The sequence below is a fragment of the Dipodomys spectabilis genome, unplaced genomic scaffold, assembly GCF_019054845.1.
Source record: "Dipodomys spectabilis isolate Male_0828 unplaced genomic scaffold, ASM1905484v1 ptg000125l, whole genome shotgun sequence".
Taxonomy (NCBI): domain Eukaryota; kingdom Metazoa; phylum Chordata; class Mammalia; order Rodentia; family Heteromyidae; genus Dipodomys; species Dipodomys spectabilis.
Genome location: NW_024870802.1, coordinates 17,435,844 through 17,977,537, shown reverse-complemented (window position 1 = coordinate 17,977,537; position 541,694 = coordinate 17,435,844). Strand labels below are relative to the sequence as shown.

The 541,694-nt window shown below is 38.9% G+C and overlaps 10 protein-coding genes, 1 long non-coding RNA gene, 7 other non-coding genes and 3 pseudogenes across 25 annotated transcripts; 8 read left to right on the top strand and 13 right to left on the bottom strand.

The window, feature by feature from the left end:
* Positions 1-14,717: 14,717 nt before the first annotated feature.
* On the top strand, positions 14,718-21,191 carry LOC122115693 (annotated as a pseudogene).
* Positions 21,192-25,517: 4,326 nt separating this feature from the next.
* LOC122115686 (cytochrome P450 2C55-like) lies at positions 25,518-48,962 on the top strand. Of its 2 annotated transcripts, XM_042689096.1 has the most exons (9): positions 25,519-25,711; positions 26,738-26,900; positions 27,064-27,213; positions 32,300-32,460; positions 35,334-35,510; positions 38,404-38,545; positions 40,708-40,895; positions 45,696-45,837; positions 48,435-48,962. In XM_042689096.1, exons 1-9 carry the CDS (start codon positions 25,544-25,546, stop codon positions 48,614-48,616), a joined length of 1,473 nt encoding a protein of 490 aa, XP_042545030.1. In that variant the 5' UTR covers positions 25,519-25,543; the 3' UTR covers positions 48,617-48,962. The 2 variants fall into 2 exon arrangements, with proteins under 2 accessions (XP_042545031.1, XP_042545030.1); XM_042689097.1 differs by lacking the exon at positions 35,334-35,510 and having other exon boundaries at positions 25,518-25,711.
* Positions 48,963-66,730: 17,768 nt separating this feature from the next.
* LOC122115690 (cytochrome P450 2C25-like) lies at positions 66,731-518,621 on the top strand. 4 transcript variants are annotated; one of them, XM_042689109.1, is made up of 9 exons: positions 66,731-66,927; positions 69,240-69,402; positions 69,586-69,735; positions 72,519-72,679; positions 73,215-73,391; positions 83,870-84,011; positions 84,328-84,515; positions 88,532-88,673; positions 88,751-88,947. In XM_042689109.1, the coding sequence occupies exons 1-9, from the start codon at positions 66,760-66,762 to the stop codon at positions 88,930-88,932; spliced, it is 1,473 nt and encodes a 490-aa protein (XP_042545043.1). In that variant the 5' UTR covers positions 66,731-66,759; the 3' UTR covers positions 88,933-88,947. The 4 variants fall into 4 exon arrangements, with proteins under 4 accessions (XP_042545043.1, XP_042545041.1, XP_042545040.1 ...); XM_042689107.1 differs by lacking the exons at positions 66,731-66,927; positions 69,240-69,402; positions 69,586-69,735; ... (4 more) ...; positions 88,532-88,673; positions 88,751-88,947 and adding exons at positions 501,408-501,575; positions 502,697-502,859; positions 503,025-503,174; ... (4 more) ...; positions 515,656-515,797; positions 518,425-518,621; XM_042689106.1 differs by lacking the exons at positions 66,731-66,927; positions 69,240-69,402; positions 69,586-69,735; ... (4 more) ...; positions 88,532-88,673; positions 88,751-88,947 and adding exons at positions 501,408-501,575; positions 502,697-502,859; positions 503,025-503,174; ... (4 more) ...; positions 515,656-515,797; positions 518,425-518,621.
* Positions 99,268-108,413, top strand: LOC122115823 (PDZ and LIM domain protein 1-like). Its single transcript, XM_042689384.1, has 4 exons — positions 99,268-99,323; positions 101,362-101,513; positions 107,508-107,625; positions 107,938-108,413. Exons 1-4 carry the CDS (start codon positions 99,268-99,270, stop codon positions 108,122-108,124), a joined length of 513 nt encoding a protein of 170 aa, XP_042545318.1. The 3' UTR covers positions 108,125-108,413.
* LOC122115695 (cytochrome P450 2C21-like) lies at positions 124,952-149,728 on the top strand. Its single transcript, XM_042689114.1, is given in 12 exon segments — positions 124,952-125,249; positions 125,772-126,070; positions 127,139-127,238; positions 127,241-127,300; positions 136,273-136,420; positions 137,326-137,332; positions 138,388-138,513; positions 138,901-139,074; positions 139,970-140,111; positions 142,948-143,135; positions 146,251-146,392; positions 149,183-149,728. Coding segments are annotated over 11 exon segments (1,503 nt in total). The 5' UTR covers positions 124,952-125,249; positions 125,772-125,836; the 3' UTR covers positions 149,365-149,728.
* Positions 183,460-207,297, bottom strand: LOC122115696 (cytochrome P450 2C5-like). The gene is made up of 9 exons (XM_042689115.1): positions 207,130-207,297; positions 205,813-205,975; positions 205,472-205,621; positions 203,454-203,614; positions 201,485-201,661; positions 198,757-198,904; positions 197,466-197,653; positions 194,279-194,420; positions 183,460-183,862 (listed from the first exon to the last, which is right to left on the bottom strand). Exons 1-9 carry the CDS (start codon positions 207,295-207,297, stop codon positions 183,681-183,683), a joined length of 1,479 nt encoding a protein of 492 aa, XP_042545049.1. The 3' UTR covers positions 183,460-183,680.
* Positions 195,677-195,782, bottom strand: LOC122116058. The gene has a single exon (XR_006148875.1). It is a non-coding gene; the product is annotated as a U6 spliceosomal RNA (small nuclear RNA).
* LOC122115692 (cytochrome P450 2C19-like) lies at positions 221,799-234,589 on the bottom strand. 2 transcript variants are annotated; one of them, XM_042689112.1, is made up of 9 exons: positions 234,348-234,576; positions 233,040-233,202; positions 232,714-232,863; positions 228,824-228,984; positions 227,892-228,068; positions 226,345-226,486; positions 224,847-225,034; positions 222,709-222,850; positions 221,799-222,561 (listed from the first exon to the last, which is right to left on the bottom strand). In XM_042689112.1, the coding sequence occupies exons 1-9, from the start codon at positions 234,513-234,515 to the stop codon at positions 222,380-222,382; spliced, it is 1,473 nt and encodes a 490-aa protein (XP_042545046.1). In that variant the 5' UTR covers positions 234,516-234,576; the 3' UTR covers positions 221,799-222,379. The 2 variants fall into 2 exon arrangements, with proteins under 2 accessions (XP_042545046.1, XP_042545045.1); XM_042689111.1 differs by lacking the exons at positions 221,799-222,561; positions 222,709-222,850; positions 224,847-225,034; positions 226,345-226,486 and adding an exon at positions 227,203-227,232 and having other exon boundaries at positions 234,348-234,589.
* LOC122115687 (cytochrome P450 2C5-like) lies at positions 238,292-251,546 on the bottom strand. 2 transcript variants are annotated; one of them, XM_042689098.1, is made up of 9 exons: positions 251,324-251,546; positions 249,904-250,066; positions 249,611-249,760; positions 246,677-246,837; positions 245,875-246,051; positions 244,959-245,100; positions 243,564-243,751; positions 241,805-241,946; positions 238,292-238,851 (listed from the first exon to the last, which is right to left on the bottom strand). In XM_042689098.1, the coding sequence occupies exons 1-9, from the start codon at positions 251,489-251,491 to the stop codon at positions 238,670-238,672; spliced, it is 1,473 nt and encodes a 490-aa protein (XP_042545032.1). In that variant the 5' UTR covers positions 251,492-251,546; the 3' UTR covers positions 238,292-238,669. The 2 variants fall into 2 exon arrangements, with proteins under 2 accessions (XP_042545032.1, XP_042545033.1); XM_042689099.1 differs by lacking the exon at positions 251,324-251,546 and adding an exon at positions 251,284-251,301.
* LOC122115701 lies at positions 255,144-264,594 on the bottom strand. Its single transcript, XR_006148833.1, has 2 exons — positions 264,361-264,594; positions 255,144-255,696 (listed from the first exon to the last, which is right to left on the bottom strand). It is a non-coding gene; the product is annotated as an uncharacterized LOC122115701 (long non-coding RNA).
* On the bottom strand, positions 265,281-279,752 carry LOC122115822 (annotated as a pseudogene).
* On the bottom strand, positions 276,038-276,144 carry LOC122116049. Its single transcript, XR_006148866.1, has one exon. It is a non-coding gene; the product is annotated as a U6 spliceosomal RNA (small nuclear RNA).
* On the top strand, positions 297,655-332,016 carry LOC122115698 (cytochrome P450 2C5-like). The gene is made up of 9 exons (XM_042689117.1): positions 297,655-297,860; positions 298,821-298,983; positions 299,170-299,319; positions 301,839-301,999; positions 303,626-303,802; positions 321,497-321,644; positions 325,251-325,438; positions 328,736-328,877; positions 331,764-332,016. The coding sequence occupies exons 1-9, from the start codon at positions 297,693-297,695 to the stop codon at positions 331,943-331,945; spliced, it is 1,479 nt and encodes a 492-aa protein (XP_042545051.1). The 5' UTR covers positions 297,655-297,692; the 3' UTR covers positions 331,946-332,016.
* Positions 327,181-327,287, top strand: LOC122116060. The gene has a single exon (XR_006148877.1). It is a non-coding gene; the product is annotated as a U6 spliceosomal RNA (small nuclear RNA).
* On the bottom strand, positions 336,053-364,038 carry LOC122115685 (annotated as a pseudogene).
* Positions 341,130-341,237, bottom strand: LOC122116056. Its single transcript, XR_006148873.1, has one exon. It is a non-coding gene; the product is annotated as a U6 spliceosomal RNA (small nuclear RNA).
* LOC122115688 (cytochrome P450 2C5-like) lies at positions 377,562-398,535 on the bottom strand. 2 transcript variants are annotated; one of them, XM_042689101.1, is made up of 9 exons: positions 398,358-398,535; positions 396,334-396,496; positions 396,017-396,166; positions 393,533-393,693; positions 391,814-391,990; positions 389,054-389,201; positions 384,255-384,442; positions 380,347-380,488; positions 377,562-377,779 (listed from the first exon to the last, which is right to left on the bottom strand). In XM_042689101.1, exons 1-9 carry the CDS (start codon positions 398,523-398,525, stop codon positions 377,598-377,600), a joined length of 1,479 nt encoding a protein of 492 aa, XP_042545035.1. In that variant the 5' UTR covers positions 398,526-398,535; the 3' UTR covers positions 377,562-377,597. The 2 variants fall into 2 exon arrangements, with proteins under 2 accessions (XP_042545035.1, XP_042545036.1); XM_042689102.1 differs by having other exon boundaries at positions 389,054-389,195.
* On the bottom strand, positions 381,953-382,055 carry LOC122116057. The gene has a single exon (XR_006148874.1). It is a non-coding gene; the product is annotated as a U6 spliceosomal RNA (small nuclear RNA).
* Positions 457,690-478,960, bottom strand: LOC122115821 (cytochrome P450 2C19-like). The gene is made up of 11 exons (XM_042689383.1): positions 478,741-478,960; positions 477,408-477,572; positions 477,086-477,235; positions 473,074-473,234; positions 471,479-471,632; positions 470,081-470,087; positions 469,084-469,096; positions 468,342-468,486; positions 464,296-464,357; positions 461,268-461,409; positions 457,690-457,871 (listed from the first exon to the last, which is right to left on the bottom strand). Exons 1-11 carry the CDS (start codon positions 478,904-478,906, stop codon positions 457,690-457,692), a joined length of 1,347 nt encoding a protein of 448 aa, XP_042545317.1. The 5' UTR covers positions 478,907-478,960.
* Positions 464,759-464,864, bottom strand: LOC122116054. Its single transcript, XR_006148871.1, has one exon. It is a non-coding gene; the product is annotated as a U6 spliceosomal RNA (small nuclear RNA).
* On the top strand, positions 514,099-514,204 carry LOC122116045. The gene has a single exon (XR_006148863.1). It is a non-coding gene; the product is annotated as a U6 spliceosomal RNA (small nuclear RNA).
* Positions 518,622-541,694: the final 23,073 nt, after the last annotated feature.

The window sequence follows — 541,694 nt, the reverse complement described above, 5'->3', positions numbered from 1 at the left end:
AGAACATTTAATTTAAAAAACGAAAAGAAAGACTACAGAGCAATTATATTTTGTGTTGTTTTTAAATAAATGAAAATGTTCATTCACAAGCAGACTCATTGGTCTTGATTGAAATCAATGTGACTTCAGTGAGTCTGTTCTTTTACATTCTCCCAATAACTTCATCTCTGTTCTTATATCCCCAATACGCCTTCCTTTCCTTGTTTCCTGTAGCATTAAGAAAATAGGGTCAATCAGAAAAGAACTTCAAAAGATGTCTTCAGTGCATTTATTTATCCTTACTTATTTTTCATTATTCTTTCCTGTTACTACTTACACATTGCCTAACCAGGACCATTGAAAAGCTTTGTACTTTTCCTCTGATAGCAAAACAATTTGTAAAACTTCTCTCCATTCATTTAGTGTTTTTTTGTTTTTTTTTAATGAGCCCAATCTGGTCAGATTTCATCTGACTCCACTGGAATTATTGATCTCCCAGTGATCTGGTTTTATTTGATCTATCAGCATTTTGTATTTTTTTTTATTTTATTTTATTTTTGTGAACATACTGTACAGAGGGGTTACAATTACATGGGCAGGATAATGCATACATTTCTTATCAAGCATTGCAGCCTCCTCCTTTGTTTACCCTTCACATCCCTTCCCAGCCTCTCCCCCATCCCCCCTCGTATGATTTTTTTTTTTTTAGAAAAGAATTTGATGACTTAGAGCAAACACATTAAATTTCCATTCTGCTCTTTCTTTCTTGTATGTTTTTTGCATGTGAGACCTTTAAGAATTAGAATTTCCCAGACATCTTGATACATCCCTGATGTTCTTACCTTATTTCTTCAATACCAGCAGTTCTGATGACACTTATTTGTATTCTCAGTCAAAACCTTTGTCCTGAACTGTGATGTAGGTATCTTGGCTTTTTTACTCGAGTACATAATAACTGTAACTACTCTAAATCTAAACATTTGGTTTTCGGTTCTGCCATTTGCCTCTGTCTTTTCCTCTTTCAGTTCTTCCAATTATTTAACAAAATTGGAAGATGCTTTTTCCTCACACTTCACATCTGATTATATACTTTATAAATATATCTACAATACCACCATCTCTTTTTTTTTTTTTTTTAGTTGTGGGGCTTAAACTCTGGGCTTGGACACTATCCCTCAGCTCTTCAGCTCAAGGCTGACGCTCTACCACTTGAGCCACAGCACCACTTTGAGTTTTCTAGTGGTTTATTGGAGAGTCTCATGGGCTTTCCTGTCCAGGCTGGCTTTGAACCATGATCCTCAGATCTCAGCCTCCCAAGTAGCTCTAGGATTACTGGCATGAGCCACCAGTGCTTGGCTTATCTTTTAACATGTAATCACGGTCCCTATATCTGTTTAGCTTAGGCATAGAATTTATGTTTTGACTAAAAATCTTGAGAGTCAATTGTGAAATCAATATTTGTGCTGTTTAATAACTATTAAGTGTAAACCTTAAATATGTTCATTGGTAACTACCTCTTCCTATGTGAACCTAGATATTTTATCAAATTTTTTTTTTGTAGAAAAACACATCACACATGTATGCACACGTATACCTCAAAAGCTAGAAAGGACAGCTACCTATTTGGTCCTTGAGGTTACTATATTTGGTCTGCGTGCTTTCATTGGTTCTCAATTGAAACCCTCCAAGCTGTTCCAACCAAGCATGGAAAATGCTGAGACATGTTCACAGAAGTGGTAATCACTTAAGATTCCCTAGTCTCATATTCCAGATGACCTCATCTGGAGTAGACATCATCCCAGGTGATCGCATCCTAGCTCAACACCTTTTGAAACCCAGATTTTGAAACCACCATTCCAGCAACACCTATAGACTTCCTCATCTAAGGAACAGCAATTACTGACTGCACTTTGCCTCTCTAATATTCGTGATCCCATTGCGTTTCTGAGCTTGCTGACTGATGAGTCTGTGAACTTGATATACTCTGCATTCTGCCAGATATACAGGACAATCTTTAGACTGAGTATGTTCCCCACAAATTCATGTGTTGAAACAGTTCTCACTGTCATGGTGTTTAGAAGAGTGGAGACTTTGGGAAGTGATTGGCATGAGTGCCCTAACAGAAGATTATCCATGCCCCAGGAAATAAGTCCTGCCCAAATGTCATTTAAAATTTTTATCTTCTGAGCTGTGAAAAACGTATTTAGAAGTCTGTGATATCTTTTTAGGCTGGCCCAAATGAGTAAGACAAGTTAGTTTGACCTGTGCCATTTTAAAACTAGGAGATATATTGGGGTGCCAGTGGCTCTCACCTGTAATCCTAGCTAGTCAGGAGGGTGAGATCCGGAGATTATGGGTCAAAGCCAGCCCAGGCAGGAAAGTCCGAGAGACTCTTCTCTCTGATTAACCCCCAGAAAACTGGGAGTGATGTGGTTCAAGTGGTAGAGCGATGCCCTTGAGCTGAAGAGCTGAGGAACAGCTCCCCGACCCAGATTTCAAGCCACATGAGTGAAAACAAAAAAACTAGGAGATGTTATTTTGATCCATGATGGAGAAAATTACCCATTCCTCTGACCTTTTCTCTTTCCAGTGCAGCCTTGCTTCTCCCAGTATGTTCTTGGCCCTAGCCTTTTCTCTTCCAAATTTGCTAGAGAAGTTTTGCTCTGAAGGAATGAGAGTGGCAATCAGGAGGAAGTATGTCATAGGACCAAAAGGAAAGAATAAAGTCGAGTTGCTTGTCATAGACATCCAGACATTGTTCTGCTTATTCAACACATTTTTTTTCTCTTTTTTTCTCTTTTTGGTTGTAGGACTTGAACTCAGGGCCTGGACACTGTCCCTGAGCTGCTTTGTACTCAAGCCTAGTGGTCACTTGAGAGTCACAGCACCACTTCTGGATTTTGAGTGCTTAATTGGAGGTAAGAGTCTTACGGGGACTTTTCTGCCCAGGCTGCCTTCAAACTGATCCTCAGATCTTAGCCTCCTGAATAGGGGTACAGGCAGCTACTGGCACCTGGCAACATTTCTCTTTCATTAATTTTTTAAAAAATTAGGGCTATAGAGAAGGAGATTTCATTGTTAAGTTTTTCAACACACATTTTTTTTAAATTGTTATATGGGTGATGTACAGATGAGTTACAGTTACATAAGTCGAGTACATTTCTTTGTGGACAATGTTACCCATTGAAGTTTAATGCTTAATATATTTTTCTGGGGTCTGGTCGTGGGGCCTGAACTCTGGGCTTGGACACTGTCCCTAAGCTCTTCAGCTCAAGGCTAGCGCTTTACCACTTGAACCACAGCACCACTTCCGGCTTTTTTCTTTTTGCTTATGTGTGCTGAGGAATTGAACCCAGGGCCTCATGCATGCAAGGCAAGCGCTCTATCACTGAGCCACCTTCCCAGCCCTGCTTAATATATTTTGAAGTCTATCCGTAATTGAAAAACTCTATAGAGAGCTCTTTCCTCTTTCTCAAGCAAACTTTTCTGAATCTACTCGAATGGTTCTCCAATACAGGCTGTAAAATGTTTTCTTGTGAATAAATTGTTCAGATTTTATAATTGTTGTCTGTGAGAAAGTGAAGCTAGATTAGCTAATATTTATGGACAAAACTCTCCCCCTGCGCCACTGAAACCAGGAGTAAAAGGCATTACTGCTCAATAGCACAACTCCTGGCCTAAAATGATTCATTGGAAACAGGACTGGGCAGCTCAAGCCTTTTTTTCCCCCTGATTACAAAGACTCATATTAGAAACTTCCCAGGACCACTGACCAGCAGTTTCTAATGTAGGATCCATGTGCAAATGAGTCTGGTATTCGGTGCAAGCTCTACAGTCCTGTGACACAGTTTGTTCTGACAGACAACAAAGATGTATGGCATAGCTCCTCTGAATTCTGTTGGCTGCTTTGCTCACAAAGCTTATTGCTCTGGCCTTTAACACAACATGATTTGTTGTTAGTAATATGGGACTGGCCTGGCCCACAGAGCCAAGACATGTTGCTAAATATCCAAGACCTCAGCAATGCTCCTAAACCTTGTCACCAGGTAACCTTGAAGATATTCTTGGCTTGGTTTCAGCTCTGCTGTGCGCATACCCTCTATGTCCTCAGAGGTCCAAGATGTAGTTGGTAGGCAAAGTCCCAAGATAACATTTTGAAGAGAAGTAATAGTGGAATAGAGGGCCATGAAGAGTTTCATGGACTAATAGCCCCTAGATGTCCTAGTGAGGTGAGCAGGGTCCAATCTTACCAGACTTCTCACTTCACATATTATGTTCTGTTCACCAATTTTATAATTCAGCTATAATTTGTTGACCCATGAAGTAAATTTTCATATCTTGAGTGTTGATAAGTGGAAATATTAAAGAGAAAAGTACCTGTTTCAAGTGTCTTTGTAGATTAAATTGTTCACTGATTATACTCTAAGAGTAAAGTGGATATGGGGCATGAAATGTTTTAGAGCTCTTAAATCATCAAATGGGATGCAATAAGAATGTCAAACATCTGTCTGTGATATTCCTGCCTAAACTGTGTAACCAGAATCAAGAACTATCAGATAATCTCACAGTGAGAAACATTTAGAAAACTTAAAATATATGTTTGAAATGTGACACAGTGAAGGAAAGATGGGAAATTTGTAGGCTGATGGGAAATTTGTAGGCTGTAATTAACTAAAGAGAAGTGATAACTAGATGTAAAATGTGACTCAGGATTCTTAATGAGATTCTGAATAATGGAAATTATTAGAGGATTGGATGACCTTAATGTATCACTAGCAATTTCCTAGTTTTTAGAAGTTGTATTGTGGTTACATAAGAAAATTGCATTGTTTTAAAATAAACACATACTAAAATATATCAGGCTAGCAATTTACTCTCAAATATCTGAAACAAAATTTGTTTATATAAATTTTCAACTTTTCTATACATTTATGGTTATTAAAAATTATATAACTCGCTGGGTGCTGGTGGCTCATGCCTGTAATCCTAGCTACATGGGAGGCTGAGATCTGAGGATTGTAGTTCAAAGCCAGCCTGGGAAGGAATGTCCGTGAGACGCTTATCTCCAATTAACCACCAGAAAAATGGGAAGTGGCCCTGTGACTCAAATGGTAGAGGGCTTGCTTTGAGCTGAAGAGCTCAGGGACAGTGCCTAGGCTGAGTTCAAGTCACACTACCAACAAAAAAAAATGTATAATGAAATAATAAATTGTGTTATATATACATTTGTATAGATATGTAATAACAGACCATATCAAAAGTATAGAAGACAATAAACTGTATTATGTATACATTTGTATAGGTATGTAATAACAGACTATATCAAAGTATAGAAGACAATTTTCTTCACAGAAGATTTAATATTGCCGGTCGTTGGTGTCTCACTCCTGTAATCCTAGCTACTCAGGAGGCTGAGATCTGAGGATCATGATTCAAAGCCAACCAAGCAGGAAAGTCCGTGAGACTCTTATCTCCAATAAACCACTAGAAAACTGAAGTGGCACTGTGATTTAAGCAGTAGAATGCTTGCCTTGAGCTGAAGAGCTGAGGGACAGCACCCAAGCCCAGAGTTCAAGCCCCATGACCGACAAAAAAAAAAAAAAAAGGTTTTAATATTACCATGTACCATTTGAAAAAGTGCTCAGCATCATGAAGTACAAGTTAAAATTATAGTGAGATATTGCATATTGATCAGGTAGTTAAATTAAGTGGTGGTATCCTCTGGGTCCTCATTGGGACAATTGAAAATGAACTGATATACTAACATGGTTTGATACTAAATCTATTTACATTAAGGTAGTGAGTGGGAAGAAATATAATGGGACTTTTAGAGTCTAGCAAAATTAGTCTTAACCAGTGTGTTGTTTACTATGTGGTAACTCATTGAAGTATACTTTTAAGATTAATGAAATATTCTGTATGTATATTCTATTTTGCAAGGTTGGGCATAGTGGTTCACATCTGTAATCTAAACTACTGTGGAGACTAAACCAGTAGTATTGCTTGAGACCAAAAGTTTGAGGACAGCCTGGGCAATAAAGACTCAAGACATTTTAATTCATAATTGTGTTCAAGCTGAGGTTTGTATTACTTTGTCTCTGTGAGGGCTTCACCTGAGCAGTGGTGGGAAATGGTTTTGTTGTGAGATTTAGAAATCTGGGTTATAAAACATAATCTTGTGCTGATACATCAGGTACACCTAACTGAGCAATTTGTCATTCCTTAAATATTAGGCTTATACTAGATAGATCTCTGAAATCCCTTCTGTCTCTGATTATCTATGTTTCATTCTTTAATATTGTTTTTATTTATTTATTTTTATTTATTTTTATTTATTTTTTTGTCAATCGTGAGGCTTGAACTCTGGGCTTGGGTGCTGCTTATGCTCTTCAGCTCAAGGCGAGCACTCTACCTCTTGAGCCACAGCACTACTTCTTTTTTCATTCTTTAAAGAGTGAGGCCTGAGCTTCAGCAGAAGAATGTAGGAACAAAGCAGAGTCATCCATCTCTCAAGAAATTCAGCAGTTGCTTAAAACACAGCCAGTGAATTCATGAGTCCCAAATAAGGTATTGCCTGTCATTCTTTCACAATTCAGTTAGTTGAATCAAGCAGTAAAATAAATTTCTTTATCCAGGATAAATGACTCACAAGACTTGGGATCACTCAAGTTCTAAAGGTTATAAATCCAAACTTTTCTGACCTTTATATTGATCAACTGCTGCAGTAAGTAGTCACTATATCAACATTCAGCTTGAGTCCCTGATTCATCTGGATCAACACAATGAATCATGGGAATGCAATGAGTAAATGTTGGTGAGTCCAGTTGACAGGATTATCTTGCCTGGAGGGAAGGGAACAAGGAACATGGGTTCCAATCTCAGTTCTTCTAGCTGCATGTACTAAAGCACAGAACGTCTAATCTTCCTTTACTTTAGGCAAAGGAAATCGAGAACCCAAAAGGAAATTTTGGATGTGAAAATTTTCTGTAAATTGTTAAGAGTCCCTGTAAGCATGACTGTTAAAACATTGTGCATCTGGGGTCTTGACAAAACTTAAATTTCCTTACTGAGATTTGAAATAACTACCATAATCCAACATTATTTATGACAGCCAAGATGCAGAAACAACTTGAGCGTCCATCAACAGATGTTATAGTATTCATTTGCAAGAAAATAGATTGAGGAAATAAGCCAGGCTCAGAAACAAAAATACTGTATGATTTCCTTTGCATTCCAAGTCTAAAATTTGCATCATTTGCAGAAAAATGGTTGGAGTTGGAGATTATCTTGTTAAAGTTAAATAATACGTTTTCACTCATTTGCAAAATCTAGACTTTAATCACGAACACACCTACCCCACCTCCCTCCCACACACACCGGGGGAGAGGAAAAGAGAATAGGTGGTCGGATAGGTACAGGGGATTATGTTCATCCCCTTGTATTTGCTTAAATTCCTTGAATGAACTATGATATGGTCTATTTTGGAGAAAGTTCCATGAGCTGCTGAGAAGAATGTGTACTGTGTTGTTTTAGGGTGGAAAACTTGTATATGTCAATTATTTCCACGTGAAATATGGCCTCACTTAATTCGGTGGCCAGTCCTCTGGTTGGTAGACCTGTCCTTTGGTATTAAAGTCTCCTAGGATTATAATATTTGGATCTATTTTATTCTGTAAGTTTCAGAGTATTTGCTTAACATATTTGGGTGCACCAATGTTTGGGGAGTATAAGTTGATAATGGTAATATCCTCTTCTTGGATTGTTCCCTATATTAATATGTAGTGTCCTTCTTGTATTGATTTTAATAAAATCTTTTTGTATTGATTTTAATAAAAAGTTTATTTTGTCAGATATCAGGATGCCAACTCCTGCTTTCTTGCTAGGAGCATTTACATAGTAAATCTTTGTCCATCTCTTCACTCGGAGTTTGTTTTTATGTTTGACTGTGATTTGGGTCTCCTGAAGGCAACAGATGGATGGGTCTTGTTTTCTAATCCAATCTGCAGTTCTTTTTCTTTTGCTGGGTAAATTGAGCCCGTTAATATTTATGGTTATTATAGAGAGATGGATGCATTGTGTTTCCTGTCAATTTCCTGCTTTCCTAAGTTTTTCTTCCTTTTCTCCTGAGCGTACTAAGTCAGACTTCTAGTGATATCTGTCTGATGTGGATCCCTGTTCTTGCTTGCTTTCTTCAGGTTGTGTTCCCCCTCTTAATATTCTTTGTGGTGCTGGCTTATTGTTTATGAATTCATTTGTTTTCTTTACTATTAAAAATTTTAGTTTCTCCATCAAATATGAATGCTAGCTTAACTGGGTATATCAGTCTGGGCTGGCAGTTATCGGTTCGCAGGGCTCAGATCTGCAGTGATTCTGATTTTCTTTCGCATTATAGTATAGCTCCTTCTTTGTTTTTGCTGCATGCAAGATTGTTTCTATATTATTCATTTTTACTATAATGTGCCTAGAAGTGTTTCTCCCGGGATCCTGCTTGTTAGGTGTCCTATATGCTTCTGTTACGTAGGTAAGATATTCTCTTTTAAGATGGGAGAAATTTTCATTGATAATCTTACTGAATAGGTGTTGCATTCCTTGCTCTGATATTCCTCACCTTAAAAAATCCACTCCAATTATATGAAGGTTAAATTTCTTGGCACTGTCTGCTTGCTCTTGGATTTCCCTTTGGCATAATTTAAGTGATTTTCCCCCCATATCTGTGACTTTTTTTTTTTCCAGTTGCTGCATTTTGTCTTTTGTATCTGATATTCTAATTTCCATATAATTCACTCTGTTCTATGGCTTCCATTGTGGTTTGCATGGAGGAAATTGAGCATTTATGGCTTCTATGTTGGTTCTCAGAGTATTAATCTCCTCTCTTAGCAAGGTGTAGACTGCATCTATTTTTGCATACATCCCCTGTTTGAAATCCTATATCTCTTTTGATATTTTGTTTTTGTGTTCTTTGTTCTGTGTTCTGTGTTCTATTTGTCACTTTAATTCTTTTTTTTTTTTTACCAGCACGACTATGTTTATTGCAGCATTATTTACCATAGCTAAGATATGGAACCAACCCAGATGCCCCTCAGTAAATGAATGGATCAAGAAATTGTGGTACATAAACACAATGGAATTCTATGCCTCCATCAGAAAGAATGACATTGCCCCATTTGTAGGAAATGGAAAGACTTGGAAAAAGTTATATTAAGTGAAGTAAGTCAGGCCCAAAGAAACATAGGTCCTATAGTTTCCCTTATTTGCAATAACTAGTATATAAGATGATTTCTATGTTGCTTTGTATGTCCCTCCCCCACGGTATAACCCCTGTATTTGATGTTGGTATAATTTGTGGAGGGGAAGGGCAAAAACAAATCGTTTAAGTAGGGATACAGGTGGCCCCATTGCAACAATGAGATGTACAAGTCGTTATGTTGAAAAACAAACTTTACAACTTTGGTGGCGGGGCGGGGGGGGGGGGGATCTGGTGGGGGGGAAGGTGGGGAGGAGTATGGGAAGGCATGGAGAGGAGAAACAAAGAGGAGGCAACAATGCTTGATAAGAAATGTACTCATTATCTTGCCCATGTAATTGTAACTCCTCTGTATGGTATTCTCACAATAATTTAAAAAAAAGAAAGAAAGAAAATGCTCTAGAACCCACATGGTAGCCAGAAGCAGACACTGTGTTTAAATGTGAGAGGTCCTGTGCTTCCTGACAGGTCTGGGAAGCAGCTGGTCACATTGACAGTGCAGATGTGTTCAGGAATTGTAGACTGTGTGGGGCTATTTCAATGTAGCATAGGATTCAGGGAGCAGCAGAGATAGACTTCCTCTTCTGCTCGGTGAATATTCCAATCTAGGAGTTAGTCAGAGTATCTCCATATCTGCCCAGGGTAGGGGACAGAGAACATTAGAGGTGAAACCATCCTGGACTTCTCTAGGCATGGATACCTCTGCCCTAGTTGTGAAGAGGATGAGCAAATGAAGACGTGAGTGGACTTTGGTCACCATGGGGGCTTCCATCTTCAAGCATGGGGATATACGGGGAGCTGGGTTTGGAGAGTGCAAAGACTCTGTGTCCCACAGCTTGTATAATTCCACTACAAAGCTGAGGCCTGAAGCTTCACCAGTTGAAAGACTATTAGGTCTGATTAAAAACCGCCTTTGAGAAAGGGCCTTTTTTTTTTTTTTTGTCGGTCGTGGAGCTTGAACTCTGGGCCTGAACGCTGTCCCTCAGCTCTTCAGTTCAAGGCTAGTGCTCTACCTGTCACTTTAATTCTTGAGCCATTGCTTCCAGCATCTCTTGGATGTAGTGTTTGTCTTCCATTCCTGCTTTGCTTCCACTGGGGCTCTCCCCTGGGTGGCTGCTGGCTTTTTGGGGTAGCTTGCTATCCTGGGTATTGATAAATCTTGTAATTTTTCTATGTGATTTTTGTATGGGGATTCAGGGATTATTGGAGACTAATCTGAAACTCTTGACTGTTTTGGCCAGTAGATGGCTGTCTTTGCTTGGTTCTGGGTTGATGAAGTTCTGTCTTGGCCCTGGGTTGGCTGAGAGAGTCTGTACCTGGTCTCAGTTCTGTTGGGGGAGAGGCCGACCTCCAGCTGCTACTCTGACCCATTTAGGGCTCTCAGCTGTCTGCTGGAGATCACAGGCAGTTCCTGTCTTTAGCCAAGGACTGAGCAGTCAAGACTGCTTGTGCTTACTCCTATGGGTGCTCTTGATGAGACTGGGTGTGCTGGATATACTCTCCCAGTTGCTGGAGTCTGCTATGAGTTCCTGACTATAATCAGGTACTGGCAGCCTAAGCTGTCCAATCCCTGGCCTGGGATAGACAGGCCAGGCTCTGGTGGGATTTGGGCTTCTGGTTCTCCTGCCCTAGACACAAAGGTCTTTTGCTGTCACAGGCATGATTCCCAGGGAGTGCAGTTCCCTGCTTTCCCCCCTCTGCTGAGGCCTGTGCTCAGCTTCTGACTTCAATTGGGATGGGTGAATTGTGCAGCTTAGGCACCCGATCCCCAGGCTAGGCCCTGGCTCCCAGTCCCCCACCTGGGGCATGCTGGTTGGACCTGTCCTGCTGGTTATCCCACCTGGGGTACACAGCCTGGGGTATGCAGTTTAGATTTCTTCCACTGCTGGCTGCTGTGTCCCATGGGTGCTGTTCCCAGCTTGGGTGTTTAAGCTCTCTCCCAGGGCTGATCTTGATCAAGCCTGGTGGGCTGGATGTGCTCTAGGGGCTGGTGGGGCACTTACACAGTTCCCAGTTTTAAAGCAGCCTGTAGTCCAGGTGGTGGTGGTGGTGGGATTCTGGGTCAAGCTCTAGGGGTTACCACCAGCACTGGTCTCTCTTGGGGGGAGGGGGTGGGGAACACTGTCCTCTGTGGGGTACTCACTCTGGGGCTCGTTGGAAACTCTCCAAGCAGTGCTGTGGAAGATTGCTGTTTCTATGCAATGTACGTCGCTGGTTGCCACTGAGCTCTGCATTGGGTTGAGATGCTTGTGGGCTGGGCCAGGTGGTTGCTGCTCTGGGTCTGTGTTTCTCCTGGTCTCTGCCTCTGTTGATGCTGTTGAGTGGACTGGCCACAGCCGGGGGTGGGGGAGGGGTCTTTGCCCAGGTTCTGAGCTCCAAGGTTTCTGTCTCTGTGCTCTCCAGGTCAGCTCTGGCACCTTGGGAGTCTTCTGTACTGGCCATGATTTGGCATGTTGCTGCATGTTCAAGCCCCATGATCAACAAATACAAAACAAAAAACTAGGAGCTGGGAAGGTGGCTCAGTGATAGAGCGCTTGCATGCCTGAGGCCCTGGGTTCGATTCCTCAGCACCACATAAACAAAAAGAAAAAAAGCCGGAAGTGGCACTGTGGCTCAAGTGGTAGAGTGCTAGCCATGAGCTGAAATGCTGAGGAACAGCGCCTAGGCCCAGAGTTCAGGCCCCACGACCGGACCCTCCCCCCCCCCCCCAAAAAAAAAAGAATTAAAAAGAGGTGCTGGGAAGGTGGCTCAGTGGTAGAGCGCTTGCCTTGCATGAGGCCCTGGGTTCAATTCCTCAGCACCACATAAGCAAAAAGAAAAAAGCCGGAAATGGTGCTGTGGCTCAAGTGGTAGAGCGCTAGCCTTGAGCTGAAGAGCTGAGGGACAGTGCCCAAGCCCAGAGTTCAGGCCCCATGACCGGATCCCCCAAAAAAAGGATTAAAAAGATATTTCTCTGAAGAGGAAATAAGAAGAGCCACTTTTGGGCATTTACCCAGACAATCACAAACAAGGCTATACTAAAGCTACCAGCACAACTACGTTTATCGCAGCATTATTTATCATAGCTAAGATATGGAGCCGACCTCGATGCCCCTCAGTAAATAAATAAATCAAGAAAATGTGATATATATATATATATATATATATATATATATATATATATATATACACATATAAATTCTATGCCTCCATCAGAAAGAAGGACATTGCCTCATTTGTTAGGAAATGGAAAGATTTGGAAAAAATTATATTAAGTGAAGTAAGTCAGGCCCAAAGAAACATAGACCCCATGGTTTCCCTTATTTGCAATAACTAGTATAAGTTTAGGACAAGCAGAAAAGCCAAAAGCTATGTACATATGACCATATAAGATTATGTTAAGCGAAATGAACCCTAAGATAGGGACACAAATGGTATTTTCTTTCTTGCTGTTTTTTTGACGTATTTATAATGTACTATGTGATTTTTGTTGTTTCTTTGGTATGTTCCTCTCCCACGGTATAACCCCTGTTTTCACTATATTTGATACTAGTGCTCTTCTTCTTGTATATACATTTTTCTATTTGGGGAGGGGAAGGCGAAAAACAAAATGCTTAAATAGGGATACAGGTTTATCCATTGTAACAATGATATGTACAAGACACTGTGTTGAAAACGAACCTTACAAGTTCAGCTGTGGGAGGGGGAGGAGTATTTGGGGAGGTGAGGAAGGAAGGGATGGTAGGGGAAAAACAAAGGAGGAGGCAACAATGCTCGATAAAAAATATACTCACTACTCATGTAACTATAACCCCTCTGTACAGTATTTGTACAATTAAAAGTCTGAAAATATAAAAAAAATACTTCCTAGGGCCAGAGGTATGATTCAAATGGTACAGCGCCTGTATGAGGTTCTGAGTCTAAATCATAGTACTGTCAAAAAAAACCAAGCATGACTTCTTTATTTTTTTTCTTTTTTTCCTCCCAAATAACCATATCCTTTGGTCAGAATAGTATAAAAAAAAGGAAATGATGTTAAGAGAGTTCTTGGGTAACTGCTATTAAGATAGGATGCAATGATTAACTTATGTCTAAAAACTAATGTGCTGATTTTAAGTATGCAGAAGTTTTACTGATAGGGAAGGTCTAGGTAAATAATGCTGTAGACTTTTTCAGATTATCTTTTTCTACTACTAGTCACAAGGTATTATGTGCATATATTAACAATTATTTTAATGTTTCCAATTCTTCAGGCTCACCTTGTGATCCTACTTTTATCCTGGGCTATGCTCCCAACTATGTGATCTGCTCCATTATTTTAAAAAATTGTTTTGACTATAAAGACCAAAATTTTCTTAACTTGATTGAAAAATTGAATGAAAACCTCAGACTTATGAGTATCCCATGGATCCAGGTGAGGAAGGGAAAAAGGGAGGAAGGAAAGAAAGAAGGAAAGACAGATAAAAGCTAGGTGTGGTAGTTCAGGCCTTTAATCCTAGATACTTGGGAGGTGGATATCAAGGATGGTAGTTGGAGGCCAGTCTGGGCATAAATATTTGAGACATTCCACTTCAACTAATGGTTAGGTGAGGTGGCAGAAGTCTGTCATCTCTAGAGACATGATGAAGTGTAAGTAGGAAGACCACAGTCCAGGTCAGCCTGAGCATAGAGCAATATCTACTTCAAAAGTAAATAGCAAAATAGTGGTTGGTGGTGTGGCTTAAATGGTAAAGTACCTGTCTAGCAAGCACAAGGCACTTGAATTCAGTCCTAGTACTATCAAGAAAGAGAGCCAGTGAATGAATGAGCAACAGAAAGAGAAGGAAGAGAGGGAAGTAGACAGGAAGAGAGTGAGAGAGTGAGGGAGGAAAGAAGGAAGAAACCAGGAGTCAGGATGATAAAATGATAAAAATCATAAACCTTAAAATGTCACCCTCTGTGGAGCTGGTATGCCCTATTCTTTAAATAGAAGGTAATTAAATGACTTTATAGAAGTAATTTAACCACTGTTAAATCTGTACGATGTACTTATCTATACAATGTTAAGTTGGAATCATGTTCTCTTTGTACTCCTCCCATGATTCTAGACCTGAGATTGATTGCTGGTTGTAGAGGTAGCAGGGAGTGGCTCTGTGCTTTGTGTCAAGTTTCTGAAACTTCCTTAACCTTTATTCTTATTTACAAGGGATGTGAGGCATAGTATTTCATGCCATTGTATATTTCTAGGCTGAAGGTAAATTGAGACAATGGATACAAAGGTACATTAATACATTAACATCAATGCATGAATATAAAGTTTTTTAATCATCTTTTATCATATGGTCAGTTTACTCCCATCTCCCTGCCAGCAGAGAGGATTCTTTTCTCTATATCATATACATGCAAATATATTTCCTCACATTGAAGACTGCTTTTACATTCACCCATTTTAAACCAGTGTTTACTTATGATATTCACATCTTTATTATATGTTTTTGATTTAATGAACTTTTTTATCTTTAAAGTCTGCAATATATTCCCCTTATCACTGATTATTTCCCAGGGAGTCATAACAAAATTCTTAAAAACTTTGCTGATGTAAAGAGTTATGTTTTGCTTCTCTGAAGAGGAAAGAAGGATGACCAACAGACACATGAAGAAATGCTCAACCTCTCTAGCCATAAAAGAAATGCAAATCAAAACAACATTGAGATACCACCTCACCCCAGTTAGAATGGCTATAATCAAGAACTCTAATAACAACAGATGCTGGAGGGGATGTGGACAGAAGGGAACCTTACTGCATTGTTGGTGGGAGTGTAAACTTGTTCAACCACTTTGGAAAGTAATATGGAGTTTCCTCAAAAGACTCCACATAGAGCTTCCCTATGACCCAGCAATCCCACTTTTGGGCATTTACCCAAATGTTCACAAACGAGACCACACTAAAGCTACCAGCACTACTATGTTTATTGCAGCACTATTTACTATAGCTAAGATATGGAACCAACCAGATGCCCCTCAGTAGATGAATGGATCAAGAAAATGTGGTATATATACACAATGGAATTCTATGCCTCCATCAGAAAGAATGACATTGCCCCATTTGTTAGGAAATGGAAAGACTTGGAAAAAATTATATTAAGTGAAGTAAGCCAGGCCCAAAGAAACATAGGTCCCATGGTTTCCCTTATTTGCAATAACTAGCATATGTCTGAGTCAAGCAGAAAAGATCAGATAAGTTGATGTTAGGGAAATGAACCCTAAGATATGTATTCAAATGTTTTTTTTCTTTCATGGGATTGTTTCTAACACATTTATAAGATTATTTCTTTGTTGCTTTGTATGTCCCTCCCCAACGGTATAACCTCTGCTTTCACTGTATTTGATGTTGTTATAATTTGTGGAGGGGAAGGGAAAAAAAAAATAGTTTAAATAGGGATACAGGTGGACCCATTGCAACAATGAGGTGTACAAGTCATTATGTTGAAAACGAACTTTACAACTTTGGGGGGGGAGGGTTGGGTGGAAGGGGTGGGGGAGAAGGGGATGGGAAGGGGAAACAAAGGAGGAGGCTACAATGCTTGATAAGAAATGCACTCTTTATCTTGCCCATGTAATTGTAACCCCTCTGTACAGTATTTTCACAATTAAAAAAAAGAGTTATGTTTTGGATAAAAGTAAAAGAACATCAAGATTCCCTGGAGAGCAACAATCCTTGTGACTTCATTGATTGTTTCCTGATTAAAATGGAACAGGTAAAATGTTATTTCTTTGTTCATTTCTATACTTATCAGGGAAGTGTACCTGTTTTCTTATTTCTTAACAAGGATACTTGTTAAGCACTTTAATACCCACTGTGTACCTGGATCTGGATTAAGCATCATAGAATATGTAACATTCGATGATTGGATTATTCATAATCACAGGTACTGTTTTTAGGTACTAATATTTTATGTGAAAAAAGAATGTACAACTTGAGTGAACTGGAAATACAAATAAGTTAGGAAATACAATTTATCAAGCCTGAAACAAAAGTAGATCAATCCTATCACAGACAGGAAAATGAATGGTTTAATTTATTCAGGTTTCCCATATGATCTGAGAATTTTGGGTAAAGAACATGGGAGGCAATTTTATTGGGATATGTGTGGTAGGAAAGAGATAAAGGGAGATAACTTAGTTGTATGTAGCAAAAAAATATCTGAATAAACTTATCTCCACTCTAGTAGTGAAGATGCCTTGCAAGTACTCTTAAAAAGCCTGAATGTTGGCATTGATTTGAATGTATTTTATGTGTGTGTGTGTGTAAGAGCCAGAGAGCCAGACAAGAATGTAATTCAGATAATGATTAGGGAAATTTATCCTGGAAATCCTGTAGAATGATCATAGATGAGACTTGATATTAAATATAGGCTCTGAGATTTATTATCTCTTTGCATTGTGGCTTGATAAATGTCTGGATTATGGAAATATAATTCTGAGTAAATTCAAGTTGTCCATCTTGTTATAGACCTAGAGGTGCTATAGGTTTTTGTTTTAGTTTCAATAATGGCATCTATTTAGTTGAGATCAATTTAATCAAAGAGGAAAAGATGAATATTGTGAATTTGAATAGTGTTTGTGTATGTTCGGAAAGTGATGAGAAGCACAATATAGATTCCTTAATGATAGTTATATAATTTTAAATTCTTTGAACTAGGGTAAGATTAAGGCCAAAAGAATCTGAAAAGAGTTAACTGTGGAGAATAAATCCATCCTTGAACTTGTCTTACTCCACCACTTTGTAGCATTAGGCAGAAATATAAAGAAAATAGTGAAATTAAGGTATTGATTTAGGTATCTCTCAAAGAATTTTCCAATTCCAATTTGAGTTGATTATATAAGTCATATGTTCTAGATGGAATAAAGTGAAGGAGGAATAGTTGGAAGAAACTGGTGGTGGTAAAAAGCAAATTACTTTTACTCTCTGCCTTGTCTACTGCTAGGGAAAAATTATTAGTGTATTTGAATTTAATAAAGAATCTCATTAAAAGTCTGATTACCTCACCAAAGATGAGATCTTTATATTTTACATACATTGAGAGGGACTTTCTTAATGATATGAAGCCTCTCCATTAATCCAAGTTATAATGGACTCTCAGGACTCTGATACTTCAATTATCAGAGGCTCTTGCCCAAATACCATATTTTAAAACTATATTATTCTTTGGTCCTTAATATAGTATTCAAAATCTAGCTTACTTTATGGTGTTTAAATACCATATTTTCTTTATCCATTCACTGGCACCTAGCCAGATTCTACAACTTTGTGCATAGTTTCGTGATAAGCATGGGAGTCAGGTATCTCTCTTGCTTTTTTTTTTTTTTTTAAACTAACACTCCTTAAGCTATATGCCCCAAAGTGATATGGCAGGGTCATAGAGTAATCATCTCATGTATTTGGGTTCTCTCTCTCCTTCCTTCCTTCCTTCGTTCCTTCCTTTTTTTGTTGTTGTGGGGTTTGAACTCTGGGCCTGGGCACTGTCCCTCAGCTCTTCAACTCAAGGCTAGTGCTCTTCCACTTGAGCAACAGTGCCACTTCCAGTTTTCTGGTGGTTTATTGGAGATAAGAGTCACAAGGACTTTCCTTGCCTAGGCTGGCTTTGAACCATGATCCTCAGATCTTAGTCTCCTGAGTAGCTAGGATTACATGCGTGAGCCACCAGCACCCAGCTCTTTCCTTGTCTTTCTTTAGGTGTCTTCTGCAGTGCTGGTTTAGTGGTCATGAATTCCTTCCATTTTTGTCTAATGTGGAAGGTTTTAATTTTTTCCTTTAATTATCAAAGCTTTACTGATTTAGACCTTAAATGTCTCTCTGAGTCTCATGTTGAAATTGGTTGCTAGCTGATGGTGCTGTTGGGAGACAATAGAACTTTAGGAAGTGGAGTCCACTTAGCTACAAAGATGGCTGGTAAGTGACATTTTGGAACAAAGTAGTAATAAGAAAATAGGAAATAAAGTTTGGGTGAACTAATCTGCATTCTCTGCTACACTGTGCATGTGTTAGTTTCAATATTACATACTCCACTCTGAGTTTTCTTATTTTTAAAACAACCTGAGTTATCTGGATTCATTGTAATTAAATATGCTGGCAAATAGAGAAATAAAAAATCATATACTTCTTAGGAAAAGTACAACCAACAGTCTGAATTTACAATGGAAAGCTTAATAACCACTGTAACTGATATTTTTGGAGCGGGAACAAAGACAACAAGCACTACCCTGAAATACGGACTCCTGTTCCTGCTGAAACACCCAGAGATTACAGGTGAGTTCACAGACAAAGAGTAGGGTTTCACAAAGATATTGCAAGGATACTACTAATGTCATCTGTCCTGGGTTTCTTAGAGAAACTCCATCATTGAAATTTCTATACCACTAGCTGTAACTTGTGTATGTAAAAATGAGATGATTTTTCACATTTGAGAATGGGTGGAGGAAGATAGCATGAACAGTATCAAAATCATCAAAACTAGATTTGGGTGACAAAGTACCCTGGATAAAGTATATTTCATGGAAGGTGATTTCAGTAGGCACAAGAATCATGAATTAGCCTAGGTAGAATAGAACACTTCAAATGGTGTGTGTGTGTGTATGCGTGCGTGTGTGTGTGTGTATTTCTTAGTCCATTTTCGCTCATGGTTTGGAGGTTCAAGAGTATGAAATTGTTATCTACTTGTAGACCCATGGTGGATGGCTTTACACTGGCTGGAGCACATGTGGGAATGGTGAGTGGTACTTGTGGAAGAGGGATTCAAGGAAAGTGCCTGGCTTTCTAATGACAATGAATTCACTCTGACTAGCACTTACGGAGGGTGGAGCTTTTTTGACATAATTATTTTCCAGCAGGCCCTACTAAGAGTTTTTACCACCACTCAACAATGCCACATTTGGGACCAAACTTCTAGCATGATAGCATGGTAGAAATACTAAATGGGGGATGATGAGGGAGTGATTATAATCGTAATAATCAAGTACATATATATGTGTGTGTGAAAATAGTATAATAAAGCCCACTAAAACTGTTAAAAGACTGATAAGGCCAATTATTAGTACTGAATTATATGAAAACAAATCAATTATGATTATATTATAAAAACAAAAATGAATGCCTTTGGCATATGTGAATATGATGAAGGACCTATTGTAAGTAACACTCAATACAAACCTATACTCCCATATAGATCTGTTACTAGAATTCAATTTTTAAAACCTTCGGTTAAATTGTATAAAGCCAGTACTGGGCTTTTAACTCAGCGCCTCTCACTCTTACTCTGCTGGTTTCATTTATAGCTGGCACTCTACCACTTGAGACACACCACCAGCTTTTTACTGCTTAATTAGAGGTAAGAGTCTCATCAATTTGTCTGCCTGGGCTGGCTTTGAACTGCAATCTTTAGATCTCACTCTCCTAAGTGGCTAAGATTACAGACATAAGCACCAAGCCCCTAGCACTTGACTATGATTAATTTATATTTTTCTTGCAAAGATAGTACTTTCCTGAGTGTATTTGTTCAAGATATTTATCTTCTGAAACACTTAATCATCTCTATGTATGATGATTATCTTATATGCTAATATATAGGTGCATACATATTTAGCTTATAGCCTGGGTGGTAGGAGAGTTATTTCTGCCTATAGCAGATATATTTATAGCCTTAAAGGTCTGTCAGGACACTTTCATCATGCTTCATGTAATCCTAAAATGTTATGGCCAATAACATCAGTTCTTTCATTTTATCAGCTAATGTCCAAGAAGAGACTGAACATGTTATTGGCAGGCATCAAAGCCCTTGCATACAGAACAGGAGCCTCATGCCCTAGTTGGATGCTGTGGTACATGAGATCCAGAGATACATTGACCTCATCCCCATCAATGTGCCCCATGCGGTAACCCTTGATGTTAAATTCCGAAACTACATAATCCCTGGGCTGGGAAGGTGGATCAGTGGTAAAGTGCTTGCCTTGCATGCGTGAGGCTCTGGGTTTGATTCCTCAGCACCACATAAGCAGAGAAAGCTGGAAGTGGCGTGCAGCTCAAGTGGTAGAGCGCTACCCTTGAGCTGAAGAGCTGAGGGACAGTGCCCAGGCCCCAAGTTCAGGCCTGACAAAAAACAAAACAAAACAAAAAAATATAAAACAAAAATAAACCTACATAATCCCTAAGGTAAGATTCTTTCTTCTGCACTGCTCTCAATGCTCATGAATTTCCAAATTACGGTATGGTTATAATCCCTGCCGACTCAAGATGAGAGACAGCTTGGTGGACTTGAAATGGCAACTTGATGAGTTTTCTAATTTTTTCATCCTTGCTGTATTTTTAAAGAGGACACATCTGAGGATGAGTTCCACCATACTTTTAACGTATCAAAAACACATTGCATCTCAATGATAAGCACTCAGTACATGTGAACTTGTGGATATAACTCCAGAAGTCATCACTAATTAGATAAGATCTCCAGTTAAAAAAGCCCAAATGAAAGAATTCTAAAAACTCCCAACTTTTCAAGAGCAAGCAAAGGCTTCCATTTTATACTGTAATCCACATATGCTATGTAAGTAACAGAAGTGACACACTAGAACAATGCACGGGAACAAACATCAGTGTTTAAACCTTAGTGATAAATAGAGGTAATTTAGAACTTTTTCCACCCAAATTCTCTGAATTCAGTCCTTGAACTTCTAACTGGGGACCCTTTAACATAGTCACTGCTCCTAGCCTTAAACTCATCGTTGTTATTACTTAGTCTTTCTAATTGGAAATGAGATTGTTATTTTGGGAACCTGAGATCTTCAGTTGTAAACGAAGTTGATTAGACTAGGTGAGTTCCATCATTTCTTTCTACTCAAATTTTGCTTTATTTGTTATATCCAGGGTACAACCATAATAACATCACTGACTTCTGTGCTGTATGATGACAAGGAATTCTCCAACCCAGAGACGTTTGATCTTGGTCACTTTATAGTTGAGAGTCACTTTTAAGAAAAGTGACTATTTTGTGCCTGTCTCAACAGATAAGAGAAATTCATTTCTGTTTGTACTTTGAAAGATAACTTTTTAGGAACAGAGGCAACTTCCATGAGGGAAGTCCGTAGACCAGCTGTGTGTATACTGTCATGAGTACCAATTCCAATGCCCATCCACTTTCACTGATTTGTCTTAAGTCTTCATCATTTGGCCACAGTAGTAGGGCTTTACAGAGTATCTAGTACAGTTTATTCAAGTTGAGAGCTAGCGTGTAAGTCAATTGAACTCTGCTTCTGGATAAATCACTGTGCTACTCAGAAGCTCCTCTTAAAAGTGAAATTCACTTCACCTGACATACGAAAGGTATCTGTGTCCACATTTTGAGTGTTTCTTTTATAATGTCCCTCACTGCCAGCCTGAGCTCTGGGGATGAAAGAATCCTACAGAATATAATGGGATTTTAAAAATATTCATGTGTCAAGAAAGCAGATAAGTAAAGCAATCAATGCAATATAGTAGAAGTAGGACCGTGAGAGAAGGATGCACAGGTTTCTAGAGAGGTAAGGAGGGAAAGTGTTCACATCTTTCCTTTCATACACCGAAACATATTCCTAGTTATATATTGGAGAAAGGACAGAAAGCAAGGAAAGGAGAGAATGCAGGGTACTTTGCTGAGATAATGGTGTATAGAGAGAACATTTTGTATAGAATAGGGGGGTTGGAACCTGCCAATTAAATGCTGAGAAAAATTTGAGAATGTGGAATAATAACTTCGCAATTATTTCCCAGCATGTTGGTCTTCCTATGTTTATAACCATGCATTTTGGACATTTGATATTATTGCTAAGTTGTTCAGTATTGAGAAACCACGCATAGCGTCTCCTTCCACTTATGCTAGGTTTTAATGCTTATGTTGGGTCTGGTACTATGCATGTTTAGATACAACAGACTAACTCATATTTTGGTTGAGAGGCAAAAAAATAACTTAAAATAGGACTCAAGGTGATATGAGCTTCTGTGGACATATACACTTGATGAGGAAATTCTGCTGCCTGAAAGGATCACAGGGATCATACAGAGGAGATGACACGGGACATATGTCCTGAAGAAAGTATCACATAGTGCTTTTAGCTAAACAGGACAGAATGAGAGAGACTTTTCTTCGATTAATTGGAGATAAGAGTCTCCTGGACTTTCCTCCTGAATAGATAGGATTACAAGCATGAGCCACCAGCACGTGGCTTCTTGCATGCAAGTTTATTCAACCATCTTTCCAGCCTTCCTCTATTTGATCCATCCATTTGATTGACTATCGACCAACTGGTTACTGCCTCTTTTGGGGGACAGTTTACAACACAATGTGTAAGATAATACAAATCTTGTTATTTTTCAGGAAAAAGGATGTGTGCAGGAGAGGGCCTGGCCTGCATGGATTAGTTTTGGTTCCTGACCACCATTTTACAGAACTTTAACCTGAAACTTCTGGTTGATCCAGAAAACATTGAGACCATCCCAATTGTCAATGGGTTTGGCCGTGTGCCACCTTTGTACCTGCTCTACTTTGTTCCTGTGTGAAGAGTAGGATGCTTAGTACTGCTGTGCTGTCAACTCTTCCTCCACAGAGCCATTATCCACTTCCTTTCCAATATCACGGATACCTCTCCTTAGTTCTTCTCTCACCTATGTCCATTCACTCAAGATCCAGTACACGTACAACTCTCTTTAAGAGAAATAAAGAAGAGAGTTTACCTGGGTCACTGAACAATTACATCCACAATTCTCTTTATATCCTGTGATACTTGAATTTAATACAAGTGCTAATAACTTATCAGATGCCAAGTTACTAGTACATCTCCACTGTCAAACAGCAAATGATTAGAATATGACCATTCAGAGCTATTTGTCCCTGAATGTTCTGAATAAATGTTCTGAATAAAAATTGTTGTTAATTGCTAGATCAGTTCTCAGGCTTTTCTTCTTTGGTGCATAATGCAGGGTAATATATAAAAAATTGTGCTGTGGATAGTGGTAAGGTCAAGGGAGGACAGATGAATGGAGAGGGGAAGGGTTTGTGAATGCAGTCATAACATTCAATGTACATATGTGAAAGTGGAAGCAGGTAAATTGAGAGGATGGGGAGAGTTGGGAAAGATGGAAGAGAATGCTGACAGAGGTGACATCGATCAAGATGCGTTGTACTCACCAACTAATATATTGAATTGAAACCCCTTTGTGCAACTAAAGATAATTAATAGAATATCTAAAAATAAATAAATGAAAAAATATAGTCTCAAGAAGCCATGCTGTTTCTGCTAATGATTTGCCTAGAAAATGGACAAGAAGAAGAAGGTAGAAAAGCTGTCTTTGTAGAGTGTCACATACAGCTACTGGAGATTTGGATTTGAAAGAGAGAAACTACATCCAGGAATAACTCTTGACTATAGGAAAAAATTGGGCAGAACTGTCACAGGCATAACATTAGGTATTAGAACTCATACCTATGACTTGGTGTATTGTTAATACAAAGAACTGAATGTTTCCAACTTAGAACTAAGAAGGAATTTATGTGTCTGTATTGTTTATCATATGTTCTGATTGCTATTCTCTCTTCAAATAAGAACAAAATCCTGGGTAAACTTTACCAGACTGTGTTAGTTTTCTACTTTCTTCATCTTGTTTTACATTTTTTATAAATGTGATAGAATTTAATGCTATGGCAATGAAGTAATTTACCTCTTGCCATTTTTAGTGCATAGAAAACTGAACTCCTTATAAACATCACACATTCTTACACAGGTTGGTTGGCAGCTTGTTGCTGTTCTGTGCTAAGCAGTATAGCTGAAAAACTTCTAAAGCAATAAAAAGGGAAACATGGGCAAAGGATTTGATTGGACATATTACAGAAGAAGAAATAGAAATGGCTATTAAACATATGAAAACAAAGTGGTAATTATGACTGTGTTAATTTCATTTGAACCTTCTTGATTGACAAATGAACACTTTCAATGTTTTAGGCAGGCATGAGAAAAAAAGGCTATCTTCTATACTTGTCTAATGTCTTGTGTTAGTTTCATTGAATTTTTTATGAAATATTATGCTCTTTTCTTCTATTTACTTTGAAGTTAATTAGAACTTCTTGATCAAGTTTCTTTTTTTTTTGTTGTTGTTGTTGGTTGTGGGGCTTGAACTCTGGGCCTAACCACTGTCTCTTAGCACTTCAGCTCAAGGCTAATGCTCTACCACTTGAGCTACAGCACCACTTCCAGTTTTCTGATGGTTTATTGGAGATGAGTTGCATGGAGCTTCCTGACCGGGCTGGCTTTGAACCATGATCCTCAGATCTCAGCCGCCTGAGTAGCTAGGATTACAAGCATGAGCGCCCAGCAATGATGAAGTTTCTTAAGGTAGATGCTTAGACTGTTGATCTCCAGTTCCAAACATCAAGCCTAATGACATGATTTTATTCATTCTTGCTAAACTGTACTCTATTGCATATACAGTATATTTTCTTCATTCATCTAATTATAAGCACCTAGGCTGATTTTATAACTAGATTATTATGAATATTGCCTCACTGAATGTAAGTGTGAAGGTATTGTATTGTCGTATTTCATTTACTTGTTTGTGTGTTTTTGTTTTTGGTGGTAAGATCTTACTATGTACCTTTGGACTCACTGTGTAACCAAAACTGACCTGGAATTTATTCTTCTGAAGTCTTGGCCTCCTAAATGCTGGGATTACAAGTGTATATACCCCAACACAGGGACATTCTTCACAGAACTAACAAAAATAATCCTGACAATCATAAGGAAATATAAAAGGCCCCATATAATACAATCTTGAACAAAATTCAGTACCGGAGTACCAAATTTAAATATTATATGGCAGAGCCATAATAACAAACCTCATGGTACTGGCCAAAAAACAGACCCAAACATCAATGGACTAGTTCAGAAAACATAAAAATGAATCCACAAACCCACACCCAAATTTTTGATAAATGGGTCCATAATATGTGTTGGGGTAAAAGATAGCTTCTTCAGCAAGTGGTGGAAATAAAATGAAATCCTTTCATACAATTAATATACACTAATAAAATTTTTTTTTAAATAGTGTGTAAAAGACTACAGCAGATTAATTATACAACGATCTCCAGGGCTGGGCAATAGGAGAATAAGAACACATTACTTTTGTGTTTATAGTGCTCAAAGTTCAGTCAGGAGACTTGATAGCACTTGGCTGATTGCTCAATTGAATAAACATGAGATTGTCACAAATTAAGTCTGCAGAGAATGTTATAAAAGCTCTGGGTTGCAAGCACACAGTTGTCTCAGCAAGAAGAGAAGGCCTCAATGGATACAATTGTGATCTTGGTGCTGGGTCTCTCCTGCCTGCTTCTCCTTTCACTCTGGAGACAGAGCTCTGGGAGGGGGAGGCTTCCTCCTGGCCCCACTCCTCTCCCAATTATAGGAAATATCCTGCAGATCAATGTTAAGGACATCAGCACAGCCCTGACAAATGTAAGTATGTTTTGTGCTGCTGTTGTGAAATAAAATACATTCAGTAAGATACATTGCTGGAGTTAAATTCCTTTATTACAAGGCAAATATTTCTTGTGGATGTGATTATGTTTGGTGTGTCATTGTCAGAAGTACTGGAATGACATAGTTCATTTTGCCAGTACAGAAACACTTCAGTGGTAAGTTAGATTTAGAATATAAAGCATTAGCAATGCTTCTTTGTTTCAGTCATTTGCTATGATAGTTTGTCTGAAATAAATGGTAATAAAATTTTTTAGAGATTAGAGTTGTATACTGTATATGATGTGTGTTTTGTTTAGGTTGGCAGTCATATTTAAGCTTTTCCAAAGAAGCAAATTATGTTTGGAGTCTAGGAAATGCCTATGGTTCTACAGTAAATATATATATAAATACATACATAAATACAAATAAGTGAAAAGAAGTAGGTGGGATAAAAATGGAGTTGGGTGTTATCCAAAACTGTGTCTGTGACTTCGGAGTGAGCACACGGAAGTAAGTTTCCTTCCATGGCATGCTTGCCCTCTGCCTGAGTTATTAATACCAGCAGATCCAAAGTCAAGCGTGTACTGGAGAGATTAATAGTATTTATTATCACAGGGATACTGTTTACAGCAGCTGCATTTAGTATCAAATGTAAGCAAAAGGTCACAGGTATTTGGACTTTCTACTTATTAACTATTGTGTGTGGACAGAAATTTGAATTTCTTTGAACCTCAGGTTATGTAACCTATAAAACAGAGTCAATAACCATAGGCCAAGGAGGTGACTAGTTGGGATAGTTTGCATAGTACTTCCTTAATTTTCTGGGCAAGGGGAGTTACTCTGCAAGTATCACGGGTAACCATTGCTGTCTTATGTCTGTATGAAATTCTCCAACATTTAAAGTTGTATTTGACAGAATAAAAATATCACTGGTATGATGATATAATCAGTGAATTGTATACAATGGATAGTCCAAATGCTGACTTTTTTTCCTACTCTTTTAACTTCGTTTCCACTTTACAGTTCTCAAAAGTCTATGGCCCTGTGTTCACTGTGTATTTTGGTATGAAACCCATTGTGGTGGTGCATGGATATGAAGCAGTAAAGGAAGCCTTGGAAGATTTTGGAGAGGAGTTTTCTGGTAGAAGTGCTTTCCCAATTATTGAAAGAAGCAATAAAGGCCATGGTAAGTGCGAGTGTGTATGTGTGTTCCTGTGTGCAATAGCCAGTGGTCTTGGGGATGAGACTTGAGTTCCTCAGGCAGATCTTGGCCATCTGTATGACTTCCATGTATCTGCTTTTTCTTTGTCTGAGATATTCCTCCTAGTTTGTGTTTCTCATTCTGGTAGGAATCATTTTCAGCAATGGAAAGAAATGGAAGGAGATGCGACGCTTCTCACTTATGACTCTGAGGAATTTCGGAATGGGGAAGAGGAGCATTGAAGAACGTGTTCAAGAAGAAGCCCAGTGCCTTGTGGAGGAGTTGAGAAGAAGCAATGGTGGGTCACTGACAAGATTTTTTTAGCGGGGAGGGTCTGGGCCTGGGCGCTGTCCCTCAGCTCTTCAGCTCAAGGCTAGTGCTCTACCACTTGAGCCACAGCGCCACTTCTGGCTTTTTTCTTTTTGCTTATATAGTGCTGAGGAATCAAACCCAGGGCCTCATGCATGCAAGGCAAGCACTCTACCACTGAGCCACCTTCCCAGCCCTGACAAGATATTTTGTTTGGATACATTTTTAGACCTCATGTGTAGGAAAGATGGTGGCATGCAGAAAGCCAGGGAAGCATTTGTGTTTCTGTCCTTGTATAAGGACCATGTAGTGTGAGTAAGTTGCTTGTATGATCCTATGTTTCTCAGCTTAATTGTTTTTGAATCTATACGTCATGAAGTTAGAAAGTTTTGAGCCTTATTTAATTAATGTTAATTATAGTTTAGTTCTTTGAGAACTTTTCACTGGGGATTATGTTTCATGGGATATGATGGTGATGGTCTTAGCACATCTTCACACACAGAGTTTGAGAAAGTGACATGCAGTATTACTTTGTTGGTGTTTGTTATTTCAGTCTCAATGACATGCTTGGGTTTGTTCCAAGACCCTATCTATATCTGCCAGGAAAAATATTTATCTGTGCTTTCCTTCCTTCCTTCCTTTCTTTCTTTCTTTCTTTTTCTTTTTTCTTTCTCTCTCTTCTTCCCTCCCTCCCTTTCCTTTCCTTTCCTTTCCTTCCCTTCCCTTCCCTTCCCTTCCCTTCCCTTCCTTTCCTTTCCTTTCCTTTCCTTTCCTTTCCTTTCCTTTCCTTCCCTTCCCTTCCCTTCCCTTCCCTTCCTTTCCTTTCCTTTCCTTTCCTTTCCTTTCCTTCCCTTCCCTTCCCTTCCCTTCCCTTCCCTTCCTTTCCTTTCCTTTCCTTTCCTTTCCTTTCCTTTCCTTCCCTTCCCTTCCCTTCCCTTCCCTTCCTTTCCTTTCCTTTCCTTTCCTTTCCTTTCCTTTCCTTTCCTTTCCTTTCCTTTCCTTTCCTTTCCTTTCCTTTCCTTTCCTTTCCTTTCCTTTCCTTCTCGTGGAGCTTGAACCCTGGGCCTGGGTGCTGTCCCTCAGCTCTTCAGCTCAAGACTACCACTGTACCACTTGAGCCACAGCACCACTTCTGGTTTTCTGGTGGTTTATTGGAGAAAGACTTTCCTGTCTGGGCTGGCTTTAAACTGCGATCTTCAGATCTCAGCCTAGGATTACAGGCATGAGCCATTGGCGCCCGGCTCTGTGCCTTTATTTTTGACATGATATCATTTAAATGCAGCCTCATTGTGTTTTCTCTGTAAACACAGAATCATTTTGGGGCTGGGAAGGGGCTCAGTGGTAGAGTGCTTGCCTTGCATGCATGAGGCCCTGGGTTCCATTCCTCAGCACCACATAAGCAGAAAAAGCCAGAAGTGGTGTTGTGGCTCAAGTGGTAGAGCACTAGCCTTGAGCTGAAGAGCTGAGAGACAATGCCCAGGCCCAGAATTCAGGCTCCATGACTGACAAAAACAAACAAAAAAACACAGAACCATTTAAAAATATCAGCTGCTGTGATTTAATGTTATTCATTACTTACTGTATTGTTCTATATTTCATGAGTAAATATAGACTATAGAAAAATTCTTCAAATATACAAATACCAAGGTAATGAATCATTTATTTTATTTTATTTATTTTTATTTTATTTTATTTTTTTTTGTGAACATATTTTACAGAGGGGGTTACAATTCATTGGCAAGATAATTAGTACATATCTTATCAAGCATTACAGCCTCCTCCTTTGTTTACCCTTCACATCCCTTCCCAGCCTCCCCCCACCCCCCCATCCAACTCCCCCGCCCCAAATCATTTATTTTAATATATTTCCCTTTCATCTCTTTGCTACATCTTCACTAATTGTAAGTTGGCTTTGTTCTAAAATTTCTTTGTATTTGCCCTCCTCATTATTTGTATATGATTTCAGTTTTTTATTTTCTGTATTTTAGAATCCTTTGATATCATGCTTGCCTTTCAGACCTAGAGATAGCTCTCCCCTCCCAGGAGTAGGCAATCCTGGGTTAGAAAGCATGAGTGCCTTTGAGGTGCAAACCAGCCTGGCCAGAGCATATCTTCCAGTCACCCTCTTTATCAAATTCTCATGCACCTATCTTAACATTTCTCTCTCTTTGAATTACCACAGGGCTAGATATGGGATAACTAGCGACCATCCTTACTGTCCAGAGCCTGCTGAAATTATTTGCGCTATCCAGGCTTGAATAATTGAGGCTTGAACACTGAAGCTTACTCAGTGTGCCTACCTTTTTCGCTCAGTATTTACTGTGAAACCCTTATCGAGGATACTGTTCCCTGTTTTCTATTTGCCTTCTGCTTCCTGACCAAACCTGATGCTTCTGGTTTGGTCCAGCATGGAGTATCATGTCTCCTTAGCTTAGGAACTATGGATAAGTACCAGTCTTTTTCTGGTTTGTAGATCTCACCATCCCTGAATACAAACAAAATCCCAAGTGCATCTTAAAGCCTTTGAATATGGGGTTAGAGCTCTTAAAATATGTCCCCCTCACAACCAGTTGAACTTACACTTTTTTTTTCCTTTTTGGTTGGTCATGGGGCTTGAACTCTGGGCTTGGGTGCTGTCCCTGCCCAGCTCAAGGTAAGTGCTCTACCGCTTGAACCACAGTGCCATTTCCAGTTTTCTAGTGGTTTCTTGGAGATAAGAGTCTCACGGACTTTCCTGCCCAGGATGGCTTTGAACTGCGATCCTCAGATCTCAGCTTCCTGAGTAGTTAGGATTACAGGTGTGAGCCACCGGTGCTCAGCTTGCACTCATCCTTAAACCGCTTATCGCAATGATTCTGATGTCTACTTTGGGTTCTAAATCACCTTAGTGTTTTTCTTTTCTCCTAAATGGAGGGAAAGACTGGAATTGGATTTTCAATATGAAATACATAGCCAAGAAAATTTCAATTTAATAATTTCAAATTATGCCTTATTTCCCATGGTAAAAATAAAAGTTTCTCTGAAAGCTTAGTTTGCTGGTGTCTCATCTAAACAATGCTGCTCATACCAACTATTAAATACACATGTTTCTTTTTTTATTTATTTTTATTTTTTTCTCCCCCCGCCCCCCACAGCCCTCCCCCCTCCCAACCAAAGTTGTAAAATTCGTTTTTGACATAACGACTTGTACATCTCATTGTTGCAATGAGTCCACCTGTATTCCTATTTAAACGATTTGTTTTTTCCCTTCCCATTCACAAACTATAACAACATCAAATACAGTGAAAGCAGAGGTTATACCGTTGGGGAGGGACATACAAAGCAACAAAGAAATCATCTTATAAATGTGTTAGAAATAATCTCATGAAAGAAAAAAACATTTGAATACATATCTTAGGGTTCATTTCCCTAACATCAACTTATCTGACCTTTTCTGCTTGGACTCAGACATATACTAGTTATTGCAAATAAGGGAAACCATGGGACCTATGTTTCTTTGGGCCTGGCTTACTTCACTTAATATAATTTTTTCCAAGTCTTTCCATTTCCTAACAAATGGGGCAATGTCATTCTTTCTGATGGAGGCATAGAATTCCATTGTGTATATATACCACATTTTCTTGATCCATTCATCTACTGAGGGGCATCTGGTTGGTTAAATACACGTTTCTATTATATACCCATTATTTCTCTGTAACACTGCTTTTAAGGTGGTGCATATGGTTCAGCCCAAGTTTGTGCATGCTAGGAAAGTGTTCTACCATTGAGCCACATCTCCAACCCAGATACTTTTCATATAGATTACCTTTAATTATATCTGTAATGTGAAGGTTTTTACATATTATTTGTTGGTGATTTGAAGACAGTAATTATATTGATAATATTGTCTATCCAAAATTAATTTTTCCTCTGTTTTAATTTCTTCTCATGTTTGGTGTATTGATAGAATTGACCTGAGTGATGGTCAAATTAAAAAATTTACAGTGCCATACAGTATTCTGCTAGTGGTTACACAGAGTAGTAACCAAGAATTCCATAAGAGGACAAGCCTTGAACAAATAAATGAAATGTAGGATCTTGTTGATAAGGGTGGATTCTATATTATAGAGCAAGAAATTACTACTGTTTTCTTTTTTAATACTGAAATAAATAAAAGAATTCGGTTTATCAATTTAACTGAGTTTCCTCAAAATGGATTTAAATTTAAAATGAAGACTTCTTATTTTACTTTTGTTTTGCTCCCACATGTATGTGCTAATTTCAAAAGTATTTATTTTCATTTAATATTTTGTTTAATTTTGTTTGTATTTGTACATTTACTCCAGGAAATACTTGTATTTCCTATGGTCTTTCTTTCTTCTATTCTTCCTCTATTGAGTATACATAGAGTTCCCTCAACTGTGTATTATCTATAAAAGGGTTTAAGGTTGCTATTTTTTCTTTTTTCTTTTTTTTTTTTTTTTTTTGGGTCCGGTCATGGGGCCTGAACTCTGGGCCTGGGCGCTGTCCCTCAGCTCTTCAGCTCAAGGTTAGCGCTCTACCACTTGAGCCACAGCGCCACTTCCGGCTTTTTTTTCTTTTTTGCTTATGTGGTGTTGAGGAATCGAACCCAGGGCCTCATGCGTGCAAGGCAAGCGCTCTACCACTGAGCCACCTTCCCAGCCCCCAGGTTGCTATTTTTTCTTAGCTTTCTGCAAGCTTTCTAGATATCATTCTTCACTAACAATTTGAATTATTTCTTGGTTTTGAAAAGGTACATTTTAAACGTTTTTTTTCTGTAGCTTTTAAAACAATGGGGACTTTGTGTCAAAATCATGCACATAAAGTGAGATTATATAATAGCATGGGTTCTTAGTCATCAGAAGTTGGATTATTAAGTATACTGTGAGAATGGCCAATAGAGGTTTAAAAAGAAGGTGACAGAGTTTAATCATATGAAAGTTATTCTTGTTAGGCAATTTCTGTGTCAATATTGCTGTATAGGCTTTAAAATTACCATTCTTTGTAAGTTAAAACACAAGAACTTTGATATGTACATATAAACTATATTTTAAAAAATGTTTCCAATTCTTCAGGCGCACCCTGTGACCCCACCTTCATCCTGGCCTGTGCTCCCTGCAATGTCATCTGCTCCATTGTTTTCCAGAATCGTTTTGATTATAAAGATAAAATATTTCTTAATTTGATGAAAAAATTCAATGAAAACTTTAAGATTTTGAACTCCCCATGGATACAGGTAAGATTAAGATTTTTTCTTCCTAATGAACCATCTATGCTTATTTCTTTTTTAAAATGTTTGCCTTTATTTCCCTAGATCATTTGATTTATTCACAGATTTTTTTTTTTTTTTTTTTTGTCAGTCATGGGGTCTGAACTCTGGGCCTGGGTGCTTTTCTTGAGCTCTTCAGCTCAAGGCTAGCTCTCTACCACTTGAGCCACAGTGCTACTTCTGGCTTTTTCTGCTTATGTGGTGCTGAGGAATGGAACCCAGGGCCTCATGCAAGCAAGGCAAGCTCTCTAACAGTAAGCTACATTCCCAGCACTTTTACGATAATTTCTTTGATAAATCCAAAATTCTACATTAGTGTTAAATGTGTCTGCTTTTCCAAACATTCATCTTATAGCTTGGTTTACAGAATTTTGTCTGGGATGAAGATTTTGCATCTTTCTTGATTTTCCTGCTTTTATCTTTTTGCTTGTCTTTCTTTTCTCCTTCCTTCCTTCCTTTCACTTTTAACTCCCACCCTGCCTTTCTTCTTTCAACATTCATTGAGTGACTTTTCTAAACTATCATGAAGTATGTGTGTGTGTATGCATATATATATATATATATATATATATATATATATATACCATGTGCAACTAGTTTTGACAGAGACTTCTTTGAATACAAGGAATCAAAAAGAGAAAAAGAAAGGGACAGGTAGGAAGAGGAGAGGAGGAGGGAGTGAATTATAAGGAAGGAGGATAGAGAAAAAGCAGGAAGAAGCAGGGGAAAACATCTATCTTGGCTGTGTGCTGAGACATTGCTTATAAATTGCTTATTGTTATGTACAGCCTTTATTTAAATCAGCAGAGGTCTTTCCAGGTCTTTTCATAGCCTGTCACATACACTGGGCATGTTTATAGCTCTTTTAGGTCCACACTACTGGGGGCTTTTGAATGTCATAATTTTTCAAAGATACTCTCTTCCCACCTTATTTCTAGGGTTTTGGTACCTACTATATACTTTACATGTACCTAGGTGGTGCTTAGTGACAGTAAAAGGTTACAATATTACTTGCTGCTTTTCCACCCTGGTGAGGTCTGCCTTAGATGAAACAAAGACAAGTACTTGCCTCAGTCCTGGTAGTCCTGAGACAGCTTCTTGGTTCTTAGAAAATCATTCTCTATTGCTCTGGAACCAATAACTAGGATCCTGCACTAGGAGCAAGGTTGCTGTTGTCAGGCCACTGCCAAGCCAAGAGGAGAAGTGGGACAAAGACAAAAACAATGCCACAAGGCTTTCCTACCATTTTCAAGTTGCTTTGTTTGTTTTTGGCATTTAGCTTTTCACTGGTTTTGTAAGCATTTGACTCTTCCAGAGTTTGTACAAAACAGATTCTGACAATTTTTTTCTTGACTTGGAAATTTTGTGGGGAGCTGGACCTTAGAGTTGTTTAATGGGAAATGACTAATTGGATACCATAGTCCTGACTTGGTCTTAGCATCATTCCAGGAATACATGAAAAAGAAAGCTAAGGCCTTTATTTTCAAAGGCCTGAATATAGAGCTGGTGGTCAAGCCCATTGACTGGTGATTTTTTTCTACCAACCTAGTTTCCAAGCAGTTCTTTGGTGTCTGTCCAAGCATACCTAAGCACTCAGTGAACTTCCAGAGTTCTTGTTGAAAAGCTTCCATTATGCATGGCTAGTCCTCCAGTAAAATCTTGAGACTTCTTTATCACAATTAGTTGGAAGAAGTTTAATTTGTGGTATCAAGTATATAGAGTGGGAATATAAAGCTTCAGGAACCTCTGAAGAGTAGGGGTTGTTGATTCTTCAACTGAGGTCCTAGTTAAGAGATGAAACAGGGGATGAAAAAATAATTAGATTTTTGGTTTGAAGTGGAGGGACTCAACCAAACATTACATTATCACCCTTTTGAGCTGTCTAGTTGCCTATAAGATAACTGTCTGAATTTGCAGGGGATAAGTATATGTGCTTATCCATAAAATTCTGAGTTAAGACCATGGTACCTTGGACCCCTCCCAGTTATAAAATCATGATTCTACTCCTGAGGCTGGTTGCTAGGAGTTGAAAGAGGAGAGAGCAGCTCTGAGCTCCATAGTAAGTTGTCCAAACTTCATTTGTCTCTGACTTCATCTATAAAAAGATAATAATAGCAATTCATGACATTTTATCTTTCCAGGGTTCTAGGTAACTGAAAGCACCAGCCCAGAAAAATATGCGGATACACAATCACATACAGCAAAAGAAGTTTATTGTCAGCAGGGACTGACAAGGCCAATTCTCTCACAGAAGAGGGAGAAATGGCACCTGTCCTTTGTTTAGGGCCATTTTTTTTCAGGGACTTGAGGTGGGAAACTTTTACTAGGGGTAGGGCTTTCCCATTGTAACAGAGTTAAGCAACATTCTACTGATGTAGCTGACGCCTAAAGATACAGTAAAAGCAAAAGAATTGACATAAAAATGTTTTAAAAATAAAAATACTACTGAGGTTTCTTATTGATTTTAATCATTTGGTCAGTTTCTACTTTTATTTGTCTGCATAGAGGATTCTCTTATTCACTTAATCAAATGTTATCAGTTAAAATGGAGACAAATTTTATTCACCCTACTTAAAAATCTATAGGTTGGAATATTGTATGTAAGAATTCATTGTATGTTTATAATTTGATTACTTTAAGATGAAGTCTAACTATGTTACTCAGGCTGGTATAAAATTTGTGGGCTTAAGGGATTCCAACTGAACTTCTCCTATAGCTGGGCTAAAGCGTATGTTACCATACCCAGCATCATGAATGTGCGTGTGTGTGTGTGTATATATATATACATATATATGTGTGTATATATATTTATTTATATATTGTTGTTGTTGTTCTTTAAGTTCTACAGTACTTTCCCAGGTATTGTTAAATATCTCCCAGGGAGTCATAATACAGTCCTTAAAAATTTTGAAGATATAAAAAATTATATTCTGGAGAAAATAAAAGAACATCAAGAAACCTTGGATATCAACAATCCTCGAGACTTTATTGATTGCTTCCTGATCAAAATGGAACAGGTAAAATGTTATTTGCTTACATTTTGTGTTTTCATGTTAATTTCTACAATTTTTGAGATAACTGGTTGGATAAAAAAACACTTGTTAATCACCTTAAAAAGTTTGTGTGTGCATGGATCTGCACAAAGCATCATAGAGGATTTGAAATGCAACTGTTAAATAATCAGAACAAACAGATTTCAGTTTGGATAAATACTTAAGATGGAGTGGAAATACAAGCAAGTTAGAAAACACAAAGTATCTATCTAGCCTTAAATAAAAGTGGGCAGGATTATACCACAATGTATGAAAGAATGAGGGGGAAGAGTTTAATTGGACCAGCCTTCCTTTATTTCATGGGCTTGATACAGATCTTCATGGATATGCAGTGAGGAACATGGAAGGGGATTTCAGATAGGTTGAATAATGTAATGAAAATTCAGATGTGCATGGGGCAATGAAATGGAAGACTGAAGCCAATAATGTAACCAGTAATGAATCTGGACAGATAAGGAGGCAGAGATGTTTTCCAGTTACTTGGTAAATCTGAATGTTTTGCTTTGATTAGGTCATATATGAACTACAACATATACTATTATACATTTAGGGAATATAATATCTTAGGAGTTTAGTAGACTGATTTCTGAGATGAAAATGGAGCTCAAGAACCAGTTACAATAAATAGTTCAATTTTTGGAGTTTGGAATAATGAAAATCTAGACTACTGAAATTATATTGAGTTATCACTCTTGTACTAATCTCAAAGTCCCATTAAGTATTAGTTTTGGTTAGAGGAGTAGAGGGGCGAAATCAAAGAGTTTGTATGGGAAATTTCAATAATAAGACATTTATTATTATTATTTGGTATATTTAACCAAAGAGGAAATGATTGGGATATGACATGGAACAGTGGTATAAATGGGGTTGGAAACTGGGTAGGAGACACAATATGAACAACATAAAGATTAAGTATAGGTACAAGTCCTCCTTGAACTGGGGTGTGGAAATACCCAGAAAGAGTTGAAAAGAGTTAAGTATAGAGAATAAATCCATTCTCTGAGGCCACCACATTTGTTCTACCATTTTGTAGCACAGGAAAGCCATGATTAGACTGTAGTAGCAAGGATCCAAAGAGCTGGTGAAGGTGACCTTCAGAAAATTGTCTATTTGGGTTGGGCATGTGTTCTTGATGGAATAATGTGAAGAAGAGGGAATAATTTTAAAAACTTGGGGGAAGAATTAATGAAATTAACTTTTTTTGGTCAGACTATGGCAGTGATTCTTATCTTCTTTGGTCTAAATTAATTGGAAAATCCAATTAAAGTATGGACACCTTACCAACAGAATGTACTTGCTTGAGTTCTTATTTTGAACACATTTAAAGAGTTTCTTTTTCAATATTTTATTTTATTGTAAAGATGCTGTACAGAGGTGTTACAATTAAGGTAATGAGTACATTTCCTGTCAGGCATTGTTACCCCACCCCACTTTGGTTGTAAAGTATTGTTATAAATGCTGGCTTACAGTGGGATCAATGATCTTTGGCACTTCAATTACCAGTGGCTGTTTCCTGTATAATAGATATATATTTTTTAAATTTAATTTTATTGTCAAGGTGATATACAGAGGGGTTACAGTTACATACATAAGATAGTGAGTACATTTCTTGTCAAACTTGTTATCCTCCCCTTATTTTTCTTCCATTTTCCCTCCCCTCAAATTCCCCCCCGAAGTTGTACAGTTCATTTCCAACATATTGTCTTGTCAATATCACTGTATACTATATTTTTAAAAATGTTTTATTACTTGGATTTCTGTAATGTGTTCAGAATATAAACTTATTTTCTATTTTGGTAACATTTTGATTTTATTTGCATATTTTTAAAGTATTTAAACATTGCAGTTTAAGAATTTGTTTTTGCATGAAATAATACATTTTTTAAAATTTTTATTTTTATTTTTTGTGAACATACTGTACAGAGGGGTTACAATTACATGGGCAAGATAATGAGTACATTTCTTATCAAGCATTGCAGCCTCCTCCTTTGTTAAATAATACATTTTATTCTGGCATTTTAATACATGTACAATGTATTTTTTTTTTTTTTTGTCAGTCATGGGGCTTGAACTCTGGGCCTGGGCGCTGTCCCTCAGCTCTTCAGCTCAAGGCAAGTGCTCTACCACTTGAGCTACAGCGCCACTTCCTAATGTATTTTGTTTGTATTCAATTCCCCCCATTCCTCTCTTGTCTTCTTCCTACTTACTCCCTTGCTCTCTTTCCTCTTTCCTAATAATACTCCCTTTACATGTGTGTGTGTGCGTGTGTGTGTGTGTGTGTGTGTGTGTGTGTGTGTGTGGATTTGCTGGTCCTGGAGCTTGAACATAAGGCCTGGGTAATGTTGTCCTTGAGCTTTTTCACTCATGGCTAATGACCCACTATTTGAGCCACAGTTCCCATGGACTTTCTTACCTGGACTGGCTTTGAACTGCAGTCCTCAGATCTCAGCCTCCTGAGCAGCTAAGATTTGAAGCTTAAGCCACTGATGCTTGGACTTTTATGAATCTAGCCTTTATTCTTTAAATACTCATGTTCCAAGGTGATACTTATACCACTTTACTGTCATATATGAGAAGAAGGGAAAAATAACAACAGAGGTTCTTTCTCTATGTCATTTGCATGGCCAACATAGCTGTAAAGAACATAGAAAATGGAATTTTAAGGGAGGGGAACAGGAAATATGGTGTGTAGAAAATGAGGATTGTGCCAAGTAATTTACATTTTCTTCCATACTATGTAGTTGCTATAGTAAGTATATCTGCTATCCATTTTCAAAGTTTGCTTATCTTTATATAAACTAGATTGTTTTGTGTTTGTTATAATTTGCTGTGGTAACTAATAATCACAAACTCCTAGGAAAAACATAATCAGCTGTCTGAATTTGGCTTTGAGAGCTTGGTGGCCAGTGTAAATGATGTGTTTGTAGCTGGAACTGAGACAACAAGCACTACTCTGCGATATGGACTCCTGCTCCTGCTGAAACACCCGGAGGTCATAGGCAAGTTCACAGAAATGAAGAGGAGACAGTGCTAGCCCCTAGATTCTCCCCATCCTCCTTTTGTGCTGGTACTAGGATTTGAACTCAAGGGCTCTTGCTTAGGCATGTTTTATATTTTTATTCTCTTTAAATAATAGTATAAAGGTGTTACAACTCTATCTTTTCTTTTTTTTTTTGCCAGTTCTGGGGCTTGAAGTTGGTGCCTAGGTGCTGTCTTTAGAACTCAAGGCTAGCACTTTTCCCCTTGAGCAACAGCTCCATTTCCAGCTTTTTTGGTAGCTAATTGGAGAGACTTATGGACTTTACAACCTGTGCAGGCTTCAAACCATGATCCTCAGACCTCAGCCTCTTGGGTAGCTAGATGATAGGCTTAAGCCACCAGTGATAGGCTTGGAGAATATTTTTGAGGGTCAATAATTTAACTTTTACAAACAATTTTATTTTTTTGTTTATGTTCTAGCAAAAGTTAGCAAATGACAGATCATTAGCCATATGGCATATGGTTTTCTGGGTTAGGATCCTATTTAAATGGTCATTAATTACAAATGAGAATTGTTTTTGTATAAGTTGGAGAAGAGTGTGGTGAACAGTCAGCAAGCCTTTAAAAACCTAAAACACTGAAGTGGACAGGTAATTATCTGGGCAGAGAAGTTGAAATTGTACCCTAAGTGTCATAATAGAAGATTTATTATAGATGAATAGGCCAGTTTGTATCACTATAATTGCTATAAAGTTCAGTATATTGAAGAACTAAGTGCCAAAGGATGTAGAGGGAGAAAGAAATTACAATAAGAGACTCTCCTTACCCAGGTTTTCTCCACATCACCACTTAATCAGGTAGATCTTTTCTCCCAGATGAATTACGAGGGTAACTCAGACTAACTGAGCTCCCAAGAGGCTCAGTCATAGAGGCACAAAGTGAGATAGAGAAAGAGTCAGCTGCAGAGTTGTAAGGAAGCACTAAGTAAGAGTCTGTTTGGATTCTGAAATCTTTTGCGACCTTAATACCTATAATCCTAGCATTCAGGAGGTTGAGATCCGAGGATCGCAATTTGAAGCCAGCTCTAGCAGTTGAAACTGAGCAACTCTTAACTCCAACTAATCAGCAAAATACTGGAACTAGGTATGAGTCAAGTGGTAGAGTACCAGCTGTGAGCATAAAGAAGTGAGCAAGAGTATAAGACCCTGAGTTCAAGATACAGTACACTCTCTCTCTCTCTCTCTCTCTCTCTCTCTCTCTCTCTCATGAATATCGACGGGGAGGATGAAGATGAAAGAGGATACCCTTAGGAGTTGTTAAGTGTATACATATACAAACGTACATACTTATACACCCATATATACACATAAAAATGTTAGTGCCTGGGGCTGAGAAAGTGGCTCAGTGGTAGAGTGCTTGCCTTGCATGCATGAGGCCCTGGGTTCAATTCCTCAGCACCACAAAGCAGAAAAAGCCAGAAGTGGTGCTGTGGCTCAAGTGGTAGAGTGCTTGCCTTGAGCTGAAGAGCTGAGGGACAGTGCCCAGGCCCAGAGTTCAGGTCCTGTGAACGAAAAAAAAATTAGTGCCATTCAGTTTTAGGGCATTATTATTATTTTGATGTAAAATTAATTCATGTTTTCTGCTTTTGTATCTATAAGGATAGTAATGTTTGCAGTCACATGTGCTAGATATTTAGGTATTGGAACATTTTCACTCGTCTGTTTGCATTAACTACCCTGTACAGTACATTTCTTTTTTTTTTTTTTTGGGGGGGTCCTGTTGTGGGGCCTGAACTCTGGGCCTGGGCGCTGTCCCTCAGCTCTTCAGCTCGAGGATAGAGCTCTACCACTTGAGCCACAGCGCCACTTCCGGCTTTTTTCATTTTGCTTATGTGGTGCTGAGGAATCGAACCCAGGGCCTCAGGCATGCAAGGCAAGCGCTCTACCACTGAGCCATCTTCCCAGCCCCTACCCTGTACAGTAATGTATAGTGTCTGTAGATTTTAGTGCCTGTATAGTAGTAGAGCTATCTGTATGATTACCTTGTCACATTTTTCTCTAATTCTAAGTGAATTTACTTCCTTTGACACAGCTTCATCCTATGTCTTATCAGCCAGGCTTGGATTACTGCCAACTGTGTCATTTTTCTCTTATCTTACCATTTCTTAATTGCATCTGATCAGCTAAAGCCCAGGAAGAGATTGAGCGTGTAATTGGCCGGCACAGGAGCCCATGTATGCAGGACAGGAGCCGCATGCCCTACACAGATGCAACTGTGCATGAGATCCAGAGATACATTGACCTCATCCCCAACAATGTGCCCCATGCAGCTATCTGTGACATTAGATTCAGAGACTATCTCATCCCCAAGGTAAGCTTCTTTCTCCTACATTGCATTTTAGTTTTCTTGTAGTTTCTGGACTCATGATACGGTTTTAGACCTTTACTATTATAAGATGAAGAAAGTGTGAAAGCTGTATGAAAGGCAGACTCTATGATTTTGTGCTGTTTTCAGTTTGGAGTTACAATAAGACTTTGTAACATTTTGATAGCTGGTCTCTTCCAAATCTATTGTTCTTTAATACTTTTTTGGGGGATATTTTCAAGTATTTATAGCTCCAAATAAATATTAAAAATACAACTTGTCAATTTCTCAGATACCTTTTATGACATTTAAACATCAGCATGTTATTAATATAGAGATTAATTAGGAAATTATCAATATTTTAGCATGTTACATCTTTCAGTTCATGCAAAAGATTATGTTACCAATGTATTTGGGTCTTAAGATTTTTTTTTCTCAGTATTATTGTATTTTCAGTGCAATGACTTGCAATCTATTTCTTTTGTCCTAAATAAATGAGATTGAAAAGCTCATGATAATTGTGAACTTTTGTGAGATTCGTTTTTTTTTTTTTTTGGGTCCAGTCGTGGGGCCTGAACTCTGGGCCTGGGCGCTGTCCCTCAGCTCTTCAGCTCAAGGCTAGCACTCTACCACTTGAGCCACAGTGCCACTTCCGGCTTTTTTCTTTTTTGCTTATGTGGTGCTAAGGAATGGAACCCAGGGCCTCATGCATGCAAGGCAAGTGCTCTACCACTGAGCCACCTTCCCAGCCCAATTGTGAACTTTTGAAAGCACTTTGAGGTGGGGCACCAGTGGCTCACGCCTGTAATCCTAGCTACCCAGGAGGCTGAGATCTGAGAATCGCAGTTCAAAGCCAGCCAGGGCGGGAAAGTCTGTGAGACTCTTATCTCCAATAAACCACTAGAAAACCGGAAGTGGCACTGTGGCTCAAGCAGTAGAGTGCTCACCTTGAGCTGAAGAGCACAGGGACAGCGCCCAAGCCCAGAGTTCAAGCCTCACAATCAACAGAAAAATAAAAATAAATAAATAAATAAAAGCACTTTGTTTTTTGAGCTGGACACTGGGGGCATACTTCTATAGTTCTAGCTACTCAGGAGGTTGAAATCCAAGTTCAAGACCAGTCCAAGCAGAAAAATCCACAAGACTCAAAAAATAACCTGCAAAAACTCATGCCAGAGGAGTATCTCAAATGGTAGAATACCAGCTGAGCAAGAGACCCTGAGTTCAAATCCCAGTACTGACAAAATCAAGACAAAAAAAATTCCACTCTGTTTTGTGTACGTGGCAGGATAATTGACCTCATTATTTTGATGACTTTCACCTAGCTAACCTTGTTAAAACTATTCATCATTGTTAATTACTTGTAGATTAATTTCCTTATACATGTAATGTTATCTGGCTTAATGTTTATATTCCAACTCACATGACTTTTATCTTTAAGTTAAAAAGTCAAATTATGTAGTACTTAAAAATCATATAAATTGGGCTGGGATGTAGCTCAGTGGCAAAGTGCTTGCCTAGCAAGTGCAAGGTCCTGGGTTCAATCCCCAGTACCAAAAAAGAAAAGACAAAAAAATCATATAAATTATACCTATGAATGGGGTTTCTTGCTATGCTTATATTCAGGTACATGCTCATTGTGTGATCAGGTATCTCCTCAGAGACTTTACCAGCTCCCTATGAAGAAATTACAAAGTCCTTGCTTCTGAGGTAACAATATGTAGTCACCATCTACAGCCAACTCACTAGGCAATAACGCATCAGAACTTCTACTTCTGTCTATGAGTGAGTGATCATTGAGCATGCTGCCCCACTCCTCACCCTGACTCCCTGTTCTCTCACCTTTCAGTAATCAGCACTGTCTTCTCAGCTTCTCACTCTCCTTATTTTCTTCTACTGGTTTTATTGTTTCAGGTCCTACATTTAAGACTAAAGTCTTTTTTTGTGTGTGTGTGTGATTCTGGTGTTTGAACTGAGAGCTTTGAGTTTGCCAAGGAAGTGCTGTCCTACTTGAGCCAAACCTCCAGCCCTTCTTGCTTCATTTTACTTTTTGTGTGTTGGAGGATGACCTCAGTCCATAATAGTCCTACCTATTCACCTGTATAGCTTGGGTTATAGGTGCACCCCACCATGCCTATCTTGTTTGTTGAGATAGGATCTTGCTAACTTTTTGTCTTGGCTTGCTTTGAAGCATGATCTCCCCAGTCTCTATGTCCCAAGTAACTAGAACTAAAGGCCTGAGACACTGTCTCTAGTCATACATTGAAGTCTTTATTTCATTTTCAGTTGACTTGCATAACTGTTTGGATAAAGGTCTATTTTTATTATTTCAAATGTGCATACTCTATTTTCTCCACACTAGTTTTTGATTAGAGTACTGAGACCATTGGTATTCAGAGTTATTACTGAAAGGTATTATTGAAAAATATGTATACTGTCATTTTATTGTTTTCAATGTTTAATTTTTTGCTAACCCTCATTTTAATGCAATCATCTACTGTAATTTATTCTTTCTCATATGGTGTTTCTGAGCTTATCATCATCTTCTGTGTATAGGGATCTTTGAAGTGTCTTCTGTAGTACTGGCTTACTTGCCATGAATTCTATTAATTCTGTTTGACATTGAAGAGTTTTATTTCTATTTTATTTATGAAGAATAGTTTTGCTGACTAGAGTAATGTATATTGACAGGTTTTTTACTTCAAGTCACAGTATGTTTGATTCATTTCCTCTCTGTTCTTAGGGTTCCTATTTTGAAATCTGCTTATTCTGATGAGTTTGCATTTGCATGTGACACGGTAACTTCTCTCTTGAAGCTTTCATCATTATTTCCTTATTTAATATTCTCAGTTCTTAAATTATAACATGATGTGGGAAGCTCCTTTCTTGGTCTTGTCTTTGTTAAGTCTTGGGTGCATGTCTCTTTCCCAAGATTTGGGGAAATTTCTCTTACTATTTTCTTGGATATATTTTCTAGGCTCTTAGTTTGCATGTCTTGTTCTATGACCATACTTGGTTTGGCCTTTCACTGGTGTCCCAAAGGCCTGGTATTTTGCAGTTCATACTTTTTTTTTTTTTTTTTTTTTTTCGGTCGTGGGCCTTGAACTCTGGGCCTGAGCGCTGTCCCGCAGCTCTTCAGCTCAAGGCTAGTGCTCTACCAATTGAGCTACAGTGCCACTCTGGTTTTCTGGTGGTTTATTGGAGATAAGAGTTTCACGGACTTTCCTGCCCAGGCTGGCTTTGAACCGCGATCCTCAGATCTCAGCCTCCTGAGTAGCTAGGATTATAGGCGTGAGCCACCGGCGCCCGGCTCAGTTCATACTTTCTTATTCATAACAATTTTCTGGATGTTCTAATTCATTTATCTCATCTTAAGATTATAATTCATTGTCTTGTCTTCTTCTCTTCCTCCCTTTTTCCATCTCTCCCTCTCTTCCTTTCTGCCCCCTCGCCATGGTCTCCTCTCTTCTTTAGTATTCTGAATCTTCTCAGCCACAGAATCAAGCAAGTAAGTCTTCTTATCCAACACCTTCACATCCATCAATTTAATCTTCATGGATATCTAGCATCTTGTTATCCTTTGGAGAAATGTACCTTCTTTTGCAACTTAAAATTACATTCTTGGAAGTTACTTCTTTGAAAATATATGAAGTTAGACTCTTAAACATGTAATATGAGGGGGCTGGGAAGGTGGCTCAATGGTAAGAGTGTTTGCCTTGCATACATGCGGCCCTGGGTTCAATTCCTCAGCACCACTTAAGCAGAAAAAGCTGGAAGTGGTTCTGTGGCTCAAGTGGTAGAGTGCTAGCCTTGAACTGAAGAGCTGAGGGACAGCACCCAGACCCAGAGTTCAGGCCTCACAATCAACCAAAAAAAACCAAACCAGAACAAACCACCAAACCAAACATGTAATATGAAATTGTTTTAAAAATAATATTATTGACCTAAATATGATAAGCTTAGGAGAATGGAACATCTCTTCCAACTTTGAATTAAGATACCAATATATATGTAATTTAAAATTTAAAAATGTGTGCATTGATACATAATAAAATATATAAAATGTATACATTTTAATCTATCCATCTAAGAATTAATGTATATGTATATATGTATTATATATGCATGTATCTGTGTATATACCTATGCATCTATCATCCCTCCAGTCTAATTCACTTAAAGTTTAAGTATTTTAGTATGAGTCTATGTGATGAGGTCCCCACATTTTAGATTATAGGAAACAAATATTAAATTCCAATGATAAACATTCAGTAGGTGTTACTGTACCTGTTCATATCATCCTAGATAATCATCATTAATTAGATTATGTCTCCATATGAAAGTCCAAATGAAAGAATTTTAAATACCCTTGACTTTTCAAGCGTGAGCTTCAATTTTAAGCCATCATCCATGTGAATTGTGTAACTGAAGTAATTAAATAGCTCAACAGGCGAGACTAGACACCAGTGGCCGTGCTTGGTGATAGCAGAGGAGATTTCACAGGTGTTTTCTTTTGTGCAATACTCAGATTTGAACTCAGGCAAGCACTCTGACACTTGAGCCTTTCAACTAACAAGATTGAGGTTTTGTATTCAAATTTCCAAGTAGTGAATCCTTGATCTTATAATAGAAATCACAGTAGCAAAGCCAGGGCCGTGGTCTGCCTGTGTGGAAATATTACTGCTGTTTTTTGGGTCTAGCGTTCCCCTTGATAGATCAAAAACATCATCTAAGTATGATATGAGTTCTATCATTTCTTTCCATTGCTTAAACTCCTTATTACATACTTTAATCTGTTGTTTCCAGGGCACCAACCTAATAACATCTTTGACATCTGTGTTGTATGACAACAAGGAGTTCCCCAACCCAGAGAAGTTTGACCCTGGCCACTTTATGGATGAGTCTGGAAACTTCAAAAAAAGTGATTACTTCTTACCTTTCTCAACAGGTAATAAAAACTCATATATATTTGTGTATTAAAAACAAGATTAATTTTTTAAAATTTTAAATTGTTATTATAAAGGTGATATGCAAAAGAGTTACAGTTGCACAAGTCAGGTTGAGTATGTTTCATTTTTGGACAATGTCATCCCTTTCTTGCTCCCTCCCATTTTTTTTGGTTGTTTGTTGGTCATTTGGCTTGAAATTGAGGCCTGGGTGCTGACTCTGAACTGCTTTGCTAGTGCTCTGCCATCTTGAGGCACAGTGTGACTTCTGGTTTTCTGGTAGTTAACTGGAGATAAGAGTCTCAGACTTTTCCTGCCCAGGCTAGCTTTGAACAGACTTTCCTGCTCAGCTGGCTTTGAACCATGACCCTCACATATCAGCCTCCTGAATAAGCTTACAGACATGAGCCACCAGTGCTCAGCTTCTCTTCCACTTTTTTTTTTTTTTTTGGGTCCGGTCGTGGGACCTGAACTCTGGGCCTGGGTGCTGTCCCTCAGCTCTTTAGCTCAGGGCTAGCACTCTACCACTTGAGCCACACCGCCACTTCTGGCTTTTTTCTTTTTTGCTTATGTGGTGCTGAGGAATTGAACCCAGGGCCTCAGTCATGCAAGGCAGGCACTCTACCACTGAGCCATCTTCCCAGCCCCTTCTCTTCCACTTTTAAGATAACTTTTTTGAGGCATTATGTTGCCCTAGTTGGACCTGAACCCATGAAATCAATCCCAATCCAAGCCTTACCACCTAGGAATCTGAGATATGTATATTGTCTAGCTCCAGAAAATAAACATTTGAGACCAACTGGAGCTTCCATGGTGCCTCCTCTGTGGCAGGACAAGTTGCTATTTGTGCATCATCGAGAGGACCACCCCCTTGCACAACTTTTTAAAAAAAAATCATGATCTGTCCTCATTTATGGGCCATATTAATGGGGCTGTGTGGAATGTCTCACCTAATATCCCCATTTTGAGGAAGAGTCGAGTACACTTGAATTCTGCCTCTGGAAATGTGATAGAGCTGCCCAGGAATTCCTCTTAGAAGTGAGATTCAGACTTCCTTGCCCTGAGAAAGCTACCTGACAGTTTGAGTATCTGTCCTGTGGTACTCCTCACTTCCAGACTAAGGTCTGGGGATGCAAACCTTAGAGAACACAATAGGCTCTTAAAAAAAAAACAATTTTATTGTCAAGGTGATGTACAGAGGAGTCACAGTTACATATATAAGGTAATGAGTACATTTCTTGTCCAGCATTGTTACCTCTTCCCTCATTTTCCTCCACTTTTCCTCCCACCCAATTTGCCCCCACCTCCACCCCAGCCCAGGTTGTAAAGTTCTTTAGGGAAGCTGATCACTGAAACCTAGTGAGACTAGTGCTGTGAGGGAAGGACATACAGGTTTCTGGGGAGCTAAAGAAAGTCATTGTGCACATTCTTTCTTTTTTTTGTTTTTCTTTTCCTTCCTTCCTTCCTTCCTTCCTTCCTTCCTTCCTTCCTTCCTTCCTTCCTTCCTTCCTTCCTTCCTTCCTTCCTTCCTTTCTTCCTTCCTTCCTTCCTTCCTTCCTTCCTTCCTTCCTTCCTTCCTTCCTCCCTCCCTCCCTCCCTCTCCCTCCCTCCCTTCCTTCCTTCCTTCCTTCCTGTCTTTCTCTTTCTTTCTGTCTTTCTCTGTCTCTTTTTCTTTCTCTCTCTCTTTCTTTTTCTTTTTATTTTTTTTTTTACAGTTCTGTTCTTGAACTTAGGACCTAGCACTGCCCCTGAGGAAATGACATAGGACATAGGTCATGTTTTATTATAGCTTGAAACCATGAATCTTGAAACTTCATGGAATTGGAGATGGGTAAGGCAGGGCTGTGCACAGAGCTAGGAATAGAAATGTGAGGGATGGAGGGAATAAACTTGGATACTAGACAGGAACAGAACATAAATGGCCAGGGGGACCTACTTAGACTTTCTCTCAGTAGGACAGTAAGAGGAGTCCTTTAAAGTTTTCAAGTATCAGGGGCTGGGAAGGTGGCTCAGTGGTAGACTGTCTACCTTGCATGCATGAGGCCCTGGGTTCAATTCCTCAGCACCATATAAGCAAAAAAGCTGGAAGTGGTGCTGTGGCTCAAGTAGAGTGCTAGCCTTGAGTTGAAGAGCTGTGGAAGAGCACCCAGGCCCAGAGTTCAGGCCCCATGACCAGCCAAAAAAAAAAAAGTTTTAAAGTATCAAAAGTTCACATGTAAGTAATCTTGAAATTATACTAGGGGTACATATTTGAGCCTCCTCCTCTCAGCCTTTCTTCCTTCAGCTTAATGATCAATAAATGTGAATATGTTTCTAGGCATAGATGAAAACTTAAAATGTTAAAAGAATAGTTTTAGGGTATGAATAGATATTGAAGTTATAATACAGTGCTGGTAAATGAAAGATATCTGATAAAATATGATATAATGTAGACAGCAAATGTGTCTAATGTTGTGTCCATCTGTCTATCCAACCATTCTTTCTGCTGTCCTGTACTCTCCACACATGTATCCAAACATCACCAACTAGTGAATGCATACTTTTGTTAACAGCTCAGAAATTTGTATTTAAGGAGAGACTTATAATTTTTATTTTTCAGGAAAACGGGCATGTGTTGGAGAGGGTCTGGCCCGCATGGAGCTGTTTTTGTTTCTGACTACAATTTTACAGAATTTTAACCTGAAACCATTGTTTGACCCAAAGGATATCGACACTGGCCCAATAGCCAGTACGTTTGGCCGTGTGCCACCTTTGTACCAACTCTGCTTCATTCCTTTCTGAAAAATGGCAGGCTGCCTGGAGATGTCTGTGCTGTCAACTGTGGTCTGTTCCACTGGGGATAGTGCCCACCTCCTTCTCATTATAAAAGAAACCTGTCAGGTGTCCTCTCCAACCTCCCAGTACCTCATAATCTAGTGAATCAGCCTTCATTAAATAAAGTTTCCTGGCTCATTGAAATAAGCTTTAGTACTTGTATTGACAATGGATTCTAATCCCTATTGCATACTGATTATTCATATGTTGTTAATGTAAAACAACTAAATGGTTCATATATGACAGTATGTTGCCATTTCCACTCTGTTTGTTTCAAGTAAAAGGCATTATTAAGTGCTGGTCCTGTAGTCAGGCTTCTTTGTGTATAATACACATAAGAAATGAAAAATGAGACACCACCTCTAAGTTACTAAGATGGCCATTACGAAATGAAAATTAAAAAAGCAAAGCTAGAAAATATTGAGTATTGGCGAGAATACGTAGAAATTAGAATTCTTTTGGTTATGTCATTGGTAAAACTGAGAGCTTTGTGCCTGCTAGTTGGTGCTTCATGCCATCAGCTGTTTTTTGTTGTAGTGATCTCTGTTTGTGTTCAGGTTTGCTTGCACGGTGCTCTGCCTTTTTTATGCTTCTTACATAGGTAGGAGACAGACATATACCACCATGAAAGAAAAGAATTATTACATTTAAAGTAAGCAGTAGCAAAGAAAAAGAAAGCCCAGTTTCAAAATCATGATATGTGCAATGGGAAGTCAAAATAAATAACAATATGAAACACCAAAAGTTGATTATATGCAATTATATATCAAGAATCTTTAACTAGTCCAATGAAGAACAAAAGAGAAAAGACACATTTAGCTCATATCAGAAATTTTAAAAGGCCATTACTATCTGGGCACCAGTGGCTCATGCCTATAATCCTACCCAGGAAGCTGAGATCTGGAGATGGTGGAGCTCCTGAGACTCTTATCTCCAATTAATTACCTAAAAGTCAGAAATAGAACTGTGGGTTCCGGGAAGATGGCGGAGGAGAAGCTGGAATCTGAACAAGCTCTTGCATAGAAAACAGTTTCAGAGTTCCAGTGAACAGTCCCAAGCCAGAGAATCACACCAAGTGTGCCATCACAGGACAGAGAGTTAGTCAAGAGAGGGGAAGCCAAGCAGACACATCTGAGCAGCTGCCGCTGCGGCGGCAGGGTCGCAGCGGCGACCACCGCCGCGGAGGCATACCTGAGATGCAGTCCAGGACAAAGGAGCCAGACGCAGCAGACGAGCGGATTCTACTCAACACCAGCAAGAACCGACAAGGAGCGGACAACTTCATCCTGCACTTTGCAGACCAGAGACGACCCGGGATCCAAGACTCCCCGTGAGTAGAAGCCCCGCTTCCTCACTCCTTCTCTGGGAGCAGAGGAGGGAAGGCCACCCCTCCCCCCCCCCCAGCACCGGTGATCTCCATCTTGGATACCGACAAAGCTCGGAGGAGCGGCTAGCTCCAGCTCAGGCCTTGGAATAGAGCTAGTCATTTGGCAGTTCACGGGAACTTGGCGGCGAGGTGACCTCACAGACTCAGTTCCATCCAGGGAGGGGTCGCCCAGCTCAGGCACCAGCCATTGGAGTGGCTCTCCTCGCCGGGTGGCCAGAGCCAGAGGCTGCCCCTCCCTCTAGCAGCCACCACAATCAATTGAAAAACAGAAACCCTGAGAATGGCTCCAGGCTGGGTGCTGTGAGTTTTTTTTTCACAAAATAGCCCCAGGGAAAAGCTACTGTTCCTTGAAAGACCTCAACTCTACCCAGAACCTAGCCTCATCACTGCATCCCCCTCTTTTGTGATTCTCAAAGCAGATCACCCTCCCAGTAAACTAACCTGGGAAGGGGATCTCAAAATCTTGGGTAAAGCAGAGCATTTTTCTGCCTGTTCCAACAAACTGACTTAAGAAACCAATCAAGCCACAGGACCTCAAGCTGACCAGAGACTCCAACCAGACTCTGGTTACAGACAAAAGGGAGATACAGGACTCTTCCCACCCCTCCCAAAAAAAAAAAAAAAAAAAATCAAAGAACTTTTTTTTTTTCTTCTTCTTCTTTTCTTTTTTTCTTTTTCTTGTTTTGTTTTTTTTTCGTTTTTTGTTACCTTATATATATATAAAAAATTTTTTTTTTGCTTTTCTAAAACTTTTATTAATCTTTAATTTTTGCCTCTTCTGAAAAAATAATTCTTTTCCATTAATTTTTTTTTCTCCTCTTATAATTTTTATTTTAGGAATACGTGAATGTGTGTTTTCTTTTCTTTTCTTGTCTTCTTTCTCTTTTTCATTCATTCTTAATTATCTTTTTGTTTTTGTTTTTTTTTCTAGCTCTACTGAACTTCTGATCTTTTCTTCTCACTTTCCTATCCTTTCCAACTTTTCCTCTTTGTTCACCTTTATGTGACTTAACTCTTGTCCTGCACATCCTCAGATAAACCCGTAGTTAACCAGTAGACCCTATCCCCCATTGTGTACACACTTAATCCACAAACTTATTACTCAATTCAAAACCTCTGAGACTTAAATTCATTAATAACAGTACTACCTCTTTATACCTATATAATATTTTAAGCATTTTTTAAAAGTTTTTCTCATCTCCTCTATGTCCCTCCCTTTCTCTCAACATATTCATATCCCTCTATAAATAGATGGTCTTTTAATCTCTAAAATAACATTAATTTTTACGTCTCTATTTTTTTTTCTGGTCTCTTTTCATTCCCCTTTCCCTTTCTTCCCTTTTCTCTCTCTCTCTACTTACATCCTACCCAACCTATTTCCTGCATTGTGATTAGGACATAGTTAACTCTCCCTGTGCCTTCCCACACCAATCTATTCCTATTTTTTACCCACATCTCTCCCTAACCCTAATAATTTCTGGTTTTCCAAATTCTTCTCTGCGGTTCAAAGTCCTTTAACATATAGTTGTTTGATGTCGAATAGATGTATCTGTTGAACTAGATTGTATCTGTAGACTATTGACTGTACAAATGCAAACTTTGGTTGATGGTTGCCTTAAGATAGTGTTCTAGCACAAAACTGGTGCTATCTTCATCTCAAATGGGCAGAGTAAGCCGGAAAAACACAAGAAAAATGGCAAATTCGGGTATCTCAATTCCCAATCCTGATAATCAGGGGTTAGAACAGATAATGAATAATCCAGAGGAGAGTTCCCAAACAGCTCTACAAACACTGCTGGCAAACATGATAAATGAAAAGTTTGACAACGTACAAAGGACTCTGTATGAGCGTGATAGGGAGAGAGAGGAGGCATCCCAGAAGTTTATACAGGAATATCATAAGCGTGAGGAAGCTACTCAAAAACTGATACAGGATTTGCGTGAACAACTTGAGAATACTCAAAGAGAAAGGGAGGAATGGCATGAGCAGGCTGAGAACACTCAAAGAGATCTGCAGGAATCCCGCGAACGGGAGGAAGCTAATCAAAGAGTAATACAGGAATTGAGAGACCAGGTAGAGAACACACAAAGATCACTAAAGGCATTCATGGAATCCATTAACAAAGAGATGAAGGAAGTCAGGGAGACCACAAAGGGAATGCTGAATGGAACCCAACAGAAGGAATGGGAGCCCAAAGAAACCATAACCAATCAACTAAGTGATTTGAGGACAAACACTGAACACCAAATTAAGGAAGTAAAGAAATTCATACAAGACCTAAAACAGAGCTTCAACAAAGAACTTGAAGCCATCAAAGCTGACCAACTAGAAGGAAAAGAGATAAAAAACAAAGAAGAGAGTCTTGACAGCAGGTTAGAACATGCAGAAGATCGAATCTCAGGGATTGAAGACAGCCTAGATATTATAGAGAAAGAACATACAACCATCCAAGACAAGTCCAAGAAATATGATAGATCTATCCAACACCTGGAAGACACCATCAGAAGGCCTAATCTAAGGATAATGGGTGTAGAGGAGCACCTAGAAACAGAAGTTAATGGTCTAGGAAATCTGTTTAACAGGATCCTAGCAGAGAACTTCCCAAACATGCAAAAAGATAGGCCTGTCCAGATACAAGAAGCCTTTAGAACCCCAAATAGACCAGACCAGAATAGGACATCCCACCGTCACATTATAATCCACACAGGATCAACTCAGAACAAGGAAAAGATCCTTAAAGCTGTCAGAGAGAAAAGGGTAATCACTTATAAAGGGAAACCAATTAGAATCACCTCAGATTTCTCAGCAGAGACAATCAAAGCAAGAAGAGCCTGGAATGATGTATGCCATGCCCTAAAAACAAACAACTATCAACCAAGAATACTGTACCCAGCTAAACTCTCCTTCATAACTGAAGGCCAAATAAAAACCTTCCATAGCAAAGAAAAATTGAAACAATACATCTCCACCAAACCAGCCCTACAAAAGATTCTTAAAGATGTCCTACACACAGAAAACCAACAAGACCGCAATAAAGGCCAAGAAACTGCACCCAAACTGAGAATCCAAGAACCATAGGAAGAACCCAGTTTTCGGAGCCCCCAAGAAGGTAGATAACATGGCAGGAACTCCCAAATACCTCTCAGTCCTATCTCTTAATGTTAACGGACTGAACTCTCCAATTAAGCGACATAGACTGTCTAGTTGGATTAAAAAACAAGACCCTTCTATCTGCTGCCTGCAGGAGTCACATCTTGCCCGTAAAAACAAACACATTTTCAATGTTAAAGGCTGGAACAAAATCTACCAAGCAAACGGACCGCATAAACAGGCGGGAGTTGCAATCCTAATATCAGATAAAATAGACTTCAAATTAAAATTCGTGAAAAGAGATAAAGAAGGTCGCTACATACTAATTAAAGGATCTCTCCTTCAGGAGGATATTACAATTCTAAATATCTATTCGCCAAACAATGGAGCACCCAAATTTATCAAAGAAACACTACTTTCCCTCAAATCCCATATAGATCCAAAGACATTAATCGTTGGGGATTTTAACACACCACTCTCCCCACTAGATAGATCAACTCGGCAAAAACTCAACAGAGAAACCGCAGATCTAAACAGCTGCATAGATCAACTAGACTTAACAGACATTTACCGAACATTTCACCCAGCAGCATCAGAATACACGTTTTTCTCAGCAGCACATGGAACGTTTTCTAAAATAGACCACATTTTAGGCCACAAAGCAAACTTGTCTAAATTCAGAAACATTGAAGTTATACCTTGCATTCTCTCTGACCACAAGGGAATAAAGTTAGAACTCAACACCAAAAGCCACCAAAGAAAGTCCGGTATCACATGGAGGCTGAACAACACACTGCTGAATCATGAGTGGGTCATGGAAGAGATTAGAAAGGAAATTCAAATGTTCATGCTATTCAACAAAAATGAACACACAAAATACCAGCTCCTCTGGGACACAGCAAAGGCAGTACTCAGAGGCAAGTTTATAGCTCTGAGCTCCTACATCAACAAATTGGAAAGATCTGAAACTAACAATTTAATGACGCATCTAAACCTCCTTGAAAAAGAGCAGCAAGATAAACCCCAATCCAGTAGACGGAAAGAAATAATCAAAATTAAATCAGAATTAAATGAATTAGAATCCAAAAAAACTATAGAAAGAATCAACAAAACAAAGAGTTGGTTCTTCGAAAAACTCAACAAAATTGACAGACCCTTAGCAAATCTTATCAGAAAAAGAAGAGAACACACCCAAATTAATAAACTCAGAGATGAGAATGGAAACATCACCACGGAAACAAGCAAGATTCAGAACATTATAAGGGAATACTCCTCAAAACTTTATGCTAATAAGTTTGAGAACTTGACAGAAATGGACCTCTTCCTAGCAAATATTGACATGCCAAAACTAAACCAAGATGAGGTAAACTATCTTAACAGGCCCATATCAAGCATTGAAATAGAAACAGCAATAAGAGACCTCCCAGCTAAGAAAAGTCCAGGACCAGATGGTTTTACAGCGGAATTTTACAAGGCCTTCAAAGCAGAGCTCACACCAATTCTCCTCCAACTCTTCAATGAAATTGAAAGAGAAAGCTCACTACCGAACACATTCTATGAAGCCATCATAACCCTCATCCCAAAACCAGGCAGGGACTCATCAAAGAAAGAGAACTATAGACCCATTTCTTTGATGAACATTGATGCAAAACTTCTCAACAAAATTTTGGCCAACCGACTTCAACAATTCATCCAAAAAATCATACACCACGATCAAACAGGATTCATTTCAGGGATGCAAAGCTGGTTCAATATACGCAAATCAATTAATATTATTCATCACATCAACAGGAGCAAGAATAAGAACCACATGGTTATCTCAATAGACGCAGAAAAAGCATTCGACAAGATCCAACACCCCTTTATGATGAAGGTTTTGAAAAAATTAGGAATCCATGGAACATTCCTCAATACAATAAAGGCTGTATATGACAAACCTACAGCCAGCATTATACTCAATGGTGAAAAACTAAAGCCATTTCCTCTTAACTCAGGAACAAGACAAGGATGCCCACTCTCTCCACTTCTCTTCAATCTAGTATTAGAATGCCTAGCTACAGCAATAAGACAAGATGCAGACATAAAGGGGATCCAAATAGGGAAAGAAGAAATAAAACTCTCCCTCTTTGCAGATGACATGATCTTGTATTTAAAGAATCCCATAGACTCCACTCCCAAATTACTCAAGCTGATTCAAAACTTTGGCAAAGTAGCAGGTTATAAAATTAACCCCCAAAAATCAATGGCTTTTCTGTATGCCAACAATGAGAAAAGTGTGGCTGAAATTAGGAAAGCAACTCCATTTGTAATAGCCCCACAAAAAATAAAATACCTAGGAATTAACTTAACTAAAGAAGTGAAGGACCTCTATGATGAAAACTTTAAAATCTTGAAAAAGGAAATCAACACAGAACTTAAAAAATGGCAAAACCTCCCATGCTCCTGGATTGGAAAGATTAACATCATGAAAATGGCAATACTCCCCAAGGCTATCTACAAATTCAACGCAATACCTATCAAAATTCCACCCTCATTCTTCAAGGAAATAGAAGAGGCAATCCAAAAATTCATATGGAACAATAAAAGACCCCGAATAGCAAAAACGCTCCTCAACGGAAAGAACACTGCTGGAGGAATATCAGTACCAAATTTCAAACTCTACTATAAAGCCATAGTAATCAAAACAGCTTGGTATTGGCATAAGAACAGACCTCAGGACCAATGGAATAGAATTGAAAACCCAGAAATGAACCTACAGACCTATAGCCATCTAATCTTCGATAAGGGAGCTAAAACAATAGAATGGAAGACAGACAGCCTCTTCAGTAAATGGTGCTGGCAAAACTGGTTAACTACATGTAGAAAACTAAAGCTAGATCCTTATATATCACCCTGCACCAGAATCAACTCCAAATGGATCAAAGACCTTGAACTCAAAGCAGACACTCTGAAAACACTACAGGATGGAATAGGAGAAACCCTGGGTCTCCTTGGCACAGGCCGAAATTTTCTGAATAAAGACCCGGAAACACAACAAATCAAAGAAAGGCTGGACAAATGGGATTGTATAAGGTTGCAGAGCTTCTGCAGGGCAAATGACATAGCTAGCAAGATCAATAGAAAGCCCACGGACTGGGAGAAGATCTTTACTAGCCATACAACGGACAAGGGTCTCATATCTAAAATATACTTGGAACTCAAAAAATTAAACCACCCAACAACAAATCCTCAAAGAAACAACTGCCCAATAAGTAAGTGGGCGAAAGACTTAAAGAGAAGCTTCTCTGAAGAAGAAAGAAGGATGGCCAATAGACACATGAAGAAATGTTCAACATCCCTAGCCATAAAAGAAATGCAAATCAAAACAACATTGAGATATCACCTCACTCCAGTTAGAACAGCAAAAATCAAGAACTCTAACAACAACAGATGCTGGAGGGGATGTGGACAGAAAGGAACCTTACTTCATTGTTGGTGGGAATGTAAACTTGTTCAACCACTTTGGAAAGCAGTATGGAGGTTCCTCAAAAGACTCCACATAGAGCTCCCCAATGACCCAGCAATCCCACTTTTGGGCATTTACCCAAATGATCACAAACAAGGCCACACTAAAGCTACCAGCACAACTATGTTTATTGCAGCATTATTTACCATAGCTAAGACATGGAACCAGCCCAGATGCCCCTCAGTAGATGAATGGATCAAGAAGATGTGGTATATATACACAATGGAATTCTATGCCTCCATCAGAAAGAATGACATTTCCCCATTTGTTAGGAAATGGAAAGGCTTGGAAAAAATTATATTAAGTGAAGTAAGCCAGGCCCAAAGAAACATAGGTCCCATGGTTTCCCTTATTTGCAATATCTAGTATAGGTATGAGTCAAGCGGAAAAAGTCAAATAATGTGATGTTAGGAAAACGAACCCTCAAATATGTATTTTAATGTTTTTGTTTCTTTCATGCATGTGTTTCTAACGCATTTATAATATTATCTCTTTGTTGCTTTGTATGTCCCTCCCCCACAGTGTAACTCCCGCTTTCACTATATTTGATGTCAGTATAACATGTGGAGGAGATGGGGACAAACAAGTCGTTTAAGGATTCAGGTGGACCTGTTGCAACAATGAGAAGTACAAAATGTCATGTCAAAACCAGCTTTACAATGTCGGGGGGGGGGAGGGGGGGTATGATTGGGTGGGAGGGAGGGGGGAGGCTGGGAAGGGAGGTGAAGGGTAAACAAAGGAGGAGGCTGCAATGCTTGGTAAGAAATGTATGCATTATCCTGCCCATGTAATTGTAACCCCTCTGTACAGTATGTTCTCAAATAAAATAAAATTAAATTAAAAAAAAAAAAAAAAAAAAAAGAAATAGAACTGTGGCTCAAGTGGTAGCAGACAGCATCCAGGCAGGCTCTCAGTTCAAGTCCCAGGACTGGTATACACACAGGCACAAAAAGGGCCATTACTACTGATACTAAGAACATTAAGAGAACAATACAAGAGTATTTCAGGAAGCAGATTATGATGGTGATTAAGTAAGCTCCATGGGTTGTCCCTCCCCACTCCAAATCACAATAAGGTGACCAGCTATTCATGCACCAAATAACCTCCATAAGAACAAAGGAAACCAGGTGAAAATGTACTGCCTACTTTTAGTATAGCAAAAAGGAGTCATTCCTCCAGTTCCAAGAGGAGGGAACAAGAATTAAATACAGACATTAGACCTGAAATCTAATATCAGGCCCACTATGGTGAAGGCCATTGACAAGTAGACCTCTATTGCTAGCCCAGCACTGGCAGATTAAGCCCCTAGTACTGTGTTAAGTAGTTGGCAGCAACTGACTTCACTATTCTTCCTTCAACCTCAGGCAGCAAAGCATGAGAGCAAGACTCCACATGCTGGGGAACAGGGCTTGAAAGCAAGCACAGGACTGGAGCTCAATGTCAGGTCTGCACAAAGCAGAAATCAATGCCCCTTATGCAGTTCAGAGCTCACAGAGAAATCTATCTATCTGCTCCCGTAGTACCATCCAGGCCTGCACACCGGTGGGACATATCTTTTTTTGCCTACCCAAAGGACTGTGAGAGTCCCAATGTCTATGAGACTCTAGAAAAATCTGACTTAGCATCAGCCTTGATGCCCATGGCCTTATCTCCAATTCTTCTACTTCTGGCAGGACAGCTCTCACCAGCCAGTGCTTTCAGATAGAGCTCTTGATCTGCCCTAGCAGTAGAGAGAGACCTATTGTACTCTACTGGGTCAACTTGCATCTTGGTCTGAATCATTGCCAGCCAGGGCAGAAGCCTCAATGCACTCCTATGATTATGCAAGCCCTAGAACTGTGAGATTCTGGAATGAGCCAGCCTAAGAAGCCAAAGGATTCCCTTTACCAACACTTTCCCAGAATGGAGCATCACAGCCTGAAGCAAGACCACATTTGGTGGATGTGGGGTAGCATAGTTAGCCCTTCACTTTATGCTGGAAGTTAATGCTAAAAATATGAAACCTAAACACTAGGCAGATCCCAATGACTCTCATCTCCCAGCATGCTTCCACATAGAGCATCTGCAACAGCCTTGATGGCAGGCAGATACATGTGGGCACAACCCATTGGACACCTGTCCGGCCAGCATTACCTGTGCTGATTGCTGAGGTATTAAGCCACAAGTCCACCTAACCAGTAGGCAGCCCCATAGCAGTATGCCATGTAATATAGCCTGGTGGTACTGGTTTCCACAGCTGTGGTATAGGAACCTGGAGCTTGTCCACCCATGATGATTCTACCTAGAGTCAGACAGGATCCTGTAGTGCTGGACCACAGACTGTAGAGGAGGCATCTGGGCTTATCCCATTTCTCATGGAGAGGCTTCTGGGCATCGAATATCTTCTCTAGAGACTTTCCTGGTTCATTCACTATACTTGGGACAAACTTGGGCTTGGGTTATCCTCTAGTGCATAATCAGAGACAATACATAGGTATCTGATTTACAGGCCAATTGGTTTTGAAATAAAGAAAGTGTCTATAGACTGTGACGAAACTAGCAGTCTGCTTAGAATTTCTTGAGAGACAAATGCAAACAAAGCCTTGTTATGAACAATGGAAAGAAAGCACTTGGTCTTTGACTTCCCAGATGATTTTTCAACCTAAAGCATCAAGACTTTTCAGAAAGCAGTTAAAATTAACATGTAGCAGTTAAAATTAAGATTCCCCGAACTGACCAGATAGTAATCTGTATAGTATGGCTGAAAGATAGAAAACAAAAAAATCTGTATGAACAATACCCAACAAGCTTCAAGAACACATAGACAAATAATTAAAAACTCTAATACAAAAACAGACCAAAGAGTTGGAAGGAAAAAAAGAGAGAGAAATCTTGGAGGTGATAAATGTACTAAGTCAACTTAAAGACAGTAAAGACATAAATAAAACTATAGATCAGCTAGAAGAAATGATTTGTGAGCTTGAAGATAGCCTATTGAAAAATACACAGTTGGAGGAGAGCATTACTGAATTTTTATAATGTGGCCAATGGTCAGTAAGCTGAGAAACTGTACACTGTCCTTGATATAGGACATAGGTCCTGTCTTATTAGCAGGATGATGGGGCTTGAAAATTTATTTTTCAGGAAAACAAGTATGTGTGAGAGAGGATCTGGCCCACATGGAACTATTTTTGTTCCTGATTACAATTTTACAGAATTTTAACCTGAAATCCTTGTTTGACCCAAAAGATATGGAGATTGGCCCAGTAACCAGTGGGTTACTCATGTGCTACCTTTGTACCTGCTCTGCTTCATTCTCTAAGGAAGGGCTAGAGATGTCTGTGCTCTCAACTATGGCTTCTGTTCCACAGGGAAATTGCCCATCTCCTTCCCATTATCAGAGAAACCTCTCAGGCATCCTCTCCAATCTCCCAGTGCTTCATGATCTGGTGAATCAGCCTTCATTAAAGAAAGTTTCCTGGCTTATTGAACTAAGCTGTAATACTTATATTGATCATGTATTCTAATCCCTACAAATGCTGATTATAAATGATGAGTATATGAAAACACATTGCCATTTTTGCATTTGAAGTTAATATTACATTTTTAATCAGCCATACAGAGATTAATCTGTGAATGTATGACAGATGTGTTTGTGAAATACAGTTTGAGTATATGGAATTTACAGAATACAATATTTTAAGATACATTATACTTGGATTGTCTTAATAGTACTGTAATATTTCTTTTTTCTTGATGTTCTAGGTACTTGCTTAGTAATGCTTATGTTATAATGCAATTAGAAAGTTGACTTTTCTTCTTCATTGCTGAACTCATTACACATATGAGAAATGAGTGCTATATGGCTTTGCTTTTCCTCTTCTCTGAGCATGTGATATCTTTGATAAGTGACATCCCTTTGCAGAAATAAGGAAATTAACTAAAATAATAAAGGCTAATAAAATTCAACCATAGGTCATAATTTTGCAATATGTTTTGTAACGTTCTTAGATCAGAAGTTTTGCAACAAGATAATAAAAGTATAGTATTAAAATATCAGTCAAAGCTGGATGTCAGTGGCTCACACCTGTAATCCTAACTACTTAGGAAGCTGAGATCTGAGAATTGCAGTTCAAAGCCAGCCCCGGCAGGAAAGTCTGTGAGATTCTTTTTTTTTTTTTGGGTCCGGTTGCGGGGCCTGAACTCTGGGCCTGGGTGCTGTCCCTCAGCTCTTCAGCTCAAGGCTAGCGCTCTACCACTTGAGCCACAGCGCCAGTTCCGGCTTTTTTCTTTTTTTGCTTATGTGGTGCTGAGGAATCGAACCCAGGGCCTCAGGCATGCAAGGCAAGCGCTTTACCACTGAGCCAACTTCCCAGCCCCATCTGTGAGATTCTTATCTCCAATAAACCACTAAAAAACCAGAAGTGACAGTGTGGCTCAAGTGGTAGAATGCTCACTTTGCGCTGAAGAGCACAGGGACAGTGCAAGCTTGCCCCATGACTGACAAAAAAAAAATCAGTCATTTTTCCACAATAAAAGTAATATATACTGTTCATAGAAAAAATGTGTGCATGTAGATAAGACAAAAATATGTGTATGAGAATTTTACTTTGATAATGAAGAACTACCGTTAACATACAGGTATAATTTGTATATAGGATCATACTATACGTGCTCTTTTAGAAATAGTATTTTCTATGAAGATACATAAGATGAAGATTCATCTCAATTTCTTCTCCCTATGCAGCCCATATTGGAGCAGTTCACAAGTCAAGAGTCTGCCTGTAATCCTAGCTATTCAAAAGTCTGAGATCTAAGGATCATTGTTTAAAACCAACCAGGCAGGAAAATACCTAAGTCTCTTATCTGTATCTAACCACTAAAAAGTCAGAAGTGGAGCTGTGGTTCAAATGGTAAACCACTTGAGAAACACACACACACAGACACACACACACACACACACACACACAGACAAACACACACACACATTCAGGGAGAGCACCCAGGCCCTGAGTTCAAGGCACCTTGTAAAAGAAAGGAAGACAGAAGCAAGCAAACAAGAAAGCAAGGAAGGAAGCAAACAAGGAAGGAAGGAAGGAAAGAAGGAAGGAAGGAAGGAAGGAAGGAAGGAAGGAAGGAAGGAAGGAAGGAAGGAAAAGAAATAGGCTTCCGTGTCAGTTTCATTTGCCAGTGGCTAGACTTTTTGAGTTTCTCCTTCACCTAGACTTATTACCATTTTAAGGATTTTAATTTGAGGGCGATGAGAATGCAGGTCTGAGGCTCCTATTTTACTTAATTTTTTTTAACATATGTATTTTTATTTTAAAGATACTGTACAGAGGGGTTACAGTTACATGAATAAGGTAATGAGTACATTTCCTACCCAGCTTTGTTACCTCTTTCTTTGTTTTTCCCCTACCATCCCTTCCTGCCCCACCTCCCCAACTCCTCCCCCCACCAAAGTTGTAAAGTTCATTTTCAACATAGTGTCTTGTACATTTCATTGTTACAATGGGTAGATCTGCATCCTTGTTTCAGCCTTTTGTTACTTCCCTTCCCCTCCCCAAATTAGAAAAATGTATATACAATATACAAAACACCGGAATCAAATACAGTGAAAACAGGGTTAAACCATCAGGGAAGAACATACAAAAGAAAGGAAAAAAATCACATAGTACATTATAAGTACGTTAAAAGCAACAGCCACAAAGATAAAACCTCTTGTGTCCCTATCTTGGGATTCATTTCACTTAGCATCATCTTATATGGTCATATGTGCATAGCTTTTGACCTTTTCTGCCTGTCTGGTAAGATTATCTTAGACATATACTAGTTATTGCAAATAAGGGAAACCATGGGATCTATGTTTCTTTGGGCCTGGCTTACTTCACTTAGTATAATTTTTTCCAAGTCTTTCCATTTCCTAACAAATGGGGTGGTGTCATTCTTTCTGATGGAGGCATAGAATTCATATATATATATATATATATATATATATATGTATGACATATATATATATATAAAATGTGGCATATATATATTTTCTTAATCCATTAATCTACTGGGGGGCATCAGGGTTGGTTCCATAGCTTAGCTATGGAGAATAATGCTGAGATAAACATAGCTATGCTGGTAGATTTAGCATGGCCTTGTTTGTGATCATTTGGGTAAATACCCAAAAGTGGGATTGCTGGGTCATAGGGAGTGGAGTCTTTTGAGGAACCTCCATACTGCTTTCCAAAGTAGTTTACACACCCACTGACAATGCAGTAGGGTTCCCTTTTGGTGAGGCTCCTATTTTATTTTATTTTTTTATTTTACTTTTATTTTTTATGAACACACTGTAAAGAGGGGTTACAATTACATGGGCAGGTTAATGCATACATTTCTTATCAAGCATTGCAGCCTCCTCCTTTGTTTACCCTTCACATCCCTTCCCAGCCTCTCCCACCCACCCCCCATCCAATCCTCCCCTCCTTCTCCCCCCCCCCCCCTGCACCAACATTGTAAAGCTCATTTTCCACATGACAACTTGTACTTCTCATTGTTGCAACAGGTCCACCTGTATCCTTAAACGACTTGTTTTTCCCCTTCTCCTCTACAAGTTATACTGACATCAAATATAGTGAAAGCAGAGGTTATACTGTGGGGGAGGGACATACAAAGCTACAAAGAGAAGAGATAATCTTATAAATGCATTAGAAACAAATGCATGAAAGGAAAAAACATTAAAATACATATCTAAGGGTTCATTTTCTTAACATCACATTATCTGACCTTTTCTGCTTGACTCATACATATACTAGATATTGCAAATAAGGGGAACCATGGGACCTATGTTTCTTTGGGCCTGGCTTACTTCACTTAATATAATTTTTTCCAAGTTTTTCCATTTCCTAACAAATGGGGCAATGTCATTCTTTCTGATGGAGGCATAGAATTCCATTGTGTATATATACCACATTTTCTTGATCCATTCATCTACTGAGGGGCATCTGGGCTGGTTCCATATCTTAGCTATGGTAAATAATGCTGCAATAAACATAGTTGTGCTGGTAGCTTTAGTATGGTCTTGTTTGTAAACATTTGGGTAAATGCCCAAAAGTGGGATTGCTGGGTCATAGGGGAGCTCTATGTGGAGTCTTTTGAGGAACCTCCATACTGTTTTCCAAAGTGGTTGAACAAGTTTACATTCCCACCAACAATGAAGTAAGGTTCCCTTCTGTCCACATCCCCTCCAGCATCTGTTGTTGTTAGAGTTCTTGATTTTTGCCATTCTAACTGGGGTGAGGTGGTATCTCAATGTTGTTTTGATTTGCATTTCTTTTATGCTAGGGATGTTGAGCATTTCTTCATGTGTCTATTGACCATCCTTCTTTCTTCTTCAGAGAAGTTTCTCTTTAAGTCTTTTTAGCCCACTTATTTATTGGGCAGTTGTTTCTTTGAGGATTTGTTGTTGGAGGATTTAATGTTTTGAGTTCCAAGTATATTTTAGATATGAGACCCTTGTCTGTTGTATGGCTAGTGAAGATCTTCTCCCAATCCGTGGGCTTTCTATTGATCTTGCTAGCTATGTCCTTTGCCATGCAGAAGCTCTGCCACTTCATGCAATCCCATTTGTCCAACCTTTCTTTGATTTGTTGTGTTTCCGGGTCTCTATTCAGAAAATTTCGGAGAGGCTCCTATTTTAATGGCGGCAGAAATATTAGCCCACTTGCTAGTTTGTTTTCAGGTTCTTTCTTATTCACTTTCCTTGATTTTTCTCTTTTCTTTCACTTATTCATTTACAAAGGATGTTTTATAGTTTATCTATCAGTCTTACATGTGTCTTAAAATAAGAAATTATTCGGGTTATCCAGTTTGCTATATTGCCAGAAAAATAACTCTTTTGCAAGTCAATATACTAAAGTAATAATACCATTTTTCCTATTTTGTTAGTGATACACACAGCATGTGTATGTGTACACACACACACACACACACACACACACACAAATCTAACCTAGGAGATGGAGGTTCCCTACATTTCCTATCATACATATTAGAAAGCCTAGATATAAACTTTCTACAAAATTTGATTAGTTAGTGTCTATAGGGATTTATAGTCTTGGTTCAGCAATAATTGTCATTTTGATAATTACTCAGAATGTTTCATATAATACTTGGTTTTTTCCTGAGGTTATAGCATAGTGGTATAGCACTTTTCTAGCTAGCTTGATAATTTGGGTTCCATCTCAGCACCACAAAAAGAGAAAAATATGTACCTTAGTTTCTATTTAATGTCTTTACTATTATAGGATCATATTAATATATTTTTAACTTGAAAAAAATCCCCTTTTAGATGGTAGCTTTTAATTGTTGAATCAAAGCAATCATTTACATCCTTTTTGTTTGAATGTGCATTTTGCTTAGTGGTACTAGAGTTGATCAAGGCTTTGCACTAGGCAAATGCTCTATGCTTTGGTCTATGTCACCAGACCTGTGTTCTTTCTTATTGTATTAATAATGGCATACAAGGATTTGGTAACTGTCCACATTCTTCATAATAGACTATGAAATTAGAAATCCTGTTTCATATAATTGAGTTAATGTGATAGGTTAGGTTAACTTGTAATTATTGCTCTTTCCCAGTGTTGGATCTTGGTTTGACACCAATAGTCTTTCTAAAATTGCTGAAGTTATTATAGCTAAAGAAAGAGAACAGAATGTTTTGCATATGCTACACTAGTTGTTGACTGTTTTCTTACTCTGTTTACTCTACCTCAAAGAAAAAGAATTCTAGAGACCATCACCCTTTGTTGTACAATCTTAAAAAATAAAGTCTCCCAGGGCTGGGAAAGTGGCTCAGTGGTAGAGTGCTTGCCTTGCATGTATGAGGTCCTAGGTTCAATTCCTCAGCACCACATAAGCAGAAAAAGTGGGAAGTGGTGCTGTGGCTCAAGTGGTAGAGCACTAGCCTTTAGCTAAAGAGCGGAGGGACAGCGCCTAGACCCAGAGTTCAGGCCCCAGGACCAACAAAATAAAATAAATAAATAAATAAATAAATAAATAGTCTACCTAAGTTGAAATGATTTTCCTACCCTTTCCCTACTTCCAAAAGTCAGAGTTTTATGGCTACTAACTGAAGATGATGGCATTTTTTTTTTTCTTTCCCTTAAAATTGTTAGTGTAAGCATTATGCAACCTTTGGTCCTCAGCTCCACCCAGACCTGAACTCCTCCCTGCCCTGGAGTTCCTGCCATACAGCTGGCCCCTCCCTCTCTCTACTCAGACCCACCTGCACTCCCATCTACCTCACTTCCTAACCCCCACACCCTGCTGTTACCTATAGTGGAGGCTGCCATGTGCTCTCTCTCCAGGGGAAATATGGCTCCTCTAATAAACCTTGTAATAATCTTTCTCTTGTGCCTGCCTGCCTCTGCAGGGTCCCCTGGCATGGATGTGATGGATCCTTTCACTGATCCTTTCAGTTAGTAGTGATCTCTTTTTCTGCTACTTCTTCCTTCTATTTATAAATGTGATATATCATTTGTAGTGTAAAAGAATTTTAAGCCTGAAGATTTTAAGGAAACAACCTTTACTGTCTCTGGGTTGATTAGCTTTCTAAATATACTAAGTCAACTTCAAAACATGGAAAAGACATCAATAGTAGTGTAGATCAACCAGAAGAAATGATTTGTGAGCTTGAAGATAGCCTATTGGAACATACACAGTTGGAGGAAAGCATTGTAGTAGTTTTATATGCAAGTTATGAAAATACTGATTTTCCTGAGAAATCATGTGACCAAATGGTCAGTAAGCTGAGAAACCAGAATTCTGAGTAATACCAAATTAAATTGTTTTCTTTAGGGTTTTCAAGCTTTATGGGGTACTATAACAACTTTGTTTTTAAGCTTATAGACCTGCACTTCATCCCGGTACAATTAAACTGCACAATCTGCAGAGTGAGTCCTCAAATAAAAGAGAACAAAGGTAAAGAATATCTTACCACTATCATTTGGGATGAAGTCCACTTGAAAGTGAGATTTAAGTGCGCAGAGCTGATTAGTCACTTATGTATCAAAAACTCATAGCTTAATTAGCAGGAAGCATTATAAAAGCTCTGGATTGCAGGCTCACAGTCATCTCAGCTAGAAGAGAAGGCCTCAATGGATACAGTCGTGATCCTGGTGCTGGGTCTCTCCTTCCTGCTTCTCCTTTCACTCTGGAGACAGGGCTCTGGAAGAGGGAGGCTCCCTCCTGGCCCTGCTCCTCTCCCAATTATAGGAAATATCCTGCAGGTCGATGTTAAAAACATCAGCAAATCCTTGACAAATGTAAGTATGTTTTGGGCTCTTGCATTGGACTGAAAAGGGAAGTGTGTTGACCTTTGGTTTTAAAGAATATACACGGCTGGATGCAGTATAAACGAAATAAAATGCTCCATTAAATTTGTATGTGTAGTTGCACTTCCCATAGTCATTTTCTCATTCTTGAAAATCACCAAATGAAGAGATGTATTTTGTGATTGAAGAGCCATTACATCCCATTCAGAAATGTAAAATACACGAAGTGAGAAAATTTTGATTCTTCCTTCCTTTTATGGCCATTTCTAAGATTGTTGCCTGAAGGTAAATGGAAAAGGAAATGATTATCATTAGAGATATTTCTTTTCTTTCTTTGTCAGTGGACGGACTTTGGGCACTGTCCCTGAGCTCTTCAGCTCAAGGTAAGTGCTCTACCACGTGAGCCACAACACCACATCTGTTTTTCTTGTGTTTAATCAGAGATAAGAGTCTCATGGACTTTCCTGCCCAGGCTGGCTTTGAACTGTGATCCTCAGATCTCAGCCTCCTGAGTAGTTAGGATTACAGGCGTTTGACACTGGCTTCTAGCAAAGATTTCTTTCATGTATTTTAGTCATCTTTTTTTGGTTATTTTGTTTTTGTAGTGTAGTTAAAATAGATTCTGAAGTTGTTTTATGTGTGACGTCAAGAAAATAGCTATGGATGTGGAACAGCATAAGGAATAAAAGAAATAAGAAGCCAGTCAGGACCCAATTGACAATGCCGGAATTCACTGGATTCTGCATAAACCCTTTGTCTGTGGATAGTCATTCTATCTGGTAGAATTGTTCTTGCATGAGATGTGACACAGCTTTGTGCTGCTTCTGTAGAGTCCTTTTGTATTTCTAACACTGGCAGTGTCAAACCTGTGGTGAGCCGGGCGCTGGTGGCTCACGCCTGTAATCCTAGCTACTCAGGAGGCTGAGATCTGAGGATCACGGTTCAAAGCCAGCCCGGGCAGGAGAGACCGTGAGACTCCTATCTCCAATAAAACCACCAGAAAACCGGAAGTGGCGCTGTAGCTCAAGTGGTAGAGTGCTCGCCTTGAGCTGAAGAGCTGAGGGACAGCGCCCAGGCCTAGAGTTCAAGTCCCACGGCCGACAAAAAAAAAAAAAAAAAAAAAAAAAAAAAAAACCTGTGGTGATTTACAAATACAGATTACCTTGTTTTTGACAGTACTGGGATTTGAATTTAGGGCTTTGGGCTTTCTGGTCAGTTGCTCTACTGCTTGAGCTGCACTTCAGGCATTTTCTGGTTATTTTTGAGAAGTTTCCCTGTTGTCCAGGTCAATTTAGACCACTATCCTCTTATTTTAAGCTTTCCTGCTACAGCTAGAATGACAGGTATATGTTAGTGTGTTTATTTATTTCCTGACAGTCCTGGGTCCTGAATTCAGGGCTTGGGCACTGTTCCTGAGCTCTCAATGCTAGTGCTCCCCCATTGGAGCCACATCTCCACTTCTAGCTTTTTGGTGGTTAATTGGAGATAAGACTCTCAGTGACTTTCCTGCCCTGGCTGGCTTTGAACTGTGATTCTCAGATCTCAGCCATACAGGTGTAAGCCACTTGCACCCGACATTTTATTTTTTATGTTGAAATGGGATCTCTTGAACTTTTTATCTGGGCTGGCTTTGAGTTACATTATCTCAATCTTCACTTCCTGAGTAGGATTACAGGCACCAGTCACTGGTGACTAGCTAAATACAGGTTTCTAGTGCTCATCACAGGACCATTGAGTCAGCATCTATGTGTGAACGGTGGGATTTTTCTTTTCGTTTCTTTTCTTTTCTTTTGTCAGTCCTGGGGCTTGAACTCAGGGCCCGGGCACTGTCCCTGAGCTTCTTTTGCTCAAGGATAGTGCTCTACCATTTAAGCCATGGCGCAACTTCCGGCCTTTTCTGTTTATGTGGTACTGAGGAATCAAACCCAGGGTTTCATGCCTGGTAGGCTAGCACTCTACCACTAAGCCACATTCCCAGCCTGAACTGTGGGATTCTTAAAAAAATAGTTTAAAATTCTCAGACTGATTTCCCTCTTTGTAAAAAAGACAACTATATCTATCAAATGTATTCATTGAGAATAAATTTATATCTCTTCCATTAAGCATGGCACATTTCAGCCCTCCATAAGTGATAGTTGTAGCCATGACTATCACATTTATAGATAAATTTCAGAAACTCCAGGCAGTACACAGTAGAATAAAGTATTCAAACACAATCATAATATTTATAAGAATTGATGATGATATAAGGAGGAAATAGTGGCAAATTTTGCTAATTTTTGCATGTATTTTCCATTTTCCAGTTCTCAAAAGTCTATGGCACTGTGTTCACTCTGTATTTGGGCATGAAGCCCACTGTGGTGTTGTATGGATATGAAGCAGTGAAGGAAGCTCTGATTGATCATGGAGAGGAGTTTTCTGGACGAGGAAGTGTCCCTGTGCCTGATAAAGTTAATAAAGGCCTTGGTAAGTGTGCACGCATAAATGTGTTCACATGTATATCAGGCAGTGGTCATTGGGAAGAGGAAAATTAACCCGGCTCAAACTCCACCTCAGGTAGAGCTAGGCCATCGGTATGGCTGAGATGTGTCAGCTTTTTCCTCCTTATGTGCGCTCTTCTTCCATGTTTCTGTATCCTGCTTCTTTCAGGAGTTGTTTTCAGCAATGGAGAGTCATGGAAAGAGATGCGACGTTTCTCCTTTATGACCCTCAGGAATTTGGGGATGGGGAGGAGGACTATGGAGGACCGAGTTCAAGAAGAAGCTCGCTGTCTTGTGGAAGAGTTGAGAAAAACCAATGGTGGGTGCTAATTCACGTTACTGATTTCAAATAAGATCCTTAGGAGCAATTCAAGGGTGGCTGGATCTTTCATTTTGGGCTTGTGTTTGTGAGTCCTGATGTGGAGGAGAGATGATTGAAAGGAGAGAGCCAGGGAGTTTGTACATCTGTGCCTTGTGTACAAGCACATCGAATGTGGGTGCAAAGTGGTTTTTAATGTCCTCCTGATACCAAGTTAGTTTCTTTTGTTTTCAAATAAGAAATATAGATATATGAATATGGATGTATTGAGCTTATTTCTGATGAGTAAGGACATATTGTTTTCTTTTCAGTATAAATAAGGATGATAGATAATTTACTCCAAATAAGCTAGTGAATATTTGAATACGATGGCCATGACTCCACCACACTCTTTTTCTTTCAGTGCTGGTCCTGGGGCTTGAACTTTGTGCCTAGCTGCTGTCCCTGAGTTTTGTTTCTCTCTCTCTCTCTCTCTCTTCCTTTCTTCCTTTCTTTCCTTTCCTTTATTTCCTTCTTTCTTTCCTTTCTTTGCTTAAGACTAGTCTCCACTTCCAGTTTTTTGGTGGTTAATTGGACATAAAAGTCTCAGGGAGGCTGGGCGCTGGTGGCTCATGCCTGTAATCCTAGCTACTGAGGAGGCTGAGATCTGAGGATCGAGGTTCAAAGCCAGCCCGGGCAAGGAAAGTCTGTGTGAGACTCTTATCTCCAATAAACCACCAGAAAACCAGAAGTGGCACTGTGGCTCAAGCGGTAGAGTGCTCACATTGAGCTGAAGAGCTGAGGGACAGCGCCCAAGCCCAGAGTTCAAGCCCCATGACCGACAAAAAAAAAAAAAAAAAGAGTCTCAGGGAATTTCCTTGTCCTGACTGGCTTCAAACTGCAATCCTCAGGTCTCAGACTCTTGAGTAGCTAGGATTACTACCACACTCCTACAGAGCAAGAACTACATCTTCATTTAATTAATTAGACTGTCTTTGTTTGACCCATTTATAGACATGTCTCAGAGTTTCTTTCCACCTTGTAAGTATAAATCTGACAGAGACCCTGCTATGCACTATTTCTACTGCTTAGCCAGCCGTGTGTGTGTGTGTGTGTATGTGTGTGTGTGTGTGTGTATATGTTACCAAAGTAAGATACAAATGTATGTTTGGAAACTTTTTCTTAGAAAATTTATGGGCCATTTGATTACAGCTATGTCAGTATGGAGATCTTCACAAAAACAACACCTTTAACTAAATTCATGTAATTACTTGTAAAAAAGTAAATTTGGTACATGTAGTAATCTGGTTTGAACAGACAGTACAATATCCTATAATTCACAAAGTTTAAATTTACCACATTCAATTTGGAATTTGATTGGGAAAGGTAGAAACTTCCACTTCCTAAGGAAGGAATTTTTTTAAGAGAGTAAAATGGAAACTTAAAAAAAATATTTATCAATTCTCTTTTTATTTGCTTTAGTTGGGATTTATATCTAAATAAAAACTTCTCATTTTACCTTTTAGATAAATAAAGTCTACCGTATATTTGTTTATTCAATTGATTTATTCAACTATTTATTATAAATAAAAAGTATCCAGCTCCTCACCATTTTCTCACTTTCTATTCAGTACTATATTTTCTATAGGATTTAAAGATAGATGTGATTTTTACTTGGAATGATTAAATTATTGGAATTTTAAAAATCTTTTTCCTTCCCAAACCATAGATATCTGGGGATTAAAAGTGAGTAAATAAAGACTGCAGGTACATACTGAATATATTAAGTTCCAGTATTTGAGTAAATTATTATGACCAGCATTGTGTGAGATAAAAGCAATGTGTTTGCAGGTATCTCTTTTATATAATTCACACTCCTTTAGGTCTATGCCCAAGAGTGCTGTGGTAGGGTCATAAGACAGGTCTACATTTCATTTTTCCAGAACTTCCATACTAATTTCCATAGTGCTTGCACAAGTTTACATTCCCACTAACAGTGTGTGAGGGTTTCTTGTCTTCCCACATTTTCACTGCACTTGTTGTGTTTGTTTTCTTGATGATATGGAAACTTACAGTAGTTTTGATTTACATTTCCTTTATGGAAAAAAATGTTGAATGTCTATATATTTCTTAGCCATTTAAATACTCGTATTTCTTGAACAGGCTTGTTCTTTTCATCTGCCGATTTTTTAAAGTTGAATGAAGTTCTTTTGTTGTCTATTTTGTTGAGTTCTTTGCATCTTTTGGATGTTTATCCTTTATCTGTTGAAGAGCTGGTGACAATTTTCTCCCGTTCTGTGGGTTAGTTGTCTCTTGATTCTGGTAACTGTCTCTTTTGATGTGCACAAACTTTAAAATTTGATCTTAATCCCATTTGTCTTGTTCTTATTTCCTGGACAAGTAGAGTCTTATTCAGAAAATAATTATCTCTTCCTATGTCTTTCAGAGTTTTCCCTATGTTTCCCTGTAGTAGTTTCAAATTTTCAGATCTTATATGAAGATGTTTGATCCATGTGATGTTGATTATTCTACAGAATTTGAGATAGGGGTATAGTTAAGTCTTCTGCATACAGATAACCAATAATACAACCCACCAAACACTAAAAAGGGGATGGGAAGGAGAGTTTTATGAAATATAAAAGAGGGTGTAAACTGGTTCAAAGCATTCCACACTTATCCGTGGCATTGCCTATAAATTACCACTATTGGAATTACCATAGTGAATTGCCACTATTGGAATTACTACTAATGGAATTACCACTATTGTATGCGTGTATGCTCTAACTTAAAAAAATATTTTGTAGGCTTACCGTTTGATCCTACTTTTATCCTGGGCTGTGCTCCCTGCAATGTCATCTGCTCCATTATTTTCCAGAATCGTTTTGATTATAAAGATCAGGATTTTCTCAACTTGATGGACAATTTAAATGAAAATGTCAAGATTCTGAGCTCCCCATGGATGCAGGTGAGGCCAAATCCTCTCTTTCTCAGAGTTTATTTCATTGTAAGTCCCAAGTTCTATAGGTAGGAAATGGTGAGCTGAATACTTGGACAACTCAGTGCTGAGAATTTGGGAAATATGTTAGAACTCTTCACTTTACATCCAGAAAAACAGGGACTCAACTATTGGGCTGGCTTTCAAACCTGTTAGCTCACTGTCCATAAGTTTTCTCATAAAATCCCAATGTACTTTTTCTATAAATCATTACGGTCAATACTCAAAAGATACTCAAGTCACTCAGTGGACATCCAGGTTCCTTTTTGAAAGCTTCCATAACCCAGAAGACTTGTTGTCCAATCACCATTTGTTTGTCTTTTCCTGGTACATGCTGGTAAGTAACTCTACCACTGAGCTATAGAGAGTTATTATATATCTACAATAAAATTACCCCTCAAGATAGTACCATATTTTATTCATATATTCCTAACCAAGGGTTGCTACATGATACATATATCTCTAATCATATTTTTAAAAATTAATGTAATATTTTCTCTTGCAGGTCTGCAATGTTTTCCCTATTCTCATTGATTATCTACCAGGGAGTCATAACAAATTACATAAAAATTTCAATTTTTTAAAAAATTATTTTTTGGAAAAAGTAAAAGAACATAAAGAATCCCTGGATGTTAATTGTCCTCGAGATTTTATTGACTATTTCTTGGTCAAAATGGAGCAGGTAAGAATGTTAACATATGCACATTTATTTGATTGTTTGAGTGTTTTGTAGTTTTATGAATATTTTGATACTTACTGATGCTGAAATGGTTAGGCTAATAATGCTTGATGAGGACTCTGAGTGCCTATTTCATGCATGATTATGTTACTGAATTTCAGTTACATTCTATCTAGATCACAAATGATATGGTGAACAATTTTGATATTTTAAAATTTATTGAGCCTTTTGAATCACCTGTCTATCCTGGAGGAAGTTCTTTGGGCACTTAAGATTGTACAATCTGCCATTGTTGAGTAAAGTGTTTTCTATAAATGAGGTGTTCTGTATATATGTTAGGAATATCAATGTCTATTGTTAAGAAAAAAATATATTTTCCCATCCAATGTTACTTTATGAGTATACTGTTTTTAGAATAATTTTAACTTGAGTTAGATATCTAAGAGAAATTTCAACTTGATGACCTTGGGGAGTCACATGAAGTTGATAAAACCAAGGCATCTTCTGTCTTTGTCTAGCATGTACTAGTGTTAAGGTAGTCTGACTTATTGTAATGATGTTGATTAGATAAGGTTAGTCACAGTGGATATGCCATCTGGAGATGATAAAATCACTATTAATGTAATACTGGTAATGATGTGTATAGATTGTTTCAAAGATAATATTATGTATTTCCACATCCTGCACTTAATAATGTTTAATCTGCTTGTTACTTCCAATATAGATTGCAAAATTACTGTCTCATTCTATTTTGTGGTCCATTCTCTTTCTGTTATCCTTTCTATATTGTGCTGCTATATTAGTGTTTTTTTTAACTTCATCTTAGCAATGTGTCTACAGGCAACACTGAGCCTATGTGAGGTTTTTGTTTGTTTTGAGTAAGAATATTGTAACAAAATCGGGCTGAAACCATTTATGTAATACAGTCTTCATTTACATATTTCTCTTAAAGTTTGTGGTAGTTGGGGCTGGAAAGGTGGCTCAGTGGTAGAGCACTTGCCTTGCATGCCTGAGGCCCTGGGTTTGATTCCTCAGCACCACATAAGCAAAAAGAAAAAAGCCAGAAGTGGCGCTGTGGCTCAAGTGGTAGAGCACTAGCCTTGAGCTGAAGAGCTGAGGGACAGCACCCAGGCCCAGAGTTCAGGCCCTATGACCGGACCCAAAAAAAAAAGGTTAAGAACCTTCTATTTTTATTCACCATACATAGGATTTTTGGTTTCATTTTTATGAAAATAGTATCTGCTCTATTTCTTCCTTCATAATTCTGTTTTGAATAAGAAGAGGTACTTGCATACAACATAATATATTTACTTATTGGTTTATAAGCTAATGCTAACATAATATATATATATTTAAATTTTATTTTATTTTATTTGAGAACATACTGTACAGAGGGGTTACAATTACATGGTCAGGATAATGCATACATTTCTTACCAAGCATTGCAGCCTCCTCCTTTGTTTACCCTTCACCTCCCTTCCCAGCCTCCCCCCTCCCCCCCACCCAATCATACCCCCCCTCCCCCCCCCCTCCGACATTGTAAAGCTGGTTTTGACATGACATTTTGTACTTCTCATTGTTGCAACAGGTCCACCTGAATCCTTAAACGACTTGTTTGTCCCCATCTCCTCCACATGTTGTACTGACATCAAATATAGTGAAAGCAGGGGTTACACTGTGGGGGAGGGACATACAAAGCAACCAAGAAATAATCTTATAAATGCGTTAGAAACACGTGCATGAAAGAAACAAAAACATTAAAATACATATTTGAGGGTTCGTTTTCCTAACATCACATTCTCTGACTTTTTCCGCTTGACTCATACCTATACTAGATATTGCAAATAAGGGAAACCATGGGACCTATGTTTCTTTGGGCCTGGCTTACTTCACTTAATAGAATTTTTTCCAAGCCTTTCCATTTCCTAACAAATGGGGCAATGTCATTCTTTCTGATGGAGGCATAGAATTCCATTGTGTATATATACCACATTTTCTTGATCCATTCATCTACTGAGGGGCATCTGGGTTGGTTCCATATCTTAGCTATGGTAAATAATGCTGCAATAAACATAGTTGTGCTGGTAGCTTTAGTGTGGTCTTGTTTGTAAACATTAGGGTAAATGCCCAAAAGTGGGATTGCTGGGTCATAGGGGAGTTCTATGTGAAGTCTTTTGAGGAACCTCCATACTGCTTTCCAAAGTGGTTGAACAAGTTTACATTCCCACCAACAATGAAGTAAAGTTCCTTTCTGTCCACATCCCCTCCAGCATCTGTTGTTGTTAGAGTTCTTGATTTTTGCTGTTCTAACTGGAGTGAGGTGATATCTCAATGTTGTTTTGATTTGCATTTCTTTTATGGCTAGGGATGTTGAACATTTCTTCATGTGTCTATTGGCCATCCTTCTTTCTTCTTCAGAGAAGCTTCTCTTTAAGTCTTTCGCCCACTTACTTATTGGGCAGTTGTTTCTTTGAGGATTTGTTGTTGGGTGGTTTAATTTTTTGAGTTCCAAGTATATTTTAGATATGAGACCCTTGTCCGTTGTATGGCTAGTAAAGATCTTCTCCCAGTCCGTGGGCTTTCTATTGATCTTGCTAGCTATGTCATTTGCCCTGCAGAAGCTCTGCAACCTTATACAATCCCATTTGTCCAACCTTTCTTTGATTTGTTGTGTTTCTGGGTCTCTATTCAGAAAATTTCGGCCTGAGCCAAGGAGACCCAGGGTTTCTCCTATTCCATCCTGTAGTGTTTTCAGAGTGTCTGCTTTGAGTTCAAGGTCTTTGATCCATTTGGAGTTGATTCTGGTGCAGGGTGATATATAAGGATCTAGCTTTAGTTTTCTACATGTAGTTAACCAGTTTTGCCAGCACCATTTACTGAAGAGGCTGTCTGTCTTCCATTGCATTGTTTTAGCTCCCTTATCGAAGATTAGATGGCTATAGGTCTGTAGGTTCATTTCTGGGTTTTCAATTCTCTTCCATTGGTCCTGAGGTCTGTTCTTATGCCAATACCAAGCTGTTTTGATTACTATGGCTTTATAGTAGAGTTTGAAATTTGGTATTGATATTCCTCCAGCAGTGTTCTTTCCGTTGAGGAGCGTTTTTGCTATTCGGGGTCTTTTATTGTTCCATATGAATTTTTGGATTGCCTCTTCTATTTCCTTGAAGAATGAGGGTGGAATTTTGATAGGTATTGCGTTGAATTTGTAGATAGCCTTGGGAAGTATTGCCATTTTCACAATGTTAATCTTTCCAATCCAGGAGCATGGGAGGTTTTGCCATTTTTTAAGTTCTGTGTTCATTTCCTTTTTCAAGATTTTAAAGTTTTCATCATAGAGGTCCTTCACTTCTTTAGGTAAGTTAATTCCTAGGTATTTTATTTTTTGTGGGGCTATTACAAATGGAGTTGCTTTCCTAATTTCAGCCACACTTTTCTCATTGTTGGCATACAGAAAAGCCATGGATTTTTGGGGGTTAATTTTATAACCTGCTACTTTGCCAAAGTTTTGAATCAGCTTGAGTAATTTGGGAGTGGAGTCTATGGGATTCTTTAAATACAAGATCATGTCATCTGCAAAGAGGGAGAGTTTTATTTCTTCTTTCCCTATTTGGATCCCCTTTATGTCTGCATCTTGTCTTATTGCTGTAGCTAGGCATTCTAATACTAGATTGAAGAGAAGTGGAGAGAGTGGGCATCCTTGTCTTGTTCCTGAGTTAAGAGGAAATGGCTTTAGTTTTTCACCATTGAGTATAATGCTGGCTGTAGGTTTGTCATATACAGCCTTTATTGTATTGAGGAATGTTCCATGGATTCCTAATTTTTCCAAAACCTTCATCATAAAGGGGTGTTGGATCTTGTCGAATGCTTTTTCTGCGTCTATTGAGATAACCATATGGTTCTTATTCTTGCTCCTGTTGATGTGATGAACAATATTAATTGATTTGCGTATATTGAACCAGCTTTGCATCCCTGAAATGAATCCTGTTTGATCGTGGTGTATGATTTTTTGGATGAATTGTTGAAGTCGATTGGCCAAAATTTTGTTGAGAAGTTTTGCATCAATGTTCATCAAAGAAATGGGTCTATAGTTCTCTTTCTTTGATGAGTCCCTGCCTGGTTTTGGGATGAGGGTTATGATGGCTTCATAGAATGTGTTCGGTAGTGAGCTTTCTCTTCCAATTTCATTGAAGAGATGGAGGAGAATTGGTGTGAGCTCTGCTTTGAAGGCCTTGTAAAATTCCGCTGTAAAACCATCTGGTCCTGGACTTTTTTTAGCTGGGAGGTCTCTTATTGCTGTTTCTATTTCAATGCTTGATATGGGCCTGTTAAGATAGTTTAACTCATCTTGGTTTAGTTTTGGCATGTCAATATTTGCTAGGAAGAGGTCCATTTCTGTCAAGTTCTCAAACTTATTAGCATAAAGTTTTGAGAAGTATTCCCTTATAATGTTCTGAATCTTGGTTGTTTCCGTGGTGATGTTTCCATTCTCATCTCTGAGTTTATTAATTTGGGTGTGTTCTCTTCTTTTTCTGATAAGATTTGCTAAGCGTCTGTCAATTTTGTTAAGTTTTTCGAAGAACCAACTCTTTGTTTTGTTGATTCTTTCTATAGTTTTTTTGGATTCTAATTCATTTAATTCTGATTTAATTTTGATTATTTCTTTCCATCTACTGGATTGGGGTTTATCTTGCTGCTCTTTTTCAAGGAGGTTTAAATGTGTCATTAAATTGTTAGTTTCAGATCTCTCCAATTTGTTGATGTAGGAGCTCAGAGCTATAAACTTGCCTCTGAGTACTGCCTTTGCTGTGTCCCAGAGGAGCTGGTATTTTGTGTGTTCATTTTTGTTGAATAGCATGAACATTTTAATTTCCTTTCTAATCTCTTCCATGACCCACTCATGATTCAGCAGTGTGTTGTTCAGCCTCCATGTGATACCGGACTTTCTTTGGTGGCTTTTGGTGTTGAGTTCTAACTTTATTCCCTTGTGGTCAGAGAGAATGCAAGGTATAACTTCAATGTTTCTGAATTTAGACAAGTTTGCTTTGAGGCCTAAAATGTGGTCTATTTTAGAAAACGTTCCATGTGCTGCTGAGAAAAACGTGTATTCTGATGCTGCTGGGTGAAATGTTCGGTAAATGTCTGTTAAGTCTAGTTGATCTATGCAGCTGTTTAGATCTGCGGTTTCTCTGTTGAGTTTTTGCCGAGTTGATCTATCTAGTGGGGAGAGTGGTGTGTTAAAATCCCCAACAATTAATGTCTTTGGATCTATATGGGATTTGAGGGAAAGTAGTGTTTCTTTGATAAATTTGGGTGCTCCATTGTTTGGCAAATAGATATTTAGAATTGTAATATCCTCCTGAAGGAGAGATCCTTTAATTAGTATGTAGCGACCTTCTTTATCTCTTTTCACGAATTTTAATTTGAAGTCTATTTTATCTGATATTAGGATTGCAACTCCCGCCTGTTTATGTGGTCCGTTTGCTTGGTAGATTTTGTTCCAGCCTTTAACAATGAAAATGTGTTTGTTTTTACGGGCAAGATGTGACTCCTGCAGGCAGCAGATAGAAAGGTCTTGTTTTTTAATCCAACTAGACAGTCTATGTCGCTTAATTGGAGAGTTCACTCCGTTAACATTAAGAGATAGGACTGAGAGGTATTTGGGAGTTCCTGCCATGTTATCTACCTTCTTGGGGGCTGCGAAAACTGGGTTCTTCCTATGGTTCTTGGATTCTCAGTTTGGGTGCAGTTTCTTGGCCTTTATTGCGGTCTTGTTGGTTTTCTATGTGTAGGACATCTTTAAGAATCTTTTGTAGGGCTGGTTTGGTGGAGATGTATTGTTTCAATTTTTCTTTGCTATGGAAGGTTTTTTTTTGGCCTTCAGTTATGAAGGAGAGTTTAGCTGGGTACAGTATTCTTGGTTGATAGTTGTTTGTTTTTAGGGCATGGCATACATCATTCCAGGCTCTTCTTGCTTTGATTGTCTCTGCTGAGAAATCTGAGGTGATTCTAATTGGTTTCCCTTTATAAGTGATTACCCTTTTTTCTCTGACAGCTTTAAGGATCTTTTCCTTGTTCTGAGTTGATCCTGTGTGGATTATAATGTGGCGGTGGGATGTCCTATTCTGGTCTGGTCTATTTGGGGTTCTAAAGGCTTCTTGTATCTGGACAGGCCTATCTTTTTGCATGTTTGGGAAGTTCTCTGCTAGGATCCTGTTAAACAAATTTCCTAGACCATTAACTTCTGTTTCTAGGTGCTCCTCTACACCCATTATCCTTAGATTAGGCCTTCTGATGGTGTCTTCCAGGTGTTGGATAGATCTATCATATTTCTTGGACTTGTCTTGGATGGTTGTTTGTTCTTTCTCTATAATATCTAGGCTGTCTTCAATCCCTGAGATTCGATCTTCTGCATGGTCTAACCTGCTGTCAAGACTCTCTACTTTGTTTTTTATCTCTTTTCCTTCTAGTTGGTCAGCTTTGATGGCTTCAAGTTCTTTGTTGAAGCTCTGTTTTAGGTCTTGTATGAATTTCTTTACTTCCTTAATTTGGTGTTCAGTGTTTGTCCTCAAATCACTTAGTTGATTGGTTATGGTTTCTTTGGGCTCCCATTCCTTCTGTTGGGTTTCATTCAGCATTCCCTTTGTGGTCTCCCTGACTTCCTTCAGTTCTTTGTTAATGGATTCTATGAATGCCTTTAGTGATCTTTGTGTGTTCTCTACCTGGTCTCTCAATTCCTGTATTACTCTTTGATTAGCTTCCTCCCGTTCGTGGGATTCCTGCAGATCTCTTTGAGTGTTCTCAGCCTGCTCACGCCATTCCTCCCTTTCTCTTTGAGTATTCTCAAGTTGTTCACGCAAATCCTGTATCAGTTTTTGAGTAGCTTCCTCACGCTTATGATATTCCTGTATAAACTTCTGGGATGCCTCCTCTCTCTCCCTATCACGCTCACACAGAGTCCTTTGTACGTTGTCAAACTTTTCATTTATCATGTTTGCCACCAGTGTTTGTAAAGCTGTTTGGGAACTCTCCTCTGGATTATTCATTATCTCTTCTAACCCCTGATTATCAAGATTGGGAATTGAGATACCCGAATTTGCCATTTTTCTTGTGTTTTTCCGGCTTACTCTGACCATTTGAGATGAAGATAGCACCAGTTTTGTGCTAGAACACTATCTTAAGGCAACCATCAACCAAAGTTTGCATTTGTACAGTCAATAGTCTACAGATACAATCTATTTCAACAGATACATCTATTCGACATCAAACAACTATATGTTAAAGGGCTTCGAACCGCAGAGAAGAATTTGGAAAACCAGAAATTATTAGGGTTAGGGAGAGATGTGGGTAAAAAATAGGAATAGATTGGTGTGGGGAGGCACAGGGAGAGTTAACTATGTCCTAATCACAATGCAGGAAATAGGTTGGGTAGGATGCAAGTAGAGAGAGAGAGAAAAAGAAGAAAGGGAAAGGGGAATGAAAAGAGACCAGAAAAAAATAGAAACGTAAAAATTAATGTTATTTTAGAGATTAAAGGACCATCTATTTATAGGGGAATATGAATATGTTGAGAGAAAGGGAGGGACATAGAGGAGATGTGAAAAACTTTAAAAAAATGCTTAAAATATTATATAGGTATAAAGAGGTAGTACTGCTATTAATGAATTTAAGTCTCAGAGGTTTTGAATTGAGTAATAAGTTTGTGGATTAAGTGTGTACACAATGGGGGATAGGGTCTACTGGTTAACTACGGGTTTATCTGAGGATGTGCAGGACAAGAGTTAAGTCATATAAAGAAGAACAAAGAGGAAAAGATGGAAAGGATAGGAGAGTGAGAAGAAAAGATCAGAAATTCAGTAGAGCTAGACAAAAAACAAAAAGATAATTAAGAATGAAAGAAAAAGAGAAAGAAGACAAGAAAAGAAAGGAAAACACACATTCATGTATTCCTAAAATAAAAATTATAAGAGGAGAAAGAAAAAAAAAAGTTAATGGAAAACAATTATTTTTTCAGAAGAGGCAAAAATTAAAGATTAATAAAAGTTTTAGAAAAGCAAAAAAAAATTTTTTTATATATATAAGGTAACAAAAGACAAAAAAAAAAACAAAACAAAAAAAGAAAAAAGAAAAGAAGAAGAAGAAAAAAAAATTCTTTGATTTTTTTTTTTTTTTTTGGGAGGGGTGGGAAGAGTCCTGTATCTCCCTTTTGTCTGTAACCAGAGTCTGGTTGGAGTCTCTGGTCAGCTTGAGGTCCTGTGGCTTGATTGGTTTCTTAAGTCAGTTTGTTGGAACAGGCAGAAAAATGCTCTGCTTTACCCAAGATTTTGAGATCCCCCTCCCAGGTTAGTTAACTGGGAGGGTGATCTGCTTTGAGAATCACACAAGAGGGGGATGCAGTGATTAGGCTAGGTTCTGGGTAGGGTTGAGGCCTTTCAACAAACAGTAGCTTTTCCCTGGGGCTATTTTGTGAAAAAAACTCACAGCACCCAGCCTGGAGCCATTCTCAGGGTTTCTGTTTTTCAATTGATTGTGGTGGCTGCTAGAGGGAGGGGCAGCCTCTGGCTCTGGTTACCCGGTGAGGAGAGCCACTCCAATGGCTGGCGCCTGAGCTGGGTGACTTTTCCCTGGATGGAACTGAGTCTGTGAGGTCACTTCGCCGTGAAGTTCTTGTGACCTGCTAAATGACTTGTTTTATTCCAAGGCCTGAGCTGGAGCTAGCCGCTCCTCCGAGCTTTGTCGGTATCCAAGATGGAGATCACCGGTGCTGGGTGGGGAGGGGTGGCCTTCCCTCCTCTGCTCCCAGAGAAGGAGTGAGGAAGTCGGGCTTCTACTCACGCTGAGTCTTGGATCCTGGGTCGTCTCTGGTCTGCAAAGTGCAGGATGAAGTTGTCCGCTCCTTGTCGGTTCTTGCTGTTGTTGAGTAGAATCCGCTCGTCCGCTGCGTCTGGCTCCTTTGTCCCGGACTGTGTCTCAGGTGTGCCCCCGCGGCGGCGGTGGTCGCTGCCGCGACCCTGCCTCCGCAGCAGCAGCTGCTGGCAGGCGCTCAGATGTGTCTGCTTGGCTTCCCCTCTCTTGACTAACTCTCTGTCCTGTGATGGCACACTTGGTGTGATTCTCTGGCTTGGGACTGTTCACTGGAACTCTGAAACTGTTTTCTATGCAAGAGCTTGTTTAGATTCCAGCTTCTCCTCCGCCATCTTCCCGGAACCCTCCTCAACATAATATATTTACTTATTGGTTTATAAGCTAATGCTAACTTCTACATAAGAGGGAAAATATTCAGTCTTTCCCTGTCTGGGCCTGACTTACTTCACTTAACATAATTTTTTCTATGTCTTTCCGTTCTTTGCAAATGGTACAGTATTATTCTTTCTAATGGAATTAGAAATTAAAATTCCATTATGTATACATTTTCTTGATTCATTCATCATTGAAATATATCTGGACTGATTCCATACCTTGGCTATGGTGAATAGTGCTGAAATGTGTTGGTGGCTTTACTGTATCCTGGTTTGTAACCTTTTAGACAAATGCCTAGGAGTGGAATTACTGGATATTAAGATTGATCTCTGTTTGGTTTTTTGAGTAATCTCCATACTACTTTCTGAAATGTTTGAACAAGTATACATGCCCAGCAGTGTATTAGGATTCCCTTCTGGCCACATCCTCACCAGTATCTGTTATTGTTTGTTTTATTGATACTGACCATTTTAATTGGGGTGAAGTGAAATCACAGTGTTGTTTTGATTTGCATTTCATTTATGGCCAGAGATATTGAACAAATCTTCATGTCTCTATTGTCCATTTTTACTTCTGAGAAGAGTTTCTTTAGCTAATTTACCCATTTATTAATTGGGTTGTATAAACTAAAAAATAAATATATTAGGTGGTATGCAAGTATATACAAATATATTCACTGATAGGAAGAACTCAAATAGTGTAATTCCTTAGAAAGGCAAAGTCAAAGTTCAATGAAATGAACACCAGAGAATGGGTGTGTTAGAGGTGTGGGGTAGGGTCAGACATGGGGAGAAGGGCAGACAAATGAAGAGAAGGGGAGGATAATTCAGTCAGGAATTCAATATATAAAAGAGTTGACCTTGATCAAAATGCACTGTATTCATGAACTGCTCTGTATAAATGGCATTTTTTTGTTCAACTACTTAAAGATAAATTTTTTTTAAAAAAGAAAAGAGGTAATAGGCTTCAGTTTCTTTTCTATCTTAGAAAAGAGATTTTTCTTCCATAGCTCATCTAGCTTTAAAGAGTCACATGAATGAAATTTTAGGTAAGCAAGAAATAAAGGTCTAAAAATGAAACAAACCATCTCATCTACAGTGTCTTCCATAGCATACAGTAGCTTCTCCCAATACTGTACTCTCTAAGATCTGTGCTAACCTTATAACACTGTGGGTTGTTTTGGCTTATTATTTGCCAGATCCTGATAAATAATCTGTAAGATAACTGCATCAAACTATTTTTAGGAAAAACACAACCCACAGTCAAAGTTTACTTATGAAAACTTGATAGTCACGGCATCTGATCTGTTTGGTGCTGGGACAGAGACAACCAGCACAACACTGAAATATGCTCTGCTGCTCCTGATGAAGTACCCGAATGTCACAGGTAGGACAACAGATGGAGAGTTAAGTGAAATCCAGAATGATGTTGGGAAAAAAAAAACATAATGCCCTTTGTCTTATTTGTCTGAGGAAAGCTTCATTATTTAATCTTACATACCACATGTTTTAGTCTGTCCATATTTAAGGAGCAGATTGAAATAGTATATCTGTGCCTAAAACAGAAGAAGAATAATGAGGGAATTGGAGACAGCATAAAAGGGAAAAAGCAGTGAAACTATTGTACTGCAACTAGAATTTAATTGCTATGACAAATGCATCATTTTTCTCTTACTACCTCTTTCTCACTTGTATCTAATCAGTTAAAATCCAAGAAGAGATTGATCATGTGATTGGTAGACACCGGAGCCCGTGCATGCAGGACAGGAGCCTCATGCCCTACACAGATGCTGTGCTGCATGAGATCCAGAGATACATTGACCTTCTTCCTACCAGCCTGCCCCATTCAGTGACCTGTGACATTAAGTTCAGAAACTACTTCATTCCCAAGGTGAGCTTTCTCCTTCCATTCTGCACCTCAGTGGTCTTGTTTTCCCCAGATATACAGTCAGATTCGAATTTTCAATTTACACAAGTTGAGAGAAATATAAAATTTTTACTTATGGCAGCTCAATAGACTTGGTGTTGTTTTAAAAGTGGCCAGGAACCAAGAGAAAGGTTTAGCAGTTGTAAGTTAGGAAGCTAAATCTTCCCAGGCCCCAAATCTCAGCATATGTAACAATGAAAGAGGCCAATCAGTAGCAGTGCTTTAACAATATTTAACAATGTTAAATTAAACAATGAACAATGTTTACTTTCCATCCAGTTGAGTTTTCTGCAATGATGTCCATTCCACCTTGTGAACTTTGGTCCCATCAGAAGAAAATTTGCCAGCACCATCTTCCAATTTTTTTTCTTTGTGTTTTCCTAGAAGTTTTGTTGCATTCACTCTTAAATTTATATTAATGACTATTTTCAGGTTAAATGTTACTTCTAGTATGGAGTATTAGGCTTCCTATTTTTCCTATTTTTCTTTATGAATTTGCAATTGTTTGAATCACCTCTTTTATATCTAAAGAAAATTTCATATCTTAGTTAAAAACACTCAACAGATGGTTTTTAAGTGAAATTATAGACATAGAGTATAATAAATTTTGGCATGGAATTTCCCCCTCCTCTGTATTAAAATAATTAAATCTAGCCAGACTCAGGGGCTTACATCTTTCACCTGAACTATTTGGAGGCAGAAAACAGACAGATCATGGCTCAAGGCCCATCTCTCTCTCTCTCTCTCTCTCTCTCTCTCTCTCTCTCTCTCACACACACACACACACACACACACACACACACACATATTGGCTGTGGTGAGGCATACCTGTCACCTCAACTATACTAGAAATAAGTCATAGGACTGCTGTGCAAGGCTGGCCCTGGAAAGCAAGACCTTCTCTAGAGAAAGCTCTGCCCATAGAGGAGTGACTTTCTTCATTCGGCAAACAGAGCCAGAAGCTGCCTCTCCCCACTTCAACCTAGGCAGCAGACCCAGCCCAGAAGGGGTAAAAGAAAAAATTGAGAATGTCTCCAGGCTAGGCTCTGTGAGTGTCTCAGGAACTAGCCTCTCAGGGTAAAGCTACTGATCTCTGACAGGCCCTACCCACAATCTAGCCCCATACAGCAACTCCAAGCTAGAGGAAACAGCCATCTCCCTCTTTTGTTATGCTCAAAGTAGATCTCCCTCCCACTGAACTACCCTGGGAGAAGGGTCACAAAGTAAGGTAAGGCAAAGCTTCTTTCTGCTTGCTCAAACAAACTGATTTAAGAAACCAATGAAGCCACAGGAAAACCAAACACCACAAGCAAACCAGAGGCTCCACCAAGAGACTGGTTATGAACACAGGAGAGACACAAGATCCCACCCCCCTCCAAAAAAATCGAAGAACTCTTTTTTTCTACCTAATTTAAAATTTTTTTAAAAGAACTATTTTCTTTTTTTTCATCATTTTTATGTTACGTGTGTGTGTGTGTGTGTGTGTGTGTGTGTGTGTGTGTGTGTTAAACTCTTTTTACTCTTTTCTCTTTTGGTCTTTTTGGGTTCTTTTTGCATGACTTAATTGCTGTTCTGCTAATCCCCAAATATATACCCATTTTTGATTATTAGACTTTATCCTTCATTGTGTGCATACCTAATTTAGAAATTGATTAGTCAACTCACAAACTCTCAGCCTTAACTCTTTTAATAGTAATATTATTTCCTTATATAACTTTTCAGTGTTGCATTTTTAAATTTTTTATTTTTCCATTTTCCCATTTTTTCTTTATTTCTCTCCTCCTTTCCTTCAATCCCTCTCCTCTCTCAGTATTATTTCTCTATACTTATATAATTTTTAAGTGTTTCATTTTTAAATTTAAATTTTTTCATTTTCCTTGTTTCTTTATCTCTTCTCCTTTCCTTCTATCTGTTTCCTTTCTCCTTTTCCCTACTCACGTTCCTCTCATCTTATTTTCTCCCCACAATTCTCCCTAAACCTATTAATTTCTGGTCTGCTTTCTTCCTTGACTTTTTAGTCCATTAATCCATAGTTGTTTTTGTTGAACAAGATTGCATCTATTCAACTAGATTGTATCTGTACTCATTTTGACTGCATCAAACAATCTGTACAACTACAGGGTTCTGGGTGATACTTGCCTTAAAGTAGTGGTCTAGTGTGAAATTGGATTTTCATACCAAATGGGCAGAACAATCTGGAGAAACACAAGAAAAATGGCAAGTCCAGGTATCTCAACTCCCACTCATGATAATCAGGCAACAGAGCAGTTAGTGACTAATACAGGGGAGAATTCCCAAAATATTCTACAAATGTTACTGGTAAACATGCTGAATGAAAAGATTGAAGGCCTGCAAATGACTCTGTGTGAGCATGATAGAAAAACAGGTAAGCAGGATAGGGAAAAGAGTGAGTGTGATGAAGCTAACCAAAGATTAATACAGGAATCTTGTGAGCATGATCTTGTGAGTTAACCAAAGATTAATATGGGAAATGCATGCGTGGGATGAGAATAGACAAAGATTAATAGAGGCATTCGTGGAAGCCACAAACAGACAGCTGAAGGAGTCCAGGAAGGCCACAAAGGGAATGCTGAATGGAGCTTACCAGAAGAAAAGGGAGTCCAATGAAAACAACCAATCAACTAAGTTATTGAGAATGAACATTGAAAACCAAATTAAGGAATTAAGGAAGTCCATATGTGATCTAAAACAAAGCTCCAACAAAGAATTTGAAGCCATCAAAGCTGACCAATTAGAAGGAAAGGAAATGAAAAAAAAAAGTAGAAAGTCTTGACAGTAGGTTAGACCATGCAGAAGATTGAATCTCTGGGATTGAAGATAGCCTGGATGTTATAGGTTATAGAGAAAGAACAGACAACTATTCAAGACAAATCTAAGAAATATGACAGATCTATTAAACATTTGGAAGATATCATCAGATGGTCTAATCTGAGGATAATGGGCATAGAGGAGCACCTAGAGATAGAAGTTAATAATCTAGGAAATTTATTTAACAGGATCCTAGCAGAGAACTTCTGCAAAGAAATTAATTTACAGTGATGCCTTTGGTAAGATATCTGTCTCAATAATTTTGAGAGGCAGGCATATGTAATGTTATGTAGGCCATTATTAGTTATGCTAATTCTTCATGTGTTGAGGTTATGTCTGTCTGATATCTCTATTGCAGAGATGCAGTATACATAATTGTACATAATTAATACATAGTACATAATGAATAAAATTAATACAATAATAATATAATTAATAAAATGCTCTTGTACAGAATTAATAAAAGTATGTGATATAGTACTTCAATCCTGCTCACTAAATCACGCACTCATTTTACTTTTTCCTTGCCTGAACTGATGATCCTCTCCTGAATTATTTCAAAATTATGACATTTCTAATTTTATCATCCCTTTAGTTTTGTTCGAGTTATCTTAATTCTAATAAATATTGACACCCACATTATATATTAAGAGAAAAAGTAGAAGGCAATGAAAAACACTCAGTGTTATATTGGTTTTAGGTCTTGCTATCATTCCAGAAGAAGATGTTGTTAATGATTAGCAAATGCTCATCTATAAAAGCTCTATGATCACATATCCCAGACATTTAGGTGCAAGTAAAGTCTTCCACTTGACTCCATATTGCAATATGAGTGATGTGAAACTGAAGGGGATGAATCAAACCAGCAGCTGCCAATAGACATCAGGGCTAGAGCTTTATGATAAGGAGAAGACATTCAGAAGTTGGAGCAAGAGATGCTTAGTATTTCAACTGTTATGGGAGGGCATTTCAGTAAAATGACTGCCACTGGCTTTAAACTCTTTCCTGTTTGTTACATGATCTGTCTGATAGAATATCTTGCAGTTTCTGTTTGGATGTTTTTTTCTTTAACACTCAAGCATTGAACTAGTTGATTTGCATGCATATTTCAGCCCTATGACTATATAATAAGGCTTATCTGTTGTTTCCAGGGCACAGCCATAGTAACGTCACTGACATCTGTGCTGCATGACCAAAAGGAATTCCCCAACCCAGAGATGTTTGACCCTGGCCACTTTCTAGATGACAATGGCAACTTTAAGAAAAGTGACTACTTCATGCCTTTCTCATCAGGTACCTCAGGTGACAAGTATCAATAATTATGGTTATAGTATAGGCAAGGAGTAAATATTTCTCTTTTTTATTTCTAGGAAAACGGATTTGTGTGGGAGAAGGCCTGGCTCGCATGGAGCTGTTTTTATTCCTAACCACTATTTTACAGAACTTTCAACTGACATCATTGGTTAACCCAAAGGCCCTTGATACCACCCCAGTTGCCAATGGATTTGCTTCTGTGCCACCTTCATACCAGATCTGTTTCACTCCTATATGAAGAGGAAGAGATGGTCTGGTTGCTGCTGTGATGGTTCACAATCTGCCTTTTCTTTTGGAAGTCACTCACTCATCATTCCTTTGACTGCATTCACCAAAAACACAGTCACTGAGAGTAGTCACATCCTTGTGCTGAGCTCGGTACTAGAACTACTTGATTCGAGTTGGGGAACATCTCACAGGCTGGGGCCCTCTCTATCATCCTACTCAAAATCCAAGTTCCTCATATTAAGTTATCAGACCCCCTAACACAGACAAAATATAGCTTTCTTCTTCCTGACATACAGAATCACAGCTCAGCATGGAGGTAGCACAAGTCATCAGTCCCTCATGATTAATAGCAGTACACAAGGTGACAAAGAGAAAGGTTGGAGAGTAGCATCTATCTCCTGTCATTGTATATCATCTCCCTAGGGATGAACCACCCCTAGGACCATTTGCTTCTTCACATTCCCTTGGCTTGTTTGAATCTGAGCTTCACAGGCCATATTTCAAGATATTAGTCTTAATCTCCCGGGGTCAAATTTTCTGGCACTTGTCTTAACTCCTGGTCTCACTTCTCCCTGATCTCTCAGTTCCAGTTCTGTTTATATCTCAGAAACCTCCCAGTATGCAAAGGAAAGTGGAATAGGGGGAATACAGGCTTGGTAGTGGCACCAACATGTAGTGAGCCCTAAAGAGTACTGTGAGGTCCCAGCTTTGAAGACACACTGTTGCCTTACCACAATTATTCATAGCAATGAGGTTGTCCCAATACTGAGGAAGCAAAAACAGAAGGAAATAAATCAGATGCGACTTACATGAGGTAGAAAATGTAACTTTAATTCTGTGTTAATTAGAAACTTAAATATCTAAGCCGGAAGTGGTGATGTGGCTCTAGTGGTAGAATGCTAGCCTTGAGCTGAAGAGCTCAGGGACAGTGCCCAGGCCCAGAGTTCAGGCCCCACAACTGAAGAAAAAAAGAAAAAAAACAAAACACTTAAATATCTGAGATGAAAACAGCTTAATTGTGGTGTGTGATCTGTTTAATATATAGTTGAAATCTTTCAAAATATTTTGGGGTTTTTGCAATCTACATACATCAAGGACACTGGTATTTGTTTACTTGTTAACTAACCCTCATGTAATTTGAACTTTGGGTTGGTATATCACTCGTATAATGTGGACCACACTTGATTATTGGGGAGGCTGTGTGGATATGGGGATGGTCCACATAGGAAATCTATATTTCATATTTACTTTGGCTCTAAACCAGAAACTACTCTAAGATAAAATTTGATTATTTAAGAAAATATACTAAAACTGATTACATTGCATTACATTAGGACTCTTAAGAGCTTAATGCTGAAATCTTACCAAGTGTTTGAACTGAGATGAGAATCATTCATGCAATTTTAAAGGAGACGTGAACAAACTGAAGGTTCCAGTCAGAGTTCTAAGACAAAGTGTACTGTTACACTGATGACACTTAATTCACTGTACCCCCAAATCCTTGTTTCCTTAAAAACCCAAAGTTTAGACTACTTGATCTCAGAGATCCCTTTGATCTTTAAGCTACATTTTTATTCTTCATTATATAATAGGCAAAGATTCAAGCAGGAGCCTTACCTCAGCAAAAAAAAAAAACCAAAAAACAAAAACCAAAAAACAGAACAGGGACACCTATCTCTTCAGAAATGAAAGGAGTCAACTCAATAGAATTCTACCATCAACAATAAGGTGACTTTACTTTAGTCAATCAAATTGTGTGTATTAGTATATACTTATATATTTGCTTAAGGCATAGTGTTGGAGACCTAAAACCTGCCTGAGAGTGTTCTGACATTTCACAGACAGCTGTGCATACTTTGACAAGCAATCATTCTCAGAAATACCACAAGATGATTAAGTTCCTGGAACAGGCTGGGCCGGTCTGTTGTAGAAACCGTTGGACCAAAAAGACTTTACCCTAACCCCATTATTAAAATTCTCCCTTCCTCACAGTATTTCCCCTTCTACCCTTACAAAAGCATAAGCCTTTTTGCCAATAAATGAGACCTTGACGCCACTCAGACTGATTTTGTCTTTCTTTATGCGCTTGGTCTCCTTTCTCTCTCGCCCCCATTGGTTCTTTTAGGAGGTGTCCCCTCGGGTTCCCACCAAATTACCTGGCCTGCTGGACAGGTCAAGTGGCGCCCAACGTGGGGCCCGAGATGCGGTGACCTACCGGACAGCGGACAAGTACAGAGCTCCTGGACACACGAGGTAGAGACGTCCGGACCGCATCGCTCGTGCACCCCGGAAAGGTCTTGAGGTAAGCTTTGCTTGTCCCATCAACCATGGGCAAGAATCTGTCTAAGGAAGGACTTTTTATTAAGGAAATGAAAAGTAATCTTAGGGAGAGAGGAATTAGAGTAAAGAAAAAGGACTTGCATAATTTTTTTTGTTTTGTGGAGGAAAAATGTCCATGGTTAGTATTACATGGCCCAGGGATTCACCCTCTTACCTGGAATAAGGTAGGAAAGGACATTAACAAACTCCTCAGGGATGGAGAAGAAGTTCCTGAAGCCTTTTTTAGTTTTTATGGGGTCATCAGGGGCATCTTAAAAGATGTGGAGGGAGATGGACGATTTTCCCATCTCTTAGCCCTTGCGGAAGACCTCCTTACTTGTTCCCCGGCAAAACATGAACCTTGCTCTAAGGTCAGTTCGCCAACCGCCCCTTTAAAAAATGAAACTAATTCGGAGAAAGGGACATCGGGCCTAGATGAGGCTGACATTAGCGACTTCGCCTTCTCCGTCCCTTATTGGTGAGCCTATTCCCACTAAATTGGCTCCCCCCTTAATGAGACCACCCCCTTTAAATAAATCCTTAAAAATAGAAAAGGCAACATATCCTGTAATTCATCAAAATGTCTCTGACGATGATTGGCTCGATCCCTCACAACAAGCCGACCTCGAGGAGGAGGCAGCTAAGTATGATGAGGAAAAATATGGGCCCCGGCCTCAATATCAGCCCCAAATTTTGATAGCAGATCGGGGGCATACAAGACAACTCCACTGGCCCTCTCCACCCCCATATGGACCATGTCCCCCCAGCGCCCCAAGCACCCCCCCAAACGATTCAGTCCCTCTTATCCAAATTCCAGGGGTGGAAGGACTTTTAAAAACTAAAGAATCCGGGCTGGGAAGGTGGCTCAGTGGTAGATCGCTTGCCTTGCATGCATGAGGCCCTGGGGTCGAATCCTCAGCACCACATATGAAGAAAAAGCTGGAAGTGGTGCTGTGGCTCAAGTACTAGAGTGCTAACTTGACTTGAGCTAAATAAGCACAGGGGACAGTGCCCAGACCTAGAGTTAAGGCCCACGACTGGAACACCCCCACCCTCAAAAAAAGAAAAAAAAAAACAACTAAAGAATCCCTTTTAAGACAGGTCTCCACTCTAAAAGATGTCCTTTCCGTAAAAAAAAGAATTAAGAGATCTCACCCAACAAATACAGGAATTACAGATTGATCTTACAGGGGAGGCCGGCCTTGTTTTGCCTTACGCGGGCTCCTTGCCAAAAACACAGGCCAAGCCAAAGATAAATAAGAATAATAAGACGCCGATTTCGGTGTCGCTCTCTTTTCCAGTAATAACCCGCTCTGGTACCCAGGCCCAAGACACTGGGAACCAGGCAGACACCACCCAGGGTGATAATTCAGATAATGAAGATATTGACCAAGGGACCTCAGCCTCTGAGGGAGAGGAGGAGAAACTAGAGGAGGAACGAGAAAGAGATAATGTTGGCCAGATCATATATAAAAAATTAAAAATTAAACATCTAAAAGACTTGCATTCAGCAATTAAAAATTATGGTATTAATGCACCCTTTACCCTTTCTATACTTGAAGGACTGGGTCAAGGAGGCAGCCTGCTGCCTCACGAGTGGGTTAAAGTGGTTCAGTCAGTCCTGACTAGAAGCCAGTTCCTAACCTGGAAGGCTGAGTTCATAGACAGGGCTGAGATGCAGGCTGTTTTAAATAAAAAGAGTCCTCAAATGGCCACATGGTCCTCTGATAAAATTACCGGAAGGGGCAAATTTGCTACGGAAGAAAGACAACGAAAGCTTCCAAGGGGACTCCTTACACAGACGTCCCAAGCGGCCATGGCAGCCTGGCGGGCCGTGCCCTCTACCGGGACGACCACAACCTCTCTGTCCAGGATTCTTCAAGGTCCTAATGAACCTTATGCCCAATTTGTTGCCAGACTGTTGGAAGCAGCTGAGAGAATTTTGGGAGATGACAGTACAGATAATATACTAATAAAACAATTGGCTATAGAAAATGCTAATAGTGCCTGTAAAGCCGCTTTGCGGGGTAAAACAAAAAATTTAGATTTAAATGGCATGATTAAACTCTGTAATGATGTTGATTCTCTTGATTACAAAATCTCCAAGACCATGTTGGCAATTGGCGCCATGTTTCAAATACCCACCAAAGCTTCCGGTAATAAGGGTAAGGGTTGCTTAAGTGTGGCAACCCGGGACATTTCGTTAAGGAATGTATCGGCTCGCTAATGTCCGGCCTAACTTCCCCCGCGGGCGCCCAAAAAAGACGGGCCCCCAGGGCCCTGCCCTAGATGTAAAAAAGGATGGCATTGGGCCCGGGAATGCCGCTCTAAGACAGATATTAATGGCCAACCGTTGTCTGCGGTCCAGGGAAACGGACCGCGGGCCCCCTTTCGGGGCCCTACCCAGTCACAAACCCCGCTTCAAATGATTTCCAGCAATCCCTTCAACATCAGTCAGGGCCAAAACACCCCTCAGCTTCAAACCACCTTAACTCAACCTGCACAGACCTATTTAGCGCAACCCCAGGAAGCGCAGGACTGGACCTCTGTTCCTCCACCACCCGAATTATAACCCCTGAAGAGGGCATAACCATAATAGACACGGGGGTATTGCCCCTCCCCCCCCCCGCCAGGAATGTTTTTCCTTATCCTTGGACGAGCCTCTAGCTCATTACAGGGACTGTCCATACCCCCACCATAGTTGATTCTGATTATCAGGGAGAGATAAAGATTTTGGCCTCTGCCCCTCAAGGCCCCATTACTGTTCCAATAGGACGGCGCATTGCTCAGGCCCTCCCCTTGCCACTCATGGGACCATTCTCTCACAAAAACCCTGTCCGTGGGTCCTCAAAACCAGGATCTTCAGATATTTTCTGGGTCCAACAACTTACGGAGCGCCGACCCACAATTAAACTTTCTTTAGATGGGGAACCATTCCTAGGCCTTTTGGACACTGGCGCTGATGCCACAGTCATAGCAAAAAAATATTGGCCTAAATCCTGGCCACTGGAGCCCACAGTCACCCACCTAAAGGGCAGTGGCTAGATTCAAAATACCTTACAAAGTTCTAAGTTTCTTCAGTGGACAGACCCGGAAGGAAACTTGGGGACAGTGAGGCCTTTTGTGGTTGAAGGGCTGCCAGTTAACTTGTGGGGAAGAGACATTATGACCCAGATGGGGGTCATTATGATGAGCCCCAATGATAAAGTAACTCAAATGATGTTAAAAACTGGTTTTCTGCCAGGCAAAGGATTGGGAAAACATGAACAGGGAGGTACCCAGCCCATCATACCCATCCCTAAATTAGATAGAGGGGGATTAGGGATGGACCTTTTTTCCTAAGGACCACTGCTCCTCCTGCACACCAAGCCGATAAAATAACTTGGAAGTCTGATGAGCCGGTTTGGATAGAACAGTGGTCCATGCCTTCAGAAAAGGTTCAGGCTGCCCTTCAGTTGGTGCAGGAACAATTAGAACAAGGACACCTTGAACCTTCTACCTCCCCCTGGAACACCCCTATTTTTGTAATAAAGAAAAAAACGGGCAAATGGAGATTATTACAGGACCTTAGAGAAGTAAATAAGACAATGGTTCCCATGGGGGCATTACAGCCCGGACTGCCTTCCCCTGTAGCCATTCCTAAAAAATATTTTAAAATTGTTATAGATATTAAAGATTGTTTTTTTTTCTGTTCCCTTACACCCTATGGATTGTAAGCGATTTGCCTTCTCCATACCCGTTGTAAACCATATTGGCCCCAACCCCCGATTTCACTGGAAGGTATTACCCCAAGGCATGGCCAATTCGCCCACCTTATGCCAAAAGTATGTAGCTCAATCCATTGACCCAGTTAGGATTCAATATCCCTCAGTTTATATTATACATTATATGGACGACTTATTGATAGCTGGAAAAACTGAGGATGAGACACAAAGAGTTGCTCAAATAATTGTTAAAGCCCTTTTAGACAGAGGATTTTCCATAGCCCCAGATAAAATTCAGGCTCAATATCCCTTTTTATTTCTAGGGTTTGAGTTATGTCCAGACCTTTTATATACACAAAAGATCCAAATTAAGAGAGACACTCTTCAATACCTTAATGATTATCAAAAACTGTTGGAAGACATTAATTGGTTGCGGCCATATTTAAAATTATCAAAAGGAGACCTGCGCCCCCTTGAGGATCTCCTTAGAGGAGACCCTGATCCCCTCTCCCCTAGACATCTTACTAAGGAGGCAGAGAGAGCACTAATTAAGGTTGAATCAGCCATAGCTCAACAACACACGGGATACTTTGACCCAGGTGCGCCCCTATATCTAGTCATCTTTTCCACAGAGTTTGCGCCTACCGGCCTACTTTGGCAGGAGCCGGTGCCCTTACTTTGGGTACACCTCCCCGTAGCTAAAAGAAAAATTCTTCCCACCTATCCTTCCCTGGTTTGCCAAATAATTATGAGAGGGATAAATATTTCCACACGCTATTTTGGGAAAGACCCTAATTTTGTTATTACGCCATATGATAAAGAGCTAATCAAATGGTTGTGTACCCGTGACCCTGATTGGGCTGTTCTTATTTGCTCCTATTCCGGAGAATTTGATACACAGATGCTAAGTAATAAACTTCTTCAGTTTTTCTCCCTCACCCCCTTTGTATTTCTTAAAAACACCCAGGAAAACCCCATTCCAACTGCCCCTACCATTTTTATTGATGGGTCAAAAAATGGCAGAGCTGCTTATGTTCTTAACAAACAACAACATGTTATAGAGACCTGCTTTAAATCAGCACAGCTAGTAGAATTGTTTGCTGCTGTTACCGTTTTTAATAAATATAAAGATAGCCCTTTTAATTTATATTCAGATAGCAAGTATGTGGTTGGGGCTTTACAAACCTTGGAGATGGTTCCCATAATTCAACCTACTACTCCTACTTTTCAAATGTTTTCTGATTTACAAAAGCTGATTCGACAGAGGTCAACACCCTTCTATGTGGGCCACATTCGTGCTCACACCGGTTTGCCAGGACCTCTAGCTCAAGGAAATGAACTCGCCGATTTGGCCACACATTATGTTTTAATTTCTCATCTAGAATCTAGCCAGGTAACAGCTGCACGTGAGGCTCATGCCTTCATCATCTTAATGCTCAGACTTTGAGACAAAGGTTCCTAATTACCAGAGATCAGGCTAGAGAAATTGTAAAAAGCTGTAAAAACTGCCTAATGCTTTTACCTGAACCCCATTATGGAGTAAATCCTAGGGGGCTCACGCCTGGACAACTATGGCAAATGGATGTTACCCATGTTCCCTCTTTTGGTAACCTAAAATTTATACATGTTACTATAGACACCTTTAGTGGGTTTATTTGTGCCTCCGCCCATAGTGGGGAAGCCACCAAAGATGTTATTAATCATATGTTATATACATTTGCAGTATTGGGCCAGCCAAAGAGCGTAAAAACCGATAATGGCCCGGGGTACACCAGTAATAAATTTAAACAATTTTGCTTGCAATTAGGAATTGAACATGTTACAGGGATACCTTATAACCCACAAGGCCAAGGCATTGTGGAAAGAGCCAATCAAACGCTTAAAAACACCTTACATAAACTACGCTCACAAGAAACTTTGTTTCCTTTTAAAGGAAATCAAAAGGCCTTACTTTCTCATGCTCTTTTTGTTTTAAATTTCTTGACACTAGTTGCCTTTGGGAGATCTGCTGCTGAAAGACATTGGCACCCAAAAACCCAACAAGGGTTTGCCCAGGCTCTTTGGAAGGATCCCATTACGGGAAAATGGAAGGGGCCTGACCCAATTATTATTTGGGGAAAAGGGTCTGCATGCATCTATGATTCCAGGGAAAATGGAGCCAGATGGCTACCCGAAAGATTAGTTAAACCATATACCAACCTTAATGATTCAGACAATAATGCCAATAAAATTAATGCTAAGTAGGTCCAGTCCTACAACCTGAGACAAAATTTTTCTTTCTTTTCAGATCCTACTATAAAAGATGACCTCCCCTTTGCCTGCCTGTCTCATCTTCTGGACCGTGCTGATGCCAGCTGTTGCCAAGACTAGCCCCCCTGTGCCTGTGAAACAGACATGGTCAATTGTAAACCCTAACACTGGAGAAGTCGCTAACGCCACCTCTTCTACTCTTTACCCACCAGGAGCCTGGTTTCCAAACTTGTTTGTAGATCTTTGTGATATTATAGGGGGAGATTGGGACCCTTCCGATCAGGAGCCTTTCCCTGGGTATGGTTGTGCTAGCCCAGGACAAAGACATAGTACTAGAAACCAACAATTTTATGTCTGCCCTGGCCATAGTCGATCCAAATCCCAACTTAAAAAATGTGGCGGACCAGGGGATGGTTATTGCGCTGCCTGGGGATGTGAAAGCACTGGATCACACTGGATCAGTTGGGTGGTCCCCTCCCGTTAAGGACCTTATAAAGGTCGAGGCCTGGAATAGAAGCATGCAGGGAACTGGCACTTGCGCCAATCATGGGGCTTGTGGGCCTTGCTATGACTCCAAAATATGGCCCGGCCGATATTGGGCAACACCAGGTGGCCGGTGTAACGGGCTAAAAATCAGCTTCACACAACAGGCAAAGTCAATTGACTTAACTAAGTGGATACAAGGCCTCTCTTGGGGACTTCGCCTGTACCGAACTGGGTATGACCCAGCCACAACTTTTACCATTCGGCTACAAATGGAACCCCTTTCCACAGCTATTGGGCCAAATTTAGTTATCGCTAATCAACAAGACCCAAAAACTTTAAGAGCCAATGCTAAAACCCCAAGACCGCCTAATACAAGGTCATCCTTACCCTCCCCTTTACCAACCCCAGCGTTGCCAACCCCAGCCACTGACCAGCCCCGTATAAAAGATAGACTTTTTAACTTAATACTGGGGGCTTATACAGCCCTAAATGCCTCAGATGCCAACAGAACCCAAAATTGTTGGCTTTGTCTTGCTTCCAATCCTCCCTATTATGAGGGAATTGCATTTAATGACAATTTTACTAACATTTCCAACCCCGATACCAGGTGTCAGACTTAATCCCATAAATTGACACTCGCTGAGGTTTCCGGAGTGGGTCTTTGCCTGGGTAAAGTTCCAGCCACCCACCGACACCTGTGCAACAAAACTATTTCAACCTTAGGATCGAGTGGTTATCTATTGCCCCCCAATGGGTCTTATTGGGCCTGCAACACGGGGTTAACGCCTTGTGTGGCCATTGAGGTGTTTAACCACTCTTCCGAATTTTGTGTGCTAATCCAACTATGGCCTCGGGTCACTTATTATGAGGAACGTACATTCCTTCAATTATTTGAACAAAAGCTCAGGTATCCTCGGGAGCCTATATCCTTAACCTTAGCCCTTTTGCTTGGTGTTGGCGGCATAGCTGCTGGAATAGGTACAGGGGCTACTGCCCTAATACAAAATAAGGAATTTTTACAATTACATGCAGCCGTGACCGATGACCTCGAAACCATAACAAGGTCCATCTCCACCTTAGAGAAATCCCTATCCTCACTTTCGGAGGTGGTGCTACAAAACAGAAGAGGTTTGGATTTATTGTTTCTAAAGGAAGGAGGCTTATGTGCCGCCTTAAAAGAAGAATGCTGCTTTTATGCAGATCACATTGGGGTGGTAAGGGACTCCATGGAAAAGTTACAAAAACGCCTAAAACAAAGACAACTTAACCTCTCCAGTTGGAACTGGAACTCCGGAGTTGGGGGCTGGGTCAGTCACAACCCTCTGCTGTCCACGTTACTCCCTTTCCTCGTCCCCTTAATTACCCTCTTCCTCTTCCTAGCTTTTGGTCCTTGGGCTTTTCAACGGCTAACTCAGTTTATTAAAAGCCAGATCGATTCGACCCTTACCAAAACCGTTTCAGTACATTACCATCGATTAGAAACCCAAGAACAGGCTGTTGAGGCAGAACAAGGGCTCAGGTTCGGCGCCTCACGGTCCCGACCTCCCCTCCGGGCTAGCTAGAGAGTACTCAATGACGGGATTAGTATGGGGCCTGCGCTGGAGGCACAACGTACAGAGGTCGTCCAGACCGGCGCAACATGGCACGTTGCCAGAAGCAGGAGGCCCCTCATATAGCCTAAGACAGGGGCTCTCTCAGCCGGGCCAAAAGTCAACTCTGGCCATTTTAATAAAAGGAGGGGGAAGCATAGCATATACAGGAAGCAAACCTTTCAAACAATGAGCAGTCAGCCGAACAAAATGATTATCAGGAAGTTAAAAGGCAGCTAGCTTTCAAGGAAGTGGATAGTGGAAGGAGAGTAGCTGAATAAAAAATGGAAAGGGAAACCAATACAGCAGGGATTCTCAATGTACATGTGTAATGCAGGCAGTGGGAAATTTGAAATGAGTGGGGGAAGGAACAGAGGGATGCAGGCAAACGAGGGAAGTGATGACTCAAGTTTGAAAAATTATAAAAACAGACTGTTCTGCTCTACATTTAAACCATATGGTGCTGTAATAATTAACCACCTGCATGTTTATTTTGGATGTTACAAAGTGTTGAACCAGAGCACTGTCCCTGAGCTCTTTTGCTCAAGGGTAGCATGCTGCCACTTTGAGCCACAGCATCACTTCCGGTTTTCTGGTGGTTAATTGGAAATAAGAGTCTTATGGATTTTCCTGCACAGGCTGGCTTTGAACCATAATCCTTACATTTCAGTCTCCTGATTAGCTAGGGTTACAGGCATGAGCCACTGGTGCCTGGCTTCTTTTGTTTTGTTTTGTTCTGATACTGGGGCTTGAACTCAGGAACAGCACCCAGGCCCTGATTTCAAGCCCTAGGACTGCACCCCCCCCCCCCCAAAAAAAAAAGCCTATCCTGTTAGGTGACATTGGCTCACACCTGCAATACAAGCTGCTCAGGAGGTTGAGATCTGATGGTCATGGTTTGAACCAGCCTACGCAGGTAAATCTGTGAGACTCTTATCTCCAATTAACTACCAGAAAAAGCCAGAAGTGGAGCTGTGATTCAAGTGGTAGAGTGCTAGCCTTGAACAAAAAAAACCCCACAAACACAGCCCAGGCACTAGCACCCAGACCTTAAGTTCAAGCCCCAGGACTGGCACACCCACACACAAAAGACTACCTGCTAGGTTCCTGTGACTTGTGCTTGCAATCCTAGTGACTCAGGAGGCTGAGATCTGAAAATTCCAGTTCAAAGCTTGCCTGGGCAGGAAAATCTTATACTCTTATCTTGAATCAACCACCAAAAAGCCAGAAGTACAGTTGTGACTCCAGTGGAAGTGCACCAGTCTTGAGCAAAAAAGCTAAGGACAACACCCCAGGCCTTGATTTCAAGTCCCAGCACACCAAAAAAAAGACTGTCCTGCAGTTATGAATGGCGACAGATAGGGTGTACACAGCTGTCCAGCCCTGCTAGCCAGCAGTGCTGTAGCTTGGATATCCAGGAGCCGGGGGTGAGAAGAAGGGGGCTGGATTCAGGGTGGAGCACAGGTACCACGCACGAGAGCCTGCCTCCCTTGCATCTCCATCCCAGGCCAGGCAGTGCAGGCCTTCACCTTCTGGAAAACTGAGCCCCAAGCCACACAGTAGAGCCTGCCTGACCTGCTCTGGGGCACACGGAGTGGCAGAAGGAAGGTGTGGAGGCCAGGCCTAGCTTGCCTGTTCCCTGGGCCTGAACGTTTATGGATGGCAAAGCACATGAGCATTCTATTCTTGCCACCACACCTGTGAGCCATAAGAGGCTGGGCAGGTACTGTTCCCTCTATGCTATGCCAGGAGCCCGGCAGCAATGAGTGGGGACAGGAACGAAGAGCACCATGGTTTCTTCTTGTCCAAGGAATGCCTGTGGCCAGGACACAGGGCCTCAGCTGAGTTTCAGTGGTCAGGTTGTGGTCCACATTTCCCCTCTATGAAGTTTCCTTCTGTTTTCTGTAACTTAAAATGAAGTGCACATTCCTTTTCTGTGGGATTAAGCTAAAAAGTAGTTGAATTCCTGAAACCATTTGGAAAGAGTCTTCTACAGTTTTGGTTGTCGTCGTGGCTGTGCTTGCCGGAGGGGCGGGCCTGGTGATGCTTGTTCACATCTCATACATGTTCATGAACTTGACCGTTCCACAGCGTGGACCACGCTCAGGCGTCAGGGGGCCTAATCATCGACAAGGAATCTGAGGTTTACAAGATGCTGCAGGAGAAGCAGAAGTTGAATGAGCCCCCAAAGCAGTCCACTTCGTTCCTGGTTCTGCAGGAAATCTTGGAGTCAGATGAAAAAGGTAATCGTCCCTTTCTGCAGCAGCCACGGGTTCTGAGTCAGGGTCAGGAGTGAAGGTTAGTCAGTGCCGAAGCCCAGAGTAGGTGGAAGAAGCATGCTGTGTTCTGAATGTGTGGCTGTTTTCTTTTCCACTTGAGACATAATCTTGCTAAGTTGGCCAGGCTGATCTCAAATAATTCACTATCCTTCTGTCTCAAATGGCTGAGGTTATAGGGATGCACATTTGGCATGGATTATTTGGGGGTGGGGTGGGGTGGGAGTGCCCATTCTGTTACTTGAACTTAAGGCGTAGGCCGTGTGTGTGTGTGTGTGTGTGTGTGTGTGTGTGTATTTAATTGGAGATAAAACTCACAGCCTCTTTTGCCTGGGCTGGCTTTGAACCACCATCTTTACATGTCAGCCTCCTGAGTAGCTAGAATTACAGGTATGAGCTGCTGGCACCCAGTTTGGCATGGACTTTTTAAAAAGCTGGAAGGTCATTTAAAAGAGAGAGCAAGGGAGGCCGGGGATATGGCTCACAGGTAGAGTGCTTGTCTATATACCTAAAGTCCTGCGTTCAATCCCAGTAATACCACCCCCCAAAAAGTGTGAGAGCGCCCCCTCTTGGCCGACCTAATTTTACTTAGGAAGCTCTGTACTGGCTGCGGGCTTCCTGCCACACATGCATCAGGAAGCTGAGGTTGGAGTAAACATGACTTGGGGATTCTATCGGTCGATGTCTTGGTCCTTTGTTTGGTCTGAGCCCATATACCATGTTTCCGTGATGGCAAATGGGCAGGAGTGGGTGGGGGCCACCAGTGATGTGTGGCAGGTGGAATGGATCAGCCACCTAGTGAAGCCAGCTGCCTGCTTTTCTTTTATGCTTGATGCCTTTCAAAAAATAGTATTACATGTCCTAGACTTATGCTAGTGATTACAAATAAGGGAAACCATGGGACCTATGTTTCTTTGAGTCTAGCTTACTTAATATAATTTTTTCCAAGTTTTTCCATTTCCTAACAATGGGGTGATGTTATTCTTTCTGATGGAGGCATAGAATTCCAATATATATGTATATGTATATATACATATATATATATATATATATATATATCACATTTTCTTGATCCATTCATCTCCTGAAGGGCATTGGGGTTGGTTCCATATGTCTCTGGCATATCTCTTCTTTGAATTCTTCATTTTTCCCATTAGTTGCTTTTGAAAGCTGCTATTACTAAATATGTATATTTGTATCTTAGGGGTTGAATTAGATAAGAAAGGAGAAATGTAAAAACAAACAACAAGGTTCAAAAGCATTGAACAGGCAGGACTGAAGTAATAATGAGTTGAATGAGCGCTACAAGTGACCATGGACACAGCCCCCTTTGTGTTCTCTGCAGTGGACCAGCAAGCTGCCAGCAGGAGAGCCTCCTCCTCCTATTGAACAGAGCCCTCATTGTCTGGAACACAAGACTTTCCCATTTCTCACTAGAAAAAGCAGTGGGAACTTTAACTTTTCTCTTAACAGCTACCAGCATGTATCATAAGAAACAAGACTTTAGCATCTCTTTCTGTGGGGAAGTAATTTTATGCCAAACAGCCTTCCCAAATCTGACCTCAATAGTATTTCATTAAAGTCCTGCAGGAAATCTACCGTAAAAAATACCCAAGTGGCCTGATTGGAAACTCAAGTGTGAGGGGGCCAAGTGAAGAGCCTGAGCCCAGGCTGGCAAGTCCTCCCCAGGACTAGTTCTGAGTTCTGTGGCCTCTGGTATGAGCACTTATAGCTCTGCACTTGAGTTAATTCAAGGACAAACTCTACTGTCTTGGGTTGGTTGCTGAAATGAACTTCAATTGTCCTTGAAGAATAATTCTAGAGGTTAGAATGAGGTAAAAATGAAGACATTGGCCTGCCTCCTCTCAAAATTGAGTTTTCTTTTTAAATTAATTTTCTTTTGTATTATATGCTACCTAGAAATTGAACCCAGGACCTCATGCATGCTAGGCAAACACTCTACTACTAAGCCACATTCCCAGCCCAAAGCAGGGTTTCCTAATGCTGTCTTTTATTTTTATTAATATATTTTTTATTGTAAAGATACTATTCAAAGGGGTTACAGTTACATGAGTAAGATGATGAGTACAGAATTCCTATGGAGCATTGTTATCCCCTCCTTTGTTGTTGTTGTTGGGTCCGGTCATGGAGCTTGAACTCTGGGCCTGGGCGCTGTCCCTCAGCTCTTCAGCTCAAGGCTAGCGCTTTACCTCTTGGGCCACAGCGTCACTTCCGGCTCTTTTTCTTTTGGCTTATGTGGTGCTGGGGAATCGAACCCTGGGCCTCATGCATGCAAGGCAAGTGCTCTACCACTGAGCCACCTTCTTAGCCCTCCTCCTTTGTTTTTTCCCTACCATCCCTTCCTTCCCCAACTCCTCCCTCCCCCCAAAATTGTAAAGTTTGTTTTCAACATCTCATCTTTACAATGGGTCAACCTGTATCCTTATTTCAGCATTTTTTTATTTCCCTTATTAGAAAAATATATATACAAGATACAGGGAATCAAATACAGTAGAAACAGGGGTTTTACCATAGGGACAGAACATACAAAAGAAACAACAAAATCACGTAGTACATTTATAAGTACATTAAAAAACAAAAATTATTAAGAAAGCTCAAACCTCTTATGTCCCTATCTTGGGGTTTATTTCACTTAGCATCATCTTTTTTTTTTTTTTTTTTTGTCGGTCATGGAGGCCAGTCCTGGGGCTTGAACTCTGGGCCTGGGTGCTGTCTCTCAGCTCTGCAGCTCAAGGCTATTTCTACTACTTTAGCCACAGCGCCACTTCTGATTTTCTAGTGGTTTATTGGAGATAAAAGTCTCAGAGATTTTCTTGTCTAGGCTGGCTTTGAACCGTGATCCTCAGATCTCAGCCTCCTGAGTAGCTAGGATTACAGGCGTGAGTCACCAGCACCCAGCTTAGAATCATCTTATATGGTCATGTGTACATAGCTTTTGACTTTTTCTGCTTGTCCTTATCTACTTACTGTAGATAAGGGAAACCATGGGATCTATGTTTCTTTGAGTCTGGCTTACTTCACATAATATAATTTTTTTCCAAGTTTTTCCATTTCCTAACAAGTGGAGTGATGTTATTCTTTCTGATGGAGGCATAGAATTCCATTATATATATATATATGTATGTTACACACACACACACACATATATCACATTTTCTTGATCCATTCATCTGAGGGGTATTGGGGTTGGTTCTATATTTTAGCTATGGTAAATAATGCTGCAATAAGCATAGTTGTGCTGGTAGCTTTAGTATAGCCTTGTTTGTGATCGTTTGGGTAAATGTCCCAAAGTGAGATTGCTGGGTCATAGGGGAGCTCTAGCTATGAACATATGACCATATAAGAGGTGTTAAACAAAATGAACCCCAAGATAGGGACACAACTTGTTTTTTCCTTCTTGCTGTTGTTTTAAAGGTATTTAAAATGTACTATGTGCTTTTGCTTTTTTTTTTTTGTTTGTTTCTTTTGTATGTTCCTCCCCCACAGTATAACCCCTGTTTCCACTGTATTTGATTCCAGTATCCTGCTTGTTGTATATACATTCTTCTAATTTGGGGAGAGGAAGGGAAATAAAAAAATGCTGAAATAAGGACACAGGTTGACCCATTGAAACAATGAGATGTACAAGACACTATGCTGAAAACAAACTTTACAACTTCAGGTAGGGGGTCGGGGGAGGAGTTGGGGAGGTGGGAAAGGAAGGGATGGTAGGGGAAAAACAAAGGAGGAGGTAACAATGCTCGGTAGGAAATGTACTCATTACCTTACTCATGTAACTGTAACCCCTCTGTACAGTATTTTTACAATAAAAACATATTAAAAATAGTGTTACAGTGTGAACTCAGAGCCTCATACATATTAGGCAAGCATAAGCACTCTTAACACATAAGCCACATCTAGCCCTTTTTAGGTTAGATCTCATTTTTCTGTCACAGCCATCCTTGAACCACAATCCTTCTATTTCTGCCTCCTATGTAGGTGAAGCTACAGGTGTTGGTGAGTATGCCTAGCCCTAGATGTCTTTTTACCTAAAATAAAAATGAAGAGTTTTGCTAAAATAGTAGTTTCTTCCATGTCTCTTAACACGTACTTGAGTTAAATTTTCAGTGAAAAAAATAAAAGAATTTCAGTGAGTGCAATAGTGTAAAAAAAGAAAAAGTAAAATAAATCCAATAGTAAGGTAGTTAGAAATAGAATTTCCCATGTTGGCTGGATAAGTGAGAGAAGATAACTTTGTGCCAGCAGGTGGCGATGTGGGACTGAACAACCCACAGTGCGGGCTGCCTCATTTAGCTCACAGCCTGCTCTGCTGCTGCTGCAGAGCTGTTCTATCAGTCCAGGTCTGTTCATCACAGGAAGAGAAGTGGATTCTTCTACCCAGTGTGGATTTATGTCTTTCTTTGGTTTCTCTTCCACCCCTTTGTGACGCCCGCCTTTTTTTTTTTTTTTTCCTGGTGATTTTTCTGCTGATGGAGTTATGTGAAAAAGGCACTCTTTCCTGGATGAGACCCTGATCTTGCCCAGCTGGTCCCTTCAGAAGTTAGTTTGCCTTTCTTTCCATGCTGTGCAGATGTGCAGAGCTGCTGCTGTTCTTTGTTGTCATGTGGGGTAGACATCCAAGTGCTATCAGCCAGGGATGCTTGAGACGGGAGGTTTGAGCCCTCTTCCCCCTAGGCAGCGCCAAGATTGCAGTACATTTGCCTTGGGTGCAAAATTTAGGAGTGTAAGGTCCATTCCTGTACGGCGAACAGACCTCGCCCAGTACCTGCGTTACCTAGGCAACTGGGACACCTGGAAGAGGTCACATCCGCATCCGTTGAGGTCACATCTTAACCTGATGTGGCCACACCTTTCTCCCACCTGATCCCACTTCCCTTTACCTGGACATACCCTTCCCCGCCCCCTACCCTATATAAGGCCTAATCTGGGGCCAGACGCCCCTCTTTCCTTTTGCCAGCCGCGTGGAGTACCAACCTTGCCTGGTCCCAGCAGGTCTACTGAATAAACCTACCCCTTACCTGAATACCACGTGCAGTGCAGTTCTTACCCGGCTACCTCTTTTAAAAACCTAACAAGGAGGGCATTAAAAAAAAACAATAGTCAGCAGTCTCCAGCCCCTCATGCCTGTAATGCTAGCTACTCAGGAGGCTAAGATCTGAGGATGGAGGTTGGAAGCCACCCTGAGCAGAAGTCTGTGGGACTCTTATCTCTAATTAACTACCAGAAATATCTTGGCCTTTTAGCTTAAGGCTAGTGCTCTATCACTTGAATCACATCTGTACTTCTAGCTTTTTGCTTTTTTTTTTTTTGTTAATGGGAATTAGTCACTCAGATTTATCTCCTGGGACTGGATTTGAACTTCAGCCTTCTGAGTGGCTAGGATTATAGACGAGTCACTGCCACCTGGCTCAGATATTATTTTTATTTAATTATTTATGAATCGGCATAAGGCATACATATGTATATATACACATACATATTTTGGAGGGGATGGTACTAGGGTTTGAACTCAGGGTCTGGTTGCTTGGCGGCTCATGCTCTACCACTTGAGCCACACCTCCAGCCCCCTGGTGTAAAGCATTGTAAGTTGCACATCAATGTTTGTATGTATCTAATAAGAATGTAATATAATTTTTGTCCTGAGGGTTGAATGTGTGTCAGGTACTGTAGGGAGGCTTTTTATGTATGTTTTAATCTTTTTTTTTTTGTGTGTGTGAAACAATGGAGGGAAAAATGATTTCATGATTTATAGAAAAGGCTGGGAGATCAGAAAGGTTAAGTAACTTGCTCACTAGCACATAGTAGGGTCACATCTGTTGGACTCCAGTGTCTCTGACCTACTTGGGCATAGATGTGTATGTGTGGCTCTGTGTGAGTGAATAAGTGATACTCAGGCACTAATGTACTTCCTGGCCAATGTAAGTGTTTTTCTTGTTTCAGGGGACCCCAACAAGCCCTCGGGATTTAGAAGTGTGAAGGCTCCAGTCACCAAAGTGGCTGCCTCGATTGGAAATGCTCAGAAGCTGCCCATGTGTGACAAATGTGGCACTGGCATTGTGTGAGTATCTGCTTTCGGGGTCTTGGCAGCCCTGCAGGTGGGCTGTCTGGGAAAGATGTGGGCAGCTTGGATGTGAAGGAGCTAAATAAACCCTTTACATTGTGAACTTGTCAAAGCAGGAAGTGGGCGGGGCTCCCAGCATTTCGGGGGCGGGGCTTCTTTACATCCCCGCGGGAGGCTCCTCAGGGAGGCCTGGGCTTTGCTTTCCCGGGCCTTTGTGGAGAAGCTCTGCTCCCAGCTCCAGGAGACCAGTGCGGAGCCAGGTGCCGCCCTGGTGCTCAGGTCACTGACCCAGGCCTCTTCTTGCTGTAGCGGGGTGTTTGTGAAGCTTCGAGAACGTCATCGCCACCCTGAGTGTTACGTGTGCGCCGACTGTGGCACCAACCTGAAGCAGAAGGGCCATTTCTTCGTAGAGGATCAGATCTACTGTGAGAAGCACGCCCGGGAGCGGGTCACCCCCCCTGAGGGCTACGACGTGGTCACCGTGTTTCCCCAGTGATGCACAGGCCACACGGGCTGGGCTCCCAGCGCGGTGGCGTCCCTCTCCTCTGCGGACAGCCCGCCTTTGCTCGGTGTTTCCCAGGCTCCCTCCGTGCAGGCCCTCCTTGGGCTGACTGACTCACGCTGGCAGTGTGAGGCGGCCTTTGACGGCTAATGGCACTGGCTCCGTTCGTGGTCCTGACAGCATCGCCGCCTCCTTCCTCACCTTGGTCCCTCTCTGCTGCAAATGGCCGTCAGCCCCTCTCAGGATTTAATACGTCTGATACGGATTTCCTTCTTCCCCAATAAATGTGGCCTGTTAAAAAGTGTGTTGTCTCCTTTTCCACAGTGTGTTCTGGGCCCTGCCTGGTGAGATCCTCCTCTCTTGCTTTGGTTTTCTACTTTTGTGTGAGTTGCGGGCCTTTCTGGGTATGAGGCTGTTTCTTTTTTTTTTTTTTTTTTTAATTTTATTTTATTTTATTTGAGAACATACTGTACAGAGGAGTTACAATTACATGGGCAGGAAAATGCATACATTTCTTACCAAGCATTGCAGCCTCCTCCTTTGTTTACCCTTCACCTCCCTTCCCAGCCTCCCCCTCTCCCCCACCCAATCATACCCCCCCTCCCCCCCCCCACCGACATTGTAAAGCTGGTTTTGACATGACATTTTGTACTTCTCATTGTTGCAACAGGTCCACCTGAATCCTTAAACGACTTGTTTGTCCCTGTCTCCTCCACATGTTATACCAACATCAAATATAGTGAAAGCGGGGGTTACACTGTGGGGGAGGGACATACAAAGCAACAAAGAAATAATATTATAAATGCGTTAGAAACACATGCATGAAAGAAACAAAAACATTAAAATACATATTTGAGGGTTCGTTTTCCTAACATCACATTCTCTGACTTTTTCCGCTTGACTCATACCTATACTAGATATTGCAAATAAGGGAAACCATGGGACCTATGTTTCTTTGGGCCTGGCTTACTTCACTTAATATAATTTTTTCCAAGCCTTTCCATTTCCTAACAAATGGGGCAATGTCATTCTTTCTGATGGAGGCATAGAATTCCATTGTGTATATATACCACATCTTCTTGATCCATTCATCTACTGAGGGGCATCTGGGTTGGTTCCATATCTTAGCTATGGTAAATAATGCTGCAATAAACATAGTTGTGCTGGTAGCTTTAGTGTGGCCTTGTTTGTGATCATTTGGGTAAATGCCCAAAAGTGGGATTGCTGGGTCATTGGGGAGCTCTATGTGGAGTCTTTTGAGGAACCTCCATACTGCTTTCCAAAGTGGTTGAACAAGTTTACATTCCCACCAACAATGAAGTAAGGTTCCTTTCTGTCCACATCCCCTCCAGCATCTGTTGTTGTTAGAGTTCTTGATTTTTGCTGTTCTAACTGGAGTGAGGTGATATCTCAATGTTGTTTTGATTTGCATTTCTTTTATGGCTAGGGATGTTGAACATTTCTTCATGTGTCTATTGGCCATCCTTCTTTCTTCTTCAGAGAAGCTTCTCTTTAAGTCTTTCGCCCACTTACTTATTGGGCAGTTGTTTCTTTGAGGATTTGTTGTTGGGTGGTTTAATTTTTTGAGTTCCAAGTATATTTTAGATATGAGACCCTTGTCCGTTGTATGGCTAGTAAAGATCTTCTCCCAATCCGTGGGCTTTCTATTGATCTTGCTAGCTATGTCATTTGCCCTGCAGAAGCTCTGCAACCTTATACAATCCCATTTGTCCAACCTTTCTTTGATTTGTTGTGTTTCTGGGTCTCTATTCAGAAAATTTCGGCCTGAGCCGAGGAGACCCAGGGTTTCTCCTATTCCATCCTGTAGTGTTTTCAGAGTGTCTGCTTTGAGTTCAAGGTCTTTGATCCATTTGGAGTTGATTCTGGTGCAGGGTGATATATAAGGATCTAGCTTTAGTTTTCTACATGTAGTTAACCAGTTTTGCCAGCACCATTTACTGAAGAGGCTGTCTGTCTTCCATTCTATTGTTTTAGCTCCCTTATCGAAGATTAGATGGCTATAGGTCTGTAGGTTCATTTCTGGGTTTTCAATTCTATTCCATTGGTCCTGAGGTCTGTTCTTATGCCAATACCAAGCTGTTTTGATTACTATGGCTTTATAGTAGAGTTTGAAATTTGGTACTGATATTCCTCCAGCAGTGTTCTTGCCGTTGAGGAGCGTTTTTGCTATTCGGGGTCTTTTATTGTTCCATATGAATTTTTGGATTGCATGAGGCTGTTTCTTTTTTTTTTTTTATTGTAAAGCTACTATACAGAGGGTTACAGTTACATGAGTGAGGTTATGAGTACACTTCCTCTTGAACATTGTTACCCCCTCCATTGTTTTCCCCCTACCATCCCCTCCCTCCCTCCCTTCCCCGAGGTTCTTTTTTTTTTTTTTTTTTTGATTGTGATTAAATGACTACATAATTTCAAAGTCACAAGTTCATGCTAACTTCCCTGGAGCAAATTGTCTACCACAGTCTGTAATATATAACAGTGTTCACATGTTATATACCATGTTTGTGATCAGCAGCATGGGGATATTTAGTAGTGGTTCAACCAGATGAGCGGGAGTTCTTTGTTTCTTAAGTCCTGTTAGTTTTATCGTATCACCTTACCTTTTGGATTTAGCATCCACTTATCAGGGAGACCATGTACCGTTTGTCTCTTCGTTCTTGGCTTACCTCGCTCAACATGATTCCTTCTAGCTCCATCCATTTCCCTGCAAATGCCATTATTTTGTCATTTCTAATGGCTGCATAATATTCCATTGTGTATAGATACCACAATTTTTGGATCCATTCATCTGTGGTGGGGCATCTAGGTTGTTTCCATATCCTGGCTATTGCGAACAGTGCTGCAATAAACATGGAGGTGCACATGTCCTTGTATATTGGTTCCTGTTGTTCAGGGTAGATGCCTAGAAGTGGTATGACTGGGTCGTAAGGGAGGTCAATCTTTAGCTTTCTAAGGACCCTCCAGACTGCTTTCCAAAGTGGTTGTATAAGTGTACATTCCCACCAGCAGTGTAACAGGGTTCCTCTTTCTCCACATCCCCTCCAGCATTTGTCGTTGGCTGATTTGTGGATGTGGGACATTCTGACTGGGGTAAGGTGGTATCTCTGGGTTGTCTTTATTTGCATTTCCTTCACCACCAGGGATGATGAACATTTCCTCATGTGTTTCTTTGCCATTTTTATTTCTTCGTTTGAGAAGTCCCTCTTTAGTTCCCTTGCCCATTTAGTAATTGGTTTGTTAGGTTTGGGAGGGATTAGTTTCTTGAGTTCCCTGTATATACAGGATGTTAACCCCTTGTCTGATATATTGCTGGTAAATATTTTTTCCCAATTAGTTGGTTGTCTTTCTAGCTTAGTTGCGATAGATTTAGCTGTGCAGAAGCTTTTTATTTTAAGGTAGTCCCATTTGTCGAGTCTCTCTCCAACTTGTTGTGACCCTGGGACTCTGTTCAGGAAGTTCCTTCCTGTGCCTATTAGTTCAAGTGTCTCTCCTACTCTGTCCTGTAGTAGTTTCAGAGATTCAGGTTTAATGTTAAGGTCTTTAATCCATTTTGAGTTGATGTTGGTGCATGGTGATAGGCTGGGGTCCACTTTTAGTTTTCTGCATGTGGCTGCCCAGTTTTCCCAGCACCAGCGGTTGAAGAGGCTGTGTTTCTTCCATTGTATGTCTTTGGCTCCTTTGTCGAATATCAGCTGGCTGTAGGCCTGTGGATTTATATCTGGATCTTCTATTCTGTTCCATTGGTCTTCGGGTCTGTTTTTGTGCCAGTACCATGCTGTCTTTGTGATTATAGCTCTGTAGTAGAGTTTGAAGTTCGGCATGGATAGCCCTCCCATATTGTCTTTATCCCCTAGAATTGTTTTGGCTATTCTAGGTCTTTTGTTGTTCCATATAAATTTTTGGACTGTTTTCTGTATTTCAGTGATGTACGTCATTGGGATTTTAATAGGAATTGCATTGAATTTGTATATTAGTTTTGGAAGTATCACCATCTTTACTATATTAAGTCGGCCTATCCAGGAGCATGGGAGGTCTTTCCATTTCCTAGTGTCTTCTGCAATTTCTTTCTTTAACTTTTTATAGTTCTCATTAAATAGTTCTTTTACATCTTTGGTTAGGTTAATTCCTAAATATTTTATTTTTTGGGAGGTTATTGTGAATGGGGTTGCTCCCTTTATTTCCCTCTCTTCCTGTGCATTATCAGTGTATAGGAAGGCAACTGATTTTTGTGGGTTTATTTTGTATCCTGCTATTTTGCCGAAGTGACTTATGATTTCTAAAAGTTTGGGGATGGAGTTTTTGGGATCGTGGAGGTATAGTATCATGTCGTCTGCAAAAAGGGATAGTTTAACTTCTTCTTTCCCTATGCGGATCCCTTTAATGTCTTTTTCTTGCCTTATTGCCCTGGCTAAGGGTTCTAGGACTATGTTGAAGAGGAGTGGAGACAGTGGACATCCTTGCCTTGTTCCTGTTTTTAGGAGGATTGGTTGTAGCTTTTCCCCATTAAGTATAATATTGGCTATTGGTCTGTCATAAATGGCTTTTATTGTTTTTAGAACTGTTCCTTCTATTCCTATTTTCTCCAGAGCTTTTAGCATGAATGAATGTTGAATTTTATCAAAGGCCTTTTCTGCATCTGTGGCGATAATCATGTGATTCTTGACCTTGGCTCTGTTGATATGCTGGATTACATTTATTGACTTACGTATGTTAAACCATCCCTGTGTCTCTGGGATGAAGCCTACCTGATCATAGTGTATTATTTTTTTAATGTGTTTCTGGATTCTGTTAGCTAGAATCTTGTTAAGGATCTTTGCATCTGTGTTCATCAAGGAGATTGGCCTGTAATTCTCCTTTTTGGTTGGGTCTTTGCCTGGTTTGGGGATGAGTGTGATATTGGCTTCGTAGAATGAGTTTGGGATGGCTCCCTCCTTCTCTGTTTCTCTGAAGAGCTTGAGGAGTATGGGTATTAGTTCTTCTTTAAAGGTCTTATAGAATTCTGCTGTGAATCCATCTGGTCCTGGGCTTTTTTTGTTGGAAGACTTTTGATAGCTTCCTGTATCTCATTATAGGATATTGGCTTATTTAATTGGTTAACTTCTTCTTTGCTCAGTTTGGGTAACTTGTATTTCTCTAAAAATGCATCCATTTCCGCCAGATTTTCTTCCTTTAGAGAGTATAGCTTTTGAAAGTAGTCTGTTAGAATTGTTTGGATATCTTGGGTACGTGTTGTGATGTTTCCCGTGGCATCCCTAATCCTATTAATATGGGTTTCCTCTCTTCTTTTTTTAATTAATCTTGCCAACGGGCCATCAATTTTGTTTATTTTTTCAAAGAACCAGCTTTTTGTTTGGTTTATTTTGGTTATGGTTTTCTGATTTTCTAATTGGTTAATCTCTGCTCTCAATTTGGTTATCTGGCTTCGTCTAGTAGCTTTAGGTCCCATTTTTTCTTGTTTTTCTAGCTGTTTTAGTTGCAACATGAGATTATTTACTTGGTCTGTCTCCATTCTCTTGATGTGGGCACTGAGGGCAATAAATTTGCCCCTCAGGACTGCTTTTGCTGTGTCCCACAAGTTTCTTTGTGAGGTGTTTTCATTTTCATTGAGTTGTAGGAAATGCTTTATTTCTTCTCTGATCTCTTCTGTTACCTAGGCCTTGTTAAGGAGTGTGCTGTTCAATTTCCATGTATTAGAGAAATTTCTGCGGTATGCTTTGTTATTGAGAGCTAGTTTGATTCCACTGTGGTCAGATAGGATACAGGGGATTATGTCGATCCCTTTGTATTTGCTTAAGTTCCTTGCATGAACTATGATATGGTCTATTTTGGAGAAAGTTCCATGAGCTGCTGAGAAGAATGTGTACTGTGTTGTTTTAGGGTGAAATACTCGGTAGATGTCAGTTAATTCCGCTTGAAGTATGGCCTCACTTAATTCGGTAGCTTATTTGCCAATCCTCTGGTTGGTAGACCTGTCCTTTGGTGAGAGTGGCGTGTTAAAGTCTCCTAGTATTATCGTATTGGGATCTATTTTATTCTGTAAGTTTGAGAGCATTTGTTTAACATATCTGGGTGCACCGATATTTGGGGCATATAAGTTGATGATGGTTATATCCTCCTCTTGGATTGTTCCCTTTATTAATATGTAGTGTCCATCCTTGTCTTTCTGTACTGATTTTAATGAAAAGTTTATTTTGTCAGATATCAGGATAGCTACACCTGCTTTCTTATTGGGGGCATTTGATTGGTAGATCCTTTTCCACCCCTTCACTCTGAGTTTGTTTGTATGTTTGGCTGAGAGGTGGGTCTCCTGAAGGCAACAGATGGATGGGTCTTGTTTTCTGATCCAGTCCTCAGTTCGTTTTCTTTTAATTGGCGAATTCAGCCCATTTATATTAAGAGAAAGTATAGAGAGATGCATTGTTGTCCCTGCCATTCCGTTTTCCTAATTTTTTCTTTTTTCCTTTCCTCCTTTGCTTGCTCAGTTAGACTTTGAGTAATGCCTGTTTGGGGCAGGTCCCAGTTCCTGGTTGCTTTCTTCAGGTTGTGTCCCCCCTCTTAGAATTCTTTGTAATGCTGGCTTAATGTTTATGTATTCATTTAGTTTTTCTTTGCTATTAAAAGTTTTCAGTTCTCCATCGAATGTGAATGCTAGCTTTGCCGGGTATATCAGTCTGGGTTGGCAGTTATTGGCTCTCAGGGCTCGTATGGTGCTTTCCCAGGCTTCTCTTGCATTCATTGTTTGTGTGGAGAGATCTGCAGTGATTCTAATTTTTTTCCCGTTGTAGTATAGCTCCTTCTTCATTTTTGCTGCATGCAGGATTGTTTCCTTATTATTCAGATCCATCATTGTTACTATAATGTGCCTAGAAGTGTTTCTCCTGGGATCTTGCTTGTTGGGTGTTCGATAAGCTTTTGTGATGTAGTTAAGATGGTCGTTTTTGAGGTGGGGAAAATTTTCATTGACTATCTTGTTAAATAGGTGTTGCATTCCCTTGCTCTGGAATTCCTCACCTTCGTCCACTCCGATTATGCGAAGGTTAAATTTTTTAGCATTATCTGCTTGCTCTTGAATTTCCCTTTGGTTTAATTTGAGTGATTTTTCCATATCTGTCACTTTTTGGTCCAGTTGGTGTATTCTGTCTTCTGTATCTGACACTCTACCTTCCATTTCATTCACTCTGTTGACCGTGGCTTCTATTGTGGTTTGCATGGTGGAAATGGATCCCTTTATGGATTCAATGTTGGTTCTCAGAGTACTGATCTCACCTCTCAATGAGGTGAGATCAGTATGCATTACCTTTAATTTGGCGTTTATCTCACTTCTTACTGAGGTTTGTGCAGCTTCTATTTTTGCATCCAACTTTTGTTTGATGTCCTGTATATCTTTTGATAGTTCATCCTTGTGCTCTTTCAATTTCTGATCCATTTCTCACTTTATTTCTTGAGTCATTGCCTCCAGCAACCCTTGGATGTAGTTTTTGTCTTCCATTCCTGCTTTGCTCCCACTGGGGCTCTCCCCTGCGTGGCTGCTGGCTTTTGAGGTAAGCTTGCTGTCCTGGGTAGTGGTAAACCTTGTGATTTTTCTCTGTGATTTTCGCATGGGGGTTCAGGAGACTGCTCTTCAATCTTGTTTTGGTGTGTCTGTCTTTGCTTGGTTGCTGATTCTGTATTGGTAGAGAGAGTCTGTGCCTGATCTGGATTCTGTTGGGAGCCTATTTCCAGCTGCTATTCTGACTTACTTAGGATTCTCAGCTCTCTGCTGTAGCAATTCCCGCCTTTGGAAGGGTTGAGCAGCCTAGACTGCTTGTGTTTGCTCCTGCGGGTGCTCTTGGGAAGATCAGATGCTCTGGATGCACTCTCCCAAATACTGGAGTCTGCTATGGGCTCCTGATGTGTTTTTGTTTGTTTGTTTTGGGCTGGTTGTGGGCTTGAACTCTAGGTTTGGGTGCTGTCCCTCAGCTCTTCAGCTCAAGGCTGGCACCCTACCATTTGAGTCACAGCCCCACTTCTGACCCTTTTTGCTTTGTTCAGGTGCCGGTCCCCAGGCCTGGTTCTGGCCCCAGCCTGGAGCGCGCTCGTTAGGCCTGTGCTAATGTGTATACCACCTAGGTTATGCAGCCTGGAGGACACAGTTCAAATTTCTTCTACTGTTGGTAGTCTTGACCCAGGGGCGCTGTTCCTGGCTTGGGCATTTAAGCTCCCTTCCAGGGGTGCTCTTGCTCTGGCCTGGCCAGCAGAGTGTGCTCCACCGGCTGGTGGAGCTCTCGAACAGTTCCCAGTTTTAGTGGGTCCTGTGGTCCGGGTGTTGGGGTAGGGAGTCTAGGTCAGGGTCTGGGGATTCCCTCCAGCTCTGGTCTCCCTTGAGGGATTCACTGTCCCCTGTTGGGTACTCACCCTGTAGGTCGTCAGTTGTTGTTGCAATCCGAGTTCAGTTGGGGTGGTTGCGGGCTGGGTTGGGCGGCCCCCGCAGGGTAGTTGCAATCGCGATTGGGCGGGTGTTCTGCCGACAGGTCCCTTTGTCGCGCTGCTGGTGCCGGGCGGCTTTGGCGGGATGGAGCCTCTCCGCTCCGGTGGAGAGTGATGGGTGGGGGTGGGATCCTCGTGGAGACTCCCGGCTGTTAGGTTTCTCTGTTCCTGGCGATCCGCTGTTCTGCAATCCGGTACCTGGTGATCTGCAAGCAGCCCCCTGTGGCTCCGGCAGCCCCCGCCGGGCCGGCTGGCCGGCGGCTTGGCGCACTGCCGTGCGGCCAGTAAAGGTTGGGGGAGGGGTCTTCGCTCTTCTCTGTTCTGAAATTCTTCTTTTCCTCTCTTTCTTTTTTTGTTATTTTCCACCTCTGGTTTTTCTCTGAGTGTTCGTCTTTTTTTTGTTGTCGGTCTCTTGGGGAGATTAAACGTTGGAACTCGAACTCTCTTTTTGGTTGGAGAGAGCTGTGGCGTTTCCCTACTGCCCCGTCGCCATCTTGGTCCCCCCTCAAGATGAGGCTGTTTCTTAATACCTGGACAGGCTGTGTTCTTCTGTTTCGTTGAAGCTTGCTTTTAACTGTGTTTCTCTGGCACCTCCATCCAGACAATGCCTGTTTATAGCTGGGGCTTGGTCATTGGGAAAGTGATTTAAATCAGAATATATAAACTCAAAATATTGCATACCAAAAGGACAAATCATCTGTAGATGGTCTCAAAAGAAAGCCAGGTGCTGATGGCTCATGCCTGTGATCTTAACTACTCAAGAAGCTGAGTCCTAGAGCAATGCATGCCAAGCCAACCTGGGCTGAAAAATCTCTGAGACTTCATCTCCAATTAGCCAGAAAAATACCGGATTGAAGGCATGGCTCTGTAGTACCCAGAGTCTTGGAGCCCCCCGTAGACCACCAGAGACCTTGGACAATGCAAGCGGCCAAGAGTCGTTTATTAACGAACTCGCGAGCACGGACCTCATGCACACTGTTGTAGGGGTATTAGCAAGAGGCCCTGAACAAAGGGTTACAGCACCTTTATACATTTTAAGGTAGGGGCAGGGCCCCAGTAGACACTCACAGCAAATCACTATGCCAGGAGGGAAATTTTGTAACACTCTTTGTAAAATGATTGGCGCTGAGTGACTCAAGGGGGATGGTTGCTTTGGATGATAAAGATTAGGGGGAATTCCCATAGGTGGTCATTATCTCGGGGTCCAGTTCCCGGAGGAGGATCTGGAATACGTGTTAGTCATTGTTCCAGACTCCGGGAATGTCTGGGGCTTGAGCTCAGCAGTTAGTTATCTATCACAGCAGTTACATTCTTTAGAGTTTGTTGACACAGACCTATCTTTATACTTTAACGTTAGCAAAAGCAAGTTACAGAAGCGAAGTCAGCAGTTAGTGACTGCAAAATGGTGAATATAATTCTCAGTTCTTCAACTCTAGTTATGAGCAAGCAAGCAAGCAGAGAGATGAAGGCCCAGAGGTCAAGCCCTGGTACTGGTACAGAGAAGCAAGAAAAGAGTTATCACAAGAATGACTAAGGGGCTGGGAAGTTGGCTCAGTGGTAGAGCGCTTGCCTTGCATGCCTGAGGCCCTGGGTTCGATTCTTCAGCACCACATAAGCAAAAAGAAAAAAGCCGGAGGTGGCGCTGTAACTCAAGTGGTAGAGCGCTAGCCTGGAGCTGAAGAGCTGAGGGACAGTGCCCAGGCCCAGAGTTCAGACTCCACGACCAGACCAAAAAAAAAAAAAAAGAATGACTAAGAGATACATGCAGAAGCCAGGCATTGGTGACTTACACCTGTAATCTTAGCTACTCAGGAGGCTGAGATCTGAGGACTGCAGTTTGAAGCCAGCTCCAGCAGAAAAATCCATGAGATTCGTAATCTCTAACCATTGAGAAACCAGAATTGGAGTTGTAGTTTGCATGGTAGAGGGACACCGAAGCAAGAACATGAGGCATGATGTTCAAGCCCCAGAACCAACACAAACAAAAGGGAAAGCCATAAAGAAAAGTGTATGTTCAATATTGTTTGTCATAATAGAAATGCAAATAAAAATGGCACTGAGATTCCATCTACCCCAGCCAGCATGGCTGTTTCGTTTGAATGTTTAGAGGCAAGTACTGTGCTACTGAACTCCACCCATATTCCTTTGTCTACTCCTTCCCTCCAACCTTCCCTCCTTTCCTTCCCTTCCTCACTCCCTTCTTCCCTCCCTCCCTATCCTGTTTCTCTCTCAGTTTCTAAAGAAAAGAGGTTTGTTTTGATGGCACTGGAGGCTTATAAAGTGGATGATAAGGTATCCACATCTGGTGAGGGCCATATGCTGTTTCAACTCATGGCAGAAACATGCAGGGAGAACCAGATGCACAAGAAAGAGGTAAAATGGGGGTGATCTTGCTTATAACAATCCAATCCACAGCATCTAATCCAGTCCAATGAGGGAAGAACTGACTCCCATGAGAAAAGCATTAATCCCACGGAATCCTTAACAACCTCTCATCACCTTTGGAAAGTCTACCCTCAACACCACCAAAATGGCAGCCACATCTCACCATGAGTTTAGGAAGGAATACACCATTATCCACACCATAAGCAGTTGGTCCACTCACAGGCTTGTTCCTGACTTCCTGGTGGCAGCTTCTAGAGGAATCCTGGGAAGACTCAGAAAGATTTCCATTGTGTCTCTGCCATATCTCTTCTTTGAATTCTTCATTTTTTCCCATTAGTTGCTTTTGAAAGCTGCTATTACTAAGTATGCGTATTTGTGTCTTAGGAGATGAATTAGCTAAGAGAGGAGAAATGTAAAAACAAACAACAAGGTTCAAAAAGGATTGAACAGGCAGGACTGAAGTACTAATGAGTTAAATGCGTGCTACAAGTGACCATGGACACAGCCCCCTTTGTGTTCTCTGCAGTGGACCAGCAAGCTGCCAGCAGGAGAGCCTCCTCCTCCTATTGAACAGAGCCCTCATTGTCTGGAACACAAAACCTTCCCATTTCTCACTAGAAAAAGCAGTGGGAACTTCAATTTTTTCTTAACAGCTACCAGCATGTATCATAAGAAACAAGACTTTAGCATCTCTTTCTGTGGGGAAGTAATTTTATGCCAAACAGCCCTCCCAAATCTGACCTCAATAGTATTTCATTAAAGTGCTGCAGGAAATGAACTGTAAAAAACACCCAAGTGGCCTGATTGGAAACTCAAGTGTGAGGGGGCCAAGTGAAGAGCCTGAGCCTAGGCTGGCAAGTCCTCCCCAGGACTAGTTCTGAGTTCTGTGGCCTCTGGTATGAGCACTCATAGCTCTGCATGTGAGTTTACTCAAGGGCAAACTCCACTGTCTTGGGATGGCTGCTGAAATGAACTTCAGTTGTCCTTGAAGAATAATTCTAGAGGTTAGAATGAGGTAAAAATGAAGACATTGGCCTGCCTCCTCTCAAAATTGTGTTTTCTTTTTAAATTAATTTTCTTTTGCATTATATGCTACCTAGAAATTGAACCCAAGACCTCATGCATGCTAGGCAAACACTCTACTACTAAGCCACATTCCCAACCCAAAGCAGGGTTTCCTAATGCTATCTTTTATTTATTTTTATTAATATATTTTTATTGTAAAGATACTATACAGACGGGTTACAGTTACATGAGTAAGATAATGAGTACAAAATTCCTATGGAGCATTGTTATCCCCTCCTTTGTTTTTCCCCTACCATCCCTTCCTTCTCCAACTCCTCCCTCCCCCCAAATTTGTAAAGTTTGTTTTCAACATATCATTACAATGGGTCAACCTGTATTCTTATTTCAGCATTTTGTTATTTCCCTTATTATAAAAATGTATATACAAGATACAGGTGATGGGGGATGGGAAGGTGGCTCAGTGGTAGAGGGCTTAGCTTGCATGCCTGAGGCCCTGGGTTCGATTCCCCAGCACCACATAAGCAAAAAGAAAAAAGCTGGAAGTGGCGCTGTGGCTCAAGTGGTAGAGCGCTAGCCTTGAGCTGAACAGCTGAGGGACAGCGCCCAGGCCCAGAGTTCAGGCCCCACAAACGGACCCCCCCCCAAAAAAAAAAAAGATATAGGTGATGGGAATCAAATACAGTAGAAACAGGGGTTTTACCATGGGGACAGAACATACAAAAGAAACAACAAAATCACATAGTACATTATAAGTACATTAAAAAACAAAATTATTAAGAAAGATCAAACCTCTTATGTCCCTATCTTGGGGTTTATTTCACTTTGCATCATCTTTTTTTTTTTTTTTGTCGGTCATGGAGGCCAGTCGTGGGGCTTGAACTCTGGGCCTGGGCACTGTCCCTCAGCTCTGCAGCTGAAGGCTAACGCTCTACTACTTGAGCCACAGTGCCACTTCTGATTTTCTAGTGGTTTATTGGAGATAAAAGTCTCAGGGATTTTCTTGACTGGGCTGGCTTTGAACCACGATCCTCAGATCTCAGCCTCCTGAGTAGCTAGGATTACAGGTGTGAGCCACCAGCACCCAGTTTAGAATCATCTTATATGGTCATATGTACATAGCGTTTGACTTTTTCTGCCTGTCCTAGACATATTCTACTTACTGCAAATAAGGGAAACCATGGGACCTATGTTTTTTGGGGGGCCTGGCTTACTTCACTTAATATAATTTTTTCCAAGTCTTTCCATTTCCTAATAAATGGGACGGTGTCATTCTTTCTGATGGAGGCATAGAATTGATATATATATATATATCTCACCTTTTCTTGATGTACTCATCTACTGTGGGGTGTTAATGCTGTCTTTTAAATTCACCACAGATTTTAAATCTTTCACATGCTTTCCCTTTCCGTCAATTTGGTTTTTCCACAGTTCCAAACATTATAAAGGGACAAACTTTCATGAACTGTCACTTTTATTTGCCCATGGGTAAATAGTTGACACAGTAATTGCTTAATTTCAAAGAACTTGGTTAAAATAATAATGAACTAATATTTCAGGGTATATTTGAAGTGAAGTTCTTTGCAATACTGAGTTCACATATTACAAAACCATTTTGAAATATTTACTCTGCCTTAATATGGGGATTACAGACATGTACCAGTCAGTATGCTTGGCTCTCCATGTCCATTAATGGAGTGAATTCATAATGAAAATGTGGCATATATACACAATGGGATTCTGTTCTCCCAAAGTGTGCTATCTATCCTTTTCAACATGGACAGACCTGGAGGACATCATATTAAATGGGATAAACCAGATGCATAAATTCTCATATGTGATAAATTCATGTATAAGTAAAACCTAAAAAAATTGATTTCACAGAAGATCAATAGTAGAAATTGAAAATAGAATAGTACTTACTAGAGACTAAGAAGAGCAGGAAGGATGGGGTATGGACTGAGGATACAATGACTGGCAGGAAGAATCATTTCTGTTGTTCTATGGCCCTGCAGGGGCATAATCAACCTAGTGGGTTGTTTACGTGAATATTGCTGGAAGACAGGATTTGGGGTGTACTCACCACAGAGGACAGCGAAACTTTATAGTGAGGTGCTAATTGCTGAGTTGCTCACCACACAATGAAACAAAACATCACACTGTGCCACAGAAATATGTACAAATACTATCCTTCATTCAAAAATAAAAAATAAATTGAGCATTTTAGGAGAAGTAGGTAAAGACTAGTGTTTTGGTTTTATTCAGCTGAGATCCAGATCCACTATCAGGTGGATCAGGTTTTATCTGTGGACTTTAGATACAGTGGTATTCCTAGTGTGAGGAGTTTGATGTGGTTAGTAAAGAAAATGGAAGTGAAGAATGCATGTGTCATTTGCTTAAATCTACTACTAACAAATAGTTATTCATGTTACCTATGTACTGTGATGGTTTATTTCATAAGTCATAATGTTCCACCATTTATCTGTGGAACATTATTTCTTGGTATATCCAGGAAGGTATTTCTAGGTGAAATTAGCATTTGAATCAGAATAAGTACAGAAAATCAACTATCACTATGTGAATACACACTATTGAATCTACTGGGCTCTAGGGTTCTAGGACCCTTCTATCTTCTCTTGCTCTTGGACATTAGAATTCCTATTTCCCTGGCCTTTTTTGTTTTGTTTTGTATTGTTTAATTCACACTGGGACTAGGGAAATCATTCAGCCATAGTTTGTTTGCCTTTTGTGTATGAAGCCTTGTGGTTAGATCCTGCCAACACACACACACACACACACACACACACACACACACACACACACACACACCCCATATACACACCCCTCACTTTAAAACTTTCTAGTCTGAACTTACATTACTAGACGACTCTTTCCCTCTTTTCAGGCTTCCAACTATGGACAGAAACTGACACTATTGATTTCCTGGTTCTCAAGCTTGCAAATGGCATCTTGCATGATTTTCCAGCCTCTACAACTCTTGAACTTGTCCCGATAATAAGCTTTATCTTATATATCTGTATCTTCCATGCTGGCTTTGTTTGTGTTGAGAACTCTGAGCAACATCCTTCTCAGAAGCTAGAAAAGGGCATCTAGAAAGTAGATTCTGCCCTCTACTGGGTCTATAATTCTCCATTAGGCATTTTTTTTTTTTTATAATCACCCAGTGTGAAGAGAATTTATTTTGAGTTGCTGATTCGTTTCTTTAAATTTGAACTCGGATGACAGTGGGGCCTGAGGCAGCAGTGATGTGAGGAGGATTCTCTCCAGAGCCCTCTGGTAAGGAAGGTGATGGTGGGGGCTGTGTTTCCTGAGTCACGGTGTGTCCTGGGTGGCTCAAAGCCCTTTCCCAGGACTCTTGTGATGATCGCGGGAGACACAGCCGAGGCATCAGCATTTATACTTGTGGAGCAGCAGGTCAGTACGGGATCTTTTTTCAGGCCCCACCTAATAAAAGCCTAGATGGTGCTGGCATTGTGCTATGCACTGGAATCGGAGACCTCAGGTTTCGGTTCCAAAGTATGTGGTTCTCCAGGTTCATGGGTGGCTACAAATAGTACTGGGGTTTGTAGCACTGTGAACGGGTTTAGTGGAACCGTGAGATGGTCTACAACCTTCTTCAGGTAACCTTACGTGCTATCATGGTTTTGCGTGAGCAGCTGTTTTCTAGAGTCCTTGGGCTGCATTCCCCATGCAGGGTCTTGAGGTCCACACCCCTTGAGGTGCAGAACAGGAGACAGCCCCTTGCGAAGTTGTATGTATTGAGCACTTGGGGTGCTGGGGCTTGTGGGTTTGGTCTCTGGGATCCTAGTTGAGTCGGGGGTATCCCTGGATCACAGGTGGAAAGCGGTGGTGGGGACCAGGCTGGTGTCACTGGGAGTGACAGTCCCCGAGCTGGAGCACAGGGCCAGGCTCCAGCGACAAGCCGGAATGAAGCTGAGGCGTTGGCACCATTGGCCGGGATGGAGAACTACCTACCCTAAGGCCTGCCAGCACATGCAAATGTTTGGGGGGCCTGGGCTCACCAGCAGCTGCATTCCCATGGAGGCATGGCTCAGCCCAAGGGAGTGTTTCCAAGCTGGTGAATCTGGTTTTTGTCATGGTAACCACAGTCCCCAGGCTGAGAAGAGACTTTGTGTGGATTATGGAGGGAAGGCCCAGGCTGGAGTGAGCACAGTCGTGGGGGTGGGTGGGGAGGGGGAGGGCCACAGGCAACAACTTTCCTGGAGTTGCTGGGTGGTTGCTGGGGGATTTCTCAGCTGCGGGTGCACAGGAGCTGGTGAGCCGGGAAAACCGTGAGCTGATCGCCCTGGGTGAGCGCAGGGGTTAAGCCTGGCCTGGAGCCCTTGGAAGCTGGGAGTTTTTTTTTTTTTTTGTTTTTTTTGTTTTTCCTCGGCTTCAGATGCACCCGGCTGGGGGGTGAATGGGGGGTGTGTGTGAATGTTACAGTGGAGGGCTGAGCCCCAAGGCTGTGAGCCGCGCAGGGGCTTTGCCCAAATCCGGCCAGGGGAGGGCAGGTGTTTGCCCCGCGGGCTGGGGCGACTGGAGGCTGCGTTCAGAAAGCTGCAGGGTTCTCTCCAGACTTTCGCCTGTCCAGGGTGCACGGACCCCGGTTGTTCAGCAGGGGCTGCAGTCTCAGTGTTGTGTTCTGGAGGCTGGGTGCGGGGGCAGGAAGATGCTCCCCAGTTCCTGCAGAAAGACGCAGCGCTGGTCCAGAGGTGGAGGGCTGCTGAGAGGCCAGGCGGTCCTCCGCCGCCGGAGGTGCGCTCCAGCCCCGGGCTTGCCCGCAGGCCCAGCTGCCGCCAGATGCCAGGAGGTCCTCAGTCAGTAGCTGTTGGAGGATTGAGTTCTGAGGGTCTGTAGCCAGGCACCTGCTGGCCTATGTCGGACTCGAGGCTGTGGGTGGTTTTTCTTTCTTCTCTAGGCTGCCTCTCTGTTTCCCTGTACTGTCTAGAATCCCTGTGCATTCTACTCTCCTCAAAACAGTTTTTCCTTTAATGCGCTGACTCTTCTCTGTGCCAGAGTTGCCCGAAGAGCATAGAGTAACTGCTCAGCCATCTTGGGTCTCGCCTTGTCTTTTGAGTCTTGAAGTTTTTTTTCCCATTGGCCTCTACACACCTTCAAACATTTGTAACGCCCTTGCTGGAGGACGTTTCTGCCCCATGGCAGAGCAGTGAACGCCGGCTGGGACTACAGGACCCCCCTTGTGAGTAGTAGGTGTGCAAGGAAGACACTGAGGGATGCGTCCAGGGGCTTTCCTCTGCTGTGTGTGTGAGCAGTTCCTCTCCTTGATGTGGCAGATCCCTCTCAATTGACGATTAACCACACATTGCTCTGTGGAGTGGCTTCATTTCTACCAGATGGAATAGAGGCTCTGCTGAGAGAATTAAGGCATCTCTGATATGCTGGAAGACAATACTGGTTTCCTAGCCCCCAAATACCTGCTCTGGACGTTTTCCTTTTATCTTTAGGGAAAAGCACTAGGAGAATGCTTCTTTCTTTAGCGGTATGATGGTAAATTTTGACACAGGGACATTCTTTTTAATCATTCACCCAAATCATGCAGGTATCCAGTTGGAAATGTAAGAGTTTACAACTTTATTGGGGAAGTATGGCCCTTTTGACCATAACTACCTCCGAAGAAAGCAGACTTCTGTTTTACTTAGATAATTAAGAGAGGGATTATCGCCGGGAAAAACATTACCTTTGCTTTCGTTTCTACCAACAGGCCAAAGTGTACTGAAGATAAGCAGAGTTTACCCAAAGTTTGAAGGCTTTGTACTTCGGTGAACCATGTGTGCATTATTCATAGAAGCCTTGGGATCTAAACTTTCAGTTGCCCTTACACAAAGTTTGTCAACTGAACTCCTTATCCTCTTGGGGCTTGGTCTTTCCGGTTTGGTTCTTCTTTCTCTATGGAATGGAAACAGTGTCAAAGGGAAGCTCCCACCCGGCCCCACCCCGCTCCCAATTATTGGAAATATTCTACAGTTAAATCCTAAGAATATTGTCAAGTCCTTAAGCATCGTAAGCATGATTAATTTTTTTCTTTTAGTTGATTGCAATAAGTGAACCATATTAAAGCTAAATAAAATAGGGTCCCAGGAAGTGTGTTTTAAAGAGATAGGTTCTTTGGTCACTAAGGTATGGCTTAAGAAATCTACAGCTGGAAGGAACTCTATGGTGTAACAAGACCACAGCACTAAAATTTCCTAAAGAAGACACTGATTTGACATAACCATGTTGACAGTTTCTATTATATTTACTGAATGAATGGGTCAATTTACACAGCAGTAGCTCTCTGAATCCTGATGGAATGAATGGTCAGAAAACTGAGTTTTCCCTGAGATAGATCATTACCAGAGCACTGCTAGCTTCTAGAAGATCCTTCCTGTGCTTTGAACTCTCAGCTTCTTCATTTGTTACTTCTCAGCTTGAGGAATTTTTAAAATCTCTGAGCTGTGAATTCCATGTCATTAAGTTGTAGACAGTGATGTCTTTCAAAGGCTATTGATTGTGGCATACTTAAATGTGTCCTTTGTACCTAAAATATGTACCTAAAAATGTGTCCTTTGTATTAGGTACTATCCGAGGTGCGTGCAGATGATTTTTAATATTTAAAAGCTTCTGTTAATATAAAATGTAAAGCTCAGAGATTGGGCATGTGCTATGACCAGGCTACCAAGTTGTCATGTGTTTCTGAAACTTAGGGTGTTAAGAAGGGTGGATAATGAGGATGGCATAAGTGGGAGGGTCTTCCTTTAAAAAAGAAGAGGAAAACATCTTTTAAGTACAGATAGATACAAAGGAAAAATTTGAAGTGATTATACTTTTGGCAGGAAAAGTTAATGAAATAACAAAAAAGTGGAATATGGCTTCTATTATGTTGTGAGAATAATGATAATAATAATGGCAATGCTATTAATGATACAGCATCATTACCACTCTATGTAATTTCCTATTAAATTGCTCCTTTTATTATAATGGGTAAATGAATATTAAAATGATTCTTCAGAAGGATTATAAATATTCCTCAGTTATTTACATAAAGCAATTAGAATCTTCACTTTTATTGTATTTGTGATCCTTTTCCAGCTAGCGAAAAATTATGGCCCTGTGTTCACTGTATATTTGGGCATGAGGCCCACTGTGGTGTTGTATGGATACAAAGCAGTGAAGGAAGCTCTGATTGATCGGCAGAAGAGTTTGGTGGTAGAGGGAGTTTCCCAGTGATGGATAAAGCCATCCAAGGATTGGGTATGTTTCTTTACTGGGGAGAATGTTAATCAGATGGCAAGTTGTAAATAATTTGGATAGGCAAAGAAATTGAGAAACTACAGCATTTGGAGAATTCATTCCTTGACCCCCCCCACCTCAAAAAAAATGTTTCAACTTCCTGGTATTCATTTTGTTAACCTGTAAGTTGTTCAATCCTCCCCTGCATGTAACATACTTTAGTCAGTTTACTTATGTGTGTATATAGATATACATGATCCTGTATATGTTTTCTTATATGCTTATAATTTAGATCTAACTTCCACATGTGTGAGAGAATGTGTGCCCTTTGTCCGTCTGTCCCTCTAGATCTTGTCTTTTTTTTTTTTTTTTTTTTTTTAAACTGACAAAACTTTATTTTGTTGTCATTTGGAAGGAAAAAGAAAATGTACAAAACAGTTGGGCTAAGATTTATTTTCCCTCCTTTGTTTTAACTAGGAAAATCTTTCTCTTCTCTCTTCCTTCTACTTACACCGTGCATTATCTGCTTTAATTCTTTTTTTTTTTTTTTTTTAAATTTTATTTTATTTTATTTGAGAACATACTATACAGAGGGGTTACAATTACATGGGCAGGATAATGCATACATTTCTTACCAAGCATTGCATCCTCCTCCTTTGTTTACCCTTCACCTCCCTTCCCAGCCTCCCCCCCCCTCCCACCCAATCATACCCCCCCTCCCCCCCCCACCGACATTGTAAAGCTGGTTTTGACATGACATTTTGTACTTCTCATTGTTGCAACAGGTCCACCTGAATCCTTAAACGACTTGTTTGTCCCCGTCTCCTCCACATGTTATACTGACATCAAATATAGTGAAAGCAGGGGTTACACTGTGGGGGAGGGACACACAAAGCAACAAAGAAATAATCTTATAAATGCATTAGAAACACATGCATGAAAGAAACAAAAACATTAAAATACATATTTGAGGGTTCGTTTTCCTAACATCACATTCTCTGACTTTTTCCGCTTGACTCATACCTATACTAGATATTGCAAATAAGGGAAACCATGGGACCTATGTTTCTTTGGGCCTGGCTTACTTCACTTAATATAATTTTTTCCAAGCCTTTCCATTTCCTAACAAATGGGGCAATGTCATTCTTTCTGATGGAGGCATAGAATTCCATTGTGTATATATACCACATCTTCTTGATCCATTCATCTACTGAGGGGCATCTGGGTTGGTTCCATGTCTTAGCTATGGTAAATAATGCTGCAATAAACATAGTTGTGCTGGTAGCTTTAGTGTGGCCTTATTTGTGATCATTTGGGTAAATGCCCAAAAGTGGGATTGCTGGGTCGTTGGGGAGCTCTATGTGGAGTCTTTTGAGGAACCTCCATACTGCTTTCCAAAGTGGTTGAACAAGTTTACATTCCCACCAACAATGAAGTAAGGTTCCTTTCTGTCCACATCCCCTCCAGCATCTGTTGTTGTTAGAGTTCTTGATTTTTGCTGTTCTAACTGGAGTGAGGTGATATCTCAATGTTGTTTTGATTTGCATTTCTTTTATGGCTAGGGATGTTGAACATTTCTTCATGTGTCTATTGGCCATCCTTCTTTCTTCTTCAGAGAAGCTTCTCTTTAAGTCTTTCGCCCACTTACTTATTGGGCAGTTGTTTCTTTGAGGATTTGTTGTTGGGTGGTTTAATTTTTTGAGTTCCAAGTATATTTTAGATATGAGACCCTTGTCCGTTGTATGGCTAGTAAAGATCTTCTCCCAGTCCGTGGGCTTTCTATTGATCTTGCTAGCTATGTCATTTGCCCTGCAGAAGCTCTGCAACCTTATACAATCCCATTTGTCCAGCCTTTCTTTGATTTGTTGTGTTTCCGGGTCTCTATTCAGAAAATTTCGGCCTGAGCCAAGGAGACCCAGGGTTTCTCCTATTCCATCCTGTAATGTTTTCAGAGTGTCTGCTTTGAGTTCAAGGTCTTTGATCCATTTGGAGTTGATTCTGGTGCAGGGTGATATATAAGGATCTAGCTTTAGTTTTCTACATGTAGTTAACCAGTTTTGCCAGCACCATTTACTGAAGAGGCTGTCTGTCTTCCATTCTATTGTTTTAGCTCCCTTATCGAAGATTAGATGGCTATAGGTCTGTAGGTTCATTTCTGGGTTTTCAATTCTATTCCATTGGTCCTGAGGTCTGTTCTTATGCCAATACCAAGCTGTTTTGATTACTATGGCTTTATAGTAGAGTTTGAAATTTGGTATTGATATTCCTCCAGCAGTATTCTTTCCGTTGAGGAGCGTTTTTGCTATTCGGGGTCTTTTATTGTTCCATATGAATTTTTGGATTGCCTCTTCTATTTCCTTGAAGAATGAGGGTGGAATTTTGATAGGTATTGCGTTGAATTTGTAGATAGCCTTGGGCAATATTGCCATTTTCACGATGTTAATCTTTCCAATCCAGGAGCATGGGAGGTTTTGCCATTTTTTAAGTTCTGTGTTGATTTCCTTTTTCAAGATTTTAAAGTTTTCATCATAGAGGTCCTTCACTTCTTTAGTTAAGTTAATTCCTAGGTATTTTATTTTTTGTGAGGCTATTACAAATGGAGTTGCTTTCCTAATTTCAGCCACACTTTTCTCATTGTTGGCATACAGAAAAGCCATTGATTTTTGGGGGTTAATTTTATAACCTGCTACTTTGCCAAAGTTTTGAATCAGCTTGAGTAATTTGGGAGTGGAGTCTATGGGATTCTTTAAATACAAGATCATGTCATCTGCAAAGAGGGAGAGTTTTATTTCTTCTTTCCCTATTTGGATCCCCTTTATGTCTGCATCTTGTCTTATTGCTGTAGCTAGGCATTCTAATACTAGATTGAAGAGAAGTGGAGAGAGTGGGCATCCTTGTCTTGTTCCTGAGTTAAGAGGAAATGGCTTTAGTTTTTCACCATTGAGTATAATGCTGGCTGTAGGTTTGTCATATACAGCCTTTATTGTATTGAGGAATGTTCCATGGATTCCTAATTTTTCCAAAACCTTCATCATAAAGGGGTGTTGGATCTTGTCAAATGCTTTTTCTGCGTCTATTGAGATAACCATGTGGTTCTTATTCTTGCTCCTGTTGATGTGATGAATAATATTAATTGATTTGCGTATATTGAACCAGCTTTGCATCCCTGAAATGATTCCTGTTTGATCGTGGTGTATGATTTTTTGGATGAATTGTTGAAGTCGATTGGCCAAAATTTTGTTGAGAAGTTTCGCATCAATGTTCATCAAAGAAATGGGTCTATAGTTCTCTTTCTTTGATGAGTCCCTACCTGGTTTTGGGATGAGGGTTATGATGGCTTCATAGAATGTGTTCGGTAGTGAGCTTTCTCTTTCAATTTCATTGAAGAGTTGGAGGAGAATTGGTGTGAGCTCTGCTTTGAAGGCCTTGTAAAATTCCGCTGTAAAACCATCTGGTCCTGGACTTTTCTTAGCTGGGAGGTCTCTTATTGCTGTTTCTATTTCAATGCTTGATATGGGCCTGTTAAGATAGTTTACCTCATCTTGGTTTAGTTTTGGCATGTCAATATTTGCTAGGAAGAGGTCCATTTCTGTCAAGTTCTCAAACTTATTAGCATAAAGTTTTGAGAAGTATTCCCTTATAATGTTCTGAATCTTGCTTGTTTCCGTGGTGATGTTTCCATTCTCATCTCTGAGTTTATTAATTTGGGTGTGTTCTCTTCTTTTTCTGATAAGATTTGCTAAGGGTCTGTCAATTTTGTTAAGTTTTTCGAAGAACCAACTCTTTGTTTTGTTGATTCTTTCTATAGTTTTTTTGGATTCTAATTCATTTAATTCTGATTTAATTTTGATTATTTCTTTCCGTCTACTGGATTGGGGTTTATCTTGCTGCTCTTTTTCAAGGAGGTTTAGATGTGTCATTAAATTGTTAGTTTCAGATATCTCCAATTTGTTGATGTAGGAGCTCAGAGCTATAAACTTGCCTCTGAGTACTGCCTTTGCTGTGTCCCAGAGGAGCTGGTATTTTGTGTGTTCATTTTTGTTGAATAGCATGAACATTTGAATTTCCTTTCTAATCTCTTCCATGACCCACTCATGATTCAGCAGTGTGTTGTTCAGCCTCCATGTGATACCGGACTTTCTTTGGTGGCTTTTGGTGTTGAGTTCTAACTTTATTCCCTTGTGGTCAGAGAGAATGCAAGGTATAACTTCAATGTTTCTGAATTTAGACAAGTTTGCTTTGTGGCCTAAAATGTGGTCTATTTTAGAAAACGTTCCATGTGCTGCTGAGAAAAACGTGTATTCTGATGCTGCTGGGTGAAATGTTCGGTAAATGTCTGTTAAGTCTAGTTGATCTATGCAGCTGTTTAGATCTGCGGTTTCTCTGTTGAGTTTTTGCCGAGTTGATCTATCTAGTGGGGAGAGTGGTGTGTTAAAATCCCCAACGATTAATGTCTTTGGATCTATATGGGATTTGAGGGAAAGTAGTGTTTCCTTGATAAATTTGGGTGCTCCATTGTTTGGCGAATAGATATTTAGAATTGTAATATCCTCCTGAAGGAGAGATCCTTTAATTAGTATGTAGCGACCTTCTTTATCTCTTTTCATGAATTTTAATTTGAAGTCTATTTTATCTGATATTAGGATTGCAACTCCCGCCTGTTTATGCGGTCCGTTTGCTTGGTAGATTTTGTTCCAGCCTTTAACATTGAAAATGTGTTTGTTTTTATGGGCAAGATGTGACTCCTGCAGGCAGCAGATAGAAGGGTCTTGTTTTTTAATCCAACTAGACAGTCTATGTCGCTTAATTGGAGAGTTCAGTCCGTTAACATTAAGAGATAGGACTGAGAGGTATTTGGGAGTTCCTGCCATGTTATCTACCTTCTTGGGGGCTGCGAAAACTGGGTTCTTCCTATGGTTCTTGGATTCTCAGTTTGGGTGCAGTTTCTTGGCCTTTATTGCGGTCTTGTTGGCTTTCTATGTGTAGGACATCTTTAAGAATCTTTTGTAGGGCTGGTTTGGTGGAGATGTATTGTTTCAATTTTTCTTTGCTATGGAAGGTTTTTATTTGGCCTTCAGTTATGAAGGAGAGTTTAGCTGGGTACAGTATTCTTGGTTGATAGTTGTTTGTTTTTAGGGCATGGCATACATCATTCCAGGCTCTTCTTGCTTTGATTGTCTCTGCTGAGAAATCTGAGGTGATTCTAATTGGTTTCCCTTTATAAGTGATTACCCTTTTCTCCCTGACAGCTTTAAGGATCTTTTCCTTGTTCTGAGTTGATCCTGTGTGGATTATAATGTGACGGTGGGATGTCCTATTCTGGTCTGGTCTATTTGGGGTTCTAAAGGCTTCTTGTATCTGGACAGGCCTATCTTTTTGCATGTTTGGGAAGTTCTCTGCTAGGATCCTGTTAAACAGATTTCCTAGACCATTAACTTCTGTTTCTAGGTGTTCCTCTACACCCATTATCCTTAGATTAGGCCTTCTGATGGTGTCTTCCAGGTGTTGGATAGATCTATCATATTTCTTGGACTTGTCTTGGATGGTTGTATGTTCTTTCTCTATAATATCTAGGCTGTCTTCAATCCCTGAGATTCGATCTTCTGCATGGTCTAACCTGCTGTCAAGACTCTCTACTTTGTTTTTTATCTCTTTTCCTTCTAGTTGGTCAGCTTTGATGGCTTCAAGTTCTTTGTTGAAGCTCTGTTTTAGGTCTTGTATGAATTTCTTTACTTCCTTAATTTGGTGTTCAGTGTTTGTCCTCAAATCACTTAGTTGATTGGTTATGGTTTCTTTGGGCTCCCATTCCTTCTGTTGGGTTCCATTCAGCATTCCCTTTGTGGTCTCCCTGACTTCCTTCAGCTCTTTGTTAATGGATTCCATGAATGCCTTTAGTGATCTTTGTGTGTTCTCTACCTGGTCTCTCAATTCCTGTATTACTCTTTGATTAGCTTCCTCCCGTTCGTGGGATTCCTGCAGATCTCTTTGAGTGTTCTCAGCCTGCTCACGCCATTCCTCCCTTTCTCTTTGAGTATTCTCAAGTTGTTCACGCAAATCCTGTATCAGTTTTTGAGTAGCTTCCTCACGCTTATGATATTCCTGTATAAACTTCTGGGATGCCTCCTCTCTCTCCCTATCACGCTCATACAGAGTCCTTTGTACGTTGTCAAACTTTTCATTTATCATGTTTGCCACCAGTGTTTGTAGAGCTGTTTGGGAACTCTCCTCTGGATTATTCATTATCTGTTCTAACCCCTGATTATCAGGATTGGGAATTGAGATACCCGAATTTGCCATTTTTCTTGTGTTTTTCCGGCTTACTCTGCCCATTTGAGATGAAGATAGCACCAGTTTTGTGCTAGAACACTATCTTAAGGCAACCATCAACCAAAGTTTGCATTTGTACAGTCAATAGTCTACAGATACAATCTAGTTCAACAGATACATCTATTCGACATCAAACAACTATATGTTAAAGAACTTCGAACCGCAGAGAAGAATTTGGAAAGCCAGAAATTATTAGGGTTAGGAAGAGATGTGGGTAAAAAATAGGAATAGATTGGTGTGGGGAGGCACAGGGAGAGTTAACTATGTCCTAATCACAATGCAGGAAATAGGTTGGGTAGGATGTAAGTAGAGAGAGAGAGAAGAAGAAGAAAGGGAAAGGGGAATGAAAAGAGACCAGAAAAAAAATAGAAACGTAAAAATTAATGTTATTTTAGAGATTAAAAGACCATCTATTTATAGAGGAATATGAATATGTTGAGAGAAAGGGAGGGACATAGAGGAGATGAGAAAAACTTTAAAAAAATGCTTAAAATATTGTATAGGTATAAAGTACTGCTATTAGTGAATTTAAGTCTCAGAGGTTTTGAATTGAGTAATAAGTTTGTGGATTAAGTGTGTACACAATGGGGGATAGGGTCTACTGGTTAACTACGGGTTTATCTGAGGATGTGCAGGACAAGAGTTAAGTCACATAAAGATGAACAAAGAGGAAAAGATGGAAAGGATAGGAAAGTGAGAAGAAAAGATCAGAAGTTCAGTAGAGCTAGAAAAAAAAACCAAAAAGATAATTAAGAATGAAAGAAAAAGAGAAAGAAGACAAGAAAAGAAAAGAAAACACACATTCACGTATTCCTAAAATAAAAATTATAAGAGGAGAAAAAAAAAAAGTTAATGGAAAACAATTATTTTTTCAGAAGAGGCAAAGATTAAAGATTAATAAAAGTTTTAGAAAAGCAAAAAAAATTTTTTATATATATATAAGGTAACAAAAAATGAAAAAAAACAAAACAAGAAAAAGAAAAAAAGAAAAAAGAAGAAAAAAAAAGTTCTTTGATTTTTTTTTTTTTTTTTTGGGAGGGGTGGGAAGTGTCCTGTATCTCCCTTTTGTCTGTAACCAGAGTCTGGTTGGAGACTCTGGTCAGCTTGAGGTCCTGTGGCTTGATTGGTTTCTTAAGTCAGTTTGTTGGAACAGGCAGGAAAATGCTCTGCTTTACCCAAGATTTTGAGATCCCCCTCCCAGGTTAATTTACTGGGAGGGTGATCTGCTTTGAGAATCACAAAAGAGGGGGATGCAGTGATGAGGCTAGGTTCTGGGTAGAGTTGAGGCCTTTCAACGAACAGTAGCTTTTCCCTGGGGCTATTTTGTGAAAAAAAACTCACAGCACCCAGCCTGGAGCCATTCTCAGGGTTTCTGTTTTTCAATTGATTGTGGTGGCTGCTAGAGGGAGGGGCAGCCTCTGGCTCTGGCCACCCAGCGAGGAGAGCCACTCCAGTGGCTGGTGCCTGAGCTGGGCGACCCCTCCCTGGATGGAACTGAGTCTGTGAGGTCACCTCGCCGCCAAGTTCCTGTGACCTGCCAAATGACTAGCTCTATTCCAAGGCCTGAGCTGGAGCTAGCCGCTCCTCCGAGCTTTGTCGGTATCCAAGATGGAGATCACCGGTGCTGGGGGGGGAGGGGTGGCCTTCCCTCCTCTGCTCCCAGAGGAGTGAGGAAGTGGGGCTTCTACTCACGCGGAGTCTTGGATCTCGGGTCGTCTCTGGTCTGCAAAGTGCAGGATGAAGTTGTCCGCTCCTTGTCGGTTCTTGCTGGTGTTGAGTAGAATCCGCTCGTCCGCTGCGTCTGGCTCCTTTGTCCCGGACTGCGTCTCAGGTCTGCCTCCGCGGCGGTGGTCGCCGCTGCGACCCTGCCGCCGCAGCGGCAGCTGCTCAGATGTTTCTGCTTGGCTTCCCCTCTCTTGACTAACTCTCTGTCCTGTGATGGCACACTTGGTGTGATTCTCTGGCTTGGGACTGTTCACTGGAACTCTGAAACTGTTTTCTATGCAAGAGCTTGTTCAGATTCCAGCTTCTCCTCCGCCATCTTCCCGGAACTCCCCCATAGATCTTGTCTTGACTTTGGAGGTCTCACATTGAATTTCATTGGTCCTATGACCACATTAAATAGGAGAGATTAAACAGAGGGAAAATATTTAAATGTGAATTATTCTCTGCCAATGTTGGCCTCTTTTCTGAGGAATACACTGTCATGTTATTACTTCTACTGTAGAAGAGTTGTCTGACTTTTTGAGAATTTCCTTCTCTTGATGAACTGCCTAAGGTTCACTTGCAATCAGAAACAAGAAATTTACCTATGACTTGTATTCACCATGATTTATTAGCTGTGTTGTCATAGAGCTAGCATTTTGCTTTTATGATATTCAATGTCCTTGTTAGTAAAACTGCAACAAAATACTTACTTGGTTTACAGAACTATGCTGAGGATTTGAAGAACTAATGTATGAAGAACTAAGTAGTGTGTCAAGTCAATAGTCCCAATAGTAAAATAGTAGATTCAGTTAGAAGAAGTGGCAGGTAAAGTGGAGCTCAAGATGATATAGTTATGGCTTTATAAATCTACTTGTGTTGTCAGCATTTCATGAGATGGAAAGTCTAACTAGAATTCACTATGATAGAGGATGCTGTTCTGTGCTTTTTTCTTCCTATAGGAATTGTTTTCAGCAATGGGGAAAGATGGAAGCAAACCCGACGTTTCTCCCTCATAGTTTTGAGGAATATGGGGAAGAAAACTATTGAAGACAAAATTCAAGAGGAAGCTTTGTGTCTGGTGGAAGCATTAAAAAAAACAAATGGTACATATTTACTTAATTATTAAGAGTAATTGTTAGGATAGACATGATATTTTTAGAAACAGTGTAAGAAAAGTTTATGGAGTCTCAAGAGCCACTGACGTTTACTTTTTCCTCACTTAATTAGTGAGACATAAAATATAGCATACTTTCAGGAAGCAATAAGCTTTTGATATAGGCCAAGTTAATATAGGCCTTTGTTTTCTTCATTATTAGTCTTTCATGCAAGGTTCATCTCTGTGGGTTAGCAGGAGAAGAGACAAAGTATTGGATTTTAATAGATATTATATGAGAAATGATTGTGTACTTTATTTGTATATTAAATAGAAGTTTACTCTTACCTGGTTCTGATTCTCATAGTGAGTATAAATTTCTCTCCACTTCTGCTTTATTGCATTCTCCTGGAAGTTGCTTTCACAGGTTGAGCAGAACTGTTCCCCAACCCCCTTTTATTTTTTGGTCGGTTGTGGGGCTTGAACTCTGGGCTTGGGCACTGTTTGCCCTTTTAACTTACCCATTTTAAACCAGCGAGTTTTTTCAGAGTGTTATGGTTGTTACTATGCAGAGGCAGGGTTTGGATGCCACCCACAAAACAATAGGATATGAAAAGTCTCATAACTCACACCATAATACTTCCTTTTTTTTTTAATCATCATTAATTTTTATTTTTTATTTATTTATTTATTTATTTTTTTGTCGGTTGTGGGGCTTGAACTCTGGGCCTGGGCGGTGTCCCTCAGCTCTTTAGCTCAAGGCTAGCGCTCTACCACTTGAGCTACAGCGCCACTTCCCTCACACCATAATACTTTCAAGAGAGCAGTGTCACTACAGAAACATCTGAGAATGTAGTGAAAGAGCAAGGAAAGTTTCCAGGCTTGAGTTTCCATAGTGGTAAAGAAGCGGGGCTAGGACTCCTTGTGTGGACCAGGGATTGTGTAGTTTCTACTTCATGTTAGTGTTAAAGGAGGGATCATTGAGGCTTTTGATATACTCGTCCAGATGTGAAGAGAAGAGTAAGGGAGGATGAGACTTTAAAGCTGTTAGCAGTTAAAATCTAAAATAGTCATGTTCTTTATGACACTAGAAAGTATGCTTCTGGCTGGAGGTGTGGCTCAAGGAATAAGAGTGTGACAATAAAGAAAAAAAAAAGGAAGGAAGGAGGCTTCCAAAACACATTTTTTCACATAACTGGATATAACTCCACTTTGTCTATTTTTCTACAAGAAAAGCACATTTGATAATCTCAACTCTGTTTTATTAAATGCAATTACAAGTTACCTCAATCTCGTGATTTTTTTTCCTTTTTGTGCCAATCGTGGGGCTTGAACTCAGGGCCTGGGAGAGGTTCCTAAGCTTTTTTTTTTTTTTTTCTCAAGGCTAGTACTCTACCACCATAGTTCCACTTCTTTCTCTCTCTCTTTCTTTCTTCCTTCCTTCCTCCTTCCTTCCTTCCTTTCTTTCTTTCTTTCTTTCTTTCTTTCTTTCTTTCTTTCTTTCTTTCTTTCTTTCTTTCTTTCTTTCTTTCTTTCTTTACTTCCTTTCTTCCTTTCTTTCTTTGGTGGTAAATTGTAGATAAGAATCTCAGAGCTATGATTCTCATGGACTTTCCTGTCTGGGCAGGCTTTTAACTGTAATCTTCACATCTCAGCCTCCAGATTAGCTATGATTATAGGTGTGAGCCACAGGTACACAGCAATCTCTTGATTTTTTAAAAAAATTAATTTTATTGTCAAGGTCATGTACAGAGGGGTTACAGTTACATACTTAAGGTAGTGAGTATATTTCTTGTTGAACTTGTTTTTTATGGGTGCCACTGAGTAGTAACCACACTGAGACATAAATGCACGTGTTTAAGTAGAAAAATGATCTCTAAATGAATTTCTCTTTGGGAAATAATGAAAAGAAGAGAATATGAGGACAGAATTAACAAGTAAGCTGGGGTTCACCAGGCACATTTGTTTGGTGAAAGATAAGCAACAGTCATTTGTGATCTCTTCCATCATTTTTCAGAACCATTTTGACTACAGTGATCAGAAATTTCATGCATTGATTGAAAGTTTTCATGATAACCTCAGAATTTTAAGTACTTCCTGGATACAAGTAAGATTTATTTTCATTTAAATGTGACATTGCTCCTGCACCCAAGGGTACCTGCTCATTACTCAAAAGCTAGTAGTTGGATTCTGAGAGTTAGAGGGAGGAAAACAGGGTCTGTGAATCCTGGGACCAGCAAAGACCAGACCAGTTAGGTAAATGTGCACAATCTGCAGAGCAATAAGTTCCTGAACTCAGATATACTATGTGTGTGGGGAAGTTTCTTAATTTTTGTGATGTAGTGTTTCTTCATTACAAGAAGAATTTTACCCCTACTGCATTGTATTGTAGGAGGCATGTTTTATTCATCTTTATTTAGCACTTAGCAAAGTGCTGGCATGCAGTGACTGTGAATGCTCACAGTGTGTTAATGAGTACTCCTTGCTCTTTCAGCTCTGCAATGCTTTCCCTGCTTTACTTTATCTCCCAGGAAGTCATAACAAGCTCTTTAAAAATATTGCTCACCAAAAAAATATTATTTTGGAGAAAGTAAAAGAACATAAAGAAGCTCTGGACCCCAGTAATCCTCAGGACTTTATTGACTATTTTCTGATTCAAATGGAAAAGGTATAACATGACCTTGATTTTCAACTTCATGTTTCTGAGTTATGTGATTCATAGATTACCTTTGATCTTCTTAGGAGAATAACATTACCTTCCTAAAGATATACTCTTTGCTTGCGTAACATTGTTTTCTGAAAATCATATTGAGTGTCTTGGAGTATTTTAAAATTCTCATTGGAAAATAATTTTTTGGAAGTTATATATTTATCATTTTAGAAATGTTTCATATTTGAAGGTATATTGGAATACAAAACACACCTATAAAGATTGAAGGTAAGAGGCCATACTATATAAAATAACCCACATGAGTGGAAGATCTTACAGGCCAGGAGAATACAGGAATGGGTAGGAATCTTGAGAGTCTTCACAGTTGAGATAGGTTTTGGGGATTTGATAAGGAGCATGAAAGAAAGCCAAGGAATGGTACATGTATATGGTAACCACGTGTGTGGAAAGATTGAGAAGGTTATCTTTCCTGTAATTGAGGAATGGTAATGATTGTCATGACAAAGGAGTTTGGGAAGCGATGCATCTTGGGAGTATGTAGGAAGGAAGGCTTGGATGGGAAATATAGACTTGTTAAAATAGACAACACATTCTACAACTAGCATGGAGTAGCAATGAACAATTTGAAACAGTTTATGTTTGAAATAAATGACAAAGGAACTGATTTTCTTTAGTAAAGGTAAAAGTACAGATTTAGAAAAGACTTGGAAGTTGGTAATGCTACATATTAATAATTTGGAAGGATCCAAATATGTCCATATATATATATATTACCTTCAGCTATAATGCACTTATCTCTGATTAATTTAGCAAATGCTTGTGTTCTCTAAAAGCACTTTATGATATTTCAAACACCTCTTTTAACCAAGTAATTCTCACTCATCACTGTTAGGAAAAACACAACAAACAGTCTGAATTTACCATGGACAACCTGATCACCACTTGTTGGGATGTGTTTAGTGCAGGAACAGAGACAACGAGTACCACGATGACATATGGACTTTTGCTCTTGTTGAAGCATCCTGAGATCTCAGGTATGAGCATAGGTAGTGAGTAGGGGAAAATCCAGGTAGAAACTGGCAGACAGCATAGAGAACCAGCTCACCCTTGACTTGGCTACACATTGTACAAGGAAAATTTCCATCATAGCATAGGAGTCTGCCATCGGAAAGATGTGATTAAAATGAGATCGCAGTAAAGAAACCAAATGAAATGCTTAAGCAACAGCAGAGATTGGAAGGGCAATGGTTGCTCTTCTCCCTCCTATGATTCAGAATCCTCTCTTTAGATTGTGGGAGATGTAGTAACAATTCTTAAGGAGCTACACATTTTTCTGCATGAAGAGTTTGTTCCACAGGTTTTCTATGCCTAGGTTAGGTATGTCATGGTCAATAGATACTCAAATTCATTATAGGAAGGATTACACCCCGATAAAAATCTCTTCTAATATGACTTTCTGAATAAAGAAAATGTTCTGACAAATGTAACTTCTCTTGTAAATGCAGACTTTCTACCTTGTCTCCCTCTTTTTTTTATTGGGTGTTCATCTAGATCAACACTTTCTTTATGGTTATATCATAGTTTGTGTTTTGAAATTTTTAATAGGGATAATATCCTGATATTTATCTCATGCTAACACCACCAAAAGTTTCCACTGGTTTAAGGACCTTTTCCTATGAATAGGAGATATTCCATGAACTGTACAACTTAGATGCAAAATTGGAGTATGTATTTGATAGGACATACTGTATAATATGATGTGATCTAGGTTTCTCTCAAATAATACACTCTGTCAGTCATACAACTTCACTGATGGCTTGTGAGAGATCTGTGTTGATTATGAGGAAGTATATATTATTCTTAAGCCTTTAAATTCTCTGTATATTGCACAAGCTTTTCTTCTGTCATATTCTTTATTGCTTTCATATTGATTTTCTTTTTGGATCTTCTTTTGCACCATCTTTATGTTCCTGAATCTATCTGTCTGTCTTTGCCTTTTCTGTCTCTGTCTCTCTCATATATATATATGTTTGTGTGTGTGTATAAATATAAAAAAATATATTGACATTTTTGTTGCCATGCTATCCTTTACTTATTTTTGTCTTGAGTACTCTGACTACTAACATGACAATTCTCTTCTAGAAGGAACTTGAGCCTCTCAAGGAAAGGTGAAGTTCAAAATTTGTTTCACATTATTAATTTTTCTTTTGAATTGTTGGGATTTTTTTCTTTTTTAATATATATTTTTATTGTAAAGATACTGTACAGAGAGGTTACAGTTACATGAGTAAGGTAATGAGTACATTTCCTCTCAAACATTGTTACCCCTTCCTTGGTTTTTCCCCTACCAACCCTTCCCTCCCCATCTTCCCAACTCCTCCCATCCCTCCCAAAATTTTCAACATGGTGTCTTATACATCTCATTGTTACAATGGGTCAACTTGTATCCTTATTTTAGCTTTTCGTTATTTCCCTTCCACTTCCCAAATTATAAAAATTGTATATACAAGATGCAGGGCACCAGAATCAAATACAGTGAAAATAGGGATTATACCATGGGGGAAGAACATACAACAGAAACAAACAAAAAAAATCACATAGTACATTTTTTTTTTTTTTTTGGTAGGTCATGGGGCTTGAACTCTGGGCCTGGGTGCTGTACCTCAGCTCTTCAGCTCAAGGCTAGTGCTCTACCACTTGAGCCACAGCACCACTTCTGGTTTTCTGGTGGTTTGTTGGCGATAAGAGTCTCATGTACTTCCCTGCCTGGGCTGGCTTTGAACCGTGATCCTCAGATCTCAGCCTCCTGAGTAGCTAGGATTACAGGTATAAGTCACTGATACCCGGATGATTTTTTCTTTATAGCTGTCAAACATAGAATTTTCATAAGCTCCATTACAAAGTCACATTCTTTGGGTAGTAGAAAAATACTACTTGATCTAAGGGAGTAGCAACATGTAGTTACAGATTTCAATAGTAATGACTTCAGATTCGGAGTCTTCTAGCAAGCAGCCATGTCACCTCCATCCCCTGACTGCCTTGCCATGTCTCTAAAGGCCACATATCATCCAGTGTGCTAAGGGATCATAGTTAGTCTCTGAACTAGTTTAGTTTTAAGCTACACAAAATAATACTTAATCCTTTGAACTATTTTGAAGAACAGTAAAATATATGGTAGATCAGTCATACATTACATTCTAAATAAATGATACCTTCTTCACCTATGCTGAAACAAGTAAACATCTATTTTTGTTGTTATTTATTAAGAATTTAACACAGGTGGCACTTTCTTAGAATTTTCATACTTTTAACAAACTGGCATAGACAAAGTGGTTATATTACAGAGTCTTCAATGATATACAGATTCCAGATTTCTCAATCTGCTGAGCAAAACTTGACAAATTAAGAAGTAAAGTTGAGAAATCAGTTTAATAGCATGTTAGTACTATATATAATATATATTAATAATATATAATATATAATATTATTATATATTATAATACTATATAATTATAGTATATTATACTATATATAGTATCTATGTATAGTTCTATATATACTATATACTATAATATAGTAAAGAATATATAGTACGAAATATACCTTATAGAACTATATATATATATATATAAAACTTACTATATATATCACTATATATACGTGTGTGTGTGTGTGTGTGTGTGTGTGGTGTGTGTACACAGATTAGGTTTCTCACAATCTTCTAATTTATCCAGAAGACAAACTCCTTTTTCCCTATGGAGAAAGTGACAATTTTTCTATCTCCCCACCTCCTATCACAACATGATAATGATTAAGAGATTATGTAGAAGATAATTCTTTCCATATACATTCTGATTCCTTCCTGGCCAGTTACAATCCATGAAGAGATCCAACGTGTGATTGGCAGGCACCGAAGCCCCTCCATGCAGGAGAGGAGCAGAATGCCCTACACGGATGCTGTGGTACATGAGATCCAGAGATATATTGACATCCTCCCCATCAACATGCCCCATGTGGTGACTAAGGACATTCAGTTTAGAGACTACTTTATCCCAAAGGTAAGAAATATTCAATCTATAGTCGAAAGAATCCCAGGCTGACAATGATCATGGAAGTACAATGATAGATTTTTCTGACATTTTACAGGTATGGTGCAGCCATAACTCAGACATCTTACCCACAACCACTACCTTCTAGTTTGTTGGTTCAATTTCCCAAATCTAATGGTACTTAGATTCTTACAGACTTCAGTACTTTAAGAACTTCTCAGTTGGTCTGTTCATTAGCAGCTTCTGCTGTCCACTTTCCTGCAGCAATAGTTCTTTTTAGTCTAACTCAATGTACTTCATGATATACAACAATGACTCTTTCAACCCGAAACCCTCCTCAAAGTTCTATCTTACCACCAGTTTCTTTTCCTCAGGCAATCTGTCCTTCTCTTCCTCTAGATTTACATACTTAGCTATACCTACACAATTCTGTTTCTTGTCTCCTTGTGGAAGGACTTTCTTTTATCTAAACATAACTTTTCTACCTGTGTCATGCTTCCTTTGTATCTCTCTTTTCCAAGGATCTCTCTAAAATAGCCACATTTTTCAAGTTTCTTTTTCCCTCCAGTGCACTTATTTATTTATTTGCAATTTTTAGTGTTTCACTACTCTACATATGTATGTGCTAATATATCATATGATAATATTTGTACCTTCATCATCCTTTCCTTTTGTACTTCTTCCTCCCAATGGCTTCCCTAATAGCCCCTTTCTAAATTCATGTCCTTATTTTTGTTTTAATCTGATTGTTTTAGGTCTATATTCTACATATGAGAGTAAACATGTTTACCTTTTTGAGTAAACATGTAATATTTACCTTTATGACATACTTTGCTTAACATGATTATTTCCATCTCCTTTTTTCCTGAAAATAACATAATTCCATTTTACATGGATTCAATACATAAACATATATACACACACACCACAGTCTCTTTTATCCATTCATCATTTTGTGAGCATCTAGGCTGGCTTTGAAGTCTAGCTATTATGAATAATGATGTTACAACTCGGGAGTGGTATAATAAATGTCCAGGAGTGGTATAAAAGGATCACATGGTAGTTGTATTTTTAGGGTTTTGGAGGAACTCCATGCTGATTCCTGTAGTGGCGGCACTAGTTCACATTCAACTAAAAAGATCTCAGGTTGCATTTTCCCTACATTTGCACCAGCATTTGTTGTTCATATTCTTGAAGATATACATTCTGACTGGGATAGGATCAAAGCTCAATATCATTTTGATTTACATTTCCTTAATTACTAAAGTGGCTGTGGCTTGTATTTGTAATCTTAGCTGCTCAAGAGACTAATTTGAAGGATCATGATTTGAGGCTAGACTCCAAAATAATCACCAAAAAGCAGGACTATAGATGTTACTCAAATGATAAACCTCTAGCCTAGCAAGCACGAAACCCCTAGTTTAATCCCTAGAACCACCAAAAAAAGAAAAAAGATCTTCAGTACCTCTTCATGCTTTTATTGGCCATTTATCTTCTTTGGAAACTATTATTTGTCTGTCTATAAATTGAGTGTGTAATTTAGTTTAGTGTTTAATTTTTGGAATTTTTTCTGTTACTGTTGGTTTTATTTTATTATTTTGACCCTATGGCTTAAACTCAGGAATTGTGTGCTATCTCTGAGTTTTTTTTTTTTTTTTAATTTGCTTAAGGCTAGTGTTGTACTACTTGAGCCACAGCTCCACTTCTGGGTTTTTTGGTGTTTATTTAGAGATAAGATTCTTACTGTTTTTCCTTCCTGGTTTTAAAATGTAATCCACAGATCTCAGGCTCCTAAGTAGCTAGGAGTACAATCATGAGCCATGAATGCCCAGCTTAGAGTTATTTATATATTCTGGTTATGAATTCTTTGTAACTGAATAACTGGCAAATGTTTTCTCCTAGTCTGTGGTAGAAATCGTTTACCTCTTTTGTTAGACTTTTGTTTTTCTGATTTCTTTCTTAGTCTGTTTATTGTTGGTTTATAGACAAACTACTGGTTTTTGAATGTTGATTTTTGTATCCTGGAATGTATTTTTCCAAATACATTCATCAGATATAAGAATCTTTTGGTAGAATATTTAGGGTCTTTTAAGAATAAGCTAATAACATATGCAAACAGGGAAATTTTGACTTCTTCCTTTTCTATTTGTGTTTTCTTTAGTTCTTTCTTGGCTTATTGCTCTGGCTAGAAATTCATTCACTAAATTGAATAAGAGTGGAAAAGTGGCCAGGCACTGGTGGATTACATCTGTAATTTTAGCTACTCAGGAGGCTGAGATCTGAAGATCACGGTTCAAAGTCAGCCAGGGCAAGAAAGTCTGTGAGACTCTTATCTCCAATTAAGCACCAGAAAACTGGATGTGGAGCAGTTTTAAAGTGGTAGAACACTAGCCTTGAGCAAAAGAGCTCAGAGACATCACCCAGGCCCTCAGTTCAAGCCCCATAAATGACAAAAAGACAATACAATACAATACAAAACAAAAAAAGAATGGAAAAGTGGACACTTCTGTCTCATTCTTTAAGCACTTAAGAGAAAGTGCTTTTTTCCCATTTAGTATAATGCTGTCTGTAAGTTTATGTTGAAGTATGTCCATTGTATTCCTAGTTTTTACGGATAGTGACATTGTCCTTGTTAGATTATATTGCAATTGATCTGTCAAGAGCAATGCATGCTAGGTAGTTTCCTTTGTTTTCTGTAGATTAAGTGCAGGTGTCAGACTTTAGACTTAAGACCCGTTCATCTTGGCCATTAATTATTTCTGTGACATAGCAAATAAATTCTCCTTTTTGTGCTTCAATCTCTTCATCAACAAAACAAAAGGCTTGGTTGACATGGGTCTATTTTTTTAAAGTTTTATGATGTCCTTTATTTTTTTAATTTTAATTTTTGCTGGTCACGGGGCCTGAACTCTGGTCCTGGGTACTGTTCCTCAGCTATTCAGCTGAAGGCTAGCACTCTACCACTTGAGCATCAGCCCCACGTCTGGCTTTTTCTGCTTATGTGGTGCTGAGGAATCGAACCCAGGGCCTCATGCATGCAAGGGAAGCACTGTACCACTGAGCCACCTTCCCAGCCCCTTATGATGTCCTTTATAATTTGATGTATCCATTTCCTTTCTATCAGGGCACAAAAATCTTAACATCTCTGAATTCTGTCCTGCATGATGAGAAAGCATTTCCCAATCCAGAGCAGTTTGACCCCAGCCACTTTCTGGATGCAAGTGGTAACTTTAAGAAGAGTGACCACTTCATGGCATTTTCAGCAGGTAAGTGAGCTTCCCTGTCACCAGTGTACCAGGAGTTAATGAGTGCTTTGCATGAAGGCCCTCTGGGCTTGATAAACTGCCATTTCTAGGAGGCCAGAGGCACAACTCCCAAATTCCAAATTGTTTCTCCTCGGGTCCCTTCCCAGGATTCCTATGAGTCTCTCCTAGACGTCCAGTTCTGATGCTTTTCTCAAGAACCTTAAATCAGATCACTTAAACTTACTGAGCACCTTATATGGGATTTTATCCCATGCCAGATCCCAAGATTCAAATATGAATAACAAACAGATTTCCCTTCTAAGTGAGAGGGAGACAAATGAACATCCAAGGAAACTGAGATGTGATGCATGCTGAGCTGAAGGCTGCTGTGGAAACTCGAAGAGAGAAGCACCTTTACCTAGTCTTTGGAGAGTCAAGGGCAGAGTAGTGGAAGGCTAAGGGACATTGTTGCACATAAACATTTCACTCAATTTGTAAGCATCCTTGGAAATAATTAAGTCTTGCATTCAATAGATGAATTAGATAATTTCAGGGGAACATGTTTTCAAGAGGGCCAACAGGAGTAGGGAAGTAATATAGTGAAATGATGAGTACTCGTATCAGCAGGCAGATGCCAGAAGCATCTGGAACAGAAAGGGAGACCCAAGGCAAAAGGGGGTGCAGCTGGAATGCCAATGGACCTTCAGCTCAACTGAAAATGCAGGCACTGGTACAATTATGCAGCCTTTGTCCAAGCTGTGACTCTGATTTTTTTCAATACCTCATCCTCTGAGTTCATGTAGAACCTGGAAGAATCTAACTCAAGGGTTAATACAGCCCAGGGAAATTAGTTTTCTGGGAACAGGTAGGCATAAAGAACACTAACAATGCAGAATAGATGTAGAAAGAGAAAGAAATGAATATTTAGCACATTCCAAGGAAAGCAGGAAGCAGAGTAACTTAACACAGGGCAGAGATAAGATTTGCTCGTGATCGTTTGTCTAAGACAATGTGTATCATATGACCCTTGGGGCTATGCTTCCAACGTGCTGTGCAAAACTCAAAGCCACTCCCTGATTTCCTACTTGCAGTCTTTCTGCTTGTAGTTTGGGGTCCACTATGGTTTGAAATTTCTATTTATCGCACATATCGTGCAGTCCTGTGTTGTCCTGGCACTGGAGTATCATTACAGAGCTAAGACTTACCTTAAGAGCTGGTATTCAGTCTGTGAGGCAGATGAAGTATTTTTTTTTCCTCTCTCTTTTTTGACAGTCCTAGGGCTTAAACTCTGGTGTTGTCCCTGAATTTCTTTTACTCAAGGAGAGCTCATTACCACAGCTCCACTTCTGGCTTTTTTGAGTAGTTTATTGGTGGTAAGAGTCTCATGGCCCTTTTATCCTGCCCCAGCTGGCTTTGGATTGCGATCTTCCTCCTCCTCCTCCTCCTCCTCCTCCTCCTCCTCCTCCTCCTCCTCCTCCTCCTCCTCCTTCTCTTCTCTCTTTTTGTTGGTCTTGGGGCTTGATCTCAAGGTCTAGGCACTGTCCCTAAGCTCTTTTACTCAAGGTAGAACTCTATCACTTTGAACCAGAGTCACTTCCATTTTTCTTTCTTTCTTTCTTTCTTTCTTTCTTTCTTTCTTTCTTTCTTTCTTTCTTTCTTTCTTTCTTTCTTTCTTTCTTTCTTTCTTTTCTTTCTTTCTTTCTCTCTCTCTCTCTCTCTCTCTCTCTTTTCTTTCTTTCTTTCTTTCTCTCTTTCCCTCCCTCCCTCCCTCCCTCCCTCCCTTCCTTCCTTCCTTCCTTCCTTCCTTTCTTTCTCTCTCTCTCTCTCCCTCCCTCTCCTTCCTTCCTTCCTTCCTTCCTTCCTTCCTTCCTTCCTTCCTTTCTTTCTTTCTTTCTTTCTTTCTTTCTTTCTTTCTTTCTTTCTTTCTTTCTTTCTTTCTTTCTTTCTTTCTTTCTTTCTTTCTTTCCTTTCTTTCTTTCTTTCCTTTCTTTCCTTTCTTTCTTGTTGGTTGTGGGGCCTGAACTCTGGGCCTGAGCACTGTCCCTCAGCTCTTCAGCTCAAGGCTAGCACTCTACCACTTGAGCCACAGAACCACTTCCAGCTTTTTCTGCTTAAGTGGTGCTGAGGAATTGAACCCAGGGCCGCATGCATGCAAGGCAAGCACTCTTACCACTGAGCCACCTTCCCAGGCCCCTTATTTCCATTTTTCTGGTGGTTAATTGGAGATAAAGAGTCTCTCCTGCCCCGGCTGTCTTTGAACTATGATCCTCAGATCTCAGCTTCCTGAATAACTTGGATTACAGGTGTGAGCTACCATTACCTGGCTACATTTCTTTTTATACTTGGCAAAAGTATGCTCTGGATAAAAGCTTGAACAGATAGTCAGTGAAATTGATCTTACCTCTTAGATCTAGATGAGGAGAAATAAATCTGTAGAGATCTGGCTCAGGGGTAAATGAAAAGTACATAGTCATATATCATGTCAGTGGGAATAAGTGTGTGTGTTGTGTGTGTGTGTGTGTGTGTGTGTGTGTGTGTGCGTGTGTGTGTTTGTTTACAGGAAGGTGTTAACAAGCCTTAGAATAGTAGATTCATTGTGGTTGTAGAGAGATTTTTTTTTTTCCGATAAAGCATGAACACAGAACTTTCTGTTGAGGAAAGGGAGGAAATCAGGTTTACACATAAATAGAAGTTGTGGGTTAATCATTCACTAATATATTTATTATTCTTCAATTTATTTTAGACTCCCTGTGTGCTGAGAATCTGAACTAAATAGCTAGTCAATTTGTATGTCTTTTTTTTTTTTTTAAGGGAAACGAGTTTGTCTTGGAGAGAGCCTGGCCCGTATGGAGCTGTTTTTAGTCCTGACACACATTCTACAGAATTTTACCTTGAAAACTCTGGTTGACCCACAGGACATTGACACCTCACCAGCTGCAATTGGGATTGGCTCTGTACCCCCACACTATGAGCTTTGTTTCATTCCGGTTTGAAGAAAGGGCAGGCAGCCAGACAGCTGAGTGGGAGTCTTAGCTGTCTCCCAATGGGCAAGTGTCTCCTTCCCTGTGTTCCATCCATCCTGCACCCTTGTCTAAGCAGAAATGCCACCCCTGAACCCTGCTTCTTCTAATTGCCCTATCCTTTATGATCTAGTTCAAATTTTCCTTTGTTAAAAATAAATCTCACTGCTTTATCTCCAATAAAATCATTAAGCAACAGGATACTTAGGCCACAGACTATAGCACACTTGTAATATATACTAAATGGAAAGCATGTGATATGTAATGCTTTATTTTAGTAGAAGTTGTTCCTACTTAAACAAATGTTCAGAATAAAATGTGAACATGGCTCATTTTACTCCTATGTAACTCATGAGTAATCTCTTGATAGTTTTTCATGTAGACGATTATCTCAGGGGTCTATTACAATATAATTGTGTGTACACGTGTATGATACACTTGCTGATGGTTGTATAGGTAGGTATGTGTGTTGTTCTGAGTATGTGTGCACAGAAAAAAAGGAAAGATAATTCTATCCAGAGGGAGTAACATGAAGTAAAATTTGAATTGTCCAGCAATGCATGACGGCTGTCAAACTTTCCTATAACCCACCCATTTCTACACTGCCCACACTGCCCCAGAGGGTCTGAGCAGGTAAGCTCAGAAGGGAAGGCTAGTAGTGCTAGAGAGTTCTTCCCTGAGAGCTGGTGGCTGATTGGGTGTGGGCCCCATGGCCTAGGGCAATCTGGAAAACAAATAAACATACAAGCAAAACAAAGAAAAATGAATTTCTAGCCCAGCGCTGGTGGCTCACGCCCAGCTACTCAGGAGGCTGAGATCTGAGGATCATGGTTCAAAGCCAGCCCCGGCAGGAAAGTCCCTGAGACTCTTATCTCCAATAAACCACTAGAAAACCGGAAGTGGCACTGTGGCTCAAGCGGTAGAGCACTAGCCTTGAGCTGAAGAGCTGCGGGATAGAGGCCAAGCCCAGAGTTCAAGCCCCACAACCGACCAAAAAAAAAAAAAAAAAAAGAAAAAAAAAGAATTTCTATGGCCATAAAAAGGCATATTTGCATTTTCCTATTGCACAGTGTATTAAGGTTCCCTCCCCTTCCCAATTCCCACCAGCATTTGTTACTGTTGATTGTTTATAGTCTTGACAGTGACCATCCTTGAGGGAGATGTAATCTCAGTGTTGTTTTAATATGCTTTTTCTTTATGATCAGAGAAAATTTGTATTTGTATTTGATTTATTTATTCTTGGAGAGGGTCATCACTGGGTTTCTCAGAAGCAGAGATAAGGGATTTTTTCTTCCTTTACATTATTCTCTGAGGTGACTGAAAAGTTCAAAGCCAGCTCCAAAATATAAATAGATCAAATACAAATAGTGCCCCAATGTATGGTGGCTTCAGTTCTGATGTGTCTTTTGGTCATGCAAAAGGGATCTGTGAGTCAGGCACTGGTGGCTCATGCCTGTAATCTTTGCTACTCAGGGGGCTGAGATCTGAGGATCACAGTTCAAAGCCAGTCCAGGCAGGAAAGTCTGTGAGACTCTTATCCTCAAGTAACCAAAGAAACCCAGAAGTGGTGCTGTGGCTCAAATGGTAGAGTGCTTGCCTTGAGCTGAAGAGCTGAGGAACAGCGCTGAGGCCCAGAGTTCAAGCCCCACAACTGACAAAAAGGGGGGGGGGCAGAATCTGTGTTCAGTAATATAGTATATATAACACAATATAATACATTATACTGATGTATTCTGTGTTCAGTAATACTCACAATACAACTTGTGAATTTTCATCCTTTTCTAGCTTGACACATTGTACAATGCTCTTTCCTATTCTTGGGCAGCTGCAGTGAGCCAGGCTCCTGTCACCCACGAGAACATTAGGAAGTACTCAAAACTCTACGTGGTATTGTTCTGCTAGGCTCTGATGCTTGGTGGATATTAAGTACATTTCTACTTAGAATATTTTCAGATCAGATGAGTACAGATAGATATCTCCACATTATTAATTTAGAAGCATCTGCATTTATATTTGTTGTTGTTTTTGTTGGTAGTGGTGATCATGGGGCTTGAACTCAGTACCAAGGCACTGATATTGAGCTTTTCCACTCATGGCGAGAGCTCTACCACCTCAAGTCACAGTGCCACTTCTGGTTTTCTGGTGGTTAACTGGAGGTAAGAGTCTCAAGGACTTTCCTTCCAGGGGTGGCTTTGAACCATGATGCTTAGATCTCAGCCTCTTGAGTAGCTAGGATTACAGGTTTGAGCCACTTATACCTGGTTACATTTATCTCTTTCTCTTTCTTTCTTTCTTTTTTACAGAAGGGTTACAGTTGCATGAAACAGGTAGTGAGTAATGAGTACGCTTTTCTGACCTCAGTGCTTCTCCATGGTCTTATTTTCAGAGCATATCTATGCTTTATGCTTCATATTTTATTGGGTTGATATTTCTTAGTCTTTGTTTTTAAGAATAGAAGATTGAAATCAAGGATGGAATATCCCAAATGTATAGTGATTCCCATACTATAGAAGCTTCATAAACAGTTTTGTGGAGGCATGCTTCATGCCAGAAAGCATACTCTCCATAGTTTTTATTTTCACATGTATGTAGATTTAATGTAATTAATATTTTATATTTTTAACACATATTACTTAAATATATTAATAGGGTTCAGGATACTGTTCAGGCGCATGTATACAACATGCATTGATCAAATCCAGGCTCCTTTTATGTACTCCCTGCTCTCAGCTGTAGTAATTTCTTCCCAACTTGTAGTAATTTCTGTTCACATTCAGATGAACGTTTTCTCTATAAACTCACCAGTATTTGTTATTGAAAGCACCCCTCCCAGAAACCCACATGGACACAGTACAGGAAAAGGAGTTTGCCAATTGAGGCCTACAAGGCCACCTCCACCACGGGAGAGGGAGAAATGGTGCCTGTCTTTTTTTCAGGGTTAAATTTATAGTCAGGGGACTAGGGACGAGAAGTATGGGAAGTCCACTGCGTGCAAGCACAGCTGAATGCTAAAGATGGCACATAGCGGGGGCAGGGTTTTCTGATTGGAACAGTTACAGTTAGGCAGCATTCCTCAGATGCAGCTGGGGCTAGGGTTAAGACAAGGCTCAGCTCTGGGAATTGAAGTGGGATGAATGGTCAGGGCTGAAGGCCAGTTGCAGTTAGGCCTAGCCAGATCAACTAGTTTCGTGGGAGGGGCTGAGGACTTGAGATGGAGGGCATGCCAATAGTTATTATACATGTTAACACGCAGTGTGTCTAAAAGCCTCCGTAAGCCTTAGTATCAGAGCTTCCCAAAGGAAGGAGTAAGGAATTCCATGTAACCTAAGACCTATCCAGCTCAATTAGTTCCAGGATTCCTTCATTTGATGAAGAGTAAAAACAGATACAGGCCAAGAAATGGCACTTATGCTAAGTTAGGACACAAGTGGCTTAGGGAATGGTATCACACACATGTAAACACACACAGCAACAACATAGGGATGGGATGTAGCTCTGTGATCAAGTGCTTGCCTAGCAAGTAGGTTCCATCCCAGTACTAAAAAAACAAAACAAAACAAAAGACAACACACCCACACCCACACACCAAAATGACCTAAGTTTAGAATTATAGTTAAAATGTTTGTGTGGTAAATGTGTGTGTATATATGTATGCATATATACTTTTGTGTGTAGTGCATGTAATCACTTTGAAATTAGTTTCTTCTCCATTGTCACTGGTATTCTGAGACAGTACATTTCTTTAGGTGCTGATAAAAGACATTCCTCTGAGTAAATGTTATTTGTATTTTGGTTTCCCAATGATCTAAAGATGAGAAGGAACAAATTCTTTTGAACTCCGATTTCTGTTTATCCTTGGGGGATTTTATTGACTTTAGTAACTTAGTAAGTTTCATAACTTTAGTAAGTTTACAGGACTTCAGAGCCAAATAGGACTGCAGACTGCATGGTACATAATAATTAACTAGTATCTTTGGAATGCTTTTGCATTTCCACAGTTCACAGTACATGTTCAGCATTAGAGGGTTTATTCTACCTTCCGGTGGCAACTGCAGTGACTCTCTTTAGTCTTCATTCCCATTTTTTTCATGTAACATGGAGCAGCACCTTTCTACTTGTCTTATCATTTATGAGATTCACATAAAAATATGACTTCATAAATTTCACATGCTGTGTCTGAAATAGAATTATTTGAACTAAGAAAACATAAGTACTTTAAAAGAATCTAATTGTGTCTCTAGGTAAGTGTTTTTTAAAAATTTTTATTATGAAAATACTGTACAGAGGGTGACAATTACATGGGCAAGATAATGAGTACATTTCTTATCAAGCATTGTTGCTTCCTCCTTTGTTTTCCCTTCCTATCCCTTCCCATATCCCACCCTCCCCACCCACGGTAAGTGTTTTTAAGTAGAAACGTTTTTGTAGGAATGAAAGAGTGAAACTAAATCCCTATCACTAATTACAAATGCCAACTCCAAAATATGGATGGTTTAATGTAGGCCCCTAATTATGAACCCACTTACAGAAAACATGACAGAACTGAATGCAGATGTGTATGTCTATAATCTTAGCAACTGGATAGCAGATGAAGAGGTATCATGAGCTCATTGAAGGCAACGCTACATAAAGACCTAGTTTGAAGAAGAAAGAAAGAAAGAAGAAAACATGAGTGTTATTAAGCACCAGATAAAGTTATCTGATACAGGATTGAAAGGCCTCATTTTCTAAAGAATTGGATGGACATTTGAAAGGAAATTTCCTAAAGATGTCACACAAGACCCACGATGCGCCAAGTGAATATAAAGAATAAAATGAATACTATGTATGGAAAATTAAGTTCAATGACAATGACAAAAATTTATGTTGTATCACATGGACAATAATCTTAGAAGTTTCTATGTTGCTGTCAATAAAATCAATGATACATAAACACAAGATAAAAATCAGAAGTATTTCTGTAGCTTAATTTTACAACATAGCTACACTGGTGTAGGAAAAGCATAGAGGATCAGGTTTAAAGCCAGCCCAGACAGAAAAGACTCAGTGAGACTCTTATCTTTAATACTCAAAAACAGGAAGTGGTGCTGTGGCTCAAGTGGTAGGGTGCTAGCCTTGAGCACAAAGAGGCTGCTGGAGAAGCCTTGAATTATAATAATTAAAGCTTGTCACCAGAAAAAAAAAACAATCATATTATTTGCAGTAGTTGATGGAACTGGAGTACATTGTCAAATGAAGTTCTGCAGATTCAGAGAGATAACACCATCTTTCTCTCTTGTATAGAAGTAAGCAACAATAACAAAAAACTCATCTGAATGTGAATATAAATTACTAGTGGTTGGGAAGAGCTGAGAGCAGAGAGTGGAGTTAGATTTGATCAGTTCATGCTGTATACACGTGTCTAACTAGCATCCTGAACCCTATCAATATGTGCAAGCAATACATGTTAATGAAAAATAAAATATTTAAAAAATCATTTGAGTCTGGTGCTTTTCATACCTGTAAGTTTCTTGATGATTTAAAATATTTGTAGTGCTTCCTGCTGGCATATATTTCCTCCCCATAGAACAAGGAATGCAGGCTGTGACTGCAGGACTGCAATAAGGAATAGATGTACAAAGAAGAGGGCAGGGATACACACTCAAAGAACTCTTCTGTGTGGCTTAGCAATTACTTGATGTAGTAGATCTCTGACAATTGTCTGTTTGTCTGTATTCCTTTTGAGAGTTGTGCTATTTGTGCCAAGACAACTGATAGATTTCCATTATTCTGTAAGAAAAAAAAAAAAGATTGGCCCACAATTCCCAGGGCTTCTGTTCTACATTTTTTTTTTACATTTTTTTCTTAAATTTAATTTTATTTTATTTGAGAACATACTGTACAGAGGGGTTACAATTACATGGGCAGGATAATGCATACATTTCTTACCAAGCATTGCAGCCTCCTCCTTTGTTTACCCTTCACCTCCCTTCCCAGCCTCCCCCCTCCCCCCCACCCAACCATACCCCCCCCCCCCCCACACCGACATTGTAAAGCTGGTTTTGACATGACATTTTGTACTTCTCATTGTTGCAACAGGTCCACCTGAATCCCCCGTCTCCTCCACATGTTATACTGACATCAAATGTAGTGAAAGCGGGGGTTACACTGTGGAGGAGGGACATACAAAGCAACAAAGAAATAATCTTATAAATGCGTTAGAAACACATGCATGAAAGAAACAAAAACATTAAAAAACATATTTGAGGGTTCATTTTCCTAACATCACATTATCTGACTTTTTCCGCTTGACTCATACCTATACTAGATATTGCAAATAAGGGAAACCATGGGACCTATGTTTCTTTGGGCCTGGCTTACTTCACTTAATATAATTTTTTCCAAGCCTTTCCATTTCCTAACAAATGGGGAAATGTCATTCTTTCTGATGGAGGCATAGAATTCCATTGTGTATATATACCACATTTTCTTGATCCATTCATCTACTGAGGGGCATCTGGGTTGGTTCCATATCTTAGCTATGGTAAATAATGCTGCAATAAACATAGTTGTGCTGGTAGCTTTAGTGTGGTCTTGTTTGTAAACATTAGGGTAAATGCCCAAAAGTGGGATTGCTGGGTCATAGGGGAGTTCTATGTGAAGTCTTTTGAGGAACCTCCATACTGCTTTCCAAAGTGGTTGAACAAGTTTACATTCCCACCAACAATGAAGTAAGGTTCCTTTCTGTCCACATCCCCTCCAGCATCTGTTGTTGTTAGAGTTCTTGATTTTTGCTGTTCTAACTGGAGTGAGGTGATATCTCAATGTTGTTTTGATTTGCATTTCTTTTATGGCTAGGGATGTTGAACATTTATTCATGTGTCTATTGGCCATCCTTCTTTCTTCTTCAGAGAAGCTTCTCTTTAAGTCTTTCGCCCACTTATTTATTGGGCAGTTGTTTCTTTGAGGATTTGTTGTTGGGTGGTTTAATTTTTTGAGTTCCAAGTATATTTTAGATATGAGACCCTTGTCTGTTGTATGGCTAGTAAAGATCTTCTCCCAATCCGTGGGCTTTCTATTGATCTTGCTAGCTATGTCATTTGCCCTGCAGAAGCTCTGCAACCTTATGCAATCCCATTTGTCCAACCTTTCTTTGATTTGTTGTGTTTCTGGGTCTCTATTCAGAAAATTTCGGCCTGAGCCAAGGAGACCCAGGGTTTCTCCTATTCCATCCTGTAATGTTTTCAGAGTGTCTGCTTTGAGTTCAAGGTCTTTGATCCATTTGGAGTTGATTCTGGTGCAGGGTGATATATAAGGATCTAGCTTTAGTTTTCTACATGTAGTTAACCAGTTTTGCCAGCACCATTTACTGAAGAGGCTGTCTGTCTTCCATTGTATTGTTTTAGCTCCCTTATCGAAGATTAGATGGCTATAGGTCTGTAGGTTCATTTCTGGGTTTTCAATTCTCTTCCATTGGTCCTGAGGTCTGTTCTTATGCCAATACCAAGCTGTTTTGATTACTATGGCTTTATAGTAGAGTTTGAAATTTGGTATTGATATTCCTCCAGCAGTGTTCTTTCCGTTGAGGAGCGTTTTTGCTATTCGGGGTCTTTTATTGTTCCATATGAATTTTTGGATTGCCTCTTCTATTTCCTTGAAGAATGAGGGTGGAATTTTGATAGGTATTGCGTTGAATTTGTAGATAGCCTTGGGAAGTATTGCCATTTTCACGATGTTAATCTTTCCAATCCAGGAGCATGGGAGGTTTTGCCATTTTTTAAGTTCTGTGTTGATTTCCTTTTTCAAGATTTTAAAGTTTTCATCATAGAGGTCCTTCACTTCTTTAGTTAAGTTAATTCCTAGGTATTTTATTTTTTGTGGGGCTATTACAAATGGAGTTGCTTTCCTAATTTCAGCCACACTTTTCTCATTGTTGGCATACAGAAAAGCTATTTATTTTTGGGGGTTAATTTTATAACCTGCTACTTTGCCAAAGTTTTGAATCAGCTTGAGTAATTTGGGAGTGGAGTCTATGGGATTCTTTAAATACAAGATCATGTCATCTGCAAAGAGGGAGAGTTTTATTTCTTCTTTCCCTATTTGGATCCCCTTTATGTCTGCATCTTGTCTTATTGCTGTAGCTAGGCATTCTAATACTAGATTGAAGAGAAGTGGAGAGAGTGGGCATCCTTGTCTTGTTCCTGAGTTAAGAGGGAATGGCTTTAGTTTTTCACCATTGAGTATAAAGCTGGCTGTAGGTTTGTCATATACAGCCTTTATTGTATTGAGGAATGTTCCATGGATTCCTAATTTTTCCAAAACCTTCATCATAAAGGGGTGTTGGATCTTGTCAAATGCTTTTTCTGCATCTATTGAGATAACCATGTGGTTCTTATTCTTGCTCCTGTTGATGTGATGAATAATATCAATTGATTTGCGTATATTGAACCAGCTTTGCATCCCTGAAATGAATCCTGTTTGATCGTGGTGTATGATTTTTTTGGATGAATTGTTGAAGTCGGTTGGCCAAAATTTTGTTGAGAAATTTTGCATCAATGTTCATCAAAGAAATGGGTCTATAGTTCTCTTTCTTTGATGAGTCCCTGCCTGGTTTTGGGATGAGAGTTTTGATGGCTTCATAGAATGTGTTCGGTAGTGAGCTTTCTCTTTCGATTTCATTGAAGAGTTGGAGGAGAATTGGTGTGAGCTCTGCTTTGAAGGCCTTGTAAAATTCCGCTGTAAAACCATCTGGTCCTGGACTTTTCTTAGCTGGGAGGTCTCTTATTGCTGTTTCTATTTCAATGCTTGATATGGGCCTGTTAAGATAGTTTAACTCATCTTGGTTTAGTTTTGGCATGTCAATATTTGCTAGGAAGAGGTCCATTTCTGTCAAGTTCTCAAACTTATTAGCATAAAGTTTTGAGAAGTATTCCCTTATAATGTTCTGAATCTTGGTTGTTTCTGTGGTGATGTTTCCATTCTCATCTCTGAGTTTATTAATTTGGGTGTGTTCTCTTCTTTTTCTGATAAGATTTGCTAAGGGTCTGTCAATTTTGTTAAGTTTTTCGAAGAACCAACTCTTTGTTTTGTTGATTCTTTCTATAGTTTTTTTTCCATTCTAATTCATTTAATTCTGATTTAATTTTGATTATTTCTTTCTGTCTACTGGATTGTGGTTTATCTTGCTGCTCTTTTTCAGGAGGTTTAGATGTGTCATTAGATTGTTAGTTTCAGATCTCTCCAATTTGTTGATGTAGGAGCTCAGAGCTATAAACTTGCCTCTGAGTACTGCCTTTGCTGTGTCCCAGAGGAGCTGGTATTTTGTGTGTTCATTTTTGTTGAATAGCATGAACATTTGAATTTCCTTTCTAATCTCTTCCATGACCCACTCATGATTCAGCAGTGTGTTGTTCAGCCTCCATGTGATGCTGGACTTTCTTTGGTGGCTTTTGGTGTTGAGTTCTAATTTTATTCCCTTGTGGTCAGAGAGAATGCAAGGTATAACTTCAATGTTTCTGAATTTAGACAAGTTTGCTTTGTGGCCTAAAATGTGGTCTATTTTAGAAAACGTTCCATGTGCTGCTGAGAAAAACGTGTATTCTGATGCTGCTGGGTGAAATGTTCGGTAGATGTCTGTTAAGTCTAGTTGATCTATGCAGCTGTTTAGATCTGCGGTTTCTCTGTTGAGTTTTTGCCGAGTTGATCTATCTAGTGGGGAGAGTAGTGAGTTAAAATCCCCAACAATTAATGTCTTTGGATCTATATGGGATTTGAGGGAAAGTAGTGTTTCTTTGATAAATTTGGGTGCTGCATTGTTTGGGGAATAGATATTTAGAATTGTAATATCCTCCTGAAGGAGAGATCCTTTAATTAGTATGTAGCGACCTTCTTTATCTCTTCTCACGAATTTTAATTTGAAGTCTATTTTATCTGATATTAGGATTGCAACTCCCGCCTGTTTCTGGGGGCCGTTTGCTTGGTAGATTTTGTTCCAGCCTTTAACATTGAAAATGTGTTTGTTTTTTTGGGCAAGATGTGACTTCTGCAGGCAGCAGATAGAAGGGTCTTGTTTTTTAATCCAACTAGACAGTCTATGTCCCTTAATTGGAGAGTTAAGTCCGTTAACGTTAAGAGATAGGACTGAGAGGTATTTGGGAGTTCCTGCCATGTTATTCACCTTCTTGGGGGCTGCGAAAACTGGGTTCTTCCTATGGTTCTTGGATTCTCAGTTTGGGTGCAGTTTCTTGGCCTTTATTGCGGTCTTGTGGTTTTCTATGTGTAGGACATCTTTAAGAATCTTTTCTAGGGCTGGTTTGGTGGAGATGTATTGTTTCAATTTTTCTTTGCTATGGAAGGTTTTTATTTGGCCTTCAGTTATGAAGGAGAGTTTAGCTGGGTACAGTATTCTTGGTTGATAGTTGTTTGTTTTTAGGGTATGGCATACATCATTCCAGGCTCTTCTTGCTTTGATTGTCTCTGCTGAGAAATCTGAGGTGATTCTAATTGGTTTCCCTTTATAGGTGATTACCCTTTTCTCCTTGACAGCTTTAAGGATCTTTTCCTTGGTCTGAGTTGATCCTGTGTGGATTATAATGTGGCGGTGGGATGTCCTATTCTGGTCTGGTCTATTTAGGGTTCTAAAGGCTTCTTGTATCTGGACAGGCCTATCTTTTTGCATGTTTGGGAAGTTCTCTGCTAGGATCCTGTTAAACAAATTTCCTAGACCATTAACTTCTGTTTCTAGGTGCTCCTCTACACCCATTATCTTTAGATTAGGCCTTCTGATGGTGTCTTCCAGATGTTGGATAGATCTATCATATTTCTTGGACTTGTCTTGGCTGGTTGTATGTTCTTTCTCTATAATATCTAGCTTGTCTTCAATCCCTGAGATTCGATCTTCTGCATGGTCTAACCTGCTGTCAAGACTCTCTACTTTGTATTTTATCTCTTTTCCTTCTAGTTGGTCAGCTTTGATGGCTTCAAGTTCTTTGTTGAAGCTCTGTTTTAGGTCTTGTATGAATTTCTTTACTTCCTTTGGTGTTCAGTGTTTGTCCTCAAATCACTTAGTTGATTGGTTATGGTTTCTTTGGGCTCCCATTCGTTCTGTTGGGTTCCATTCAGCATTCCCTTTGTGGTCTCCCTGACTTCCTTCAGCTCTTTGTTAATGGATTCCATGAATACCTTTAGTGATCTTTGTGTGTTCTCTACCTGGTCTCTCAATTCCTGTATTACTCTTTGATTAGCTTCCTCCCGTTCGTGGGATTCCTGCAGATCTCTTTGAGTGTTCTCAGCCTGCTCACGCCATTCCTCCCTTTCTCTTTGAGTATTCTCAAGTTGTTCACGCAAATCCTGTATCAGTTTTTGAGTAGCTTCCTCACGCTTATGATATTCCTGTATAAACTTCTGGGATGCCTCCTCTCTCTCCCTATCACGCTCATACAGAGTCCTTTGTACGTTGTCAAACTTCTCATTTATCATGTTTGCCAGCAGTGTTTGTATAGCTATTTGGGAACTCTCCTCTGGATTATTCATTATCTCTTCTAACCCCTGATTATCAAGATTGGGAATTGAGATACCCGAATTTGCCATTTTTCTTGTGTTTTTCTGGCTTACTCTGCCTATTTGAGATGAAGATAGCACCAGTTTTGTGCTAGAACACTATCTTAAGGCAACCATCAACCAAAGTTTGCATTTGTACAGTCAATAGTCTACAGATACAATCTAGTTCAACAGATACATCTATTCGACATCAAACAACTATATGTTAAAGGACTTCGAACCGCAGAGAAGAATTTGGAAAACCAGAAATTATTAGGGTTAGGGAGAGATGTGGGTAAAAAATAGGAATAGATTGGTGTGGGGAGGCACAGGGAGAGTTAGCTATGTCCTAATCACAATGCAGGAAATAGGTTGGGTAGGATGCAAGTAGAGAGAGAGAGAAAAAGAAGAAAGGGAAAGGGGAATGAAAAGAGACCAGAAAAAAAATAGAAACGTAAAAATTAATGTTATTATAGATATTAAAAGACCATCTATTTAGAGAGGAATGTGAATATGTTGAGAGAAAGGGAGGGACATAGAGGAGATGTGAAAAACTTTAAAAAAAATGCTTAAAATATTATATAGGTATAAAGAGGTAGTACTGCTATTAATGAATTTAAGTCTCAGAGGTTTTGAATTGAGTAATAAGTTTGTGGATTAAGTGTGTACACAATGGGGGATAGGGTCTACTAGTTAACTACGGGTTTATCTGAGGATGTGCAGGACAAGAGTTAAGTCACATAAAGAAGAACAAAAGAGGAAAATGTGGAAAGGATAGGAAAGTGAGAAGAAAAGATCAGAAGTTCAGTAGAGCTAGACAAAAAACAAAAATATAATTAAGAATGAAAGAAAAAGAGAAAGAAGACAAGAAAAGAAAGGAAAACACACATTCACGTATTCCTAAAATAAAAATTATAAGAGGAGAAAAAAAAAGTTACTGGAAAACAATTATTTTTTCAGAAGAGGCAAAAATTAAAGATTAATAAAAGTTTTAGAAAAGGAAAAAAAAATTTATATATATAAGGTAACAAAAAACGAAAAAAAAAGAAAAAAAGAAAAGAAGAAGAAGAAAAAAAAAGTTCTTTGATTTTTTTTTTTTTTTTTTGGGAGGTGTGGGAAGAGTCCTGTATCTCCCTTTTGTCTGTAACCAGAGTCTGGTTGGAGTCTCTGGTCAGCTTGAGGTCCTGTGGCTTGATTGGTTTCTTAAGTCAGTTTGTTGGAACAGGCAGAAAAATGCTCTGCTTTACCCAAGATTTTGAGATCTCCCTCCCAGATTAGTTTAATGGGAGGGTGATCTGCTTTGAGAATCACAAAAGAGGGGGATGCAGTGCTGAGGCTAGGTTCTAGGTAGAGTTCAGGCCTTTCAACAAACAGTAGCTTTTCCCTGGGGCTATTTTGTGAAAAAAAACTCACCGCACCCAGCCTGGAGCCATTCTCAGGGTTTCTGTTTTTCAATTGATTGTGGTGGCTGCTAGAGGGAGGGGCAGCCTCTGGCTCTGGTTACCCGGTGAGGAGAGCCACTCCAATGGCTGGCGCCTGAGCTGGGTGACTTTTCCCTGGATGGAACTGAGTCTGTGTGGTCACTTCACCGTTAAGTTCTTGTGACCTGCTAAATGACTTGTTTTATTCCAAGGCCTGAGCTGGAGCTAGCCGCTCCTCCGAGCTTTGTCGGTATCCAAGATGGAGATCACCGGTGCTGGGGGGGGATGGGTGGCCTTCCCTCCTCTGCTCCCTGAGAAGCCTGAGGAAGTCGGGCTTCTACTCACGCCGAGTCTTGGATCCTGGGTCGTCTCTGGTCTGCAAAGTGCAGGATGAAGTTGTCTGCTCCTTGTCGGTTCTTGCTGGTGTTGAGTAGAATCCGCTCGTCCGCTGCGTCTGGCTCCTTCGTCCTGGACTGTGTCTCAGGTATGCCCCCGCGGCGTTGGTCGCCACTGCGACCCTGCCGCTGCAGCGGCAGCTGCTGGCAGGCGCTCAGTTGTGTCTGCTTGGCTTCCCCTCTCTTGACTAACTCTCTGTCCTGTGATGGCACACTTGGTGTGATTCTCTGGCTTGGGACTGTTCACTGGAACTCTGAAACTGCTTTCTATGCAAGAGCTTGTTCAGATTCCAGCTTCTCCTCCGCCATCTTCCCGGAACTCCTTTTTTTACATTTTCATGGGGAAAACACTAAGAGAATTTTTTATGCTTCTATGATGATGAATTTGGAGAGAAGTAATAATCTTTCCTAATCCTTTGTTGAGATCATGAACTACAGCTAGTCCTCTGAAAATTTTAAAACAGTTTTCAAATTTTACTCTTAAAATACAGACAGTACTCACCATTTTTGAAAAGGAGAGTAATTACAGCTGATACCACAGAAAATAGTAAAGGTATTTGTGTTAACTTTCATTGACAGATCAAACAATACCTCAGGCATTGGTTTACCCAGTGTTCAAACTTTGTATTTGTTTGGCAATCAGTATAAATACTATTTCTAGGATTCTTATTCTCTAGATTTCAATCTCATTTCCACAAAGGCACATCAATAGGTCTCACCATCCTCTTGGGTCTTGGTCTTTCTTTCTTGATTCTTGTTTCTTTGTGGAATCAAAACTATGTCAAAGGGAAGCTCCCATCTGGCCCTACTCCTCTTCCAATTGTTGGAAAGGTTCTGCAGTTAAAAGATAAGACTTAGGGCTGGGAAGGTGGTTCAGTGGTAGAGCGCTTGCCTTGCAAGCATGAGGCCCTGGGTTCGATTCCTCAGCACCACATAAACATAAAAAGCGGAAGAGGTGCTGTGGCTCAAGTGGTAGAGTGCTAGCCTTGAGCTGAAGAGCTGAGGGACAGTGCCCAGGCCCAGAGTTCAGGCCCCACGACCGGACCCAAAAAAAGAAAAAAAAAGAAAAGATAAGACTTTTTTCAAATCCTTAAGGGAGGTAAGTACAATTAATTTTCTTTCACTTGTTTGCTATGAGTCAATCAAACAGCCTTAGGGCTAAGTAGTATATGTTTTTTAAAGATACAGATTTAAAGGGAAGTGTCCATTGACCATCAAGATGTGATTTAAAAAAAAACTGTATTTGTTATTAGAGTTTGAGATCAGAAATATGCCTGAGTCTTACAACCTACTAAGTTTGGGCTCTCATTGCAAAGAAAAGAGAAATATTCTTTAGAGAAACAGAGAAAGAAATTTAGATTTCAGTGTGGCTTCATGGCTAGGTCTACCAGTTGTCTCTGGAGTCAGCCTTAATGCTGTGTAGAAGGGAAAGAACACTGGGAAGAGTAGGGGGGGATTTCTTTTTCATTTTAAAGCATTTTTATTAGCACGTATTAGTTGAATAAGGGAGGTTTCATTATGACATCACACACGCATAGATTGTCCCCTATCAACCTCATACCTTCTATTACTCTTCTCTTCCTCCTTCTTAGAACAATTTCAGTTGGTTTCATTGTTCTGTTTTCTTTCTTTCTTTTTTTTTGTCAGTTGTGGGGCTTGAACTCAGGGCCTGGGTGCTGTCCCTCAGCTCTTCAACTCAAGGCAAGTGTTCTACCACTTGAGCCACAGCACCACTTCCAGTTTTCTGGTGGTTTATTGGAGATAAGAGTCTCACAGACTTTCCTGCCTGGGCTGGCTTTGAACTGTGATCCTCAGATCTCAGCCTCCTGAGTAGCTAGGATTACAGGAGTGAGCCACAGCTCATTGTTCTATTTTCATACATGCCTACAAGTTACTTCAAACTTATTTACCCTCCTTCAGCCTTTCCATTAGTTCTTCTCTATCCTGCCAGACCTTTTAACACCCACTGAAATCCAACTCCCCAACAGATATTTTTTACTCTCCTCTCATTTATTTGTTTAGTGTACATTAATTTTTCTATATTAACTTGGGATGAATATAAAACAGTATGCATATGGATAAATTATGAGTTATATATAAGATATAATAATCTATATTAACAGAACTATGATCTTATTCAGCATACATATTCATACTATATATATGTGTGATATCTAATATATCTAATGTCAGATATATACTAGAAAATTCCATATTCTGACTTTCTTGTTAAGTCTGTTAATACTGAACACAGATAAAGATTTGAATAGTTGAAATGACTTATTTACAAATTAATTTTTGTGATTCTTTTTTATTGTTATTATAAAGGTGATGTACAGAGGGGTTACAGTAACAAAAGTTGGGTAATGATTATCTTTCTTTTTGGACAATATTACTTCTTCCTTCACTCTTTCTCAGTTACACACTAATTTTCAAAAAGTAAATGAACTTGTTATAGAACTCAGAATCAGGTTTTAGTATTTAATCTATGAAAAGTGTGAGTGTTTAGAAAACTGATTTGTTAAGCATGCATGTACATATAAATGTATACACACATAATCAAGGTCATAATCTGATAGAGGGGGATTTTCAAAGCATCCAGGATCTTATTGGTGCCAAGGATATCTTGCTGCTGGATACTTGGAGACAAATCTCTATTTAGTGGAAAGGAATGTGTTGCCTCCATTTGGTGTCCGGGAGTTTTCTGTTGTTCAAATGAAATCTCCGAGTGCTACATGAGATGTTCTATCTATTAGTCCTGTGGTCCTGCAAGTTGGTCATTTGATTCCTATGATCATTGCTCCTGCTCAGGGACCTCCTCAAAATCCCTGATCCTGGAAGGTGTCGTATACCACTTCAGAGCTTCTGGAACAGTGCCTTGTAAATGTCTGTGTAAATTTTGAAAACACCTCAACTTATCAGAGTATCTTCAACATGCCTATATGCAGAATCGAGTGGAAATCACATCCAAATTTTAAGGCAAATGAGACAGACTTGCCGAGTTCTAGCTTGTTCTTGGTTACCCATTGGATATCTTTAGGCTCAAGTGAAGAGTATTTTTCAAGCAAACATAATCCATTAAACCTTGTTATAGTAGTGTTAGAGCTAAAAGACACAATTATTGAAATTGCTAAAACACAAATCTGTCTACCTTTGTCTTAGTCTCTTTTATACAGTATAGTGAGTTTTCTTTCATGAACAATAATTGAAACAAGCTCTGATACCAAGTTAAAAATGCTATTCAAAATGAACGGTGTAACTGGAGGGTAGGGATAGGAGGGGGAAATGGGGAGAACAAAAGAAGGGGACACTGACTAAGAAGCATTGTACTATCGACAGATGATCTTACAAATAATATGCTATGAAATGAACTCCAAGAAAATGAAACAAGAGACATTTTTTTTGGGGGGGGGGGTCCGGTCGTGGGGCCTGAACTCTGGGCCTGGGCGCTGTCCCTCAGCTCTTCAGCTCAAGGCTAGCGCTCTACCTGAGCCACAGCACCACTTCTGGCTTTTTTCTTTTTTCTTCTGTGGTGCTGAGGAATCAATCCCAGGGCCTCATGCTTGCAAGGCAAGCGCTCTACCACTGAGCCACCTTCCCAGCCCAACAAGAGACATTCTTTAGTCACCATTGTTGCTGTTTTAATTTTCTTTTCCTTTTGTGTTGTTTGTTAGTTTGATGGTATTTAGGAGGGCAAGAAAAGGCACATAAAAAGTAGAACAAGAATCAGCTAATATAACAGTGATACGCACTAGACGCTATGTGGAAAATGAACTGGATGTCTTATGAGTGGGGACAGAAGGGAAAGAATGGGAGAGAGTGATGGAAAGGGAGGCATGGTTCAAAAAGATTGTACCTGATCATACAGCAACTGTAACCCCTCTGTATATCAACTATACGAATACAATTAAAAAAAAAGAAGTTCAGGAGGAAATAAAAGAAACATTGTAATCATAACCTTACCTTTGGAATTGTAACTCCTTTGTACAGCTATAATAATAATCATCAGCATTATCATAAGCTATTCATTTTTAGCTACAACAGTAAATTTTTCTAAAGCACGCTATTTACGTGAAGTCAAGGACATAACTAGAAATTTAAGAAACTGACTACTTGTATCTATTGAACAGGTGAGGTCAATAACAATCTCCAATCTCGGTAACATGCACAGTTAAAGCACTGGGAAACCTGTTAGACTGATTAAAAGTCTGTTTTCCCAAGAGACAGCTCATATCCAGAACACTGCCCCTAGAAGCTCTTTCTGACTGTGATTTGAGCTCTATGTAAAGTGTTTGTGTCAGCACGTCAGTTAATCCATTTATTAATTTATAACTCTAGGCCTATTTATAAGTCTCTCTCAGCTGTAATTTCTTCTTTTTAAAGATGAAATAATAATGATTTTCACAGATTTTTGAGCATATCATACATTTAACAATAATCAAATGATTCTTTAGCAATAAACGTTACGTTAGGTGAATAGAAGGGGTATAAATGGTGAATAAAAGTGGATAGAAAATCTAGGCTTATACAGCTGTCAGTCTAGAGAGAAGGCATACACTATGATCAGATTACCATGTTCCCATGTATTATTAAAACATAGAGATATTTTGTTCTGAAAGAATGAGTGGGTGAATGGGTAATGAGGATAATTCCTAGACTACATATGGGTAAGTGGGAGGAACTTCCTCTTTTAATTATATTTTAATTATCTTTAGATGTGCGGAGGAGTTACCATTCAACAAATCATCTTTCTTACCCATCCCTCCAAACCCAAGCTCGTCCCTTGAATATGCCTGAACATTAGACAACATTGTCCCTGTTCCCTTCCTCTTTATTGACAGACTTTCTTTATACAGAAAGAGAAAGGAATCATTTTTAAGTTATTATCTTTATTATCAAAAGAGTTGCCATTCAACTAAACAGTTTATGAATACATACATGTTGATCAGTCACCCCTTCAACATTCACCCATCCCTCCCAACCCATCCCTTCCCTCACTCTCCCTCTCCTCTTCTCCCTTCCCCTCCTCTCCTCTTCTCTCCTCTCCTCTCCTTCCTCCCTTCCTCCCTTCCTCTCTTCCTCTCTTCCTCCCTTCCTCTTTCTTTCTTTCTTTCTTCTTTCTTTCTTTCTTTCTTTCTTTCTTTCTTTCTTTCTTTCTTTCTTTCTTTCTTTCTTTCTTTCTTTCTTTCTTTCTTTCTCTCTCTCTTTCTCTCTCATTCTCTTTCTCTCTCTCTTTTCTTTCTTTTTCTCTTTTCTTTCTTTCTTTCTTTTTTCCTTCCTTCCTTCCTTCCTTCCTCCCTCCCTTCCTTCCTTTCTTCCTTTCTTTCCTTTCTTTCTTTCTTGTTTTTTTCTTTCCCTTTTGCTGTTCCTGGGACTTGAACTCATGGCTTGAGTGCTATCCCTGAGCCTCTTTGTGCTCAAGGCTAGTGATCTACCACTTGAGCCACAGTCCCACTTCTGGCTTTTTCTGAGTAGTTTATTGGGGATAAGTCTCATAGAGTTTTCTGCCTAGGCTGACTTCAAACTGTGATCCTCAGATCCAGCCTCCTGAGTAGTTAGGATTACAGGTGTGAACCACTGGCTCCCAGCTTCCATTTTCCTAATTTGGTAGGACAGGCATTAAATTCTATGGCTGCATTCTCCCCCACTTCTCTTCATTTGTCTAGCTGATTCCCTTAGTCCCCACCCCACCCAAAGGGGTCATTTATCATAAGAGTTGAAGGAAGGAAAACTTAGATGTTATCATAGGTGTAATAGGAAATGTTAATAAAATAATATAGACAGGACTGGGAAGGTGGCTCAGTGGTAGAGTGCTTGCCTGCATCCATGAGGCCCTGGGTTCGATTCCTCAGCACCACATAAGGAGAAAAAACTGGAAGTGGTGCTGAGGCTCTAGTGGTAGAGTGCTAGCCTTGAGCTGAAGAGCTGAGGGACAGCACCCAGACCCAGAGTTCAGGCTCCATGACCGACAAAAAAAATAGACAATTCCATAATACAGATTTTGTCATGTAGAAGGACCTCAGTAATGGTAATAGCAATATTACTAATAACAGGATGACAATTTTAACCCTTTGTATGTATTTTCTTTTTATATTACTGATTCTAAAAGTTGATTTCTTTTATATTGGATGAATGAACATTAAAATGTCCCTGTGGTAAATAAAATTAAATGTATTTTCTGTACTTACCAACATTTCTGTATAGAAAGCCTCACAAGAAAGAGTAGTGTACCTTTGCTCACGTAACAGTAGGAAGAGATGAAGCAGTCAGCATACCATTCTTTTCAGGAAACCAGATTGATGGTCACCTGTTTATCTCACTTTTTGTGGTGGGTGGAAAGAGAAAAGACCATGGAAAGAAGTGAAACACAAGAAAATTTCTTGTGCATCCCATGGACTATTTCTTAGTATAGGGCCTCACCTAATTGCAACAGGATCTGGAAATTGTAAATATCTATGCATATGGAAAGAGGATGAGACTATGAATTTTAATCATCAGCAAGCAGTCTTGGCCATATTGAGTGGACAATGACAGATTGTTTAGACTCAATACAGAGACAACCAAATCTTTCCTGTGTAACTCACCTCCCATCTAAGAGTGTGGATGTGAAGGTTAGTGGCTGCCACTGCACAAATCTCAATATGCAGATGTAGACATGCACATGTGGGCCTGGAGATGGACTAGGAGAAAGACCAGACAGGAAGTCAGGATGAGCTAAGGTCAGGATCACAAGATACAATATGTGGTTTTGTAATACTAGTTTTTAAATATCTTCATGAAATTAATTTTTTTCTCTATGGTGAGTTCCCATTGTGCTTTTGAGTCAATATTACTTAACTCACCAGATTGGGTATTTTCCTTTTTTTTTGCAAATACCTAAGTAGTAAATTTAAGACTGGTATGAAAATTGTGTATTAACATTGGACTGTTATTGCTCTTAGAATCTCCCTGTGATCCTACCTTCCTTCTGTCCTGGGTTCCCTGAAATGTGATCTCTTCTATCATTTTCAAAAATCGTTCTGATTACAGTGATCTGGAATTCTAAACCTTGATTAGCTATTTCCATGAAAATTTCAAAATATCAAGCCCTCTCTGGGTACAGGTAAGGTCCAGTTGTGTGCACAGAAACTTGTTCTTGGACCCAAGACCTGTGCACAGCTCACAACATACTACTCCAGAGAATGAGGGCTGCAGGGAAGGAAATCTGGGTTACTTAAGGGCAGGGACCCTGAGAAGACATGAAGCTATCACCTTTGACTGAAGAAAGCATTTTAGCTAGGCACTAGTGTCTCATGCTTGTAATCCTAGCTATTCAGGAGGCTGAGATCTGAGGATCACAGTTTAAAGCTAGTCTGGGCAGAAAAGTCCATGAGACTTTTAACTCCAATTAACCACCAGAAAACTGGAAGTGGAGCTCTGTGCAGTTGAGTGCTAGCTTTGAGCAAAACAGCTAAGGGACAGCACCCAGGCCCCATGACAGAAAAAAAAAAGGCATTTTAGGCAATACATGTGTGTATGGAAAGGTTGAAGAGGGGGTATGGAGATAGTGGTGGGGGTGGGGGGGATAGTTGAGAAGGCTGAGTGCTTTTTTTATTCCTTAAAATAATGATCCTGGGGTTTTAACTTAGGGTTTCATGTTGCTATGGTAGCACTTTATCCTGTGAACCATGTTCCTAATCACACACCCTCTTTTTTTCCTATTGATGAAATATAATTGTGTTAAAAACTCACCTTTGTTTTCTAGACATATCTTTGTAACTGTCTAGAATATTTTTGTTTCCTGTAAATTAAATATTATCATACTGTTAAAGAACAGTATCAGTAAGTCCTCAGACACAAATTGATATTATGTGAAGACCATCAGAAATTCTTGGTTCTAAAAAAGAACTAAAGAAAGGTTACAGATTAGGAGTCTCAGGGTCTAGTATTTTTCTGATTCCCTTTCCTGATTCTGATTCTGGACTGAGGATCTCAGTCCTTTAAAAGATGTTTTGTAGCAGAAGGTAAAGCTTCACCAGAAATCCCAGCTACATTGAAGACAGCCAGGAGGCTTTGGAGTTCTAAAACAAATATGTGAATAAACAAATAAACATAGGAAAATCACTTTTATTTAGATTTTATCACAATGGAGAAAAAAGAAGTAGAGCTTTTAAACAGGAAATTAGTAGAGACAAATCTACTGGCAGGTAGCATAAGACAAAATAGCCTAGGAAAACATCACTGTAAGAATTCTGCTCTAGTTAACCTTTCAAGTACAGAACAGGTGTGGAGGGAGCAAAAACAAAATTTCTTAGATCAACTTTAACCCTGGAGGCAGTCCACATCAAAGAAGTCCCATACTCACCACCAGTGGAAAGCTAACTTATATGGGTTAGCTGCACAGCCTTCAGAATTAGTCATTCTTTGAGACAGAGTATTGAGTTAGAGCTGGGAATGGTCTTATATTCCTGATCCTCTTGCCTCAGCCTCCCAGTGCTGACATTGTAAGTATAAGCTATCATGCCTGGCTAAAATTGTTTTTAACTTCAACCAGAGGGCTTTATAAACTGGCTTTTAGTGTGGGTATCACTGGTTTCAGTGTCTTAGAATTGTTAACTTTTACATTCTAATCAGGAAAGTGGTGATAATAGACTAAATTCCTTGTGACCAGAAAAATCCATCCAAGTGGTTCTGAAGATACTTTGTAGCCTGTGCAAAGGACAGACGATCATTTTGTCAGTGTTCTCTCCTTCGAACTCCAAGTATATTTTATTACAACAGATATGTCGCATTTAGCTTTTCTCAGTGTATAGAAGGAGTGTTTGATAACTAGCAAGGGTCCTTAAATATTTCCAAATCAGTTCATAAATATTCTTTCTTCTTTCAACTGTACAATGAATTCATGAATATCCCCCCCTCCTCTTTTTTTCCAACTCTACATTACATTTCCTATTTTACACTATCTCCCAGGAAGTCATAGGAGGCTCTTTGAAATTGTTGATAAGCAATTCAAGTTTATTTTGAAGAAAATAAAAGAACATCAAAAATTGCTGGATCCCAATAACCCTGAGAACTTTGTTGACTATTTCCTGATTAAAATGGAAGAGGTGTAATGTATCCCTTTTTACTTCAGGTTTGTGGGTGGTCTGATTTACAGATTTTTTTGAGATATTTAAACATACTTTCTTCCCTAAAATATATTCAATGCTTCTAAAAACCAGTGCTAGTATAAATCATGTTGAATGTGTTGGAATATTTTAACTTCTCAGTGGACTAAGAGTTAGAAGATTTTATATTTACATGTTAAAAGTAGATTTTAATGGGGGGGGGCTGATTTGAATACATACTCACCCTTTCAAGATTGAAGATAGCATTTCACTGCACATAAAATAACCTCACGGGATATAGGAATAGATAGATATCTATAAAACCTTACGTAGGCTCTGGGAAGTCTTTATAGGTAGATTTGGAGCAAACTGTTGTTGTGCTTAAAGAGAACAAAATAGCTTTTGGAAATGGAAAGCTCAGAAATTAGATGTGTGGAAAATATAAAGATTCTATGTGAGGATCTGTGGTGGGTGAGATTGCTGAGATGAGAATGGCAATGGCGTAGGGGATGTGAAATACTAGAGGCACCAATGAGAAATCTCGATACACAGCAGAACCTGTGATTGACAGTATCAGTGAATGACATCAGACTATATTTTATTAAACAAAACCTCAGGGAGGATCTGTTTTGCTCCAGTGGATATGAAGAATGTGGGCATCTGTAACTTTTTTGTTGTTGGTGGTCGCAGGGCTTGAACTCTGAACCTGGGCACTGTGCCTTAGCTCTTCAGCTCAAGATGAGTACTCTACCACTTGAGCCACAGTGCCACTTCTGGTTTTCAGATGGTTAATCAGAGATAAGAGTCCCTAGGACTTTCCTGCCCCAGACTGGCTTTGAACGTCGATCCTCAGATCTTTGCCTCCTGAGTAGCTAGGATTACAGACGTGAGCCTCGGGTGCCGGGTTCAACTATAGCTCTTACTTATAGGTTTTCAGTCAACTCACCTGGCCCTCAGATAAAATACTTTGGAAAGTCTGGCTTCATTTATCAAGTGCTAATGCTAGGTTGAATTGTTTTATGTTTCCATTCCTATAAAACATTTAAAAATCACAACAATCCAATTATATTTCATATGTCCCTTCCAGGAAAAACACAATCAACAGTCTGAATTTACCATGGACAATTTACCATGGGATTTGTTTAGTGCTGGAACAGACACAACACGTACCACCAGGCTTTTTGGACTTTTGCTCTTAATGAAGCATCCAGAAGTCTTAGGTATGATTGCACAGATGGCAGATGAAAATCCAGGTAGAAATGACAGACAATGTGAATAACCCATCCTATTCTTTACTTGCCTAGATAATTAATATATAAGAAAAAATCCCCCATGTTAGTGTATTTTCCTAACACTGAATGAATTCAACTTAAATTAGTTAACAGTGAAGCAAAGGAAATGAAATGTTTAAACAACAGCAAAGATTAGAAGACAATGATTTTCTTGCTGTGGTGTACATTTGGGACCAATACCCTGCCTTTATAATATTTATCATAGGATGTTGGCCAAATTGCCCTTTCTCAGCCCAAGCAAATATTCATTTGTCTAAATATATTTTTATTTATGCACTGAGGATTGAACCCAGGGCTTCCTGCATGCTAAGTAGGCATGTTAATTCTGAGAGATATTCTCAAATACATTAGCAAGGTAAAGACTTATGTGAGGACACATAATAATCCTCCATCAAAAAGACGTACTCTCTAGCAGCAAAGAATTGTCCTTCAAACCACAAAGCTTTAATTTTATTTAATTGTTTAATGCAGAATGCCAAAGCTAAGACCTTGCGTACAATGAGCTAGTGCCCTGCCATTCAGTTGTGTTCTTATTCCATCTTGTCTTGAGATTGGCTCTCGTTCTGTAGTTGAAGCTGGCCTTGAATTTTCTCTATGACCAGAACCGAACCTGAACTTATAATTCTCCAACTGGAGACTTCTTAGTGGATAGGTTACTGGCATATACCATATATTCTTTGGCCTATATAGTCTTTCTAATTAAAAAAAAATCCTGTACCAGACCCTGGTGTCTCAGACCTGTAACCCTAGCTACTCAGGAGCCTGAGATCTGAGAATCACATTTCCAAGCCAACAGGGGCTGGACTTTTATGTCCAATTTGCCAACAGAAGATTAGAAGTGGAGCTGTAGCTCAAAATGGTAGAGCACTAGCCTTGAGCACAAAAGCTCAGGAACAGTGCCCAGGCTCTGAGTGCAAGCCTTATGATGGACAAAAAAATTAAAAATAAATTCCCCGTAAACATGATTTCTTGTGCCAACGCAAATTTTCATTTTTAATTTTTTCCACACCACTCTTTTAAATTGTATACTTGTTGAAGAGGTCATTTCTTTCAATATTGAATCATGTTTTGTGCTTTAAGGCATTAAGACATTTTTGGTGGTAACAATCCCCATAAGACTCATTTCTAGGATTCCAGAATCAAAATTTCCATCTTGTTTATGGTCCTTCTGTACTCTCATTACCCATGAGAAGTTCCTTGTGAATAGTATAACTTCAAAATACAGCCTCAGTGTCCCTGTGCTCTTCTCACATGACATATACTCAGCAAAATAAACTCAGTCTCTCTGTCTCTGTCTCTCTCTCTCATTAGTACCAGTAGTGGGCTTATACTCAGGGCATGGGTGCTGTCCCTTGGTTTTTGCTCACGACTAGTGCTCTACCACTGGAGCCACACTTCAACTTCTGGCATTTTGGTGGTTAGTTGGAGATAAGAGTCCCATAGGCTTTCCTGCTTAGGATGGCTTTGAACCACAATCCCTCAATCTCAGCCTTCTGAGTAGCTAGGATTATAAGCGGGAGCTGCTGGCATGCAGCTGAAGTTCAATAACTTTTTATAATACCTATGTTGATGATAGGTAGAAAGAATATGTAGTATGTTTAAATAACATTTTAAAGATATTTAATACCTTTTTAAACGATTTAAATTCTAAGGAGTTGTACAAAGAAGTTTTGATTCTACAAGTCAAGTCACAAAGTACAGTGCATCTTGATCAATGTCACCTCTTCCTTTCCTTGTTCTCTTCTTTCCCCATCCCATTCGTATCCATAGATCTTCTTTGTCTTTAGACTATGTGCACATTTCTCACTTACTTCTTGTGTCATATTTCTCCTTTCATTTTCATTTCCCCTTTAAGGAGAGGGAACAATGTTTATTTCCTGTATCTTCATCACCGTCTTAATGTGGCAGTGGTTAAGAGGTCCTGCAAAAGGCATTTATGTCCCACTTCATATAGATTCTGATTTATGTCTTGCTAGTTAAAGTCAAAGAAGAGATTTATCATGTGATTGGAAGAAATCGCAGTCCCTGCATGCATTGGAAGAAATTGCAGTCCCTGAATGCAAGAGAGAAGGTGAATGCCCTACACAGATGCTGTGGTGCATAAGATCCATAGATACATTGATCTGGTCCCCACCAGTGTTTGCCACGCAGTGACTAAGGACACTCAGTTGGGGGAATACCTCATTCCAAAGGTGAGAGGCCTTTATCCTTCTGCTTGGAATGTTAAGCCCTCAGCCATCAAAGTAGTATTATTCCTGCTTACCCTTCAAGAGTATAACACAGCCACATATCAGGCATCTGACCTGAATTATGATGTTTTTCAGTCCCAAATTAATATCATGCTCCTTGGCTCTTAGTACCTTGAACTGTGAGGGAAAACATTCTTCAGCAGAAATCTAGGGTGACTGTAGGGCCTAATGAGGTGGATTTTTTCTTTATGATATCATTATACTGTGGTTTATTTGTCAGGAGCAACGCACATCCCAGGGCTTCTGCAAAGTACTGAGGTCAGACTACAATCGTTGAGCTGTGTGGCTTGGTAGTCAGTGGAAAATTATCTGGTCTTGACATCATATGACTTAGGACCATTTAGCATTGGCCATTGATTTGTTCTGTGACACTGAACAAATGAATTCTCTTTTTTTCTTTCTTTTTGACACAATCTCCTCCTCAACGAAACAAAGGGATTAGCTGACATAGGTTTAATTTTTTTTCAAGTTCTATGATGTCCTTTATAATTTTGTGTATCCATTTCTCTTCTATCAGGGCACAAATATCTTAACATCTCTGAATTCTGTCGTGCATGATGACAAAGCATTTCCCAACCTAGAGCAGTTTGACCCTGGACACTTTCTGGATGCAAGTGGCAACTTTAAGAAGAGTGACCACTTCATGGCATTTCCAGCAGGTAAGCAAGCTTCTGTGGTGGCCTCTCTGGGCTGGATAAATTGCCATTTCTAGGAGGCCAGAGGCACAATGCCCAGCTTCCAGGTTGTTTCTCCTTGAGTTGAGTATTCCATTCCTGCTTTTGCTTCCTGACCCAGAACTAGGATTCTTATGCGCTGTTCCTAGACAGCCCGTTTTACTATTGCTTTTCTCAAGTAACTTAAGAAGTCAGTTCACACAAACTTATTGATGGTTTTGTGTGGGAGCTTATTCACTTCCCCCAAACTGGTCCCCTTGCCTATAAAAAAACTTAGATTCTAGTCTGTCCAACAAGTGAATGAATAACTTCAACTTCATGTGAAATGTGCTGGGTTATCAGCTTTAGTGAGCATTGTGGTAAACAGGGGAGTGAGGAGTGAGTGTTATATCCTGAGTGTGTAAAAGATGTTAGGAAAAGCCATGTTGCAACTGAGCTGATTCCAAATGACTATGGAGAATGACAGGCAGAGCAGAGCTGAAAACCATTTCTGTTAGAGAAGTGATGAAATCTGAGAATCTTAAAGTTTCCGGTCTGTTTAGGGAAGAGTGAAGAGTAATGTCTTGAGTGTGGGAGAAATGGGTGAGAGGAAAATACAGAAATTAAGTCCTGAAGAGCTGATTGTGGCCATGTTTGTAACATTTCCTTTCATATCTAGCCATGGTAGGTTCTAGAAAAACTTTAAGCAGATATGTGAAAAGATTAGAGTTATCCCTTAGGGTACTGATTAGGAGAAACAAGCCATGAGCTCTGCATCCATGGTGGAACATACTTTGTGTCATGTGAGTTGGAATAGATGAGTGTGTGTGTGTGTGTGTGTGTGTGTGTTTGCATACATGCATGCATGCAAAGATTTGCCTGTATGTGTATGTTCCCAAGAAGTTGGTACTAAGAAGTCTTAGCATAGCAGTTCCAATGTGATTGCACAGAAAATATCTTTTCATATAACATACCAACAGAAATTTAGGCTGAATAAAGGAAGAAAATAATGTTGGAATAAATAGGAGAACTCATCAGTGAGTTAGTCATTCATTAATCTATTTATGGATTCCATATATATGTCGTTATGTATGCTATTGAGAATCAGAACTTAATGATTAATTAGTTTATGTCGTTTTAGGAAAGAGAATTTGTGTTGGAGAGGGCCTGCCCTTATGGAATTGTTTTTGGTACTGACAAACATTTTACAGAATTTTACCTTGAAACCTCTGGTTGATCCAAAGGACATTGATATCAACCCAGTTGAAACCAGCTTAGCTGTTCTACCCCACTCCTGTAAACCTTCTTTTATTCCAGTCTCAATAAAAATGGCAGGCTGATGGAAACTCTGCTGTCTCATCCCATTGAGCAAGTGTTTCCTTGCCTGTGTTCCAGCCATCCTGCACCATTGTCTAAGCAGATGCAGCTCAAATTTCCCTTCATGAAAGAAATGCCATTCTTTTTTTTTTTTTTGGTCGGCCGTGGGGCTTGAACTCTGGGCCTGGGCGCTATCCCTCAGCTCTTCAGCTCAAGGCGAGCGCTCTACCACTTGAGCTACAGTGCCACTTCCGGTTTTCTGGTGGTTTTATTGGCGATAGGAGTTTCACGGTCTCTCCTGCCCGGGGTTGGCTTTGAACTGCAATCCTCAGATCTCAGCCTCCTGAGTAGCTAGGATTGCAGGTGTGAGCCACCAGTGCCCGGCAAGAAATGCCATTCTTTTATCTTTAATAAAATTCTTTTAGTAATACAACCCTGAGTTCAGAAACTGTATCTTCTGTATCACACCAGTTGAGAACCACATTGCTGTTTTGATAGTTTGTTTTGGTTAAACATTAATAATTAGAATTAATTTTGTGAATTTAGGAAACATCTAAAAGAAAATATTAAAGTGACACATCTCACCCTGTGTAACTAGGTAAATGGTTTCTGGATAGTTTGTCATGTTTACTTTTGCTCACATCTGTCATCAAAGTCTGTAGGCATTCATGATAATTTAAAAAAGAAGAGTTGTTGCAAATATCATTTTTTATAAATAATGACTAGTTGAGAGATTCATTTGTAAAACTAGCAGGAATAACTAGAGTTACAAATTATGATTAAATTCATGTATTCAAAGGAACAAATGAATAAATGTTGAAAGTATCAATGTGTGATAAAACTGCTAGCATACATTAACAGTAATCATGAGATGTGTTCGCAAATTTAACTGAGAAATTTGTATTTCAAAATAAATATTCAGTATTCAAAACAAAAAGTTTAAATAGCAAGTGAAGTTTATTCCTGTCTTCATTTCATACACAGAGAGAGGGAAGCATACTTCCCACCCTAGGAAATACAGGTCATTTTAGTCAAGTGTCCCTAAGTTGACACTATTTGGCAAGGCTGCCCTCTTGTAGACTTCAAGATATTGCTCTGAACCATGTGGTCAGCAACAGAACTATATGTTTTAGTAAATTTCAATGTTGACCATCATTCCTGTCAACTCTATCATTTTGTAAATAAAGAAATTAAAGTAAGGCAAAAGTTCTTTTTCTGGAACCTATAAAAAAAGTGCAATAACTGATCAATAAACTCTATTTATAAAAGGCCAAACTTACAACTACACATTTAACTAAAGGTGACTTTATCAAAAATGTAACTAAAGTGGTAATATAAGTCTATTATGGAAATTACCAAACACTGATGGATGAAATTACAAAATTTCAAAAGAGGTGAATACTTCTTCTGTTCATAGATTGGAAGAGTTAATATTATTAAAAGTCTGTCCTGCCCAAAGCAATTTACAGATTCAAGGCAATCTCCCCTTAAAAATACCAATGACATTCTTCAGAGAGGAAAAAAAATCCTACAATTCATATGGAAGGACAAAAAACTTGGAATAGCCACAACAATCTTTCAATTATCTGTTTGAGGTTGGGTCACATGATGGAATCCACCTGGCCTCACACTAATGGTCTTCTTGAGGAAACCTTTTGAGGTTTGTTCCTGAGTGTCTGACTCTGAGTCAATATGGAGCAAAAAAAGAACAAAGAGATAGCAAAGTTCCTGATTTTGAGGCATCTATAATAATTAACCTGTATTTTCAAGCAATATCATATATAGCAATACCATATATATTATTGTAAAGTTATTTTATTAAAGTTATTTATTTTATTGTCAAGAGGGGTTACAGTTACATGAGTAAGGTAATGAGTACATTCCTATCTAGTATTGTTACCCCTTCCTTCGTTTTTTCCCTACCATCCTTTTCTGCCCCACCTCCCCAACTCCTCCCTCCCCACTTGAAGTTGTAAAGTTCATTTTCAACATAGGATCTGGTACATCTCATTGTTACAATGGGTCAAACTATATCCTTATTTCAGCATTTTGTTATTTCCTTTCTCCTCTCCATATTAGAAAAATGTATATACAAGATGTAGGGCACTGGAATAAAATACAGTTAAAAAAAAGGGTTATACCATGAGGGAAGAACATACTAAAGAAAGAACAAAATCACATAGTAATTATAAGTACATTAAAAACAACAGCAACAAAGATAAAACCACTTGTGTTCCTATCTTGGGGTTCATTTCGCTTAGCATCATCTTATATGGTCTTATGTACATAGCTTTTGGCCTTTTCTTCTTGTCCTAGACATATACTAGTTAAGCAATACTATTTTTATTTTAATTTTTTTGTTATTACAAGAATAATGTATAGAGGAGTTATAGTTACATAGCAATATCATTTCTGTATCCTCTCCTCTCATATATTTCATATCTTTCATTTTTCCTTTTCCTTGGCCTTATCCTCTTCACTACTTAATGTTTACTATGACAATAATTTTAAGGGCCTAGCACGTGCTATAACCTCAGTTACTTTTGTATGACCTTATTGAGGTTATATATAATGTTTTTGTGCCTTTCACTTTATTTAAATATCTAATTTCTTTCTGAAATCATGATCTTGTTATTTAAGAAAGTTTTAAAATTGTTATTATAACAGTGATGTACAGGGGGGTTGTAGTTACATGTCAGCTAAAGAATACATTCCTTTTTGGACAATGTCACCCTTTCTCCTGTTCTCTCCCAGTTTTTCCCTCCCATTCCCACCCATAGGTTGTAAAGTTCATACTGTGGTACCTACATGGTCCAGTGGCTATCATTGGTGATTTATTCTTCCTTTGTCCCTCCATTTCTGTTTCCTCTTTTGCCCTCTCAAAGACATATAAATGAGCAAACAGAACAAAAAGGAAAGAAAACAAAAGCAGCAAAAAAGAAAAAAAAGACTCTAATTTTCATTTTCTGGAGTTTATTTCGACAAATGTTATTATTTTATATATATGTCCTTTGGACATATAACTATGTCCTTTGCTGATGATAATGCTAATTATGAATCAAAATTCCAACTCATGGTAAGAAAGTGAACATCAACCCTGCAATGATCCAGCTCTACCTGAATATTGAGATTACTTCAAATGAGAAACTATGGACAATTAAAATCCCCAACTAATGACTTGAACTCCTATGTGCAAATCACAATGAAGAAACATTCTATATGAAAAAAAAAACAGACATCATGACTCATCCCAAAGTCAGTAGCTGACAATATAAAAGACTCAATTGATAACAAAGGTAAAAATCTCATGGGGGGGAAGAGGGTGGAGTGGAAGGGCGGGGGGGAAGATGGGATGGGAAGGGGAAACAAAGGAGGAGGCTACAATGCTTGATAAAAAATGTATTCATTATCTTGCCCATGTAATTGTAACCCCTCTGTACAGTATTTTCACAATAAAAACAAAAAGAATTCAAAAGAACAAGAATAACAATGAACAATGAGAGAATTTTCTTGGCCAGATTCCTCAGGGCTTTCCTTGTTAGGGATTTCATCATTTCAATTCTTTTCATCAGGATTTCTGCAGCAGGTAACTCATTTTCCAAGCTTTGTCTCTAATGTCCTTCAAGACACAGGAGTCATTTCTCTGTCCCCACTTAGTGCTACTATAATGCTATTCAGCTTCAAAAAAGTGTTTCATCAAGTCAGTCAACCCACTTTGTATGTCTACTGGGAAAATAAGGGAGATTTAGATGATAAGCATCCTCACCCTTAAAGAGCTTTGGGTCCCAGAAGTACACAGACATTCCACAAACAGACATTTCCAGCATAGAACAGTGTTGAGGACAGAACTTTGGAAATCTGGGCAATTCCAGTAGCTTTTTTCTTTTGTTAGCTGTGGGGTTTGATCTCAGGGTCTGGGTGCAGTCCCTGAGCTCTTTTGCATAAGGCTAGTGCTCTACCACTTGGAGCCACAGCTCTACTCTGTTAATTAATTAATTTATTTATTTAGATACTACCAATTTTTGAATGGTTAATTGGAGATAAGAATCTCACGGAGAGTTTTTTGCCAGGGCTGGCTTCAAACCGCAATCCCTAGATCTCAGCCTCCTGAGTAGCTAGGATTACAGGCTTGAGTCACCAGCACCTAGCTCCCATAGCTTTGAAAAAATTAAATCCTTACTTGCCCGAAGAAGGCTGTGAAGTCATGACTAGTTTGACAATAATTTCATGCACAGTAAGTAGGATGAAAAGACATGCAATGTGTTGCTGAATGATCACTGGTGGTGTATATATGTTTGGCAGATGCCAAACTTATGAACGGGTTTCTGCTACCCAAATCAACAGATGTGACAAAAGATGTGAAAGTGCATGTGCTGTTGTAAGAATTTAAAAAAAGAAAAGAAAGAAAGAAGCACTATGTAAAAAATGAGGGCTTTCCAAGGAGAGCCATAGCAAAAGAAAAAAACACCCCAGCTATTCACTGTTACTCAAGACTTCAAAGTATGGTTAATGATTCTGAAAACTGGTTAGCATTTGGAGACTGATTTTTTTCACATGTCTTTTTCTAAAGAATAATCAGCAAAATAGAAGAGGACATGTATAAATTTCAAGAGAATAAAAATACAAAGTTGAAGCCGGGCGCCAGTGGCTCACACCTGTAATCCTAGTCTGTGAAACTCTTATCTCCAATAAGCCACCAGAAAACCGAAAGTGGTGCTGTAGCTCAAGTGGTAGAGCGCTAGCCTTGAGCTGAAGAGCTGAGAAACAGCACCCAGACCCAGATTTCAAGCCCCACAACTGACAAAAAAAAACCCCAAAACAAAACAAAAAACAAAAACAAAGCTGAGTATAAAAAAGGAAGACAATGCTGGAGATGAAATAATTCAGTAAAGAAACATAAATCCTAAAACATAAAGTGAAGTTGTGGAAATAAAAACTTAACAAGTATAATAAAATCAACCAGAAACCTTGCTTATAGAATGGAAGTGAGTTGAAAAATATCTAGCCTTGATTATAAGCATTTGGAGACTGCCTATGGAGGTAATTATGCTAACCATCAACTTTCAAAACAAGTAAGAGGTTCATAATTGCAATATCCATTGACTAAAATCAGGGTTAGGACCACCTGGTGTTGAGAACTTTGAAACACTATTTGATGAATGAACTCTTGAACCAGGACAAAAAATTAAGCAGTAACTTTTTGAGTTCATTCATCAAATAATGTTTGCAATTCATAGAGCTCTGAACTCTAATTAGAATCTAACTCAACACTGATAGACCAAAGTACTTTATTTTGGATAAACTACATTTAATGGTTCTTCTGTTGATTATCTATCAAAGGCTATCTACAAATTCAATCCAATACCCATCAATATCCCAACCTCATTTTCAATGAAATGGAAGAAGCAACCCCAAAATTCATATGGAACAATAAAAGACTCCCGAATAGCAAAAGCAAATCCTTAGCAGAAAGAACAGTGCTTGGAGGAATATCAATACCAAACTTCAAATTCTATTACAAAGCTATTGTAATCAAAACAGCTTGGTACTGGCACAAGAACAGACCTGAGGACCAATAGAATAGAACTCAAAACCCAGAAATGAACCAAAAGACCTATGGCCATTTAATCTTTGATAAGGGAGTCAAAAAAAGGATGGGAGAAATGGTGCTGGTAAAATTGGTTAAACACTGTAGAAAACCAATTTTGATTTATTGTTCACACTAATGCCAAAGACAGGAATGTTAGCCTGTAATGTTTATTGATGTCTATGTCTGCGGCTCACAGTATTTCCCTACAGGAGGAGGTACTTCTGGACATTGTTTTTGTTCATTAAGTCCACATCTTCAGATATGACAGGTGACATAGCCAAAGAGTTTTCCTACCATCTTCCTCTTCCCATTCTCAGTGCTTGCTGTAATGCAGATAATATGGGACTCTAGTTTGATTTATTGCTTCACTGAATTTTGAACAAAGAAGAACAGTCCAAGAATGACCCCAGGTATGAAAAGTAATATTTATTATGGAGAATATACAGAAAAAGGAGTTTGAGTTGTCACATGGTAATCATTTTATGGTTTTGCCATACTAGCATATTAGTAAATCAGCATTAGATAAGTATTAGCATGTGGAGTGGTGAATAAGACTATTATAAATCATAGTGAACTAAAGAGGTGATAGTGCAGTGACACAGGAAACCCTCCCAAATGGAGAATGGATCTTCCTGGATCTTGAGGGAGAGGGGAGATGTGAGAAGGGAGGACAGGAAAGCATTCCTGGCAGGGGAAGTTGGTGAGTGATGCCTCAGAGGAGGGAACTGCAGATTGCTGCACAGCTGGAGCCAGACAGCAGAGCTCTTCTTTACACTGGAATGAAGCTCAGCTGGTATGCTGGTGGCAAGGAGGCAAGTCCATTCAGAACTGGAGTGATATCGAGGTCCTGTGGATCCACAAGAGATTTCAGGTTGAAGTTCTGTAAAATGGTGGTCAGGAATAAAAATAGCTCCATGCGGGCTAGGCCTTCTCCAGCACAAATCCTTTTGCCTGAAATTAAAAAAAAAAAAAGAAAGCAGGAAATGATTCCTTGTATGTAAGTGTGAGCATATGAAACACTGCATTTGTAACTTGCAAAAGAGTGTCAATGTTCATTCAATGAATTACTGAATGCATGGCAGATGGATGATGCATGGAGGTACCCAGGGAAGACAGACTATTTGCCTATCTAACATGTAATCTTAACTAATACATCATTAAAAATTTTTATTTTTATTTTTCCAAATCTGAGAATGGCAGCACCCAATTGTAATTCAAGCAGAAGAGGCTAAGATAGAAGAATCTTGAGTTGGTAACCAGTTTGGGCTACATTTTTTAGATCCTATCTTTAAAAACAATCCAAATGTAAACCATACCAAAACAAATTATATTAAATAAAAACCAGATTATCATCATCATGTAAACCTTTCATTAAATGTTTCTACATGATAAATGCTCTTTAAAGTTTTTCTTCCTCTCTTTCCCTCTTTTCTCTTGCCGTGTTGGGGATTGATGAATTATTATATCAGCTATGTTCTCTGCTACAGAGAGAGGTCATAATTCTGGAAGACAAGTAAGTTTCCAATTGTATTTTTTCTCCTGTGGTTGAGATGAGGATTTAATACAGTTTGTCTTCAACCTGAAGGTCTACTCCATTCCTTCTCTCTTAGTATTATCCCTACTTACCAACAAGGCCTGTGACGATATACTTTGGGATTTCCTCCAAACTTTTGCATCTATAGAGTAATATACATGCAGGGGTGGAGGACACAGACCTTCCCAAGACTCCAAGTGGAATTCATCACATGGGGAGGAGTGGTGAGAAATACTGCTTTCACAATCAATTCAGCAGTCAAATTTTGACTCTGTCGCTAAGTACCCATGTGGCTGAGTTGCTTAAACTATCTGAACCTTAGTTTTTTCACATATTAAATGAGGATGCTAATAATTCTTTCATGTAGCTTTGGCAAGGCATTAAAATAATAATAGATTTTAATTTATTACAATTTTCATTGGGTTTTATTATTCTATGTATAAAAATTTGAGTTTCAGCTTTCTATGATAAACTATGTTCTAGAGACATCTGTGTTGTTCTAAAAAAATGGGTTCATATTGCGTAAGTTGTCTCCAGAAAAATGTTCAATGAACACTTTTGCATTTTAATACAACCCAACTGTCCATTTTATCAGCCTGCAGTACACAAGTTTAAATATTATATCATGAAATTCCTTTTGGCTATGATATGTTTTCCCTACAACATCAAGACACAGGCCACATTTCATTTCCTTTTTAATACTTTTTGTGACCCTTCAAGCAATAAAATCTTGCCCTCATTCAGTTTCCCAAATGTCATATTCAGATTTTCAGCAGCACAAAATAATCTGAAAACATAATTTTCTCATTATTTAAAATGTTTCCCTTTGTGTAAAACAAGTGAATTTTTGAAGAGAGATCACTGCCTTTCCCCTTAGTATCTAAGTTACAGATATAAAACAGCATTACCTGGGCACCAGTGGCTCATGCCTGCAATCCTAGCTACTCAGGAGGCTGAGATCTGAGGAATGCAATTTGAAGCCATCCCAGGGTAAAAAAGTCCATGAGACTCTTATCTTCAATTAACCACCAGAAAACTGGAAATGGATCTGTGGCTCAAAGTGGTAGAGTGCCAACCTTGATAAAAAGTGATGGACAGAGTCCAACCCCTGAATTCAAGCCCCATAACAAAGAAAAAAACACCCAAACAAATGAACAAAAAAAGACAAAAAACAATCAGGAGTCCAGAGGAAGATGGAGGAGAAGCTGGGGGCTAATCAAGTTCTGGCATAGAAGCAGTTTTAGCATTCCAGTGAAAAGTCCTAGGCTAGAGAGTCACACCAAGTATGCCATTATAGTACAGAGAGTTTGGCCAGAGAGGAAAAATCCAGGCAGCTTGGTAAAGGAGATAGATTACAGTACTTGCCAGTGTCTTTGATGGTAGCAACAGGGGCAGCTGCTGCCACAGCCACCATACCAGCAGAAAAAAGCCTGGGACAAAGGTGCTAGATGTGGTGTTTGACCAGATTCTACTCACCGTCAGCAAGAACTGACAAGGAGTGGGAATCCTCATTGTGTTGACCACAGATACTTGCAGACCCTGCAGACCCTGCAGGGCCTGGAAACCAAGGGTTGGCGTGAGTATCCCAAGACATCCTCACTCCCTTTCACAGAGCAGCAGTGGGAAGGTAGCTCCTCCCACACCACTGGAGAAGAGCTCCATCTTTGATACTGACAAAGGCCCAGGCCAGAGAAGCTAGTACTCAATTCAGGCCTTGGGAGAAGACAATAGGAGCCATTCAAAAGGTCACAGGAACCTGCTCTGCCCAGCTCTGCTCCACCCAGGGAAAAGTTGCCCTTCCAGAGGAACCTCTGCCCCCAGAGGAACATCTGCCCCCAGAGGAATGACTTTCTTCACTCGGTAAACAGAACCAGAGGCCACCCCTTCCAACTGTAGCCTAGGCAGCAGACCCAGTGCAGGAGGGGTAAAAGTAAGCATAAATGCTGAGAATTGCTCCAGGCTGGGCTCTGTGAGTGTCTCAGGAGCTAGTCCCTTAGGGTAAAGCTACTGATCTCCGATAGGCTTCAACCCTACCCACAACCTAGCCCCATCACATCAACTCCAAGCTAGAGGAAACAGCCATCTCCCTCTTTTGTGATACTCAAAGTAGCTCTCCCTCCCACTGAACTAGCCTGGGAGGAGGGTCATAAAGTTCTGGGTAAGGCAGAGCTTCTTTCTGCTTGCTCAAACAAACTGACTTAAGAAACCAATGAAGCCAGAGGAAAACCAAACACCACAAGCAAACCAGAGATTCCACCCAGGGGAGACACAAGATTCTCCCCCCTTCCCCTGCAAAAAAAGAATTGAAGAATTATTTCTTCTACCTAATCTTTAAAAATTTTTTTAATTGTGTTTTTTTTTTCTTCATCATTTCTATTTTAGGTGTGTGTGGTTTTTTTTTTAAACTCTTTTTACTCTTTTACGTTTTGGTCTTTTTTTGGTTATTTTAGCATGACTTAATTGCTCTTCTGCTCATCCCCAGATATATACTCGTCTTTGATTATTAGACCTTATGCTTCTTTGTGTGCATATCTAATTCATATATTGATTACTCAACTCATAAACTCTCAGCCTTACCTCCTTTAACAGTAGTATTATTTCTTTATAAAATTTTTAAGTGATTCATTTAAATTTTTTATTATTTTTTCATTTTTCCCTTTTTCTTTACTCTCACTTTTCTTTCTATCCTCCTCTCTCAGTATTATTTCTTTATACTTATAAATTTTTAAGTGTTTCATTTAAAAATTTTTAACCTTTATTCTTTCCTTTTTCCTTGTTTCTTTGTCTCTCTCCTCCTTTCCTTCTATCTGTTTCCTCTCTCTGAATTTAGGTCTTGGTTAAATTTCCTCTCTCCTTCCTCACATTCCTCTAATCTTATCTTCTCCTCACAGTTCTCCCTAAATCTATTAATTTCTGGTCTGCTGACTCCTTCTTTGACATTCTTAGTCCATTAATCCATAGTTGTTCGTTGTTGAACTAGAGTGTATCTGCTGACCTAGATTGTATCTGTACTCATTTTGACTGCATCAAACAATTGTACAACTACAGAGTTCTGGTTGATACTTGCCTTAAAGAAGTGTTCTAGTGAAATTGGTTTTGCTTTCATACCAAGTGGGCAGAACTAGCCAGAGAAACAAGAAAAATGGCAAGACCAGGTATCTCAACTCCCACTCATGAAAACCAGGCAACAGAGCAGTTAATGACTAATCCAGAGGAGAGTTCCCAAAATGCTCTACAAACACCACTGCCAAACATGCTGAATGAAAAGATTGAAAGACTGCAAAGGACTGTGTGTAAGCATGATAGGGAAATGGGTAAGCAGGATAGAGAAAAGCATGAGCATGCTGAGGCTAACCAAAGATTAATACAGGAATCTCGTGAGCATCATGAAGCTAACCAAAGATTAATGCAGGAAATATGTGAGCATGATGAGGCTAGCCTAAGATTAATACAGGAATTTCATGAGCATGAGGAAGCTAATCAAAGATTAATAACAGGAATTGCATTAGTGGGATAAGAATAGACAAAGATTAAAAGAGGAATTTTGTGAGCGTGAGGAAGCTAATCAAAGATTAATATAGGAATTGCATGAGTGTGTTGAGAATAGACAAAGATTAATGGAGTCATTCATGGAATCCACAATCAGACAGGTGAAGGAATCCAGGGAGGCCACAAAGAGAATGCTGAATGGAGCCCATCAGAACGAAAGGGAGTCCAATGAAACTATAACCAATCAACTAAGTGATTTGAGAATGAACACTGAAAACCAAATTAAGGAATTAAAGAAGTCCATACACGATCTAAAACAAAGCTCCAACAAAGAATTTGAAGCCATCAAAGCTGACCAATTAGAAGAAAAGGAAATAAAAACAAAGGATAAGGTCTTGACAGTATGTTAGACCATGAAGAAGATTGAATCTCAGGGATTGAAGACAGGCTAGATGTTATAAAGAAAGAACAGGCAGCTATTCAAGACAAATCTAAGAAATATGACAGATCTATTCAACATTTGGAAGATACAATGAGAAGACCTAATCTGAGGATAATAGGTGTAGAGGAGTGCAAAGAGACAGAAATTAATGGTCTAGGAAATTTATTTAACAGGATCCTAGTAGAGAACACCCCAAACATGCAAAAGTATAGGCCTATTTAGATACAAGAAGCCTTTAGAACCCCAAATAGACCAGACCAGAACCTGACATCCCACCGTCACATTATAATCCACACAGGATTAATTCAGACCAAGGCAAGGATCCTTAAAACTGTTTAGGAGAAAAGATCAATCACCTATAAAGGGAAACCAAACAGAATAACTTCAAATTTCTCAGCAGAGACAATTAAAGCAAGAAGATGCTGGAATGATGTATGCTGCACCCTAAAGACAAACAACTATCAACCAAGTATACTCTATCCAGCTAAACTCTCCTTCATAACTGAAGGTCAAATAAAAACCTTCCATAGCAAAGAAAAACTAAAGCAATATATCTCCACCAAACCAGCCCTACAAAAGATACTTAAAGATGTTCTACACATAGAAAACCAACAAGAACACAACAAAAGGCAAGACACATCCCCAAACAGAGAATACAGAATTATAGGAAGAACCCAGTTGGTTCAGCCACCAAGAAGGTGGATAACATGGCAGGAACTGCCAAACACATCTCAGTCCTAACTCTCAATATTAATGGACTCAACTCTACAATTAAGTGGAATAGACTGTCTAGTTGGATCAAAAAGCAAGATCTTTCTATCTGCTGCCCTCAAGAGACACACCTTTCCCACAAAAACAAACATATTCTGAAAGTAAAAGGCTGGAATAAAATCTTCCAAGCAAATGTTCCCCATAAACAGGCAGGAGTTGCAATCCTAATATCAGATAAAATAGACTTTAAATTAAAACTAGTTAGAAGAGATAAAGAAGGTCATTATATACTAATTAAGGGACCTCTCCTTCAGGAGGATATTACAATTCTAAATATTCACCAAACAATGGAACACCAAAATTTATCCAAGAAACACTACTTTCCCTCAAATCTCACATAGTTCCAAAGACCTTAATTATTGGGGACTTTAATATACTACTATCCCTTCTTGATAGATCAACACACCAAAAACTCAACAGAGAAACCTCAGATATAAACAACTGCATAAATCAACTAGGCTTAATAGACATCTACTGAATATTTCACCCAACAACATCAGAATACTTGTTTTTCTCAGCAGCACATGGAACAGTCTCCAAAATAGGCCACATTTTAGGTCACAAGGCAAATTTGTCCAATTTCAGAAACATTGAAATTATGCCCAGCACTCTCTCAGATCACAAGGGAATAAAATTAGAACTCAACATCAAAAGCCACCAAAGAAAGTCCCGTAACACATGGAGGCTGAACAACACACTGTTGAACCACCAGTAGGTCATGGAAGAGATTAGAAAGGAAATTCGAATGTTCATGATATTCAACAAAAATGAACACACAAATTATCAGCTCCTCTGGGACATAGCAAAGACAGTACTCAGAGGCAAGTTTATAGCTCCGAGTTCCTAGATCAACAAATCGGAGAGATCTGAAACCAGCAATTTAATGAGACACCTGAAGCTCCTTGAAGAATAGCAGCAAGCTAAACCCCAATCCAGTAGATGGAAATTTAATTAAAATTAAATCAGAATTAAGTGAATTAGGATCCAAAAAATTATGGAAAGAATCAACAAAACAAAGAGTTGATTCTTTGAAAAAATTAACAAAATTGACAGACCCTTAGCAAACTTTAAAAAAAAAAAAGAGAGAACAAACTTAAATAAACAAACTCAGAGATGAAAGTGGAAATATTACCATAGAAACAACCAATATTCAGGATATTATAAGAGAATACTTCTCAAACCTTTATGCTAATAAGTTTGAGAATCTGAAAGAAATGGATGATTTTCTAGCAAACATTGACAAGCAAAACTAAACCAAGATAATTTAAACCAACTTAACAGACCCATATCAAGCATCGAAATGTAAACAGCAATAGAAGACCTCCCATCCAAGGAAAGCCCAGGACCGGGTGGATTTACAGCTGAATTGTACAAGGCCTCAAAGCAGACCTCATACCAATAATCCTCCAAATCTTCAATGAAATTGGAAGTCAAAATTCCATATTATCCCTTTCTATGAAGCCATCATAACCCTCATCCCCAAACCAGGCAGGGACCCTTCAAAGAAAGAGAACTATAGATCTATTTCTTTGATGAACATGGATGCAAAACTTCTCAACAAAATTTTGGCCAATCGACTTCAACAACTCATCAAAAAATCATACACCACGATCAAACAGCATTCATTTCAGGGATGCAAAGTTCATTCAAGATACACAAATCAATTAATATAACTCATCACATCAACAAGAGGAAGGATAAGAACCACATGATTATCTCAATAGATGCAGAAAAAGCCTTTAACAAGATCCAACATCCCTTTATGATGAAGGCTCTGGAAAAACTAGGAATCCATGGAACATTCCTCAATATAACAAAGGCTGTGTATGACAAACCTACAACCAGCGTTATACTTAATGGTTAAAAACTAAAGCAATTTCCTCTAACCTCAAGAATGAAACAGGATATTCACTCTCTCAGCTTCTCACTTTTGTATTAGAATGCCTAGCTAGAGCAATAGGAAAAGATACAATCATAAAGGGGATCCAAACGGGGAAAGACAAAGTAAAACTCTCACTCTTAGCAGATGACATGATCATGTATTTAAAGAATCCCATGGACTTCACACCCAAATTACTGGAGCTGATCCCAAATTTTGGCAAAACAGCAGGGTATAAAATTAACCCTCAAAAATCAATGGCTTTTCTGTATGGCAACAATGAGAAGAGCGGGGCAGAAATCAGGAAAGCAACTCTTTCTTAATAGCCCCCCAATATAAAATACCTAGGAGTTAACAAGAAAACTTTAAAAATCCTAAAAAAGGAAATTAAGGTGGAACTTAGGAAGTGGAAAAGCCTCCCATGCTCCTGGATTGGGAGGATTAACATCTTGAAAGTGTCAATACTGCCAAAGGCTAGCTACAAATTCAATGCAATATCTATCAATATTCCAATGTCATTCTTCAATAAAATAGAAGAAGCAACTCCAAAATTCATATGGAACAATAAAACAATCCTTAGCAGAAAAAACAGTGCAGTGCTGGAGGAATATCAATACCAAATTCAAAAACACTACAAGGCCACAGTAATCAAAACAGCTTGGTACCGGCACAAGAACAGACCTGAAGACCAATGGAATAGAACTGAAAACCCAGAAACGAACCCACAGACTTATAGCCACCCTAATCTTTGATAAGGGACCTAAAAATATAGAATGGAAGAAAGACAGCCTCTTCAGTAAATGGTGCTGCAAAAGTAGTTAAACACCCGTAGAAAACTAAAGCTAGATCCCATATAGTACCCTGCATCAGAGTCAACTCCAAATGGATCAAAGACCTCCATCTCAAAGCAGACACCCTGAAAACATTACAGGAAGGAATAGGAGAAACTCTTAGGCTCCTTGGCACAGGTAGAAATTTTCTTTCTTTCTTTCTTTTGGGTCTGGTCGTGGGGCCTGAATTCTGGGCCTGGGCGCTGTCCCTCAGCTCTTCAGCTCAAGGCTAGCGCTCTACCACTTGAGCCACAGCGCCACTTCCGACTTTTTTCTTTTTGCTTATGTGGTGCTGAGGAATCGAACCCAGGGCCTCAGGCATTCAAGGCAAGCACTCTACCACTGAGCCACCTTCCCAGCCCAGAAAATTTCTTAATAGAGACCCAGAAACACAATATATGAAAGAAAGTTTGGACAAATGGGATTGCATGAAATTGCAGAGTTTCTGCATGGCAAAGGTCATAACTATCAAGATCAATAGAAAAGCAACAAATTGGGAGAAGATCATCACTAGTCATACATCACAGACAAAGGTCTCATATCTAAAATACTTAGAACTTGAAAACCTAAATCCCCCCCAAAACAAATCCTCAAACAAACAACTTCCCAATAAACAAGTGGGCTAAAGACTTAAAGAGAAACTTCTCTGAAGAGGAAATAAGAATGGCCAATAAACACGCTCAACTTCTCTAGCCATAGAAGAAATGCAAATCAAAACAACATTGAGATACCACCTCACTCCAGTTAGAATGGCTATAATCAAGAACTCTAATAACAACAGATGCTGGAGGGGAGGTGGCCAAAAGGGAACCCTACTGCATTGTTAGTGGGAGTGTAAACTTGTTCAACCACTTTGGAAAGCAGCATGGAGGTTCCTCCAAAGACTCCACATAGAGCTCCCCTATGACCCAGCAATCCCACTTTAGGGCATTTACCCAAATGATCACAAACATGGCTATACTAAGATACCAGCACAAACTATGTTTATTGAAGCATTATTTACGATAGCTGAGATATGGAACCAACCCAGATGCCCCTCAGTAGATGAATGGATCAAGAAAATGTGATATTTATATATAGAGAGAGAATTCCATTATACACACACACACACACACACACACACACACACACACACACACACACACACACACGTATGTATATATGAATTCTATACCTCCATCAGAAAGAATGACATTGCCCCATTTGTTAGGAAATGGAAAGCCCTGGAAAAATTATATTAAGTGAAGTAAGCCAGGCCCCCCAAAATATAGGACCCATGGTTGCCCTTACTTGATATTGGTGCCCTGCATCTTGTATATACATTTTTCTAATTTGGGTAGGGGAAGGGAAATAACAAAATGCTGAAACAAGGATACAGGTTGACCCATCGTAACAATGAGATGTACAAGACAGTATGTAGAAAGTGAACTTTACAAGTTGTGGGGGGTAGTTGAAGAGGTGGGGAGGGAAAGGATGGTAGAGGAACAACAAAGGAGGGGGTAACAATCTTGGATAGGAAATGTATTCTTTACCTTACTCATGTAACTGTAACCCCTCTGTACACTAATTTTACAATAAAAATTTATAGAAAATAAAAAAAAAATCACAGCATTAGAGAAGGAAGGAGGCTCCCTGGCCAGATATACAGCACACATAGTGCAAGTGTTCAGACACAGTATCCAAGACACATGTCTTGGATTGAAAGAAGAGCATGGTGTTCTGTGATCATTGTGGGATATCTGCCCCATGTTTCTGATACATACATAACATTATTCAACAGTTTCTAACACTCTTGGCTGAGATTAAATGTTTTGCTCTTATGGCTCATGACTTTAAAAATATGCTCTGCTCTGTCTTCTGTCTCTCTCTGTCCCCTTTGAATTAACTCAATTATCTTAAAATGTTGCTTACTACATTTTTTGTTTAGTATTGGACAACGAGAAAGGGGTAAATTGGTTAATATTCCCCATTGAAAACGCTGTTGTCTTATAATCTGTGATTTTTTCCCCCTTGTTGCACTTCAGCACTTTTCTGTGTATTTTGAGAGACATTCATTTTGTAGAGGATCCTGGGGGTGACAAATGCCACAAAAAGATGTGGCAAGGACCTGTGATATGATCATCTTTCTCATTATGAGGGCAGTATAAATGAGGATTACTGGTTAGGAAGAGAATGCAAAAGATCTATGCTTTAATCTTGCTCAACTTGGGAGAGATGCACAAACAAACTGAAACCTCTAATGTGGTCAAACAGTGGAGATGCATCATAAACAAGAAAGTGGATGGGCATTGAAAGTGCTGCTCCTAATCACAAGCTTAGGGCAAATATACCAGCCCCAAAGGAGGATTTGTATAAGTTCCAACTGACATCCCCCTCCCCGCCTGCAAAGTTATCTTGAATTATGGGAATAAAATTTTATTACCTGTTGAGAAAGGCATGAAGTAATCACTTTTCTTAAAGTTACCATTTTTATCCAAAAAGTGGCCAGGATCAAACATCTCTGGGTTGGGGAATTCCTTGTGGTCATGCAGAATGGATGTCAGTGATGTTAATACAGTTGTGCCCTGGGAACAACACACACAGAGGAGCTAAGCTAAGGTGCCAGTGGCTCATACCTGTAATCCTAGCTACTCAGGAGGCTGAGCTCTGAGGACTGCAGTTAAAAGCCATTCTGGGAAGGAAAGTCAATGAGACTGTTATCTCCAGTTAATCACCAGAAAACTTGAAGTAGTGCTGAGGCTCAAAGTGGTAGAGTGCTAGCGTTGAGCAAAAGAAGGTCAGGGAGAGCATCCAGGCCCTGAGTTCAAGACTCATGACTGATAAAACACAAAACTAGTTATAGAGGCAACAGGTACAATGAAAATCACTTAATTCAATCTTCTGGTCTACAGGTGTTGGAGATCCAACCAATGAACTGGTTTCAGATCCGATAAATATCAATAAAGAAAATATTTTAAAAAAGCAAGTATCTCCAAAGTTTAACAATATTATAGCAATAGACATAAAGGATATTGAAGAAGAAAGCTCAAAGAACTCAGAACAAGACTAGAAGATAAGTAAAATGAAAAAAAATTATAAAAACATGAGTGAATTCCAAGACAATACAAATAAACAGCTGAACAAGTAAGGAAAACAATGAAATATATCAATGAGTTCAACAAAGATTCAGAAATATTAAAGAATTAAACTAAAATTTTAGAAATGAAAAGCTGTATGAATCAAGTAAAAAATCCAATGACAAAGAGTGGATCAAATTGAAAACAGAATATCAGGGTTCAAGGATAAAATAGAAATGTTAAAATAGTCAGATGAAGAACTAGGTGAAAAGTAAAGAAGTATGAAAGAGCATAAAATCCACCTGGGAAACTTGAAAGATAAAACTTACATAAAATAGGCATAGAGGATGGATAAGAGGCCCATGCTAAAGGAAAAAGAAACATATTTAATAAAATAATAGGAGACTATTTCCTAAATCTTTAGCAATCAGGTACATGAGGTCTTTAGGACAGCAAACAGATCATATCAAAAAAGAATCACTCCACGACACATTATAGTCAAACATTAAACATTCAGAAAAATTAAAGATTACTGAAAGTTCCTAAAGGAAAGCAACCAGTCATCTATGGTAGCAAGCCCATCTGCATAACACCAGATTTCTCCACAGCAAAAACCTTAAAATGAGGAGGGCACAAAGCATTGGAAGGCCAACAACTACTCATCTAGAATACAGTGACTGCATTTGCTCACCCTTCCTCTTTCCATTCCTGTGTCCTCATTTGTCCCAACTCCAACGTTTCCATTTCTTGATACTTGTTTTGATAAAAATATGGAATGCATCACAAATTTGAGTGTCATCTTTAAGCAGGGGCCATGCTAATCTTTTTTGTATTGCTCCCATTTACCATATGTGCTGCCTAAGCCAGTACTATGCTTGAAATTTTAAACTAATATAAAAAGAAGACTCTTAGGCATTCATACAGTGAGACCACAGGAGGATATTTTTATGAGAGGAACACAAAGGCTCAATGTCTATTGAATCTGATCATACAAAGTAATATTTACTAGAATGAACTGCAGGAAATGAAAAGAAGGGTTTCTTTTCTTTTTTGCTGTTTTTTTTTTCTTTCCTTTTGGTTCTGTTTGTTCATTTATCTTTCTTTGGGAGTGTTAGGGGAGGCACAGAAATGGAGGGACAAAGGATGAGCAAATTCAGCAGTGGCACTCACTAGACACTATGTTGAAAATGAACTGTACAACTTGTAGGTGGGGATGGGAGGGAAAAACTGGAAGAGAGCCAGAGAAGGTGTGACATTGTCCAAGAAGAAATGTACTCGACCTGCACATCACCTTTATAACAATAAAATACTTTAAAAAGAAGAATTATTATGGAGAATAGATCTGATTCAAAATATAAACATATTTATGTTCAAGATGCATACATAAATAAAAATATGGGATAAACTTCCCTAATATTATAAACAAATCTACCAAAGCAACTTAAGATAGCCAACTTGACAGTGAAATATCAATCTTGAAATATTTTCTGACAATCATAAATGAAACAAAGATGACCACCATCCTTGGATGCCAGTGCAAAAATTCAGCAAAGCAAATTTATGGACATGAGAATTAGAAAAGTGAGAATAAAATATTAACCCAGATATCATGGTAATGCACCTTAAAATTTGAAACAAGTCTACAAATAAATCATTAGCAATGACTAATACATTTCATGAGTTTACTAATTATGAGGTCATCAGAATGATTAATTATTTTTCTGTATATCATGTAGCAAGTATAGCAAAGGCACCATAAAATGGAAACAGTCAAATGGCAGTGTTTTCTCATACCTGTAATTCTAGCTACTTAGAAGGCTGAGATCTGAGGATCACGGTTATAAGCCAGCCAGGTAAAAAAAGTCCATGAGACTCTTATCTCCAGTTAATTACCAAAAAACCAGAACTGGTTCTGTGTCTCAATGTGGCAAAATACCAGCTTTGAGCAAAAAGGGCCCTGGACATTGCTGCGGCCCAAAGCTCAAGCTGGAAGAACACTACCACCACAACCACCAGCAACACAAACAGAACAATAACAATCAAAACACTCCGCATTTAGATGAAGTCCATGAAAATATTTCTAAGACAGTGTATTGAAAACAAAATATTATTTGGAAAATAAAGCATAGGTAAATTGGGAGCATAATTTATTCATGAATTGGAGAAATGAATAACATTTTCCCCCAAATTTATCTATAATTTTACCATCATCATGATACATATTCCAGTAGAGCATTTTTGGAAATTGATAAAAATAAACTTGTCAGATTCATTTGGAAATACAAAAATTAAGCATAGCTAAAAGGGAGAACACCCCAAAACAAAAGAATTTAAGGGGCAGAACAAAAATTGGAAAATTCACAGTGCAGGATACCAGGGATATTATTCCATGGATATATAACCGTCAATTTCCCATAACACAGACTCTCCTGAGCAGCCAACTGAGCAGAGACTTTCCCAGCTCTCTCATGTGGTGTGTAGAAGAGGAATCCCACAGCAACCTCAGGAACTCAGGCTCCCTATGGAGCCTCAGCTGAGAAGAAACAAACTCACCTTGGGAATGATGTAATCTCTGAACTTAACATCACGGGTTACCGCATGGAGCAGGCTTAGGGGTAGGAGATCAATATATCTCTGGATCTCATGCAGCACAGCATCTGTGTAGGGCATTTGGCTCCTGTCCTGCATGCAGGGGCTGCGGTGCCTGCCAATCACATTGTCAATCTCTTCCTTCACTTTAGCTGGTGAGACATAATAAGAAATGGTGAAACAGGAAGAAAGTGCCACATTGATCATAGTAAGTCAGTGCTACCAAAGGGTAGTAAGGTATCTCAACAAGATTCCAGGTAAAAAATGTATACCCCATGGAATAGTTACACTTCAATATATGCACACATCACTCTTCTAGGTAGCCTTGTAAAGCATTAATATATTTGTAAGGGTTTAGCTTGTTAAAAAACAAAAGCATAAAAACAAAAAAAAACAATTAGTGTACAGGTAATATACCTTAAATATTGAGATAAAATATGTGTGTTTAACAAGTGTATTATCATAGATACTATGGACTTATAATACTATGTTATAATAAAACATTACAAAATAAGAGGCATAAAATATTAACAATAAAAGTATATTTTAAAACACTATTATCTTCACTTATATCTTCAGATTTCACAAGTCTCTACAAATATTAATGATAATTTGTGGGTTAGAGGATGACATAAATGGCATTAAGAATGACAACAGTATAACTTGTAAGTTGTTAATTAAATATTCACATTTTGTTCTAATTCAGAAATATTTTTGCTGATAAAAGAGCTGATTTACCATAAAATTATTTTCAATCTTTCTTAACGTTTAGAAAAAATGATGTGTTTTTTGAAAAAATAGTTTAGCTTCTGTAGTTGACACGGATAGAAATAAGAGTATATTTCAAAAATAAACAGGACACGGTCTGGGAAAGTGGCTCAGTGGTAGAGTGTTTGCCTTGCATGCATGAGGCCCTGGATTCAATTCCTCAGTACCACATAAGCAGAAAAAGCTGGAAGTGGTGCTGTGGCTCAAGTGGCAGAGCGCTAGCCTTGAGCTGAAGAGCTGAGGAACAGCGCCCAGGCCCAGAGTTCAGGCCCCACGACCGGACCACCCCCCAAAAAAAACCCCAAACCTGTCATAGTGTCCAAAGTATATGAAGGCCTCCAAGTCCTTTATGAGCTCTTTATTTGTGAAATAAGGAATGTACTGAACTATGTACTGAGCTATGAGATGTATCTGACAATGCAAATCACTAGCAGCATCTTTCCTATATTTTCCTAAGATTCAGCTAGGTCTCCCTCTGTGCTCCTACCTGTGACATGGGGGTGCTTCAGCAGGAGCAGCAGGGAGTATCTCAGTGTTGTACTTGTTGTTTCTGTCCCAGCAGTAAATAAATCAGATGCAACAATTGTCAAACTTTCATTAGTAAATTCTGATGGTTCCTTGTGATTTTCCTGGTCCTAAGATTTAATACAATTATATTATTTACCAGCACATGTGATGACATTGAAGTCACAGTATCTCACAGTGGTATGAAGTTGGAGAGTAAAGGAATAAGAAAAATGCACAATGTCATATGGGGTGGTGATTAGCTGAGCCTAAGTCTTCAGGGCTACTGTGCGGTCCTTACTCTAACTGATATAGTGCTATAACTATATTTGAAGAAATGAAACTCACCACTCATTTAAGCCACTAATAACCAAATTTTCTCTAATTTTTAAAGGATCAGAAAATTGAGTAATAGAAGGAGGAAAACCGGGGACCTACGTGTTATAAGTCTGAAGCAAGAATCTGCAATTAAACTTTTTTTGTTGTTATTGATGCTGTTGGTCCTGGGGCTTGAACTTGAACTTGGGTGTTGCTTTGAGCTTTTTTTTTTTTTTTTCTTTCTCAAGGCTATTGCTATACCACTTGAATCTCAGCTCTAGTTCTAACTATTTACTGTTTAAATTGGAAATAAGAGTCTCAGGGACTTTTGTGTCCAGGCTGGCTTCAAACCTTGATCCTCAGATCTCAAAGTCTTGAATAGCTAGCATTACAGTTATGAGGTCCCAGTCACAATTTAACTTCTTGAATCAGAAGTTTACATATGCCCAATCTTGCGCATTAAAATGCTAAAAGGAGCAGAACCTAGGAGTCACAAGGAGTAAGAATGGGTTCATCAAAACATGATGAGTCAGCAGATGGGAAGCACTAAGCCAGGCAGCCTAGGGAACCTGCAGAGGAACGACTAGGAATGCATGAGCTGAAGAGACACTAAATCATGAAGACAAAAAGTATTCACCTTAATTTGTCATTGACACAAAGGAGAGAGGATGGATGAAGCAGTGCCAAGGACTGAGAAGATGGTGCGAAACCAAGTTGTCAACAAGGTTTCAATTTTAGATGTTGAATGAGGAAATCATTATATGGTCAGAATACATCGTTTTCTAACTGATTGCTGACCCAACATTAAATCCATCATGCTTTTATAATCTCCAGAAGAATGGTAGTGTGTCTAATATTATATAATAAATTAAAATAAATGAAACCCCTCAACATTTGTAGTTGCTAGGAAATGTCATCTCCTTTTACACTATCAACTTCATGTGTTCTAAGCTCATCAAGTTATACAACTTTTAGTATTATCAAAGTTACAATTACTCTTAAATCTTAAGGACAAATTACTGTAGGATAGTGTGAGCAAACACCAATATTAAAACTTCCATCTGTTGAAATGAATTTAGAGATTCAATAGTTGCAGGTCACATAACCTATTATAATCTGGGTTGTATAAATAGTGAAAAAATTAGTGAAAATCTAAATGAATAAAAATCTAATGATTCCATGGACTAAAACACTAATTTTATCTCATATCCTACCGTCATGCAGAAGAAATTAATACTCTCAAGACAAATCAAAGAGAAGAAAATCTCTCATGACTAGATCTACCATACAAGAAGTGCTAAGGGGAATCAGCTTTCAAATACAAACTTTAATGTATTGAACAATAAATCAACACCATATCCAGAAATACATATCCTTGTTGTATATAACCATATATAAAGGATTTAATAATACTATATTTTTGTATTCAACCTCTTTTTAGTTTATATACATTTTTAAAGGAAATACGTGAGGCAATAATCATGGATAAATGCTATGGGTACCCAATATATTTGAGATGTAATTCATAACAAAAACAACCCAAGAAGGATGCAATTGGAGGGCAGTGAGGATTAAATGTGCAGTCAGAAGCTAATTTGCTGCAATTTCACACTAAACTGCCATAAATTTGCTATAGTAATTCCCATAGTAACTAATAAGAAATCAACTATACTTACTTGATCGCCATAGTTTTATATATATAAGATATATGTGCATTGTACAGTTATGCTTCATATATAATATAGTCATCATATGTTTATGTGAAAATAACATTATAAAACCCATTAAAATATACATAGAATGATTAAAGAGGGATTAGTAAACATAATAGAAGAGGTGTGACTAAAATACATTACATACATATATAAAATACCACATTAGGAGTCTATGTATAATTTATTTGTTAGTATGAAAAGCATAATAGTACTGTAATACATATATTTTAAAAATTACAGTGGAAAAATGTTTAAGGGTAATAAACCATGACCAATTAAGGATCATTCCAAAATTATTTCTTCAAGGCCAATTCTGACTTACAGAACATGCAGGAAGTCCACCCTAATGGGGTCTTCTCTTCCATACAGTATATAATAATGATACCCATCTTTATATAAATGACACATACTTTGCATGGCAATTGATTCCATTTCACTTGTTTCTATTTCATTCTGCTTCTTCTTATTTAGATTATTTTTATATAACAAAAGAGTAAATGTATTCTAATTATTTAACAAATTAACTTTGTTTCCCAAGATGCTTAGCGTAGATTCATTTACGTAAATGGTAACATGTTTTCAAGCACTGTTGGCCTGATTGCTTTTGTAACACTGACTATTGAACGTGATACAAAATGCTCAAGATTTCAAAAAACTGTGTGATTTTTAACATTTTACCTGTTTCATTTTAATCAGGAAGCAATCAATCAAGTCTCTTGGATTGTTAACATCCAGTGATTCCTCATGTTCTTTTACTCTCTCCAAAATATAACTTTTTATATGCTCAATATTTTTTAGTAGTGTTTTATGACTCCCTGGTGCATAACCAATGAGATCAGGGAAAAGGTTGTAGATCTAAAAGTAAAAACAATAATTTATTAAATAAAAATATTTTTACATATACAACTATCCATATTATAGAAAACTTGGCTGTAAATAGAAATGTTATATGGCTTCCATTTTAAAGGGAAATTTTGAAGGGACATATAAAGTGAGAGGGGTTCCAGGATGCCCTACAACTCAGTCCCATGCCAGACCATCTAACTGACTTCTCCATGATCACATAGTTATTAATTTTTACAGAGTTTAGGCCATGACAAATCAGTACAAGGAAAGATATTGTGAGGATTGATCTATCGATCTGTCTGTCTGTCTGTCTGTCTGTCTGTCTGTCTATCTGTCTATCTATCTACTATCTGTAAGGTCCGCTCCTGAATGGTGAGCAGACTCCACCCTCCTTGCAGCAAAGTCTCTGCCCAGTATCTTCATTACCTAGACAACTGGCACACCTGGAAGAGGTCAACTGGATTCGAGGTAGCTGCACCTTTCCCCACCTCTACCCTAGATAAGGCCTAGCCCAGGGCCAGACGCTCTCTTTCCCAGGTATTTTCCTAGACGTGTGGAGTGCCAACATGGCCTGGTGCCAGCCAGAATGAGGAATAAACCTACCCCTTACCATGTGCATCGTGTGGTTCTTATTCAGCAACCTCTTTCTAAAAACCTAACACTATCTATATTTAATTTTGTCATTTCTACCAGGCTACCTCATCATCTAGAATCACAGTGGATTCAGCAAACACTCTGACTCTCCTTAATGAATCCTAGTAGCTTCTGCTGTCCCAAATATGCTTCCTCTGTGACAAAAAAATAATTCTACCCAGTAATAGCATGAATCTGAAATATCTGATTGGAAGACCAACCTTTGGGAAATGTAAGCTTTCACTAAGGACCTGGATATCCAGTGATCCACTAGGCATCTTTCTGGAATGAACAAAGCAATTTAGAGGAAAATCCCTATGGGATTTAATCAGAAATAACAAATTAATTGCTTGAATTCATTAGCTTGAGTCAATCTTATAGTTGCGCATTTTTAGTAGGCATAAAATAGAGGCTTAGGTATCTATCTCAGATGTTTACTTCATATTTTTTTCTTCCATTTCTATTAGCATCAGTTAGCTGTCAAAGGCTTTCATTTTGACATATCCATATAGAAATGAAATGCATCTTTCTTTTTGGTGCCAGTACTGGGTTTGAACTCAGGGCCTCAGGCTCTTGATTGCCTTGCCTGCTCATGGCTGGTGCTGTGGTGTAGTACATTCCCTGACCTTTTTTTGCTGGCTGTTTGGGAGATGGAGTCTAACAGACTTCTCTGCTCTGGCTGACTTCAATCCTTTATCTTCCAGGTCTCAGTCTCATAAGTAACTAGCATTTTAAGCATGAGCCAGCAGGGCCCAGCCATACAATATATCTAGATGAGACTTACCTCCTCGGCTGCTCTCCTTCATCCTTTCCTTCCCTGTTTCCCAAACCAATTCCAACAAGCTTCATTGTTCCATTTTTGGAAATACAGAAAACGAACTAGACTCCTATCTATTGCCCTGTAGTAATATCAATTGAAAGTTGATCAAGGATCTTAATATGAAACCATAAACTTTGAAGCTACTACAAAAACAGAATAGGGAACACAACAGAACACATTACCATAGGCAGTGACATTACATGAATGTCACTCTAACATTTTTTAGGTAAGACTGTTGGGTCTAGGTATTCATCTTACTAGTGGCTCTTTATTTAATTTGGGTCTGTTTTGTTTGTTTGTTTGTTTAAAGAGAAGTGTTTTCTTAGGAAGAAAAGATCTTGGCTTCACCTGTATCCATAGTGAGCTCATAATCTCAACATTCTCATTCAATTTCTTCATCAAGTTCAGGAAGTTCTGGTCTTTATAATCAAATCGATTCTGGAAAACAATGGAGCAGATGACATTGCAGGGAGCACAGCCCAGGATGAAGGTGGGGTCACAGGGTGAGCCTGAAGAGTTAGAAACAAATGAAATATACATATGAAATACTGTACTTAGCCTTTGTCATCTTTACCATTTTATTACTATTTTACTTATAAATTCCTCTAACAGCCAAATATCCCATTTGAATTAAACCTGCATATCTTTAACCTGAAGCTTGAGTTGGCCAGTACAAACTAACTAGCAAAATAATGTCAGTTCATACTAATTGCCTTTACCTATAGTCTTTCAACCTCAGCTGTATGCTATTTTGGATAAAGAAGACTTTTATATACCTAATAGTCAACCACTCAGAATAGTAATATATCTGTTTCCAAAGCCTATAGACTTCATAGCACTGAGAAAATAAAGGAAAGAATATCAGGTATCTAGCTTTTTTGACTTGCCAATGGAGAGAAACTGAAGAGATAGATTTTACTAGAGTTCTAATACTAGAAGGAACCAAAGTAAAAAACAGAATGCAATCATGTTGTATGAGGAAAAACAGCAATGTCTAAATTTAAATCTTTTCTTAAATGTAAATCTCAGGTAAGACAAACAAAAACATAAAATTAATAAATAGGAGAATTGTTTTTCATTTCAATATTCAAAAGTGAATTTCCTCTCCTTAGGAAATCAATAGACACTAAATCTAGTCAAACACCAAATTTAATTTATGGACAAAGCCAAACTTTTGGAATTCTGGGATGAATAATATGTTATATATTTTTTAAATTTGTCTTTCTCTGAAGTTCTATCATTAGACAGATAAAAACATTTTATTTAATTATGAAGAAGTTGGTTTTCTGAGAAGTTGTTGAGATATTCTTTGACTGAATGTGTGTGTCATTTATAGGTTAAGTCTGATTTATAAGAATGAACTTTAAAAAGCCAGTTCATTTAGAATCTAAGTAGACAATTGTATCCATTGTGACTAGCAGATAATACGTGAGTGGACTTGGCTATGGGAATAATTACCATGAGATTTTCAGCATAATATCTGATAAACTTGGAGAAAAGTGATAGGCAAAACTGAAAACTGAGCCAGAATATACTAAGACTGGATAAAGAATTAATTGTAATGGTTGAAAGCTAACTAATTGAATCATTTAATATAATTGTGAATTTTATAGATTCATGATAGAGCACATAGTTACTCAAAATATGTAAATAAAAACTGTGAAGTACTTGGTAAGAAGAAATAACAAAGTTGGTATGTAACAATTGCACTATATTCCCAGGTAAATAATTTTGGATGTGAATTATATTGATACACTAAAGCAAATAAAATTATATCTTACAACACACCATGACTATCCAAAATTGTAAGCATGGGCACTGAGGAATCACTGAAATGTTAATGGAAATGAGTGTGCTAATATAGTTGTACCTATGTGGGGGTCTCTGAGGGTTGATAGAGTCATTACCACCCTGTTCCTTTAGCAAGTACTCTCATGTAATGATGACACTAACTACCCTGAATTATGCTAAGAGGGAAGCATTGTTCCCTAAATCTTCAGAGAAGATTGGCCAGACACTATTGGTGTTTGTGACCAGAACCCCAGCTACTCACAAGGCTTAAATCTGAGGATTGTTGTTGGGAGCCAGCCAAGGTGGCCAAATTTGTGCAAATCTATTACACTTACAGTAACTTACCAGCAAAAAACTTGAACTGGAGGTATAGCTCAAATGGTAGAGCACCAGCCATGAGCTGAGTAAGAGTTTAAAGCTCAGAGATCAAACTCCAGTATCAGCATAAAACAAAAAAGAAAAATTCTATTAATGATCTCTGATGTGAAAACAAAAGAATCTTTATCTGAGACAGAAGGGAATGAATGTAACCTTTTATATCCCTATCTAAAGAAGTGATTTGAAGCAGCTCCCACCATTGGTTTTCCTTAATTCTTCCACAAGGCAACGGGCTTCCTCTTGAACACGCTCTTCAATGCTCCTCTTCCCCACCCCCAAATTCCGCAAGGTCATGAGTGAGAAGCGCCTCATCTCTTTCCATGTATGTCCATTGCTGAAAACAATCCCTAAATGAAAGGAAGCAGAAACATGGATGAAGAAGTCAAGCAAGGAAAAGGAAGTAGACATACACCAGCCAAGGGATGGCCAAGCTCTGAGTTAAGAACCCATCTGGCCTCATTTTCCATCCTTCTTATCACCACATCCTCTGCACAACACACAAATACACACACACACACACATGCATGTGTTCACTTACCAAGGCCTTTAGTAAATTTATCAATCAATGGGAACTGGCCTCTTCCAGAGAACTCCTCCCCATGGTCAATCAGAGCTTCCTTCACTGCTTCATATCCATACAACACTACAGTGGGCTGCATGCCCAAATACAGAGTGAACACAGGGCCATAGACTTTTGAGAACTGGAAAATCAGAAGAAAAAAATAGTAGCAAAAAGTTACTATTTGCTCCTCAGGTTGAGCCTGAGCAAAACTGATATCATCATTGTATTTTTTATGCTTCTTTATTTTGGTGAACACAACTTCAAATATTTCCCAAGTTCGTACATTATAAGGAGGTCTGTTATAGCTGTCATTTAGAGATGGCCTACACTGTGCCATGCAGTGGACCAGGCAGTTGATACACCATTGTAAATCATCCTCACATGAAAACGCACAGCAGGCTTGTCATGTTTCACAAAGAAAGAAACAGAGGTCTGTAGATTCTAAATTCATTTCTAGAGCCCCATAGATAATAAATGGAAGACTTGTAGTTGAACTTCTACTTATTAGACATTCCATGCTTGAGATATGTTTAATTCTCCTTTCACACCAAATCAATAGCCAGATAATTCCTTTCAGATAATCTCTGAAACTCTTACTGTTGAGAATCTTACTTCCTGGGACAAATAAGAGAAACTGGCAGTTTTATGTCAACACAGGTGCTTTTACAGGCAAGTGCAGTTTGGATCGATTGGCATTAGAAACAGAGGGTGTGCCCCACAGAGGCTGCGCCAGTACATAAACATCTTCCCAAACAATTTCTCACCCAGCAGCATTCTTTGCCCCAGAAAAAAGTTTCATGCAAAAATCCAGGTGGATTCTGACACCATCAGTATCTCCTAAATGGTCTCATGTCTTTATATTCTCTCATCCTCACAGATACTTCCTTTCAATCATCCACCACCTCTCAGAGAAGTTAGCTTTCATGATGACTCTGCATAAAAACATGTGTAAAATGCTACAAGAATTTTTGAATTGACCATTTAATCATAACACTTTCCTTATCATGGATTTTCAGAACAAACAATCATAAACATGGTATTAAATTAAGATGGGGTGAACCATCCATAACATTTGCAATTTTGCAACTGAGACTATAATGGACAATAACCCAATCACGTAATACCGTTCCATGATTGAAATACAAACTGGGAAAATCACAGCTATATACGACATAATTCAAGAATTTTTGTTAGTAATAATTGATCATGCTATTGTACCTTCAGCAGTAGATTTAAAATATGGTTTGGTTTATCTTTGTCAGAGACCATTGGGCAAACATAAAGAGTACTTACCTTGGTTAAAGATTTAGTGAAGTCTTTAATATCAACCTGCAGTATATTTCCAATAATTGGGAAAGGAGTGGGGCCTGGAGGGAGCTTCTTTCTTCCAGAGTTCTGTCTCCATATTGAAAAGAGAAGAAGACAAGAGAGACCCAGCACCAAGACACCTACTGGACCCATTGAGGCTTTCTCTTCTTCTGAGAGTACTGTGAGCTTGCAGGGCAGACCTTTTATAATGCTCCCTGAGACTGTAGGTGTACCTCTTTGTGTGTTAGTAATTAGGTAGATGTACTTTCATCTCTCCTCTGATTAGACTTTGTCCCAATGATAGAGATAAAAGTGAATGACCTGTACATATGTCCCTGTTTCCAGAAGGCACATAGGAGAATGTAGTTTAACTTTTCTTTTTTTTTTTTTTTTGGTGGTCGTGGGGTTTGAACTCTGGGCCTGGGCACTGTCCCTCAGCTCTTCAGCTCAAGGCAGGTGCTCTACCACTTGAGCTACAGCGCCACTTCCAGGAGAATGTAGTTTAACTGAACTTGTTGGCAATCAAATATTGCTAACATAAAATATAAACCTACCTGCTTTCAATATACAGCCGTGATTGAGAAATATTAAAGTCATGACTTGATATATAAGAACATTACGCAAAAATGTTTCTCCTTTTAAAAATTCATTATTGTTATTGTAACGATAGATGTACATAGGGGTTACAATTACATAAGTCAGATAAAGAGTACATTTCTCGGGGCTGGGAAGATGGCTCAGTGGTAGAGCGCTTGTCTTGCATGCATGAGGCCCTGGGTTCTATTCCTCAGCACCACATAAGCAGAAAAAAAAAGCCGGAAGTGGCACTGTGGCTCAAGTGGTAGAGCGCTAGCCTTGAGCTGAAAAGCTGAGGTACAGCACCCAGGCCTAGAGTTCAGGTCCACGATCGAACCCAAAAAATAAATAAGTAAATAAATAAATAAAAGATTTCCTTCAAAAAAAAAGTACAATTCTCCATTCTCAGATTAGTGATAAGCTGGGCCATTATAGATTTGAGGACATTCTGTATGTTCTATGAAACATGTATTTGAACACTTCCAGATCTGTCTTCGCTACTAGGACTCCTCCACAAGTTAATAGACTTATTGATTGTTTTATTTCTAACTAAATGTAAGATACCTAGCATCCATCATGCCCTTTGAAAAACCAAATATATAATGAGTACTCACCAAAAGTTGCATTTCCTTCACTATTATATAACAGAAAAACGAATGGCTACAATCATTGGTATTTTCCTTTTCTTGTGAGGTAAGGGAGGATCAGGAGTACAGAACTGTGGATGTCACGTGGCTCATAGGTGGAAGAGCTAGGGTTTCAAGGAGATTGTCTCATGGCCATTGCCATGCACCATGGTTTCCTGAAGAACAGTCCTGGAATTCTCTTCCCACCACTGCAGCATTGAAACTTGCTCAGTATAGCTGAGGGGAAAGCCTTTGTCATGTGATTTAGTCGGGAGGTGGGAAGAATGATGGCTTCTCTACTTTCTATTCACAACCATAAAAGCTGTTATGCTGATTTTGGTCTCATTTGAAGGAAATGAAAATAAAACAAGATACAAAGTTTGCATAACTGGAAATGTCAGTATAAAATCCTCTTGTTTTTTTCTTACTATTGTTTTTAACATACTTATAATGCACTATGTGATTCTCTTTTTTCTTTTGTATGTTCTTCCCACATGGTATAACCCCTATTTAACTGTATTTGATGCCAGTGCCCTGCATCTTGTATATACATTTTTATAATTTGAGGAGGGGAAGGGATATAACAAAATGCTGAAATAAGGATACAGGTCGAACCATTGTAACAATGAGATGTACAAGACACTATGTTGAAAATGAACTTCACAATTTTTTTTTAATTTTAATTTATTTTATTTTATTTGTGAACATACTGTACAGAGGGGTTACAATTATATGGGCAGGATAATGCGTACATTTCTTACCAAGCATTGCAGCCTCCTCCTTTGTTTACCCTTCACATCCCTTCCCAGCCTCCCCCCCCCCCCGCCCCCTCCCCCCCCCCCCCACACACACTGACATTGTAAAGCTCGTTATGGACATGACAACTTGTACTTCTCATTGTTGCAACAGATCCACCTGTATCCTTAAACGATTTGTTTTTCCCCATCTCCTCCACAAATATAGTGAAAGCAGGGGTTATACTGTGGGGGAGGGACATACAAAGCAACAAAGAAATAATCTTATAAATGCGTTAGAAACACATGCATGAAAGAAAAAAAAACATTAAAATACATATCTAAGGGTTCATTTTCCTAACATCACATTATCTGACCTTTTCCGCTTGACTCATACATATACTAGATATTGCAAATAAGGGAAACCATGGGGCCTATGTTTCTTTGGGCCTGGCTTACTTCGCTTAATATAATTTTTTCCAAGTCTTTCCATTTCCTAACAAATGGGGCAATGTCATTCTTTCTGATGGAGGCATAGAATTCCATTGTGTATATATACCACATTTTCTTGATCCATTCATCTACTGAGGGGCACCTGGGTTGGTTCCATATCTTAGCTATGGTAAATAATGCTGCAATAAACATAGTTGTGCTGGTGGCTTTAGTGTGGTCTTGTTTGTAAACATTTGGGTAAATGCCCAAAAGTGGGATTGCTGGGTCATAGGGGAGTTCTATGTGGAGTCTTTTGAGGAACCTCCATACTGCTTTTCAAAGTGGTTGAACAAGTTTACATTCCCACCAACAATGAAGTAAGGTTCCCTTCTGTCCACATCCCCTCCAGCATCTGTTGTTGTTAGAGTTCTTGATTTTTGCCATTCTAACTGGAGTGAGGTGGTATCTCAATGTTGTTTTGATTTGCATTTCTTTTATGCTAGGGATGTTGAGCATTTCTTCATGTGTCTATTGGCCATCCTTCTTTCCTCTTCAGAGAAGTTTCTCTTTAAGTCTTTCGCCCACTTGTTTATTGGGCAGTTGTTTCTTTGAGGATTTGTTGTTGGAGGATTTAATGTTTTGAGTTCCAAGTATATTTTAGATATGAGACCCTTGTCCGTTGTGTGGCTAGTGAAGATCTTCTCCCAATCCGTGGGCTTTCTATTGATCTTGCTAGCTATGTCCTTTGCCCTGCAGAAGCTCTGCAACCTTATGCAATCCCATTTGTCCAACCTTTCTTTGATTTGTTGTGTTTCCGGGTCTCTATTCAGAAAATTTTGGCCTGAGCCAAGGAGACCTAGGGTTTCTCCTATTCCATCCTGTAATGTTTTCAGAGTGTCTGCTTTGACTTCGAGGTCTTTGATGCATTTGGAGTTGATTCTGGTGCAGGGTGATATATAAGAATCTAGCTTTAGTTTTCTACAAGTAGTTAACCAATTTTGCCAGCACCATTTACTGAAGAGGCTGTCTTTCTTCCATTCTATTTTTTTAGGTCCCTTATCGACGATTAGATGGCTATAGATCTGTAGGTTCATTTCTGGGTTTTCAATTCTATTCCATTGGTCCTGAGGTCTTGAACTTCACAGTTTGGGGTGGGAGGAGGAGTTGAGGTGGGGAGGAAAGGGAAGGTAGGAGAAAAACAAAAGAGGAGGTAACAATGTTTGATAGGAAATGTACTCATTACCTTATTCATGCAACTGTAACCTCTCTGTACAGTATTTTTATTATAAAATATTTATATGGAAAAAATCCTCGTTGATGCCAATGAAATACACAGTAAAGAAGGGACAGTATCGAGAGCAATAATTACTTAGTTATGTGGACATCATCGAGTCATCATCGGTCATAAGGATGTTTAAACTCATGAAAAAACAACCATAGAATGCAAAACTGAAAGACACAAATACTGCTAAATTAACATGTCTTGTTAGGAAAGTAATGGTTAAGTAAGGGTAAGTTCGTAAGTATATCATATTTGTTCTAAATTGGCTACAGCAAGTAGTTTTACATTGTAATTTTGGTGGTATTGGGGTTGGAACTCAGGCTTTGCACTTACTAGTGCAATATGCTATAATAGTCTAGACACATCTCCATCCTTGATTTAGTTATTTCTTTTTAAAAGAGTCATATTTCATTTTACTAAAGCTATGCTGAACTATTATCTTCCTATCTATCCCTCCACCAAAGCTAAAACTACAAGCACACACACACCCATGGCTGGCCTGTTAGTTGAGGCAGGCTTTTGTTATTTGCTTAAGTTGGCCTCAAATTGCAGTCCTCTGAATCTTTGCCTCATAAGTGGCAATTGCCTACTATGATGGGATTACAGGTCTGAGCCACTGTTCTTGGCCTCTTATCTTCCTTGGTATGGAAAATTAAGACTCGTTAAAATCTAGTTACATGCCACTTTTTTCAGACTACTATATAGTGATTCTGAGATCTTATGTGGCTATCATAACCATTTTAATTCTCTCATTTTTCTTTCTCTACAGGAAAATTGTTTCCCTTTTAGGGCTTAGAAACTGCTTCCTATATATTGAGGACATTGATGAAAGACATAAAAACCTGTTGCAGAGCTGAGTCTAAAACACACATTTCCTACATCTTATACCATTCCCCTTGAGGAAGGCATTCAGTTCAACTGTGTTTGCAAATAATTTTGTAACTGCTTACTATGGCTCAATACTTGTTTTTGTTCTTAATCAGTGACATTCAAATGATCACGCACTTAGTTAATAATTAATATAGAGGTCAGAAAGGTTTGCATTTATAATCTTTAGAGTTTGAGTGACCCCAGATCCTGGTAACCAAATTAAATAAAATGAAGTAAGTAGCCTGCTGCTTGACCCACATAGCCCTAAATGAAAAAAGATTCACACCAACTTATTTTGCATAAAACAAGCTCAGTAGTTTGCCTTGATAGATACTTGTCTCTTCTCTGCTTCAGCTACTTTCTGCTGAAATGAGGATCCCACATGAACTTTTCCTCTTACTAAGATAGGAAAGATCTTTGAGACCAAGTACTCTAAATTAAAAAAACAAAACAAACAAAACACTTTTTCCTAAGGAATGAGCTGATGGCAACAAGGTAAGATTGTAATCAAATGACTCAGTAGATTTGCCTCAGGTCACTTTCCGTTATTTGTGAAATCTTTTCTTGGCTTTTATTCATATATCTCTTTTCTGTTTTTCCATTGGTTATCACAAAGATTTGATTACTCTATGAGCATCAGAAGACTTGAAGGTAAGTCCACACTACTCAGCCCTCTGACTTCTCTCTCAGTACTGACTGCGCCAGACATGGGCTCAGTGCTTGGGCTTCAGACCACTGCACCCTTCACTGCTTGAGCCACTGAAACTTCACTGTGGGTCCATGTCAGGCCTTCTCCTTGTCCACCACCAATTCTTCTGTTCATATTTCACTTAAACACTGTTGTAAGCTATTCCAAGATTCCCTGAGCTATGACTATTTGTTTTCAAGCCTGCAACAAACTCAATCTGAACAGATTGCCCTTTGTTATAATTCCCTGACAGAAGATGAGCAATGACACACTTTTCTTTAGAGAGGTCAACCTGCCATATCAAAGTAGTCACTATTTCCCGAATTCTCCACCCTGGGTTTAAAATTTGTAGAAGAGGTGTGTTTAGTATGCAGCTAGAATTGTCAGTCTTGCCAGTACCATCTGACTTACCTTGTAATTGTGCCTTTGGATTCCTCTAACCCTCTTGTTGGAAGTGTTAACAGTGCTCAGAACTATTTTCTAATTGTCTCTATTTATTCTGTCTCTATTTGTTTTTTTTTTTCCTGTGTTGTCTGTGAATATGTGAATTCATCCCCCTTGTCTTCAATTCCTGATTTTCTTTCTTTCAATTGATCCTGCCTATTGGTCACAATTTCAAGCAAGTATTTTCTTTTATTTGAATTAATATGCTTTTAATTTTTCACTTTCAATTACATTGTTGCATTTCTTTTTTTTATTATTGTGAAAATACCATACAGAGGGGTTACAATTACATGGGCAAGATAGTGAGTACATTTCTTATCAAGCATTGTTGCTTCCTCCTTTGTTTCCCCATACCATCCCTTCCCCTCTACATACCCCCACCCCACACCCCCCTACCACCTCCTCCACCTCCCTACCCTGCCAAAGTTGTAAAGTTCATTTTTCGACATAACATCTTATACATCTCATTGTTGCAATGGGTCCACCTGTAACCCTATTTTGTCAGGTCTTCATCCGTCCCACAAGATGATGGGGTCAAGGAAAGATAAGTGTGCCACTAGCCCGTTCCCCAGCCTCCCTTAGCCCCAGAGACAATCAGATGCAGCAGGGAGTCAAGTCAAGCAGGAACTCGTTTATTACCACACAGCAAGCCCTTTTTAAAGCAAAAGACTGCGTGGGAGGAGAGGAAATGGAACCAATGAATCACTGTAAAGGTTACACCCTATCATGCACCTAAGCTTCCACTAGCTATTTAAGCACTGAACATAAACAAATTGGGCTCTGCCCACTCAACTTCTCAGGGCCATCTTTGCTGCCTGTGTGCCCTACAGATTCCCCCTTTTTGTTTTAATGGCAGAACCACCTCCCAGTTAGTTATTCTTTTTCCCTCCTCTGTAAAGATTATTTTAACAGGATTACATTGGTAAGAATAGCATTGGCCACGCAGGGGGTTTGAGGCAAGTCTGGGGGGCGAGATTTGCCAGACAAGGATAGGGAGGGCCCTTGTGCATGATCCAAGAGCCCATCCCAGTTACCTCACATCCCCACCTAGTAATAAACATCAGTCCCACCACAGTTAGAAATGTCTGAAGCAGTTCAATTAATATCTGGGCATATATAGAAGTCAGTATCTCATAAGGTTGTCCTTTTCAGAACAAGGGAGTAGCCTAGGTATTGGGAGTTCCACACATGCGACACGGTGCATCCTCGTGGGCCCCCACACTCAGGCCGTTCTACTATAATCCAGAAAAACAAGGAAAATTTAAAACAAACTGCAGATATAGCAAAGCAACCTGGGCATCTGGTGTCTTTTAAGTAAGCCAGTTCTTTGTATGTGCCTTTAAGTGAGCACAGGGGTCAAGATGACCTTTGAACTTTACTGTCAGCTCCCAACATCCCATCTTTGTTTAAGGAAGCGAACCTGCCTGTCTTAGGTTGGGTGAATCGCCTTGTCTGCCTTACCCATCATCGGGAACTTCTTCAGAGCGAAGCTGAAGGCCCTGTCTTAGGCTGGTCAGACTGGCACCCTCTCTTACCTGTCTCTGGCTGTGGTTCCTCTCGGGGGAAATTTATTCACTTGGAGCTTGATCTTATGTAACTGGCTGGCTAAACTCATAAGGGTTTTGCAATGCACGTATAATGCAAGGAAGGCATAGAAAAACCATTAGCAAAAACATTCCCATGTTGGGTCTTCGTCCGTCCCACGAAAGACGGACGGGGTCCGAGGAAAGGTAAGTGTGGCGCTCGCCCGTTCCCTAGCCTCCCTCAGCCCAGGAGACAATCAGACACAGCAGGGAGCCAAATCCAGCAGGTAGAAAAACTCGTTTATTAACAGAGAGCAGCCCCTTTTAAGGACAACAAGGGTGGGTGGTATGGTAAGGGAGGAAGAGGAACCAATCACTGTCAAGGTCACACCCTATCATTCACCTGAGCCTTCACGGGCTGGTTAGGCACTGATCAGAAGATCAATTGGGGTCTGCCCATTCAACCCCCTCCCAGAGCCATCTTGGCTGGCCATGTGCTCTCCAGTAAATTAGGCTCTGCCCACTCAACCCCCTCCCAGCGCCATCTTTGCTGCCCATGTGCTCCACATTCCCAGGCCAAGCAGTAATTAGCAGTCTTTTAACATTAGTCAGGGATGAGATAGCAGTCTTTGCCACTTCAGAGTCCAGAGGTGGGGCTTGTTCTAATCTGGCTATTTGCCTGTGGGGTTGAAAAAGATATAATGACATAGGGTGGTGATCAAAATGAAGGTCAGGCCACCTGGTCGAAGGGACAGCTTCTCTTGTGGTGCTATTGATGATTTCTGCATTGTCAGAGCTGATCACTGCCCAGATTACCCATTGAGGTTGATGTGGATTCTGTAGCCATTGCCAGGACTGGGAGGGTCAGGACAGCCATCAGCTGGAGTATCACCATCTGCAATTGTAAGAGAACACAAGAGCTTCTTAAGGGCTTATTGCCCTTGGGGATAGTTAGTAGTTATCTTTTTAGCTTTCCCTCCTTTAAACACAAGCCTCAACCACCATAGCCATTTTCTTTCCTTGTTGGTTAGTTTATCCTTGGGCATCCTCCTGTATAGAGGAAATGGGTAAAAATGGAAGGTTCCTGGCAGGGATCCAATGGGGGCTGTCTCCCCTATGGGAAAAATGCATCCAAATCCCCTGCCCATGGTAACTAGGGGGTCAGGTCCTCTCCATTGTTGTGTCAGGGGGTCCTTCCACTTGACTTTCACTTGGGGCTTAGGGTTTAGTTGTTCCCAGTGCTTCTGAAATCTGGATTCAGTTGCCCCTTTTGAAAAATTTAAAATGTTCTGTAACTGTATATGGGGACTAACTCCCCCTTTTTGTTTTAATAATTGCTCCTTAAGACATTGGTGATTTCTTTCTATAATTGCTTGGCCTTGGGGATTATAGGGAATTCCTGTAGTATGATTAATGTGCCATTTGCCAAAAAACTCTGACATTGCTTTACTAACAAAAGAGGGTCCATTATCGGTTTTAACTTGTGTTGGTAGACGCAAGGTGGCAAAGCATTGAAGAAAATGTGCTTGTGAATGTTCAGTTCTTTCTCCTGTATATGCTGTGGCCCAGCATGCTCCTGAGTAGGTATCTATAGAGACAAAGATATATTTAAACTTACCAAAGGCTAGGAAATGAGTAACATTCGTTTGCCTCTGGGATTTACCCTTGGTGGTTGTAACGGGGGTACTTTTAAGAAGGGCTGGCATGTTTTACAGGTATGTACTATCCTTTCGAGGTCATTTACAGGAATCTGAGGAAATCTATGTTGAAGACCTCTCCAATTAATGTGGGTTAAATCATGCAAACAGTGGCCTCTAGTAACGTTAATGCTTGTGGGCCAGTAGCTAACTGGTCTGCCCAATTATTGCCTAGGGATAAAAACCCAGGAAGTTTTGAATGCCCTCTCAATGTTGAATATAAATAGGGGCTCCTCACCCTTCTAATAGGCCCTTAAGGGTGACCATAAGAGGGGAAATAGGGTTTTCATCCAGCTTAATATGTGCCTGGGGAATATGAAGGAGCAAGTTAATCATATATAGGCTATCAGAATACAAATTAAAGGGTTTTTGAATGTCCTGAAGGGTCATAATTATGGCGAGCATTTCATTATATTGTGCTGACCCTTGACAAGGTTGAAATCTTTGTTGGCTCTGGGTCTTTTGTTGTTTCTCAAAGGCTGCATATGCTTTACCTCCATCAGTAAAAACATGGAGGGTGCCAAGAATCCCATCGGCAAGTTGGTCTGGCTGAGAATACACCCGAGGTGTGCCCCCAGGGGAGTGTGAACCCACTCTAATGGCTCCCCCTTTTTCCGGATGGATGCCAGCTCAAGCCTCCCCTTGCTGGGAAGACCCAGCCCGGCCCTGCCGCTGCCCCGGCCCAGCGAGGGACAGTGAGACACGGCGTTCCCCAACGTGAGCTCCTCTTTCCCGCCTGCCACAGCTCCCCCTTGTTGTACAAACCCTGGGCGCATGAGAATCAAGGACCTGGTGGCGGCTGAGGGTGGCCTCGCAGGCCCTCCACTGGACCTGGGCCCCAGAAGCCACTCCTGCCCGGCCAGGCACCCCATGGCCTGTAACACCATACATTATCAGAAGGAAGATGGTCTTTTCAGTGGGTCTAGAAATAAAACAGTCTATCTTGTGAGGGCAAGGAAATCTGCTGCACACATAAAATGGGTGGACTTGGAAGCCATACAGGAAATATTGCCCTATTAGGAAAACTACCTCAAAGATAGTCCTTGGCAGCAACTGCAACACACAGATTTTCATGAGCCCATCCTCCTGAATCCGTTGTTGGCCATCACACTTGGGTTTTGGCTGGCTCTGCTCTTTACTTTCTTTTTCACTTTCTATTTCCTCCTTTACTCCCTCTAGGCCTAATGTTGCTTCCTCCTCCTTTTGTGAAATAGCATTACCCATACTAAGGATTTCACTTACCTTGAGAGACTGCTTAGCCTCGGCCAGTATATTTTCCTTTTGTGCACCACGTTGGGCACCAGATGTCGGGTCTTCATCCATCCCATGAAAGACAGATGGGGCCCAAGGAAAGGTAAGTGCACTGCTGGCCCATTCCCCAGCCTCCCTTAGCCCTGGAGACCATCAGGTGCAGCGGGGAGTCAAGTCAAGTAGGAACTCATTTATTACCTCACAGCAAGCTCTGTTTAAAGCAAAAGACTGTGTGGGAGGGAAGGAAATGGAACCAATGAATCACTGTAAAGGTCACGCCCTATCATGCACCTAAGCTTCCCCCAGCTGTTTATGGACTGAATGTAAACAAATCGGGCTCTGCCCACTCAACTTCTTCTCAGGGCCATCTTTGCTGCCTGTGTGTCCCACACTATTGAAACAGTTTGTTTTTTCCTTTCCCTTCCACAAATTATATCAACTTCAAATAAAGTGAATGCAGGGCTTATACCCTGGGAGAGGTACATACAAAGCAACAAAGAAATCATCTTATAAATATGTTGGAAACAATCACAAGAAAGAAAAATAACATTTAAATCCTTATCTTGGGGTTCATTTCACCTAACATTGTTGCAATTCTTAAGTCACTGTTTACTTTATTTTATTTATTTTTTTGCAGGTCCTAGGGCTTGAACTATGTCTGGACTCGGGCATTGTCCCTGAGCTTCCTTTGCTCAAGGTGAGCACTTTACCACTTAATGTACAGAACTACTTCTCGAGTCACTATATCATAAATTTTCTTCTTTATGTTATACAGCTGTTTATTTTATTCTCTTTGACCTCCTCCATTTATTCATGACTGATTTAATTTCATTGACAATAATAATAATCATTTTTATTATCCTTGAATACTTGTACAAAGGAGTTTTCATTAACCATCCCTTTATTGTGTGATGCATTTGATCAGTTACCCCTTTCCTTATTCTCCCTCTCTCCTGTCTGTAAAATTCCTATGATTCTCCTCCAGTTTCCTGGTTCCACTCTCAGTGAGTGACAGGCCAGCATTCACTCACCATTCCTCTCTCCACATGACTGCTCCTCCCATTAGACTGTATCTCGGTTCAGACAAGACATGTTTCAGTTTCATAGTATTCACTTTGTTGTGAGTTAAATGTTAAACGTTCAAAGGAGTTACACCATAGAAACCATGCTTTATTCAGTTTGATTGTGTGCGTATATAAATATATATATATATATGTTCCTATATATGTGCTTCAATATATGTTTATATTTAAGTGTAACTTGCATATATGAGAGATTGCATGCACTTGGTCTCTCTGAGGCTGAGTTAACTCACTCAATATGAATTATTTTCCAGGTCCATCCATTTTCTTTGTAAATGATGTATTATTATTCTTCCTGTTAGATTAATTTGAAAGTTTAAAAATTAGAGTTACATTTTACAATTGCTAACTGCTGATTTTGCTTTTTTAAACTTGCTTGCGCTAACACCAACACCTTCCTTGGAAATAAGGAATTGGATAAAGTCTCAGAGCCCAGATGTCGGCCCCAGGACAAGGTCAGTGGTTGTAGATAAAGAACAGATGTCGTGTTCCTCAGTTCCCATTTAGAAATTCCCCAGACAGGACCTTGAGATAACGACCACCTGGCAGGACCAGCAAACTAGGCCAAATGTCAACCAATCACAAGTCTGTAACTATGTGAACTCCCCTAACCCTTATTGTCCAAAGTAACCACTCCCCCCTTGAGTCCCCCCCCCCCCACCAGTTATTTTACAAAGAGTGTTACAAAATTTCCCCTGTGGCAAAGTGATTGTTGGTGTATATGGTGACCTTATGTGTTAATCTTGTGGTTTTTGCCTTTAAAAAGGCTTGTAACTGCTGCTCTCTCCCTTCCCGAGGCAGAGTCCATTTGCACAAATGCCAAATAAACTCCTCTTGCTTGTTGCATCTCCCGGCCTGGAGTCTGAGTTTCTGGGGTGCCCTCCCATTGACGAAAGTATCCTAGGGGACTAGGGTCTTTCAAATTATATGCATATGTGTATATGTCTGTGCACATGCACATGTGTGTATCATATTAACTCGGCAAGGGTTCTTATGTATGCACTGTCTATTGTCTGCTGATTCTCTTGCTGGTTTTTCCTCTGAGTTAGAGGAATCCATTCATGGACTGTGTTTAGGCTTCAGAGCTTACTCGGTGTGCCTTGGGTCTTTTTTTCTATTGTCTATGGATCTATTTTGCCTGCAGTATGGCATCACTCATGACTATTGATGAAATGAAAACTACTTTTCCATAGCATTCACTTTCCTAGCAGTTTTGTCAAGAATTAGGTGTGAGACTATAGAGTAAGTACAGAGTGTATTTATAAGGAAAATAATGAGCAATGTCACACCATTATCGTCTTATCTCTTTTTTCTTATTTTTCTTTTCTTTTGTGCTGGAGTTAAACTGAAGAACTGAGAATTATATTCACCATTTTGCAGTCACTAACTGCTGACTTCGCTTCTGTAACTTGCTTTTGCTAACGTTAAAGTATAAAGATAGGTCTGTGTCAACAAACTCTAAAGAATGTAACTGCTGTGATAGATAACTAACTGCTGACCTCAAGCCCCAGACATTCCCAGAGTCTGGAACAATGACTAACACGTATTCCAGATCCTCCTCCGGGAACTGGACCCCGAGATAATGACCACCTATGGGAATTCCCCCTAACCCTTATCATCCAAAGCAACCATCCCCCTTGAGTCATCCAGCGCCAATCATTTTACAAAGAGTGTTACAAAATTTCCCGCGTGGCATAGTGATTTGCTGTGAGTGTCTACTGGGGCCCTGCCCCTACCTTAAAATGTATAAAAGGTGCTGTAACCCTTTGTTCAGGGCCTCTTGCTAATACCCCTACAACAGTGTGCATGAGGTCCGTGCTCGCGAGTTCGTTAATAAACGACTCTTGGCCGCTTGCATTGTCCAAGGTCTCTGGTGGTCTACGGGGGGCTCCAAGACTCTGGGTACTACAAAACCATATACTCTTAATCCAATTAATTCCCCAAAAGCCAGAACCAGAGCTGTGGCTCAAGTGGTAGAGCACTAGCCTTGAGCAAAAAGCTTAGGGACAGCACCCTACACTGAGTTCAAGCCCTGGATTAGTACAAAAACAATCCCACAGATAAAAACCTATAATGTCTAATACACAGTAGTGGAACTTGGTTATGATAATATAGTGTCTATTTCCTAAAAGTGAATGATATACCTCAAGGAAATTATAAATATGTAAGGATATGAATACATTTAACCTGATGTGAACTTCATAGTGTTCATATGCTTCAAAACATCTTGAAAAATACCATAAGTGTAAATATCTTTTTAATATATTGGTTGAAATTAAGTTACCTATTAAGATTATATCTACCTGGGTGCTGGAGGCTGTAATTATAGCTACTTAGGAGGCTGAGATCTGAGGCTTACAGTTTGAAGCCAGCTCAGGCAGGAAAGTCTGTGAGAATCTTATCTGAAGCCAGCTCAGGCAGAAAAGTCTGTGAGAATCTCATTTTCAGTAAACTACTAATCAAAGCCAAAAGTGGTGCTGTCACTCACATGATAATGTGCTCATCTTGAGCCAGAGAAGCTCAAAGACAGGGCCCAGGCCCAGAGTTGAAGCCCCAGGACCAGCAAAAAAAAATCTTATCTCATATTTTTATAATATTGAAGATTTTTCTGGTTTAGAGTACAGTGGTCCAACAGCAAAGTACAAAGCTCATGCACTAGGAGCACTAGGAGCAATAAAGAATTCTGTGAAGAATTATTTATAAAACTGTATCTACAAACAATATCTACAATGTAGGGATCAGTGTGTGTGTACTCATGTATGTAAAGATGCACATATCCACATAGACAGTAGTGTTGGCTGCAAATTGCCTGACAAATTTTTTTTCCCCTTGGCATAGAGGAGGAAGTAAAATGAGAAGTTACTTTGTATTTAATATTTTAAGATGAAAGGCAAGGAAAATATTTGCCATCATGTTTTAGATGTACACTGTTTATATTCTACAGTTTGATCGGATAATGAGTTCAGGTTGCTGCTGTCATCATTTATATTGAATATAAAACAATATGTGGAATGTAGAAAAATAATAGAAAAGGAGATGTTTTCTGTGATTTTTGTCTTGTTAGAAAGAACAGAGGCTTGGAAGGTAGCTCAGTGGTAGAGCACTTGCCTTGCATGCATGAGGCCCTAGGTTCAATTCCTCAGCACCACATAAGCAAAAATAAATAAGCCAGAAGTGGCGCTGTGGCTCAAGTGGTAGAGCACTAGCCTTGAGCTGAAGAGCTGAGGGACAGCGCCCAGGCCCAGAGTTAGGCCCCACAACTGGACCCTCCCCCCAAAAGAAAGAAAGAAAGAAAGAAGACTCAAAATATATAAAGAAAAACATTCAGAAATATGGACTCATACATTACACATAGCCTTAGATTGGCTAAATAATATTTCAAGTTTCCTTGCTTGTTCTCAGTAACATCAAAACTAGGCCATGAATTCTAACCTTAATCTATTTTCCTTCCTATGACTCACTCCCATTCTATTTCCTTGCAAGCTGGATCTACTTCTAAGAATTTTCCCTCTAGTTCAAATTAAAACATCTAGAAACACTGAGTGACACTCAGCTGATTCTGTTTTTTTGCCATCCTCCCCTTACATTCACTAGCTTTTCATTGAGTAGAACAGCATCTTCTCTGCACTAATGTTTTCTTTCATCTTCATTGACACAGGAAAGGAAAGACTGAGAACTGTCAGAACAATCAAGATTGATTATTATCAAGAGCATAACAGAGAAGAAATGGCTCCAAAATATCTGTGAATCATTTTGTTGTTTTTCAGTAATAACATACTGACCACACAGCTGTAGCTGTGCACTGGAAATTGGCATGTTCAAAACAACTGTAATAAGACATGAGGAATAGCAGGTGTGTTGGTGCAGTGATCCCTGCTAACTCTACAGAGTGGTGAATGGATTTCCTGGATCTTGAGCCCTTGAGATGATATGAGCACTGAGGGGCAGGAAGGCATTCTGCACAGGTAAAGAAGGCAGTCAGGGTCTCAGAAGAGGTGCTGGCACAGTAGCAGGCAGACAGTGAGCCTCCTCAGACAGGAATGAAGCAGAGCTGGTAAGAGGGTGGCAAGGCAGCAAATCCATTGGCCACTGGGATGGTGTGGATGTCCTTTGGGTCAACTAGAGGTTTTAGTTTAAAGTTCTGTAAAATGGTAGTCAGGAATAAAAACAGCTCCATACGGGCAAGACCTTCTCCTACACAAATCCGTTTTCCTAGAGAACCAAAAAACACCAGAGTATAGTTATTCCTGGTATGTAACTGTTACAGTATTAAGCCCAGTGTTTCAATCTGTCCCAGAGAATACGGTTGTTGGATGGAATTTGGGATGGATGTTACACAGGTAAATGGTAGACTATTACCTGTTGAGAAAGGCATGAAGTAGTCACTTTTTGTGAAGTTGCCACTCTTATCTAGAAAGTGGCCAGGGTCAAATATTTCTGGGTTGGGAAATTCCTTGTTATCATGTAGCACAGATGTCAGAGATGTCAATATGGTTGTGCCCTGGAAACAACACACACAGAAAACCAGGTTAATAAAGAAATCATGAAGCTGAGTGTTAGTCCTAGCTAAAACAAACAAACAAACAAAAAACCACAGAGCAATGACATTTCCTATGAGGCAGACGATGCAATCAGTGGGGCTGTTTCTGAAAATAGCAGCAAAGATTAGGATAATGTGCCCTCAAAAAGCATTTGAAGTTCTAATCACTCAGGGATAGCAAAAACATTTGACCTGCTCACGTTTTCTTCAAGAGTGGGCCCTTGTGCCTGTCCCACTTCCCACTCCAGTTTGTCACTGTGTATACCATGTACCTCTCTGGGTTGTGGATCAATGCTAGATTTTGTTTAAAGGGTGAATTTGCAGAGTATATGTGTATAGGACTTAAAAAATAAACATCAAGCCGGGTGCTGGTGGCCCACACCTGTAATCCTAGCTACTCAGGAGGCTGAGATCTGAAGATCACGGTTCAAAGCCAGCCTGGGCAAGAAACTCCGTGAGACTCTTATCTCCAATAAAACACTCAGAAAACTGGAAGTTGAGCTGTGGCTCAAATGGTAGAGTGCTCACCTTGAGCTGAAGAATTGAGGGACAGCACCCAGGCCCAGAGTTCAAGTCCCATCACTGACAAAATCAATAAATCAATAAAAACATCAAAATGGTGAACAAAGAAAACAATTCACTCACTAGACTCTATTCTGAAAATGAACAATACAACTTGTGGCTGGGCATGGGAGGGAAAAAATGGAGGGGGAGTAACATTGTCCAAAAGGAAACATATTCTTTACCTTTATAACCATAAAAAAATTAAAAGAATCAGGTGTGTTCTTCTAAAAGAAAATCAAGCCCAAAAAGCAGGCCTTTTGTTAAAATTGGTTTGTTATAATAAACTGTTACAATTCAGATTGTTTCAATACAGAGAATCCTGTGAGAAACATTAAGCCTTGGAAAAAACAAAAGAGGATCAAATTAGAAATTTCATCTGTTTGTTTTGTTTTGTTTTGTTTTTTAGCATCAGGGCAGGATCAGTGGGTCAGGCAAAGATCATCAATGGAAGCAAAGAAGAGAGTGTCATACTATGCTATCTTCATTATGAATTATATCTGGAATTTAATTTACAGAAAACAATGACAAAGAATCACCTTAGGAACTTAGGAAATGCTGTCTTTTGGTTCTTTTGGAAGATTGACATACTGAAAGAAGCACTCAAAGGCAAGGGAATGATTCCTGATTTAGGAGAATGACAAGCAGAGATATCAGTGGGGTGCTATAAACCTAGCTACTCAGGAAGCTGAAATCGGAGGATCTCAGTTTGAAGCCAGACCTGGCAGACCTATATTTTATCTCCAATAAACACCAAAAAAGCCACAAGTGGAGCTGTAGCTTAAGTGGTAAAGTCCAAATGAATTAGGGACATAGTGTTAAGTTGAAGGAAATAAATTCTTTTCAAAATTATGTACAGATTTTTTGTGCGTGTGTGTGCCAGGCTTGAACTTATAGCCTAGGGGCTGTTTTGGAGCTGCTTTTACTTATTGCTACAGTTCTACCACTTGAGCTATGCTCTACTTCAGCTTTTTTATGTTATGTCACGGACTTTCCTACTGAGGCTGGCTTTGAACCACAATCCTCAGCTTTACTCTGTGAGCCACCAGCACCTGACAAAATTATGAATAGTTTAAATAATATCCTGACAAAACTCTCAGCCGAATCTTTTGGGAAATGAACAAACTGAACTCTGAACATTCACTCTGAACTCTCAACACCTGTGACTAGCCAGAAACAATTCTAAATAGGCAGAACAAGTTTGGAAGAGTCTCACTTAAGTTATCAAGACCCATGGTTAAGATTAATAGTCCCAAACTGGACACTGCACAAAATCGATCATGCTGCCACATGAAATATGTTCCAGCTTCTCTCTTCTGTGTTGGCAGGTATCTGAAATGGTACTGCAAATCTGGAAACACCAGGGGCGCTAAGGGGCAGCAGAGAAAAAGCTCACCTTGGGAATGAGGTAGTTTCTGAACTTTGTGTCACAGGTCACTGCATGAGGCAGGTTGGTGGGGAGCAGATCAATGTATCTCTGAATCTCATGCAGCACAGCCTCTGTGTAGGGCATGCAGCCCCTGTCCTGCATGCAGGGGCTCCGGTGTCTGCCAATCACATGATCAATCTCTTCCTGCACTTTAGCTGGCGAGACACAAATAATGAACAGTGACGCTGTGACAGGACACACTCTTGACTTTTCCTGCACCATCAGACCTTGACATTTACATATCTGTCTATGAAATATTTCATGATTTCGTCCTCAAGTCAGGTGTTATCAATTCTGTGGCATCTAGGTTAGGTGCCCTTTACTCCTTTAATGTTGGTGGGAACCTGGAGAAAAGTTTTCAGTAATATCATAAAAATATAGAGAGATTCCTGCTTGTTTGTTTTTAAACTATCTAGAAATATAGCTGGTTGTTACATTCAGGAGCTGAGTGAGAACAAAAAGGGATGGTTTGTCAAAATTGAAGGTAAATCTTTATCATTCCTGTTTGTACAACTTTCCCTGTTATTATGAAACCCAGTGTACAGGGCTTTTCAGGTTCAGTTTCTCACCAAAGCTACCCTCTCATTGTGGAGGAAAATCGGTTTCCTGATGAATGGAGACATGGAGGAAGGCTGGGAAGGGAAGCTTCCTTTTCAGCCTTGTTCTCACTCTATCTCCTCTAACGTCTGTTACTTCCAAATAGCAATTTTACACAGCTTGGAGGAACATAGATCACAGATTTCTCTCTCCCTCCCCACTTTCTCTTTCTCTCTCCACTAGGATTATAATAAAATAGATGTCCAATCCACAATAGACTCATTATTCAAATGAATTTTATTTTTTTTTGTGGTACTGGGTTTGGAACTCAGAGCCTTGCTGTAGATTGATAGTTGCCTTTCCACTCCAGCCCTGGCTCCCATTCTTATTTGCTTTAGTTATTTTACAGGTAGCATCTTACATTTTTGTCTGGGGTTGGCCAAACACTGCTATTTTCTTAACTATGGCCACCTACTTAGCTATAATTATAGATTTGTAACACAACACATGGCCTGTCCATCAGATGGCATCTTAGAAATTTTCAGACTGGACGTGTCTTGAATTATGAGCCTCCTGATCTCTACTTCCTTAGTAACCAGGATTACAGGTATGAACCAGTAAACACATCCTCATCTTGGCTTTTTGGTATTAAGACCTTTATGTGATTCTATGCCAATTAGTCACAACTCCTGCCACAAATCACCTTCCCAGAAAAAGAGATACAGCAACAGAGTGTATTGCCCTGCCTTTCCTACTGCTGCATTATCCTTCCTTCTCTCGGTCATCTTCCCCAGGCTTTAGTTGGTTGCACAGATGGTTAAACAGTAGGTGGCTCTAACAAGTGAAATGAAAGACACTGGCAGTGTCTTAGCAGCATTCCCCCCATTCCCACCCCCAGAACTCACTTAACTCTCATGTGTGGTCCTACCTGTGATGTGTGGGTGCTTCATCAGGAGCAACAGAGAATACCTCAGGGTTGTGCTTGTTGTCTCTGTCCCAGCACCAAACAGATTGTTTATAGTACATGCTAAGTTTTCATAATTAAACTCTGATTGATGATTGTCTTTTTCCTAGAAATAATTTGATGCATTGATTTACGTGTATATCTAATGACACTGAATCTAAAATACCTTACAGTGGTACAAAACACAGAAACTGGAGGAATAACAATACTAGGAGAACCTAGTGCTGGTTAGCCCAAACTCCACTTCTTATATTCTTATTTTGTCAAGTGTTTCCATTTCACTTCTTTGTTAAAAATTTACTGGCCTCAGTCAGGCACTCGTGGCTCAAGCTTATAATCCTAACTACTCAGGAGGCTGAGATCTGAAAATCATGGTTCCAAGACAGCCTGGGCAGGAAAGTCCATGAGATTCTTATCTCCAGTCAATCACAGAAAAAGCCAGAAGTGGCACTGTGACTCAAGTGGTAAAGTGCAAGCCTTGAGCTAAAAGGAACTCAGGGACAGTGGTGCCCAAGGCCAGAATTCAAGTCCCAAGAGTAGAAAAAAATGTCTGGCCTCCATATATACTATAGACTCATAGCATAGTTGAAATGATAAAGTCTTCTTAGGGGGCTGGGAAGATGGCTTAATGGTAGAGCACTTGCCTTGCATGCATGAGGCCCTGGGTTCAATTCCTCAGCATCCCATAAGCAAAAAGAAAAAAGCAGGAAGTGGCGCTGTGGCTCAAGTGGTAGAGCGCTAGCCTTGAGCTGAAGAGCTGAGGGACAGCGCCCAGGCCCAGAGTTCAGGCCCCAGGACCAGACCCAAAAGAAAAAAAGTCTTCTTAGGCAAAAAAGTCTAGAAAGATGATTCCTAGGAAATAAGGATAGGCTCATTAAGATCAAATCAGGTCATCATTGTAGTATAGATGGAAGGCAACCAGTCACTTTCACTAAGGAACAAATGAAAGAAGGAATTGGAATGTACAAACCCAAGAGACCATAAATCATAAAGAAAGGCAGTTGACACATTTTTTGCCCAAATAGGATGAGATGGAGTTACAGCAGTTGCCAAGGCTTAGGTATCCAACTGGCTTGCTGTGAAGTAGAATTGCCAACTGCTTGCTTCCTATGTTCATCTAGGGCATGACTAACATGAAAAATGTTTTCCAGGCTGTTTAGTGTAGACTCATACACATAAAAGATGTATAAAGTGTTAGCAAGAATTGCTGGCCTGCGGCTGGGAAGGTGGCTCAGTGGTAGAGTGCTTGCCTTGCATGCATGAGGCCCTGGGTTCGATTCCTCAGCACTACATAAGCAGAAAAAGCCAAAGTGGTGCTGTGGCTCAAGTGGTAGGGCGCTAGCCTTGAGCTGAAGAGCTGAGGGACGGTGCCAGGTCCAGAATTCAGGCCCCATGACTGACAAAAATAATTGCTGCCCTGATCATCAAAGCATCTCTTGTAAATACAGAACTATTTAAGCAACCACAAAATGCCCAGCAATCAAATAACTGAGCGAATGTAAACATTTTACCTGCTTCATTTTTATCAGGAAGCAATCAATAAAGTCCTGAGGGTTGTTAACATCCAGTGTTTCTTCATGTTCTCTCACTTTGTCCATGAAATAATTCTTCAAATAAGCAAAATTTTTAAGTAAGGTATCATGACTCCCTGGAAGATAATCCATGAGAACAGGGAATTTATTGCAGACCTACAATGAAAACCAGTAATTGACTGATTAAGAAAGAGAAAAGTCTGGTTATAAATTTTACCTAGAAATATGAACAAAACATGGTGTGTATCAAGAGGAAAAACTTTCATTGTATATGTAAACTAGGAAAAGATGTCTTGAAACCCAATTGTGCGCCAGAGTATTTAAGTGATTTCTCCATGATTTCTCTTTATGCAGAATTTAAGGCACGCTAACTCAGTTCAGCAACATCTTGTGAGGCCTTTTATGGTTCACACACCATAAAAGGAAACATTTTCTAACCTGGTTCTCTAGTCACCTAGGATAGCAGTCAGCCATCATCTACCCAGATCCTACCAAGTGATTCCTGATCAGGCTTCCTTGAGGAGAATATTCTCTTCAAACTTTAGAATACAAGTCCCTAATACTACGATGAAGAGGAGCAGTTGATTGATGGAGAAGCCCGTGGGGTTTGGATTCTTTTAGAAAGGACCTGGATGTTTATTAAGTGACTGGTCATATTTCTGAAAATGAACAAAATACTTTATAGAGATACTCATTTGGGACTTAGTAAAACAAAGAGCAGTGAGCTAACAGGCTGAGAAGCCAACTCTGTATTTGCACCTTTCGCTTAGACATCCTCCAAGATGTTGTCTTTAGGACATACTAGATAGGACTAAGCTTTTTGAACATTTGCTTCCACACCAAATAGAGTTGGAATTATCAGAAAAGAAGAGGACCTGGGTCTTCTCAGGGAGAAATGATCTTGGTCTCACCTGTATCCATGGTGAACTCAGAACCTTGATGTTTTCATTCAATTTTTCTATCAAGTTAAGGAATTCCGGATCCTTATAAGCAAAACGATTTTTGAAGATAATAGAGCAGATCACATTGCAAGGAGCACAACCCAGGATAAAAGTGGGGTCACAGGGTGAGCCTGAAGAACAGAAAATAATTATAAAATTTCAGTAAATTGTACATAGAAAATAGTAAAAGAAAGGTACTTTAGAAACTATATGTACTATCTTACATACAAATTTTCCTAACAGCCAAATATTCATCATATATTTAGTCAACACATCACTTTTTCCTGAAATCTGAGTTGACTATTACAACCTAAGTAGTTAAAGAAAATTAGTTCATATTCATTGCCTTGCCCACCCCCTTTGTATCTCAGCTGTCTGCTGGGATAATTCAGAAAAGCATTATACCTGTTTGAAATGCTCATAGATTATACAGCACTAATATAGATAGGAAACAAGTAATGGAGGCCAAAAAACTTATGACAAATAGTGAATACTTGAAAGGATCATGAATTCAACCAGTAGAGATGAACTATGGGGTAAGAGAATAATAATTCAAGTAGTGGCTGGCACTCATAATTGGTGCCCATAAAACTGGCTACTCAGGAGGCTTTCTGAGGATCAGGGTTTTAAGCTAGCCTGCCAGGAAAAGTTTGTGAGACTATTAAACAAAATGGTAAGAGACAGTAAGTACCCAGGCTCAGAGTTCAAGCCCCAGGTGTGGTACACAAAAAGAGAAGAAGAAGGAAGAAATGATAGGGAGAGTATACATAACATACATTGTAACTTTACATAGAAATGTTACAATGATTTGTACCTTTGTACAAATAATGTGTACTAAAAACAAGCTCAATTAGGACCTAAGCAGATAATCTGCAGCAAGCACATAGTAGCTGAGTCAGCAATAGGAGGACAATAATGACTATGTATTCACTAAAACAAAATCTAATAACATCAGAAATAATGATAGGCCAAAATGATAAGGGAGGCAGACTAAATTGATGGAAGGCTAGATAATCACTGACACTACTTGAATCAGTTTACATTGTGTATATTTTGTAGATTTATGCCACCACATATGCTTACACAAAACATATAAACAATAAGTATTATGAAAGAAGAAATAATGATAAAAATTGACAGTTGTGTGGCTTTTACAGAAAAAATAAATCATGAGAATTCCTTTAAGAGATAACCAAGAAATGAAAATGATATATTCCACCAATGTTTCCCACAATGCTTTGGGGAGTATTGAGGAACTACTGGGACATGTTGATGAAACTGGGCATACCAATTAGTTTAAAAGAATGGAAGCAAGCACAAGAATAAACCTCAGGACCAATGGAATAGAATTGAAAACCCAGAAATGAACCCACAGACCTATAGCCACCTAATCTTCAATAAGGGAGCTAAAAAAATAGAATGGAAGAAAGACAGCCTCTTCAGTAAATGGTGCTGGCAAAATTGGTTAATTATTTGTAGAAAACTAAAGTTCGATCCTTATATATCACCCTGCACCAGAATCAACTCCAAATGCATCAAAGACCTCGGAGTCAAAGCAGACACTCTGAAAACATCACAGGATGGAATAGGAGAAACCCTAGGTCTCCTTGGCTCAGGCCGAAATTTTCTTAATAGGGACCAGAAACACAACAAATCAAAGAAAGTTTGGACAAATGGGATTGCATGAAATTGCAGAGCTTCTACATGGCAAAGGACATAGCTAGCAAGATCAATAGAAAGCCCACAGATTGGGAGAAGATCTTTACTAGCCATACAATGGTCAAGGGTCTCATATCTAAACTATACTTGGAACTCAAAAATTAAATCCCCCAACAACAAATCCTCAAAGAAACAACTGCCCAATAAATAAGTGAGCTAAATACTTAAAGAGAAACTTCTCTGAAGAGGAAAGAAGGATGGCCAATAGACACATGAAGAAATGCTCAACCTCTCTAGTCATAAAAGAAATGCAAATCCAAACCTCATTGAGATACCACCTCACCCCAGTTAGAATGGCTATAATCAAGAACTCTAATAACAACAGATGCTGGAGGGGATATGGACAGAAGGGAACCTTACTGAATGTTGGTGGGAATGTAAACTTGTTCAACCACTTCGGAAAGTAGTATGGAGGTTCCTCAAAAGACTCCACATAGAGCTCCCCTATGACCCAGCAATTCCACTCTAGGGCATTTACCCAAATGATCACAAACAAGACCGCACTAAAGCTACCAGCACAACTATGTTTATTGCAGCATTATTTACCATAGCTAAGATATGGAACCAACCCAGATGCCCGTCAGTAGATGAATGGATCAAGAAAATGTGGTTTATATACATAATGGAATTCTATGCCTCCATCAGAAAGAATGACATTGCCCCACTTGTTAGGAAATGGGAAGATTTGGAAAAAATTCTATTAAGTGAAGTAAGCCAGGCCCAAAGAAACATAGGTCCCATGGTTTCCCTTATATGCAATATCTAGTATATGTATGAGTCAAGCGGAAAAGGTCAGATAATGTGATGTTAGGAAAACGATCCCTTAAATATGTATTTTAATGTTTTTTTTTCTTTCATGCATGTGTTTCTAACGCATTTATAAGATTATTTCTTTGTTGCTTTGTATGTCCCTCCCCCACAGTGCAACCCCCGCTTTCACTATATTTGATGTCAGTATAACTTGTGGAGGAGATGGGGACAAACAAGTCGTTTAAGGATTCAGGTGGACCTGTTGCAACAATGAGAAGTACAAAATGTCATGTCAAAAAGGAGCTTTACAATGTCGGTGTGGGGGGGGGGCGGAAGGATTAGATGGGGGGGAGGGGGGAGGCTGGGAAGGGAGGTGAAGGGTAAACAAAGGAGGAGGCTGCAATGCTTGGTAAGAAATGTCTGCATTATCCTGCCCATGTAATTGTAACCCCTCTGTACAGTATGTTCTCAAATAAAATAAAATAAAATTAAAAAAAAAAAAAAGAAAAAAGAAAAAATGGTCAGATAAGTTGATGTTAGATGAAATGAACCCCAAGATAAGTATCCAAATGTTTTTTCTTTCATGCGATTGTTTCTAACATATTTATAAGATGATTTCTTTGTTGCTTTGTATATCCCTCCCCCACAGTATAACCGCTGCTTTCACTGTATTTGATGTTGGTATAATTTGCGGAGGGGAAGGGAAAAAACAAATCATTTAAATAGGGATTCAGGTGGACCCATTGCAACAATGTGATGTACAAGTCATTATGTCAAAAAACAAACTTTACAACTTTGGTGGGGGGGAGGAGGACAAAGTGAGGGGACAGGGGGAGGTATGGAAAGGAATGGGAAGGGGGAACAAAGGAGGACGCAACAATGCTTGATAAGAAATGTACTCATTATCTTGCCCGTGTAATTGTAACTCCTCTGTATGGTATTTTCACAATAAAAAAGAAAAAAGAAAGAAAATAAAAGAATGGAAGCAGCTGTCCTGTGATTTGGAATCTATAGGGTTGATTGTTTCTTTCCTCCTTGTTCATTGGGCAAGTATTCTCTGGTGTGATGAAGACAACGGAGAAGCTATATTGTGTGGAGAGTGGAATGGTCCTTAACTCTTCAGAGAATGTATTCCACCTCTATAGTTATGATTTCTGATTTGAAATAAAAGCAAACAAAATTTGGGACAGAATACCAATACACATTTTATTTCAGTGCTTTCTAATATGAATTTTCTATTCTAAAACTTTCATATATTTCCAAGTTGGGCTGTGATAGCTATCAAATTATCTTGCTCAAATCCTATCACTTATATTTAAAATAGTAAGTTAACACTTTATTTCTTTATCTAGAGTGCTATGTTAAGTTTAGTGATAGAAAGCTGCACCCACCCTTGGTTTTCCTCAACTCCTCCACGAGGCAGCGGGCTTCCTCTTGAACACGCTCTTCAATGCTCCTCTTCCCCATCCCAAAATTCCGCAAGGTCATGAGTGAGAAGCGCCTCATCTCTCTCCATGTGCTTCCATTGCTGAAAGCAATTCCTAAATGAAGAGAAGCAGCAACATGGATGAACACAAGCAAGGAAGATGAAGCAGACAGATGACATCCACAGGGATGGCCAAGCTCTGACTTAAGAACCCATTAGGCCTCTTTTTCTATCTTCCTTATCACCACATCTTCTGCCCAACATACAAACACATACCATGTACACACTTACCAAAACCTCTATTAGCTTTATCAACCAATGGGAGCCTGCCTCTTCCAGTGAACTCCTCCCCATGGTCAATCAGAGATTCCTTCACTGCTTCATATCCATGCAACACCACAGTGGGCTGCATGCCCATATACAGAGTGAACACAGGGCCATAGACTTTTGAGAACTGGAAAATGAAAAGAAAAAATCCTAGTGAAAAAAATCACTATTTGCTCCTCAGGATGAGCCTGATTAAAATTGATACCATCCTTGTATTTTTTCTTTATTCTTGCACACACTTCAAATATTTCCAAAGTTGATACATTGTAGGATGTTGTTTGATATGGCTGTCACTTAGAGATGACCTACAATATGCCATGCAATGAACCAGGCAGTTGAACACCATTATAACTCATATTCACATTCAAACACACAGCAGATGTGTCATGTTTCACAAAGAAAGAAATTGAGGTCAGGGGATTGGAAATTCATCTTCAGCATCTCATGGATAAGAAGTATAAGACTCAAATTGGAACCTCTGCTTATTCAACATTTGATATTTGGGATTTATAATTCTCCTTTGCACACCAAATCAGTAGCCAGATGACTGCTTCAGGACCACCTGTGAGGCTCTTACTGTTGACACTCTCATAGCCCTGTGATGAACCACAGAAATCTGCATTATAAAAATCACTAGTATTTTTACAGCTCAACTTGGAATCTACCGCTATTAAAAACACAGAGTGAGTCCACAGAAGCCACCCTAGCACATGAAACACATTAAGGAGAAACTATTTCTTATCCTGCAGCATGCTTTTCCACTGAAGTTTTTCTTTCTTTCTTTCTTTCTTTCTTTCTTTCTTTCTTTCTTTCTTTCTTTCTTTCTTTCTTTCTTTCTTTCTTTCTTTCTTTCTTTCTTTCTTCCTTTCTCTCTCTCTCTCTTTCTTTCTTTCTCTCCTTTCTCTCTCTTTCTTTCTTTCTTTCTCTCCTTCTTTCTCTCTTTCTTTCCTTCCTTCCTTCCTTTTCTTTCTTTCTTTCTTTCTCTCTCTCTCTTTCTCTCTTTCTTTCCTTCTTTCTTTCTTTCTTTCTTTCCTCCCCTCCTTCCTTCCCTCCTTTTTCCTCCTTCCCTCCTTCCCCCCCTGTCTATCTATATGAGCACAAAGATAAAAAGCAGAAAAATCTGGAAAAGTCATAGGTATATGGAAATGTACATGAGTATTTTACTTTATGATAATCTGTAATAACTTTCCTCCCATATTAGCTTTTTCTTTTAAAGCCTGGTTCAATTTATCTCCTATTGTAAACCATCAGAGGAGCAAGAAGAGTACTTACATTGTTTAAAGATTTGCTGAGGTTTTTAAAATTAATCTGCAGGGTATTTCCAATAATTGGGAGAGGAGTAGGGCCAGGAGGAAGCCTCCCTATTCCAGAACCCCGTCGCCACAGTGAAAGGAGAAGCAGGCAGGAGAGACTGAGCAGCAGGACCAGGACTGCATCCATTGAGGCCTTCTCTTATTGAAATCACTTCTTTTCTTACTTGTAATGGAAAGCTATTCTGATGTTTTCTGAGAATTTAGTGTGTCCCACTTTAGTACACTCTAATCTCTCTTCTGAATGGACTTTGTCCCAGTGACAGAGAAAGAGAAAATAGTTGTTTACTCTTGTCCCTCTTTCTAGAATGAAATGGGAGATTGTACTTTAATCAGGCTAATGGCCAACCCCAAATTGTCAATTTAAACAGGCCAAGAGGTTTTTAATGGACAAGCATGTCTGAGAAATACTGTTAATCATCTCACACCAGAAAATTACTCCAATTCTATATTCACAGGTGATTATGACTTTGAGGCTACTCTGAATGATGTAGGAATTGTGTATTTAAAAACGTTTCTTTGCGCCAGGCACCTGTGGCTTACACGTGAGATCTGAGGATCACAGTTTGAAGCCAGCCTGGGCAGGAAGTTTGTAAAACATTTTTTTTCTGTTGTGCCAGTTCAGAAGCTTGAACCTAGGGCCTGGACATGGTCCTTGAGCTTCTTTGTGCTGAAGGCTAATACTCTACCACTCGAGCCACAGGGCCGCTTTGGCTTTTTCTGAATAGTTTATTGGAGATCAGAGTCTTATGGACTTTTCTGCATGAGTTGGCTTTGAACTGAGACCCTCAGATCTCAGCCTCCTGAGTAGCTAGGATTACAGACAGGAGCCACAGACACCCAGCTTGTGAGACTCTTATCTCTAATAAACTACCAGAAAAAGCTAAAAAGGTTGCTGTGCCTCAAATGGTAGAACCATAGATTTGAGTATAAGAAACTCAGAGACAAAGTCCAGGCCCAGAGTTCAAGCCCCAGGACTGGCAAAAAAGAAAAAAAAAAACTTTTTTGCTTAATAAAAGATTTTGAGATGTGTTCTCAATAATTGGAGCCTCCAACTTATTAGTAACTAAATTTAAAATCTGCCTTGACTCATACATCATGAATGAAGCTAATCCATATGTTTGTAGTTTGTAGTTACATTAAGTAGCATGAGCTTTACCATGAAGAGGCAAACAGAAAAGAACTACCAATGTCACACATAGGTAGAAGACTAGAATTTCACTTAAATCTTCTAAGGGGCATTGTGATGCTCTTTGGCTTCCTGAAGAAAATAAAAATGAACACTCATTCAAGGTCACCAGGGAATAGCCAACTGTCACATAGTTTAGTGAAATGGAATTGAATAACTAGGGATTTTATACTTCCCAGTTACCCTAGATAAGCTGATCCCATTGGTTTTGATGCTTCATTATCAGGAAACAAAAAATAAAATAATGCACAGCAAGGAAAGGACACTAAATATAGCCATAATGTTAGATGTGTTAGAGGGTGGATGGTAGGGATATTTCATTCCAAAGAGCATGCCCAAAACAACAGCAAAATGTCATTTAGTTATTATACACATTCAAATGATAGACGTTAATAGAACACAAATGAAAATGCCAAGTCAAAGGTATGTTTTGTAATGATGTTGTCCTATTTGTTCTAAATATTGTGGTTCAGTATTTGGTGATCCATCTTAATCAATGACAATCAAATAAGCAGGTATTTAGTTACTAATTGCAGCATCCATGAATTAAAATGAAGATCAGAAAACTTGATGTTCATTGACCTCTGATCCTTAGAGTGAATCCTTTACATAGAGTAAAATAAATAGTAATTCATTGGTTGACTTATAAAGCTCTAAACCCCAAAAGAATTATATCTCCTTACTTTACCTAAGACAAACTTGATATCTTTCTCTGAACAATAACACTTTTTATGCCTAAAGAGAGAGTTCTTTCTTTCTTTTTTTCCTTTATTCAGCTGAGGTGAGACTCTACTTAGATCATTTCTCTTAGAGAATGTAAAAAATTATAGATAATTTAAGAAAAAAGGGTTCCTACACTTTGTCTTGTTTTTAATTGTGACACAGGGAGATTGGGGCTCACTGGTTCAGTAGTTTTATCAAAGATCAGTTGACTACGTTTGTGAAAATCTTTCCCTGGCTCTCTTTTTTATTTGTCACTTTTATATTATGTCATATCACCAAGACCTGTTCACTCTATATGCACAATTTCTCTTGAAGTCAAGTCAGGGGGAGGGCCTGTTGGTTCTCTTCTCTTTCAGTATTGTTTATTACTATTATGGTCTTTTTGCCATAAAAAGTTTAAAAATTTTAAAGCAGACTTCCAGTTCTTAAAGTAGATTTTGCCTGAATATTATTGGGTTCAATTTGTATCTATAGATCAAACCAAGAAGCAAAACTCAGGTGAACATTTTTTTGATTAATCAGCCTTTGGGATGGGTCAGCATCATGAACAGCCAAAGAAGCTGACAGACAGCCTGTCTTGTGGAATGAGCAGTTGAGAATGGTATTTCAGTTTAATTTCACTATACTGTTTTATAGTGATGTTTTCAGGTGACATATTTGAAATAGTTTTTTTCCTCCCTATGGGCTTTCTACATTTAACATCCATTTTACTATTTCCTGTTAGTTATTAAAAAATTAATTTGAAAGAGCTCGTGTGTGTGTGTGTGTGTGTGTGTATGTATGTTTGTATGTCAGTCCTGTATCTTGTATGCTGTCCTTGAGCTTTTCTGCTCAAGCCTAGTGCTCTACCATTTGAGCTTCACTTCTGGCTTATTTTTTCTTGGTAATTAATTGGAGATAAGAGACTTACAGACTTTCCTGCCCAGGCTTCATACCACAGTCCTCAGATCTCAGCTTCCTGTGTGGCTAGGATTGCAGGCATGATATACTGGTGTACCCAGCTTTTCATTTCATTTCTTTTCTTTTTCTTTTCTCTTCTTTCTTCCCTATAATGCTAAAGATCAAATCCAGGATCTAAATACTTCACTGTATTATACCTTTAGAGGATATCACTTGGTCTTTTTTCAGGTTTTATTTTTTACACTACTTTTATTATAGTTAAGTAGTTGTATAAACAGTTGCCATTCATCAAAGTACTTTATGAACACAGTGCATCATGATCAATGTCACTCCTTTTCACATTCTTACTCACCTTTCCAAAACCACTTCTTCCCTTACTTATCTTAATTTTAGGTTTATAGTAGCTGAATTACTAGCAAGAGTAATAAAGAAAGATTAAATCAGTAGCTTCTCTTGGTCTTTAAAAATATAAAGACATTCCCAAACTCCATGAAAGTTAAGAGAAATTAAATCCTAAGTTTTCCTTTAAGTCTTTCCTCCACCTGTCATGTGTCAGGCAGAACTAGGAGTGTAGCAGTCTGCCACTGCATTTCCCTGGGCTCCCTGGGTGGCCTAGGCCCACATGGCTCTTCCAGCTGGTAATGGGATCCAGTAGGTGAGGCTATGGCTTCAGAGTCATAGCATCACATCACAGTCTCACTTACATGGAGTGTAAAACAACAAGTGGGACGGAGAAAAATAAAAGGTATGGTGGTGTCTAGAATTTTGCTGTTGTTAGGAAGAAAAAGACTATACACAGAACTTATAGTCAGCAATATGGAAGCACATGTTCATTCTTGTATGAAAGATGGAAACAGGAAATCAATAGAATCTTTCAAATTTTTGTGTTTGGTTCACAGCAACATGAAAGCAAGGCCATGAATCTTAACCTTAATGTCTCTTTCTCCGGCTGTTTCATTCAATACTCCCTACAGGTTAGAACTGCTTCTGGACAGGTTTTCTCTGTTTTAAATCCATAACTCTAGTTATCATGATAGGGTTTCATACCATCTTCTCTTTGATGTTCTGTATGCTTTTCATTGTACAGACCATCACATCTTTGATGCTATTTTATTTCAATGCTTATCTCAACCATCCATAGAAAAGAGTATCCGAGATGTGCCCAGTAATTCATAGTGCTGATTATTAAGAACTTGCAAAAAAGAAATGACTCTGAATTGACATATGCTAGTCATTTTGCTGTTTTACAGGGATAACATAATAGCTAAGTTTTAGAATGACCCATGCAATTCTTACAGAGCATTGGAAATAGCAGATATTGGTGCAGTAACCCAGGAAATTCTCCAGAATGGAGAACAAGTGCTCCTTGGATCAAAAGAGAAAAAGGAGATATGGGAGTAAGGTAACACTCTTGGGGAAAAGAGACAACAATTGCAGTCAGAAGCACTGCAGATGTGTGGCAGAGCTCTTGTTTAGACAGGAATAAAGCAGAGTTGATATGGAGGTGGCACACTAGTAAATCCATTGCAAACAGGGATTGTGTTGAGATCCTTTGGGTCAACCAGAGGTTTAAGTTTAAAGTTCTGTAAAATGCAGATCAGGTATATGAAGAGTTCCATGCGGGCCAACCCCTCTCCTGCACAAATCCGTTTTCCTAAAACAAAAATAAAATCATGTTGTGACACCTACTATTTAACTCACTATGAGAAACACTACATTTGTAAACAGACATGAGAAAAGGATTGTTCTTTGATGATTTATTGGATGCATGACTGGGAAGATGGAAGGATAAGGTACATGGGCAAATGGCCAAATGATGGGTCGATTGATTATGATATAATACCATGTGATCTTACCAAGTATATCAATCAACATTATTTATTATTATATATGAGGCTCATACAAATATTTTAAATTTTTTCACACTAAAATTGCCGTTTTGAGCTGAGTGCTGGTGTTCATATCTATCACCCCAGCTACTCAGGAAGCTGAGATCTGAGGATCATGGTTTAAAGCCAGCTGGGGCAGGAAAGTACATGAGACCCTTATCTCCAAGAAACTACTCAGAAAAAGCCAGAAGTGGTTCTGTGACTCAATTGGTAGAGTGTTAGACTGAAGTAAAAGAAGCTCAGGGAAAATGCCCAGGCCCTGAGTTTAATCCCCTGGAGTGGCAAAAAATATGCTGTTTTAAAATAAATTTCAATAGTTCTTTTTGGGGCTGGGAAAGTGGCTCAGTGGTAGAGTGCTTGCCTTGTATGCCTGAGGTCCTGGGTTTGATTCCTCAGCACCACATAAGCAAAAAAAAAAAAAAAAAAAAAAAAAAAAGAGCCGGAAGTGGCGCTGTGGCTCAAATGGTAGAGCGCTAGCCTTGAGCTGAAGCATTGAGGGACAGCACCCAGGCCCAGAGTTCAGGCCTCATGACTGGACCCCCCCCCCCCAAAAAAAACAGTTCTTTTTTCTTCTGTGTACCAGTACTGGGGCTTGAACTCAGAGCCTTGTGGTCTTGCTTAGATTTTTCTCTCAAGGCTGACACTCTACGATTTGAGCCACATTTCCACTTCTAGCATTTTGGTGGTTAATTAGAAATAAAAGCCTCTTGGATTTGTTTGCCTGGTCTGTCTTAAACTGTGATGTTCAGAAAGAACTTGCCTTCCAGAGTAGCTAGGATTTATAGCATGAGCCACTAGTGTCTGGCCAAATTTCCTTCTATGTTCTTCTTGAAACATATCTATATTGCTTGTGTTTACAATTTCCAATGAACTGTTCTACAGTTCCTTTCTCCATTAGTTACACCTTTTATTCACTTTCCAATTAACATAATTTTATCTATCTGATATATACCATTAATTTCTAAGTATTATATCATGCTATCTCTATTGGCTAAGATATACTTTTCTTACATCACATTTAAGACACAGGTCAAACTTAATTTTTTCTTGTCACTCTCTGATACCTTCAAACAAAAAATAGTTGCCCCATTTGGTTTCATATTCATATTTTTAGTGAAGTACTGATCACCTGGAGTAATCAGATTTCTTAACTTTTTTCTTTTTCTCTTGTGTAGTAATGTGAATTCTTACAGAGAGATATCTGCCTTAGTGATCATGACAACCACAGTGACAGATAAAAAGCATATCTTCAAATCAGAGTTATCAGGCTGGGAAGGTGGCTCAGTGGTAAAGTGCTTGCCTTGCATGCATGAGACCCTGGGTTCGATTCCTCAGCACCACAGAAGCAAAAAGAAAAAAGCCAGAAGTGGCGCCGTGGCTCAAGTGGTAGAGCGCTAGCCTTGAGCTGAAGAGCTGAGGGACAGCGCCCAGGCCCAGAGTTCAGGCCCCACGACCAGACCCAAAAAATAAATTAAAAAAATCAGAGTTATCAAGAGCCAGAGGTAAGACTCAAGTGGTAGAGCATCAGCCTAAAGCCTGAGGCTCTGAGTTCAATTCCCAGTACTGATAAAAATAAAATAAAAAGTAGAAAAATCAGTGAAGGAAGTCAGTTTGGAGACCCAGCACACACCGAAGGTACAAGCATATAATATCTAAGATAGCTGACCAAGGTGCTCTGTAATCATTGCAGGGTATAGGCCATAATCCTAATATATCCATAATCTCATGGTTATTTGGCAGGATTTCTAACATCTTAACTAGGAGCAAATGTCCTGCTTCTCTGACTCTTTATTTCCTTAGAAACTCACTGTCTGTCTTTACCTCTTTCCATTTACTCTGCCTCAATTTTGATACAACTTAAGTACCTTTTTAAAGGCTAGACTGTTCCTTGCTCCATTTCATTGTTCATAGTGAATTATGGGAGAAAAAGAGGCTAGAGATTCTCCTCCAGTAGGCTGTACATCTGTAATCTGTATCTCAGTGATTTGGTTCTATTAGATTAAAATGAAGCATTTACTCTTCTTTCTTAATTGGATATCCAGTCATTTGCTGACTTTGTTTTTTGTATGTTTGGATTTCAATCTCCTCCCTGATGAGGGTGACCATCATGATACAGAACTTCATCAGTGAAGATACAGAGTCATATCACTTTTTTCCTGGTGTGTGAGGAACTTTTTTGTGTGTGAGGAACTTTTAAATAGTTTTTTGCTTTGTTTTGTTTTTGCTGGTCCTGGGGCTTGAACTCAGGGCCTGGGCTCTGTCCCTGAACCTCTTTATAGCTCTACCACTTGACCCACTGTGCCACTTCTGGATTTTTCTACTTATGTGGTACTGAGGAATCTTACCCTGAGCTTCATGCATGCTTAGGCAAGCATTCTGTCACTAAACCACATCCCCAGCCCTTAAATAAGTTTTAACTTTTAGGGAAATATTTCCATTACCTCTGTGATGCCTCAGAAGAATGCAAACAACCTGCACTGTATCTTTCTCAGTTTGTAAGAAATAACCAACAATCTAAATGCATCCTATTGTAGCCACCATTAAGACTCCACACTGAGGAGTATGAGTGTGTAGGCTTTGGGCTTTACAAGTGGTGTTTTGACTTAGGGAAAAAAAGCAAGTCTTCCAACTGTAGAAGAGATGCCACATAAGTTATAACAGATCACCACTATGAGCTGTTTTCTCCCCTGGAGCATACTTAAAATTAATTTATCGTACCTGTTGAGAAAGGCATGAAGTAGTCACTTTTCTTGAAGTTGCCACCCTCATCTAGAAAGTGGCCAGGGTTGAAGTCATTTGGGTTGGAGAATTCCTTGTTGTCATACAACACAGATGTCAGAGATGTTATTATGGCTGTGCCCTAGAAACAGCACATAAAGATGAGCCATGTTATACAGAAATGAAGGAGCAGAAAATTACAGTGGAAATCACATGTGGATTCCACAGTGGAATCACAGTGTAACCCACATGTTCTTGGGCTATAAAAGGGAAAACAAGGCCAGAGTAGATCTGTGGCATTTCCGAGAAGACAGATCATGTGACCAGTAGGGATGAAGTTTGAGGCAGTGGTAGTGATCTTGCTGACACAACCTGCAATAGCTTTGAACTACTGATTGTTTGGGCATTTGACATCGAAATGACTGAATCTCTTCTTATTATCAAGCTTGGACATTTGTTTCTGTCTCTATTTCTTGTTCCAATTGATCACTTCCTTTTCCATGTAATTCATGTGGATTGTGGTTTTTAAGGGAAGATTCTATTTGAATGTCCATAGTATCTGTTCACCTCACTTCTTATTAATAAATATTTGATTAGATTAGTTATGCGATCTTCTGGAGGGAAAACACAAAACCATAAACAAAGAAATATACAATTAATCTATAACATTGCTATGCAGTTTGTCTTCATTTGGACATAGAGGAGTTCTTTGTAATTATTATTTAATATGGTATTAATATTGGTTTTAATCAAGTACACATAAAACCCAGTTTCAAGGATAGAAAGAGCTAGCAGATATCTACTTATTAAGTGAGGAGAGTACAATAAACAATGACAGAAGGGTCATTTTTGTCTCAACTTCACCCATGTGATTCAGTCACCTGCATAGAACACAAGTAGTTTTCATTAAAAGAACCTGATCTGGAATCTAACTAATTGACAATACTGGCACATAGCCACTCTGAGGAGCATTTCACATGACCGTTGGCTGGATTCTCTGTTAATATTATTATACTGAAAGGAAACAAAGAAAGGACTTGTTCCTGCTTATGAAGACAAGATATTTACGCTAATCCAAATGCGATAATAAAAGTTTAATATGTGCTTTAAGTAAGGAAATAGATGCAGAGAATAGATTTGAGAAAATTGTGTGCATTTTTATGACCAAATTCATAGAAGAGGAAAAAGTTCCCTATCTGATGAAGGATATTTACTAAAATCAATTGAAGGCATCATTCTTGGGAGTGAGGAAGCCTCCTGACTTCCCTTGTGAGAAAGAAGAATTCCCACTACCACCAGTCTTTCCAGCACTGTCCTGAACATGCTAGCAGGTACAGTAAAGTGTTCAAAAGAAGTGAAAAATCTGGCACTGATGGCTCATTCCTGTCATTCTAGCTACTCACCATTATCCCTTTCCAGTTACACATCGATCTATTGATATCCATGCAAAAAAAATTCCCATAACAGTGTTTACAAGATTAACAAACTGAACATGTATCATTCCCTTGGAATCACAAACCTATGAATAGCCAAACAATTTCAAAGTTGTAGAACAAAGTCAGAAGACACATAGTGCCAGACAATGAGACCTGTGTCCAAGTTTAACAACCCCAAACTGGAAGCAGCTGCAAAATCTATCAAGCTGATACTTTTAGGAGTTTTATATTTACTCCTCTTCTCTTTGCAGAGAATTCATATTATTCTATCGACCTGGGAACATGAAGAGCACTGAGGTACAGCATAGACAAAATCTGCTTACTTTGGGAATGATGTAGCCTCTGAACTTAATGTCACGGGTCACTGCATGGGGCAGGTTGTTGGGTACGAGATCAATGTATCTCTGGATCTCATGCAGCACAGCATCTGTGTAGGGCATGTGGCTCCTGTCCTGCATGCAGGGGATCCGGTGCCTGCCAATCACTTGATCGATCTCTTCCTGGACTTTAGCTGGCAAGATTCAAGCAAGAAATGACTAACAGAAATACAATATATACTTGTCATCAATTTGGGTTGCTTGAAAAATGATGAAGTTGATCCAACATTATTACAAATATAAATGACTCTGACACAAGTGAAGCAAGTTGTCATAAGCATTGATCACTCATCTACTAAACAGACATTGTGATATATCATTTTCCACTGTGACTTAGCATTCATGGATATGATTTCAATAGAAGTAATTAAATGCTTTAAGAACAATCATGTGAAATGCTGGTGGTTTACATCTATAATCTTTGCTACTCAGGAGACTGAGAACTCAGGAGAGAGGTTCAAATGCAGCCTGAGTAGACAAATCTAAGAGACTCTTATCTACACTTAAGTAGCAAAAAACTGGAAGGGGCATAATTCAATTGGTAGAGTACCAGATGTGAGCACAAAAGCTGATCAAGAGCACAGGCCCTGGGTCCAAGCTCAATTACTGACACTAAATAAATAATACATAAATAGAATCAATACTTATTTTAGTGAAAAATGTATAAGTGTCACAGAAAGACAAACTAAAATTATATGCTCAATTAATCAAAACAACACCTGAAAAAGCATGTCTTTTCGGTGCCCTGATCTTACTGTCTTGCCTAGTATGCTGTTTTCCCAAAACTGGTTTCACCCTGCTCAACTGACCAGTCACTCCTTGTCCACTGTAGCTGTGGTCCATGCATATCTGTGCTCAACCTGAATGTGACAGAATGCCTGCTTAGCAAGCGTGCGACCCTGAATTCAAACCCCAGCATCACCAAAAGCAAAGAAGTAGAAAGAATAAAAATGAATTTCTGTATCCCTATTTAAACAATTTGTTTTTTCCCATTTTCCTCCCCAAATTATACCAACATCAAATACAATGAAAACAGGGTTTATACGGTGGGGGAGGGACATACAAAGCAACAAAAAAATCATCTTATAAATATGTTAGAAACAATAGCAAGAAAGAAAAACCATTTGTATCCTTATCTTGAGGTTCATTTCACCTAACATCAACTTATCTGACCATTTCTGCTGGTCTCAGACATATACTAGTTATTGCAAATAAGGGAAACCATGGGACCTATGTTTCTTTGGGTCTGGCTGACTTCAACAAACAAGCTGAAATGTGCTGAAAAGAAGAATCTTCTCAATATCCTTCTGGAAGTCACTTAACTCTCATGTGAGGACATACCTGCAATGTGTGGGTGCTTCATCAGGAGCAGCAGAGCGTACCTCAGGGTGGTGCCGCTGGTCTCTGTGCCAGCTGCAAACAGATCAGCAGCGCAGATTACCAAGTTTTCATAAGTAAATTCTGACTGTTTATTGTCCTTTACCTAGAAATACATGGATGAAATTATTCCACAAATGGCTTACCAATAGAAAATAGAATAAATAAAAGGCAAAAAAGCAACAGCAGACACTAACAGGAAGAGGAGATAAGTAACAAATATAAGACAGAACAGGAAGTATGACAAGATGCTTGTCACTAGAATGCTAGACAGAGCAAAGGCAGAGAAGAAGCAGAATCTATTTGAAGATATAATGGCTGAAAAGTTTCCAATTCAAGGAAAGTCATGAATGAAATTCATGTAGGAAATTCAATGAGAGTCAAGAAAATAAAGCAAAAGAGATTCATGCCACAGCATATTTTAATCCATCTGCTGGGAATTAAGGACTAACCAACAATTGAAAGCAGCAAGAGAGAAGCAATTCCTCACACAGTACCCTCAATATGAGCAGTAGCTCACTTTCCTTTAGAAACTGTGGAAGTCAGCAAGTGTTATTATAATATATTTAAAATGCAGACAGGAAAACATGTTGTATTTTATAACATTTGGAAATGGTTTCTATTTGGCCTACTCTGTACAATCAGTTTCTCTTCAGGAAGACCATTTGTATGTAAAGAAAGGAAGTATGTTTTATTATTGAACAGATTAGTTTATGTTTTTCAGGATGCCTGATATAGAATCACATTCATAATAAGTACTTGAAGTGCTTTCATTCCTTTTTGGGCTGAACCTGTGAGTGTCTCTAGTAATCACAGAGGAATTCAGTGAACCACAGAACTCCCAAGCAATCAAAGGACTACATTGATGTAAGCATTTTACCTGCTTCATATGTATCAGGAAACAGTCAATGAAGTCCCGAGGGTTGTTCACATCCAGAGTTTTTTCGTGTTCTTTCACTTTCTCCATAACAAAATTTATAATATAGTTGGCATTTTTAAGAAGTTTTTTATGACTTCCTGGTAGATAATCAATGAGAGCAGGGAATCTATTGTAGACCTACAACAAAGAACAATAATTTATTTAATGAAATGTAGAGTTCACACATATGTATATATATAATGTATATATATTTTATATGTATGTGTATGATAAATATGCAAAAATATACACACATATATACACATTATATAGATTATACATATTATATAGATTTAATAATATATACAAAACAAACTGATATGGCATGGTTAGAATTCATTTCATATGAATAAAATATGCCTGCTTCAAGGTATTTTATTGTACATATGTAATAATTATCTATACAGGTTGGAAAACCTGTAGGAGAAAGGAGACAAACATTTTTGAGATTCATATACCTTTTGTGTACACATTAACTCATGTACACATTTACTCAAATTTTAAATTAATTTTGCCCCTCCCAATCTAGCATGACATGACTTATTTAATTCACATTTTATATATGGTAGCTAATGATGAAACAAAAGAAAGAAAGAAGGAAGGAAGGAAGGAAGGAAGGAAGGAAGGAAGGAAGGAAGAAAGAAAGAAAGAAAGAAAGAAAGAAAGAAAGAAAGAAAGAAAGAAAGAAAGAAAGAAAGAAAGAAAGGAAGGAAAAAGAGAAAGAAAGAAGTTAGTTTGAGGGGAAAAGAGATTCTGGCTTCACCTGAATCCATGGTGAGCTCAGAATTTTGAGGTTTTCGTTGAATTTTTCCATTAACTTCAGGAATTTCTGGTCTTTATAATCAAACCGATTTTGGAAAACAATGGAGCAGATCAAATTGCAGGGAGCACAGTCCAGAATGAAGGTGGGATCGCAGGGTGCGCCTGGAAAATAGAAAACATTTTAAAAATGGCATTAAAGTATATATGCCAGACACTTTGCCTTTGTTAGCAGGTAAGTAGTTTGAGTAATTTTAGGTGTTCTGTTCCCTACACATTTCCTTTTATAGCAAATAACTTAGCATATATTAAGCAGCTGGTCACATTGAACCCAATCTGTAGTTGGACATTATAATCTAGCTAACTAAATAATGGAGATTCACACATTCATTTCATATTCACTAACGTTTGCTTAGACCTATTTGACATCAAATGCTTGCAATTTTGAAGGAAAAAAGACTTCAAATAACAGATAATGTATACCTTCAGAGCAAGTCTCCTCTCTCTGTCAAGCATGTAGAAAAAGCACCACTAAAAGGGATGGTAATAAATTAGTGGGTACCAGGAACTTTTTATGCACAAATAATGATTAAAATAATCTTTCTTTAAATAAGAAAGAGTGAGAAAGAGTGGGTTAACTTATGAGTTGGAGGAAAAGCAGAACACAACTAAATTATGAGTTGAAAGAATAATGTCAAGAGCAGAAAACCTAAAATGAAATTTTTGGTGTAAGCAAATAATTGTTGTTTGTTGGTCATGGGGCCTGAACTGTGGGCCTGAGCACTGTCCCTTAGCTCTTCAGCTCAAGGCTAGTGCTCTACCACTTGTGCCACAGCACCATTTCCTGCCTTTTCTGCTTATGAGGAATTGAACCCAGGGTCTCATGCATGCAAGGCAAACACTCTTCCACTGAGCCACCTTCCTAGCCCAGCAAATAAGTGTTTTTTACTCACATATCCACCCAAAGTAAATGAAACAAAAGAAGACATAAAAATTGGTGGCGGAGTGTGGTCGTTCATACTCCTAATCTATAAGAGGCAAAAGTAGGGGAATAACAGTCCAAAGCTAGCCTGGGAGAAAGCAAGAGCCTATGTGAACAAGAATTAAAGAAAGATCTAGTGGAATGGTTTAAGTGTTAGAGAACCTCCTTGAAAGCTGAGGCCATGAGATCAACCCCAGTACTGATGAAAGGAAGCAAAGAAGCAAGCATGCAAGCAAGACAAAGAAAGAGAGAGTGGGGGGAGGGAGGGAAGGAGGGAGGGAATGAGAATGAGGGAGAGAGAAGAGAGAGAGAGAGAAAGAAAGAAAGAAAGGTAAAAAGAAAGGCAGAAAGAAGGAAAGAAAGAAAGAAAGAAAGAAAGAAAGAAAGAAAGAAAGAAAGAAAGAAAGAAAGAGAAGGAAGGAAGGAAGGAAGGAAGGAAGGAAGGAAGGAAGGAAGAAAGAAAGAAAGACAGGAGAGATAGAGGGAAGGAAGGAAGAAAGGAATGAGGAAGGAAGGGAGGGAGGGAAAGAAAGAAAGAGAAAGAAAGAAAGAAAGGAGAAACAGAGGGAAGGAGGGAAGAAAGGAATGAGGAAGGAAGGAAGGAAGTGGAAGGAACTAAAGGACAAAGAAAGGGGAAGGAAGGAAGGAAGAAAGGAAGAAAAAAAGAAAGAAGGAGGAAGGTTGGGAGGAATAAGGAAAGAAGAAAGGAAAATGATGGAAAGGGAAAGGAAAAGGAGGGGAATGTTTCAAATGATGTTTCAATGTTTCAAATGATGCATTTCCCTCTTGAGGGAGTAAATGCACAACATTTCCAATAAAATCCAAATATTAATTTATTAGACATAGTTGACATTTGTGGATTCTGAGATGCTGTTCTACATAGTCTTCAACTGAGTAATATGCTTCATAAAATTTGGAAGTTATACCCATCGCTTAGGCCAAGTTTACATTGCTATAACATAATAAAGAAATTAAATTTTACTCAAGGTTTCCTTTTGGCTGTAACCTCTGCAGGGAAATGGCTGGATCAATTGATCAATATGCTTTATGGGTAACAAGCTCACAAATGTACATACATATACCCTAACTAAGGGTGACATGATTTAACGTGTTCTGACTAAATAGTAGGGCCTCTGAGCTTAAGAAACTTGTTATCTTCCTGTATGCCACATTTCATAGACATTACAGTGTTCTAATAGATCAGAAAAGGTATTCTTTTAGCCCAGGAGATTGAGAATAATTTGAGAAGCAAGGAGATTGTAGATTTACTTATGTATCATTTACAGTTAAGCTTTTATTTTGAATTTTTCACCTTCTTTGGAGGAATTTCAAAACAATCATTTATCCCAAATGAGTAATCAGATTCATTTTGAAAATGATTTACTTAGTAGGTGAGTAGAGTTGACTGTGATAGGAAAACAATCACCATAATAGCACAATCCAAAAGAGGTCAAGCAAAATTATTTATCAGTAAGTCCAGGAGGCAGAGATAGGAAAATTGCAGTTAATAAGTGAGCACAGACAAAATGTTAATGCAATCCTATCTCAAAATCAAGTTGTGCAAGATAGAGAATGTTTGCAATGCCAGTGCTCAGGAGGCTGAGGCAAGAGGACCATAGTCCCAGCCTGGCTATGACAAAAATAAATAACTTACATTTATGTGAAGGAGAAAACATTGTTCATTAGCCCAGAACATAGCCACAATATCTACATTCATAAGTTTGAGATAGAATAGGATGAACCCATGTTTGATGATCACTCTGCATGTACAGCCATGCTTGATACTCACAACCTGGATGCACAACTACTGCTTGCCATTCTACTGAAGCCTTCCTCTTCTACTAGAACTCACAATTCAGATCCAAAGTGAAAGATCTGGCTGCTCCTGAAATGTTCCCAAGGGAATCAAGAGCAAGGAGAGCAATCTGTACGGGTCAGTGAGAAAGCAGCACCCACCATTGGTTTTCCTCAACTCCTCCACCAGGCATCTAGCTTCCTCTTGAACTCTGTCCTCAATGCTCCTCTTCCCCATCCCAAAATTCCGCAGGGTCATGAGTGAGAAACGTCTCATCTCTTTCCATCTCTTTCCATCGCTAAAAATGATTCCTAGAAGCAGGAGCATCAGAAACTGAGAGGGAGATCCAAGGCCAGACAGATGAAGGTGAAAGCCACATATCTTTGTGTTCTTTCCCCCCAAAACCACACCCACTGCCCACTATGCAAATATGCACACTCTCAGGCACACTTACCATGCCGTTTACTAAATTGGTCTATAGCTGGAAATGTGTCTCTTCCAGAAAACTCCTCGCCATGATCAACCAGGGCTTCCTTCACAGCTTCATATCCATGAAGCACCACAGTGGGCTTCATACCAAAATACAGAGTGAACACATGGCCATAGACTTTTGAGAACTGAAAATGAGAAGCAAAGCCCAAATAATATCAAGAAAAGTCAATATGTGGTCTATTTCAAACAGATAATATTATTGAAATGTTTATGCTCAATCTAACACACAGAGTTTGAGATAGTTCTGAAGTTCATACATGAATGGTAAGTTTTATAGCTGCCACTTTCTGAATAGCCAGCAATATATTAGGTACCTGCTGAGCAAGTTGGTGCACAGATTAATCTCTACATGAATAGAGTTATTGAGTGTATTCATTATGTTTCATAGTATCCAATGAATGTATTCATCATGTTTCATAGTGAATGCAGGTGAGGTCTAAGAATTCTAACTTATTTCCAATGTCCTTTGGTGAATAAATAGAAAATTAAGATTTGAATTTCTGTTCATTAAACTTTTGATGCTTGACTAATGTATTGTTCCATACTGCTCCTTTTGAAGTGGACGCCTATATCAACACCTGCTTCAGGATGAACTGTGACACTGTGGAGAAACTGGCTCTGAAGCCCTATGAACAGTAATAACTTGCAACAACAGGTAACTTTTACTGCCTAGACAAGTTTGAAATATACCAATATAACAAACACAGGGAGTGTTCCTCACCCCGGCCCCCAGCCCCCAAAGGCAGCCTCAGGACAGAAAACTTCTCTTGGAAGATAAATTTCTTCCATCATTCAGCATTCTGTGCTCCTGACAATGTCTTTGTTCAAACAGATTTAGATACCAAGTATGCTCCAACGCATTGCTTTTTTAAATTCTTTATGCTATTCCACATCTAGAGGCAATCACTTGACATTAGGCATAAGTTAACTCTTCAAAAATGCTTAACTTTGAAACAACACAACACAAAAACAAAACAAAACAAAACAAAACAGGGGACCACAGACAGGATGATGCATGACTTATTAGATGAAATATCTAATCAAAACACTTTTTTGCTCTATATCTTCAGCCCCAAGTCATACAAAATTACAGTAAAATGAATAAGGGGAAACCATTCACAAATGTTGCTACGCTGTGATTTTGGTTATTAATATATATGGCTTAAATTTTGTTCTACTGAAAAAAATGCATTATTCGTTCCATGATTCTTCAGCCAAGGGCAAATTGTAAAAAGTTAGTGGTGCATCAAAGTTTACAGGAAGCATAGTGCTTTGTGATTATCTACTACAGTACTGTAGCTGTATGATTTTATTTTCAGACAAGAAACTAGGGTTAACTTACCTCACTTGCAAGCTATGAGAAGAACAGCAAGCATACTCACATTGGCTAAGGAGTTTCTGATATCTTTAACGTCTATTTGCAGGAAATTTCCAATAATTGGAAGAGGAGTGGGGCCTGGAGGGAGCCTCTTCCTCCCAGAGTTCTGTTTCCAGAGTGAAATCAGAAGCAGGCAGGAGAGACCCAGCACCAGGAACACAACTGTATCCATTGAGGCCTTCTCTTCTTGCTGAGACAACTGTGAGCTTACAATCTTGAGCTTTCATAACACTCCTGGATGAGTCAACATATGCTTCTTGGGCAGAAAAATGATTAAACCAATTGGGTGAACTTTAACCTCTCAGTTGAACAGAGTTTATCTCAATGACTGAGATAAAACAAAATACAAAATGAAACAAAGGTTATTATCTTTGTCCTTCATTGTAGGCCAAATTTGGGAGTTACCTAATCTTATTGGCTAATGTCCATGCTTGGTCATTAAAAATATGAGCTTTTACATTGTGCAGTCATTTCTGGAAGATACTAAAGTTGATCATTTAATCAAAAAGATCGGTGAAAATTCTACATTCCCAGCTAATTTACCAGTAGGAAATTTATGACTTTGGATATTCCATAGGCTGTATGAATTGTAACTTAAAAATGTTTCTTAGGCTGGGAATGTGGCTTAGTAGTAGAGTGCTTGCCTAGCATGCATGAAGCTCTGTGTTTTATTTTTCAGCACCACATAAACAGAACAAAACAGAAGTAGCACTGTGGCTCAAGTAGTAGAGTGCTAGCCTTGAGCAAAAAGCAGGTCAGGAACAGTGCTCAGGCCCTGAGTTCAAGCCATAAACCTGGCAAAAAAAAAAAAGGGGGAGGGGGACACAAGTGTTTGTTTCCTTTCTTGCTATTGTTTCTAACATCTTTATAATGTACCATGTGATTTTTTTGGTTTCTTTCTATGTCCCCCCCCCTCCCCCGCCCAGGGTATAACCTCTGTTTTTTATTCCAGTGCTCTGTATCTTGTTTTTTTTTTTTTTAAATTTTATTTTATATGAGAACATACTGTACAGAGGGGTTACAATTACATGGGCAAGATAATGCATACATTTCTTACCAAGCATTGCAGCCTCCTCCTTTGTTTACCCTTCACCTCCCTTCCCAGCCTCCCCCCTCCCCCCCACCCAATCATACCCCCCCCCCACACACCGACATTGTCAAGCTGATTTTGACATGACATTTTGTACTTCTCATTGTTGCAACAGGTCCATCTGAATCCTTAAACGACTTGTTTGTCCCCATCTCCTCCACATGTTATACTGACATCAAATATAGTGAAAGCGGGGGGTTACACTGTGGGGGAGGGACATACAAAGCAACAAAGAAATAATCTCATAAATGCGTTAAAAACACATGCATGAAAGAAACAAAAACATTGAAATACATATTAAAGGGTTCGTTTTCCTAACATCACATTATCTGACCTTTTCCTCTTGACTCATACCTATATTAGATATTGCAAATAAGGGAAACCATGGGACCTATGTTTCTTTGGGCCTGGCTTACTTCACTTATATACACTTCACTTTTCTAATTTGGGGAGGGGAAGGGAAAAAACCAAATGCTTAAATAGGGATACAGGTTGTCCCATTGCAGCAATGAGATGTACACGACACTATGTTGAAAAATGAACTTTACAATTTAGGCTTGGGCCGGGGGTGGGTGGGTAGGGGGTGTTGGGGCGAGTGTAGTTGGGGATGTGGGAGGGAATGGATGGTGGGGAAAAACAAAGGTGGAGGTAACAATGCTTGATGGGAAATGTACTCATGACCTTGCTCATGTAACTGTAACCCCTCTGTACAGTATTTTTACAATAAAAACATATTTTAAAAAAGAAAAGAAATCTTACTCCTAGGCATTTAACCAAACGACTACAAGCAAGGCCACACTAAAGCCACAAGCACAAGTGTGTTCATTGCAGCATTATTTACCAAACCTAAAATATAGAATCAGCCCAGATGCCTCTCAGTAGATGAAAAACAAAGGAGGAGGCAACCGTGCTGGATAGGAAATGTACTTATTCTCTTTCTCATGTAACTGTAACCCCTCAGTAGATGAGTGTAGCAAGAAAATGTGCAATTCTATGCTTCCATCAGAAAGAATGGCATTGCCCCATTAGTAAGGAAACATAAAGACATGGAAAAAAGTCATATTAAGTGAAGTAAGCCAGGCCCAAAGAAACATGGTCTCCGTGGTTTCCCTCATTTGTAATAATTAGTCTATGTCTAGGATATTTCTAGCAGAGGATCACAGCAGCCCTAAGGCTATGTACATATGACCACATAAAATAATGCTAATCGAAATGATCTATAAAATATGGAAATGAGGATTTTTAATATATTTTTATTGTAAAGATACTGTACAGAGGGGTTACAGTTACATGAGAGAGAGAATAAGTACATTTCCTATCCAGCACTGTTGCCTCCTCCCTACCTTCCCAACTCCTCCCTCCCCCGCCAAAGTTGTAAAGTTTGTTTTCAACATAGTGTCTTGTACATCTCATTGTTACAATGGGTCAACCTGTATCCTTGTTTCAGCATTTTGTTATTTCTTTTCCTCTCCCCAAATTAGAAAAATGTATACACAAGGTGCAGGACACCAGAATCAAATACAGTGAAAATAGGTTATACTATGGGGGAAGAAGAAACAACAAAATCACATAGTACATTATAAGTACATTAAAAACAACAGCAACAAAGATAAACCCTCTTGTGTCCCTACCTTGGGGTTTGTTTTGCTTAGCATCATCTTATATGGTCATATGTACATAGCTTTTGACCTTCTCTGCTTGTCTGGTAAGATTATCCTAGACATATACGAGTTACAGCAAATAAGGGAAAACATGGGACCTATGTTTTTTTGGGCCTGGCTTACTTCACTTAATATTTTTCCAAGTCTTTCCATTTCCTAACAAATGGGCAGTGTCATTCTTTCTGATGATGGAGGCATAGAATTCCATTGTGGAGTTGGGTGGGGTTTCACATGCTTGTAATCCCAGTTAAACAGTATGTAGAGACTCCAAGGCTTGTAGTATGAGGTCATCCCAGGAAATAAGTGAGTGAAACACCATCTTATTACACAAGCTGAGTGTGATGGCATGTACCTATGATCCGAGTTTCATGGGAGGTATAGATGGGAAGATTGCAGTCCAACATGGGCTCCAGTCAAAAACTTTGAGACATATCTCAAGAATAACCTTGAGCAAAACCAAGTGGAAGCATGGACCAAGTGGAAGAGCACTTACATAGCATGCATAAGAACATGCCTTCAACCAATAGTACCATAAAAAAATACAAGAGAAATAAAAATAGTACCATAAAAAAACACAAGAGAGAAACAAGACAAAACCACAACAGTGAAAAAAAGAAACAAAAAAGCATACAAACAGAAAAGACAGGAGAGGTTTTCTGGGAACTTTCTATTGGAAGAGAAAAGTCATACATAAAATATATGAATACAAGTATGGAAGCATTCAGTTATACTTGGCTCAAAAGTGAGAACATGTAGTAAAAAGCATATTTTAAGCCATTATTTTATGTGCACAGCAACAGCAAAGCAAGGGCATGTGTTTTCACACTTAATGCTCATTTCTCCCAATGGCTGTTACTTGGAATATTTCAATCCAGATTGGATCTGTTCGTTGATTTTCTGTCTTCTCAGTCCATTATACATGACACTCCTTCCAAGTGTCATTCTGTCATCTTTCCCTACACCATCTCTGTGTTTATTATTATGAAGACCAAAACAAAGTTCTCCTGGCTTTTATTTTCTTTGACCTCTTCCTCACATCAAGCTTAAAAAAAAGAAGGATTGAGAACTGACTTAGAAGTTAATAATGCTTTTTATTCAGGATATGCAGGAGAGATGTGGCTGTGAATTTCCATATTCTGATCTTTTTGCTCATTGAGAGTGTTAATATGCTAATAACTGACCATCCAATAAGGATTAGGACATGACATTATCAATACATTACATGTAATATAGAACATAAGGAACAGCAGATATATTTGTGCAGTGACTCAAGTCCCTCTCTGTAATGGAAGTTGGGACTTCCAATGATCTTGCAGAAATTGAGAGGTATGAAGCAAAGACAGAGAAGGCATCCTAGATGGGAGTATAGGGGGATGGAAGAATGATTTCTAGAGTAGTAGGTTGCAGATGATAGCACAGCAAGCGCTACAGTGTCTGCTCTCCTTCAGGCAGGAATGAAACAAAGCTGGTACTTGGGGGGCACAGAAACCAATCTTTTGGCAACTGGAGTGGTATCGAGATCCTTTGGGTCAGTGAGAGATTTCAGATTGAAGTGCTGTAAAATGGTGGTGAAGAATAAAAACAGCTCCGTGTGGGCCAGGTCCTCACCCATACAAATCCATTTTCCTGAATACAAAGCACAAAGAAGATAATTGATTTTAATATATAACTGTCACCATGAAAAACATTCCCTTTGTAAGTAGCACAAGGAGAATATACAGCAATGTTGATGGTACATTGAGTAGATGGATGAATGGAGGGATGAATGGATGATTGGATAGATGGAAGGAGAAAAGGATGGACAGCCTCAGTCTGCACATCTGATCTCAACAAATGGTCTATTTAAAATTCGGCTGATTATCTAATTCATGAAAATGTTTTCAAGTACTCTCATATTTTCATTGTTCTCTTGAAACTTCAAATTTCCACTTATTTTTTTCTTGTGAATTACCACATTACTAGTGGTTCCCATTTCTAGTCTGATGTTTTGTGGACTTTACACGATTCTTGTCATCCTCTAAGCTCAGGTCTAACTGTACACTCCTTTAGTCAATATCCCAGGCACCACAAGCATTTGTATTTGATACCATGATACAGTAACACAAAATTGGCCTAAGGAATATTTCACATTACTGCTGGCCTGAAGTCTTCAGTAAGGTCTATATATTGATGGGTTATAGCAAGCACATAAAAGCAGGAACCGCTCAAGATTACAGCAAATTAAAAGGACAAAATAGCCATACTATATATCTGCTTCTTAACTGATACTGAACTGCAAAGGGAAAAATGCTATAAAATAATCTAGAAAAGAAACACATTTGAATGATAGAAAATGGTGGATGAAAGGCATGCAGCTACTTTCCCACTTATCTGATAATTGGAATAAAAGCAACTGAAAGGTAGCAGCTTTCAAGATTGGGTTACTGTAGCAAAATAGTGAAGTTGAAGAGAGAGTGGAGGGAACCCAGAGATTTTGGATAGTGTCTTACAGGGCGAAAAAGTGCATCCACAAGAGATCACATGACAGTGTGGCAGAGACTAGGGGTACAAGTGAAAAAGGGAGCTTACCAGCAAATATTGCTAGGATAGAATTGACATCCTGAAAAACTACAATCTGAATAGACTATAGATCTACACAGAAATTTTGAAAAAGAACCACAAAAATAATGAACATGGAATCTCAGTGAGTCAAGTAAAATAACTCAATTGAAAGACTTCACCGAGTCTATATTCATTGTAAGATCAGGGCTTAGAGGTAGGTAAAAATTCCACTAAAAATGTCTCAGTTTGCATCAGGGCTTGATCTAATCAGTATACTGATAGTTGAGAGGATTTATGGAAGGTGGAAGCAGGAGGTGGGCTCTGTGTAGAAGGAGGTAATATGAACTAGGTCTTTTTGTGTGTATGCTAGAACTAATGCTTGAATTTGAGGCCTCACACTCCCATTTAGCTTTTTGCTCAAGGATGACACTCCACCACTTGAGCCACAGCTCCACTTCCCAGGAGATAATGTCTTCTTCAGACCTCTCATCTGCTTCACTCAGCTTCTTGTTCACCATTGTGTGAGCAACTTTGTTCAACCACATTCTCAATGCCATATTTTAACTCAATCTGTATAGGTCCAGAAGTGACAAAGCCAATTGACCATTGACTGAAGCTGAGTTAAAAGAAATTGTTTTCTCTTAAATTGAGTATTTCAAGGATGATATTAGAGTAATGACAGCGACTAACACATCTAGAAATCCCTCCTCTAATTAAAAAAAATTCTCAAGATAAAATAAAGCCACCAGACTAAAAACAAAACATTATTGAGAAAATAAAGCTCAGAAAATGTGGAACCAAAAGTGACTCTTGAATCAAAAGTATCAATGGAACAAAAGATTTAATTTTTTTCATGTGCATCTATAGACATATTATTACTCTGAGAAAAGTCATAGAACCAACTTTTGGGAAAAAGATAAACTGAACTTATAACATTTATCTGGGAATGTAAACATCTAAGAGTAGCCAAAATAATATTTAGAAGGCAAAACAAGTTTCAAAGAATTACAATCCCAGATACCAAGCCTGTTATTTGCAAACTAAACTGAAAACAACACAAAGCCCATTCAGGAGCCATAGGTAGAGAGAAAGAGAGAGAAAGAGAGAGAGAGAGAGAGAGAGAGAGAGAGAGAGAGAGAGAGAGAGAGAGAGAGAGAGGGAGGGAGAGAGAGAGAGCGTGTGTATGTGTGTGTGTGTGTTAGTGCAGGAGTAGACCTATGATATGAATTGGGACCATAGGAGACCACTAAAATGCTATATGGAAGAAAGTCAATTACATTGGGAATTAAGTAATTTCTGACTGTAATATCACAGTTCATTGCATGGGGCACACTGCTGGGAAGGAGATCAATGTATCCTGGATCTCATGCAGCACAGCATCTGTGTAGGACATTTGGCTCCTGTCCTGCATGCAGGGGCTTGGATGCTTGCCAGTCACAGGGACAATCTCTTCCTTCACTTTAGCTGGTGATATGCAATAGAGAAATGATGCAGTAGGATAGAAGTGGCCCCTTCCGCTCAGAATTTCAGCACTACATGGAAATTAGGAAAGCAATTAACAATATTACACATTAATAAATTATATGATCAGAAGTATATTTAGGCACACAATATGATAAAAAAAATAGGAGGATAAAATTTCAGTAAATATGAAATACCTTTCAAGATAATGCATGAGGTTTAACACTAAGTTATAATGTATTTGTGTGGGGGTATGTAAGGGAGTAGTTATAAATATTTTTATTTGACATAATATGTCATGACTCTCTCTTCTATCCTGGTGGTCCATGACCTTGTGTTTTTGGTAGATGTTTTTAGTACATTTACACTGCAGGACACCTGGAGAGAATTTTCTATTTAAGATGGATAAGTATGAAGGTCCACACTCCACAGTTCTTCACTGCATCTGGCTCCTGGATTTCAAGAGGCAAGATGGAGAATCTCTAGATTCAAGAATTGGGCCATTGCCATATTTCCCTTTCAGCCCTATGCACCATTTTTCTCTTCTGTCACTGCCCAAGGTCCCTGAGGCCAGCACTGCCCATGAGAATAGCACTTTCAAGTTCAATTTCTGCAAAGAACAACTTTCTCTTTGTTATGTGGTGTAAAATCAGTCACACCAGCAACAGCAATGTGAGTAGAATCCATCAAACTCATTTGATAATGTTTTGGACAAGTGTCATTTCCAAGCTAGTAGGGAGACTGCTTCCTATTCTTTCCTAAAGTTCTATTTTTTGATATTTGTTACAATATAATGACCTCACTGCTTGGTAAATCTTAATCCTTTACTCTCTGTCTTTCATTAATATGCTGAAAAATTGATGTGTTTCCTTTTCTCCTGTCTTCATACTCCAAAGGACTGAATGCCATTTGTAACTAAGTCATCCTCATATCGTGAAATACTGACAAAAAAGAAACACGATTTCACAGCTGGTAGACAATGTCTGAAAATATAAAAAATATTTTTTAAAACCCTGACATTTTTCTTATATTTTGAACAGAAGTTTTCGGGATAAAGATTTCTGAAATAATAAATGAAATTCTTTTAGGAAGATATATTTCCTATAGTGGTTTTGAACTAGTGCTTTAAAAAGTAGAGTTTCACTTTTCCTAACTCAATTTTAGAACGATTTGTAAGATAAAAGAAAGTATCTGCAAAAATTTAAAAGCTATATGAGGTAGGTTGTTTTTTTTTTTTTTTTTACAATAAAAACATTGTAAGAACCCTAGTCTAATTTATGTTCGTAATGTCAGTCAATAAACTCATTTCCTCCTGTGTGCTGGTGGCTTATGCCTATAATCCTAGGGTCCTCAAGAGGATGCAATTTTAGGATGATAGGTTGTAGCCAGCCTGGATAGGAAAGTTTGTGAAACTCATCTTCAAGGCAAAAACAAACAAACATAAAAACTAAACCAGGTGCTGTTGGTTTACTCCTGTAATCCTAGCTACTCAGGAGGCTGAGATCTGAGTGTTGTTGTTTGCAGCCAGCCCAGGCAGGAAAGTCCATGGGACTTTTACCTCCAATAAACTATTCAGAAACAGCCAGAAATGAGGCTGTGACTCAAGTGGTAGAGCGCTAGCCTTGAGCACATACAGGCTTAAGGACAATGCCTAGGACCTGAGGTTAAGGCCCAAAACAGGCAAAAATGAAAAAAGAAAACAAAAGAAAAATGAGCTAAGGGACAGTGTCTAGGCCCTGAATTCAAGCTCCATCAGGATCAGCAGACCTCCCCTTAGCTCTTCACCTGTGCTCCTACCTGTGTTGTGGGGCTGCTTCATCAGCAGACCATACCTCAACATTGTGCTTGTCATCTCTGTCCCAGCCAGCCACAAACAAATCAGAAGCAGTGTTGTCAAGTGTAAACAACACGTGTTGATTATTCTTCTTCTCTTAAGGAATAATTTAGTTCTATTATCTGTCATTTTGCCAGCATTTGAATCCTGGTCAATCCCAAATAACTCACAATGTTATGGTTAGTCAACACAACCTAGATTGTGCATCTGATCAGTGAACCAACATGTTATTACTACCTATCTTCTTATTTTTGCCTGCCTAGATTTTCCATTCATGAAACTCTTTGAAGCTGCATAAACCATGCAACAAATTCATTCTCCCCATAAGATACAAGCCAAAGGTTCTGACTGCCGATCCACTATGTCCTTTCTCTTACTCAAGACACAGTTGCAAGGAAGAATCGAGCCCTTCTTAAATTCCTTCTCTTCCCCATGACAGAAGATTCATCAAGGTATATTACAACAGTAGAGAGGTCTTGAACCAATAAGCCTTCTCTTTCCAGTCACCTTTGGAAGACAATTTCTATTCTTTTGGTCAATAATACAGACAAAGAAAGAGAAATCACAGACAGAAGAAGAAAATAGCTAGGGATAGACTAGAAAACTGAAGGGAGGGAAATAAAACTAAAATGGAGGAAGACCATGAAGATAACAGAACTAAGAGACAGAATTCAGTCATCATAAGGATTTAAGTTCCATTGGAATGAATGGTATACATTAGTACAATAGTGAAGACAAAACCAAAGACAAAGCACATTTGAAAAGATATCGTTTTGTTCTACATTAATTCAGCAATTCATAAGCTAATTCATGAGCTAAAAGTAAGGAAAATGAAGTACTGTTAAAATGTTTCAGCGTCATATTTATTGGGAATCTTTGTGTGGATTTTGAAAATATATATAGAATGTTTACATACTTTTGATTCAACTCCTTTGCCTAAGGTAAAATTATTTCCAGTTAGGGCAGAGTAACTGAGCCTTGGAGATACAGTCCCATAGTGAAGGACAAATAGGCTACAGTTGGTACACCTGAGGCTGGAACCCATAATCCCCTGCATCATGCAACGTTTCCTCTACAAAGACACTGAGTTCTGCATGGCTTATTAACATTTACTGACAGTGTGCTCTGGTTCAACACTTTGTAACATCCAAAATAAACATGCAGGTGGTTAATTATTACAGCACCATATGGTTTAAATGTAGAGCAGAAAAGTCTGTTTTTATAACTTTTCAAACTTGAGTCATCACTTCCCTGATTTTCCTGCATTTCTCTGTTCCTTCCCCCAGACTCATTTCATATTTCTCACTGCCTGTATTACACATGTACATTGAGAATCCCTGCTGTATTTCTCTCCCTTTCCCCCCCCCCCCCTTTTATTTTGGTCCGATTGTGGGGCCTGAACTCTGGGCCTGGGCACTGTCCCTCAACTCTTCAGCTCAAGGCTAGCGCTTTACCACTTGAGCCACAGCACCATTTCCGGCTTTTTTCTTTTTGCTTATGTGGTGCTGAGGAATGGAACCCAAGGCCTTGAGCATGCAAGGCAAGTGCTCTACCACTGAGCCACCTTCCCAGCCCTCCCTTTCCCTTTTTTTATTCAACCCCTCTCCTTCCATTATCTACTTCCCTTACAGCCTCCTTTTAACTTCCTGATAATCATTTTGTTTGACTGACTGTTCATTGTTTGAATGATTTGCTTCATGGAGTTTTACTCCTGTATATGCTATACTTTAGGCAAATATATAAGCATATACCAATACACAAGATTTGGTTTAGTAAAGTAAAGCCACCTTATTATTGATGATACACTTTCAGTAGCTTTCTCTACTGAATTGACTCCTTTTGATTCTGAAGAGATAGGTATCCCTTGGTAAAATTTCAGCATTAAGCTCTTGAGAATCATAGTGTAATGTGATGTAATCAACTTGAGTACAGCTGGGGACTCGAATTATTTTCTGAAATATTAATAGAATTTTATCCTACAAGAGTTTCTGGTTTACAGCCAAACTAAATATGAAATATACAGTTCCGATATGGACTGTGCCCATAACCACACAATCAACAACCCTCCCAATGTGTTCCACATGATACCAGTGTTATACCAACCCAAAGTTCAAATTAGTTAACAAACACCCAAGAAAGCAAATACCAGTGCCCTTGATGTACACAGATGGTAAACAATTCCCAACAAAGTATTTTGAAAGATTCAACCGCACATGAAACAGATCATACACCACAATCAAGCTGCTTTCATCTCAGATATTCAAAATTTGAATTAACACATAGTTAAAGTTACATATTCTGTCTCATCTATGTTACATCTGATTTATTTCCTTCTGTTTTTGGTTCCTCAGTATTGAGACAACCTCTTTCCTGGGAATGACTGTGAGAAAGCAGCAGAGTGTCTGCAAAGCTGGGCTCTCACAGTGCTCTCTAGGGCTCGATACACATAGGTGTCACTACCAACCCTGTATTCCCCTACTCCACTTTTCTCTGCATACTGGTAGGTTTATGAGATATAAACAATGGGAACTGAGAGATCAGGAAGAAGTGAGACCAGAAGTTAAGACAAATGCCAGGAAATTTGACCCCAGGAGATTAAGACCAACATGTTGAAATATGGCCTGTGCAGCTCAGAGTCAAACCAGGAGCCAAGGGAATGTGAAGAAACAGATGGCCCAGAGGTGGTTCAATGTCCCGACCCGCAGGACGTCAAAGAGGGCAGTGAACCTAAGCGAGAAGGAATGAAGGGTCAAGAGACACGAAGAATGACAGCAAGACAAGGGTTCTGATCAAGCTGCAAATTTTTATTTTTCACACAGGGGTATTTATATGCTTGGAATAAGGAAGCTTTTTCATCAGCCATTAAGGAAGCTTTTTCATTAGCCATAGCAGTGCAGGATGTTTACTTAGGGCAGGAGGAAAGGGTGGTCGTTAGCAGTTGCAGGATGTTTACTTAGGGCAGGATGAGGGTCGGATTCTGTAAACTCAGCCTCAAGATGTTCCAGTGAGATAGTCAAGCCTATTATGTTGAGAGACTCAACTTTTGGCTCCCGACATCTCCCCCTTTCTTATTTAGAAAATTGACCACCAATTGTTGGCTGCTCTTTTTAAGGGGATGACAGAGGCTCTGTTCCTCTAAGGGCCCAGGGTTTTTCTCCACTCCTGAGCAAGCGTCCTCACTCAGGGAGGGGAATTTTACAGGCCTTGGCATGTTTTTTGAGGAGACGGCTTGTGGGTATGCATGCCAACCGTCATGCACCAGAGCTTGCCACTCAGGGGTCGTGGGTTTTGGGATCTCGCGGATCCACCCCCCTGCAGTCTTACCTGCACCCTTGATTAGAGCATTTTTTCTTCCTCCCATAGGTGCATCCTCCCCCAAGCGGAGGGGCCTATAGGAGGAGGGGCGAACCTATCCCTTATGGTAATAGGTCTTGCCCGTTGAATGGTCAGGAGTTATGAATAAGGAGAAGGGTTTTCTAAATAAGAAAAAAGAAAATGGGGGGGGGGGTTCCCACTGGAACAAGCTCATGGCAAAACACTAATTAAAAGCCTGGGGTAAATCATAGATCTCAATGCCTTGGTGTGCCATATCAAGGCGATGGTGATGAACCTGTATGGGCTTAGAAGCCAAGAGATCAATCTGTTGTTTAATAAATTCAAACAGGAAGGTCCACATCTGGAGTTCTAGCTGCATCTGTAAGAGAAAAGGAACCATCCTCAGGGGGAAGGTTTCCCCTGGGTTGTGGTAAGCCATTAACTTGTTTTATCAAGCGTTTTGGCAGCCACCTTGGGGCTGCTTGTTCTTGATCTAAAATACAGGCTGAACCTCGCCCCCAGATAAGAACAGGATCTGGGCCCTTCCATTTGCCTGTAAGGGGGTCTTGCCACATGACAGACGGGCGAGCAGAACTGGAAGATGGGTGCCAATGCCTGTCAGCTGCCGAGTGGCCTTCATTGTCCAGAGTTAGAAAATTAAGGACGAACAATGTGTGACTAAGGCGATCCCTAGGAGTGGAAAATGAAAAGGCAGAGGCTTTGAGGCGAGTAAGCCAGGTTTTTAGGGTGTGGTGGGCTTGTTCTATGATGCCCTGACCTTGGGGGTTATAGGGAATCCCAGTACTATGACAAATCTGAAAAATAGCACAAAACTGTTTCAACTTGGCACTGGTATAAAATTTCATTAATCAAATTCCAATAGGAAAAGACAGTAGCAGGAACCTTTTCTGGACCAAAGGTTTCATAATAATCTTTTAAACAATCTCCTACTCTTTGCCATCTTTTTGCATCTATGATTCCTTCAAAGGGGAACCAAGGACACAAGTCTTCTATGAATGAAAAAAATAATTGTAAATCCCTTTTCTTAACCCGCGTTCCCCGTGTCTTGAAGGCCTCCTTGAGGTCTGACAGAAATAGATCCTGTGACGACATTGCTTGTCCCATGGTGGGTCACTCACCTTGCATCGTCCTCACTCTCCTCCTGGATCTGTCTCTCGGTGGGGTCTGTCAAGGCGATCTCGGACTGTACTTGGCCAAGTTTTCCCGGAGGACGACGTTCCTTCCTTAGTCAGAGGCTTGTGCCCCATGTTGGGCGCCAGTTGTCCTGACCCGCAGGACGTCAACGAGGGCAGTGAACCTAAGCTAAAAGGAATGAAGGGTCAAGAGACACGAAGAATGACAGCAAGACAAGGGTTCTGATCAAGCTGCAAATTTTTATTTTTCACACAGGGGTATTTATATGCTTGGAATAAGGAAGCTTTTTCATTGGCCATTAAGGAAGCTTTTTCATTGGCCATAGCAGTGCAGGATGTTTACTTAGGGCAGGAGGAAAGGGTGGTCGTTAGCAGTTGCAGGATGTTTACTTAGGGCAGGATGAGGGTCGGATTCTGTAAACTCAGCCTCAAGATGTTCCAGTGAGATAGTCAAGCCTATTATGTTGAGAGACTCAACTTTTGGCTCCCGACAGTTCAGCCCTAGGGAAATGATATACAATGACAGGACATAGTTTCCACAACACTACTCTCCCACTTTGCTCTTTGTCATCTTGTGTGCTTCTGTTGGTCATGAGGGATTGATGACTTGTTCTACCTCCATGCTGAGCTGTGAGTCTGTATGCTAGGAAGAAGAAAGCTATATCTTATCTGTGTTATGGGGGCGTCTGATATCCCAATATGAGGGACCTGGATTTTGAGTAGTATAATAGAGAGGGCCCCAGCTCTAATCAAGTAGTTTTGGTACTGAGCCCAGCACAAGGATATGACTACCCTCAGGGACTAGGTTTTGGGAGCATGTAGTCAAAGGATGAGGGGTGAGTGACTTCCAAGGGAGAAGACAGATTGTACACCATCACAGCAGCAACCAGACCATCTCTTCCTCTTCATACAGGAGTGAAACAGATCTGGTATGAAGGTGGCACAGAATCAAATCCATTGGCAACTGGGGTGGTATCAAGGGCCTTTGGTTAACCATTGATGTCAGTTGAAAGTTCTGTAAAATAGTGGTTAGGAATAAAAACAGCTCCATATGAGCCAGGCCTTCTCCCTCACAAATCCATTTTCCTAGAAATAAAAAAGAGAAATATTCACTCCTTGCCTATACTATAACCATAACTATTGATACTTGTCACCTGAGGTACCTGATGAGAAAGGCATGAAGTAGTCGCTTTTCTTAAAGTTGCCATTGTCATCTAGAAAGTGGCCAGGGTCGAACATCTCTGGGTTGGGGAATTCCTTGTGGTCATACAGCACAATGTCAGTCATATTACTATGGCTGTGCCCTGGAAACAACAAATAAGCCTTGTTATATATAGTCATAGAGCTGAAAGATGCATGTAAACCAACTAATTCAATGCTTTGAGAGTTAAAGAAAAAAACATCCAAACAGAAGCAGCAACATATTCTATCAGACAGATCATGTAACAAACAGGAATGAGTCTGAGACTAGTGGCAGTCATTTTACTGAAATGCCCTCCCTTCACAGTTGAAATACTAAGTATCTGTTGCCCTAACTTCTGAATGTCTTCTCCTTATCATTAAGCTCTGGCCCTGGTGTCTGCTGGCAGCTGCTGGTTTAATTCATCACTTCAGTTTCATATCTTTTTCATGTGCAATATGGAGTCAAGTGGAAGACTTTATTTGCACCTAAATGGTTGGCGTATGTGACCATAGAACTTTCACAGATGAGCATTTGCTAATTGTTAACATCTTCTGGAATGATAGCAAGACCTAAAACCAATATAACACTACTGAGTATTTTTCATTGCCTTCTAGCCTATTTCCCTTAATATACAATGTGGGTGTTGATATTTATTAGAAATAAGATGACTTGAACAAAACTAAAGGGATGATAGAATTAGAAATGTCATAATTTTGAAATAATTCAGGGGAGGATTATAAGTTCAGGTAAGGAAAAAGTTAAATGAGTGAGTGATTTAGTAAGCAGAATTGAAGCACTTTATCACATACTTTTATTTATTTTGTACAGAGCATTTTTATTAATTATGTATCATGGTCTTATTAATTACATTGTTAATTATGTATTATTTTATTAATTACTTTAATTATGTATTATGTATTTATTATATATAAGTACATAGATTGCATTCTGCAATAGAGATATCAGACAGATACCACCTCAACACATGAAGAATTGGCATAACTAATAATAGCCTAGATAACATTACATATGTCTGCCTCTCAAAATTATTGAGACAGGCAGAAGCAGCTATGTAGGGTTTGGTTTGGATTTTTTTCCAAATGCATAACTGTAAAATAATTTCTAAAAAACAGTCACACATAGCCAGCCTCAGGAGCATTTCAAATGACTGGCTGGGACTCTTCAGTAAGGTCAACACACAGAAAACAAACAACAAACCAGGGGAAATTAATGCTTTCTGATTACTGGAAGCCGAAATGACACACTATATAGACCCCATTGTAGACCTGCCCTTTAATTGCAACCTGGATTTCAAAAGAATTAAAAGGCTATATGACTACTGAAGAAATACTAAGGTTTAAATATATGACTTATATTAGATAATATCCTTGTGTTAATGAGAACTTCTGAGTATAAATGCTGTTATTATTGGTAGAGAAACCCTTCTTAGCCCATAGATACTGAATCATTGAAGTGTAGATAGATAGATAGATAGATAGATAGATAGATAGATAGATAGATAAGATAGACAGACAGGCAGACATAGTATAAAGTGGTTTTTGACACTATAGGTATGTTTTGTTGGTAATTTTTGTTTTTGTTTTGCTTCCTTTACAGTATTAGGGTTAAACTCAGGGCCTTACATCTGAGTCACACTCAAAACCTTTTTTTTTCTTCTATTATTTCTCCAGATAAGGTCTTGTAATTCTTCCCAGGGCCAGCTTTGCATAGCAGTCCTACTACTTATTTCTAGTATAGCTGAGATCGCAGGTTTGCCCCACCACACTCAGTATTTTTTTTTGTTGAGATGAGTTCTTCCTAACTTTGTTTCTTTTATTGGCCTTGAACCATGATCCTTCTGCTCTCTGCCTCCAAATAGTTCAGGTTAGAGATGTAAGCCCCTGAGCCTGGCTAGATTTAATTTCTTTTTAATACAGAGAAAGGAAAAATTGTATGTCATACATGTATAATATATAATGTCTATAATTTCATTTAAAATCATCTGTTGCATGTTTTTAACATATATAGAACTGTTTCTTTAGATATAAAAATGATTCAAACAATTTCAAATTCATAAAGAACAGGAAAAATAGGAAGCTTGAGTAATACCTTATATTAGAAGTAACATTTAGCCTGAAAATAGTCACTAACACAAATTTAAAAGTGAAACTTCTAGGAAACTTCTAGGAAAACACAAAGAAAAACTTTGGAAGATGGTGCTGGCAAACTTTCTTCTAATGGGACCAAAGTGCACAAGTTGGAACTGATATTACTGCCCAAAGCTCAACTGGGTGGAAATTAAACATTTTTAAATTGCTTAAACATTGTTAAATATTGTTAAAGCACTGTTACTGATAAACCTCTTTAAATGTGCTGAGAATTTGGGGCCTGGAAATATTTAGCTTCCTAACTGATAACTGATAAACCTTCCTCTGGATCCCTGGCTGTCTTTCAAACAAAACAAAATCTATTGAATGGCAAGTGGTAGAGGAATGGTCAGAACCCATAAACACCAAGTCTCATTAGTTGCACTGTGGTTAAATCATTTGGTTAAAACAAGTTAAATATTCTCTGAGTTTGTACTGTTTTTCAGTATTCATGCTAATCATTGACACTCAAAACAAGTTAAGAGTTTCATAATTGCAGTATCCATTGATTAAAATGGGGGTTAGGAACATTCAGTTTTTTTCATCTTGAGAACTTGCAAACAGTTTATGATGAATGAACTCTTTATCCAGGACAAAACTAAGCAGTAATGGTTTTTTTAGTTCATTCATGAAATAGTGTTTGCAACTCACAAAGCTCTGAATTCTAAACTATTGGAATCTCACTCAACACTGAGAGACCAAGGTCTTTTATTTTGCATAAACTAAACTTGATGGCTCTTTTGTAGATTATTTACTTTATTCCCTAAGAGTATTCCCACTCTCTTCTTGATGCAAAAAAAGGGTTTTACAATAGATAAATGATATACAACATACTGAATGTTCCAATAATTATACCTAGTTACCTGATTTAAATACAGCATGATGTGTGCAATTATTAAAAACGTAACATGGAACTTGGGCCCAGTGGCTCTTACCTGTAATATTAACTACTCAGAAGGCTGAGATCTGGAGGATTACAGTTTGAAGCCAGACCTGGCAGAAATTTACATGACACTCCATCAACAAGACTACTAGCAAGGGGCTGGGAAGATGGCTCAGTGGTAGAGTGCTTGCCTTGCATGCCTGAGGCCCTGGTTTCGATTCCTCAGCACCACATAAGCAAAATGAAAAAAGCCAGAAGTGGCACTGTGGCTCAAGTGGTAGAGTGCTAGCCTTGAACTGAAGAGCTGAGGGACAGCGCCCAGGCCCAGAGTTCAGGCCCCACGACCAGACCCCCCCAAAAAAACCAAAAAAAACAAAAAAAAAAACTACTAGCAAATCAGGCTGCAGGCATGTTCCAAGTGGTAGAACACCAACCAAGAAAGTATGCCTAACAAGTGTGAGATTCTGAGTTCAAACTCCAATTCCAAAAAATAAAAGCATGGGGCTCCATAAATATAATTTTTATATTTTTATGAATTAATTCAAATATAAAATATCATATCCAATTTTTCCCATAACTTGATGGTTTGACTGGCATCTTTTCAACAGGAAAACAGCAAATTGTACAGAATACCTTTTTAGGGCCTGAAGAGCAGGTCCTGGAGCTCAATGCAGGGCCTGGATACTGTCCCTGAGCTTTATAATTCAAGAACATGCTTTATCAGTCAAACCACAACACCACTTCTGGCATTTTGATGATTAATTGGAGATAAGAAAAGTCTCATGGACTTTCCTGTGTGGGCTGGCTTAGAACCATGATCCTCCAATGTCAGCCTCCTGAGTAGCTAGGATTAGAAGCATGAGCTACCAGTACCTGTTCAATATACATTTGTAGTGAGCCCAAAATTATGAAAAACCATGCATACTGTGTGTATATCCTATATAAACACATATTGTATATATAATCATGTATAACTATTCACTGACATATTTACAGATTGTATATGCATCCAGGCATTAATATATTAGCTTAAAAATTGCTGAGTCAAGGGACCTCCTCTGGTGAAATGGAGAAGTGATTTCAGTGTCATTATTATAATTGTTATCACATTTATGTAGAATGTAAAACAATGTGTAGAAAGTAGAAAAGTAGATGCAGGATATGGTCCAATCAGTAGAGTTCTTGTCTAGGAAGAACAAAACACTGAATTTAAACCTTAGTGCTGCCAAAAATGAATGAAAAAATGGTACTGTCACTGTATGTGATACACATGTATGAAACATGTTAAAATGTACAAGTGATGTACACCAAAAAAAATAGTAGAGCAGATATGAAAGTATAAATTCATATCAAGCTTCCAGTTGGAAACATCAGTTAAGAAGATTATTTCCATTTTTATTTTTTGTTCACACTAAAACCAAAGCAAAGACATGAATGTTAGCCTTTAGTGTTTATTGCTGCCTATATCTGTGTCTCACGGTATTTTCCTACAGGAGGAGCTGCTTCTGGTCATTGCTTTTTTTTCACTAAATCCACATCTCCAGATATGACAGGTGACATACCCAAAGAGTTTTCTTATCATCTTCCCCTTCCCGTTCCCAGTGCTTGCCATAATGGGGACAACATGGCACTCTATTTTGTTTCATTGCTTCACTGAATTTTAAACCAAGTAGGACAGTCCAAGAATGACCCCAGGCATGAAAAAAATATATTTATTATGGATAATATACAGAGAAAGGAGTCTGAGTTGTCACCTGGTAATCATTTTATTGTTTTGCGATACTAGTATATTAGTAAATCAGCATTAGATAAGTATTAGCATGTGGGGTAGTGAATAAAATTATTATAAATCATTGGGGACTACAGATATGATAGTTCAGTGACACAGAAAACCCTCCCAAATGGAGAATGGATTTTCCTTGATTGGGAGGGAGAGGGGAGATGTGAGAAGGGAGGACAAGAAAGCATCCCTGGCAGGGGAAGGAGGTGAGTGATGGCTCAGAGGAGGGAACTGCAGATTGCTGCACAGCTGGAGCCAGACAGCAGAGCTCTTCTTTACACTGGAATAAAGCAGAGCTTGTATGAAGGTGGCAAGGAGGCAAACCAATTCAGAACTGGAGTGTCATCAAGGTCTCGTGGATCCACAGAGATTTTAGGTTGAAGTTCTGTAGAATGGTTGTCAGGAATAAAAACAGCCCCATGTGGGCCAGGCCTTCTCCAGCACAAATCCGTTTGCCTGAAATTTTTGTTTAAAAAAATGAAAGCAGGAAATGACTCCATGTATATAAGTGTGAGCATATGGAGCATTGCATTTGTAACTGGTAAATGTCAATGTTCCTTCAGTGGATTACTGAATGCATGGGGAGGAGGAAAGCTGTACAGATACTAGGGAATATGTAATCTTCACTAATACATTTGGTTTTTAAAAAAATCTGAGAATGGCAGCACACATACACTCTCTCTCTCTCTCTCTCTCTCTCTCTCACACACACACACACACACACACATATACACACACACTTGTAAATCTAGTACAGGAGGCTAAGACAGAAGATTCTTGAGTTGGTAACTACTTTGGGTTACATTTTTAAGATCCTCTCTAAAAAATACATCCCAAAGAAATCATACCAAACCAAATTATATTAAAAAACTGATTACCATCTTCATGTAAACATTTTATTAAATATTTCTATATGATAAATGTTCTTTAAAAATTTTTTCCTCCTCTCTTCCCCCTTTTCTCTTACACTCTAAGCTAGTTGGGGGTTGCTGAATTATTATGTCGGTTACTCTAATATGTTCCCTGCTAAATGGAGGGATCATAATTCTGGAAGACTTGTCTTCCAATAGTATTTTTTCCTGTGGTTGAGATGAGAATTTAATACAGTTTGTCCTCAACCTGAAGGCCTACTCCCATTAGTTCTTTCTTAGTATTATCCATACTTACCTAGAAGGCCTGTGACCATGTATTTTGGCATTTTCCTCCAAACCTTTGTATCTATAGAGTAATATACACACAGGGGTGGTAGACATAGACTTACCTGTGACTCCAAGGGGAATTCACCACATGGAAGTAGTGGCGAGAAACATTGCTTTCATAGTCAATTCAGAAGTCAAATCTTGACTCTGTCACTAACTACCCATGTAGCTGAGTTACTTAAACTATCTGAGCCTTAGTGTCTTCATATATTAAATGGGGATGCTAATAATTCCTTCATGAAATTTTGGCGAGAAATTAAAATAATAATAGATTTTGAATTATTACAACTTTAATCAAGGTTTCATTATTTTATTTATAAAAATTTGAGTTTCAGGTTTCTATGATAAACTTTGTATGTTCTAGAGACATCTGTGTTTTTCTAAGAAAATACATTTATATTGCTCATGTGAACTGTCCGCAGAAAAATAATGAATACTTAATGCATTATAATATTGACAGCCCAACTGTCCATTTTACCAGCCTATAGTACCTAAGCTTAAATATTATATCATTAAATTCCTTTTGGCTATGATATATTTTCCCTACAAACATCAAGACACAGACCACATTTCATGTCCTTTTTTGTACTCTGTGTCCCTCCAAGCAATAAAATTTTGCCCTTATTCAGTTTCCCAAATGTGTTCAGATTTTCTCTGAAACTCAAAATCATTTAAAAGCATAATTTTCTCATTATTTAAAATGTTTCCCTTTGTGTAAACCAAGTGAAGTTTTAAAGAAAGATTGCTGCTTTCCCCCCCATGATATCTACATGACAGATGTAAAGCAGATGTCAAAGGTCATGTCATTAGCTGGGTGCTAGCGGCTTATACCTACAATCTTAGCTCTCAGTAAGCTAAGATCCAAGGATCATGATTAGAAGTGAGCCTGGGGTAAGAAAGTCCCTGAAACCCTTATCTTCAATTAAACACACACACACACACACACACACACACAGACACACACACACACACAGAAGTACAGCTGTGGCTCAAAGTGGTAGAACACCCAAGCAATAAAGGTCAGAGACAGGGCCCAAATTCTGACTTCAAACCCCACAACTGACAAAAAAAAAAAAACCAAATCAAACAAATGAACAAACAAAAAGTCATAGCCTCAGAGAAGAAAGGTTGCTCCCTGGCCAGACACACAGCACACATTCTACAGGTGTGTCCAGGACACATCTTGGATTGAAAGAAGAGTTCTCCATGATCATTGTCGGATATATAACAAATGTTCCTGATAAGATGTCCATAAGATTATTTGACCCTGACGCTGTTGATTGAGAGCAAATGTTCTGTTCTTGTGGTCCATGACTGTCTTAGAAAAGATCTGCTCTGTCTTCCATCTACTCTCTGTCCCCTTTGAAGTATCTTAAATGTCTTAAAATTCTGCTTATGCCACTTTCTGTTTAATAATTTAGTTCAAGAAAGCGATAAATTAGTTAATACTCCCCCACAAATCCTGAGGTCTTGTAATCTGTGATTGCTTTTCACTTGATATCCTCAGTGCTCTTCTCTATCTTTTGGGAAACATCTCATTCTATAGAGGAACCTAAGGGTGACAAATGCCACAAAACATGTGGGAGGGACAGTCTAAATGAGGATTACTCTTTAGGAAGAGAGCATTATGATATATGTAAAGAAAGAATGCAAAGAATCTATGCTTTACCTTGCTCAACTTGGAAGAAATACACAGACAAACTGAAGCTTCACTAATCTGGTCCAACAGTGAGGATGCATCATGAACAAGAAAAGTGCATAGGCATTGAGTGCTGCTCTTAATCATGAGCTTAGGGCAAATACACCAGCCCCAAAAGAAGCTTCATATAAGTTCCAACTGAACCCAACTTCCACCAAAGTTATCTTGAGGTATAGCAATATTTTTTTTTATCTGATGAGAAAGGCATGAAGTAGTCACTTTTCTTAAAATTACCGCTTTCATCCAGAAAGTGGCCAGGGTCAACATCTCTGGGTTGGGGAATTCCTTTGGGTCATGTAACACAGATGTCAGTGAGGTCAATATAGTTGTGCCCTGTCAACAATACACATAGATAACTAAGCAAATTATATGGATAGATAGATCTATATCTATATATACTTAGATCTATACAGATCTATACATATATATCTAGATCTATATAGACCTATACATATACATACACACACACACACACATATATATACGTATATATACACATATATATTTTTATATATATACATATTTATGTGTATATATATGTATATATACATATATACATATATATACATATGTATACGTATGTATACGTGTATATATATATATACGTATACATATATAGATATGTGTGTGTGTGTGTGTGTGTGTGTGTGTAGTATATAAAGCCATGTGCCAGAGGCTCACACCTATAATTATAGCTACCCAGGAGGCTGAGATCTGAGGACTGCATTTCAAAGCCAGCACAGGCAAGAAAGTCTTTGAGAGTGTCGCCAATTAACCACCAGAAAACCAGCATGGTGCTGTGGCTCCAAGGGGTAGAGCACTAGCTTTAAGCTAAAAATGTCAGGGACAGTGCCTAACCTTGAGTTCAAGGCCTATGACCAACAAAATAGTTATACAGAGGTAACAGATACCATAAAAATCACTTAGTTCAATTTTTTGGTCCACAGGTCATGAAGACTTCCAACAAATGAACTGGCTTCAGAACCAATAAATATCAACACAGAAAATATGGATAAAAGGCAAGTATCTCCAAAGTTTAACAGTTCTATAGCAATAGACAAAAAGGATATTGAAGAAGATTAAAGCTCAAAGAACTCAAAAGCATGATTACAAGAAAAATTATTTCAATAAAATAAAAAGAACAGATATAAAATAAGTGAATTTGAAGAGGATATAAATACACTGCTAAATGAAATAAAACAAACAATGCAATATATCAATAAGAAGTTCAATAAAGATACAGAAACATTAAAAATTAAACTGAAATTTTGGAAATGTAAAGCTATATAAATCAAATAAAAAAACTCAATAGAAAAGAGTGGACCAAATAGTAAATATATTAGAATGGTCAAATGAAGAACTGGGAAATTTGAAAAATCCAACCTATATAATATAGGCATAGAGGAATGGGAAGAAGTCAATACTAAAGGAATAGGAAATATATTCAATAATATAATAGGAGAATATTTCCTAAATCTTTAGCAATCCAAGTGCAGGAGACCTTTAGGGCAGCAAACAGATCATATCAGAAAAGAATCACTCCATGACACATTATAGTCAAACATTAAACATTCAGAAGAAATTAAAGAGTACTGAAAACCAACAAGTCTTCCATGGTGGCAAGCCCATCAATATAACACCAGATTTCTCAACAGCAGAAACATTAAAAGCAAGGAGGATAGGTAGTCAACAACTACCCATCTATGAGGATTTGTTGTTGGGGGATTTAATTTTTTGAGTTCCAGGTAAATTTTAGATATGAGACCCCTGTCCGTTGTATGGCTGGTGAAGATCTTCTCCCAATCTGTGGGCTTTCTATTGATCTTGCTAGCTATGTCCTTTGCCATGCAGAAACTCTGAAATTTCATGCAGTCCCATTTGTCCAACCTTTCTTTGATTTGTTGTGTTTCTGGGTCTCTATTCAGAAAATTTCGGCCTGTGCCAAGGAAACCTAGGGCTTCTCCTATTCCATTCTGTAATGTTTTCAGAGTGTCTGCTTTGACTCCGAGGTCTTTGATCCATTTAGAGTTGATTCTGGTGCAGGGTGATATATAAGGATTGAGCTTTAGTTTTCTACAAGTGATTAATTTTTCCAGCACCATTCTATTTTTTTTAGCTCCCTTATTGAAGATTAGATGGCTATAGGTCTATGGGTTCATTTCTGGATTTTCAATTCTATTCCATTGGTCCTGAGGTCTATTCTTGTGGCCAGTACCAAGCTGTTTTGATTACTATGGCTTTGTAGTAGAGTTTGAAATTTGGTATTGATATTCTTCCAGCACTGTTCTTTCTGTTAAGGATTATTTTTGCTATTCGAGGTCTTTTATTGTTCCATATGAATTTTTGGATTGCCTCTTCTATTTCCTTGAAGAATGAGCTTGGAATATTGAATTTGTAGACAGCCTTGGGAAGTATTGCCATTTTCACGATGTTGATCCTTCCAATTCAGGAGCATGGGAGGTTTTTCCACTTTCTAAGTTCTGTTTTGATTTCCTTTTTCAAGTTTTTAAACTTTTCATCATAGATGTCCTTCACGTCTTTGGTTAAGTTAATTCTTAGGTATTTTATTTTTTGTGGGGCTATTATGAATGGAGTTGCTTTCCTGATTTCAGCCACGCTTTTCTCATTGTTGGCATACAGAAAAGACATTTGATTTTATACCCTGCTACTCTGCCATCCAGAATACAGTACCTTACCCTTCTTCCCTCCATTCCTGTGCCCCCATTTGTCCCTACTCCAATGTTTCCATTTCCTGGTATTTTTTTTTTTATAAAAATATGGAACACTTCACAAATATGACTGTCACCCCTGCACAGGGGTCATGCTAATTTTCTCTGTATTGTTCCCATTTTACCATATGTGCTGTCTAAGCCAGCACCATACTAAAAATTTTAAACATATAAAAAGAAGAATCCCAGGCATTCATACATAGTGAGACCACTTTTAGGAAAGGAACACAAAGGCTTAATGTCTATGTGCATCTGAGCATACAAAGTAATATGTTTATTGGAATGAACTGCAGGAAATGTAAACAAGAGTTTTTGTTTTTTGCTGCTTTTGTTTTCTTTACTTTTGGTTCTGTTTGTTCATTTATCTTTCTCTGGGAATGTAAGGAGGAGCAGAAATGGAGGGACACAGGATGAACAAATGCAACAGTGGAACTCACTAGACACTGTGTTGAAAATGAACTACAACTTGTGGGTGGGGATGAAAGGGAAAAACTGAGAGAGCCATGGAAGGAGTGGCATTATCTAAGAAGAAATGTACTCTATCTGACATGTAACTGTAACCCCTCTGCACATCACTTTTATAATAAAAAAATAAAAAGAAGAAGAATCATTACAGAGAATAGATCTGACTCAAAATATAATCATATTCATGTTCAAAATTCATACATAAATAACAGTACAGAGTAAATTTCCCTAATGTTATTTTTTAAAAAGCTTCCAAAATCTACTTAAGATACCAAACTTTACTGTGAAATATCAAGCTTAAAATCATTCCTGACAATCATAAATGAAATAAAGATCACCACCAATTTTGTTTTATACCATGCTGGCTGCAGTGCAAAATTTCAACAAAGCAAAATTATAGAATAGGAAAGAAGAGGAAAAGCAAGCATAAATTATTAACCCAGATGTTATGGTAATACACCCTAAAATTCCAAACATGTCTACAGTTATTATGAGGTAATCAGCATGATTAAAGCAATTACATTTCTATATATCAGGTACAAATGATAGGAAAGGCACCATAAAAATAATAACAATCAATCCAAGAACTGGTGGCTCATGTCTGTAATACTAGCTACTCAGGAGGCTGAGATCTGAGGATCATGGTTCAAAGCCAGTTCAGACAGGAAAGTCCATGAATCTCTTATCTCCAGTTAACCACCAGAAAACTGGAAATGGCACTGTAGCACATACTGGTAGATCACTAGCTTTGAGGAAGTGAGCTCATAGACAGGGGATAGGCCCTGAGTTCAAGCCACAAGGCCAACATAAAAATAAAATAATAACAGTCAAAACACTGCATATTTAGAGAAAACCTATGAATATATTTGTGATTGGCACTATTGAAAATAAAATATTACTTGGAAAATAAAGTAAAGAATAGGCAAATTGGAAACATGACTCATTCATGTATTGAAGAAATCAAGGTAACATTTTCCCCAAAACTTATCTAGACCTTTATTGTAGGCATAAGAAACATCCCAGCAGAACATTTTGAGAAATTGATTAAAAAAATAAGCTTGTGCATTCATTTGGAAATTTTAAAAAAGTATAGAAACAGAAGAAGAGGGAGGAGGAGGAGGAAGAAGAGGAGGAGCAAGAGGAGGAGGAGGAGGAGGAAGAAGAAGAAGAGGTGGAGGTGAAGGTGGGAGAAAGAAAAAGATGAAGAAACGAAGAAGACCCCCAAACAAAAAGAATTTAAGGGTAGAACAAAATTGGAAAGTTCACAGTGCCAGATACCATGGATATTATTGCATGGATATACAACCCCAAACTTACTATAATGCAAACTCTCCTGAGCAGCCAACTGTGAGACTTTTGCAGCTCTCTCATGTGATGTGCAGGAGAATCCCACAGTGAACTCAGGAATTCAGGCTCCCTACTGAGGCTCAGCAGAGAAGGAACAAGCTCACCTTGGGAATGATGTAGTCTCTGAATTTAACATCACGGGTCATTGCATGGGGCCGGTTGTTGGGTATGAGGACAATGTATCTCTGGATCTCATGAAGCATAGCATCTGTGTAGGACATGTGGCTCCTGTCCTACATGCAGGGGACAGAAATAGAATGTAGGAGTCTGGAGGAAGATGGCAGAGGAGAAGCTGGGGGTAAACAAGCTTTTGTGTAGAAACCAGTTTTAGTGTTCCAGTGGAAAATTGAAGGCTACATCATTCCCAAAGTACGCAACTTTTGTCTATGCTGTACCTCAGTGCTCTTCATGTTCCCAGATCCATAGAATAATCTCAATTCTCTGCAAACAGAAGAAGAGTAAATATAAAACTCTTACATGTTTCAGCTTAATAGATTTTGCAGCTGCTTCCAGTTTGGGGTTGTTAAAACTTGGACACAGGTCTCATGTCTGGCAGGATATGTCTTCTGATTTTGTTCTACATCTTTGAAATTGTTTGGCTATTCATAGGTGTTAATGATACATGTTCAGTTTGTTAATCTTGTAAAGACTGCCAAGGGAATTTTTTTGCATGGATATCAATAGATTGATGTGAAACTGTGGAAAGGAGCAATGGTGAGTAGCTAGGATAACAGGAAGGAGCCATCAGTGCCAGATATTTAGCTTCTTTTGAACACTTTACTGTACCTGCTAGGGTGTCCAGAACAGTGCTGGAAAGACTGGTGGTCGTGGGAATTCTTCTTTCCCACAAGGGAAGTCGAGAGGCTTTACTACCTCACTCCCAAAATGATACCTTCAATAGATTTTGTAAATATCCTTAATCAGATAGGGAACTTTTTACTCTTCTATGACTTTGATCATAAAAATGTGTACAATTTTATCAAGTTTATTCTCTGCATCTATTTCCTTACTTAAAGCACATATCAAACTTTTATTATTGCATTTGGATTAGTGTAATCCAAATCTGGTCTTTGTAAGCAGGAAAGAGTCCTTTCTTTATTTCCTTTCAGTATACCAAGATTAACAGAGAATCCAGCCAACGGTCATGTGAAATGCTCCTCAGAGAGGCTTTGTGCCACTGTTGTCAATAAATTAGATTCCAGATAAGATTTTTTTTAATGAAAACTACATGTTCTATGCATGTGACACTCGATCACATAGGTGAAGTTGAGACAAAAATGACACTTCAGTTATTGTTTATCGTACTACTCTCCTCAATAAGTAGATATCTGCTAGCTCTTTCCATCATAGAGACTGGGCTTTTATGTGTACTTAAAACCAATGGTATGAGACTTTAATACCACATTAAATAATAATTTTAAACAACTCTCCATGTCCAAATGAAGACAAACTGCATAGCAATGTTATAGATCAGTTATATAGTTCTTTGGTTTTGTGTTTACCCTCCAGAAGATCACATTGCTAAACAAATCAAATATCCATTGATAAGAAGTGAGGTGAGCAGATACTACAGACATTCAAATACAATCTTCCCTTAAAAAACACAATCCAGAAGACCATAGGAACATGGTGGTGATACAGCTGGGCTATATGTGAGCTCTCTCCAAGAAACCAGCTTTTGCAGTTCAAGAAATAATTCACTTTGGGAAAAATCACACCAAGTGAGCCATAATAGTACAGAGATTCTGCCCAGTGAGAAAAAATTCAGGCAGTTTGCACTAGAAGACAGACTTGAGCACAAGCAGTTGCTATGGCAGCTGGCGGCTGCCAGCGGCTGCCATGGGACTGGACAGACAAACCTGGAGCAAATGCGCTGGGGACTGAGAACCACATTTCTTCACTCACCTCCACTGTGGAATGGACAACCAGGAGCAGAATTCCACATCGTGCTAATCACTGGTGCAGATCAGGACTGGTTGAAAACCCAAGGAAAACCCTGAGTGTCCCTACTCCTTCCCATGGAACAGCTCAGGGAAGGCAGCCTCCTCTCCACCACCGGAGAATGATGCCATATTGGATACTGGCAGAGACTCTGCCATAATAGCTAGCAGATTACTAGGGACACAAAAGCAGCAGGCAACACCATTTTTCTTCAGGGCAAGGAATTGGACCTGTGAGAGTCGGCTCCGCGCAGGGGGAGGTTGCCCCACCCAGAAGAGAGGAAGTCCTCACCCCCCAGAGCAGATCAACCTTCACTATCTGGTGAAGGTAAGTGATTGGGGGGGGGGGGTGGAAACAGCCACGACTCCCTGCAGGCAGCTAAGAAATTCTACCATACCTAAGCCTAACTGGCAGCTTATCCGACTGCAAGAATCTCACTAAAATTCATTAAAAATAAAAAAACTGGACAGGCTACAAAAGCCGAGAGAGGGTATAGTTTAGTGGCCCAAAGGGGGCTCCCCAATTTGGAAAAAGTCACTGACTCCAGACAGGCCAAAACCCCAACCACGCACAAGCTCAGTCCCAGCAGCAAGAAAGTCTCCAGCCACCTCTTCTCCGCAGCACAAAGTAAAAAAAAAAAAAAAAAAGCAGTTCATGCTTTTTAGTCTGGGAAGAAGGTCGCAAAGTCCCCAACCCTGTAAAACAGAACATTTTTCTGCGCACCCAAACAAGCTGATTTGAGAATCCAATCAAACAACCGGGAAAACTGACCATTACAAGCAAATAAAGATGCCATCAAGTGACTGGAATCCAGACTTAGGGGAGACAGAAGAGCCTCCAAATAAGTAGAAGATACTTTTTTCTCTTTTTCCTTTTTCCCCAATTATATTTTTTTTCATTTTTTTAACTTCTTTAAAAAATTTTTTGCTCGTTCTCTTTAATTTTTGTAACTAGTTCAACTCTCTGTTACCTTTTTACCTGTCAGCTTATGTGTTTTTGTTTTTAGTTTTGTTTTCTTGTTTTTCCTTTTCACAACAAACCTGTTGAGTTTTTTCCTTCCTCATTGCTGTTCTGTTCACAACTGGATTACAGCCTATGGTAACCATTTGGCTTCCTCCATAACGGTGTATAGACTTAATTCAGAGTATAAATTGATTACCCAGTTCTCTACTGCACAATTAGTACTCTTAATTTTAGTATTATTATTTCATATGTACATAATTGTTTTAAATTTTTATTTTTATATGTATTTTTCTTTCCTTTTTGTTTTTGTTTGGGGTATTTTTTGTTTTTGTTTTTGTTCTTTTTTGTTGTTTGGTTTTTTTCTTATTTTGTTGTTTTAATTTTTGTTCTCTTTCTTACTTAGAAGTTAGTCATAACTTTCCTCCCTCTGTTCCTTTTCTTTGCTACATCCCTCTGATATGATTTTTCTCCTCCTATATTTCATTGTATATCTTAATCTTTCCTCTAACTGCACCTCACCCATTTACATGTATTTCTACTCCTTAAGTACTTCTGTTTTCTTTACTCTGTTGATCCCCAAGAGTGAAAGGTGAGATATACTATATTGGTAGTCAGTGAGACTGTGCCAAAGTAGCTCAGGGTGTTATCCCTTCTGCCCAAACCATCCTAACCTCAGAACAAAGCTACTCGCTAATCACTGCTTATAATCCCTACTTCTGAAACACAGTACCCTACACCTGATAAAGATAAACAGAGATAAATGAGGGAATACCTATCAACAATTGGGAACCTCTAAAATCAGTGCAAAGATACTTCCCAGGTGTGTATTTTTTCCTAAAACTGTGCTCAGTGGTAATACCATGTCTACTCACATATCCAATAGAGGAGTGATAGAGTGAAATACCTATTTGGATTGTGTACCAAAGACTGCACACCCCCAAGGCTCTGAGTTGGTGCTTATCTTAAAATTGTGTGCTGGTGAGGGACTGGATATACTTTCTTCTCCAACAAAGGAGAAATATAGGGAAAACACCTATTTTTGAGTGGAAACCTCCAAAGTCTGTGCAACTGAAGAGCTTTGGGTTTAGGCTCGCCATAAAATTGTGTTCTGGTGGGGAAGTGGAGACATTTTCAATTGCAAAAAGGAGAAATATAGTGAAAGTACCCATTTTGAGTGTGAACCTCCAATTCCTTTGTAACTAACTACAGGGCTCTGGGAGGGGACTGATTTTAGAAGTGTGATTTAGTAGGTAATTGATATAATCTTACTCCTCCAAAAGGTGATATACTGTGAAAACTCCCATTGTTAATTGTAAACCTCTAAAGTCTGTGCTCTGGGTTTGTGCTGGTCTTAGTTGTCTGTTCTGGTGTGTAATAGGATATAATAACACTCCCAAAAAGGTGAGATAGTTTGAAAATATCCATCATTAATTATAAACTTCCAAAGTGTGGGCAACTACAGGGCTCTGGGTTGGTACTTGTGTTCTAGTGAGAAACTGGATTTGCTTTCACTCCCAAACGGGCAGAACAAGCCACAGAAACAAAAGAAAAATGACAGGTCATGGAATTTCAAATCCCACCCAGGATAAACAGGCAACAGAGCGGTTAATAATAATGATAAATCCAGAATGTATCTCTCAAAATGCTTTACAAACACTACTGGTAAACAAGCTTAATGAAAAAATTGAAAGCCTACATAAGGCTATGAGTGAGCATGATGAGGCAAACAAAAGATTAATAGAAGATTCATGAAATCCACAACCAGAAAGCTGAATGAATTCCCACAAAAGGAAAGTGAGTCCAGTGAAAGTATAGCCACTCAACTAAGGGATTTGAGAGTGAACATGGAAAACAAATCAAGAAGGCAAAGAAATCCATACAAGATCTAAAACAAAGCTCCAACAAAGAAATTGAAGGCATTAAAACTGAGCAATTAGAAGGAGGGGGAAAAAAAAAGTAGAAAATCTGGACAGTAAGCTAGACTATTCAGAAGACTATATCTCTGGGATAGAAGACAGCCTAGACATTATAGAGTAAAACATACAAGTATTCAAAACAAATCCAAAAAATATGATAGATCTATTCCACATAGAGAAGAAACCTTCAGAAGGCCTAATTTAAGGCTAATGGATATTGAAGAGGGTCTAGCAACAGAAGCCAAAGTTCTAGGAAATTTATTTAACAGAATCCTAGAGAGAACTTCCCAAACATGCAAAAAAAAAAAAAAAAGGCCCATTCAGATACAAGAAGTTTTAGAACCCCAAACAGACCAGACCAGAACAAGACATCCCTCCACCACATTGTAATCCACACAGGATCAATAGAAACTGAGAAAAGGATCCTTAATGCTGTCAGAGAGAAATGAATCACCTATAAAGGGAAACCAACCAGGATAACTAGATCTTGCAGCAGACACCACGAGAGCAAGAACAGCCTGGAACAATTATCAACCAAGAATAGTGTACCCAGCTAAACTCTCTGTCATAACTAAGGGAAAATAAAAACCTTCCATAGCAAAGAAAAACTGAAACAATGTAGCTCCACTAAACAAGCACTACAAAATATAGTTAAAGATGTCTTATACATAGAGAACCAACTAGAACACAATGAAGTAAGAGAAACAGCCCCCAAACAAAGAATCAGATAAACATAGGCAGAACCTAGGTGACACAGCCCCTAAGAATGACAGGAACTACCAAACAGCTCTCAAACTTAACTCTCAATATTAATGAAGTTAAATCTCCAATCAAATGACATAGAATCTGTAGTTGAATCAAAAAACAGGATCCGTCTATCGGCTCTCTCCAAGAGATGCATCTTCCCTACAAAAACAAACATATTCTGAAAGTGAAAGGCTGGAATAAAATCTACCAAGCAAATGACCCCCACAAACAGGTTGGAGTAGTAATTCTAATATCAAATAAAATAAATTTCAAATTAAAATTAGTGAGAAGAGATAAAGAAGGACACTACATACTTACAAAAGGATCTCTCCTCCAGGAAAATATAATAATTCTAAATATTGATTCACCAAATACTGGAGCACCCAAATTTATCCAAGAAACACTACTTTCCCTAAAATCATACATAGATCCAAAGACATTGATTGTTGGTGATTTTAACACACAACTTTTCAGGCTGGATAGATTAACAGCAAAAACTCAACAGAGAAACAACAGATCTAAACAACTGCATAGATCAACTAGACTTAACATACTATAGAATATTTCATCCATCAAGAACAGATTACACATTTGTCTCAACAGCACATGGAACAGTCTCCAAAATAGACCACATTTTAGGTCACAAAAAATTGCCCAAATTCAGAAACATTGGAATTATGTCCTGCATTCTCTCAGACCACAGGGAATAAAATTAGAACTCAACACCAAATGCCACCAAAGAAAATCCTATAATACAAGGAGGCTGAATAAACAACACACTTTTGAACCAGGAATGGGTCATGGAAGAGGTTCAATTCAAATGTTTATGATATTTAACAAAAATGAACATAAAAATTACCAGCTCCTCTGGGACATGGCAAAGGCATTACTCAGAGGAAAGCTCTGAGTTCTTACATAACAAATTAGAGAGATCTCAAACTATCAATTTAATGATGCACCTTAAGCTCCTTGAAAAAGAGCAACAAACCAAATCCCAATCCAGTAGATGGAAACAAATAATTAAAATTAAATCAGGATTAAATAAATTAGAGTCCAAAAAAACCATAGAGAGAATCAACAAAACAAAGTATTGGTTCTTCGAAAAAATTAACAAATTGACAGACCCTTCACAAATCTTATCAGAAAAAGAAGAGAACACATCCAAATAAACAAACTCAGAGATGAGAATGGGAACATCACCATAGGAACATCCAAGATTTAGAACATTATAAGGGAATACTTCTCAAAACTTTATGCTAATAAGTTTGAGAATCTGGATGAAATGGAAGAATTTCTAGCAAATATTGATATGCACAAACTAAACTAAGATGAGTCAAACCAACTTAACAGACCCATATTAAGCATCAAAATAGAAATAGCAATAAGAGACCTCCCATCCAAGAATAGCCCAGGACCAGATAGGTTAACTGCTGAATTCTGCCAGGCCTCAACAATACTCCTCTAACTCTTCAATGAAATTGAAAATGAAAGCTCACTACCAAACTTCTATGAAGTCATCATACCCTCATCCCAAAACCAGGCAGGAACTCATAAAAGAAAGAGAACTATAGACCCATTTCTTTGATGAACATTGGTGCAAAACTTTTCAACAAAATTTTGGCCAATCAACTTCAAAAACTCATCAAAAAAAAAAAAAAAGTACACCACGATCAAACAGGATTCATTTCAGGGATGCAAAGCTAGTTAAATATATGCAAACCAATTGATATAATTCATAAAATAAGCAAGATCAGGGATAAGAACCATGTAGAAAAAGCATTTGACAAGATCCAACACTCCTTTATGATGAAAGCTCTGGAAAAGCTATGAATCCAGGGAACATTTCTCAAGAGAATAAAGGCTGTGTATGACAAACCTATAGCCAGTATTATACTTAATGGCAAAAAGCTAAAGCCATTTCCTTTAAAGTCTCCACTCCTCTTCAATTTAGTATTAGAGTGCCTAGTTAGAGCAATCCGACAAAAAACAAACATAAAGGGGATACAAATAGGGAAAGATGAAGTAAAACTCTCACTTTTTGCAGATGACTTGATCTTGTATTTAAAGCACCCCATGAACTCTATTCCCAAGTTAGTTGAGCTGATTCTAAATTTGGCAAAGTAGCAGCATATAAAATTAACTCTCAAAAAATTAATGGCATTCCTGTATGCTAATAATGAGAAGATCATGGCTGAAATCAGGAAAGCAACTCCTTTTATAATAGCCTCACAAAAAATAAAATACCTAGGAATTAACTAAAGAAGTGAAGGACCTCTATGATGAAAACTTTAAAAACCTGAAAAGGGAAATTAAAGCAGAAGTGGAAAATCTTCCTATGCTTCAGGATAGGGAGGATTAACATTGTGAAAATGGCAATACTGCCAAAGGCTATCCACAAATGCAATTCAATACCCATCAATTCTTCAATGAAATAAAAGAAGAAATCCAAAAATTCATATGGAACAATAAAAGACCCCAAATATCAAAAACAATCCTTAGCAGAAAGAATAGTGCTGGAGGAATATCAATACCAGACTTCAAACTCTACTACAAAGCCATAGTAATCAGAACAGCTTGGTACAGGCACAAGAACAGGCCTTAGGACCAATGGAATAGAATGGAAGATCCAGAACTGAAGACCCAGTAATGAACCCACAGACCTATAGCCACCTAATCTTCGATAAGGGAGCTAAAAATATACAAAGGAAGAAAGATCGTGTCTTCAGTAAATGGTGCTATCAAAATTGGTTAAAAACTTAGAAAACTAAAACTATATCCATATATATCACCCTCCACCAGAATCAACTCCAAATGGATCAAAGACTTCTAAGTCAAAGCAGATACCATGAAAACATTACGGGAAGGAATAGGAGAAACTCTAGGGCTCCTTGGCACAGGCCGAAATTTTCTTAATAAAGACCCAGAAACACAACAAACAAAGAAATGTTGGACAAATAGGATTACATGAAACTGCAGAGCTTCTGCATGGCAAAGGACATAGCTAGGAAGATTAATAGAAAGCCCAGGATTGGGAGAAGATCTTCACTAGCCTTACAATGCACGAGGGCCTCATATCTAAAATATACTTAGAACTCAAAACATTAAATCCTCCAAAAACAAATCCTCAAAGAAACAACTGCACCATCAACAAGTGGGCTGACTTAAAGAGAGACTTCTCTGAAAAGAAATAAGAATGGCCAATAAACACATGAAGAAATGTTCAACTTCTCTGGCCATAAAAGAAATGCAAATCAAAACAACATTGAGATACCACCTCACCCCAGTTAGAATGGTTATAATCAAGAACTCTAATAACAACAGATGCTGGAGGGGAGGTGGCCAAAAGGGAGCCCTACTGCATTGTTAGTGGGAGTGTATACTTGTTCAACCACTTTGGAAAGCAGTATGGAGGTTCCTCAAAAGACTCCACATAGAGCTCCCCTATGAGCCAGCAATTCCACTTTAGGGCATTTACCCAAACAATGACAAACAAGGCTATTCTAAATCTACCAGCTATGTGTATTGCAGCATTATTCACGTGGTGTTGTCTTCATTGGCTACCTAATGAAACCTACCTATTTAATACGCCTTACCTATGGTGCCATGACTCGGATGGGGTTTTTGAGTTGGAAATATTAGAATTTCCCAACCACCCCTTTTCCATGAACCTAACTGCCTGGAGACACCACTTGAGACTTTTCACCAATACCATTGCTGGCCTTCACATCCACGTCCACACTATTTCTCTACTCTGGTGAGTGAAACTACTGTCTACAGTTCTCTGTTGCTCAGTCTCTGTCCAGATGTGGTGCCACGCCAGAGACCTCCTATGGTCTTTAGCCAAAAGGCTGGTCACCTCCAAAGCTGAGGACGCTTGATTTAGGGGCTTGGCCATTTCTCTGTCGAGGGCTTTAGGGGAAGTCAGGACGCTGCTTCTGCCTGGTCAGCTCTCCTTCACTCACCAGACTGACTCTCCTACACATTTAATGGGTGCTGTGAGTCACACCCAAGCCATGAAACTCCTATGAAATGCCTCCTGCGCCCCCTGGAAAGCCAGAGTGCCTAATTTTTATGTTATTCTCAGTTTTAAACAGTTTTTGCCACTGCAATGGTAAATTGTCGGAAGTCTGTTTACTTTCAGGCTCTCTTTGCTCTCTCTCTCTGCCAACCATGTCTAACTTTCTCTATCTCTCCCTTTCTCTTTTCTACAACATTTTTGGCTTGTGCCCTGAAGAGTGGGATGCAGGCTGGTTCCCAAGGATCCTAGGTTCCCTCTCAAAGGCTAGCCGTTCTAGGTTTGAAAATTGTCAGAGTTTTCATTTGTGTAGGTTTTCTTTGCTTTTTTTCAGAAACTTGCCAACTTGGCCACATGGTGGGTTAAGAGTTGGGTCTCATCTGACTCTTAACCTTCCACCAAGCTTACTACTACACCCACTTCTGCAGCCTCCCCCACCAGTCACAATATTTGCGGCCTTCCCAGTGAGGTACACCCCATTTTGCGGCCTCCCCTGTGAGGCCCTCCCCTCTTTTGCAGCCTCCGAAGTGAGGTGCACCCCCCATTTGTGGCCTCCCCAGCGAGGACTCCTCTGTTTTGTGACCTCCCCCATGAGATGCCCCCTCTTTTGCAGCCTCTTCTGCAAGGCTCCCACTCTGTGGCCTCTACTGCAAGGCCCCCTCCCCTGTGGGACTCCTCCTCTGCCTTTATAGTGGGGGTAGAAACGGAAGTTCCATGTGTGCTAGAAGCAATGCACCCTCACTGTCAAAATCTTTAGCTCTTGCTTCAAAACTCTGGCAAAGTAGCAGGGTATAAAATTAACCCTCAAAAATCAATGGCTTTTCTGTATGCCAACAATGAGAAAAGTGTGGCTGAAATCAGGAAAGCAACTACATGCATAATAGCCCCACAAATAATAAAATATCTAGGAATTAACTTAACTAAAGAAGTGAAGGACCTCTATGATGAAAACTTTAAAAACCTGAAAAAGGAAATCAAAACAGAACTTAGAAAGTGGAAAAACCACCCATGCTCCTGGATTGGAAGGATCAACATTGTGAAAATGGCAATACTTCCCAAGGCTATCTACAAATTCAATGCAATACCTATCAATATTCCACCCTCATTCTTCAAGGAAATAGAAGAGGCAATCCAAAAATTCATATGGAACAATAAAAGACCTCGAATAGCAAAAACGATCCTTAACAGAAAGAACAGTGCTGGAGGAATTTCAATACCAAATTTCAAACTCTACTACAAAGCCATAGTAATTAAAACATCTTGGTAATGACTCAAGAACCTCAGGACCAATGGAATAGAATTGAAAACCCAGAAATGAACCCACAGACCTATAGCCATCTAATCTTCGATAAGGGAGCTAAAAAAATAGAATGGAAGAAAGACAGCCTCTTCAGTAAATGGTGCTGGCAAAACTGGTTAATCACTTGTAGAAAACTGAAGCTAGATTCTTATATATCACCCTGCACCAGAATCAACTCTAAATGGTCCAAAGACCTCCGAGTCAAAGCAGACACTCTGAAAACATTACAGGATGGAATAGGAGAAACCCTAGGTCTGTTTGGCACAGGCCAAAATTTTCTTAATAAGGACCCAGAAACACAACAAATCAAAGAAAGGTTGAACAAATAGGATTGCATGAAATTGCAGAGCTTCTGCTTGACAAAGGACATAGCTAGCAAGATCAATAGAAAGCCCACGGATTGGGAGAAGATCTTCACTAGCCATATAATGGACAAGGGTTTCATATCTAAAATATACCTGGAACTCAAAAAATTAAATTCCCTAACAACAAATCCTCAAAGAAACAACTGCCCAATAAATAAGTGGGCTAAAAACTTAAAGAGAACTTCTCTGAAGAGGAAAGAAGGATACCAATAAACACATGAAGAAATGCTCAACCTCTCTAGCCATAAAAGAAATGCAAATCCAAACAACATTGAGATACCACCTCACCCCAGTTAGAATGGCTATAATCAAGAACTCTAATAACAACAGATGCTGGAGGGGATGTGGACAGAAGGGAACCTTACTGCATGTTGGTGGGAGTGTAAACTTGTTCAACCACTTTGGAAAGTAGTATGGAGGTTCCTCAAAAGACTCCACATAGAGCTCTTCTATCACCCAGCAATCCCACTTTTGGGCATTTACCCAAATGATCACAAACAAGACTATGCTAAAGCTACCAGCACAACTATGTTTATTGCAGCATTATTTACCATAGCTAAGATATGGAACCAACCCAGATGCCCGTCAGTAGATGAATGGATCAAGAAAATGTGGTTTATATACACAATGGAATTCTATGCCTCCATCAGAAAGAATGACATTGCCCCACTTGTTAGGAAATGGGAAGATTTGGAAAAAATTCTGTTAAGTGAAGTAAGCCAGGCCCAAAGAAACATAGGTCCCATGGTTTCCCTTATTTGCAATAACTAGTATATGTCTGAGAGAAACAGAAACTGTCAGACAAGTTGATGTTAGGTGAAATGAACCCCAAGATAAGTATTCAAATGTTTTTTTCTTTCTTGTGATTGTTTCCAACATATTTATAAGATGATTTCTTTGTTGCTTTGTACGTACCTCCCCCATGGTATAATGGGTTACAGGTACACCATTACAACAATGAGATGTACAAGTCGTTATGTCGAAAAACGAAATGAACCCCAAGGTAAGTATTCAAATGTTTTTTCTTTTATGCGATTGTTTCTAACATATTTATAAGATGATTTCTTTGTTGCTTTGTATGTCCCTCCCCCATGGTTTAAACCCCTTCTTTCACTGTATTTGATGTTGATATAATTTGTGGAGGGGAAGGGAAAAAACAAATCGTTTAACTAGGGATACAGTTGTTCCATTGTAACAATAAGATGTACAAGTCGTTATGTCGAAAAACGAACTTTACAACTTTGGTCAGGGATGGGGGGAAAAATGGGTGGGAGAGTGGGGAGGTGGGAAGGGGAAACAAAGGAGGAAACTACAATGCTTGATAAGAAATGTACTTATTATCTTGCCCATGTAATTGTAACTTCTCTGTACAGTATTTTCACAATAAAAAATTAAATTAAATAAGATGAAAAAAAAGAAAATTCAAATAAAAAAATGAAATAAAATGTGTGTTGGTCTTCTATCCCAAATTTTATTTGCTTTCATTTCAAATCAGAAATCATAAGTATAGAGGTGGAATACAATCTCTGAAGAGTTAAGGACCATTCCACTCTCCTTAGCACAATGTAGCTTCTCCCTTGTCTTCATTACACCAGAGAATACTTGCCCAATGAACAAGGAGGAAAGAAACATTCAACCCTATGGATTCCAAACAAACATTTAAAATTAAAAAGTGAAACACTTAAAACTTATGCAAGTTTAAATATAATTTTCAGAGAAGAATGGGGATTGGATGAGAGAAGGAGAGGTATAGAAAGGAGACATGAAAAATAAAAAATAAAAAAGCTTAAAATATTATATAGGTATAAAGAGGTAATATTGCTACTAAGGAATTTAAGTCTAAGAGGTTTTGAATTGAGTAATAAATTTCTGGATTAAGTGTGTACACAATAGGGGATTAAGGTCTAATAATTGACGACGGGTATATCTGAGGACATCTGCTTCCATTCTGTTAAAATAATTGGTATGTCTAGTTTCATCCACATGTCCCAGTAGTTCCTCAATACTCCCCAAAGTGTTCTGGGAAACATTGGTGGAATATAACATTTTCATTTCTTGGCTATCTCTTAATCGAATTCTTATGACTTATTTTTTTTAAAACCACACAACTATCAAAAATTTATCATTATTTTTTCTTTGTTAATACTTACTGTTTTCACTTATGACCCAGTCATACCACTTCTAGGCATCTATCCTGAACAACAGGAACCAGTATACAAGAACACATGCACCTTCATGTTTATTGCAGCACTGTTCACAATAACTAGTATATGGAAACAACCCAGATGTCCCACCACAGATGAATAGATCCAAAAATTGTGGTACCTATACACAATGGAATATTATGCAGCCATTAGAAATGACAAAATAATGGCATTTGCAGGGAAATGGATGGAGCTAGAAGAAATCATGTTGAGCGAGGTAAGCCAAGAGCAAAGAGACAAATGGTACATGGTCTCCCTGATAAGTGGATGTTAAATCCAAAATGTTAGGTGATAGGACAAAATTAACAGGACTTAAGAAACAAAGGACTTCCACTCATCTGGTCAAATCACTACTAAATAACCTCATGCTGCTGATCACATGTATGGTATATGTATGTACACCAGAGGGGAACCAGGAAGATGACACAGAACTAGAGGGAATCAGGGAAAAACATACAACAGCGGGACCCATCAGCTGCACTGGACATTGACCAAAATGAACTAAGCAACTTAATGGCAGCAATGGGAAGGAGGGAACAAGTGGGAAAGAGGGAACAGCAGCTGATGCCATGCAAAACAAAAGAAATGTACATACCACCCAATGTGGAAGAAATACTGTATCGCAAAGCTCATAGAACTCATAAATGTTATAGACTGTGATAGACAATTTGCTCCAAGAAAGTTAGAATGTGTTTGTGACTTTAACTGAGCAACACTATCCCACAATACTGTGAAATTTGGGAAATTATGTAACCACTTAATCACAATAAAAAATTTGAAAAAAATAATAAAAAAATAAAAAGGATTAGATTGGATTAGAAATAAAAGAATTTATGGCTCTGTTTTGACATTACTGTGAATAAGTAGGAAAACTTGAAATATTATTTAGCCAACGTAGAGTCATATGTGAATTTATGCTTCCATATTTCTGGTTGTTATTCTTCACGTTTTGAGTCTTCTTCTTTCTCCCCAACAAGACAAAAATCCTAGAAAGAATCTCCTTTTCTATTATTTTTCTACCTTCCACATATTGTTTTACATTCAATCTAAATGGTGATGGCAAGAACCTAAAGTGTATGTCTAAAAGATGACAGCAATTCTTGTCCTTGCCTTAAATCTTAAAATACTAAATGCAAAGTAAATTCTCACTACAATTCCTCCTCTATCCTAAAGGAAACAACTTTGTCAGACAATTTTCAGTTAACACTAGTGTCTATGTGGATATATGCATCTGCACACATGAGAACACAGACATCGATCCATATAATATACATATTTTTATAGATATGGTTTTATAAATATAATTCTTTACATAATTCATTAAAAAATCATAGTGCATGAACTTTACCCAACATGCTATTTTGCCACTAAACTATATGGCAGAAAAACCTTCAAGATTATAAAAATATCAGATATGATTTTTTTTGCCAGTACTGGGGCTTGAACTCTGGGCCTGGGCACTGTCTTTTGACCTTTTTGGTTGAAGGCAAGCACTCAACCAGTTGAGAAATAGTGCTTGTTTGAGTAGCTTATTAGAGATAGGAGTCTCACAGACCTTCTTGCGTGGGATGGCCTCAAACCATGATGCTCAGATCTCAGCCTCCTGAGTAGCTAGGATTACAGGTGTGAACCACCAGCACCTGGCAAAATATAATGATTATTAATAGTTAAGTTATTTTCAACTGATATATTAAAAAGTTATTTAAACTTATGCTATTTTTGAGATGTTTTGAAGTATATATATACTATATGAAGTTTATATAAGATTAAACATATTTGTAGCCTTAAATATTTATAATTTCTTTGTGGTAAACCATTCTCAGTCATTTCTTCTATCTTTAGAAAATAGACACTCTATTATCATAACCAAGTTCTACTGTGTATTAGACATTATGGGTTTTTATCTGTATGCTTTTTTATGTACTGGTCCAAGGGCTTGAACTCAGGGTCTGGGTGTTGTCCCTGAGATTTTTTTAAACTCAAGGCTAGTGCTGTACCACTTGAGGCATAACTCCACTTCTGGCTTTTTGGTAGCTAATTGGGTTAAGAGTATATGGTTCAAGCCCCTGGACTGGCATACACACAAAAAGAAAAAGAAAAAAGAAGAGATAACATGATAATGGGTGACATTGCTCACAATTTTCATATAAATACATTCTATATACACTCTATATACTCACACTTAATTCTTGACAAAACTGCTATGAAAGTGAATGCTGTGGAAAAGTAGTTTTGATCTGATCAATAGTAATGAGTGAGGCCATACTGCAGGCAAAGTAGATCCATAGACTGTAGAAGTAAAAGATCCAAGGGACATGCAGTTAGCACTGAAGCTTGAGCACATTCCATGCATGGACTCCTCTAACTCAGAGGAAAAAACAGCAAGAGAATCAGCTGACAATAGACAATGCACATTTTGGAACCCCTGCCAAGTTAACATGATACACACACATACATATATATGTGTGTGTATTATTAATCTCACAGGAAGAATAATATTACGTCATTTAAAAAGAAGTGCTTGGGCCTGGAAAAGAATTCATATTGAGTGAGTTAAATCAGCCTGAGAGAGACAAAGAGTGCATGCTTTCTCTTATATATGGAAGCTACAAGGTACACTTAAAATATAAACATATATTAAAGTTCTCATAGGAATATACACATATAGACACAATCAAACTGAATAAATGATGGTTTCCATGTGTAACTCTTTTAAACATTTAACAGACTGTTCAATGATGTGAATGCTAGGAAGCTGAAACATGTCTTGTATGAGCCAGGGATTTAATGGGAGGAGAGAGGAATGGCAAGTGAATGCTGCCCTGTTACTAACTGACAGTAGAACCAGGAAACTGAAGGAGAATCATGGGAGTTGGATAGATGGGTGAGAGAGAACGAGGAAGGGGTAACTGATCAAATGCATCACACACATAAATGGATGGGTTACATGAAAACTCCTTTTGAAAACTATAAGAAGATAATAAAAAATGATTACAACTATTGCCAATAAAATCAAAGAGGCCATGAATAAATTAATGAGGCCAAAGAGAATAAAATAAACAGCTGGATAACATAAAGAAGACAATTTATGATCTAAAGTGTGACATGAGGAAATGGTGCAGTGGCTCAACTGGTAGAGTGCTTGTTTTGAGGAAAAGAAGCTTGGGGACAGTGCCCAGGCCCAGAGTCCAGTCCCTAGGACCAGCAAAATATAAATTAATTAATTAAAATTAATGACTCAAGAGACGTAACTTTGTAATTGATTGTCAAAAATTAAGAGCACAATAAATCAAATAAGAGAAAATACTTGGTTGAAAGCCCTACCAATAGGCAGGATCAAGTGAAAGAGAGAACATCAAGAATTGAAGACAAGAGAGATGAATTCACATATTCAGTGACAAGACAGAAGAAAAGCCAGAGATACCAACATAATAGAAACAATTAGAAAATAGTTCTGGGCATTGTTAATACTTCCAACAAGAGGGTTAGAGGTCTAAAGATGCAATTACAAGATAAGTCAAATGGTACTGGCAAAATTGACAATTCTAGCTGCACACTAAACATGCCTCTTCCACAAACCTTAAACCTAGGGTGGGGATTTGGGGAAGTAGTGACTACTTTGAGGTGTAAAGCTGATCTCTCTACAGAAAGTGTGTCATTGCTTGTCTTCTATCAAGGGTTATAATAAAGGGCAATCTGCTGAGACTGAATTTGTTGCAGGCTTGAAAACAAATAGTCTTAGCTCAGGGAATCTTGGGATAGCTTGCAACAGTGTTTGAGTGAAATATGAACAGAAGAGTTGGTGGTTGCCAGAGAGAAGTACTGACATGGAACCCACAGTGAAGTTTCAGAGGCTCAAGCAGTGAAGGATGCAGTGGCCAGGAAGCCTTAAAGTTACTGTGGAGCCCAAGTGCTAAGCCCTTGGCTGGCACAGTAAGTACCGAGGGAGAAGAAATTCAGAGGGCTGAGTAGAGTTGTCTTATCTTCCAGTCTTCTGATGCACATATAATAATCAAGTTTTTGTGATAACCAATGGAAGAGTAGAAAACTGATAGATGAATAAAGCCAAGACAAGATTTTCACAAATAGAGGAAAGTGATTCTTGGCAATCTACCAAGTCATTTGGTTGCATTCTTTACCTTGTTGCCATGTGCTCATTCTTTAGGGAAAAAAACTTAAAAAAAATTCAGAATACTTGGTCTCAAAGATTGTTTCTATCATTGTAAGAGGAAAAGTTCATGTAGGATCCTCATTTTAGCAGAAAGAAGACCGAACACAGAAGAGACATCTATTTCTCAAGGTACAAAAAGATGCACCAAAACTACTGGGCTTATTTTATGCAAAATAAGGTGGTGTGATTCTTTTTTCATTTAGAATTATGTGGGTCAAGCAGCAGCTTCTTCATTCTACATAATGTGCTTATCAGGATCTGGGGTCACTCAAATTTTAAAGGTTATAAATATGGACTTTTCTCACCTCTCTATTAATTATTAACTAAATGTGTGTTTATTGGAATGTCATTAAGAACAAAATCAAGTATTGAGCCATAGTACACAGTTACCAAATAATTTGCAAACACAGTTGAACTGAATGTCTTCCATTAGAAGATGCAGGAAATGTGTGTGTTCAGCCTCAGCTCTACCAACTGGTGTTTGTGTCTTTCACCAATGTCCTCAATATCTAAGACTCAAGTTTCTAAGCCCTAAAATGGAATAATTTTCCCATAGGTAAAGAAAAGTGGGAGAATGAAAATGGTTTTGATGGCCACATAAGATCTTAGAATGCCCACATACTGGGCTGATAAAGTGGTAGGCAACTAGATTTTAACAAGTCTTAATTTTCCATACAAAGAAAGATAAGAGGCAAACTATACCATCTTACCTCCAATTTGGGAGACAATTGCCACTTAGGAGGCAAAGATTCAGAAGACTGCAATTTGAAGCCAACTGGAGCAAATAGCAAAACCCTGCTTCAACAAAAAGTCCAGGCATGGTGGTGTATGACCCTAGTTTTAGATTTGGTGTAGGGATAGGTAGGAAGATTAAAATCCTGGATACTTTTAGTAAAAATAAATGTAAGACTCTGTTTTAAAATAAATAACTAAAGCAAGGAAGGAGTTGTGTTTCAAGGGTTAAATCACCTTGCACTATTAAGTGCAAGGCCTGAGTTCGAACCCCAGTACCACCAAAATTAAAGTTTAAAACTATCTGCTGTAGTCAGTGTAGAACAAATATGACCCATGATGACCTATTATGTCTACATAACTAACTATTGCTCTCTATACTGTCCCTTCTTTACTGTGTATTTTTATTGGCATCAATGACTTGTACAAGAGGCTTTCATATTGGCATGTACATTTATGCCATCATTGTATCTTGTTTTACTTTCATTTCCTTAAAAAGAGACCCAAATCAGCAAAACAGCTTTTCTAGTTTTAAATGAAAAGTAGAAAAGCCATCATTCCTCACACTTCGCCACTAAATCACATGATGAAGACTTTCCCCTGCATTATACTGAACATGTTTCAACTCTGCAGTGGCATGAAGAAAATTCCAGGACTGTTCTTCAGGAAGCTATGGTGGATTGCATGGCCATGAGATAATCTCCCTGAAACCCTAGTTCTTCTGCCTACAAGCCACGTAGCATTGAGAGTTCTCTTGTACTCCTGATTCCTTACCTCATAAGAAAAAGAAAAATATTAATGATCATAGTTTTCCATTTTTCTGTTATATAAATGATCAAGGACCTGAAACTTTTATTCAGTACTCAATATATATTTGGCTTTTCAAGATGTATGACTGATGCTAGTTATTTTATTTAGTTAGAAATAAAAATCAACAAGTCTACTATCATGTTGAAGAGTCCCAGCAGTGACAACACATCCCAAATATTTGTATAGAACAAAAAAACAAGTTCAATGCATGTTTCATAGAACATACAGAATATGTTCAAATCCATAACTTCCCAACTTGTCACTAATCTGAGAATCAAGAAATATATTCATTGTCTGATTTATGTAATTGTAATCCTCTGAACATTATTTTACAATTATGTAATAATTTTTTTAAATGCATGAAAGAAAAACCATTTTTGGAGTAATGTTCTTATATATCAAGTCATTGACTTCAGTTGTTTCTAATAATGGCTGTACATGGAAAGCATGTAGGTTTGTTTTTTAAGAAGCAATATTTGGTCACCAAAAAGTGCAACTAAACCACAATTGTCCATGTGCCCTCTGGAAAGAGGGACATGTGTACAGATCATTCTACTTTTATCTCTATCATTGGGCCAAAGTCTAATCAGAAGAGATAGGAGAGACTGTCTACCCAATTCATTACTAAAGCACTAAAGATACAGGGCCTACAGTCTTGGGGAGCATTATATAAGGTCTGCAGCGCAAGCTCACAGTACTCTTAGAAGAAGAGAAGGCCTCAATGGGTCCAGTAGTTGTCCTGGTGCTGGTTCTCTCCTGTCTGCTTCTCTTTTCAATATGGAGACAGAATTCTGGGAGAAGAAAGCTCCCTCCTGGCCCCACTCCTTTCCCAATTATTGGAAACATACTGCAGGTTGATATTAAAGATATCACTAAATCTTTAACCAAGGTAAGTACTCTTCATGCTCTGACAAGAGATAAATAAAACCATATTTTGGATTAACTGCTGAAGGTGTATGATTATTATAAAGCAAAATCCTTGTGTAAAATATTATATGCTTGTGACTCCTTCTGTTGCTTTTTAAATCATGGAATGAAGTATTACCTGAGTGGGTTATTGTCCATTATAATCTCAGTCACAAAATTGCAAATGTTATAGATGGTTCACCCCATCATAGTTTAACAGTTGTGTTTATGATTGTTTGTTTCTGAAGGTAAGGAAAGGTTGTGATTGAATATTTAATCAAAAATGCTTATAGCATATTAGTCAATGATTTTTATACAGAATCATCATGAAAGTTAACTTTTCTGAGAAACTGTGTGTGATTGAAAGGGAATAAATATCTGCGAGGATGAAATAACATAAAGACATGAGACATTTAGGGGAATAATGATGGTATCAGAATCCACCTGGATTTTTTTGCATAAAATATCTGTTTAGGGAAAAGAATGCTGTTGTGTGAGAAATTGTTTTGGAAAGTGTTTCATGTACTGGGGCAGCCTCTATGGGGCCCATCCTCTGTTTCTAATGCCAATAGATCCCAACCTGCGCTTGCCTATACAAGAACCTGTGCAGACTTTCAGAAAGTGAAATTCTCTGTTTCTTTGTGAAGCATGACAAGCCTGCTGTGTGTTTTGATGTGAAGATGAATTTTTTTTTTTGTGAAGATGAATTATAATGGTGTATCAACTGCCTGGACCATTACAAGGCACAGTGTAGGTCATCTTTAAGTGACAGCTAGAACAAATGTACTTTATAACAAATGAACTTTGGAAATATTTGAAGTTTTGTTTGCCAAAATATAGAAGCATAAAAAATACAATGATGGTATCGGTTTTGCTCAGGCTCACTCTGAGGAGCAAATAGTGACTTCTTTTGCTACTATTTTTTTTTCTTTTCATTTTCCAGTTCTCAGAAGTCTATGGCCCTGTGTTCACTCTGTATTTGGGCATGAAGCCCACTGTGGTGTTGCATGGATATGAAGCAGTGAAGGAAGCTCTGATTGACCATGGGGAAGAGTTCTCTGGAAGAGGCAGGTTCCCATTGGCTGAAAGAGCTAACAGAGGCCTTGGTAAGTGTACATATTCATGTGTGTGTGTATTTATGTGTTGCACAGAGGATGTGTGGATAAGGAGGATGGAAAAAGAGGACTGAAGGAATTTTTAGTCAGTGCTTGGCCATCCCTGTACCTGCCATCTGTCGGCTTCCTTTTCCTGGCTTGACTTCTCCATCCATGTTTCTGCTTCCCTTCATTTAGGAATTGTTTTCAGCAATGGACACAGATGGAGAGAGATGAGGCGCTTCTCACTCATGACCTTGCGGAATTTTGGGATGGGGAAGAGGAGCATTGAAGAGCGTGTTCAAGAGGAAGCCCGCTGCCTCGTGGAGGAGTTGAGGAAAACCAATGGTGGGAGCTGCTTTAAATCACTTCTTTAGATAGGGATTTAAAAGGTCACATTCATTCCCTTGTGTCTCAGATAAGGATTCCTTTGTTTTCACATCAAAGATCATTAATAGAATTTTTCTTTTTTGTTTTATGCTGATACTGGGTTTGATTTCTGAGGATCACACTTCATAGCCAGCCCGGGCAGGAAAGTTCATGAAACTCTTTGTTTTGTCTTTTTTTTTTTTTTTGGTCCGGTCGTGGGGCCTTAACTCTGGGCCTGGGCGCTGTCCCTCAGCTCTTCAGCTCAAGGCTAGCACTCTACCACTTGAGCCACAGCACCACTTCCGGCTTTTTTCCTTTTTGTTTATGTGGTGCTGAGGAATCGAACCCAGGGCCTCAGGCATGCAAGGCAAGCGCTCTACCACTGAGCCACCTTCCCAGCCCTCCTGGGTTTGATTTCTGAGCTTTAAACTCTTGCTCAGCTCATGGCCGGTGCTCTACCATTTGAGCTACACCTCCAGTTCAAGCTTTTAGCTGGTGAATTACTATAGGTTTCATTGATTTGCATGGAATTGGCCACCTGGGCTGGGTCCTAACCCAATTCTCAGATTTCAGCAGCTTCCACCAACCGCACCAGTGTCTGGCTAAATAGTTGTTTAGAGTTTCTTTTCTGAAGGCTTAAGGAACAATGCTTCCCTCTTAGCATAATTCAGGGTACTTAGTGTAGTAATTACCTGAGGGTGCTTGCTATCAACCCTCAGAGACCCCCACATAGATGCAACTATATGGTATGCTTATTTCCATAGACATTTCAGTGGTTTCTTAGTACCCATGTTTATAATTTTGGATTGTCATGTTGTGGTGTAAGCTACTGTTTTATTTCTGCTATTGTCTTTTAATATAATTCACAGCAAAAATTATTTCTTAGCAAACATAGTACAATTGCTACAGGTCAACATTATTTCTTCTTACCCAGTACTTTAGTTTTAATTTACATATTTTGAGTAAGTATGTGCTCTATCATGAATCTGCAGAATATGCAAATATAACACATGATTCATTTAGATTTTTAATCTAGTCTTCTCTTACTATATTCTAGCTCAGTTTTCAGATTTTCCTATCACTTTTCTCCATGTTTATTGGATTTCATCTTAAAATTTTTATGGCAATTACTCCCATAACCAAGTCCACTCACCTATTAACTGTTAGTCACAATGGGTACAATTGTCCACTTGGATTCTAAATGACCTGGCTTTTTAAATACATTCTTCCAAATAAAATGAATAATTGAAAATCAGATTTAACCTAGAATGACACACACACATGCAGTCATGGAAGTGGAAAAGCTCAACAACTTCCCAAATATCACCCCCTTCATAGTAAAATAAAACTTTTTCTGAGACCTTATACTCATTTTAATTGTTAAGTAGCCTACATAAATGCAACCAACTAAATGAATATTCTATAATCCTAACAACCTACACCAAATTTCAATGCTTTTACTTCATGATATTTAGGGTGAAGTAAACTCAGTAGCAATTTACATATTCATTATTTTCCCATAGCAATTTCACTGTACAGAAAATAAAAATATAATCCTTTTAAAAATCTGTCAAGATAAGTCGTTATGTCAAAAACAAACTTTACAACTTTGGTGGGGGGAGGGAGGGAGGGAGGATTAGGGGTGGAGGGAGGATGGGAAGGGATGGGAAGGGGAAACACAGGAGGATGCTACAATGCTTGATAAGAAAAATGTACTCATTATCTTGCCCATGTAATTGTAACCCCTCTGTACAGTATTTTCACAATGAAAAAAATAAAATTCATATGTCAAAAGATAGAATCTCAGAGATAGACAAATTAAAAAAATACATAACATATTGTTCATCCCCAAATTCCAATAGTTCAGCCCAGTCCATAAATAAAATTTACTGTTTGATTAGATTTACCATCTATTGATTTCCAAGGAAGGAAGATTCTCTTTTAAATATTGAAATGAAAAATGAAAAAAACAGAAAAGTAATTTTATCTTTTGGTTTGCCTTACTGGAGATTAAATAAAAGGTTTATTACTTTTTTTTCTCATACACCATGAATGCATTTTGATTTTTGCTTTGGTTCCTTCTAGTATTTGAACTGTGGTACAATTCTCTTTAGTTTCTCTCCATTGATTATTCAAAAAAGCTACAGTATTTGACATTCCCTTCCTTTCTTTCTTAGTGTTGTGTAGTCTACAGTCTTTGGAAACATATGTATTACTAGTCTGAATGGTTGACTATTAGGTATATTTCTTCAAAATAGCATACATCTGGGAATGAAGACTAAGCCTATAGGTAAAAGCAATTAGTATGAACTGACATTGTTTTACTAGTTCGTTTGGACCGGCAATTCAAGCTTCAGGTAAAGTGACATTCCAGTTTAATGCAAAGGGGATATTTGGCTGGTAGGGCAATTTATAAGTAAAACATTATAAAAATTGGTAGAAATGACAAGGGCTGAGAATTTCATATGTATATTTCAATTTTGTTTCCAATTGTTCAGGTACACCCTGTGACCCCACCTTCATCCTGGGCTGTGCTCCCTGCAATGTCATCTGCTCCATTGTTTTCCAGAATCGTTTTGATTATCAAGACCAGAACTTCCTTAACTTGATGGAGAAATTCAATGAGAATGTCAAGATTCTGAGCTCACCATGGATACAGGTGAAGCCAAGATCTTTTCTTCCTAAGAAAATACTTGTCTGTTTTTTTTCAACAGAACCAAATTAAATAGAGTAAGTAGTAAGGTGAATACCTGGACATGACAATCCTAACTAGGGAATGGTAGAGTGCCATTCAGGAAGCTACTGCCTATGGCAACGTGTTCTAGCATTTTCCCTATTCTATTTTGGTAGTAGCTTCAAAGTTTCTGGTTTTATATTAAAATCCTTGATCAACTTTGAATTCATAGCACTACAGGGCAAGAAACAGAGATCTAATTCATTTTCTGAAGTTCCAAAATGGAACAATGAAGCTTTTTTGGAAGTGGTTTGGGAAGCAAGGAAGGGAGAGTAGCAGAGGAGGTGAGTCTCATCTAGATATATTGTATAGCTGGGCCCTGTTGGCTCATGCCTAAAATGCTAATGACTCAGGAGACTCAGAACTGGAAGATCAAGGATTGAAGTCTGACAGAATCCATCTCCCAAACAGTTAGGAAAAAAACAGGGCAGCACGTATGGATAAAATAGTAGAGCGCCAGCCATGAGCAAGAAAGCCAAGCAAGAGCCTGAGGCCCTGAGTTCAAAACCCAGTCTGGCACCAAAAAGAAAGATACTTTTCATTTATATATGGACATGTCATAATGAAAGCCTCTGACAGCTAACTGATGCTAATAGAAATGGAAGAAAAATAATATAATCATTTGAGAAATATGTCTTAACCTATATTTTATACCCACTTAAAAAGTGCAAATATAGGATTGACTCAAACTAATGAATTCAAGCAATTAATTTGATATTTACCATTAAATCCCAAAGGTATTTTCCTCTAAATTACTTTGTTCAGTTCCAGAAAGATGCCTACTGGATCAATGGATATCCAGGTCCTTAGTGAAAGCTTACATTTCCCACAGCTTTGTTTTCCAATCAGACATCTCATATTCATGCTATTACTGGGCAGTATGACTTTTCCTCAGAAAGAAAGCATATTTGGGACAATGGAAGCTACTAGGAATCACTGAGTAGTGTAGTCAGAGTATTTGCTGATTGTGCTTTGATCTGAGATGATGAGATAGACTGGTAGAAATGATAAAATTGAACTATAAAAAAATCCTCACAATGTCTTCCCTTGTACTAATTTGGTGTGTCCTAAACTCTATAAAAAAATAATAATTACGTGATCATGGAGAAGTCAGTTAGATGGTCTGGCATGAGGCTGAGTTTTAGGTCATCCTTGAATCTCTCTCACTTTTTATGTTTGGTTTCCCTTCAAGTGGGGCACCAGTGGCTTATGCCTGTCATCCTAGTTACTCAGGAGGCTGAGATCTGAGCGTTGCAGTTCAAAGACAGCTCAGGCAGGAACATTTGTGAGACTCTGATTTCCTCAGTAAACTACTCAAAAAAAGCCAGAAGTAGGACTGGAACTCAAGTGGTATAGTCCTAGCCTTGAGCACAGAGAGGCTTAAACACAGAGCCCAGGCCATGAGTTCAAGCCCCAGGACAGGCAAAGAAAAAAATTCCCTTCGAGATGGTAGCCATATAACATTTCTATTTATGGCCAAGTTTTATATAATATGTATAGTATGTATGTACAAATATATTTTATTTAATAAGTTATTGTTTTTACTTTTAGATATACAATCTTTTCCCTGATCTTATTGATTATATACCAGGGAGTCATAAAACAGCATTGAAAAATGTTACTTATATAAAAAATTATATTTTGAAGAAAATAAAAGACCATGAAGAATCACTGGATGTTAACAATCCAAGAGACTTGATTGATTGCTTCCTGATTAAAATGAAACAGGTAAAATGTTAAAATATCTGCACAGTTATTTAAATCCTTGAGAATTTTGTGAGTAATTGGTATTATGAGGAATGTTTAAACTATCAGACCAGCAGTCCTTGAAAAAAACAAGTATCAATTATGTAAATTAATCTACACTAATCATCTTAGGAAACTTAAAAATAATTTATTAAATAATTAGAATACATTTGCTTTTTTATTAAGTTTTTTATTGTGAAAATACTGTACAAAGGGGTTACAGTTCTATGAGCAAGGTAATGAGTACATTTCTTATCCAGCATTGTTGCCTCCTCCTTTGTTTTTCCCCTACCATCCCTTCCCTCCCACCTCCTCAACTACACTCCCCCACCCCCCACCTTCCTATAGCTCCCACCCCACCTAAATTGTAAAGTTCATTTTTCAACATAGTGTCTTGTACATCTCATTGTTGCAATGGATCAATCTGTATCCCTATTTAAACAATTTGTTTTTTCCCTTCCCCTCCCCAAATTATACCAATATCAAATACAGTAAAAACAGGTGTTATACCATGGGGGAAGGACATACAAAGCAACAAAAAAATCACGTGGTACCTTATAAATGCATTAGAAACAATAGCAAGGAAGAAAAAAACCACTTGCTTTGCATAAAAAATCATTTCTTTACACAAAAAATCTAATTACGGAAAAATAGAAGTCACAGGGCAGGTGGAATAGAAACAATTGCCATGCAAATTATTGTGTCATTATATAAAGATGTGTGCCACTATTATACATTGTATAGACTAGAAGACCTTATTAGTGTGGACTTCCTGCATGTTCTGTAAGATAGAATTGGGCTTGAAGAAATAATTCTGGAAAGATCCTTAATTGTTCATAGCTCATCATCCTTTAAAAGTTTTTTTTCAATACGGTATTTAAAATATATGTGTATAGGCTGGGTACAGTGGTAGAGTGCTTGCCTTGCATGCATGACGACCTGGGTTCGATTTATCAGCACCACATAAACAGAAAAAGCCAGAAGTGGCACTGTGTGGCTCAAGTGGTAGAGCGCTAGCCTTGAGCTGAAGAGCTGAGGGACAATGTCCAGGCCCAGAGTTCAGGCCCACAACCAACAATATATATCAGAATTATATTATTATACTTTACACATATTTATTAACAAATTAATTGTATAGTTGATTTTATTGTGATATTTTATAGATGCATATAATCTGTTTTAATCAAATTCACCTCTCCTATTATGTTTACTACCCCATCTTCTTTGTATATAAATTTCACTGGATTTCATTATAATTTATTCACATGAACATATAATTAATATATATGTAGCATATGTGTACAATAAACGCAGATAAGTATAGTTGATTCCTTATTCGTTACCATAGGGATTACTATAACAAAGGTATGAAAGTCTAGTGTGAAATTACAGCATTAGCTTCTGATTAAAATTTAATCCTCCCTCCCTCCAATTGCAGCCTATTTCAGTTGTTTTTGTCACAAATTACATCTTTAATTTATTGGGTACCCATAGCATTCCTCCATGATGACCGCCTCATTTATTATCTTAAAAAAATGTATATAAACTAAATATAAGTTGAGTATAAAAATAGTATTAACATTCATGTTTATCTATAGGGTCATATATAACAAGGATGTGTATTTCTTCATATGGCATGGATTTGTTGTTCAATATGTTTTAGTTTCTACTTAAAAGCTGACTACCCTTAGCACTTCTTGTATGATAGATCTATTCATGAGAGACTCATTTATCACTTTATCTTAGGAATATTAATTTTTTCCTGTAAGACAGGAGGAAATGAGATGAAATTAGTGTTTTAGTCCATGACATGGAATCATTTCCACCTCTTAGACGTTCATTAATTTTTCAACATTTATACAGCCTAGATTATAATAGGCTATGTGCCCTGCAACTGTTCAATCTCCAAATTCATTTCGACAGATGGAAGTTTTAGTATTGGTGTTTAAGCACACTATCCTAGAGTAATTTTACATTAAGATTTATGAGTAATTGTAATTTGGTGATCATATAAATGTATATAGAGTAGATATTACCAAAGTTTGTTTCACTTGACTAGTGTAGAAAGCACATGAAGTTGATATAGTCAAAGGAGATGACTCTTTTCCTAGCAAGTACAAATGTGGAAAAGTTCAGTTTATTTTAATTACATATTATTAGACACACTACAAGTCATCTGGAGATTATGAAAGCGTAATGGATTTAATGTCAGTCCAGGGCTAGCTAGAAAATGATGTATGTTGACCATTTAATGTTTTGCTCATTCAACATTGAAAACGGCAACCTTGTTGACAAGTTAACTTCACAACAGCTTCTCAGTCCTTGGCACTGGTTTATCCAACCTCCCTCCTTTATACCAATGAGAAGTTAATATGAACACTTCTAGTCTTCATGATTACTGTCTCTTCAGCTCATGCATTCCTAGTCATTCCTTCACAGGTTCCCTAGACCACCTGACTTGGTGCTTCCAATCTGCTGGCCAATCTCATTTTAAAGAACCCATTCTTGTTCCTTGTGACTCGTAGGTTTTGCTGCCTTTAGCATTTCCTCTTTTTTTGTATATATTTTTATTGAAAGATACTGTACAGAAGGGTTACAGTTACATGAGTAATGAGTACATTTCCTACATTTCCTATCGAGCATTGTTACTTCCTCCTTTGTTTTTTCCCTACAATCCCTTCCCTAACCACATCCCCAACTCCTTTCCCCCATCCCCCGCCCCCCCAAAGCTGTAAAGTTCATTTGGAACATAGTGTCTTGTACATCTCATTGTTACAATGGGTCAACCTGTATCCTTATTTTGGCATTTTGTTCTTTCTCTTTCCCTCCTCAAATTAGAAAAATGAATATATAAGATGCAGGGCACCAGTGAAAATGGGAACATACAAAGAAACAAAAAAATCACATAGTACATTATAAATACATTAAAAACAACAGCAAGAAAGATAAAAAACCTCTTGTGTCTATATCTTGGGGTTCATTTCACTTACCATCAACTTATATGGGCATATGTACATAGCTTTTGACCTTTTCAGCTTGTTCTAAACATATGCTAGTTACTGCAAATAAGGGAAACCATGGGACCTATGTTTCTTTGGGCCTGGCTTACTTCACTTAATAGAATTTTTTCCAAGTCTTTCCATTTCCTAACAAATGGAGAGGTGTCATTCTTTCTTATGGAAACATAGAACTCCATTAGATAGATAGATAGATAGATAGATAGATAGATAGAGAGAGAGAGAGAGAGAGAGACCACATTTTCTTAGCTATGGTAAATAACGCTGTGATAAACATAATTTTGCTTGTAGCTTTGGTATGACTTTGTTTGTGACCGTTTGGGTAAATGCCCCAAAGTGGATTGCTGGGTCATAGGGGAGCTCTATGTAGAGTCTTTTGAGAAACCTCCATACTGCTTTTCAAAGTGGCCAAAGAAGTTTACACTCCCACCAGCAATGCAGTAGGGTTCACTTTGGCCACATCCTCTCCAGCCTCTGTTATTATTGGATTTCTTGATTATAGCTATTCTAACTGGATGAGGTAGAATCTCAATGTTGTCTTGATTTGCATCTCTTTTATGGCTAGAGAAGTTGAGTATTTCTTCATTTGTCTATAGGCCATTCTTATTATATCGTCAGAGAAGTTTAAGTCTTTTAGCCCACTTATTAATCAGGCAGTTGTTTCATTGAGGAATTGTTGTTGGGGGATTTAATTTTTTGAGTTCTAAGTATATTTTAGATATGAGATCCTTTTCTGTTGTATGGCTAGTGAAAATCTTCTCCCAATCCATGGGCTTTCTATTGATCTTGCAAGCTATGTCCTTTGCCATGAAGAACTGCCATGCAGTTTAATGCAATCCCATTTGTGCAACTTTTCTTTGTTTGTTGTGTTTCTGGCTCTTTATTAAGAAAAGTTCAGCCTGTGAAAAGGAGCCCTAGAATTTCTCCTATTCCTCCCTTCAATGTTTTCAGGGTGTTTGCTTTAACCTCAAGGTCTTTGATCCATTTGGAGTTGATTCTGGTACAGGGTGATATATAAGGATCCAGCTTTAGCTTTCTACAGGTGTTTAACCAATTTTGCCAACATCATTTACTGAAGAAGCTGTCATTCTGTCATACTATTTTTTGGCTCCCTTATCGAAGATTAAGTGGCCATAGGTCTATGGGTTCTTTTCTGGGTCTTCAGTTCTATTCCAATGGTTTTCAGGTCTGTTCTTGTGCCATTACCAAGCTGTTTGATTACTATGGCTTTGTAGTAGAGCTTGAAATTTGGTATTGATATTCCTCCAGGACTGTTCTTTCTGATAAGGATTGTTTTTGCTATTCAGAATCTTTTATTGGTCCATATGAATTTTTGGGTTGCTTCTTCTATTTCATTGAAGAATGAGGTTGGATATTTATAGGTATCACATTGAATTTGTAGATAGCCCTTGGCAGTATTGCCATTTTCATGATGTTAATCCTCCCAATCCAGGACTATGGGAGGTTTTTCCACTTCCTTAGTTCTGATTTAATTTCCTTTTTCAGATTTTTAAAGTTGTCATTGTAGAGGTCCTTCACTTCTTTAATTAACTCCTAGGTAGTCGGGGGGGGGGGTGGGGGTAACTATTACAAAAAGAGTTACTTTCCTGATTTCAGCCATGCTCTTTTCATTGTTGGCATACAGAAAAGCCATTGTTGTTGTTTTTGGTTGGTTGTGGGACTTGAACTCTGGGCCTGAGGGCTGTCCCTCAGCTCCTCAGCTCAAGACGAGCACACTACCACTTGAGCCACGGTGCCACTTCTGGTTTTTTCTGCTTATATGGTGCTGAGGAATCGAACCCAGGGCCACATGCATTCAAGGCAAGTGTTCTACTACTGAGCCACCTTCCCAGCCCAAGCCACTGATTTTTGAGGGTTAATTTTATACCCTGCTAATTTGCCAAAATTTAAAATCAGCTCAAATAATTTGGGAGTGTAGTCCATAGGCTTCTTTAAATAAAAGATGATGTCATCTGCAAGGATCGAGAGTTTTATTCATCTTTTGTTATTTGGATCCCGTTTATGTTTGTATCTTGTCTTATTGCTCTAGCTAGGCATTCTAATACTAAACTGAAGAGAAATGGAGAAAGTGGACATCTTTGTCTTGTTCCTGAGTTTAGAGGAAATGCCTTTAGCTTTTTGTTATTAAGTATAATGCTGGCTGTATGTTTGTCATATTATATTGAGGAATGTTCCATGGATTCCTAGTTTTTCCAGAGCTTCCATCATAAAAGACGTTGGATCTTTTCAAATACTTTTTCTGCATCTATTGAGATAATCATGTGGTTCTTATCCTTCCTCTTGCTGATGTGATGAATTATATTAATTGATTTGTATATATTGAATGAGCTTTGCATCCCTGAAATGAATTCTGTTTGATAATGGTATATGAATTTTTTTATGAGTTGTTGAAGCCGATTGGCCAAGATTTTATTGAGAAGTTTTGCATTGATGTTCATCAAAGAAATGGGTCTACAGTTCTCTCTTTGATGAGTCCCTGCCTGGTTTGGGGATGAGTATTACTAAGGCTTCATAGAGAGTTTGGTAGTGAACTTTCACTTTCAATTTCATTGAAGATTTGGAGGAGTATTGGTGTGAGTTCTGCTTTGAAGGTCTTGTAAAATTCAGCTGTAAATCCATCCAGTCCTGGGCTTTTCTTGGGTGGGAGATCTCTTATTGCTATTTCTATTTTGATGCTTGATATGGGTCTGTTAAGTTGATTTAAATCATCTTGGTTTAGTTTGGACATGTCAATATTATTAGAAATTCGTCCATTTCTTCCAGATTCTCAAACTTATTATCCTAAATGTATTTGGTGACTAGATATTTAGAATTGTAATATTCCCCTCAAAGAGAGATCCCTTATTTAGTATGTAGCGACTTTCTTTATCTCTTGTTGCTAATTTTAATTTGAAGTCTATTTTATTTAGTATTAGGATTGCAACTTCCACCTGTCTATGGAGGCCATTTACTTGGTAGATTTTATACCAGCCTATCACTTTCAGAATATCTTTGTTTTTGTGGGCAAGTTGTGTCTCTTGAAGGCAGAAGATAGAAGGATCTTACTTTTTGATCCAATCTATGTCGCTTAATTGGAGACATAAGTCAATTAATATTGAGAGTTAGGACTGAGAGGTGTTTGGTAGTTCCTGCTGTGTTATCTACTTTCTTGGGGGCTGTGCCAACTGGATTCTTCCTATGATTCTTTTTTTTTTTTTTTAAATTTTATTTTATTTTATTTGAGAACATACTGTACAGAGGGGTTACAATTACATGGGCAGGATAATGCATACATTTCTAACCAAGCATTGCAGCCTCCTCCTTTGTTTACCCTTCACCTCCCTTCCCAGCCTCCCCCCTCCCTCCCACCCAATCATACCCCCACTCCCCCCCCCACCGACATTGTAAAGCTGGTTTTGACATGACATTTTGTACTTCTCATTGTTGCAACAGGTCCACCTGAATCCTTAAACGACTTGTTCCCATCTCCTCCACATGTTATACTGACATCAAATATAGTGAAAGCGGGGGTTACACTGTGGGGGAGGGACATACAAAGCAACAAAGAAATAATCTTATAAATGCATTAGAAACACATGCATGAAAGAAACAAAAACATTAAAATACATATTTGAGGTTTCGTTTTCCTAACATCACATTATCTGACTTTTTCCGCTTGACTCATACCTATACTAGATATTGCAAATAAGGGAAACCATGGGACCTATGTTTCTTTGGGCCTGGCTTACTTCACTTAATATTATTTTTTCCAAGTTTTTCCATTTCCTAACAAATGGGGAAATGTCATTCTTTCTGATGGAGGCATAGAATTCCATTGTGTATATATACCACATCTTCTTGATCCATTCATCTACTGAGGGGCATCTGGGTTGGTTCCATGTCTTAGCTATGGTAAATAATGCTGCAATAAACATAGTTGTGCTGGTAGCTTTAGTGTGGCCTTGTTTGTGATCATTTGGGTAAATGCCCAAAAGTGGGATTGCTGGGTCATTGGGGAGCTCTATGTGGAGTCTTTTGAGGAACCTCCATACTGCTTTCCAAAGTGGTTGAACAAGTTTACATTCCCACCAACAATGAAGTAAGGTTCCTTTCTGTCCACATCCCCTCCAGCATCTGTTGTTGTTAGAGTTCTTGATTTTTGCTGTTCTAACTGGAGTGAGGTGATATCTCAATGTTGCTTTGATTTGCATTTCTTTTATGGCTAGGGATGTTGAACATTTCTTCATGTGTCTATTGGCCATCCTTCTTTCTTCTTCAGAGAAGCTTCTCTTTAAGTCTTTCGCCCACTTACTTATTGGGCAGTTGTTTCTTTGAGGATTTGTTGTTGGGTGGTTTAATTTTTTTGAGTTCCAAGTATATTTTAGATATGAGACCCTTGTCCGTTGTATGGCTAGTGAAGATCTTCTCCCAGTCCGTGGGCTTTCTATTGATCTTGCTAGCTATGTCATTTGCCCTGCAGAAGCTCTGCAACCTTATACAATCCCATTTGTCCAACCTTTCTTTGATTTGTTGTGTTTCCGGGTCTCTATTCAGAAAATTTCGCCCTGAGCCAAGGAGACCCAGGATTTCTCCTATTCCATCCTATAATGTTTTCAGAGTGTCTGCTTTGAGTTCAAGGTCTTTGATCCATTTGGAGTTGATTCTGGTGCAGGGTGATATATAAGGATCTAGCTTTAGTTTTCTACATGTAGTTAACCAGTTTTGCCAGCACCATTTACTGAAGAGGCTGTCTGTCTTCCATTGTATTGTTTTAGCTCCCTTATCGAAGATTAGATGGCTATAGGTCTGTAGGTTCATTTCTGGGTTTTCAATTCTATTCCATTGGTCCTGAGGTCTGTTCTTATGCCAATACCAAGCTGTTTTGATTACTATAGCTTTATAGTAGAGTTTGAAATTTGGTATTGATATTCCTCCAGCAGTGTTCTTTCCGTTGAGGAGCGTTTTTGCTATTCGGGGTCTTTTATTGTTCCATATGAATTTTTGGATTGCCTCTTCTATTTCCTTGAAGAATGAGGGTGGAATTTTGATAGGTATTGCGTTGAATTTGTAGATAGCCTTGGGAAGTATTGCCATTTTCACGATGTTAATCTTTCCAATCCAGGAGCATGGGAGGTTTTGCCATTTTTTAAGTTCTGTGTTGATTTCCTTTTTCAAGATTTTAAAGTTTTCATCATAGAGGTCCTTCACTTCTTTAGTTAAGTTAATTCCTAGGTATTTTATTTTTTGTGGGGCTATTACAAATGGAGTTGCTTTCCTAATTTCAGCCACACTTTTCTCATTGTTGGCATACAGAAAAGCCATTGATTTTTGGGGGTTAATTGTATAACCTGCTACTTTGCCAAAGTTTTGAATCAGCTTGAGTAATTTGGGAGTGGAGTCTATGGGATTCTTTAAATATAAGATCATGTCATCTGCAAAGAGGGAGAGTTTTATTTCTTCTTTCCTTATTTTGATCCCCTTTATGTCTGTATCTTGTCTTATTGCTGTAGCTAGGCATTCTAATACTAGATTGAAGAGAAGTGGAGAGAGTGGGCATCCTTGTCTTGTTCCTGAGTTAAGAGGAAATGGCTTTAGTTTTTCACCATTGAGTATAATGCTGGCTGTAGGTTTGTCATATACAGCCTTTATTGTATTGAGGAATGTTCCATGGATTCCTAATTTTTCCAAAACCTTCATCATAAAGGGGTGTTGGATCTTGTCGAATGCTTTTTCTGTGTCTATTGAGATAACCATGTGGTTCTTATTCTTGCTCCTGTTGATGTGATGAATAATATTAATTGATTTGCGTATATTGAACCAGCTTTGCATCCCTGAAATGAATCCTGTTTGATCGTGGTGTATGATTTTTTGGATGAATTGTTGAAGTCGGTTGGCCAAAATTTTGTTGAGAAGTTTTGCATCAATGTTCATCAAAGAAATGGGTCTATAGTTCTCTTTCTTTGATGAGTCCCTGCCTGGTTTTGGGATGAGGGTTATGATGGCTTCATAGAATGTGTTCGGTAGTGAGCTTTCTCTTTCAATTTCATTGAAGAGTTGGAGGAGAATTGGTGTGAGCTCTGCTTTGAAGGCCTTGTAAAATTCCGCTGTAAAACCATCTGGTCCTGGACTTTTCTTAGCTGGGAGGTCTCTTATTGCTGTTTCTATTTCAATGCTTGATATGGGCCTGTTAAGATAGTTTACCTCATCTTGGTTTAGTTTTGGCATGTCAATATTTGCTAGGAAGAGGTCCATTTCTGTCAAGTTCTCAAACTTATTAGCATAAAGTTTTGAGAAGTATTCCCTTATAATGTTCTGAATGTTGTTTGTTTCCGTGGTGATGTTTCCATTCTCATCTCTGAGTTTATTAATTTGGGTGTGTTCTCTTCTTTTTCTGATAAGATTTGCTAAGGGTCTGTAAATTTTGTTAAGTTTTTTGAAGAACCAACTCTTTGTTTTGTTGATTCTTTCTATAGTTTTTTTGGATTCTAATTCATTTAATTCTGATTTAATTTTGATTATTTCTTTCCGTCTACTGGATTGGGGTTTATCTTGCTGCTCTTTTTCAAGGAGGTTTAGATGTGTCATTAAATTGTTAGTTTCAGATCTCTCCAATTTGTTGATGTAGGAGCTCAGAGCTATAAACTTGCCTCTGAGTACTGCCTTTGCTGTGTCCCAGAGGAGCTGGTATTTTGTGTGTTCATTTTTGTTGAATAGCATGAACATTTGAATTTCCTTTCTAATCTCTTCCATGACCCACTCATGATTCAGCAGTGTGTTGTTCAGCCTCCATGTAATACCGGACTTTCTTTGGTGGCTTTTGGTGTTGAGTTCTAATTTTATTCCCTTGTGGTCAGAGAGAATGCAAGGTATAACTTCAATGTTTCTGAATTTAGACAAGTTTGCTTTGTGGCCTAAAATGTGGTCTATTTTAGAAAACGTTCCATGTGCTGCTGAGAAAAACGTGTATTCTGATGCTGCTGGGTGAAATGTTCGGTAAATGTCTGTTAAGTCTAGTTGATCTATGCAGCTGTTTAGATCTGCAGTTTCTCTGTTGAGTTTTTGCCGAGTTGATCTATCTAGTTTGGAGAGTGGTGTGTTAAAATCCCCAACGATTAATGTCTTTGGATCTATATGGGATTTGAGGGAAAGTAGTGTTTCTTTGATAAATTTGGGTGTTCCATTGTTTGGCGAATAGATATTTAGAATTGTAATATCCTCCTGAAGGAGAGATCCTTTAATTAGTATGTAGCGACCTTCTTTATCTCTTTTCACGAATTTTAATTTGAAGTCTATTTTATCTGATATTAGGATTGCAACTCCCGCCTGTTTATGCGGTCAGTTTGCTTGGTAGATTTTGTTCCAGCCTTTAAATTGAAAATGTGTTTGTTTTTATGGGCAAGATGTGACTCCTGCAGGCAGCAGATAGAAGGGTCTTGTTTTTTAATCCAACTAGACAGTCTATGTCGCTTAATTGGAGAGTTCAGTCCGTTAACATTAAGAGATAGGACTGAGAGGTATTTGGGAGTTCCTGCCATGTTATCTACCTTCTTGGGGGCTGCAAAAACTGGGTTCTTCCTATGGTTCTTGGATTCTCAGTTTTGGTGCAGTTTCTTGGCCTTTATTGCAGTCTTGTTTGTTTTCTATGTGTAGGACATCTTTAAGAATCTTTTGTAGGGCTGGTTTGGTGGAGATGTATTGTTTCAATTTTTCTTTGCTATGGAAGGTTTTTATTTGGCCTTCAGTTATGAAGGAGAGTTTAGCTGGGTACAGTATTCTTGGTTGATAGTTGTTTGTTTTTAGGGTATGGCATACATCATTCCAGGCTCTTCTTGCTTTGATTGTCTCTGCTGAGAAATCTGAGGTGATTCTAATTGGTTTCCCTTTATAAGTGATTACACTTTTCTCTCTGACAGCTTTAAGGATCTTTTCCTTGTTCTGAGTTGATCCTGTGTGGATTATAATGTGACGGTGGGATGTCCTATTCTGGTCTGGTCTATTTGGGGTTCTAAAGGCTTCTTGTATCTGGACAGGCCTATCTTTTTGCATGTTTGGGAAGTTCTCTGCTAGGATCCTGTTAAACAGATTTCCTAGACCATTAACTTCTGTTTCTAGGTGCTCCTCTACACCCATTATCCTTAGATTAGGCCTTCTGATGGTGTCTTCCAGGTGTTGGATAGATCTATCATATTTCTTGGACTTGTCTTGGATGGTTGTATGTTCTTTCTCTATAATATCTAGGCTGTCTTCAATCCCTGAGATTCGATCTTCTGCATGGTCTAACCTGCTGTCAAGACTCTCTACTTCGTTTTTTATCTCTTTTCCTTCTAGTTGGTCAGCTTTGATGGCTTCAAGTTCCTTGTTGAAGCTCTGTTTTAGGTCTTGTATGAATTTCTTTACTTCCTTAATTTGGTGTTCAGTGTTTGTCCTCAAATCACTTAGTTGATTGGTTATGGTTTCTTTGGGATCCCATTCCTTCTGTTGGGTTCCATTCAGTATTCCCTTTGTGGTCTCCCTGACTTCCTTCAGCTCTTTGTTAATGGATTCCATGAATGCCTTTAGTGATCTTTGTGTGTTCTCTACCTGGTCTCTCAATTCCTGTATTACTCTTTGATTAGCTTCCTCCCGTTCGTGGGATTCCTGCAGATCTCTTTGAGTGTTCTCAGCCTGCTCACGCCATTCCTCCCTTTCTCTTTGAGTATTCTCAAGTTGTTCACGCAAATCCTGTATCAGTGTTTGAGTAGCTTCCTCACGCTTATGATATTCCTGTATAAACTTCTGGGATGCCTCCTCTCTCTCCCTATCACGCTCATACAGAGTCCTTTGTACGTTGTCAAACTTTTCATTTATCATGTTTGCCACCAGTGTTTGTAGAGCTGTTTGGGAACTCTCCTCTGGATTATTCATTATCTATTCTAACCCCTGATTATCAGGATTGGGAATTGAGATACCCGAATTTGCCATTTTTGTTGGGTTTTCCGGCTTACTCTGCCCATTTGAGATGAAGATAGCACCAGTTTTGTGCTAGAACACTATCTTAAGGCAACCATCAACCAAAGTTTGCATTTGTACAGTCAATAGTCTACAGATACAATCTAGTTCAACAGATACATCTATTCGACATCAAACAACTATATGTTAAAGGACTTCGAACCGCAGAGAGGAATTTGGAAAACCAGAAATTATTAGGGTTAGGGAGAGATGTGGGTAAAAAATAGGAATAGATTGGTGTGGGGAGGCACAGGGAGAGTTAACTATGTCCTAATCACAATGCAGGAAATAGGTTGGGTAGGATGTAAGTAGAGAGAGAGAGAAAAAGAAGAAAGGGAAAGGGGAATGAAAAGAGACCAGAAAAAAAATAGAAACGTAAAAATTAATGTTATTTTAGAGATTAAAAGACCATCTCTTTATAGAGGAATATGAATATATTGAGAGAAAGGGAGGGACATAGAGGAGATGAGAAAAACTTTAAAAAAATGCTTAAAATATTATATAGGTATAAGAGGTATTACTGCTATTAATGAATTTAAGTCTCAGAGGTTTTGAATTGAGTAATAAGTTTGTGGATTAAGTGTGTACACAATGGGGGATAGGGTCTACTGGTTAACTACGGGTTTATCTGAGGATGTGCAGGACAAGAGTTAAGTCACATAAAGATGAACAAAGAGGAAAAGATGGAAAGGATAGGAAAGTGAGAAGAAAAGATCAGAAGTTCAGTAGAGCTAGAAAAAAAAACAAAAAGATAATTAAGAATGAAAGAAAAAGAGAAAGAAGACAAGAAAAGAAAAGAAAACACACATTCACGTATTCCTAAAATAAAAATTATAAGAGGAGAAAAAAAAAAGTTAATAGAAAACAATTATTTTTTCAGAAGAGGCAAAAATTAAAGATTAATAGAAGTTTTAGAAAAGCAAAAAAAAATTTTTTATATATATATAAGGTAACAATAAACGAAAAAAAAACAAAACAAGAAAAAGAAAAGAAGAAGAAAAAAAAGTTCTTTGATTTTTTTTTTTTTTTTGGGAGGGGTGGGAAGAGTCCTGTATCTCCCTTTTGTCTGTAACCAGAGTCTGGTTGGAGTCTCTGGTCAGCTTGAGGTCCTGTGGCTTGATTGGTTTCTTAAGTCAGTTTGTTGGAACAGGCAGAAAAATGCTCTGCTTTACCCAAGATTTTGAGATTCCCCCTCCCAGGTTAGTTTACTGGGAGGCTGATCTGCTTTGAGAATCACAAAAGAGGGGGATGCAGTGATTAGGCTAGGTTCTGGGTAGAGTTGAGGCCTTTCAACGAACAGTAGCTTTTCCCTGGGGCTATTTTGTGAAAAAAAAAACTCACAGCACCCAGCCTGGAGCCATTCTCAGGGTTTCTGTTTTTCAATTGATTGTGGTGGCTGCTAGAGGGAGGGGCAGCCTCTGGCTCTGGTTACCCAGTGAGGAGAGCCACTCCAATGGCTGGCGCCTGAGCTGGGTGACTTTTCTCTGGATGGAACTGAGTCTGTGAGGTCACTTCGCCGTTAAGTTCTTGTGACCTGCTAAATGACTCGTTTTATTCCAAGGCCTGAGCTGGAGCTAGCCGCTCCTCCGAGCTTTGTCGGTATCCAAGATGGAGATCACCAGTGCTGGGGGGGGAGGGGTGGCCTTCCCTCCTCTGCTCCCAGAGAAGGAGTGAGGAAGTGGGGCTTCTACTCACGCCGAGTCTTGGATCCCAGGTCGTCTCTGGTCTGCAAAGTGCAGGATGAAGTTGTCCGCTCCTTGTCGGTTCTTGCTGGTGTTGAGTAGAATCCGCTCGTCCGCTGCGTCTGGCTCCTTCGTCCAGGACTGCGTCTCAGGTATGCCTCCGCGGCGGTGGTTGCCGCTGCGACCCTGCCGCCGCAGCGGCAGCTGCTCAGATGTGTCTGCTTGGCTTCCCCTCTCTTGACTAACTCTCTGTCCTGTGATGGCACACTTGGTGTGATTCTCTGGCTTGGGACTGTTCACTGGAACTCTGAAACTGTTTTCTATGCAAGAGCTTGTTCAGATTCCAGCTTCTCCTCCGCCATCTTCCCGGAACTCCCTTCCTATGATTCTTATATTCTCTGTTTGGGGGCTGTTTCTTGGCCTTTATTGTGCTCTTGTTGGTTTTCTAAGTGTAGGACATCTTTAAGTATCTTTTGTAGGGCTGGTTTGGTGGAGATATATTGTTTCAATTTTTCTTTGCTGTGGCAGGTTTTTATTTGTTCTTCTGTTATGAAGCAGATTTTAGCTGGATACAGTATTCTTGGTTGATAGGTGTTTGTCTTTAGGATTGGCATACATTCCAGGCTTTTCTTGCTTTCACTGTCTCTGCTGAGAAAGCTGAAGTTATTCTGATTGGTTTCCCTTTAGAGGTGATTGATCTTTTCTTCCTGATAGCTTTAAGGATCCTTTCTTTGGTCTCATTTGATCCTGTGTGGATTACAATGTGTCAGTGGGATGTCCTGTCCTGGTCTGGTATATTTGGGGTTCTAAAGGCTTCTTGTATCTGAATGGGCCTATCTTTTTGCAAGTTTGGGAAGTTCTCTGCTGGGATCCTCTTAAATAAATTTCCTAGACCTTTAACTTTTGTCTCTAGACCCTCCTCTACACCCATAAGCCTTAAATTAGGCCTTCTGACGGTATCTTCTAAATGTGGAATAGATCTATTGCATTTGCCTTCAATACTTATCTCTTCTTTCTCTATAATGTCTAGGCTGTCTTCAATCCCAGGGATTCGATCTTCTCCATGGTCTAACCTACTGTCAAGACTTTCTACTTCGTTTTTCATTTCCTTTCCTTCTAATTGGTCAGCTTTAATAGCTTCAAATTCTTTGTTGGAGCTTTGTTTTAGATCTTCTATGGACTTCTTTAACTCCTTAATTTGGTTTTTATTCTCCATTCCTTTAGTTGGTTGGTTATAGTTTCATTGGAGTCCCTATCCTCCTGTTGGGCTGCATTCAGGATTCCCTTTGTGGCCTCCATGGATTCCTCCAGCTTTCTGTTTGTGGATCTTTGTTTATTCTCATCTCACTCATGCAATTTTTCTGTTAGCTTCCTCACACTCACGAAATTCCTGTATTAATCTTTGGTTAGCCTCATCATGCTCCTGCATTTCCCTATTACCCTCACACAGAGATCTTTGCAGGCTTCAATCTCTTCATTCAGTATGCTTACCAGTAGTGTTTATAGAGCATTTTGGAACTCTCCTCTGGATTATTCATCAACTGCTTTGTTGTCTGTTTTTCATGAGTGGGAATTGTGATTCCTGGACTTGTCTTTTTTTGTGCTTTTCCAACTTGTTCTGCCCATTTGGGTATGAAAGCAAGAACATTTTTTTCAAGGCAAGTATCAACCACAGCCCTGTAGTTGCACTGATTGTTTGAAGCAGTCAAAATGAGTACAAATACAATCTAGTTCAATAGATACAATCTAGTTCAACAACAGCTAGGGATCAATGGACTAAGAAAGTCAAAGAGGGAGTTAGCAGACCAGAAATTAATAGGTTTAGGAAGAATTGTGGGGAGAAAATAAGATTAGAGAATGTGGGAGCAAAAAGGAGAGAGGGAATTTAACCAAGACCTAATTTCAGAGAGAGGAAAAGGGTAGAAATAAAGAAGAGACATAAAGAAAAAAGGAAAAATTTAAAAATTTAAAATAAAAATATAAAAAAATAAACACTTAAAAGTATATAAGTATGAAGAAATAATACTACAATTAAAGGGGTTAAAGCTGAGAGTTTGTGAACTGAGTAATCTATATCTGAATTAATGAAGTATAAGGTCTAATAATCGAAGACAAGCATATATCTGGGGATGAACAGAACAGGAATTAAGTCATGCAAAAAAAAAACAAAAAAACAAAAAGGACCAAAATGGAAAAGAGTAAAATAATTAAACACACACACACACACACACACACACACACACACACACACACACACACACACACACACACACCTAAAACAATGATGAAAAAAATAGAAAAGTAAAAAATTTTAATTAGATAGAAACAAGAATTCCTCGATTTTTTTGAGGGGAGGGGGTGGTGGGATCTTGTCTCCCCTGTGTCTGTAGTCTTGATTTGCTTATGGTGTTTGGTTTTCCTGTGGCTTGATTGTTTTCTTAAGTCAGTTTGTTTGAGCAGGTAGACAGCTCTGCCTTATCCAGGACTTTGTGATCCTCCCAGTGGGAGGGAGATCTGTTTAGAGTATCGCAAAAGAGGGAGATGGCTCTTTCCTCTAGCTTGGAGTTGCTGTGATGAGGCTAGGTTGTGGCAGGGTTGAAGCTTATCAGCAATCAGTAGCTTTTCCCTGAGAGGCTAGCTCTTGAGACACACAGCCCAGCCTGAAGCCATTCTCAGGATTTATGTTTACTGAGTTTCAATTGTTTTTCTTTTACCCCTCCTGATGCTGGGTCTGCTGTTTGTGCTGCAGTGGGGAGGGTCAGCCTCTGGCTCAATTTACCCAGTGAAGAGAGTCACTCCTCCATAGGTGGAGCTTCCTCGGCCTGGGAAGTGCAACTTTTCCCTGTGTGTAGCTGAGCCCTGCATGTCAGGTTCCTTCCAAGGTCTGAGTTACATGCTAGCTGCTCTGGCTGTGTCTGTGTCAGTATCAAAGTTGGAGTTCTTCTCTCATGGTGGGGGAGGGGCTACCTTCCTACCGCTACTCGTGAAGAGTGAGGATGTCTTGGGGATACTCACACCTTTCCCTTGGTGTCCAGCCATCCTTGATCTGTGACTGTCTGTGGTCAGCAGGATGAAGATTTCTGTTCTTTGTCAGTTTTTGCTGGTGATCAATAGAATCCGTTCACACACCACCTCTGGCACCTTTGTCCCAGGCTCTCTTTTTGATATAGTGGCCACAGTAGCAGCCGCCCCCACCACCGCAGACACAGGAGTGCTTGAATCTGTCTCCTTAACCAATATCCCTGGTTTTTTTCTCTCTGACTAAACTTTTTGTACTATGGTTGTGTACTTGGTGTGACTATCCTTGGACTTTTCACTGGAACATTTAAACTGTTTTCTATGCAAGAGCTTGTTTATCCCCCAGCTTTTCCTAGGCCATCTTCCTCCAGACTCTACCTTTAGCATTTTCACAAGAAATACTTAGCATATGTAAATTTTTGACACAAGATGTTAAATTGGAATAAGGACTCATACCTGTAATCCTACTACTCAAGAGGCTGAAATCTGAAGATCAAAGTTTGAAGCCAGCTTCATACTCATTTAACCAGCAAGAAGTGGAATGTGGAGTTGTGGTTCAAGTGGTTTAGCACTAACCTTGAGCAAAAATGCTCTAGGACAACACCCAAGGCCTGAGTTCAAGCTCAAGACCATCAGCATCATCAATAAAAAAGATGATTGCAAAATTTACTTGAGACTTGTAATTCCCTAATTTTCCTACTTTATTACTCGATTTTCTTATCCTGTAAAAATTAGAGAAAATATAGTTATTAGTGGCTTAAATGAGTGGTGAGTTTCATGATTTCAAATACAGAGTCGCAGTACCATATCAGTGAGAGTAGAGACAACACAGTAGCCCTGAAACCCTGGGCTCAACTACTGTCACCCCTGCCATGTCATTGTGCATTTCTCTTAGTGCTTTACTCTCCAGGTTTATGTGAGATAGTGTAGATTCACTATAATCACATGTGCTGGTAAATATCCAATCCTAGGAACAGAAAAATCTGAAGGAGCCATCAGAATTTACTACTGAAGGTTTGACAATTGCTGCAATGGATTTATTTGGTGCTGGGACAGAAACGACAAGCACAACACTGAGATACTCCCTGCTGCTCCTGATGAAGCACCCTCACATCACAGGTAGGTGAATTTCAGGAAAACATGGGTAAAATGCTGCTAGAGATTTGAAGATATGTCTCACAATTCAACAGCCCATGCTACCAGCTGTAATCAAAGAGAAGTGATGAGAACAAAGCAGTAGGAAAAACAATAAGATTCTCCTTTGGTGTCTTGATTTTATAGAAGGTAATTATTAGAAAATAGTTCTAGCATAAATTGATTTTAGACCAGAATTTCCAGTTTTTACAAGAGGTAAATTCATCTATATACTTTTCCTTATTCTAACAATTCTAACGCTGCCATAGGCCAAGAGAATTCTTGTCCCTATGCATCAGGAGAAGTACTAGAACTTAATGAGGCTGTCTGAGATAAATTCCATTCTGGGACATGTCCCCAAAACAGAGACTCATTAGGAAGGTATTACTGAGACAGAAGCCATACTTGAATGAATTGTAAAATTTCAGAAGTCTATTTCCAAAAAACTTAAGTCTGATAAAGTTAGAATTTCACAAGGACATTTGTATTTTTTTTATCTTTTACAATGTTATTTTACATTTAAAGATTTTTACTTGGGAAACACTGTGTTAAGATTTAGGAAATAATGATAAAATAGTTTCAAATAAGGATTAGTCCTCTGAGGGGAAAAAAGTAGGAAAATAGTAAACAGAAGAAGTCTTTACCAAAAATCTGACCTTCAGAGTATATGTAATTGTGATGAAATAACTGAGCCAGACACATGATGCTTTCACATGAATGTTATAGCAAGAAAAATTCAGATAAAAGCAAAACCAAGCTACAACTCTAAAATTCCCATTAAGTTTAGAAATAGCAGGTGTCACTGGACACCAGGGGCTCACATCTGTAATCCTGGCTACTCAGAAGGCTAAGACCTGAGGATTTAGGTTCAAAAGCCAGCCCTGATAGGAAAGTCCATGAGACTCTTCTCTCCAATTAAGCACAAGAAAACCAGATGGGACACTATGGCTCAAATGGCAGATCACTTGCCTTGAGCAGAAGAGCTCAGGGACAGTGCCCAGGCCCAGAATTCACGTCCCATGACAGAAGAAATGCAGGAAGGAAGGAAGGAAGGAAGGAAGGAAGGAAGGAAGGAAGGAAGGAAGGAAGGAAGGAAGGAAGGAAGGAAAGAAAAGTGTCAAAGAAGATAGAAAAAGAATTTAACAAACAGACTCTCCATGCTCAAATTCTCACCACACCTTCCACTCATCAGGTGTAAAGAAAGGTTGTCTCTCTAGAGAAATTTGAACCTGCAAAACTCTGTACTCAGAAATTTTGGGTAAAATCAGTGAAATGTAAAGATGAGTGGCCCAGTAAAGCCCTCTTGTTGTTTATGATGCATAAGTTTCTATTTCTCTTGATTCCTGAAATTGATCAGCAAAGTATATCCTCCAGAATGAAGAACTTTAAGAACCTCCATTTTTACCAATTTGATAGAAAATTATCTCCAAGTGTCGAGCAGAACAAAGGGAATAGAAGCATCCACTCCGCATAAGTTGTAGCATTCCAGAATACCAGGATTAGAAAGATCATCACAACTTTCAGAAAGACACAACTAGGTCACATGTAAAGAGAAGGTGAAGATTGTATCAGAAATCTTAAGAGTAACAACAACCTATGCATTGATGAGAAAGTGTGGGAGAGTTAGACTTCCCTATCAGCCATAAACTTCATACCCCATTTTCTCAAAATACCATATAACGTATTTCATTCAGTTATCTAAAGCCAAGACAAAGAAAATCATGGACTCTAGAAGCTGGGACAGAAAGGTCATGGGGTGTTCTGAGACTGTCACTGAGGCTGCTAGAAGCTCGCCTTAGGAAACACCCACATGAGAACAAACCAGAAACCAACGATGCAAGGAGGGAGCGGAGACACTGGGAATGAGAGACATGACCATTTACTGACTATGTATTGCTAGACATTTCAAACACCTCTTCGTGTACTTGCAAATAATTCTAACTCAGGAAATGGAAAAATCATGAACTGATATGGAAGACAAGAGAAGGACAATAAATGGAAAACAATCTTAGTTTCCACCCAGGGAACAATATTTCTGTAGCCAGAATGATTAATACTGGTTTAAAACCTCAAATACTATATCTAGTATATCATTGTTAATGAAGTGAGGAGAAATGTGGGTATGTAGCACCATGTATCTATTTATAAATGTGGCTAAATATATGAGATTGAGATGTAAATGTAAATTTTTATTTCACATATTAGGAAATCAATAAATACTCTCTAAAAGTGATTTAAAAAAAGCCCAAATGGGCACCAGTGACTCCTGCCTGTAATCCTACCTACTCAGGAGGCTGAGATCTGAGGATTGTGGTTTGCAGCCAGCCCAGACAGGAAAGTTCGTGATACTCTTATCTCCAAAAACTACTCAGAAAAAGCCAGAAGTGATACTGTGGCTCAAGTGGTAGAGGCTCAAGGATAGAGCTGAGGCTCTTAGTTCAAGCCCCAAAACAAGAAAAAGAAAAGAAAAAGAAAGCATCATTATTTAGAAACCTGAAGATAATTTTCCGAAGCAGATCCTAGGATGCCCAATATGGCTATCATTAGAAGTATTACTGCACATTGCTCATATGCATACACGAACACACACACTATTTGTATGTTAAAAAATAAAAAATAATACTTCTTTCCTATTTTTCTTTGAGAACAATCATTTCTTCCTCTGCATTTTATTATTGTACCTTAATTGTATATTTAATACTGATACTTCCATATCTGCATACAATATTTTTTTCTATTATTATTAAGTTGTTGTACAAGGGGTTTCAAGTTAATACTCAATTCCTGAGTTACAATGCATCTTGATCAATGTCTCTCCTTAAAATGTACTTCATTAATATTTTTACTTATGTTGTCTATTTTTAAAATATGCTCTTACTATACTCATATCAATTATGGTAGCTAAATTCTCTTTTTAAGACATGTCATTTGTTCTATAAATTAATAGAAATTGAAAATAATGTTATGGTAAAATCATCTCTTATCCTATTTTATGTTAAAATTTGGTTTAAATATATTATATTTTGCTATATATATAGCAAAAATATTTCTGAACTAGAACAAAATGGGAATATTTTATTAATATCTTAAAAGTCATACTATTGTCTTAGAGCCATTTATTTTATTGTGTAGTCCATGAATTATCATTCATATTTGTGGAGATTAGTGAAATCTAGAGATATAAGTGAAGATAATAATGCCCTCAAAAATATACTTTTATTATTAATATTTTATTTCTTTTATTTTGTAATGTCTTATTATAAGTATGTAATACCTATAGTAACATACTTCTTCTATGTCAAATAAAGGTATTTTACTTCAATATATAAAGTATATTACATGTACATTAATAGTCTTTTTGGTTTTGTGGGTTTTTTAACAAGAAGCTAAACTTTATGGATATATTAATACATTATAAGGCTACTTAGTAGAAGACTTATGTGAGCATATACTGAAGTATTAATATTCCATGGGGCATGTATTTTTTACATCAAATCTTGTTCAGACACATTATCACAATTTATGAAGCACTGACTATGATCAATGTGTTACTTTCCTCCTGTTCCGCCATTTCTTATTATGTCTCACCAGCTAAAGTGAAAGAAGAGATTGACCGAGTGATTGGCAGGCACCGCAGCCCCTGCATGCAGGACAGGAGCCAAATGCCCTACACAGATGCTGTGCTGCATGAGATCCAGAGATATATTGATCTCCTACCCCTAAGCCTGCTCCATGCGGTAACCCGTGATGTTAAGTTCAGAGACTACATCATTCCCAAGGTGAGTTTGTTTCTTCTCAGCTGAGGCTCCATAGGGAGCCTGAGTTCCTGAGGTTGCTGTGGGATTCCTCTTCTGCACACCACATGAGAGAGCTGGGAAAGTCTCCGCTCAGTTGGCTGCTCAGGAGAGTCTGTGTTATGGGAAATTGACGGTTATATATCCATGGAATAATATCCCTGGTATCCTGCACTGTGAATTTTCCAATTTTTGTTCTGCCCCTTAAATTCTTTTGTTTTGGGGTGGTCCTTCCTATTGGCTATTTTGTATTTGTATTGCATTTTATTTTTAATTTGTATTTTGTATTGGCTTTTGTATTTCCAAATGAATGTTACAAGTATATTTTTATCAAGTTCTCAAAATGCTCAACTGCAATGTTTGTTATGACACAGTAAAATTTTAGATAAATTTGGGGGAAACTGGACTTCTTTAATTCATGAATAAGTTATGCTCCCAATTGTCCTATGTTTTACTTTACAAATAGTATTTTGTTTTCAATAGAGTGGCTTTCAAATATTTTCATTGACTTTTTCAAAATACTGAGTGTTTTGATTGTTATTATTCTTTTTTAGGGGTGAAGTGGGTCTTGGGGTTCGAGCTTTGGGCTGGGACTGTGTCTTGGAACTCTTTTTGCTCAAGGCTGGCGCTCTACCACTTTCAGCCACAGCACCATTTCCAGTTTTCTGATAGTTAACTGGAGATAAGAATCTCATGGACTTTTCTACCTAGCTGGCTTATAACCACGATCCTCAGATCTCAACTTCATAAGCAGCTAGAATTACAAGTGTAAGAGACCACTGCCCCATTTGAGTCTTACTCATTTTATGGTACCTTTGCTATACTTTTTACATAATATGTAGAAATATAATTAGTTATTCTGATGGCATCATAATAAGTAAACTCATGAAATTTATTAGACATTACTAGTGATTTACTGCAGATTTATTTGGAAATTAGAGTGCATTACCACAATATCTGGGTTAATATTTTTATGCGGGCTTTTCCAATTCTTGTGTCTATAAATTTGATTTGCTGAATTTTTGCACTGCAGCCAGGATGGTATAAATAAAATCGGTGATGGTGGTAATCTTTGCTTCATTTATGATTGACAGAAAAAAATTCAAGCTTGATATTACACTGTCAAGTTTGGTATCTTTAGTAGATTTTGGGAGAGGTTTTTTAAAATAATTTTAGGGAAGTTTACCCTATGTTTTTATGTATGAATTTTGAACATAATTACATTTATATTTTGAATGAGATCATTTCTCTGTAATGATTCTTCTTTTTAAAGTTTTTATTATAATACTGATGTGCAAAGAAGTTACAGTTACACAAGTCAGGTAGAGTACATTTCTTCTTGGACAATGTCACTCCTTCCCTGGCCCTCTCCCAGTTTTTCCTTTCCAACTCCACCTACAAGTTGTACAGTTTATTTTCAACATAGTGTCTATTGAGCTACACTGTTACATTTGTTCACCCTTTGTCCCTCCATTTCTGTGCACCTCCTTACACTACCAAAGACAGGTAAAGAAACAAAATCAAGAGAAAAGAAAACAAAAACAGCAAAAAGACCAAAACTCTTGTTTTCATTTCATGCAGTTCATTCCAATAAATATTACTTTCTACAATCAGATGCACGTAGATATTGAGCCTTTGTGCTTCTCTCCTAAAAGTATCTGTCTGTGGTCTCACTGTGTGTGGATCTCTAGGATTCTTCTTTTTATATATTTAAAATTTTAAGCATTATGCTGGCTTAGGCAGCACATATACTAAAATGAGAACAATACAGAGAAGATTGGCATGGCACTTCTATAAGGAGAACACTCAGATTTGTGAAGCATTCCATATTTTTATCAAAACAAATACCAGAAAATGGAAACATTGGAGTAGGGACAAATGAGGGCACAGGAATGGAGGGAGGAAGGGTGAGCAAATGCAGTCACTGTATTCTAGATGGGTATTCGTAGACTTTCCATTACTTTATTACCTCCTTGCTTTTAAGGTGCTGCTGTTGAGAAATCTGGTGTTATGCTGATGGGCTTGCCACCATAGAAAACTCATTGTGTTTCTTTTTTTAGTTTTTTTTTTTCTGGGTCCGGTCGTGGGGCCTGAACTCTGGGCCTGAGCGCTGTCCCTCAGCTCTTCAGCTCAAGGCTAGTGCTCTACCACTTGAGCCACAGCACCACTTCTGGCTTTTTTCTTTTTGCTTATGTGGTGCTGAGGAATCAAACCCAAGGCCTCAGGCATGCAAGGCAAGCACTCTACCACTGAGCCAACTTCCCAGCCCTCATTGTATTTCTTTAGAGATTCTTTTCTGATATGATCTGTTAGCTGTCCTAAAGTCCTCCTGTATCTGGATTGCTAAAGATTTAGGAAATATTCTCCAATTATTTTACTGAATATTTTCTTATTCCTTTAGCATGGGCCTCTTCTTCTTTCTCTAGCCTATTTTATATGTTTAATCTTTCAAGTTTCCCAGATGGCTTTGTATGCTTTCTTCATTCTTCTTTACTTTTCACCTAGTTCTTCATCTGACTATTCTAATATATCTACTTTGTCCTTGAGCCCTGATATTCTGTTTTCAATTTGATCTACTCTTCGTCATTGAGTTTTTTACTTGATTTATTTAGTTTTTCATTTCCAAAACCTTATATTAATTTTTAAAGATTTTTATATCTTTGTTGAAGTCCTTGTTGATATATTGCATTGTTTGTCTTATTTATTCAGCTGTTTATTTGTATTGTCTTTGAATATACTCATATTTTTATATATGTCTTTATTAATTTTAGCGGTCATTCTTATAGTTTTGTTTTTGAGATCTTGGGGTCTTCATCTTCTTCAATACCCTTTGCATCTATTGCTATAGAATTGTTAAATGTAAGACATACATGCCGCTTTTTATGTTTTCTGTGTTGCTATTCATCAGATCTGAAGCCATTTCCTTGATTGAAATTCTTCATCACCTTTAGGCCAGAAGATTGAACTAAGTGATTTTCATTGTATATGTCACTCTATAACTATTTTGTATTTGTTGTTCATGGAACTTAAACTCAGGGCCTGGATGCTGTCCTTGACCTTCTTTCGCTCAAATCTAGTGCTCTAACACTTCTAGCCAAAGCACCACTTCCAGTTTTCTGGTGGTTAATTGGAGATAACAGTCTCATGGGCTTTCCTGCACGTGATAACTTTGAACTACAATCCTTCAATCTCAGCCTCTAGTGTAGTTAGGATTATAGGTATGAGCTGCATCTATATATATATATATAACTTAGCTTAGGTTTTGGTGTATGTTGTTTCCAGGGCACAAACATATTGACATCATTGACATCTGTGCTGCACGACCCCAAGGAATTCCCCAATCCAGACAAATTTGACCCTGGCCACTTTCTGGATAAAAGTGGAAACTTTAAGAAAAGTGATTACTTCATGCCATTCTCAACAGGTAATAAAATTTCATTCCATATCTCAAGATACCTTTGTGGGGAAGGATGTCAGTTGGAACCTATATAAAGCCTCCTTGGGGCTAGTGTATTTACCCTAAACTCATGATTAGGAGCAGCACTCTCAATGCCCATGCACTTTCCTTGTTCATGTTGCATCCTCACTGTTTGACGCTTCAGTTTCTCTGTGCATTTCTTTCAAGTTCAACAAGTAAAGCAAGCAAAACTAGCAAACTTTCTTTACATATATCATAATGATCTTTTCCTAAATAGTGGCTACACTCACAACGAGAAAGATGATTTCATCACAGGTGCCTCCCACATCTTTTTGTGGCATTTGTCACCTCCAGGCTCCTCAAAGGAATGATTGACTCCCAAAAGGCACAGAAGAGTACCAAAGGAGAGCCAGGGAAGATAGGATTTGTGGGGGGAGAATTAACCCATTTGTCACTTCATTGTACCCCAATTTTAAACAGAAAATGGACTAAGCAACATTCTAAGACATTTGGGTACTTCAAACAGGACAGAAGACATAGCAGAGCATTTTTAAGTAAGTCATGAAGCACAACAATAGAACATTTATTCTCAACCAAGAGTGTCAGACACTGTCACATAATCTTATGAACATATCAGGAACCTGTGTCAGATATCCCACAATGATAACAGAGCACTCTGTTCTTCTTTTGATCTAAAACATGTGTCTTGGATATTGTATCTCCATGCTGTAGTATGTGTGCTGTATGTCTGGCCAGGGAGGAGCCTTCCTTCACTGACGCTGTGACTTTTTGTCTTTTTTGTTTGTTTGTTCAATTATTTTGATTTTTTTTTTGTTTTTGTTGGTTGTGGGAGCTTGACCTGAGGGCCAGGGTGCTATCTCTGACTTTTTTGCTCAGAGCTAGAAGTTTGAGCCACAGCTCCACTTCTGGTTTTCTGATGGTTAATTGAAGATAAGAGTCTCACCCACTTTCTTACACAGGCTCACTTCTACTCACAATCCTCAGATCCCAGCCTTCTGAGTAGCTAGGTTTGGAGGCATGAGCCACTGGTATCCAGCTAATAATGTAACCTTTGACATCTGTCCTACATCTGTCATTTAGAAACCATGGGGAAAGGCAGCAATCTCTCTTCAAAAATTCACTTTTTTTATACACAGGCAAACATTTTAAACAATGAGAAAATTATGCTTTCAAATGATTTTGAGCATCAATGAAAATCTGAATATGATATTTGGGAAAGTTAAGGCAACATTTCATTGCCTGAAAGGACACAAAGAGTACAAAAAGGGACATGAAAAGTGCTCTGTGTATTGATGCCTATTCATTTTACAGTTTTGCTATATTAGCATATTAGTAAATTAGCAGTAGGTAAGTATTAGCACATGGGGTGGTGAATAAGACTATTATAAAGCACAGGGGACTATAGATGTGATAGTGCAGTGAACAGGAAACCCTCCAAAATGGAGAATGGATCTTCCTGGATCTGTAGAGAATGGGGAGATGTGAGAAGGGAGGACAGGAAAGTACTATAGGCTGAGAAAATGGAAAGTTGGGATGTATTAAAATGTAAAAAGTGTTCATTGAGGAGCTGGAAAGGTGGCTCAGAGGGAGAGTGCTTGCCTTGTATGCATGAGGCCCTGGGTTCTATTCCTCAGTACCACATGAGCAGGAAAAGCCAGAAGTGGCGCTGTGACTCAAGTGGTGGGGGTCTAGCCTTGAAAGGGAGAGCTGCAGGTCAGCGCCCAGGCCCAGAGTTCAGGACCCACAACTGACCCCCCAAAAAGTGGTCATTGAATATTTTCCTGGAGACAGGCCACATAAGCAATAGGAATGTATTTTCTTAGAACATACAAAGTGTTTCATGGAAACCTGAACTCAACATTTTTATAAATAGAATAATGAAACCTTGATTAAAATTGTAACACATCAAAATCTATTATTATTTTAATTTCTCGCCAATACTTCTTGAAGGAATTATTAGCATCTCCAGTTAGTATATGAAGAAACTAGGGCTCCAGTAGTTTAAGTAACTCTGTCACTTAGTGACAGAGTCAAGATTTGACTTCTGAGTTCACCAGGAAAGCAGTGCTTCTCACCACTACTTCCAAGTGATGAATTCCACTTGGAGTGTCAGGTAGGTCTATGTCTTCCAATCCTGCATATATATTACTCTATACATACAAAAGTTTGGAGGAAATCCCAAAGTATATAGTTACAGGCCTTCTTGGTAAGTAGAGATAATATGAAGAAAGAAGGAATGGGAATAGGTCTACAGGTTGAGGACAAACCATATTAAATCCTCATCTCAACCATGGGGAAAAAATATGATTGGAAACTTAGTTGTATTCCAGAAGTATGACTCCTCTCTTTAGCAGAGAACCTAACTGACTTAATAATTCAGCACCCTCCAAATTGGCATACAGAGAATGAGAAAAGGGAAAAAGGGAGAAGGGAAATTTTAAAAAGAGAATTTATCATGTAGAAATACTTAATAAAAGGTTAACATGAAGATGGTGATCTGTTTTTCTTTTAAATATAATTTAGTTTGGTGTAGTTTGCCTTTGATTGTTTTAAAAACAGCATGTAAAAAAGGTAGCTCAAATGGGTTATCAACTCAAGATTCTTCTTTCGTAGCTTCCTGTGGTAGAATTACAGGTGTGCACTGCTATTCTCAGATTAAAAAAATAGTTCAATGATGTAATAGTTAAGATTGCGTGTTAGTATGGACAAATAGTCTGTCTTACCTGTGTTCCTCCATGCATCCATCTGCCATGCATTCGGTAATCTTTGACACTATCTTTTGTCAGTTACAATACAATGTTTCATACTTTCACGCTTACATACATAGAGTCAGTTCTTGCTTTGACTTTTTTTTTTTTACAAAAATTTCAGGCAAACGCATTTGTGTTGGAGAAGGCCTGGCCCGCATGGAGCTGTTTTTATTCCTAACCACCATTTTACAGAACTTCAACCTGAAACCTCTCGTGGATCCACAGGACCTGGATCCCACTCCTGTTCTAAATGGGTTTATCTCCTTGCCATCATCATACCAGCTGTGCTTCATTCCAGTGTAAAGAAGAGCTCTGCTGTCTGGCTCCAGCTGTGCAGCAATCTGCAGTTCCCTCCTCTGAAGCATCACTCACCAACTTCCCCTGCCAGGAATGCTTTCCTGTCCTCCCTTCTCACATCTCCCCTCTCCCTCCAGATTCAGGAAGAGCCATTCTCCATTTTGGATGGTTTCCTGTGTCATGGCACTGTCACATCTGTAGTCTCTTGTGCAATATAATAGTGTTATCAACACCCCACCCACATGTTAATACTTCTCTAATGTTGATTTAGTAATATGCTAGTGTGACAAAACCAAAAAATGATTACCATGTGACAACGTAGACTCCTTTCTCTCTATATTATCCATAATAAATATTACTTTTCATGCCTGGATCATTCTTGGACTGTCCTACTTTGTTCAAAATCCAGTGGAGCAATGAAACAAAATAGAGTCTCATGTTGTCCACATTACGGCAAGCACTGGGAATGGGAAGGGGAAGATGGTAGGAAAACTCTTTGGCTATGTCACCTGTCATATCTGGAGATGTGGATTCAATAAACAAAAGCAATGACCAGAAGCAGCTCCTCCTGGAGGAACATACTATGAGATGCAGAAACAAGAATAAACATTAAAACCTAGGGTTCGTGTCTTTACTTTGGCATTAGTGTGAACACAAAATAAAAAGTGGAAATATTCTTGTCAATTGATGTTTCCAATTGAAAGCCAGATATGGCTTTATGTTTTTATATTACTAATCATCTGTTCTATTATGTTTATTGGTATACATCAATTGTAAGGTGCTTCCTACATGTGTACTATATACTTTGACCATGTCATTTTTTTCTTCATTTTTCATAGTCCTAAAGTTTAAATTCTGGGCCTGCCCATCTGACTCTCATACTGTAGAGCCTGGGGTACTGCTGAGGTGGTAAATCTCTACATAAGGCCTAAGCAGCAGGCTTCGGTTTTTCTGTTTCTGTCTTGATCTTGTCTCATTCTGTTTTCTTAAGATTCAGTACACGGTGTAGTGGGGATCCTTCTGTAGTGTGTCACTGTTCCAACATCATTCTTTGGGCTTTCTTATGGGAGTAGGAGCGGGGAAGTGCAGGTAGCGTTGGGCCTGGTTTTGACTTCTAGTTAACCTTGGTAGTTTGGAAGCTTATCCCCCACCTCCTCTTCAATCCTTGGTCCACAGGAGGCTGAGAGCTGCCTCCTGCCATGCTGGGCAGGAAAGTCTATGAGATTCTTCTCTTCCAATGAACCACCAAAAAAGACAGAAGTGCAGCTGAGGCTCAAATGGTAGGGTGCTGGCCTTGAGCAAAAAAGCCCAGGCCTTGAGTTCAAGACCCATCAGCACACTCTCACACACACACAAACATGCGTGTGCACACACACACACAGACACACACACAGACACACACACACACAAACAATCCGTATAGACACTTGAATTCTACTTTCAATCTACCTTTGGCTAAAGAAAAATCATTTCTGTGTTATAACCCAGGGCTCAGGTTCATTTTTTGGATAAGGATATATTACTGCAAGGGCTAGAGATGAGGTCATAACACATAAACCCCAAGTCTCATAAGCCACTCCATAGTTAAAACCTTCAGTTAAAACAAATGAAAAGTTCTCTCAGTTTGTACTGTTTTTCAATATTCATGTTAATCACTGACTTTCAAAACAAATAAGAGTTTCATAATGGCAGTATCCATTGATTAAAATGAGGGTTAGGACCACCGTGTGTTTTTCATCTTGACAACTTGCAAATACTTTATGATGAATGAACTCTTTTTCCAGAACAAAACTAAGCAGTAACTTTTTGAGTTCATTCATCAAATAGTGTTTGCAACTCATAGAGCTCTGAACTCTAAGCCATTGCAATCTAGTTCAGGACTGATAGAACAAAATATTTTATTTTAGATAAACCACATTTGATGGCTCTATTGTAGATTATCTACCTTATTCCTTATGAGTATTCCCACTCTTCTCTTCATGATGCAAAGAAGGGGTTTGAAGGGTTTTACAATAGATAAATGATATAGTACATACTGCATGTTCCAAGAAATATATCTAGTTACCTAATTTAAATACTGTATAGTGTATACAATTATTAAAACCCTAACAGGAGCTTGGGTCCAGTGGCACCTGCCAGTATTATTAACTACTCAGAAAGCTGAGATCTGGAGGATTGCAGTTTGAAGCCAGCCCCAGAAGAAATGTACATGACACTCCATCTCCAAAATTACTAGTAAATCAGGCTACAGGGGTGTTTCAAGCGGTAGAACAACACAAAAGACAGTATGCCAACAAAGGATGGAATCTTGAGTGCAAACTCCAATGCTACCAAAAATAAAACATGGGGTTCCATAAACATAATTTTTATATTTTATGTATTATTTATTTCAAATATCAAACAAAACACTCATATCCAATTTTTCCATATCTTGAAATCTTCCATATCTTGACTGGCATATTTTTCAACAGGAAAACAGCAAGTTGTACAAAATGCTTTTTTAGGGGCTGAGTAGCAGGTCTTGGGGATCAATGCAGGACCTGGGCACTGTCCATGAGCTTTTTGCTCAAGGATAGAGCTTTATCAGTTGAGCCACAACACCACTTCTGGCATTTTGGTGATTAATTGAAGGTAAGATTCTCATGGACTTTCCTGCCTGGGCTGGCTTGGAACCCCAATCCTCTGATCTCAGCCTCCTGAGTAGCTAGGATTACAGGCATGAGCTACCAGTGCCTGTTCAATATACTCTTATAGTGAGCCAATTTTATGGAAAACCATATATAATGTATGCTTATGTCCTGTATAAATACATCTTGTATATATAAACAGGCATAACAATTCACTGATACATGTATAGATTGTGTATGTATCTAGGCCCAATATATGAGATTAAAAACTGCTATGTACATATGACCATATAAGATGATGCTAAGCAAAACGAACCCCAAGATATGGACACAGAGGTTTTTTCTTTGTTGTTGTTGTTTTTTAATGTACTGTGTGATTTTTTTGTTTCTTTGTATGTTCTTCTCCCTATGGTATATTCCCTGTTGTCAGTGTATTTGATTTTGGTACCCTGCATCTTGTATATACTTTTATATATGGGGAATGATGAAATGCTAAAAATGAAGACAAAGGGGGACCCACTGCAACAATTACACTCACAAGACACTATGTTGGAAATGAACTTTACAACTTCTGTGGAGGGGAGGAGTGGGGGAAGTGGGAGAGGAAAGCGATAGTAAGAGGAAACAAATGAGGGGGTATCCGTGTTTGACAAGAAATGTACTCATTACCTTTCCCATGTAATGGTAACCCCTCTGTACAGCATCTTTACAATAAAATAAAATTTAAGATAAAATCCTGGACCAAGGGGCTTCCTCTTAGGAAAGAGACCAGCAGAGATGGCCAATGACGGTACTTCTCATGTGATATATGGCAAGGTAGAAGGAAGGGAAAATTGTGTGTTAAATACACAATTGTGAAGGTTTGAAGAATGAAATGGGAGGAATGATTTAAGTTCCCTTATAATAGTTGTCATAACATTTATGTTGAGTGTAAAACAATGTGTACAAAGTAGAAAAACAGACGCAGATGCAGGATATGGTCCAATCAGTAGAGTTCTTGTCTAAGAAGGACAAAGCCCTGAATTTAAAACTTAATACTGTCAAAAGTGAAGGAAAAACTGGTATGGTCAAAGTACATTGTATGCAGGTATGAAACATCTTTAAGTGTACAATTAATATGCAAAAATAAAAATAATAGAGCAGATGATTATCAAAATCTGGCTTTCAGTTGCAAAGATAAATTGACAAGAATATTTTTATTTTATTTTTTTGTTCACACTAACACCAAAATAAAGATGCAAATATTAGCCTTTAATGTTTATTCTGTCTATGTCTGTCTCATATATTTTCCTCCAGGAGAAGATATTCTGGACATTGCTTTTGTTCATTAAATCCACATCTCCAGATATAACAAGTGACATAGCCAAAGAGTTTTCCTACCATCGCCCCTTCCCATTCTCAGTGCTTGCCGTAATGGGGTCAACATGGGACTCTATTTTGTTTCATTGCTTCACTGAATTTTGAACAAAGGAGGACAGTCAAAGAATGACCAAAGGCACAAAAAATGATATTTATTATGGATAATATACAGAGAAAGGAATCTGTGTTGTCACATGGTAATCATTTTTGGTTTTTATCATACTAGCTTATTACTAAATCAGCATTAGAGAAGTATTAGCATGTGGACTGGGAAACAAAGGTATTATAAAGCAGAAGAGACTATAGATTTGACAGGGCAATTATACAGGAATCCCTTCAAAATGGAGAACGGATCTTCCTGGATCTGGGAGAGGAGGGAGACATGATAGGGGAAGGAGGTGAGTGATGGCTCAGAGGAGGGAACTGCAGATTGCTGCACAGATGGAGCCAGACAGCGGAGCTCTTCTTTACACTGGAATGAAGCAGAGCTTGAATGATGGTGGCAAAGAGGCAAACCCATTCAGAACTGGAGTGGTATCGAGGTCCTGTGGATCCACGAGAGGTTTCAGGTTGAAGTTCTGTAAAATGGTGGTCAGGAATAAAAACAGCTCCATGCGGGCCAGGCCTTCTCCAGCACATATCCGTTTGCCTGAAATGTTTGTAAAAAATAAAAAAACAAGTCAAAGCAGGAAATGTCTCCATGTATGCAAGTGTGAGAGTGTGAAGGATTGCATTTGTAACTGGTAAAAGAAAGTGCCATTCCCGAATGCAAAGAGAGAAGGAAAGCTGTGCAGATACCCAGGAATATGTCATCTTCACTAATACATTTTTTTAATCTAAGAATGGTATCACAGGAACACACAAACTTGTAAGTCTAGCACAGGTGACTCATGCAGAAGAATCTTGAGTTGATAACTACTTCGGGCTATATTTTTAAGATCTTCTCTAAAAAAAACCTAAAGAAAATCATACCAAACCAAATTATATTTAAAAAACAGATTACTATCTTCATGTAAACCTTTTATTAAGTATTTTTACATGATAAATTCTCTTTAAAAATTTTTATCTTCTCTTCCCTCTTTTCTCTTTCTCTATGCCAGGCTGGGGGTTACCAAATTATTATATCATTACTCTAATATGTTCTCTGCTAAAGGAAAGAATCATAACTTTGGAAGAACTTTTGGCTTCCAATCATACATTTTTCCTGTGGTTGAGATGAGGATTTAATACATTTTGTCCTCAACTGTAAGACCTACTCCCATTCCTTCTCTTTTAGTATTATCCCTACTAATCAGAAAGGACTGTGACCATGTGTTTTAGGATTACCTCTAAACCTTTGTATCAATAGAATAATAAATATGTAGGAGTGGAGGGCATAGACCTACTCGTGACTCCAAGTAGAATTCATCACATGTAAAACTAGTGGTGGGAAATACTGCTTTCCAAGTCAACTCAGAAGTCAAATCTTGACTTCTGAGTCATTAACTACCCATGTGGGGTAAGTTAGTAAAATATCTGAGCCCTATTTTCTTCAAATATTAAATGGAAATGCTAATAATTCCTTCGTGAAATGTTGGTGAGAAATTAAAATAATAATAGATTTAGATTTATTGCAATTTTAATCAAGGTTTCATTATTTATTTATAAATAGTTTGAGTCTCAGATTTCAATGAGACAGTTTGAATGTTCTAGAGACATCTCTGTTTTTCTAAGAAAACCCATTCATATTGCTCATGTGAACTGTCCCCAGAAAGAGAATGAACACTTTTTGCATTTTAATATTGACAGCCCAACTGTCCATTTCATCAGCCTACATTACAAAGTTTAAGTATTATATCATGAAATTCCTTTTGGCTATGAGATATTTCCCCTACAGACATCAAGACACAGACCACATTTCATGTCCTTTCTTGTACTCTTTGTGTCCCTTCAAGCCATAAAATCTTGCCCTCATTCAGCTTCCCAAATATCATATTCAGATTTTCACTGACACTCAAATCATTTGAAACCATAATTTTCTCATTATTTAACATGTTTCCCTTTGTGTAAATAAAGTGAATTTTTGAAGAGAGATCACTGCCTTTCCCATGGTATCTATATGACAGATGTAAAGCAGATATCAAAGGTGAGGTCATTAGTTGGGTGCCAATGACTCATGCCTACAATCCAACTACTCAGGAGGCTGAGATCAGAGGATCGTGATTAGAAGTGAGCCTGGGGTAAGAAAGTCCCTGAGACTCTTACCTGCAATTATTCACCAAAAGGCAGAAGTACAGCTGTGGCTAAAAGGGCTCAAAGTGGCTTTGAGGAACAAAGGTCAGGACAAGGTCCAAACCCTGACTTCAAGCCCCACAACTGACAATAAAAATACCCCAAATCCAAACAAATGAATGAGCTAACACAAAAGACAAAAAGTCACAGTGTCAGTGAAGGAAGGCTGCTCCCTGGCCAGACACACAGCACACAGACTGCAGGTGTGGGGATACAATATCCAGATACATGTCTCAGACTGAAAGAAGAGCTGAGTGCTCTGTGATCATTGTGGGAAATCTACCAATATTTGACAGTTTCTGACACTTTTGAGAGTAAATGTTCTGTTCTTGTGGTTCATGACTTTCTTAAAAATGTCTGCTCTGTCTTCCATCTACTCTCTGTCCCTGTTGAAGTACCTTAAATATCTTAAAATGTTGCTTAGGCCACTTTCTGTTTAATAATCAAGTTCAAGAACGTGACAAATGAGTTAATACTCCACCCACAAATCCTCATGGCTTGTCATCTGTGATGATCTTCCCTCACTGCCTTTTGGTGTTCTTCTGTTCCTTTTGGGAGAGAATCATTCTATAGAGGAGCCTGGGTGTGACAAATGCCACAAAAAGATGTGAGAGGGACCTGTGATAAGATTATCTTTTTTATTGTGAGTGAGAGCAGTCTAAATGAGTTCTACTGTTTAGGAAGAGATCATTATGATATATATAAAGAGAGAATGCCAGAATTGCTTGCTTTACCTTGTTGAACTTGGAAGAATGCACAGAGAAACTGAGGTCTCACTAATCTGATCAAACAGTGGAGATGCATCATGAACAGGAAAGTGCAAGGGCATTGAGAGTGCTGCTCCTAATCAGGAGCTTACGAGAAATACGCCAGCCCCAAGGAGGCTTTATGTAAGTTCCCACTGACACCCCGTCCTGAAAGTTATCCTGAGATATGGAAATGAAATTTTATTACCTGCTGAGAAAGGTATAAAGTAGTTACTCTTCTTAAAATTACCACTTTCATCCAGAAAGTGTCCAGGGTCAAACTTGTCAGGATTGGGGAATTCCTTGGGGTCATGCAGCACAGATGTCAGTGATGTCAATATGGATGTGCCCTGGGAACAATACACAGATAACATAAGTTAATTAGATAGATAGATAGATAGATAGGTAGGTAGATAGATAGATAGATATAGATCTACATAGATTGATAGATAGATATAGATCTACATAGATTGATACATATATTTACCTAGATCTGTATAAACCTATATATATATATATATATATATATATACATATATATATATGCATATATACGTATATAAAGCAAGGTGCCAGAGGATCACACCTGTAATCCTAGATAGTCAGGAGGCTGAAATCTGAGGAATGCAGTTCAAAGAGAGTTCAGGCAGGAAAGCCCATGATGCAGTAATCTCCAATTAATCACTAGAAAAACAGAAGTGGCACTGTGGCTCAAAATGGCAAAACACTAGTCTTGAACAAAAAAGGTCATGGACAGTGCTCAGAGTCTGAGTTCAAGCCCCATGACCCTCCCCTCAAAAAAACAGAAAACAGATAGCTAAAGCAGTGACAGATACAATGAAAATCACTTAGTTCAATCTTCTGGTCTATAGGTAATGAAGACTTCCAACCAATGAACTGGCTTCAGAACCTATAAATATCAACACAGAATGTGTGGAAAAAGGCAAGTATCTCCAAAGTTTAACAATTCTATAGCCATACACATAAAACATATTGAAGAAGATTAAAGCCCAAAGAACTCAAAAGTATGATTATAAGAAAAATATTTCAACAAAAAGATTTCAATACAATACAAAGAATAAGTATAAAAAATGAGTGAATTTGAAGTGGATACAAATAAACAGCTGGATGAAGTAAGACAAACAATGCAATATATATAAATAGGAGTTCAATAAAGATACAGAAATATTAAAAATAGTTAAATTAAATTTTGGGAATGAAAACCTGTATCAATAAAAAACTCAATAGAAAAGAGTGGATGAAAATGAAACAGAATATTAGATCATTATTATTATTTTTTTTTTTTTTTTGTCTGTCGTGGGGCTTGAACTCTGGGCCTGGGCGTTGTCCCTCAGCTCTTCAGCTCAAGGCAAGCGCTCTACCACTTGAGCTACAGTGCCACTTCCTGAAACAGAATATTAGAGAGCAAGGAAAAAGGAGATATATTAGAATAGTCAGATGAAGAACTAGGTGAAAAGAAAAGTATGAAAAGATTATACAAGCCCACCTGGGAAACTTGAAAGATCAAACCTATGGAAAATGGGCATAGAGGCTGAAGAAAAGTTCCATGGTAAAGGAATTGAAAACATAGTCAATAAAATGATGTGAGAATGTTTATGAAATCATTTTTTGGGGGGGGGGGTTCCAGTTGTGGGGCCTGAACTCTGGGCCTGGGTGCTGTCTCTCAGCTCCTCAGCTCAAGGCTAGCACTCTACCACTTGAGCCACAGTGCCACTTCTGGCTTTTTTCTTTTTGCTTATGTGGTGCTGAGGAATGGAAACCAGGGCCTCATGTATGCAAAGCAAGCACTCTACCACTGAGCCACCTTCCCAGCCCTTACAAAATCTTTAACAATACAAGAGGCTTTTAGAACAGCAAACAGATCATATCAAAAAAGAATCACTCAAAGACACATTATAGTTAAAAATGAAATATTAAGAAACCGTAAAGAGTACTGAAAGCTACCAAAGAAAAACAATGAGTCATCTATGGTGGCAAGCCCATCAGCATATCACCAGATTTCTCAACAGCAGAAACCTTAAAAGCAAGAAGGGCATAAAGCAACAGAAGGTCAACAACTACCCATCTAGAATACAATGACTGCATTTGCTTACCCTTCCTTCCTCCATTCCTGTGCCCCTACATGTAGCTCCTCCAGTGTTTCCATTGCCTGGTATTCGTTTTGATAACAATATGGAATGATTCACAAATTTGAGAGTCACCCTTATGCAGGGGCCATGCTAAACTTCTCTGTATTGTTTCTTTTTTTACCATGTGTGCTGCCTAAGACAGCACCACACTAAAATTTTAAACACATAAAAAGAAGAAACCGAGGCATTCACACTGAGACCACAGGAGGATACTTTGGGGAGAAGAACACAAAGGTTCAATGCCTGTGTGCATCTGATCATACAAAGAAATATTTATTGGAATGAACTCCAGGAAATGAAAATGAGGGTTTTTTTTCTTCTTTTGCTATTTTTTGTTTTCTTTCCTCTGTTCTGTTTGTTCATTTATCTTTCTTTGGGAGTGTAAGGGGAGGCACAGAAATGGAGGGACAAAGGGTGAACAAATGCAGCAGTGGCACTCACCAGAAGCTGTTCAAAATGAACTATACAACTTGTGGATCAAGTAGGAAGGAAAAACTGGGAGAGAGCCAAGGAAGGGGTGGCAGTGTCCAAGAAGAAACCTACTCTACCTGAATTATGTAACTGTAACCCCTCTGCACATCACCTGTATAATTAAAACTTTTCAAAGAAGAAGAATCATTACAGAGAATAGATCTGATTCAAAATATTATCATGTTTATGTTCAAAATTCATATGTAAGTAAGAACACAGGGTAAACTTCCCTAATGTTATTTATTTTTTAAAAATCTACTTAAGAGAAAGGGGGGACCAAGATGGCGACGGGGCAGTAGGGAAACACCACAGCTCTCTCCAACCAAAAAGAGAGTTGGAGTTCCAACGCTTAATCTCCCCAAGAGACCGACAACAACAAAAAGACAAACACTCAGAGAAAAACCAGAGGTGGAAAATAACAAAAAAAGAGAGGAAAAGAAGAATTTCAGAACAGAGAAGAGCGAAGACCCCTCCCCCAACCTTTACTGGCCGCGCAGCAGTGTGCCAAGCCGCCGGCCAGCCGGCCCGGCGGGGGCTGCCGGAGCCCCAGAGAAACAGGGAGCTGCTTGCAGATCACCAGGTACCGGATTGCAGAACAGCGGATCGCCAGGAACAGAGAAACCTACCAGCCGGGAGTCACCACGAGGATCCCACCCCCACCCCTCACTCTCCACCGGAGCGGAGAGGCTCCATCCCGCAAAAGCTGCCCGGCACCAGCAGCGCGACAAAGGGACCTGTCAGCAGACCACCCGCCCGATCACGATCGCAACGACCCGGCGGGGGCCACTCAACCCATCCCGCAACCACCCCAACTGAACTCGGATTGCAAGAACAACTGACGACCTACACCACACAGAAACAACCAGCTCCAGGGTGAGTACCCCACAGGGGACAGGGTATCCCTCAAGGGAGACCAGAGCTGGAGGGAATCCCCAGACCCTGACCTAGACTCCCTACCCCAACACCCGGACCACAGGACCCACTAAAACTGGGAACTGTTCGAGAGCTCCACCAGCCGGTGGAGCACACTCTGCTGGCCAGGCCAGAGCAAGAGTGCCCCTGGAAGGGAGCTTAAATGCCCAAGCCAGGAACAGCGCCCCTGGGTCAAGACTACCAACAGTAGAAGAAATTTGAACTGTGTCCTCCAGGCTGCATAACCTAGGTGGTATACACATCAGCACAGGCCTAACGAGCGCGCTCCAGGCTGGGGCCAGAACCAGGCCCGGGGATCTGGCGCCTGAACAACACAACCACCTCCTCCCAACTGAAGTAAAAAGCTGAGCATATGCCTCAACAGAGGGGAGAAAACCAGGAAACAACACTCCCCGGGAAGCACGCCTGTGACCACAAAAGACCTGGAGGCTCAGGACAAGAGAAGCCCAAACCCCACCAAAACTCCACCCATATACCCTAGACTGGGAATTGGGCAACACAGGCTGCCAGCACCTGATAGTAAGCAGGAGCTCAGGCTGATAAGGCGGCTCAGCAATAGAGTGATAGTCTTGGATGTATGAGGCCCTAGATCTGATTCCTCAGCATCACAAAAGCAAAAAGGGACAGAAGTGGTGCTGTGGCTCAAATGGTAGGGTGCCAGCCTTGAGCTGAAGAGCTGAAGGACAGCACCCAAACCTAGAGTTCAAGCCCACAACCAGCCCAAAACAAACAAACAAAAACACATCAGGAGCCCATAGCAGACTCCAGTATTTGGGAGAGTGCATCCAGAGCATCTGATCTTCCCAAGAGCACCCGTAGGAGCAAACACAAGCAGTCTAGGCTGCTCAACCCTTCCAAAGGCGGGAATTGCCAGCAATCTACAGCAGAGAGCTGAGAATCCTAAGTAAGTCAGAATAGCAGCTGGAAATAGGCTCCCAACAGAACCCAGATCAGGCACAGACTCTCTCTACCAATACAGAATCAGCAACCAAGCAAAGACAGACACACCAAAACAAAATTGAAGAGCAGTCTCCTGAACCCCCATGCGAAAATCACAGAGAAAAATCACAAGGTTTACCACCACCCAGGACAGCAAGCTCACCTCAAAAGCCAGCAGCCACGCAGGGGAGAGCCCCAGTGGGAGCAAAGCAGGAATGGAAGACAAAAGCTACATCCAAGGGTTGCTGGAGGCAATGACTCAAGAAATAAAGTGAGAAATGGATCAGAAATTGAAAGAGCACAAGGATGAACTATCAAAAGAGATACAGGATATCAAACAAAAGTTGGATGCAAAAATAGAAGCTGCACAAACCTCAGTAAGAAGTGAGATAAACGCCAAATTAGAGGTAATGCATACTGATCTCACCTCATTGAGAGGTGAGATCAGTACTCTGAGAACCAACATTGAATCCATAAAGGGATCCATTTCCTCCATGCAAACCACAATAGAAGCCACGGTCAACAGAGTGAATGAAATGGAAGGTAGAGTGTCAGATACAGAAGACAGAATACACCAACTGGACCAAAAAGTGACAGATATGGAAAAATCACTCAAATTAAACCAAAGGGAAATTCAAGAGCAAGCAGATAATGCCAAGAAATTTAACCTTCGCATAATCGGAGTGGACGAAGGTGAGGAATTCCAGAGCAAGGGAATGCAACACCTATTTAACAAGATAGTCAATGAAAATTTTCCCCACCTCAAAAACGACCATCTTAACTACATCACAAAAGCTTATCGAACACCCAACAAGCAAGATCCCAGGAGAAACACTTCTAGGCACATTATAGTAACAATGATGGATCTGAATAATAAGGAAACAATCCTGCATGCAGCAAAAATGAAGAAGGAGCTATACTACAACGGGAAAAAAATTAGAATCACTGCAGATCTCTCCACACAAACAATGAATGCAAGAAAAGCCTGGGAAAGCACCATACCAGCCCTGAGAGCCAATAACTGCCAACCCAGACTGATATACCCGGCAAAGCTAGCATTCACATTCGATGGAGAACTGAAAACTTGTAATAGCAAAGAAAAACTAAATGAATACATAAACATTAAGCCAGCATTACAAAGAATTCTAAGAGGGGGGACACAACCTGAAGAAAGCAACCAGGAACTGGGACCTGCCCCAAACAGGCATTACTCAAAGTCTAACTGAGCAAGCACAGGAGGAAAGGAAAAAAGAAAAACTTAGGAAAACAGAATGGCAGGGACAACAATGCATCTCTCTATACTTTCTCTTAATATAAATGGGCTGAATTCGCCAATTAAAAGAAAACGAACTGAGGACTGGATCAGAAAACAAGACCCATCCATCTGTTGCCTTCAGGAGACCCACCTCTCAGCCAAACATACAAACAGACTCAGAGTGAAGGGGTGGAAAAGGATCTACCAATCAAATGCCCCCAATAAGAAAGCAGGTGTAGCTATCCTGATATCTGACAAAATAAACTTTTCATTAAAATCAGTACAGAAAGACAAGGACGGACACTACATATTAATAAAGGGAACAATCCAAGAGGAGGATATAACCATCATCAACTTATATGCCCCAAATATCGGTGCACCCAGATATGTTAAACAAATGCTCTCAAACTTACAGAATAAAATAGATCCCAATACGATAATACTAGGAGACTTTAACACGCCACTCTCACCAAAGGACAGGTCTACCAACCAGAGGATTGGCAAAGAAGCTACCGAATTAAGTGAGGCCATACTTCAAGCGGAATTAACTGACATCTACCGAGTATTTCACCCTAAAACAACACAGTACACATTCTTCTCAGCAGCTCATGGAACTTTCTCCAAAATAGACCATATCATAGTTCATGCAAGGAACTTAAGCAAATACAAAGGGATCGACATAATCCCCTGTATCCTATCTGACCACAGTGGAATCAAGCTAGCTCTCAATAACAAAGCATACCTCAGAAATTTCTCTAATACATGGAAATTGAACAGCACACTCCTTAACAATGCCTGGGTAACAGAAGAGATCAGAGAAGAAATAAAGCATATCCTACAACTCAATGAAAATGAAAACACCTCACAAAGAAACTTGTGGGACACAGCAAAAGCAGTCCTGAGGGGCAAATTTATTGCCCTCAGTGCCCACATCAAGAGAATGGAGACAGACCAAGTAAATAATCTCATGTTGCAACTAAAACAGCTAGAAAAACAAGAAAAAATGGGACCTAAAGCTACTAGACGAAGCCAGATAACCAAACTGAGAGCAGAGATTAACCAATTAGAAAATCAGAAAACCATAACCAAAATAAACCAAACAAAAAGCTGGTTCTTTGAAAAAATAAACAAAATTGATGGCCCGTTGGAAAGATTAATTAAAAAAAGAAGAGAGGAAACCCATATTAATAGGATTAGGGATGCCACCAGAAACATCACAACACATATCCAAGATATCCAAACAATTCTAACAGACTACTTTCAAAAGCTATACTCTCTAAAGGAAGAAAATCTGGTGGAAATGGATGCATTTTTAGAGAAATACAAGTTACCCAAACTGAGCAAAGAAGAAGTTAACCAATTAAATAAGCCAATATCCTATAATGAGATACAGGAAGCTATCAAAAGTCTTCCAACAAAAAAAAGCCCAGGACCAGATGGATTCACAGCAGAATTCTATAAGACCTTTAAACAAGAACTAATACCCATACACCTCAAGCTCTTCAGAGAAACAGAGAAGGAGGGAGCTATCCCAAACTCATTCTACGAAGCCAATATCACACTCATCCCCAAACCAGGCAAAGACCCAACCAAAAAGGAGAATTACAGGCCAATTTCCTTGATGAACACAGATGCAAAGATCCTTAACAAGATTCTAGCTAACAGAATCCAGAAACACATAAAAAAAATAATACACTATGATCAGGTAGGCTTCATCCCAGAGACACAGGGATGGTTTAACATACGTAAGTCAATAAATGTAATCCAACATATCAACAGAGCCAAGGTCAAGAATCACATGATTGGGGGCTGGGAAGGTGGCTCAGTGGTAGAGTGCTTGCCTTGCATGCCTGAGGCCTTGGGTTTGATTCCCAGCACCACATAAGTAAAAGAAAAAAGCCGGAAGTGGCACTGTGGCTCAAGTGGTAGAGCGCTAGCCTTGAGCTGAAGAGCTGAGGGACAGTGCCCAGGCCCAGAGTTCAGGCCCCATGACCGGACCCCAAAAAAAAAAAAAAAAAAAAAAAAAAAAAGAATCACATGATTATCGCCACAGATGCAGAAAAGGCCTTTGAAAAAATTCAACATTCATTCATGCTAAAAGCTCTGGAGAAAATAGGAATAGAAGGAACATTTCTAAAAACAATAAAAGCCATTTATGACAGACCAATAGCCAATATTATACTTAATGGGGAAAAGCTACAACCAATCCTCCTAAAATCAGGAACAAGGCAAGGATGCCCACTGTCTCCACTCCTCTTCAACATAGTCCTAGAACCTTTAGCCAGGGCAATAAGGCAAGAAAAAGCCATTAAAGGGATCCGCATAGGGAAAGAAGAAGTGAAACTATCCCTTTTTGCAGACGACATGATACTATACCTCCACGATCCCAAAAACTCCATCCCCAAACTTTTAGAAATCATAAGCCACTTCGGCAAAATAGCAGGATACAAAATAAACCCACAAAAATCAGTTGCCTTCCTATACACTGATAACGTACAGGAAGAGAGGGAAATAAAGGGAGCAACCCCATTCACAATAACCTCCCAAAAAATAAAATATTTAGGAATTAACCTAACCAAAGATGTAAAAGAACTATTTAATGAGAACTATAAAAAGTTAAAGAAATTGCAGAAGACACTAGGAAATGGAAAGACCTCCCATGCTCCTGGATAGGCCGACTTAATATAGTAAAGATGGTAATACTTCCAAAACTAATATACAAATTCAATGCAATTCCTATTAAAATCCCAATGACGTACATCACTGAAATACAGAAAACAGTCCAAAAATTTATATGGAACAACAAAAGACCTAGAATAGCCAAAACAATTCTAGGGGATAAAGACAATATGGGAGGGCTATCCATGCCGAACTTCAAACTCTACTACAGAGCTATAATCACAAAGACAGCATGGTACTGGCACAAAAACAGACCCGAAGACCAAAGGAACAGAATAGAAGATCCAGATATAAATCCACAGGCCTACAGCCAGCTGATATTCGACAAAGGAGCCAAAGACATACAATGGAAGAAACACAGCCTCTTCAACCGCTGGTGCTGGGAAAACTGGGCAGCCACATGCAGAAAACTAAAAGTGGACCCCAGCCTATCACCATGTACCAACATCAACTCAAAATGGATTAAAGACCTTAACATTAAACCTGAATCTCTGAAACTACTGCAGGACAGAGTAGGAGAGACACTTGAACTAATAGGCACAGGAAGGAACTTCCTGAACAGAGTCCCAGGGTCACAACAAGTTGGAGAGAGACTCGACAAATGGGACTACCTTAAAATAAAAAGCTTCTGCACAGCTAAATCTATCGCAACTAAGCTAGAAAGACAACCAACGAATTGGGAAAAAATATTTACCAGCAATATATCAGACAAGGGGTTAACATCCTGTATATACAGGGAACTCAAGAAACTAATCCCTCCCAAACCTAACAAACCAATTACTAAATGGGCAAGGGAACTAAAGAGGGACTTCTCAAATGAAGAAATAAAAATGGCAAAGAAACACATGAGGAAATGTTCATCATCCCTGGTGGTGAAGGAAATGCAAATAAAGACAACCCTGAGATACCACCTTACCCCAGTCAGAATGTCCCACATCCACAAATCAGCCAACGACAAATGCTGGAGGGGATGTGGAGAAAGAGGAACCCTATTACACTGCTGGTGGGAATGTACACTTATGCAACCACTTTGGAAAGCAGTCTGGAGGGTCCTTAGAAAGCTAAAGATTGACCTCCCTTACGACCCAGTCATACCACTTCTAGGCATCTACCCTGAACAACAGGAACCAATATACAAGGACACGTGCACCTCCATGTTTATTGCAGCACTGTTCACAATAGCTAGGATATGGAAACAACCTAGATGCGCCACCACAGATGAATGGATCCAAAAATTGTGGTATCTATACACAATGGAATATTATGCAGCCATTAGAAATGACAAAATAATGGCATTTGCAGGGAAATGGATGGAGCTAGAAGGAATCATGTTGAGCAAGGTAAGCCAAGAACGAAGAGACAAACGGTACATGGTCTCCCTGATAAGTGGATGCTAAATCCAAAATGTTAGGTGATACGACAAAACTAACAGGACTTAAGAAACAAAGAACTCCTGCTCATCTGGTTGAACCACTACTAAATATCCCCATGCTGCTGATCACAAATATGGTATATAACATGTGAACACTGTTATATATTACAGACTATGATAGACAATTTGCTCCAGGAAAGTTAGAATGAACTTGTGACTTTGAAATTATGTAATCACTTAATCACAATCAAAAAAAAAAAAAAGAACCTCGGGGAAGGGAGGGAGGGAGGGGATAGTAGAGGGAAAACAATGGAGGGGGTAACAATGTTCAAGAGGAAGTGTACTCATTACCTCACTCATGTAACTGTAACCCTCTGTATAGTATCTTTACAATAAAAAAAAAATCTACTTAAGATACCAAAATTGACTGTGAAATACCAAGCTTGAAATCTTTTTTGTTTGTTTGTTTTTTTGGGGGGTCCAGTTGTCAGCCTGAACTCTGGGCCTGGAAACTGTCCCTCAGCTCTTCAGCTCAATGCTAGCGCTCTACCACTTGAGCCACAGCGCCACTTCTGGCTTTTTTCTTTTTGCTTATGTGGTGCTGAGGAATCAAACCCAGGGCCTCACACATGCAAGGCAAACACTCTACCACTGAGCCACCTTCCCAGCCCAAAGCTTGAAATCTTTTCTATCAATCATAATGAAACAAAGTTGACCACTAAAATCTATTTTGTTTTATACCATCCTGGCAGCCAGTGCAAAAATTCAACAAAGCACAATTACAGGCACAGGAATTGGAAAAGCAAGTATAAATAAATTATTAAACCAGATATTATGGTAATACACCCTAAACTTCCAAACAAATCTACAGAGAATTCATTAGCAATGACTAGTAAATTTCATGAGTTTACATTTCATGAGGTCATCAGAATGATTAAAGCAATTATGTTTCTAAATATAAGTTACAAATGATAGCAAAGCACCATAAAAATAATAACAGTCAAGCCAGGCACTGGTGGCTCATGTCTGTAATCTTAGCTACTCAGGAGGCTCAGATCTAAGGATCATGGTTCAAAGCCAGCCCAGGCAACAAAGTCCATGAGTCTCTTATCTCCAGTTAACCACCAGAAAACTGGAAGTGGAACTGTGGTGCAAACTGGTAGAGCACTAGCTTTGAGCAAATGAGCTCATGGACAGTGCACAGGCCAACAAGCACCAAGCCAATGAAAAACTAAAATAGTAATAGGCAAAGCGCTATGCATTTAAACAAAGTCTATGAATATATTTGTAATCAACTCTATTGAAAACAGAATATTACTTGGAAAATAAAGTAAAGCACAGGTAAATTGGAAGCATGACTCATTCATGAATTGAAGAAATCAAGGTAACATTTTCCCCCAAACTTATCTATAACTTTACTGGAGGTGTAATATACATCCCAGCAGAACATATTGGGAAATTGATAAATAATAAGCTTTTGTATTCATTAGGAAATACAAAAACTAAGCATAGCCAAAAATTCAAGGAGAAGGAGAAGGAGGAGGAACAGAAAGAGGAGGAGGAGAAGGAGGAGAAGAGGGAGAAGCAAGAAGAGCAGGAGGAGGAGAAGGAAGAAGAAGAAGACAACAAGGAGAAGAAGTCCCCAAAACAAAAATAATTTAAGGGGCAGGACAAAATTGTGATTCACAATTTTGTGTGGGATACCAAGGATAATTCTGCATGGATATACAACCCCAATCTTGCTATACCACAACCTCTCCTGACCAGCCAACTGTGAGACTTTTGCAGCTCTCTCAGGTGGTATGGAGGAGAGGAATCCTGCAGTGACCTCAAGAACTCAGGCTCCCTATGGAGACTCAGCAGAAAAGAAGCTTACCTTGGGAATGATGTAGTCTCTGAACTTAATGTCATGGGTTACTGCATGGGGCAGGTTCATTGGTAGGAGATCAATGTATCTCTGGATCTCATGCAGCACAGCATCTGTGTAGGGCATTTGGCTCCTGTCCTGCATGCAGGGGCTGCGGTGCCTGCCAATCACACGGTCAATCTCTTCCTTCACTTTAGCTGGTGAGACATAATAAGAAATGGTGGAACAGGAGGCAAGTGACACATTGATCATAGTAAGTGCTAAATAAATTGTGGTAGTGAATCTTAACAAGATTTGAAGTAAAAAAAATTCATGCACCATGGAGTATTAAGACTTCAGCATGTACACACATCCTCCTCTTACTTAGTAGCCTTATAATAAGTTAATCAAGGCATAGAGGTTAGTTTCTTGCTCAGAAAAACACAGAAAACCAAAAAGACTATTAATGTACATGTAATATACTTTTTATTGAAGTAATATACCTTTATTTAATATGCCTTTATTTAATATATAAGAAGTATATTATCATAGGAACTATATACATATAAAACTGTAATAATAAAACATTACAAAATAAAGGGAGTAAAATATTAACAATAAAAGTACATTTTTGAGGACACTATTATCTTCAATTATATCTCCAGATTTCACAAATCTCCACAAATATGAATAGTAATTCATGGGCTATCCAATATAAATCGTTCTAAGTATGATTTTTAAGATGTTAATAAAATATTCCCATTTTGTTTGAATCCAGAAATATTTTTGTTGATAAAAGATAATTTAACAGTAAAATGACTTTCAAATTCTATTAGTTTATGGATAATAGGTAAATAATGTGTTTTTTAAAAAGTTTAGTCCTTTCTGTAGTTGATATGAATAGAAAAATATATTTCAAACACTAAACAGGACACAATTAAGTAAAACTATGAATGAATGTATGGTCCAGACACGTTGTAATGAATGAAAGGCTGTGCTGAATTGAAACCACTTTGTACAGATATTTAATAATAAAAATAAAATCTTTGTATGCATCTATGGAAGTATCAGCATTAAATACTTTTGTACAATACATGTAAACTAATAAAAATGCAGAAGAAATGATATCCATGATGGGCATCCTAGAATCTGTTTGGAAAATTATGTTCATTTTCTGAACAATGATGCTTTCATTTTTCTTTTACTGGACCTAGAGCTTGAATTCAGGGCCTGGGTGCTATCCTTGAGCTTCTTTGTGATCAATAATATGTACTTTGTGCTCTACCACTTGAGCCAAAACACCACTTCTGGCTTTTTCTGAGTAGTTTATTGAAGATAAGAGTCTCATTGACTTTAATACCTGGCCTGGTTTCAAATTTCAATCCTCAGATCTCAGCGTCCTGAGTACATAAGAATCCAGGTGGGACTACCAGTGCTCAATACCCAGTTGATTTTTTAATCACTTTTAGAGAATATTTATTGGTATCCTAGCATGTTAGAGTGAAATGTGCATTCACATTTCTGTCTTATATATTTAAACACATCTACAAATAGGCACATAAAGATAAACGTATGTTTCCCCTTACTTCATTCACAACAATATACTAGATATAACATCAGTTTTTGAGCAAATATTCACAGTTTCATTCTGGCTCAGCAATATTGTTCCCTGGGTGGAAATTAGATTTGCATTCCATTTATTGTACTTCCCTTTTCTTTCTTATCAGTCAGTTCATGATTTTCTATTTCCTGAGTTAGAATTATTTGCAAATGCACAAATAGTTGTGTAAAACATCTAGCAATTCATGGTCAGTAAGTGAGAATTCTGAGACTCTTGTCCATGTCTCCTTCATTCTCAGTGTCTCCCCTCCCTCCTTGCATCATTGGTTTCTGGTTTGTTCTGATGTTTTCTGAGTTTGTAGCAGCCTCAGTGAGTTTGAGAGTACCCCATAACCTTCCTGTCCCAGTTTCTAGAGTCCATGATTTCCTTGACTTGGTTTTAGAAAATGGAACAAAATGCATTACAGCATATTGTGTGAAAAAAGAGAAAATGTGGTAAAAAGTTTATGGCTGATTTGGAAGTCCTCTCCCATCTTTCCTCTTCACTCTAAAGAGTTTTGATGCAATCCCATCATCTCTTGATATCTGACCTAGTTGTGTCTTTCTGAAACTTGTGATGATCTTCTTTCTAACCCTGGTATTCTGGAATGCTACAACTTTATGCTGAGTGAAGGCTTTTATCCATTTATTCTGCTGGACACTTGAAGAGAATTTTCTATCAAATTGGTAAAATATGGAGGTTGTTAGAGTTCTTCATTCTGGAAGAATTTCAGGAAAAAGACAGATAGAAAGTTGTGCATCACCTGGAGGGGATGTGGCCAAAAGGGAACCCTACTGCACTGTTGGTGTGAGTGTAAACTTGTTCAACCACTATGGAAAGCAGTATGGAGGTTCTTCAGAAGACTCCACATAGACCTCCCCTATGACCCAGCAATCCCACTTTTGGACATTTACCCAAACAATCACAAACAAGGCTATACTAAATCTACCACACAACTATGTTTATCACAGCATTATTCACCATAGCGAAGACATGGCACCATCCCAGATGACCCTCAGTAGCTGAATGGATCAGAAAAATGTGGTATAATATATGTGTGTGTGTGTGTGTGTGTGTGTGTGTGTGTGTGTGTGTGTGTATATATATAACTAGTATATGTCTATGACTAGCACAAAAGGTCAAAAGCTATGTACATATGACCATACAAGATGATGCTAAGTGAAATGACCTCAAAGATAAGGACACAAGAAGTTTTATCTTTTTTGCTGTTGTTTTTAATGTGTTTATAATGTAGTATGTGATATTTTTGTTTCTTTTCTATGTTCTTCCCCCCATGGTATAACCCCTGTCTTCACTGTATTTGATTCCAGTGCCCTGCATCTTATATATACATTTTTCTAATTTGGGGAGGGGAAGAGAAATAACAAAATGCTGAAATAAAAACACAGATTGACCCATTGTAAGAATGAGATGTACAAGACACTATGTTGAAAACTAACTTTACAACTTCGGAGGTGGGGGAGGGAGGAGTTGGAGGTGGGGAGAAAAGGAATGGTAGAGGAAAAACAAAGGAGGAGGTAACAATGCTCCATAGGAAATTTACTCATTACCTTTTTCCTGTAAATGTAATCCCTCTGTACAGTATCTTTACAATAAAACATATATACAAAAAAACAAAGTTATGCATCATAAACAAGAGGGCTTGGCAAGGCCTCACAACTTTATACTTCACTGTCTTTACCCAAAATTTTTTTAGCATTTTTTATTGTGAAAATACTGTACAGAGGGGTTACAATTACATGAGCAAGATAATGAGTACATTTCTTATCAAGCATTTTAGCCTCCTCCTTTGTTTCCCCTTCCCATCCCCTATCCCCCCACCTAACCCTCCTCCCCCTCCCCCCACCAAAGTTGTAAAGTTCCGATTTCAACATAACAACTTGTACCTCTCATTGTTGCAATGTTTACCCAAAATTTCTGAGTACAGAGTTCTTAGTACAGAGAGAGAGACAGAGTTTTCTTGTTGTGGAGAGGGAGTTTTTTGTTTCACGTGATGAGTACAGGTGTGATAAGAATTTGAACATGGAGAGTCTGTTTGCTAAATTCTTTTCTATCTTCTTTGATACTTGTTATTTCTAAGTAGGAAACTTTATGAGGTTGGGGATGTGGCTTAGTGGTAGAGTGATTGCCTACCATGCATGAAGCCCTAGGTTTCATTCTTCAGTATCACATACACAGAAGCAGGCAGAAGTAGAATTATAGCTCAAGTGTAGAGTGCCAGCCTTGAGCAAAAGAAGCTCAGGGACAGTGCCCAGCCCTGAGTTCAAGCCCTAGGAATGGCAACATAAAAAGGGGAGGGGGAACTTTATGGGAATTTTGGAGACATAGCTTGGTTTTCCTTCCCTCAGAACTATTCCTGTTACCACATTTAGGTGAAAGCAACATGTGGCTGGCTCAGTTATTTTATCACAGTTACATCTACTCTGAGTATCAGAATTTTGGTAGACATCTTATCCAGTTAGTATTCTCTTCTCCTTTTTGTTGTGAGAGGACTAATTCTCATTTAAATTATTTTATATTTACTTCCTAAATCTTTACATAGTGTTTCCACATCTAAAACTCTAGAAAATGTTCAGGAATGGAATTTATCTCATACATCCTCATTAATTTGTAGGACTTGTATTTATGCATTGGTGACAAGAGATCTCCTTGGCCTACATAGGGCAGCATTAGAATTGTCAGAATGAGGAAAGATATATAGAAGAACCCACTGTAAAAGCTGGAGTTTTGGGTGCAAAATCAATATGTTATTGTATGTCAAGTTATGCTAGAGTAGTTTTCCAATAATTACCTGCCAGAAAATCAAGACACAAGGCAGAGTCTCGCTGCTTTTCCTACTACATTGTTCTCATCACTTCTCTCTGATTTCAGCTGGATGTTGAGCTGTGAGACATATCTGACAAGGCAAATCACTACCAGCATCTTTCGTATATTTTCCGAAGTTTCACCTAGGTCTCCCCCTGTGCTCCTACCTGTGACGTGAGGGTGCTTCATCAGGAGCAGCAGGGAGTATCTCAGTGTTGTGCTCGTTGTTTCTGTCCCAGCACCAAATAAATTAGATGCAAGTATTGTCAAATTTTCATTAGTAAATTCTGAGGGCTCCTTGTGATTTTCCTGCTCCTAAGATTTGATGCAATTATATTATTTACCGGCACATGTGATGACAGTGAATTCAGTATCTCACAGTGGTATGAAGTTGGAGAGTAAAGGAATAAGAGCAATGCACAATTGACAGTGGGATGGTGACTAGTTTAGACTAAGTAAGGCTTCAGGCTTCCTGGGCTGTCCTAACTCTAACTGATCTGGTGCTGTGACTGTATTTGAGGTTATGAAACTCATCATTCATTTAAGCTACTAATAACTGAATTTTCTCTAAATATTAAAAGATTAGAAAATTGAATACTGCAAGTAGGAAAGTTAGGGACATAGATGTTGTAAGCCTGAAGCAAAATCTGCAATTAAACTTTTTTTTTTTTCCTGTTGCTGTTATTGAACAGGGTGTGGGCATTGTCCTTGAGCTTCTTTTCTCAAGGCTAGTGCTATACCACTTGCACCACAGCTCCACTTCCCACTATTTTCTTTTTAATTTGGAGATAAGAGTCTCAAAGACTTTTATGTCCAGGGTGCCTTCAAACTTTGATCCTTAGATCTCAGCCCCTTGATAGTAGTTTTACAGGGATGGCTTCTCATTGCAATTTAACTTCTTGTATCACACATTGGCATATGCTCAATATTGCTTGTGAAAATGCTAAAAAGCAACAAAACTTAGGAGTCACAAGGAATGAGAATGGGTTCATCAAAACCCGATGAGTCAGCAGATGGGAAGCACCAAGTCAGGTGGTCTAGGGAACCTGAGTAGGAATGACTAGGAATGCATGAGCTGAAGTGACACTAATCATGAAGACAAAACGTGTTCACATTAACTTGTCATTGGAACAAAGGAGAGAGGATGGATTAAGCAGTGCCAAGGACTGAGAAGATGGCCTAAAACTAAGTTGTCAACAAGGCTGCAGTTTTAGATATTGAATGAGAAAATCATTAAATGGTCAAAATGCATCATTTTCTAACTAGTCCCTGGGCCAACATTAAATCCATCATGCTTTTGTAATCTCCAGATGACTTATACTATGTCTAGTAATATGTTATTAAAACAATGAAAATGAACAGATCCTCTCAACATTTGTACTTTCTTAGAAAAGGGTCATCTCCTTTGACTATATCAACATCACATGCTTTGAAAGCTGGTCAAGTTAAACAAACTTTGGTAATATCAACTTTATGTACTTTTCTATGATCATCAAATTACAGCTACTCTTAAATCTTGAGGTCAACTTACTCTAGCATAGTATATTCAAACACCAATATTAAAGCTTCCATCTGTCATAATAAATTTGGAGATTTAATAGTTGCAGGTCACATAGACTATTGTATTCTAGGCTGTATAAGTGTTGAAATATTAATGGAAATCTAAATGAATGAAAATATAATGATTCCATGTCATGGACTAAAACACTAATTTTATCTCATATGCTATCATCATGCAGGAGAAGTTAATACTTCTAAGATAAATAAAAGAGAAGAGAGTCTGTCATGAATAGATCTACCATACAAGAAGTGCTAAGGGGAATCGGTTTTCAAGTCGAAACTAAAGCATATTCAACAATAAGTTCACAGCAAGTCAAGAAATACATATCCTTGTTAAATATAACCATACAGAAAATCTGAATGTTAATTATACTACATTTTTTATTCAACCTCTTTTTAGATTTTATATATTTTTAAGGGAAATATAGGAGGCAATAATCATAGATGAATTCTATGGATACCCAATGTATTAAAGATGTAAAGTGTGATAAAAACAACCAAAGAAGGATGCAATTTTAGAGAGGAAGATTAAAAGTGTTCTCAGATACTAATTCACTCTAATTTCACAGTAGAGTGTCATAAGTGTGTTATAGTAATCCCATGGTAAATAATAAGGATTCAAATTCGCTTAGCTTATTGCAGTATATTATATATGTATATAATATCTATATTATCTATGCATTATCTATATGTATTTTACATATATGTTACATATACAATATACTCATCATATCTTTATGTGATAAAACATAAGGAAAACCTTTAAAATCTATATAAAGAAGATGAATTAGTAAACATAACAGAAAAGGTGAAATTGATTAAATTACATTATATGCATCAGTAACATATCACAATAGAAGCCTTTGGACAATAAATTTGTTAATAAAAATGTGAAAAGCATAATAAAAGGATATTGTGATATATCTATTTTTAAATACCACAATTAAAAATTCTTTATAAGAAAGGTTAACCATGACCAATTAAGTATTATACCAGAATTATCTCTTCAAAACCAATTCTGACTTAGAGAACATGCATAATATTTACATATTCTATTCTATACAGTATATAATAATGACACCCATCTTTACATAATGACACATATTATGTAGGAAAATTGTTTCTATTCACATGCCATGTGCATTCTGCTTCTCCTTATTATATTATTTTATATAAAAAGAGTAAATATATTCTAATTATTTGAGAAATTAATTTTAAGTTTCCCAGGATGCTTGGTGTAGCTTCCTTTATACAACCGATAACTTACTTTTCAAGCACTGCTGGTCTGATGGTTTAAACATTTCAAGTAACACAGACTATTTAATATGTCACAGAATGCTCAAGGATTCAAATAAATGTAATTTTTGATATCTTACCTGTTTCTTCTTAATCAGGAAACAATCAATCAAGTCTCTTGGATTGTTAACATCCAGTGATTCTTCATGGTCATTTATTTTCTTCAAAATGTAACTATTTAAATCATCAAAATTTTTTAGTAATGTTTTATGACTTCCTGGTAGACAATCAATGAGATCAGGGAAAAGGTTGTAGATCTAAAAGCAAAAGTAATAAGTTATTAAATATCTTTGCATATACATACTATATACATATTATAGAAAACTAGGCTGTAAATAAAAATGACACATGGCTTCCATCTTGAAGGGAATTTTCGATGGAACATATAAAATGAGAGGGGTTCAAAGATGCTCTAAAATTTAGTCCCATGATAGAGTATCTAACCTCTCTGTGATCACATAGTTATGAACTTTTACAGAGTTTAAGACATGCCAAACTCTATAAAACATTGTGAAGATTTTTTTTTTTGGTCGGTCGTGGGGCTTGAACTCTGGGCTTGGGTGCTGTCCTTGCGCTCTTCAGCTCAAAGCAAGCTCTCTACTGCTTGAGCCACAGCACCACTTCCATTGTGAAGATTTTTATAGTTTAATTTTGTCATTTCTCCCCAGACTACTTCATCATCTAGGATCACAGTGGAATCAGCAAACACTCTGACTCTACTCAGTGATGCCTAGTAGTTTCTGTTTTTGCAAATATGCTTCCTTTCTGAGGAAAAATACTTCTGCTCAGTAATAGCTTGAATATGAGATGTCTGAAAACAAACCTGTGGAAAATGTAAGCTTTCAGTAAGCACCTGGACATCCACTGATCCACCAGGCATCTATCAGGACCTGAACAAAGCAATTTATAGGAAAAATTCCTTTGGGATTTAATGAGAAATATCAAATTAATTGCTTGAGTTCATTGGCTTGAGTAAATCCTAAAGGTTTAGACATCTTTCTCAGCTGATTATATTGTTTTTCTTCCATTTCTATTATTATCAGTTAGCTGTCAAAGGTTCTCATTTTGACATGTCCATATAAAAATAAAATGCATTTTTCCTTTTGTTGTCAGTACCAGGGTTTGAACTCAGAGCCCCAGACTCTTGCTTCACTTTCTTGGTCATGGCTTGTTTTTGCTGACTTTTTATTTGGCAGATGGATTCTGTCAGACTTCTCTGCCCTGGCTGGCTCAAATCCCTGATCTTCCAGGTCTCACTCTCCTGAGTAACTAACATTTTAGGTTTGAGCCAACAAGGTCCAGTTTTACAATATATCTAGATGAGACAATAAATCTAGACTCCTCTGCTACTCTCCCTTATCATTTCCTTCCCTGCTTCCCAAACCAATTTCAACAGGCTTCATTTTGGAACTGCAGAAAATGAACTAGACCTTATCTATTAACCTGAAGTAATATCAATTGAAAGTTGATCAAGGATCTTAATATAAAACCAGAAACTTTGAAGCTACTACAAAAATAGAATAGGGAAAATGCTAGAATGTGTGGTCACAGGCAGTAACTTCCTGAATGGCACTCTACCATTCTTTAGGTAGCACTGTTGCGTCCAAGTATTCACCTTACTAATGGCTCTTTATTTAATTTGGGTCTGTTGAAAAAAAAAAAAAGACAAGTGTTTTCTTAGGAAGAAAAGATCTTGGCTTCACCTGTATCCATGGTGAGCTCACAATCTTGACATTCTCATTCAATTTCTCCATCAAGTTCAGGAAGTTCTGGTCTTTATAATCAAAACATTCTGGAAAACAATGGAGCAGATGACATTGCAGGGAGCACAGGCCAGGATGAAGGTGGGGTCACAGGGTGAGCCTGAAGAGTCAGAAACAAATTTAAATATGCATATGAAATACTGTACTCAGCCTTTGTCATCTTTACCAATTTTATTACTGTTTTACTTGTAAATTCCTCTAACAGCCCAGTATTCCATTTGAATTAAACCTGCTTATCTTTAACCTGGAGCCTGAGTTGGCCAGTACAAAATAACTAGCAAAATAATGTCAATTCATACTAATTGCCTTTACCTATAGTCTTTCAATCGAGATATATGCTATTTTGGAAAAAAAAGACTTTTACATACCTTATAGTCAACCATTCAGAGTAGCAATATATCTGTTTCCAAAACCTATAGACCACACAAAAGTGAGAAGGATGATGATGGAATATCAGGTGTCTATAGCTTTTTTGAATCACCAATGGAGAGAAACTAAAGAGAGATTTTACCAGAGTTCAAGTACTAGAATGAACCAAGGTAAAAAGCAGAATGCTTTGATGTTTTATGAAGAAAAGGGGAATAACTAATTTTTTAATTTTTTATTATTATCTTTAAGTAGTTGTACAAAGAAGTTCCCATCCTAGAAATCAGTATATGAAGGTCTAACAACATTGTGACCCATCGCTCCTAACCCATCTCTTCTCTCACTAATATTACTAATTTAGTAATAATTAAATTTAATCCTGTTATTAAATGTAAGACCAGGGAAGGCAAACAAAAACATAGCATTAACAAATGGGAGGTTGTTTTTAATTTCAAAATTAATAAGTAAATTTCCTCTCCCTAAGGAATAAGTAGACACTAAGTCTAATCAAACACAAAATTTAATTTATGGATAGGGCTGAATTTTTGGAATTCTACAATAAACAATATGTACATATATATTTAAATTTGTCTGCCTGTGAGGTTCTATTATTTGACAGGTTAATTAAAGAAAACATTATTTTGGGCACTCTGTACAATGAAATGGCTATGAGCAAATCATCAATGTGTAAAATGCTACTGAGTTTTGAAAGTAAATAGTCATGAATTAAAGACATTGTGAATTGATGTGGTTATTTGGATTAAACAAGTGTCATTGAGCTGGTTGCATGTATGTAGGCTAGTTAATGATTGAAATGAGTCTAAGCTCTCAGAAAAACTTTTATCATAACTATGCAGGGGGCAGTTATTTGGGAAGTTGTTGAGATTTGCTATGACTGCAGGTGTGATATTCACAGGTTAAGTCTGATTTTAAGTCTTTCAATTTATTTGGAACAATGAATTTAAAAAGCCAGGTTATGTGGAATCCAAGTGGACAATGTAACTATAGGTTAGTAGATTTGTTAAGTGAGTAATTAACAGAAGATTTTTAACATAAAATCCAATACACATGGAGAAAATGTGACAGACAAAATTGAAAATTGAGCTACAATACACTAAAAGAAGACTGGATAAAGAACTGATCATAATAGTTGAAATACAGCTAATTGAATCATTAAATCAATGTGTGTATTTTACAGATTCATGATTGAGCACATAATTGCTCAAAACATATAAATAAAATACTAAAGTTTGGGGTAAGATAAATAATTAATGTTGGAGTATAACAATTGTGTTTTCAGAGAAATAATTTTTAGATGAATTTTATTGAGACAATAAAGCAAATAAAATCTTATCTTACACCACTCTATGACCATCCGAAATTCTGCCATGGGTACTGAGAAGTCAATGATAATGAGCATACCATATAGTCGCATCTTTGTGGGGGGGCGGTCTCTGAAGGTAGACAGGGTCATTACCACCCTGTTCATTTAGCAAGCACGATCATATAATGGCTACATTACGTACCCTCTATTATGCTAAGTGGGAAACATTGCTCCTTAACTCTTCAGAAAAGAAACTCAAAATATCTATTTAACCAGACACTGGTGTGTTAGGTCGGCCCAGGAGGCCAGAGACTAGAGACCCATTCAGTTGGTTCTCTCTTCTTGAATTCTAGAAGTCTCTGCCCAGCATCTGTAACCCAAGCAACTGACATGCCTGGGTGCAGTGTGAGGTCCTCCAGACGCTGAGATCATCTCTGCTTACACCATGGACACATTCCTTCCCCCCCCCTCCCTTATATAATTTTTCTCCTCCCGCCATTATCTCTATTGCTCTGCCCAACCCCATTTTGTGAGGCTCAAGGTTGCTTTCTCCCTCTCTCAATAAACAACACTCTTCCCTTCAACCACTTGAGAGTTTCCTTTTGGCAACCCTTGTATGGTGTTGTTCATGAAGAGAGCCCTAGGTACTCAGGGGGCTGAAATCTGGGGATTGTGGTTGGGAACAAGCCCAGGCAAAAAAAATCGCTGCAAATCTATGACACCTATAGTGTCTCACCAGCTAGAAGCTTGAACTGGAGGGATAGCTCAAATGGTAGAGCACCAGCCATGATGTGGGCAAGAGTTTAAAGCCCAGAGTTCAAACTCCAATTATGCCATAAAACAAAATAGTGATATAAAGCAGCTCCCACCCTTGGTTTTCTTCAACTCCTCCACGAGGCAGCGGGCTTCCTCTTGAACACGCTCTTCAATGCTCCTCTTCCCCATCCCAAAATTCCGCAAGGTCATGAGTGAGAAGCGCCTCATCTCTCTCCATCTGTGTCCATTGCTGAAAATAATTCCTAAATGAAGGGAAGTAGAAACATGGATGGAGAAGTCAAGCAAGGAAAAGGACAGCCGGCAGGTAGAGGGATGGCCAAACTTTGGCTCTTTTGCCATCCTCCTTATCAACACATCCTCTGCCCCACACACAAATATACACACACATGGATATGTACACTTACCAAGGCCTCTGTTAGCTTTTTCAGCCAATGGGAACCTGCCTCTTCCAGAGAACTCCTCTCCATGGTCAATCAGAGCTTCCTTCACTGTTTCATATCCATGCAACACCACAGTGGGCTTCATGCCCAAATACAGAGTGAACACAGGGCCATAGACTTTCGAGAACTGGAAAATGAGAAAAAAAAATAGTAGCGAAAGAAGTCACTATTTGCTCCTCAGAGTGAACCTGAGCAAAATTGATACCATTATTTTATTTTTGTGTTTCTTTATTTTGGCAAACACAACTTAAAATATTTGCAAAGATCATATGTTATAGAGGAGGCTTGTTACAGCTGTCATTTAGAGATGGCCTGCACTGTGCCATGCAATGGAGCAGGGAGTTGATACTCCATTATAACTCATCTTCACATCAAAACACACACAAGCTTGTCATGATTCACAAAGAACAAATCAGAGGGCTGTGGGATCTAAATTCATTTCTAGAGGCCCACTGATAATGAATAGACAACTTGTACTTGAACTCTGCTTATTCAACATTCCATGCTTGAGATATGTTTAATTCTCATTTGTACACCAAACCAGAGGAGATTGCTGCTTTCAGATAACTTCTGAAGCACTTACTCGTGAGAATCTTACTTCCTTTGACAAACAAGGAAAACCGGCAGTTTTTAGTCAGCACAGGTGCTTGTACAGGCAAGTATAGTTTGGGATCTATTGGTATTAGAAACAGAGGGTGTGCCCCACAGAGGCTGCCCCAGTACATGAATCATCTTCAAAAACAATTTCTCAACTAGCAACATTCTTTGCCCCAGACAAAAGTTTTATGGAAAAATCGAGGTGGATTCTGATACCGTCAGTATCCCCTAAATGGTCTCGTGTCTTTATGTTCTCTCATCCTCACAGATATTACCTATCAATCACTCACAGCTTCTCAGAGAAGTTAGCTTTCATAATGATTCTGAAAAAAAATCAGTGTCTAATATGCTATATGACTTTTTGAATTGACCATTTAATCACAGAACTTTCCTTTCAAAGAACCTTCAGGAAAAAAAATCATAAACTTCACTGTCTAACTAAGATGGGAAGAACCATCCATAACATTTGCAATTTTGTGGCTGAGATTAAAATAGCCAGTAACCCACTCACATAATACATTACTTCATTCCATGACTAAAATACAAACTTGAAAAGTCACAAGCATGTTACACTTTTTACAAGGATTTTGTTTTATGGTAACAAATCATGCTATTCTACCTTCAGCAGTACATTTAAAATAAAAAAATATTCATTTATATCTGTCAGAGACCACTGGACAAACATTAAGAATACTTACCTTGGTTAAAGATTTAGTGATGTCTTTAATGTCAATCTGCAGAATATTTCCAATAATTGGGAAAGGAGTGGGACCTGGAGGGAGCTTCCTTCTCCCAGAGTTCTGTCTCCATATTGAAAAGAGAAGCAGACAGGAGAGACCCAGCACCAGGATAACTACTGGACCCATTGAAGCCTTCTCTTCTTCTGAGAGTACTGTGAGCTTGCAGGGCAGACCTTTTATAATGCTCCCTGAGACTGTAGGTGTGCCTCTTTAATGCTTTGGTCATGAATTAGGTAGAAGTTTACTTTAATCTGTCTTCTGATTAGACTTTGTCCTGATGATAGAAATAAAAGTAGAATGACCTGTACACATGCCCCTCTTTCCAGAGAGCTCAGAGCCAATTTTGATTTAGTTGCACTTGTTAGCGATCAAATATTGCTACTTAACATACAAACTTACCTGCTTTCAATGTTCAGCTATGGTTGAGAAGTATTAAAGTCAACAACTTGAACATTATTCAAACATGGTATTCGTTTTTTAAACATTTTTGTTGCTATTCTAAGGTAGATGTACAGAGGGGTTGAAATTACATAATTCAAATAAAGAGTATATTTCTTGATTCTCAGATTAGTGACACGTTGGGAAGTTTTGGAAATTAGGGTATTCTGTATTTTCTAGGAAATGTGTATTTAAACTTGTTTTTTGCTCTATACAACACTTCCAGATGTGTTGTCACTACTGAGACTCTTCAACAAGTTGGTAGACTTGTCCATTGTTATGTCTAACCAAATGTAAAATTCTTAGCATCAGTCATGCATTTTGAAAAGCCAAATATATATTGAGTACTGACCAAAAGTTGCAGGTCCTTGACCATTATACAACAGAAAAACGGAAAGCTAAGCTCATTATTATTTTTCTTTTTCTAATGAGGTAAGGGAGGAGCAGGAGTACAGGAGAACTGTGGATGCTTCATACCCTTGACATTCCTCTCTCCACATGACCGCGCCTCCCCTTAGATTGTACCCTGGCTCAGACCAGCCAGCTTTCAGCTTCCTAGTATTCACTTCGTTGAACTGTTTGTTAAATGTTCAAGGAGTTATACCATGCAAACCAGGCTTTTTCAGTTTGACTGTGTATGTACTCCTGTGCATGCTTTAATATGTGTTTATATTTTAAATATAATTTCCATATAGTAGATAAATCAAGCACTCCATCTCTCTCAGACTGATTTAACTCACTCGGTATGAATTTTTTTCTAGGTCCATCCATTTCTCTGTAAATGATGCAATATTATTATTCCTGATAGATTAATAATACATATATATGCGTGTCTATGTATAGTTTATGTGTGTGTAAGTATGTGTATGTTACATTAACTCATCATGGGCTCTTATGTATGCATTATCTCTTGTCTCTGCTGACTTTCTTGCTGGTTTTTCCTCTGATTTAGAGGCATCCATGCATGGAATGTATTCACGCTTCAGTGACTACTGTGTGTGCCTTGGGGATCTATCTCTGCAGTCTATGTAACTACTTTTCCCTCTGTATGGCCTCAGCTCTCTTGATAAATCAAAACTTCTTTCCATAGCACTCACGTTTATAGCAGTTCTGTTAAGAATTAGGTATGAGAATATACAGTGTATACTGAATGTTTCTATAGGAACAATAGTGAGCTATTTCACCCATCATCATCTTATCTCTTTTATTCTGTGTGTGCCAGCTCTAGGGTCTTGAACTTAGGACTTGGATTCTATCCCTAAGTATTTGTGCTCAAAGCTAGTGCCCTACCATTGAAGACAAATCTCTAGTTCCATTTTTTTTGTTAGGAGTGAATTAGAGATAAGAATCTAATGGACTTCCCTTTCCTGGTTTTCAACAGCCATTTTCAGATCTCAGCCTCAGAAGCTATATATATGTACTCAGGGCCTCTCATTGTCTGGAAACGTTAGTGATCCATATACTCAACCCTCTTTAAATTTAGTTTTGAGACTAAGTCATGTAATAGCTAACACAAACAACAAGGAGATAATTCTTCATTCCCATAAGAATTGTTATTCTCAATAAGAAAATAGATAGCAAGTGCTTGTGGTATTTTGGATTAACTATAACTCTTGTACATACTTGTGTGAATATGAAGTAGTGTCAATATTCTGCAATATTATCTGTGAGCTCAGCAATTTTTAAAAAAGAATTATTGTAGGATCAAACAATCCCAATGCTTCTAAATTTCCACAGAAATGTAAAAATTATGTTGATGACATAACTCTAGCACATTTTACTAGACCTAAGCCAGAGATATTTTGCACAAGCACCAAAAAATAGGCTACATGTATATGATATAAAGCTGAACAGATACACAAATATAATCTTGTTTGTGAACCATGCATAAGTGGAAACATTACATTATTGGCATAATGTATTGGCATAAACATAATTATTGAAGTATTGAACTCCTTGAAATTGAGTGTTCAGAATCTGGGAAGAGTTGTGTGGAATGAGATTTTTGGGAAGTTCAATTAATCGTATTAAGTTACAATTAGAGAGGAATAAAAACATATGTTGTGAGTTGGGTGCCAGTGGGCCATGTCTGGAATCCTAGATACTCAGGAGGCTGAGATCTGAGGATCATGGTTGGAAGCCAGCACTGGCAGGAAAGTCTATCAGACTCTTAGCTGCAATTAACTACCAAAAAGGCAGAAGTGGAGTACTGGGTCAAGTGGTAGCGCACTAGCCTTAGGCAAAAAGATTCCAAAATAGCACCCAGGCCCCGAGTTCAAGCCCCTGGACCAGTACAAGCACACACACACACACACACACACACACACACACACACACACACACACACACACACACACACACACGATAAAAGCCCATCATATCCCATAGATCCCAAAGTGGCACAGAAACAACAGGAGTCGTCCTAACTCTGTCCAACCGAAAAGAGAGAAAGAATCTCCACACACAAAACCCCAAGAGAAAGACAACAAGAAAAGCTGAACAAGCAAGAACCACAGGAACTGGGGAAGAAAAGAGGGGAAAAAAAAAACCGCTCAGAGACTGCATACACAAAGAGGGTAACTCGTGACATCCCCGCCCTCCAGGCGCCAGAGCCCAGCCCAGCTCCAGGCCTAGCCACAAACACCGCCCTCGGCTGCTGGGGACTGCTGGATCATCAGCGGACTGCAGAACCCAGACGCAGAAAACCCCCACAGAGACGAACCTGGACGGCACCGACCGGCTGAGATCCCAGGGCATTTCCACAGCACTGTCAGTCAGCCCACAACCAGTCCCAGGATCAAATCTTCCTGCTCCAGGGGAGCAGATCCGTCCAGAATCTGGAAGACAGCCCTTTCAGGACAGCCCCGACAGAACCTGCCAAGCCTGGGAACCAAGAAGGGGCAAAGGCAACTGACAAGGGAACCAACCCAGAACCAAGTAAAGACTGCCACCTACTGACCAAAAACAGTCAGAGCTCGGGAGTCCAGTCTGATAATCCCAGACGATAATCATAGCGAAAAATTACAGTTTCATCGACAATCAAGACAACAAATCATCTCATCCCTCAGGAAAAAACTGTAGTGAAAGCAAAGAAGAAATGGAGGACAAACGTTCTATCCAAGAGATGATAAAGTAAATGGCCCAAGAATTAAAGAGAGAAATGAATCAGCAATTCAAAGAACACAGAAAAGAAATATCAAAAGAATTCCAGGATCTCAAAAAAAAAAAAAAAATGCAACCAAGAATAGATGCAGTACACCCATCATTAAAAGGTGAAATTAACACTTTGAGAACCAATATAGAAATCATAAGTGGATCAATTTCGATCATGCAAACCACAATGGAATCCATAGTTAACAAAGCAAATGAGATGCAAAATAGAATATCAGGCACTGAAGACAAAATGCAGCAGATGGAGGAAAAAGTCACAGATTTGGGGAAAAAATTCTCAAAATTTACCAAAGGGAAATCTAAGAGCATGCAGACAATGCCAAAAAATTTAATCTTCATATAACTGGAATCGATGAGGGAGAGGACTACCAGAATAGAGGGATGCAACACTTATTCACTAAGACTATTGCCAAAAATTTCTCCAATCTTAAAAGGTAAAATCTCACCTACATATCAAAACCATGTAGAAGACCCAGCAAACAGGATCCCAGGAGGAAAACATCGTAGTAATAACACTAAACCTGAGTAACAAAGAGGCAAAATTGCATTGGCAAAATCAAAGAAGGAGCTATACTTCAATGGAAGGAAAATCAGAATCACTCCAGACCCCTCCCCAAACATTCTGAATGCAAGGAGAGCCTCGAAAAATACCACCCAAGGCCTGAGAACCAACACCTGCCAACACAGACTGGTATTTCCAGCAAAACTACCATTCACATTCAACAGAGAAACTAAAAGTTTTTATAATAAAGAAAAACAAAATGAATTCATAAGCAGTAAGCCCCCACTACAAAAAAAATACTAAGAGGGGGAATAGAGTCCAAAGAAAACAATCAAGATCATGGAGCCAAATCAGACAGATGACTAGGAGGCCAATTTAGTAAGCACAGGAGGAAAGGAAAGAAGAAAAACAGGAAAGCAAGAAAATGGCAGGAAGCACAGTTTGCCTCTCTATAATAACCATAAATATGAATGGACTCAATTCACCAATCAAAAGAAAAAGAAATGCAGATTGGAACAGAAAACAAGATCCATCCATTTGTTGTCTTCAAGAGACCCATCTCACAGCCAAAGAGAAAAACAAACTCTGAGTAACCCCCGCTTTCACTATATTTGATGTCAGTATAACATGTGGAGGAGACGGGGACAAACAAGTCGTTTAAGGATTCAGGTGGACCTGTTGCAACAATGAGAAGTACAAAATGTCATGTCAAAACCAGCTTTACAATGTCGGAGTGGGGGGGGTGGAGGGGGGGTTTGATTGGGTGGGGGGGAGGAGGGAGGGTGGGAAGGGAGGTGAAGGGTAAACAAAGGAGGAGGCTGCAATGCTTGGTAAGAAATGTATGCATTATCCTGCCCATGTAATTGTAACCCCTCTGTACAGTATGTTCTCAAATAAAATAAAATAAAATTAAAAAAAAAAAAAACAAACTGAGCAAAAGGATGGAGGAAGATCTTCCATGGAAGTGCTCCCAGCAAGAAGGCAGGAGTTGCCATCCTGATACCTAACAAAATAAACTTTTTATTAAAATCAATACAAAAAACAAAGCCAGGTACCGGTGGCTCATGCCTGTAATCCTAGCTACTCAGGAGGCTGAGATCATGGAGGTGCATGTGTCCTTGTATCCTGGTTCCTGTTGCTCAGGATAGATACCTAGGAGCAGTGTGGCTGGGTCATAGGGGAGCTCTATATTTAGCTGTCTGAGGAAACTCCAGACTTCTTTCCAAAGTGGTTGTATTAGTGTACATTCCCACCAGCAATGCAATAGGGTTCCTCTTTTTCTGCATCCCCACCAGCATTTGTCAGTGACTAAATTTAGGTTGTGGGCCATTCTGACTGTGGTAAGGTGGTATCTCAGGGTTGTTTTTATTTGTATTTCCTTTGCGGCCAGGGCTGATGAACATTTCCTCGTGTGTTTCTTTGCCTTTTTTATATCTTCTTACAGAAGTCTCTCGTTAGTTCCCTTGCCCATTTAATGATTGGGTTGTTAGATTTGAGTGGGATTATTTTCTTGAGTTCCTGTATATAATGGATATTAGGCCTTTGATGGTGCTGGTAAATATTTTTGTCCAGTTGGTTGGTTGTCTTTCTCATCTGTCAGCTATGTCTTTAGCTGTGTAGAAACTTTTTATTTTAAGGTAGTCCCATTTGTCGAGTCTCTCTCCGATTTGTTGTGACCCTAGGACTCAGTTCAGGAAGTTCGTGCCTGTGCCTGTAAGTTCAAGTGTCTCTCCTACTCTGTCCTGCAGTAGTTTCAGAGTTACAGATTTGATGTTAAGGTCTTTAGTCCATTTTGAGTTGATGTTAGTGCATGGTAACAGGCTGGGGTCCACTTTTAGTTTTTGCATGTGTCTGCCCAGTTTTGCCAGCATCAATAGTTGAAGAGGCTGTGCTTCTTCCACTGTATGTCTTTGGCTCCTTTGTCAAATATCAGCTGAATATAGGTCTTGATTTTATTTCTGGATCTTCTAATCTATTCCATTGGTCTTCCAGTATGTTCTTGTACCAATACCAAGCTGTCTTTGTTATTATGGCTCTGTAGTAGAGCTTGAAATCTGGTATCATGATCCCCTTGTGTTGTTCCTTTTGCCTAGAGTTGTCTTGGCCATTCTAGGTCTTTTATTGTTCCAAATGAATTTTTGGATTGTTTTCTCTATTTCAGTAAAGAACATCATTGGGATTTTGATGGGGGTTCCATTGAATTTTTCTATCATTTTTGGCAGTCTGGCCATTTTCACAATATGGATTCTGCCTATCCAAGAACATGGAAAGTCTTTCCATTTCCTGGTGTCCTCTTTGATTTCTTTCTTTAGGTTTTTATACTTTTCACTAAATAGGTCCTTTACCTCTTTGGTTAGGTTAATTCCTAGATTTTTGGGGGGGCGGTTATTGTGAATGGATTTGTTTTCCTGATTTCCTTTTCTTTTTGTACATAGTTGATGTACAGAAAGGCAACTAATTTTTGTGGGTTAATTGTGTATCCTGCTATGTAGTCGAAGTGTTTTATATGTTCAAGAAATTTGGGAGTGGAGTTTTTCAGGTTGCTAAAGCATAATATCATGTCATCTGCAAATAGGCATAGTTTAATTTCTTCCTTCCCTATATAGACCCCTTCTGATATTTTTCCTCAAACTAGAGGTTTGAGCCACAGCTCCACTTCTGGTTTACTGGTGGTTAATTGAAGATGAGGGTCTCACCCACTTTCTTACCCCAGGTTCACTTCTAATCAATCCTCAGATCTCAGCCTCCTGAGTAGCTAGTATTGTAGGCATGAGGCACTGGCACCCCACTAATGATGTGACCTTTGACATCTGCCTTACATCTGTCACTTACATACCATGAGGAAAAGCAGTGATCTCTCTTCAAAAGTTTACTTTTTTACACAAAGAGAAACATTTTCAACAATGAGAAAAGTATGCTTTCAAATGATGTTGAGAGTCAATGAAAATCTGAATATGTTCTTTGACACAAAGAGTACAAGAAATGACATGAAATGTGGTCTGTGTTTTGATGTCTCTAGGGAAAATAATCATTGCCAAAAGTATTAATCATGTTATGGTTTTGCCATATTAGCATATTAGTAAATCAGCAGTAGGTAAGTATTAGCACATGGAGTGGTGAATAAGACTATTATAAAGCACAGGGGACTATAGATGTGATAGTGCAGTGAACAGGAAACCATCCAAAATGGAGAATGGATCTTCCTGGATCTGGAGGGAGTGAGAAGATGTGAGAAGGGAGGACAGGAAAGTACTGTAGGCTGATGAAATGGAAAGTTGGGATGTATTAAAATGTAAAAAGCATTCATTGAAGAGCTGGAAAGGTGGCTCAGAGGGAGAGTGCTTGCCTTGCATGCATGAGGCCCTGGGTTCTATTCCTCAGTACCACATGAGCAGGAAAAGCCAGAAGTGGCGCTGTGACTCAAGTGGTGGGGCTCTAGCCTTGAAAGGGAGAGCTGCAGGTCAGCGCCCAGGCCCAGAGTTCAGGACCCACAACTGACCCCCCAAAAGTGGTCATTGAATATTTTCCTGGAGACAGGCCACATAAGCAATAGGAATGTATTTTCTTAGAACATACAAAGTGTTTCATGGAAACCTGAACTCAACATTTTTATAAATAGAATAATGAAACCTTGATTAAAATTGTAACACATCAAAATCTATTATTATTTTAATTTCTCACCAACACTTCATGAAGGAATTATTAGCATCACCATTTATTATATGAAGAAACGAGGTCTCTAATAGTTTAAGTAACTCAGTCAAATGGGTACTTAGTGACAGAGTCAAGATTTGACTTCTAAGTTCACTGGGAAAGCAGTGTTTCTCACCACTACTTCCAAGTGATGAATTCCACTTGGAGTGTCAGGTAGATCTATGTCTTCTACCCCACATGTATATTACTCTATAGATACAAACGTTTGGAGGAAATCCCAAAGTACATGGTCACAGGCCTTCTTGGTAAGTAGGGACAATACTAAGAAAGAAAGAATGGGAATAAGCCTACAGGTTGAGGACAAATCATATTAAATCCTCATCTCAACCATGGGGAAAATATATGATTGGAAGCTTAATTATATTCCAGAAGTATGACTCCTCTCTTTAGCAGAGAACCTAACTGACTTAATAATTCAGCACCCTCCAAATTGGCATACAGAGAATGAGAAAACAGAGAAAGGGAGAAGGGAAATTTTTGAAAAGAATGCATCATGTAGAAATACTTAATAAGAGGTTAACATGAAGATGGTGATCTGTTTTTCTTTTAAATATAATTTAGTTTGGTGTAGTTTGCCTTTGATTTTTTTTAAAGACAGGATCTTAAATATATAGCCCAAATGGATTATCAACTCAAGATTCTTCTGTCGTAGCTTCTTGTGGTGGAATTACAGGTGTGTACTGCTCATCTCAGATTAAAAAAAATAGTTCAATGATGTACTAGTTAAGATTACGTGTTAGTAGACAAATATCTGCCATGCATTCGGTAATCTTTGAACAAAATATTGACACTTTCTTTTGCCAGTTACAAATGAAATGCCGTATACTCTCACACTTACATACATGCAGTCATTTCTTGCTTTGAATTTTTTTTTTTACCAAAATTTCAGACACGGCTTGTAAGGTGGCTCAGTGGTAGAGCACTTGTCTTGCATGCATGAGGCCCTAGGTTCAATTCCTCAGTACCACATAAGCAAAAAACAAAAAGAAAAAATGATCAAAAACCAAAAGTGGCGCTGTGGCTCAAGTGGTAGAGTGCTAGCCTTGAGCTGAAGAGCTGAGGGACAGCGCCCAGGCCCAGAGTTCAGGCCCCATGAGCAGAAAAAAATTCTTTTTTCAGACAAATAGATTTGTGCTAAAGAAAGCTTGGCCTGCATGCACCTGTTTTTCTTCCTACCCACCATGTTACAGAACTTCAACCTGAAATCTCTCGTGGATCCACAGGACCTGGATACCACTCCTGTTCTAAATGGGTTTATCTCCTTGCCACCATCATACCAGCTGAGCTTCATTCCAGTGTAAAGAAGAGCTCTGCTGTCTGGCTCCAGCTGTGCAGCAATCTGCAGTTCCCTCCTCTGAGGCATCACTCACCAACTTCCCCTGCCAGGAATGCTTTCCTGTCCTCTCTTCTCACATCTCACCTCTCCCTACAGATCCAGGAAGATCCATTCTCCATTTTGGATGGTTTCCTGTGTCACTGCACTGTCACATCTATAGTCCCCTGTGCTTTATACTAGTCTTATTCAACACCCCACAAGCTAACACTCCTCTAATGCTGATTTACTAATATGCTAGTATGACAAAACCAAAAAACGATTACCATGTGACAACTCAGACTCCTTTCTCTCTATATTAACCATAATAAATATTATTTTTCATGCCTGGGTCATTCTTGGACTGTCCTACTTTGTTCAAAATCCAGTGAAGCAATGAAACAAAGTAGAGTGCCATGTTGTCCACATTACGGCAAGCACTGGGAATGGGAAGGGGAAGATGGCAGGAAAACTCCTTGGTTATGTTACCTGTCAGATTTGGAGATGTGGATTCAATAAACAAAAGCAATGAGCAGAAGCAGCTCCTCCTGGAGGAAAATATTCTGTGACACAGACATAGACAGGAATAAACATTAAAAACTAGGGTTCGTGTCTTTGCTTGGCATTAGTGTGAATACAAAATAAAAACTGTAATATTGTTGTCAACAGATGTTTCCAACTGAAAGCCAGATATGAGTTTATGTTTTTATATTACTAATCACCTGTTCTAGTATATTTATTGGCATACATCAGTTGTACAATTTGAGATGCTTCATACGTGTGTCCATATACTATGACCATGCTATTTTTTCCTACGTTTCACAATACTAAAGTTTAAATTCAGGGCCTGCTCATCTGGCTCTCATACTGTAGGGACTTTGGGGAACTGCTGAGGTGGTAGGTCCTGCTTAACAGCAGGCTTCGGTTTTTCTGTTTCTGTCTTGATCTTGTCTCGTTCTGTTTTCTTAAGAATTAGTACACCGTGTAGTGGGGATCCTTCTTTAGTGTGTCATGGTTCTAACTTTATTCTTTGGGCTTTCTTATGGGAAGAGAAGCGGGGAAGTGCAGGTGGCCCTGGGCCTGGTTTGGACCCTTAGTTAACCTTTGGAAGCTTATCTTCCACCAAAAAAACCACAAGTGAATCTGTGGCTCAAGTGGTAGAGTGCTAGCCTTGAACAAAAAAGCCCAGTGTCACTACCCAGGCCCTGTTCATCAGCACACTCACACACACACAAACACACACACACACACACACACACACACACACACAAATAATACATATAGACACTTGCATGCTACCTTCAATCTACCTTTGGCTAAAAAAGAATCATTTCCGTGTTATAACCCAGGCCTCATTTTTTGGATTAGGATATACCACTACAAGGACTAGAGATGAGGTCATAACCCATAAACCCCAAGTCTCACAAGATGCTACGTAGTTAAAACTTTCAGTTAAAACAAATTAAAAGTTCTCTCAGTTTGTACTGTTTTTCAATATTCATATTAATCACTGACTTTCAAAACAAATAAGAATTTTATAATGGTAGTATCCATTGATTAAAATGAGGGTTAAGACCACCTTGTGTTTTTCATCTTGAAAACTTGTAAATACTTTATGATGAATGAACTCTTTTTCCAGAACAAAACTAAGCAGTAACTTTTTGAGTTCATTCATCAAATAATGTTTGCAACTCACAGAGCTCTGAACTCTAAGCCATTGCAATCTAGTTCAGGACTGATAGAACAAAATCTTTTATTTTGGATGAACTACATTTGATGGCTCTATTGTAGATTATCTACCTTATTCCTTATGAGTATTCCCACTCTTCTCTTCATGTCATGATGCAAAGAAGGATTTTGAAGAGTTTTACAATAGATAAATGATATATGGCATACTGCATGTTCCAAGAAATATATCTAGTTACCTGATTTAAATACTGTATAGTGTATACAATTATTAAAAACCTAACATGGAGCTTGGGTCCAGTGGCACTTGCCGGTATTATTAACTACTCAGAAGGCTGCGATCTAGAGGATTGCAGTTTGAAGCCAGCCCCCGCAGACATGTACATGACACTCCATCTCCAAAATTACTAGTGAATCAGGCTACAGGGATGTTTCAAGTGGTAGAACAACACCAAAGACAGTATGCCAACCAAGGATGGAATCCTGAGTGCAAACTCCTACTCCACCAAAAGTAAAAACATGGGTTCCATAAATATAATTTTTTATTTCGTGTATTATTTTAAATATCAAACAATCATATCTAATTTTTCCATATCTTGAAAGTTTGAGTGGCATATTTTTCAAGAGGAAAACAGCAAGTTGTACAAAATGCTTTTTTAGGGGCTGAGTAGCAGGTCCTCGGGATCAATGCAGGGCCTGGGCACTGTCCCTGAGCTTTTTGCTCAAGGATAATGCTTTATCAGTTGAGCCACAACACCACTTCTGGTATATTTGTGATGAATTGGAGATAACATTCTCATGGACTTTCCTGTCTGGGCTAGCTTGGAACCCCAATCCTCTGATCTCAGCCTCCTGAGTAGCTAGGATTATAGCCATGAGGTTCCAGTGCATGGTCAATATACTCTTATAGTGAGACAATTTTATGGAAAACCATGTATAATTTATGCTTATGTCCTGTATAAATACATCTTGTATATATAAACAGGCATAATGATTCACTGATATATGTACAGATGGTGTATGCATCTAGGCCCAAATATATAAGATTAAAAATTCGTATGTACATATGACCATATAAGATGAGGCTAAGCAAAATGAACCCCAAGATATGGGCACAAGAGGTTTTTCTTTGTTGTTGTTTTTAATGTACTGTGTGATTTTTTTTTTGTTTGTTTCTTTGGTATGTTCTTCCCCCTATGATATATCCCCTGTTGTCAGTGTATTTGATTTTGGTACCCTGCATCTTGTATATACTTTTACATAATTTGGGGATGGGGAATGGCAAAATGCTGAAACGAGGACACAGGGTACCCCTGTCACAAGACACTGTTGGAAAAGAACTTTACAACTTCTGTGGAAAGGAGGATTGGGGGAGGTGGGAGAGAAAAGGGATAGTAGGAGTAAATCAACGAATGGGGTAACAATGTTCGACACAAAATATACTCATTACCTTTCCCGTGTAACAGTAACCCCTCTGTACAGCATCTTTACAAAAATAAATAAATCCTGGGCCAAGGGGCTTCCTCTTGTGAATGAGTCCAGCATTGGTGAAGAATGACAGTAGTTCTCATGTGATGCATAGCAAGGTAGAAGGAAGGGAAAATTGTGTGTTAATGCACAATTGTGAAAGTTTGAAGAATGAAATGGGAGGAGTGATTTCAGTGCCCTTATTATAATTGTCATCACATTTATGTCGAGTGTAAAACAATGTGTACAAAGTAGAAAGACAGATGCAGGATATAGTCCAATCAATAGAGTTCTTGTCTAGGAAGAACAAAGCCCCGAATTTAAAACTTAGTACTTCCAAAAGTGAAGGAAAAACTGGTATGGTTAAAGTAAATTGTATGCAGGTATGAAACATCTCAAAATGTGCAATTGATGTGCATAAATAAAAATAATGGAGCATATGATTATCAATATAAAAACATAAACTCATATCTGGCTTTCAGTTGCAAAGATCAATTGACAAGAAAATTTTACTTTTATTTATTTATTTTTTTGTTGGTTGTGGGGCTTGAACTCTGGGCTTAGGCGCTGTCCTTGCACTCTACAGCTCAAGGCGAATGCTCTACCGCTTGAGCCACAGAGGCAGTTCCGGTTTTCTAGTGCTTTATTGGAGATAAGAGTCTCACGGACTTTCCTGCCTGGGCTGGCTTTGAACCTCGATCCTCAGATCTCAGCCTCCTGAGTAGCTAGGATTACAGGTGTGAGCCACAGGCCACCGGCTTTCCCTCTTTCTTTTCTTTTCTTTTTTTTTTACACTAACACAAAAATAAAGACATGAACACTAGCCTTTTACGTTATTCTCTGTATGTCTGTGTCTTACAATATTTTCCTCAGGAAGAGACACTTGTGGACATTGCTTTTGTTCATTAAATCTGCATCCCCAGATATGACAGATGACATCATCAAAGAGTTTTCCTACCATATCCCCCTTTCCATTCCCAGTGCTTGTTAGAATGGGTTCAACATGGGACTCTAGTTTGTTTCATTGCTTCACTGAATTTTGAACAAAGTAGGACAGTCCAAGAATGATCAAAGGCATGATAGTTATTAAGGATAATATAAAGAGAAAGCAGTCTGACCTATCACATGGTAATCATTTTTTGGTTTTGTCACACTAGCCTATTAGTAAATCAACATTAGAAAAATATTAGAACAGGAAGTGGTGAATAAAACTATTATAAAGCATAAGAGACTATAGATGTGATAGTGCAGTGACACAGGAATCCCTCCAAAATGGAGAACAGATCTTCCTGGATCTGGGGGGAGGGGAGAGAGCTGATGTGAGGAGGGAGGACAGGAAAGCATTCCTGGCAGGGGAAGTTGGTGAGTGATGGCTCAGAGGAGGGAACTGCAGATTGCTGCACAGCTGAAGCCAGACAGCAGAGCTCTTCTTTACACTGGAATGAAGCTCAGCTGGTATGATGGTGGCAAGGAGATAAGCCCATTCAGAACTGGAGTGGTATCGAGGTCCTGTGGATCCACGAGAGGTTTCAGGTTGAAATTCTGTAGAATGGTGATCAGGAATAAAAACAGCTCCATGCGGGCCAGGCCCTCTCCAACACAAATCCGTTTGCCTGAAATTTTTGTAAAACAAAAACAAGTCAAAGCAGGAAATGACTCCATGTATGTAAGTGTGAGAGTGTGAAGAATTGCATTTTTAACTGGTAAAAGAAAGTGTCAATGTGCCTTCAGTGAATTACCTGCACAGAGAGCAGGAAAGCAGTTCAGTTACCGGGGAATATGTAATCTTCACTAATACAGTATCTGAGAATGGCAGCACAGGCACACACAAACTTGTAAGTCTAGCACAGGAGACTAATAGAGAGAATCCTGAGTTGGTAACTACTTTGGGCTACATCTTTAAGATCCTCTCTAAAACAAATCCAAAGAAAATCATACCAAACTAAATTATATTTTAAGAATACAGATTACCAACTTCATGTAAGCATTTTATTAAGAATTTTTACATGATAAATGCTCTTTAAAAAAAATTTTCCTCCTCTCCTCCCTCTTTACTCTTTCTCTATGCTTGGTTGGGGATTGCCAAATTATTATGTCAGTTATTCTAATATGTTCCCTGCTAAAGGAAAGGATCATAATTCTGGAAGACCTTTTAGCTCCCAATCTTAATTTTTTCCTTTTTTCAACCTGGATGTTTACTCCCATTCCTTCTCTCTTAGTATTATCCCTACTAATCAGAAAGGCCTCTGATCATATTTTGGGATTTCCTCTAAACCTTTCTATCTATAGAGTAATAAATATGTAGGACATAGACCTACCCATGACTCCAAGTTGAATTCATCACATATAAAGATAATGGTAGGAAATACTGCTTTCCAAGTCAACTCAGAAGTCAAATCTTGACACCATCATTAACAGCCCATGTGGGGTAAGTTAGTAAAATATCTGAGCCTTAGTTTCTTCAAATATTAAATGGGGATGCTAATAATTCCTTTATAAAATGTTGATGAGAAATTAAAATAATAATTGATTTTGATTTATTACAATTTTAATCAAGTATTCATTATCGATTTATAAAGATTTTGGGTCTCAGGTTTCAATGATACACTGTATGTTCTAGAGACATCTGTGTTTTTCTAAGAAAACCTATTCATATTGCTGATGTGAACTGTTCCCAGAAAAATAGTGAACACATTTTACATTTTAATATTAACAGCCCAACTGTCCATTTTATCAGCCTACATGAAATTACAAAGTTTAAGTACTACATCATGAAATTCCTTTTGGCTATGATACATTTCCCTACAGACATCAAGACACAGACCACATTTCATGTCCTTTCTTGTGCTCTTTGTGTCCATCAAACCATAAAATCTTGCCTTCATTCAGCTTCCCAAATATCATATTCAGATTGTCACTGACACTCAAATCATTTGAAGCCATAATTTTCTCATTACTTAAAATGTTTCCCTTTGTGTAAAAAAAAGTGAATTTTTGAAGAGAGATCACTGCCTTTCCCCATGATATCTATATGACAGATGTGAAACAGATATCGAAGGTCAGGTCGTTAGCTGGGTGCAGTGGCTCATGTTTACAATCCAACTACTCGGGAGGCTGAGATCAGAGGATCGTGATTAGAAGTGAACCTGGGGTAAGAAAGTCCCTGAGACTCTTACCTGCAATTGTCCACCAAAAGGCAGAAGTACAGCTGTGGCTGAAGTGGGAGAATGCTAGCATTGAGCAACATAGGTCAGGAACAGGGCCGAAACCCTGACTTCAAGCCCCACAACTGACAATTAAAAAAAAACAACAAACCAATAAAGGAACAAACAAAAAAGATAAAAAGTCACAGCGTCAGTGAAGGAAGGCTGCTCCCTGGTCAGACACACAGCACACATACTGCAGGTGTGGGGATACAATATTCAGACACATGTCTTAGACTGAAAGAAGAGCTGAGTGCTCTGTGATCATTGTGGGATATCTATCATACATTGCTGATATGTCCATAGGATTATTTCACAGTTTCTGACACTGTTAAGAGTAAATGTTCTGTTCCTGTGGTTCATGACTTTCTTAAAAATGTTTTACTCTGTCTTCCATCTACACTCTGCACCTTTTGAAGTACCTTAAATGTCTTAAAATGTTGCTTAGGCCATTTTCTGTTTAATAATCAAGTTCAAGAACGTGACAAATGGGTTAATACTCCACCCACAAATCCTCATGGCTTGTCATCTGTGATGATCTTCCCTCACTGTCCTTTGGTGTTCTTCTGTGTATATTGGGAGAGATTCATTCTATAGAGAAGCCTGGGGGGTGACAAATGCCACAAAAAGATGTGGGAGTGACCTCTGATGAGATCATCTGTCTCATTGTGAGTGAGGGCAGTCTAAATAAGTTTTACTGTTTAGGAAGAGATCATTATGATATATGTAAAGAGAGAATGCCAGAATTGCTTGCTTTACCTTGTTGAACTTGAAAGAAATGCACAGAGAAACTGAGGTCTCACTAATCTGATCAAACAGTGGAGATGCATCATGAACAGGAAAGTGCAAGGGCATTGAGAGTGCTGCTCCTAATCCGGAGCTTATGGGATATACGCCAGCCCCAAGGAGGCTTTATATAAGTTCCCACTGACATTCCCCCCAAAGTTATCCTGAGGTATGGAAATGAAATTTATTACCTGCTGAGAAAGGCATAAAGTAGTTACTTTTCTTAAAGTTGCCACTTTCGTCCAAAAAGTGGCCAGGGTCAAACTTGTCAGGATTGGGGAATTCCTTGGGGTCATGCAGCACAGATGTCAGTGATATCAGTATGGATGTGCCCTGGGAACAATACATACAGATAACATAAGCTAATTAGATAGATATAGATGTAGCTATATGTATAGAGACATCTATAGCTATATCTATATATACATAGATCTATACATATATACCAAGCTCTGTATGAATTTATATATATATATAGATCTATATAAATCTATACACACATATGTAGATATATAGATATATGTATGCATGTATGTATATAAAACCAGGTGCCAGAGGCTCACACCTGTAATCCTAGATGCTCAGGAGGCTGAGATCTGAGGACTACAGTTCACAGACAGTTCAGGCAGGAAAGCCCATGGTGCTGTTATCTCCAATCAATTACCAGAAAATCAGAAGTGGCACTGTGGTTAAATGGTAAACCAGTAGCCTTGAGAAAAAGGTCAGAGACAGTGCTCTGGCTCTGAGTTCAAGCCCCATGAACAATAAAAAAAATAGTTAAAGCAGTGACAGATACAATGAAAATATTCTTAGTTCAATCTTCTGGTCTATAAGTAATGAAGACTTCCATCCAGTGAACTGGCTTCAAAACCAATAAATATCAACACAGAATGTATTGAAAAAGGCAAGTATAAGTATCGCCTAATTTTAACAATTCTATACCAATAGACATAAAGGATACTGAAGAAGATTAAAGCCCCAGGAACTCAAAAGTATGACTACAAGAAAAATTATTTCAACAAAATGATTTCAATACAATAAAAAGAACAAGTATAAAAAATGAGTGAATTTGAAGTGGATACAAATAAGCAGCTGAATGAAGTAAGACAAACAATGCAATATATATAAATGAGGAGTTCAATAAAGATAAATAAATACTAAAAAAATAGTTAAACTAAAATTTTAGAAATGAAAAACTATATGAATCATAAAAACAATCAAAAGAGTGTATCAGATTGAAACAGAATATCAGGGATCAAGGAAAATGTAGATATATTAGAATAGTCAGATGAAGAACTAGGTGAAAAGTAAAGTATGAAATGATTATACAAGCCCACCTGGGAAATTTGAAAAGTAAAACCTATGGAACATAGACATAGAGGATGAAGAAAAGGCCCATGCTAAAACAATACAAAACATAGTCAATAAAATTATGTGAGACTATTTCCTCAATCTTTAACAATCCAGGTACAAGAGTTTTTAGGACAGCAAACAGGTCATATCAGAAAAGAATCATTCCAAGACACATTATAGTTACATTAAATGTTCAGAAACAGTAAAGAGTACTGACAGCTGCCAAAGAAAAGCAATGAGTCATCTATGGTGGCAAGCCCATCAGCATAATACCAGACTTCTCAACAGCAGAAACCTTAAAAGCAAGAAGGGCATAAAGCAATAGAAGGTCAACAACTACCCATCTAGAATACAATGACTGCATTTGCTTATCAGACCTTCCTCCATTCCTGTGCCCCTAATGTCCCTACTCCAATGTTTCCATTGCCTGGTGTCCATTTTGATAAAAATATGGAATGATTCACAAATTTGAGTCACCCTTATGCAGGGGCCATGCTAATCTTCTCTGTATTGCTTCTTTTTACCATGTATGCTGCCTAAGACAGCACCACACTAAAATTTTAAACACATAAAAAGAAGAAACCGAGGCATTCACACTGTGAGACCACAGGAGGATACTTTGGGGAGAGCACAAAGGTTCAATGCCTATGTGCATCTGATCATACAAAGAAATATTTATTGGAATGAACTCCAGGAAATGAAAATGTGGGTTTTTTCCTTCTTTTGCTGTTTTTTGTTTTCTTCCTCTTTGTTCTGTTTGTTCATTTATCTTTCTTTGGGAGTGTAAGGGGAGGCACAGAAATGGAGGGACAAAGGGTGAGCAAATGCAGCAGTGGCACTCACCAGACACTATGTTCAAAATGAACTATACAACCTGTGGATGGGAATGGGAAGGAAAAACTGGGAGAGAGCCAAGGAAGGGGTGGCAGTGTCCAAGAAGAAACCTACTCTACCTGAATTATGTAACTGTAACCCCTCTGCACATCACCTGTATAATTAAAACTTTTCAAAGAAGAAGAATCATTACAGAGAATAGATCTTATTCAAAATATTACCATGTTTATGTTCAAAATTCATACATAAGTAAGAACATAGGGTAAATTTCCCTACTGTTATTTTTTTAATCTACTTAAGATATCAAAATTGACTATGAAATACCAAGCTTGAAATCTTTTTTGCCAATCATAATGAAACAAAAATGATCACTAAAATCTATTTTGTTTATACCATCCTGGCTGCCAGTGCAAAAATTCAATAAAGCACAATTATAGGCACAGGAATTGGAAAAGCAAGTATAAAATATTAAAGCAGATATTATGGTCATGCACCCTAAAGTTCCAAACAAATCTACAGAGAATTCGTTAGCAATGACTAGTAAATTTCATGAGTTCATATTTTATGAGTTCATCAGAATGATTAAGGCAATTATGTTTCTATATATCAGGTACAAATGATAGCAAAGGCACCATAAAAATAATAACAATCAAGCCAGGCACTGGTGGCTCATGTCTGTAATCCTAGCTACTCAGGAGATCTAAGGATTATGGTTCAAAGCCAGCCCAGGCAACAAAGTCCATGAGTCTCTTTTTTTTTTTTTTTTTTTTTTGAGTCCGGTCGTGGGGCCTGAACTCTGGGCCTGGGCGCTGTCCCTCAGCTCTTCAGCTCAAGGCTAGCGCTCTACCACTTGAGTCACAGCACCACTTCCGGCTTTTTTCTTTTTGCTTATGTGGTGCTGAGGAATCGAACCCATGGCCTCAGGCATGCAACGCAAGCGCTCTACCACTGAGCCAACTTCCCAGCCCTCCATGAGTCTCTTATCTCCAGTTAACCACCAGATAACTGGAAGTGGAACTGTGGTGCAACCTGGTAGAGCACTAGCTTTGAGCAAATGAGCTCATGGACAGTGAACAGGCCAACAAGCACCAAGCCAATGAAAAAATAAAACAGTAATAGTGAAAATGCTATGTATTTAGAGAAAGTCTATAAATATATTTGTAATCGATCTTGAAAACAAAATATTACTTGGAAACTAAAGTAAATAACTAGGTAAATTAGAAGCAGGACTCATTCGTGAATTGAAGAAATTAAGGTAACATTTCCCCCCAAATTTATCTATAGCAGAACATATTGGGAAATTGAAAAATAACAAGCTTTTGCATTCATTTGGAAATACAAAAACTAAGCATAGCCAAAAGAAGAAGAGGGGGAGGGGGAGGAGGGGGAGGAGGGGGAGGGGGGAGGGGGAGGGGGACGGGGAGGGGGAGGGGGAGGAGGAGGGGGGGGAGGAGGAGGAGCAGGAGGGGGAGGGGGAGGAGGGGGAGGGGGAGGAGGGGGAGGGGGAGGGGGAGGAGGGGGAGGGGGAGGAGGGGGAGGGGGAGGGGGAGGGGGAGGGGGAGGGGGAGGGGGAGGGGGAGGAGGAGGAGGAGGAGGAGGAGGAGGAGGAGGAGGAGGAGGAGGAGGAGGAGGAGGAGGTGGTGGTGGAGGAAAAAAAAAGACAAGAAGAACAAGGAGAAGTCTCTAAAACAAAAAGAATTTAAGGGGCATAACAAAGTTGGGATTCACAGTGTGGGAGACCAAGGATAATTCTGCATGGATATACAACCCCAATGTTGCTATACCACAACCTCTCCTGACCAGCCAACTGTGAGACTTTTGCAGCTCTCTCAGGTGGTATGGAGGAGAGGAATCCTGCAGTGACCTCAAGAACTCAGGCTCCCTATGGAGACTCAGCAGAAAAGAAGCTCACTTTGGGAATGATGTAGTCTCTGAACTTAATGTCACGGGTCACTGCATGGGGCACGGCCATGGGTACAAGATCAATGTATCTCTGGATCTCATGCAGCACAGCATCTGTGTAGGGCATTTGGCTCCTGTCCTGCATGCAGGGGCTGCGGTGCCTGCCAATCACACGGTCAATCTCTTCCTTCACTTTAGCTGGTGAGACATAATAAGAAATGGTGAAACAGGAGGAAAGTGACACATTGATCACAGTAAGTACATAAATTGTGATAGTGAATCTTAACAAGATTTGAAGTAAGGGCTGGGAAGGTGGCTCAGTGGTAGAGCGCTTGCCTTGCATGCATGAGGCCCTGGGTTTGATTCCTCAGCACCACATAAGAAAAAAGAAAAATGCTGAAAGTGGCGCTCTGGCTCAAGTGGTAGAGTGCTAGCCTTGAGCTGAAGAGCTGAAGGACAGCACCCAGGCCCAGAGTTCAGGTCCCACAACCGGACCAAAAAATTTTTTTGAAGTAAAAAAATACATGCCCCATGGAATATTAATACTTCAGCATGTACACACATCATCCTACTTAGTAGCCTTATAATGAATTCATCAAGGCATAGAGGTTAGTTTCTTGTTAAGAAAAACACAAAAAAACAAAAAAATTATTAATGTACATGTAACATACTTTACATTGAGGTATAATACCTTTATTTAATATGTAAAAAGTATATTATCATAGGAACTACATACTTATAATACTGTAATAATAAAACATTATAAAATAAAGGGAATAAAATATGAACAATAAAAGTACACTTTTGAGGACACTATTATCTTCACTTGTATCTTCAGATTTCACAAGTCTCCACAAATATGAATGCTAATTCATGGGCTAGCCAACATAAATCATTCTAAGTATGACTTTGAAGATGTTAATAAAATATTCCCATTTTGTTCAAATTCAGAAGTATTTTTTGCTGATAAAAGAGATAATTTTACAGTAAAATGATTTTTAAATTCTATTAGTTTATAGATAATAAGTTAATAATGTGTCTTTTTAAAAAGGAGTTTACTTTTTCTGTAGTTGATATCAATAGAGGAATATATTTCAAAAACTAAACAGGACATAATTAAGTAAAACTATAAATAGGGATTGACTTTGGTCCAGACACATTATGATGCATGTAAGACTGTGCTGAATTGCAACCCTTTGTACAGCAATTAAATAATAAAAATGAAAATATTTGTATACATCTATGGAAGTATCAGCATTAAATACATTTGAACAATAAATGTACCCTAATAAAAATGCAGAAGAAGAAATGGTAGTTCTCAAAGGAAAACAATAAACATTATTTTTTATTTTAAAATGAGTATTTTTTAAGCATTATACAAATAGTGTATATCTTTGTGTGTGCATGTGTACAAATGTACAGTACTACTCACATTATTGAACCACTTTCTGATGATATCCATTTTGGGCATCTTAGAATCTGCTTTGGAAAATTATGTTCATATTCTAAATAATGATGCTTTCTTTTTTTTTTTTTTAAACTGGACCTGGAGCTTGAATTCAGGGCCTGGCTGCTGACCTTGAACTTCTTTGTGCTCAATAATATGCACTTTGTGCTCTATCAGTTGAGCCACAACACCACTTCTGGCTTTTTTTCTGAGTAGTTTATTGGAGATAAGAGTCTCATTGACTCTAATACCTGGCCTGGCTTTAAATTTCAATCCTCATATCTCAGCCTCATGAGTACATAAGAATCTAGGCATGAGCCACTGGTGCTGGATGCCCAGTTGATTTTTTTAATCACTTTTAGAGAATATTTATTGATATCCTAGTATGTGAGAGTGAAATGTGCATTCACACCTCTGTCTTATATATTTAGCCACATCTAAAAAGGCACATAGAGATAAACATGTATGTTTCCCCTTACTTCATTCACAACAATATACTAGATATTATGTATCAGTATTTGAACCAATATTTACAGTTTCAAGCATTCTGGCTCAGAAATATTGTTCCCAGGGTGTAAATTAGAATTGCATTCCATATATTGTACTTCCCTTTTCTTTCTTATCAGTCAGTTCATGATTTTCTATTTCCTGAGTTAGAATTATTTGAAAATTCACAAATACTTGTGTAAAATATCTATCAATTCATGGCTAGTAAGTGAGAATTCTGATGCTCTTGTCCATGTCTCTTTCATTCTCAATGTCTCCCCTCCCTCCTTGCATCATTGGTTTCTGGTTTGTTCTGATGTTTTTGAGTTTGTAGCAGCCTCAGTGAGTTTCAGAATACCCCATAACCTTCCTGTCCTAGTTTCTGGAGTCCATGATTTTCTTTGACTTGGTTTGAGATAACTGAACAAAACATATTGTGTGAAAAAAGAGAAAATGGGGTATGAAGTTTATGGCTGATATGGAAGTCTAACTCTCCCATCTTTTCTCTTTACTCTTAAGAATTTTGATGCACTCCCATCATCTCTTGATATCTGACCTAGTTGTGTCTTTCTGAAACTTGCGATGATCTTCTTTCTAACCCTGGTATTCTGGAATGCTGCAAATTTATGCTGAGTAAAGGCTTTTCTCCCTTTATTCTGCTGGACACTTGGAGAGTATTTTTTTTTATCAAATTGGTAAAATATGGAGGGTCTTAGAGTTCTTCATTCTGGAAGAATTTCAAGAAAAAAGACAGATAAAAAGTTGTACATCACCTTGAGGGGATGTGGCCAAAGGGAACAGTACTGCATTGTTGGTGTGAGTGTAAACTTGTTCAACCACTTTGGAAAGCAGTATGGAGGTTCCTCAAAAGACTACACATAGAGCTCCCCTATGACCCAGCAATCCTACTTTTGGACATTTACCCAAACAATCACAAACAAGGCTATACTAAATCTACCAGCACAACTATGTTTATCGCAGCATTATTCACCATAGCTAAGATATGGCACCATCCCAGATGACACTCAGTAGCTGAATGGATCAGAAAAATGTGGTATAATATACATATATAGATTATATATAACTAGTATATGTCTATGACTAGCACAAAAGTTCAAAAACTGTGTATGTATGACCATACTAGATGATGCTAAGTGAAATGACCCCAAAGATAGGGACACAAGAAGTTTTATGTTTTTTGCTGTTGTTTTTAATGTATTTATAATGTAGTATGTAATACTTTTGTTTATTTTCTATGTATAACCCCTGTCTTCACTGTATTTGATTCCAGTACCCTGCATCTTGTATATACATTTTTTCTAATTTGGGGAGGGGAAAGGAAATAACAAAATGCTGGAAGAAAAATACAGATTGACCTATTGTAACAATGAGATGTACAAGACACTATGTTGAAAACCAACTTTACACCTTTGTGGGTGGGGAAGGGAGGAGTTGGAGGTGGGGAGGGAAGGAATGGTAGGGGAAAAAACAAAGGAGGAGGTAACAATGCTCCATAGGAAATTTACACATTACCTTTTTCATGTAACTGTAACCCCTCTGTACAGTGTCTTTACAATAAAAGATATTTACAAAAAATGTTATGCATAAAAAAAGAGGGTTTGTTCAGGCCTCTCAACTTTATACTTCACTGTGTTTGCCCAAAATTTCTGAGCACAGATTCTTAGTACAGAGAGAAAGAGCTTTCTTGGTGTGGAGAGAGAGTTTTTCTTTTCATCTGAGGAGTGGAGTTGTGATAAGAATTAGAACATGGAGAGTCTGTTTGCTAAATTCTTTTTTATCTTCTTTGATACTTGTTATTTCTAAATAGGAAACTTTATGAGGTTGGGGATGTGGCTTAGTGGTAGAGTGCTTGCCTACCATGCATAAAGCCCTGGGTTTTATTCCTCAGTACCACATACACTGAAGAAGGCAGAAGTAGGGTTGTAGCTCAAGTGTAGAGGGCTAGCCTTGAGCAAAAGAAGCTCAGGGACAGTGCCCAGCCCTGAGTTCAAGCCCTAGGACTGGCAACATAAAAAGGGAGAAACTTTATAGAATTTTGGAGACATAGCTTGGTTTTCCTTCCCTCAGAACTTTTCCTGTTACCACATTTAGGTGAAAGCAACATGTGTCTGGCTCAGTTACTTTATCACAATTACATCTACTCTGAGTATCAGAATTTTGGTAGACATCTTATCTGGTTAGTATTCTCTTCTCTTTTTTGTTGTGAGAGGACTAATTCTCATTGAAATTATTTTATACTTATTTCCTAAACCTTTACATAGTGTTTCCACACCTAAAACTATATAAATACAAAACAACATTGTAAAAGATAAAAATCACAGATGCCCTTGTAAAATTCTAACTTTACCAAACGTAAGTTTTATGGACTTAGATTTCTGAAATTTTAAAATTCCTTCAGGTATGGCATCTGTCTCAATAATACCTTTCTAATGAGTTTCTTTTAGAAAATGTTCTGGAATGGAATTTATTTCATATATCTTCATTAATTTCTAGGACTTGTACTTACGCATTGGTGACAAGAGATCTCTTGGGCCTATGGCAGCATTAGAATAGTCAGAATGAGGAAAAATATATAGGAGAACCCATTGTAAACGCTGGAGTTTTTGGTGTAAAATCAATATGTTATTGTATGTCAATTTATGCTAGAGCAGTTTTCCAACAATTACCTGCCAGAAAACCCAGACACAAGACAGAGTCTTGCTGCTTTTCCTACTGCTGTGTTCTCATCACTTGTCTCTGATTTCAGGTGGTGGCACAGGATGTTGAGCTGTGAGACATACCTGACAAGGCAAATACTACCAGCATCTTTCCTATATTTTCCGAAGTTTCACCTAGGTCTCCCCCTGTACTCCTACCTGTGATGTGAGGGTGCTTCATCAGGAGCAGCAGGGAGTATCTCAGTGTTGTGCTCATCGTTTCTGTCCCAGCACCAAATAAATCATTTGCAAGTATTGTCAAACCTTCATTAGTAAATTCTGATGGCTCCTTGTGATTTTCCTGCTCCTAAGATTTGATGCAATTATGTTATTTACCAGCACATGTGATGACAGTGAATTCACAATATCTCACAGTGGTATGAAGTTGGAGAGTAAAAGAATAAAAGTAATGTACAATTGACAGTGGGATGGTGACTACTTTAAACTAAGTAAGGCTTCAGGCCTCCTGGGCTATCCTGACTCTCACTGATCTGGTGCTGTGACTGTATTTGAGGTCTGAAATTCATCATTCATTTAAGCTATTAATAACTGAATTTTCTCTAAATATTAAAATATTAGAAAATTGAATACTAGAAGTAGGAAAATTATGGACATAAGTGTTGTAAGCCTGAAGGAAAAATCTGCAATTAAACTTTTTTTGCTGTTGATGTTATTGAACAGGGTGTGGACATTGTCCTTGAGTTTTTTTCTTCAAGGCTAATGCTATACCACTTGAACTACAGCTCCACTTCCCACTATTTTCTGTTTGATTTGGAGATAAGAGTCAACGACTTTTATGTTCAGGTTGCCTTCAAATTTGATCCTTAGATCTCAGCACCTTGATAGTAGTTTTACAGGGATGGGTCCTCATTGCAATTTAACTTCTTGTATCACACATTTGCATATGCTAAATATTGCTTGTGAAAATGCTAAAAGGCAGCAAAACTTAGGAGTCAAAAGGAATGAGAATGGGCTCATCAAAACCCAATGAGTTAGCAGATGGGAAGCACCAAGTCAGGTGGTCTAGTGAACCTGAGTAGGAATGACTAGGAATGCATGAGCTGAAGTGACACTAATCATGAAGACAAAAACGTGTTCACATTAACTTGTCATTGGAACAAAGGAGAGAGGATGGATGAAGCAGTGCCAAGGACTGAGAAGATGGCCCAAAACCAAGTTGTCAACAAGGTTGCAGTTTTATATGTTGAATAAGGAAATCATTAAATGGTCAAAATACATCATTTTCTAACTTGTCCCTGGGCCAACATTAAATCCATCATGCTTTTGTAATCTCCAGATGACTTGTAGTATGTCTAGTAATATGTTATTAAAACAATTAAATTAAACGGATCCTTTCAATATTTGTACTTTCTTGGAAAAGAGTCATCTCCTTTGACTATATCAGCATCACATGCTTTGAAAGCTGGTCAAGTTAAACAATCTTAGGTAATATCTACTTTTCTATGATCATCAAACTACAGCTACTCTTAAAACTTGAGGTCAACTTACTCTAACGTAGTATGTTCAAACACCAATATTAAAGCTCCATCTGTTATAATAAATTTGGAGACTTAATAGTTGCAGGTCACTTAGAGTATTATACTCTAGACTGTTTAAATGTCGAAAAATTAATGGAAATCTAAATGAACGAAAATCTAATGATTCCATGTCATGGACTAAAGCACTAATTTTATCTCATATGCTATCATCTTGCAGGAGAAGTTAATGCTACTAAGATAAACAAAAGAGAAGAGAGTCTGTCATGAATAAATCTACCATACAAGAAGTGCTAAGGGGAATCAGCTTTCAGGTAGAAACTAAAGCATGTTCAACAATAAATTCATACCAAGTCAAGAAATACATATCCTTGTTAAATATACCCATACAGAAAATATGAATGTTAATTATATTACATTTTTTCAACCTCTTTTTAGGTTTTTTTAATATATATTTTTAAGGGAAATATAGGAGGCAATAATCATAGATGAATTCTATGGATACCCAATGTATTAAAGATGTAATGTGTGACAAAACAACCGAGGAAGGATGCAATTTGAGGGGGGAGGATTAAAAGTGTAGTCAGACACTAATTCGCTCTAATTTCACACTAGACAGTCATAAGTGTGTTTTAGTAATCCCATGGTAAGTAATGAGGATTCAATTTTACTTAGTTGATTGCAGTATATCATATAGATATATAATACATATTATATATGCATTATCTATATGTATTTTACATATATGTTACCTATATAATATACTCTATATGTTTATGTGAAAAAACATAAGGGAAAACTCTAAAATCTATATAAAGAAGATGAATTAGTAAACCTAACAGAAGAGGTGAATATGACTAAATTACATTATACACATCTATAACAAATCACAATAGAAGCCTTTGCACAATAAATTTGTTAATAAAAATGTGAAAGGCATAATAAAATAATATTGTGATATATATTTTTAAATACCACAATTCACAATCTGTTATAAGGAAGATTAACCAAGACCAATTAAGAATCATTCCAAAATTATTTCTTCAAAACCTATTCTGACTTAGAGAATGTGCAGGAAGTCCACCATAATTACATAATCTATACTATACAATATATAATAATGACACTCATCTTTATATAATGACACATATTTTGCAGGAAAATTGTTTCTATTTACCTGCCATGTGCATTCTGCTTCTCCTTATTATATTATTTTATATAAAAAGAGTAAATGTATTCTAATTATTTGAGAAATTAATTTTAAGTTTCCCAGGAGGCTTAATGTAGATTCCTTTATATAACTGATAACTTGCTTTTTCAAGCACTGCTGGTCTGATGGTTTAAACATCTCTAGTAAAACAGACTAATTAATATGTCACAGAATGCTCAAGGATTCAAATAAATGTGATTTTTGACATTTTACCTGTTTCTTTTTAATCAGGAAACAATCAACCAAGTCCCTTGGATTGTTAACATCCAGTGATTCTTCATGGTCATTTATTTTCTTCAAAATGTAACTATGTAGATCATTAAAATTTTTTAGTAATGTGTTATGACTTCCTGGTAGATAATCAATGAGATCAGGGAAAAGGTTGTAGATCTAAAAGCAAAAGTAATAACTTAATAAACATATTTGCATATAAATACCCTATATATTATAGAAAACTTGGCTGTAAATGAAAATGACACATAGCTTCCATCTTGAAGGGAAATTTCAATGGAACATATAAAATGAGAGGGGTTCAAGGATACACTAAAATACAGTCTCATGATAGAGTACCTAACCTCTCTGTGATCACATATTTATTAACTTTTACAGAGTTTAAGCCATGCCAAACTCTGTAAAACATTGTGAAGATTTTTTTTTTTGGGTCCAGTTGTAGGGTTTAACTCTGGGCCTGGGTGCTGTCCCTCAGCTCTTCAGCTCAAGGCTAGCACTCTACCACTTGAGCCACAGCGCCACTTCCAGCTTTTTTCATTTTGCTTATGTGGTGCTGAGGAATTGAACCCAGGGCCTCATGCATGCAAGACAAGCGCTCTACCACTGAGCCACCTTCCCAGTCCCAATTGTGAAGATTTTTATAATTCAATTTTGTCATTTCTCCCCAGACTACTTCATCATCTAGGATCACAGTGGAATCAGCAAACACTCTGACTCTACTCAGTGATTCCTAGTAGTTTCTATTGTTGCAAATATGCTTCCTCTCTGAGGAAAAGTACTTCTGCTCAATAATAGCATGAATATGAGATGTCTGATTGCAAAACAACACTGTGGGAAATGTAAGCTTTTAGTAAGCACCTGATATCCACTGATCCACTAGGCATCTATCAGGACCTGAACAAAGCAATTTATAGGAAAATCCCTTTGCGATTTATTGGGAAATATCAAATTAATCGCTTAAGCACATTAACTTGAGTCAATCCTCTACGCTTAGACATTTTTCTCAGCTGATTACTTTATATTGTTTTTCTACCATTTCAGCATCAGTTAGCTGTCAATGTTCTCATTTTGACATGCCCATATATAACTAAAATGTATTTTTCCTTTTGCTGCCAGTACCAGGGTTTGAACTCAGAGCCCCAGACTCTTGCTTGGCTTTCTTGATCATGACTGTTTTTTGCTGACTATTTGGGGGATGGATTCTGTCACACTTGTCTGCCCTGGCTGGCTCAAATCCCTGATCTTCCAGGTCTCACTCTCCTGAGTAACTAATGTATATCTATGAGCCAACAAGGCCCAGCTATACAATACATCTAGATGAGACAATATATCTAGACTCCTCTGCTACTCTCTCTCATCATTTCCTTCCCTGTTTCCCAAACCAGTTTCAACATGCTTCATTTTGGAACTGCAGAAAATGAACTACACCGTTATCTATTTCTCTGAAGTTATATCAAATGAAAGTTGATCAAGGATCTTAATATAAAACCAGAAACTTTGAAGCTACTACAAAAATAGAATAGGGAAAATGCTAGAATGTGTGGTCACAGGCAGTAACTTCCTGAATGGCACTCTACCATTCTTTAGGTAGCACTGTTGTGTCCAAGTGTTCACCTTACTAGTGGCTCTTTATTTAATTTGGGTCTGTTGAAAAAAAAAAAAGACAAGTGTTTTCTTAGGAAGATAAGATCTTGGCTTCACCTGTATCCATGGTGAGCTCAGCGTCTCAGCATTCTCATTCAATTTCTCCATCAAGTTCAGGAAGTTCTGGTCTTTATAATCAAATCGATTCTGGAAAACAATGGAGCACATGACATTGCAGGGAGCACAGGCCAGGATGAAGGTGGGGTCACAGGGTGAGCCTGAAGAGTTAGAAACAAATGAAACATACATATGAAATACTGTACTCAGCCTTTGTCATCTTTACCAATTTTTATTTCTGTTTTGCTTGTAAATTCCTCTAACAGCCAAATATCCCATTTTAATTAAACCTGCATATCTTTAACCTGGAACCTGAGTTGGCCAGTACAAACCAACAAGCAAAATAATGTCAGTTCATACTAATTGCCTTTACCGATAGTCTTTCAATCAGATATATGCTATTTTGGAAAAAGAAGACTTTTACATACCTAATAGTCAACCATTCAGCGTAGCAATATATCTGTTTCCAAAACCTATAGATGACACAAAACTGAGAAAGACTGTGATGGAATGTCAAGTGTCTATAGCTTTTTTGAATCACCAATGTAGAGAAACTAAAGAGAGATTTTACCAGAGTTCAAGTACTAGAATGAACCAAGGTAAAAAGCAGAAGGCTTTCATGTTGCATGAGGAAAAAGAGTAATAACTAAGTTTAAGCCTGTTATTAAATGTAAATGTCAGGGAAGGCAAACAAAAACATAGCATTAATAAATGGGAGATTTTTTTTCATTTCAAAATTAATAAGTAAATTTCCTCTCCCTAAGGAATAAGTAGACACTAAGTCTAATCAAACACAAAATTTAATTTATGGACAGAGCTGAATTTTTGGAATTCTGCAATAAACAATATATACATATATATTTAAATTTGTTTGCCTCTGAGGTTCTATTATTTGACAGATTAATTTTATTTATGGCACTCTGTACAATGAAATGGCTATGAGCAAATCATCAACATGTAAAATGCTACTGACTTTAAACTGAAAGTAAATAGTCATGAATTAAAGACATTGTGAATTGACGTGGGTTTTTTGGATTAAACAACTGTCATTGAGGCTAGTTGCATATATGTAGGCTAGTTAATGATTGAAATGAGTCTAAGCTCTCAGAAAAACATTTATTATAACTATGAAGGGGGCAGTCATTTGGGAAGTTGTTGAGATTTGCTATGACTGCAGGTGTGACATTCACAGATTAAATCTGATTTTAAGTCTTTCATTTTATTTGGAACAATGAATTTAAAAAGCCAGGTTATGTGGAATCCAAGTGGACAATTCTATCCATTGTTAACTATAGGTTAGTAGATTTAGGTAAACGTGTAATTAACAGAAGATTTGTAACATAAAATCCAGTACACATGGAGAAAAATAGACGGATAAAGAACTGATCATAATAGTTGAAATATAGCTAATTGTGTGTATTTTACAGATAGAGCACATACTTATTCAAAATACATAAATAAAATTCTAAAGTACTGGTTAAGAAGAAATAAGTAATGTTGACCTATAGAAACTGTACTATATTTTCAGAGAAATAATTTTTGAAATGAATTTTATTGAGACAATAAAGCAAATAAAATCTTACACCATACCACGACTATCCAAAATTGTAGGCATGGATACTGAGAAATCACTGAAATGTCAATGATAATAAACATACCATATAGTTGCATCTTTGTGGGTAGACAGGGTCATTACCACACTGTTCAATTAGCGAGCACTATCTTGCAATGGCTACATTACATACCCTCAATTATGCTAAGAGGGAAGCATTGTTCCTTAACTCTTCAGAAAAGAAACAGAAAATGTCTATTTTGCCAGACACTTCTAGCCAGAGGCTAGAAGCTCATTCCTTTGGTTCTCTCCTCTTGAATCCTAGAAGTCCCTGGCCAGCACTTGAAACCCAAGCAACTGGCATGCCTGGGTGCAGCTCAAGCTCCCTCTGAGATCATCTCTGCTTCCACTGTGAACACACCCCCTCCCTGCCCTTCCCTATATAATTTTTCTCCTCCCCTGATAATCTCTCTGGCTCCGCCCAATTCCATTTTGTGAGGCTCAAGGTTTTCTCTCTCCCTCTCTCAGTAAACACTCATCCCTTCAACCACGCCAGAGTGCCCTTTTGGCAACCTTTACATGGCGATGTGATGTTCTTGACAAAAACCCAGATACTCAGGAGGCTGAAATCTGGGTATTGCGGTTGGGAACAAGTCCAGGCAAACAGATCGCTGCAAATCTATGACACCTACAGTGTCTCACCAGCTAGAAGCTTGAACTGAAGGGATAGCTCAAATGGTAGAGCACCAGCCATGATGTGGGCAAGAGTTTAAAGCCCAGAGTTCAAACCCCAATTACTGCCATAAAACAAAAAAGGAAATTTACATTCATGATTTCTGATTAGAAAACAAAGAATCCATTTCTTAAACACAAGGGACTTAATGGAGCCTTTTATATTCCTCTCTAAAATAGTGATATAAAGCAGCTCCCACCCTTGGTTTTCCTCAACTCCTCCACGAGGCAGCGGGCTTCCTCTTGAACACGCTCTTCAATGCTCCTCTTCCCCATCCCAAAATTCCGCAAGGTCTTGAGTGAGAAGCGCCTCATCTCTCTCCATGTGTGTCCATTGCTGAAAATAATTCCTAAATGAAGGGAAGCAGAAACATGGATAGAGAAGTCAAGCAAGGAAAAGGAAGCCAACAGATGGCAGGTACAGGGATGTCCAAGCTTTGGCTCTTTTTCCATCCTCCTTATCAACACATCCTCTGCCCACACACAAATATACACATACATGGATATGTACACTTACCAAGGCCTCTGTTAGCTTTTTCAGCCAATGGGAACCTGCCTCTTCCAGAGAACTCCTCCCCATGATCAATCAGAGCTTCCTTCACTGCTTCATATCCATGCAACACCACAGTGGGCTTCATGCCCAAATACAGAGTGAACACAGGGCCATAGACTTTTGAGAACTGGAAAATGAAAAGAAAACAAATGCTAGCGACAGAGGTCATTTATTTGTTCCTCAGAGTGAGCCTGAGCAAAACTGATATCATGTTTGTATTTTTATGCTTCTTTATTTTGGCAAACACTGTTATACCTAAGTCCCAAAGACCCTCCGACAACCACCGAGAGACCAGGGAACCCAAACTGCAAAATGCAAGGTTTATTTAACAAGCCAAGGCTCAGGCCTCGTCCGGTACCCCCGACACAGCAGAGGAAGGGAGGGGGCCCCCGAGTAACAGTATAGCTGGTCTTATAAAGGCAAAACCCACAAAATTACAGCAATGATATGGTTTAGAGACAAGTTCGATTCTAATTGGTCAGGAAGCCGATGTCTGCTTGAACCATCGAGGCTGACATCTCCTGTGGTTAATCTTCTGCTGACTGCGTTTCGAAACCATCCTGTTCTGGGGTGTTCTGCAAACTTTAAATAACAGTTCCAAAAAATTTTGCACAGACATATTATTGTTTAACTCATTTTTGCAACCTTCGCAACATTAACTTAGAATAGGAATTAGGGACTGACACAAGTTAACTTTTAGAAGCTGTCATAAATTGGCTTTAGTTTGGTTCTTACAACATAACTTAAAATATTGCAAAGATAATATGTTATAAAGGAGGTTTATTATAGCTGTCACTTAGAAATGGCTTATAATTGGCCATGCAATGGACGAGGCAGTTGATGCACCATTATCATTCATCCTCACATCAAAACACAGAGAAAGCTTGTCATGATTCACAAAGAACAAAACAAAGGTCTGTGGATTCTAAGTTCATTACTAGAGCACCATTGATAAGGTTTATTGGACATTCAATGCTTGGTATATGTTTTATTCTCATTTGTACTCCTAACCAGTGTCAGATTACTGCTTTCAGATAACCTGTGAAGCTCTTACTGATGAGAATATTACTTCTTTGACAAACAAGAGAAACTGCAGTTTTAAGTCAGCACAGGTGTTTCTATAGGCAAGTGCAGTGTGGGATCTATCGGTATTAGAAGCAGAGGGTGGGCCCCACAGAGGCTGCTCTAGTACATGAAACATCCTCCCAAACAATTTCTCACCCAGCAGCATTTTTTGCTCCAGACAAAGTTTTAAGCAAAAATCCAGGGGACTCTGATACCATCAGTATCACCCTAAATAGTATCATGTCTTTATGTTCTCTCATCCTCACAGATAGTTCCTTTCAATCACTCACAGCTTCTCAGAGAAGTTAGCTTTCATGATTAAAAAAAATCAATGTCTAATATGCTATATGAGTTTTTCTTTTTTTTTTCTTTTTTGGTCCGGTTGTGGGGCCTGAACTCTGGGCCTGGGTAGTGTCCCTCAGCTCTTCAGCTCAAGGCTAGTGCTCTACCACTTGAGCCATAGCGCCACTTCTGGCTTTTTTCTTTTTGCTTATGTGATGCTGGGGAATCAAACCCAGGGCCTCAGGCATACAAGGCTAGCACTCTACCACTGAGCCACCTTCCCAGCCTGCTATATTAGCTTTTCAAATGAACTTTTAATCACAGAACTTGCCTTACCATGGAGCTTCAGGAAAAAAAAAAAAAAAACATCATAAATTTGACTATCTAACTATGATGGGGAGAGCCATCCATAACCTTTGCAATTTTGTGGCTGAGACTAAAATAGACAGTAACCCACTCACATAATACATTAGTTCATTCCATGAGAATACAAACTGGAAAAGTCACAAGCATGTTACACTTTTTACAAGGATTTTGTTTTATGATAACAAATCATGCTATTCTACCTTCAGCAGTACATTTAAAATATGGTTTCATTCATATCTTTCAGAGAACATTGGCCAAACATGAAGAGTACTTACCTTGGTTAAAGATTTAGTGATGTCTTTAATGTCAATCTGCAGTATATTTCCAATAATTGGGAAAGGAGTGGGACCTGGAGGGAGCTTCCTTCTCCCAGAGTTCTGTCTCCATATTGAAAAGAGAAGAAGACAGGAGAGACCCAGCACCAAGACAACTACTGGACCCATTGAGGCTTTCTCTTCTTCTGAGAGTACTGTGAGCTTGCAGGGCAGACTTTTATAATGCGCCCTGAGACTGTAGGTGTGCCTCTTTAATGTTTTAGTCATGATTAGGTAGAAGTTTACTTTAACCTCTCTTCTGATTAGACTTTGTCCTGATGATAGAGATAAAAGTAGAATGACCTGTACATATGTCCCTCTTTCCAGAGGCCACAGAGGCAATTGTGATTTAGTTGCACTTGTTAGCGATCAAATACTGCTACTTAAAATACAAACCTACCTGCTTTCAATGTTCAGCTATGGTTAAGAAGTATTAAAGTGAACAACTTGAACATTATTCAAATATGGCATTCATTTAAAAAAATTGTTGCTATTCTAAGGTAGATGTACAGAGGGATTACAATTAACATAAGTCAAAGAAAGAGTATATTTCTTGATTCTCAGATTAGTGACACGTTGGGAAGTTTTGGAAATTAGGGTATTCTGTATTTTCTAGGAAATGTGTATTTAAACTTGTTTTTTGCTCTATTCAACACTTCCAGATGTGTTGTCACTACTGAAACTCTTCAACAAGTTGGTAGACTTGTCCATGGTTATTTCTAACTCAATGTAAAATATCTAGCATCAGTCATGCATTCTGAAAAGCCCAATATATATTGAGTACTGAGCAAAAGTTGCAGGTCCTTGACCATTATACAACAGAAAAATGGAAAGCTAAGATCTTTATTATTTTTCTTTTTCTAGTGAGGTAAGGGAGGAGCATGAGTACAGAACTGTGGATGCCACATGGCTCATAGGTGGAAGAGCTAGGGTTTCAAGGAGATGTCTCATGGCCATTGCCATGCACCATGGCTTCCTGAAGAACAGTCCTGGAATTCTCTTCCCACCATTGCAGCATTGAAACTTGTTCAGTATAACTCAAGAGAAAGCCTTCGTCATGTGATTTAGTGGTGCAGTAGGAGGAGTAGTGGTGCAGCTTTTCTATTTTTCATTCACAACTAGAAAAGCTGTTATGCTGATTTTGGTCTCTTTTTAAGGAAAGGAAAATAAAACAAGATACAATGTTTGCATAAATGAACATGTCAATATGAAAGCGTCTTGTATAACTCATTGATGCCAATAAATAATACACAGTAAAGAAGGGACAGTATAGAGTAATAGTTACTGAATTATGTGGTTATAATTGAGTCATCAAGGATCATAAGGACATCTAAACTCAAGTAAAATACAACCACAGGATGCAAAACTGAAAGACTCATATACTACTAAATTAACATATAATGTTCCAAAAGTAATGCTTAAGTAAAGGTATGTTTGTAAGGATATCATATTTGTTCTAAGTTGACTAGAGCAGATAGTTTTAATTTTAATTTTTGGTGGTACTGGGATTGAAACTCAGGCCTTGCACTTACAAGTGCAAAGTGCTATAACACTTAAGACACACCTCCATCCTTTAGTTATTTATTTTAAATATAGCATTTTATATTTATGATCACTCAAGCTATCCTGGACTATAATCATCCTACCTAGCCCTCCACCAAAGCTAAAACTTTACAAGCACACACCCCCATGCCTGAGGCAGGGTTTTGCTATTTCTCAAGTTGGCTCATTGCAATCCTCTGAAACTTTGCTTCCTAAATGGTAGTTGCCCCTAATGGGATTACAGGCCTGAGCCACTGTACTTGGTCTCTTATCTTCCTTCGTATGGAAAATTAAGACTTGTTAAAATCCAGTTGCCTACCATTGTTTCAGCCTGGTATATAGGGATTTTGAGATCTTACATAGTTATCATAACCATTTTTATTCTCTCCTTTTTCCTTGCCTGCCATTAAATTGTTTCCTTTTAATGCTTAGAAACTGAATATTAGATATTGAGGACATTGGTGAAAGTCATAAATACCAGTTAGTTGAACTGAGCCTAAAACACACATTTCCTTAGATTCTATTTGTCTTACATTAGCTATGATGTCTACATTCCCTTCCTCCAGATGAAAACATTCAGTTCAATGTGTTTACAAAAAATTCTTGACTTTGTTCTTAATCAGTGACATTCCAATAAATATACCTTTAGTTAATAATTAATAGAGTTCAGAAAAGTATGCGTTTATAACCTTTAGAGTTTGAGTGACCCCAGATGCTGGAAAGCACTTTATGTAGAAAGAGGAAGTGGTAACTGCTTGACCTACATAGCTATAGAAGAAAAAAGTATCACACCACCTTATTCTGTGTAAAACAAGCTCAGTACTTTTGATGCATCTTTTTATACCATGAGAAATAGATGTCCCTTCTTTGGTCTTCTTTCTGGTGAAATGAGAATCCCACATGATCCTTTTCCTTTTACAATGATATGAACAATCTTTGAGACCAAGTAGTCTGGATTTTATAAAAAAAAAAATGTTGTTCTTTTTTTTCCAAAGATTGAGCACATGGTTGTTGGGTCTTTGTCTGTCTTTGGACAGACGGGGTCCAAGGAGAGATAAGTGCAATGTGAGGCCACTTGCCCATTCCCCAGCCTTCCTTAGCCCAGGAGACAATCAGAAGCAGCAGGGAGTCAAGTCAAGCAGGAACTCGTTTATTAACAGGGAGCATCCCCTTTTTAAAGCAAAAGACTGTGTGGGAGGGGAGGAAATGGAACCAACCAATCACTGAAAGGCCATACCTTATCATGCACCTAAGTTTCCATGAGTTGTTTACACACTGAACTTAAACAAATCCGGATCTGCCCACTCAACTTCCTCTCAGGGCCATCTTTGCTACCTGTGTTCCCCACAGATTTCCCCACATATTCACCCTTTTTGTTTTAATGGCAGATCCACCTCCCACTTAATTATCTTTTTTCCCTCCTCTGTCAAGGTTATTTTAACAGGATTACATTTGGCCACACAGGGGGTTGGAGGCAAGTCTGGGGGGAAGGAGGGCCCTTGTGCATAAGAGCCCATCCCAGTTACCTCTCATCTCCACCTAGCACAATAATAAACATTAGCCCCACCACAGTTAGAAATGTCCCAAGCAGTAAAATTTAAAACGAACTGTGTAGACATAGCAAAGCAATCCCGGCCACCTGGTGTCTTTCAAGTAAGCCAGTTCCTTGTAAGTGTCTTCAAGTGAGCACAGGGGTCAAGATGACCTTTAAACTTTACTGTCAGATCCCAACACCCGTCTCTGTTTAAAGAAGCAAACCCGCCTGTCTTAGGTTGGGTAGATCGCCTTGTCTCTCTTACCGGTCATCGGGAACTTCTTCAGAGCAAAGCTGAAGGCCCTGTCTTAGGTTGGTCAGACTGGCACCCCCTCTTACCCGTCTCTGGCTGTGGTTCCTCTAGGGGGAAATTTATTCACTTGGAGCTTGATCTTATGTAACTGGCTGGCTCATAAGAGTTTTGTAATGCACGTATAATGTAAGGAAGGCATAGAAAAAGCATCAGCAAAAGCATTCCCAGGCCAAGCAATGTCATTAGCCCTTTAACTTTAGTCAGGGATGGGATAGCAGTCTTTGCCACTTTAGAGTCCAGAGGTGGGGCTTGTTCTAGAGCAGGTTTTGGACATATTAACAGGACCCATAACAAAAAGTGGTTGTATAAGCAATTAGTAAAAGAACAATTAGAGCAGGTAATATTAAAATAGATAGCTTCTACAAAAATACGTTTTAAACAGTCCATACGTAATGACATAGGGTGGTGATCAAAATGAAGGTCAGGCCACCAGGTCGAAGAGACAGCTTCTCTTGTGATGTTATTGATGATTTCTGCATTGCCAGTGCTGATCACTGCCCAGGTCACCCGTTGAGGTTGATGTGGATTCCATAGCCATTGCCGGGACTGGGAAGGTCAGGACAGCCATCAGCTAGAGTATCACCATCTGCAATTGTTAAAGAACACAAGAGCTTCTCAAGGGCTGTTTGCCCTTGGGGGACGGTTAGTTTATCCTTAGGCATCCTCCTGTATAGAGGAAATGGGTAAAAACTTAAGGTTCCTGGCAGGAATCCAAATGGGGGCTGTCTCCCCTATGGGAAAAATGCATCCAAATCCCCTGCCCATGGTAACTAGGGGGTCAGGTCCTCTCCATTCTTGTGTCAGGGGGTCCTTCTACCTGACTTTCACTTGGGGCTTAGGGTTTAGTTGTCCCGTCAATTGCCCCTATTGAAAAACTGAAAATGTTAACTGTATATAGGAGGCTAACTCCCCCTTTTTGTTTTAATTGCTCCTTAAGACATTGGTGATTTTTTTAAATAATTGTTTGGCCTTGGGGATTATAGGGAATTCCTGTAGTATGATTAATATGCCAATTGTCAAAAAACTTTGACATTGTTTTACTGACAAAACAGGGTCCATTATAGGTTTTAACTTGTGTTAGTAGACCCAAGGTGGCAAAGCATTGAAGAAAATGTGCTTGTGAATGTTTAGTCCTTTTTCCTGTATGTGCTGTGGCCCAGGGAGAGTTTGGGCCATCCTCCGCCACCGCCTGGCTGAGCTCTTTAAAATCCTTAGCTTTCCATGGATACCATTCCAAGGGACTGTTAGCCCCTGGTGCCACATTGACCGGATACGCTTGGGGAAGCAAATCCTGTGGCCGAGAGTCTGGGCTCTTGGGTGGCCCTTCCTTTCCAGAGGAGGTCTCCGAGTAGGTTACTTCCCCAGCCCTCGGCCCCTCCATGGGGTAGGGGTCTGGGTCTTGCAAGTCCCTCTCGCAGGTCTCATAGGGCGCCGTACCTTCCTTCCAATCTGGGGAATAGGGAGGGGGCCTAGGACAGTCAGGGGCACCTGAGTAGCTGCCTCCGCCCCTGCATGCACAGATAGTGCGTTCCTCGTCGAATTTGACCTGTTCCTTTTTCTTCTCACTTTCAAGTCCTCCTGTACCCTTTCTAGGCCTAATGTTTCCTCCTCTTCCGTCTTTTGTTTTTGTTTTTTAATTTAATTCAATTTTATTTGTGAACATACTGTACAGAGGGGTTACAATTACATGGGCAGGATAATGCGTACATTTCTAACCAAGCATTGCAGCCTCCTCCTTTGGTTTACCCTTCACATCCCTTCCCAGCCTCCCCCCTCCCCTCCAATCCCAATCCTTCTCCTTCTCCCCCCTTCCTCCCCCCCCCCCGTCCCCCCCCACCCCAACCGACGTTGTAAAGCTCGTTTTGGACATGACAACTTGTACTTCTCATTGTTGCAACAGGTCCACCTGTATCCTTAAACAACTGGTTTTTCCCCATCTCCTCCACAAGTTATACTGACATCAAATATAGTGAAAGCAGGGGTTATACTGTGAGGGAGGGACATACAAAGCAACAAAGAGATAATCTTATAAATGCTTTACAAACACATGCATGAAAGAAAAAAAAACATTAAAATACCTATCTAAGGGTTCATTTTCCTGACATCACATTATCTGACCTTTTCCGCTTGACTCATACATATACTAGATATTGCAAATAAGGGAAAACATGGGACCAATGTTTCTTTGGGCCTGGCTTACTTCACTTAATATAATTTTTTCCAAGTTTTTCCATTTCCTAACAAATGGGGAAATGTCATTCTTTCTGATGGAGGCATAGAATTCCATTGTGTATATATACCACATTTTCTTGATCCATTCATCTACTGAGGGGCATCTGGGCTGGTTCCATATCTTAGCTATGGTAAATAATGCTGCAATAAACATAGTTGTACTGGTAGCTTTAGTATAGTCTTGTATGTAAACATTTGGGTAAATGCCCAAAAGTGGGATTGTTGGGTCATAGGGGAGTTCTATGTGAAGTCTTTTGAGGAACCTCCATACTGTTTTCCAAAGTGGTTGAACAAGTTTACATTCCCACCAACAATGAAGTAAGGTTCCTTTCTGTCCACATCTCCTCCAGCATCTGTTGTTGTTAGAGTTCTTGATTTTTGCCATTCTAACTGGGGTGAGGTGATATCTCAATGTTGTTTTGATTTGCATTTCTTTTATGGCTAGGGATGATGAACATTTCTTCATGTGTCTATTGGCCATCCTTCTTTCTTCTTCAGAGAAGTTTCTCTTTAAGTCTTTCGCCCACTTATTTATTGGGCAGTTGTTTCTTTGAGGATTTGTTGTTGGGGGGTTTAATTTTTTGAGTTCCAAGTATATTTTAGATATGAGACCCTTGTCCGTTGTATGGCTAGTAAAGATCTTCTCCCAATCCGTGGGCTTTCTATTGATCTTGCTAGCTTTGTCATTTGCCCTGCAGAAGCTCTGCAACTTTATGCAATCTCATTTGTCCAACCTTTCTTTGATTTGTTGTGTTTCCGGGTCTCTATTCAGAAAATTTCGGCCTGAGCCAAGGAGACCTAGGGTTTCTCCTATTTCATCCTGTAATGTTTTCAGAGTGTCTGCTTTGAGTTCAAGGTCTTTGATCGATTTGGAGCTGATTCTGGTGCAGTGTGATATATAAGGATCTAGCTTTAGTTTTCTATATGTAGTTAACCAATTTTGCCAGCACCATTTACTGAAGAGGCTGTCTTTCTTCCATTCTATTGTTTTAGATGGCTATAGGTCTGTAGGTTCATTTCTGGGTTTTCAATTCTCTTCCATTGGTCCTGAGGTCTGTTCTTATGCCAATACCAAGCTGTTTTGATTACTATGGCTTTATAGTAGAGTTTGAAATTTGGTATTGATATTCCTCCAGCAGTGTTCTTTCCGTTGAGGAGCGTTTTTGCTATTTGGGGTCTTTTATTGTTCCATATGAATTTTTGGATTGCCTCTTCTATTTCCTTGAAGAATGAGGTTGGAATTTTGATAGGTATTGCATTGAATTTGTAGATAGCCTTGGGAAATATCGCCATTTTCACGATGTTAATCTTTCCAATCCAGGAGCATGGGAGGCTTTGCCATTTTTTTAGTTCTGTGTTGATTTCCTTTTTCAAGATTTTAAAGTTTTCATCATAGAGGTCCTTCACTTCTTTAGTTAAGTTAATTCCTAGGTATTTTATTTTTTGTGGGGCTATTACAAATGGAGTTGCTTTCCTAATTTCAGCCACACTTTTCTCATTGTTAGCATACAGAAAAGCCATTGATTTTGGGGGGTTAATTTTATAACCTGCTACTTTGCCAAAGTTTTGAATCAGCTTGAGTAATTTGGGAGTGGAGTCTATAGGATTCTTTAAATACAAGATCATGTCATCTGCAAAGAGGGAGAGTTTTATTTCTTCTTTCCCTATTTGGATCCCCTTTATGTCTGCATCTTGTCTTATTGCTGTAGCTCGGCATTCTAATACTAGATTGAAGAGAAGTGGAGAGAGTGGGCATCCTTGTCTTTTTCCTGAGTTAAGAGGAAATGGCTTTAGTTTTTCACCATTGAGTATAATGCTGGCTGTAGGTTTGTCATATACAGCCTTTATTGTATTGAGGAATGTTCCATGGATTCCTAATTTTTCCAAAACCTTCATCATGAAGGGGTGTTGGATCTTGTCGAACGCTTTTACTGCATCTATTGAGATAACCATGTGGTTCTTATTCTTGCTCCTGTTGATGTGATGAATAATATTAATTGATTTGCATATATTGAACCAGCTTTGCATCCCTGAAATGAATCCTGTTTGATCGTGGTGTATGATTTTTGGATGAATTGTTGAAGTCGATTGGCCAAAATATTGTTGAGAAGTTTTGGATCAATATTCATCAAAGAAATGGGTCTATAGTTCTCTTTCTTTGATGAGTCCCTGCCTGGTTTTGGGATGAGGGTTATGATGGCTTCATAGAATGTGTTTGGTAGTGAGCTTTCTCTTTCAATTTCATTGAAGAGTTGGAGGAGTATTGGTGTGAGCTCTGCTTTGAAGGCCTTGTAAAATTCCGCTGTAAAAGCATCTGGTCCTGGAGTTTTCTTAGCTGGGAGGTCTCTTATTGCTGTTTCTATTTCAATGCTTGATATGGGCCTGTTAAGATAGTTTAACTCATCTTGGTTTAGTTTTGGCATGTCAATATTTGCTAGGAAAAGGTCCATTTCTGTCAAGTTCTCAAACTTATTAGCATAGAGTTTTGAGAAGTATTCCCTTATAATGTTCTGAATGTTGTTTGTTTCCGTGGTGATGTTTCCATTCTCATCTCTGAGTTTATTTATTTGGGTGTGTTCTCTTCTTTTTCTGATAAGATTTGCTAAGGGTCTGTCAATTTTGTTAATTTTTTCGAAGAACCAACTCTTTGTTTTGTTGATTCTTTCTATAGTTTTTTTCGATTCTAATTCATTTAATTCTGATTTAATTTTGATTATCTCTTTCCGTCTACTGGATTGGGGTTTATATTGCTGCTCTTTTTAAGGAGGTTTAGATGTGTCATTAAATTGTTAGTTTCAGATCTCTCCAATTTGTTGATGTAGGAGCTCAGAGCTATAACCTTGCCTCTGAGTACTGCCTTTGCTGTGTCCCAGAGGAGCTGGTAATTTGTGTGTTCATTTTTGTTGAATAGCATGAACATTTTAATTTCCTTTCTAATCTCTTCCATGACCCACTCATGATTCAGCAGTGTGTTGCTCAACCTCCATGTGATACCAGACTTTCTTTGGTGGCTTTTGGTGTTGAGTTCTAATTTTATTCCCTTGTGGTCAGAGAGAATGCAAGGTATAACTTCAATGTTTCTGAATTTAGACAAGTTTGCTTAGTGGCCTAATATGTGGCCTATTTTAGAAAACGTTCCATGTGCTGCTGAGAAAAACGTGTATTCTGATGCAGCTGGGTGAAATGTTCGGTAGATGTCTGTTAAGTCTAGTTGATCTATGCAGCTGTTTAGATCTGCGGTTTCTCTGTTGAGTTTTTGCTGAGTTGATCTATCTAGTGGGGAGAGTGGTGTGTTAAAATCCCCAACAATTAATGTCTTTGGATCTATATGGGATTTGAGGGAAAGTAGTGTTTCTTGGATAAATTTGGGTGCTCCATTGTTTGGCGAATAGATATTTAGAATTGTAATATCCTCCTGAAGGAGAGATCCTTTAATTAGTATGTAGCGACCTTCTTTATCTCTTCTCACGAATTTTAATTTGAAGTCTATTTTATCTGATATTAGGATTGCAACTCCCGCCTGTTTATGGGGGCCGTTTGCGTGGTAGATTTTGTTCCAGCCTTTAACATTGAAAATGTGTTTGTTTTTTCGGGCAAGATGTGACTCTTGCAGGCAGCAGATAGAAGGGTCTTCTTTTTTAATCCAACTAGACAGTGTATGTCCCTTAATTGGAGAGTTAAGTCCGTTAACGTTAAGAGATAGGACTGAGAGCCATTTGGGAGTTCCTGCCATGTTATTCACCTTCTTGGGGGCTGTGAAAACTGGGTTCTTCCTATGGCTCTTGGATTCTCAGTTTTGGTGCAGTTTCTTGGCTTTATTGTGGTCTAGTTGGTTTTCTATGTGTAGGACATCTTTAAGAATCTTTTGTAGGGCTGGTTTGGTGGAGATGTATTGTTTCAATTTTTCTTTGCTCTGGAAGGTTTTTATTTGGCCTTCAGTTATGAAGGAGAGTTTAGTTGGGTACAGTATTCTTGGTTGATAGTTGTTTGTTTTTAGGGCATGGCATACATCATTCCAGGCTCTTCTTGCTTTGATTGTCTCTGCTGAGAAATCTGAGGTGATTCTAATTGGTTTCCCTTTATAGGTGATTACCCTTTTCTCCTTGACAGCTTTAAGGATCTTTTCCTTGGTCTGAGTTGATCCTGTGTGGATTATAATGTGATGGTGGGATGTAATATTCTGGTCTGGTCTATTTGGGGTTCTAAAAGCTTCTTGTATCTGATAGGCCTATCTTTTTGTATGTTTGGGAAGTTCTCTGCTAGGATCTTGTTAAACAAATTTCCTAGACCATTAACTTCTGTTTCTAGGTGTTCCTCTACACCCATTATCCTTAGATTAGGCCTTCTGAAGGTGTCTTCCAGGATTTGGATAGATCTATCATATTTCTTGACTTGTCTTGGATGGTTGTATGTTCTTTCTCTATAATATCTAGGCTGTCTTCAATACCTGAGATTTGATCTTCTGCATGGTCTAACCTGCTGTCAAGACTCTCTACTTTGTTTTTTATCTCTTTTCCTTCTAATTGGTCAGCTTTGATGGCTTCAAGTTCTTTGTTGAAGCTCTGTTTTAGGTCTTGTATGAATTTCTTTACTTCCTTAATTTGGTGTTCAGTGTTTGTTCTCAAATCACTTAGTTGATTGGTTATGGTTTCTTTGGGCTCCCATTCCTTCTGTTGGGTTCCATTCAGCATTCCCTTTGTGGTCTCCCTGACTTCCTTCAGCTCTTTGTTGATGGATTCCATGAATGCCTTTACTGATCTTTGTGTGTTCTCTGCCTGGTCTCTCAATTCCTGTATTACTCTTTGATTAGCTTCCTCCCGTTCGTGGGATTCCTGTAGTTCTCTTTCCTCCCGTTCCTGGGATTCCTGCAGTTCTCTTTGAGTGTTCTCAGCCTGCTCACGCCATTGCTCCCTTTCTCTTTGAGTATTCTCATGTTGTTCACGCAAATCCTGTATCAGTTTTTGAGTAGCTTCCTCACGCTTATGATATTCCTGTATAAGCTTTTCGGATCCCTCCTCTCTCTCCCTTTCACGCTCATACAGAGTCCTTTCTAAGTTGTCAAACTTCTCATTTATCATGCTTGCCAACAGTGTTTGTAGAGCTATTTGGGAACTCTCCTCTGGATTATTCATTATCTGTTCTGACCCCTGATTATCAGGATTGGGAATTGAGATATCCGGATTTGCCATTTTTCTTGGGTTTTCCGGCTTACTCTGCCCATTTGAGATGAAAATAGCACCAGTTTTGTGCTAGAACACTATCTCAAGGCAACCATCAATCAAAGTTTGCATTTGTACAGTCAATACTCTACAGATACAATCTAATTCAACAGATACATCTATTCAACATCAAACAACTATATGTTAATGCGCTTCGAACCGCAGAGAAGAATTTGGAAAACCAGAAATTATTAGGGTTAGGGAGAGATGTGGGTAAAAAATAGGAATAGATTGGTGTGGGGAGGCACAGGGAGAGTTAACAATGTCCTAATCCCAATGCAGGAAATAGGTTGGGTAGGATGCAAGTAGAGAGAGAGAGAAAAAGTAGAAAGGGAAAGGGAAATGAAAAGAGACCAGAAAAAAAATAGAAACGTAAAAATTAATATTGTTATGGAGATTAAAAGACCATCTATTTAGAGAGGAATGTGAGTATATTAAGAGAAGGGAAGGGACATAGAGGAGAAGTGAAAAACTTAAAAAAAATAGGTATAAAGAGGTAGTACTGCTATTAAGGAATTTAAGTCTCAGAGGTTTTGAATTGAGTAATAAATTTGTGGATTAAGTGTGTACACAATGGGGGATAGGGTCTACTAGTTAACTACGGGTTTATCTGAGGATGTGCAGGACAAGAGTTAAGTCACATAAAGAAGATCAAAAGAGAGGAAAAGGTGGAAAGGATAAGAAAGGGAGAAAAAAAGATCAGAAGTTCACTAGAGCTAGACAAAAAACAAAAAGATAGTTAAGAAAGAAAGAAAAGGAGAAAGAAGAAAAGAAAGGAAAACGCACATTCCCGTATTCCTAAAATAAAAATTATAAGAGGAAAAAAAAGTTACTGGAAAACAATTATTTTTTCAAAAAAGGCAAAAATTAAAGATTAATAAAAGTTTTAGAAAAGGAAAAAATTTTTTTATATATATAAGGTATCAAAAAAAAAAAGTTCTTTGATTTTTTTTTTTTTATTTTTTTGGGAGGGGTGGGAAGAATCCTGTATCTCCCTTTTTCTGTAACCAGCCTCTTGTTGGAGTCTCTGGTCAGCTTGAGGTCCCATTGCTTGATTGGTTTCTTAAGTCAGTTTGTTTGAACAGGCAGAAAAATGCTCTGCTTTACCTAAGATTTTGAGATCCCGCTCAAACATTAGTTTAATGGGAGGGTGATCTGCTTTGAGAATCACAAAAGAGGGGGATGCAGTGGTGAGGCTAGGTTCTGGGTAGAGTTGAGCCCTTTCAACAATCAGTAGCTTTTCCCTGGGGCTATTTTGTGAAAAAACTCACAGAGCCCAGCCTGAAGCCATTCTCAGGGTTTCTGATTTTCAATTGATTGTGGAGGCTGCTAGAGGGAGGGGCAGCCTCTGGCTCTGGTTACCCAGTGAGGAAAGCCACTCCAATGGCTGGCGCCTGAGCTGGGTGACTTTTCCCTGGATGGAGCTGAGTCTGGCAGGTCACTTCGCCGTTAAGTTCTTGTGACCTGCTAAATGACTCGTTTTATTCCAAGGCCTGAGTTGGAGCTGGCAGCTCCTCCGAGCTTTGTCGGTATCCAAGGTGGAGATCACTGGTGCTGGGGGGGGGAGGGGTGGCCTTCCCTCCTCTGCTCCCTGAGGAGTCAGGACGTTGGGCTTCTACTCACGCCGAGTCTTGGATCCTGGGTCGTCTCTGGTCTGCAAACTGCAGGATGAAGATGTCCGCTCCTTGTCGGTTCTTGCTGGTGTTGAGTAGAATCCGCTCGCCTGCTGTGTCTGGCTCCTTTGTCCCGGACTCTCTGTGTGAGCGCTTAGGTTTGGCCCTGGCTGAGGTCTCCGCCGCGACCCTGCTGCCGCCGCGGCGGCGGCTGCTGGCAAGCGCTCAGATGTGTCTTCTTGTCTTGGCTTTCCCTATCTTGTCTAACTCTCTGTCCTGTGATGGCATACTTGGTGTGATTCTTTGGCTTAGGACTGTTCACTGGAACTCTGAAACTGCTTTCTATGCGAGAGCTTGTTCAGATTCCAGCTTCTCCTCCCCCATCTTCCCAGAACCCCCTCTCTTCCTTCTTTTGTGATATAGCATTACCCATACTTAGGGTTTTACTTACCCCAAAAGACCGCTTAGCCTCGGCCAGTATCTTTTCCTTTCGTGCCCCACGTTGGGTGCCAGATGTTGGGTCTTTGTCTGTCTTTGGATGGACGGGGTTCCAGGAGAGGTAAGTGCCAAGTGTGGCCTCTTGCCCATTCCCCAGCCTCCCTTAGCCCAGGAGACAATCAGAAGCAGCGGGGAGTCAAGTCAAGCAGGAACTCGTTTATTAATAGGGAGCATCCCCTTTTTAAAGCAAAAGACTGCTTGGGAGGGGAGGAAATTGAACCAACCAATCACTCAAAGGCCATACCTTATCATGCACCTAAGCTTCCATGAGTTGTTTACACACGGAACCTAAACAAATCCGGGTCTGCCCACTCAACTTCCTCTCAGGGACATCTTTGCTACCTGTGTTCCCCACAGATTTCCCCACACATGGTGACAAGGTAAGATTAGAACCAAATGTCTGGGGCTGAGAAGGTGGCTCAGTGGTAGAGGGCTTGCCTTGTATGCATGAGGCCCTGGGTTTGATTCCTCAGCACCACATAAGCAGAAAAAAAAAGCTGGAAGTGGTGCTATGGCTCAAGTGGTAGAGTGCTAGCCTTGAGCTGAAGAGCTGAGGGACAGTGCCCAGGCCCAGAGTTCAGGGCCCAGGACCAGACAGGAAAAAAAAAAAGAACCAAATGACTGGGTGGCTTTGCCACGGATCATTTTCACCTATTTGTGAAAATCTTCTCTTGGCCTTAATTCATTAACACTTCTCTATTCTACCATTATTACAAATACTTGAGTATGGTACATGTGTCATAAGACTTGAAGATAAGTCCACTCTACTCAGCCCTCTGACTTTCCTCTCCTTGAGTACACACACTCTGCCAGCCACAGACTCAGTGCTTTGGATCTATTGTGACTTAGGGCTTCTGACCACTGCACCCTTCACTACTTGAGACACTGAAACTTCACTGTGGGTCCATGTGAGGCCTTCTCCCTGTCCACCACCAACTCTTGTGTTCATATTTCACCCAAACACTGTTACAAGCTATCCCAAGATTCCCTGAGCTATGACTGTTTTCAAGCTTGAAACAAACTCATTCTCAGCAGATTGCCCTTGTTGAAACCCCCGTGAGACAAGAGGAGCAATGACACATTTTTCTTTAAGAGAGGCCAGCCTTATACCTCAAAGTAGTCATTATTTCCTTAAATCCCTATCCTGGCTTTAGGGTTTGTGGAAGAGGTGTATTTAGTATGCTGGTAGAATTGTCAGTCTTGCCAGTGCCATCTGACTTACCTTGTGATTGTGTGTTGGGATTCCTCTAACCCTCCTGTTGGACTATTAACAGTGTCCAGAGCTGTTTTCTAATTGTTTCTATTGAGAATGCCTCTCTGTGCTTCTCTTTTGTCAGTGAAAATGTGAACTCATCCCTCTTGTCTTCTAGTCTTGATTTTCTCTCTTTCACTTGATCTTCCCTACTGGTAAGGCTTTCAACCAAGTATTTTCTTTTATTTGATCTATTGTTCTCTTAGCTTTTCAAACCCCCAATTAATTTTTTACCAAATTGCATCTCTTGAGTCATTCTTTGTGTCATAAATTGGCTTCTTAATATTATGTAGCTGCCTATTTTATTCTGTTTGATCTCATTAAAGTATTCTTGGCCCTTTGGATTTCATTGACAATAGTTACAATCATTTTCATTATGTTCAAATAGTTGTACAAAGGAGTTTTCATGAAACTTGTTCCTCTATGTATGTGATGCATTTGATCAGCTACCCCTTCCATCATTCTATCTCTCTTATCTGTCTAATTCCCATGATTCTCCTCCATCTTCCTGGTTCCACTCTCAGTGAATGATGTGACTTCATTCACTGGACATTCCTCTCTCCACATGACTGCTCCTCCCCTTAAATTGTATCCTGGCTCAGACCAGCCAGGTTTCAGCTTTCTAGCATACACATCATTGAACTGTTAAATGTGTTCAAGGAGTTATACCATGAAACCCAGGCCTTTTCAGTTTGACTGTGTATATACTCCTGTGTGTGCTGTAATATATGTTTATATTTTAAATATAACTTCCATCTATTAGATAAGTCATGCACTCCATCTCTCTCAGGCTGATTTAACTCAATATGAAATTTTTCTAGCTCCATCCATTTCTCTGTAAATGATGCAGTGGTATTATTTCTGATAGATTAATAATAGATATACAATACATGTGTGTGTCTATGTAAAGTGTATGTGTATGTTACATTAAGTCATTGTGGGTTCTTATGTATGCATTGTCTATTTTCTGCTGATTCTCTTGCTGATTTCTGTACTGATTTCGAGGTGTCCATGCATGGAATGTTCTCAGGCTTCAGTGCCCACTGTGAGTTCCTTGGGCTTCTACTTCTACAGACTATGGATCTGCATTTCTCCAGTATGCTCTCAGCACTCTTGATGAAATCAAAATTACTTTTCCATAGGACTCACTTTCATAGCAGTTTTGTCAAGAATTAGCTGTGAGAATATAGAGCGTATATTGAGTGTGTCTCTAGGAAGAATAGTTAGCAATGTCACCCACCATCATCTTATCTCTTTTTTCTATGTTTATCTTGTGCTAGCTCTGGGGCTTGAACTAGGACTTGGATGCAGTCACTGACTATTTGTGCTCAAGGTTAGTGCCCCACCATTGAAGACAAAGCTCTAGTTCCATATTTTATTAGGAGTTGGAGATAAGAGTCTCAGAGACTTTTCTTCCTAATTTTTGAACAACAATTCTCAGATCTCAGCCTCCTAAGATATATATATATATATATATATATATATATATATATATATATATATATATATATATATTTTTTTTTTTTTTTTTTTTTTTTTTTACTCACACTGGCTAGTGATTCATATACTCAACCCTCTTTAGATTTAGTTTTGAGATGAGGTCCTATAAGAGCTAACCCAAACAACAAAGAGATAATACCTTATCCTCCACCTAAGAATTGTTGATTGCAATAAGAAAATAGATAACAAATGCTGGTGGTAAGATGGGTTAACTAGAGTTCTTGTGCATACTGGTGTAAATCAGAAGTAGTATAGACATTCTGCAATATTGTCTGTGAGCTCTGCAATTTTTTTGTAAAAAAAACTATAGTAGGATCAATCAATCCCAATGCTTCTAAATTTCCACAGAAAATTTAAACAATATGTTGATGACAAAACTGTAGCCCATTTTACTACACCTAAGGCACAGACATGTTGCACAAGCACCCAAAAGTTAAAAAGGTAAACAATAGGCTACATGTTTACACTATAATACTAAACACAAATATAATCTTTTTGTAAAACATGTTGAAGTAGAAACATTACATTATTGAAATAGTCCAACTATAAACATAATTATTGGATTATTGAACTCCTTGAAATTGAGCATAGAATAGAAATTATCAGGCTTTGAGAAGAGTTTTGTCTAATGAGAATTTAGGAAGTTTGATTGCTGCTATTAAGTTACAATTAGAGAGGAATAAAAGTATATGATGCTAGCTGGGAGCCAGTGATTCATAATTGTAATCCTAGCTACTCAGGATGTTGAGATCTGAGCATCATGGTATCAAGTTAGGACAGGCAGGAAAGTCTGTCAGACTATGAACTGCAATTAACTACCAAAATCTCAGAAGTGGGCTCTGGTTCAAGTGGTAGAACATTATCTGTGAGGAAAAAAATAAACTCCAGAAAAGCACCTAGGTTCTGAGTTCAAGCCCTTGGACCAGTACCAAAACAGCACAGATAAAAGCCCATAATGTCTAATATATAGTAGAGGAACTGGGTTATGATAATATGTTATGCCAAGGTCACAGGACCCCCCGCAAGAAGACCACCGAGAGTCAGACTCTACAGCTGTTTTATTTAAATGTGCTTCAGCTCGGTCCTCATCCTACACTCTGACACAGCAGAGCCCAGGAGGAGAGCCCAGAGCTAAGGATTTGTGGGTCTTATATAGGCACACAATCAACCAGGTGTTTTGATTACCACCACATGTTGCTTTGCTAGACAGAAACAAGCAACAAGTGGTGGTCAGTGCTTCAAACTTTAACTTTTCATTCCCCCCCTTGACTTATGGTCTTGAGCCACAATCTTGTGGCTCTGGCCCAAAACTAAACTCCAACAGTTCTTGATCTTGAACGAGTATACCAATAACAATCAGTCCATTTTTCTTTTCTTGAGGCATATGTGCAGTGGTTGGGTAGGATGCTTGGAGACTTCCCATGTTTCCACACGGTCATCCAGGGCAAAGGGGTCAGCTGGTCTGGAGTGGGAGCAGTGGATCCAAGCAGCAATGCCGCCCATCTTAAGGTCAGTGGGTGTAGCCAGTAGCACCATGTAAGGTTCCTTCCACCGTGGTTCCAGAGATGGCAAGTTGTGCCTTCAAACGTAACACCCAGTCCCCTGGTTGAAACAAATGGGGGGTAGGAATAGAAGTAGAATCATATAATACTCTAAGCTGGGGCCACATACTCTTATGTACCAGCTGTAAATAGTAAAGCTTACACAGAAATTCAGTTTCATCCAAATCAGCAAGCAATTCAGTCTGAAGGCTAGGGATAATGGGTGGAGGGTGTCCATACATTATTTCAAAAGGAGTAAAGCCAAGCCGATAGGGTGAATTTCTTATTCTAAACAAGGCAAAAGGAAGGAGTGATACCCAGTCTGTGCCAGTCTCCAAGGCCAATTTAGTGAAGGTCTCTTTTAGAGTCTGATTCATTCTTTCTACCTGACCTGAACTCTGGGGTCTATAAGCACAGTGCAATTTCCAATCCGTCCCCAGTGCGTCGGTTATTCCCTGACTTACTTTTGAGACGAAGGCCGGTCCATTGTCCGACCCGATGGTGGATGGGAAGCCATACCTGGGTAGGATTTCTTCCAGGATCTTCTTAGCCACAACGTTCACAGTCTCATGCTTTGTTGGGTAGGCTTCAACCTATCCTGAAAAAGTGTCTACAAAAACTAGCAAATATTTATATCCAAATTTTCCAGTTTTAATTTCTGTGAAGTCTACTTACCAATACACACCTGGCCTATCTGCACAGAGTCGAGCTCCTTTTTTAACAGGGTGATTGGGGGCATTGGTGAGCTGACAGGCCTTACAATTTTTAACAATGTCTTCAATGAGTTGATTTCCTTGCCTAATTTTTACTTCTGAGTGTGGGAGCAAGTCTTGCATTCTTTGGGTTCCCATGTGAGAGACCCAATGGATTCTCTTAAGAATCCCCTTGCCCAATCTTTGTGGCAAGATAAGTTTCCCCTCACCAGTTTTCTACCAGTCTTTGTTTCCTTCTCTGTCCCGGGGTTTATAGGCCATGGGAATTTTCTTTATCCACTCCAAGTCTTCTTGGGAGTACTGAGGCTCAGGAGGCAAAGCTCGTGGTCCTGAGTCTACTAGAGTCAGTACTTCCGCTCTGGGCTTGAGGGCTGCCTCCTTAGCTGCCTGATCAGCCAAGTTATTTCCTTTGGTTATAGAATCAGTTCCCTTTTGATGGCCAGGGCAGTGCATAATGGCAATATTTGCTGGTTCCCATATGGCCCGGATGAGGCTTAAAATTTCTTGTTTGTTTTTAATAGTCTTTCTCTCAGCTGTCAGCAGCCCCCTCTCTTGGTAAATGGCTCCATGGACATGTACGGTGGCAAAAGCATACCTACTGTCCGTGTAAATGTTTAGTCTCTTCCCTTTTCCCATCTGTAGGGCTTTTGTTAGTGCCACTAGTTCTGCTCTTTGTGCAGATGTTCCCTGGGGGAGTGCTTCTGCACACACTATCTCAGTGTCCGTGGTGACTGCTGCGCCCACGTACCTTTTTCCATCTCGAATGAAACTGTTGCCGTCGGTGAACCAGGTATGCTCAGCATGCGATAGTGGCGAGTCCAACAAGTCTGGCCCCTTTTCCTTGGCCCGGTGTCTCTTTTCACGCGCAATTTCATGTTCTCTGTCCTTCCTTTTCTGTCTTTGCTCCTCTGTCTCTCTCTTATTGTAAACCTTTTCCACCGTGGCTACTAGATCCTTAATAGACTTTTCACCAAATCTGTCTAGAGGCTGCAACTTTTGCTTTATGTCTGGTGAGGCAAACATAATCATCTGAGCCGACTCTTGGGTGTCAAGATCATACGGGGTATATTGACTAAAAGTTTCCATGAGCTGCTCAAGATATGCTGCCAGACTTTCACTTCCTCCCTGTCTAACATCATAAACTTTGGCCATATTAGTAGGTCGGCGAGCTGCTGCCTTGAGACCTGCCAACAGAGCCTGGCGGTAGACAAGGAGTTGCTCCATACCTTCAACTGTATGTAGTCCCATGTTGGTCGGATCTCAGGGAAATAGGCAGCAATAAGGGCAGGATCCGTGATGGGCGCTCCTATGGGGCCAGGGATATGTTTCCAGGCCACCTCTCCAATACGGTCTATCTCTTCAGTGGTAAAAAGGACCTGTAAAAGCTGACTGCAATCATCCTCAGTGGGCTGATGAGTAAAGAGAATAGTTTCAAGCAAACAAATTAAATCCTGGGGTTTCTCAGAAAAGGGGGCATTTGGGTGCACCAATTGTATAGATCACTGGTAGACAATGGCCAATATTGGAGTTGCTGTTGACCATTCACCTCTACAGGACCTACAGCGCGTAAAGGAAAAACAGCTGCACTAGAATGGGGGTTGATACCACAGCGTCGTCCTCCAGTGACTGGCCCCTCAGAAACTTTAAGGGCAGGTGTCGAGGGTTCTATAGCTCCCTCCTCCCCTTGATCCATCTCAGGTTCTGCAAAAGGAACCTGGAAAGGGGAGTATGGGGGAGGAAACATTTCTTCTTCCAAGTTATCTCCCTGAAAAACCAGGGGGTACCTTTTCTTTTCCTCTTTCTCAGTTTCTTTTTGTAAGTCTAGGGGGCTAGATGGAGTGGTGCCCATGGTTTCCAGTCCCGTCAGTCGTTCAGTCTAAAAAACAATAAACAGTACAAACAAGACACATGCAGGCCTGACAGTTACGAAAAAAAAGCTTACGAAGTGGAGATCTCCCGAATTGGTCCACTGACTCCTGTAATGAGACACCCATGCCCCACAGCAGAAGGACCAGACCCACAGTGGGCGAGTTGGGCCTTGGTTAGGATGCCCTCTGGGTCAGTTCTGGCCCAACACCGAACCGACCCCTGCCCCACAATTCACAAGGGCGAGGTTCCAAGGACCCACGCCCCACATGGCAGGGTTCCAAGGACCCACAACCCACACGGCAGGGTTCCAAGAACCCCCCTCCCTATACGGCCGGGTTCCAAGTACCCCTGCTCCACATGGCAGGGTTACCTCCAACCCACAAGAGGATCTGGGACGTCTCCCAGTTCCTCCAGGGTTGTTGTGCTAGCACGTCCGCTTGGACAACCCTTTAGGAATCAGAGCTGCTGTCCTCACAAAGGAAAGCTAAAGTTAAACAGACAAAAAACGGGACAAGACAAATTAACAAAGACAGTGCTGTTTTACCTTTGGAGTCTGAGGTCTTGGGGGTCTTTGGGGAGTATCCCAGATGAGCCCCCAGACACTACAGCTGTTTTATTTAAATGGGCTGCAGCTCGGGCCTCGTCTTATACTCCGACACAGTGGAGTCCAGGGGGAGAGCCCCGAGCTAAGGATTTGTAGGTCTTATATAGGCACTCAATCAACCAGATGCTTTGATTACCACCACGTGTTGCTTTGCTAGACAGAAACAAGCAACAAGTGGTGGTCACTGCTTCAAACTTTAACCTTTCCAATAGTGTCTATTTTCCAAAGAGTAGACATGACTGATTTATCACCCACAAATTGCAAATATGTAAGGGTACAAATATGTTTATTCTGATGTGAACTATATACAATATATATATGCTTCAAAAATACCCAAAATATACCATAATTTTAGCTTTTCAACATATCAGTTGAAATTAACTTAAATATCAAAAATCGTGTCTCATATTTTTACAATCTTGAAGGTTTTCTTGGCATATGGTTTAGTGGCATAACAACACATTGTACACACTTCATGCACCTGAACCTACAAACAATTCTATAAAGAATTCTATTTATAAAGCCATATCTATAAAGAATATGTATAATATTTGGATCTGTGTCAGTGTACTCATGTATTTCAGAGTCACATCTCCACATAGACTTTAGTGTTAACTGAAAATTGCCAGACAAGTTTGTTCCCTTTGGGAGAGTGGAGGAAGTGTAATGACAAGTTACTTTGCATTATAATATTTTAAGATGAAAGGCAAGGAAAAGAATTTCAGTCCTGTTTTAGATGTACACTATCATGGGATAATGACTTTAGGTTCTTGCTGTACTCATTTAGATGGAATGTAAAACTACATGGAAGGTAGAAAAATAATAGAAAAGGAGATGTTTTCTAGGATTTTTGTCTTGGGGAGAAAGAAGAAGACTCAACCCATATGAATAACACCCACAAATATGGAAATACACATTCCCACATGGATCTAGGTTGTCTAAATAGTATTTCAAGTTTTCTTATATGTTCACAGAAACATCAAAACAGGATCATGATTTTTAACTTTAATTTAGTTTCCTAACTATGATTCATTTCCATTCTATTTCCTTATAGGCCGGATATGCTTTTAAGAATTGTCCATCTGTTTTGAAATAAAAGCTCAAGAAACACTGAGTGACACTCAGTTGACTCTGTTTTCTACCATCCTCCCCTTAAATTCTTTAGTTTTTCATTGAGTGCAAAAGGGGCCTCTTTGCATTTCTGTTTTCTTTCAACTTCCTTGACACAGGAAAGGAGAATAAGAATGGTCAGAACAATCAAGAATATTTGTTATCAAGAACATACAGAGGAGAAATGGCTCCAAATTATCATCTGTGAGTCATTTTGTCATTTTTCAGTGATAGCATACGAACCACACAGATGCAGCTGTGCACTGGAAATTGGCATGGTCAAAACAACTGCAATAAAACACAAGGAACAGAAGGTGTGTTTGTGCAATGACACCCTTCCTCCCCACCCCCCCACTCTCACCCCACCTTCCACTAATGTACAAAGTGATGAATGGGTTTCCTGGATCTTGAGCACAGCAGGTGAAATGAGCATGGAATGGAGGGAAGGCATCCTACACATGGCAAAAAGGAGCCAGGGCCTCAGAAGAAGTGCTGTCACAGTGCACCTACTCAGACAAGAATGAAGCAGAGCTGGTAAGTGGGTGGAAATACAGCAAATACATTGGCCGCTGGGATGGTGTGGATGTCCTTTGAGTCAACTAGAGATTTTAGTTTAAGGTTCTGTAAAATGGTAGTCAGCAATAAAAACAGCTCCATATGGGCCCAACCCTCTCCTACAAAAGTCCATTTTCCTAGAGAAACAAAAAAATCCACTAGCATGTAGTTATTCCTGGTATGTAATTGTTACAATATTAAGCCCTGTGTTTGCATCTACCCCAGAGAATATGCTTGTTGGATGGACTTTGGAATGGGTGATACACAGGCAAATGGACTAATGGTAGACTGATACCTGTTGAGAAAGGCATGAAGTAGTCACTTTTCTTAAAGTTGCCACTCTTATCTAGAAAGTGGCCAGGATCAAACATTTCTGTATTAGGGAATTCCTTGTTATCATATAGCACAGACATCAAAATGGTTGTGCACTGGAAACCACATGTACAGAACATCAGGCTAATAAAATAATTCATGAAGTTGAGAATTACATTTGGAATAAATTAGTTCTATTTTTCAAAAAAAGAGCAATGACATTTCCATTGAGACAGATGTTGCAATCAATGGGACTGTTTCTGAGAATAGGGACAAAGATAAGAATAATGTGCCCTCAAAAAGCACATGAAGTTCCAATCACTCTGGTATTGCAAAAACTTCTGAGCCTTTCATGCTTTCTTCAAGAGTGGGCTCTTGTGCCTGTCCCACCTCTCACTCCAGTTTGTCGCTGAACATTCCACACAACTCACGTGGATTATGGATTCAAATGATAGATTTAAGGGGGAATTCTCAGAGCACAGGATTAAAGGATTTTAAAAATAAACATCAAAAGGGTGAACAAAGAAAGCAATGGTACTCTCTAGACTCTACGGTGAAAATGAACCATCTTATGAATGAATCATGAATGAAGTCATGAATCATGAATGAAAATGAATCATCTTATGGGTGAAGATGGGAGGGAACAAACTTGGAGAGAAAAAGGGAAAGGGAGACTTGGTCCAAAAAGGAATATACTCTACCTGACATGCAACTGTAACCTCTCTCTACATTACCTTTATAATAACAATAAAACATTTAAATGAAATCATCAGGTGTGTTCTTCTAAAATAAAAACAAGTTCAAAAAGCAGGCCTAACACCTGTCATAATTCAGTTTGTTTCAATACAAAAAAGTCTTTACGAAACAGTAAGCCTTTGAGAAAACAAAAGTGAGGATAGAATTAGAAATTTCATCCTGTTTAGCCTTTCAGGTCAGGATCATTGAGTCAAGCAAGGGTCATTAATGGAAACAAAAGTAAAGAAGGTAACTTAGTTATTTCTACCCAGTATTAAGTACTTTGCCATTTTGCATAATAACATGTAAAATGCAAACATCCACAAGAGAGGGATCTGACACATACCATCTTATTGAATGAAGGAGTCAGCATACATGGTATTGGATTATGTGAAGTTATTGTCTCCCTGACTAACATGATTGTCATACTATGCCATCTTCATTATGAATTATTTCTGGACTCTAAACCATCAAAAACAATGACACAAAAATCACCCTTTGGAACTTTGGAAATGCTGCTAGTTTGCTTCTTCGGGAAGGTCGAGATACTGAAAGAAACACTGAAAGATTCCTAATTTATGAAAATAAAAAGTAGAAACATCAATCTGGGGCTGATGGCTCCTGCTTTATAAACCTAGCTACTCAGGGAGCTGAGATCTGAGGATGCCAGTTCAAAGCCAGATCTTGGAGGAAAGTCTATATACACGTTTCTCCAATAAGCTACCAAAAGAAAAGTCACAATAGAGCTATGGCTCAAGTGGTAAAGCACAAGCTTTACTAAAAGAAGCTCAGGGATAGAGCCCAAGACCTGAGCTCCAACCCCATGGCTGGCACACAAACAAACAAACAAACAAGTAAAGATATCTATAGTCAGTCAAGGATGGAAGCCTATCAAGTGTCTGAGGCAAGATGACAGCTACTTTGGGCCTGCTGGAATGAAGACTTTTGTGTCACCCTTCTGTCAACTCCTTCCCCAGATAGTTGCATTACAGGCATGAGCCACCTACATAAAATCTCTAATTTTAATGACAGAATAGCCCACAAATTTATATCACATATGCCAGGCACCAGTGGTTCATGACGGTAATCCTAGCTACTCCGGAGGCTGAGATGTGAGGATCCAGGTTCAAAGACAGCCCAGGTAGGAAAGTCCATCAGACTCTTCAACTAACCACCAGAAACTAAGCATTTTGTTCAATTGGTAACTGTGTAGAACAGTATCCCAAAATCCACAAAAGTCAACTATGTCTAAGTTAATTAATATTTGGATTTTATTGGAGTTGGTGTGGGTTTACTCCCTCAGGATGGATATGTACCATTTTAACCACTGAGAAAAAAGTCTGCCTTCTCTTCCCCTCTCTTCCCTTCCTTTCCCTTTCCTTCATTTCTCTTCTAGCTTTATTCTTTCCTTCCTTCCTCCCTCCCTCCTTCCCTTTCTTTCTTTCTTTCTTCTTTTCTTTCTTTTTCTTCCTTTCTCTCATTTTCCTTCTTTTTTTGTTCCTCCCTAAAGTCTTTTTTTTAATTTAATTTAATCTCCCTAAAGTCTTTTTTTTAATTTAATTTTATTTTATTTTTGTGAACATACTGTACAGAGGGGTTACAATTACATGGGCAAGATAATGCGTACACTTCTTATCAAGCATTGCAGCCTCCTCCTTTGTTTACCCTTCACATCCTTCCCCGCCTACCCCACGCCCCACCCAATCCTCCCCCCTTTCCCCACCCCACCAACATTGTAAAGCTCATTTTCGACATGACAACCTGTACTTCTCATTGCTGCAGCAGGTCCACCTATATCCTTAAACGACTTGTTTTTTCCCATCTCCTCCACAAGTTATACTGACATCAAATATAGTGAAAGCAGGGGTTATACTGTGGGGGAGGGGAATACAAAGCAACAAAGAGATGATCTTATAAATGCATTAGAAACAAATGCATGAGAGAAAAAAACATTAAAATACATATCTAAGGGTTCATTTTCCTAACATCACATTATCTGACCTTTTCCGCTTGACTCATACATATACTAGATATTGCAAATAAGGGAAACCATGGGACCTATGTTTCTTTGGGCCTGGCTTACTTCACTTAATATTATTTTTTCCAAGTTTTTCCATTTCCTAACAAATGGGGCAATGTCATTCTTTCTGATGGAGGCATAGAATTCCATTGTGTATATATACCACATTTTCTTGATCCATTCATCTACTGAGGGGCATCTGGGTTGGTTCCATAGCTTAGCTATGGTAAATAAGGCTGCAATAAACATAGTTGTGCTGGTGGCTTTAATGTGGTCTTGTTTGTAAACATTTGGGTAAATGCCCAAAAGTGGGATTGCTGGGTCATAGGGGAGCTCTATGTGGAGTCTTTCTAGGAACCTCCAAACTGCTTTCCAAAGTGGTTGAACAAGTTTACATTCCCACCAACAATGAAATAAGGTTCCCTTCTGTCCACATACCCTCCAGCATCTGTTGTTGTTAGATTTCTTGCTTTTTGCCGTTCTAACTTGAGTGAAGTGGTATCTCAATGTTGTTTTGATTTGCATTTCCTTTATGGCTAGGGATGTTGAGCATTTCTTCCTGTGTCTATTGGCCATCCTTCTTTCTTCTTCAGAGAAGTTTCTCTTTAAGCCTTTAGCCCACTTATTTATTGGGTAGTTGTTTCTTTGAGGATATGTTGTTGGAGGATTTAATTTTTTGGGTTCCAAGTATATTTTAGATATGAGACCCTTGTCTGTTGTATGGCTAGTGAAAATCTTCTCCCAATCCGTGGGCTTTCTATTGATCTTACTAGCTATGTTCTTTACCATGCAGAAGCTCTGCAACTTCATGCAATCCCATTTATCCAACCTTTCTTTAATATGTTGTGTTTCCGGGTCTCTATTCGGAAATTTTCGGCCTGAGCCAAGTAGACCTAGGGTTTCTCCTATTCCATCCTGTAATGTAATGTTTTCAGAGTGTATGCTTTGACTTCGAGGTCTTTGATCCATTTGGAGTTGATTCTGGTGCAGGGTGATATATAAGGATCTAGCTTTAGTTTTTTTTTTTTTTTTGTAGGTCGTGGGGCTTGAACTCTGGGCCTGGGCGCTGTCCCTCAGCTCTTCAGCTCAAGGCGAGCGCTCTACCATTTGAGCTACAACGCCACTTCCGGTTTTCTGGTGGTTTATTGGAGATAGGAGTCTCATGGTCTCTCCTTCCCGGGCTGGCTTTGAACTGCGATCCTCAGATCTCAGCCTCCTGAGTAGCTAGGATTACAGGCATGAGCCACCAGCGCCCGGCTTAGCTTTAGTTTTCTACAAGTAATTAACCAATTTTGCCAGCACCATTTACTGAAGAGGCTGTCTTTCTTCCATTCTATTGTTTTAGCTCCCTTATCGAAGATTAGATGGCTATATGTCTGTAGGTTCATTTCTGGGTTTTCAATTCTCTTCCATTGGTCCTGAGGTCTGTTCTTATGCCAATACCAAGCTGTTTTGATTACTATGGCTTTATAGTAGAGTTTGAAATTTGGTATTGATATTCCTCCAGCAGTGTTCTTTCCGTTGAGGAGCGTTTTTGCTATTCGGGGTCTTTTATTGTTCCATAAGAATTTTTGGATTGCCTCTTCTACTTCCTTGAAGATTGAGGTTGGAATTTTCATGGGTATCGCGTTGAATTTGTAGATAGCCTTGGGAAGTATTGCCATTTTCACGATGTTAATCTTTGCAATCCAGGAACATTGGAGGTTTTGCCATTTTCTAAGTTCTGTTTTGATTTCCTTTTTCAAGATTTTAAAGTTTTCATCATAGAGGTCCTTCACTTCTTTGGTTAAGTTAATTCCTAGGTATTTTATTTTTTGTGGGGCTATTACAAATGGAGTTGCTTTCCTAATTTCAGCCACACTTTTCTCATTGTTGGCATACAGAAAAGCCATTGATTTTGGGGGGTTAATTTTATACCTTGTACTTTGCCAAAGTTTTGAATCAGCTTGAGTAATTTGGGAGTGGAGTCTATGGGATTCTTTAAATACAAGATCATGTCATCTGCAAAGGGAGAGTTTTATTTCTTCTTTCCCTATTTGAATCCCCTTTATCTCTGCATCTTGTCTTATTGCTGTAGCTAGGCATTCTAGTACTAGATTGAAGAGAAGTGGAGAGAGTGGACATCCTTGTCTTGTTCCTGAGTTAAGAGGAAATGGCTTTAGTTTTTCACCATTGAGTATAATGCTGGCTGTAGGTTTGTCATATACAGCCTTTATTGTATTGAGGAATGTTCCATGGATTCCTAATTTTTCCAAAACCTTCATCATAAAGGGATGTTGGATCTTATCGAATGCTTTTACTGCATCTATTGAGATAACCATGTGGTTCTTATTCTTGCTCCTGTTGATGTGATGAATAATATTAATTGATTTGCATATATTGAACCAGCTTTGCATCCCTGAAATGAGTCCTGTTTGATCGTGGTGTATGATTTTTTGGATGAATTGTTGAAGTCGATTGGCCAAAATTTTGTTGAGAAGTTTTGCACTAATGTTCATCAAAGAAATGGGTCTATAGTTCTCTTTCTTTGATGAGTCCCTGCCTGGTTTTGGGATGAGGGTTATGATGGCTTCATAGAATGTGTTCGGTAGTGAACTCTCTCAATTTCATTGAAGAGTTGGAGGAGGAGCTGTGAAGGTGGCTTAGTGGTAGAGTGCTTGCCTTGCATGCATGTGGCCCTGGGTTCGATTCCTCAGCACCACACAAGCAGAAAAAGCTGCAAGTGGTTCCGTCGCTCAAGTGGTAGAGCACTAGCCTTGAGCTGAAGAGCTGAGGGACAGTGCCCATGCCAGAGTTCAGGCACCATGACTAGCAAAAAAAAAAAAAGAGTTGGAGGAGTATTGGTGTGAGCTCTGTTTTAAAGGCCTTGTAAAATTCCACTGTAAAAGCATCTGGTCCTGGAGTTTTCTTAGCTGGGAAGTCTCTTATTGCTGTTTCTATTTCAATGCTTGATATGGGCCTGTTAAGATGGTTTAACTCGTCTTGCTTTAGTTTTGGCATGTCAATATTTGCTAGGAAATGGTCCATTTCTGTCACATTCTCAAACTTATTAGCATAAAGTTTTGACAAGTATTCCCTTATAATGTTCTGAATCTTGGTTGTTTCCGTGGTGATGTTTCCATTCTCATCTCTGAGTTTATTTATTTGGGTGTGTTCTCTTCTTTTTCTGATAAGATTTGCTAAGGGTCTGTCAATTTTGTTAATTTTTTTGAAGAACTGACTCTTTGTTTTGTTGATTCTTTTTATAGTTTTTTTTCGATTCTAATTCATTTAAATCTGATTTAATTTTAATTATTTCTTTCTGTCTACTGGATTGGGGTTTATTTTGCTGCTCTTTTTCAAGGAGGTTTAGATGTGTCATTAAATTGTTGGTTTCAGATCTCTCCAATTTGTTGATGTAGGAGCTCAGAGCTATAAACTTGCCTCTGAGTACTGCCTTTGCTGTGTCCCAGAGGAGCTGGTAATTTGTGTGTTCATTTTTGTCGAATAGCATGAACATTTGAATTTCCTTTCTAATCTCCTCCATGACCCACTCGTGATTCAGCAGTGTGTTGTTCAGCCTCCACGTGATACCAGACTTTCTTTGGTGGCTTTTGGTGTTGAGTTCTAATTTTATTCCCTTGTGTTCAGAGAGAATACAAGATATAACTTCAATGTTTCTGAATTTAGACAAGTTTGCTTTGTGGCCTAAATGTGGTCTATTTTAGAAAATATTCCATGTGCTGCTGAGACAAACGTGTATTCTGATGCTGCTGGGTAAAATGTTCGGTAGATGTCTGTTAAGTCTAGTTGATCTATGCAGCTGTTTAGATCTGCGGCTTCTCTGTAGAGTTTTTGCCGAGTTGATCTGTCTAGTGGGGAGAGTGGTGTGTTAAAATCCCCAACAATTAATGTCTTTGGATCTATATGGGATTTGAGGGAAAGTAGTGTTTCTTGGATAAATTTGGGTGCTCCATTGTTTGGCGAATAGATATTTAGAATTGTAATATCCTCTTGAAGGAGAGATCCCTTAATTAGTATGTAGCGACCTTCTTTATCTCTTCTCACGAATTTTAATTTGAAGTCTATTTTATCTGATATTAGGATTGCAACTCCCACCTGTTTATGGGGGCCGTTTGCTTGGTAGATTTTGTTCCAGCCTTTCACATTGAAAATATGTTTGTTTTTACGGGCAAGATGTGACTCCTGAAGGCAGCAGATAGAAGGGTCTTGTTTGTTAATCCAACTAGACAGTCCATGTCGCTTAATTGGAGAGTCAAGTCCGTTAACGTTAAGAGATAGGACTGAGAGGTATTTGGGAGTTCCTGCCATGTTATTCACCTTCTTGGGGGCTGTGAAAACTGGGTTCTTCCTATGGTTCTTGGATTCTCAGTTTTGGTACAGTTTCTTGGCCTTTATTGTGGTCTTGTTGGTTTTCTATGTGTAGGACATCTTTAAGAATCTTTTGTAGGGCTGGTTTGGTGGGGATGTATTGTTCTTTGCTATGGAAGGTTTTTATTTGGCCTTCAGTTATGAAGGAGAGTTTAGCTGGGTACAGTATTCTTGGTTGATAGTTGTTTGCTTTTAGGGCATGGCATACATCATTCCAGGCTCTTCTTGCTTTGATTGTCTCTGCTGAGAAATCTGAGGTGATTCTAATTGGTTTCCCTTTATAGGCGGTTAACCTTTTCTCCTTGACAGCTTTAAGGATCTTTTCCTTGGTCTGAGTTGATCCTGTGTGGATTATAATGTGACGGTGGGATGTCCTATTCTGGTCTGGTCTATTTGGGGTTCTAAAAGCTTCTTGTATCTGAATAGGCCTATCTTTTTGCATGTTTGGGAAGTTCTCTGCTAGGATCCTGTTAAACAAATTTCCTAGACCATTAACTTCTGTTTCTAGGTGCTCCTCTACACCCATTATCCTTTGATTAGGCCTTCTGATGGTGTCTTCCAAGTGTTGGATAGATCTATCATATTTCTTGACTTGTCTTGGATGGTTGTATGTTCTTTCTCTATAATATATAGGCTGTCTTCAATCCCTGAGATTCGATCTTCTGCATGGTCTAACCTGCTGTAAAGACTTTCTACTTTGTTGTTGTTGTTTTTTTTTTATCTCTTTTCCTTCTAATTGGTCATCTTTGATGGCTTCAAACTCTTTGTTGAAGGTTTGTTTTAGATCTTGTATGAACTTCTTTACTTCCTTAATTTGGTGTTCAGTCTTTATTCTCAAATCACTTAGTTGATTGGTTATGGTTTCCTTGGACTCCCATTCCTTCTGTTGGGTTCCATTCAGCATTCCCTTTGTGGTCTCCCTGACTTCCTTCAGCTCTTTGTTAATGGATTCCATGAATGCCTTTACTGATCTTTGTGTATTCTCTTCCTGCTCTCTCAATTCCTCTATTACTCTTTGATTAGCTTCCTCCGGTTCGTGGGCTTCCTGTTGTTCTCTTTGAGTGTTCTCCGCCTGCTCACACCATTCCTGCCTTTCTCTTTGAGTATTCTCAAGCTGCTCATGCAAATCCTGTATCAATTTTTGAGTAGCTTCCTCACGCTTATGATATTCCTGTATAAACTTTTCGATTGCCTCCTTTCTTTCCCTATCATGCTCATACAGAATCCTTTGTATGTTTCCAATCTTTTCATTTGTCATGTTTGCCAGCAGTGTTTGTAGAGGTATTTTGGAACTCTCCTCTGGATTATTCATTATCTGTTCTGTCCCCTGATTATCAAGATTGGGAATTGAGATACCCGGATTTGCCATTTTTCTTGTGTTTTTCCAGGTTACTGTGCCCATTTGAGATGAAAATAGCACCAGTTTTGTGCTAGATCACTATCTTAAGGCAAGCATCAACCAAAGTCTGAATTTGCACAGTCAATAGTCTACAGATACAATCTATTTCAACAGATACATCTTTTCATCATCAAACAACTATATGTTAATGGGCTATGAACCACAAAGGAGAATTTGGAAAACCAGAAATTATTAGGGTTAGGGAGAGATGTGGGTAAAAAATAGGAATAGATTGATGTGGGGAGGCACAGGGAGAGTTAACTAAGTCCTAATCTCAAAGCAGGAAATAGGTTGGGTAGGATGAAAGTAGAGAGAGAGAAAAAAAGAAGAAAGGGAAAGGGAAAAGAAAAGAGACCAGAAAAAATAGAAAAGTAAAAATTAATAATATCATGCAAAATCGAAAACAATCTATTTGGAGAAGAATGTGAACATATAGAGAGAAGGGGAGGGATATAAAGGAGATGTGAAAAACTTAAAAATAAAAATGCTTAAAATATTATATGTATAAAGAGGTAGTACTGCTATTAAGGAATTTAAGTCTCAGAGGTTTTGAATTGAGTAATAAATTTGTGGATTAAGTGTGTACACAATGGGGGATAGAGTCTAATAGTCAACTACGGGTTTATCTGAGGATGTGCAGGACAAGAATTAGGTCACATAAAGAAGAACGAAAGAGAGGAAAAGGTGAAAAGGATAAGAAAGGAAGAAAAAAGATCAGAAGTGCAGTAGAGCTAAACAAAATAAAACAAAAAGATAATTAAAAAAAAAGAGAGAAAGAAAACAAAAAAGAAAGAAAAATGCACACTCATGTATCCCTAAAATCAAAATTATAAGAGGGAAAAAAAGTTAATGGAAAATAATTTTTTTTCAAAAAAGGCAAAAATTAAAGATTAAAAAAAGTTTTAGAAAAGAAAAAACAATTTTTTTATATAATGTACCAAAAAAAAAAAAAAAGGAGACAAAAAAAAGTTCTTTGATTTTTTTGGGAGGGGTGGGAAAAATCCTGTATCTCCCTTGTGTCCGTAACCAGCCTCTTGTTGGAGTCTCTGGTCTGCTTGTGGTCCTGTGACTTGGTTGGTTTCTTAAGTCGGTTTGTTCGAACAGGTAGGAAAATGTTCTGCTTTACCCAGGATTTTGCGATCCTCCTCCCAGGCTAGTTCAAAGGGAGGCAGATCTGCTTTGAGTATTGCAAAAGAGGGGGATGCAGTGATGAGGCTAGGTTCTGGGTAGAGTTGAGGGCTTTCAACAAACAGTAGCTTTTCCCGGGGGCTAGTTTGTGAAAAACTCACAGAGCCCAGCCTGGAGCCATTCTCAGGGTTTCTGTTTACTGAATTTCAATTGATTGTCTAGGCTGCTAGAGGGAGGGGCAGCCTCTGGCTCTGATTACCCGGTGAAGAAAGCCACTCCTAGGGCTGGCGCCCAAGCTGGGTGACTTTTCCCTGGGTGGAGCTGAGTCTGGCAGGTCACGCTGCCTTTAAGTTCTTGTGACCTGCTAAATGACTCTAGTTTTATTCCAAGTCTTGAGTTGTAGCTAGCAGCTCCACCGAGCTTTGTCGGTATCCAAGCTGGAGATCTCCAGTACTGGGGGGGGGGGGGGAGGGGTGTGGAAGGGGTGGCCTTCCCTCCTCTGCTCCCTGCAAAGGAGTGAGGACGTCAGGCTTCTACTCATGCTGAGTCTTGGTTCCTGGGTCGTCTCTGGTCTGCGAACTGCAGGATGAAAATGTCTGCTCCTTCTCGGTTCTTGCTGGTGTTGAGTAGAACCCGCTTGCCTGCTGCATCTGGCTCCTTTGTCCCGGACTCTCTGTGGCTCAGGTATGGCTCCTGAGATCGCCGCCGCCGATCACCACCGCTGCCACCGCCACGGTGGCTGCTGGCAAGAGCTCAGATGTGTCTCCTTGCCTGGATTTTCCCTCTCTGGCTTAACTCTCTGTCCTGTGATGGCACACTTGGTGTGATTCTCTGGCTTAGGACTGTTCACTGGAATGCTAAAACTGCTTTCTATGGGAGAGCTTGTTTAGACTCAAGCTTCTCCTCCGTCATCTTCCCAAAACTCTCATTTTCCTTCTTTATTCTCCCTTCTTTCCATCTTTCTTTCCTTCCTTCTCCTTTTCTTTTCTTTCTTCTTTCTCTTTCTCTTCCTTCCTTCCTTTCTTTTTAATTCTTTTCTACTATCCACTATCATTAATTATTGTTCTCTTAGGGCTTTTTTTTGCCCCAGTTTAGTGTTGGATTATTTTTACCCTATTTTGCCTCTTAAATACAGATTAGGGATACAAAACATCACGCTCAGGCACCATTTTATAATTCTTCTGTTGTTTCCTTTACTTTGAGTTAAAAACTTTTATTTGTTTACACTAAAAATTCCATATTATATTTTCTATTCTTAACATTACTCTTTCAACTCGCATAGTTTAAGTGTGCTCTGCTTTTCATCTTTATTTCCTCCAACTCTTAAGTTAACCTACTTTTTCTCACTTTAGCTTTCTTTTTTGTATATATTTTTTATTGTAGGGATACTGTACAGAGAGTTTGCAGTTACATGAGTAAGGTAATGAGTACATTTCCTATGGAGCATTGTTACCCCCTCCTTTGTTTTTCCCCTACTGTCCTTTCCCTCTCCCACCTCCCCAACTCCTCCCTCCTCTCCTTGGAAGTTGTAAAGTTCGTTTTCAACATAGTGTCTTGTAAATCTCATTGTTACAATGGGTCAACCTGTATCCTTATTTCAGCATTTTGTTATTTCCCTTCCCTTCCCCAATCAGAAAAACGTATATACAAGATACAGGGCACCAGAACCAAATACAGTGAAGACGGGTTATAACATGGGAGGAGATCATACAAAAGAATCAAACCAAAAAAAAAAAATTCACATAGAACAGTTTAGCAAGATTCTTTGAATCGTAAATTGAACATAAAATGTTCCAGGTACCCACTAATTGATTACCATCCCTCTTAGTGCTGCTTTGTCTGTGTGCTTGACAGAGAGATGGGACTTGCTCTGAATGCATGAATGACCATCTCACCTAAAGCTAGCATTGCTGCCCAGAGGCCGGCCCGGAGCCAGGTCTCTCACTTGCAATGCATCACAACCAGCTGGCGGAGTACCCGGCGTCCCACTGCGTAGGCCTGCCATGCTGAACCCACACCCCGCTTCGGAGCCTTGCCGCTCAAGCGCAGGGAACTCCAGTTACCTGGATCCACACTTGTGTGGTCCGGAAGAAGGAGAATTAGCACACAAGCACTGCGTGTGTCACCCTACTCTCTCCGATGAACACGGCGCAGACTCAGCAAAGGGGGTGAGCAGAGCTGGTTAGACAACCATGGGGCCTACAGAACACCCAGCACCTTTTCAGGAAGCCGCGAGCTGCGAGCAGAGAGCCGAGGGAAGAGAGCCGCTCTGAAGGGCTCAGGACAGGCCCGGATACGTGGGCACTTCCCACGCAGATGCCAGCTCCTTCAGCACATGCGCCACACACCTCGTTCCGGATTCCAGGAGGGCGCCCCCTTGGCCTGTGCCCTTTTGTAGGGAGGCTATTTGGTTCCACTCGAGACTGGCGTATTCGCCAACAGGTCACAGTTCTAATGTGCATGGTCAAAGGACTCATTCCAAGTCAAAGCAATAACAGGCTTTCCTGTGGAACACAGAAAAAGCACCGTGCAAAGAAACGCCTCTCTCCCAGCCTTGTCCCACTGGCAGACCCAAGTCTGGTGGAAGTTGATTTGGAGTTGCCACAGACAACTCAAAATGTAAACGATACACCACAGCCTTGCTGAGATGACCCGAACACAGCGGTTACTTTGAGAGCAGAGCATGTTCCAGAAGCCTACTGTAGCCACAGCCTACAGCTAGGCCTCAGAATGAGGCATGGGGTGGGTGGGGGGTTATTAAGGTCGCTGAAGCCTCCATCTTTACAGCTGTCTGACTTACTGGAGGATTTCGGAGAGAAATCCAGGAGAGCTGGTTTCAGGGTTCCCACGGACACTCTAACGGCTACAGACAGACATATTTGATACTTACTTGTAGAAATAAATCTGCCCATGGCATACTAGTTTGTTATGTATATTATGGTATATGTATATAATTTCTGTATATATGTGTGTATATTATGTCATATCCATTGTACACGTGCATATATTGCATACAACACACATATTATATACATATGTATGAACTGAACTGTATACTTCATTAAATAAATTATTTTCTTCTTGTAGGTCTATAACAGATTTCCTGCTCTCATTGATTATCTACAGGAAGTCATAAAAACAATTCTTGAAAATGCGAACTATGCTAAAATATTTTGTTGTGGAGAAAGTGAAAGAACACAAAACGAAGCTGGATGGAAACAGCCCTTGGGACTTTCATGATAAATATGGAGCAGGTAAAGCGCTTGCATCAGCTTGGTCCTTTCCTTGCTTAAGAGTTCTGTGGATCACTGGATTTTCTGTAATTACTAGAGACACTCACATGCTCAGGCCAGAAAGGACTGAAAGCACTTCAAGTTTTATTACGCATGTGATTCTACATCAAGGATCCTGAAAAACATAAACTGAATTTGCTCAATAATTAGTTCATATTTCCTTTCTTTACATAAAAATCCTCACTGAGGACAAACTGATTGTACAGAGTAGACAAAATAAAAACTATTTTCAAATGAGTTATAAAACACAACATATGTTGACATTACAGTTGTGAGCCACTAGCATCTGCCTACTGAATTTAAATATTTGAAATATATCTTATCTTTAAGTAGTTGTACAAAACAAGTTCGATTTAACAAAGTAGTTTATAAACAGGATGCAGCTTTATCAGTGATAGCCCCTTCAACCTTCTCACCCCACTTCAACCTACTCTTTCCCTTACATTTCTTAGATTTGTGAGATATACAATAAAATCTGAATGGCAGTTATAAGGCTCTTGATTGTTTTTCTCAGTGTATTTGAAAGAGTTCACTGTTAGCATCCTAGACATAGAACAATTGGAAATGATTCTTCTCACTACACATTTTAACGTTTATCTCATCCAATCCCCGCTTTGTATTTGTTTGTTATGATTTCCGCTTTCATGCATAGTTTATAATCAGTGCCTTTCCAATGATTATCTTATGAATTCTTTTAAAGGCACATAGAAATTAGGATGGTTAAACATAAAAGAACAGTAGTGTTAATCATCATGCATATATAGTTTCTCTTAATGAGGATTTTTGTTTCTTAATATTGCACTGATTTATTGTCCAGTGTTGTTTGTTTGGTTGGTCTAAAAGCTGACACCCTTTAGCATTCTCAGATCTGCATATGGTATTACTTTACTGTTTGTATTAGCTTAGAATATCTTAATTACTGCTATATTACAAGCAAGGTAATAGATTCTTATAATCCCAGCTACTTGAGAGGTTGAGGCAGGATGATGATAAGTTTAAGGTCAGGCACAGCAAAGCTCCAGACTCATTGTCTCAAAAATGATATTCAAACAAAAGGACTGGGGTTATGGCTCAAGTAGTAGAATACTTGCTTAGTATACAAGAGATGCTGGGTGCCTTCCTCCAAATAACCTTATTTCAGAGAAATGTTATTGCTAGGATAAAATTCTTCCTTGAAAGCTTTCCTGTCTCTATTTTAAACATATTGTGCTAACACATGCTGACTTCCACAGTTTCTAAAGGAAAGTAAGCCAGTTGTTCATATTGAGACTACTGTATGTGAGGAATTGCTTCCCTCTTGCTGCTTTTAAGTGTTTTCTTTCTCTTTCATTTTAGGCAGATTGAATAAAATATGCTGTAGTATGAATCTCTTTGGCTTTGTCTTGACTTTCATTGAATTTCCTACATGAATATCAATCATGACTTTCCGTGAATTGGAAACTTTTGAGCCATTATTTCTTGTTTTTTTGACGAATAGAAAGAGTGGTTTAATATTTCCAGTAATTCTACTCTCTCCTCCTGAATACAAAGTAACTAGCACAAATTCAAGACTAACAGGTCCTAATTGAAATGCTAAAAGACAAATATCCAGGTTAATTATCCATTTTGAAGTTCAACATTTTGAAGACAGTTCTCTGTGAAAAAATTTGTTCAAAGACCAAACACATGTCATACTATAGAAAGAAGAACACTGAGCAGGAGCTGGTGGCTCACACCTGTAATCCTAGCTACTCAGGAGGCTGAGAGCTGAGGATCAGGGTTCAAAGCCAGCCGGGGCAGGAAAGTCCCTGAGACTCTTATCTCCAATAAACCACTAGAAAACCAGAAGTGGCAGTGTGGCTCAAGCGGTAGTGTGCTCACCTTGAGCTGAAGAGCTGAGGGATAGCACCCAAGCCCAGAGTTCAAGTCCCAGGACTGACCAAAAAAATAAAACATAAAAAAAGAAGAAAGAAATGAGCACTGATTTTTCTAGATATTTTCAATATCTGACAACATATGGTATTTTGTATTGACTTTGTAACCAAACACCATATTTTTTAATAGATGTCATTTCTCTTCTGATTATTCTTTTTTTGTTTTGTTTTGTTTTGCTTTTTGTGTCCTGTCTTGGGTCCTGAACTCTGGGCCTGGGCGCTGTCCCTCAGCTCTTCAGCTCAAGGCTAGCCCTCTGCCACTTGAGCCATAGCGCCACTTCCGGCTTTTTTCTTTTTGCTTATGTGGTGCTGGAGAATTGAACCCAGGGCCTCAGGCATGCAAGGCAAGTGCTCTACCACTGAGCCCCTTCCCAGCCCCGTCTTCTGATTATTCTATCCCATTATGGATTACTTCTGTTGGGAAAAGGAGCAGAAAAAAATGTTTTCATCCAAACATAAATCTGTCTGCTTGAAATACATGGTGTTCTGAATATAATAAAAATACACACAAACAGTAATCTATCTTTACCAATTTGAAATATCATCAAATAATTACAGCACAAATACTGAGGTCTTGGGAGACACCATAAAACCAATAGAGCAGTATATTCATACATTCAGAGGTGATATTCTACCCCCAATAAAACCATTCCTTTATGCAAGGAATACTGGCAGCAAGGTAAATTGAATTATCTATAAAAATATTGTTTCTCTTTTACTGTTGCTAAAAATTATTTTAGGCTATAATGCAGTGATAGAATGCTATCATGTTGTACATACCAAGACTTCTAAGTAGACATGCCAATCACTGATTGATTACCACCATAGAAAGTAAGACCAATTGCATCTCAGAAATTATATTATCTTAAGGGTACAAAATGCACTGTTCTGCTCTCAGCTGTCAGCAAGATTTTATTGAATGAAAGTCTGTTCTCCCACCACAGGCTGTGCAAAGGCCCTTCTGAGAACCTAACTAACACTTATGCTCCAGAAATATTGCTACTCAAAAGAAAAAAAATGTAGTCAAATGAAATTGACTAAATTTTAATTGATGAATGAGAAATCGCATGGCTCTGTGGCCTCATATTCTGTAATTCTAGGATAATATGGTCTATGGAACCATTCAGAAATACTTGGAATTCCCATAATCCATGTGATTTCCTTCCTATATCTCTTTTTCTATTTTACTTCTCTCTCTCTCTCACTCTCTCTCTCCTTGACTTTCTATTTCTTTCTTCCTCATATTGTCACTTCTGTACATTTCTGAGTAGACAGACATTCCTTCTATATTGAAATTCTCTTTCCTAATTAAAAAAATATTTAGACAGTGCCTAATATTTATATTTCTTTTTAAAATTTTTTATTATTATCTTTAATCAGTTCTACAAAGAAGTTCCAATTCTACAAAATAGTATATGAATGCAAGATGTCTGACAATATTGTCACCCATCGCTCCTGACCTATTCCTTCTCTCCCTTAAAAAAAAAATTTGATATTAGGTGATTACATAAATTTCACATATTTCAACGTATTGTAGAATACTGATAGTTAAAATCACAAACAAGGGCTGGGAAGGTGGCTCAGTGGTAGAACGCTTGCCTTGCATTCCTGAGGCCCTGGGTTCAATTCCTCAGCACCTTATCAAGCATTGTTGCCGTCTCCTTTGTTTCCCCTTCCCATCCCTTCCCATCTCCCCCCTCACCCCTTGTACTCGCCCCCCCAAAAGTAGTAAAGTTCGTTTTTCCACATAATGATTTGTACATCTCATTGTTGCAATGGGTCTACCTCTATCCCTATATAAACGATTTGTTTTTTCCTTCCCCTCCACAAATTATACCAACATTAAATGCAGTGAAAGCAGGCGTTATACTGTGGGGGAGGGACATACAAAGCAACAAAGAAATCATCTTATATATCTGTTAGAAACAATTGCATGAAACAAAAACATTTGAATACTTATCTTGGGGTTCATTTCACCTAACGTCAACTTATCTGACCTTGACCTTTTCTGCTTGTCTCAGACATATACCAGTTATTACAAATAAGGGAAACCATGGGACCTATGTTTCCTTGAGCCTGGATTACTTCACTTAATATAATTTTTTCCAAATCTTTCCATAAAATTCTAACTTTATCAGATGTAAGTTTTATGGAAATAGACTTCTGAAATTTTATAATTCCTTCAAGTATGGCTCCTGCCTCAATAGTACCTTTCTAATGAGTCTCTGTTTTTAAAACATGTCCAAGAATGGACTTTATCTCAGACATCCTCATTAATATCTAGGACTTCTACTTATGCATTGATTACAAGAATTCTCTTGGCTTATGGCAGCGTTAGAATGAGGAAAGGTATATAGAAGTGCCACGGACCCGCTCTGAGGGGACGACGAAGGACACCTAGTGGAGGAACTGGAATAGGTGGAGAGATGGCAAACAGACAACTCACACACAAGAGGAGTGGATGCTGAGTGCGATTTAATGCAGAGGATAACAAGCTTTTATAGCAAAAGTCTCCATGAGAAAGGGCAAAAGGATACACAATCTTGCTGCAAGGCTTCGTTCTTGGGTGGTCACCAGCTGGTCGCCTAATCTTGTTTTTTGGATGATGAGCTATGACGATAGGCACTTGTTTTCGACTTTACCTCTATTTTTAAGAAATACAATGGGTTTCAATGTTTATCACCTATTAACCATTAACCAGAGCATATGGGCAAGGTGTTGAACAGAAAGGCATGAACTCTAGTACTTCATAGTTACTTTTGTTTAGTTTTGTACTTTATACGTTTTAAATCTTTTCTAAGCAATTGTGCTTAGAGGGTTCCCAATTTGTGGCCAAAATCATGATATTCAGTATACTTAGTTAAATCTGGCCATATATCAAATTTAAGCTCATAATGTCTTTTCTGTAACTCTTTCACATAATCGTTTACTCTTTTTTATAGAGGCCTTAACTGTCTCATAAGATCTTTCTTGTTCCTTCTTTAATAGTAGGCACCAAGGAGACCTAGATCTAGCAAGTCTCTCAGTAAATGAAAAAGAGTAATAGGAAGTTATTTCTCCTAAGTAGTTTTCCCAACAATTGCCATCCTTATCATACACACCTGTAAAAGGCTATGGCTCTGGGGGAAGTCTCTGGGGTCCTCTAGATAATGGAGGATCCCACCATTTTCCTCTGATAAGCCATTGCCACCTTTCATCTACCAACCTTTTAGGAATCTTATTTAGCTTTTGGTCTAAATATCCCTCTACATCTTTCTTATCTACAGGATATCTATATGAATCTATTGTATATGCTTTAGAATTAAAGGAAAGTCTCCAGTAGCCATACACTCTTTCTGCTCTAGCCGTGTCTACAGCTTCTTGTACATCTCTTACAAACAATTCCTTCTGCTGAAGTGACGTCATGAAACCCCCAATACTTTTATATTTACTTATGACTTGTCTACTAGCCTCCATAAGAAGGGCTTTCAGGGTAGCACTTAACTCTGGTAAGTTAGTCATATTCTCAAGACACTCATCAGATGTTGGAGTCATCAACACTTTTAAGAAAGAGCCTTGAATAAGGGAACGTTGAGCATGAGTAAGTACAATAAGCAGCAGGAACAGCAAAAGATTAATAGGCGCTCCTATACAGCGAAGAAAAGAAAAACAGCAACACATCTTTCCCAGGGGCTTGCCAGCCTTTTCCAGGAGGTAGGCCTCTTTGAAGCCCCATTCTCAGATCTAAAAGCAGGTTTCCAGAGCTAAGCAGACTCCACCGGAGTAGGCGTGGCATAGAAGAACTTACCTATTATAAAAACTGGCATTTTTGGTGTAAATTTCATGTAAAATTGTATATCAACTTGTGCTGGGGCAGTTTTCCAATAATTACATTCCAGAAAATCCAGACACCAGAGGAGAATCTTGTTGCTTTTCCTACTGCTTTGTTCTCATCATTTCTCTTTGATTACAGCTGGTGGCACAGGATGCTGAATTGTGAGACATATCTGCAAATCTCTAGCAGCATCTTACCCATGTTTTCCTGAAATTCGCCTACCTGTGATGTCGGGGTGCTTCATCAGGAGTAGCAGGGAGTATCTCAGTGTTTTGTTTGTCATTTCTGTCTCAGCACCAAATAAAGCAGATGCAACTTTCAGTATGAAATCAAACTTTCATTATTAACTTCCAGTGGCTCCTTCTGATGTTCCTGCTCCTAGGATTGATATAATTATCTGATATATTATTTACCAGTAGAAGTGATTATAGTGAATCTACACTATCTTACATAAACATGGAGAGTAAAGCACTAAGAGAAATGCACAATGTCATGGCAGGGGTGACCTTAGTTGAGTCCAAGGCTTTAGGACTACTGTGTTGTCTCTACTCTAACTGTTATAATACTGTGACTCTGTATTTGAAACCATGAAACTCACCACTCATTTAAGCCACTAATAACTATATTTTCTCTAATTTTTAATGGGTAAGAAAATTGAGTAATAGAAGTAGGAAAATTAGTCAGGCGCTGGTGGCTCACGCCTTTAATTCTACCTACTCTTGAGGCTGAGATCTGAGGAGTGCAGTTTGAAGCCAGGCTGGGTGGGAAAGTCCATGAGATTCCAATTAAGCACAAGAAAACTATTAATGTTGCTGTGGCTCAAGTGGAAGACTGTTTGTCTTGAGCTGAAGAGCTCAGGGACCGTGCCCAGGCCCAGAGGTCAAGTCCTATGTCCAACAACAACAATAACAACAACAACAAAACAAGTAGGAAAATTAAGGACATGGGTATTACAAGTCCAAAGCAAATTCTGCAATCATCTTTCTTATTGATGCTGTTGTTGGTCCTAGGGCTAAAACTCAGGGCCTGGGTATGGTCATTGAGCATTTTTGCTCAAGGGTAGTGTGATACCACTTGAACCAGAACTCCACTTCCCACTTTTGCTGGTAAGTGGATATAAGAGTCTCAAAGCCTTTTGTGCCCAGGCTGGCTTCAAACTTCGATCCTCAGATCTCAATCTCATGAGTAGTAGGATTATAGGACCGAGCTTCTTGTTCCAATTTAACTTCTTGTATCAAAAATTTGCACATGCTAAATATTACATGTGAAAATGGTAAAAGGCAGCAAAACTTAGGAGTCACAAGGATTCAGAATGGGTTCATCAAAACAACATGGTCCAGCAGATGGGAAGCACCAAGTCAGGTTGTCTAGGGAACCTGAGAAGGAATGACTAGGAATGCATGAGTTGAAGAGACAGTAATCATGAAGACAAAAAGTGTTCACATTAACTTGTCTTTGGTACGAAGGAGAGAGGATGCATAAAGCAGTGCCAAGGACTGAGAAGATGGTGTGAAACTAAGTTGTCAACAAGATTGCAGTTTTAAATGTTGAATGAGGAAATCATTAAGTGGTTAAACTACATTATGTTCTAGCTGGTCTTGGGCCAACATTAAATCCATCATGCTTTGAAATTCTCCAGATGACTTGTAATGTGTCTAATAATATGTAATTAAAATAATTAAAATATATAAAACCTCTCAACATTTGTACTTGCTAGGAAAAGAACTATCTCCTTTGACTATATCAACTTCATGTGCTTTCTAAGCTCATCAAGTGAAACCAACTTAGGTAATATCCACTTTATGTACCTTTCTATGATCATCAAATGACAATTACTCTTTTTTTTTTTTAATTTTATTTTATTTTATTTGAGAACATACTGTACAGATTGGTTACAATTACATGGGCAGGATAATGCATACATTTCTTACCAAGCATTGCAGCCTCCTCCTTTGTTTACCCTTCACCTCCCTTCCCAGCCTCCCCCCTCCCTCCCACCCAATCATACCCCCCCAGTCCCCCCCCACCGACATTGTAAAGCTGGTTTTGACATGACATTTTGTACTTCTCATTGTTGCAACAGGTCCACCTGAATCCTTAAACGACTTGTTTGTCCCCATCTCCTCCACATGTTATACTGACATCAAATATAGTGAAAGCGGGGGTTACACTGTGGGGGAGGGACATACAAAGCAACAGAGAAATAATCTTATAAATGCGTTAGAAATACATGCATGAAAGAAACAAAAACATTAAAATACATATTTGAGGTTTCGTTTTCCTAACATCACATTATCTGACTTTTTCCGCTTGACTCATAGCTATACTAGATATTGCAAATAAGGGAAACCATGGGACCTATGTTTCTTTGGGCCTGGCTTACTTCACTTAATATAATTTTTTCCAAGCCTTTCCATTTCCTAACAAATGGGGAAATGTCATTCTTTCTGATGGAGGCATAGAATTCCATTGTGTATATGTACCACATCTTCTTGATCCATTCATCTACTGAGGGGCATCTGGGTTGGTTCCATGTCTTAGCTATGGTAAATAATGCTGCAATAAACATAGTTGTGCTGGTAGCTTTAGTGTGGCCTTGTTTTTGATCATTTGGGTAAATGCCCAAAAGTGGGATTGCTGGGTCATTGGGGAGCTCTATGTGGAGTCTTTTGAGGAACCTGAATACTGCTTTCCAAAGTGGTTGAACAAGTTTACATTCCCACCAACAATGAAGTAAGGTTCCTTTCTGTCCACATCCCCTCCAGCATCTGTTGTTGTTAGAGTTCTTGATTTTTGCTGTTCTAACTGGAGTGAGGTGATATCTCAATGTTGTTTTGATTTGCATTTCTTTTATGGCTAGGGATGTTGAACATTTCTTCATGTGTCTATTGGCCATCCTTCTTTCTTCTTCAGAGAAGCTTCTCTTTAAGTCTTTCGCCCACTTACTTATTGGGCAGTTGTTTCTTTGAGGATTTGTTGTTGGGTGGTTTAATTTTTTGAGTTCCAAGTATATTTTAGATATGAGACCCTTGTCCGTTGTATGGCTAGTAAAGGTCTTCTCCCAGTCCGTGGGCTTTCTATTGATCTTGCTAGTTATGTCATTTGCCCTGCAGAAGCTCTGCAACCTTATACAATCCCATTTGTCCAGCCTTTCTTTGATTTGTTGTGTTTCCGGGTCTCTGTTCAGAAAATTTCGGCCTGAGCCAAGGAGACCTAGGGTTTCTCCTATTCCATCCTGTAATGTTTTCAGAGTGTCTGCTTTGAGTTCAAGGTCTTTGATCCATTTGGAGTTGATTCTGGTGCAGGGTGATATATAAGGATCTAGCTTTAGTTTTCTACATGTAGTTAACCAGTTTTGCCAGCACCATTTACTGAAGAGGCTGTCTGTCTTCCATTCTATTGTTTTAGCTCCCTTATCGAAGATTAGATGGCTATAGGTCTGTAGGTTCATTTCTGGGTTTTCAATTCTATTCCATTGGTCCTGAGGTCTGTTCTTATGCCAATACCAAGCTGTTTTGATTACTATGGCTTTATAGTAGAGTTTGAAATTTGGTATTGATATTCCTCCAGCCGTGTTCTTTCCGTTGAGGAGCGTTTTTGCTATTCGGGGTCTTTTATTGTTCCATATGAATTTTTGGATTGCCTCTTCTATTTCCTTGAAGAATGAGGGTGGAATTTTGATAGGTATTGCGTTGAATTTGTAGATAGCCTTGGGAAGTATTGCCATTTTCACGATGTTAATCTTTCCAATCCAGGAGCATGGGAGGTTTTGCCATTTTTTAAGTTCTGTGTTGATTTCCTTTTTCAAGATTTTAAAGTTTTCATCATAGAGGTCCTTCACTTCTTTAGTTAAGTTAATTCCTAGGTATTTTATTTTTTGTGGGGCTATTACAAATGGAGTTGCTTTCCTAATTTCAGCCACACTTTTCTCATTGTTGGCATACAGAAAAGCCATGGATTTTTGGGGGTTAATTTTATAACCTGCTACTTTGCCAAAGTTTTGAATCAGCTTGAGTAATTTGGGAGTGGAGTCTATGGGATTCTTTAAATACAAGATCATGTCATCTGCAAAGAGGGAGAGTTTTATTTCTTCTTTCCCTATTTGGATCCCCTTTATGTCTGCATCTTGTCTTATTGCTGTAGCTAGGCATTCTAATACTAGATTGAAGAGAAGTGGAGAGAGTGGAAATGACAATTACTCTTAACTCTTATGGTAAAATTACTCTAGATAGTGTGCTCAAACACCAATACTAAAATTTCCATCTGTTGAAATGAATTTGAAGATTTAATAGTCGCAGATCAGATAGCCTATTATAATCAAAGCTGTATAAATGTTGAAAAAAATTAATGAAAATCTAAGAAGTGGAAATGATTCCATGTCATGGACTAAAACATTAATTTCATATCATATCCTGCTATCATGCAAGAGAAATTAATACTCCTAAGATAAACAAAAGAGAGTCTGTCACGAATATATTTATAATACAAGAACTGCTAAGTGGAGTTAGGTTTTGAGTAGAAACTAAAACATATTGAAGAACAAATCCATATCATATGAAGAAATACATATCCTTGTTATATATCACCCTACAGATGAACAGGAATGTTAATACTATATTTTTATATGCAACCTCTATTTATTTTATATGTACTTTTTAAAGATAATACATGAGGCAATAATCATGGATGAATGCTATGGGTACCAATATATTAAAGATGTACTTTTCAACCAAAACAACTGAAGTAGGATGTAATTGGAAGGGAGGAGGATTAAATGTGTAGTCAGAAGCTAATTTGCTGTAATTTCACACTAGACTGCCATATGTTTGTTACAGTAATCCCCATGGTACCCAATAAGGAATCAACTATGCTTAGTTGATTGCAGCACATTATAGATTATATATACATATATAATCTATGCATTATCTATGTTTATTGAACATATATGCTACATATATATTAGGTATATATTCATGTGAATACATCATAATGAAACCCACTGAAATTTATATACAAAGAGAGAAGAGGAATTAGGAAACATAATAGAAGAGGTAAAATTGACTGAAATACATTATGTGCATCTATAAAATATCACAATAAATCATTGTACAAGATGATAAATTTGTGAAAAGTATACCAATATAATACCGATATACATATATTTTAAATACTACAATGTAAAAAAACTTTTAGAGGATGATGAACCATGACCAGTTAAGGATCTTTCCAGTATTATTTCCTTAAGGCCAATTCTACCTCTCAGAACATGCAGGCCATGAACACTGATTAGGTCTTCTATTCTATACAGTGTTGTAATAATGACACACATCTTTATATAATGACACAATTGTTTGCATGGCAATTGTTTTTATTTCACCTGCCCTCAGATTCTGCTTCTCCTTAATTAGATTTTTTTTGTCGGTTGTAGGGCCTGAACTCTGGGCCTGGACGCTGTCCCTCAGCTCTTCAGCTCAAGGCTAATACCCTACCACTTGGGCCACAGCCCCACTTCCAGCCTCTTCTGCTTATGTGGTGCTGAGAAATCGAACCCAGGGCCTCATGGATGCAAGGCAAGCACTCTACCACTGAGCCACTTTCCCAGCCCCCTTAATTAGATTTTAATATGAAGAAAAACAACATATGTATTCTAATTATTTAATAAATTAATTTTAAGTTTCCTGGGATGAATAGTGTAGTTTACCTAATTGCTATTTAGTTTTTCAAGCACTGCTGGTCTGATAGTTTAAACATCTCTCATAACACCAACTACTCATTGTGTCATAAAATGCTCAAGGATTCAAATAACTATGCAAATATTTTAATATTTTACCTGTTTCATTTTAATCTCTTGGATTTTTAACACCCAGTGATACTTCATGGTCTTTTAGTTTCTCCAAAAGATAGTTTTGTATATAAGCAACATTTTTCATTGCTGTGTTATGACTCCCTGGTACATAATAAGTGAGACCAGGGGATATATTATAGATCTAAAAGTAAAAACAATAATTTACTAAAATTTCATTTGTATAGTCATACTATACATATTATATAAAAGTTGGCTGTAAATAGAAATGTTATATGGCAACCATCTTGAAGGGAAATTTTTTTCTTTGGCCTGTCCTGAGGCTTGAACTCATGGCCTGGCCTCTGTCTCTGAGCCTCTCTGTGCTCGAGCCTAGTGCTCTACCACTTGAGCCACAGTCCTACTTTTGGCTTTTTCCGAGTAGTTTCTTTAGGAGATCATAGTTTCACAAATTTTTCTGCCTGGGCTGTCTTTGAACTGCAACCCCCAGATCTTCGCCTCCTAAGTAGCTAGGATAACAGGCATAAGTCACTGGTGCCCAGTTGGAAGGGAAGTTTTGATGGAACATACAAAGTAGGAGGGGTTCAAGGATGCGCTAACACTCAGCCTCAGGCCAGACCATCTAACTGACTTCTCCATGATCACATAATTATTGCTTTTTATAGAGTTTAGGGCTTGCCAAATTAGTACAGAGGAAGACATTTTGAGGAATTTTTATAGTTCAGTTTTCTCATTTCTCCCCAGGCTACTTCATCATCTAGGATCACAGTGGAATCAGCTAACATTCTGACTCTACTCCGTGATTTCTAGCAGCTTCCATTGTCCCAAATGTGCTTCTTCTGTAAGAAAAAATACTTCTGCTCAGAATAGCATGAATATGAGGTGTCTTAGTGGAAAACAAACCTGTGGGAAATGTAAAGCTTCACTAAGGACCTGGATATACACTGATCCACTAGGCATCTTTCTGGAACTGAACAATGCAATTTAGAAGCAAATCCATTGGGATTTAATGGGAATTATCAAAGTAGTTGCTTGAGTTCATTAGCTTGAGTCAATCCTATACGCTTAGACATCTTTCTCAGCTGATTACTATATACTCGGTTTCTTCCCTTTCTATTAGCATCAGTTAGCTCTCAAAGGCTTTCATTATGACATATCCACATGCAAATGGAATGCTTTTTTCCTTTTAGTGCCAGTACTGGGGTTTGAACTCAAGGCTTCAGGCTCTTGCTTGGCTTTCTTGCTCATGGCTGGTGCTCTGCTATTTGAGCCATATATCCTGCCCTGAGTTTTGGTGACTATTTGGGAGATGGATTCTGTCAGACTTTTCTGTCTTGCCTAGCTCCAATCCTTGATCTTCCAGGTCTCAGTCTCCCGGGTAACTAGCATTTTAGGCGTGAGCCAACAGGTCCCAGCTATGCAATATATCTAGATGAGACTCACCTCCTCTGCTACTCTCCCTCATCCTTCCCTTACCTGCTTCCCAAACCACTTCCAACAAGCTTCATTGTTCTATTTTGGAACTGTAGTAAATGAATTATAGCTCTTTCTCTTGCCCTGTAGTGATATGAATTCCAAGTTGATCAAGGATCTTAATATAAAACCAGAAATTTTGAAGCTACTACAAAAATAGAATAGGGAAAATGCTAGAACACGTTGCCATAGGCAGTAACTTCCTGAATGGCACTCTACCGTTCTTTAGGCAGCACAGTTGTGTCCAGGTATTCACCTTACTAGTGGCTCTGTATTTAATTTGAGTCTGTTGAACAACAACCAAAAAAGACAAGTGTTTTCTTAGGAAGCAAAGATCTTGGCTTTTCCTGTATCCATGGTGAACTCTGAATCTCGATGTTCTCATCCAATTTCTCCGTCAAGTTAAGGAAGTTCTGGTCTTTATAATCAAACCGATTCACATTGCAGGGAGCAAAGCCCTGCAGTAAACTACCAAACAAAAAAAAGCTGAAGTGGAGCTGTGGCTGAAGTGATAGAATTATAGCCATGAGTTAAAGCAGCTGAAAGCCCCAAGATGGGCACACACACGCACATGCACACACACACACAAACAAATGCACACACACTCACGCACACATGCACACATATGCACACAAACACGCACACATGCACACACACAAATCAATATATCATTTTGAAAAGAGCTTATTATTTCCTGCAACTTGTGGATGATACTATGTCCCTTATTCGTTCAGAGAGTGCTTCTTTTTCTTTTTAAAAAATTTTTTTATTGTGAAAATACTGTACAGAGGGGTTACAATTACATGGGCAAGATAATGAGTGCATTTCTTATCAAGCATTGTAGCCTCCTCCTTTGTTTCCCCTTCCCATCCTCAACCGCCCCCCCCCCAATCTGACCCCCTCACCGAAGTTGTGAAGTTCGTTTTCAACATAACAACTTGTACATCTCATTGTTGTACTGGGTCCACTTGTATCCCTATTTAAATGTTTTGTTTTTCCTCTTCCCCTCCACAAATTATACCGACATCAAATACAGTAAAAACAGAAGTTATACTGTGGGGAGGGACATACAAAGCAACAAAGAAATAATCTTATAAATGTGTTAGAAACAATCCCATGAAAGAAAAAAAAAACATTTGAATACATATCTTAGGGTTCATTCCCCTAACGTCAACTTACCTGACCTTTTCTGCTTGACTCAGACATATACTACTTATTGCAAATAAGGGAAACTATGGGACCTATGTTTGTTTGGGCCTGGCTTACTTCACTTAATAGAATTTTTTCCAAGTCTTTCCATTTCCTAACAAATGGGGCAATGTCATTCTTTCTGATGGAGGTATAGAATTCCATTGCATATATATACCTCATTTTCTTGATCCATTCATCTACTGAGGGGCATCTGGGTTGGTTCCATATCTTAGCTATAGTAAATAATGCTGCAATAAACATAGTCATGCTGGTAGCTTTAGTGTGGTCTAGTTTGTAAACACTTGGGTTAATGCCCAAAAGTGGGATTGCTGGGTCATAGGGGAGCTCTATGTGGAGTCTTTTGAGGAAACTCCATACTACTTTCCAAAGTGGTTGAACAAGTATACACTCCCACCAACATACAGTAAGGTTCTCTTCTGTCCACATCCCCTCCACCATCTGTTGTTGTAATGCTATGTGTTAAGCACTGTAGCTTGTAAAGATTTTGTTATTTTTTTCCCTGCATAATTAACATTTTTGTTATGTAATCACATCAGTGAGGGGGACAATAATTTCACTACCATCTATGCAAACTCCCTCATTTGATAAGATGGTATCTGTCAGATCCCTCTCTCCTGTCTGTTTGCCTTTATATGTTAACATGAAAACATGGCTAAGTACTTAATGTGTGGAAATAACAACTAAGTTACCCTCTCTAGTCTTTGCTTCATTGATGATCTTTGCCTGACACAGTGATGCCCACCTGCAATGATAAAAAGCTAATGAAATTTCCAATAGCTTCATTTTTGTTTCCTCAAAGGCTTAATGTTTCCTAAAGAATTTCTGAGGAGGCAACAATGCTTGATAAGAAACGTCCTCACTATCTTGCCCATGTAATTATAACCCCTCTGTATGGTATTTTCACAATAAAAAAATTCTCTGTATTTTTTTAACTTGAAACATACTGAATTATAACAGGTTTTAGGCCTGCTTTTTGGGCTTGTTTTTATTTTAGAAGAGAACAGCTGACTTTTTGTTTATTTTTATGTTTTTATTGTAATTGTAAAGGAAATCTGATGAGGAGTTCTATAAGGTGTTATCATATCCCGTGGCACCCTGTCTAGGTTAGGTAACCTTTACTCCTTTAATTTTATGGAAACTGGAGAAAAGTTTTAAGTAAGATGATAAAAATATAGAGGGATTCCTGCTTGTTTTTTTTAAACTATATAGAAATATATCTGGTTGCTACATTCAGGAGTTATGAGTGAGGGAAAAAGAGATGATTGTCAAAATTGAAGGTAAGTCTTTAACAAACATTCCTATTTAGCCCAATGTACAATTTTCTCTGCTAGCCAAAATCTAGTGTGCAGGACTTTTCAGGCTCAGGTCTTTTCCTAAGTAACCCTCTCCTTGTGGAGGAAAACCAGTTCCCTGATGAATGGAGACATGGAGGAAGGCTGGGAAGGGAAGCCTCCATTGTCAGCCTTGTATCCTATCTTCTCTGACATCTGTTATTTCCAAACAAAAATTTGTTAGAGCTTGAAGGAACTCAGATCGCCTATCTCTGTCTCCCTCTCTTTCTCTTCATTAGAATTATCTAACAAGAAGATATCAATCCACAATAGACTTACTATTCAAATGAATTTTACTTTTTGTGGTACTGGGTTTGGAGCTCAGAGCCTTGTTATAGCTTGGCAGCTGCTCTTCCACTCGCGTCTTGGCTCCCATTCTTATTTACTTTTTATTTTACAGGTAGCATCTTGCAATTTTGGCAGTTGGGCAAACACTGCCATCTTCCTCATCATAGCCATCTGGTTAGCTATAACTATAGATTTGTAACATGACACCTGATGGCCTGTCCATCAGATGGCATCTTGCAAATTTTCTGCCTGGACTGGTCTTGAACTATGAACCTCCTGATCTCCAAGTCCTTAGTAACTAGAATTATAGGTGTGAGCCATTATATGCATCCTCAACTTGGCTTTTGGTATTAAGACCAATATGTGATCCCATGCCAGTTTGTCACACTCCTGCCAAAAATCGCCTTCCAAGAAAAACAGTTACAGCAACAGAGTGTATTGCCCTGCCTTTCTTACCACCCCGCTATCCTTTCTTCTCTCAGCTATCTTCCCCAGTTATCTTTAGTTGGTGGCACAGATGGTTAAACAGTAAGCTGTTGTTAACAAATTATATGAAGGATACTAGCAGTGTCTTGGCAACATTTGTTTTCTGGAAATCACTTAATTCTCATCTGTGGTTGTACCTGCAACCTGCAGGTGCTTCATCAGGAATAGCAGAGTGTACCTCAGGGCCATGCTTGTGGTCTCTGTGCCAGCTGCAAACAGATCAGTAGCACAGATTACCAAGTTTTCATAAGTAAATTGTGACTGTTTATAGTCTTTTTCCTAGGAATATGTGGATGTAATTATTCCATATATGGCTTGCCAACAAAAAATAGAATAAATAAAAAGAGAAAAATTAGCAGCAGACACTAGCAACAAATATATGACAGAACAGAAGGACAACAATATCTTGTCACTAGAGTGTCAGACAGAGAGAAGGCAAAGGGGCAGAATATATTTGAAGAAATAATGGCTGACATTAGAAAGGACAAAATAATGGCATTTGCAGGGAAATGGATAGAACTAGAGCAAATTATTTTGAGTGAGTTAAGACAACAACAAAGAGACAAATGGCTCATAGTCTCCCTGGTACGTGGATGTTAAAGTCAAAATGCAAGAAGATATGACAAAGTAAACAGGACTTGAGAAACAAAGGACAGCCACTCATTTTGTCGTATCATTACTAAATGACCCCATGTTTTTGAAAATATATATGGTAGATATATGCACCCAATGGAGGGAAGCCGGGAGGAGGTCACAGAATAAGTGGGAAAGGGAACAACATAAAACAAAGGGGCCCATCAGCTGCACTGGACATAGAAGAAAAAGGACTAAGCAACCAAAGACAGACATGGGAAGGAAGGAAGAGGAGGGAAAGAGGGAACAGCTTACACTAAGCAAAAGGAAAGAAATGTAAACATCACCTGATGTAGAAAAAATAATTTGTATTGTGAAAGCTCATAGAATTCACAAACTGTATAGACCATGATAATCACAATATGTTTGTTATTTTTTGGGGGGGCGGGGTCAGGTCGTGGGGTCTGAACTCTGGCAGGGTGTTGTCCCTCAGCTCTTCAGCTCAAGGCTAGCGCTCTACCACTGGAGCCACAGAGCCACTTCTGGCTTTTTTTTCCTCTGCTTATCTTGCCCATGTATTTGTAACCCCTTTGTATGGTATTTTCACAATAAAAAAAAAAAGAATTTTACAAGGACACTCATAAGTTTTATCCTTTACAATGTTATTTTATATTTAAAGAGTTGTACTTGTGAAAACACTGTGTTAAGATTTAATAAATAATGATAAAATAATTGTAAATGAGAATTAGTCCTCTGAGGGCAAAAAGGAGAGAATAGTAAACAGATAAGAATTGTTTACCAAAAATCTGACCCTCAGAGTAGATTTATTTGTGATAAAAAAAAAATAACTGAGCCAGACACATGATGTTTTCACCTAAATGTAGCAACAGAAAAATTCTGAAGGAAGAAAAAAACAAGCTATGTCTCTAAAGCTCCCATAAAGTTTACTATTTAGAAAGACCCAGTGTGAAAGAAGATAGAAAAAGAACTTAGCAAACACATTCTCTATGCTCAAATTCTCACCACACCACCACTCATCAGGTAAAAAGAAAAGTTCTCTTTCCAGAGAAATTTGAACCTGGAAAACTCTACTCAGAAATTTTGGGTAAAGACAGTGAAGTACAAAAATGAGAGGTCAGGAAAAACCTTCTTGTTGTTTGTGATGCACAACTTTCTATCTCTCTTGTTTCCTGGAATTCTTCCAGAGTGAAGAACTATAAGAACCTCCATATTTTATCAGTTTGACAGAAAATTTTCTCCAAGTACCCAGCAGAATAGATGGAATAAAAGCATTCACTCATTATAAGGTTGTACCATTCTAGAATACCAGGATTAGAAAGATCATCACAACTTCCAGAAAGACACAACTAAGTCATATGTAAAGAGAAGATGGAGACTGTATCAGAATTCTACCTAGGTATTGGTGAGAAAAGGTGGAAGAATTAGACTTCCACATCAGGCAAAATAGTCATACCTCATTTTCTCTTTTTTCACAAAATACCATATAGCATATTTCATTCAGTTAGCTAAAGCCAAGACAAAGAAAATTATGGACTCCAGAAACAGGGACAGAAAAGTCATGGGGTTCTCTGAGACTGTCACTGAGGCTGCTAGAAACTCAACTAAGGAAACACCCACATCAGAACAAAGCAGAAACCAGTGATGCAAGGAGGGAGAGGAGACACTGAGAATGAAGGAGACATGGCCAAGAGTCTCAGATTTCCCACTACTGACCATTTTCATACACTTTTTCAAAATACTGAGTGTTTTGATTGTATTCTTTTTGGGGGTATAGGGGGAGGAGGGTCTTGGGCTTCAGCTTTGGGCAGGGGCAATATCCCTAACTTCATTTTGCTCAAGGCTGGCACTCAACCACTTTGAGCCAAAGCACCACATCCAGCTTTCTGGTAGTTAACTGCAGATAAGGGGCTCATGGACTTTTCTACCTGGCTGGCTTGTAACCACGATCCTCAGATCTCAGCCTCCTAAGCAACTAGAATTACAGATGTGAGAAACCACTGCCCCTTTTGATTCTTCATGTTTTTATGGTGCCTTTGCAATACTTTCTACATGATATATAGAAACATAATTCCTTTAACCATCTGGTGACCTTATAATATGTAAGCTCAGGAAATTTATTACTCATTGCTAATGATTTATTTGTAGATATATTTGGAACTCTCAGATGCATTACCATAATATCTGAGTTAATACTTTTTGCAGGCTTTTCCAATTCTTGTGCCCATAATTCTGCTTTGCTGAATTTTTGCACTGGCAGCCAGGATGGTGTAAAACAAAACTGGTGTTGGTGGTCATCTTTGTTTCATTTGTGATTGGCAAAAAATGTTCAAGCTTGGTATTACACTGTCAAGTTTCATATCCTAAGTAGATTTCAGAAGATTTTTAAAAATATAACATTAGGGAAGTTTACTCTATATTTTTATTTATGTATGAGTTTTGACATAATTACATTTATGTTTCGAATAAGATAATTTCTCTGTAATGATTCTTCTTTTTAAAATTTGTATTAGAAGGGTGATGTGCAGGGAGGTTACAGTTGCATAAGTCAGGTAGAGTACATTTCTTCTTGAACACTGTCACTCCTTCCCTGGCTTTTTTTCCCTTCCCAGTTTTTCCCTTCCCAGTTTTTCCCTTCCATCCCCACCCAAAAGTTGTACAGTTCATTTTCAACATAGTGTCTCTTGAATTCCACTGTTGCATTTACTCACCCTTTGTCCCTCATTTCTCTGCATATTATCCATAAGAAGTATTATTTTTCATGCCTGGGTAATTCTTGGACTGTCCTCCTTTGTTTACAATTCAGTGAAGCAATGAAACAAAATAGAGTGCCATGTTGTCCACATCACAGAAAGCACTGTGAATGGGAAGGGGAAGATGGTAGGAAAACTCTTTGGCTATGTCACCTGTCATATCTGGAGATGTGGATTCAATAAACAAAAGCAATGACCAGAAGCAGCTCCTCCTGGAGGAAAATACTCTATGACACAGACATAGACAGGAATAAACATTAAAAACTAGGGTTCGTGTCTTTTCTTCAGCATTAGTGTGATGCAAACTAAAAACTGTAAATATTGTTGTCAATAGATGTTTCCAACTGAAAGCCAGATATGAGTTTATGTTTTTATATTACTAATCACCTGTTCTAGTATATTAATTGGTATACATCAATTGTACAATTTGAGGTACTTCCTACATGTGTACAATATACTTTGACTATGTCATTTTTTTCCCTTCATTTTCACAATACTAAAGTTTAAATTCAGGGCCTGCTCATCTGGCTCTTATAACATATGAAGTCTCGCTTACTGCTGGGGTGTTACATCTCTGCATCATGCCTAAGGAGCAGGCTACAGTTTTTCTGTTTCTGTCTTGATCTTGTCTTGTTCTGTTTTGATAAGAATTGGTACTCATTTGTAGGGGGATCCTTCTTTAGCGTGTCATGGTTCCAACTTTATACTTTGGGCTTTCTTATGGGAAGAGAAGGGGGGAAGTGCAGATGGCCCTGGGCCTGGTTTGGACCCTTAGTTAACCTTGGTAGTTTGGAAGCTTATCTTCCACCAAAAAAGCCACAAGTGAAGCTGTGGCTCATGTGGTAGAGTGCTAGCCTTGAACAAAAAAGCTCAGTGTTCCAACCCAGTCCCTGCCATCAGCACACTCACTCACACACACACATATACACACACACACATAAACACACATACACACACACACACACACACACAAATGATACATACAGAAACTTCAGCTACTTTCAATCTACCTTTGGCTAAAGAAAAATCATTTCCTCATTATAACTCAGGTGTCAGGTTCATTTTTTGGACAAGGATATGCCACTGCAGGGCTAAAGATATAACCCATCCGCGCCCAGTCTCATAAGCAGCTCCATAGTTAAAACCATCAGTTAAAACAAATTAAAAGTTCTCTGTTTGTACTGTTTTTCAATATTCATGTTAATCACTGATTTCAAAACAAATAAGAGTTTCATAATTGCAGTATCCATTGATTAAAATGAGGGTTAGGACCCCTTTGTGTTTTTTATCTTGAGAACTTGCAAATACTTTATGATGAATGAACTCTTTTTCCAGGACAAAACTAAACAGTAACTTTTTGAGTTCATTCATCAAATAGAGTTTGTAATTCACAGAGCTCTGAACTCCAAACCATTACAATTTAGTTTAAGATTGACAGAAGAAAATCTTCTATTTTGGATAAACTATATTTGGTGGCTATTTTGTAGATTATCTACCTTATTCCCTATGAGTATTCCCACTCTTCTCTTTATGTCATGAGGCAAAGAAGGGTTTTGAAGGGTTTTACAATAGATAAATGATATATGACATACTGCACGTTCCAAGAAATGTGTATAGTTACCCGATTTAAATACTGTATAGTGTATACAATTATTAAAAACCTAACATGGAGCTTGGGTCCAGTGGCACTTGCCAGTATTACTAACTACTCAGAAGGCTGAGATCTGGAGGACTGCAGTTTGAAGTCAGCCCCCGCAGAAATGTACATGACACTCAATCTCCAAAATTACTAGTGAATCAGGCTACAGGGATGTTTCAAGTGGTAGAACAACACCAAAGAAAGTATGCCAACAAAGGATGGAATCCTGAGTGCAAACTCCAACTCCACCAAAAATAAAAACATGGGGCTCCTTAAGTATAATATTTATATTTTATATATTATTTATTTCAAATATCAAACAATCCTATCCAATTTTTCCATATCTTGAAAGTTTGACTGGCATATTTTTCAACAGGAAAACAGCAAGTTGTACAAAATGCTTTTTTAGGGGCTGAGTAGCAGGTTTGGGGATCAGTGTGGGACCCGGGCACAGTCCTTGAGCTTTTTGCTCAAGGATAGTGCTTTATCAGTTGAGCCACAATACCACTTCTGGCATTTTCGTGATGAATTGGAGATAACATTCTCATGGACTTTCCTGCCTGGGCTGGCTTGGAACCCCAATCCTCTGATCTCAGCCTCCTGTGTAACTAGGACTACAGGCGTGAACTACAAGTACCTGTTCAATATACTCTTATAGTGAGCCAATTTTATGGAAAACCATATATAATGTATGCTTATGTCCTGTATAAATACATCTTGTATATATAAACAGGCATAACGATCCACTGATACATGTACAGATTGTGTATGCATCTAGGCCCAAATATATGAGATTAAAAATTGCTATGTACATATGATCATATAAGATGATGCTAAGCAAAATGAACCCAAGATATGCGCACAAGAGGTTTTTCTTTGTTGTTGGTGTTTTTGTTTTTTTTAACAATTACATTAGCAAGGTAATGCGTACATTTCTCTTTTTGTGTTTTTTAAATTTATATATATTTTTTAATTGTGAAAATACCGTACAGATGAGTTACAATTACATGGGCAAGATAAGGTGTACATTTCTTCTCAAGCATTGTTGCCTCTTCTTTGTTTCCCCTTCCCCTTCCTTCCCATACTGCCCCCACCTTCCCACACCCGCTCCTCCTCCCCCCACCAAAGTTGAAAAGTTCATTTTTCGACATAATGACTTGTACATCTCATTGTTGCAATGGTTCCACCTGTAATTTTTTTGTTTCTTTGGTATGTTCTTCCCACTATGATATATCCCCTGTTGTCAGTGTATTTGATTTTGGTTCCCTGCATCTTGTATATACTTTTATATAATTTTGGGAGGGGATGGGAAATGATAAGATGCTGAAACGAGGACACAGGGTAACCCACAGCAACAATGACACTCACAAGACACTGTTGGAAATGAACTTTACAAGTTCTGTGGAAGGGAGGATTGGGGGAGGTGAGAGAGAGAAAGGATAGTAGGAAAATATCAAAGAATGGGTTAACAATGTTCGACAAGAACATTGTTCTTGTCTCATTACCTTTCTCATGTAACAGTAACCTCTCTGTAAGAAGCTTTACAATAAAATAAAATTTAAAATAAAATCCTGGATCAAGGGGTTTCCTTTTAGGAAAGAGTCCACCACAGATATAATGAATGACGGTACTTCTCATGTGATACATGGCAAGGTAGAAGGAAGGGAAAATTGTGTGTTAATGTACAATTGTGAAAGTTTGAAGAATGAAATGGGAGGAGTGATTTCAGTGCCCTTATTATCATTGACATCACATTTATGTTGAGTGTAAAACAATGTTTACAAAGTAGAAAAAATAGATGCAAGAAATGGTCCAATTAGTAGAGTTCTTGTGTAGGAAGAACAAAGCCCTGAATTTAAAACTTAGTACTGCCAAAAGTGAAGGAAAAACTGGTATGCTCAAACTAAATTGTATGCAGCTATGAAACATCTTAAAATGTACAATTGATGTGCATAAATAAAAATAATAGAGCAAATGATTATCAATATCTGGCTTTCAGTTGCAAAGATCAATTGACAAGAATACTTTGATTTTATTTTTTGTTCATACTAACACCAAAATAAAGATGTGAACACTAGCCTTTAATGTTTATTCTGTCTATGTCTGTCTCATATATTTTCCTCCAGGAGGAGATATTCTGCATATTGCTTTTGTTCGTTAAATCCACATCTCCAGATATGACAAGTGACGTAGCTAAAGGGTTTTCCTACCATCTCCCCCTTCCCATTCCCAGTGCTTGCTGTAATGGGGTCAACATGGGACTCTAGTTTGTTTCATTGCTTCACTGAATTTTGAACAAAGGAGTACAGTCCAAGAATGACCTAAGGCACGAAAAATAATATTTATTATGTATGATATACAGAGAAAGCATTCTGACCTGTCACACGGTAATCATTTTTTGGTTTTGTCATACTAGCATATTAGTCAACAGCATTAGAGAAGTATTGGCAGGTGGAGTGGTGAATAAAACTATTATAAAGCATAAGAGATATTGGATGCCATAGTGCAATTACACAGCAATCCCTTCAAAATAGAGAACGGATCTTCCTGGATCTGGAGGGAGAGGGGAGATGTGGCAGGGGAAGGAGGTGAACTGCAGATTGCTGCACAGCTGGAGCCAGACAGCAGAGCTCTTCTTTACACTGGAATGAAACAGAGCTTGTATGCTGGTGGCAAAGAGGCAAGCCCATTCAGAACAGGAGTGGTATCCAGGTCCCGTGGATCCACGAGAGGTTTCAGGTTGAAGTTCTGTAAAATGGTGGTTAGGAATAAAAACAGCTCCATGCGGGCCAGGCCTTCTCCAACACAAATCCGTTTCCCTGAAAATTTTGTAAAAAAAACCCCAAAAAACAAAAAACAAGTCAAAGCAAGAAATGACCCCATGCATATAAGTGTGAGAGTGTGAAGCATTGCATTTGTAACTGGTAAAAGAATGTGTCAATGTATTGAAAGCCTTGAGTTCAAACTCCAGTAATGCAAATCTTTTTTAAAAAAAAAGAAACTTTGACTGAGCACTAGTCCCTCACGCCTTTAATCCTAGCCACTCAGGAGGCTGAGATCTGAGGATCACAGTTCCAAGCTAGCCCAGTCAGGAAAGCACCCATGAGACTCTTATCTCCAATTACCCACTCCAAACTGGAAGGAGTACTGTGACTCAAGTGGTAGAGTGCTTGCCTTGAATACAAAGAGGCTCAAGCACAGTGCCCAGGCCCTGAATTCAAGCCCGACAACCAAGAAAGGTAGGAAGGAAGGAAGGAAGGAAGGAAGGAAGGAAGAAAGGGAGGGAGGGAGGGAGGGAGGGAGGGAAGGTGAGAGACAGAAAGAGAAAGAAAGACGAAAGAAAGAAAAGAAAGAAAGAGAGAAAGAAAGAAATACGAAAGAAAGAAAAGAAAGAGAGAAAGAAAGAACAAAAAAAGAACAAAAGAAAGAAAGAAAGAGAAAAAGAAAGAAAGAGAAGGGAAGGAAGGAAGGAAGGGAAAGAAGGAAAGAAAGAAAGGAAGGAAGGAAAAAAGGAAGGAAGGAAGGAAAAAAGGAAGGAAGGAAGGAACGAAGGAAGGAAGGAAGGAAGGAAGGAAGGAAGGAAGGAAGGAAGGAAGGAAGGGAGGGAGGGAGGGAGGAAGGGAAACTTTGAACTTTAGTTAATAATAATGTGCCATTATTGATTTCCTTATTATAGTGAATGTACCATACTAATGTATGGCACAGTTAGGGGAAAAGAGGAGTAAGCATGTAAGAACTCTAGGGACTTCTCGATTTCTCTGTAAATCTAAAAACTGTTCTTGGAAAATAAAATTGACAAGGCCATACTAAAGCCACCAGCAAAAAAAAACAATGTGTCAATGTGCCTTCAGTGAATTACCGAATGCACAGAGATCAGGAAAGCTGTACAGATACCTGGGAATATGTAATCTTCACTAATACATTCATTTGTTTTTTTTTAAATCTGAGAATGGTAGCACAGGCACACACAAACTTGTTAGTCTAACACAGGAGATTAATGCAGAAGAATCTTGAGTTGATAACCACTTTTGTCTTCTCTTCCCTCTTTTCTCTTTCTCTATGCCAGGTTGTGGGTTGCCAAATTATTATATCATTACTCTAATATGTTCTCTGCTAAAGGAGAGGATCATAATTCTGGAAGATCTTTTGGCTTCCAATTGTACTTTTTTCCTGTGGTTGAGATAAGGATTTAATACAGTCTGTCCTCAACCTTAAGACTTACTCCCATCCTTCTCTTTTAGTATTATCCCTACTAATCAGAAAGGACTGTGATCATGTGTTTTGGGATTTCCTCTAAACCTTTGTAACTATAGAATAGTAAATATGTAGGAGTGCAGGACATAGACCTACCCATGACTCCAAGTGGAATTCATCACATGTAAAAATAGTGGTAGGAAATACTGCTTTCCAAATCAACTCAGAAGTCAAATCTTGACACCGTCATTAACCACCCATGTGGGGTAAGTTAGTAAAATATCTGAGCCTTATTTTCTCCTAATATTAAATGGGGATGCTAATAATTCCTTCATGAAATGTTGGTGAGAAATTAAAATAAGAATAGATTAGGATTTATTACAATTTTAATCAAAATTTCATTATTTATTTATAAAAAGTTTGAGTCTCAGTTTTCAATGATACACTTTGCATGTTTTAGAGACACCTATGATTTTCTAAGAAAACCCATTCATATTGCTCATATGAACTGTCCCCAGAAAAATGATGAACACTTTTTGCATTTTAATATTGACAGCCCAACTGTCGATTTTATCAGCATACATAAAATTACAAAGTTTAATTACAAAATTGCAAAGTTTACTATATCATGAAATTCCTTTTGGCTATGATACATTTCCCCTACAGACATCAAGACACAGACCACATTTCATGTCCTTTCTTGTGCTCTTTGTGTCCCTTCAAGCCATAAAATCCTGCCCTCATTCAGCTTCCCAAATATCATATTCAGATTTTCACTGACACTCAAATCATTTGAAACCATAATTTTCTCATTATTTAAAATGTTTCCCTTTGTGTAAAAAAGAAGTGAATTTTTGAAGAGAGATCACTGCCTTTCCCCATGGTATCCATATGACAGATGTAAAGCAGATATCAAAGGTGAGGTCATTAGCTGGGTTCAGTGGCTCATGTCTATAATCCAACTACTCAGGAGGCTGAGATCAGAAGATCGTGATTAGAAGTGAGCCTGGGGAAAGAAAGTCCCTGAGACTCTTACCTGCAATTATCCACCAAAAAGCAGAAGTAGAGCTGTGGCGCAAAGTGGTAGAATGCTAGCATTTAGCAACAAAGGTCAGGAACAGGGCCCAAACCCTGATTTCAAGCCCCACAACTGACAAAAAAAAATAACACCAAAACCAGACAAATAAAGGAATAAACAAAAAAGACAAAGAATCACAGTGTCAGTGAAGGAAGGCTGCTCCCTGGTCAGACACACAGCACACATACTGCAGGTGTGGGGATACAATATCCAGACACATGTCTTAGACTGAAAGAAGAGCTGAGTGCTCTGTGATCATTGTGGGAAATCTACCAATATTTGACAGTTTCTGACAGGTTTGAAAAAAGTGTTCTGTTCTTGTGGTTCTTGACTTTCTTTCTAATGTTCTGCTCTGTCTTCCATCTACTATCTGTCCCTGTTGAAGTACCTTAAATGTCTTAAAATGTTGCTTATGCCATTTTCTGTTTAATAATCAAGTTCAAGAATGTGACAAATGAGTTAATACTCCACCCACAAATCCTCATGTCTTGTCATCTGTGATGATCTTCCCTCACTGCCCTTTGGTGTTCTTCTGTGTCTATTGGGAGAGATTCATTCTATAGAGAAGCCTGGGGGTGACAAATGCCACAAAAAGATGTGGGAGGGACCTCTGATGAGATCATCTGTCTCATTGTGAGTGAGGGCAGTCTAAATGAGTTTCACTGTTTAGGAAGAGATCATTATGATATATGTAAAGAGAGAATGCCAGAATTGCTTGCTTTACCCTGTTGAACTTGGAAGAAATGCACAGAGAAACTGAGGTCTCCCTAATCTGATCAAACAGTGGAGATGCATCATGAACAGGAAAGTGCAAGGGCATTGAGAGTTCTGCTCCTAATCAGGAGCTTACAGGAAATACGCCAGCCCCAAGGAGGCTTTATGTAAGTTCCCACTGACATTCCCCCCAAAGTTATACTGAGATATGGAAATAAAATTTTATTACCTGCTGAGAAAGGTATAAAGTAGTTACTTTTCTTAAAGTTACCACTTTCATCCAGAAAGTGGCCAGGGTCAAACATCTCTGGATTGGGGAATTCCTTGGAGTCATGTAGCACAGATGTCAGTGATGTCAATATGGTTGTGCCCTGGGAACAATAAACACAGATAACATAAGCTAATTAGATAGGTAGGTAGGTAGGTAGATAGATAGATAGATAGATAGATAGATAGATAGATAGATAGATAGATAGATAAATAGATAGATAGATAGATAGATAGAGCTATAGATCTACATAGATTGATACATATATATACCTAGATCTATATAAACCTATGCATATATATAAAGTATACATATATGCATATATATGTAAATAGAGGCTCACACCTATAATCCTAGATACTCAGGAGGCTGAGATCTGAGGACTACAGTTCAAAGACAGTTCAGGCAGGAAAGCCCATGATGCTGTTATCTCCAATTTGCCAATGTGTCTCAGAGTGGTAAACCACTTGAACAAAAAAGGTCAGGGACAGTGCTCAGGCTCTGAGTTCAAGCCCCATGACCACCCCTCCCATTACCCTTGCCAAAAAAACACAGAACACAAATCGTTAAAATGGTGACAGACACAATGAGAATCACTTAGTTTAATCTTCTGGTCTATAGGTAATGAAGACTTCCAACCAATGAACTGGCTTCAGAACCAAAAAATATCAACACAGAATGTATGGAAAAAAGGCAAGTATCCCCAAAGTTTAACAATTCTATAGCAATAGACATAAAGGATATTGAAGAAGATTAAAGCCCAAAGAACTCAAATGTATGATTGCAAGAAAAATTATTTCAAGTGGCAAAAACTCCTATGCTCCTGGATTGGAAAGATCAACATCATGAAAATGGCAATACTTCCCAAGGCTATCTACAAATTCAATGCGATATCTGTCAATATTCCATCCTCATTCCTCAAGGAAATAGAAGAGGCAATCCAAAAATTCATATGGAACAATAAAAGACCCCGGATAGCTAAAACAATCCTCAACAGAAAGAACAGTGCTGGAGGAATATCAATACCAAATTTCAAACTCTACTACAAAGCCATACTAATCAAAACAGCTTGGTACTGGCACAAGAACAGACCTCAGGATCAATGAAATAGAATTGAAACCCCAGAAAGAACCTACAGACCTATAGCCATCTAATTTTCAATAAGGGAGCTAAAAAAGTAGAATGGAAGAAAGACAGCCCCTTCAGTAAATTGTGCTGGCAAAATTGGTTAGCTACTTGCAGAAAACTAAAGCTAGATCCTTATATATCACCCTGCAGCAGAATCAACCCCAAATGGATCAAAGACGTCGGAGACAAAGCAGACACACTGAAAACATTGGAATAGGAGACACCTTAGGACTCCTTGGCACAGGCCAAAATTTTCTTAATAGAGACCCAGAAACACAACAAATCAAAGAAAGGTTGGACAATTGGGGTTTCATGAAATTGCAGAGCTTCTGTATGGGAAAGGACATAGCTAGCAAGATTAATAGAAAGCCCACAGATTGGGAGAAGATGTTCACTAGCCTTACAATGGACAAAGGTCTCATATCTAAAATATACCTGGAACTCAAAAACTTAAATCCCCCAACAACAAATCTTCCAAGAAACAACTGCCCAATAAATAAGTGGGCTAAAGAATTAAAGGAAACTTCTGTGAAGAGGAAAGAAGGATGGCCAGTAGACACATGAAGAAATGCTCAACCTCTCTAGCCATAAAAGAAATGCAAATCCAAACAACATTGAGATACCAGCTCACCCATGAACTCTAATAACAACAGATGCTGGAGGAGATGTGGACAGAAGGGAACCTTACTGCACTGTTGGTGGGAGTGTAAACTTGTTCAACCACTTTGGAAAGTAGTACGGAGGTTCCTCAAAAGACTCCACATAGAACTCTCCTATGACCCAGCAATCCCACTTTTGGGCATTTACCTAAATGATCACAAACAAGGCCACACTAAAGCTACCAGCATCACTATGTTTATTGCAGCATTATTTACCATAGCTAAGATATGGAACCAACCCAGATGCCCCTCAGTAGATGAATGGATCAAGAAAATGTCTCCATCAGAAAGAATGACATTGCCCCATTTGTTAGGAAATGGAAAGACTTGTAAAAAATTATATTAAGTGAAGTAAGCCAGGCCCAAAAAACTTAGGTCCCATGGTTTCCCTTATTTGCAATAACTAGTATATGTCTGAGTCAAGCAGAAAAGGTCCGATAAGTTGATGTTAGGGAAATGAACCCTAAGATATGTATTCAAATGTTTTTTTTTCTTTCAGGCGATTGTTTTTAACATATTTATAAGATTATTTCTTTGTTGCTTTGTATGTTACCCCCCCACCCATGGTATAATCCCTTCTTTCACTGTATTTGCGGTTGGTATAATATGTGGAAGGGAAGGCAAAAAACAAATCATTTAAATAGGGATACAGGTGGATCCATTTCAACAATGAGATGTACAAGTCGTTATGTGGAAAAACAATATTTACAACTTTAGAGGGGGAGAGGAGAATGGGGTGGGGAGGTGGAGGGAGGATGGGATGGGAAGGGGAAACAAAGGAGGAGGGTACAATGCTTGATAAGAAATGTACTCATTATCTTGCCCATGTAATTGTAACTCCTCTGTACAGTATTTTCACAATAAAAATTAAAATTAAAAGAAAAATTATTTCAACAAAATGATTTCAATACAATAAAAAGAACAAGTATAAAAAATGAGTGAATTTGAAATGGATACAAATAAACAGCTAAATGAAGTAAGACAAACAATGCAATATATAAATGAGGAGTTCAATAAAGATACAGAAATATTAAAAAATAGTTAAACTAAAATTTTGAAAATGAAAAGCTATATGAATAAAAAGAACTCAATAGAAAAGAGTGAATCAAACTGAAACAGAATATCAGGGATCAAGGAAAAAGTAGATAGATTAGTCAGATGAAGAACTAGGTGAAAGGTTCAAAAAGATTAATCAAGCCCACCTTGGGAACTTGAAAGGTCAAATCTATAAACATAGACATAGAGGTTGAAGAAAAGGCCCATGCTAAAACAATACAAAAAAATAGTCAATAAAATGATGTGAGAATATTTCCTAAATCTTTATAAATCCAGGTACACGAGGTTTTTAGAGCAGCAAACAGATCATATCCAAAAAGAATCACTCCAAGACACATTATAGTTAAACATTAAATGTTCAGAAACAGTAAAGAGTACTGACAGCTGCCAAAGAAAAGCAATGAGTCATCTATGGTGGCAAGCCCATCAGCATAATACCAGATTTCTCAACAGCAGAAACCTTAAAAGCAAGAAGGGCATAAAGCAATAGAAGGTCAACAACTACCCATCTAGAATACAATGACTGCATTTGCTTATCAGACCTTCCTCCATTCCTGTGCCCCTAATGTCCCTCCTCCAGTGTTTCCATTGCCTGGTATTCGTTTTGATAACAATATGGAATGATTCACAAATTTGAGAGTTACCCTTATGCAGGGGCCATGCTAATCTTCTCTGTATTGTTTCTTTTTACTATATGTGCTGCCTAAGACAGCACCACACTAAAATTTTAAACACATAAAAAGAAGAAACCTAGGCATTCACACTGAGACCACAGGAGGATACTTTGGGGAGAGGAACACAAAGGTTGAATGCATATGTGCATCTGATCATACAAAGTAATATTTATTGGAATGAACTTCAGGAAATGAAAATGAGGGTTTTTTCCTTCTTTTGCTGTTTTTTGTTTTCTTCCTCTTTGTTCTGTTTGTTCATTTATCTTTCCTTGGGAGTGTAAGGGGAGGCACAGAAATGGAGGGACAAAGGGTGAACAAATGCAGCAGTGGCACTCACCAGACACTATGTTCAAAATGAACTATACAACTTGTGGATGGGATGGGAAGGAAAAACTGGGAGAGAGCCAAGGAAGGGGTGGCAGTGTCCAAGAAGAAACCTACTCTACCTGAATTATGTAACTGTAACCCCTCTGCACATCACCTGTATAATTAAAACTTTTCAAGAAGAATCATTACAGAGAATAGATCTGATTCAAAATATTACAATGTTTATGTTCAAAATTCATACATATGTAAGAACACAGGGTAAACTTCCCTAATGTTATTTAAAAAAACAAACAAAGATACTTAAGACACCAGAATTGACTGTGAAATACCAAGCTAGAAATCTTTTCTGCCAATCATAATGAAACAAAGATGACCACTAAAATCTATTTTGTTTACACCATCCTGGCTGCCAGTACAAAAATTCAACAAAGCACAATTATAGGCACAAGAATCAGAAAAGGAAGTAGAATCTATTAAACCATATATTATGGTAATACACCCTAAACTTCCGAACAAATCTACAGAGAATTCATTAGCAATGACTAGTAAATTTCATGAGTCTACATTTCATGAGGTCATCAGAAGGATTAAGGTAATTATGTTTCTATATATCAGGTACAAATGATAGCAAAGGCATCATAAAAATAATAACAATCAAGCTAGGCACTGGTGGCTCATGTCTGTAATCTTAGCTGCTCAGGAGGCTGAGATCTAAGGATCATGGTTCAAAGCCAGCCCAGGCAACAAAGTCCATGAGTCTCTTATCTCCAGTTAACCACCAGAAAACTGGAAGTGGAACTGTAGTGCAAACTGGTAGAGCACTAGCTTTGAGCAAATGAACTCACGGACAGTGCACAGGCCAACAAGCACCAAGCCAATGAAAAACTAAAATAGTAATAGGCAAAGCCCTATGCATTTAAACAAAGTCTATGAATTTATTTGTAGTCGACTCAATTGAAAACAAAATATTACTTGGAAAATAAAGTAAGGCATAGGTAAATTGGAAGCATGACTCATTAATGAATTGAGGAAATCAAGGTAACATTTTCTCCCAAATTTATCTATAACTTTACTGGAGGCATAATTCATATCCCAGCACAACATATTGGTGTGAGTGTAAACTTGTTCAACCACTTTGGAAAGCAGTATGGAGGTTCCTCAAATGATTACACATAGAGCTCCACTATGACCCAGCAATCCCCTTTTGGAATTACCCAAACAATCACAAACAAGGCTATACTAAATCTACCAGCACAACTATGTTTATCGCATAGCAACGATATGGAACCAACCCAGATGACCCTCCATAGATGAATGGATCAAGAAAATTTGGTATATAATATTTTATATATATATATATATATATATATATATAACTAGTATATGTCTATGACTAGCACAAAAGGTCAAAAGCTATGTACATATGAACATACAAGGTGATGCTAAGTGCAATGACCCCAAAGATAGAGACACAAGAAGTTTTACCTTTTTTGCTGTTGTTTTCAATGTATTTATAATGTACTATGTGATATTTTTGTTTCTTTTGTATGTTCTTCCCCTATGGTATAACCACTGTCTTCATTGTATTTGATTCCAGTGCCCTGCATCTTGTATAAACATTTTTCTAATTTGGGGAGGGGAAGGGAAATAACAAAATGCTGAAATAGGATACAGGTTGACCCATTGTAACAATGAGAAGTACAAGACACTATGTTGAAAACCAACTTTACAACTTTGTGGGTGGGGGAGGGAGGAAGTTGAGGTGGGGAAGAAAGGAATGGTAGGGGAAAAACAAAGGAGGAGGTAACAATGTTCCATAGGGAAATTTACTCACTACCTTTTTCATGTAACTGTAACCCCTCTGTACAGTGCCTTTACAATAAAAGATATATAAAAAAAAAAAGTTATGCATCAAAAACAAGAGGGCATGGCAAGGCCTCTCAACTTTATACTTCACTGTCTTTACCCAAAATTTCTGAGAGTTCTCTGTACAGAGAGAGAGAAAGAAAGAGAGAGAGAAAGAGAGAGAGAGAGAGTGTCTTCTTAGTGTGGAGAGAGTTTTTCTTTACACCTGAGGAGTGGAGGTGTGATAAGAATTTGAACATGGAGAGTCTGTTTGCTAAATTCTTTTCTATTTTCTTTGATATTGTTACTTCTAAATAGGAAACTTTATGAGGTTGGGGATGTGGCTTATTGGTAGAGTGCTTGCCTACCATGCATGAAGCCCTGGGATTTATTCCTCAGTACCACATACACAGAAGAAGGCAGAAGTAGGGTTGTGGCTCAAGTGTAGAGTGACAGCCTTGAGCAAAAGAAGCTCAGGGACAGTACCCAGCCCCTGAGTTCAAGCTCAGGACTGGCAAAATAAAAAGGGAGAAACTTTATGGGAATTTTGGAGACATAGCTTGGTTTTTCTTCCCTTACAACTATTCCTGTTACCACATTTAGGTGAAAGCAACATGTGTCTGGCTCAGTTATTTTATCACAGTTACATCTACTCTGAGTATCAGAATTTTGGTAGACTTCTTATCCAGTTAGTATTCTCTTCTCCTTTTTGTGGTGAGAGGTCTAATTCTCATTTAAATTATTTTATAATATCTCCTAAAACATTACATAGTGTTTCCACACCTAAAACTCTATAAATACAAAACAACATTGTAAAAGATAAAATTTACAGATGCCTTTGTAAAATTCTAACTTTACCAAACATAAGTTTTATGGACTTAGACTTCTGAAATTGTAAAATACCTTCTGGTATGGCATCTGTACATTTCTAATGAGAAAATATTCATGAATGGAATTTATCTCATACATCCTCATTAATTTCTAGGACTTGTACTTATGCATTGGTGACAAGAGTTCTCTTTGGCCTATGGCAGCAGTAGATTAGTCAGAATGAGGAAAAATATATAGAAGAACCCATTGTGAAAGCTGGAGTTTTGGTGTAAAATCAATATGTTATTGTATGTCAATTTATGATAGAGCAGTTTTCAAATGATTACCTGCCAGAAAATCCAGACACAAGACAGAGTCTTGCTGCTTTTCCTACTACAATGTTCTCATCACTTGTCTCTGATTTCAGCTGGTGGCACAGGATGTTGAGCTGTGAGACGTACCTGACAAGGGAAATCCCTACCAGCATCTTTCCTATATTTTCCGAAGTTTCACCTAGGTCTCCCTTGTGCTCCTACCTGTGACGTGAGGGTGCTTCATCAGGAGCAGCAGGGAGTATCTCAGTGTTGTGCTCGTCGTTTCTGTCCCAGCACCAAATAAATCAGATGCAACCATTGTCAAATTTTCATTAGTAAATTCCGATGATTCCTTGTGATTTTCCTGCTCCTAAGATTTGATGCAATTATATTATTTACCAGCACCTGTGATGACAGTGAATTCACAATATCTCACAGTGGTATGAAGTTGGAGAGTAAAGGAATAAGAGCAATGCACAATTGACAGTGGGACGGCGACTAGTTTAGACTAAGTAAGGCTTCAGGCCTCCTGGGCTGTCCTGACTCTAACTGATCTGGTGCTATGACTGAATCTGAGGTGATGAAACTCATCATTCATTTAAGCTACTAATAACTGAATTTTCTCTAACTATTGAAGGATCAGAAAATTGAATACTGCAAGTAGGAAAGTTAGGGACATAGGTATTGTAAGCCTGAAGCAAAAAATCTGCAATTAAAATTTTTTTGCAGTTGATGTTATTGAACAGTGTGTGGGCATTGCCCTTGAGCTTCTTTTCTCAAGGCTAGTGCTATACCACTTGAACCACAGCTCCACTTCCCACTATTTTCTGTTTAATTTGGAGATAAGAGTCTCAAAAAGACTTTCATGTCCAGGCTGCCTTCAAACTTTGATCCTTAGATCCCAGCCCCTTGACAGTAGTTTTACAAGCATGGCTCCTCATTGCAATTTAACTTCTTGTATCACACATTTACATATGCTCAATATTGCTTATGAAAATGCTAAAAGGCAGCAAAACTTAGGAGTCACAAGGAACGAGAATGGGTTCATCAAAACCCAATGAGTCAGCAGATGGGAAGCACCAAGTCAGGTGGTCTAGGGAACCTGAGTAAGAATGACTAGGAATGCATGAGCTGAAGAGACACTAATCATGAAGACAATAAGTGTTCACATTAACTTGTCATTGGAACAAAGGAGAGAGGATGGATGAAACAGTGCCAAGGACTGAGAAGATGGCCCAAAACCAAGTTGTCAACAAGGCTGCAGTTTTAGATATTGAATGAGAAAATCATTAAATGGCCAAAATACATCATTTTCTAACTAGTGTCTGGGCTAACATTAAATCCATCATGCTTTTGTAATCTCCAGATGACTTGCAGTATGTCTAGTAATATGTTATTAAAACAATTTAATTAAACGGCTCCTCTCAACGTACTCTCTTGGAAAAGGGTCATCTCCTTTGACTATATCAACATCACATGCTTTGAAAACTGGTCAAGTTAAACAAACTTTGATAATATCTACTTTATGTACTTTTCTATGGTCATCAAGTTATAGCTACTCTTAAATCTTGAGGTCAACTTACTCTAGAATAGTATATTCAAACACCAATATTAAAGCTTCCATCTGTCATAATAAATTTGGAGATTTAATAGTTGAAGGTCACATAGACTATTGTACTCTAGGCTGTATAAGTGTTGAAAAATTAATGGAAATCTAAATGAATGAAAATCTAATGATTCCATGTCATGGACTAAAACACCAATTTTATCTCATATGTTATCATCATGCAGGAGAAATTAATACTTCTAAGATAAATAAAAGAGATGAGAGTCTGTCATGAATAGATCTACCATACAAGGAGTGCTAAGGGGAATCAGCTTTCAAGTAGAAACTAAAGCATATTCAACAATAAATTCGCACCAAGTCAAGAAATACATATCCTTGTTAAATATAACCATACAGAAAATCTGAATGTTAATTATACTACACTTTTTATTCAACCTCTTTTTAGATTTTATACATATATTTTAAGGGAAGTATAGGAGGCAATAATAATAGATGAATTCTATGGATACCCAATGTATTGAAGATATAAATTGTAACAAAAACAACCAAAGAAGGATGCAATTTTAGGGGGAGGATTAAAAGTGTTCTCAGACACTAATTCACTCTAATTTCACAGTAGACTGTCATAAGTGTGTTATAGTAATCCCATGGTAAATAATAAGGATTCAAATTTGCTTAGCTTAACTAAATATCCCCATGCTGCTGATCACATGTATGGTGTATAACTTGAGTACAGTGCTATATGTTATTGACTGTGATAGACAATTTGCTCCAGGAAAGTTAGAATGAACTTGTGACTTTAAATGAGCATCATTATTCCACAATACTGTGAAATTCGGGAAATTATGTAATCACTTAATCACAATCAAAAAAAAAAAACCTCAGGGAAGGTAGGAAGGGAAGGGATGGTAGGGGGAAAACAATGGAGGGGGTAACAATGCATAATAGGAAGTGTAATCATTACCTTACTCATGTAACTGTAACCCTCTGTATAGTATCTTTACAATAAAAAATAAAATAAAATTTGCTTAGGTTATTGCAGTATATTATATATGTATAAAATATCTATATTATCTATGGATTATCTATATGTATTTTACATATCTGTTACATATATAACATATTCATTATATGTTTATGTGATAAAACATAAGGAAAACCTCTAAAATCTATATAAAGAAGACAAATTAGTAAACATAACAGAAGAGGTGAAATTGATTACATTACATTATACGCATCTGTAACATATCACAATAGAAGCCTTTGCACAATAAATTTGTTAATAAAAATGTGAAAAGCATAATAAAATTATATTGTGTTATATATTTTTTAAGTAACACCATTAAAAATCCTTTATAAGGAACATTTACCATGACCAATTAAGGATCATTCCAGAATTATCTCTTCAAAACCAATTCTGACTTAGAGAACATGCATAATATTTACATATTCTATTCTATATAATAATGACACCCATCTTTACATAATGACACATATTTTGCAGGGAAATTGTTTCTATTCACCTGCCATGTGCATTCTGCTTCTCCTTATTATATTATTTTATATAAAAAGAGTAAATATTTTCTAATTATTTGAGAAATAAATTTTAAGTTTCCCAGGATGCTTAGTGTAGCTTCCTTTATACAACTGATAACTTACTTTTTCAAGCACTGCTGGTCTGATGGTTTAAACATTTCAAGTAACACGGACTATTTAATATATCACAGAATGCTCAAGGATTCAAATAAATGTAATTTTTGATATCTTATCTGTTTCTTCTTAATCAGGAAACAATCAATCAAGTCTCTTGGATTGTTAACATCCAGTGATTCTTCATGGTCATTTATTTTCTTCAAAATGTAACTATTTATATCATCAAAATTTTTTAGTAATGTTTTATGACTTCCTGGTAGACAATCAATGAGATCAAGGAAAAGGTTGTAGATCTAAAAGCAAAAGTAATAAGTTATTAAATATGTTTGTACATACATACTATATACATATTATAGAAAACTTGGCTGTAAATAAAAATGACACATGGCTTCCATCTTGAAGGGAATTTTCGATGGAACATATAAAATGAGAGGGGTTCAAAGATGCTCTAAAATTTAGTCTCATGATAGAGTATCTAACCTCTCTGTGATCACATAGTTATTAACTTTTACAGAGTTTAAGACATGCCAAACTCTAAAACATTGTGAAGATTTTATTTTTTGTTCGGTCGTGGGGCTTGAACTCTGGGCTTGGGTGCTGTCCTTGCACTCTTCAGCTCAATGCAAGCTCTCTACCGCTTGAGCCACAACGCCACTTCCATTGTGAAGATTTTTATAGTTTAATTTTGTCATTTCTCCCCAGGCTACCTCTTCATCTAGGATCACAGTGGAATCAGCAAACACTCTGACTCTACTCAGTGATGCCTAGTAGTTTCTATTGTTGCAAATATGCTTCCTTTCTGAGGTAAAATACTTCTGCTCAGTAATAGCTTGAATATGAGATGTCTGAAAACAAACCTGTGGAAAATGTAAGCTTTCTGTAAGCACCTGGATATCCACTGATCCACCAGGCATCTATCAGAACCTGAACAAAACAATTTATAGGAAAAATCCCTTTGGGATTTAATGGGAAATATCAAATTAATTGCTGGAGTACATTAGCTTGAGTAAATCCTAAAGGTTTAGACATCTTTCTCAGCTGATTATATTGTTTTTCTTCCATTTCTATTATTATCAGTTAGCTGTCAAAGGTTCTCATTTTGACATGTCCACATATAAATAAAATGCATTTTTCCTTTTGGTGTCAGTACTAGGGTTTGAACTCAGAGCCCCAGATCCTTGCTTCACTTTCTTGGTCATGACTTGTTTTTGCTGACTTTCTATTTGGGAGATGGATTCTGTCAGACTTCTCTGCCCTGGCTGGCTCAAATCCTTGATCTTCCAGGTCTCAGTCTCCTGAGTAACTAACATTTTAGGTATGAGCCAACAAGGCCCAGTTTTACAATATATCTAGATGAGACAATAAATCTAGACTCCTCTGCTACTCTCCCTCATCATTTCCTCCCCTGCTTCCCAAACCAATTTCAACAGGCTTCACTCTGGAACTGCAGAAAATGAACTAGACCTTATCAATTAACCTGAAGTAATATCAATTGAAAGTTAATCGAGGATCTTAATATAAAACCAGAAACTTTGAAGCTACTACAAAAATAGAATAGGGAAAATGCTAGAATGTGTGGCCATAGGCAGTAATTTCCTGAATGGCACTCTACCATTCTTTAGGTAGCACTGTTGGGTCCAAGTGTTCACCTTACTAGTGGCTCTTTATTTAATTTGGGTCTGTTGAAAAAAAAAAGATAAGTGTTTTCTTAGGAAGAAAAGATCTTGGCTTCACCTGCATCCATGGTGAGCTCCCAATCTTGACATTCTCATTCAATTTCTTCATCAAGTTCAGGAAGTTCTGGTCTTTATAATCAAAACGATTCTGGAAAACAATGGAGCAGATGACATTGCAAGGAGCACAGGCCAGGATGAAGGTGGGGTCACAGGGTGAGCCTGAAGAGTTAGAAACAAATGAAATATACATATGAAATACTGTACTCAGCCTTTGTCATCTTTACCATTTTATTACTATTTTACTTGTAAATTCCTCTAACAGCCAAATATCCCATTTGAATTAAACCTGCTTATCTTTAACCTGGAGCTTGAGTTGGCCAGTATAAACCAACTAGCAAAATAATGTCAGTTCATACTAATTGCCTTTACCTATAGTCTTTCAATCAGATAAATGCTATTTTCAAAAACGAAGACTTTTACATACCTAATAGTCAACCATTCAGAGTAGCAATATATCTGTTTCCAAAATCTATAGGCTACACAAAACTGAGAAGGATGGTGATGGAATATCAGGTGTCTATACCTTTTTTGAATTACCAATGGAGAGAAACTAAAGAGAGATTTTACCAGAGTTCAAGTACTAGAAGGAACCAAGGTAAAAAGCAGAATGGTTTCATGTTTTATGAAGAAAAGGGGAATGACTAATATTTTTAATTTATTATTATTATATTTAAGTAGTTGTACAAAGAAGTCTCATTCTAGAAAACAGTATATGAATGTCTAACAACATTGTAACCCATCGCTCCTAACCCATCTCTTCTCTCACTAATATTACTAATTTAGTAATAATTAAGTTTAAGCCTGTTATTAAATGTAAAATCAGGGAAGGCAAACAAAAACATAGCATTAACAAATGGGAGAATCTTTTTCATTTTAAAATTATTAAGTAAATTTCCCCTCCCTAAGAAATACGTAGACACTAAGTCTAATCAAACACAAAATTTAATTTGTGGATAGGGCTGAATTTTTGGAATTCTACATTAAACAATATGTACATATATATTTAAATTTGTCTGCCTGTGAGGTTCTATTATTTGACATGTTAATTAAAGAAAACATTATTTTTGGCACTCTGTACAATGAAATGGCTATGAGCAAATCATCAACATGTAAAATGCTACTGACTTTAAACTGAAAGTAAGTCGTCATGAATTAAAGACATTGTGAATTGATGTGGTTGTTTGGATTAAACAAGTGTCATTGAGCTGGTTGCATGTATGTAGGCTAGTTACTGATTGAAATGAGTCTAAGCTCTCAGAAAAACTTTTATCATAACTATGAAGGGGGCAGTTATCTGGGAAGTTGTTGAGATTTGCTATGACTGCAGGTATGACATTCACAGGTTAAGTCTGATTTATGTCTTTCATTTTATTTGGAATAATGAATTTAAAAAGCCAGGTTATGTGGAATCCAAGTGGACAATGCTATCCATTGTAACTATAGGTTAGTAGATTTGGGTAAGCGTGTAATTAACAGAAGATTTTTAATATAAAATCCAATACACATGGAGAAAAAGTGATAGATGAAGAACGTAAAAAAATTCATATATATATATGTGTGTGTGTGTATATATATATATATATATATTCATATATATATATATATGTGTATATATATATATATATATATGACAGCACCTAACAGCCATTTTTGCTTCTGTATGAATTGCTTTGTGCTAGATGATTGTATGGTTTTTGTATGATTTTAACTGTGACTGGTTTTAGTTACTCAGTAGTGGAATGTCAGCCTGGGAGCTTAGAGTTACTTAGTAAAAGACTTCAAAGGTTTTACAGCCCTGACCAAGGGGGCAAATTCCTCAGAATTATCCCCACAGCTGCAACGCCCCTCCCAAAGGCCGAGGCAGTAAGGCCCTAGGGAAGAAATATAATGTTTTAAGAAACCTAAGCAACTCCATTTTTGTTTAACACTCCATCTCAGTTCTGCGACTTGACTCGTGATCCACTTTAGCCCCAATGCTAGGAATTTATGACAGAAAGCCATGCACAATTCTTGGAGCCATAGATGGGGTTTGCTTAAGGCAGGGGTTAGCCACCAAGTGGTGTTGCCCCCCCAGCCACCTAGGACTAAGAGTTTCTAACCAACCCGTTCTTCAGAGCCCGGGGTGAGACATGCCATGCATTCTGTTGGTCAGGGTGTGACTAGTAACCTTTTTCGGTCAAGCTATGGACCAAGGACCTTTTTCTGTAAAGGTCAACCAATCATTATTTGCCCAGTTTAGCTTGCTTTAAATGTAAATGTTAACCAATCATGTAATTTCTTATGGAAAAGTTCCTTAAAGTTGTTTGTTCAATACTATAAAAACTGCGCTGATTCTATGCTCATGGCCTCTTAGCGTCACTGGTTACCATGTGCGCGGAGGACCAAGCTCGAGCTTGCAATAAACCGGCTCTTTGCTACTTACATTGATCGTGGTCTCTGGTGGTCTTCTGGGGGTCCCCGAATTTTGGTATAACAATAGACAAAATTGAAAATTGAGCTAGAATACACTAAAAAAAGACTGGGTAAAGAACTGATCATAATAGTTGAAATATAGCTAATTGAGTCATTAAATCAAAGTGTGTATTTCACAGATTCATGATAGAGCACATAATTACTCAAAACATAAATAAAATTCTAAAGTTTTGGGAAGGAAGAAATAATGTTGGGGTATAGCAATTGTGTTTTCAGAGAAATAATTTTTAGATGAATTTTATTGAGACAATAAAGCAAATAAAATCTTATCTTACACCACTTCATGACTATCCAAAATTCTGGCATGGGTACTGAGAAGTCAATGATAATGAGCATACCATATAGTTGCATCTTTGGGGGGGGGAGGTAGACAGGGTCATTACCACCCTGTTCATTTAGCAAGCACGATCATATAAAGGCTACATTACGTACCCTCAATTATGCTAAGTGGGAAGCATTGCTACTTAACTCTTCAGAAAAGAAACTCAAAATATCTATTTAGCCAGACACTGGTGTGTTAGGTCTGCCCAGGAGGCCAGAGACTAGAGACCCTTCAGTTGGTTTTCTCCTCTTGAATTCTAGAAGTCCCTGCCCAGCATCTGTAACCCAAGCAACTGGCATGCCTGGGTGCAGTGTGAGGTCCTCCAGACGCTGAGATCATCTGTGCTTACACCATGGACACATTCCTTCCCCCACACTCTCCTATATAATTTTTCTCCTCCCGCCATTATCTCTATTGCTCTGCCCAACTCCATTTTGTGAGGCTCAAGATTGCTTTCTCCCTCTCTCAATAAACAACACTCTTCCCTTCAATCACTTGAGAGTTTCCTTTTGGCAGCCCTTGTATGGTGTTGTTAATGAAGAGAGCCCTAGGTACTCAGGGGGCTGAAATCTGGGGATTGTGGTTGGGAACAAGCCCAGGCAAACAAATCGCTGCAAATCTATGACACCTATAGTGTCTCACCAGCTAGAAGCTTGAACTGGAGGGATAGCTCAAAAGGTAGAGCACCAGCCATGATCTGGGCAAGAGTTTAAAGCCCAGAGTTCAAACCCCAATTGCGCCATAAAACAAAAAAGGAAATTTACATTCATGATTTCTGATTAGAAAAAAAGAATCCATTTCTTTTCTTTTTTTTTGTCGGTCATGGGGCTTGAACTCGGGGCCTGGGCGCTGTCCCTCAGCTCTTCAGCTCAAGGCGAGCGCTCTACCACTTGAGCTACAGCGCCACTTCCAAGAATCCATTTCTTAAACAGAAGGGACTCTAACAGAAACACTCTAAAATAGTTACATAAAGCAGCTCCCTTGGGCTGGGAAGGTGGCTCAGTGGTAGAGCGATTGCCTTGCATGCCTGAGGCCCTGGGTTCATATTCTTCAGCTCCACATAAGCAAAAAGAAAAAAGCCAGAAGTGGCGCTGTGGCTCAAGTGGTAGAGCGCTAGCCTTGAGCTAAAGAGCTGAGGGACAGCGCCCAGGCACAGAGTTCAGGCCCCACGACCGGACCCAAAAATAAATAAATAAATAAATAAAGCAGCTCCCACCCTTGGTTTTCCTCAACTCCTCCACGAGGCAGCATGCTTCCTCTTGAACACGCTCTTCAATGCTCCTCTTCCCCATCCCAAAATTCCGCAAGGTCATGAGTGAGAAGCGCCTCATCTCTCTCCATCTGTGTCCATTGCTGAAAACAATTCCTAAATGAAAGGAAGTAGAAACATGGATGAAGAAGTCAAGCAAGGAAAAGGAAGCCGACAGATGGCAGGCACTGGGATGGCCAAAGTTTGGCTCTTTTTCCATCCTCCTTATCAACACATCCTCTGCCCCACTCCCCCACAAATATACACACACATGAATATGTACACTTACCAAGGCCTCTGTTAGCTTTTTCAGCCAATGGGAGCCTGCCTCTTCCAGAGAACTCCTCTCCATGGTCAATCAGAGCTTCCTTCACTGCTTCATATCCATGCAACACCACAGTGGGCTTCATGCCCAAATTCAGAGTGAACACAGGGCCATAGACTTTCGAGAAGTGGAAAATAAAAAGAAAAAAAATGCTAGTGAAAGAAGTCATTATTTGTTCTTCAGAGTGAGCCTGAGGAAAACTGATATCATGTTTCTATTTTTATGCTTCTTTATTTTGGCAAACACAACTTAAAATATTTGCAAAGATCATATGTTATAGAGGAGGCTTGTTACAGCTGTCATTTAGAGATGGCCTGCACTGTGCCATGCAATGGAGCAGGGCGTTGATACTCCATTATAACTCATCTTCACATCAAAACACACACAAGCTTGTCATGATTCACAAAGAACAAATCAGAGGGCTGTGGGATCTAAATTCATTTCTAGAGGCCCACTGATAATGAATAGGCAATTTGTAGTTGAACTCTGCTTATTCAACATTCCATGCTTGAGATATGTTTAATTCTCATTTGTACACCAAACCAGAGGAGATTACTGCTTTCAGAAAACTTCTGAAGCACTTATTCGTGAGAATCTTACTTCCTTTGACAAACAAGGAAAACCGGCAGTTTTTAGTCAGCACAGGTGCTTGTACAGGCAAGTATAGTTTGGGATCTATTGGTATTAGAAACAGAGGGTGTGCCCCACAGAGGCTGCCCCAGTACATGAATCATCTTCAAAAACAATTTCTCAACTAGCAACATTCTTTGCCCCAGACAAAAGTTTTATGGAAAAATCGAGGTGGATTCTGATACCGTCAGTGTTCCCCTAAATGGTCTCATGTCTTTATGTTCTCTCATCCTCACAGATATTACCTATCAATCACTCACAGCTTCTCAGAGAAGTTAACTTTCAAAATGATGCTGAAAAAAATCAGTGTCTAATATGCTATATGACTTTTTGAATTGACCATTTAATCACAGAACTTTCCTTTCAAAGAATCTGCAGGAAAAAAATCATAAACTTGTCTGTCTAACTAAGATGGGGAGAATCATCCATAACATTTGCAATTTTGTGGCTGAGACTAAAATAGACAGTAACCCACTCACATAATACATTACTTCATTCCTTGACTAAAATACAAATTTGAAAAGTCACAAGCATGTAACACTTTATACAAGGATATTTTTTATGATAACAAATCATGCTATTCTACCTACAGCAATACATTTAAAATAAATAAATATTCATTTATATCTGTCAGAGACCATTGGGCAAACATGAAGAGTACTTACCTTGGTTAAAGATTTAGTGATGTCTTTAATGTCAATCTGCAGAATATTTCCAATAATTGGGAAAGGAGTGGGACCTGGAGGGAGCTTCCTTCTCCCAGAGTTCTGTCTCCATATTGAAAAGAGAAGAAGACAGGAGAGACCCAGCACCAGGATAACTACTGGACCCATTGAGGCCTTCTCTTCTTCTGAGAGTACTGTGAGCTTGCAGGGCTGACCTTTTATAATGCTCCCTGAGACTGTAGTGTGCCTCCTTATTGCTTTACTCATGAATTAGGTAGAAGTTTACTTTAATCTGTCTTCTGATTAGACTTTGTCCTGATGATAGAGATAAAAGTAGAATGACCTGTACACATGTCCCTCTTTCCAGAGGGCACAGAGGCAATTGTGATTTAGTTGCATTTGTTAGCGATCAAATATTGCTACTTAAAATACAAGCCTACCTGCTTTCAATATTCAGCTATGGTTGAGAAGTATTAAAGTCAACAACTTGAACATTATTCAAACATGGTATTCATTTTTAAACATTTTTGTTGTTATTCTAAGGTAGATGTACAGAGGGGTTACAATTACATAAGTCAATAAAGAGTATATTTCTTGATTCTCGGATTAGTGACACGTTGGGAAGTTTTGGAAATAAGGTATTCTGTATTTTCCAGGAAATGTATATTTAAACTTGTTTTTTGCTCTATACAACACTTCCAGATGTGTTGTCACTACTGAGACTCTTCAACAAGTTGGTAGACTTGTCCATTGTTATTTCTAACCAAATGTAAAATTCTTAGCATCAGTCATGCATTTTGAAAAGTACTGACCAAAAGTTGCAGGTCCTTGACCATTATAGGACAGAAAAATGGAAAGCTAAGCTCATTATTATTTTTCTTTTTCTAATGAGGTAAAGGAGGAGCAGGAGTACAGGAGAACTGTGGATGCTGCGTGGCTCATAGACTTCACACCCTCGACATTCATCTCTCCACATGACCGCGCCTCCCCTTAGATTGTACCCTGGCTCAGACCGGCTAGCTTTCAGCTTCCTAGTATTCACTTCGCTGAATTGCTTGTTAAATGTTCAAGGAATTATACCATGCAAACCAGGCTTTTTCAGTTTGACTGTGTATATACTCCTGTGCATGCTTTAATATGTGTTTATATTTTAAATATAATTTCCATATAGTAGATAAATCAAGCACTTCATCTATCTCAGGCTGATTTAACTCACCCAGTATGAATTTTTTCTAGGTCCATCCATTTCTCTGTAATTGATGCAATATTATTATTCCTGATAGATTAATAATACATATATATGTGTGTCTATGTATAGTTTATGCGTGTGTGAGTGTGTGCATGTTACATTAACGCATCATGGGTTCTTATTTATGCATTATCTCTTGTCTCTGCTGATTTTCCTGCTGGTTTTTCCTCTGATTTAGAGGCATCCATGCATGGAATGTTTTCAGGCTTCAGTGTCCACTGTGTGTGCCTTGGGGCTTCTATCTCTACAGTCTATGTAACAACTTTTCCGTCAGCATGGCCTCAGCACTCTTGATAAATCAAAACTTCTTTCCATAGCACTCACGTTTATAGCAGTTTTGTTAAGAATTAGGTATAAGAATATATAGTGTATACAGAGTGTATCTTTTTTTATTTTTTATTGTTTTTTTATTGTGAAAATACTATACAGAGGGGTTACAATTACATGGGCAAGATAGTGAGTACATTTCTTATCAAGCATTGTAGCCTCTTCCTTTGTTTACCTTTCCCTTCCCTTCCCAGCCTCCCCAGAAGCCCCACCCAATCCCCCCCCCCCACCAAAGTTGTAAAGTTCATTTTCAACATGACAACTTGTACTTCTCATTGTTGCAATGGGTCCACCTGTATCCTTATTTAAATGACTTGTTTTTCCCCTTTCCCTCCACAAATTATACCGACATCAAATACAGTGAAAGCAGGGATTATACTGTGGGGGAAGGACATACAAAGCAACAAAGAAATAATCTTATAAATGCTTTAGAAATCAATGCATGAAAGAAAAAAAACATTTAAATACATATCTTAGGATTCATTTTATTAACATCACCTTATCTGACCTTTTCTGCTTGACTCATATATATACTAGATATTGCAAATAATGGAAACCATGGGACCAATGTTTCTTTGGGCCTGGCTTACTTCACTTAATATAATTTTTCCAAGTCTTTCCATTTCCTCACAAATCGGGCAATGTCATTCTTTCTGATGGAGGCATAGAATTCCATTGTGTGTATATACCACATTTTCTTGATCCATTCATCTACTGAGGGGCATCTGGGTTGGTTCCATATCTTAGCTATGGTAAATAATGCTGCAATAAACATAGTTGTGCTGGTAGCTTTAGTGTGGTCTTGTTTGTAATCATTTGGGTAAATGCCCAAAAGTGGGATTGCTAGGTCATACAGTGTATATGGAGTGCTTCTATAGGAGGAATAGTGAGCTATGTCACCCATCATCATCTTATCTCTTTTATTTTGTGTGTGCCAGCTCTGGGGTCTTGAACTTAGGACTTGGATGCTATCCCTGAGTATTTGTGCTCAAAGCTAGTGCTCTATCATTGAAGACAAAGCTCTAGTTCCATTTTTTTTAGGAGTGAATTAAAGATAAGAATCTAATGGAATTTCTTTTCCTGGTTTTCAGCAGCCATTTTAAGAGCTCAGCCTCTGAAGTTACATATATGTACTCAGGGCCTCTCACTGGCTAGAAATGCTAGTGATTCATATACTCAACCCTCTTTAAACTTAGCTTTGAGATTAAATCATGTAATAGCTAATACAAACAATAAGGAGATAATTCCTCATTCCCAGAAGAATTGTTTTTCTTAATAAGAAAATAGATAGCAAGTGCTTGTGGGTATTTTGGATTAACTTGTACATACTGGTGTGAATATGAAGTAGTGTCAATATTCTTCAATATTATCTGTGAGCTCAGCAATTTTTTTAAAAGAACTATTGTAGGATCAAACAATCCCAATGCTTCTAAATTTCCACAGAAAAGTAAAACATTATGTTGATGACATACAACATAGCATTTTTAACAGCATTATAGCCTAAAATATTTTTTAGCAACAGTAAAAGAGAAACATAATATTTTTATATATAATTTAATTTACCTTGCTGCCAGTATTCCTTGCATAAACGAAAGGTTTTATTGGGGGTAGAATATCACCTTTGGATGTACGAATATACTGCACTATTGATTTTATGGTGTCTCCCAAGACCTCAGTATTTCCGCTGTAATGATTTGATGATTTTTCAAATTGGTAAAGATAGATTATTGTTTGTGTGTATTTTTTATTATATTCAGAACACTATGTATTTCAGGCACACAGATTTATGTTTTGATGAAAACATTTTTTTCTGCTCCTTTTCCCAACAGAGGTAATTCATAATGGGATAGAATAATCAGAAGAGAAATGACATCTGTTAAAAAATATGGTGCTTGGTTACAAAGTCAATATAAAATAACATATGTTGTCAAATGTTGAAAATATCTACAAAAATCAGTGCTCATTACTTTCTTTCTTTCTTTTTCTCTTTTTTTCTTTCTTTCTTTCTTTTTTTTTTTTGGTCAGTCCTGGGGCTTGAACTCTGGGCTTGGGTGCTATCCCTCAGCTCTTCTGCTCAAGGCGAGCACACTACCGCTTGAGCCACACCGCCACTTCTGGTTCTCTAGTAGTTTATTGGAGATAAGCGTCTCAAGGACTTTCCTGACCCAGCTGGCTTTGAACCATGATCCTCAGCTCTCAGCCTCCTGAGTAGCTAGGATTACAGGTGTGAGCCACCAGCTCATGCTCAGTGTTCTTCTTTCTATAGTATGACATTTGTTTAGTCTCTGAACAATTTTTTTCACATAGAACTACCTTCAAAATGTTGAACTTCAAAATGGATAATTACCCTGTATATTTATCTTTTAGCATTTCAATTAGGATCTGTTAATCTTGAACTTTTGCTACTTACTTTGTATTCAGAAATAGAGACTTGAATTACTGGAAATATTAAAACACTCTTCGCATTCTTGAAAAAACAACAAATAATGGCTGAAAACTTTCCAATTCAAGGAAAGTCATGAATGATATTCATGTAGGAAATTCACTGAAAGTCAAGACAAAGCCAAAGAAATTCATAACACAGCATATTTTAATCAATCTGCCTAAAATTAAAGAGAAAAAAAACATTTAAAAGCAGCAAGAGAGAAGCAATTCCTCACATACAGTAGTCTCAATATGAACAACTGGCTTACTTTCCTTTAGAAACTATGGAAGTCAGCACGTGTTACCATAATATATTTAAAATACAGACAGGAAAGCTTCAAGGAAGAATTTTATACCTAGCAATAACATTTCTATGAAATAATGTGGGAAGGCACCCAGCATCTCTTGTATACTAAGCAATTATTCTACTACTTGAGCCATAACCCCAGCTCTTTTGTTTGAATTTCATTTTTGAGACAATGTGTCTGGAGCTTTACTGTGCCTGACCTTAAACTTATCATCATCCTGCCTCAACCTCTCAAGTAGCTGGGATTATATGAATCAATTACAATGCTTGTAATATAGCAGTAATTAAGATATTCTAAGCTAATACAAACAGTAAAGTAATCCTATATGCAGATCTGAGAATGCTAAAGGGTGTCAGCTTTTAGGCCAACCAAAAAAACAACACTGGACAATAAATCAGTGCAATATTAAGAAACAAAAATCCTCATTAAGAGAAACTATGTATGTATGAATATTAACACTAATGTTCTTTTATGTTTAACAATCTTAATTTCTCTATGCCTTTAAAAGAATGAATAAGATAATCATAGGAAAGACACTGTATGTACCCAATGCATGAAAGTGGAAATCATAACAAACAAATGCAAAGAGGGAATTGGATGAGATGAAAGTTAAAATGTGTAGTTAGAAGAATCATTTCCAATTGTTCTATGTCTAGGATGCTAACAGTGAACTCTTTCAAATACACTGAGAAAAACAATCAAGAGCCTTATGACTGCCATTCAGATTTCATTGTATATATCACAAATCTAAGAAAAGTAAGGGAAAGAGTAGGTTGAAGTGGGGTGAGAATGTTGAAGGGGCTATCACTGATGAACTTGCATCCTGTTTATAAACTACTTTGTTAAATAGAACTTGTTTTGTACAAATACTTAAAGATAAGATATACTTAAAAAATTTAAATTCAGTAGTCAGATGCTAGTGGTTCACAACTGTAAGGTCAAAATATGCTGTATTTTTTAGCTCATTTGAAAATAGTTTTTATTTTGTCTACTCTGTACAATCAGTTTGTCCTCAGTGCGAGGATTTTTATGTAAAGAAAGGAAATATGATCTAATTATTGAGCAAATTCAGTTCATGTTTTTAAGGATACTTGATGTAGAATCAAATCCATAATAAAACTTGAAGTGGTTTCAGTCCTTTCTGGCCTGAGCATGTGAGTGTCTCTAGTAATTACAGAAAATCCAGTGATCCACAGAACTCTTAAGCAAGGAAAGGACCAAGCTGACGTAAACACTTTACCTGCTCCATATTTATCATGAAAGTCCTGAGGGCTGTTTATTTCCAGCTTCGTTTTGTGTTCTTTCACAACATAATATTTTTAACATAGTTCGCATTTTCAAGAATTGTTTTTATGACTTTCTGTAGATAATCAATGAGAGCAGGAAATCTGTTATAGATCTACAAGAAGAAAACAATTTATTTAATGAAGTATACAGTTCAGTTCATACATATGTATATATAATATGTGTGTTATATGTAATATATGCATGTGTACAATAGGTATGAATTAATATACACACATATATACACAAATTATATAGATATAACATAATATGTATAACAAACTATTATGCCATGGGCAGATTTATTTCTACAACTAAGTATCAAATATGTCTGTCTGTAGCCGTTAGAGTGTCCGTGGGAACCCGAAACCAGCTCTCCTGGATTTCTGTCAGAAATCCTCCAGAAAGTCAGCCAGCTGTAAAGATGGAGGCCTCAGCGACCTTAATAACCCCCTCCCTCCCATGCCCCATTCTGAGGCCTAGCTGTACGCTGTGGCTACAGTAGGCTTGGAACGTGCTGCTGCTCTCAAAGTAACCACTGTGTTCGGGTCATCCTTGGCGAGGCTCTGGTGTACCGTTTCATTTTGAGTTGTCTGCGGCAGCTCCAAATTAACTTCCACCAGACTTGGGTCCGCCACGTGGGACAAGGCTGGGAGAGAGCCGTTTCTTTGCACGGTGCTTTTTCTGTGTTCCACAAGAAGGCCTGTTATTGCTTAGACTTGGAATGAGTCATTTGACCATGCACACGTTAGAACTGTGACCTGTCGACGAGTTCGCCAGCCTCGAGTGGAACCAAATAGCCTCCCTGCAAAAGGGTGCAGGACGAGGGGCTGCAGGACGAGGGGGCGCCCTCCTGGAATCCGGGCCAAGGTGTGTGGCGCATGCGCTGAAGGAGCTGGCATCTGCGCAGAAGTTGCCCATGGACCTACGCCTGTCCTGAGCCCTTCAGAGCAGCTCTCTGCCCGCAGCTCTCTGATCTCTGCTCGCAGCTCCCTGGAAAGGTGCTGGGTGTTCTGTAGGCACCATGGTTGTCTAACCAGCTCTGCTCACCCCCTTTGCTGAGTCTGCGCCGTGTTCATCAGAGAGAGCAGGGTGACACACGCAGTGCTTGTGTGCTAATCCTCCTTCTTCTTCTGGACCACAAAGTGTGGATCCAGGTAACTGGAGTTCCCTGTGCTTGAGCGGCAAGGCTCTGAAGGGGGGTGTGGATTCAGCGTGGCAAGCCTGCATAGTGGGAGGCCGGGTCCTCCGCCAGCTGGTTGTGATGCATTGCAAGTACAAGACCTGGCACCGGGGCCGGCCTCTGGGCAGCAATGCTAGCTAGCTTTAGTGAGATGGTCATTCATGCATTCTGAACAAGTCCCATCTCTCTGTCAAGCACACAGACAAAGCAGCACTAAGAGGGATGGTAATCAATTAGTGGGTACCTGGAACTTTTTATGTTCAATTAACCATTCAAAGAACCTTGCTTTAAATAAGAAAGCTAAAGTGTTCTATGAGATCTTTCTTTTTCCTTTGGTTTGATTCTTTTGTATGTTCTTCCCCTATGGTACAACCCCTGTCTTCACTGTATTTGGTTCTGGTCCCTGCATCTTGTATATAAATTTTTTCTGATTGGGGGGGGGGAAGGGAAATAACAAAATATTGAAATAAGGATACAGGTTGACCCATTGTAACATGAGATGTACAAGACCCTATATTGAAATCAAACTGTACAACTTCCGAGGAGAAGAGGGAGGAGCTGGGGAGGTAGGGGAGGGAAAGAAGGGTAGGGGAAAACAAAGGAGGGGGTAACAATGCACGATAGGAAATGTACTCATTACTTTACTCATGTAACTGTAAACTCTCTGTACAGTATCCCTACAATAAAAAACATATACAAAAAAGAAAGCTAAAGTGAGAAAAAATAGGTTAACCTATAGTTGGAGGAAATAAAGATGAAAAGCAGAGCACACTTAAACTATGCGAGTTGAAAGAGCAATGTGAAGAATAGAAAACATAATGTGGAATTTTTAGTGTAAACAAATAAAATTTTTTTACACAGGTAAAGAAAACAAAAGAAGAATTATAAAATGGTGCCCGAGTATGGTGTTTTGTATCCCTAATGTGTATTTAAGAGACAGAAGTAGGGTAAAAACAGTCCAAGGCTAGACTGGGGCAAAATAAAAAGCCCTAAGTGAACAATAATTAATGACATTGGATAGTAGAAAGGAAGAAAAAAAGAAAAGAAAAGAAGGAAGGAAGAGAAAGAGAAAGTAAGAAAGGAAAAAGAGAAGGAAGGAAAGAAAGAAGGAAAGAAGGGAGGATAAAGAAGGAAAATGAGAGAAAGGAAGAAAGAGAAAGAAAAAGGAAGAAAGAAAGAGTGAAGGAGGGAGGGAGGGAGGGAAGAAAGAATAAAGCAAGAAGAGAAATGAAGGAAAGGGAAAGGAAGGAAAGAGGGGAAGAGAAGGGAGACTTTTTTCACAATGTTTAAAATGATACATATCCATACTGAGGGAGTAAACGCACTTCAAGTCCAATAAAATCCAAACATTAATTAACTTACACATAGTTGTCTTTTGTGGGCTCTTTGATACTGTTCTACACAGTTACCAAATGAACAATATGCTTAATACTATTTAGGATTTATTCATCACTTAGGCCAAGTTTATATTGCTGGACCATAATAAAGAAATTAAATTCTACTCAAGATTTCATTTTGGCTGTGACCTCTGCAGCAAAATGGCTGTGATCAATTGATCAATATGCTTTATGTGTAACAAGCTCACAAATTCACATATAGACTCTAACTAAGTGTGACATGACTTAAATTGTTCTGACTAAATAGTAGAGCCTCTGAGCATAAGTAACTTGTTATCTTCCTGTATGCCATGCTTTGTAGACATTATAGTGTTGTAATATGTCAGAAAATCTATTGTTTTAGCCCAGGGTGCTGAGGACAATTTGGAAAGCATTGAGACCGAAGGTTTACAAGTGTATCATTTACAGTTAAACTCTTATTTTCAATCTTTTCACTTTACTTGGAAGAGAGAATTTCAAAACAGTCATTTAGATGCAAATGAGTAATCAGATTCACTTTTGAACATGATTTACTTAGTAGCTGAGTAGAGTTGACCATGGTAGGGAAATAATCACCATAAATTTCTAATACACAATTCAAACAAGGCCAAGTAAAATGACTTATCAGTAAGTCCAGGAGGCAGATATAAGAAAGTTGCAGTTAATAAGTGAGCACAGGCAAAATGTCAATGCAATCCTATCTCAAAATCAAGTGGCACAAGATAGAGAATGTCTGCAATGCCAGTGCTCAGGAGGCTGAGGCAAGAGAACCATGGTTCAAGCCTGGCCATGGTAAAAAAAAAAAAAAAACTCACATTTATGTGAAGGAGAAAACATTGTTCATTAGCCCAGAACATAGCCACAATATCTACATTCATAAGATTATTCTTTGCACACCTAACAAAGTTCGGGATAGAATAGGATGAACACACTTTTGATGACCACTTCGCATGTACAGTCATGCTTGATACGCACAACCTGGATGCACAACTACTGCCTGCCATTCGACTGAAGTTTTCCTCTTCTACTTGAACTCATAGCTCAGACCCAAAGTGAAAGATCTGGCTGCTCCTGAAATGTTCCCAAGGGAATCAAGAACAAGGAGAGCAATCTGTATGGGTCAGTGAGAAAGCAGCACCCACCATTGGTTTTCCTCAACTCCTCCATCAGGCAGCTAGCTTCCTCTTGAACTCTGTCCTCAATGCTCCTCTTCCCCATCCCCAAATTCCACAGAGTCATGAGTGAGAAATGTCTCATCTCTTTCCATTACTGAAAATGATTCCTAGAAGAAGGAGCATCAGAAACTGAGAGGGAGATCCAAGGCCAGACAGATGAAGGTGAAAGCCACACATCACTGTGTTCTTTTCTTCCAAAACCACACCCACTGCCTACTATGCAAATATGCACACTCTCAGGCAAACTTACCATGGCATTCATGAAATTGGTGTACTGCTGGAAATGTGTCTCTTCCAGAAAACTCCTCGCCATGATCAACCAGGGCTTCCTTCACAGCTTGAAAATACACAGTAAACACAGGGCCATAGAGTTTTGAGAACTGAAAATTTGAAAGAAAACGTAAATTTTAGCAAGAGAAGTCATTATTTGGTCTATTTCAACCAGGTATTATCATCGAAATGTTTAGGCTCTTAGCCTAGTACACAGAGTGTGAAATAGTTCCGAAGTTCATACATGGACACAGTGGTGAGTTTTATAGCTGTCATTTTCTGAACAGCAGGCAATATGCCATGCACCTGCTCAGGCAGTTGGTTCACAGATTAATCTGCACATGACTACAGCTATTGAGTGTATTCATCATGCTTCATGGTATCCAATGAGTGTATTTATCATGTTTCATAGTGAATGCAGCTGAGGTCTTGGCATTCTAAACTCATTTCCAATGTCTCTGGACTAATGAATAGAAGATTCAGTTTTGAACCTGTGTTTATTCAACATTTGATGCTTGATCAGTTAGTTTATCATTCCTTTAGGCTCCTGTTGAAGTCAATGCCGATATCAACTGCTTCAGGATGAACTGCACACTCTGCGTGTGGAGAATCTAGCTCTGAAGCCCTCACAACAGTAATGACTTGCAACAACAGGTGACTTTTACTGCCCAGATAATTTTGGAGTATAATGATATAACAAACACGGGGAGTGTCTCTCCTCCCCAGGCAGCCTCAGGAAATGAAGCATCTCCTGAAAGAATAATTTCTTCCATATTCACTATTCTTTGCTGCAAATAATAAATAAAGTTTAATATTGTTGTTCAACATTTTGTGATTCATCTTCACCAGTGACTTAGCATAAACATGAGCATCGTTAATAGTTATAGAAGCAGTGAGTAAAATGGAGGTCAGGAAAGTTTGGCTTGATAAGATTAGAGCTTGAGCAATCCCAAGTATTTTTGAGCCTTGATTATAGGGCAAAGTAAACAGTAAGTTGCAGCATCACTCATGTAATTATAGAAACAGTTGAAGTCAGAAAATATAGGTCAAAATAGTTTATGTGTTAGAATGTGAATGGTCTCATTTCTTGGTGAACCTTGTATCAAGGGCTAAGTAAGAAGTCATTTACTGCATAACACAAATAATTATGAAAAATGGTTAAGGTCAGAAAATGAAAATCAGATAATTTGTTTTTTCTCAGTTGTGGGGCTTGAACTCTGGGCCTGGGCGCTATCCCTGACTGCTTTAGCTCAAGGCAAGCACTCTACCAACGGAGCCACAGTGCCACTTCTGGGTTTCTGGTGGTTAGTTGAAGAGTCTGAGGGACTTTCCTACTTGGGCTGGCTTTGAACCTTGATCCTCAGATCTCAGCCTCCTGAGTAGCTAGGAATACAGTCATGAGCCACTGGTGCCTGGAATATGTGAGATAAATTTGTGGGTTATTTTGTCATTAAAATTGGAGATTTTATGTAGGTTCTGGTAGCTCATGCCTGTAATGCAACCATCTGGGGACGGAGTTGACAGAAGGGTGACACAAAGGTCTTCATTCCAGCAGATCCGAAGTAGCTGTCCTCTTGCCTCAGACACTTGATAGGCTTCCATACTTGACTGACTATAGATACCTTTACTTGTTGGTTTGTTTGTTTGTGTGCCAGCCATGGGGTTGGAGCTCAGGGCCTGGGCTCTATCCCTGAGCTTCTTTTAGTAAAGCTTGTGCTTTACCACTTGGGCCATATCTCTAATTGTGACTTTTTTTTTGGTAGCTTATTGGAGAAAAGAGTCTATAGAGTTTCCTCCAAGATCTGGCTTTGAACTGGCATCCTCTGTTCTTAGCTCCCTGAGTAGCTAGGATTACAGGCAGGAGCAATCAGCCCCCCATTGATGTTTCTACTTTGTGTTTTCCCAAATCAGGAATCTTTGAGTGTTTCCTTCAGGATCTCGACCTTCCCAAAGAAGCAAACTATCAGCATTTCCAAAGTTCCAAAGGGTGATTTTGTGTCATTGTTTTTGATGGTTTAGATTCCAGAAATAATTCATAATGAAGATGGCATAGTACGACAATCACGTCAGTGAGGGGGACAATAATATCACCTACTCCACTACCATGTGCTCTAACTCCTTCTTTTAATAAGATGGCATCTGTCAGATCCCTCTCTTGTGGATGTTTGCATTTTGCATGTTATTATGCAAACATGGCAAAGTACTTACTACTGGATGGAAATAACTAAGTTATCTTATTTGCTTTTGTTTCCACTAATGATCCTTGCTTGACTCAATGATCCTGACCTGAAAGGCTAAACAGGATGAAATTTCTAATTCTATCCTCACTTTTGTTTTCTCAAAGGTTTACTGTTTCTTAAAGACTTTTTTGTATTGAAACAAACTGAATTATGAGAGGTGTTAGGCCTGCTTTTTGGACTTGTTTATATTTTAGAAGAACACACCTGATGTTTTTATTAAAATGTTTTTATTGTTATTATAAAGGTAATGTACAGAGAGGTTACAGTTGCATGAGTCAGGTAGAGTATATTTCTTTTGGACAAAGTCTCCCCTTCTCTTTTTCTCTCCAAATTTGTTCCCTCCCATCTTCACTCATAAGATGATTCCTTTTCATTATATGATTCATGATTTCATTCATGATTCATTCATTAGATGGTTCATTTTCACCATAGAGTCTAGAGAGTACCATTGCTTTCTTGGTTCACCCTTTTGATGTTTATTTTTGAAATCCTTTAAACCCATGCTCTGAGAATTCACCCTTAACTCTAGCATTTGAATCCATAATCCACATGAGTTGTGTGGAATGTTCAGCGACAAACTGGAGTGAGAGGTGGGACAGGCACAAGAACCACTCTTGAAGAAAACATGAGCAGCTCAGAAGTTTTTGCAATACCAGAGTGATTAGAACTTCAAATACTTCTTATCTTGGCCCCCATTCTCAGAAACAGCCCCTTTGATTGCAACATCTGTCTCAATGGAAATGTCATTGCTCTGTTTTTGAAAACTAGAACTAATTTATTCCAAATGTAATTCTCAACTTCATGATTTTTTTTATTAGCCTTGTTTTCTGTGTATGTGGTTTCCAGGGCACAACCATTTTGATGTCTGTGCTATATGATAACAAGGTAGACCCTAACACAGAAATGTTTGACCCTGGCCACTTTCTAGATAAGAGTGGCAACTTTAAGAAACATGACTACTTCATGCCTTTCTCAAGAGGTATCAGTCTACTATTAGTCCATTTGTCTGTGTATCACCCACTCCAAATTCCATCCAACAACCATATTCTCTAGGGTAGATGCAATCACAGGGCTTAATATTGTAACAATTACGTGCCAGGAATAACTACACTAGTGGATTTTTTTGTTTCTCTAGGAAAATGGACTTGTGTAGGAGAGGGTCTGGCCCATATGGAGCTGTTTTTATTCCTGACTACCGTTTTACAGAACTTTGAACTAAAATCTCTAGTTGACCCATAGGACAGCCATACCATCCCAGCCATACCATCCCAGTGGCCAAGGGTTTGCTGCCTTTCCACACACTTACCAGCTCTGCCTCATTCTTGTCAGGCCAGGAATACTTGAATGAGATCAAACAGAATCAAATAGGCAGCTACATAATATTAAGAAGCCAATTTATGATACAAAGAATGACTCAAGAGATGCAATCTGGTAAAAAATTAATTGGGAGTTTAAAAAGCTAAGAGAACAACAGATCAAATAAAAGAAAGTACTTGGTTGAAAGCCCTACCAATGGGGAAGATCAAGTGAAAGAGAGAAAATCAAGACTAAAAGACAAGAGGGATTGAAAGACCCCAGACTCACTGGGATGCTTTCTTCAACGGGAGGGCACCCCAAGAACCAAGACTCCAAACCAGCAGATGCAATAAGCGTTTATTAGGCGTTTGCGCAAACGGGCTCCCTATCCAAGGCAGACTGGAAGCCCCCAGCAGCGGTTACAGGCACTTTTAAAGACAAAAACCACAGGATTAGCATAAGACCCCAGGCTCCCCAGGATTGGCTCAGGTTAAAAATTATCATATACTCCAGCAATCATTTTGTTGTGTGGGAAGTCTTGTAACACTAGTCATAAACTGGCTGGCTCTCTAGGGGGAGGCTTCCCTGGGGGGGGGGGGGGAGTCCACATAGTTACAGGCTCATGATTGGTTGACATTTGACCTAGTTTGCTGGGCTCGCCAGATGGTCCTTGTCTTGAGCCCCCTACCGTGAGTTTTTACACAGGAATTCAGGAGAACATACTCTTTTGTTCTTTATCTATGTTTGCAGACCTTGTCCCTGGGCCTGCATCTGGACTTTGTAACTTTTTACTTATTTCTGGGAGGGGAAGAGTCAGTGTTAGCGCAAGCAGGTTTACAGAAGCAGAATTAGCAGTTAGCATATTGTAAAATGGACATAGCCCCAATTTCAATCTTTCATTCCCTCCTCTTGTCTTTGGACTAATTTTAATCTTAAAATTTAGGGTGTCTCTATATTATCTTGTAGGGTGTCAGTTGTTCTCAATGTTTGGTATTTGGATTTCAGAACTAATTTCAGAACTAATGGACGGACTGAGCTGATCTTTTTCTTTTACAAGTCTGTTGAGTATACAAGGTCCGATTGTAACAGTACCAGGGTCCCTTACATTTTTTTTTCCACCAGTCCTGACTCCGTGTATCACAGTTAACTTAATTTTATACCAGCTGTACTTGTAAGCTCCAATTTTAAGACATACTCATACCATTTGCGACATACTTAAACTTTCTGAGGTTTGTCTTCTTTAAAGACAATCCTTACTTTTCAAATCCTTTCTTATCCAAAGGGGATACCAATTTTTCCCCAATTCCTTTCCCAAGGCTTTCTTACTACCCCCCTCTCCTTTTCAGTTTATTACTTCCATTGATAACACACTCAGGTTATTACCATACCGGACCCAAACTAGGCTGTGACCATAGAGTGGATTTCCAGTAACTTTGCACTGAATTGCCTAAGGCAAGCAAGCCAGTGATATCCTTGTCCCCAATATCCACTGTGGGAAGAGAGGGTTTCTGGATATCACCTAAAAGAATGTCCCACAAGATCTTGGATTTAGCAGCAGCCAAACAGGAAGGAGACTCAGGTGATGGAATCAGGCAGGAGTTTCTCCAGGTGACTGTCAGGACTTCGTTGAACTATACCCATTAGGGTATGCAGCAGCAGCAGCAGCAGCAGCAGCAGCAGCAGCAGCAGGGTGTCTCAGTGGCTCCGAGGGACTGTCACACCTTATGCTGGGCTGTAAATTCCTACACAGACTGGTTAAAGGTACATTGCATAGGCTTGGCAGGTTTTGATCCTGCTGGTTTTGAAGATCTTTAAACAATAGCCCAGGACAATTTACCAAAATCACAATTTTTTTACTAACCAGATATTTTTGTAAATGGACACAGAAGGCTCAGTCTTGTAACCATCTCTGACAGATGCAGTCTCCACACCTTGCACACTGACAACTGTTAACACTATTTTTTATGCCTTTTATTTTTTAATTATTTTATCTATTTTGCCTCATTTCTCCAAAACTGACTCTGGACCCTTGATCTTAAAATGGGGGTAGAAGAGCGAAGGTCCATCTTCTGTAACTTTTTCAAGCTGACTTCAGGGGCGTTGATCTATCTTACCTAGCCAGGAACCTATAACCTTAGCCTATTTTACAAAGAGGCCATCAGGGTTAGATGTCATTAAGAACAATATTTTGACAACTGCACAGACCTTTTCTCCAGCTACAGCAGTGTAGCTTGCTTAGCACTCTGGTTTGCAAAAACATCCTTTTGGATGACTTAGGAACGTGATCTCTAGTGACCCTAACAATGCCTAAGTTACCTTTGCAGGTCTTTAGACAGATATCAATGGAACTCTCTGGTTTCCAAACTTTTTCCTGAGCAGATGAATTTCATGTAGCTGATGTCAGCTCAATAGTTACTGCCAATTAAAGCTTTTGGCACATAAAGGGGTTGAGATTTAAACTATCCCCCACATTTCATAACATTAGCTTTTTACTATCACAGAGGACTGGCAAGTGGCAAGTTCCTGTTCCTTACAAGGTAGTCATGAACATTAGGCATGCTTACAAACTCTTCCCATGACCTCCCGGCTCTGACCAGTTTTGAAGGGCCACGCACAAGTGACTCTAGGATCTAACATTTCTGCCATCCAAGCAGTGGCTTACTGCCTCTGGATGCTCTTGTCCCAGGAGTGTCTTTTCCACATTGGGATAAATGCCTCATTGGCATTTCCCTTTAGCTGGTCGCTGGACTTGAACTCGGGCCTGAGCACTGTCCCTCAGTTCTCCAGCTCAAGGCTAGCACTCTGCCACTTTGAGTCCCAAAGCAACTCTGCTTGCTCTTTCAGCACTCTGCTGGCTGAGTAGAGGTGACAGTCTCACAGGGACCTTTTTGTGCCCGGGTTGGCTTTGAACCAGTTTGCAGATCAATGAATCCTACAAAAGGCCACTTTACTCCAATTAAAAGCAACAAGGTGGTCAACATAGAAGTAGCTTTTAAGCATGCTCTTACCTAAAACTTATTGAGAGTCAAAGTTACATCTGACAAACTTTTAAGAATCCTCTGTGGTTTGCTCTGGACTTTGCTGGAAACTTAAAAAAAACAACCTATAAGAGCAAACTGGAATGGCAATTATTTTGATAATCCTAATTTTTCCTTTGTGCACATTGAGGCCAATGTTAAGAACAATTTTATTTTTAAACTTTATATCCAGAAATCCATTTCTGATTTTTTTTAAGGCCTTCCTAATTTTAATGTTAACATATCCAAGGGGAAGTTTTAGCAATACTAATCAGATCGTCACATCACTCATTTTAACCATCATGTTTTCAGTCTGTATCTGCAGGGAAAAGAGAGAGAACAAAGATGGGCCACTCAGCCCCTTCTATGGGCACGCACCCATTCCAACTCTTTAGGGTTAGATGAACTGCGTTTGTGCCAGCTTGCCCTCTTTCACCATGTGTGGACTCCTCCCAGGGCCTGTCCCACCATGCATGACCAGCTCGGCTGCACTTCTGCTTATTTAACCCTTATCCCTAAAGATAGGTCTTCTGTTGGCTTCTAAGTTTTCCCTTTTCTTATCTCTTGGTTCTCGAATGAAATACACAGTTTTAGACAGACAGAACAGGTAACATCTTTGACAGTGTTAAACTAACCTTTACATTTAAATTTCTAATATTTATCCCCAAATTTTAGCCAAGGGAATTAAATCCCGAACTGCCAATGCATTTTTGTTAAGCCAGATAACTTGATTACAGTATAAACAGTCTTATGCATTTTAAAACATCAATGTGAAGATTTTTTTAAAATTTTTGGTAATGTCCAAATCTCATAACCTTTTGAATTTTTAAACTTAAACTCACCCAATTGTTACAGCATGCTGACAATTCTTATCACAGACATACACAAAACACTCACACGGATCTTAAAGCGCGCAAATATCAAAATCAGTCATACGTACACCTTTTAAAGTTTTTAAACAAAACTTTAAGACAGTATTTCTTTTAAACAACTAGGTACCTTTGTTGGGCTTTATTTTCCCAGAGCTTGTTTGTCTAGCAAGGCAATTCACTAATTAGTCCTTTGAATCCCTTTTGTTGGAGGAGGGCTGGGGGAGAGGGTCACTTTAAACTAAACTGGCCAGATTGTTTATCCAATTTAGACAAGAGCACTTTACAAATTGTTACATTGTCAGGACTAGCTGAAAAAGTCCAAACTAGGTACACAGCCTTCTACACCCTCCCTGCTGGCAGCCTCCACAAGGAGAAAATGCAGCCTGAGGCTTGAAGGGAATCGAACTAGCCCAGTAACCTTTTATGCCTCACAGGGAAGGTGGGCACAGCAGGTCTGTGACCGAGCCCAGCTGGAACTTTTATTCCCCCAGAGATGTTTAAATAAAAAAACACAAACACAAATAAACACAAAAACCAAGGATCCACATTTAAAACTGGTACCAATTCTAAAACAGAACTAGACAAGGACTGAAGGCTGAGTTGGGGATTAATGGGCCCCAATTTATCCCTACCGGAACTCTGTGCTGCTCCCACTCAGCAAGCTGAATCCAGAGTCTGCTGAGTGAGCCTGCCACACTCACCCAGAACTTCCCTACCCCAGAAAACATAAAACAAACACACACTAAAGTTAACAAGACAAATAGGTGGCCACAAAGACAAAATCAAGTCTCAGTGAATGGGGCGACATCTCACCACCATTAACTTACCAGGGGGCTCAACCCCCCCTACTCACCTCCGGAGGATTTTTCTCTTAGATTCCTGCAGACGTTGACCCAGGGGCCTTCCAAGGTGGAGGAGAATTCCCAGTCATCTTGGGGCAAGGGAAAAAGAAAAATCCCTAGCGGCCATCCCCTCAGACTGACAGGTTCTCCCCCACGCTCAGACCCCCTGAGCCAAGGCCCAAGGCTGAGATCTAACTGGGGCCACTCACAGGTGGTCAGTGGCGATTTCATAATTGACAAACAAGCAAGTTACAAAAGCTGAACCAGCAGTTTTCAAACGAACTAGGACAAGGTCTCAGGTGTCCTGGGAGTGGACTCACTTGTTGTCCCATCTCTATAGAGAATACAAAACCAGACGCCGCGCGGCAACCGAGTGCAGATGAGGAAGGAATTACAGATGGGAGTGGCCGGCCTCGCCTTAACTCCCCAGAACAGAGACACTCGGATCTCCTCCTTCCTCCAGACGACCCTGGAGCAGGACTCCAGGGCGGGACCAGGGTACTGGGCACGTCTGCTTTTCCCTCTAGTCCAAATACAGATTTGGATCCCAGAATGCAAAACGAAAGTGACAAACACACAAGACACAAGACACAAGAGCTCTATCTTACCTCCTACCGGTCCTGGAATTTGGGGTCTGGGGGCGCCTGGATCCCGGACGAGCCCCCAACTGAAAGACCCCAGACTCACTGGGATGCTTTCTTCAACGGGAGGGCACCCCAATAACCAAGACTCCAAACCAGCAGATGCAATAAGCAAGAGGAACTCCTGCACAATTGCGCCTGCAGAGCTCTGCCGAGGTTGCAAACATTCAGGCGTGGCAGCCAGATAGTCTTGTCCCCATAGGACACTGCCAGCTGACTGGGTATACTTGCTTCCCGTTCTTCTCACCTGAGTGCTACTGATTCCAGCTTTGACGGCTACACTCTACTCAACCTGAGGAGTAAGTTGAACCGCTACTTATGGCACTCTGTGAAAGTTTGGAGAACCAGACGTCAGTTGTTTGGCACGCGACCACTGTCCATCCAGGCCTATGGACGGCACTGTCTCTATCAGGATCTAAGCAAGAGGAACTCCTCTTGCTTATTGCATCTGCTGGTTTGGAGTCTTGGTTCTTGAGGTGCCCTCCCGTTGAAGAAAGCATCCCAGTGAGTCTGGGGTCTTTCAGGATGAGTTCACATTTTCACTGACAAAAGAGAAGCACAGAGAGGCAGTCTCAATAGAAACAATTAGAAAACAGTTCTGGACACTGTTAATAGTCCAACAGGAGGGTTAGAGGAATCCCAAGACACAATCACAAGGTAAGTCAGATGGCAAGATTGACAATTCTACCAGCATACTAAATACACCTCTTCCACAAAACTTAAATCCAGGGTGGGGATTTAAGGAAATAATGACTACCTTGAGGTATAAGGCTGGACTCTCTGAAGAAAAATGTGTCATTGCTCCTCTTGTCTCAGGGGCTTCTAACAAAGGGAAATCTGTTGAGCATGAGTTTGTTGCAAGCTTGAAAGCAGTCATAACTCAGGGAATCTTGGGATAGCTTGTAACAGTGTTTGGGTGAAATATGAGCACAAGAATTGTGGTGGACAGGAAGAAGGCCTGACACGGACCCACAGTGAAGTTTCAGTGGCTCAAATAGTGAAGGATGCAGTGGTCAGATGCCCTAAGTCATGGTCTAGCCCAAGCACCGAGCCTGTGGCTGGCAGAGTGTGTGTACTGAGGGAGAGGAAAGTCAGAGGGCTGAGTAGAGTGGATTTATCTTAAAGTCTTATGACACATGTACAGAACTCAAGTATTTGTCATAATGGTAGAATAGAAAAGTGATAATAAGTACAGGCCAAGAGGAGATTTTCACAAATAGGTGAAAGTGATCTGTGGCAAAGCAAACCAGTCATTTGGTTCTAATCTTACCTTGTCACCATGTACTTAATCCTTAGGGGAAAAAAAAGTTTTTTTTTTATAAAATTCAGACTACTTGGTCTCAAAGATTGTTCATATCATTGTAAGAGGAAAAGGTCATGTGGGATCCTCATTTCACCAGAAAGAAGGGGCATCTATTTTCCAGGGTATAAAAAGATGAATCAAAACTACTGAGCTTCTTTTATGCAGAAGAAGGTGATGTGATACTTTTTTCATCTGGAGCTATGTAGGTCAAGCAGTTACTACTTCCTCTTTCTACATAATGTGTTTTCCAGCATCTGGGGTCACTCAAACTCTAAAAGTTATAAATGTATACTTTTCTGAACTCTATCAATTATTAACTAAATGCATATTTATTGGAATGTCACTGATTAAGAACAAAATCATGTATTTTTAATTTTTTATTATGAAAATACCATACAGAGTTACAATTACATAGGCAAGATAATGAGTACATTTCTTACCAAACATTGTTTCCTCCTCCTTTGTTTCCCCTTCATATCCCTTCCCATGTCCCGCCCCCCCCCCCCCACCATATCTCCTCCGGCCAAAGTTGTAAAGTTTGTTTTTTGACATAACAACTTGTACATCTCATTGTTGCAATGGGTCCACCTGTATCCCTATTTAAACGATTTGTTTGTTCCCTTCCTCTCCACAAATTATACCAACATCAAATACAGTGAAAGCAGAGGTTATATCTTGGGGGAGGGACATACAAAGCAACAAAGAAGTCATCTTACAAATGTGTTAGAAACAATCGCATGAAAGTAAAAAAACATTTGAATACTTATCTTGTGGTTCATTTCACCTAACATCAATATACCTGACCTTTTCTGTTTGTGTCAGACATATACTAGTTCAAGTATTTTTTTGTAAACACAATTGAATTGGATGTCTTCCTCTAGAGGAAGGGAATGTAGACATCATCGCTAATTTAAGACATAGGTACAGAATCTAAGGAAATGTGTGTTTTAGGCTCAGTTCAACTAACTGGTATTTATGACTTTCAGCAATGTCCTCAATATCTAATATTCAGTTTCTAAGCACTAAAAGGGAACAATTTAATGGTGGGCAAGGAAAAATGAGAGAATAAAAATGGTTATGATAACTAGGTAAGATCTCAAAATCCCTATATCCAGGCTGAAACAATGATAGGCAACTGGATTTTAACAAGTTTTAATTTTCCATACAAAGGAAGAAAAGAGGCCAAGTATAGGGGCTCAGGCCTGTAATCCCATTAGGGGCAACTGCCATTTAGGAAGCAAAGATTCAGAGGATTGCAGTGAGCCAACTTAAGCAAATAGCAAAACCCTGCCGCAGGCATGGGGGTGTGTGCTTGTAGTTTTAGCTTTGGTGGAGGGCTAGGTAGGAAGATTATGATAGCTTTAGTGAGCATAAATATAAAATTCAATTTTTTAAATAAATAATTAAAACAAAGACGGAGGTGTGCTTTAAGTGTTATAGCACTTTGCACTTGTAAGTACAAGGCCTGAGTTTCAATCCCAGTACCACCAAAAATTAAAATTAAAACTATCGGCTGTAGTCAATTTAGAACAAATATGATATCCTTATAAACATACCTTTAGTAATGCATTACTTTCCAAACATTATATGTTAATTTAGTAGTATTTGAGTCTTTCAGTGTGGCATCCTGTGGTTGTATTTTACTTGAGTTTAGATGTCCTTATGATCCATGATGACTCAATTATGTCTACATAATTCAGTAACTATTACTCTCTATACTGTCCCTTCTTTACTGTGTATTATTTAGGAATTATTTAATGTCATCAATGGGTTATACAAGAGGCTTTCATATTGACATATTCATTTATGCAAACATTGTATCTTATTTTATTTTCCTTTCCTTAAAAAGAGACTAAAATCAGTATAACAGCTTTTCTTGTTGTGAATGACAAATAGAAAAGCTGTCATTCCTCTTACCGCACCACTAAATCACATGACGAAGGCTTTCACCTCAGTTATACTGAGCAAGTTTCAATGCTGCAGTGGTGGGAAGAGAATTCCAGGACTGTTCTTCATGAAGCCATGGTGCATAGCAATGGCCATGAGACAATCTCCCTGAAACCCTAGCTCTTCCACCTATGAGCCACGTGGCATCCACAGTTCTGAACTCCTGATCCTCCCTTACCTCACTAGAAAAAGAAAAATAATAAACATCTTAGCTTTCCGTTTTTCTCTTCTATGATGATCAAGAACCTGCAACTTTGGATCAGTACTCAATATATATTTGGCTTTTCAAAATGCAGGACTGATGCTAGGTATTTCACATTTGGTTAGAAATAAAAATGGACAAGTCTACCAACTTCTTGAAGAGTCTCAGTAGTGACAACACATCTGGAAGTTTTATATAGGGCAAAAAACAAGTTTAAATACATATTTCCTGGAAAATACAGAATATCCTAAATTCCAAAACTTCCCAACGTGTCACTAATCTGAGAATCAAGAAAAATACTCTTTATTTGACTCATGCAATTGTAACCCCTCTGTACATCTACCTTAGAATAGCAACAAAGTTTTTTTTAATGAATACCATATTTGAACAATGTTCAAGTTGTTGACTTTAATACTTCTCAACCATAGCTGAACATTGAAAGCAGGTAGGTTTGTATTTTAAGTAGCAATATTTGATCACTAACAAGTGCAACCAAATCACAATTGCCTCTGTGCCCTCTGGAAAGAGGGACATGTGTACAGGTCATTCTACTTTTATCTCTATAACAATAAAGTCTAATCAGAAGAGAGATTAAAGTAAACTTCTACCTAATTCATGACTAAAGCATTCAAGAGGCACACTACAGTCTCAGGAAGCATTATAACAGTCTGCCCTGCAAGCTCAGAGTACTCTCAGAAAACAAGAAGCCCTCAATGGGTCCAGTAGTTATCCTGGTGCTGGGTCTCTCCTGTCTTCTTCTCTTTTCAATATGGAGACAGAACTCTGGGAAAAGGAAGCTCCCTCCGGGCCCCACTCCTTTCCCAATTATAGGAAATATATTGCAGGTTGATATTAAAGACATCACTAAATCTTTAAACAAGGTAAGTACTCTTCATGTTTGCCTAATTGTCTCTGACAGATATTAATGAAGCCATATTTCCAATGTACTGCTGAAGGTAGAATTAGCCTGATTTATTATCATAAAACAAAATCCTTGTAAAAAGTGTAACATGCTTGTGACCATTCCAGTTTGTATTTTAGTCATGGAATGAAGTAATGTATTATGTGAGTGGGTTACTGTCTATTTTAGTCTCAGTCACAAAATTGCAAATGTTATGGATGGTTCTCCCCATCTTAGTTAGACAGTCAAATTTATGATGATTGTTTTTTTCCATAAGCTCCATGGTAAGGAAATTCTGTGATTAAATGTTTAATTCAAAAAGTCATATAGCATATTAGACATTGATTTTTTTTAAATCATGAAAGCTAACTTCTCTGAGAAGCTGTGAGTGATTGAAAGGAACATAAAGACATGAGACCATTTAGGGGATACTGATGGTACTGGAGTCCACCTGGATTTTTGCTTAAAACTTTGTCTGGAGCAAAAAAATGCTGCTGGGTGAGAAATTGTTTGGGAGGATTTTTCATGTACTAGGGCAGCCTCTGCGGGGCCCACCCTCTGCTTCTAATACCGATAGATCCCAAACTGCACTTGCCTATAGAAACACCTGTGCTGATTTAAAACTGCAGTTTCTCTTGTTTGTCAAAGGAAGTAATATTCTCACCAGTAAGAGCTTCAGAGGTTATCTGAAAGCAGTAATCTGATGCTGGTTAGGAGTACAAATGAGAATTAAACATATACCAAGCATTGAATGTCCAATAAACCTTATCAATGGTGCTCTAGAAATGAACTTAGAATCCACAGACCTTTGTTTTGTTCTTTGTGAATCATGACAAGCCTTCTGCGTGTGTTGATGTGAGGATGAATGATAATGTTGTGTCAACTGCTCCATCCATTGCATGGCACATTATAGGCCATCTCCAAGTGACAGCTATAGTAAACCTCCTTTATAGCATATGATCTTTGCAAATATATTAACTTGTGTTTGCCAAAATAAAGAAGCATAAAAAATACAATGATGATATCAGTTTTGCTCAGGCTCACTCTGAGGAACAAATAATGACCTCTGTCTCTAGTATTCGTTTTTTTTTCATTTTCCAGTTCTCAAAAGTCTATGGCCCTGTGTTCACTCTGTATTTGGGCATGAAGCCCACTGTGGTGTTGCATGGATATGAAGCAGTGAAGGAAGCTCTGATTGACCAAGGGGAGGAATTCTCTGGAAGAGGCAGGCTCCCATGGGCTGAAAAAGCTAACAGAGGCCTTGGTAAGTGTACATATCCATGTATGTGTATATTTGTGTGTGGGCAGAGGATGTGTTGTTAAGGAGGATGGAAAAAGAGCCAAAGCTTGGCCATCCCTATACCTGCCATCTGTCAGCTTCTTTTTCCTTGCTTGACTTCGTCCATGTTTCTGCTTTCCCTTCATTTAGGAATTATTTTCAGCAATGGACACAGATGGATAGAGATGAGGCGCTTCTCACTCATGACCTTGCGGAATTTTGGGATGGGGAAGAGGACCATTGAAGAGCATGTTCAAGAGGAAGCCCGTTGCCTCGTGGAGGAGTTGAGGAAAAGCAAGGGTGGGAGCTGCTTTATATCACTATTGTAGAGAGGAATATAAAAGGCTCCATTAAGTCCCTTCTGTTTCAGAAATGGGTTATTTTGTCTTCCAATCAAAAATTGAACAGTGTGGTAATGACCCTGTCTACCCACAAAGATGCAACTATATGGTATGCTTATTATCATTGACATTTCAGTGATTTGTCAGTATCCATGCCTACAATTTTGGATAGTCGTGGTATGGTGTAAGATTTTATTTTCTTTATTGTCTCAATAAAATTCATTTCAAAAATTATTTCTCTGAAAATATAGTACAATTTCTATAGGTCAACATTACTTATTTCTTCTTACCCAGTATTTTAGAATTTTATTTATGTATTTTGAATAAATATGTGCTCTATCTGTAAAATACACACAATTAGCTATATTTCAACTATTATGATCAGTTCTTTATCCAGTCTTCTTTTAGTGTATTCTAGCTCATTTTTCAATTTCTCTCCATGTGTATTGGATTTTATGTTAAAAATCTTCTGTTAATTACACGTTTACCTAAATCTACCAACCTATAGTTACAATAGATATAATTGTCCACTCAGATTCCACATAACCTGGCTTTTTAAATTCATTGTTCCAAATAAATTGAAAGACTTAAAATCAGATTTAACCTGTGAATGTCACACCTGCAGTCATAGCAAATCTCAACAACTTCCCAAATAACTGCCCCCTTCATAGATATAATAAAAGTTTTTCTGAGAGCTTAGACTCATTTCAATTAACTAGCCTACATATATGCAACCAGCTCAATGACACTTGTTTAATCCAAAAAACCCACGTCAATTCACAATATCTTTAATTCATGACTATTTACTTTCAGTTTAAACTCAGTAGCATTTTACATGTTGATGATTTGCTCATAGCCATTTCATTGTACAGAGTGCCAAAAATAAAATTAATCTGTCAAATAATAGAACCTGAGAGGCAGACAATTTAAATATATATGTATATATTGTTTATTGCAGAATTTCAAAAATTCAGCCCTGTCCATAAATTAAATTTTGTGTTTGATTAGACTTAGTGTCTACTTATTCCTTAGGGAGAGGAAATTTACTTATTAATTTTGAAATGAAAAAAAATCTCCCATTTATTAATGCTATGTTTTTGTTTGCCTTCCCTGACATTTACATTTAATAACAGGCTTAAACTTAGTTATTACTCTTTTTCCTCATACAACATGAAAGCCTTCTGCTTTTTACCTTGGTTCATTCTAGTACTTGAACTCTGGTAAAATCTCTCTTTAGTTTCTCTCCATTGGTGATTCAAAGAAGCTATAGACACTTGATATTCCATCACAGTCTTTCTCAGTTTTGTGTAGTCTATAGGTTTTGGAAACAGATATATTGTTACTCTGAATGGTTGACTATTAGGTATGTAAAAGTCTTCTTTATCCAAAATAGCATATATCTGATTGAAAGACTATAGGTAAAGGCAATTAGTATGAACTGACATTATTTTGCTAGTTGGTTTGTACTGGCCAACTCAGGTTCCAGGTTAAAGATATGCAGGTTTAATTAAAATGGGATATTTGGCTGTTACAGGAATTTACAAGTAAAACAGTAATAAAAATTGGTAAAGATGACAAAGGCTGAGTACAGTATTTCATATGTATATTTCATTTGTTTCTGACTCTTCAGGCTCACCCTGTGACCCCACCTTCATCCTGGCCTGTGCTCCCTGCAATGTCATCTGCTCCATTGTTTTCCAAAATCGGTTTGATTATAAAGACCAGAACTTCCTGAACTTGATGAAGAAATTGAATAAGAATGTTGAGATACTGAGCTCACCATGGATACAGGTGAAGCCAAGATCTTTTCTTCCTAAGAAAACACTTGTCTTTTTTTGTTGTTGTTCAACAGACCCAAATTAAATAAATAGTAAGGTGAATACTTGGACCCAACAATGCTACCGAAAGAATGGTAGAGTGCCATTCAGGAAGTTACTGCCTATGACCACACATTCTAGCATTTTCCCTATTAGTTTCCAGTTTTATATTAAAATCCTTGATCAACTTTCAATTGATACAACTTCAGGGAAATAGATAAGAGTCTGGGTCATTTTCTGCAGTTCCAAAATGAAGCATGTTGAAACTCGTTTAGGAAACTGGGAAGGAAATGATGAGGGAGAGTAATGGATGAGTCTAGATATATTGTCTCATCTAGATGTATTGTGTAGCTGGGCCTTGTTGGCTCATAGATAAACATTAGTTACTCAGGAGAGTGAGACCTGGAAGATCAGGGATTTGAGCCAGCCAGGGCAGAGAAGTGTGACAGAATCCATCTCCCAAATAGTCAGCAAAAACCAGCCATGACCAAGAAAGCCAAGCAAGAGTCTGGGGCTCTGATTTCAAACCCTGGTACTCGCACCAAAAGGAAAAACGCATTTTATTTATATATGGACATGTCAAAAGGAGAACCTTTGACAGCTAACTGATGTTGAAATGGAAGAAAAACAATATAAAGTAATCAGCTGAGAAAGATGTCTAAGCCTAGAGGATAGACTCAAGTTAATGCGCTTAAGCAATTAATTTGATATTTCCCAATAAATCCCAAAGGGATTTTCCTATAAATTGCTTTGTTCAGGTCGTGATAGATGCCTAGTGGATCAGTGGATATCCAGGTGCTTACTGAAAGCTTACATTTCCCACAGGTTTGTTTTGCAATCAGACATCTCATATTCATGCTATTACTGAGCAGAAATATTTTTCCTCAGAGAGGAAGCATATTTGCAACAATAGAAACTACTAGGAATCACTGAGTAGAGTCAGAGTGTTTGCTGATTCCACTGTGATCCTAAATGATAAGTTAGCCTGGGGAGAAATGACAAAATTGAACTATGAAAGTCTTCACAATTGGGACTGGGAAGGTGGCTCAGTGGTAGAGCGCTTGCCTTGCATGCATGAGGCCCTGGGTTCAATTCCTCAGCACCACATAAGCAAAAAGAAAAAGCTGGAAGTGGCACTGTGGCTCAAGTGGTAGAGTGCTAGCCTTGAGCTGAAGAGCTGAGGGACAGCGCCCAGGCCCAGAGTTCAGGCCCCATGACCGGACCCCCCAAAAAAAAAATCTTCACAATGTTTTACAGAGTTTGGCATGGCTTAAACTCCGTAAAAGTTAATAAATGTGTGATCACAGAGAGGCTAGGTACTCTATCATGAGACTGTATTTTAGTGTATCCTTGAACCCCTCTTTTTTTATATGTTCCATTGAAATTTCCCTTCAAGATGGAAGCCATGTGTAATTTTTATTTACAGCCAAATTTTCTATGATATATATGGTATGTACATGCACATATGTTTATTAAGTTATTATTTTTGCTTTTAGATCTACAACCTTTTCCCTGATCTCATTGGTTATCTACCAGGAAGACATAAAATATTACTAAAAAATTTTGATTATATACATAGTTACATTTTGAAGAAAATAAATGACCATGAAGAATCACTGGATGTTAACAATCCAAGAGACTTGATTGATTGTTTCCTGATTAAAAAGAAACAGGTAAAATGTCAAAAATCACATTTATTTGAATCCTTGAGCATTCTGTGACATACTAATTAGTCTGTTTTACTAGAGATGTTTAAGCCATTAGACCAGCAGTGCTTCAGAAAGCAAGTTATCAGTTATATAAAGGAATCTACATTAAGCCTCCTGGGAAACTTAAAATTAATTTCTCAAATAATTAGAATACATTTACTCTTTTTATATAAAATAATATAATAAGGAGAAGCAGAATGCACATGGCAGGTAAATAGAAACAATTTTCCTGCAAAATATGTGTCATTATATAAAGATGAGTGTCATTATTATATACTGTATAGAATAGATTATGTAATTATGGTGGACTTCCTGCATGTTCTCTAAGTCAGAATAGGTTTTGAAGAAATAATTTTGGAATGATTCTTAATTGATCTTGGTTAATCTTCCTTATAATGGATTGTTAATTGTGGTATTTAAAAATATATACACAATATTATTTTATTATGCCTTTCACATTTTTATTAAGAAATTTATTATGCAAAGGCTTCTATTGTGATATGTTATAGATGTGTATAATGTAATTTAGTCAAATTCACCCCTTCTGTTAGGTTTACTAATTCATCTTCTTTATATAGATTTTAGAGGTTTCCCTTATGTTTTTTTCACATAAACATATAATGAGTATATTATATAGGTAACATATATGTAAAATACGTATAGATAATTCATAGATATTACGTATTATATATCTATGTAATATACTGGAAGCAAGCAAGTAGAATTGAATCCTTATAATTTACCATGGGATTACTATAACACACTTATGACAATCTAGTGTGAAATTAGAGCAAATTAGTGTCTGACTACACTTTTAATCCTCCCCCCTCAAATTGCATCCTTCCTCGGTTGTTTTGTCACACATTACATCTTTAATACATTGGATATCCATAGAATTCATCTATGATTATTGCCTCTTATAGTTTCCTTAAATATATGTATATATATGTATATATATGTATATATAAAACATAAAAAGAGGTTGAATAAAAATATAGTATAATTAACATTCATATTTTCTGTATGGATATATTTAACAAGGATATGTATTTCTTGACTTGGTGTGAATTTATTGTTGAATATGCTTTAGTTTCTACTTGAAAGCGGATTCCCCTTAGCACTTCTTGTATGGCAGATTTATTCATGACAGACTCCCTTCTCTTTTGTTTATCTTAGTAGTATTAACTTCTCCTGCATGATGATAGCATATGAGATAAAATTAGTGCTTTAGTCCATGACATGGAATCATGCGATTTTCGTTCATTTAGATTTCCATTAATTTTTCAACATTTATACAGCCTAGAGTATAATAATCTATGTGACATGCAACTATTAACTCTCCAAATTTATTATGACAAATAGAAGCTTTAATATTGGTGTTTGAACATACTATTCTAGAGTAAGTTGACCTCAAGTTTTAAGAGTAGCTATAGTTTGATGATCATAGAAAAGTAGATATTACCAAAGATTGTTTAACTTGACCAGCTTTCAAAGCATGTGATGCTGATATAGTCAAAGAGATGACTCTTTTCCAAGAGTGTACAAATATTGAGAGGATCCGTTTAATTAAATTGTTTTAATAACACATTATTAGCCATACTGCAAGTCATCTGGAGATTACAAAAGCATGATGGATTTAATGTTGGACCAGACACCAGTTAGAAAATGATGTGTTTTGACCATTTAATGATTTCCTCGTTCAACATCTAAAACTACAACCTTGTTGACAACTTGGTTTTGGACCATCTTCTCAGTCCTTGGCACTGCTTCATCTATCCTCTCTCCTTTGTTCCAATGACAAGTTAATGTGAACACGTTTTGTCTTCATGATTAGTGTCTCTTCAGCCCATGCATTCCTAGTCATTCCTACTCTGGTTCCCTAGACCACCTTGGTGCTTCCCATCTGCTGACTCATCGGGTTTTGATGAACCCATTCTCATTCCTTTTGACTCCTAAGTTTTGCTGCCTTTTAGCATTTTCACAAGCAATATTTAGCATATGCAAATGTGTGACACAAGAAGTTAAATTGCAATGAGGAGCCATGCCTGTAAAACTACTAACAAGGGGCTGAGATGTAAGGATCAAAGTTTGAAGGCAGCCTGGACATAAAAGTCTTTGAGACTCATCTCCAAATTAAACAGAAAATAGTGGGAAGTGGAGCTGTGGTTCAAGTGGTATAGCACTAGCCTTGAGGAAAAGAAGCTCAAGGACAATGCCCACACACTGTTCAATAGCATCAACTGCAAAAAAATTTTAATTGCAGATTTTTGCTTCAGGCTTACAACACCTGTGTCCCTAACTTTCCTACTTGCAGTATTCAATTTTCAGATCTTTTAATATTTAGAGAAAATTCAGTTATTAGTAGCTTAAATGAATGATGAGTTTCATCACCTCAGATTCAGTCACAGCACCAGATCAGAGTAAGGACAGCCCAGGAGGCCTGAAGCCTTACTTAGTCTAAACTAGTCACCATCCCACTGTCAATTGTACATTCCTCTTACTCTTTTACTCTCCAAATTCATACCACTGTGGGATACTGTGAATTCACTGTCATCACATGTGCTGGTAAATAATATAATTGCATCAAATCTTAGGAGCAGGAAAATCACAAGGAATCATCGGAATTTACTAATGAAGGTTTGACAATACTTGCATCTGATTTATTTGGTGCTGGGACAGAAACGACGAGCACAACACTGAGATACTCCCTGCTGCTCCTGATGAAGCACCCTCACGTCACAGGTAGGAGCACAGGGGGAGACCTAGGTGAAACTTCGGAAAATATAGGAAAGATGCTGGTAGTATTTGCCTTATCAGATACGTCTCACAGCTCAACATCCTGTGCCACCACCTGAAATCAGAGACAAGTGATGAGAACACAGCAGTAGGAAAAGCAGCAAGACTCTGTCTTGTGTCTGGATTTTGTGGCAGGTAATCGTTGGAAAACTGCTCTAGAATAAATTGACATACAATAACATATTGATTGTACACCAAAAACTCCAGCGTTTACAATGGGTTCTTCTATATATTTTTCCTCATTCTGACTATTCTAATGCTGTCATAGGCCCAAGAGATGTCTTGTCACCAATGCGTAAGTACAAGTCCTAGAAATTAATGAGGATATATGAACTAAATTCCATTCCAGAACATTTTCTAAAAAGAAACTCATTAGAAAGGTATTATTGAGACAGATGCCATACCTGAAGGAATTTTAAAATTTCAGAAATCTAAGTCCATAAAACTTACATTTGGTAAAGTTAGAATTTTACAAGGGCATTGGTGATTTTTATCTTTTATAATGTTGTTTTATACTTATTGCTTTTAGGTGTAGAAACAGTATGTAAAGGTTTAGGACATAAGTATAAAATAATTTCAATGAGAATTAGTCCTCTCACAACAAAAAAGAGAAGAGAATACTTTATTCTCTAACCATCTTATCTAACCAGATAAGATGTCTACCAAAATTCTGATACTCAGAGTAGATGTAATTGTGATAAAGTTAACTGAGCCAGACACATGTTGCTTTCACCTAAATTTGGTAACAGGAAAAGTTCTGAGGGAAGGAAAACCAAGCTATGTCTCCAAAATTCCATAAAGTTTCCCCCTTTAATTTTGCCAGTCCTGGGGCTTGAACTCAGGGCCTGGGCCCTGTGAATATTGGTTCAAAAACTGATATGTAATATCTAGTATATTGTTGTGAATGAAGTAAGGGGAAACATACATGTTTATCTCTAAGCGCCTATTTGTAGATGTGGCTAAATATATAAGACAGATGTGTGAATGAACATTTCACTCTCACATACTAGGATATCAATAAATATTCTCTAACAGTGATTTAAAAAATCAACTGGGTATCAGGAACCAGTGGCTCATGCCTGGATTCTTATGTACTCAGGAGGCTGAGATGTGAGGATTGAAATTTGAAGCCAGGCCAGGTATTAAAGTCAATGAGACTCTTATCTCCAATAAACTACTCAGAAAAAACGCAGAAGTAGTGTTGTGGCTCAAGTGATAGAGCACAAAGTACATATTATTGAGCACAAAGAAGTTCAAGGACAGCACCCAGGCCCTGAATTCAAGCTCCAGGTCCAGTAAAAAAAAAAAAAAGAAAGCATCATTATTTAGAAAATGAGCATAATTTTCCAAAGCAGATTCTAGGATGCCCAATATGGATATCATCAGAAAGTGGTTTGATAATGTGAGTAGTACTGTACACTGTACACATGCATACACAAAGATATACACTATTTGTATAATGCTTAAATAATAATCATTTAAAAATAAAAAATAACGTTTATTGTTTTTCTTTGAGAACCACCATTTCTTCTTCTTCATTTTTATTACGGTACATTTACTGTTCAAATGTATTTAGTGCTGATACTTCCATAGATGCATACAAATATTTTCATTTTTATTATTTAATAGATGTACAAAGGGTTTCAATTCAGCATAGTCTTTCATGCATTACAATGTGTCTGGACCAAAGTCAGTCCCTATAACATACATTCATTCATAGTTTTACTTAATTATGTCCTGTTTAGTTTTTGAAATATATTCTTCTATTGATATCAACTACAGAAAAAGTAAACTTTTTTTAAAAAGACACATTATTTACTTTTTATCTATAAACTAATAGAATTTAAAAGTTTTTACTGTAAAATTATCTCTTTTATCAGCAAAAATTATTTCTGAATTCAAACAAAATGGGAATATTTTATGAACATCTTCGAAGTCATACTTAGAACGATTTATGTTGGCTAGCCCATAAATTAGCATTCATATTTGTGGAAATTTGTGAAATCCCCTAAGATACAAGTAAAGATAATAGTGTCCACAAAAATGTACTTTCATTGTCAATATTTTATTCCCTTTATTTTAAAATGCTTTATTATTACTGTTTTATAAGTATGTAGTTCCTATGATAATATACTTTTTACATATTAAATAAAGGTATTTTACTTCAATGTAAAGTATATTACATGTACATTAATAGTCTTTTTGTTTGTTTGTGTGTTTTTCTTAACAAGAAACTAAATTAACTTATTATAAGGCTACTAAGTAGGATGATGTGTGTACATGCTGATGTATTAATACTCCATGGGGCATGTATTTTTTTACTTCAAATCTTTTTTTTTTTTTTTGGTCCAGTTGTGGGGCCTGAACTCTGGGCCTGGGTGCTGTCCTCAGCTCTTCAGCTCAAGGCTAGCGCTCTACAACTTGAGCCACAGTGCCACTTCCGGCATTTTTCTTTTTGCTTATGTGGTGCTGAGGAATCGAAACCAGAGCCTCATGCATGCAAGGCAAGCACTCTACCACTAAGCCACATTCCCACCCTTACTTCAAATCTTGTTAAGATTCACTATCACAATTTATGTAGCACTGACTTACTGTGATCAATGTGTCTCTTTCTTCCTGTTTCACCATTTCTTATTATGTCTCACCAGCCAAAGTGAAGGAAGAGATTGACCGTGTGATTGGCAGGCACCGCAGCCCCTGCATGCAACACAGGAGCCAAATGCCCTACACAGATGCTGTTCTGCATGAGATCCAGAGATACATTGATCTTGTACCCATGAATCTGCCCCATGCAGTAGTGACCCGTGACATTAAGTTCAGAGACTACATCATTCCCAAAGTGAGCTTCTTTTCTGCTGAGTCTCCATAGGGAGCTTGAGTTCTTGAGGTCACTGCAGGATTCCTCTCCTCCATACCACCTGAGAGAGCTGCAAAAGTCTCACAGTTGGCTGGTCAGGAGAGGTTGTGGTATAGCAACATTGGGGTTGTATATCCATGCAGAATTATCCCTGGTATCCCACACTGTGAATCCCAATTTTGTTCTGCCCCTTAAATTCTTCTTGTTTGGGGTCTTCTCCTTCTTCTCTTTGTTGTCTTTCCTCTTCCTCCACCTACTATTCTTCCTTCTCCTTCTTCTTGATCTTTTGGCTATGCTTAGTTTTTGCATTTCCAAATGAATGCAAAAGCTTGTTATTTTTCAATTTCCCAATATGTTCTGCTATAGATAAATTTGGGGGAAAATGTTACCTTAATTTCTTCAATTCACGAATGAGTCCTGCTTCTAATTTACCTATGCTTTACTTTAGTTTCCAAGTAATATTTTGTTTTCAAGGTCGATTACAAATATATTCATAGACTTTTTCTATATGCATAGCATTTTCACTACTACTGTTTTATTTTTTTCATTGGCTTGGTGCTTGTTGGCTTGTGCACTGTGTGTGAGCTCATTTGCTCAAAGCTAGCGCTCTACCAGTTTGCACCACAGTTCCATTTCCAGTTTTCTGGTGGTTAACTGGAGATAAGAGACTCATGGACTTCGTTGACTGGGCTGGCTTTGAACCATGATCCTTAGATCTCCTGAGTAGCTAGGATTACAGACATGAACCACCAGTGCCTGGTTTGATTGTTATTATTTTTATGGTGCCTTTGCTATCATTTGTACCTGATATATAGAAACATAATTGTCTTAATCATTCTGATGACCTCATGAAATGTAAACTCATGAAATTTACTAGTCATTGCTAATGAATTCTCTGTAGATTTGTTTGGAACTTTAAGGTCCGTTACCATAATATCTGCTTTAATATTTTATACTTGCTTTTCCAATTCCTGTGCCTATAATTTTGCTTTGTTGAATTTTTGCACTGGCAGCCAGGATGGTATAAACAAAATAGATTTTAGTGGTCATCTTTGTTTCATTATGACTGGCAGAAAAGATTTCAAGCTTGGTATTTCACAGTCAATTTTGATATCTTAAGTAGATTTAAAAAAAAATAACAGTAGGGAAATTCACCCTATGTTCTTACTCATGTATGAATTTTGACCATAAACATGATAATATTTTGAATCAGACCTATTCTCTGTAATGATTCTTCTTCTTTGAAAAGTTTTAATTATACAGGCGATGTGCAGAGGGGTTACAGTTACATAATTCAGGTAGAGTAGGTTTCTTCTTGGACACTGCCACCCCTTCCTTGGCTCTCTCCCAGTTTTTCCTTCCCATTCCCATCCACAAGTTGTATAGTTCATTTTGAACAGCTTCTGGTGAGTGCCACTGCTGCATTTGCTCACCCTTTGTCCCTCCATTTCTGTGCCTCCCCTTATACTCCCAAAGAAAGATAAATGAACAAACAGAACAAAGAGGAAGAAAACAAAAAACAGCAAAAGAAGGAAAAAACCCACATTTTCATTTCCTGGAGTTCATTCCAATAAATATTTCTTTGTATGATCAGATGCACATAGGCATTGAACCTTTGTGTTCCTCTCCCCAAAGTATCCTCCTGTGGTCTCACAGTGTGAATGCCTAGGTTTCTTCTTTTTATGTGTTTAAAATTTTAGTGTGGTGCTGTCTTAGGCAGCACATATGGTAAAAAGAAACAATACAGAGAAGATTAGCATGGCCCCTGCATAAGGGTGACTCTCAAATTTGTGAATCATTCCATATTTTTATCAAAATGGATACCAGGCAATGGAAACACTGGAGGAGGGACATTAGGGGCACAGGAATGGAGGAAGGTCTGATAAGCAAATGCAGTCATTGTATTCTAGATAGGTAGTTGTTGACCTTCTATTGCTTTATGCCCTTCTTGCTTTTAAGGTTTCTGCTGTTGAGAAACCTGGTATTATGCTGATGGGCTTGCTACCATAGATGACTCATTGCTTTTCTTTGGCAGCTGTCAGTACTCTTTACTGTTTCTGAACATTTAATGTAACTATAATGTGTCTTGGAGTGATTCTTTTCTGATATGACCTGTTTGCTGTCCTAAAAACTCTTGTACCTGGATTTTTAAAGATTTAGGAAATAGTCTCTCATAATTTTATTGACTATGTTTTGTATGGTTTTAGCGTTGGCCTTCTTCAACCTCTATGTCTATGTTCCATAGGTTTGACTTTTCAAATTTCCCAGGTGGGCTTGTATAATCATTTCATACTTTACTTTTCACCTAGTTCTTCATCTGACTATTCTAATATATCTACATTTTCCTTGATCCCTGATATTCTGTTTCAATTTGATACACTCTTTTGTATTGTTTTTATGATTCATATAGTTTTTCATTTCCAAAATTTTAGTTTAACTATTTTTTAATATTTATGCATCTTTATTGAACTTCTCATTTATATATATTTCATTGTTTGTCTTACTTCATTCATCTGCTTATTTGTATCCACTTCAAATTCACTCATTTTTTATACTTGTTCTTTTTATTGTATTGAAATCATTTTGTTGAAATAATTTTTCTTGTAGTCATACTTTTGAGTTCCTTGGGCTTTAATCTGCTTCAATATCCTTTATGTCTATTGGTATTGAATTGTTAAAATTAGGTGATACTTGCCTTTTTTCAATACATTCTGTGTTGATATTTATTGGTTCTGAAGCCAGTTCACTGGATGGAAGTCTTCATTACCTATAGACCAGAAGATTGAACTAAGTGATTTTCATTGTATCTGTCACTGCTTTAACTATTTTTTATTGTTCATGGGGCTTGAACTCAGAGCCTGAGCACTGTCTCTGACCTTTTTCTCAAGGCTACTGGTTTATCACTTAACCACAGTGCCACTTCTGATTTTTTGGTAATTGATTGGAGAAAACAACACCATGGGCTTTCCTGCCTGAACTGTCTGTGAACTGTAGTCCTCAGATATCAGCCTCCTGAGCATCTAGGATTACAGGTGTGAGCCTCTGGCACCTGGCTTTATATACATACATACATACATATATCTATATATCTACATATGTGTGTATAGATTTATATAGATCTATATACATATAAATTCATACAGATCTTGGTATATATATGTATAGATCTATGTATATATAGATATAGATATAGGCGTCTCTATACATATATCTGCATCTATATCTATAAAATTAACTTGCTTATCTGTGTATTGTTGCCAGGGCACAACCATATTAACATCACTGACATCTGTGCTGCATGACCCCAAGGAATTCCCCAATCCAGACAAGTTTGAACCTGGCCACTTTCTGGATGAAAGTGGTAACTTTAAGAAAAGTAACTACTTTATGCCTTTCTCAGCAGGTAACAAAATTTCATTTCCATACCTCAGGATAACTTGCGGGGGGGGGGGGGGATGTCAGTGGGAACTTACATAAAGCCTCCTTGGGGCTGGCGTATTTCCCATAAGCTCCATATTAGAAGTAGCACTCTCAATGCCAATGCACTTTCCTGTTCATGATGCATCTCCACTGTTTGATCAGATTAGTGAGGCTTCTTTTTCTCTGTGCATTTCTTCCAAGTTCAACAGGGTAAAGCAAGCAATTCTGGCATTCTTTCTTTACATATATCATAATGATCTCTTCCTAAATAGTGAAACTCATTTAGACTGCCCTTACTCACAGTGAGACAGATGGTCTCATCAGAGGTCCCTCCCACATCTTTTTGTGGCATTTGTCACCCCCAGGCTTCTCTATAGAATGAATCTCTCCCAATAGACATAGAAAACACCAAAGGGCAGTGAGGGAAGATCATCACAGATGACAATACATGAGGATTTGTGGGTGGAGTATTAACCCATTAACAGAAAATGGCATAAGCAACATTTTAAGACTCTTAAGTTACTTCAACAGGGACAGATAGTAGATGGAAAATGGAGTAAAACATTTTTAAGAAAGTCATGAACCACAGGAACAGAACATTTACTCTTAACAGTGTCAGAAACTGTGAAATAATCCTATGGACATATCAGTAATGTATGATAGATATCCCACAATGATCACAGAGCACTCTGCTCTTCTTTCAGTCTAAGACATGTGTCTGGATATTGTATCCCCACACCTGCAGTATGTGTGCTGTGTGTCTGACCAGGGAGCAGCCTTCCTTCACTGACACTGTGACTTTTTATCTTTTTTGTTTGTTCCTTTATTTATTTGGATTTTGGTTTTTTTTTTAAGTGTCAGTTGTAGGGCTTGAAGTCAGGGTTTCGGTCCTGTTCCTGACCTTTGTTGCTCAAATCTAGCATTCTACCAATTTGAGCCACAGCTGTACTTCTGCTTTTTTGGTGGATAATTGCAGGTAAGAGTCTCAGGGACTTTCTTACCCTAGGCTCACTTCTAATCATGATCCTTTGATATGAGCCTCCTGAGTAGTTGGATTGTAGGCATGAGTCACTGGCACCCAACTAATGACCTGACCTTTGATATCTGCTTTACATCTATCAATAGATACCATGGGAAAGGCAGTGATCTCTCTTCAAAAATTCACTTTTTTTTACACAAAGGGAAACATTTTAAGTAATGAGAAAATTATGGCTTCAAATGATTTGAGTGTCAGTGACAATCTGAATATGATATTTGGGAAGCTGAATGAAGGCAAGATTTTATGGCTTGATGGACACAAAGAGCACAAGAAAGGACATGAAATGTGGTCTGTGTCTTGATGTCTGTAGGGAAATGTATCATAGACAAAAGGAATTTCATGATATAATACTTAAACTTTGTAATTTAATGTAGGCTGATAAAATGGATAGTTGGGCTGGCAATATTAAAATGCAAAATGTGTTCGCTATTTTTCTGGGGACAGTTCACATGAGCAATATGAATAGGTTTTCTTAGAAAAACACAGATGTCTCTAGAACATACAAAGTGTATCATTGAAACCTGAGACTCAAAATTTTTATATATCAATAATGAATCCCTGATTAAAATTGTAATAAATCAAAATCAATTATTATTTTAATTTCTCACCAACATTTTATAAAGGAATTATTAGAATCCCCATTTAATATTTGAAGAAAATAAGGCTCAGATATTTTACTGACTTACCCCACATGGGTTGTTAATGACGGTGTCAAGATTTGACTTCTGAGTTGACTTGGAAAGCAGTATTTCCTACCACTAATTTTACATGTAATGAATTCCACTTGCAGTCATGGGTAGGTCTATGTCCTCCCCTCTTACATATTTATTATTCTATAGGTACGAAGGTTTAGAGGAAATCCCAAAATATGATCATAGGCCTTCTTGATTAGTTGGGATAATACTAAGAGAGAAGGAATGGGAGTAAGCATCCAGGTTGAAAACAGGAAAAAAGTAAGATTGGGAGCTAAAAGATCTTCCAGAATTATGATCTTTTCCTTTAGCAGGGAACATATTAGAATAACTGATATAATAATTTGGCAATCCCCAATCAAGTATAGAGAAAGAGTAAAGAGGGAGGAGAGGAGGAGAATTTTTTTTGAAGAGCATTTATCATGTAAAAATACTTAATAAAATGCTTACATGAAGATGGTAATCTGTTTTCTTAAAATATAATTTAGTTTGGTGTGATTTTCTTTGGATTTGTTTTAGAGAGGATCTTAAAAATGTAGCCCAAAGTAGTTACCAACTCAGGATTCTCTCTATTAGTCTCCTGTGCTAGACTTACAAGTTTGTGTGTGCCTGCGCTGCCATTCTCAGATACTGTATTAGTGAAGATTACATATTCCTGGTATCTGTGCTGCCATTCTCAGATACTGTATTAGTGAAGATTACATATTCCCGGGTATCTGTACAGCTTTCCTGCTGTCTGTGCAGGTAATTCACTGAAGGCACATTGACACTTTCTTTTACCAGTTACAAATGCAATGCTTCACACTCTCACACTTACGTACCTGGAGTCATTTCCTGTTTTGATTTGTTTTTTTTTTTTTTTTTTTACAAAAATTTCAGGCAAACGGATTTGTGCTGGAGAAGGCCTGGCCCGCATGGAGCTGTTTTTATTCCTAACCACCATTTTACAGAACTTCAACCTGAAACCTCTCATGGATCCACAGAACCTCGATACCACTCCAGTTCTGAATGGGTTTATCTCTGTGCCACCATCATACCAGCTGAGCTTCATTCCAGTGTAAAGAAGAGCTCTGCTGTATGGCTCCAGCTGTGCAGCAATCTGCAGTTCCCTCCTCTGAGCCATCACTCACCTCTTTCCCCTGCCAGGAATGCTTTCCTGTCCTCCCTTCTCATATTTCCTCTCTCCCTCCCAGATCCAGGAAGATCCATTCTCCATTTTGGAGGGATTCCTGTGTCACTGCACTATTACATCTATAGTCTCTTATGCTTTATAATAGTTTTGTTCACCACTCCATCGTCTAATATTTCTCTAATGCTGACTTACTAATATGCTAGTATGACAAAAATAAAAAATGATTACCATGTGATAGGTCAGACTGCTTTCTCTTTATATAATCCATAATAAACATCATGCCTTTTGTCATTCTTGGACTGTCTTACTTTGTTTAAAATTCAGTGAAGCATTGAAACAAACTAGAGTCCCATGTTGACCCCATTACGACAAGCACTGGGATTGGGAAGGGGGAGATTGTAGGAAAACTCTTTGATGATGTCACCTGTCATATCTAGGGATGCAGATTTAATGAGCAAAAGCAATGTCCACAAGTGTCTCTTCCTGGAGGAAAATATTGTAAGACACAGACATACAGAGAATAACGTTAAAGGCTAATGTTCACGTCTTTACTTTGGTGTTAGTGTAAAAAAAAAAAAAAAGAGGGAAAGCTGGGGGCCGGTGGCTCACACCTGTAATCCTAGCTACTCAGGAGGCTTAGATCTGAGGATCAAGGTTCAAAGCCAGCCCGGGCGGGAAAGTCCGTGAGACTCTTATCTCCAATAAAGCACTAGAAAACTGGAACTGCCTCTGTGGCTCAAGCGGTAGAGCACTCGCCTTGAACTATAGAGTGCAGGGACAGCACCTAAGCCCAGAGTTCAAGCCCCACAACCAACCAAAAAAATAAATAAATTAAAAGTGAAATTTTCTTGTCAATTGATCTTTGCAACTGAAAGCCAGATATGAGTTTATGTTTTCATATTGAAAATCATATGCTCCATTATTTTTATTTATGCATATCAATTGTACATTTTGAGATGTTTCATACCTGCATACAATTTACTTTAACCATACCAGTTTTTCCTTCACTTTTGGAAGTACTAAGTTTTAAATTCGGGGCTTTGTTCTTCCTAGACAAGAACTCTATTGATTGGACTATATCCTGCATCTGTCTTTCTACTTTGTACACATTGTTTTACACTCGACATAAATGTGATGACAATTATAATAAGGGCACTGAAATCACTCCTCCCATTTCATTTTTCAAACCTTCACAATTATGCATTTTACACACAATTTTCCCTTCCTTCTACCTTGCTATGCATCACATGAGAACTACTGTCATTCTTCACCAATGCTGGACTCATTCACAAGAGGAAGCCCAGGATTTATTTATTTTTGTAAAGATGCTGTACAGAGGGGTTACTGCTTCATGGGTAAGGTAATGAGTATATTTCATGTCGAACATTGTTACCCCATTCTTTGATTTAATCCTACTATCCCTTTTCTCTCCCACCTCCCCCAATCCTCCCTTCCACAGAAGTTGTAAAGTTCTTTTCCAACAGTGTCTAGTGACAGGGGTACCCTGTGTCCTCGTTTCAGCATTTTGCCATTCCTCATCCCCAAATTATGTAAAAGTATATGCAAGATGCAGGGTACCAAAATCAAATACACTGACAACAGGGGATATATCATAGGGGGAAGAACATACCAAAGAAACAAACAAAAATATCACATAGTACATTAAAAACAACAACAAAGAAAAATATCTTGTGCCCATATCTTGGGGTTCATTTTGCTTAGCATCATCTCATATGGTCATATGTACATAGCAATTTTTAATCTCATATATTTGGGCCTAGATGCATACACAATCTGTACATGTATCAGTGATTCGTTATTCCTGTTTATATATACAAGATGTATTTATACAGGACAAAAGCATACATTATATATAGTTTTCCATAAAATTGTCTCACTATAAGAGTATATTGAGGGGGGTTCTGGGAAGATGGCGGAGGAGAAGCTGGAATCTGAACAAGCTCTCTCATAGAAAGCAGTTTTAGAGTTCCAGTGAACAGTCCTAAGCCAGAGAATCACACCAAGTGTGCATCACAGGACAGAGAGTTAGGCAAGAGAGGGGAAGCCAAGGCAAGGAGACACATCTGAGCTCTTGCCAGCAGCCGCAGCAGCGGGGGCAGAGTCGCGGCAGCGGCCATACCTGAGCCACAGAGAGTCCGGGACGAAGGAGCCAGACGCAGCGGGCGGGCGGATTCTACTCAACACCAGCAAGAACCGACAAAGAGCGGACATCTTCATCCTGCAGTTTGCAGACCAGAGACGACCCAGGATCCAAGACTCGGCGTGAGTAGAAGCCCGATGTCCTCACTCCTTCTCAGGGAGCAGAGGAGGGAAGGCCACCCCCCCCCCCAGCACCAGTGATCTCCATCTTGGATACCGACAAAGCTCGGAGGAGCTGCCAGCTCCAACTCAGGCCTTGTTATAAAACAAGTCATTTAGCAGGTCACAAGAACTTAACGGCGATGTGACCTCACAGACTCAGTTCCATCCAGGGAAAAGTCACCGAGCTCAGGCGCCAGCCATTGGAGTGGCTCTCCTCACTGGGTAACCAGAGCCAGAGGCTGCCCCTCCCTCTAGCAGCCTCCACAATCAATTGAAAAACAGAAACCCTGAGAATGGCTTCAGGCTGGGCTCTGTGAGTTTTTTCACAAAATAGCCCCAGGGAAAAGCTACTGATTGTTGAAAGGGCTCAACTCTACCCAGAACCTAGCCTCACCACTGCATCCCCCTCTTTTGTGATTCTCAAAGCAGATCACCCTCCCATTAAACTGAAAGACCCTAGTCCCCTAGGATACTTTTGTCAACAGGAGGGCACCCCAGAAAACTCAGACTCCAGGCCGGGAGATGCAATAAGCAAGAGGAGTTTATTTGACGTTTGCACAAACGGACTCCCTGTCCTGAGCAGACAGGGAGCCCTGAGCAGCGGTTACAAGCCCTTTTTAAAAGGCAAAAACCACAAAATTAACGCATAATACAAAGCACTTCATGATTGGTCCATTTAAAGGTCATCATATACACCAACAATCACTTTGCCACGTGGGAAATTTTACTGGCCCATGGTTGGTTTAAGCGGGGGTTGGTTTACATGGTTACAGGCCTATGATTGGTTGACATTTGGCTTAGCTTGTGGTCTTGCCAGGTGGTCGTTATCTCAAGGTCCTGGTCTGGGGAATTTCTAAATGGGAACTGAGGAACACGTACTGTCTGTTTTTTATCTATGACCACTGACCTTGTCCTGGGGCCGGCATCTGGTCCCTGAAACTTCTTAACTCATTTCTGGGAAGGGAAGGGTCAATGCTAGGGTAAGCAAGTTTACAGAAGCAGAATCAGCAGTTAGCAAGTTAGTAATGGTAATGGTCAATTTTTAATCTTTCATTTTCCCCACTTCTTCTCTGGACTAATTTTAATCTTAAAATTTAGGGTGTGTCTATATTATCTTGTGGGGTGTCAGTTGTTCTCAGTGCTTGGTATTGAGATCTCAGAACTAATAGATGGACTGCGCTGATTTTTTTTTTCTTTTACAAAAGACACCAGTCTGTTGAGTATACAAGGTCCAATTGCAACAAAATTAACAGTACCAAAGGCCCTTACATTTTTTTTTCACCTGTCTTGACTCCGTGTATCACAGTTAACTTAATTTTATACCAGCTGTACTTGTAAGCTCCAATTTTAAGACATACTCATACCATTTGCAACATACTCATACCATTTGCGACATACTCATACCATTTGCAACATACTTAAACTTTCTGAGGTTTGTCTTCTTTTTTTTTAAACATTTAAACAATTAAAGACAATCCTTACTTTTCAAATTTTCTTTCTTATCCAAAGGGGATACCAATTTTTCCCCAATTCCCTTCCCAAGGCTTTCTTTACTATCCCCCTCTCCTTTATAATTCCTTTTCCAAGGCTTTCTTTACTACCTTTTTTTCTGTACAATTCCTTGAGCATCTTTGTGGCTGGAGTTTAAAACTGCCCAATTTTCCTTTGGCTTTCGGAACCTTTATCTTAGAACAGCCTTAAGGCACCACTGTGATGTAGAAGCTTGCTAGATTTTAAGGCTAAGAGTATTACTTTCATTGATAACACACTCAGGTTATTACCATACCAGAGCCAAACTAGGCTGTGACCATAGAGTAGATTTCCAGTCACTATGCACTGAAGTGCCTAAGGCAAGCAAGCCAGTGATATCCTTGTCCCCAATATCCACTGTGGGAAGAGAGGGTTTTTGGATATCACCCAAAAGAATGTCCCACAAGATCTTAGATTTAGCAGCAGTCAACCAGGAAGCAGACTCAGGTGATGGAATCAGGCAGGAGTTCCTCCAGGTGGCTGTCAGGCCGTCGTTGAACTATACCCATTAGGGTATGCAGCAGCAGCAGCAGCAGCAGCAGCAGCAGCAGTAGCAGCAGGGTCTCTCAGTGGCTCCAAGGGACTGTCACACCTCATGCTGGGCTGTAAATTTCTACACAGACTGGTTAAGGATACATTGCATAGGCTTGGCAGGTTTTGATCCTGCTGGTTTTTAAGATCTTTAAACAATAGCTCAGGACAATTTACCAAAATCACAACTTTTTTACTAACCAGATATTTTTGTAAATAGACACAGAAGGCTTAGTCTTGTAACCATCTCTGACAGATGCAGTCTCCACACCTTGAACACCTACAACAGTTAACACTATTTTTTTATGCCTTTTTTAAAAAATTATTTTATCTATTTTGCCTCATTTTTCCAAAACTGACTCTGGACCCTTGATCTTAAAATGGGGGTAGAAGGGCGAAGGTCCATCTTCTGTAACTTCTTCAAGCTGACTTCAGGGGCGTTGATCTTACCTACCCAGGAACCTATAGCCTTAGCCTATTTTAACTTTTGACAACTGCACAGACCTTTTTTCTGGCTACAGCAGTGTAGCTTGTTTAGCACTCTGGTTTGTAAAAGCATCTTTCTAGATGGCTTAGGAATGTGATCTCTAATGATCCCAAACAATGCCTAAGTTACCTTTGCAGGCCTTTAGACAGATATCAATAGAAACACACTCTCAGGTTTACAAACCTTTTCCTGAGCAGATGAACTTTATGTAACTAGTGTCAGCTCAATTAGAGCTGCCAATTTGAGCTTTTGGCACATAAAGGGGTTGAGATTTAAACTATCCCCCACATTTTATAGCATTGGCTTTTTATTACTATCACAGAGGACTGGCAAGTTCCTGTCCCTTACAAGGTAGATAGTCATGGACATTAGGCATGCTTACAAACTCTTCCCATGACCTCCCAGCTCTGACCAGTTTTTGAAGGGCCACAAAATGACTCTAGGATCTGACATTGCTGCCATCCAAGCAGTGGCTTACTGCCTCTGGATGCTTCTCCATCGCTCTTGTCCCAGGACTGTCTTCTCCACATTGGGATAAACGCCCCATTGGCATTTCCCTTTAGCTGGTCGCTGGACTTGAACTCGGGGCCTGAGCACTGTCCTTCAGCTCTACAGCTCAAGGCTAGCACTCTGCCACTTTGAGTCCCGAAGCAACTCTGCTTGCTCTTTCAGCACTCTGCTGGCTGAGTAGAGGTGACAGTCTCACAGGGACCTTTTTGTGCCGGGCTGGCTTTGAACCAGTTTGCAGATCAATGAGTCTTATAAAAGGCCACTTTACTCCAATTAAAAGCAACAAGGCAGTCAACATAGAAGTAGCTTTTAAGCATGCTCTTACCTGAAACTTATTAAGAGTCAAAGTTACATCTGACAAACTTGTAAGAATCCTCTGTGCTTTGCTCTGGACTCTGCTGGAAACTTAAAAAAAAACCTATAAGAGCAAACTAGAATAGCAATCATTTTGATAATCCTAATTTTTTAATTTTTTTTTTGTGTACATTGAGGCCAATGTTAAGAACAATTTTACATTTAAACTTTATATCCAAAAATCCATTCCTAATTTTTTTTAAAACCTCTTATTAATCACCTTTAATATTTTATACTTTAGTTTTCATTTGCATTTTGAAAAGATCCCTTGAAATCTTGAGGCCAAGTGTCACTCATTGCCTCTTGGTTGCTTGTTTTAAAACAGACACACATTAAGATTTTTAAACTCAAATGACAATTTTCCTTAATGCAAGAATTACAGTCACCATCATTATACCACGAAGCTAGACTTAACACCTCTATAACTTTTAAAAACATCTTAATTGTAAAACATTAAAAGCAAGTCACATTATACAAATAACTTTTTAGCCCTCTTTTTAAGGCCTTCTTAATTTTAATGTTAACACATCCAAGGGGAAGTTTTAGCAATACTAATCAGATCATCACATCACTCATTTTAACCATCATGTTTTCAGTGTCTATCTGCAGGGAAAAGAGAGAACAAAGATGGGCCACTCAGCCCCTTCTATGGAATGGGCACACACCCAATCCGACTCTTTAGGGTTAGATGAACTGCATTTGTGCCAGCTTGCCCTCTTTCACCATGTGTGGGCTCCTCCCAGGGCTTGTCCCACCATGCATGACCAGCTGAAGTGCACTTCTCCCTGTACACCAGCTGAAGTGCACTTCTGCCTGTTCACCCCTTACCACTAAAGATAGGTCTTCTGTTGGCTTTTAGTTTTTTTTTTTTTTCTTATCTCTTGGTTCTCGAATGAAATACACAGTTTTTAGACAGACAGAACAAGTAACATCTTTGACGGTGTTAAACTAACCTTTACATTTAAATTTTTAATATTTATCCCAAATTTTAGCCAAGGGAACTAGATTCCAAACAGCCAATGCATTTTTGTTAAGCCAGATAACTTGATTACAGTATAAACAGTCCTATGTATTTTAAAACATTAGTTTTTAAAATACCAGATTTTCTAATTTGCAAGTTAAAGAATCTTTAAAAAGCCATTTAAAACAATGTGAAGATTTTTTTTTAAATTTTGGTAATGTCCAAACCTCATAACCTTTTGAATTTTAAATTTAAACTCACCCAACTGTTACAGCATGCTGACAATTCTTATCTTTGAACACGTTCACAGACATACAAAGCACTCACACAGATCTTAAAGCGCGCAACAATCAAAATCAGTCATATGTACACCTTTTAAAGTTTTAAAACAAAAATTGAAGACAGTATTTTTTTTAAACTAGGTACCTTTGTTGGGCTTTATTTTCCCAGAGCTTGCTTATCTAGCAAGGCCATTCACTAATTAGTCTTTTGAATCCCTTCTGTTGGAGGAGGGCAGGGGGAGGGGGTCACCTAAAACTAAACTGGCCAGATTTTTTTAATCCAATTTTAGACAAGAGAACTTTACAAATTGTTACATTGTCAGGACTAGCTGAAAAAGTCCAAACTAGGCACACAGCCTTCTACACCCTCCCTGCCGACAGCCTCCAGAAGGAGGAAATGCAGCCTGAGGCTTGAAGGGAACCAAACTAGCCCAGTAACCTTCCATGCCTCACAGGGAAGGTGGGCATAGCAGGTCTGTGACCGAGCCCAGCTGGAACTTTTATTCCCCCAGAGATGTTTAAATAAATAACAAAAACACAGATAAACACAAAAATCAAGGATCCACATTTAAAACTGGTACCAATTCTAAAACAGAACTAGACAAGAACTGAAGGCTGAGTTGGGGACTGATGGGCCCCAGTTTATCCCTACCAGAACTCTGTGCTGCTCCCACTCAGCAAGCTGAATCCAGAGTCTGCTGAGTGAGCCTGCCACACTCACCCAGAACTTCCCTACCCCAGAAAACATAAAACAAACACACACTAAAGTTAACAAGACAAATAAGTGGCCACAAAGACAAAATCAGGTCTCAGTGAATGGGGCGACATCTCACCACCATTTACTTAAAAGGGGACTCAACCCCCCTACTCACCTCTGGAGGATTTTTCTCTTAGATTCCTGCAGACGTTGACCCAGGGGCCTTCCAAGGCGGAGCAGAATTCCCAGTCATCTTGGGGCAAGGGAAAAGAAAAATCCCTAGCGGCCGTCCCCTCAGACTGACAGGTTCTCCCCCACGCTCAGACCCCCTGAGCCAAGGCCCAAGGCTGAGATCTAACTGGGGCCACTCGCAGGTGGTCAGTAGCAATTTCATAATTGACAAACAAGCAAGTTACAAAAGCAGAACCAGCAGTTTTCGTTTCTAAACGAACTAGGACAAGGTCTCGGGTGTCCTAGGAGTGGACTCACTTGTTGTCCCATCTCTATAGAGAAAACACACACTAAAAACAAGTAACACTGAACAGAGACAGACAAAACCAGACGTCGCGCGGCAACCGAGTACAGATGAGGAAGGAATTACAGATGGGAGTGGCCGGCCTCGCCTTAACTCCCCAGAACAGAGAGACACTCGGATCTTAGTCTTGTAACCATCTCTGACAGATGCAGTCTCTCCTCCTTCCTCCAGACGACCCTGGAGCAGGACTCCAGGGTGGGACCAGTGTACTGGGCACGTCTGCTTTTCCATCTGGCCCAAATACAGACGACCATGGAGTAGGGCTCCAAGGCGGGACTAGGGTACTGGGCACGTCTGCTTTTCCCTCTAGTCCAAATACAGATTTGGATCCTAGAATGCAAAACGAAAGTGACAAACACACAAGACAAGAGCTCTATCTTACCTCCTGCCGGTCCTGGAATCTGGGGTTTGGGGGCGCCTGGTTCCCGGCCAATGCACCAAATGAAAGACCCTAGTCCCCTAGGATACTTTTGTCAACGGGAGGGTGCCCCAGAAAACTCAGACTCCCGGCCGGGAGATGCAATAAGCAAGAGGAGTTTATTTGACGTTTGCACAAACGGACTCCCTGTCCCGAGCAGACAGGGAGCCCTGAGCAGCAGTTACAAGCCCTTTTTAAAAGGCAAAAACCACAAAATTAACGCATAATACAAAGCATTTCATGATTGGTCCATTTAAAGGTCATCATATACGCCAACAATCACTTTGCCACGCGGGAAATTTTGTAACACTCTTTGTAAAATGACTGGCCCATGGTTGGTTTAAGGGGGGGGGGTTGTTTACATGGTTACAGGCCTATGATTGGTTGACATTTGGCTTAGCTTGTGGTCTTGCCAGGTGGTCGTTATCTCAAGGTCCTGTCTGGGGAATTTCTAAATGGGAACTGAGGAACACGTACTGTCTGTTTTTTATCTACGACCACGGACCTTGTCCTGGGGCCGGCATCTGGTCCCTGAAACTTCTTAACTCATTTCTGGGAAGGGAAGGGTCAATGCTAGGGTAAGCAAGTTTACAGAAGCAGAATCAGCAGTTAGCAAGTTAGTAATGGTAATGGTCAATTTTTAATCTTTCAAAACTAATCTGGGAGGGGGATCTCAAAATCTTGGGTAAAGCAGAGCATTTTTCTGCCTGTTCGAACAAACTGACTTAAGAAACCAATCAAGCCACAGAACCTCAAGCTGACCAGAGACTCCAACAAGAGGCTGGTTACAGACAAAAGGGGGAGATACAGGATTCTTCCCACCCCTCCCCCCAAAAAATCAAAGAACTTTTTTTATTCTTCTTCTTCTTTTCTTTCTTTTTTTTTTTTTTTTTGGTACCTTATACATATAAAAAATTTTTTTTTCCTTTTCTAAAACTTTTATTAATCTTTAATTTTTGCCTTTTTTGAAAAAATAATTGTTTTCCAGTAACTTTTTTTTCCTCTTATAATTTTTATTTTAGGAATACGTGAATATGAGTTTTCCTTTCTTTTCTTGTCTTCTTTCTCTTTTTCTTCCTTTCTTATTTATCTTTTGGTTTTTTGTCTAGCTCTATGGAACTTCTGATCTTTTTTTCTCCCTTTCTTATCCTTTTCACGTTTTCCTCTCTTTTGTTCTTCTTTATGTGACTTAACTCTTGTCCTGCACCTCCTCAGATAAACCCTTAGTTAACTAGTAGACCCTATCCCCCATTGTGTACACACTTAATCCACAAATTTATTACTCAATTCAAAACCTCTGAGACTTAAATTCCTTAATAGCAGTACTACCTCTTTATACCTATATAATATTTGAAGCATTTTTTTAAGTTTTTCACATCTCCTCTATGTCCCTCCCCTTCTACCAATATATTCACATTCCTCTCTAAATAGATGGTCTTTTAATCTCCATAATAGTACTAATTTTTACTTTTCTATTTTTTTTCTGGTCTCTTTTCATTTCCCTTTCCCTTTCTTCTTTTTTTTTTTTTTAATTTAATTTTATTTTATTTGAGAACATACTGTACAGAGGGGTTACAATTACATGGTCAGGATAATGCATACATTTCTTACCAAGCATTGCAGCCTCCTCCTTTGTTTACCCTTCACCTCCCTTCCCAGCCTCCCCCCTCCCCCCCACCCAATCATACCCCCCCTCCCCCCCCCGACATTGTAAAGCTGGTTTTGACATGACATTTTGTACTTCTCTTTGTTGCAACAGGTCCACCTGAATCCTTAAACGACTTGTTTGTCCCCATCTCCTCCCATGTTATACTGACATCAAATATAGTGAAAGCAGGGGTTACACTGTGGGGGAGGGACATACAAAGCAACCAAGAAATAATCTTATAAATGCGTTAGAAACACATGCATGAAAGAAACAAAAACATTAAAATACATATTTGAGGGTTCGTTTTCCTAACATCACATTCTCTGACTTTTTCCGCTTGACTCATACCTATACTAGATATTGCAAATAAGGGAAACCATGGGACCTATGTTTCTTTGGGCCTGGCTTACTTCACTTAATATAATTTTTTCCAAGACTTTCCATTTCCTAACAAATGGGGCAATGTCATTCTTTCTGATGGAGGCATAGAATTCCATTGTGTATATATACAACATTTTCTTGATCCATTCATCTACTGAGGGGCATCTGGGTTGGTTCCATATCTTAGCTATGGTAAATAATGCTGCAATAAACATAGTTGTGCTGGTAGCTTTAGTGTGGTCTTTTTTGTAAACATTAGGGTAAAAGCCCAAAAGTGGAATTGCTGGGTCATAGGGGAGCTCTATGTGGAGTCTTTTGAGGAACCTCCATACTGCTTTCCAAAGTGGTTGAACAAGTTTACATTCCCACCAACAATGAAGTAAGGTTCCTTTCTGTCCACATCCCCTCCAGCATCTGTTGTTGTTAGAGTTCTTGATTTTTGCTGTTCTAACTGGAGTGAGGTGATATCTCAATGTTGTTTTGATTTGCATTTCTTTTATGGCTAGGGATGTTGAACATTTCTTCATGTGTCTATTGGCCATCCTTCTTTCTTCTTCAGAGAAGCTTCTCCTTAAGTCTTTCGCCCACTTACTTATTGGGCAGTTGTTTCTTTGAGGATTTTTTGTTGGGTGGTTTAATTTTTTGAGTTCCAAGTATATTTTAGATATGAGACCCTTGTCCGTTGTATGGCTAGTAAAGATCTTCTCCCAGTCCGTGGCCTTTCTATTGATCTTGCTAGCTATGTCATTTGCCCTGCAGAAGCTCTACAACCTTATACAATCCCATTTGTCCAACCTTTCTTTGATTTGTTGTGTTTCTGGGTCTCTATTCAGAAAATTTCGGCCTGAGCCAAGGAGACCCAGGGTTTCTCCTATTCCATCCTGTAATGTTTTCAGAGTGTCTGCTTTGAGTTCAAGGTCTTTGATCCATTTGGAGTTGATTCTGGTGCAGGGTGATATATAAGGATCTAGCTTTAGTTTTCTACATGTAGTTAACCAGTTTTGCCAGCACCATTTACTGAAGAGGCTGTCTGTCTTCCATTCTATTGTTTTAGCTCCCTTATCGAAGATTAGATGGCTATAGGTCTGTAGGTTCATTTCTGGGTTTTCAATTCTATTCCATTGGTCCTGAGGTCTGTTCTTATGCCAATACCAAGCTGTTTTGATTACTATGGCTTTATAGTAGAGTTTGAAATTTGGTATTGATATTCCTCCAGCAGTGTTCTTTCCGTTGAGGAGCGTTTTCGCTATTCGGGGTCTTTTATTGTTCCATATGAATTTTTGGATTGCCTCTTCTATTTCCTTGAAGAATGAGGGTGGAATTTTGATAGGTATTGCGTTGAATTTGTAGATAGCCTTGGGAAGTATTGCCATTTTCACGATGTTAATCTTTCCAATCCAGGAGCATGGGAGGTTTTGCCATTTTTTAAGTTCTGTGTTGATTTCCTTTTTCAAGATTTTAAAGTTTTCATCATAGAGGTCCTTCACTTCTTTAGTTAAGTTAATTCCTAGGTATTTTATTTTTTGTCGGGCTATTACAAATGGAGTTGCTTTCATAATTTCAGCCACACTTTTTTCATTGTTGGCATCCAGAAAAGCCATTGATTTTTGGGGGTTAATTTTATAACCTGCTACTTTGCCAAAGTTTTGAATCAGCTTGAGTAATTTGGGAGTGTAGTCTATGGGATTCTTTAAATACAAGATCATGTCATCTGCAAAGAGGGAGAGTTTTATTTCTTCTTTCCTTATTTGGATCCCCTTTATGTCTGCATCTTGTCTTATTGCTGTAGCTAGGCATTCTAATACTAGATTGAAGAGAAGTGGAGAGAGTGGGCATCCTTGTCTTGTCATCCATCCCAGTTATATGAAGATTAAATTTCTTGGCATTGTCTGCATGCTCTTAGATTTCCCTTTGGTAAATTTTGAGAATTTTTCCCCAAATCTGTGACCTTTTTTCTCCATCTGCTGCATTTTGTCTTCAGTGTCTGATATTCTATTTTGCAGCTCATTTGCTTTGTTAACTATGGATTCCATTGTAGTTTACATGGTGGAAACTGATCCATTTATGATTTCTATATTGATTCTCAAAGTGTTAATTTCACCTTTTAATGATGTGTGTACTGCATCTATTCTTGGTTGCATCTTTTTCTTTTCTTGTCTTTTTTTTTTTTTTTTTTTTTTTTTGAGATCCTGGAATTCTTTTGGTATTTCTTTTCTGTGTTCTTTGAATTGCTGATACATTTCTCACTTTACTTCTGGGGCCATTTAGTTTATCATCTCATGGATAGAACATTTGTCCTCCATCTCTTCTTTGCTTTCACTACAGGGATGAGATGATTTGTTGTCTTGATTGTTGATGAAACTGTAATTTTTCGCTATGATTTTCGTCTGAAGATCAGGGATTATCAGACTGGACTCCCGAGCTCTGACTGTTTTTGGTCAGTAGATGGCAGTCTTTACTTGGTTCTGGGTTGGTTCCCTTGTCAGTTGCCTTTGCCCCTTCTTGGTTCCCAGGCATGGTAGGTTCTGTTGGGGCTGTCCTGAAAGGGCTGTCTTCCAGATTCTGGGCGGATCTGCTCCCCTGGAGCAGGAAGATTTGATCCTGGGACTGGTTGTGGGCTGACTGACAGTGCTGTGGAAATGGCCTGGGGTCTCAGCCTGTCGGTGCTGTCCAGGTTCGTCTCTGTGGGGGTTTTCTGCGTCTGGGTTCTTCAGTCCGCTGATGATGCAGCAGTCCCCAGCAGCCCAGGGCAGTGTTTGTGGCTAGGCCTGGAGCTGGGCTGGGCTCTGGCGCCTGGAGGGCGGGGATGTCACCAGTTACCCTGTTTGTATATGCAGTCTCTGGGAGTTGTTTTTTTGTTTTTCTCGTTTCTTCCTCAGTTCCTGTAGTTCTCGCTTGTTCAGCTTTTCTTGTTGTCTTTCTCTTGGGGTTTTGTGTGTGGAGATTCTTTCTCTCTTTTCGGTTGGACAGGGTTAGGATGACTCCTGTTGTTTCTGTGCCACTTTGGGGTCTCCGGGATATGATAGGCTTTTATCGTGTGTGTGTGTGTGTGTGTGTGTGTGTGTGTGTGTGTGTGTGTGTGTGCTTGTACTGGTCCAGGGGCTTGAACTCGGGGCCTGGGTGCTATTCTGGAATCTTTTTGCCTAAGGCTAGTGCGCTACCACTTGACCCAGTACTCCACTTCTGCCTTTTTGGTAGTTAATTGCAGCTAAGAGTCTGATAGACTTTCCTGCCAGTGCTGGCTTCCAACCATGATCCTCAGATCTCAGCCTCTTGAGTATCTAGGAATCCAGGCATAGGCCACTGGCACCCAACTCACAACACATGTTTTTATTCCTCTCTAATTGTTACTTAACACCGTTAATCAAACTTCCCAAAAATCTCATTCCACACAACTCTTCCCAGATTCTGAACACTCAATTTCAAGAAGTTCAATACTTCAATAATTATGTTTATACCAATACATTATGCCAATAATGTAATGTTTCCACTTATACACGGTTCACAAACAAGATTATATTTGTGTATCTGTTCAGCTTTATATCATATACGTGTAGCCTATTTTTTTAGTGCTTGTGCAAAATGTCTCTGGCTTAGGTCTAGTAAAATGTGCTAGAGTTATATACATACCAAGACTTCTAAGTAGACATGCCAATTACTGATTGATTACCACCATAGAAAGTAAGACCAATTGCATCCCAGAAATTATATTATCTTAAGGGTACAAAATGCATTGTTCTGCTCTCAGCTGTCAGCAGGGTTTTGTTGAATGAAAGTTTGTTCTCTCACCACAGGCTGTGCAAAGGCCCTTCTGAGAACCTAACTAACACTTATGCTCCAGAAATATTGCTACTCAAAAGAAAAAAAATGTAGTCAAATGATATTGACTAAATTTTAATTGATGAATGAGAAATCTCATGGGTCTGTGGCCTCATATTCTATAATTCTAGGAAAATATGGTCTATGGAACCATTCAGATATACTTGGAATTCCCATAATCCATGGGATTTCCTTCCTATATCTCTTTTTCTATTTTACTTCTCTCTCTCTCTCTCTCTCTCTCTCCTCAACTTTCTATGTCTTTCTTCCTCATATTGTCACTGCAGTACTTTTCTGAGTAGACAGACATTCCTTCTATATTGAAATTCTCTTTCCTAATTAAAAAAGTATTTAGACAGTTCCTAATATTTATACTTCTTTTTAAATTTTTTTATTATTATCTTTAAGTAGTTGTACAAAGAAGTTCCCAATTCTACAAAACAGTAGATGAATACAAGATGTCTGATAACATTGTCACCCATCGCTCCTGACCGTTTCCTTCTCTCACTTTTTTAAAAAATGAGATTAGGTGATTACATAAATTTCACCTATTTCACAGTATTGTAGAATACTGATAGTTAAAATCACAAACAGGGCTGGAAAGGTGGCTCAGTGGTAGAGAGCTTGCCTTGCATGCCTGAGGCCCTGGGCTCGATTCCTCAGCACCACATAAGCAAAAAGAAAAGGGCCCGAAGTGGCACTGTGGCTCAAGTGGTAGAGCACTAGAATTGAGCTGAAGAGCTGAGGGACAGTGCCCAGGCCCAGAGTTCAGGCCCCAAGACCTGACCCCCCCCAAAAAAAATCACAAACACGTTGTCATTGAAAGACCCCAGACCCTCTGGGATGCTTTCTTCAATGGGAGGGCACCCCAAGAACCAAGACTCCAAACCAGCAGATGCAACAAGCAAGAGGATTTTATTAGGCGTTTGCGCAAACGGGCTCCCTGTCCAAGGCAGACTGGAAGCCCCGAGCAGTGGTTACAGGCACTTTTAAAGACAAAAACCACAGGATTAGCATAAGACCCCAGGCTCCCCAGGATTGGCTCAGCTCTGCGCGGAAAGTTTTGTAACAAGTGTCCACATAGTTACAGGCTCCCTAGTTTGCTGGGCTCACCAGATGGTCTTTATTTTGAGCCTCTTGCTGAGAGTTTCTAAACAGGAATTTAGAAGAACATACTCTTTTGTTCTTTATCTATGTTTGCAGACCTTGTCCCTGGGCCTGCATCTGGACTTTGTAACTTTTTACTTATTTTTGGGAGGGGAAGAGTCAGTGTTAGCGCAAGCAGGTTTACAGAAGCAGAATTAGCAGTTAGCATATTGTAAAATGGACATAGCCCCAATTTCAATCTTTCATTCCCTCCTCTTGTCTTTGGACTAATTTTAATCTCAAAATTTACGGTTTCTCTATATTATCTTGTGGGGTGTCAGTTGTTCTCAATGCTTGGTATTTGGATCTCAGAACTAATGGACGGACTGAGCTGATCTTTTTCTTTTACAAGTCTGTTGAGTATACAAGGTCCGATTGTAACAAAAGTAACAGTTGACCAGGGCCCCTTACATTTTTTTTCCACCAGTCCTGACTCCGTGTATCACAGTTAACTTAATTTTATATCAGCTGTACTTGTAAGCTCCAATTTTGAGACATACTCATACCATCTGCGACATACTTAAACTTTCTGAGGTTTGTCTTCTTTAAAGACAATCCTTACTTTTCAAATCCTTTCCTATCCAGAGGGGATACCAATTTTTCCCCAATTCCTTTCCCAAGGCTTTCTTACTACCCCCCTCTCCTTTTCAGTTTATTACTTCCATTGATAACATACTCAGGTTATTACCATACCAGAGCCAAACTAGGCTATGACCAGTGGATTTCCAGTCACTATGCACTGAATTGCCTAAGGCAAGCAAGCCAGTGATATCCTTGTCCTCAATATCCACTGTGGGAAGAGAGGGTTTCTGGATATCACCTAAAAGTATGTCCCACAAGTTCTTAGATTTAGCAGCAGTCAAACAGGAAGGAGACTCAGGTGATGGAATCAGGCAGGAGTTTCTCCAGGTGGCTGTCAGGCCATCGTTGAACTTTACCCATTAGGGTATGCAGCAGCAGCAGCAGCAGCAGCAGCAGCAGGGTCAAACTAAACTGGCCAGATTGTTTATCCAATTTCAGACAAGAGCACTTTACAAATTGTTACATTGTCAGGACTCCAAGGGACTGTCACACCTCATGCTTGGCTGTAAATTTCTACATAGACTGGTTAAAGATACATTGCATAGGCTTGGCAGGTTTTGATTCTGCTGGTTTTTAAGAGCTTTAAACAATAGCCCAGGACAATTTACCAAAATCACAACTTTTTTTACTAGCCAGATATTTTTGTAAATAGACACAGAAGGCTCAGAAGGCTTAGTCTTGTAACCATCTCTGACAAATGCAGTCTCCACATCTTGCACACCGACAACAGTTAACACTTTTTTATGCCTTTTTTTAAAAATTATTTTATCTATTTTGCCTCATTTCTCCAAAACTGACTCTGGACCCTTGATCTTAAAATGGGGGTAGAAGAGCGAAGGTCCATCTTCTGTAACTTTTTCAAGCTGACTTCAGGGGCGTTGATCTTACCTAGCCAGGAACCTATAACCTTAGCCTATTTTACAAAGAGGCCATCAGGGTTAGATGTCATTAAGAACAATATTTTGACAACTGCACAGACCTTTTCTCCGGCTACAGAAGTATAGCTTGTTTAGCACTCTGGTTTGCAAAAACATCCTTTTGGATGACTTAGGAACGTGATCTCTAGTGACCCTAACAATGCCTAAGTTACCTTTGCAGGCCTTTAGACAGATATCAATGGACTCTCTGGTTTACAAACTTTTTCCTGAGCAGATGAATTTCATGTAGCTGATGTCAGCTCAATAGTTACTGCCAATTAAAGCTTTTGGCACATAAAGGGGTTGAGATTTAAACTATTCCCCCACATTTCATAACATTAGCTTTTTACTATCACAGAGGACTGGCAAGTGGCAAGTTCCTGTTCCTTACAAGGTAGTCAGGAACAGTAGGCATGCTTACAAACTATCTCCCTATGATCTCCTGGCTCTGACCAGTTTTGAAGGGCCACGCACAAGTGACTCTAGGATCTGACATTTCTGCCATCCAAGCAGTGGCTTACTGCCTCTGGATGCTCCTCCAATGCTTTTGTCCCAGGAGTGTCTTCTCCACATTGGGGTAAATTCCTCATTGGCATTTCCCTTTAGCTGGTCGCTGGACTTGAACTCGGGCCTGAGCACTGTCCCTCAGCTCTCCAGCTCAAGGCTAGCACTCTGCCACTTTGAGTCCCAAAGCAACTCTGCTTGCTCTTTCAGCACTCTGCTGGCTGAGTAGAGGTGACAGTCTCACAGGGACCTTTTTGTGCCCGGGTTGGCTTTGAACCAGTTTGCAGATCAATGAATCCTACAAAAGGCCACTTTACTCCAATTAAAAGCAACAAGGTGGTCAACATAGAAGTAGCTTTTAAGCATGCTCTTACCTAAAACTTATTGAGAGTCAAAGTTACATCTGACAAACTTTTAAGAATCCTCTGTGGTTTGCTCTGGACTTTGCTGGAAACTTAAAAAACAACCTATAAGAGCAAACTGGAATAGCAATCATTTTGATAATCCTAATTTTAATGTTAACACATCCAAGGGGAAGTTTTAGCAATACTAATCAGATCACCACATTACTCATTTTAACCATCATGTTTTCAGTCTGTATCTGCAGGGAAAAGAGAGAGAACAAAGATGGGCCACTCAGCCCCTTCTATGGAATGGGCACGCACCCAATCCGACTCTTTAGGGTTAGATGAACTGTGTTTGTGCCAGCTTACCCTCTTTCAGCATGTGTGGACTCCTCCCAGGACCTGTCCCACCATGCATGACCAGCTGAAGTGCACTTCTGCCTGTTCACCCCTTACACCCAAAGACAGGTCTTCTGTTGGCTTCTAGTTTTCCCTTTTCTTATCTCTTGGTTCTCGAATGAAATACACAGTTTTAGACAGACAGAACAGGTAACATCTTTGACAGTGTTAAACTAACCTTTACATTTAAATTTTAACTCACCCAATTGTTACAGCATGCTGACAATTCTTATCACAGACATACACAAAACACTCACACGGATCTTAAAGCGCGCAAAAATCAAAATCTGTCATATATACACCTTCTAAAGTTTTTAAACAAACATTTAAGACACTAGCTGAAAAATTCCAAACTAGGCACACAGCCTTCTACACCCTCCTTGCTGGCAGCCTCCACAAGGAGAAAATGCAGCCTGAGGCTTGAAGGGAACCGAACTAGCCCAGTAACCTTCCATGCCTCACAGGGAGGGTGAGCATAGCAGGTCTGTGACCGAGCCCAGATGGAACTTTTACTCCCCCAGAGATGTTCAATTAAATAACAAAAACACAGATAAACACAAAAACCAAGGATCCACATTTAAAACTGGTACCAATTCTAAAACAGAACTAGACAAGAACTGAAGGCTGAGTTGGGGACTAATGGGCCCCAATTTATCCCTACCGGAACTCTGTGCTGTTCTCACTCAGCAAGCTGAATCCAGATTCTGCTGGGTGAGCCTGCCACACTCACCCAGAACTTTCCTACCCCAGAAAACATGAAACAAACACACACTAAAGTTAACAAAACAAAGTGGCCACAAAGACAAAATCAAGTCTCAGTGAATGGGGCGACATCTCACCACCATTTACTTACCAGGGGGCTCAACCCCCCTACTCACCTCCGGAGGATTTTTCTCTTAGATTCCTGCAGACGTTGACCCAGGGGCCTTCCAAGGAGGAAGAGAATTCCCAGTCATCTTGGGGTAAGGGAAAAAGTCCCTAGCGGCTGTCCCCTCAGACTGACAAGTTCTCCCCCACGCTCAGACCCCCCGAGCCAAGGCCCGAGGCTGAGATCTAACTGGGGCCACTCGCAGGTGGTCAGTGGCAGTTTCATAATTGACAAACAAGCAAGTTACAAAAGCAGAACCAGCAGTTTTCAAACGAACTAGGACAAGGTCTCGGGTGTCCTAGGAGTGGACTCACTTGTCCCATCTCTATAGAGAATACAAAACACACACTAAAAACGAGTAACACTAAACAGAGACAGACAAACCAGACGCCGTGCGGCAACCGACTGCAGATGAGGAAGGAATTACAGATGGGAGTGGCCGGCCTCGCCTTAACTCCCCAGAACAGAGACACTGGGATCTCCTCCTTCCTCCAGACGACCCTGGAGCAGGACTCCGGGGCGGGACCAGGGTACTGGGCACGTCTGCTTTTCCCTCTGGCCCAAATACAGATTCAGGGCTCCAGGGTGGGACTAGGGTACTGGGCACGTCTGCTTTTCCCTCTAGTCCAAATACAGATTTGGATCCCAGAATGCAAAACGAAAGTGACAAACACACAAGACACGAGACACAAGAGCTCTATCTTACCTCCTACCGGTCCTGGAATTTGGGGTCTGGGGGCACCTGGATCCCCGACGAGCCCCCAACTGAAAGACCCCAGACCCACTGGGATGCTTTCTTCAACGGGAGGGCACCCCAAGAACCAAGACTCCAAACCAGCAGATGCAACAAGCAAGAGGATTTTATTAGGCGTTTGCGCAAATGCCCTCCCAGTCCAAGGCAGACTGGAAGCCCCGAGCAGTGGTTACAGGCACTTTTAAAGACAAAAACCACAGGATTAGCATAAGACCCCAGGCTCCCCAGGATTGGCTCAGCTCTGCGCGGAAAGTTTTGTAACAAGTGTCCACATAGTTACAGGCTCCCTAGTTTGCTGGGCTCGCCAGATGGTCTTTATTTTGAGCCCCTTGCTGAGAGCTTCTAAACAGGAATTTAGAAGAACATACACTTTTGTTCTTTATCTATGTTTGCAGACCTTGTCCCTGGGCCTGCATCTGGACTTTGTAACTTTTTACTTATTTTTGGGAGGGGAAGAGTCAGTGTTAGCGCAAGCAGGTTTACAGAAGCAGAATTAGCAGTTAGCATATTGTAAAATGGACATAGCCCCAATTTCAATCTTTCAGTCATTATTATGGTCTATACAGTTTGTGAATGCTATGAGCTTTCACAATACAAATTATTTTTTCTATATCAGGTGATGTTTACATTTCTTTCCTTTTGCTTAGTGTAAGCTGTTCCCTCTTTCCCTCTTCTTCCTTCCTTCCCATGGCTGTCTTTTGGTTGCTTAGTTCTTTTTCTTTTATGTCCAGTGCAGCTGATGGGCCCCTTTGTTGTATCTTGTTCCCTTTCCCACTTATTCTGTGACCTCCTCCTGGCTTCCCTCTATTAGGTGCATGCATCGACCATATATATTGTCAAGTACATGGAGTCATTTAGTAATCATATGACAAAATGAGTGGCCTTCCTTTGTTTCTCAAGTCCTCTTTATTTTGTCATATCTTCTTGCATTTTGGCTTTAACATCCACATATCAGAGAGACTATGTGCCATTTGTCTCTCTGTTGTTGGCCTTCCGCACTCAAAATAATTTGCTCTAGTTCCATCCATTTCCCTGCAAATGCCATTATTTTGTCCTTTCTAATGTCAGCCATTATTTCTTCAAATATAGTCTGCCCCTTTTCCTTCTCTCTGTCTGGCATGCTAGTGACAAGTATTTTGTTGTCCTTCTGTTCTGTCATATATTTTTGTTGCTAGTGTCTGCTGCTAATTTTTCTCCTTTTATTTATTCTATTTTTTGTTGGCAAGCCATATATGGAATAATTATATCCACGTATTCCTAGGAAAAAGACAATAAACAGTCACAATTTTCTTACAAAAACTTGGTAATCTGTGCTACTGATCTGTTTGCAGCTGGCACAAAGACCACAAGCATGGCCCTGAGGTACGCTCTGCTACTCCTGATGAAGCACTTGCAGGTTGCAGGTACAACCACAGATGAGAATTAAGTGATTTCCAGAAAACAAATGTTGTCAAGACACTGCTAGTGTCCTTCATTTTATTTGTTAACAACAGCTTACTGTTTAACCATCTGTGCCACCAACTAAAGATAACTGGGGAGGACAGCTGAGAGAAGGAAGGATAGCGGGGTGGTAAGAAAGGCAGGGAAATACACTCTGTTGTTGTAACTGTTTTTCTTGGAAGGTGATTTTTGGCAGGAGTGTGACAAACTGGCATGGGGATCACATACTGGTCTTAATACCAAAAGCAAGTTGAGGATGCATATAATGGTTCACACGTATAATTCTAGTTACTAAGGACATGGAGATCAGGAGGCTCATAGTTCAAGACCAGGCAAGACAGAAAATTTGCAAGATGCCATCTGATGGACAGGCCATCAGATGTCATGCTACAAATCTATAATTATAGCTAACCAGATGGCTATGATGAGGAAGATGGCAGTGTTTGCCCAACTGCCAAAATTGCAAGATGCTACCTGTAAAATTAAAAGTAAATAAGAATGGGAGCCAAGGCTTGAGTGGAAGAGCAGCTGCCAAGCTATAACAAGGCTCTGAGTTCCAAACCCAGTACCACAAAAAGTAAAATTCAATTGAATAATAAGCCTCTTGTGGATTGATTTCTTGTGGTCAGATAATTCTAATGAAGAGAAAGAGAGGGAGAGAGAGATAGGCGATCTGTGTTCCCTTAAGGCTCGATCAAATTTTTGTTTGGAAATAGCAGATGTCAGAGAAGATAGGGTACAAGGCTGACAATGGAGGCTTCCCTTCCCAGCCTTCCTCCATGTCTCCATTCATCAGGGAACTGGTTTTCCTCCACAAGCAGATGGTCACTTAGGAGAGGACCTGAGCCTGAAAAGTTGCTGCACACTAGACTTTGCCTAACAGAGAAAGCTGTACATTGGGCTAAATAAGAATGTTTGTTAAAGATTTACCTTCAATTTTGACAAATCATCTCTTTTTTTTTTATTGTGAAAATACTGTACAGAGAGGTTACAATTACATGAGAAAGATAATGAGTACATTTCTTATCAAGCATTGTAGCCTCCTACTTTGTTTACCCTTCCCATCCCATCCCTCCCCCCAACCCTCCCCCAAACCTCATCCCTCCCCACCAAAGTTGTAAAGTTCATTTTCGACATAACAACTTGTAAATCTCATTGTTGCAATGGGTCCACCGGTATCCCGATTTAAAGGATTTGTTTTTTCCCTTCTCTTCCACAAACTGTAACAACATCAAATACAGTGAAAGCAGGGGTTATACTGTGGGGAAGGGACATACAGAGCAACAAAGAAATCATCTTATAAATATGTTAGAAACAATCGCATGAAAGAAAAAAAACATTTGAATACATATCTTAGATTTCATTTCCCTAAAATCAACTTACCTGACCTTTTCTGCTTGACTCAGACTTATACTAGTTATTGCAAATAAGGGAAACCCTGGGACTGATGTTTCTTTGGGCCTGGCTTACTTCACTTAATATAATTTTTTCCAAGTCTTTCCATTTCCTAACAAATGGGGCAATGTCATTCTTTCTGATGGAGGCATAGAATTCCATTGTGTATATATACCATATTTTCTTGATCCATT

Bases quoted from the DNA above. Each gene is read 5' to 3' on its own strand.
- LOC122115686 (XM_042689096.1), top strand. From the start codon at position 25,544: ATGGATACAATTGTGATCTTGGTGCTGGGTCTCTCCTGCCTGCTTCTC. The intron at 38,546-40,707 runs GCAAGTTCACAG...GCATCTGATCAG, and splicing joins GAAACACCCGGAGGTCATAG to CTAAAGCCCAGGAAGAGATT. The intron at 45,838-48,434 runs GTAATAAAAACT...TTTATTTTTCAG, and splicing joins CTTCTTACCTTTCTCAACAG to GAAAACGGGCATGTGTTGGA.
- LOC122115823 (XM_042689384.1), top strand. From the start codon at position 99,268: ATGGGGCCTGCGCTGGAGGCACAACGTACAGAGGTCGTCCAGACCGGC. The intron at 99,324-101,361 runs GCACGTTGCCAG...ACCGTTCCACAG, and splicing joins GTCCAGACCGGCGCAACATG to CGTGGACCACGCTCAGGCGT. The intron at 101,514-107,507 runs GTAATCGTCCCT...TTCTTGTTTCAG, and splicing joins CTTGGAGTCAGATGAAAAAG to GGGACCCCAACAAGCCCTCG.
- LOC122115696 (XM_042689115.1), bottom strand. From the start codon at position 207,297: ATGGGTCCAGTAGGTGTCTTGGTGCTGGGTCTCTCTTGTCTTCTTCTC. The intron at 198,905-201,484 runs GTAAAATGTTAA...ATTAAATCTTAG, and splicing joins TCCTGATTAAAATGAAACAG to GACCAGGAAAATCACAAGGA. The intron at 183,863-194,278 runs GTAATAAAATTT...TTTTAATTTCAG, and splicing joins CTTCATGCCTTTCTCAACAG to GCAAAAGGATTTGTGCTGGA.
- LOC122115692 (XM_042689112.1), bottom strand. From the start codon at position 234,515: ATGGATGCAGTCCTGGTCCTGCTGCTCAGTCTCTCCTGCCTGCTTCTC. The intron at 228,069-228,823 runs GTGAGACCAAGA...TTTTCATTGTAG, and splicing joins TGAGTTCACCATGGATACAG to GTCTGCAATAAATTCCCTGT. The intron at 222,562-222,708 runs GTAATAGTCTAC...TTGGTTCTCTAG, and splicing joins CTTCATGCCTTTCTCAACAG to GAAAACGGATTTGTGTAGGA.
- LOC122115687 (XM_042689098.1), bottom strand. From the start codon at position 251,491: ATGGATACAGTTGTGTTCCTGGTGCTGGGTCTCTCCTGCCTGCTTCTG. The intron at 250,067-251,323 runs GTGAGTATGCTT...TCTCATTTTCAG, and splicing joins TCAGAAACTCCTTAGCCAAT to TTCTCAAAAGTCTATGGCCA. The intron at 241,947-243,563 runs GTAAGCAGATTT...TGCTGTTTCTAG, and splicing joins GAGGCTACATCATTCCCAAA to GGCACAGCCATAATAACATC.
- LOC122115698 (XM_042689117.1), top strand. From the start codon at position 297,693: ATGGGTCCAGTAGTTGTCCTGGTGCTGGTTCTCTCCTGTCTGCTTCTC. The intron at 299,320-301,838 runs GTGGGAGCTGCT...CCAATTGTTCAG, and splicing joins GGAGTTGAGGAAAACCAATG to GTACACCCTGTGACCCCACC. The intron at 303,803-321,496 runs GTAAAATGTTAA...ATCCAATCCTAG, and splicing joins TCCTGATTAAAATGAAACAG to GAACAGAAAAATCTGAAGGA.
- LOC122115688 (XM_042689101.1), bottom strand. From the start codon at position 398,525: ATGGGTCCAGTAGTTGTCTTGGTGCTGGGTCTCTCCTGTCTTCTTCTC. The intron at 396,167-396,333 runs GTAAGTGTACAT...CCCTTCATTTAG, and splicing joins AAAAGCTAACAGAGGCCTTG to GAATTATTTTCAGCAATGGA. The intron at 393,694-396,016 runs GTGGGAGCTGCT...CTAACTCTTCAG, and splicing joins GGAGTTGAGGAAAACCAAGG to GCTCACCCTGTGACCCCACC.
- LOC122115821 (XM_042689383.1), bottom strand. From the start codon at position 478,906: ATGGGTCCAGTAGTTATCCTGGTGCTGGGTCTCTCCTGTCTTCTTCTC. The intron at 473,235-477,085 runs GTGGGAGCTGCT...CTAACTCTTCAG, and splicing joins GGAGTTGAGGAAAACCAAGG to GCTCACCCTGTGACCCCACC. The intron at 461,410-464,295 runs GTGGGCTTGATT...TATTGTTCCCAG, and splicing joins TGACCTTTCAAGTTCCCAAG to GGCACAACCATATTGACATC.
- LOC122115690 (XM_042689106.1), top strand. From the start codon at position 501,408: ATGGGTCCAGTAGTTATCCTGGTGCTGGGTCTCTCCTGTCTTCTTCTC. The intron at 512,377-515,655 runs GTGAGCTTCTTT...TATTGTTGCCAG, and splicing joins GAGACTACATCATTCCCAAA to GGCACAACCATATTAACATC. The intron at 515,798-518,424 runs GTAACAAAATTT...CAAAAATTTCAG, and splicing joins CTTTATGCCTTTCTCAGCAG to GCAAACGGATTTGTGCTGGA.